Source organism: Puma concolor, chromosome A2 (assembly GCF_028749965.1).
Source record: "Puma concolor isolate L17-30 chromosome A2, mPumCon1.1.hap2, whole genome shotgun sequence".
NCBI classification, from domain to species: Eukaryota; Metazoa; Chordata; class Mammalia; order Carnivora; family Felidae; genus Puma; species Puma concolor.
Window position 1 is genome coordinate 30,201,599 of NC_141668.1, and position 576,716 is coordinate 30,778,314.

The 576,716-nt window shown below is 38.4% G+C and overlaps 2 protein-coding genes, 1 long non-coding RNA gene and 3 pseudogenes across 8 annotated transcripts; 2 read left to right on the forward strand and 4 right to left on the reverse strand.

Moving 5' to 3' along the window:
- The first annotated feature begins 4,013 nt into the window (after positions 1-4,013).
- On the forward strand, positions 4,014-69,146 carry AASS (aminoadipate-semialdehyde synthase). Of its 2 annotated transcripts, none has more exons than XM_086691404.1 (24): positions 4,014-4,172; positions 12,007-12,231; positions 16,656-16,832; positions 19,544-19,628; positions 22,672-22,739; positions 22,848-22,994; positions 23,931-24,009; positions 24,137-24,264; positions 25,655-25,803; positions 27,444-27,566; positions 27,960-28,071; positions 43,709-43,768; positions 43,931-43,998; positions 46,649-46,770; positions 46,958-47,084; positions 50,860-50,970; positions 51,063-51,171; positions 52,300-52,440; positions 58,622-58,789; positions 61,661-61,756; positions 63,857-63,972; positions 64,651-64,739; positions 65,271-65,447; positions 66,581-69,146. In XM_086691404.1, the coding sequence occupies exons 1-24, from the start codon at positions 4,035-4,037 to the stop codon at positions 66,697-66,699; spliced, it is 2,934 nt and encodes a 977-aa protein (XP_086547530.1). In that variant the 5' UTR covers positions 4,014-4,034; the 3' UTR covers positions 66,700-69,146. The 2 variants fall into 2 exon arrangements, with proteins under 2 accessions (XP_086547530.1, XP_025785393.1); XM_025929608.2 differs by having other exon boundaries at positions 4,077-4,172; positions 12,014-12,231.
- Positions 69,147-75,536: 6,390 nt separating this feature from the next.
- Positions 75,537-76,315, reverse strand: LOC112866882 (glutaredoxin-1 pseudogene; annotated as a pseudogene).
- Positions 76,316-79,275: 2,960 nt separating this feature from the next.
- PTPRZ1 (protein tyrosine phosphatase receptor type Z1) lies at positions 79,276-265,951 on the reverse strand. Of its 5 annotated transcripts, none has more exons than XM_086691447.1 (30): positions 265,542-265,951; positions 209,322-209,387; positions 172,303-172,482; positions 169,658-169,809; positions 166,209-166,304; positions 165,643-165,709; positions 151,371-151,528; positions 151,068-151,218; positions 140,845-141,026; positions 139,082-139,208; positions 132,425-132,471; positions 127,884-128,883; positions 119,951-120,095; positions 112,265-112,356; positions 109,469-109,554; positions 106,539-106,559; positions 106,275-106,371; positions 101,574-101,656; positions 99,952-100,086; positions 99,273-99,407; positions 98,108-98,271; positions 95,892-96,027; positions 94,267-94,413; positions 87,015-87,108; positions 86,655-86,728; positions 84,683-84,811; positions 83,751-83,897; positions 82,323-82,465; positions 81,436-81,571; positions 79,276-80,240 (listed from the first exon to the last, which is right to left on the reverse strand). In XM_086691447.1, the coding sequence occupies exons 1-30, from the start codon at positions 265,597-265,599 to the stop codon at positions 80,100-80,102; spliced, it is 4,389 nt and encodes a 1,462-aa protein (XP_086547573.1). In that variant the 5' UTR covers positions 265,600-265,951; the 3' UTR covers positions 79,276-80,099. The 5 variants fall into 5 exon arrangements, with proteins under 5 accessions (XP_086547573.1, XP_086547549.1, XP_086547567.1 ...); XM_086691423.1 differs by having other exon boundaries at positions 125,295-128,883; XM_086691441.1 differs by lacking the exon at positions 209,322-209,387 and having other exon boundaries at positions 125,295-128,883.
- Positions 265,952-274,974: 9,023 nt separating this feature from the next.
- Positions 274,975-484,622, forward strand: LOC147583087 (uncharacterized). Its single transcript, XR_015242812.1, has 3 exons — positions 274,975-275,094; positions 364,080-364,166; positions 484,162-484,622. It is a non-coding gene; the product is annotated as an uncharacterized LOC147583087 (long non-coding RNA).
- LOC112866694 (ATP synthase F(0) complex subunit C2, mitochondrial pseudogene) lies at positions 348,446-352,696 on the reverse strand (annotated as a pseudogene).
- On the reverse strand, positions 460,946-461,417 carry LOC112866786 (large ribosomal subunit protein uL23 pseudogene; annotated as a pseudogene).
- Positions 484,623-576,716: the final 92,094 nt, after the last annotated feature.

Consider the following 576,716-nt stretch of genomic DNA (forward strand, 5'->3'; position numbering starts at 1 on the left):
AATTCTCAAGGGATGCCAACACCCTTGAGGACTTTGTGAAACATTAGAAACCAGCAAAAGCTGACTCTGGAAATGCCGAGGAACTTGGAATTTTCTTGCGTTTTATTGTCGTCAGGAATGCTCTTTAAGGGCTGCTAATGGGAGAGGAGGTAAATTAGGAATTAGTTTTCTCTGCTTTCTAATGAAAGGGTGGGAGGGAACAGTCCTTTGGGACATCACTATCTCGACCCAAAACCTGTTTGCAGGAATTACGATTTACCTGTGGGTGGTTTCTGCTCTTGCCTTACCTGATCAGAGTTTTAAATTGCTTGAAGATAACGAAGGTATGTTTCATTCCTAAGATAACTGGGGAGGCAACAGTAGTAATTGTCATTTAGAAACTTTTCCTTCCTAAATGATTTTTTATTTTGTACATTTGACTTTGCACTTTCTGCCTACAAGAAAATTGTCTTTATAATAGAATAATTTATTAGGGTGGATAGATTATGGGTGATATAGTAAAAATTGCTGTTCATGTAAGAAACATAAAATCTTGAGAAATAAAGAGAACAAACTTAATAGTACGCTGGATTCCTTGCACCACCTCCCTCCAAATGCTCACCTCTTTTCTCTTTATAGCAAAGTTCACTTAAGTTTGAGAGTGAATTCTGAACACACACACACACAAAAGGGGGGGGGAGGAGAAGATGAGATAGAATAAAATAGTAAGCACCAATAATAGCTCACATATGTTGAGAACATGCATCACTTAATGTTCTTGCAAACTCTATGATATATCCCACTATCCTGATGGGGAAAATGATGAAACAAGATGGCCTGTTAGTGAGTGGAAAAGGAGGGATTATGTCTAGGTTCAGCTCACTGCAGTGTTTGGATACCTAACTACTACCCTCATTGTCTCTCAGGAAGGGCAAAACCAAAGCAGCAATTTGGGAAAAGAGGAAGTCAAGGAAGTGGGGAGAAAGAGACGCAGCTTGAGTGGCCCCAGATCAGCTTTCTAATTTAAGAGTGTCAACCTAGCGCCCCACATGGGTGAAATGGGTCGCTCATATTGAAGGTGTCTGAGGGGTTGACTGTGGGGGCTGACTTGGGGTATATCCCAGGTTTGTTTTAATCTCATCTGTTGCCCCTTTTCATTGGGAAGAAATTTCTGAGAACTGTCACACTTATTACAACAAATATGACTATGATGAAAAACATTTTAATTCCCCATTTTAAGAACTAGTATTTCTCGTGTGCATATTTAGCAAAATTCCTGCATACCATAAGCATTTGAACAGTAGTTTAGAATTCACAGAAGAAGGATTTGGGGCCAGGTTAATATTTATTCAAGGTGAGGGCAGGTCAGAAGTGCATGGGGTTTCAAATTAAAGCAAGAGAGAGGCTGACTGAGCCTTATGGATCCTTGGTAGAGTCACCATGGTCCAGGGCCCATTCCCAAATTTGTCCATTCAGGGAAAGAGTTTTCCCATGAGTGTTCAACCATTTGTAGAGGAACTCACAGTAACCAGTCATATGATTCATTAATCTCAACAAGCATTTGCTGAACACTTTTTGTGCTGAATATTCTCCTTTGAATCTTCTATAATTTCTGCCCCCTTGGTACCTGCTCTGTCTCCAAGGGACTAACATTTATGGGCTGCACCAACCCTCTGCCTTTCCTTGTGTTCTGGAGAATGAAGGGGGGGTTATTCATTACCTAGGCCAGAGGTCTGTAAACTATGCCCCCCAGTCCATATCTGGCCTGTAATTTGTTCTTATAAATAAACTTTTATTGGCACCCAGTCACACCCATCCATTTAAGTATTGTCTGTGGCTGCTTTTTACAGTCTAAATGACAGATTTGGGCAATTGTGGCAGAGATCTTATGGCTTGCAAAGCCTAAAGACTTTATTTTCCGGCCCTCTACAAAAAGAAGTTTGTTGACTCGTGCCTTAGGTGGCTCCTTCTGGGTGGAGTTATCGGTTCCTTAGGCAGCTTCCTGCCCGCTAAAAAAAGCCACCACTGTCAAGTGACACTTCTATAGCTTCAGCTACACCACAGCTAGAGCTCTTTCTGAGTCCTGGTAATAATCTGTTGCCCTGGCCACATTAAGGCTTGCAGGTGGTTCTCACTGCTGCTAGTCCCAGGATGTGGCAGCATCTTTTTTTGCCTTCCTTTACTGCTGCACACACTTACTCTTTTCGTGTCTCCTAATTTTCCCGGTTGGATTGTGCCATGTCTCCTTCTGAGACTCTGACTGGCCTGTCATATGCATAGTATTGTGTTAGACGCAATGGAATAAAAATGAATAAGGATATACACACATAAACATATACTTGCTTTTATTAAAGTTTTTATGAGCCATTGGTGATGACAAATGGAGATAAGATAGATAGAAATGGCTATTGCATGAGGAAGACTGTGGTAAGTACAACCAGAGAGGCAGACCCAGAAGAGAGAAGGAAGAGATCGTATCTGCTTGATATTCAGGGACAGTTTCATTGATGAAGTAGCATTTGAGCTGAACCCTAAAGGATGGATTAGTTTTAGAGAGGTGAGTGTTTTTGTCAATAAGAATTACAGATAAGTGGACAGGCAGTGATGGGAGATAAATAATAACTGTCAGTTTCTTTAGACACTTGGAAGAGCACTTTGGGCATCATCTTCTCTTATCCTCATAATGACCCCCTTGAAGTAGTTCCTGTTATTGGTCTATCAACAGATAAGGGAACCTAGGCTTTTTTTGAAAATGAAGTCACTTGCCCATGATTTACAGCTTAAGGTGGGAAAGTAAGGATTCTGATCCAGGCTCCTAATCCTTAAGGATATAGCAAAGCACAGACTGTGTTTCAGTGTTCGTTAAAGGCTGATTCTTCTATGGAAATAAAGCTAAGATGGCTGATTTTAGCCATATCTTAAGCAACTCACACGTTGTGTGAAGGACTTTGCACAATGGTCCACAAATAGTGGATAGTCCCAGGGGCTTTTGCTCAGGCTAATGAGATGATCAGAGTTGTGTCCTTAAGGGAATATGATCTAGGTAGTATATAAAAGAGGTTTGGGTAAGAGAGATAGTAGAGGGATTTTAAAGGATGGAGTCAACCCCAGGGGTAAGGTTGACAGACTACAGGAAGAATTGAAACAGATTTGGTGTTCTGGCCCAGTGGTGATAAGGAAGCTGGTGATATCAAGAATGGAACTGGGAAACAGCACGAAGGAAAGGCTTTAGAGGAGTGATTAGGAATATGATTTTGGGTATGTAAAGTTAAAGATACAGAGGACAGTCTCAGTCTGCAGAAAAGACTTTAATTTTCTCTGCACTTGAGTACAAGTAGAGTTTATAAGAATGTTCTAAGCTCTAGATTGTTGATACAAGAGTTTCGTGCTGGGTATGAGAAAAGTGTAAGTATTGGAGAAAGTTATAAAAACGGGAGGGAAAATTACTCTTTGACCATTGACTCCCTAGGAGGACCACAGATGAGCATCTGGCATTTCTTCAGTGTCTAGTGCTGAGGCTAGTCTTTATGAAATGCATTTTCCCCTGTCCCTTTAAGGCCATTCAAGACTTTTTAAGAATAGCAGACTTCGTCATATACACATAGATTCTTAATATTCATGGGATACACTACACTTAATTTCCTAGTCTCAGCTTGTTGGACTCTTCAACTGTTCTAAGAATTGTCACTTGGCTTCATCGGCTTATTATGAAGCTGTGAAAATGCTTTGAGAAGTGTATATCGCTAAACAAACGTAATACACGTGGGCTTGCAACTTTTTTCCAGCAGGTACACACATCTATTTAGTGTATAATGTCCGGACTGTTTTCGTCCTTCAGTGTCTCCGCCTGTCCTTTCTACGGACAGTTACAAAGTCCTGGGAGAACGTGATGCCCCCAGCTAAGGACGCACGCAGGTCAGAGATCTAGAAGGCAGAAGGATTTTCGGGGAGGAGCAGGGGCAGGGCATGACCTAGCACCTGGCAGCGCCGCCGATTGGCGGAGCAGAAGGTTGTTCCCTCAGGGCGGCTGCTGATTGGCTGTGGGAGGAAGAGGCATGACGTCCTCAGAAGTTGAGCAAACACCTCCTCCTCCCGGCTCCCATCCCAATTTCTGCTGGGAGTTCGGAGCCTACCCAGTCCGGAGCTGGGGGCTCGGAGGCGGCAGGACCGGTCGGCACAGCAGAGAGGACAAGGTGAGGAGGCCGCCCGAAGGGGCTGGGCCGACGGGCGGTGGGCTCAGCCAGCGAGTTGCACTTGGAGGTCGCCGGCGAGGCTCCGACTGTCCTCGGAGAGGGGCGGGCGAGCTCGGCCTCCCCAACCCTGCGCCGCGGGCGACCTGGCGACTCCGCGGAACCCGGCCGTTGCCGGGACGGGCGAGGGAGAGGGTGGCGAGCGTTTGGGCCTCCCTTGCGAGCGTTTCCCTTGGAGCGGGGAAGGGCTGTGGGCGCCGTACTGGAATTTCTGAAAAGGAAAGGGAAGGGGTGGCAATTAGAATTTCTTTTCTTTTCTTTATTTTATTCTTCTTTCTTCTTCTTCTTCTTCTTCTTCTTCTTCTTCTTCTTCTTCTTCCTGGCGGGGGAAGGGAGGGCTGTTGCTGGGGAGTAAAGGATAGGCGTTGAAGTTGTAGAAGGAACACCCTGTTAATTTTCCGACTCTGCGCTTATTTATCAGGTGGTTGGCTGGCTGCAGTGTGTGGTTGATGGAGACTGTGGGGGGCAATTCTCTCCCTTACCCCCAGCTTTCTTTGTGTGTGGTTGTCCTTTCCATCTCTGGCCTGCTTAGCCAAACTCTGATCATAAACTTCTCACCCAGACCATCTTGGGCTGGCCATTCTCTTTAGGTAGGGCCCCCTCAGCAAACTGCCGTCCCCAGGCTACTCTCTAATGGATCTAGAAGGCATGAGAAAGTTAAACTCCCAAGACCCTGTGGGGCTGTGAGTCCAGGGTGAGCACTTCAGCGAGGAAGGAGCGCAGGCAGACCACCATTTGTTACCTACTCTGCTTGATTGAGTTGGGCTAAATGCCCTGACAACTTCCAGAAGAGATGTGCTTTTCAGACACTGATTTTAGGGGAGTGGGGTGAAGTGTGGGAGAAGAAGGGAAGGGGAGAGCGAGTGTCTAGTAACCTGAACAAAGGTGAACATTTTTTGATATTGTGAGCCATCAGTTATCAGAATGTGGGTAAGGTGTAGCTGTGATTATGCCGATGTAGCTACTCATGGGACCCAAGTATTGACCCCGGTGGTAGCTTTCACATACTTGATAGCAAAAACAAACAAACAAACAAAAAAACAAAAAAACCCACCAAGAGCACTTTGCATGGATGCCTGTATGTCTCTCTCTGTGTCTACTTTGTCACCTGCGCTGCCCTCCCCCTTTCTCTCGATAACAAATAGTGAATCTAGGGGTACATGACCTTCTGGCACTGTCTGCTTGTGGCCATTCTGTGAAGTGAGTTAGGAGGACAAAGATCTAGGCCAGCTTTCCCTAGTGACACTCCCGTTCTCCAGACAATCGTATTTGTTGTCAGTCTCACTTGTTACTGGTGACATCATCAGAACTTTGATTTATTTGCGATGGAATCCTCTCTCCCACCCCCAAATAAGACTTTATGTAAGCCTTAACAGACCTTGGCTCAGGATTTTGGAAGTGATCTTCGGTATGTATGCAGTGCCCATTTAACAGAAGTTTACATTTTTCGAAATATTATCTTGTTAATTGTCTCATAGAAACAACATTGCAAACAGTGGCAAGTTTCCTTGGTAAGATCACAAAAAAAATTCTATGGAATTAATGGAATCACAGAAATGGTATATTTCGCATGGGAAATAACAACATTATTACCCTTTTCATCTAATCTAAGATGCTATCAATTATAAAATGCATTCCTCGGGGCGCCTGGGTGGCGCAGTCGGTTAGGCGTCCGACTTCAGCCAGGTCACGATCTCGCGGTCCGTGAGTTCGAGCCCCGCGTCAGGCTCTGGGCTGATGGCTCAGAGCCTGGAGCCTGTTTCCGACTCTGTGTCTCCCTCTCTCTCTGCCCCTCCCCCGTTCATGCTCTGTCTCTCTCTGTCCCAAAAATAAATAAACGTTGAAAAAAAAAATTTTTAAATGCATTCCTCTTTCAGGGATGCTAAAATGTGAAAAAAATGGATCATAAATTTAATGAAATGCTGTATTTAAATTATTTATCTTGAACACCCATGCCTGCAGAGTGAAGAGAGGGCTTACTGGGCTCTGTTTTGTTTTCCTTGAAAAATATAAAGAAGGGAGGGGGGATCAATGTGGAGTCCTCGTGAAGGCCTCACTACAGTGTGACAAAGATGACAGAAAGGTAGTGTTTTCTGTGAGTGGTGTGGTTGTGTTCACCTTTGAGGTGGAAGCAGGCTTGGAGCCTTTTTCTGTTCTTGACATTTATTGAGTGTTAACAGCATGCGAGACAGTACTCAGTATTTAACTCATATGAGTTCAGATAAACTTCACAATAGCCCTGAGATGTAGATATCAATACGAATCCATTTTGCAGATGAGACACAAATAGGTCAAGTTATGTACCAAGGTCACAGAGTAAGCATTTACAGTTTAGCAAAGAGACAGACAAGCAGATAAACATTTTGGATTAGAGTCCAACTTAAAATGAACTTTGCATTCCATCTCAATGATACTAAATTTGTGGGCTAAAGACCAGAAGAGTCATGGATCTTAGATCTTTGGATGACTTTGAGAAGCTGCTTGAAAAAATGAATATTCCTAGACCAGATTAATTAATATTAGATTCCCCCTGCCCCAAGTCTACTGTTTTTTGTTTGTTTGTTTGTTCATTTGTTTGTTAACATAGCGTTAACAGTTTTATAAAAGGTTTCGTGTGGAAGCATGACAAGAGTGTACCTACGCAAGGGGAAGTGAAAGTATGGAGGATGGTGTTGTTGCATGCCCAAGCCTCGTTCTAGCAAGCCTTGGGGTTGGGAGGTATTTGGATTAGTTCTAAGCCATCACCAGGTGTCCTATTAATTTGGAACTCTTTCGGGCCTCTCCAGGATTATTATGGTCTGGATACCAAATATGTAGTGTGGGCCAAGACTCTTGGCCATGGAGCTGTGGTTCTCTGCCCTTGTAGGTGGCTTTTTGTCAGATATAATTTTCTATGCATACATCTCACAAAATCTTCTTTGGTTCATTCATGTGATTTAGGATGATGATCTTTTATTTCATAGTAACTGAAAGAAAATGGTGGGATATGTATGGAATGCCAGGCTTGCCCTGTCTATCTATCTATCTATCTATCTATCTATCTATCTATCTATCTATCCATCCATCCTGTCATCTAATCACCATTTTCCTTTTCACTTCTCTTGAAAAGGTTAGAAAATACTAAGGACATTTTAGCATGTCCTCCCTCTGCCCCTTTCTCATGTGTACATTGCAAAGATAGAGAATTTAGAAGTTAAAAGAAGTTCTTAAGTCTTCCCCCCATTGAAAGATGGAAAGAGAAGTAAGGTGGTATCACAGAGTATGTTCTATTGCTACGTCCAGCCACTTAATCTTCCTCCTAACACAGTACATGTCTGTGTAATTCACTATAATACTCCCATAAGTGTTTAGAGTCATTTCAAATTCCTGATTGATCCTAGGTAAGTAAAAACATTTATCTTAGTGCAGATCCGATTTTATAAAAACAGAGAGAAGAATCTTTTAAATTTCATTTTTATGGTATTTGGAACATTGGTCTTTCATATGTTGAAGGAAAGACTGTTTAGAAATTGTCAGGAGAAGAGTCTTATTTCCCTCCACTGCCTATGTGACACTTCTCTTTCTACCCCGTATTCCTCTTCTCCTGTTCCTCCTCCTTATTCTTCTGACTCTTCCTTTGTCTTCTCCTCTCATTTTCTTGCTTTCCCACATTCTCCTTTCTCCTGCCACAGGCTGTCATTAGCACCTCGCACTGTCAAGTGAACTCACTAGAGCCAGTAGATAAGCCAGGGGTCTTCCTGCTTCGTTGCATTGAAAGCATTGTGAGAAATACACCTTACGTTTATTTCCTGTTATTCTTGGAAAAGCCACAAAACTCAGGACAGGGAAATCCAAAACAGCCCACCTGGGCATATCCATGAAATACCAGACCCTGCAGTGCCCTCCCTAAGAGCAATGAAGAAATCCTCACTGCTACAGATTTTTTTGATGACCTTAGGGTGAAATGAATGGTGGGCCTGGAAAGTTTCATGTTGAGACACAATTTCAAGGTTCAAGCAATTACTAACACAGTAATACCTGCTATAATTGAATCTTTTTTTTTTCCAAGCACCCAGAAACCTAGAATTTACCTTGGCAGTGACTCAGGAAGGGTTTTCGGTGGCACATGGGAAAGGGATCCACGGAAGCACCCCATCCTGGAGGGGAGAACTGATCATTTACTCTAGTAAAGTCGATGCCATATGGATCTCTTTTATTTCTGAAACGAGCTGGCAGCGGTAGCATGTGTCAGACCTACATGGTGTGGATCTGCAGGCTTTGACAAAGAGAAAATCCCAAGTATTAAATATTAACCCGGGAATCCTGCTTCTGCTTAAAAGCAACAACTCTAGTCGGACTCCAGTTCAGTTTTTCATCTGTAAAATAGAGATAATAACAGTTATCTAGTCATTAAGATTTTTGCAAGGAGGAAATGAAATAATGTCTATAAAGAGCTCAGCATAGTGCTTGGTACATAATGCTAAATCATTGCTAACTACTGTTGCATTTATTTAAAAGCAAAGCTACAGAAATTATGAGTTGAGAATTCCCTAGAAGAAGTGAAAGTGAAAGCAGCTTCCCAAATCAACTTCAGAGTGTCGCTCCCTGCTCCTTTCCTTTTCTAGCCTGCACGGAAAGTTCTGCCTTTGCAAACACATGTGTGTGTATGTCCGTGACTCTACACTGTATCCCCCACCCCAGACAAGGGAGGTGGGGAGGAAGGGGTGGGATGGTCACTGAGTGAGGGGAGGCTGCGATTATAAATCAAGTTTGGGACGAGGAGAGAGACTAACTTATCTGATTGTGTTCCCTCATATTGGCTCCAAGAATTGCTACTAAGAATAGTGGATGCAGGGTCATTTGGTCACCTATGGTGTGTGAAATAGAGCCCCTGCTCAGAAGATGGGACCATTTCTGGGCTCATCTGTGTGTTCAACAAACCTCACTTGTCTTTGGAATTGGTTTTATTTAAGAACATAGGGACTTCAGTTCTATGAGAGTTGCAGGTTTCCCTTTGTTTTGGGGAGAAGAAGTGTTGTGGGCTCGGGCTTGGGTTTGGGTCTAATACAATCTCTTTTAAAAACAAAACTATGAATAAACCAAAAATTAGATAGAATATATGGCAGTTTTGCTCATCAGTATTTTGGCCCAAGTAAAAGTTAGCCTGAGCTCTATCATCAGCGTGTTTGCTTGCTGTGGACATTGTTTTTCTTCCTGCCTTTCTTCTTTCTAAAGCTTCTTAGCTGATCTCCTTGCTGTTTGCTTTGTTCTTTTAGTCTGTTGTGTTGTGAGTTGACCTATAATTTTTCTATCTCAAGTGGCAAGTAGTTGCCCCCAGGAAATGCACTTGTATGCGCCACTGTTTAGACAAAACTTCCATCTGCAAAGTGAGTCTGATTTAGAGATTGCAGTCTGATGTAACAGAAATGTGTTCCATAAGAATTTTGATCTATGTCAGCAGTGATTGGTGGGAAATTTCTAGAAGGTGTGACATCATTTAGTCCCCATATTTTGATGCCATCCTTAAACATAAAATCATTGAAAGTAAATTGTCATCTGACATGACATTTGACTGCCAAGTATATGTAACCATTTGAAGAGGAACAGAGTATTGTTTGATATTTATGCTTTTATATAAAATTTGCTCTCTGCCGATGCATAGTAAGCCTCTCGTCAACATTTCTTGATTGAATAAATGAGTGGAATTATGCAATCTGGAATAGCAGTTAGAAAACTGGTTGAGATAGGTCTGGGTTTAATATAAAAGCAGGAGGAAGTGGTATGAAGAGGAAATCCTGAAAAGGGGAACAGCATGTTTATAGCAACAAAAGAGTCAGGGAGGGTTAAGACAGTGCTTCTTAAACTTTTAACAGCAATGGTGAAGAAACATGTTAGTTTTGTTGTCTTAAATTTCTAATCTGCCAGGACCAACACTTTCATAAAATTCAATAACAATGAATTACTGCAAAAATGATCATGTGATATAAATATTTACAAGTGCTTACTTCCTATTTCTACATAGCTCATACAGGACCTGTAAAAAGCAGTTCACTGACCTACAACAGGCTCCAAACACACTTTAAGTAGCACTAGTTTAAGGATTGGTCAGCGATAAAACTCGAAAGAGGTTGGAGCTGGATTGTCAAGAATCCTGCACATGATTATAGGATTCCAACCTTTATGCCATCAAAATTGGCACAAATTATCTTCCTGTACTTGCATTTTAGGTTAACATGCTTAAAACTTTTGTGCTGGACACATGGTTGATTAAACGTATATAGTAAAACCTTGGATTGCGAGTAACTTGTTCTGCGAGTGTTCCACAAGACGAGCAAACATTTCTAATACATTCTAACTTGATAAAAGAGTGATGTTTTGCAATATGAGTAGTATGCGGTACCGAATGCCACATGATCACAACTCTCTCTCTCTCTCTCTCTCTCTCTCTCTCTCTCTCTCGCTGCGGGGTTGTGGGTGATCGCCCCCCTCCCCCCATGCTCGAATGCTCAGTCTCAGGTCACGGTGTTTGGCAAAAATCAGTGATTTTCCAGAACATTGGAAGGTGCCCACAACTGGCACTAGTGTAGTTTTGTCACTTCAAAGCACCTATAGGCAGTCGTTTGCTTTTCCATACAAGAGTAAGCTTGGGAGTGCTTTGCTCCATTCTAGGTCCGGCTGCCTGCAGATAAAGACCCTTTCCTTTGCTGCCTTATTGCCAGTTATATTAAATACAGTATATGACAAGAGTTTATTAATACTGTACTGTAGTCAATATCCGTGTGAGCTTATACAATAGCCCCCATGCAGAAAAAGTTGAAAAGAAAGGCAATAAGAAGGAGATGATTACGGTGGACGTTAACAAGGAAATCATCGCGAAGTGTGAATGAGGTATGCAAGTGGCTGAAATTGCAAGATTTTATAAATCTAACATCTACATCTCACCTGCAGAGGACGAAGAGAAAAAGGCAGAGGAATCGGTCACTTCAAGTGAGATTAGGGAGATGTGTAAAATGTGGGAAACAGTGCAAAACTTTGTAGGAAAGAACCGCTCCCATAAGGCTGTAGCAGTGAGAGCTATGCACCTGTTTAACAAAGCAATGTCCCATTTCCGCGAAATCCTCAAAAGAAGGCAAAAGCAAGTGTCATTGGATAGGTTCCTCATTAAAGCTGCATGTAAAGAAAAAGATTCCATTGAGCTAACAGATAGCAGGGATTCCCTTAGTGATAGTGAAAGTTGTCCTACACAGTAACCCTCCTCTCTCTTGTCTCCCTCACACCAGATGCGAAAGTTTTCAAAGGTAAGTGCAGGTTAATTTGTTTATTTTTCTTTATATTTTGTATTTTCCTTATTATTTTGTACTATATTACAGTATTGTAATCATTTTTTAATAAGTGTTTTTGGATTGTGGAGCAAATCATCTGAGGTGCCTTTATTTTTTATGGGGAAATTTGCTTTGATATACACGTGCTTTGGATTATAAGCACGTTTCTGAAACGAATTCTGCTCTCCGGCCAAGGTTTTACTGTGTATAAAGAACGGTTTTGGCTTAGCAGATACTGGTTAGTGTCCCATAATTTGCTCAGTACTTTCTTATTTTGGAAATAAATAAAGTCACTGGTGGAAATTTGGGTTTGTTGAGTAAAGGAGCACTTTTTATCATCTAGGGTTCTCCTCCTCTCTCTTGTATCTGTTCCATCTGAGTTGGTTGGATTTTACAGCAGATTTCTCAGGAGACCAGAACTGATCTGTGAGCCCTCCTGCCTTTTATTGCGCTATTCTCTTATGGTGTCTTTTCAGTCACCAGGTTTCAAGATGCTACGAGTACAAAGGACCAAACTGGGCAGGCTGGGGCTCAGCTTGTACAAAGGGCTTCACCACAAGGCTGTGATGGCCCTGAGGCGGGAGGATGTGAACGCCTGGGAGCGGAGGGCACCCCTGGCCCCCCGGCACATCAAAGGGATCACCAACCTGGGGTACAAAGTCTTAATACAGCCTTCCAATCGGCGGGCCATTCACGACAAGGTAAACATTTCTAATTTTTTCAATGAAGGAGCATCAGAGTAAAAATAAAATGTTTGCTAGTGTCATGTAAATGCCACATGACAGTATTCCTTTCTCTTTCAGAATTTTTCCTTGGGTCCAGTATTCAGTCAATAAGTATTATTTTCACTCCATTGCATGCTTTCTCCAGCTGAGGGGTGGAGGGATTGCCTTTCGAAGGAGGTGGTGTCCTATAGTCATGTCTCCAGGTGTGACTCTAGTTCTGGGACTGGGGAGACTAAGGTCAATAAAAAACTGCCTTGCCTAGGAATAAATCACTTTCCTACATAACCATCATACCTAAGAAATTAATAATTCCATAATATCATTTCACATAGCCCATCTCAAATTCCCCATTGTCTCAATGGTCTTCACGATTTTTTTAAATTTTTATTAAAAATTCTTTTATTACATTTCTTTATTTTTGAGAGGCAGAGAGAGACAGAGCGCCAGCGGGGGAGGGGCAGAGAGAGAGGGAGACACAGAATCCGAAGCAGGCTCCATCCAGGCTCTGAGCTGTCAGCAGAGAGCCCGATGTGGGGCTGGACCTCAGGAACCAGGAGATCATGACCTGAGCCCAAGTCAGACGCTCAAGCGACTGAGCCACCCAGGCACCCCTATTTTTTTTTTAATTTTAATTGAGGCTTAATTAAGGTTCATTGCATTCATTGTTATGTCTCTTTTAGTTCTTTTAATCTAGAACAGCACACCTGTTTGATTTGTGGTATGGACTCTTTTTGAAGAGTCCAGGCTAGTTGACTTGTAGAATCATCTGCTTCTGGTTGTAATTAGTCTTGTTTTTATTCTGGTGTTTACATTCAGGTTAAACACTTTTGATATAAATGTGATATAAGTGATCTATGTTCTTCCCATTGGATCACATCAGAGACACAATATATCAGGTTGTCCCAAGGTTAGAAATTTGTGGTCACTTGGCGGAGGTGGTTACCACCAGATCTCTCCATTGTATAAGTACCTTTTTCCCTTTGTAATTACTGAGTCATCTGTGGGATGATATTTTGAGACCGGTGAATCTCCTGCTTGTGTCTCAACCACCTTTTGCTAAAGATGTTAGTTAGCATCCATTGATAATCTTTGCCTGAATCATTTTTTCCCGTGGAAGCTTGCAAAATGATGATTTTCTAATTTTATCACTCTTCTAAGTTATTTGCTGATATTCTTCTGCAGAAAACAGATTTCCTTTAGTTTTTCCTTTCTCTTCCACTCTTTTGAGTATCATTATGGATGTATGAGCCTTTTCCCTTGCTGATAATCTATTAACCATTTTCTTAAATGTCCAAATTATCCCAAATTTGAGATAGAGGGTCTCTTTAAGGGTGCTCCTATGTCTTTGGACATGAATCCATTTATTTTTGAGCTTTCTTGTTTCCTGCAGCAACATATGGTCTTAGCCTCACCTTGTGCTTTTTTGCCCCACACCTGGGATTAGCCATTTCATCAGGGAACCCTGATTTCTTTTAATATATAGAAACCAAGATCTGATATCTCGTGTTAGGTGTGCTTATTTTTACCGGGATAGTGTCGTTCTTAGCCCCTTTAGTGGACAAACTAAGAAATGCACAGATTACACATACCCATACACATATATATACATATAACATACATATAATACATACATACATATATAATATACATATACATATATTATTTAATCATGAGTTAATGCTGGTATTTCCATTAGAAATTTTAACAGTGCAGGTTTTTCTTACCTTTAAAAATTTATATTTGTATGTTTTCTCCAGCAGTGAACATTTTAATTCTTTATAACATTAATGCATGTTTTTTGCTCTATCCTATATTATACATAAAATAGTTTTGGAATCACAATACTAATATTACAACTAAGGATAAACCTATTAATGCTAGGGGAGTAGATCTTAACAGTTCTCATCACAAGAAAAAAATTCTGTAACTATGCATAGTGATGGATGTTAACAAGACTTATTGTGCTGATCATTTTGCAATACATAAAAATATCGATTATTATGTTATACACTTGAAACTAATATAATGTTGTATGTCACTTCTACCTCAATAAAAAAAATAAACCTATTAAATGGAGTTTAATTTTTTTAGTTGAAAATTATTTTTTGTTTTAGAATATATCTCACAACAAATATTCAGAGTGTTGTATTCAAGTTATATGAATTATACAATGTGTAGTTACACCATCGTTGTGATATACAGCTGGATTTATTTGTGTTTTTTCTATACATTTTAACAGTTGCTTTAATATCCTTTTTGATTTAATTATATTCTTAAAATAAGTGAAACATTTACAAGTTTCAAAGGTGAAAATGATGTACAGTGATATGCTGCAGAGAAGTCTTCCTCTTATCTTAATCCCTTAGATCCTCTTCCCACCCACTGCATAGGTTAGTATTGTCATTTCTCATCTTTTATTTCTATATTTCTGTCTGCAAAAATGTGCGTGCGTGCGTGTGTGTGTATTCTTATATAGAAGGTTGTATACTATACATACTGTATTGCACCTTATTTGTTTAGTCGACAACATACCCTGACACTCACTCCATGTCTGTTCATAGAGATCTGCTTCATTCTGTTTAATGGCTGTGCTATAATTATTCTGTTGTAATTACTCCATGATTTTTTTGTGATTTATTTAACCAGTCTGCTATAAATGGGTAAATAGATTATTTTCAAAGAAACAAGGTATGAATTATATGTTCATTCTTGTAGTGTCTTTCTTATAGCTTCCTTTGAAGTAGATTCCTAACTAGATTCATCTTCCTTTTATTCAACGGCCACTTTTGGTGCTCTTTTAATTCTGCCTGGATCATGCTGCTCCTTTTGTTTAGAAATCTGAAATGACTGTCTATTGCCTCCGTGTACTAGCTATTCAATCTCAGTTGAATGTATAAACCTCAGGTTTCCCATTGATAAAATGGCCACAATAATAGCACCCATCTCATGGGAGTTTTATGAAAATTAAATGAGATAATTCATGAAAAGAACTCAGTTAAAGCATGTACTAATTTATTAATAAATGATGATTTTTTTTATCCCATAAAGATCATATTCACCATGATAATACTTAGTTTACTTTTCCAAATTGATTTACCCACTATGCCCTTAATATCTCCTTATTTTCCAGGCTGCAAATTTGTATGTATTCCTTCAGTGCCTCTTACTGATATTACCATGTTGCATTTCCCACCTCCATCTTTCCAAATCCTACCTAGGCTTCAAGATTACTTTAAGTTTGCATATTTCCTTGGTAGTCTTACCCAGGAATTATCTCAGTATTCATTAAACTACTGTATCACTTAGGTTCTGCTGTGCACAATTCTTTTGAATTTGGTCTCATTTACTGTGCTCCTGACTTCTTTTTTACTATGTTTTGTTAGTGCCTTTACAGGAGGGGTGTTGTCTGCCTTTTTGTGTATCTTATCATCTCATCTGTAGCACAGTCAGCTGGACAGAATAGGGCAGTAATAAATACTAACTGAACCAAAAAAAAAAAAAAAAAAAGAAAGAAAGAAAGGAAAGGAAATATTGCAGATACATGTCTTTCTTTTAAAAATAACTGAGTAAGGGGTGCCTGGGTGGCTCAGTTGGTTAAATTTCCAACTCTCCATTTTGACTTAGGTCATGATCTCACAGCCATGACGTCCATGCCCAGTGTGGAGCCTGCTTAAGATTCTCTGTCTCTCCCTCTGTCCCCACCAACACTGCTCAGGCTGTCTCTCAAAAAACAAAACAAAACATGGGCGCCTGGGTGGCGCAGTCGGTTAAGCGTCCGACTTCAGCCAGGTCACGATCTCGCGGTCCGTGAGTTCGAGCCCCGCGTCGGGCTCTGGGCTGATGGCCCGGAGCCTGGAGCCTGCTTCCGATTCTGTGTCTCCCTCTCTCTCTGCCCCTTCCCCGTTCATGCTCTGTCTCTCTCTGTCCCAAAAATAAATAAACGTTGAAAAAAAAAAAATTTAAAAAAAAAAAAAAAAAAAAAAAAAAAAGAAAAAAAAAAAAAAAAACAAAACAAAACAAAAACAAACAAAAAAACCTGAGTAATAAATTACTATTTTGCATGTAGTGTTTCAGTGCATTGTTGATATAAATTATACATTTCACAAGTATTTTTAAATCATGTGTGTTAGTGGTTTGGATTAAACTATTAACGGGACTTAAATAAGAATAGGTGGTAAATTTTCTAATTGTTTTTTTTTTTTTTGCTACAAAAGTCAAGAGTATTAAATTGATCTTTAGCCAGAAAGTAAAAATATTAGAAGCAGTTGTTCTGTTATTTGTTCCAATGCATACAGAGTCTATGCCTTCAAAAGATTGTGCCTTTAATTGCTACACTTATTAAAGAAAATGTGAATACAAAAAATCAGGGAAATAACTTTTAACCAAAACTGCATTCCCAGGAATATGTTAAAGCTGGTGGCATTCTTCAGGAAGATATTTCTGAAGCTTGTCTAATTTTGGGAGTTAAAAGACCCCCGGAGGAAAAATTAATGTCTAAGAAGACTTATGCATTCTTCTCCCACACAATAAAGGCTCAGGAGGCCAACATGGGCTTGTTGGATGAGATTCTAAGAAAGGTAATTAGTGACCAGTAATCATAAATGTTAACACAGAAACAATATTTCTTTTTACTTTTAAATGTCAAGTGGGGTTTTAGTTTTCTTTCAGCATCTAGGGAATACATCATGTTATTCACCTCAGTAGGAAAGGTGGTCTATGAGTTAGTGCTAGAATGGCTCTGCTTCTTTTAGGGCTCCTCTGCTGTGCAAGTTTGGAATTTGTAATAAGAGAAACCAAACATATTTCATTCTTTTTGTATTTTCAAACAGAAAGAATGATAGAATTGTTCCCCCCAAACGATTAGCAGTCTATAAGGCCAATTGGTCAGATATTACCAAGTAGAATTTTATTGCTGAAAAGAGCCTCAGGAATCATATAATCCACTTCTGTCATTTTTCAGATGGAGCCCCGAGAGGCAAAGTGACTCAACTGAGGTTGCACAGCTCTGTAGGGCCAAACCTGGATTGGGGATTACTTTTACATTTATTAACATTCGTATAGGAAAAAAAAAATCAATTTTTGAGATACAAATACTATGGAAAAACTATCAGGTGTTTAAAATATAGAGTATTCATTCAACAAATATTTGCTTAGTGTCTGCAATGTGTCTGATACTGTTCACTGCAATGGCAATAAAGTAACTGTCTTTATAGAGCTTACATTCTAGGGGGAGGAGACAGATGATACATACATAAATAAGACATCTCATCTGTCACTTGGAGATATGTGTGATGGAGATAAATATGATACAGAAGGAGAAAAGGGGTGCTGGGCACCGCAGGTGGTGATAGTTTAAATCGGATGATCAGGGAAAGCCTCACTGCAAATTTGGCATTGAGCAAAAATTTGAAGGAGGTGAAGGATTAAGTCTTATCCATTGGAGAAGAGACTTCCAAGCAGAAAGCAGAGTAGTGCAAAGTCCTGAGGGTCTGGTTGAGCAGAGGGTTAGAGTAAATCATGCTCTGAAGTTCTTATTCAGCTTGCTGTGTGGATAATATCGGAGGTGGAAGGAGAAAATTGGCAAGATTGTTAGTCTAGATTAGTATGGGTGCCAGGTTACAAAAGACAGTGGCTCACATGAGGGAGGTGGAAATGGAGGTAGTGATACACAGATCAGTATTCAGTGTATTTTAGAGATCAGATCCTGCAGAAGTTACTGGTGAAATGAATGTGCAGTATGAGAGAAAGTGGCACTGGAGAGGAGTCCAAGGTTTTGGCCTGAGCAGTTTGAAGGTTGCCACAGACCGAGACGATGCTAGTGCAAGAGGAAGCAGGCTTGGGTGGGAGGATCAGGAGTTGAGTTCAGGGCCCGTTGAGTCCAATTTGTCCCTTAGACATTTAAGGAGATTTTAGATTTTAGACATTCAATTTTAAGGAGATACTGAGACGGCTGTTGATACGAGTTTGTAGCTCAGGAGGGTGGCTCCTCCTGAGACACATTTTGTGGTCAGAGACTTGATGGCATCTAAGAACATGAGACTGGATGAGGGTAGGTAGTGAGTGTGGGTAGAGAAGGCCAATGTCCAGGTCCTGGGGTAAGGATGTTAGAGCATTAGAAACGAGACTGGAATCTGCGAATAGGCAGAGGACAGGAGACTTCACAAACAGTAAAAGCCATAGAGGAAATGTGTTTCGTAAAGGCCTATGGCATACATTCCTACTAACTTCAAATATGCTAGACCTCGGCTAGTGAATTGCCAGTGGTTCTGAAGAACGAGTTCAAAAAAGTGATTAATGGAAATAATATTATAAGAGGAAGGTTTCACTTAAGTAGGTAAACTCCTTAAAAAGTACTTCAGAAATTTTGTTGTTATATGAACTTTTGTTCATTACAAGAGAATTAATAGAAGCAGAATAGGCATGGCTGCTTTTTGGCAACATTTTGTAACCAATTACTTAGAGTTGGATGAATCTTAAACATTCTGAAATTCAGGCACTTGGTAAAAATCATAAGGTATTTAAGGAAATATAATGGCTGTTTAAAGCATTCTATAATCACAGTGTGTCAATAGCTTTTAACCACGAATTGATAGGACATTCCTGAGAGGGAAGGTTCCCAAAGACAGGGAAGAATGTGGTTTTAGTGAAGCTGAGAAAGTGAAAAGCAGGCTGTATGTACTACTACTTTGTGAATAAAGCTTATTTGTAAAAGGATGGGGAGAGAGAAAAGAGGGAAGGAGGAAGGAAGGAAGGGAGAGAGAGAAAGAATGAGAGATTTGTGTGTACGGACTTGAGAGGGGTCGTTGTTATTTTTTAGGTAGGAAGGAGCAGTGTACACAGGGATGATGCAGGAAGAGAAAGTTCAAGAGCGGTCTGGGAGGACACGGGAAAAGCTGGGATCCAGTTCGCAGAGATTAGCCTTAGGAGGGACTTGCTTTCTTTGAGGCTAGAAGGATGGATATGGGGATGAATGGGGCTATAGATATATTCGTGGACGCTGCTGGCCTAGGAGAGGAATTGATGCCTTTCCTGTTTCATTAACTACCATCAAGGAGCACTAGGCACGCTGCTAGGACCATTCTTTCATCTCAAATCATGAACCTATTATTGGTTTGTGACCCAGCATTTTCTAAATAGTTCATGGTGCACCTAATGGTAACTCATAAAGTCTAGTGAAGACATATTTTATAAGAGGAAGAAATGTGAAAATTTACTTGCTCGTATATGTGCTTACTCATTGATATGAAGCTGGATGGGTCTGAGTCAAAATCTTTTATTCTTTCTTCAGGAAATCCGACTGATCGATTATGAGAAAATGGTAGATCATAGAGGAATACGGGTAGTGGCATTTGGACAGTGGGCAGGTGTAGCAGGTAGGTATGCCAGGGTTTTACATCACTCACTTTCTGAATTTGCCTGGGGTGTAACTAGGTGTTTTCCTTTTTTCTGTGGCAAGGGCATGAAAGTGTTCATTTTCACCCACTAAAAATAAACATGGGTGTGTGCCTAAGGGTGATGAATATTAGGGGAATAAAATAAGAAGGTAAATCATTAAATACCTTCATTACAAAAGTTAAAAAAGAAAAATCAGGGAAAAGGAGAACAACTATGAATAGGGTCTGGCTTTTCCGGTAGTTCTGTCTGGAAGACTAGGAGAGGTCAGTTTGGTGATGAGAAATTATGGAGAGGAATAAAGGGGGGAAGGAAGGGAAAAGATACAGGGGTAGGAACCAAGAGAGGAACAGTTTAGAAAGAATAAGAGCTGTAGTTTGGGGGAAACTACACTTGACTTTTGTTCCATTAGTACTTTGAACCTTCTTTAGTTGAGAAAACATCACCTTATGTTATAACCATGCATCGGATTAGACTACTTGAAGGTCTGTACTTGTTAAGACAAGCAGACAGAAAAGTTGTGGGGATATAGGACAGGAAGACACCATCAGCCACCCTAACCTAATTGACAGTTATTGAGTACTCACCCAGTTGGCCCATATGCTGGGTCACAAAACAATTCTAAATAAACATAAAATGTTTGAAATCATCAAGTATGTGCTCTGACTATAATAAAGTCGATTTTGAAATAATAATAGAAAGATATTTAGAAAATTTCTAGATATTTGGAAGATAAGCAATATATTTTTGAATAACCCATAAGTCAAGAAGGAATCACAGAAAAATTAGAAAATATTTTGAGGGCGCCTGGGTGGCTTGGTCGGTTAAGCGTCCGACTTCGGCTCAGGTCATGATCTCACGGTCCGTGAGTTCGAGCCCCGCGTCGGGCTCTGTGCTGACAGCTCAGAGCCTGGAGCCTGTTTCGGATTCTGTGTCTCCCTCTCGTTCTGCTCCTCCCCTGTTCATGCTCTGTCTCTCTCTGTCTCGAAAATAAATAAATGTTAAAAAAAAAAATTAAAAAAAAAAAAAAAGAAAATGTTTTGAATTGAATGAAAATTTAACACAGCATACCAAAATTGATGAGGTGCAAATAAAATGATGCTTATAAGGAAACTTTTAGCATTTGGTGCTTTTATTAGAAAAGAAGAAAGTCCAAATTAGTGATCTAAACTTCCATCTTACAAAGCAAGAAAATGAAGAAGTAATTAAACCCAAAGCAAATACAAGGAAAAGAATAATAAAGATAAGAGGGGAAATCAGTGAAATCTAAAGCTAGTTATTTTTAAGCAAATCAATAAAATTGTTAGGCCTCCAGTTAGACTGATTAAAAAAAATAGAGAAAGAGAGTGAAGCCACAATTTACCAGTATTAGGAATACAGGAGGGGTCATCACTATACATCCTATAGACATTAAAAGGGTAAGAAAATATTATGAATAGGCCAATTAATTTGACAATGTTGGTCAAATAGACAAATCCCTGAAGGACAGAAATTACCAAATCCAACTCAAGAAGAAATAAAAAACTTGAATATCAAGGTACAAAAGAAATTCTAATCATAGGCATTTATCAAGAGAAATGAATAATTTTTTTTGTAAATACTTATTTCTAGTAGCTTCATTCATAATAGCCTAGAGACAATCCAAATGTCCATCAGCAGAGGAATGGTTAAATAAATTGTGATATATCCATAAAATAGAAAACTCCTTCATCAATAAAAATAAGTCAACTACTAATACACTCAATTATGTATGAATCTCAAAAACATTATGCTGAGTCAAAGCAGACACAAAAAAGAGTATATACTTATAATTTCATTTATATGAAACTGTAGAAGTAACTATTCTCTACAGAGAGAAATGAGGTGAGTGGTTTTCTGGGGCAAAGGGTTGGAGAGGACTGAATGGAGTGTTGGAAATATTCTATATCTTGATTAGGTCAGTGATAATATGGGCGTGTACATATGTTCACAGTTATCAAATGATACATTTTAAATTGGTGTGTTTTATTGAATATAAATTACTCTTTTAAAAGTTGACTTAAGAAAAAAGATCAAAGAACATTTCAAAGGGATACAGAGAGGGCAAGTTATGTTCCTAAAAAGAAGGGGAGAATGGATGATGAGGTCTTTGCTATGGGTATGCTGAGTTTTCGTTGTTTGAATCCAAATTGAAAAATCCATGAGGTAGTTGATTAGTTGTTGAAGCGAAATGTCTGTGTTAGAGATACAGACTTGGGGTCAGCAGCATACAGAGTACTTGAAATTTAGGACTGGATGAGACTAGCTAAGGAAAAAAATGTAGAGATTGAAGAGAATAAGGCCCTGGACAGAATCCTGAGGCTGATTAGGGTATAAAGAAAGGGCAGGGGACACTAGTTTAAAAGAAATGGGCAGGGGAAGAGGCACCTACAGATGTGGGAGGAAAGTTTTCAAGGCAGAGATGCTAAGGGAAGAGAGGGTTCTAATAAAGAGGGATTCCATGTTGCCAAATATCTCTGACAAGTAAGTCAAGATCTGACAATTGTCCACTGAGTTTAATTAACTATTTAGGTCACTAAAATTGCTGACAGCGGTCACAGGTAGGGCCAATGGTGACCTCGTTTTGCTTGTTCATTAGTTTTGGTTCAAGAGGAATGTAAGTGTCTTTAAATGTTGATAAGAGTGAACTAATAAGGAGGGATAGTGAAAGAAATAGTAATTCAAGAGTGAATTCCTTAGAGAAGGAATGGGAAGAGATGGGATCTGGAGCAAAGGTGGAAAGACTAACCTTAGAGAAGAACACGGACACTCTTTCCATTTTGGCAGATTGAAAGTGGAAGGGATAGATAGAGATGCAGCTGAGTTAGTACTTTTGATGGCCGCAAGTTGAGAGGATGGATAAGGTGATCACCGGGGCCCCTTCCAAATCTGAGATGCTGTGGTCTGTGCTTCCTCAGAGCACCGAGCAGGTTGGAGAATGGTCAGAGAAAACAGCTTCAGCTCCTCCCGACTAATGGTTTTTCTGTTGGTCTGATTCTGCAATAGGGATGATCAACATTTTACATGGAATGGGGTTAAGGCTCCTTGCTTTGGGACATCACACACCTTTTATGGTGAGATGTGTATTTTGTTTATCATTTTGAAAATACATATCACACTTTAAGAACAGGTAAATGTCTCAGGATGTAGATTAATTTGAACTCGTGTGTGCTTGCTTTCAGCACATTGGCATGGCTCATAACTACAGGAACAGCAGTCAGGCTGTGCAAGCCATCCGCGATGCCGGCTATGAAATATCTCTGGGTTTGATGCCAAAGTCGATAGGGCCCTTGACATTTGTGTTCACAGGGACTGGTAATGTATCTAAGGTAACTTCTCAGATACTTCTAAGAATATCTGCTTTCTGTAAAGCAGTCAAAACTCTGAGACTAACCCAAAGGATGTGAGGATTTTAGGGATATTTTAGAGCCCTGCTTTTTGGATGAGTGGGCATTCTATTTTTGGTACTTTTCTTACCTATGTACTTTTCCCACAGTAAGAGAGCAGTGATGGTCCAAACTCATTTTCTTTGCTCTTGGTTGACTCCAAGCTGTCAGGGGTTTTGAATGCTTTTTCTTTTTAAAGGGATAAGTCATTGTTAACGGTATAAAGGTCTGTTCTTAGAGAGGTCTGTTTTACCTTCGTCACTGTGTTGTCCAAAAGTTTGGAATTGACCACAGGATGTAAACTCTTTTAAATGACTTGGGGTTTTGCCAGTAAGATTTTAGAAAGCCTAATTTAGGATTGTAATTCATACTTTCTTCCGCTTGGGGTGGTTTTGAGAAGACACTTGTGATCCCCCAGAGAAACTTGTAATTGTAAAAGAGACCTTTCAATGAAAATATTTTACAAACAGGACATCACTATTTGTATTATACTGTGAGATAGCCATCTAATTTTTTTTTTTCCATAGGAAATATAATTCCCTCACTTGAAATAATTCTGCAGTGGAGCAAACATAAATAGGAATATTTTGTTATGTTTTCATTTCTAAGCACCCTTGTGTCTCCTCTGGGTAACTTAAATAAAAAAAGTAAAAGTAAAGCTCCTTCCAATTAATGCTGTTTCATTAATAAAATAAATAAAAACTGGTCTGTAGGCTGTGTGCCAGAAGCTTACCTGTACTTCTGGGTTGCAATCCTCGCCGTAGGGCAGGACAAGTGGAGCTGTGTAATTGTGGGGAAAGCGAATTGGAATCCTTGTGGGAAACCATGTTGGCTTTTGTCCTATTGATTTTTAGATTTGTACTCATGCATTATTTATAGGGAGCCCAAGAAATCTTCAATGAGTTACCTTGTGAATATGTGGAGCCACACGAATTAAAAGAAGTTTCCCAAAATGGAGGTAAGGGGGAGGAGGATGACTGCATGTATCTTTTACTGTTTTTAACAGTTTCTGTGTTATCATATTTTATCACCATAAACCTTTATCATTTGTCACCTACTTTACTCATTTCTTTCTCTTCTGCAAGACCTGAGAAAAGTCTATGGGACGGTGTTAAGTCGCCATCATCATCTTGTCAGGAAAACAGATGGTGTGTATGATCCTGTAGAGTATGACAAATATCCTGAGCGCTACATAAGTCGTTTTAATACTGATGTGAGTATCACACTCTGCTTCTGAGTTGGTTGCTCATAACACACTATTGTTAGGTTGTTTTCAAGGAGAAAAATTATGAATGTATATATTGTTTTTCAGTTCCCCATAATGACTCGTGAGTCCTTTGGGTTGGCCTTAGGGGTTGTTGGCTTTTATTGATGTTTGGAGTGGCCTTTGCTTAAGTGGTTTTGCTGGATATGTTCTTTGCTTCGCTGTCTCTGTTTCTACTTCAGGTCTGCATGTGCCCAATAACTCTAAACCATTTCCCATGGGGTGTTGTTTTCTGTATTTATCTTGGACTAGTTAGTACTGTTGGCAAAACACAATGTCTATGAGTTTTCATCTCAACCTAGGTTTATCCCACCTATTGTCACAAATTGCACTCATAACCCCAGCCAGCTATCTTGAGGCATGGCATTGGTTACAGGGGACTAGGGTGAAACAGCTACATAAGCAAAGACCCATCCCCACTGTACAAAAAGTTACGTACAATGCAAAACCTTCTGATGGAGACACGCTGGCCTCATCTTCTAAGAAGAACAATGTATTTGTGTGTTCTGTACTCAGTGGTCATGCATAGTCCTCCTCAAAATAAACCAAAAAACCAAAAAAATAAACCAAACAAAAAGTGCATTTACTGTGAAAAGAAATGTTTTAAATAACTTTAAGTATGTTTGAGTAACAAGATTCTAGATTCTGGTATGAAATTTAGCTGTTCTAGCATATAGAGCATGCTATAGAGAAGAACTCTTACCTGTAGCTTGAGAATGCCTGAGATTTTTGAGAAACAAAAATTATGAAACTAGTTTCAGACTGAAAAATTAAAAATCTAGTAAATTTACATCCCTCCTCTTTTCCCCAATCACAGAAGTGTTGGTGATTGGACGCATCCTAAAACTTATAATGACCTAGTTACCATGTATGTATGCATGTAGTACATTCGTCCATGGAGCTTACAGATGTTATCTGATTTAATCTTTACAGCATTCCTTTGAGGAATGGGGTACGTATTATCCCCATCTGGCAGGTAAGGAAAATAGAGCCTAGAGAAGTTGAGGTAGTATGATGTAGATCACAATCCTGGTGGTTGAGCTGGAAATAGAGTATTAGGTCGCTTGGTTCTGTCCTTTCCTTTTTCTTGGCCATGCATTACATTAGAGAACAGAAATATTAATGCATTTATGTTCACGTATTTCTCTATCATGGAATAATTTTGGGTGGGTATTTATTGTCTTCACCTCACAAAGCTACCAACGACCTGGCAAATAACAAAGTCAATTAGAAGTAACATTAAATTATTTCTCATGAACTTTACTGATAGTTCTCTTTCAGCCTACTTCGTTGAAATTCGCTATTGCCTATCTTGTTGAACTTGGCACTTGCTTTACAGATTGCACCCTATACAACTTGTTTAATTAATGGAATCTACTGGGAACAAAACACCCCTCGATTACTAACTCGCCAAGATGTCCAGAGCCTCTTGGTTCCGGGCAAGTCCTCGGTTGCTGGTGTGGAAGGCTGCCCCGCATTACCACACAAGTAAGGACTTCCCTTCAGTAATGATGGCAGTTTGTAGCAGCTGGACCCACTAGTTACGGTATCATTATAGGAGATTCATGTATCACCAGACTTGACTATTAATGACTAGTTGTCTGCTTTATCTTACTTGATCTCTTGGCAGCATTTGACAGTTAACCTTCCTTCCCTCTTGAAACTCTCTTCCCTTAACTCCATACGAAGCTTAAAAGTAACCTCAGAAAGATCTGCGTCCCCAGCCCCGTCTCTCTCTAGTCTGTTACTTTTTTTTCTCTGAAACTCACGATCATTTATTTTCCTGTGTTTATGATTTTTCTCCCTCCTATTAAAATTTAATCTCCTTAAGGATAGCGGCCCTATTTATCTTGGCTTCAAGTACCCAGTACGTTGCCTGACATGTAATTTGCATTCAAATAATTATTAAATGTTGAGTATATAATTAACCAATAAATATTTGTGAATGCTTCATCTGCCTTGCACTCTGCTAAAGGACAGAGAAAATATATGATTGCTACCCTCAGGCATGTAGCTGGCAAGAAGTAAATGTCAAGAGAATGCTAGGAACAATAAATAGCACAAGAATTGAGAAGAAACTGGGAACACTGGGCTCAGCAAGGCTTGAAAGGGAGGACTGAGGGGAAAGAGAATTTCAAGTGATAGGATTGGTGCCTGATAAATACAGAACCATCAAAGCACAATTTAAGGCACAGCGAGTTAAGACATTAGCTCTAGTGCAGGGTTTATAAAGGCAAGTGGTAGTTGGACACTGGGCAGGGAGTTTTTGGTCAACCACTAAAGGATTTCAAAAGCTGGGCTGAGGCTTTTGTTCTTAATTCTAGAGGTTTCCCTGTATTAACATGGAAAATTCCGTAGTAGCTCTATAAGCACAGACTCATCCCCACTGTACCAAAAGTTACCTACAATTCCAAACCTTCCGAGGGGGCACACTGACTTCACCTTATATGAAGAACAATGTATCTGTGTGTTCTGTAATCATTGGTCATGCAAAGTCCCCCTCAGAACAAACCTTGTGCCACTAAGCAGGGTGCAGACAGTGTCATCAAATATTCATAAGTTATTTAGAGCTGGCTAAATAGGTTAACTTTAACTAGGCTGTTTGCTGTGATTTCTCTAGGGAAGGGGTTTTCCACTTTGATTTTTTCTCCTCCCCCTCTTTTTCTCCTTATTTTTGTGTGTGGAGACTAAAACTCATCTTGGGAAGGGGCGCCTGGGTGGCGCAGTCGGTTGAGCGTCCGACTTCAGCCAGGTCACGATCTCGCGGTCCGTGAGTTCGAGCCCCGCGTCGGGCTCTGGGCTGATGGCTCAGAGCCTGGAGCCTGTTTCCGATTCTGTGTCTCCCTCCTCTCTGCCCCTCCCCCGTTCATGCTCTGTCTCTCTCTGTCCCAAAAAAATAAATAAACGTTAAAAAAAATAAAAAAAAAATAAAACTCATCTTGGGAAGACTGTCTATATCCTAGAAGGATACAGTGTCCTGAACAGTGAAGTGTAGGGAAAAAAGCTGAAGAACCCAGGAAATATGTGGCATCCACACTGAAAGTTGTTCCAAGCACCTTTCACTTCTATTCATTTTTAATCTTGTTGAGAATTCCACACTTTCATCTGAGTGTTGATGTTATTTTCAGACTTGTGGCAATATGTGACATTTCAGCTGACACAGGAGGATCTATAGAGTTTATGACTGAATGTACGACGATAGAACATCCCTTTTGTATGTATGATGCAGACCAGCATATTATTCATGACAGGTAAGTTTGCTGGGGCTGCAGATGATAAGAGACACATAATAATACATCACTTACTTACCTTGGTATAGTAGTTTAAAGTATTCAGTATTTTACATTTTTATGAAGGCTATGCAAATACCAGAGATATGCTCAAACATATTAAAAAATTTGGTAAAAAAAAACAACAACAACATGCAAATTCAAACACTTAAATACATGCATACTATATTTAAATGGGAGATGGGTGGCTGAAGAAGGGAGGTTTTGGTTGAAAAGTCTTGTTTCTTTTCTTACACACTTTGATACCCAGCTTTAAATTATTATGACACAAATGCAATGGTTTAGGCATCTGGGAAAGTTAGAGCTTACAGATAACACTGTATACATCTGAATAAAGCATCTCACTTCTCCTAGTGTCGAAGGCTCGGGGATTCTGATGTGTTCCATTGACAATCTGCCAGCACAGCTTCCAATTGAAGCTACAGAATACTTTGGAGACATGCTTTACCCTTACGTTGAAGAAATGGTAAGCTGACTGGCAGCATCCACAGCAATTCTGTGGCTTTCAACAGAACTGCAGCGTGGTCCTAGGGATGTCTGGTCTTCTATATCTAAGAAATCTGTTGTAAAATGGAAGGCCAGCCCTCCCTCAAAAGTATTTATAGACACTCTTTAATATATTCTGCTAGCTTGTCTCATGGGGAATAGAATTATATAACTGCCTTCATAGTGAATTATAATAGCATTTATCTTCCATTATTCATATTTTGTTAAGAAAGTGGCCTGTGGGGTAAGATTTTCCTTTTTTTCACTCTTCCTGCCGTCTTGGTCAATGCATGTGAAAACATTCTTACTGTGCTGTGATTAATAGATTTGAAAAATCAGAAATACAGAGACTTATTGGATGTTAGTCACTAATGCTTAGTTAAGTGACAGCTTTTGTTGTGGTCGTGTATTTTTCACTGTAATCAATGATTGACTGCCGAAATACCGTGCTCTCTAAATTCCATTTCGTTTGCCAAAGATAAGCACTCTTATTTCAGTGTTTATCTTTCTTTCTTTTTTTTTTTAAGAGAGAGAGAGAGAGTGTGCACACGAGTGGGAGAGAGAGGCAGCAGGAGAGAGAAGCTTAAGCATAGAGCCCGAGGTGGGGCTCGATCCCGCTACCCTGGGATCATGACCTGAGCCCAAATTGAGAGTCAGACACTCAACTGACTGATCCACCCAGGCACCCCCAGTATTTATTTTAAGCGTTCATACTCGCTTTCTCTGTTGAGAATTTCTATCTTTTCATACCTTATGAATGTACTGTTCTTTATCACATAGTCATAGTTAGAAAAGCCACTTTATAGTCTTTGCATCATATTTCCCAGTTTCTGGGTCAGCTTGGGGTTGAACTTTTATTGATTGTCTTTTCCCTTGAAAATGGGTCAAGTCATAGTTTCCTGGTTTTCTCCAGTTGAATAATTTTGGAGTGTGTCATGGGTGATGTGGATAGCTATGCTGTGGAGATTCTGGATCGTTACATTTCTCTTCAAAGTGTTGATTTTTTGTGTGTTTTAGTAGACATTTAATTTGGCTAGCTTTAAATTGGAAACTCTGTCTCACCTGAGGTGGGGAGTAGCTCAAATAAAAGTTCAGCTCTTTGCTTTCCTTGGGCTGCTTGACCTGCAGATGCTCAGTTTGGGGATTATCCTGAGACTCGGAATAGGGTTCACATGAAAGTTGGACTTCGCTTTTTCCGAATCTGTGCCCTCTGCCATCCCCCCTCACATTCTGGAGGCTGTGGTTGCTCTGGGTTCCATTCCTGTTTGTAGATCAGAAAGTAGTGAGCTGGCTACATGTTTCTATGTCTTTGCACCACGTTGCCCATCCTGGGCAGTGCCAAAGGCTGGGCAAAGGAAACTACTGTGATGGTTAATTCTTCCAAGTTTTGACGCTCCTCCAAAAACTGCCCACTATTTTTTCATTCTCGGAAGCCCTCAAGTAGTTGGTTTTGTTTGTATTTTGTCCAGAGTTTGTAGTTGTTATCTGCAGGAGGAATGGTCCATTAGAGCTGCCCACAGGCCTGAAATGAAATGCGCCAGTCATAATACATAGAATCAACTGGACTCTAGTAGACTTTTGGAGTATGTAGAAGAGCTGTTGCTGAGCCTTTGGCTTTAATTCATCTCTTCGAATGCTTAAATTATGTGTTTTCGGTGCAACTCTTCCTCTATATGGGCCTGGTTTGTCTTGTGGATGGATTTGACTGTTAATTTCTTGAAATGTGTGTTTTGTTTGTTTTTTTTTTTTTTAATTTTGTTTTTCAACATTTATTTATTTTTGCGACAGAGAGAGACAGAGCATGAACGGGGGAGGGGCAGAGAGAGAGGGAGACACAGAATCGGAAACAGGCTCCAGGCTCTGAGCCATCAGCCCAGAGCCTGACGCGGGGCTCGAACTCCCGGACCGCGAGATCGTGACCTGGCTGAAGTCGGACGCTTAACCGACTGCGCCACCCAGGCGCCCCTTGAAATGTGTTTTTGTATGGCTGCTCTAATATCACTTACCACTTAAAAAAGTTGTTATAAGCCATTTTCAACTCACAAATTACTACGTTTCAAAACTTCAGTTATAAGTATATTTCCACTGGACCCTACAACAGCTTTTCATTCCTATTTGTCTTTAATCAAAATTGCCATTCATTGGGGTGCCTGGGTGACTCAGTCAACTGAGCGTGTGACTCTTGATTTTGGCTCAGGTCACCATTCATGATCTTGTGGGTTCGAGCCCCACATCAGGCTCTGCGCCAACAGTGTGGAGCCTGCTTAGAATTCTCTTTCTCCTCTCTCTCTGCCCCTCCCCTGCTCCCTCTCTCTCTGTCTCTCTCTGTCTCTCAAAATAAATAAATAAACATTAAAAATGTATTCATCCAGTAGAGTTGATCTCATATAGATACTAGGAGAAAAGCAAGCCAGTTTAATAAATTCCCAGTAAAGTGTGATTTGGGGTTAGCCTATGTAATTGATGGGGGATAAGTACATTGATTAAATATAATTTTTATTAAAGAACAATATATATTTTTACATTATATAATAGCATGAAAATTAAAGTGTCACATATAAGTGATACATAAGTATACAGCATGTTAAATTACCACAAAGACACCCATGTGAACACTACGTAAATTAAAAAAAAAAGCAATGTTAGCATTCCAGAAATCCCCTTATACCCCTCCCTCTACTGTCCCAGCTCTCCTTTCAAAAGATAACTACTATCGGGGTGCCTGGGTGGCTCAGTCAGTTGAGCGTCCGACTTCGGCTCAGGTCATGATCTCACGGTTCGTGAGTTGGAGACCCGCGTCAGGCTCTGTGCTGACAGCTCAGAGCCTGGAGCCTGCTTCAGATTCTGTGTCCCCTTCTCTCTCTGCCCCATCCCTGCTTGTGCTCTGTCTCTCTCTGTCTTTCAAAAATGAATAAACATAAAAAAATTTTATTTAAAAAAAATTTTTTTTAACGTTTATTTATTTTTGAGACAGAGAGAGACAGAGCATGAACAGGGGAGGGGCAGAGAGAGAGGGAGACACAGAATCTGAAACAGGCTCCAGGCTCTGAGCTGTCAGCACAGAGCCCGACACGGGGCTCAAACTCACAGACCGTGAGATCATGACCTGAGCCGAAGTCGGACGCTTAACCGGCCAAGCCACCCAGGCGCCCCAAAAAAAATTAAAAAAAAAAGATACCTACTGTCTTGACTTGTATGTATGGATTAGTTTTGCCTTTTGGGGGGACAATTTTATTTTATTTTTTGACAGTATTCATGAAAGTTTAAATTCACTTCTGATAATTCCATTAAACTTCTTGGATTTGTTTATGTTCTTTGTTTTTTTTCTTGGTTTTCAGTAAATTCTTATCACTTAATATGCATGTTTTTTATTTTTATTTTTTAAATGTTTATATTTTCACAGAGAGAGAGAGAGAGAGAGAGAGGATGCATGAGTGGGGGAGGGGCAGAGAGAGAGAGAGGGAGAGAGAGAATACCAAGCAGGCTCTACATTGTCAGTGCAGAGCCAAACATGGGGCTCAATCCCAAGAACCGTGAGAACCAAGAGTTGGATGCTTAACCGACTGAGCCACCCAGGTGTCCCTGCATGTTTATTTTTAATTGAATGCTGGATATTGTGTATGTAAAATTGTAGAGATGATTTGAGGCTCTTTGGATGTCGTGTAATTTTCTCCAGAGAAGATTTCCTTTGTTTCTGGCAGGGAGAAAATCACCTCAGTTCAGTGACAGAAGGGGAAAGCCAGGCTTTAGATGTTTAGAAATCTGATGTCTTTCAATTCATCATTTATTTGAAAATGCAGTCTTTCAGGATCCCAAATGAAAATCTGGCATTGACTGGGGTCCCCTTCAGCAGAACTGAAACTCCAATTTTTATTACAATATTATTTAAAGTTGGCCAAAAGCTCTTCCCAGTTTCTCTGCATCCCAGCTGCCACTTCCACATTGGCAAGTACACCCATGGAAAGTGGTGACAGATGCCAGACTCATCACTTTGGGCTTCCTTCTCCGGAATTATGGTGCAACAAGTCTTACCTATCTTAAAATTTTTTTTTAATTTTAACTTCTGTATAGTTAACATATAATAGTATATTATTTCATGTGTACAATGTAATGATTCAACAATTCTAAACATTACTCAGTGCTCGTTTTGGTAAGTGTACCCTTAATCCTATTCACCTGGCTCATACATCCCTTCACCCACCTTCCCCCTGGTAAACATCTGTTTGTTCTTTATATTTAAGAGTTTATTTTTTGGTTTGTCTCCTTTTTTCCTTTGTTTGCTTAATTCCACATATGAGGAAAACCATGTGGTATTTATTTGTCTTTCTCTGATTGACTTATTTTGCTTAGCACTATATTCTTTGGTTCCATCCATGTTGTTGCACATGACGGGATTTCATTCTTTTTTTAAAAAATTATTTATTATTTTTGAGAGAGAGAGAGAGAGAGAGCACACAAGCAGAGGGAGGGGCAGAGGGAGAGAGAGAGATACAGAGGATCTGAAGCAGGTTCTGTGCTAACAGCAGCCAGCCTGATGCGGAGCCTGAACTCCAGAGGGAGAGAGAGAGATACAGAGGATCTGAAGCAGGTTCTGTGCTAACAGCAGCCAGCCTGATGCGGAGCCTGAACTCACCAACTGTGAGATCATGACCTGAGCCGAAGTCAGATGCTCAATCGACTGAGCCACCCAGGCACCCAAGGATTTCATTCTTTTTTATGACTGAGTAAAATTTCAGTGTGTGTGTGTGTGTGTGTGTGTGTGTATACACCACACCTTTTTTTATCCATTCATCTATTAAAATTTTTTTTTTTCTCAACGTTTTTATTTATTTTTGGGACAGAGAGAGACAGAGCATGAACGGGGGAGGGGCAGAGAGAGAGGGAGACACAGAATCGGAAACAGGCTCCAGGCTCCGAGCCATCAGCCCAGAGCCTGACGCGGGGCTCGAACTCACGGACCGTGAGATCGTGACCTGGCTGAAGTCGGACGCTTAACCGACTGCGCCACCCAGGCGCCCCATCCATTCATCTATTAATGGATGGATGGGCTGCTTCCATGATTTGTCTATTATAAATAATGCTGCAATAAACATAGGGGTGCGTGTATCTTTTCAAATTAGTGGTGTCATATTCTTTGGGTAAATACCCAGTAGTGGAATTACTGGATCATATGGTAGTTCTATTTTTAATTTTCTGAGAAACCTCCGTACTGTTTTCCACAGTGGCTGCTCCAGTTTGCAATCCCATCAACAGTAACAGTGCACAAGTGTTCCTTTTTCTCCACACCCTTCCCAGCATTTGTTGTTTCTTGTGTTTATGATTTTAGCCATTCTGACAGGTGTAAGGTGATATCTCATTGCAGTTTTGATTTGCATTCCCCTGATGATGAGTGATGTTGAGCATCTTTTCATGTGTCATGTTGACCTTCTGTATATCATCTTTGGAGAAACGTCTGTTCATGTCTTCTGCCCATTTTTAATTGGATTATTTATTTGTTTGTTTTGGTGTTGAGTTATATAGTTCTTTATATATTTTGAATACTAAGCCTTTATGAGATAATGTCATTTGCAAATATCTTCTCCCATTCAGTAGGTTGCCTTTTAGTTCTGTTGATTGTTTCCTTTGCTGTGTAGAAATTTTTGTTTTGATGTAGTCCCAATAGTTTATTTTTGCTTTTGTTTCCCTTGCCTTAGAAGACTTATCTAGAAAAATGTTGCTATGGCCAGTGTTGGAAAAATTACTACCTGTGCTGTCTTCTAGGATTTTTGAGCTTTAGGGTATTACATGTACGTCCTTAGTGCATTTTGAGTTTATTTTTGTGTATGATGTAAGAAAGTGGTCCGTTTTCATTATTTTGCATATAGCTATCTCCAAAAACCATTTGTTGAAAAGGCTGTCTTTTTCCCATTGGATATTCTTTCCTGCTTTGTCAAAGATTAATTGACTATAAGATTACGGGTTTCTTTCTGGGCTCTCTATTTTGTTCTGTTGATCTGTGTGTCTATTTTTGTGCCAATACCTTACTGTTTTGATGACAACAGCTTTGTAGTGTAACTTGAAATCTGGGATTATCATACCCCTAGTTTTGGTTTTCTTTTTTAAGATTGTTTTGGCTATTTGGGGTCTTTTGTGGTTCCATAAAAATTTTAGTATTGTTTGTTCTACTTTTATGAAAAATACTATTGGTATTTTGATAGGGATTGCATTAAACCTATAGATTGCTTGGGATACTATGGACATTTTAATAATATTTGTTCTTCCAGTTCATGAGCATGAAATATCTTTCCATTTGTTTGTGCCATCTTCAATTTCTTTCATCAATGTTTTCTAGTTTTCATAGTACAGGTCTTTCACCTCCTAGCTTATTGCTAAGTTTAATAATAAACTCCTAAGCAGTAATAAACTCCTAAGTTTATTGCTAGATATTTTATTCTTTTTGGTGCAAAGGTAAATGGGATTTCTTAATTTCTGTGTCTGCTGCTTCATTATTAGTATGTTGAAATGCAGTGGATTTGTGTCCATTGATTTTGTATCCCATGACCTTACTGAATTCATGTGTCAGTTCTAGTAGTTTCTTGGTGGAGTCTCTAGAGTTTTCTATATATAGTATCATGTCATCTGCAAATAGTGGAAGTTTTGCTTCTTCCTTTTTAATTTAGATGGCTTTTATCCCTTTTTCTTATCTCATTGCTATGGCTAGGACTTCCAGTACGATGTTAAATAAAGATGGAGAAAGTGGACATCTTTGTCTTGCTCCCAACCTTAGGGAAAAGCTCTCATTTTCCCCCCATTGAGTGTGATGTTAGCTGTGGGTTTTTCATACAGGGCCTTTATTTTGTTGATGTTCCCTCTAAACTTATCTTGTTAGGGGTTTTTATAATCAATGGATGTTGTACTTTTTCATATGTTTTCCTGCATCTATTGAAATATTCATATGATTTTTATCTTTTCTTTTGTTGATGTGATGTAGCACACCGATTTGCAAATATTGAACCAAGCTTGCATCCCAGAAACAAATCCCACTTGATCATGGTGAATGATTTTTTAAAATATATTTTGGATTTTATTTGCTAATATTTTGTTGAGGATTTTTGCATCTATTTTCATCATGGATATTGGCCTGTAGTTTTTTTTTTTTTTTTTTTTTTTTAGTGTGTTTATCTAGTTTTAGTATCAGGGTAATGCTGGCCTCATAGAATCAACCTAGAAGCTATACTTTCCCTTTTATTTTTTGGAATAGTTTGAGAAGACTATAGGTATTGACTCTTCTTTAAATGTTTGGTAGAATTCACCTGTGAAGCCATCTTATCTTGGACTTCTGTTTGTTGGGAGTTTTTTGATTACTTATTCAATTTCATTGCTGATAATTGGTCTGTTCAAATTTTCTGTTGCTTCCTGATTCAATTTTGGGAGGTTATATGTTCCCAAGAATTTATCCATTTCTTATAGTTTGTCTATTTGTTGGCATATAATTTTTCATAATATTTTTCATAATATTCTTTTAGTCATTTGTATTTTTGTGGTGTTGGTTGTTATTTCTCCTCTTTTATTTCTGATTTTGTTTATTTGAGTCCTCTCTGTTTGTTTCTCTCTCTCTCTGTTTTTTTTTTTTTTTTTTTGGATGAGTCTGGTTAAAATTTTGTTGGTGTTTTCAAAGAACTAGTTCCTGGTTTCATTGCTCTGTCTATTGTTTGTTGCATTTTTGTTTGTTTGTTTCTATTTTGTTTGTTTCTGCTCTAGTATTTATTATTTCTTTCCTTCTACTGGTTTTGGGTCTTGTTTATTGTTCTTTTTCTAGCTCCTCTGAGATTTGAGATTTTTCTATTTGAGATTTTTCTTGCTTCTTGGTATAGGCCTATATTGTTATAAACTTCCTTCTTAGAACAGCTTATGTTGCATCTCAAAGATTTTGGACCATTGTGTTTGCATTTTAATTTGTCTTCATGTATTTTTTTTTTTTGAGAGAGAGAGAGATAGAGACAGAGAGACAGAGAGAGAGAAAGAGAGCGAGTAGAGGAGATGCAGAGAGAGAAAGAGACACAGAATCCAAAGCAGGCTCCAGGCTCTGAGCTCTTGGCACAGAGCACAATGCAGGGCTCGAACTCACAAACTGCAAGGTCATGACCTGAGCCAGAGTCAGATGCTCAGACTGAGCCACCCAGGCGCCCCTGTCTCTGTGTTTTTTTTATTTTCTCTTTGATTTCTTCTTTGAGCTATTCATTGTTTAGCAGCTTTTTATGTAATGTCCATGCATTTGTGGTCTTTCCAGATTTTTTTCTTGTGGTTGATTTCTAGTTTCATAGTGTTGTGGTCAGAAAAGATACATGGTATGAATGTGATCTTTTTGAATTTGTTGAGATTGTTTTGTGGCCTAATATGTGATCTATTCTGGAGAATGTCCCATGTGCACTTGAAAATAATGTGTATTATGCTATTTTAGGATGGAAAGGTCTGAACATATCTGTTAGATCCATCTGGTCCAATGTGTCATTCAGACACTGTTTCCTTGTTGAATTTCTGTTTGGATGATCTACTCATTGATGTAATTGGGTGTTGAAGTCCCCTACTGTTGTTGTATGACTATCAATTATTTCCTTTATGTTTGTTATTAACTGCTCTATGTATTTGGGTATTCCTATGTTGGGTGCATACATATTTATAATTGTTATATTTTCTTGTTGTATTGTTTTCTGAATGATTATATAGTGTCCTTCTTTGTCTCTTGTTACAGTCTTTGTTTTAAAGTCTTTGCTGTTCAATATAAGTATTGTTATCCCAGTTTTCACATCTGTTTGCATGATAAATTTTGTATTTCTTGACTTTCAGTCTGCATGTGTCTTTAGGTCTGATGTGAGTCTCTTGTGGGCAGTGTGTAGATGGATCTTGCTTTTTTATCCATTCTGTCACCATATGTCTTTTGATTGGAGCAAATAGTCCATTTACATTCAAAGTAATTATTTATGGGTATGTATTTATTGCTATTTTGTTGTTTTATGGTTGTTTTTGAGGATCTTCTCTATTTTCTTTCTTCTTTTGCTCTTGTCTTTAATGGCTAGTTGACTTTTCCTAGTGATATATTTGGGTTCTTTCTGTTTTATTTTTTTGCATATCTATTACCGATTTTTGATTTGTGGTTTTTACTTAGTTTGTATATAACATCTTCTGTGTATGTCAGTCTATATTAAGATGATGCCCACTTAAGTTTGAACCCATTCTTTACCCCTTTCTCTCCCACATTTTAGGTATATGGTGTCATACTTTACATCCTTTTATTTTGTGATTTCCTTGACTGATTTTTATAGATATACTTAATTTTTCTGCTTTTGTGCTTCCTACTTTTCTTACTCCCATTTATGTTCTTTCCTTTCCACTCAAAGAGGCTCCTTTAATATTTCCTGTAGGGCTGGTTTGGTGATCATGAATTCCTTCACTTTTATTTATTTTAAAATGTTTATTTATTTTAAAATGTTTATTTATTTTGAGAGAGAGAGAGCATGAGTAGGGAAGGGACAGAGACAGAGGTAGAGAGAGAATCCTAAGCAGGTTCCATGTTCAGTGCAGAGCCTAATGTGGGGCTCAATTTCACAACTGTGAGATCATGACCTGAGCTAAAATCAAGAGTCAGATGTTTAACGAACTGAGCCACCCAGGTCTCTCAGAATTCCTTTACCTTTAGTTTGTCTGAGAAACTCTTTATCTCTACTTCTATTGTGAACTATAGACTTGCTGGATAGAGAATTCTTGGCAGAAGGTTTTTTTTCTTTCATTACTTTGATTATATCATGCCACTATCTTCTGGCCTACAAAGTTTCTTCTTCTTTTTTTTTTTTTTTAACTTTTTAAATGTTTATTTATTTGAGAGAGAGAGAGAGAGAGAAAGCGTGAGTGGGGGAGGAGCAGAGAGAGAGGGAGACACAGAATCTGAAGCAGGCTCCAGGCTCTGAGCTGTCAGCACAGAGCCCAACACAGGACTTGAACCCATAAACCATGAGATTATGACCTGAGCTGAAGTCGGACACTTAACCAACTGAGCCACCTGGGCAGCCTTGGCCTACAAAGTTTCTGGTGAAAAATCTGCTGATAGCTTTATAAGGTTTCCATTGTATGTAAATGTTTTCTTTTCTCTTGCTTGTAAAATTCTCTCTTTGGCACTACTTTTTGCCGTTTTAATTATATGTGGTTTTGTGTGGATCTCCTTGGGTTGATTTTGTTGGGGGCTTTCTATGCCTCTTGGATCTAGATTTCAGTTTCCTTCCCTGAGATTAGAGAAGTTTTAAGCTATTCTTCAAATAAATATTCTGCTCCCCTTTTCTGTCTCTTCTTCTGGGATCCCTATAATGCAGATGCATTACACTTGATTGTGTAGCTGAGTTCCCTAAGTCTATTTTCATTTGTATTATTATTTTTCTCTTATCTGCTTATTATTTTTCTCTTAGCTTATAGATAACAATCAAGCTGATTGTTATCTGTCCTCCAGATCCCTGATATTTTCTTCTGCTTTCTCTAGACCACTATTCCATCTAATGTATTTAAAAAATTTTTTTAATGTTTATTTATTTTTGAGACAGAGAGAGACAGAGCATGAGCAGGGGAAGAACAGAGAGAGAGGGGGGACACAGAATCTGAAGCAGGCTCCAGGCTGTGAGCTGTCAGCACAGACCCCAATGCAGGACTTGAACTCACAGACTGCAAGATCATGACCTGAGCCAAAGTCAGATGCTCAACTGACTGAGCCACCCAGGCGCTTCTCCATCTAGTGTATTTTAAATTTCAATTATTGAGTTCTTCACCTCTGATTTGTTCTTTTTTATGTTTTCTATCTCTTTGTTAAGGGTCTCACTGAGGCCCTCCACTCTTTTCTCAAGTCCAGTGAGTATCTTTGTGGCGATTAGTCTAAAGTCTCCTTAGGCATATTACTCATTTCTGTTTCACTTAGGTTATCTTGTTCTGGTTTTATCCTGTTCTTTCATCTGAGACATATTACTCTATCTCCTCATTTTGTCTAACTCTCTGTTAGACAAACTCTCTGTTGTCTAACTGTCTGTTTTTATGTGTTAGGAAAGTCAGCTACATCTCTTGCTTTTGAAAGTAGTGGCCTTATGAAGAAGAGATCTTGTAGGGCCCTGTAGTGCAATGTCCCCTGTTGCCCAGAACCTGGCGCTTCACGGATGTCTCCTGTGTGTGCTGTGTGCACTCTGCTGTTGTGGCTCAGCAGCTTTTTCCTTTAGTCCAGTTGTCTGCAATGGGTCTCTTTGCCTGTTTTGGGCAAGGTTTGATCCCTGTGACGTTAGTAGGTTTGTCTGAGGCTGCCTTAAGCTGGAGTTAGGTCAGACCTGGCTTTTGCCATAGATGTAATAGCACTGAGGTGCAGTTTGCTTTCCCTGTTTTGTCTCCTGGGAAGCTTTTATAAGTGGGTGGGGCCTGCAGTCAGATCAGCTATCTGCCCCCAACCCACTGCTGTGCCTGCAGTCTGACTAGTATGTGTGGTTCATTTTCTTTCTCTCTGAGGTATGCATCACTTTGGAGTACTACTGGTCTGTCAGGGCTGCTTGCACCCTGCCAAGCTTGTGGCACTGCTTTGGATGGACTCAGACCAAGAGTGTATTGGAAGGGGTGGATCTGCAGAAGCCCGACGTGTCAGATGTGGGGTGTTAGCAAGGCTTGCACAGGTCTTCTGTGGAGTAGACATTCAGCTGAAGCTGGGCTTGAGGGGGTGTGTCTGCAGGGGAACACTTGGGTGGGGCACACTATTAGCAAGATAGGTAGGAGTGTATGTGCTATGCTGCTTTCAGCTGGTGGCCCGGTGTTTAGCCTGGGGGGTGGGGCAGGGAAATTGCACAGGCCAGCTCCTTCATTCCTAGAGAAGTCTTTCATGGATCCTTGTCTCTCCAGCTCGCACTCTGAGGTTAGTAAACAAATCTTCCTCCAATATACCCCAGGCGATTTTCAGACTGCTGCTTCTATGCTGTGTCTCACTCGAGCTTTTTGTTGTGCTGTCTCTTTAAGGGTAGGGACTCAGTTTCATCTTGCCTTCCAGGCTCTCCCAGAGCCAAACCAACAGATTTTTAAAGTTCCAGGTTTAAGTCCTGGTGCTTGTAAGAACCTGTGAAATTCGGCCTCTCTGTTTTTCAAAACCAAATGTTACTGGGATTCATCTTTTCTGTGTGGGCTCCCAGTGTGAGAGTCTGTTTCTCTCCCCTCTCTGTGCCTGTGTTGTCCCTCCCTCCTGTGGAAAGTTCTGCAGGTCCCTGTGTCTCAGCCCTTCCCACCCTCTTTTGTGTGGCCTCTTTTCATTTAGCTGTGGAGAGTTTGTTCTGCCAGTCTACAAGTCGTTTTCTGGGTTATTTGAACTGATGTGTTTGTTGTCTAGTTGTATCTGTGGGAAAAGGTGAGCTTAGGATCCTCCTATTCTGTCTTCCCAGAAAAAAAAATTTCTTTATCTATCCTTTGAAGCCAAAAATTGAGGCTTTTCATGTTTTACCTGGTTTTACTCAATGGGAGGATTGGTCTGAAAAGATCTAATTCACCCTTGTTTAGAAGGGAAATATCCAAAAAAAAAAAAAAAGAGGTTAGAGTGGGAGAGAGCCAAAGCATAAGAGACTCTTAAAAACTGAGAACAAACTGAGGGTTGATGGAGGGTGGGAGGGAGGGGAGGGTGGGTGATGGTATTGAGGAGGGCACCTTTTGGGATGAGCACTGGGTGTTGTATGGAAACCAATTTGACGATAAACTTGATATATTGAAAAATAAATAAAAAATAAACGCATTGTATTTTGAAAAAAAAAAATAGAAGGGAAATGTCCATTTAAAAAGATGATATGTTTTTGCTTACTAAATCAGCAGTTTGATAGTCTCTTAGGCAACGTGACAAAGTTAAAAATATCTGACAGTGAGGTGTTGGAGACTTTTGGTCAGACTGGGGCAGGTGATATTGCCTATGACTAAGCCGGCTTCTCTAAATTGTCACATATTTTTCCTTTTATACATCACAATAGTCTTCCAGACAGTGTGGTGGGATTCTCTTAGGGGCATCTATCTCAGCATTATATATATGCAGTGGACATTTGTGAAAATGTATGGCTATTTATTGTAGTCTTGATTTGTGTGTATCTGCTTACCACTAAAAAATTAAGTATTTTGTCTCTGTTCTCGTCTGATAACTGTATTGGAGCTGTATTTTCCTTTTTGACGTAAGATTCAGACCCTGTGGCATTGCAGGGCACAGGCTATCATTTTGAGCCAATAGAAAAGTTTGTTTTGCTTGAATTAATTAGATAGTTATTGTCTGCTGGAACAAGGCACACATATGGTTGAAGAAAATGAAAATATACCTTCTGACCTATAGTAGGATGAGGTCCAGGAAGGGAATGAGAGAAGTGTGCAACGCTGCCATAAAGTGGAATATGACAATCATTAGAAAAATGTTAATGGAGTTGTGGAGGGTGAGGCTCTGTCCTGTTGGGTAAAGGCAAGAAAGGTTTTATGAAAGAGGTGACATTTGAGCTGGCTCTTGGTAGATGTATAGGATCTGCTCGTTTGCATGGGAATGGGAGGCATACTATCTGATGGAGACAGGAGAGCAAAGGTGGGAGTTGATTTGACAGAGGGTTTCTGTGAGCTGTCAAGTCTGACAGAGTAAAAAGGAGTATGTTGGTTCCATATTGCAAAGGGTCTTGACACCAGGATAAATAGCTTGAAATTAATTTAGGAGAGAGTGATGAGCTCTCAAAGGTGGCATATGTAAAAGTGACAAGGCATACCATATGCTTTAGGACCCTTGTGCTTGTAGTTCTGTCATGATTGAATTCTAGCAAGGAAGGCAGTTAATATAATAATTCAGCAAGCAGCCTTTTGTTGTCTTTTAGGTTTGCCTTTCTGTAGGTGGACTCAAGACACTTAGTTCATTTTCTTGGAAAAAATCCATATGATTATTGCATGTATCCACTAATACATTTATTGAATATTTACCATTGTATTGCACAGGCAAGATGCCAAAGTGCAGTTCTTACCTTCAAGGTGTGCTTTGGGGCAGATTTTGATTAAGGCTTCACAGAGGAGGCAGTTCTTCAGCTATATCTTGGAGGACGAAGAGTAAGAATTCCATGTAGAGGAATAGCATGTGAGACATCCACCTGGTATAGAGGCATGGGAAAGCTGATGTAGATAAGCAGCTCCACACTGTTAATAGGACTTGAGTTTTGAGTATGAGACAAAAGGGAGAATTGAGGTCGGAGAGGCAGACTATAGAGAGTCTTGGAAGCCATATAGGGAGCTAGAGACTTTATCCTGAGGGTATCGAAAAGCTAGTAAATGATTTCAAATAGACACAGAAGAAATGGTCACATTTTTGTTTTAGAGTGAAGGTAAATGGAAGGCGAGAGGTGGGAGGTAGTTCCCATGGTCTCAGTAAGGCCTAAGTAAGGCTGTAGAGTTAGAGATAAACAGTAGAGAAAATGAAGATACTAAAGAGTTCAGTGGTTTAGCCATATGCCAAGTGAAATTCAAATCTCGTCTTATTTACTAATGGCTCCTGGCCTGCAGGCAGGGCTGGTAGGTGGAGCAGTCAGCCTGACGGGGAGTGCGCCATAGGTGCCTGGGCAGAAGAAGCGGTGGGAGGACTGCAGGTATCCCAATTCCATGAGCTTCCCCAAAGGTGCCCTGCCTTACAGATATATATATCTTTTTTTTTTTTTTTAATGCCTGTATCCCAGGGATAGCCTAAGTGTCATATGTTTTAGATACATGAAAGTAGTTTTGATATTTATTTTAATACAGTAAACAAATATTCTTCTGCCAGTATCTGGTAGGTACATTTTTGTCTTTTCTTAGCTGGGTGAGTGCTCTAGACTTTAACCTAAAAGGATAAGGAGGGAATGGTTGTCTCACTGATCCTACATCCCTGGCCATCAGAAGCAATAAAACTAACTTATATGACCTCTACCCTTTGGCAGTCTACTCAGGAGTTGGATATCTTGGAAGAAAGGAGGAGGATTAGAAGGATGCTGGGATGTTAATATGAGAGATGTGGCTTTTGTTGTTGGCCATCTGACTCATTCTTGTGAGATTAATGGGAAGACTGGGTGACTTTTTGAGGTCTACTTGGTCAAGCCATTTTCCCTGACACTTTTGAAATTCTGATGTGCTGATACATAGAACTAATCTTGGTGTGAGGTAGACTCCCTATTGCAGGGTTGGGGACTTTTTGTCTGGAAGACCCATTCTCTCTTCTGATAGAACAATGTCCTATCCTTTGGGATAGGATACAGGCCTTCTGAGTGGGGACAATGGCTGCACGGCTTATGGAGATGTTTGTAGCATGTTCAATATGACACATCTAACTGGAGGGGAAGGATAAACTACTTTGTGTTTTCCACAAGCAAAGATGATTATAATCAAATTTTAGTTTTAAAATTGAAACTTGTACTGAAATAGTATGTTCTTGGGGGGCACAATCCATTGCCTGTAGACCTCTATTACCAATTATTTATATTCAGTGGTCTTTAGAAAACTTTTCCAACTTATTTTTTCCTTTGACTAATATTGTAATATGTAAACAAACACCAAGAATCCTTCTTTGCAATGTCGTTTATCTCTTACCAATCTCATTTTTGTTTCAGATATTATCAGATGCAACACAGCCTCTTGAAAGTCAGAATTTTTCTCCAGTGGTGCGGGACGTAAGTTATAATAGTTTTTTTCCATGAATGTATTTTTTCCACTACCTTCCTCTCTCCCTCTCTCCCTTACTCTCTCCATCTTTGTTCTCTGTCAGTCATAAGCCATGTTTGTGGGTCTAAAATATGAACACTAAAGAAATGTCTTGTGTCATACACATTTAGGCAGTGATTACATCCAACGGTACATTGCCTGATAAATATAAATATATCCAGAAACTCCGAGAGAACAGGTAAGCATTATTCTTATCTTGGATTTGTTGAGTATTTTTAAATGTTTCTATGTGAGTTCACGATACTAGGCTTATACAATTTTGAAAATGTCTTTAAGTATAGGAAATCCAAACTAAGTGACTAGCTGAAACCAGTGGGAATTATTTTCCTCTGAACATCATTTTGGTTTTCTAATCTCCTGCGTTGACTTGTATGTAAGCAAGTAAAGTCCAAAAAGTTCTCCTTTGGGTAGCACCTTGTTCTTTCTCTAGAATTTTGCATAGTGTTATGTCTCAGGTGTTTTCTCAAAGAACATAAGCACACTAACCTTTTATGTGGTATTTTTAGTCTGGTTTCTAGTTGAGGATTTGGACTGTGTTTCGTTTAGTATGATGTTTAGATAAGTGGGCTCTTATTTAGAAATTAACAGAAGTAGTGAAGAAAGAAAATGGTGAGAGGTCAGTTTTCCCTGGGGATTCTTCTTAGGAGGAAGATACCAAACAGTAATGTGGTAAATCTACCCAAGAGAATAGTCCTCTTAGAAAAGTACTCAGCTAAGGCCCTTGTTTCTTTAATTGATTTTACTCTTCAGAATTTGAAAACATTGACATTTCTTTGGAATGTTCTGGTCCTCTTCAGCTGATTGCACTTGATTTGTGTTTATATCTGCTCCACTGGTCTATTCACATCTAACAAAATAACCCATGCACTGAATTCTCAGGAGAGACCAGAGTGGAAAAATTAAAAAGAAACAAACTGCCTTAGCTTCTTTCTCAGTTCTTCTATCTATAAGAAATAAAGAGATCTGCTAGGATCAAGTATACTACTCCTGTGCTTGTCCATCTGTGTTAGTTTTCTAATAGTTACTTTTTATGTGTCAATGAAATATTCTGGCATAAGATAGCAAGAGTGATTTTTTTTTAAGTGGCTAGCACGATAGGCCCATGGGAGAGTTTCTTAGAGAGGAAACTTCACATGTGTTAGTTTTTCATAACTCTCTGTATTTTTTGATTCTTATCTGCTGATGATCTCTTATATTGCTAATCCTAATAACATGTCTAACATGACCAGTCACAATGATGTTTTCACTGTTACACACCATATTTTTTGTAGCAGCAAGTCTGCTAGGACTTCCTGCCCTCCTTCCTAATGGAATATTCTGTCAGGAAACTGATAATGAAGATTGTATTTTGAAAGGAAATTTAAGTTATCTTAAATATCTTCCTTATTCGAATGTTCTCTTCATCACTTAACACCATGACTATTAACCTGGAGTCTTTGAGGTTGCCCATGGGGTGGACAGTATTAAAATGTAGGAACAAGTTTTAAAAAATGTATTTTGAACATTTTATTTTTAGGCATCAAAAGTGTAATTTATTTACATAGACTATAGAAAGTGTTGTTAGAAAGGATATACAATAACCAAATTACTAGTTCCCTTCTAGGGGTTGAAATGGATGGGGACAGAGGTTAAAGTAGAATCACCTCATCAGTAACATGAGTGTTGGGGTGAAGAGGGGCAGGGACATTTTGTATTTAAATTTATTTGTATTCATGGAGTGCCTGAGTGGTTCAGTTGGTTGAGTGTCTAACTCTTGATTTTGGCTCAGGTCATGGTCTCACAGTTCATGGGATCAAGCCCCGCATCAGGCTTAGCACTGGCAACAGAGAGCCTGCTTGGGATTCTCTCTCTCTCCCTCTCTCTCTTCCCCTCCTCCCTGCAATCTGCTCTGCATACACGTACACACTCCCTCTCTCAAAATGAATAAATAAGCATTAAAAGATACATTTATTTGTATTCACTTATAATTAATGGAAAGGTTAAAGTTTGAGAGACAGTTTGACCTAAAAGATTCCAACAGCAGAGCCTTCTGCTTACGTCTCTGGCACAAAGCCATTTCCATGGTCTTACACTGGTATCTGGGAATTTGACTCAACAGAGTTTTAATGAATATCTTCCATATTTAAGACAAGATTTGTTGAGCATTACTGGGTTTATAAAGATGAACAAGACAGTCACGGTCTTGGAGGTCATAATTTGTAGGAAAGACAGAGAGTTAATCTGACAGGAAGGGACAAATTCCAACAGAATAAACTGTTCAGGCATTAAAATCCTGCCTTGTAACTCATCTTCGGTTTTTACATTTAACCCATGGCATTTGTGATTTCAAAACTATGGTTTTAATTGTTTTCAAGAGACCCTAATGATAAATGACAAGCAATGCCTAATATGGCTAATAATAATCTCCTTCTCAGATTGTTGTCTCCTCAGATTGTTGTGAGGAGGAAATAGGGTTTCTGATGTAAAGCCCCTGGCATGGTTTTAAATCATGTCCCCTGAAAGGATAAAGTGTGAAACCAGGTTACTCAGTTGTGAGTAAGCCAGGCAGTGGTCCAGAATCGCACCTCAGTAGTGGTTGGGAATTCATGAAAGTTCATGGACAGTCACTTCAGAGAGGTCAGGGTCTGTTGTTCATCACACAAAATCTAAAATAATTAATGGAAAATGTTGGTGTAAGGAACTCCTGTTGAGGTTCTTGTTGTAAGAAATGTGGGAAAAATTATCATTTCACGGTCTAAGATTTGGTTTGTTTTGGGGACAGAAAGATTTTGTTATTTAAATTTCTTTTGTTGTTAAAATTTTCTCTTCCTTCCCTCTTTTATTTATAGGGAGCTTGCTCAATCACTTTCAATGGGCACCAAGAAAAAGGTCTTGGTTCTTGGATCTGGTTATGTATCTGAGCCTGTACTGGAATATCTGTCAAGAGATGACAGTATACAAATAACAGTAGGTAAATAGCCCTAAGTTTTAGAGCAGAAGACGAAAAACTGATTTCAAAACGTGCTTATTCTGTGAATTTCAGATGACCATCTTGTTTCTAAACTTTGAGAAATTCTTTTTGGAGCTGTTAAAATGTGTTTTACTCTCTGATTAGTGAAAGGAAATCTAAAAGTTGGACTTTTATATTCTTGAAATAGGCTCCGATATGAAGAACCAAACTGAACAGTTAGGCAAGAAATATAATATTAATCCTGTTAGCATGGACATTAGTAAACAAGAAGAGAAATTGAGCTCCTTGGTGGCAAAACAGGACCTTGTCATCAGGTTAGTATCTAGGTAGAGAAGATGGCCATATATTTTGTTGTTATTTCTCTTTTTTCCTTATTTTCTCTTTCTCTGCTCTAAGTAAACTTTCAAATGAAGTGTGTACCCAGATATGACCAAATCATAAGTGTATAGTTAAGTGAATTTTCACAATGAACACACTTTGTAACCATCATTAACATCCACGCACAGAGTAACAGTACCCCAGAAGCCACCCATGTGTCCCTTTCCATTATTAGCCCTATCCCCCAAGGGTAAGCACTATCATGGCTTCTCACGTACATTAGTTCTTGCTAGCTTTCAACTTTGTATAGTTGGAACCACTCAGTCTGTCCTCATTTGTGGCTGCCTTCTTTCTTTAACACTGTGATTGTGAGAGTTGTTTGTGTTGTTGCTTATAATTATAGTTTATTCATTTTCATTGCTATGTAACATTCCATTGTGTGAATATACCATTATTATCCATTTGACTGTTGATGGGTGTTTAGATTGCTTCTGGAATTTGGCTATTATGAATTGTGTTGCTGTGAACATTTCAGTATTTGTCTTTTGATTGCCATATGTATACATTTCTATTGGAAATCTATCTAAAAGTGGAGCTGCTGGGTCAGAGGTCTTCATGTTTCATTTATTTTGGTGGCCATTTTATCCTTTGAACTTATAAAGTTTAAGTGAACATAAGTAGGTTCTCTAGCCTTATGACCATTTTTAGTCTTATCATAGGAACAGATCTTGAAATATAGCTTTTATTACTGATAAAAATGCAGATCTAACTTCTAGGTACAGAGCTACATGAGAGTCACTCTATAATTAAACCTAGTTTTGAAATACCAAAGTGATTAGAATAAGCATTTATTCTTAGAATATGATTTTTCCAAGATGGACGGAAGAAAATTACCTGCTCATCCATAATTAAGTCATTTTCATAGTTAGATTAGATTAAAATGATATCTTTGGAGGAAGTTCTGTGATGTTCTACTTTAAAGAAAAAAGGGGCTGCAAAAACACAATGAGGTAATTCTGTGTGGGAACGTGTGCATTATCTCTTGATGTATTTAAGTTCAAGTCTCACTTTAGGCACTTAAAATATTATTCTACTTATACAAATTTAATGTGCAATAATTTTTATTCAGCAAATATTCACCAATGACCATGGACCTTGACTATCAGTGATGTGATTATGGTTCATAATGGAATGTTCTAACGTCCTGAATACAACAAAGAAATCTGTTTTACCACACATAGGTACCTAAATAAAACATTTTTTTTCCTTAAAGAAAGACAACATATAAGACACTTGGAATTAAATCTGAAGCAAAATGTGACAAGATAATAATCTATTAATATGTTGCAAATTTTAAAATTTAGCAAACCGATGGCCTTGAATAAGATTTAGCATTAACAAAATCTGTTTTCATGCTGAATAGTGTTGTTGAACATCCTGTACCGTTCTTTAAATAATTTAAAAAATTTTTTAAGTTGGAGAAGGAGTGTTTTGATGAAAACACAGTGGTCACCAAAATAAAATGAACAAAGAATATGTTTCACAAAAAAATTCATAATAGTATGTCAAATCCTCATGGTTTTAATTTTGCAATTCTAGTTTTTAATGATTTAATGCAAAGTAGTAATTGAGTTTCATAAATTACTTTGAAAATTCCATTTGTATTTTGTGTATGTTTTAATAAGTGGCATTTCCAGCTATTTGGATTAATTGGGTTTGAGTCAACTCAAATAACTGAAGAGTTATGTCCCTTTGAGTAGGTACTATATTACATACTCAGTGAGTTATGAATGCAAATCCTTTTGTCTAAAACAGGCACCATTAATCAAAGTCCTGGCATTCTAGTTCTCATCATATTATTCAGTTAGTGCAGATTATGCCAGAGTTTAAAAATGTTATTAGATCTTGATAAAGTTTTTATCAAGAAAGGCTTTAATGTGGGGAATGTGGGGAAAAAATCCCTACTTAATTTTTAAGATGATGCCATTGTACATTTTCTATGAATATTTTTCCAACAGAATCTTGCAACTATTTTGTTCATGGGCTTTTAGAGGCTACTGTGTTTAGCAATAATTCTTTGTGATTAAAAAAGCCAAAAAACAGGGGCGCCTGGGTGAGTCAGTCGATTAAGTGTCCTACACTTGATTTCTGTTCTGGTCATAATCTCATGGTTTGTGAGATTTGTGGTGACAGGGCATAGCCTGCTTGGGATTCTCTCTCTCTCTCTCTCTCTCTCTCTCTCTTTGTCTCTCTATCTCTCTCAAAATAAATAAATAAGCTAAAAAACCCAAAAGACAGACATTAAGGGTTTTCCTATTGATACTGGCAAAATAGGTACACAATTGTATTCCATATGATCATAAATCTAAGTAGCAATACTTCATTAAAATTTTGTTTTAATGTTTATTTATTTTTTGAGAGAGAGAGTGAGACGGAGTGTGAGTGGGGGAGGGCCAGAGTGAGGGAGACACAGAATCCGAAGCAGGCTCCAGGCTCTGAGCTGTCAGCACAGAGCCCGACGTGGGGCTTGAACTCACGGACCGTGAGATCATGACCTGAGCTGAAGTTGGATGCCCAACCAACTGAGCCACCCAGGCGCCCCTAAGTAGCAATACTCTACTAACCTGAGGAGGCATAAGTATCTCAGAGGTGGTTTATTGTTTTATATAAAATAGAGAAAATCTGAAGTTTGCAAGATGAATTTGTCAAGTACAGTGATGTAGTGTGATAATGTTTATAAGTTTGTACTTACATTTTCATTGTACTATGTAGATTGCTTCAGCAAATAGGCAATAAGCTAGTAGAACTTGACTATTACTATGCAGTTGACAGGATGTTTTATTATTCCTTGGATAGAATATGACTATGTTCATTTATATTAACATTTATGGAAATTTATTTTATTTTTTGTGATTGTGTAGTCCCAAATTAAAACACCAAAGCCAATTTTTTAAAAAACCTGATTGAAGTTGAGTTTTGAGCACAGTTTCATTTTTTGCCTAGCATATAGACGTCTAGCCATTTTGATAGCCTTTACACCAATCAATACCATTAAAGCTTATTTCCTCCTTTGGACCTTCCTAGATTCTATTCTGTAATGTAACATATGGGTCACTTTGACTTAGTTTAACCTAACCTGATGGGCATTTGGGAAATGTGGAGGAAAAAGAAAAGCAACCTTATCTTTTAGTAGGGGATCCAAGACAGAAAATCATAGAACTATAAAGATGAATGGAACAAATCCCATTAAATGTTACCAAAAAAAAAAAAAAAAAAAAAACAACAAAACAAAACAAAACAAAAACAAATAGCTGAATGAATGCAGAAGAAGGAGATCTGGCTTTGGGGGAATCTGAGAGAGTTTTTGGAGAAGATACCTTTTCAGACATTTCTTTACGGAGGGTATGGCCTGGATGGAGGTGAGTGGGTGGATGTAATATTCCACGTAGAAGGTATAGTGAGAGTAAAGTTTCAGAGCTAGAAAAGTACGGACTGTGAGTGGAGAATTACAATAACTTCTTTGGTTACCATATATGGTTACCATATTTGGTTTATGAAGCAGATTGAGGGAGAATAATGGAAAGGTTAGGTGAGGGTCAATTGTGGAGGGTTTTAAATGGGATAATAGGATGAATTTATTCTGTAGTTCTTGAGGAGTCACTGGTCATCTTGGAGAGAATAATTTAATCAGAGTGATAGCTTCAGTGCCGTTCAAGACATATTGGAAGGTAGGCTTGGGAAAGTTTCTGATAGTTTCTCTCTGTTTTTAAGCTTGTTGCCTTATGCATTGCATCCTCTTGTGGCCAAGGCATGCATCACAAGCAAAGTTAACATGATCACCGCAAGCTACATCACACCGGAACTAAAAGAATTAGAAAAGAGGTAAGTTCTAGTCATTTTCAACAAAGTAGTTCCATGGCATTGTTTTTATTTTGTATCCAACTTTTTCTTCCTCCTCTTTCTGCCTGTTGTAGTGTGGAAGATGCTGGCATCACAGTTATTGGCGAACTGGGACTGGACCCTGGTCTTGATCATATGTTGGCAATGGAAACCATAGATAAGGCCAAGGAAGTGGGAGCCACGGTGAGCCCAGTTTACACCCAAAGGTCCATTTAGGAAAATATTAAAAGGTCCCGATTTTTGTGTACAGAAATAATCTTTTTGTAATTTTGATTAAGGAAGCTATTATATTCTAACTCATACCTTGACTAGAAATTTCAAGTAAAATCTTATAACTTCAGAAATATCTGTGTGATATAACAATGTTCAAGGCTTAAACAACTGATTTTTAGAGAAATAGATGCTACCATAATATTTTGGTTTAATGAAAAGTTTTAGACTACTTTGGAGATTCTATAATAATGTTTAACTTTTATTTTTTTTATTTTTAATTTTTTTTTTAATTTTTTTTAAACGTTTATTTATTTTTGGGACAGAGAGAGACAGAGCATGAACAGGGGAGGGGCAGAGAGAGAGGGAGACACAGAATCGGAAACAGGCTCCAGGCTCTGAGCCATCAGCCCAGAGCCCGACGCGGGGCTTGAACTCACAGACCGTGAGATCGTGACCTGGCTGAAGTCGGACGCTTAACTGACTGCGCCACCCAGGCGCCCCAATGTTTAACTTTTAAAAGTGGGAAAAATTCTTTGGATTATTGTCAAACTTTTGGTTTATGAAGTATCTTTTACACATGAGAAGGAACTATTGGGTATGAAAATGTGATGAGTCAGATTAAATGCTTTAGGTTATATATTTAATATGTATGTAGTCAAATGCAGAATCAAATTATAATGATCTATTATATAAAGATTACATTTTATATTCATTATATATTAATACTAATTAATTATACTTGTATATTATAAAATATATAATCAAATTATAATCAAATATGTCATTTGAACACAAAAGTCAGGAGGAACTGACGAAGCAGAATTGAACTAATAGTTGGATTTTTAACTAGCAAACTGTTGGTCACAATCTCCAGTGGATTTTAAAAATGAATACATAAAATGTAACTGACTTGATCAAACAATGTTTAGCTCTAAGAATGTGCTTTTGAAAGCCTTTGTAACTTTAAGGAAAAAAAAATCCAGTGAGTTTACCTCATTTGCCCAGTTTTTGTCATCGTGCTCATTTAATTACTTAGATACATCAATCTCCCTTACTTAATATTAATCCTCTTCAATTTATTGTTCCCTTACTTTACAGATTGAATCTTATATTTCCTACTGTGGCGGGCTTCCAGCCCCGGAACACTCGGACAACCCTCTGAGATACAGATTCAGCTGGAGTCCAGTGGGAGTTTTGATGAACATAATGCAGCCCGCCACCTACCTGCTCAACGGAAAGGTGAAGGATTATCAGCAAAGCTTTAGAGATATGAACCTACAGTGACCGTCTCACGAAGTCCAAAGTCTTTCTCCCTGATACAGGCCCTTTGACAGTGGCTGCGCGTCCTCCATTCCCTCCTCCACCAGTGTTTCCCAGTGGGTATTTTCTGTTCCACTCAGTGTGGTCTACTTGCTGTTCCCCGTGAAGCCTGTGCTCATTCTTTCCTCTTCACCCTCTTAAGGTGTTTCTGCAATTTGAAAACTCACTTCTCAACTTCTCTGCACGTATAAAAACAGGTCACCTTGTGATTTCTTTCAGTAGGAAAGACATTTACCGAGTCCTAAATATGTGCTGAGTCACTACTGTGTGCAAGGCACCAAAGGTTGTCCCACTGAGTGAAGTTCTTGACCTCGGAGGACTCACAGCTAGAATGGAGGGTTTGGTGGGTCAGGGAAAGAAACTAACTTTCTTTCCCAGCCGTTGTATGCCAGAAGGGAAGAGCTCTCCAAGTTCAGTGTCAAACCCAGATCTTTTACCAGATTGCCTCATGGCAGGTAAGACAGTAGGATAAGTGGCTAAGATCCGGTGGGAGAAGTTCTAGAGTGTGCAGATGAGAGGGCAGTTGATTTGACCTTGGTGAGGACGGGGGAGAAGAAAGTTAGCAGAGAAGACAAGATGTGCTCGGCCTTGAAGGATGAGCAGGTGCCAGCCGGGCAGGGACGCCGCCAGCCTAACTGTGCTGAGCGCCAACCTCACGTGATTCTTAACGACCATCCTAGTGGGTGGCATAAGAAGCATAGCTAACTCAGCCACAGTCTAAGAGACCTCAAGGGGCACAGCCAGTGCCCGTATTGCACTTGTCTGCCTTCATAGTTCATGCCCTAGCTATAAGGAACGAGTCTTGCAAAGAGCACATGTGACTAGACTGAGGGTTTCTCCTTAACTGTTGTGATCTAGGCACCTCCTTGTCCCTGGCTCCAGCCCCGCAGGGGGTGGTGAATTATGTCACCAGCTGTGTGTCTTACAGAGATTCTTCAAGCAGCGGTTTTCTGAATCCCCAGTGTATCTGATTTAAACGTATTTTGTGTACAAAGGAGTAAATTGAAAGAATTTCTCAAGACACAAAGTGAACGTTATTATCAGTTGTTGTCCTCTGTGCCTATGATGTACAGAGTATACATCGCAGCCTTAGGTGTGCATTGGAATCAACAGAGCGGTTTGAAAAATAATGATGCCTGGGCGCATCCCTAGAAATGCTGATTTGCCTGGGTTTGGGGATCTTCAAAGACTCCCCAAGTGATTCTAAGTGCAGCCGAATTTGAGAAGAGCCGGTTTGGTGACCAGAGGATCATAGCTGCACTGAAAACAGTCCCAAACAAGCAGGGCACTTTGATGCTAGAAAGATACATGCGCGTGTTTCGGGATATGAAACAGGACCCCTGTGTTCTGGTCCAAGTGCCGACTTCCCTCACAGCGCCACCAAAGTCCAGGCAGTTGTCAAGGTCCATCAGGCATCAGCCTCCTAACGGTAATGTGGATACTGACGTCTCATCTAGCTCTCCAGTCCTGAGAATCATGAAGGTCCGGGCCGGAAACAGTTTGCTGTTCGGCTGAGCACATCCTTAAATGCCTCCGTCTGCCTCCTGTCGCATTTAGCGGCTCCTTCCACCACCTGCTGTCCTGGAAAAGAGACCAGGCCATGTTTGGTTTACACTAACATGTGGATGCAGGGAAAATTCTTGCTTCCATTGGGCAAATGCTTGTTTTCAGGAGGCCATATAACTGAAAAGATGAATACCATGGACGGGTGAGCAGAGCCTGTGTGAGAGAAAGAGCCGGGGCTTTGATGGTAGTGGGCCTGGCTCTGTGCTCTCGCTCGGCCCTTTGCCAGCTGGTGGCTCTAGAACCATCCCCGAATCTCTCCGATCTTTGGGCTGCTTGTCTGAAGCTAAGCAGAATCATAGCAGCCGTGTAGGGTACTTGCAGTAGGGCTCACTGAGGCCAAAGAGACAGCAATCTGCCTAACGCACGTTCTCAGGCAAGGCGTAAAAGTTAGCTGCATAAAGAAATTGATCGTGGTAGGTGCTCAGGAAAAGCAAGAGGTTATTTCCAGGCAGCAGAAGTTGTACATATTGAATTTGAAGTTTTTCCTTTTCATCCTCAACTTCTTTTGTAAAAAAGGAATGCTTTTGCATCTCCCTGACACTGTGGAGGAAGCCAAGAGAAAACATGAGGGCTTTCTTTTCTTTGCTAAAAATGATACTTTTTTCAAGGTCCCGCTCAAGTTTCCTCTTGTGGAGACAGCTTTTCCTGACCACTCCAACCCCCATTCACTCTTCTTTTGTCCAGACTCCCACACTTTGTCTGTGTAAGAATTTTCCGGATGCTGTATTATTCACTCAGTAATTCAAGTGTATCTGTCTGTCTCCCAACCCAGATTGTTAAACTTCTTAAAGCCTCTTTTATATTCTTGTCCCTCCATCCCCTCCACCACTCTCACCGCCCGCACGGAGCAGGCCTTATATAATTCAGGGAATCATAATGGAGGGTCAGGTGACCTCTCTGGCTTCTGCTTAAAAGTTGAAGCCTTAAACTTTTCCAGCAACTCAGGCAGTGGCCTATGAAATAGGACATATCTCATTGTTCCACATCCTTGCAGAATTTCCAGCCACTGACACCATTCTTAACTTCTAACGTCTAATCCTATTTCTTTTTTTTGTTAAGGTTTATTTATTTTTTAGAGAGAGAGAGAGAGAGTGTGTGTGTGTGAGTGGGGGAGGGGAAGAGAGAGAGGGAGACACAGAATCCGAAGCAGGCTCCAGGCTCTGAGCTGTCAGCACAGAGCCTGACATGGGGCTGGAACCCACAAACCATGAGATCATGACCTGAGCTGAAGTTGGACGCTTAACTGACTGAGCCACTCAGGAGCCCCTTTCTAATCCTATTTCTAACAAATATGATTCCCTTCTACATATCTGGAAGACAGTGTCTGTGTCTTCTCTTAGTTCTGTTTTCTCTATGGGTGGTGGGACATTGGTGGGACCTGAGGGTGATATGGCATCATCTCCTTCAGCCTCCTCTTCTAAACTACTCGCATTGAAACAAATATTCTCCAGATCGTGCTTGCTCTGAAAACTCAGCTCTGAGGTAGGTTTTGTAGCTTTCTTCCCGTTGCTTGCTTGCCCCTACCTGGACTGCGGCACCCAGCCCTCCTTTGTAGGAAGAGCCACAGCTCTTCATTGCCTGCAGCCATTTTGAATGCAGTTTGCAGGTGTATCACTGGTGCCATAATGTGGAAGGTTACACCGTGTCAATGAGTAGCCTTCTTAAAATACTGATCCACAGATAAGCTCAATTAAGGAGACAGTGTGGTGTAGTAGAAAGAACATAGACGTTGGAGTCAGATAGACCTGGGCTCCAATCTGCCTCTGGGTGACTCTCAGTCCCAGTTTCCACCTCTGAACAATGGATTATTGCATGAATTGAAGGTAATGTATATAAGGCACTTAGCACAAAGCAGGTCCTGAATAAATGAACTGTCTGTGTAGTTCCTGTGTTTAGGTGTCTAGTCAGTTTAGCAATCAAGCTTATTGTCGGTCAGTGGTTGGGAGACGTGTGGGTGTGGCTGCGTGTGTGGGAAGGGCTGGATTTAGGGCAGTCTGTGGCAGCCATGGGTAAGGAGCCACTGTTTCTGTTGGCAGTAGGTGCTGGGTGTGTGCGTTGTCGAGTCAGGCAAAATGCATATTCTGTGCCAAATAGATAAATATGTCATTCTTTATCCAAGCCATTAATAAAATATTAAACAGGATAGGGCATATTAATGAACCCCATGATATGCCACTAGACATACGACTCTGTATGAATATCACAGGACACGTGATTACCCAGTAATTTTTTTGGATCAGGTAGTTTTGGCAGTTTTCAATCTCTCTAAATGAATCATTATTATTCAGCTGATATTTCCCTATTTTCTTCCGAGGATCTCCTGATAAACTTATGAAGCAGCTGACTGACTTCTGATTAGTAAAGTGCTGGAGTATAGTAGTTTTTATTGTCTTTTTCTTTAAAACAATTTCCTCACCTTCAAACAAGCAAACAAAACGTTAGAATTGCTGTAAGTCATAGAAGTGAGATGTGTGTGGAGACCCTTTAAAGGTTAACGTTTGCTTTCTTATTAGATTTCTTTTAAATTTACAATTCTGATAGAAAAAAAATCTGTTTGAAGGCAATGGTACAGAATTGGTCCCCCTGGAAATGTTTACTGTCCAGAGGAGTTTCCTAAGGAAAGTAAATGAGAAGCTTTCCTCACCTCCCTCAGCCTGTCACTCTTGGAGTTTTAGTGGTGCTTGGTGCTTGGTGCTTGCAAACCCAAGCCTTTTAACTGCAGGGATGCCTCCAGGCCTGACGCCAGTCAGCGTCGCCTGTTTCTTCTGGGCCTTCGGCTACCCACACACACACATTTCCGTTTTCTCTCTCAGAGCAAGGCACGTGCAGAACCCATCTACAAATAAACTCCAGGGATCTTAGCAGAAGACTCTTTGGGGTGGTTTTGTGCAGCTGCAGACCCGTGGTGGGAAGCCGTTTCCAGTGGTGCAAGGGGATGAACCCAGTTCTGCCAGCAACGACCCCCCCCCCCCCCCCCCCAGCCCTGATTTGATCACTCCGGGATGTCTTCCATCATCTCAGGGATGATCATAAACCTCGCAAGCTGAAAGAAAACTTTAGTCCTTTCATCAAAGTCAAAGGGAAAAACCTGCATCAGTGCATTTTGGGTGTGTGATGGGGGAGGGGGTGGGTAAGAGGATTTTAGAGTGAAATCAGAAGAGCTTGGGAATCGACTTAATTCTAAGCAGCAGTAAGACCAGGGGGTGGCACTTCTATGGGTTTCGCTGTCTGTTCACACGTCGTCTCTCTTGTAAGTGGACTTCTCTCCTGTTCCCCAGCCCCAGTGCACACCCATAGGTTGACTTGTCTAGGCTGTGAGCTCCTTATGGTCGTTCTAGCACTGCTGCTGGCACTTGGTGGCCATTCAGTAAATGTTTGTTCATGAACCGAGGGAATGGAGACAGAAATTGCAACTTCTTCATCACTCTCCTTCCCTCCACAAGGAGTGTGATCCCAGCACGTACATGGTAGGTCCCCCGTTAGTGCTAGCAGTGACAGAAATGCACAAGACTGGTGCCCGATGCTCTGCGTTCAAAGGGGGATGTAAGTGAAGATGAAGTGAGAACATCGCTGTTGTTTTGGAGCATAGCCATTTATTTATTTATTTTTTTTTTTTTTTTAATTTTTTTTTTCAACGTTTATTTATTTTTGGGACAGAGAGAGACAGAGCATGAACGGGGGAGGGGCAGAGAGAGAGGGAGACACAGAATCGGAAACAGGCTCCAGGCTCTGAGCCATCAGCCCAGAGCCTGACGCGGGGCTCGAACTCCCAGACCGCGAGATCGTGACCTGGCTGAAGTCGGACGCCCAACCGACTACGCCACCCAGGTGCCCCCCCATTTATTTATTTTTAGTTTTTGTGTTTTATGGTTGGTTTATTTTTATTTTTTAAAATTTATTTATTGATAGTCAAGTTAGTTAACAGAAAGTGTATATTGGTTTCAGAAGTAGAACCCAGTGATTGATCACTTAGGTGTAACACCGAGCTGGAGCACAGCCCTTTAAAATTTCCATTGCTTTCAGCTCCCTGAAACCCTAATGGGGCACTCTTCAGTGCCATCTTATCCAGATTTAAGTCGGATTTCATTTTATTTTTTTAAATGTTTATTTATTTTTGAGAGACAGAGTGAGAGCGCACATGAATGGGGGAGGGGCAGAGAGAGAGGGAGACACAGAATCCCAAGCAGGCTCCAGGCTCTGAGCTGTCAGCCCAGGACCCGACTTGGGGCTGAAACTCACGAACGATGAGATCACGACCTGAGGCGAAGTCCCACGCTCAACTGACTGAGCCACCCAGGAGCCCCTTAAGTTGGATTTTAAAGCTGGGGAGAATAATGGCCTTTTGAACTATATTAGTTCAATAGCTTAGGTATGAGATGTCAATTATGGTAGTTTCATTAAAAAAATTTTTTTTTTCAAACCCTCTACTGCTTTCTTTTAAAAATTTGATTTTATTTTTTAAGAAAATAATGCAGATGAGTCCACAGGGAGCACAATATTGTAACCCCATCCGTGCCCTTTCAATGTTCTTCAGGTTGTGAATGTCGCAGGGGGCATCTCCTTTCTTGATGCAGTGACCCCCATGGATTATTTCCCCGGATTAAATTTGGAAGGCTATCCTAACAGAGACAGTACGAAGTATGCTGAGATTTACGGCATCCCATCTGCGCACACTCTGCTGCGGGGGACACTGAGGTACAAGGTAAGCAGCTCTATTGGAGATGAAACCTGTTGCCCGTTTTTGGGTAAGTGAAGTGTACACGTAGTGTTTCTTAGTCATCAAAATAATTAAGACAGTAGGCCAGGCTGGAATCTGTTTTCTCAGGATTCTTTTGACTGAATGTTTTAGGAGACAATTCAAAATGGCCTGAGCTAAGAAAGAATTTTTGATTCATGAGGAGTTTGGCAGGGGGACAGGTGAAGGGTCACCTTAAGATATAGCAAGATTTGGGGCCCAGTGACCTCATGGGGACTCGGTTTCTCTTCACCTCTCAGCTCTTCCCGTGTGTGCTGGCCGCAGTTCCAGGCTCCACACAGTGGCAGGGTGGTGGCAGCATCCCCAGCATTTTTGGTTCAAATCCAGTAGGAATTAAAAAGCATATCTTCATAGCTAAAAATACCATTTTTGTCTCAGCCCCTGGAGTCACTGGGATAAAATATGCCCATCAGCCTTTGCCTTTGCTTCACTTCCCTAAAGCTGAAGATGTAGTCACCGTCACTTTCCACAAAGCAAATCTGAAATGTTTTTTAGCACAGAATGGCGTGTAGATTCTGGGAGCATAAACACAAGTGCCCACCACACACTTATGTATTAATAACAAAAGAGTAGTAGCACATATGACCAGATTAAGACAATCAGTGTTAACAGTTTCCTGGGGCTGTTTTAACGAATGGCTACAAACCAGGTAGCTTAGAACAACAGAAATTGACTCTCTCACCTTTCTTGAGGTCAGAAGCCTGAAATCAAAGTGTGGGCAGGGTTGGTACCTTCTGGAGGTTTTGAGGGAGAAACTGTCCCATGCCCCTCTCCTCACTTCTGGTGGCCGCCTGCAATTCTTTGTCCAGTCTCTGCCTCGGTCTTCATATCACCTCCTGTTTGTGTCACTGTGTCCTCTCTTCATCTTGTAGGGACACCGTTCATTGGATTTAGGATCCACCTTAAATGTAGATTGGTTTCATCTTGAGATCTTTAACTGACTATATCTGCAAATATCCCAAAAAGGTCATACTCTGAGGTTCTGGGTGGATGTGAATTGTGAGGGAGACGCTATTCAGCCCACTCCAACCAGCATCCCTAACATACGTACCTCTCTAAAAATCAGAAATCTGATTCCAGGTCTCGGTGCCCTGTGAGATTTCCTGGTGAGGGCAGAGACGGGATTTGTCTTGTGTGTGTGATCCACCACTCACTAATCTTTTCTCTGGAAGATGGGAGGCACACACGTCCATCAGTGATAACCCCTCCATTTTTGTGTACACTTTCTCCTTGCTCTTACTGTTCACTGGCTGTTACTTTTGCCCAGAACCTGCTCTCCCAGAGATCTTCACACTCTCCTTCAGCTCCTTTAGGACTTTTCTCAGTGATGCTTTCCAAATCATGTTATTAAAGATCACAGCTCCCTCATCCAGGACTTTTCCTGTCCCCCTTCCTCACATGGGGAAGGCATCAGGAATCGGTGAACACGGGTGGTATTATTTCTGTGTGAACAAAGTTCACGTAAGAGCAGAGGTTGTTTGCACAGTGTTGGCACATGAAGTGTGGCTTCTGGTTTGCCTCGTGTCTCCGTGTCTAACTCCTGTTTATTCTTAAAGAGAGACAGTCACTGCATTTCTTACTCGTTAGAGCTTCCTTTACATTTATTGGCACCGAGCACTTGTGTCTCAGCACTTTTAGTTAGGTTTTTATGTACATTTTTCTTAGCTCCTGAAATAGATTGTATGCTCGTGGATGGCAGGTGCCTGTACTCCTCTGAATGTGATGTCCTCACTGACCAGGAATCAAATGAGATGTGGCTGATAGCAACCTATGGTCTAGGAACCATGGGTGTTCGTTCCACAAGCCTGTAAGCACAGCAGAAACTCTAGTCTGAAATGAAGTCATAACATCCTCAGTACTTCCAGATTTCTTGATTCTGTTTTCTTTATTTTGTTCCAGGAATATGAGTGGTCACATTTTGGGGGGTCCGGGAATTAGGATTTTCTGATAGCTTTAGATATAGTCTCTTGGCAACATGAAGACCCAGGAACAGAGAATTGTAAGAGTTTTAATAATGAATAAAGCTCTCAAGGATGTGTATGGATAATGGCTGTTCCCACAGAACCCCAGAAGATGGAAGATGTTGCAGTGTCCACAGCCACGAGGGTCACCATTCAGGGCAATGCCAGCAGCCCTTCAGTAACCTGAATATTCTTTCCAGTATTGGATATGAGACACTATCATCTGAGTATGACAGGGAGGCTTTGGCTACTCTCCTGAACCTGCCTGTTACCTGCTTGTCCTCGCAGAGCCAGCTTGCTGTCACCTTCCCAAGGGATCTTTCTCAGCTCCTTCTTGACACCCCTCCCCCACATTGGTGTGATTTCAGAAGAAGCTCTCTGATTCCTACCTCTCTTCTTACCTCTTCCTGCTACCTACATGCATTAGGATAGTGGCTCTTAATCAGTAGAATGGATTGTCTGCTTTTGGGTGATAATATTCTTACAAGCTCCTTCTTTCATTATAAGAGAGGGAACCTTTCTATTAAATACGATTCTGCTGAACTGAAAGCACATAACACAGGAGGAAATTTGCCCCTCTGCTGTCAGAAAATACCCCTCCCTTGTTACCTAGAAACAGAAGTAAAGACCAAAGTCTTTCAAGGTCTGTTATGTAAACCAGCAGAATTGCTGTGACACTCTTGATTCCCCTCTGAACCTGAAGGTGTTTGCATCCACATACGAGCAATTCAGATGAATACTTTAAGCCTGTTTTCTAAATGAATTACAAAGACAGATCCCTCTTTTCAAAAAAGCTTTTTAATTTTTTTCTTTGAAAGGAAAAATTTCATTTACTACTTCATAATTCTTTTTATAGGGTTATGCCAAAGCTTTGAATGGATTTGTAAAACTGGGTCTCATAAACAGAGATCCATTTCCTGCCCTTCGACCTGAGGCCAACCCTCTCACCTGGGTGAGTGACTCCAGAGTTATATGCTGTTTGCTGTTCTTCAGAAATGGTCAGATTTGAGCTTTGGTTTGGACCAGCAAAATTACCCATTCTGTGGCTTATGTGCAGGAAGATGAACCATGACCCCCAGACCCTCTTTTCTTCCCCTGTTATGGAAGAATGGAGAGATCATGGGCCTGACCCACTGGGCTTATTTCTTACAGCCACTTGTACTACTTGATTGCTCCTTCCACCCTGAGAAGAGATGGATTTGGGCTCTGGGCTCTACCACTTGTCTAACTGGTGACCCAGTGACAGGAATTAAACTTGGGCCTCCTGGAACTGATAAACTGGGAGAGCTACTGGTGGTGTCACAGAACTAGACTCCCCACCCCCAAGTCCCATCAGTTCTATCATTTGATCATTTTTAACCATGAGTAATTTGAGTTTTCAATTATGAATTTATGTCCAAATCTGTGTTGCATTAAAATCTCAGAGTCTCAAGGTCGGAAGGGACTCTGAAGGCTTGGAATTGCATGTAAAGTAGAGTTTCCACTAACTGCCAGGTGTTACCAGTCGGTCATCCAACTTGAACAAATGTGCCCATATTCCAGTAGAAAATGCCAGAAATTTATCATAAGGAGAAAAGGATCAGTATTGCTAACTTTGGTATTCTTGCTAGCTATTGCTTTAGATTCAGTTTTCTATGTTATCTGAAAGCCTTCCAAATCTTTCTTACCTTTCATAAATGTATGTGTTGGACAGGAGTGAGTAAATATATACACAGTGAATTCCAAGACTGAGGCCGTTGGATTGGGAGGGTTGGTACTTGTGAGAAGTAAGTCCACTGACCCAATCAAAGGAGGGACGCAAAGACTCCTTTGCACCCTGCAAAGGGAGCACAGTGAAACGAGGCTTTAATCAACGTTCTTGCAAGACTGGGTGTCTGATGGACAGGCACACTCTGGGCAAGTCAGGGCGGACAATTTATCTCCTAGTGTGCAAGTCCCTCCCCTGGTTCCTCCTTGGCTGAGCACTACAGAGGTTACAGCCTTACCTGGAAGCCTCCTATGCCCATGTAAGGCTTTGCCTTACATTCCTTGAGGTGATGCAGAGACCTCAGTTCTTGGGTGCATGCTAATTGCAAAGCCCGCAAAATTAAGTCCACAAAACAGAGCAGGGAGAAAAATCAGGAATTGAAGTGTCTAAGGGTTTGAGACTCCATTTCAGGGGGGGTGGCTCATACATATTTCCAATAGGTTGTAAACCTATTGTTAACTAGACAGCAACTGCTTTTATTTGGTATTTCTGAAAATGAATTATCTCACTTCTCACAGTAAGGGGGGATGGGTCAGTAGTTTGGTAGCTATAGTTTAGAATAGGGGCTGGTGAGGTATTGGGTTTTTTTGTTGTTGTTGTTGTTGTTGTTGTTTTTTGGTAAAGGGCCAGATTGTAAATATATTAGGCATTATAGGCCATACATACTCAATTCCACCATACACAAATACATAGACAAATGAACATGGCTATCTTCCAATAAAAATTTTTCTTGAAAAAACCAGGTGGTGAACCAGTTAGTTGATTCCTAGTCGAAATTACAACTTTTTTCCTTGAGATTCTGGAAAAAGTCTTGTTTAGAAAGTAGAGAAAGCTATGACTGCTACTTAAGTGTTCTTGCTTTGAAGTTTTATCATCTGCCAGGTCTTTCTCATCTCTTGAACCTACAAAAGAACTCCAGTTGCTTCTGGCAGCTGTAGCAATGAGCCCCTTTCACTTGATCCTGGCCAAAATGGGTCTTGGAGGGTAAGGGAGAACAGGTAAAAAAGTAATGGAGAGGATATGCAAAGGCGAGAATGTGATGGTAAATATGGTACCATCTATTTTTTACTGATTTGATGTTATGACCTATTTTTATTGCTGAAATATTATTTAGGAATATAATTTATTCATGTGTGGGTGTGCAGACACATGTATGCATATATATGTGTTACTGTTTACTATTTCTAGTCCTTTCTAATTTAAAATTTGAGGTGTGTTTGAGGTCAAATGTCTTAATACGATAATTTCTCAGCTGATTTTTTTTTAATTAGGAATTTAGGATTCTGTCTTTATTTTTATAACCAGAAAGAACTCCTTTGTAAACTTGTTGGGATTTCACCCTCCTCCACGCATGATGTGCTTAAGGAAGCTGTCTTTAAGAAATTAGGAAGAGACAATACCCAGCTGGAGGCTGCTGAACGGTAGGCATGCACCAATCAATTTAGCAAAATGCTGGATTATCTCAATATCAATGATTACTTAGTCCTTTGTAGTCAAAGAGAGGTCAAGATGAAACCAGAGATTTTACATTGTCTTTGACTAATTTGCTGCTCTAATGTTGGCCTGTTGTAGAGAGATTACCATGTATTGAGTTCATGTGGGGATAAAAAGCAGATAAAAAGAGAAATTCAGTGGCGATTATAACTTGGGAAATACTTATTTTGAGACACTACTACTTTGAGAACTTTCAGTTCCCAAGAAAGCGGGGATATTTTTTTCTCTCCAGAAGGAGATTCTCCTGGTCTTCTGGAACCCACTTTAAAACTCTCATTCACACAGCTGTGGCATATTATGCTGGTCTCCTTAATGTGGGAAAACTAACCTGTAAATTAATCTCATAAGAAGCTTTGCAACAGCACAGACTAACAGTGTGTCAGTTCTGCTCCAGAGAGCACTGCCCCGGGGAGTCTGGGGATGATTCTGAAGATGAAAACATTACTGTTGTTATTGTTATTTACAACTCAGGAGAGTCCTATAGCTTGGATTATCATCTTGTGGTTCTTCCCTTTCAAGATAAAATCCAAAGAGCTCCCTTCTGCTTCCCAAGTGAGATTATGTGTAGGATTTGTCCCAACCCAGCTGCCTCTTGTGCTTCTCAGGTTGGGCTTACTTGGGGATGAACAAGTCCCTCGAGCAGAGTCTGTGGTGGATGCACTCTCCAAGCATTTGGCCAGGAAACTCTCCTATGGTAGGTAGGCCTTGGGGTGTTAGCTACACATCCCGGAAGCAGCAGCATCAGATGCAGTCAGCACGGCTAGTGAATGGGATGGGAGGCTGGAGCCAAGCGGTAAGTGGGAGGAAGTACGCAAGGAGGGAAAGGGCGCTTGCGCTATTTTTCCAGAGGGAAGAATCAGAGAGCTATCAAATAGGAATGAACTTGGGGAATATGGGAAAGGAACAGATATTAGCTTCACTTTTAATGCATTAGGGAAATGCTAAAGGAGCATTTTTGAGTGAGGAGTGGGTGTTCTATCGCAGTGCCCTCACATCTGTAGCCGGGCTCCTGGGCTACCAGCCTGACCAGAGGAACGTGGGCAGGGTTATCGTTTCTTGAGTTTTTCACTTGGTCTTTGGACTAAAAAGCAGCATAGATAATTGTCTAAGGACCACATATGATGGGAGGAGAAAGTTGTGAGAGCAAAAGGGCAGGAGCAGATGAAATGCAGTATTGGAGTGTAATGATAATGACATTTAGTAATGTCTGTTTATTTATTTTAAGGCCCTGGAGAGAAAGATATGATTGTGATGAGAGACAGTTTTGGAATCAGACATCCTTCCGGACATTTAGAAAATAAAACCATTGACCTTGTGGTTTATGGGGATGTCAATGGTTTTTCAGCCATGGCGAAAACTGTGGGGTTACCCACTGCTATGGCAGCCAAGATGTTGCTTGATGGTAAGTTCCTTCATTGGAGAACTGAATCTGTCTCCATATCATCTCTAAGTCATTCGGTGCCTGGATGTCAAATAATTACTCGTGAGTATGACACTGGAGTTCACTAAAAGTGAGCCGTCTCAGAAGTTGAGTGCTGACCGGGAGATCACGTTGTGGTGAGTAAAAGCCACGGGTTTTGGAGTTAGCAGCTATTTCTCTCCGAGTTCAATCACAAGATGGCAGAGTCATGGGGTGCAAGTTACTCAGTGTCTCTGAGCTAGCACTCTCTCATCTTTAAAGTGGGGATTGTCTTCCCTAATTCAGAGGTTTTTGGTGATGCTGAAGTGAAATAATACATAAAGATCCTACCACATATGTGTCCCCCCCCCCCAGGCAATATTAATTCTTCCTTTCCTTCGTTTTTCATATTTTAGGGGTAGTTAACACTGAAATAGCAGAGGGGATTCACTTTCATATCCTCAAAAAATATAGACCATGTTTTATTATTCTTCATGTCTCAGTATGTTATCAGTACTCAATATTTTGGATTGAGCGAATTCAGATTTCAACCGTCTTCTCTCCCCTTAAGATCATCTATACATTCAGTAAGCACTACCTCTGAATAGAATCCCCCATTTGGCCCTTGTGAGTATGTGAAGGGAATAACGAACATCAAGCACACAAATGTGAAATACTGAGAAAATGTATCTACAATAGCATATCAGCTAATATCAAATTAAACTACCTACTTAGTTCTTGAGGAACCAAAGTTGAAGAAGTGATGAGGAATGAGGTCATCATGGACTTTAAGAAAAGCACTCAGACAGGCTCTTTCAGTCTCCCTCAGAGAAGCCTGTGCCCAAATAATCAGACTGGTTTTAATTCATTCTCTTGTTGTTATGCTTTTTTTTTTAATCAGCAAATAAAGCAGACAAGTTAAGTTTACTTTCCTTTCATACTACTCTTTGTTCTCTGATCATTGTGGCAGTAGTCAATGCAGTTAGACGCATGCACTCTGACCCTGTCCCTGAGTCCCCCTGTGCTTTCAGTCTCCAGGTAACCCCTTTCCCTGTTAATGGTTTGGAGACCCTTGCTGTGGAAACTAACCTTCATAACACCTTTAAAGTGGTAACTACAAATTTATTTTCTTCTAGGTGAAATTAAAGCTAAAGGCCTGATGGGGCCCTTTTCAAAGGAGATCTATGGACCAATTTTGGAGCGAATTCAAGCAGAAGGCATTATATATTCAGCACAGAGCATGATCACACCATAACTGAGAATTCTATCTTGTTGTCTTCCCATGTAGCGTCGTTTTGAACATTTGTGCAACAAACATGCTCGCTAATGTACTACTTTGAAATATAAAGCATGATATTTTTTTTGAGTCAGTCAATGTAATGATATTTTTAAAATATAAGTCTCTATTTTAATATGAAAGCATTTGGAAAAGGAGATGCCAGTAATTACCAGAGAAGTTTAATAATTCTACATGTGTTTTTTTCACGTGTATGTAAAAGTGATGATTGTGTTATATGTTAATTTATTGTGCAGCCTTTTTTCTTATAAGAATATATTTTCCTATCATCAGCAGATAAACTTTTATCTTTTTTGGTAAGAAAAAAATTTTTCCACAGCTATATTTTTGTATTTTTCAAATGAGTCAGTTAGACACTTTTAGATTACTTACCTATGAACCTTTGCAATAGTTCTGTTTTATGGCTTTTTGGTAAAATTATGATTTATCTAGTAAATAACATTTCTTATAGTTTTCTTTTGAGCATTTGGAAAAGTAAATAGGTAAGATTAAATGAAAATCCACATGATCACCTTGTTAGAGACAGAAAAAGCATTTAACAAAATCTAACACCCTTTCATAATAGAAAGACTCAATAAACTAGGAACTGACTTTTTTTAACCTGATAAAGAGCATCTATGAAAAACCCATAGCTAGCATCACATTTAATGATGAAAGGCTGAAGGATTTCCCCTTGAAATCAGAAACAAGACAGTAATATTTGCTTTTGGCTCTTCTACTCAACTTGTACTGTAGGGTCTAACCAGGGCAATTAGGCAAGAAAATGAAATTAAACACATCCATATTTGGAAAGAAGAAGTAAAACTATCTCTATTTGGAGATGGTATGATCTTATATATAGAAAATCCAAAAGAAGACTTTAAGAAAATTATAGAACTAATACTTGAGTTCAGCAAAGTTGCAGGACACAAGATTAATATACAAAAATGAATTGTATTTCTGTATAATTATCAATAAATGAAAACAAAAATGATACTGAAAAAATAATTAAACTTACAGTAGTATGAAAAAGAATAAAATAGGAATACATTGAGAGTCCGGAAATAATCCTCATATTTATGGTCAGTTGATTTTTGAAAAGGGTGCTAAGACAATTCAATAGAGGAAAATAGTCTTTTCATCAAAAGGTGCTGGAACAATTAGATATCCACATGCAAAAAAAAGAATGATGTTGGACCCCTACCTCACAGTATATGCAAAAATTAACTCAAAATGGACCAAAGACCTAAATGTAGGAGCAAATGCTATAAAACTTTTAGAAGAAATCATAGATGTAAGTCTTCATGCCCTTGGATTAAGCAATGGTTTCTAAAATAATTGAAACCAAAAACACAAAGAACAAAAAAGAAAAGTAGATAAATTGGGCATCATCAGAATTAAAAACTTTTGTGCTTCCAAGGATACCATCACAAAAACAAAAAGACAACCCATACAATGAAAGAAAAAATTTTGCAAATCATATATCAGGTAGGCATGGAACCTGTATTTAGAATATGTAAAGAACTACTATAACTCAATAAGTAGACAAAGAGCCCAACTAAAAAGTGGACTAAGGGCGTGAATTGACAGTTCTCCGAAGAAGATATACAAAACCAATAAGCACACGAAAGGATGTTCAACACCATTAGCTACCAGGGAAATGCAAGTCAAACATACAATGAGATACCACTTCATACTTACTAGGATAATTATAATGAAAAAGATAATAGCAAGTGTTTGTGGGGGTGTGGAGAAATTGGAACTCTCATAAACTGCTGGTGGAAATGTAAAATTGTGCAGCCACTTGGGAAGACAGTTTGGTGGTTCCTCAAAAGGTTAAGCATAGAGTTACCATAGGAGTCAGCAATGTCACTCTTAGGTGCATACCCCATAGAAATGAAAACGTATGTCCACACAGAAACTTGTAAACAAATGTTTATGGTAGTATTATTCAAAATAGCAAAAAATCAAAACAAGCCAAGTGTTCATCAACTAATAAATGAATAAACAAAATGTGATATATCCGTACAATGGAATATTACTTGGCAGTAAAAAAGGAATGAAGTTCTGATACATGCTACAACATGGTTGAACCTTGAAAACATTATGCTAAGTGAAAGACACCAGACACAAAAGTCCACATTTTGATATGATCTCATTTATAAGAAATTGTCCAGAATAGTAGATTAGTGGCTGCCTAGGGCTGGGGGTTTGGGGGAAAGTGGTAGTGACTGCTAATGAGTTTGGGGTTTCTTTTTAGGGTGGTCAAGTGTTGTAGAGTTGATTGTGGTAATGGTATCACAACTCTGTGAATATATTAAAAATCACTGAATTGTATACTTTGTGTGAATTACATAGGTTGTGAATTATATCTCAAGTTGTTATAAAATGATTCAATTATAAATAAAACCTTTTCATTTTTGTTCCTTGGGGAAAAAACATTTCCATTTAGAAATATAAACTAAACCCTTGTTTGACTTTTCAGGACTATTCTCATATCCTGGCATATGGAATAAATTCTGCCCTTGAAATAAGGAGGCATTATGTGTAGGGTATATAGAAGTTGAGAGGGGTGCCTGGGTGGCTCAGTCGTTGAGCGTCCGACTTCGGCTCAGGTCAGGATCTCCCAGTTTGTGAGTTTGAGCCCCGCGTTGGGCTCTGTGCTGACAGCTCAGAGCCTGGAGCCTGCTTCAGATTCTGTGTGTCTCTCTCTCTGCCCCTTCCCCGCTCAGGCTCTTTCTCGCTCTGTCTCTCAAAGATGAATAAACGTTAAAAAAAAAAAATTAGAAGTTGAGAAAACATCTCTGCTATTTGAAATGGATCAGAGTTGACTAAGGTTTAGTCCCACCTGTCAAAAATAATATACGGAGATCAATACTAGTACATAGAGACATTTCTGTTATGGCAATTTTTTAACCACAACATTGAGTTCAACATGGTCAATTAGAAAATATGAATGTCACATTGATTCTACCTGCAATCTGGAAGAGTGCCCAGATGGAATGGGAACTAGGGAACTAGCACCTTAGGTGGGTGAGGGAAACGTGTTGAGTGCTCAGTGTAATTACTTTGTTGGACTTCATAATAGCAATGAATGATAAAGGGGGTATGATTGAAGAGCTAGTCTGTTATCTGTGCTGGTGGCAGTGCTGGAAAAGTAAATGTCAGTAAGTTTGAGTAAAGATGGGTGTAATCACACACTGCATTGGCTCTCAATCAGCTTTCCAGGAGAAATTTCAATAACGAAGGTGGTGGTGGTAAGATCTAGGGGTGAATGGGTAGAATATAATTACAAGCGAATGGCTCACCAAGGCATCAGCAAGCCTTTACTATAAAGGGTAGATAGTACATATTTTAGGCTTTGTAGGCCAAAGGGGGTCATGACTTCTCATTTCTGCCTTTGTAGTGTGAAATCAGCCATACACAATACATAAATGAACTGATACGACTGTGTTCCAATGAAACTTTATATTTAAAAACAAGTGTTGGGCAGACGTGGCCCTTTAACTGTACTTTGTTAACACCCTGGTGTTACCATGGTAGTAGACTGAATACTCACATCTTCCAGATCTCTTTTGGCATCTTTCATATAATATCTATATTTGTGTTGTCCAGTTTTCCTTGTCCTAGACAAAGGAGACCCTAGAAGTTCTTCCCCTAAAAGCAGTTTGGTTGATTTTACAACATATGAGCTGCTTCTCCATAAAATAAGGATAACAGTAACTTGCAGGATAGTTATAAAGGTTAATGAGAAAATGTAAGGGTAAAGTCTGGCCCCTTGTAGATGTTGAAAGTTAGTGTTCTTACCTCTTTTGCCGTAACATTTTTGCCTGCCATTTGTGTTAATGAGATTTTAGCTTAAAGAAGTTTTTTCAATCTTTTGGATACCTTTGGAAGACTTCTCAAGGATCCATGCTACTCAAACTGTAGGTATATCTGCTCCTTAATGAGAATCTTAAAGCAGTGGAGCGGAAAGGACCGCAACAATCATTTGGTTCGGTCACTGATTTTACAGAAGAGAAAATGTGTCTCACAAAGTTAAATGCTTGCCTAAGGGGACGAGACTTAATATTGAAGCTTTATTGTCATTTGAAGCCAGTCAAAATATGTACTTGATAAAATTTGGGAAACGCTTTGATTTATAATACCTCTCTTGTGGGTTATTGGGACCACCACTAGCCCATATGGTGCCTCTTTGAGAATTACAGAAAGACACTGCTCTTTCAAGATGCTTCTGTCAAAAATTTTCAAATATGTAATTTATCAGAACATTTTACTACCTTCATAATAAGTATTAATCACATTAAATACATGTCATAATACTTGATGTTTATGATGTGACTAGCTCCCCCTTAGTTGCAGCGCACAATTTGCAGTCATGCAGAGTAGCTAATATTACCCTTATGTGTCGTATAGATTAGCTTTCTTTACAAGGGTTTACGTTTGTTGATTGCAGTGAAACTACATTTACCAGACTTGAAATCCACCGGAAAGGATCCAGTGAGAAAAGCTTTCTGTTTTGGAGCAATACTTGGTAGTCACTGACTGCTAATCTGCTAACTCCCTTTTTCCAATTTTGTTTTAGTCCTAACACTCATTTTTACTCTTTATTAGCAAGAATTATGAAACACAGTGTTGGGTCCTAACTTGCAAGGTTAACAGGTTCTGACCTTCTCCTTTATGTTGTTGGTGTAAAATACAAGTTTTCTGGTGTCTTCCAGTGCTGTGCTGATTGCTAAAGTATACCACATCACTGAATAATGCTTTCATAAACCCTGAGAATCTCACTTCCAGCCTCAGAGCCTGATAAAACAGCATTGATATGGCTCGTCTCTTTGAAGATGATTCTGGGCTGTTGCCAGGCACAACTAAAGCAGCAGCCGAGCACCTGGCTTCAATTCATTTGAAGGGCGTTTTCTTCTAACCAAGCCAGGTTCTTGGTGAAGTTGGCACAGGGTGAAGCAAGTCCCCACACTTGATCAGAAGCCCGGCAACTCTAATACAGAAAAATCCTGCTTATCTTACTAGCAAACTGTTGATAAAAGGAGTTTTTTCTTCTAAGCTGAGAGAAATACTTAAAAAGAGGTAGAAATTAAATGGGAATTGATAGAGGAAAGAAATTGGAATAGGCTGTAGAACAGAGAAGACCAAGAGAAAAGATGAGGGGCACAGATTGTTAAAATACTATAATAATGTGTTTTGTTTTTTTTTTTAAAACCTTAAATATTTTGGCTGACACAGAGTGGTTCCATTTAATTTCTGGTGTGTGAAATTTTAAATTTAACCATTATGCAAATGGTTCAGTATGTAAGATGTTTAACAAAGATAGGCTTTGAACATCACCTTTATCGCTAAAGAATCCAAACGTCCTCACCTGAGCTTCTGAGTATGTATACACCCACCTACTACTAATATTTCTGTTGGGATATGTCCCAGTATAGATTTAAGAGTTTAGAGTATAAACTAGGGTTTCTCAGTGGGGCCACTCTAGGGACTTTCCCCCCAAAGTAGTTCTTCGACCTGACTGCCCATCTCAGGAAACGGCAACCACTGTCTTCTTTCTGTTTAGGATGTAATCCTTGATACTTTCCTTTCTTTTACTCCCACATTCAGCAAATCAGGACTTCTTCCTCTTCTCCGCCGAATCCATCCTCATCCATGCTTGGACTTCATCCTTGTCTTTCTACCACGTATAGCTCGTCTCATCCAAGGTCACTGTCATCTTGTATGTGGATCATTGCAACAGCCTTTTACCTGGCCTCCCTGTATCCAGAATTACTTCCTTGATGTCCGTTCTCCTCACAGCAAACACATTAGACACATTGGTCTTTCAAAACTACAAATATGATTATGATATTTCCCTAATGTACCTACTGATGGGTATTTTCTGGGACAACCTACTTGTACTTAACACATTGTCTCAGCGGCTGCTTCTGTGGGAACTCTAATATTCCAATGTATTTTTTAACACCCATCATGAGGCCTGCGGCCTGGCATACAATGGTGTGTGTGTGTGTGTGTGTGTGTGTGTGTGTGTGTGTGGTATAGTAGTGACACATTTAGAAGCCTGGTGGTAAAGTGTGGTAAAGGTGGAAGTATAGATAAGGGAAGGTTGTTATAGGCTCTGCCTGTATATAAAACAGTTTTGCTATCTTTTAGCATTAGCTGGTAATGCTGAAGAGGCACTCTTCACATTTCTCTTTCGTTTGTTGCTTCTTAGAGTGCTTGTTGAAATTTCCCCAGAGCATAAGGGTGGGTAAAGGGCATCATTTTGTGATATTTGAATCAGCCCCAACTATCACAATCATTGGGTCACAATAGATTGAAATTATGTCATGATCAATAATCCAGGGGGCTGGTAAGATCAACTTTGTGCTTCTAAAAGATTGTTTTGGCTCCAGTGTTGAGAGGGACTTGGGAAAGGGTGAGAGAGTGTGATATTCAGAGGCCTCTGTTGTAGTTGAAGAATAAGAAGGTACTTAAAAAAAAACTGAGAACGTCATTTAGACACGTCTCCAGGCTACTGAATCAGTTATTAGGAAGAGGAAACATAAACCATGCTAGGTATTAAAAGAAAGGCACACAAGGCAGTAGGAGCAAGATCTTATACTCATAGCTGGGGCCCACGTATTGGGAAGCTTGAATCAGGAGTACTTGGTCTTCCCGTCACGGCTGCTATTGGTTCTCAACTCAGTACACTGGAGCTCAGCTGCCCACAGGTCTACAATCTTCTTCCTTTGACCAGTAGGGTCAAGGAGAACAGGAAGATGGCCTCTGCCTTATTTCTGTATTCCAAATCTTGTGTGACAATATTTATAGAGTGGCCAGAGAGTCAAGAAACATAGGCAAATACATAATAAATGGGTTAATATTATATTACAGTGCATGGTAAGACAATATTGTCTATGTTTCCAGACTGTGGCTCTCTGTATTTGGTGGAATGTAATTCACCCCCACAACTCTAGCTGCAAGGGAGTCAGGGGACCATAGTTTATAGCTTTTTGGGCTTTGAGGTTTAAGAAGTGTTCTAATTACTATCCTGTGTAACAAACCACCCCAAAATGGAGTGGCTTAAAACAAAATTTTTGTTTTAATTCGCAGTCTGGGCATGACTCAGGGGGAACAGCTGTCGCTGCTTCACACAGTGTCACTTGGGCTGTGTTGACTGGGATCTGGGGGATGCATTGCAATACAGCTTGTTCCCAGAGCTGGCAAGGTGGTTCTAGCTGTCAGCTGGAAGCTCAGCTAAGGCAGAGGGCCAGGGCCTGGTTTTCTTTCCACGTGGGTCTTTCCATGCGTGGGCTTCACAGCATGGTGGCCCTGTTCTCAGAGTGAACATCCCAAAATAGCTGTATTGCCTTTTATGACTTAGCCTCAGAAATCACATGGTGTCACTTTCGCCGTAGTCACGAATCCACCCAGATTCAAGGGGAGGGACCATAGATCCCACTGCTCAGTGGGATGAGTTTCAAAGAATCACATGTGCGATGGAAGATACTGTTGAGCTATTTTTGGAAAAGACCATCTGCCTTGGAAGGCACCCTAGAAGGAGAGTGGCATATGGGTGGACTCTGCGAATACAGTTATGACCCCAATTATCAGTCTCTCCTCATTGGCCTTCATTATTTTCTAACCACTTCATGTTTTGTTTAACTGGTTCTTTGAATCTCTTTACGCATCACCATGAGCTTAGAACTGGACATACTAGAATGACAAAAGGTGGAAGGTTTCTCATTTACTCTCTAAAAAGCCTCAGAAATGCAGGTGTAACTTCCTGCATCCATTAAAGCACTTACTTGAAATAAAGGTGTTATGAAAGAATTTTCTTTTTTTTAAAGAAATCTATTTTATGGTATTTATTTCTTTATTTGCTTGTTTGTTTACTTATTTATTTTTTCACTGTCATCTCTGAGCATTTATTAGAAAAGAAATTAACCATTCCCACTAGGGACTGCGGGAGGAAATTAACTTAATATTGGAGTTCTAGATCAAACTTAACAAGAAGGAACTCTTAAGTTTTCACGGAGTGGAAGGAAAAAAGGAGGGAGAGACAATCATTTAGGACGTTTCTCAAATTTGGCCCCTTTCACGGACATACTGTTGGGGAAGGGGTTTGCAAGTTTTCTGTGGTAATATTATAAATGTTGCATTTCACTTCTGTTCATAATCTAAACAAATCCTCTTCTTCAGGTTTGCCTGGATGACCATCTTAGACAGGGAAGGAGGAGCCCCATTATTGCAGCTGCTCTACTGAGACCTCTGATCCCTGTGGCACCAAGTGAAGAGCAATCGTGCTTAACTTTTCGTGTGGCATTTCCCAAGTTGGGTCCTTAAGACCCTTCACAGTACTGAACATGTCTTGTGAGATCTGTGAGTTGTCAAGATTAAGAACATGGATTCAGAGCAATGATTCCCAAGACAGGATAGGGTGGGATGGGGATAATGACTGGGGAGACACATAGAGCTTGAAAAAGCACACTCAAAATACCTATTGTTTTTGTAATGCAAAATCTATCAAGTCAAACTCAACGGAGAAACTTTCAGGCAATAGCAGAAACCAGTTATAGGGGCGCCTGGGTGGCGCAGTCGGTTAAGCGGCCGACTTCAGCCAGGTCACGATCTCGCGGTCCGTGAGTTCGAGCCCCGCGTCGGGCTCTGGGCTGGTGGCTCGGAGCCTGGAGCCTGTTTCCGATTCTGTGTCTCCCTCTCTCTCTGCCCCTCCCCCGTTCATGCTCTGTCTCTCTCTGTCCCAAAAAAATAAATAAACGTTAAAAAAAAAAAAAAAAATTAAAAAAAAAAAAAAAAAAAAAAGAAACCAGTTATAGATTCATCCTACGGGGTTTGGGATAATATTGGTTGAGAAACACTGGCTTAGAGGTAGAGGGGTCCTAGCATATGGAGAACAGTAAGAGACATGTGCCAAAGAGAAAAAATGTCTTTTGGGTCATTGGTTGAATCCTAAGCCATAACTTGTCATGGCCCTTTGGAACCCAAAGGGCCAATGGAGAAGAAATCCAAGATGTCTATCAACTTTCTCAGACCTATAGTTTGGGGCAAGTTAGTCCCCTTTCAATACTGAGTCAAAAGAAGGAAAAGCTGTTTTTGCCCAAAAATTCACCCCCCCCCTTTTTTTTTTTGGTGAGCACATTTCAGAATTTTAAGTAAACAGTTGCTGTGGCTGTTAGCCCCAGATCCATCCACCAGAAAGTGTGGTCCTCATTTGAAATGCCATCCAGCTTTCAAGGGGGATACCATCCTGGGTTCTGCCCTATAATTACTGTAGAGCTCCAATCTGTTCTAGCTGCTTCAACAGCTCCCCACTCTGATGCATTTCCATTAGGTCAGTGCATCCCTCTAAACAATCTTTACGGATAAAGATCTGAGGAACTGTTCTGGTTCCTGTGAGCTGTTGCAAATAACCTTGAATCTTGCTAGTGTCACTGGTGGCTATGATATCAACAAACTCCAAAACCTCTTGTTTGAAGGGCAATTGGCTGAGGAGCTCTTGGGTCCTCATGCAGTAGGGGCAGGAGGGCTTGGTGAACACAACCACCTTCCCAGGCTAGATTTTGCAGTTCACAAACTCTTCAACCATGCTGACAGCTGCCTCCTGGGGAGGAATCTTATTTTATTTTTCTTTAAAGATTTTGTTTTATTTTGAGAGAAAGAGAGAGAGAGAATCTCAACCGAACTCTATGCTTAATGTGTAGCCTGATGTGGGGCTTGATCTGATGACCCTGAGATCATGACCTGAGCTGAAATTGAGAATCGGATACTTAACCGAGCCACCCAGGTGCCCCTATGAGAGACTTTTCTAATTTAATATTCCTCACTAGGAGGGGTGCCTGGGTGACTCAGTCGGTTGAGTGTCCGACTTTGGCTCAGGTCATGATTTCAGCTCATGAGTTCGAGCCCTGTGTCGGGCTCTGTGCTGACAGCTCAGAGCCTGGAGCCTGCTTCAGATTCTGTGTCTCCTTCTCCCTTCCCCCCACTTATGCTCTGTCTCTGTCTCTGTCTCTCAAAGATAAATAAATGTTAAAAAAAATTAATATTCCTCACTAGGAGCCTTCACGCAATAGTTTCTAGTGCATGGCTTCATTAAACAAGTGAGCGCAAGGCAGACATTTCTTGCATCTGTTCATTTCTCTATGTGGATAATTCAGAACTGAGGCACCTCCTCTAGGGCTGAAGCAAGATCCTAAGAATGTGAGAGAGATGCTGAATGGCACATCCAGAGTTGAGGAGGAAAGCATTGCAAATTAGCATATTTGGAAAGTTTTTCAAAGGTCAGTCTCGTGGCCTGCTTAGAATGTGTCACCATGGATGGACTGAGCAGAATGTATTGTTGTGTCCGCGATGAGAAGTTTCAAATTCACACCCACAGCCTTTCTTACTCCCACTCCCTTTATCTTAAGTTTTAAAAATGATTACTCTAAAAAAAAAAAAAAAACAAACCTTGTGAATTCTAATTTAATTCCAAGGATGTTTAGATTCTTAGAAGTGGTATAATACATGTCATTTATATGCTTTAATATTTAATACCACCTGCTCTAACATACCAATATTGTACTAGTGATGAGGGGCCCTCTGATGTATGAGAATATTTTGCAATCAGCGAGTGAATGCTATTCATTTGGGGTTTATACTAATAAAAACAAATGTGCTTTATTTTGACAAATATGTAGATTTTCCAATTTTCCTTAAAAAGTTCATTTTAATCCAATACATGATCAGCACTTCTGATTCTATGTGCTGTTTGCAAGTGGGATTCAATTCTAATAGAATATGTAAAATTATATCTGCTTATAAAGAGATCTTATTTTCCAAGTTCTCTAAGTCATTTTAGACGCTAACGAATTAGGGAGTTTCAGATCAGAAATACAAAAATTAAGATTTCTTTGCCATAATAATGAGTAGAATATGTATGTATGAAATGTTTGTATTAAATATGTGTGAAGAAGGAGCTGTTATAAGTTTTCAGGGAGTATCACACTACAACTATGACGGACCTTATAGTTTTGGTATATTTATTGGAATTTGTCTATGAAATGTTGAATTACCACACATATTGCTTCATAAGTACTTGCCTTTGGAAGAGATTCTGCAAGGCACCTCACTGGTAAATAACCATGAAGGCCAGGAAAAAAAAATCCATATCCCCCCCAAACGGGTGTTTGTTCTTGGGACAAAGGCCAAGGGAAAACCAGACAAAATTATTAAGGTGACACGTATACTCTTGGTTCGGAGCAATTTACGGTGAAACATTGTGGGTTATGAGGGAAAGAACATAAAACACAGGACTAGGAGATAAGGTTAGAGAAGCAACCAAGGAATCAAAGTTAGCCTTGTGGCTTTCCTCCCAGGGAGGGTGAGAAAGCAGCACAGTAAATTTTGTTGTGCCTGGTAAAGCAGTGCTTACCAACATTTTGGGATTTGTGACACTCTATCATCTGTTGACCTTTTTCCTATTTCACATTCCCTCATGAGTGTTGCCTTAAGCGGAAAGCTAATTTTGGTTCTATTTTAAGGGTTTGGCAAACTAAGGAAACTGGAGGCTCCCTGAATTGTTGCGACAGAGCAATGGTTCTCAAGCTCTAGCCTGGATTAGATTGTAGAGCTTCATCTCAGAGTTGCTGATACGGTAGGTCTGGGATGGGATTCAAGGGTTGGCATTTCTAACAAGTTCCCGGGTTTTGCTGACACTGCTGGTCTGGGAACCATATTCTGAGAGCCCTGGTTTAAATGAAACTTTTCCTGGCCTCCCGCTTGGGATCTTGATGTGGGCATTCTTGGGGATTAGAGCCCTCTTCATCAGGCAGTGCTACAAAACACTCCTGGCTGAGGCAGGGGACGGCCCATCACCCAGGCTGATGCTGTTTTCCTGCACTGCAGCTCCACACAGCTCTTGGATCCTGACAATGTGCCTTGACATAGGACCCGGGGTTTAAGAGCTCCTGAGCTTTGTCTATCAATCCACCTGGCTTCCAAACCAGTCCCCGACTGGCAAATCTGCCTGCTTCTAAGTCCCAGATTGATTCTTTTTAAATTTAATTTTTAATGTTTATTTATTTTTGAGAGAGAGAGAGAGAGAGAGAGAGACAGCGTGCAAGTGGGAGAGGGGCCTCTGGAGGGAGACACAGAATTTGAAGCAGGCTCCAGGCTCCAAGCTGTCAGCACGAGCCCGACGCGGGGCTCGAACTCACAAACCGCGAGATCAAGACCTGAGCCGAAGTCAGATGCTTAACCGACCGAGCCACCGAGGTGCCCCAGTCCCAGCTTGTTTCTAAGTCAAAGTCCCCCCACGTTTCTTGGTACACGGTAGTTAGGTCCAGGAAGTCAGTAACAGTAGTTGGGCAGTATAAGTACTGTTGCTATGTTCTCAAAACTTTAAATTCTGTGAGTTCCCTATGTGTCTCGATGCACAGATTGGGACTCACAGCTCTATATGCTGCTCCATCCCATCAACCTTTCTTCACTTCCATCATCATTGTGGACCCGTGCCCACAAGTTTCTGCTACACGTGCCCCGGCACAGCACTCCCCAAACAAATGCACATTGATAGCAATATTTATATTTATTTTTGCAATGCCTTGGATAAAAACCAATGAAACGATGTTGGGTAAGGTGTTATTCTCATAAAAACATCTTTCAAAACAAACGTATTTCTATTTTCCATAAAAGTTAAAGTTACATGCTAAAACAGAGTTAATTACTGAGATGACATGGAAGAATATCAGAAGACTCGTAGGGTAAGACCAGATAATGAATTACATCATTAAACTAAACCATTACACAGAACTAGAAAACTGACTCAGTAGTAAAATATAAAAATCTACAATTATAAATATAAATTTGGTCCATGGAGACACTAGAGCAGTATTTACAGTAAGTACCAGATTATTTCTACTTTAGGTGAATACTGCAGTTGTGAAACATTGAATATCATAGGGAATGGAGTGTTTTATTTACAATCTACTATATTAAAAGTTATATTTCTAGCAAACCTGATGATTGCTACAAATATGGCTAAAAATTTGACACTAAGAACAAACATGTTTTCTGTAGTTGGGAATTCCTAATATCTATAAATTCAAATTTCCTGTTAAAATACGAAAAAAAAAAAACCCACAATTCCATTCTTAGAAATACTGTAAAATCCAATCATTTTAGTTTAGACACAATAAGTGAATTACAAGAAGTTTTGCAAAAAGGCACACGTTGTTAATGATGTAAATTTGGCAGCAGGATCCTATGTCGTGAAAATTACTGTCAGGTGATGGAAAGTGAACAGATAACAGAAGAACTGAAGTGATTTTCCTGTCTAGCTTCAGGAAGAGGCAAAAAATGCTCAATACGGATTCCCCTCGCCCCTTTCTGCGCTACACTAACGACTCCAAGCTCTCGGCTATATTTCCATCGGGCAATGCCGCGCCATTACTGTCCAGAGAGGTGGATGGATTCTCTTCCTGCCTCGTGCTCACAAGACTGAGGACAGCTTTGTAGAGAAACTGATACTGCTCCTGGAGAATAGAGAAGGGGAGATTGTAAACAGGAAGCTTCGTGAAGATGCACGTTTGTAAAACGAAGGGAAATTTTCAGTCACGCGTTGACACTGTTCGCGGAAGGGCATTGTGTTAAAGGGTCTGTTAAACTCAACGGAGGTACACAATCTATATTCATATCTCTTTCTGAAGAAATTTAAAGTAGCTTTTCAAGTAGCTAACATTCAATTGACCTAGGTCAATTTCAATTGACCTAGAAAATTGGCCAACATACTTTTGCCAGTGGTAAGCACTCCATTCTTTTTTTTTTTTTTTAATTTTTTAGGTTTATTTATTTATTTGGGGGGAGAGAGAGAGAGAGAGGGAGAGAGAAACAGAGACAGAGACAGAGAGAGCAAGTGGGGGAGGGGCAGAGAGAGAGGGAGAGAGAGAGCTCCAAGTAGGCTCCGCACTGTCAGCAGAGTCTGATGTGGGGCTCGAACTCACAAACTGTATGTTCGTGACCTGAGCCAAAATCAAGAGTTGGACGCTTAGCCAACTGAGCCACCTAGGTGCCCCAGCACTCCATTCTTGTTTATCTATGTCATGGAATCAGAAAATGATGTGACAGGTTACTGTTACCGATTTATCAACTTGTATGTAATCCTTTGGTACAAGGCACCTGTAAGCCACTCATTCTCCTTTTTCCACTTGTCATGAAATCCACTGGGTCTCTCTCTCTATGGAGAGGTCCCAGAAAGGACTGCACTGTCAGCTCGGGCTCACGCAGAATCCTTTTTACAAGACCCACTGTTTACTAAGTAGTCTTTACACTCTAGCAGCCTGACTGGCCCCACACCTTGCTTTCAGCAAAGGTGAGCATGGGCCCTGCTACAGTCTCAGAGTAGAGACACGGAAAAATAGAGAGTTCTCAGATTAGTTGGTGCTTTTGAGGGTATTTTTCAGAATTACAATAAATCTTGCAAAAAGACACAGGTGAAATTTAAATTTTATACATTTAATTTTCCAGAAGATAAACTTTGAATGTTTATTGTTTATTATTCCAGTTCTATGGATTGTGGACTAAGTAACTCGTAATCCAGCTTGAACACCACATGGAGATGTTATCAGTCAAGGTGGCCTCTTTTGATACATGATAAAATGATTTTGGCAGCCTCTGGGAAGTAAGCAGTACTCTAATGGTGAAGGTTTAGTTCACTGTTCTATTACTTACAATGTCAGCAAAGACTCCTGGCCTCATCAAATTGATCATCTTGGCTACCTGGTAAACATCCATGGAGTTTTCCTTTTCTAGTTGGTGCATAAGGGTTGTCAGAGCACAGAAAGTTCCTGCGGTCACTCCTCCATGCCTTGAAGCAAAGGGACAAAGACTCCATTCAGATGCATCGAACGTTCACATTTGGAACTCACAAAGTACATGGCCTTAACAACTTCGTAGTGGGAACACGGAAATTTTTAACAAAATGTCTCTCTTTATCGTGCAGAGAACTACAGTTTAATTTGAAACATTAGCAAGTATTTATGATATTAGTAATGGGATACTTTATAGAAATTTAATGTTTGCTTATTCATTTGTTATTTTTACACTCTGGAAGGGGCTGGCAATCAATCAAAATGGTCTGACAAGTTATCACATATATGTATCATATACAACATATATATAACATATTATTCCAACATATTTTATTTGTTCATAACAGGAGCCTTTAGAGATTTATTGTATAGGTTCCTATTTCTGATTAATAAAGACTGTATCGATTTTCATCCTATCTAGGGTGTCAATAACTAAGAAATGTCTCTCTGGTGAGCACCTGTAAAAATTCAAGTGCCAAAACACTGACTCATCATACAAAGTGTTCTTAGCACACAATGCAAGAGCAAATTCTTGTGATCACATACCTATTTTTTGCCTTCAACATGAGCTCTAAGAGAAGCAAAAAAATCTAATTCTGTGTTAACCTTGGTTATAGGAAGCAGATCATCTACCCTGGCTGAGTCGCTACAATTGGTCCAAAGCATTAGGTTAGTACAAAGACAAAAGAAACATATGCCCACCCGGAGAATGCTCAGGCACGAAACCGTTTAAAGAGAGGAACTTACTCATCATGAACAATCACAGGTCCATCCCTGTTGGCAGCTTCCTCTTTGATAACACTTATAAGTTCAAACGTTTTACTAATAGGGCTGTCTGGATTTGGCCATTTGGGGCACTGAAAATGCCTCACTTCAAGTACATAATCATCCTATACGAAGAGAAAAACCAGTATTTTAAAAAGAGTCCCATTGGTGACAGTTCATTATGAGTGGAATAACTGGGGGAACCAGGAATACAGGAAGGTGATAAAACCCAGTCACATGCACTATAGCCCATCCTCCATCTCAGAGGGAAGAAATTGCTGTGATGCCTCATTTCTCACTGTAGATATAATCTCTTTTTCATTCTAAAAATGTCTTAGTCGTAGGTTTATTATGGTATTCAAACTTCGAAACCATGTACCAAGGATGTGTCTGTGCCAGTAAACTTAATACAAAAAGAAATCTTCAGTGCTAAAATTTGTTTTAAAATAACATAGACTTCTTCAAATCCCAGTATTACTTGGGAATAACTGAGTGGAATTACATGACCCGGTGGGGAAATGCTGGCAAGCAGGGCTGGGCGGGTGGAGACGTAGGTTCCGCTCCAGCCCCACTCTTGGTTCTTATGCAAGTGGCCGACTGGGCTGTGTGACTTTACATCCCTAAACCTCCAGCTTCCCAAAGTGTAGTCAATAAAATGCTACATTTAAAAATAAGCAGCAGAACCTGAAATTTACATGGTTCACCTGTTCCAGAATTAGACTACAGTGAAGTGCAACATTGAGACCATCGAAAATATGGTTTAACCTTTTTCTGATCGGGAAGGTACTCTGTCTCTCACGTGCCTTGCTCATTATTAGTATCTTTTAGCATTTTACCGTAGTTGTACAGTAAATTCTGTACTGTAATTACATAAATAATTCTTGGCAGAGAATTCAGATTGATACCTTATAGATAACCAAGAATTAGTAAAACAATCCTACTTCATTGTACTGCACAATTTTCAAAGCACTTCTTCACTTGTAACACTTCATCTCTTGGTAGACAGCGGTAAGCTCATTTTGGTAGAGAATATTTTTCCTATTTTACTTAGAAGAATTCAAGGTAAAAACTTACCTTAAAACAGGAGAATTTGGATTCATGAAATTATTTTTTTTACTGAATTTATTTTCAATTTAAGGTCTATCAGAACTACTCTGGAGTGAAGAGAGAAATCTTTGATTCTCTGAGTGTGGACGGTGTAGTTTAGTGGCGATTGGTGTTTAATGATTCTATAGGATTTTAAAAATGAAAGTGACAAGTAAGGTAAAATTGATTATTTGGGCAATCTGTCCTAATTTGTAAGAAATTAGGTTCCTTTGTTTTATTTCTAGGGAAGATCCTTAAACCAGCATATATTTAACAAAGCATGTACTTAAGATGAAAAGTTTGTCATTTCAATTATGTCCATACCTGTGTAGCTTCTAGAATAAAATCCTGAATTATAAGTTTTTCTTCATTAGACAGACATTTGTGTTCTTCAGCCATAAGAGTGACCTTAAAACTCTCACAGTTTATAGGCTCATCTTTATTCGGCCAGTAAACAAATTCATCTTCTGCCTGGAGGATTAAATACCAAGGAAGAGTCTAGATTTTAATCAAATGTTTACTAAGTCAGACTGTGAAATGAAGTTAACTGGTTGACATAGAAAATTCAACTCAAAGTTTTCTTTGAATCTCAAAATTTACTCTTAAAATGTTGAGCCTTAAACAAGTTTGGTGTGCAGAATAAAGTATCACACTTAAGAAACCAAACTATTGCTTTGTTGTTTTGCTCTTAGCTCATCAGTAACAATGGTAAGTTGTTGCTTCTATAAATGATAACTGAGTAGAAAAGATTCAAGTGATTTTAAGAGCTCAGCAATTTCCCGTGTCATTTGGAATGGCCAGTCTACCTTTACAGATAAGAAATAAATCTCCAAGTTACATATATGTGCAAAATCTAAATAAAATAGGCCTTTATTTTGGGTTTTATATAGATCTCCTTAAACTGAAGGACTCTCCAAATATCCTAACAAGTTTTATTTTTAAAAATGTAAATAGAAGCATAGGGACTGACTTCATTCATGATTGCAGTTCTAATTTTTCATAAGCAGTATCACAGAATACTTAAATTTAAATGAATTTTAACTTATTTTTATTTAAAACTGTCGTTCAGCAATCTCAGACCTGGGAGGTAGCATCACCAAACCAGGCCCAATAGTAGACAATAGCAGACCAGTAGCCAACGAGTGATATTAGTTTATTAGTTGAAAAAAAATTGTTTGCTTGGACTTCCGGCTGACATGACTTGCTATTTCCCCTGTAAGGCAAGTACCAAAAGTGACGTGATGGGGGAGACTTACCATGTTTTGACCATCAGGAAGCATAACTACCAGCTGGGCATTATGGTCCCATATCATCCGCCAGAAATCCTTGATGGTATGAAGAAGAGGATGCTGGGTGATGATGAATTCATTGCTCTGATAGTAACCCTACAAAAGCAAACAGAAGATACAAAGAGCCCTGGCATATGACTTTAAACGCTCCAAGTACATTTATAAGTTAATGGGCCTTAAGTCAAGGCAGTCTTTTTGCTTTTAGATTGCATCTGTAAATCACAAGGTGATTATTTTAGTTGCTGTTTAGAGGGCACTTTCCATACACCAGGCACGGGAGTAGCATTTTCTTTCTTTTTTAAAAAATTTATTTATTTATTTATTTATTTATTTATTTATTTATTTATTTATTTATTTATGAGAGAGAGAGAGAGAGAGAGAGAGAGAGAGAGAGAGTGTGAGTGAGGGAGAGAGAGTGCGGAGGCTGGAGTGGGGTTCGAGCTCACCTGAAGTGGGGCTAGAGCTCACAAACTGTGAGATCATGACCCAAGCTGAAGTTGGATGCTTAACCAATTGAGCCACCCAGGTGCCCCAGGAGTAGCCTCTTCTTCCCCTTAAGTCTCTCATGTCTCATGGAAGTACTATGCGATAGGAACTGTGATCCCCATTTTGTAGGTGGTTAAACTAAGGCTTAAGAAATTAAGTGTTGTGGGGCACCTGGGTGGCTCAGTTGGTTAAGTGTCTGACTCTTGATTTAGGCTCAGGTCATGATCTCACAGTCTGTGGGATCGAGCCCCCTTTTGGGCACTGTGCTGGCAGTGCAGAGACTGCTTGGGATTCTCTTTCTCCCTCATTCTCTACCCCTCCCCCTCTCATTCTCTCTCTTTCTCTCTCATTCTCTCTCTCTCTCTCTCTCAAAATAAATAAATAAACTTTAAAAAAACATAAAAATCCAAAAAGTGTTGTGCCCAAGTCTACACAGCTATCATCTCTATGAACAGACTTCCCAAAATGGCATGTGGACCATGTCTCCTACACTGGATAGAATGGACATTCGGAGGAGATTTTATATTTCTCACTTTCTGTAAGTCCCAATGGCAAAGTGTTAAATTCGCACCCACTGACAACAGAACACCCTTGGTGTCCAGACACCCTGGCTTCCTCTATCAGGGAGGAATCAGAGAGGCACCTTGCAGATTTTGCTGCAGAAACCCAGAAGCTGCGTCCTCTGGATTGGTCACGATTTCCATGGTGTTGCTTATTAAAATCATGGCTCGTTTATCCTCCTCTGCTCTGGGGTCTCTCAGATCCTGTTCCTACTCCCCACAGGCTCATGGGAAGTGCAGCATGTATTTAGATGCTACCACAACACATCTCCCTGTTTCCTGCATGGATATCTTGCAATATTTTCTTTGCTGGATAAATGAAACAGTGATTTTGGCATGGGAATTACCACCTTTTCATGTGAAGCCAAGCTCTATGATTGATAGACCTGAAATGGAAACGAGGGCCATGCAATGGCTACCCAGAAACACTCTCCCCTTTCTCACAGAAGATCTAAACACAGAAGGAGAAGATTATGTCTCTAAATGAGCCCAGTCCACAGGGTGAACACTGTGTTGCAAACCTGGAGTAGTAAAGTCAGTGAGATGGGCTTTCCAGAATCTGGAATGTCCTGGGTCTGTTCAGGGTAAATGCAATGGAGCCTCTTAGTTGGCCCAGTGTATATTGTGTATCTTCTCATAAGTCCTGAATGGTAAGTTTGGTTCCTGCATTTATTTACTAATTTGTCTTGCTTGAGGGATCTCCAGTCCCAGCACACATCAAAACATCAAGGGATGCTGTTATTCTCTTTGCTGCTTGGGGGTTGTGGTCTGCAGTCATTCGATTAGATCTACCCACCAGCGGTGCCACAGCCACTGCTTCAGGAAGCCCGTTTTGGTTTTGGTTCTGGAAGCACAAACTGGTAGGTAGTTTCTCCAGTGACTTCTCGACTTACCATGATATAGGAGGCATTGATGTAGTCTGTGCCTTCCCCACTCAGAGATGAAATGCCAACCCTTGATCTCTCCACTGGAACACAAAACACTCATCATGAACCACCATGCTCACAGCTCTATACCCTTCCCTCCACCCCCACATTGGAAAACACAGCTGCATGTCCCAAGTTGAGTGACTTTGATCTGTAAGCTAGTTTTTCTATGTATTTCGCATTTTTTAGATGGACTTCAGGATTTAAGAGTCCTTTTTAACAAGTAAATTATCAGGCATAATTAGAAAAATACTGAGTGAATTCATTCATTCCAAGATGTACAAATATTGTCATTTTTTTTTTTTTTTATGATTCAACATAACCTACCAGGGATGATGGAAGATGTTCTGTTCTTTTCCCTGTTACAGTGCTTTAGGGCTGTAGAATAGTCACTCTGTTGTATATTCGATTGACTCAGGAGCTGAGAAAGGGAGTCAAAGAAAAATATAGATGATTTCATTTAAGTCATCCAAGTACTCAAACATACACACACACACACACACACACACACACACACACACACACACACGACCCAACCAAGAAATCAAGATAAGATACTGAATATACATATATCTGACTTGTTTTCCAAAAATTCCTTGACCTAAATCCCTGGCACATCTGTGTTCTACACCAGGGAAGCTCGATGAAGCAGAGAATGCCCTTTAGTTTGACATTCAGCACCGGGAGGATCTTCCCTAGGGTTTCCCTCATAAGCATACACTATGTCCTCCACTTACATTTCACGGTGCAGTTGGAGTAAATTGCATGATATGTGTATGTGTGTGTGTACATGTTTATGTATATGGTTGGATTTCATTCATTTTTTTAGTACTGCATTACATGAATAATCTATTTGTTATTTATCTATTCCCCCAACTAGTGAATGTTAGGATTATTTCTAATATTTTGCTTTTCTAAACTTTGTAGCAATGACTCTCTCTTGCATATTACTTAATACATACACATGGAATTAGGAGTCATCAGCATTATTTTTTGACAGTCTGATAGAAGTGATAAACCATGCTTTTGATTTGCATTTCCTTGATTACTGTGTGATTGTGAATTTTAGCATTAATTAGCCATTTAAATTTCTTTTTTTGATGATTGCCCTTTTATATTTATACTTCACTGTCATTTATTAATTTTTAGGGGGCTTGATGTCTTGAATTTAAGTCTATAATCTGTTTAAAAATATGCTAATGTCTTTGTTGTCTTTAATCACACGGACATTTATAGCCAATTAATTAATTTTTTCTTTAAGATTTCTGCCAATTATGTTTTTAAGAAGTCCTTTTCTACACTGATGCCTTCAAAATATACATTGCTAACATTTTCTTGTAATAGTTATAGAACCTTGCTTTCACCTTTAAGTACCTAATCCATCTTGAATAATTTTAGTGTTTAAGGTGTGTTAAGAACCCAGTTTTACTTGTTTCCACATGGAAATTGTCCCAATATCACTTATTGGTTAGTCTGTCCTCCCCTCACTGATTTGTCATATCTATCATATAACCATTTCCACAAAGACATGGTTCCTCCAGCTGATTTGTCTGTTTTTCAGCGTTAATTATCATAGCTGTATAAGTCTTCTATATACTGTCCAACACATTTCTATTTTGTTCTTTATTTTTAGTAGTGCCTTGGATGTCTTTGTTCTTTACTTCTCCAAATGTTAATTTTAAGTTCAGTTCTTAATTTACCATGAAAATCCTGCTGGGAATTTGGTACCACACTGATTTTTATACTTAATTTTGGAGAATCGACATCTTCAGAATATTTCCATTCATGAAAATTGTATCTATATTTTTTGGGTCTAATTCTAGGCTCTTCAATTCAGTTTTATACTTTTTTCTCTATGCATTCATTGTACCTTTTGTTAAGTTTATTTTTGAGACCCTGGAGTTTTTGTTTCTGTTTATTGTTGAACTCCCTTTTTCTTCTAATATCTCTTCTAACAACTCACAGCTAATGAGTTACGACGCTATTGATTTTTATATATACTTGTTGAACTGTAATGAGAGTTGAGTTCTAATAAGAGATATCTTATTTTGTTTCTCTTGATTTTCTATATAGACGAGTGTATCATCTACAGATTCTTTTCTATTTCTAAACATTTTTTTTTGTTTGACTCGATTTCCAGTACAGTGTTGACTAACAGTGTCAACAGTTGGCATTTCTTGTTTTTTCTTAAACCTGCTATGAAAATTTCCAAGTTAAAATTTTGTATATGACATTTATAATGTAGCCTAAGATGAAGAAAGCTTCCCTCTAGTTTTAATTTACTGATAGTTTTTGTTATGAATACTGAATTTTATTTACTGCCTTTTCTACATCTTTTGAGAGGGCCATACAATTCTCGTAACTATATCTGTTCATATTTTCTACTGTTAAATCATCACTAGAACAAACGCTATGAATCCTAATTGGTCACAATATTGTTTTAAAAACCACGCCGCTGGATTTGAGTTGCTGCTATTTTAAACAGGATTTCAGTGTTTAAGTTCATAAGTGAAACTGGTCTGTATATTTCTTTACTTGTACTCTCCTTATACAGTTTTGGTAGCAAAGTTACACTTGCTAAAACAGTAAAATAGTTGGGTTTGCTTTCTACCTAGATATTTTACCACAGAGTTTGGAATTTTCTGTTCCTTAGAAGTTTGGTAATTCTTCCAGTTCTGATTTTATTTTGGAGGTGAGATTTCTGGCAACTGATACAATTTATTTAATGGTTCTTGGTCTAGTTGGATTTTGCATTTCTCTGTGAGTGTATTTTGCTTACTTTTTCTTAAAAAATATTTCTTTCGGGGCGTCTGGGTGGCTTAGTCATTTAGCATCCAACTCTTGATTTTGGCTCAGGTCATGGTCTCATGGTTCTTAAGTCTGAGCCCTGTGTCAGGCTCTGTGCTAACTGCATGGAACTTGCTCTGTCTCCCTCTCTCTCTGCCCCTCCCCTGCTTATGTGCTCTCTCTCTCTCTCAAAAATTAATAAATATTTAAAAATATTTTCTCTCATGTAGGATTTCAAATGTACTGTCACAAATATGCTCACAGTATGCTTCTTAAGTTTAGAAAAACAGTTCTAAAATATTTATAAATATATCCCTATTTTTCACCTTAATATTTATTAGTGCAAAGCCTCTCCTTTTCTTACTAATCTGGCCACAGGTTTATTTGTCTTATTAGTCTTTGATAGAACCTGCATTTGGTTTTGTTTCATCTGTTTCTATTTAATCACTTTAACCATCTATTTAAGAAAGCTTTAACTTTCTGAAAATATTTCTGTCTCCCTCTTTGGGTGTACCATGCTTTTCTTCTAATTTTAACATGATATGCCTATTTCATTTGTTTTTATTTTTATTTATTCTCAAATGAATATATTTAAGATTATAAATTTCTTTCTAGATACAACTTCAGTTGTTTCCTACAAGCTGTGCTATGGAGTCCTTCTGTTGACCTTTAATTCTAAAGATTTTATAATTTCCTCTTTCATATTATTATCAATTATGTAAAAGAGAATTTTTATTGTTCAAATATTGGGATATTTTTAGGGCCAAGTTTTCATTTCAACTTCCAATTTTCATGTATTAGATTCTGAGAATATGGTTAGTACTGTATAGATTCTTTGAAATTAACTCTTCCCCCTCCATTAGATATTTAATGTCTTTATCCTAGAATGTGTGTACAAACACACACACACACACACACACCCTGTGCCCATGCACACACACCCCATGCCCACGCACGCATGCACACACACACACACACCCCGTGCCCACGCGCACACACCCCATGCCCACGCACGCGCGCGCGCACACACACACACACACACACACACCACACACTCACCTCCTGTGTCACAGAGGGAATAGAAGCCAGAGTATCCCTTCAGTCTGCAGCCTTGGAGCCCACACACTTACTGCTATACACACCCACTTAGGTGTCCCTGCGTTTGGCCCCTAATTCCTCTTTGCCTCTTCTCAGGATTTCCTCTCCCTCTAAAAGTCTGTTCTCTCCTCCCTCTCCCCACCACTCCCACCATACATCTCTTTTCATTAGTGTCTTTTAAATAAACTATTTTTTAAGTGTTTATTTTTGAAAGAGAGAGAGAGAGAGAGAGAAAGAGAGAGGGAGAGAGGGAGAACATGTACAAGTGGGAGAGGGACAGAAAGAGAGGGAGAGAGAATCCCAAACAGGCTCCTCGCTGTCAGTGCAGAGCCTGATGCTGGGCTCACACTCACTGGGAGATAGTGACCTGCGCCGAAATCAAGAGTCGGACGCCCAACCGACTGAGCCATCCAGGAGCCCATATTTATTTTTTTAAGTCAACTCTATTCCCAATATGGGGCTCAAACTCACAACCCAAGATCAAGAGTCACATGCTCTACCAACAGAGCCAGCCAGGCACCTCACTTTTCATTAGTTTTTAAACAAACTCAGATGCCTCTCATTAAAACATAAAAAACAAAACAAAACAAAAAAATTTACCAAAAAAAATTCTTACTTTCTAACTTCAAGTTTCCTTCTAGCTATCATTATCATTCTCTTCAGAGTCAAAAATCTTTAGAGTTATCTAAATATGGTCTTTAATTCCTCACACACAATGTCTCCTTACCTTCCTAGAGTCTGGCTTCAGTGCTATCCTTCCCTGAAGTAGCTTTTATGGCTCAGTCCAATGGCATGCTCTGTCCTCATCACAACTGATTTGTCAATGGCATTTGCTGACCTTTGTCCATTTCCTCCTCAAAATGTTATTTCCTTCAGAGTCTATTATATCCCCACTGTGACCAATTTTTTCCTACACTCCAATGCCTACTTCTTCCCTTTCTTTTGCGGGCTGTCCATTCATTGGTTAGTTATAATTTTTCTTAAAAACCCCTTCCCAAGCTTTCTTGGCTGTCTTGTCCAATTCTAAGGCTTCACGTAACCATCTCTATGCTGATTGTTCCCAAATCCTTTCTCCAAGCTGGACCTCTCCTTTGTGCTTCCCACTGAGTTATTCAACTGCCTACTATGCCTGTTTATACTACACCTCCTGAGTTCCTAAAATTAGGTTGGCTCCGAACAAATCTCACCATCCCTTCCCCACCACACCCAACAAACATGCGCTTTTCAGTCTCAGTGAACAATATCTCATCCTCCGTGCTCAAGTGAGAATGCGGGTAGTTAATGCTTGTCTTTTTCTCTCCTCACTGCAATGTCCAATAAATCACCGAGTCCTCTATGCAACCCTTCACTATATCCTGTGCAATTCTTCCCTGAAGAGTTGCATCCTACAGCACCCGTTTCACCTGTGTGATGGCACTTTCCCCCTGTTTTGTAACTGTTTTCTTGCCTGTATATCTCACTAGATCAAGAGCAGGAGCAAGTGTCACAAGGGCAGGACCTGGGTGTGATTTTTTGAAAAAATTCATGTTTGTATCCTAGTATCAAACACAAAAGGCCTGGTATGTGGCAGGTGCTTGATAAATATTTGTTTTCTTTTTAAAATGAGGTATGACTGACATACAACATTATATTAATTTCAGGTATATGTCTCAATGATTTGATACCTGTATACATTGCAAAATAATCACCACAGTAAGTGGAGGTAACATCCCTCACCATACATAGTTATGAATTTTTTTTCTAATGACAAGAACTTTTAAGGTCTACTCTCCTAGCAACTTTCAAATATGCAGTACAGTATTATTAACTATAGTCACCATGCTGTAGATTATATCTCTATGCCTTATTTATTTTATAACTGGAAGTTAGTACATTTTGATCTTCTTCACCCATTTTGCCCACCCCCTACCCTCTGCCTCTGGCAACCATCAATCTATTCTCTGTATCTGTGACTTTTTTTTTATTTCTTCATGTAAGTGATACCATATGGTATTTGTCTTTCTTTGTCTGACTTATTTCACTGAGTTATTTCTGACTTATTTCACTTGCCATAATGCCCTTAAGGTCTATCCATGTTGTTGCAAATGGCAAGATTTGCCATTCTGTTTTATGGATGAACAATATTCCATTGAATATATATACTACATTTTCCCATCTATTCATCCATCAATGGACACTTAACTTGTTTCCATATCTTAGCTACTGTAAATAATGCTGCAATGAACCTAAGAGTGCAGATATCTTTTTCAGTTAGTGTTTTCCTTTTCTGCAGATAGTCACAAATAAATGCCATATAATTTATCTCAAGGAATTGTTTCTACAGATAAACTTGAATGACTAATGTCTTATAGAACAGTGCACACACACACACACACACACACATAAACACACATACTTTTTTATCTCCCCGGTAGTGTGTTAACAGGAAACAGAATCAAACGTCTCCCCATTAAATAAGATTCTGGCCTCATAATTGATATTTCTATTTTGATCCTGGGTTATCCAGTGTAAGCCATATCAATTCTTTCATGCAGTTGTGTAGGGGTAAGTCATACTTCAATGAAAATTATGTTGAAAATGGGTAATACTTACATATTTTTTAATTTAGAATAAAGCTATCCTAACAACTTAATGCTGATGTTTTATACTCCTTTATTATTCATTTGTAGAAGGCAAATTGCATACTTTTTCTTTCTCTAACGTGTTCTGTTTTCGCTCAGATGAGCTTTGCTGCATAAAAACACTTATGTCTTCCTGATGGCAGGTTCAAAGCACAGCATTCACCCCAATCTTTCTCTTCTCCAAAAGTACAAATGGTGCTGACTGAGACAACAGAAAATCAGAAGGAAGTCCTAGCGACTAACATCTTTTAAACTGTAGTGTGGGGGAGAAGAGGAAAAACAACACTCTGCAATCTCAAGATTTGTCAACTCCACTAGGTTTTTCCAGGGTCTCAAATTCTTCCTAGATATTCCTCCTTCAGAAATTGGCCCTGTTTCTCTAGGAATCCTGGGAAGTAAGAGGTTAGTATAGGAATAAGGTGGAGCAAATAACCAGCCTCCATCCTGTGGGAAAGTCAAAACTGTGCAAATCCCCCTTAAACAGCTAGAAGGTCCAGTAACAACTGTTTTCTGAATTCTTTGCTGGCTGATTTCTGGAAGTCAGAGAACTAGGATTGTAGAAGGTATGATATTGAACAAAACATACTCCCTGCTCTAGCTCACTGCTTCATGACAAGGTGGGTGGGAGGAACTGGGGTTGAAGAGCTATTGTTCTGGTGTGGCCTCTTCTCTAGTCCAGGGGCTTCAAGTGAGACAGATTTTTCCAAAGAATAGCACGAACAGCCTGAGCCGGAGCACTCCTTGTTAAGTGGTCTGGTTCTTTCAAAAGAAAAAGAGCACTTACGAAGTTTGTATGATGAGGTCTGCCTGTCCCTTCTGTTATGCTCTGTGCCCTCCTTCTTGGACCAAGTTTACACTTGTAAACGTTAATCTAGAGTTCCTGAGAACTTTTCTCCTTGCTCTCAAAATTAAGATTCTCCTTGAAACTTACCACGTGGCTTTGCCGCCCACTCTAAAGAATAATACACAGCCACTGTGCCAACCGTGCTCTGAACCCGTCCACATGGCCTTGTCAACTCAGACAAAAAGATGCAGGGACACTGAATTGCGTGGTAACGTCTAAGAGGACTCACCTTGAATTGTTTCTCTAGCTTCGTTTTGCCTGTTGGTCCAGGAATGAGGAGCGCATTGACATAGGCATGAATGTGGCTGTCTGGCACCTCAGTCTCTTTACTAAGTATGGCCTCCACCAAAGCATCATGAATGAAAACATACTGTTCCTGGCAAAACAGTGACAATGAGCAACATTACTTCAGGTTTTCTTTACATGTACCTAAATACAAAAATAATTTTTTTCCCTGACAGACAAAAAAAGTTTTACACAATGGTGGGAATGGACCCACAAAAGATTGCTTACTCGTCCTGCGGGAAATCAGACGTAGGAGAGGAGGCAGTCAAGAGAGAACACGACTCTTCTCGTCCCTCCTGTTACTTCTGATGTATTGACATTTGTGGGAAGGAAGCAAAGCAGTGCTCTCTCTGCCCTTCCTTCAAACCTGTGACCCTCCTCCATGTTTTGCATGAGGACTTTGCTGACGTTTATACTCCTCCTGGGTCTTCTTCTGCTGTCCATTCCCAGTCTCCTTTCAGCAGTCATATGTAACTTAGCACAACTTTACGTACAGTTTTGTCTTCTGTTTCCTGTATGCGACTCTTTCTTGGTCTAATCTGACTAGTGTGTCATTTCCTTCATGGAGTGAAGTTTGGTTTAGTTTGATTTTTGCCCACAGGGCAATTTACCTTTGATTGCTCTCGAGCTGCCATCCACAGTTTCCAACTTCAATTCATTTTTATTTCGAAACAGGGGAAAATATACAGATATGCAGACTTTGTCCTGCGTCATGTAAACTATCTATGATAAACTATATGGACTTAAAAAAGGCTATCATTTGAGCAGAATTCATACTTTTAAAATATGAAAATAAAAAAATTATGACAATGAATGCATTTATTCACTCCATGCAGGAAAAACTTGAGGTGTTTGCTAGCAGGGGTGGGCACTGCCTGATCCACTTCTTTTCTTTCTTTCTTTTTTTTTTTTTTTTAATCTTCTCCGCCATCAGTGTCATTCCAAAGATATTCCCTATTTGGTCACAAAACAGACAAAAGGTACCTGGTCCACCTATGACATACAATGCCATTATCTGGTGTTATGGCTTGAATTGTGTCCCCCAAAAAGATATGTCGAAGCCCTAACCCCCCGGTACCTCAGAAGGTGACTGTATTTGTAAATAAGGTCATCGTAGATGTAATTAGTTAAGATGAGGTAGTGACTGTTGTTCTTCCAAGAAAAGGAAATTTGGACACAGAGACAGAAAAGCCAGCCATGTGAAGATGGAGGTAGGTAGATATCGAAGTAAGGCTGCTTCATCCAAGCAACACACGGGCTACCAGAAACTCAGACAAGGGAAGATCCTCCCCTAGAAGTTCTGGAGGAAGCATGGCCCTGCGAACACCTTGACTCTGGGCTTTTATCCCCCAGAACTATGAGGCATTAAGGTTCTATTTTTTAAGCCAGCCAGTTGGTAGCACTTTAATATGGGAGCCCTATGAGACTCATCAACCTGGTAAAACAAGGTCAGGTCCATCCAACTTTAGCATTTTAGGGAGATTTCCAACCCTCAGGTAAATCAAAGTACCCTTTTTGGTGGGGGAGGGGGAGAGCAACAAGAACAGAAAGTATCCTTTTTTCGCATACCTCAGTTTGCACCAAATAATTTCTTTGTGAACGAATGTGTTTTAAGAAGCCGAATATGTTGACAGTCCCTTCCTGTTGAATTTGCTGCAACATACTGTCTAGCACAATGTATGTGCCTGTTCTTCCAACTCCAGCACTGAAGAGAGCACAAAAAAGAACCATTTCAATGTCAAGCGCGAAACATAATTTGAAGATAGGTCACTCCTGGCTGTCTTGCAAATTAAAATAATTTTCCTCCGCAAGCCACTGAGCCACATAATAAACAGTTCAGCAATCCAAAAGGGTAAACAGTTTAGTTGTTAAGCATGATGCTTCAAAGAACAAGTAGTTTACTTTTTATTTTTGGCCGTAGGTCGAACTGTAAAATAACCTATTTCTGTTGGAGATTATTTATTTATTTACTTAGAGATTTTTTTAATTTTCAATAATTATATTTATTCCTCATTTATATATTATACAATGAAAACATTATGTACCAGAGCATAGCAACTAGACATTTAATCTGAGAAAACTGAAAGCATCAGCTTCACCCAACCCTGAAAATAAAAGGTCTTGGGGTCTGTATTGCCAGGTAGACATGTTTGTAAAGGTTTTCATATTAATCAGAAAAAGAATTTGATAAGGCTTTCTGCTGAAAATACCATTTCAGCGAGATCGTGAGGACTAAAGCATAACTTCAGTCATTTCTTTTTTTTTTTTTTTTTTTTTTTATTTTTTATATATGAAATTTATTGTCAAATTGGTTTCCATACAACACCCAGTGCTCATCCCAAAAGGTGCCCTCCTCAGTACCCATCACCCACCCTCTCCTCCCTCCCACCCCCCATCAACCCTTAGTTTGTTCTCAGTTCTCAACAGTCTCTTATGCTTTGGCTCTCTCCCACTCTAACCTCTTTTTTTTTTTTTTTTTTTTTTTTCTTCAAAGCCTCTACAGGAGGGACAGAATTCATAGGCAGGGATTCTTTTCAAACGCTGCGACAAGTAGAAAGAACTAGAGTGGAAAATTAGCACCTGCTCTGTACAATACCCTGGTCCTTCTCCATTTGCTAAGAAACAATCCCTGACCTTCAGAGCTCTTTTTCTTGCATTTTCCTGTTTCTCTCAGCTTATCATCAGGCTAACAGATGAAAAAACTCAAGATAAGTCTCTCAAACTTTGTCTGAGGGTAAGTCCTGAGATAGGTAATTAGAATGTGTCAGATAAGCTGTATATCAAAGGAAAACACTTGCTTCGGTAAGAGCACAGACACTGCTTTGAGAAAAACACCGTAGACAGAAATCAATTTGATTTGTGTGGTCATAAAGTTTGGCACAGATTCAGCACTCAGTAAATGTTAACTGTTAATTTTATTTTAACTGAAAAATATTAGATTAAAATGCCGACATATTTTTTTCTCTTTCTTCAAAATACCATTCTTCCTATTCATCAACGTAGTCTTGGAAATAAAGTAATTGGGTAACGATGGGTTGATAATCCCTTGCTATGATATAATAGATAGAAATTGGGAAAATGAGAAAAATAATTTTGATCCGAAATGATTTAATAGCAACATAAAAGTATTTTGCCAAATTCTTCGCCCTCTATGAGCTTTGGTTTCTCTAATATAAACCTGACATAATAACTCTACAATAGACTGCTAACTCCTAAGAACAGTGGTTATGTCTCAAGCACTTCTTTTTCAAGTTTATTTCTTTTGGGGGGGCGGGGGAGAAGATGAGTGGGGGAGGGGCAGAGAGATGGGAGACACAAGATCCGAAGCAGGCTCTGCACTGACAACAGTGAGCCCCATGCAGGGCTCGAACTCACGAACCGTGAGATCATGACCTGAGCCAAAGTCAGATGCTTAACTGACTGAGCCACCCAGGCGCCCCAAGTCTTAAGCACTCTTATCCCATGACATTATGTTGTAATAAATGTTTAATGACAAAACGCTGTTCCTCCTGTCTCACACATTTAATAAGTTAAAAGTCCAATTCAACAATCAAACAGAATAATAAACATCATAAAAATACCTGGTGCTTTGAAATATTTAGCAATCAGAATCTGAGTCTGGTGCACTCACTCCCCCGTGATCAATACTTTTGAAAATGGGCACGTAGTTTCATTCCCTTTACTTCGTGAAAGCGTTCCAATTCGGCAAAACCTTTGTTCCACGGCTTCCCTTTCTGTCAGCAGAAGCCATTCTGTGGGTTTAGAAACGCACCCCTGAGGCTCACCTGCAGTGGACAACAACAGGCCCCACCGCGTGGCGCTTGGCGTGGGACGCCTTTCTCACAAAGGCCAGCACTGGCAGCGAGTACTCTGGCACTCCCATGTCAGGCCACTGCGTGTAGTGGTACTGTGTCACCACACGCCCATTGGGTCTTCCTTTCTGGGAGCCCTGGAAGAGTTCAGACAGCTTGTAACAGGAACACACATGAATGTGCACGCAGAGAAACACACACATGCACACACCTGGGTCCTTAACTATCAACTTGATTTTGGTGGTATATAAAGAGGCAAAAAACAAAACAAAACAAAACAAAACATCGTCATTTGTGACGGTTAATTTTATGTGTTAACTTGGCTAGGTTATGGTAGTCAGTAGTTTGGTCAAACACCAGCCACACTAGATGTTCCTGTCAAGGTTTGTGTTTTTTTCCAAGACATTTTTTTTTCAAGACTTTTAAAAGATAATCTCTACACCTATCATGGGGCTCGAACTCACAACCCCGAGATCAAGTCGGCTCCGCCGACTGAGCCAGCCAGGTGCCTCCCCGTTGTCAAGGTATTTTTTAGGAGTGATTGACATTTAAATTAGTAGACTTCAAGTAAAGCAGATCACGGTCCCTGATGTGAGCACACCCCATCCAATTAACTGAAGGCCTTAAGAACAAAGAATGAGGTTTCCTGAAGAAGGAGGAATTCTCCTTGAGACTAAAATATAAAAACTTTGTCTGAATTTCTGGCATGGAGTCTATTGCTTAAAAAGTCTCTCTCTCTCTTAATCTCTCTCTCTCTCTCTCTCTCTCACGCACACACACATTTTTCTGGAGAACCCTGATTAATGTATCACTGTTTTTTTCTTCCCCTAAAATTTTGATCTCCCCTATTTCTGGTTGCATGTGCAGGTATCACATGGGGAAGGAAGCTTCCCTTGTGCATCAAATCCACTGCAGCCACTGGCACCATGACCAATCTGGCTCCAAAGCCTTGGCTGGCATTTAGAGACGTAGCAGAAACCTTTGGGAATGAGGTGTGGTTATGATAAGAACTCTCAATGCCTTTAGTTATATTATACACAGAGAGAGTTTTAGCCTCCCCTGAGTTGTGCCATCCACGCACTTAAAAAAAGACCAGATGTATCACTCGATTGATGATGACCTTCATTTGTGGACTCACCTTTTTTATCTTTGTGTTTCTCACAGTAAAACTCCTCACAGTATAATAGGAAAGCATTTGCACACTCTTCTGAGTGACGAGAAAGCTCCCGTACTCTTCACTGCCATCGGCAGGCCAATACTGGTCACATTTTCTCTGCAAAAGAGAAAGTAAAACGCTCAATATAAGTGTTACCCCTGAAATCTGGAGAGGTCTGGCACTGGGACAGGAACGGGCTTCCTGGTTCTTTCGAACATTTCCTTTTCTATGTGATGGGGGAGTAGTTTTGGAGGAGACCAGGGACAAAATTACAGAGCTGAGAAACTTGAGATGATCTGGTCCAAACTTCCCCCTTTCAGATGAAGAAATAGAGACCAGATGAACTGAGTCACTACAAAGTCGGGGTTAGAATCCAGCTCCTGTGAATGAAAATCTGTTTTGCTCTACATTGCTTTGCAATGAGCCCCAATTACTTTTTTTTCACAGTATGAAGAATGCATTTAAGTAGCAGATAGCTTGATTTATAGTGAAACTTTAATTACAAATGTTAAACTCCCCGTTAGCTGTCAAACTTTAACTAGAGAGGAATCCTGATCAGTCTTCACAACCTCACCGGCTTCCTAATGCCGAGCCCATTAAAAGCAACTTAAAGCACTTCTGATTACCATTGTGGGGATGAGATCACAGATTACCTACATACCCTTCCTTTCTCCACGAGGTTTGTTATCATGACGATAACTTCCACGTTATGCTCCCATATCATTCTCCAGAAATCTTCAGCTGTGGATTTCAGTGGGCCTTGGGCAGCAATGTAAGCTTTTGGTCTGTTGTAACCCTGAAGAAACAAATTACAAACATTTTTAACTAAATTGCTCTTTTTATGCCATTTTATTGTGCAATATGTAAGTTTTTAAGGTCAGCATATTTTTTTCCTATAAGAGAAGAACCATAAAAAGTAATCTTGCAATGCTGGAAAACTCGATAGTACTAGCAAAAATAATAATCATTTACCTATGATCTTTGTTAAAAAATATAGAAAGTTCTTTGTGCCTTGGCACAGACACTATTCTCTGCACCTTTAGTCCAAGTACATTTAATCTAAATTAATCTAATCTATTTACTATGCTGGTCTTGAATTTTGTGTATACTGCTTTGAAATGCATATCGGGCATTGGGGCTCAGCTGTCTACAGCAGTCAGGAAGCCTCTGGTTGTCTCCCTACCCTCTCCTTGGTGGTACTAAGCAATGCTAATAACTAATAGCTATCCTTCACTGAGCACCCACTGTTACCTGAGACGGTTTATGAACATGAACCTGCATCCTTAATCTGCATGCATAATGGAAGCGTCATCCTTGATCTGGAGATGAGGAGAAGCTCAGGGGCATTAAGTGGCTTTCCAAGCTTTCATGGCTACCCAGTGACAGGGCTGGGACTCAAAACCAGTTCGAACTCCAAAGCCCACATTGGATCTGCCGTACACATTGCCTCCTCCGGAAGCATGAAGCGCCGCCTCTAACAAAGACACCCTGTATTCTGGGGTGCTCACTTCTTTGAATTAACTGTTCCACACAGCATAAAGCCTGAAGGCAGCTAGACTGCAAGGTCAGTGTCAGGAAAGTAACTGAGCTCCTTTGACATTCAACTGACCACAGTGAAAACTCAGTAAATCAGTCAGTGGTCTGGGGTCCCTGGAGATCGCTAATAAGCCCCACATAGCTGTGTATCCTGAGAAGTGCCAGAGATGATAAGGCTGATAACCAGCTTAGTAATCACATGTCTGCCTTTTAGCCAGATTACCTTCAGAACTTCTCAGTCAGGATTTATTGATCACCTGCTCCTTACACAATATGGTGCTAGGAACTGTGGGATATTAAAAATAAGCATTAGTCCTGACCCTCACAGTTAAGGAGTTATAAACCTATCCAAATGTGTATGTATATATGTGTACATGTACATATATATATACACACACATATACATATATACACACACATATACACATATATATACACACATATACATGTATATACATATATATATATACACATATACATGTACATACATATATATATATATATTCTACCTTGAACGTGCATTTCCAGCCTGAATTACCTCTCTCACCTATGAGAGAAAGCACATATAGGGCTTGAACGTTATTCAATCTGAAATCCTTTAGCTGTGGGATGTCCTACTGCTGATTTGTATTGTTTATTACCTGTCGGATAACATGTATTGAGCACTAGTATAAGTACAGCACAGTGGTGTAATAAATTCATGGTCTAATATAATCTCCATAAACGTCCCAATGGAAGCATGCTTACATCAACATAATTGGCATTGATGTAATCAGTCAGTTTGCCATCTTTCTCAGCAAGTTGTGCAAGCTTAACCCTACTATGATCATCTGTAATAAAAAAAAAAAGAAAATATTTCACTATAGCATGGATGAATTTTCAGCACAAAGGACATTTATGTTTACATAATGGTACATCAAATACAATTAAAATCAATGCAAATATAATTTACTTTCAGTAGGTTTTACGGATTACAGAGGTGACAAATATAACAAGCGCTTCTGTCAACAAGGTTTCTAATGCAGATGATGAGAACAGATATATAGAAAGAATATGTTCAGGCGTCAAGCGTAGTGCAAAGTATGAGGGGGGCACTTGAAGACAGGGATTGTGTTAGTTTGGGATGATAATAAACGTTTTCATAATGGTTGGAATGCGACATTGGCATCTTAGATGGTTTCCAAAGATGGATCTTGGGGCTGTGAACAGTCGACAGGGAGAGAAGAGTGTTGGGGTGTCTTAGAAAGCTAAGGAAGGAAGACAGCATGTGCACTCTGAACTGGAGGCTGGTGGAGGAAGAGAAGGTAGACAGAGAAGGAGAAGGGACTTAGGAAGTTTCTTTGAATGGTTAGAGCAAACAGCTCTTTCAAGGGGACAACCTCAAAGACCTGCTAGTGCAGAGCCAGGCAGGAGAATGGCTGCCCGAGAACAGGGTGCATGGGTCCCACACTGTCTATTTAAAGGGGGTGAAAACTATGGTAACTTTTACATGGTGTACTAAGGCAATTAAGATATGTTGAAATGAGGAGGTTGAGATTACCTTTGGATCTACAGGGAGATTATATGTACTTGGAGGAGCGATATAATAAGAAAGCAAAGTGTTACTAGCAGGAAAATTGGTGGTTTCACGGGGCAGAATTTATTTATTCTTTTCAAGGATGAAGAAGTGAATACAGTCCAAACCATGACAATTAGAGAGACATCCTGATTGTAATGCTTCTGTGACAACAGCAGCTCACCAAGTGCAGGGAATGTATTACAGAAATAGATATATGTGGCAATGGAGAGATGGGCTTGGTGCCAGGCTGACCTGGTGTTTTTGTTTTTTGTATTTTGGTTCTAATACTTTCAGAGGGGTATTACTGGGCAAATTTTCTGGGTTGTTTTTCTTCAAGTCTACAATAGTATCTACAATAGTATTATTGTGCAGGATTATCTTAGGGATTAAATGAACTAATATATTTACAGAGCTAGGCATGAGGAAGGTATACAACAAATGTTAGTTTCCATCCCCTTCTTAATTACCTGGTAGGTGCTTTCTATTTAGCTTTTAGAGGGAATCATTTGATAACTTCACCCTCTCCAAGAAGCAACTGAGTTTTTATGTGCAGCCAGGAGGGTTGCTTTGGTTGAGGGGGACAAACATGAAGCAGAACGTGCTACTAAAACCTTCTAATAAAAATCTGTGTGAGCCCTATAGGAAGGAAGCAGCATCTGTCCAAACTATTTAAGAAAATGTGATAATTAGGGGTGCCTGGGTGGTTCAGTCAGTTAAGTGTCCGACTTCAGCTCAGGTCATGATCTTACAGTTTGTGGGTTTGGGCCCCGCATCTGGCTCTGTGCTGATAGCTCGGAGCCTGGAGCCTGCTTCGGATTCTGTGTCTCCCTCTCTCTGCCCGTCCCACACTTGTGCTCTCCCTCTGTCGCTCAAAAATAAAAAAAATGTAAAAAAAAATTTTAAGAAACTGTGATAATTAAATGTTAGTATCTAAAATATATAAAGAACTGACACAACTCAATCCTCCTCCCCCCAAAATGAATAATCCAATTAAAAATGGGCAGAAGACATGAATAGACATTTTTCCAAAGACACAGAGACCCATGAAAAGATGTTCAACATCACTCATCACCAGGGAAATGCAAATCAAAACTACCATGAGATATCACCTCACACCTGTCAGAATGGCTAAACTCAACAACACAAGAAACAACAGGTGTTGGCAAAATGTGGTGAGATGGGAACCCTTCTGTACTGTTGATGGGAATGCAAACTGGTGTGGCCACTATGGAAAACAGTATGGAGGTTCCTCAAAAAGTTAAAAATAGATGGGAATGCAAGCTGGTGCAGCCACTCTGGAAAAAACTAAAAATAGAACTACTCTACGATGCAGCAATTGCACTACTAGGCATTTATCTACGGGATACAGGTGTGCTGTTTCAAAGGATCACATGCACCCCCATGTTTATAGCAGCACTATCAACAATAGCCAAAGTATGGAAAGAGCCCAAATGTCCATCGATGGATGAATGGAAAAGGAGGTGTGGTATATATATACAATGAAGTATTACTCAGCAATCAAAAAGAATGAAATCTTGCCATTTGCAACTACATGGAATTAGTCAGAGAAAGACAAAAATCATATGACTTCACTAATATGAGAACTTTAAGAGACAAAACAGATGAACATAAGGGAAGGGAAACAAAAATAATATAAAAATAGGGAGGGGGACAAAACAGAAGAGACTCATAAATATGGAGAACAAACTGAGGGTTACTGGAGGGGTTGTGGGAGGGGGGATGGGCTAAATGGGTAAGGGGTATTAAAGAATCTACTCCTGAAATCATTGTTGCACTACATGTTAACTAATTTAGATGTAAATTTAAAAAAATAAAAAATAAAACAAGTTAAAAAAAAGCATAAAAACAAGTTAAAAATAGAAGTACCCTATGATCCAGCAAGAGCACTATTAGGTATTTACCCAAAGGATACAAAAACACTAATTCAAAGGGATACATGCACCCTGATGTTCAAGGCAGCATTATCTACTATAGTCAAATTATGGAAACAACCTAAGTGTCCACTGACTGATGAATGGATAAAGAAGGTATGATATATATACCATATATATATATATATATATATATATATATATATATATATATGCTGCCTTGAACATCAGGGTGCATGTATCCCTTTGAATTAGTGTTTTGTGTGTGTGTGTGTGTGTGTGTGTGTGTGTATACATATATATATGTATATACACACACACACAGAGATATATATATATTACACATACATACACACACACACACAGGAATATTACTCAGCCATAAAAAAAGAATGAAATCTTGCCATTTGCAATGACATGGACAGACGTAAAGTATTATGCTGAGTGAAATAAGTCAGTCAGAGAAAGGCAAATACCATATGATTTCACTCATATGTGAATGTAAGAAACACAACAAAGGAGCAAAGGGAGAGAGAGACAAACCAAGAAACAGATTCTTAACTACAGAGAACAAACTGATGGTTACCAGAGGGGAAGTGAGCGGGTTGGGGGGGGGATGGGTGAAATAGGTGATGGGGATTAAGGAGAGCACTTGTGATGAGCACCAGGTGTTGTGTTCAAGTGCTGAATCACTATATTGTACACCTGAAACTAATATTATGCTGTATGTTAACTAACTGGGATGTATATAAAAACTTCTTTAAAAGGGGAGTACGGTTTCATTGGCTTCCAGAAACTAGAAAAGAACTGGAATTTAAATAACCAAGCTGGTGTTCATAGGATTCAGGGACACCCACTGAATATAAAAGTTACGAGAAAAGGTATAATTTTCAGGGGATGGGATGTGGATGGATTTCAAGAAATGGAGGGGGAATATAAAGAAAATAAAAGGGAACATATAAACATGAGGTGCTGTAAGAAGATAGAAGGAAGACTGTAATTTCATAGGAAAAATAGGTAAATTTGCATTAAACAAAAGAGACAGCTGGTCATTGAGGAAAAAAAGAAAGAACAGAGAAGGAAATAAAGGGAAAGAAAGAATAAAAACAATCCAACTAGGGGCCCCTGGTGGTTCAGTTGGTTAAAACGTCCAAATTCGGCTCAGGTCATGATCTCGCAGTTCGTGAGTTCAAGCCCCGCGATGGGCTCTGTGCTGACAGCTCAGAGCCTGGAGTCTGCTTCGGATTCTGTGTCTCCCTCTCTCTCTGCCCCTCCCCTACTAGTGTGTGCGCACTCTCTCTCTCTCTCTCTCAAAAATAAATAAAACATTAAAAAAAAAAAAGAAACCAACTAGCCCTTTGTAGGACCCTGGGACAAATGGCAAGAAAGGGAGGAAAAGGGTAGAAGGAACAATAAAATCTAAAGAAAATCTCATTTGATTAGTAAACTCACATAGAAGTAAACAGATCTGAAGTGAAAATAGGAACAGGGAATATAAATAATGACAGACACTGTAAGAACAGATTTATAGCCCATCATGTCTGAAGAAAGGCCTGGATTAAAATTTCAGTTTGTTTTGTTTAAAAGAAACATATCATTGGGGTGCCTGGGTGGCTTAGTCGGTTAAGCGTCTGACTCTTGACTTCAGCTCAGGTCATGATCTCACGGTTCTTGAGTCTGAGCCCCACATCGGGCTCTGTGCTGCCCGTGCGCAGCCTGCTTGGGATTCTGTCTCCCTCTCTCTGCCCTTCCCCTGCTTGTGCTCTCTCTCTCTCTCGAAATAAATAAAAATAAACTTAAAATAAACCTATCACTAATTGCAGAATGTATTTTAGTCAGAGCAGTAGAATGCTATGTACTGTCTAACAGAAGTCTTACTGCCTGATGCCAAAGCCCCTGACACAGCTCTACTGAGGTCTGCCGTCAGACTGCCGGACAGCGCTGAGTAGCACGAGAGTGACCATGATAATGTCAGGGCTGCATTAAGGAGATACTTACAGGCTACGATATTTATGTAGCGGTTCTTGTGCTTGTTGTCTGGGTGATTGGAGCTGTCTGCTGTGATACCTAAGTCCGCAGTACAGCCCTGCACCTCCTGTAAAGAAATTTATGTATAACATTTTAACACATATCCTTTCAAACAAAGTGCCTTCAAAATATAATGTAGAGGACAAAACAAATTAGTCTATCCCCCCCCAATTTTTTTTTACATGTTATAACTATTTCTTGGCTAAAAGAAAATGCAGTGAAATAATGCCTTACCTGGTAAAACTCTTTCAGTGTCTAATGAGGGAATGAATGCCAAAAAAGTAAAGAAATCAAATTCCACAGCACACGACAAATGAGAAAAAAAAGCGTTCATATTAGGTTTACAATGGAAAACTATGATCATGCAATAAATACATTTGTCAAATAGCAACAAAACAGAATGTTTCAAACAGTTGCATGCAAATAGAAACTTCTAACAGTTTGGAACCTTAAAATTATGTAAAAGGAAAAAAATAACACTTTTAAAAGGGTACGGTGGTATAATAATATGATGAATATAAAAAATGCAGATGAGAAAAACCATATATTTGATGGCACATTTTGTTGGATTAGTCAGATTTGCTAATATCCAAATAACATTTTATTTGACCACGATAGCACTATTTGAAACTCTGAATTAGTGACACATATATATATACATTTTATTTATTTAGGGTAATTTTGAAGAGTAAATATCTTCCTATTTGGTGGTCTGTAACAGATTTAGCGTTGTGAGAACATTACAAATTCTTCTAAATTTTTTTTTATCACACATATTATATCATTTTGATTTTGATAGCATTACTTTCTACATATTTAATGAGTAGACTTCTTTTTAATTTAAACTTCCATGGGTACAGAAAAATTATTTCTGCCAATTATCTTTTAAAATGAATTAAAATCCTTTTCAGAGATGATTTCTATCTAAATACATTAGGTAGGAATTTATAATTATTTAGCATTAAGATAATAAGATAAAACCTTTATAATTTTTGAGAAAGTATATAGCCCAAATGTGAATCTGACTCCTGAGCAAATGGCCCAGCCTCTGTCCAGATAACCCTTTAAGGCCTCTTCTACAGCAAGTACAGCAAGCCCTTCTCACTCTAGATTTACAAACAATTTCATGTTATGAACTTAAAAGGCATAGTATTACCAGTTGTTAAACTAATTATTAAGTTAATGAAACGTTTTCTTGAATCAGACTGTGAGATAAGAGCAATGGAATTAAGAATACAATTTTGAGTAAAAATGTGAGGCTATTTTATTAATTTAATTATGAGCTGCTTCATAATATTGAAAATTATTTTATGGTTGTAAAAACTATGAATCTGCCTTTGTGCATATGTTAGCAGCAAGTTTTATTATAAATTATCTACCTTTCCTCGTGATTTTTAAAATTTGGAAAATTAGATCCTTGATCCAGTCTCCCTCTTTCAATTGCGATTTTGTTTCTGAGCCTGATAGTTTCTGTGAGTTAACAAGGCACCACCCACCCTCTAACCTCTATTACAGTAAGAAAAAATAATTTGATGTTTTAAATACGTAATTCTTTATATTATTCCACTTTACTTGGTCATTACCTCACACCGCTATTTCAGTGTAGCTATGACTTAGATTTCTTTTAAAATTAAATGAATTGGCTTCTATTATTTTTAATTTAGTGAAAATATATCACATTTCACTTCTATTTCCTTTGATTTCTTAAAGCTTTTTCCTTCCCTAAATATATCTTGGTTGATGTGACTCCTGGGAAGCAGTTGCGGGGTGCAAGGGGAGAGTGGGACACTCATCAGGATCAGAGTTCAAAGTGCTTCAGAGGGGGAGGTCCATAGAGCACTTCCGGGTTGAGGGGGAGACAGAAAAGCAATGTGACACTTCTTAGAAGGGAGGGGCCAGAGGGAAGGCTGAAGATCCCTTGCTTTGTGCAATGGAAAATGTAGGTAGGCCACGGAGGCGCCTACGTGGTTCCATCTGTTAAGCATCTGACTCTTGTTTTCGGCTCAGGTCATGATCTCACAGTTTGTGGGTTCAAGCCCCAAGTCAAGCTCTGTGCAGCTAGTGCAGAGCCTGTTTGGGATACTCTCCCTGCCCTTTCCGATCTCTCTGTCTCTCAAAATAAATAAATAAACTTAAAAAAATTTGTTTAAAGTATGTATATATGTTTTAAAATCACGGACCTACGTTTGAAACCCAGCACTGCTATTTTTAGAAATTAATTACTTAAACTGAAGCATAATTAACATGTAATGCTATATTATTTTCAGGCGTACAGTACAACGATTCGACAATTCTACACATTACTTGGTGCTCATCACGGTGAGTGGTCTAGCCCTGCTAGTTATGACTTGTTAATTAACTTCTGTGGAAGTTGATTTCATCAGTAGTATGAATAGAAATAAAAACAAATAACTTCTAGAGCTGGGTGAAGACTAAATATAAAAGCATTTAGTACAAGGACTGGCATTATTAAGGAGTGCTGCATAATGGTAACTTTTATTTTTTTGTGGTTGTCATTGTTAACTCTGGGCTTACAGTACCCTGTTTTGAAAAATCTGCTTAACTGATGGTTCAGTGCGCCATGGTAAATTTGCAGCAAATTTCTCTGCCACTTCTAAATATGAGTATTTTACGGAACATTGCTAGAAAAATTTTTACTGATTATTGCAGTTCAAATGTTTTTTAGAAATGCATATTTTCTTAAGAAGATGGGACCTTACCTTGTATAATATTTATTACTTGTATTATACCTTGTAAATGAAATGCTTCTGTACTTACAATGGTGGAAAACTAAGAGTTTATAAGTACTTTGCTTGAAAATCATGAAATTTAGTAGTTTAGTATAATTTATATAATTTAGGAAATTAAAAAGAATCAGTGTTACTAATTCAGATTAAAAGAAGGATACTGGAATTCTGTACTTTATGGGAGAAAATTAAAAATGTTTTTTTTTTCTACTAGTATGACTTGGTTTTTAAAATGGAAAACCAATTTTCTACATTATATGGTAATCATAACACATCTCTTAAACACATAAGTGATTATGGAACTAGTATTCTTTCTAGAAGTGAAAATAGTTTCAATGTTTTTAGGTCAAGAAATAGCCTACTGCTAATAAATTTACTTTTTTTGTATTATTTCAAATAAGTTTATTAAAATCATACCTCAAATTCTTCAGTAAACCCACTACTTGCATGTAAGTCTGCAACATGCTTTGGAAAGTGCTTTATTGGAATCGCTCCAACATCATCTAAGTAAATAAAAAACAATTTGTTTGGAAAAGATAATTCAACAGAAAGGACTATGCCTCTCACTTACAAAGATTTATAAAATGCCGTCTTCTAAAGCAACTTCAAAGTTCAAGCATTCCTACAATCGCGAGTGAATCTCAGCATCCAATGAAACATTAAGCAATGGTTACCAAGTTTCTCTGTATTTACTATCAATAACTTGCATTATATAATTCTGATTTGATCATGAATCTCTTTTCCTTTCATACTCTAAAGAAACAAGAATTTTTAACGTTAAATGATAAATTCCACCAAAGCCTCACATCTTATCAATGGACTGCATCTTTTTATGGATAACATTCTTTAACATGAGTAGAAGTTGCATTTACATTTAATACATTAACACGAATGTGAGTTCTGGGTAAAAAAAAATGCAGAAATAATATATTTTCAATTTTACCAAGAACTAAACATAATATTGGTGTAATTTCAATTTAACATAGTTTAATGTTTTACAGTTATATAGTCAGATGTTTACATTCAAAAACATTTTTTATTTTTCTCTACAAATAATAGAAAACATTGACATGGAGACTATTCATTAAGGATAACGTCAAAAACCTTTGGGACTTTTAATATGTAAAATTTCAGGAACTCTTACTTAAAAATATGCTATGTAAACAATGTCATTGGATCTGTTAATTAATTGTGAAGGGGCCAAATTATTTTAACTGGCTCTGTTTTTTCTCTTTCCCTCCTCTGGAAAGACTTTCTTAGATTAAACATATCACTAGTTCACAGTATGCGATTTCACAAGTGATTTCTCTGACAAGGAAACATCAAACACATTTCTCTAGAAACACTTATTTACATCAACAGATGTTCAGCATCTAGGCCCTTTAATATTTTTAAGCTTCAGTTACCAAGAATTTGTTGATTTTTTTAAAAAGTAGAATCCATCTGTTCTCTCCCTTCCGTGAGTGTACCTGAATACTAAAACTGAATTAGCCAGTTAAGCTTAAGAAACACTACACAAAGGTGCAACTCTGCCTTCACATCTATGGAAGGATCTTGCCTGGAAGTAGCTTTTATAATTAGACAAGAAAACAGAAATAGCTTGCCACATCTAAATCATCAGTTCTTCTGGTAAAGGTCCTTCAAACCCATAGATATTATCCCGCACACCTAACCTCTTTTCACAAACTGACTACTTTTTATTTACAATTGTGTATTTTGGTTAGTTCTTTCACAGACTGGTCTGCAAGTGAGTGAGACCAACATATCCAATTTCTGATCGTACATGAAAAGGTGCTTATTTGGGTGATCTGGAGCACAGGTGAAATGAGGAAGTGCCCTTGATCACAACCCTTCTGAGGAGTAGAACAGGAGATTCTGGGTTTCCTGGACAAGGTCCTGATTTCGGATTATTTACCGCTAATAATAAATTACACTGGACTTTGGATATTTCGGATAATATCATGTTAATGTGCTCCCACATGCTGGGGGAGTCTGTAGAAGAGGTATGTTTGAAAGTGAAGTGAATCAAAATGCAACAGATAACAGAGCTGTCAATCTCACAACTCTTAATATGCTGATGAGAAACTGTGCTGTACTCAAGTAGCTGTACAGAATTTTAACAGAAAAAAACCCAGAAATAAGACAGTGATGGCTAAAGACTCAGAGTGGACAAAAGACGGGAAAGAGCCAAACACTTCTAATTCCTGTGCCTGCTGAGAATTACACAGAAATTGCTTCTCTTTGTTTTGTTTTTTATGTTTTTTAAATCACGAGATTTCAGAGAATGACATCTTGTGGAACTTGGGCCTCTAACAATAACCTAAAGAGTATCAATTTAAAAGGAGGTCTCTGTAAAATAGCCACGTTGTCAATTTTTTCCCTTCTATTTTGGTTTGGTGGTTTTCTGTGTCTTTATTTCTTCCTTTATCCTTCAGGGGCTTCTTCCAAAGTTCACATTTTTCTAGGCAATTCCTTTATTGTTACTGCTTTTCATTCTGAAATGTTATGAAATGTTAATTAAATAAGTGTCTGTGATCTTACAGTGTGAACTCCAGGGTCAATGGACGTCTCAGTCAAAATGACCCTGGCTAATTCTTGAGTATTGTTAACCAAGTAAGTTCTGCTAAAAATAGTCGATATTTCCCCAGGTACTCAAACTGTTTGACATTGTGGCTTTAAGTATTTCAGGCAATTACACATTTCTTTGTGCGCTCATGTTTTCCTTCTACCCCACCATTTTACAGTTTTTTTTTTTCTAACATAATTAAGGGAGATTTTCTCACATAATTTCAGATGATCAGAAGGAAACGAAACTTTATCCTTACTTTTGTTATTCTGTCCTATTCACCCTTACTGCGTTGCTTTATCCTGACTTTTGTTGTTCAGGTTTCCATTTAAGTAATGGAAACGACGAAGGTCAGCCTTATTCTTAAATAATCTTTTATTGCTATGTTCATGTTAACATTATATCTGAACAGTCTTGAGTTATTTTGCCATATTGTCTACCTGGCTAAGAACGTCCAAAATTAATGAGAACAAGGCAGAAACCTGGGTGCCTGACACCCGGCTGTAATAAATACTTTGGGCAACTCAGAAGTATTACTCGTCTACATTAGAGCCATTTACAAAGCACTGCAACAGGGACAAACCTTCCAGCATATGCTTTCCATTCAACATCTACCAGCTACTTATGGTCACACCTTAAGCTATTACCTGAAGTTGGAAAGACAGGTGTTGGAGGTGTGGATATTACTCGAGGGGAGGTACTGTCCTCTAAATAAAAGTGTGCGGTCTGAAAGCATTTCCTGGAAAGAAAAGAAAGCAATTTATGTACTAGCTGCCATAAGACAACTTCTGAGCTGAAAACTGCTTGAAAATTACGACAGAAATCTCCAGAATTAAAACATAAATGGGAATCTGTATTTTACAAAACACAAAGCATTAAAGAATTGTATGGCCTCCAAGTTTATCTCAGTTTTACATGTGCCAGATGCATACGAGTGAGTAGATACCAGACACACGCTGAAAGCAGAGGTGGCATTTGCAGTCGTAGCTGGTACCCAACAGTATTTTGCTAGGATAAGGATACCTCATCACCCTGGTTACTCTCCCACTGTTGCTATATACCAGCAACAGGGGACTGGACCAGAGTGGAAGAGAAACCAGGCCCAGAGCTCTTTTCACTCCATAATTAAGTGACCACACCTTTCTGAGCAATTCAGCTGCTAGGAAAAGGTAGCTATGACTGTGGAAGTGAAATTTGACAGCGGTGATATTTTGATGGACAAGGAAGGCAGCTTTATACTGAGAGCATGAGAATGCAGTAATGACAGAACAAAGTGAGGAAATAATGAGCATGTAACCAAAAACAGGCGTGATTTTCTTTCCAACAGATGCTAGCCTTGTTGATGAGCGTTTTGAGAATGAATATATTTGGAATCAACGACAACTATGACCTACAATGTCACCTGAATCTATTTTCATTCAGATAATAAGAGTAACATCTGGTAAGAGCAGACCACAAACTATTGAGAAGAGCAAAGAACCAACTGCTGCTTTAAACTAATGCAAACCACACTTAATTAAAAAAATTTAGATAATTAAAACTGCTAATGACACTCTTTGATGTGGGTCATTTAATTTATATGAAATGCTATTCATGAGTATTTAAGTTTAACTAGAAATATCTGTGTGAGTAAAGATGCCAATCTCACTTTCCATTTAAGATTCAAGCTACAAGATATTTATTCTAATGAGCTTTAACGTAACATTTGTTCTTATGAGGACACACCTCAACTGTAACATTCTTTCAGTAATCAGTTCCCTGTGTAAAATTCTTCAGTGGCTTCCCCAGTGGAATCAGAATGATATTCAGTTATTTCATCAAGGGCTATAAGACCCTCTATGACCTGGTCCCCCACCTGCCTCTGGGGTCCTCTCCAACGTCCCCTACTACTAGGCTCAGGCCCACACTGGTCTTCTGCTCCTCCTTCCAAGAGGCTCCATCAGTGTCACCTTGGGACCTTGGCTCTTGACGTTTCTTCTGGCCACCTGCCTCCTTCCCATTGTTTTTGTACTTCCTGTGACAATCCTTCCCTGACCATGGTAACTAAAAGTACCAGCTCTTCCCACCACATCACTATTCTTTGGCCTTTTGTCAGCTTTATGGCACTTAGCACTTTCCGAAATTCCTTACTTATGTATTTGTCTTACATGTTTTTAGTTGGTCGTCCCTCATCAGAATGTGAGCCCTGCAAAGGCAAGGTGGTCTGACTTAATGCAGTATTATGCCTCAGTGCAAAGAACAGCAGTAAGTCCCCCCAAACTTAAAGTTGCCTGTGCCCCAAAATATTTGTTCAATGAATTCACTGCTATGACTAGTATGAAATCATGTACTTTATTTATAATCTTAGTGTCACAAGCAAAAAAACCAAAAAACCAAAAAACAAACCCCAAAAAACAAACAAAAACCAACAGAACCACCCAAAGGCAACAACGTGCATAGTAAGGACTAGCCCCCTGCTGGGATCGTATAAGCCTTTGACAAGAGGACACGATCAAGACAACACAAGAATGTCTTCTAGTGAGAACAGGTGGTACGGGAGGAAGATGACTGCGTGTCGAATCCAATGTCGAGGGGGCCTGAGCCAGGTTCACCTCCTGGAAAGCGGAAAGAGCACAACCGACTAGGAACAACGGGAGGGATGAGGGCCACAGGTCTCGTGATCAACCGTCCCACTGAAAGTCTCCACTGGAGCCCACCTGAAGCCAGACTGGAGCAGAAACTAGCGGGCAAGTTTGGTGGCATGTTCTGACACAATAGGAAAACACTGGGTTCGATGCCTCTTTTAAGATCACAGAGTTAAATCTCTTTGATTCCTCTAAAATTGTGGTTACACAAGCTGGTAAAGGGGTTTCTATTTATTTTTCAATGAATCTTAAAGTTGTAAAATGTCTTAAGGAACCTGGTGCAACATCACCACAGACAGAAGAATTTGTTGGACAGCATCTCTGACATAGAAAGATCATCTCCGGTGACAAGGAGTCCTTTATGAGGACATCTTTAGTTGCCACATATTGCTTTCTCGTCCTAACTGAAAACTCATTCTAAGTACCTCTAAATGGTACTGCAAGAGGAGGCCATCCCATTCCACTGTTAGGCCTCCTGCTATTATTTTTTTTTGGCGTCAAGCCAAAAATCTATCTCCCTGTTACTTTGACATCTTGGCTCTATTTCTGTACCTGACAGGTTTTATTTAGCTAATGGTGCCCAAGATCTTTCAGTACTTAAATGCTATCTATCTATGGCCCTCACGCCTTTTGACTTTCTTCTTGAAGTTTATACTCCACAAATACAAACAAGTTGTAGATCTCTAAATATGCCTTGTCCTGTCCTCACTTTCTCCTCCCTGCTTCAAATATGGTTCTCCTGACCAAAATGCCTTACTCACGAGTACTATCTTCCATAAAGGCAGCTCAATGGTATCTTCTCCGTGAAAAAGCCTTTCATTTCTGGGGCACCTGGGTGGTTCAGTTGGTTAAGCATCCAACTCTTAATTTCAGCTCAGGTCATGATCTCACAGTTTGTGAGACTGAGTCCCGTGTTGCGTTCTACGCTGACAGAGCGGAGCCTGCTTGGAAGTCTCTCTCTCTGCCCCTCCCCTGCTCTCTCTTTCTCTCTCTCAAAATAAATGAATCAACTTAAAGCAAAAAAAGCCTCTCATTCCTAAGCTGCCTCTAGCATTCCAGTTTCTCTGTTTTCACTGCACCCAACACAAACTTTGATTCACCTTCACCTTTACAAAGACTATTTTGAAAAATATGTTTAATTAATCCAAGGATGGCCTTCACTTCCTGAACTCTCTGCTAGACGATTTTAAATATATTTTTTTTTTTTACTGATTGTTAGTTAGGGTAATTATCTTGCAATATATTTGTTTTGTGCCTATATCCTCATTATATTTTTTAAAAGATGGGGCCATGTCTTCTGATTTATGTAAGCCCAACTCTGAAAACAGTGCCATGGTGTTAATGATTAGATGGATTTCCAGTAGCAAGTAAATCCCACCAACCATAAGTTACTCAGCTGCATCCCAGACTTCTTGCCTACCTGTGCTTCAAATGGGATAACTTAAAATCTCAAGATATTTGGGAAGGAGAAGTGAAATATATAGAGCTAGAGGAAGATGGATGGATGGACAGGTGGATGGGTGGCTGGCTGGCTGGATAAGTAGATAGAGGATGGCTCTGAGAAAATGGGAAGAAGGCAGCCCTCATGGAATAGAAAAAGGTAAGTTGAAACTTATTGGTATTAGGGTTTAACATGTTAAATATTCATTGTAGGATCTGGGTAAATACCAACTCTACTCTTTTTAGCTATGTAAACAAATATTTGTTGTTTAAGCAAATAAGTGGTCCATTAGTGTTATTTGCATAACAAAAGAACGTTATAAAATCATACCCAAAAACGTGTAAGTGGGAAAAATCAACATTAAAATAGTGTAGGATAAAGCTTTGAGGAAAGTCACACGTATTATATTCAGTCCATTTTATAGTGCAGTTTTCCCTAGGAAGTGACATTCGACTTAAGAGGCAGCATGGTCATGGGAGGCCTCCATTTTGGGTTGGTAGCTACCCTGTGTGACTCACAAATTTGAATTTCAGACCATGAGAGAATTCATATTGCTCTTCCTCCCTCTCCCCAAAGCCAAAACAACTGTCTATGGGAAGTTCTTTTTTATACTGTTTTTGATGGAGTGCCATTTTGTTGATTATGCCTTTGATAGTTTTTAGATTTTAACTCTTAAAAAAGCTCTCAAAAATTTGCCCTTTGTCTTCTTTAAAAAGAACTTTTTGAAAATCTTCCTTACTGAAGTCATTTTGTATCTTAGAAACTTACGACTTGGCTCATGTAAATTCTACCTTAAAACATCTGGAAAATAATTTCAGGGCACATTATTTAATGTATGACAAGATTCAATATCTATAGTCCATCTGTTCTGTATAAGCAGTGAATGTCTTCACGTCTATGTGCTAAGTGTTGATAACTATGTCTCTTGCTAATTATCACTCAGCCATAATGAAAAAAGTGATGACTGTTTTAAACTTGTAGACATAGGTCCTATCAATCAATGTTAATCTGATTATTTGATTTACACCTTTTCATCACAGTATTTGGAATTAAAAGCTAGAAATGTATTTCCATTTTTTGGATCCTTATACAAATATAAAACCATATTTATTCATTATGCTGCATTCATCACAGAAACTCTAAAGAAGCTCGGACTGCAATCTTAAAGATGATCTAGTGAACCTTCCCCCGAAATGGCACAGAGAGGAAAACCAGTTCCCAGGTGGATAAGTGACATGCCCAAGACCACGTAACAAATGCCAGGCAGAAATGGGGAAGGGATCCAGATTTGTTCTGTCTTCTGACTACAACATGCTTTCTCTCAAGGCTTACACAAAACCTCAGGGACTGCTTTGAATTGGGTAAAGAGACAAAAAAAAAAAAAAAAAAAAAGACTTATTATACCACTTTACAGTAATTTTTTATCCTAAGAAATTAGATTAAAAAAACATTTAAATATATCAGCTTGGAAAAACTCATAAGGACCATGTTACTATGAGGACTTTTGTTGGTATTCTATTTTGAACCTTTCCACACAGGCTGTGCTTTCCACAAAGGTCTAAAATGTTTCCATACTGGCTAGTGAAATCGTATTGTTTACAAATGGGTCTACATCAAAATTTGAATATATTCACAAAAACCCCGAAGAAGGCACTAATATGGTCATCTTGTGTTGCACCAACTAATACCCCTGGTGTATCCCTGATCTAAAAAGTTACATTTTGAAGTGAATTAATTTCAAATGGATGTGAGGACAGAGGTGTTAAGTTTTGAAACGGGTAAGTAAAAGAGTGACAGATTTTATCAGAACGTTTGACAGATAGATATAAAATATATACATAAAATCACAGAGCGCTCATTTTTTAAGCTAATGCACTCTGTGTTCAAGGTACATAAAGTGTTATTTGTGAGGAAAAGAGAAACATCTTGTTGGTGAAGGTCAAATTAGTATTTTTCAACTAGTAATTTTATCTTTTTTCTCCACATAATACAGATGAGATAATCCATTATTAATAGAAAATAAATACCATTCCAGATTTTAATTTTCCATGAAATATCAAATCATATTAAATAAGACACTTTCAAATCTACAAAAAATAAACTTGAAATACTAAGTAACAAAGATCAAAACTCTCATTCTTATTTCAGTCTTAAGATTGACATTTCTATTGGAAATTTATTCTAACACTCTTTACTGTGAAGTAGAATTTGGGCTTACTTTCCATCTTATTTAAAAAAATTTTACCTCTAATTCCAAATAACTTCAAACATTGGTTTGCCAGGGAAAATCAGATTAAATATAAGCCAGTAATCTGAACACATCAAGGCTGATAAAAAGTTTGGCCAACAAACCGAGTGGGGAGTATGGAGAAAAGCAATATGAATTCTTGTTGAAAAAACATGTAGAAATCATGTACTGTGTTCACGGTACTCTGCTGAGCATGGAATCTTCTGTAGAAAGAGTCATTGGCAATTATAGGAACCAGTGGAGAAAGCAGCTTTGTTTGCATCATGTTATGGACAAAATAGACCACCAACTCACATATGGTAACAGAAGTATGATCTGTTCTCTTACTGCAGTTTACTCTTTTCTGTAAAGGTTGTTGGATATGAAATACAGTTGATCATGAAAACATTCTACCTTAGTCCACCCGTGTCCAACGACATGCAACTACCTGCCCCAGGCCTGTCTCAGACCCAGCTTACTCCTGCTTCCTGTTCTTTCCACCTGCTGTGTTCCTGCCTGGAAAGCTGTCTCCTTTATCTCCACTTTCTGAACCCTATCCAGTGCAAGCCCAGCACTTTACATTTACTCTGCTCATCCTGGCCTATCAAGATTCTTTGTTCCCTGACCACTCTTAACATTAGTGATTTCAGGTGTCGTGTGTATACTTGCGTATAGTAGGTTATACATTTTTCATAGAAAATTCTCAATAAGCACGAATTTCTCAAGGATAGTGACTCTCATTCATTCATCCGTTTTTGATATTTTCCATAGTAGTCAACGTGGTACTAAGCACATGAGAAACAGTCCTTAAAAATGGCAAATATTTTTGAATAAACTGAGAGAATATATTTTAGGATAACACATAAAGAGATAAAGAGTGGCCATATGAGCTTACAGAGAGACATTACTAAACAAAAAGGAATTAATTATAGATCTTCTGAACAAAATTCTCTTTTAAAACGAAGCAATAAATTACAAAGCTAGGATTCCTTATATCATCGTAAAGTTTTTGTTTTTCAAGACACAGTTATAATAGTTATACTGACTTACACTGTTTCCCCAGTAAACTTCCTAATTTGCAGCATGTTCTGAATGACATGGGATGGGAAGCTTATGGTGAGTGCAACCGTCTTTGTCCTTTAAAAGTTTTAATAGGATACTGGGGTGCCTGGGTGGTTCAGTCAGTTAAGCGTCCAACTCTTGATTCTGGGTCAGGTCATGATCTCACGGTTCCTGAGATGGGGCCCGTGTCGGGCTCTGAACTGATAGTGCAGAGTCTACTTGGGATTCTCTCCCTCCCTCTCTCTCTCTGTCCCTCCCCTGCTTGCACATGTGCACTCTCTCTCTTTCTTTCTCTCTCAAAATAAATAAACATTAAAATCAATAAACAAAAGTTTTAATAGGATATTGATGACAGCAAAACTATATCTTATCCTCAAGGCAAGCTATAATTAACTTTAGAATTCTATGAATCTTAACATAGTCAACTTTATTTTCTAATTATATTAATATTTTAATTGCTTGATTTTTACTCTTGTGTATGGGGCTATCGGTTTTTGCTATTAGCATGCAGCTGATGTGCATCTTGTACAAAATCCACAATTATAAACAAACCATGTTTTTACTATAGCAAAAACTATGTTTTTTCTAAATAATAACTTTTGAAATTGTAACAGCTGGAGCATTTAAGCTGAGAAGCTTAGATTTATGTTAAGTGCTATGATAACATTTGAAGGTTAATTAGATTACTATGAAAGTACAACTGTCAAAATACTGTATTAAATATTAACTAAGCCAGGGTTCCTCCATTTTACCCTTTAATTGTTTCACTGGTATATGAAAAACAATCAAGTATTATATTATTATGTCTTTGGATTTACAAATTCACCTAATTCATCGTTAGCTGGATAAATTAATGGTAGCTCTCAAGGAAAAAGAATGTGAATATGCTTTGAAGAACTTTCAGGTAAAACAAAAAAAAAAAACACAGGCAAAATGTGAGCTCTATGAAATACATTTCTAAAACAAGCATTCGACTTACCTCCAGTAGATGAGAATACCCACAAGAACCACTAGACAGATAAAAGTCAGGGCTGACACGATCACGAGGGGTATAACTGCCTTCTTCTCGGATTCCAACCCCTCAGCTAGACCAATACGAGATTCATGGCTACTATTACTGGCCTCTGTAGTCAGAGAAAATCGAGAGAGTTGATATTTAAGCTTAAGGAAAAGGCACAACATTTTCAACTGAGTATTTGCAACCTTCATTGTTGTTATTTTCCTTTAAAATTTCAAATCTATGATACAAAGAATGTCTATGATTATAAGCCAATTTGAGTAAAACAAAGCTTAAAAAGTAAGGCTGAAGAACTTAGAATGTCCCAACAGAGATGAGCACCTAGGGACGGGTGCTGTGGCAGGAAGTGAGCATAATACTGCCTTGAAAAGCTTGTTAAAAGGGAAATAGAAGTATTAAAATAAGAAAATAAAAGAAGTATTAAAATAAGTTTTTAAATAAAATAGCCAGGAAAAACAATGCTACTTACTGTACCATATATAATCTTGAGTTTCCAAACTTAATCTGAATACAAGGTTTCTAATCCTGCAATTAAATAAATAGCTAGGAGCAATTAATAATTTCATAAAGAGAGAATCTTAGGAAAACCTTCTTACATTAGGATAGCCATTCACCCAGAAAACTATTTACACTGTAAATATAGGTTGCTTTTGAAGTGTTACTTTGAATGCCTTTCTTATCAACTATTTTTCTCTATCAAAAAAAAAAAAATACGGGGTGCCTGGGTGGCTCAGTCAGTTAATAATCTGATCCTGGTTTCAGCTCAGGTTTTGATCTTGTGAGTTCGAGCCCCGCACTGGGCACCATACTGATCATGTGGAGCCTGCTTAGGATTCTCTCTCTCTCCCTCTCTCTCGGCCCCTCCGCTGCTTGCACACACTCACGCTCTCAAAATAGATAAATGAACTTAAAAAAAAAAGAAAAGAAAAATAATATTGCATGGGAACTGAAGGAGTACATAGGTTGAAGAAATTCTTTTCAAATATGCAAGTGTAAATTATGGAAAAGCTTAAGGTCTGTTCTTGGGTTAATTTCAAAAGATGGAAAATGACTATATCTGTGACCAGTTGGGTGCATTATTATTCTAGCACTTTCAAAATCATTGCAACTGGAGCTAACCTTCCAAGTTGTTCACAAGAGTTTCAGAACTTCAGTGTATCAGTGGCCAGTCACAATGCTTCCCTTCTACACTGAGGTGTGTGCAGGGGGGAAGCACGATAAGGGCACATCGGAACTGCTCTGCCATGGTGACATACTGACACTGTTGCAAAGTAAAAGCCCTCATTGCGTCCGCCTGCAGAAGTTCTGGAAGAGCTCTTTAAGTAGAACATTTCAGTTCCCCACGAGAGTCTACATTGCTTTCTACATAGCTGGCATATTAGGTTCTTTTATACCAACTATCTTACTTTAGCGATAAGGGGAACAAAAGGAACTGATTTAATTTAAAGATTTACAAATAAATTTGAGAGTAACAAATTCATGAACACAGCACTGAGGTAGAGCTAATGGCAGAGGACTTAAGGTTTAAAACAGTAGCTTCCTTCTGAAAGATGATACACAAAGGGTCAAAAATTTAACCCACTCGTATGAGAAATGTATCAATTGACAAATGATACTCATATTTCCTTAGACATTTTTTCTTATAATTATGAATGATTTGCCTGAAAAGAGTAGAATGCAAAGGGATGACTAAAAATCACAAAACTGAATAAAAAGTGGAAATATTGTAAATCCATTGATCCCTGAGCTGTAGTTCATATTCTTGTGAGAGAAGCCCAGGCTTTAGTTTCTACTGTTACTCATTTGCTCTGGTCATTACACATTGCAACAAGGCTCATCTCGAAGCCTAAATAATCTGATGGTGAATGCACTGAGTTTCCTTATAAAATTTAGGAAACCATCTTGTTTTAATACATAATTGTCTTCACACTTTTTCTATTATAACTATTATTATCTAAATGGAAAATTTGTGGCTGAACAATGAAATAATCCACTTAGAAAAGCCCCTGGTACCTAGAAATTACAAATAGTGGTTCATATCATTATCAACATCAGTCATTCTTGAAATGTGATTCCCAGAATACTGGCATTGGCATCACCTGGAATTTGTTAGAAATGCGAATTTTGCGCCCGATGCCAACCATCACAAATCTGCTGAATCAGAAATTCTCTGGACAAGGCCCAACAACCTGTGTTTTAACAAATCTTCCAGGTGATTTTGATCCATATTAAAGTTTGAGACCAATAATGTACATTAATTTATACACAAAGTGTGCTTATATAATCACACAGGTCTTCAATGACCACAAATCTTTATAGAAATTTGTATATAGGTGTACATATGTATGTATGTGTGTAGATACATGCATTTTCATTTATGTATATGTATGTGCATACATATATATGAGATATGTCTGATCATACATGTGATATATATGTAAGATATATAACACATAAAATATATAACAAATTACCATATATATCACACATTGTATACATATATGCACACACATATAATCTTGTAATATAGACTTTACTCATAAGTTCTCTGGGAGGTCTGATTTTAAAATAAACCCTTTCATTGAGGAGTCAGAGTGATAAATCCATGCTAACTACATATTATGAAATCTAGGTATTTTATACAAGATGAGGTACCACATGAAATTGTGGCACTATTTGTAGAGTATGCAACTTTTGATCTTAGGGTCATGAGTTTGAGCGCCAAGTTGGGTGTAGAGATTATTTTAAAAAATAAAGGGGGCGCCTGGGTGGCGCAGTCGGTTAAGCGTCCGACTTCAGCCAGGTCACGATCTCGCGGTCCGTGAGTTCGAGCCCCGCGTCGGGCTCTGGGCCGATGGCTCAGAGCCTGGAGCCTGTTTCTGATTCTGTGTCTCCCTCTCTCTCTGCCCCTCCCCCGTTCATGCTCTGTCTCTCTCTGTCCCAAAAATAAATAAAAAACGTTGAAAAAAAAATTAAAAAAAAATAATAAAGAAGGAATAAAATATACCCAAATAAAAAAAAATTATATAAAAAAAGAAAGTACAGACAATCAACTGGTTCTTTTACATACTATAATGAGGAGCTAGTTGTATTGATTTTTATATTCATTAGTTGAGGCTAAAATATCTATTTTGACATGGTTCAGTAGTGTATATGAGCTACCTAAATAAGACAAGAATCTACTTGATTGGTAAACAAAGATAAGATGAATACTTTCAAATACATTTTTAGAATAAAACAGTATAATTTTGGTATTACAAATTAAGCATTATATATATCTCATTGTCCTCAATTATGAAAGCATAGTCTCTAAGAGACAGACACCAATAACACGTTTGCAGTGTCAGTTTGTGTCAACTCCCTATGTGACCTTGATCACGTACTTTAGTATCTCTGGGTCTCAGTTTATGCATTCACAAATTGCAGATACTAATATTGGCCTTACCTCTATTGTTTTAGGGAACATGTCTTATAAAATACTCTACATTCTAGAAGTACATAATAAAATAATAAGTTTCAAAATTAGTCTGTATGCATTTGATAAAGAGGCATATTCAACTATTTTATAAGACAGAGTACATATGATTTTTTACAGATGCAGTTTTTAAAACAGGCAAGAATTTTCCCCTAATCTTCTTTGATCTCACTCCATTAATTGTGTTACCTGATGATATTGGAAGGTATATTTCTACTGTTTTGTCCTCATCAGTGGAAGAACATACACTTAATAATTAATCAAATTAGCACATTGAAAAGAAATTGCTAAGTTTCAGTCAATAATTCTGGGTTTGGCATTTTGTAATATATATAGTTTCTCCCTGATAGCATAACTTAGTAAGAACATACTGACGATATCACTGTCTAGTAAGATAAAATAAAAAGGATGAACTCCTCATATGTCTTTAAATCTAATAAAAATTTTTTAAAAAACCCCACGTACTATAATTGAAGCCAGATAACAATTCATATATATGGCAACACTAATTAATATAGTGACCTACGGATTCATTATTCATTCTCACATAGCAGAGTGTAAGTGTTTAAACTGGAATGCAATGTTAAATAGGTATCAAGTCAGAATGTAGGAAAACTATCAAAATGCACAAAATTTTAATTGCTGCTGCACTGAAGGAAAAATACAACTAATTCAAGAGATGGAAATGACAAAGAGAAAAAAATATGCTAATGAGACTGGTATCTATGATCTGGCTTATAAATATCCGCTTTTATGCAATAAGATTGCAAGATGCTACCTTGATCTATCTTTTGACTAATTACATTAAGATTTAAATATTTTTGTTGTTAATTTAAAAAAATGCCTTAAAATTTAATGAAAGCAAGTTATAAAATTCTTATCATCAATTCCATGAAATTATCTAGTATTTCATATGCTTAATGGTTTTCAATTTCCCTTTTTCTCCCCACTGGCATGTAAAGCAAACATCTGTATTATATATGTTGCAAGTAATTGCTCTAAGAAACATCTGGCTTCTAAACTAATTTGCATAAAATACATTAACAAATGAAATGCATTTCTACAGAAAATGGTCTAGTGTTTTACATCTTGTCATACAATACCTATACATACTATGCATATTAATGACCATTATTTAACTTCTTAGAAAGGGTTGTATAACCGCGAGTACAAAGTAGAATGCATCTTGTTAGTTCACACTGCCCTCTTTAGGCAACATTAAGGTAATCAAACAGAGGCAATTTTAAAAAATGAAAACGTTCTTTAAAGAAAATCTTACCATTAACTCTCAAAACTCAGAAAGAGAACTTTTTTTTAAGGTTTAAAGTTCCAGGCTGACGTGGATGTGCAAATTACCATATCTTTTCCACTGGGTGGGTCAGAGAGGTGTTTTGTATCATACTACTATCGGAGTTTAATAATTCATTTTATAATTCAATGAAATTAGTTTACAACTTATTTTAGAACATAAGTGAATATAAAAATGAAAACTATCTAAAAACAACACACTCCCATCTATCATTTAAAAAGCAGTATACTAAAAACGCATTACGCACACTTAAGTGCTCCCACATGTAACTGGCATCTCGCAGAACATGAAAAGTTGACAATAAAAACCATTTTATCCATCCACTAACCAAAACATGTCAAATATTCATTTGAAATAATGAGTAAAATCATACTTTAAAAACTGTGAATGGATTTGTTGAATGTCTTGATTAAGAAATAAAACAATGTGCCACTTTACCAACTTTCTCTTTTCACGATTTTTCTATTTTTTGAGGAAGAAAACCACCACAGCTCAGTCTATCTCTTGGATCCATAACTAACCTGCCTCTGAAATGTTGAACACTTCTGAGTGCCTGCTAGTCACAGTCGGGGTTGAGGACTGTGGGGATCCAGGAGTTATTTCTGAGTCGGCTGCTTCCAGGACCCCATCAACATCTCTTTCGTTAACGTCTGGAAAACTGAAATCTGTGGAAGTCTCGTTATCATTAAGGTTATCTGAGACAGCTTGCCCTGATCCACTCTCTTCATCACCTGCAACAAGGACCCATGCTTCAGATTCTGGGGTGAAAGGAAGCAGGGCATTACCGGTCTGAATGTCATTTTCCTGTCTTCCATCACTGGGGTTTGGGGGTAGCACATTTGTTGGTGGTGATTTATCAGGACTTCTGTCCGTATCGGTCTGACTGTCTGATATTACACCTGTGACTTTATTTTCTTCTTTAGAGTTTTCAGATAGTGAATATGAGGTTGGATTAGTCTGATCCACAAGATTGTTGTCTTGGGTGTCTGAATCATTCATTACCTTTTCCTCTGATTCTCTATAGGAGGAGCATGCCATACACTTATTTATGGATAAGCCATCTCTATCTCTGTCATCATAATCATCATCATAATCATCAAGATCACCATCGTCACCACCACCCACTAAATCACCATCAGATCTGGCACTCTGAATGAGCTCGGAAGTTGTTTCAGAAGGAAACAGGAACTTGGTTGTGGTTACAGAACCATCTTTGTTGGGAGAAACAGCTGTAATGGAAACGTACGCATTTCCTAAAGGAACAGAACCATCAGCAGTTACAAGTGTGTCAGAAACTGCTGGAATACCAGCAAATACCTCATCAGTGAGAGACCCCTTGGTGGAGGTGAAAACTTCATCAGAATATAGAGGCTCATCTGTAAGTGTATTTGGTGGTACATCGATTGATACAACAGGAGTAGCAAACGCATGCCTTCCTTTTGGGGGAAAGGCATGGCTAACCTCCAAATTGGTAGTTTGGAACAACTCATCATTACTGTACAACGAAGGCACCACTTGCTGGGAACTTTCGCTCTTAAGCAAAACTGGTTCAGAGTATTTCTCACTCGTGTAAGAAATGGTTAACCCTTGAAGCGAAGCAGCATGCACATTAGAAGTAGGCGATACATCAACAACTGGTGCAGATGTAGAGTGCAGCATGTTTTCCCTTGAGGCAGAATTTGAGGCCATGAGATGCAATACCGTAGAACTAATCTGCTCAACCTTGGGGGTTTCAACCAATAGTGGATCACTAGGCACAGGTGGAAGAGCAGTTTTAAGCAATGTGTCAACATCAGAAGCCTGAAAGGAAGGTTGCAGCAACATTTCAGTATTAAAAGAAGCGGAGGGCTCATATAATAAGAGCTGAGTTGAAGGAGGTAACATTTCACTAGAAGCGGGGTCAGAGGAGGCTGGCTCTGAGCTCGCCCTACGCACGGGTTTAAGCGAGGTGTCACCAAATGCTTGAGATACAGCACGTGTAGGCTGAACTGAAAAGTTATTCTCTGGCACGTGACTAATCTCCTGATCAAAAACCTCAGTGGCAGGATGAGCAAGAGACCCTGGAAGTATGCCCTCTGTGCTAGAAAAGGAAACGGGGGATTCTTGTAAAGATACGTTTGACTTATTTATCTCATCATACAGGCCAGGCATGACTGTGCTTTCAGAATGGTAAACCATCTCACTGAATGAGGAAATCTGCAGTTCAGTCTCATTTCCATATAGTATGTCACTTTTAGAAAGCGGCTTATTATCATCACCAAACACAGATGCCGTATATGTAAATTCAGCTACAGAAACAGGTGAAGAAATGTTAAGGGCTGTCAGACCATCTGTGTCAGGTAAAAGAAATTCACTATCAGAGGAGGCTCCAGACCACTCCCCATCCCCAGAGAGGCCATGAGGCGGCAGCAGCAATGACGCGGTTGGGGTTATGAACGAAGACTCAGGCACTGGAATGTGGCTAGGGCTGCTAAATAAGGAAGCCTGATGCGATACACCAACAGGACCATGCACAGGTACTGCGGAACTGTAAGGAACAGTGAAGAAGTGTTGGGAGCCCTCATTATTAGATAAGGCATAGGAAGGTTCGGGCCCTGAAGAACGTGCATGCATCACGACATCGCTGCTGGGCGGTTCAACTTGAGAAAACATATGCGTTTTATAAAGGACACCAGATTCACTACCACCAAATCCCAATGTCTCTGAAGCAGCATGAGCAGTGGTCTGATGCAACATCACATCAGAATATTGAGCAAGGCTGGGCTCTAACAGCACATCACCCCCAGCCACTGGCAGAGAAGCATGCAGGGACAGCTTATCACTCTCAACAGCTGAAGTAACTTGTGGAAGGATTTGAGAAACTGTATACAGATGGCGAAACGATTCACTACTGAAGGAAGCAGAGGAAAATGGAAGCAAAGGTGCACCATCATAGGAAGACAGGATGGATTCAAATGACACATCGACACCAGGAAATACAGGCGTAGCATGCAAGGCCGAATCACTACTTGAAGCAGCAGGGGTAGTGTTGAGGATCTGATTGTCAAGCAACAAAGGGGTGACTAGAGGAAAGACTTCACTACTGTAGAAAGGTTGAAGAGGTGTCTCACCATTGTATACTGGTTGAGTTGTCTGCGAGTGTACCATGTTGACGGTGGGGACCGAATCCTGTTGTCCAGAGGATGGAGTAAAAGCATGAGGCGTTACCTCAGTCGGGAAGTAGGCAAAGGTAGAATAAGGTGGCATCTCCAGATCTGTGCCTGGGGGACCCTGTGACACCAGGGGGCCTGGAGACGAGGACTCAGCTGTCTTCTCAGATTCATCAATGTGTATCTTGGCGTAATTAGTCTGGAGAAAGCTCTCTCTACCTGATCCAACATCGGGCTGTGTTATCACATCTGGAGTGCTAGCAAACCACACATTTCCATCAATGGAAGGATCCTTTAGAGATTCTTCCGAACCTGATGAGGCTGAATCTTCTGAAGCATTTCTTGTAGATTCTGGTAGAAGGACACGATATGTGATTGTCTCTGGGTTTTCTGAAGAAAACACAAACCCATGGGATATTTTCTCAGAGATGAATGGCATAGCAGAAGTTGCCGGACTGGAGCCTGAAGAATCGTCAGCTCCGGTATCGAACTTGAAGCTTGTCAATAAACTCTCTTCCTCACTGATATCAGTAGACACCTCTTGGGATTCTGTTATAGAAACTGTATTTAAAGATGCCACAGTCCCAGTCAAGTTCTTCTGCAGAAATCTGAGAATCGTTTTAGAGCTGTCATTTAAAGAGGCTGAAGCGCCTTCCAGGGTGTGAGGTGGCATTTTAGTCACAGTCTGTGAAGTCAAAGAAAAATGTTTTTGGGGGGCTAATCCAGTGACTGGTTGGGACGTGGAATCTAAAGATGTGTTGGGGATATCACCCTTCCCAGAGAACTCACTTCCTCTTGTTGGGGATCGGTTAGTCTTGGCCTCATTGTATTTAGTCCCTACATGATTGTAGTTTGTTGTCGTAGGAATCCGGGGTTCCTTTCTCCTTATTTGGTTTGTGGCACTGTCTCTACCAGGATTCACAACAGTGTCTTCTTCAGTGTCTTTTCCCTCTTCTTCCTCCTTTGAAAAGCAAACAAGAGTTAATGAAACATAAGGAAATAAAAAAATGAATTCTTAACAATATCTTATGCTGCTGTTAGTCTTCACTTGTGGGATCTTGGGAACGTCTCCTCATAAAGCACCATCTCACAGAGGCCATGCCTCTATCCTATAGCCTTTATCATCCACATTCTAGGGACACTAATTAAACTTAATGAAAACACCTTATTTATGGCTGCCTTTATTTTAATGCTGTGGAAGTAATTAAATTAATAGATACCATAGCTTTGAAAGAAAGGCATACTATAATGTATTTATTTACAGTGTTATTTAACATCGTATTTATTTTGTTTTATGTTTCTCTGTTCAGTTCATCTGGCAACAAGCTAAAGAGCAATTAACTTCTTACAATAGGAAATGAAACAATTTATTTCAAAGATCTAATTACTTTCAGATTCAGAATATTTCATTGTATATATTCAGAAAAAAATCACAATTTTTAAGCCATCATAAGAGGAAGATTTAGGACTAGAAGAAGTTTGGGTTTTTCATTTTGTTTTAAATATTTTCCACTCAAGACACAGGCAGACATTCTAAAGACAAACTGTCAAAGTATGCTTCTAGTACTAGTTATTTGATTCTGTGTTTTCCTTAGAAACATCATTCAGGTGACCCAGTCTTTTGGGAACACTCAGTCACTGAAATGGCTCAGGAGCGGTCTGAAGAGAGGTCAATCAAGACCCAGGTTTTCTGTTTTTTTCTTCTTTTTTAACTCTGCATTTTATAATACATCAAACCATATGCTTAGAAAACTAAATTGCCAAAGCTATCGAGACACGGTATTTTTAGTTCACATAGGATATGACTTTTCTCAGTTTGCTAGCATTATCATTTATTAGATCTTTTACTTTTTTATTTTTACTTATTAAATTTTTTTTAATTTATTTATTTTGATTTAATTTATTTATTTTAAAATAAATAATTTATTTATTTTAAAATAAATAATTTATTTATTTTAGTTTATTTATTTTGAGGAGAGAGAGAGAGAGAGACAGAGCGGGAGTGGGGAAGGGGCAGAGAGAGAGGGAGACACAGAATCCGAAGCAGGCTCCAGGCTCCGAGCTGTCAGCACAGAACCAGACACGGGGCTCGAACTCACAAACCACGAGATCGTGACCTGAGCCAAAGTCAGACACTTAACCGACTGAGCCACCCAGGTGCCCCTCATTTATTAGCTGTTTTAAAGTCATGTCCGTAAAAAGAAGAAAAAATGTACAGATTGGTAAGAAGTTGACTGATATCAGTAGAAAGAATCTGAATCTTAAACCATGTCCAGATTTCTCTCTCTCTTTCTGCCCTTTCTCCACTTGTGCTCTCTATCTCAAAATAAATAAATAAACTTAAAAAAAAAACAAACCATGCTCAGATAACTCTCAGAATGTGATGAAAATAATGCACCATTCATTAATCCCACCTAACCAAACCTTGTAGATCTCTAGAAGGCATATGATCTCATGTCAACACCTCAAGAACAGATCATTCCTGCTCTATGATTACTTTGTACATACCTGAAACCACAAATAGTTTAATGTATACTGCTTCCTATCATTTTTTATGAAGTTATTGTGACTCTTTCTTCCACTATGGTTTTGATCTGTGTCTCACCTGTTATCCTTCACAGCTTCCATTAAAAAAACTTTTACTATAAAGGCCTCGATCACCCTGGAGATACTTTGTCCTTCAAAGTAATGCATTTTTATTTGAGAACAATCTGAGAAACATCCCCCAAACTATTCACTTCCACATTCAGTTTTAAAAGCATTACAGGGGCGCCTAGGTGGCTCGGTCGGTTAAGCGGCCGACTTCGGCTCAGGTCATGATCTCGTGGTCCGTGAGTTCGAGCCCCGTGTCGGGCTCTGTGCTGACAGCTCGGAGCCTGGAGCCTGTTTCAGATTCTGTGTCTCCCTCTCTCTGACCCTCCCCCGTTCATGCTCTGTCTCTCTCTGTCTCAAAAATAAATAAATAAACGTTAAAAAAAATTAAAAAATGAATAAATAAAAGCCATTACAGACACATTCCATGTATCTGTTTTGCCAACCTCCATCATTCATTCCTGCAGGAATCAATGGTAGTGGGTAGTGTTATGGGCTAAGTGTTTGTGCCCTCCCCCCATTCCCATATTGAAGTCCTACCGCTTGAAGTGATGATATTAAGAAGTGGGGACTTTGGGAGGTATCTGGGACTCGATGAGGTCATAAGCACGGAGCCTTCATGAATGGGCTTGGTGCCCTGACAGGAAGAGTCACGAGAGAGCTTGTTTCTTCTGCTCTGCTCTCTGCCATGTGAAAATACAATGAGAAGCTGGCAGTCTGCCACCCAGTGATCACTTCTAGATATATGCCTATCCACGTGCACATGCACATGGGCACACATGCACACCCACCCACACACAAATATCCTTGGCAGAATTTTGTGAACTCTTTCAAGGGTGGACTGCTCACTTTGCTAAAATAATCCTTTGCAAGACAGAACTGCCATAAGATACATAAACTATTGAGATAATTATACATGTGAAAACAATCTAATTAGTATTTATTGCCAGATAATAGTTATTACACTCTATGATCTCATATGTGCATATGCATACATTTGTACTACATTAGGAATAGCATCTGGATTTAACATATAATCTCAGTTAAGATGAACAGTATATTTGGGTTTAGGATGAAATAGAAGATACATCAGTCATTATTTCTTTATTTTAGAAATTAAGACAATGTTAGAATTTATAAATATTCTCTTTTTTAATGTTTATTCATTTTTGAGATAGAGAGACAGAGAGAGAGAGAGAGAGAGAGAGAGAGCGAGCGCAAGTGGGGAAGGGGCAGAGAGCGTGGGACACAGAATCCGGAGCAGACTCCAGGTTCTGAGCTGTCAGCACAGAGGCCCATGAGGGGCTCATACCCATGAATGGTGAGATCATAACCTGAGCTGAAGTCGAATGCCTAGCCAACTGAGCCACCTAGGTGCACCTATAAATATTCTCAAATACCTATTTACTTACAGGACATTATACTAGCCATAGACACTTATCATATGACTAATCCAAACACAAATATTTGGACAGAATACATACAACTTATGTTTTGGCTCATATTTGTTATCAATCTGTCAACCACTGGTTAAGTTAATTATAAATCAACTGTAGAAATACTAAGAATTGGTTAAATGTTGTTTTAATCTTTTAGAAAAACTTGAACACTGAAGAAAATTCTGATTTATAGCTATAGTTTATAGCTATAATTATCTTTAATGTTAACTTTTTTCATTATCACCAACCCTTTTCCATCTGTTACTTTTATTATACTATCAAAGTGACATCCAACTCTTGATGAAAGAATCATGTACGTCGATTATATCACTATCTACAAAGCTCAACAACTAACCCTACGACGAATAATGCAACATGAACTTTGATTAATGTAACATCTGGAACCTAACCAACAATTGAAAAAAGGCTTTTTAATTTTAAAACATTTTAATATAAAAATAGCTATAATACCTTGACTATTTCTTCAGTTCCAATTAATTCAGGGAAGAGGTCCAGCTCTACAAAATTAGAAACAAAATTATTAAAATGTTTATTCGATTATTTCAGCTGTGTGGATTTACCTTTGGATGGAAAGAGGGAAGGGGGAGAAAAAAAAAGACTTGTTAGCTTTGAAACTACAGAATTTCCAAAAATAAAAATTAAAGATTTGTGTTTCAACACTTCTGAACACTACGTAACACACCACAACATAAGCCTATATGAAACAGCATTCAAAAACTTCATTTCTATCCTCTAATCCAACTCCCTTCCCCTCCCCTCTCCCCTCTACAGGTGTGACTGAAGCTAAGAAGGGAAAGGGGGGCAGGCTGAGTATAAAAAACCTAAATGGTTTTTCATCAGCATAGATGATAATTGGGGAAATGCCAGGGATTAGGAGGAGAATTGACAGGATTTATTTTCTTATTCAGCTACTTATTCTTTCAGTTCCTCTTCTGGTGGAGGGCCCAATGATTTTTTCTACACTGTGAATTTGGGCTGATGCTTATATGTACACAGGGTGCTGCACCAAACAGACAGTGCCTTCCAGCAGGTCCAATCTGGCTGGCCACAGGAAGGACTGACCAGAGGGATCCGGTTCCTTCTCACCAGGGAAACTTAGCTGTGCTCCCGCAAAGATCTGGACAGGGTCAGTCAAGTCTGCTGTTCCCAATGACCAAAATCCGTTTATTTCCAGTACATGGATGTCTCAATCCTAAAACAAACCCTATCAGTAATGTGAGGAAAGGTTAGGAGCTGGGTCCCTCTCTCCAACAAGGAATCTAGCCCAATGTCAAATTACCAAGGGGCCACCTGCAGAAGCACTGTTCCTCATGCTTCACCTGTGCCACGTAGGACTTGGGTTTAACTAAGCGTTACTGCAGGATTCCTTCTCTTAGTCCTGTTATTTCATCGACTCTCACTCCATCTCCAAAATTCATGCTCTTTACTACCCCAATGCTGCTTATGTTCTATGTTTTATACCTCTAGGTATCCTCAGAAGAAATGCATACTCTATAAAGTTTTCAAAGGCAAAACTGAACTAACATGAAATGTTTATCAAATCCAGGCCTGTATTATGATAGATTTTACTGAATCTACTTTTAACAGAAAATTCCCAGATACTAAGAAATGTAAAGCCGTAAAATGTGGTCCTGTGTGTGGATTCCATTTAGAGGAGAATTCAGGACGAATTTAGAAGTGAAGTCACGCTCTCAAGTGACCTTAGATAAAATTAATACTCTTGACTACTTAGCTATCTCAAAGTTACTTACCCTGAACAATGTTAATTTAGCCCTGAATTAAATTTTAACATTCGATTATTTTTTTTTTCTTGTTGAAACTGACCGTGAAAGAGTTTGGAAACCTTTATTTGGATCATTAATGTTCTCCATTTTCTATGTTTTGTTTTTCATGTTCTTTATTCTTCACATTTTCAAATTAAAGTGATTTCAAACAGTCTGAAACATTTGTATCTCTATAACCTCTAAGGAAACAAATACATGTGAGTTGAAAGATGAGATGCAACTAAACTATAAAAGACAAATAAGAAATTTCAATATGATTTTCTATAAACTACAGTTAGAGAAGTTCATGCACATGAAAACCTTCAAATTCAGCATGTGAGACAATACATAATTTGTTGAAATGCTTTTATTTATTTTTTTAATGTTTACTTATTTTTGAAAGAGAGTGATAGAGCATGAGTGGGGAGGGGCAGAGAGAGAGGGAGACACAGAATCTGAAGCAGGCTCCCGGCTCTGAGCTGTCAGCACAGAGCCCGACGTGGGGCTCGAACTCACGGACTGCGAGATCATGACCTGAGACAAAGTCAGATGCCCAACCGACTGAACCACCTAGGCGCCCCTTTATTGAAATGCTTTTAAATGGAGTCATACCTTTTCATGTACTTTTAAAATATTTTAATGTTAATAAGGGCAAGTTATAACAAATATTTGTTAGTGATACATATATTATACTGTAGATTTTTCTCTGTTAAGAGGTTATGGGAAAAAAACTCAGTGATAATCCATTCTCTTCAATGAGCTTAAGGAAATATTTTAAAATTAAAAACATGGGGCGCCTGGGTGGCGCAGTCGGTTAAGCGTCCGACTTCAGCTCAGGTCACGATCTCGCGGTCCGTGAGTTCGAGCCCCGCGTCAGGCTCTGGGCTGATGGCTCAGAGCCTGGAGCCTGTTTCCGATTCTGTGTCTCCCTCTCTCTCTGCCCCTCCCCCGTTCATGCTCTGTCTCTCTCTGTCCCAAAAATAAATAAATGTTGAAAAAAAAATTAAAAAAAAAAATTAAAAACAAACAAGGGAACAAACAAAAACATGGTCTAACTTTACCTAACTTGATACTTTTAATAAGCAAAAGTAATTTTCTTATTGACTGTCAAGGCTGGCATAGGGTATATATAATTATCACATTGAGGACTGATTTCCCTATTATTGCATTTAATTTATTTTTATCCATTTACTGCAGCATAAATTAACTATATGGACTCTGGTTCCTATTAAGTTAAAATATGTGCTTTTACCCAGTACTTTTCCCTCAAAGAGCATCAGTGAGTTCTACCGAAACTGGCTTTGCTATTTACTGAAGTAAGAGATAAGATGTCTTCTGGCCCGCTTTGGAGCCTAGAGGCAAAATGTATGGGTCCAAGCAGTCCTTTGGTCCCTTTTTGCTTCATGGCACTCTCCTGGGTGAATACCCCAAGTCTTGGTGTCTTCATATCTGTAAGTATTAACCCTCTTTGAAGGATCTTCACTTTGGTTTCTTATTAGATTATTTGAAGTGACTAAAATTCTGTGGTTGCCCAGGAGCAATTCAATATGCCTTTCCCCCATACAATCCAGAGCTCTCCTGCTGAGCCTCTTCAGAACAATTCTGAAGTAAAATAATTTCACAAATTTTCTTTCTATCTACCCGGAGATTCTGAGGCCATACTTCTGAGTCTGAGAGTTCATAGCACCCAAGGTGTAGCTCTGGTGGTCGGCACAAGATCACATACTCGGTACCCTTTGGCCTGCTGGTTCCTCACAAATAACCGATATTTTAGTCGCCACTGATCGGACTCAGGCATTACTGACACACTAAGTAATTAAACAACTATACTGCTTTATAGACTTCTCACTCACTTGGTCAAAATAGACTGCATGAAGCCTACAAAACGTCTAACAGTAAAGACTGTTAATTCTTTTTTTTTTTTTTTGTCAGTGAACATATAAAATTCACGTATGTGTGACAACTCAGCAAAAGCTATTGGTTCATTCTGGTTTTGTTTTGGAGCACATGTAATGCCACATTTTCTACAAGAGCATGTTAGTACCACATTAATATTCCATAACACAAAAAAGCAACACTGACATGGGTTGGCAAGCAAGGCTTATTTAATTGTTTGAAGGAAAGCCAAGTCTCACAGGCAAAAAGTCAAAGCAACGTAGACTACAGTCTCTTCAAACTGTGATTTTAAATATTATTGTAACACCCATGGCATAGGGTGGTACAGGCAGAACAAGGACAGATGTATAGTGATTTAACAAACACAATTGTTAAATAACTGAAAAGCATGCACCAACAGAAAAATGTGTTGATCTAATTCACCACACATGTAAATTTAACACATATAACTATCAAGGCTCTAAAATACGTACTTAAATAATATCCTCTATAATTGTATAATAGTTAACTGTATATTATAGATTTTAAAATGACACGATTATTTTAGTTACAATGACATAAATTATGGATTATTTTTTAATAAATATAATTTTCTATAAAGTATTTGCAAAGACTATGCACTTCAGTTTAACCTTAAAATGGTTTCCTGATATGCATTTATGCATGGATTTTAAAATAGCAATTTATAGTAATATTCATGGATGCCAATTTTATGGTGATACTGTTGTACACAGCAAGTGTAATTAAAATGCACAAGCAATAATCAGATTAGCTAAAGTTAAGGGCACAATTTGGGAGATTGAGTTTTCCTTCATGGATATTGATTAACATATGTGAAATCTACAATTGAAAGAATGAGGGCAGTTATAAATAACCTCCTTCATTTCTTTTTAACAAAAGCAAAGAACAATACACTGTTTAGAAAAAAGCCTATCCAAAATAATAAAATATAACTCACTAGGGTACATTACAATGTTACTAAGGGAACGAACAACATAATTAACAGGATGAAATGGTACTAATAAAAACCATGAAACAAACAGCAAACTCAAGAGTCACTTACATCTCTATTAGCCACATAAATCATAAGATTCTTGAGGGCACCATCACACTAAACCTCAAGATAGTACTTTTTTCAAAACTTTTACTGTGACGTATTGACTGTAGAAGTATTTAAAATAATGTAATTTTGGTAACAAATTGAAAATACATGAATTGAAATGCCATTGCAGCCTTTTAGATCAGAAAAAAAATGAGATCTAAAGGAACAAATATTTTCTTTATGAAAAATGAGAAGACTCCAAACTTTGGGTAAATTGGCTTTTGATGAAGGACGACTTTTTGGTAGGAATAACTGAGGAATAAGCCATCTAAGTTTTTAACCTTTGCTTTTAAGAGGAATATCATAGTGAAACATCAAATCAAACACTATCTTTTACTAAAACATTATTACTGTACAAAATGCTTTAAGGGACTGAGACATCCATGGAGATCAAATGGTATGCCCAAACTAACATCTCATTAGCTCAACAGTGTCCCCAGCCTTTGAATAAATGGAAACCAAGTGTAATATTTATTATTTTGTACAAATGTGAAAGTGCTACAAATGATACAAGAATGCTGTACTTTGTGCCAGTGTAGACTTAGTCTAAAAGGATCACTCAGAAACCACTTCTGTAGAAAATAGATATTTGATCTGTTTTTCTTTATGCAATAAACATCTCAAAAAGAAAAAACAAAAAAATTCAGAAAGTTTAAAACTTGGCAGAGTGGATACAGTGAGAAAGAGCGTAACATAAATAACTACAATTATTTTTTTGTAAACTCCTGGGAAATTGTTTTATGTGCAGAAATGAGAGTAGTATAATTAAACCAACGTAGTAAACGAAATGAATGTATTTGATATAATCCACATCCTGAAATACACAATAGGATTAGAGGAGATTTTTATACCACATTTCATCAATTCACATGTGATACTGGCCAATATGGTGAATGATGCCCTGCTAAAGATGTGAATTTCTAGGTGGATCCATATGGGGAATGTTGCAGAGGGACGGCAGTCAGTGCATGATATAGTATAACTGAAGCCATGGTCAGTTAATTTGATACTCACCTTTCAATAGCATTTAGAGCTCACATTCCATTTAAAAATAACCTCATTTTGAAAAACAATGCTATATAAAAGCAATACATTATACACAGGCCATGAGGCAGATCATAAGAAATATCAAATAGTGATATTGCCATCATAATAGTAGTCATATTAATTAGCCGTCAACATTTTAATCTGGGAAGTAACTTGGCAAGTTTGTAGCCTGTGTTTTAGAAAGATACCTAATCTATCCTCAATGCTCTGACATATATACTTTAACTTAAAAGTTTAACTAGTGAGGACAACTATGAGGTAATCAGTGAACAAGCTCATAATGGATTAAAGACCCTGTTGTATCATGTAGACCACAAAGGCTAATCAATACACATCAGTTTTCCTTCAATATGTCAAACTGGAATATGCTATAATTAATGTAATTTATTACCATCCATCTCTATGAAAAATTTATAAAAATATCAGTGAGTAGACTCATGGTAGGGAAGACCAAAGAATATTACATTTATGTATGTGCGTTTGCATATATTTATGAATATGCATATGCATGATGTCTGTGTGTATACACATATACATATGTACACATACATATATATATTTCATTCTATTACTTTAAAACTGCTTATATTAGCAAAAGAGAGACTTTAATTACATGCATTTGTAAATTGTCAAGTTATGATCTGTACTTCATTCAGTTACTTCATAAGATTTTAGATCAAAAGACTTCCCCATAATACTTAGAGAAGATGCATGCAAAAACAAAAACAGTTAGAAACAATATCTTTGTTTTACTTTGTGAAACAGTACTGGCAAATCAGCTAGGAGAAAAGCACTCTCCCCCACTTCACACAGGAGTATACAAAGTGGATAAAAATATCTAAGATAAACTGTTGGATGCTTTGTATAGATATTTCAAAGTACCTCACATGATCCGAGGATCACGTATATACTTACTACAAAATGCTTTGGGGGCTGAAAAAGGAAATAAACACAAATGAAACCAACTGTTCATTATCAAAATAAAAGTCTTAATATTCACATAGCTATTTTCATTCAATGACCATTACAGACATAACAATCAGTTTTGCTATTCTTATTCTAAAAATAGAAAAATGCAGTATTTAGAATAAATTTACTTATTGTCCTGTCCCAGATCTGCTGAATGAAAATGGTTTCCATGCTTCACAAAATTGGCAGATGATCCAGGTTAAAAAAAAAGAAATCATTTTGTCTTTTAACCAAAACAATATAAAGTCAGAGAGAAAGCACCACTGCATCCAGTAAGTAAACTAGCTTCCTTATGTAGATTACATTAAGGCATATCAGGAGAGCACTTACCAGGGTCATCAGAAGGCATGTCGACTATAAGCTGGTCACTGTACTTTCCGTGTAAGCCATTAGTGCATATGGCTACTATTTGAAGCACATAACTCATATTGGGTAGTAAATTATTGAGAATAGCACCCTAAAAGAAATATGTCAGTAATTATATAAATGTATTACTCTTTTTAAAATTTTCTTAAATGTTTATTTATTTTTGAGAAAGAGAGAGTGCGTGTGCAAGCAGGGGAGGGTGGCGGGGGGGGGGGTGCAAGTTCTTAAGCAGGCTCCTGGCTCGAAGTACAAAACCCCACCTGGGGCTCAAACCCACCACCTGTGAGATCATGACCTGAGCCAAAGTCGGAGGCTCAACTGACTGAACCCCCCAGGCCTCCCAAATGTATTATTCTCATAAGAGTACTAACATAATAGACTTCTGTCAGTGAAAAATATTTATATCTTATTAACCTAAGAAAAAGTTTATGCAATGTTGTTAAGTTGGATTTGTGATATCTGTGAATTATGAAGATACTGGAAAACTAGGCTTTTTTGTTGTTTAAAAAATTTAGTTCTAGAAAGTTTCATTTTCAACTAGAACTCATCAAATTCATAAATGTGTACCCAAAACTACAAATTAATATTTTAGACAAATAAACATGGACTATTTGCAAAGAGCAAAATGTGAAAAAACACAATGAAAACACAATTTATCTCTTTATCATAACAATATATAAGCCAGGTAGTAATAGAATTATCTTCTTAATATCATTATGAAGTGAAAAATGGCAAATTTCCATAAATTATATAACATCCATGTTCACAGCGTCTCTGTTCTAAACACCCGGATTAAAAAGTTGTTACATGTTTTATCAATTTGCCCACATGATGTTCCACACCATGACAACAAAGACAGTTTTTGTTTAAATGCAAGTTCCCAGGTCTTGCTGGACTCCAGTTGTCCAAATACATTGTCCAGTGTCTTTGACTTGCAGTGGGGCTTTCCTAAGGCCATAACCAGATAGGGTTTTCTCAACCAGACCCCAGTCTATGGCCAATCCTTCCCTACCAAGGCAAAGTTTAATACTGAGATGCCCAGGTCAGAAAGAATCTGGACTTTTTAAAAAAGTTTTAATTTTAATTTCAATTAGTTAATATACGATGCTGTATTAGTTTCAGGTGTATAATGTAGTGATTCAACCATACCATACCACACTTTATTTTCTTTAATTCGTGTGCATGGGTGGGGAGGAGGAGGGAGTGGATCTTTTCCTAAAGATGATCTGACTTGTGTTAAAAAGTCCCGACACAATTAACTTCACATCTATTACTTGGAACTTTGATGCAGTGTCTCCTACTCTATTTTCTTGTGCCGGAAGAGTATGGTGTGAGAAATGATACATGGCAGTATCAGAGCACGGAGATTCCAGATCCAATTATTTCCACAACTGTGAGATCACAGTCAACTGTTCTTCGAGACCTTTTATTTTTAAAGAGAGGCTACACTAGATGAACTCTAGTTTCTAAGTCTTCTCTATGTGTCTACTCTATAATGTTGTTGTTGGCAAAGCTGTAATCTTCCTGTAATTGAAAACAAGTAAGAGCCTAGTGTATGATTCACTGTGAGTCTGGACCTAATTTAGTATTGCTTCTGTTTCCCCTCCTCCCCACTGGAGAGTTTCATACAAAGTTTAGAGCAACAATATATAATCATTTGTAAGTTCCTACCTTGAAAATTAAGCTCTAGTGTTATCAACACATGAAACAATTGATCTTATAATTACCAAGTCCTGATAGCCATCTGTCAAAAATTCATGCTTGGTCTGGTCTCCTTCTAACTGCTGGTACAGAACTGCGAACTTCTCAATCATGGTATCATAAACCACTCGAGGTCTCTCCCACGTAACAAGAAGGCTGGTATAATTCTCTGGGTCAGCCTGAACATTTTCTGGTTCTGAACTACAAACTTCAGAGAAAAAAAAAGTTATTGAAACAACTGTCAGCCTCGAGGATTTTAACAAACGAGACATACTCTATGAAAATTTCTGTTTTATTTCAACAGAAGGTAAAAAGTTACACTTCTCCACTGTGAAGTTTTTGTTTCTGCCATTTTGGGTATCTGAAATACTTCTTTCCCTACCTATCTGTCTACCTTCCCATTCAGAAAAGGTCTAGGTCAAATGTTCCCTCTTGTTATGCACCCTCTGATCTCTGCGGAAGTGATCTGTGTCATTTTGAATTGTCTGTTTTGTTTTAACACTACTATTGCTTTAACTGCATGTTCTCTTATATTATTCCCCCCCACCCCGCCTCCTCCCTGAACAGGTCTTAACTCCTGTAGTACATAATAAACACAAGAACCACAGCTTTTATTTCCATATTGCTTAGAACCCTATCTGGAATATATTTGGCATACAAATTCAACTTGAGAAACAAACAAATGATAACTTCAAGTTCATGATGTTTTTATTTCTCTTGTTTGGTACCTGACAGATATGTTTAGCTCAGAAGGAGGAGAATTTAAATTATAAAAGATGGTCTATTATCAGATATTTTGTTGTTTCAAAATCCTTGAAATAATTTAAAGTTCCCTATCGAGAAAAGCATAGGAGAACAACTAAAACTATCATTTCTGAATTTTTGGGACCTGCTGACAAAAATACCACTTTGGCACTTTAAATAGATTAAGCAACTGATTTTAGGAAAATTTGTTCTGTCTGATCTGAAAAAAGTATTTTGAAAATTGTTCAGGGACTTCTTAAAATTAATTCAAGTCTATGCTGAGAATCATGCCAAAAATTTAGTCCCATCAAAAAGAGTATTTTGATATTTTCTGAAATGCACTCATAATGTGAATTTGGAATAATTACAAAGATAAAAATTATACAATTTTGTGATATTGTGCTAATGGAGCAAAGCAATAAATATAATCTCTTCATGGGTTAGATAAATTTGTAAAAGAGAGAGAAAGGTCTCTAAAGCTAAAGATTGATGTGCTCACAGAATCCAAGCTTTGCTTTTGGGAAATACCTGAAGTTACAAAGCCACTAAATGAGACCATGCGGTTGACTTAAGTCCCTGCCGCGAAAACTCAATGAAAACATCCCAACAAGAGCATCAGAATGTGATCAAAAAAAACCTTTGGTCTCTATTAGTTTGTAGTTTTGCTTGTGAACACAGGAGGGCACCCAAAACTAACAATTGACCTTGTAAATTGAAACTTCACTTTTATATACAGTATTTATAATAGGAGTTTTAGCCTATGAATGCTATGCTAGCAATGGTATGTAAATGATCCAGAAAAATATAAATATATATACTTTAAATAATGCATGTATAACTTTTATGACTTGGGAGACAAGATTATTCACTGTAAAAACTGTAATATTATGTTTTGTCTATTAAGGATTTAGGATGGGGTGTTCCTTTGGGAATAAAAGAACAATTCTTCAAAGCCACAAATTTACGAAAAAGTATGAATTCAGAATAAGAAAATGTATTCTAATTTAATTCTACACTACACCCTCAGTGCCCTATCTAGTGACACTTCCGTACTGGCCACCAGATGGCATAAGACCATCGAATCATCTCAAAAGCGAGCTACTCACATAAACTATATCACTGGAGGAAAAGGATTGCCTCAGTCTTGCTTCTAATGAGCCCAAGTTCATTTTTAGAAGGTTGAAAGTGATTCTTGACAGTATAATCTGTATATTTTGTCCTACAAAAATCAATCCCACTTTTTAGAGAGTAGGAATGATTTAAAGTGAACTATTCTCTTCCTACAAAATGAAATTACCTTAAAACGCATTAAAATTTCATGCATGGACACAAAGCAAAAATCTCTTGAGAAAATATAAATTATTAGCTGCAAAATACCCAAAGGACTGCTGCCTAATTAGCGCGAAATTACTTTCGTTGAATGTCTGGGTTTATTTTGCCTTAATTGTAGAAATCAGCAGATGTTTCAAATTTTAAGAATCAGCATTAATATGAAGTAGGACTTCAAAAAGAAACTTGTATTTCCTTGTCATTAAGTTTTTCTTTCTTTGCTTTCTTCTTTATAAATCTGTAAGAGCTTATAGATAATTTGCTTAATAGTTTAAACTTACATTTTAATTAGAAATTTATTTTTTTAAATGTTCCTTTTGTTTATTGATAATCACAGTAGCTTAGTAATATATTATAAAGCTGCAACTAAATTTTACCTTTTAGATGCTGAAATACAGGATTTTATGGGGTAAAGATGATATACTTTAAAATGTATTCAAGTGGCACCTGGGTGGCTCAGTCAGTTGCACATCCGACTCTTGGTTTCAGCTCAGGTCATGATCCCAGGGCTGTGTGACACAGCCCCGCATCGGGCTCTGCGATAACAGCAGGGATTCTCTATCCTCTCTCTGCTCCTCTCCTGCTTTCTCTCTCTCTCTCTCTCTCAAGATAATACATTTAAAAATAATAAAATAAAATGTTTTCAAGATGAAAAATCTGTACTTCTGTATATTGTTTATTATCTTGCCAAAGGGCTGACCTTCTATAAGGTAGGAATGGAGTTTTAAAATAACAATGTAGTTCATTCCATATACACTACTTGGTGTTCTAAAAAAAAAGCAGGGTATGACCATGGAATATGTTATTAATTTGCACTAAATTTTCCAGGTTTTCTTATATTTCTTATTGAAATGGACTTATCTTATTAGAAGGGCATATACTGCATAAAGCACATTATCTGGATTGAAAACCAAGAATGGTTCTCCAGATCAACATATACTCAGACATCAGATATAAGCTACCAATTGATAAAATCATGACAATAAATAATTTCCTTGTTTATGGGGAGTTCAGAACTAGATTGATGTCTCATTTTCTTCTTTAGGAGTGAATCGTGTGTCTAGATTCCTTTCCAGAAGCTAAATGTGATGTGGGTCACAGTTACTGATTCTCTCAGGAATGCTGGCCAAGAAGGAGAAACTGGTTCCTGCAAACCCTTGGCCACGAGCCAAATCATTTGACAAATCTGGGGTCCATGTCAAGTCACACAGAATACAAGTAAGTGCTTCGGTACAAATGCAAGGTTGCTCATACATAAAGAATGAGGATGTAGTTTCCTTCATAAAGAAGCTCTAAGTGTTCTTCCTTCAAAACTTAAAAAAAATTTTTTTTTAATGTTTACTTATTTTTGAGACAGAGAGAGACAGGGTGTGAGCAGGGGAGGAGCAGAGAGAGGGAGACACAGAATCGGAAGCAGGCTCCAGGCTCTGAGCTGTCAGCACAGAGCCCGACGTGGGACTCGAACTCATGAACTGCGAGATCATGACCTGAGCCGGAGTCGGACACTCAACAGACTGAGCCACCCAGTAGCCCCCAAAACTTATTTTTAACATTCAATTCTCATCTACTTGGTTCCAGGCACTCTGGACTTACAACTACAGACGGTGCTGTTCCTGCCTTTAGGAAGCTCGTTCCTATGCTAACTTGTAACCTTTAATTTCAGTAAGCTATTAAACATAATGGGTGCTTTGAGTTTCTACGTCCTAGACCCCATTGACAGAAGAATGCAAAATAAACTTGTAAAAAATATGCCATGTAGACCAAGTTAGCTTGTATTTTTCAAAATTACACGTTCTTCCCACTCAGAGTTGTAAAAGTTTCACAAAATTTTGGCTGATACAAAGTCATGTATTTTCTCATCACTTACATAAACTTATATGAAGAGTAAATACCTCACACAGAGGATTGCACATTACTTGCAGAGTGAGTACCAAAGTGAAGCAATAAGTGTTAGAAGGAAAAAAAAAAAGTGGAAAAAGAAAAGGGAAATAAACAAAGAAGGAGAAGTATAAATGACAACTCTGGCTGTGACCAGTCTCTCAGCTAAACACAAAAGCTGATGCGGATGGCTAAGGGAGACCGGACTCTTTGCCGTTCTGTGCTTAGCTTGGAAGAAGGGCAGGTGCCCTGAGGGAGACCAGCCTTAGCTCCATGGATTACGGGTACAACCACGGATGCAGGTAAAAAGACAGAGTGGTGATTCTTGGGGAGTGGCAGAGAAAATGTCGCAATTGCCTAAGATGTCACTAGACTTTACTGTTATTTCCCACTGAGTTGAAGTTTGGTGCAGTTTAACATGGCCCATGACAGAAATACTTTGTGATCCACACTGATGAATCTACCACATTCTTGTCTGAAGTTAATGAGCCTCACTTCGAAAAATATTGAGACAGGTATTTTGATGACTTTGTTGTGAGGAGCTCGAAGATTTATAGACTTAGAAGACAACCAGTACTAAGGTCATCATTTCCCCTCAGAGGGTAGCAGATCTTAATAAAACAAATGTAAACATGCCCACAAATGTTAAAAATAGTAATTAGAAATTATGCCCCCTGATTTGTACTTCTCAATGATTGCATCGCTTACTTTAGGTAAGTGGCCAAAAGGAATCTTTCAGATTCTGCTTAATTCAGTCAGTCTTTTACAGGGACACACTGTAACTCCATCAACCGTTCGATTTGTAATATATAACCTTCTAAGAAGTAAATAATCTTCAGGTCACGTTTCTGCATACAGTTGGAGTGCAGTGTTAACGTACACATGCCCTTAATGAATGCTATTTAAAACTACTGACCTTCAAGAAGATGAGTCTAGTGATGTTTAATTCATCACATTTTCCAGGAAATTACAGAAAATTTCTCATAGCTCAAATGCAATATTAAGCTATAAGGACACTCCTTTCATGCAAACCTACCTTGAAAAGCATTTTATACTGTATTATTAAAGAAACTTTGCACTGAATATATTGCAAGGCTAGCAAATGAGATCTGAAGTGTATTTATGATTTTATTCAACAAAAGTCTTAAACATGGGAAACTTGAATAGCACCCCATACTTGTGATAGTTTGTCCTCATATGTATGTGCACATACACACAAGAGTGTGCATACACACACATTACAATAGTAGTAGCTTTCAGTCTAGGACACATTATGTTCAAGAGACTGTGTTTCTTTGCAAACATTAGCCCATTTAAACCTCACAACAAGGTGGCCCTTCTAACTCACGTTATAGGTGAAGTAACTTGACCATTTTAATATAACTAATAAGTACTGGCACTGAGGTTTAATACCAAAAGTCTATGGACTTTAAAGCCCAAGATTTTCCCCACTGTACTCCAGAACGCCCCTGCTTCTTAGTGGGAGAGTCCTGCTAGTGGGATAAGAAGGCAGCAAGAAAGCATCTGGTGTCTGGAAAGCATGGGATAAAGTTGAACTTCACCTACATTATACTTTTGCTGGGTTCATACAGTTATTCACACATATTCCTCCTTATCTAAAAGACAGTTTTTACTAACTCCTTCAAGGTTCTATTAAATTCTGTGATTCTTAGAAGAGTCAGTGTCCATTCCATGATGCCAAAAAGAAACGCCTCTAATAAATGGCAACTCTAAATAAAAATGCAAAACTAAAGGACTGAAGTTCTGGTAAACTATGCATTCATTCACAAACATTTATTGAGTTCCTGCTATGAATGCAAAAATGAATAACGCTTGATCTCTACCCTCAAGGAGTTTACATAGATATACAGAACTTATGTGATTTTTGCAATTGTTTGCAATCTTTTGTGCAAAATATACTTTTCTACAATGTGTTTACTGAAAACTGACAACTTCATGCCACCCTTTACTTCTGTCTTGGTCAAAAGGAGGATGCTAGGTATTTACAGCACCAAAATATATAAATATAACCTTAGTGTCCGAAATTGAGGAACAGGTTTAGTAAGTTGTTGTAAGTATACAGTGGAATACTACACAAATTAAGAATGGTGCATTAATGATATATTTGTACCACTGAGTAAAGTAAAACCAACAAACATATATGTAGTATAGTCCCCCTTTTGTGAGATATAATAATATATATTTAATTTAAGCCAAAAGCCTGGAGAGATACTCACCAAAGCCCTTACAGTGGTTATCCCTGGACTGTGACATTATATGGAAATTTATTTTTTTCCTGTGTGCTTATCTGTGTTTTCTGCCTTTTTAATAATGTTCATACAATATTGAACTTTATTAAAAAATAAAAAATCTTCAGATTAAATTTAATAAAGATTAAATCCTGGATATAAATGTAATCCTCAATTTTATTTTCAAATTCAGAAAGTTGAAGGGGGATAGTGTGTGAACTAAGAAGAAAACCAGGGCACCTGGGTGGCTCAGTCCATCAAGAATCTGACTCTTGATATCAGCCTAGGTCGTGATCTTGTAGTCATGAGATCAAGCTAAGCGGACCCTACTTGGGATTCTCTCTCTCTCTCTCTCTCTCTCTCTCTGCTCACCCCCCGCCTTAAATACATAAATAAACTTAAAAAAGGAAGAAAACCATCACAGGAATATGCACATGGCAAATGATAGTGTTTACTGAATGCAAAACATTCATGATGGAAAAATTAAGAATTTGATCACTCCAGTTTTTGAAAAAAGCCAACGCTATTTTTTTAACATTTTAATTTTTTAAATTTTTATTAATTTTTATTTGAGAGAGAGAGAGAGGCAGAGAGACAAAGGGAGAGAGAGAATCTTGATCAGGCTCCACACCCAGCTTGAGCCTGATGTGGGGCTTGATTCCATGACACTGGGATCATGACCTGAGCCAAAATCAACAGTCAGGTGCTCGACCACTTGAGCTACCCTGACGCCCCAACCCAATGCTATTTTTAAAAAAGTTTCATGTCATTAAGAATCAGTTTTTATTATAAAATTTCATCATAAATTATGTATGCAGAAATTATGTTCCCTCATAAAGCACAGCAGAACAAACTGGAAGGCTTTAGAATGAGATGTGTTCAAATACTGACTCCAGCCCTTTATGGTGCTGTGAACTTGGGCAAGCCACTTAACATCAGCTTCCCAAACTGTAAAATGAGAAAAAAAAAGCCAACTTCATGATGGTGTTGGGAGGCTGAAATCAAATCCATATGGTTCAATGCCTGGTTGAAGACACTGGTCCACACAGTACATGGCAGTTATTACTGTTTTTGTTATTCAAAACAAATAGCCTTTGTTTTAGCCTTCATCACTTAACTGTGAAATGAACAATATCTGACACTGAATTGGAACTACATTTGGTTTATACTTAAACAGGGCAAAAGGCACCCATCAAGCACAACCACTCAGTTTTATTGTGTGAAAATGGATTCTTTCCATCATTCGGTATTTGGTGAATGAGAACTTTACTTTAGCCCAGCAATGGAGGTAAAGACTAGTTACTTCTTTCACGGGCTCAGAGTCCAATGGGGGAGATGAATAAGTAAACAGACAATGGTCATACTGTGGCAACTACTGTGTACTTTGGATGCACAGAACACAGGAGCACTTGGGCATATGACACACCTCCAGATGAGCGTCGTTGATTTGTACTTTATGACTATGGCACCTTCACGAGTGCACAGTCCTATGCCAGGGCCACAGGCAGACTTGATGAGGATGGAGATAGAGGCAGGGATGGTTCCCCCGTGGATGCAAAGTCTGCTTGAGTCTTGAAGAATGAGGAGGAGAGAAACAAGTGAAACAGCAGGGAGGAACATGCCACGGCAAGGAAACAGCATGTAAAATGTAACCTCGGAGAACGTGACCTTCCTTTCTTCAGGGGATGTAACCTCGGAGAATGCGGTCTTGCTTCTTCAGGGGATATAACCTCGGAGAACGTGGCCTTCCTTTCTTCAGGGGATGTAACCTTGGAGAATGTAGTCTTCCTTCTTCAGGGGATGTAACCTAGCAGAATGTGGTCTTGCTTCTTCAGGGGCTGTAACCTAGGAGAACATGGCCTTCCTTTCTTCAGGGGATATAACCTTGGAGAATGTAGTCTTCCTTCTTCAGGGGATGTAACCTAGCAGAATGTGGCCTTCCTTTCTTCAGGGGATGTAACCTAGGAGAACATGGCCTTCCTTTCTTCAGGGGATGTAACCTCGGAGAATGTGGTCTTCCTTTCTTCAGGGGATGTAACCTAGGAGAACATGGTCTTGCTTCTTCAGGGGATGTAACCTCAGAGAACGTGGCCTTCCTTTCTTCAGGGGATGTAACCTTGGAGAATGTGGCCTTCCTTTCTTCAGGGGATGTAACCTAGGAGAACATGGCCTTCCTTTCTTCAGGGGATGTAACCTCAGAGAACGTGGCCTTCCTTTCTTCAGGGGATATAACCTTGGAGAACGTAGCCTTCCTTCTTCAGGGGGAGAACATGGCCTTCCTTTCTTCAGGAGATGTAACCTCGGAGAATGTGGTCTTCCTTTCTTCAGGGGATGTAACCTCGGAGAACATGGTCTTGCTTCTTCAGGGGATGTAACCTCAGAGAATGTGGTCTTGCTTCTTCAGGGGATGTAACCTAGGAGAATGTGGTCTTGTTTCTTCAGGGGATGTAACCTCGGAGAACGTGGCCTTCCTTTCTTCAGGGGATGTAACCTTGGAGAACATGGCCTTCTTTTCTTCAGGGGATGTAACCTTGGAGAACGTAGCCTTCCTTCTTCAGGGGATGTAACCTAGGAGAATGTGGTCTTGCTTCTTCAGGGGATGTAACCTAGGAGAACGTGGCCTTCCTTCTTCAGGGGATGTCCAAAAGTTCAGTATGAGAGAAGGAAGCTAGTGGTGGGGAGTAAACGCTAAGACTCGTAAGTGCTAAACGGGACCTACCATGTAATGATGAATGGTTTCGATTTTATCCTAAAAGCAATGGAGAGCGACTGAAGAGTTTTAATAAAATACAACTGACAAAAGTACATAACAAAAAAAATCATATTTATTTAATTTGTTATGTGGTACATTATATTTTCTAAAAGGAGATGGTTAAATCTAGTTTTTTTTTTCCTAATCAATTGTCTATTATTTACCAGACAGAATGTTATAGTATTTAGTATTGCTGGTAGAAATGTAATGAGATTTCTTCCTTTGGGGGCAATTTAACTAGAAACTCATTGTCACGTTAAATGTAGCTATTCATCACTGTTGTCTTGGGCTCTATTTTGTTGTTGTTAAAGGATAAGTAATTCTCACAAACGGTACATTAAAACATGTAATGTTTTTAAAAAACATGCTTTTTTAATACTGATCTTCAAAAGAAGATGATTATTAGATTAATACTTTAGATGGCCAAAAATTCATTGTACAGCTGAAATCAAAGATGGCCATGTACTTGGAAATGTTTTAAGTCCCCAAAGCAAAGGCCACGTCACCTATTTCTTTCATTAACCAGTACACTATCAGTATAAACTGAAAAGGAAAAGTCAGTAGATGCATCTGATTATGTCCTCTGGACATTTTCAAAGGCTTCTGCCTGTTGTGTCAACTTCAAAAGACACAAAGGGCACTCTGGAGACTTTCCCCCTGGAGTCCTCTCCATTGCTTGGGTCGACAAACTTCTTTTCTCCCAAAGAAGGAAACCGGGGGGAAAAACTCCCTTTGTATTCATTAATAATTCAGTGCATTTGCTTTCAACCCCTACTTCATGCTATGCTCTTGCCTTGGAGTTGCCAACACTGACGTGAGCACCTTAAAACCCAAATCACGCACCAAGACTCCACTCAAATGTCATTCCCTCGCAGAGGCTCTTGACTACCCCAACTAGAAGTGATCTCCTCAAGCTCTGCACACCCCAGCTTCTTAATCATTCATTTCCTAGAGCTCTTAGCACAGGCAAACACCATGGAGTGAATCTGGAAGTGTGTATGTGGCTTTGCTATCTATTACCATGCGTTTTAAAAAAATCACTTTCGTTATTGAATCTCAGTTTTTCTCATCTGCAAAATGGGGTTATTCATGTGGGGAGGAACAGCTATTTTTAAATGCTATTTTATAAATGTGGTAATTGAGATTCAGAGAAGTTAAACGGCTTATCTAAAGTGACAAAGCTAATAATCAAATATTTCTAAATATCTAAGTCTTGTATATTTTCCATTATTCCACAATTACCCCCTACAACATAAAATCTGTAAAAGTAGTAGAAAAATTATATTTCAATACATACCTGTTTCATGAATCTCTTCCTTTCCAGTGTATGAGGAAAACACCTGCCTAGAGAATTTGTATTGTTGTTCTCGAAAATTATTTTGTAAGTAGTCCATCAGCATGACATAGCCAGACTGTTGCATTGTAAGAACTTCACAAAAAACAGCCAACTGGGGAAAAGATCATTTAACATATAATTTAACATATCTGATTCAAAGGCGTCTGTAAATGCTTTAAAATAGATATTCAGTAGTAAAGCTTAGAAACTAATTATTTTTAAATTGCTTTGAATGATTGCATGTGTTTGAATTTCCAAGATTACCTGGCTTTCAGAGATGCTAACTGTATCTTTAAAAATAATCCAGTCAACAGTGTCTGTGCAGGGAGGAGATGTCAATGAGCCATTGTAAGTGTAATATTTGTCAGTTGAGTTTGGCAGAAGGTTCAGCAATATGAAGGGATCTAATGCAGACTGTTTCCCTACAAAGTAACAACATATATCTCAGTTGGGATCTCAACACTGGAACTCAGCAGTTCAAAGCTTCTATGAAACAGAGACATATGGTTTGTTACAAATTTAATCAGAAATGAAATTTTAAGAATATTTTAGGTACATTTCAAAAATGGTGATAAAACCAACATATTCTGAATTTCCTTACATACACAACTACATAGGTTATACTAGTAAGATCCTGGAGAGATTATTTTACATATAAAAGATATTCAGAAATCATATAACCATCTTAACAAGATACAGTAAAATCACTTGAGAAGACTTAATACCAGTTTGCGAAAAACAACAAAACCTTATTCTGGCGAAGATTATCTTCCAAAGCCTATGACAAACATTGTATTTAAGGATGACCGATTGGGAAAGCTTTCCCCTAGCGATAAAGAATGAGACAAAAACATCCTGCTATCACCATTTCTGATTAACATTGAATTGGAGGACTTGGCCAGTGCAATAAAGAAAAAAGTCATAAAGACTGGATATGAAGAAATGATACCGTCATATTTTGCAAATGCATGATTGTACATGTATGATATTGAATTTACAAACTATCAGAATTAGTAAATGCATTTAGTAAAGTCACTGCACATAAGACCCATATACAAAAATTAATTATATTGCTATGTACCAGTACGAAACAATAGAAAATGCAATTTAAAACAATATAACTCATAATAACAACACAATATCAAATACAGATAAATCTAACAAATGATGTGAACAACATCTATATTAAAAATTATAAAACTTTCTTGAGAGAATTGGGTAAAAATTAAAATTATGGGAAATTAAAATTATGGGAAATACCAAGTTCATGGGTTAAGAGTTAGTATTGTGCAGGTGTTGACTGCCCCCAAATTGATTTATGGAGTCAAAAAATCTTATCAAAATCCCAGAGGCTTTTATACACATGTGTTTTATACAGCATGTGTTTATTGACATGCTTTTTTAAAAATTTAAATGGAAATGAAAAGTTAAAACAATCTTGAACAATAACAGCTACTGTACGACTTTCATTACCAGGTAGGAAAACCAATTATATAAAACTATCAAGTTATGATAGTGAAATATGCATGCAAAGACAGACAAAGGGAACAGTGAAAGAGAAAAGAGAACTCAGATCCATACATATATAGTCACTTTATGTATGTCACTTTTTTTCTTTAGGACAGGAAAAATTACTATGTAGTTGGAATGGACTGCCTTTGCAGTAAAGAGTGCTGTATCACTTGGATATCCTTACGGAAAAAAGTGAATCATGATTCCCTACTTCACATCTTAAGCACATGAGTTCTAAATACATCTAGCAGATCTAGATTTAGTGGATCTAAATGTGAACAGGAGAGTAAAACTTTTAGAGGAAAACAGAAAATTCACTTTATAACCTTAAGGTAGGCTGAGATTCCTGAAATGGTACACAAAAATTGTTAATTATAAAGGGAAAAATGATAAATTTTAGTACATGATAATTAAGATCTATTTATCAATATTTACCTATTTATCAATAGTCACTATTAAGGGAATAAATGGTAAGAACAAAGGGTGGAAAGTATATTTTACATTTATGTTGTGTGTGTGTGTGTGTCTGTGTGTGTGTGTGTGTGTGTGTGTGTGTGTGTATTATACCTTTTGTCCAGAATAGAGAATTCCTTTAAAAATTTAGTAGAGCTTTCCTAACAGGCATATCTGGCCTTACAACTCTCAAAAAATCCAATTATATCTGTCTCCATGAATGATCCCATTTTTGCTTTTGGACCTTTCCAACAGCACTTATCAACAGCCACTTAGCCTTTAGTGTACCTGCCCTCACTCATACAGGCAGCAATCTGCTTATCAGCAAGATCTGTGTCTAACTCATTTACCCATCCTAACTATCTAGCTCAATGCATGCATGTCCTCTGTTCTTTCTAGTAGACTTATGTCATTAAGAAGTAGCCCCTGAGACCTATTTGATGTGTTCTTAGTGACATAGCACAGTGTAGAGCAGTAGTTTTGTCAGATGAGGTAGTTAGACAGACATGACAGGAAGGGGAAGTAGGAGGATGACAATGGGAAATTGCCAGAAACCCCATGTCTCCACCCCATCTCCCTCAGACCAAGCCCTTGTGTGGTACACCACAGACCCATAAGCAGGAGATATGGGCTACAGGGACTGCCTTAACTTTGGAACATGTGCACTTAAGAAAGACTGTGTCACGACAAGCCTGAGAAACCAAGATGGCAGAACAGCATGGAAGTTATTTGTGTGTCTCACGCCCATGAAATACAGCCAGACCAACACTAAACCATCCTGCACACCTAGAAAACTGATCTGAGGATTAACACAACAATCTGCACAACCTGAACCACAGAACTCAACAGGTATGTGAGTGAACACCACTCACAGAGAGGTGAACTTGGGGAGAGAGAAGCTGCAGCGGGCAGGGAGCCTCTTTTGCAGGCGGAGAGAGGATGGAGATGGGGGGAGAATACTGGAAAAGCATCTCTCCTCAAAGGCAGCTGGAGAGAAAGTGGAAAAGTGAAATAGCTACAGGGACTAAACTAAAAAGGGAGAAAGGAGAAAGGAGAGGGTTTAAATTCCATTAAGACTGTAAACAAGGGGAGTACAGAGTCTGCAGCTCTGCAGCTTGATACCTGGAGATGCTCCGGTGGGAAGGGCAAATCCCCAGGAGCGGAGTGAGGTCCGGGAGGTTCTTGGGCCACACAGGGAAAAGCGATTCCACTGCTGGAAGAACATTTGGTAGAGACTGTTGAGGCCACCTGGTCCCTGCAGACCCCAGAAAATGGTCACATTCGCTGGTGCTGGAACAAGGTCCTTAAGGGTGAAGCCTGGTGTCAGATGTGTGTTGTGATTTTCCATAATTCCTGAAATGCTGCTGCTACACTATCTCTCAAACTTTTTCTGGGGTGGGCTGGCACCTGGCTGCAGTCTCTGGGTTTCAGCAGCAGCACAGTAATGCGAACTTTCCTGGGTGTGGCTGGCATTCGGCCATTGCTCAGTGAGACCCCCCCCCCCCCCCCCCCCCGCTGCAGAAGGGCAGAAAGGGTCAAAGCCACAGTCCTTCAGAAGTAAGGGGCCGTGGAAAACAGCCGCATCTGAGACAAAACTCAGGAGAGAGGTACTTCCTGGTGCTTGGCCACAGAAAATGAAAAAGCGGGGAGTGGACAAAAGCTGAAGACAGAGGACGGGTGAGCAATTGATGATCCGGGAGAACAGAGTTCCAAAACTAGAGACTGGGTAGCTGGGTGCCGCCATTTTCACCGCTCCCGCGCATGCACATATGCACCTATGAGCACCACAACACAACACCCCAGTAGGCTAGCAGCACCATCTAGTGGAGAATGGAGCCGTTACACAAAGCCCCGCCCAATTGGGCCAACCTCGCTCTTCAAGAACACAAGTTTCACCCCCTGCTTAGTTTATAGACTAGAAAGCACTTCATAGTCTGACTTCTAGGGGAAAACAAAGTAATTTCAGTCCTATTTCAATCTGTTAGCAGGTCCATCTATTCAATTTTCTTTCTTTTTTTTTCTCTTTTTCACTCCTTTTCTTTTTCTTGAATACAGAAAGAAAAAATTCATTTTTATTTTTAATTTGTATTAAAAATATTTTTCTTTAATTTTTATTTCTATATTTTTTACTTTTGTGTAACTTTTCAAATTCAATTTTACTTGCATCATTTTATTGTAGTCTACTTCAGTGTGTTAATTTTTTCAAATTTTCGAACGATTTCCTTTTTTTTCTTTTCTTTTTTCTTTTCAGTTTCTTTTCTTGTTCTTGAATACAGAGGGAGAAAAACTTCATTTTTCTTTTCAATTTCTATTAAAAATGTTTTTCTTTAATTTTTATTTTTACTATATTTTTTACTTCTATGTAAACTTTTCCAAATTCTATTTTATTCCCATCGTTTTATTTTAGTCTACTACAGTGTATTCACTTTCAAATTTTCAAATGATTTTTTCTTTTTTCTCTTTTTTGTTTTCTTTTCTTCTTCAATACAGAAAGAGAAAAAAATCATTTTTATTTTTAATTTTTATTTAAAGCTTTTTAATTTTTTTCTACTATATTCTTTAGTTTCATGTAAATTTTTTCAAATTCTATTTTACTCCCATCATCTCATTTTAGTCTACTTCAGTGTTTTCAATTTTTCAGATTCTCAAAAGATTTCCTTCCTCCTCCCCCCCCCCCGAGCCTTTTTTCTCTAATCTATCAAACCACTTTCAACATCCAGACCAAAACACACTCAGGATCTAACATCATTTATTCATTTTTTGTGTGTGTGTGTTTTCAATTTTTAAATTTTAATATTTTTTTAATTTTAATTCTTTAAATTTTAATTTTTCTACCTCATTAATTCCTTTTCTCCCTTCAAAATGACAAAATGAAGGAATTCACCTCCAAAGAAACAGCATGAAGAAACAACAGCCAGGGATTTAACCAACACAGATACAAGCAAGATGTCTGAACCAGAATTTAGAATCACGATAAAAAGAATACTAGAGGCAGTTGAAAATAGATTAGAATCCCTTTCTGCGGAGATAAAAGAAGTAAAAACTAGTCAGGATGAAAAAAAAACTGCTATCACTGAGCTGCAATCATGGATGGATGCCGTGGCGGCAAGGATGGATGAGGCAGAACAGAGAATCAGCGACATAGAGGACAAACTTATGGAGAATAATGAAGCAGAAAAAGAGGGAGATTAAGGCAAAAGAGCACAGTCTAAGAATTAGAGAAATCAGTGACTCATTAAAAGGAAACAACATCAGAATCATAGGGGTCCCAGAAGAGGAAGGAAGAGAAATGGGGGTAGAAGGGTTATGTGAGCAAATCATAGCGGAAAACTTTCCTAATCTGGGGAAAGACACAGACATCAAAATACAGGAAGCACAGAGGATCCCCATTAGAGTCAACAAAAACTGACCATCAACAAGGCATATCATAGTCAAATTCACAAAATATGTAAACAAGGAGAGAATCATGAAAGCAGCAAGGGAAAAAAAGTCACTAACCTACAAGAGAAGACATATCAGGCTTGCAGCAGACCTATCCACAAAAACTTGCCAGGCCAGAAAGGAGTGGCAGGATATATCCAGTGTGCTGAATCAGAAAAATATGCAACCAAGAATTCTTTATCCAGCAAAGCTGTCTTCAAAATAGAAGGAGAGATAAAAAGTTTCCCAGACAAACAAAAATTAAAGGAGTTGGTGACCACTAAACCAGCCCTGCAAGAAATGTTAAGGGGCACTCTCTGAGGGGAGAAAAGATGAAAAAAAAAATAATGTGTATATATATATATATATATATATATATATATACACACACCAAAAGCAACAAAAGATTAGAAAGGACCAGAGAACACCACCAGAAACTCCAACTCTACAAGCATCATAATGGCAATAAATTCATATCTTTCAGTATTCACTCTAAACGTCAATGGACTCAATGCTCCAATCAAAAGACATAGGGTAACAGAATGGAAAAGAAGACAAGATCCATCTATATGCTGTTTACAAGAGACCCACTTTAGACCTAAAGACACCTTCAGACTGAAAATAAGGGGATGGAGAACCATCTATCATGCTAATAGTCAACAAAAGAAAGTCGGAGTAGCCATACTTATATCAGACAATCTAGACTTTAAAATAAAGACTGTATCAAGAGATGCAGAAAGGCATTATATCATAATCAAGGGGTCTATCCACCAAGAAGACCTAACAATTGCAAACATTTATGTGCCAAATGAGAGAGCACTAAATATATAAAATCAATTACTCACAAACATAAACTCATCAATAGCAATACCATAATAGTAGGAGACTTCAACACCCCACTCACAGCAATGGACAGACCATCTAATCAAAAAACCAACAAGGAAACAATGGCTTTGAATGACACACTGGACCAGATGGACTTGACAGATATATTCATAACATTTCATCCTAAAGCAGCAGAATATACATTCTTCTCCAGTGCACACGGAACATTCTCCAGAATAGACCACATACTGGGACACAAAAAGATCGAGATCATACCATGCATATTTGCAGACGACAATACTATGAAACTCAAAACCAACTACAAGAAAAAAATTTGGAAAGGTAACAAATACTTGGAGACCGAAGAACATCTCTAAAGAATGAATGGGCTAACAAAGAAGTTAAAGAGGAAATTAAAAAGTATATGGAAGTCAATGAAAATGATAACACCACAGCCAAAAACCTCTGGGATGCAGCAAAGGCAGTCATAAGAGGAAAGTATATAGCATCCAGGCCTTCCTGAAGAAGGAAGAAAGATCTCACATACACAACCTAACCTTCCACCTTAAGAAGCTGTAAAAAGAACAGCAAATAAAACCCCAAACCAGCAGAAGAAAGAAAATAACAAAGATTAGCACAGAAATTAATGCTATGGAAACCAAAAAAATAGTAGAACAGATCAATGAAACCGGAAGCTGGTTCTTTGAAATAACTAACAAAATTGATAAACCACTAACCAGTTTGACCAAACAGAAAAAGGAAAGGACCCAAATAAATAAAATCAAGAATGAAATAGGAGAGATCACAACCAACACAGCAGAAATACAAACAATAATAAGAGAATATTATGAGCAATTATATGCCAATAAAATGGGCAATCTGGAAGAAATGGACAAATTCCTAGAAACACATACACTACCAAAACTGAAACAGGAAGAAACAGAAAATTTGAACAGACCCATAACCAGTAAGGAAATCGAATTAGTAATCAAAAATCTCCCAAAAAACAAGAGTCCAGGGACAGATGGCTTTCCAGGGGAATTCTACCAAACATTTAAGGAAGAGTTAGCACCTATTCTTTTGAAATTGTTCCAAAAAATAGAAATGGAAGGAAAACTTCCAAACTCTTTCTATGAAGCCAGCATTACCTTGATTCCAAAACCAGACAGAGATCCCACTAAAAAGGAGAATTATAGACCAAATTCCCTGATGAACATGGACGCAAAAATCCTTAACAAGATATTAGCCAACTGGATCCAACAATACATTAAAAAAAATTATTCACCACTACCAAGTGGGATTTATACCTAGGATGCAGGGCTGGTTCAATATCTGCAAAACAGTTAACATGATTCATCACATCAGTAAAAGAAAGGACAAGAACCATATGATCCTCTCAATAGATGCAGAGAAAGCATTTGACAAAATATAGCATCCTTTGTTGATAAAAACCCTCAACAAAGTAGGGATAGAAGGAGCATACCTTGAGATCATAAAAGCCATATATGAACGACCCAATGCTAATATCCTCAATGGGGAAGAACTGACAGCTTTCCCCCTAAGGTCAGGAACAAGACAGGGATGTACACTCTCACCACTATTATTCAACATAGTACTAGAAGTCTTAGCCTCTGCACTCAGACAACACAAAGAAATAAAAGGCATCCAAATCAGCCAGGAGGAGGTCAAATTTTCACTCTTCGCAGATGACATGATACTCTCTATATGGAAAACCCAAAAGATTCCACCAAAAACTGCTATAATTGATTCATGACTTCAGCAAAGTTGTGGGATATAAAATCAACACACAGAAATCGGTTGCATTCCTATACACCAACAATGAAGTGACAGAAAGAGAAATCAAGGAATCGATCCCATTTACAGTTGCACCAAAACCCATAAAATACCCAGGAATAAATCTAACCAAAGAGGTGAAAACTCTATACACTGAAAACTATAGAAAGTTTATGAAAGAAATTGAAGAAGACACAAAAAAATGGGAAAAGATTCCATGCTCTTGGATAGGAAGAACAAATATTGTTAAAATGTCAATACTACCCAAAGCAATCCACATATTCAATGCAATCCCTATCAAAATAACACGAGCATTCTTCACACAGCTAGAACAAATAATCCTAAAATTTGTATGGAACCAGAAAAGACCCCGAGTAGCCAAAGCAATCTTGAAAAAGAAAACCAAAGCAGGAAGCATCACAATCCTGGACTTCAAGCTATGTTACAAAGTTGTAATCATCAAGATAGTATGGTACTGGCACAAGAACAGACACTCAGATCAATGGAACAGAATAGAGAACCCAGAAATGGACCCACAAATGTACGGTCAACTCATCTTTGACAAAGCAGGAAAGAATATCCCATGGGATAAAGACAGTCTATTCAGCAAGTGGTGCTGGGAAAACTGGACAGCGACATGCAAAAAACTGAACCTGGACCACTTTCTTACACTGTACACAAAAATAAACTCAAAATGGATGAAAGACCTCAATGTAAGATAGGAAGCCATCAAAATCCTCGAGGAGAAAGCAGGCAAAAACCTCTCTGACCTTGGCTGCAGCAACTTCTTACTCAACACGTCTCCGGACGCAAGGGAAACAAAAGCAAAAATGAACTACTGGGACCTCACCAAAATAAAAAGCTTCTGCACAGCAAAGGAAACAATCAGCAAAACTAAAAGGCAACCGACAGATTGGGAGAAGATATTTGCAAATGACATATCAGATAAAGGGTTAGTATCCAAAATCTATAAAGAACTGATCAAACTCAACACCCAAAAAACAAATAATCCAGTGAAGAAATGGGCAAAAGACATGAAGAGACACCTCTCCAAAGAAGACATCCAGATGACCAACTGACACATGAAAGAATGCTCAACATCACTCATCATCAGGGAAATACAAATCAATACAACAATAAGATACCACCTCACACCTGTCAGAATGGCTAACATTAACAACTCAGCAACAACAGATGTTCGTGAGGATGCAGAGAAAGAGGATCTCTTTTGCATTGTTGGTGGCAATGCAAGCTGGTACAGCCACTCTGGAAAACAGTATGGAGGTTCCTCAAAAAACTAAAAATATAACTACTCTATGACCCAGCAATTGCACTACTGGGCATCTTTGCACGGGATACAGGTATGCTGTTTCGAAGAGACACATGCACCCCCCCCCCATGTTTATAGCAGCACTATCAACAATAGCCAAAGTATGGAAAGAGCCCAGATGTCCATCGATGGATGAATGGAAAAGGAGGTGTGGTATATATATACAATGGAGTATTACTTGGCAATCAAAAAGAACGAAATCTTGCCATTTGCAACTACGTGGATGGAACTGGAGAGTGTTATGCTAAGTGAAATGAGTCGGTCAGAGAAAGACAAAAAATCCTATGACTTCACTCATATGAGGACTTTAAGAGACAAAACAGATGAACATAAGGGAAGGAAAACAAAAATAATATAAAAACAGGGAGGGGGACAAAATATAAGAGACTCATAAATACGGAGAACAAACTGAGGGTTATGGGGGGGGTTGTGGGAGGGGGGATGGGCTAAATGGGTAAGGGGTATTAAGGAATCTACTCCTGAAATCGTTGTTGCACTCTATGCTAATTTGGATGTAAATTTAAAAAAATAAAAAATTAGATTAAAAAAAACAAAAAGAAAGACTGTGTCACTAGCAACCTCGAGGCTATTATAATATCATAAAAGCCATATATGAACGTAAACGCCATATACGAATTAAAATATCATTAGCATTGAGGTCAGGGCCCGCCCCCCAAGGGGTTGCACTTAGGCCCTCCTGGGAAAATGACTAGGACAAACTTGCAGCAAAAGTTGGAGGGGAGGAAACCAAGGCAGTTCCAAGGGTGGAGTGAGAATGACGAGATGGGAGGGAGGGGAACAAATAACTCGTCATAAAGGAACACAATGAGGCACTCGGTGCTTTGCCACCTATCCTTGGGTCAGCCTGCTCCTCTGTCACTGGAGTGTACTATCACTTTTTGCTAAAAGAAAAAAAAAGCCTTTGCAACATTAACTCTCTATCAGGTCTTTCAACTGAATTCTTTGAGAAGACAAGAACTGAGGAATTCCATAATCTAGGGCCTGGTAGTAGTTTCACCCCTTATTTGAATAATCTGGGGAGCTTTAAAAAAAATAGCAGTATTGCAGGCCCCACCCTAGCCCACTTGAACTTAAATCTCTAGTAATAGGGCATCTACATTTTCAAGACAGCATCCCCAGGTGATTCAAACATGCGGCCCGCATTGAAAATCCAAAGCAGAGTGAAGTCTTTGCAAGATGTTAGTATTTTGAACCCACTTTCTACATTATAAAATAAAATGATCAACCCAGATTATTTTCATAGTGTATTCTGGCTTTAAACTCTATGAAGACTGGACATATCCAGAAAGCCTCAAAGAAAAAAATTTCTGTTTAAAAATTAAATTATTGAATGTTAATTTTTCTACAATGCAGAAACTTTTGAAGGCAGGAGGGACTCTGGTAATAATTAAAGTTATAGATAACTGCTTCCATTCTGAATTTAAGACTGACTGTTAGAAATGAAAATCTGCTTGACTGAACAGATAGTGTTGTGTATATACAACCTAAATCTAGTTTTAATCTGTTAGAAAATGCAAGTTATGCTTGGTTTAATGTATTAATTAGTAATTTCTAAAAGTATGTCTTCTTCTCTAATATCAAGATGAAATGATTAGAATTTAGACTTGGATTCAAGTTCTCTGAAACTGAGGAAAATCTTTTTATATGTGAGTGTTTCCCATTTTCAGATTTATGCTTTTATTAACTGGAAAATTTTTAAGTCCATAACCTCCTTCTTAATCATCAATGGGATACAACTGTTTCTTTTTTTCTGCTGAAGACAAAATTTATCTTACAAATGTTCTCTGGAAATGTGGATGTGCAGAATACTAATTAAGTAAGGAGGCAAACACTGACTCACTGCTAAATTAGGTGGGAAATGAAATGACACCAGGAGAGCTACAGGCCAGAAAAGGAAGAAAAGAAGTGAGATCTGAATAGGGAAGGGGAAATAGAGAATTTTCTTGAAATGCTAACTGTTTTGTACCTTATTTTAAAAACATTTAGAGGGGTGCCTGGGTGGCTCAGTTGGTTAAACATCTCACTCTTGGTTTGGGCTGAGGTGATGATCTCACGGTTTGAGGGTTTGAACTCCAAGTTGGGCTCTGTGCTGACAGCACGGAGTCAGCTTGGGACTTTCTCTCTCTCTCTCTCTCTCTCTCTGCCCTTCCCCTGTGCTCTCTCTCTCTCTCTCAAACTTAAAAAAATAAAAATGTTATTTATATACATGTCCTAAATTTCTGTCTTGGATATCACAGTACTTTTCAACTACAGTAGCACTCTTCTTTCTTTTTTTTTCCTTTTCTTTGTTTAATGTTTATTTTAGAGACAGAGAGAGAGACAGAACATGAATGGGGGAGGGGCAGAGAGAGAGGGAGACACAGAATCCAAAGCAGGCTCCAGGCTCTGAGCTGTCAGCACAGAGCCTGATGTGGGGTTCAAACTCACGAACCGAGAGTTCATGACCCAAGCCAAAGTCAGATGCTCAACCCACTGAGGCACCCAGGCACCCCAGAGCTCTTCAATTAGACAATCATCTTTTGAGAAAATTGGAATAAGGCGATTTTTTGAGTATGTGTCTAGCAAAAGCATTTGCTTCATCTGAATCACCTCATTCATCTGAATCACCTCATTATTGTTAACACAAGCAAGAATCACACCTGAGACAATGCTGCTGTAGTTGTGATCATTCATTCAGTCATTATTCATTTAGGCACATATCGGTGAGCAACCAATCAGATGCTCCCCTTCTGTAGGAGGGTGACAGCAAGAGGGGGAGGATAAGTAGGGAGAGAGATAAGGAGATAGACAAAGACCACAATAGGGTCAAAAGAAAGGCAGGAATGAGGGAAGGAAAGGGAAATGGGTTCTTTCATCTTTTCGAGAGGAATACAGGAAATGAGTCATCAGCCCACATCGGACTAAGATAGATTTTATAATCTTGATGATGGTTGAAAGTGTTTCTTGAATAACTAACATCATATAAAGAATATGGAGCAGGATTTGGGAGCTGAGCTTCAGTTGTAGAGTCTCTGTCCACAGACAAGCGCTGCCTTCAGTCCTCTAGGTTCTCAGCAGCAATGGCTAAGAGCCAGTATCGGGGAGCTTCTCGTGTACTGGGGACTAGGGGGTTTTCTAGACTCTGAAATAGATTTAACCTAAGAATTCTCAAAATAGAAACATTTACCTTTAGGAGGACTTAACTTTTTTAGTTTGTATAGATCATATCTAACAACCATTCAAATCAAATTGACCTGTTTCAAATATGTCCTAAAACATAACTCATACAAATCGTCACAGTGTAGTGGAACAAACTTTGTGGACAGACCTGGATTGAGATTTTGGCCCTACCACTTACCAACTGAATCAGCTTAGGTGTCCTTGCCGAATATATGGAAATAATTACGAATCTAGTGGGTGAGTTGACGCACATGGAGGATTTTATTTTTTGGTAAAAGAGGAGGGAAGAAGTCAGTGCACAAGTAGCAGGGTAGAGAGAAAGAAAACAGAGTAATGGAGGGCAGATCGGGATGTGTTTCCAGGCAGCCAGGGAGACTATCGGTTCTGCTTCCAAATTAAGAGCCAGGATACGGCCAGAATAGTGCTGCTGGGAATCCATGTTCTTGAGGAGGCTATTATGTGGCAGCAGCAGCTGTGAGGAAGCACCTCCTTCAACGGCTTATGGATAATAACTATATTGAAAAGTAAACTTTAGCCAAAGAACATGGGCAAATTGGTTCTTACACTCATAGGATCCTCGTATGACCCTCCTAGAGAGCCCCAGAAATAACTGAAGAAGCATCCAGAAAAAGAGGCCAGAATACCACAGCGACACAAGTCAGGACTAACAACCCAGTGTTAACACCACTCTTGTTGGCCCCATAGGCTGACACAAGGCCTGGGAACATTTGGAGTTCATGTTTTATACAAGTTTCAGTGTAGGAATTCAAACTAGTTGCCTTCTTTCAGTCTGAATAAAATCCACTTTCTGACTAAATGAGGGAAAAATTAAGTGTGGCTTATGGCATTCAATGTTGAATTTTGCGATCTAGGTGGATGGAGGGAGATAACTTCATCTTGTGTTTGATTGCACCTTTTGGAAAAAACACGAAAACAAAAAACACAAAACAATGAAAGCTGCACTGCACGAGTTCACATATTCCTGACTTCTGAAAAGTTCTGTCACTTAAGGCCCTCACATGTGATTGACAAAGATGAATCAATCCAAGGCCCAGCTTTTGCTTTCAAAAAGGATCTATATGGGGGCGCCTGGGTGGCGCAGTCGGTTAAGCGTCCGACTTCAGCCAGGTCACGATCTCGCGGTCCGTGAGTTCGAGCCCCGCATCGGGCTCTGGGCTGATGGCTCAGAGCCTGGAGCCTGTTTCCGATTCTGTGTCTCCCTCTCTCTCTGCCCCTCCCCCGTTCATGCTCTGTCTCTCTCTGTCCCAAAAATAAATAAATGTTGAAAAAAAAAAAAAAAGGATCTATATGAATTTTGTTCCTGATTTCAAGATTTTGCAGCTTCCCAGAGAGAAATAATCCTTATTTTGTTGATAACTCAGGGCAGCATTAATCTCCTGCGTGTGGATGCTTACTAAAAATACAATAATAATAACAGGTTTGCTGTCTCTTGCAGATGTTGTTACAAGCATTTGCTGTGACAAATGACAAGATCCATGAGCTAGCAGGCAGAACAGTGAAACATACAGCATCTTTTTCTATGTTAAGTGTTTGCCTTCTTCCAAAAACCTTGTCATACTGGTAAAGGACCTATCAAGGAAACCACCAGGGAATAAATTTTAAGTTGAGTAACAATTGTCTTTTCACTTAAAAACATGACTTTTATAACACTAGCTGGTTTCAAATTATAAATCAGAGTCTTTAACAAATGTACAATGCAGACAGAATAGAGATATACATTTTAAATGCATGACATAATTAGATTATTTTCAAGAATAAAATTAGAAAACTTTAACTTCCTACTTATATTAACAGTCTGTGATTTTTTATGTGACACAAATTTCAGATAAAATGTTCTTTAGTGAGACATGTATAAATCATCAAGTGTAAGAATTGGAAGATTACTCCTTTTTGAAAAGGTCTTTCCTTCTTCTTTGGAGCAAGTGACTTTTGTAATATTATAAAAATTCATATGCATCCAAAGTACAATCTAGAAGAAAAGGATTTCTCCAAATAGCTTACCAAAACGACTAACTCTCTCCACTCCATCAATAATCGCTTTGTAATCCAAGTTTTCTTCTGTTCCAATCTATTAAAGAAGAATGACATTCTAAGAATGGGATAAAATATTTGATTAACTCTTCAATAAAATGAAAAGATAAGTGAAATCCATTTAAAGTATCCAAATGCAATGTTCTCCAAATGCATACTTCCTTTTTTTTTCACAGCAAGACAAAAACAAATAAAACAGACAAAAAACCAGCTACCTTTTAAATTTTCCACTGAGAAAAGTACGCTTTAAAATGTTGATTCCCAGTCACTGCTGTATTATTATGATGCTTTGCATGCACACAAATCTGCTTACAGAACAGGCTACTCCAGCTGGAAGTGATGCACCCCATTAATGAATGCAAGAGTTCCCTTTTAAACACCCCAGCCAAGGGGTTGTTCTATTTGCAAATGATCACCAGTTAGCATCCCACTTGCAAGCTCTTCAATTTGTTAAAAAGCATGCTTTGATATGTCACATCAATTACTTCAGGGGATTAAAGAATTAAGGTAGTGTTAAATCTATGTATAATAATTACCTCAAATAAAATGGATAAAGCTCTTAACTTCCCTTTTCCTTTTACTGCTTCCTCAAAACTTGAAAATCGGTCTGCATCAAAGCCATAGATTTGCATCTATAAAGGTAACAATGACAGCTTTGTTATATACAAAGACATCACAAAAGTCACCAGAGAGACAATAAAATAATTTACTAATTCAGTATACTATTTGAAAAATTCTGTAAACTGTATAATTCAATACTCTGTACAGTTTCAAGATATTTTATCAATTACGTGTATATACAACTGCATTTACTCTCACGATTATCATCCTTCAGTAAGGAAAGAAGCACAAAGTTAGATACATCTAGGATGGAAATGACCACCTTGAGATTACTAGATAATACTGAGGTAATAATATACTAGAATAATTATCAAATGGAATAAATTATCAAGTATTATTTTAGCTGTTTTCTGGAATCCTTTCAAATATCGTTTCATTCTTGACTGGATGTGCCTTTCTTGTTACCTCTTTTGGACATTATCATACTATGCTCTAATAATAGTGAACTCTCAAGGACTTTCTGCTTCTCCATACAAACTACCAAGAAGAATTTTAAGTTCCCTGTTTTAAGGGTCCTCTTCTGCTGCCGGGCAATATTCCTTGTTAATTTCGACTTCGGCCTCTGCATTTGTTGACAACGGCTTCTACTCTCACTTACAATTTGGTGCTCCCCATGTCACCATCTTAGAAATCAGGTAACTTAGCTAGTTTAGACAAATAATTCTGGGAAGAGCAGAAAGCCTCTGTGAAGACTAATGCTTGGTTAGGGCTACGACTGGAGAAACAGCAGGTGTGGGTGGAGGATGGCAGTGGCTCCTGCCTCCGGTTATGACCACAAAGCCTTTGAGGATTGCTAAACTGACTCCTGTAGGATGAACAGCTTAAAAACTGGTGGGTGAAAAGGAGGGGCAGGCAGCGGCCACACCAGGAAGGTCTGTGAAGCAGTCCCAGCCCTTTGCTCCGGAGAGCAATAGAGAATCCTTGGTGTACTTCACCTAACAGGGATTGGGGGGCAGCAGGGCTGGGGGGAAGAGGGTGAAGAGTGGAAAAGATTAAGACTAGAGAGAGGGAGGGGCACCTAGGTGGCTCAGTTCGTTAAGCATTTAAATGGCCAACTCTTGATTTTGGCTCAGGTCGTGATCTCAGAGTTACTGAGATGCAGCCGTGAGTCGGGGCTCCAGGTCATTGTGGAGCCTGCTTGGGATTCTCTCTCTCCCTCTCTCTCTGCCTCTCCCCTGCTCCTGTGCATGTTCTCTCTCTCCTCTGTCTCTCTCTCAAGACAAGTAAACATTAAAAAAAAATAAAAATAAATTTAAAAAAAGACGAGAGAGGGAGACCAGTTCGGGAACATTTAATAATCCAACTAATAGACAAAGGTGGTTGAGCTCTTTTCTGCCCTCCCACATCACGCAGGGGCAGAATCGAGAAGACTTCATGGTTGGATGCAGGAGACCAGGAAAAAAAGACCAAGTCAAGGATGCTCCTGGGTTTCCCTGCTTGCACAATTACATGGAGAGAGTTTTAAAAAGGCAAGCAACAAACAAACAAGCCATCAGAGAGGGAACTCAAGGGCTTTCTAAATAAGGAAAATACTTGAAGCTTAGTGCACAGACTCTATATCATTCATTTTGCTATTTCAGGGCTTTTGTTGCTGTTAGGGTCTTTCTTGATTTTCCACTTTGCTCTAAATAGTGTTGTGACAGGGCTAAACTCTCCAAATTGAGAATGTTATGTGTTTAATAAATTGACTTTCATTTCTTCGACAAACCAAATTTGATAAATGTGCTCTTCCTTAAGGATATTTAATATACTTTGAAAAACACAAATTTATAAGCTATGAATTAGAATATGATTATCCATAGCAAAATATTTTTAGTCCTTTAAAAGATAACTCACTCATCTTATTTTTATTATCAATAACTATTTTGACTATAAAAGTAATATAGTTCTGTTATAAGTAATTTTAAAAATATGGGAATTTTAAAGGAGAAAAGCAAGGTACTTATTATGCCATCACCCATGGAAAATCCCTGCTCGTGTCTCCTTGGTTTCCCTCAGTTATTTTTATAACAGTAATAATTCCTTCTCTTATTTAATCTTCATAATAACTTCATAAGGCAGGTGTTACTACTCTTAGATCAGTTTTGGAGGGGAGACATGGAAGCTTAGGTAAATTAAATATTTGTATAACGTCGTGTCTATAACTCACATCTAAATGGTGAAGTCAGTATTCAAACCTAGTCCATCTGATTCAGACTCTGGGCCCTCAGTCACTATTAAGTTAGTTTTCATGTTTTACAAAATCGAGTAATAATACTGCATATACTATTTTATATTTTGCTTTTAAAAAGCATTAAAAAAGGAAAACCCATTAATATCTTATGATGAACCTTTTTTGTGTGTAAATAAATCATTCAAACACATGGTTTTACAAGATCTGTAATACTCCATCATAATGTATTTAATCATTTCCTTTCAACTTTTTATTATTGTAAATAAACCTTTGCACATACATTTTTGAGCATGTCTTTTATTTTTTAGACTAAACTGTTAAAGGGGAAATGGTAGGTATTGGGATTGAAACATTTAAAGTTCCAGATACAGGGGCCCCTGGCTGGCTCAGTCAGTAGACTGTGCAGCTCTTGACCTTGGGGTTGTGAGTTCAAGCCCCACACTGGGCGTAGAGATTGCTTAAATAAATAAACTTAAAAATAAAACCTTTCAGGGGCGCCTGGGTGGCGCAGTCGGTTAAGCGTCCGACTTCAGCCAGGTCACGATCTCGCGGTCCGTGAGTTCGAGCCCCGTGTCAGGCTCTGGGCTGATGGCTCAGAGCCTGGAGCCTGTTTCCCATTCTGTGTCTCCCTCTCTCTCTGCCCCTCCCCCGTTCATGCTCTGTCTCTCTCTATCCCAAAAATAAATAAACGTTGAAAAAAAAAAATTTAAAAATAAAACTTTTCAAAGTTCTGGATAAAAAGAAGCAAACTGCTTCCCAGTCTACCAACTTATACCCTCTCCAGACATGTATGAAAGTGTTTATTTTACTGCATACTCATTATTTATTATATTTATGTTTCCAATTTTAAAACTGAAAATGTTCTCACTTTATTTTACATTTCTTTGCTTCTCCAGTAAATTGACAAAATTTGCCCCTTTTTTCCTCCTGAGTTGTGGAAGGAAATTTGTTTATTTGTTGACACATCAACATTTGTTGGTCGTCCTAGTGTGGCACTCTGGGTTGCCAGAAAGTGGAAAATCAAATGTGAGTGTGACGGAGCTTAGTCCAGTGAGGAAGGCAGATATTAACCAAGTAAAATATAACTGTATAAATTATAAAATCTGACTGTAAGTTAATCAAATTATATGCTAACTAAAATCTCAATGATTTCGGAAAACGAACCAGGAACCAGTGGAACCAGTGACTTACCTCAAGTGGAAATTTTTGTCCTTCTAAACTATGTTCCGATCCATCAGAAGACATATTGCATTTTCCCCAGTGAAAAGTTATCTTGCTTGCTTTGAACACCATTTCGGAAACTCCTCCACTGAGCCAGTAGTCATTAGTGAGATTAATTTCCACTTAAAAAAAAAAAAAGCACACACATGCACAAAATTGCACCTATGTTTCTGCAAATCAAAATTACAAACTTTAAATTTTTTCTATCAAACGTACGTTAAGAGAATCATTTATTTGATAAATTAAAAACAATTCAGTCACCATTTGAAGCTGAACTTGTTACTCTGCAAAATACACTTAATGTATCTTATTGCCCACAAATACAAACTAAAGCAAAGACCTTAACTACTGTATGGCTCTTATAGCAGAAGACAGCCAGTCCCTCTGCCCTGTTCATTTGGTGTCCTGAGCTTGCCATTTCCCCAGGGGTCTGCTTTCCTAAGGCATTTTAGGGTAGTGAGGGGACAGAGCAAAGGGAGAAGGAACAGAGGAGTGGAGAAGAAAAGTCTTCTCTTGGGAGTGCCCCCCACCTTCTCACTTTTAGCTCTTTCTACTCCTTATCAGGCAGGTGTTTTTGTCCCATCTCCTTATCCCTGCAAGCAAGCATCATACCAGGTTTCATCAGGCTTCAGAATTCCTGTCCTCTACTGTGGCAAGGACGGTGGGAAATCCATTCCCACTGAAGGGGTTTTAGCCATCTGATGTTGGAACCCCAAGTAGCAACTCAGAATCCTAAACTCTCCTATTTAAGTTCCACAGCAGATTATTGGAACTCTATTTTACAAATGGTCTGAAGATTAATGATTCTTTTGAGAGCTTTATGTAAGATTTTAATGTCTCTCAATCAAATTTAAATAGTCTTTGTTCCATGAGGCAGAAACCAATGTTTGCATTAGGGACCCAATCCAACATCTTGGCGAGCGAGCTAGAGATATAAACTTCCGTTAATAATAGTAACAACAACAAGAATAGTATCAATAATGCTCAACATTTATGTATCACTTACAATGTGCTATGCATTACACTGAGTACTTTACGTGTGTTAAACATTTGATTTTTACACAACCTCACACAATGAAGGAAGGAAATATCATTACAAGGAAATTGAATCACAGACAGTTCAAATAACTTGCTAAAGGTTCCACACTTAAAGGTTCCACTTTAAAGAGCCAGTAGTGAACCTAAAAAGCGTGGTCTAAAGATCAAGTGCTTGACCACACTTCACTAAGAAAAATAAAGCAGGGGTGCCTGGCCGGCTCAGTCAGTAGAACATTGTAACTCTTGGCTTCAGGGTTGTGAATTTGAGCCCTACATGGGGTGTAGAGAGAACTTAAAAATAAAGTCTTGGGGCGCCTGGGTGGCGCAGTCGGTTAAGTGTCCGACTTCAGCCAGGTCACGATCTCGCGGTCCGTGAGTTCGAGCCCCGCGTCAGGCTCTGGGCTGATGGCTCAGAGCCTGGAGCCTGTTTCCGATTCTGTGTCTCCCTCTCTCTCTGCCCCTCCCCCGTTCATGCTCTGTCTCTCTCTGTCCCAAAAATAAATAAACGTTGAAAAAAAAATTAAAAAAAAAAAAAAATAAAGTCTTAAAAAAAAAAGAAAGAAAGCAGAGGCTACGTGCTTTATTTCTTTGTAACATTCTTCAAACCTAGTGATGAAAATGTTAAGATTTGGGATAATATGCTTTTGTGTATTTAATTAATATCTTATATAATAATTTTATTAAATACTTATTAATTAAGATATACTTACTGAATGCTTATTATATATCAGGAACTGATACAGCAAAATTCTTACCCTCATGGGACTTAAAATTAAATTACTACATTCAAATTACCAAAATATCAAGAATAGAGAAAAAATTCACTAATGATAAAACCATCCCAACACAGCTACTATTATAATTTACAATATTTTTTTCTTATGACTATGTTTGTTTTTATATAACTTCCTGATATACATACAATTTTGTTTAAAATATAATATCAGAAAAGGAAGGCTATTTACTTTGAAAACTATTAGTTTGTCTCTCTATTGTTTACTGGAATTTTTCATGGTATTATATTTTGCATGTTTAGAAAAAAGGACAGTCTTTAAAAAAAAGCATTTAGAGAGTGCTTCCTAAAGATAGTATATAACTTTAAACTTTCTATCTAGAAGCACTACTAATTTCTTTTCTTAAAATTCAATTATAGTTGATGGCTTTTTTGTATCCCAATACTCAATGTAGCATGAAGCTAAGCAGACAAGAGCAAATAGAGTGTCCAAGAAAAGGAAATTCTGATTAACTAAGTAATTAACTTACATAAGTTATATATTGCATTATCTTTATCATTTCTTCTGGTGGAGGCATCAATTCTCTTTCTATTATTGGAGAACATGATGTGATGACTTTGGTCATTTTACTTTTTGTACACATTTTCAAAATGTTATCTAAACTTCCAATTTACTGTGTTCTACTTGGTTTCTTCTGCCTATAGTTTCTGTGCATTTACAGTACATTATACAAAGAAGATGAAATGAAATAAAATGAAAATGAAAATAAAATGAAACTGACATAAACATACTCTAAGCCCAATAAACATATTAAAGTCACAAACAAAATGCAAACAATTTTACCTGTTTTCCCAGTGTTATGAATGAATGTGTTTTCCAAGGATGTTTTATCCCAACCCTGGAATTTAAGTTTTTTAAGATTCACATTGACTTGGGTAAGATCTTCATCAATATTGATAGGAGACTGTTTGGGGCTACTACATGTTGGATATTTCTTTCCCCAGTTTTTTTGATTCAGGGCTCCTAGGAAGTGAAAGGGTAAGAAATTAGTTTCTTAAATTACTATGCAAAATTTAAATTTTATATTATAAAGTAATTAATACATTACATAAAAATAGAAACAATAGTAGAAAAAACTGGAATATCTTTGAGTCACTGCATACAACAATTATGCCCAGGTGTGGATTCTGGCTTTCCTAAAACACACTATGAAAAGAGGCCTATACAGTAGCCACATCAAGTTCAGTGTTCAACAATGGCTTTGCTTAGCCATCATACTCGTCCAAATCAACAGAAAGCCTAAATGCCATGTCAGGTAGTCAATCTGAGCCCAGGTTCCAGGTTGAAAGGTGTCCAGATGACAGGTGCTAAATTCTTGACTTCCTCAGCACTCTCCATGGGGGTAGTTCTCTTTAGACCTACTGTCTGTCACTCCTGCCACTGAATGATCTCGTTTAATTTTCATCTGCTCAAGGTCTGATGTATAAAAACATAATCACATGCCTTCCTTGAAATATCTCCTCTCTGTCACTTTTTTTGGGGGGGGTCATAAAGCTTAGTAAGTTTTATTGCTTAACAACGAGAAACAGAAAACAGGCTTTCTATAAAGATTTCGCCTACACTGAAGTGAATTTCCAGCTGTTCCACAGAGTGAACAGTCCTCTAAAGCAAAACTGCCCTGGGCTGCCTTTATTTCACCCCTACCTGAAACCATGAACCATCTCTCGTAACCTGATTCCGCTGGACATTACCTTAGCTAGAGCCCAAGCAGCACCAAGAACAGGTATGTTTTATTTTAAAATCATCAACTTTTCTCTCTACATTTCTGCAGCTAGCCCAAGAGCAGGGTGGAAGCACCATTTTCAGCTTCTCTCCTTTCAAATGCGTCACTTTCAGAAAATGAGTATGGGGGAGGGGGCGCCTGGGTGACTCAGCAGGTTGAGCATCCGGCTTTGGATTTTGGCTCTGGTCATGGGTCACGATCTAGCTAGCTGCTAGGTTCCTGAGATTGAGCCCCACGCTGGGCTCTGTGCTGACAGTGCGGAGCCTGCTTGGAACTCTTGCTCTCTCTCTCTCTCTCTCTCTCTCTCTGTCTGTCATACCCTGCTCACACACTCTCTCTCTCTCTCAAAATAAATAAAAAAATAAATTTTAAAAAAGAAAAAAAAATAAGTATGGGTAAAGTCAAGATTTTACATGGTTAATGTTTAGGGAAACTATACATAAACATACCCTCCGTATGCCCTCGTCTATGCCATCTTTTTTTTTTTTTATAAAGGCATCAGAGAAGATTTTGACTTCCATGCAAAGCTCTCATAATGTGACAAAATGAACTTTGCATAATTTAGCCCCAGAAAGAAATAATCATTAGTCGTACCGTGAAATGGCCTATATAGCCAGGAAAAATTAGGTGATTCATCTCCTAGTGAGGCATCTACCAAAATCAATAGGTGCTGAGAACTTAACTTTATTTTAAAATCTAGCTCTATTCCTAGAGAGTGCTGGAATACAATATGCTTTAAACATGCACAGTGATGCATATTTTGGCTTCTAGGAACAGCTTTAATGATTTGAGTAATGATATGTTAATTTCACTATAAAGAACAGGGACATGGGGAAAAGAAACTGCCTGTTTTACTAACGTCACTGTAAGAGAAACAGAGAAACTGCCACATGAATCAGTAAGACCCTCTGTACTGCTTAAATTTGTTAATGCACTCCAATAAATTTCAAGCACCCTTAGGAAGAGTCTCATGATTGTGGTGCAGCGAACATAAAATTTTAAGTGGCTAGTAACACTGCATCTGATTAATAAACCTGCTATTTCCCACATCATATAGTGATCATCTCTATGTGGACTCTAATTTGGCATATCCACCACTAAACACTTGATTTCTGCCCAGAAACAAACTCTTCCTACGACCTCTGCCATCCCCTGAACATAAAAGTTGTCCTCATGGCTCGGTTTCCTCCTCACCAAGCCCTTTCGGGTCGACCTTCAAATTATATCCTCTATCAGACGGTTTCTCTTCTCCACTGTTAGCACCCTAGCCTGAGCCACGGTCCCCGTGAGCCTGTCTGTGTCTTGCTATTTCACAAGCAGCATTGCCATCACCTAGGAGATTGTTAGGGAGACTCAGGCCTCCACCATAACGTTGCTAAGTCAGAGTCTAATTTTAACGGGATCCCCAGGAGATTCACATACACATTAAATTTTGTGAGGCAATGGCTTAGATATATCTCTAGTGCCTTCTCACCAGTCTCCAGCTTCTTCTTTTGCCCCCCCATCCACAATGCCATTCTCCACTTTCATTGTAGGCAGAATTCTGAGATGTCCCCCCAGATTCCCACACGCTGCTCTACATGCCCCGCATAATCTCTTCCACTCAAAGGTAGGCAGGCTGTGAATATAATGGAATAGTCATTCCCTTGATTAGGTTACATTATATGATGAAGGTGACAGGGAGTCCCTGCTGTGATAGAAGGTCCTGTCATAGCAAATTGGAGACCGAGAGAAAGATTCAGAGTGTGAGAGATTCTCCTGGCTTTGAAGAAGTACGCTTCTTCAAAGGTTGGAAGATGGGTACAAATAACTAGGATCCGACAGCGCCCCCAGGCTGACAGTCAGCAAAAACAGACACAATATGCTAGTCACAAAAAGACAAATACTGTGCGATTCCATTGACATGAGGTAGCCAAAATAACCAAATTCATGGAGAGAGAAAGTAGAACGCTGGTTACCAGGAGATGGGGAGAGGGGAAAGGGGAAGCTATTTACTGGGTACAGAATTTCAGATTTGCAAGATGAAAAAGTTCTGGGGAGCCATTTTACAACAGTATGAGTATACTTAACACTACTGGACTGCACACTTAAAAAATGTTAGGATGGAAAATTTTGTGTTATGAGTTTTGTTTTGTCGGTTCGTTGGTTTGTTTTACCACAGCAGAAAAAAAGTGGTTAAGATGGCAAAAACAAATAAACAAACAAAAACGGGGACCTGGACCTCAATCTCACAACAAGGAAGTGAATTCTGCCAATAGCCTGCATACAGCTTCAGATGAGAACATAGTCCAGCATCTTGGTTTTGCACTTATGAGACCCCAGGCAGAGAACCCAGTTAAGTAGTCCCTCTCTGATCCTGACCCACGGAAGCTGCGAGATAATATGTGTTTAAAGGCCACTCAATCTGCAGTAATTTGTTACACAGCGTAAGAAAACGAATACAATCAGTAACTAAAGTAATCCTTTAAAATATATACCAAGGGGCCCCTGGGTGGGACAGTCAACTGTCTCCGACTCTTGATTTTGGCTCAGGTCGTGATCTCACGGTTTGTGAGTTAGTGTCCCCTTGGGTTCTGTGCTGATAGCGTAGAGCCTGGTTAGGATTTTCTCTTCCTTGCTCTTTGCCCCTCCCTCACTCTATTTTTCTCTCAAAAATAAATAAATAAGCATTAAAAAAATATATGCATATACATATCAAATTGTGTGTCACTTCCTGATTTGGGTCTCCCCAATCCCTTTTCATCCCAGTCAGAAGAAAATATAAGCTCTTTACCATGGCGTAGAAATCCCATATAATACCATCACTCCCATCCTCTCTGCCCTCCGCATTAATCACTCTACTCCAGTCACACAGGTTCCCTGGAGCGAGGGAAGCCTCAGGGCTTGACACTTGCTGCCACCCTTCCTGGACTGCTCTGCCCCTGAAGTCTGCATGGCTCACTCTCTCACACTCCTGCTTCTATCGGGTCTCTGCTCAAATACATCTCCTTGGAGAGGCTTTCAGTGAACCTCCTGCATGAAAAACATATCTCTCCCTTGGTCATTCTTAATCCCCTCTCCTCACGTCATTTTTGTTCTCCTGAGATATTAGGTTTATTTATTTGTTTCCACACCCCAGAAGCTAGAAAAAAACCTGGCACATAGTATGTGTTCAATAAACACTGGCTTAATGACTAAATCAGACAAATGAAAACTGATTGCTTTTTTGTTTGTTTTATGAGTTTAAAATCTCAAAGAGATCTAACATAAAATGGCAATAGAAAAAATAAAACATTTCTAAAATGAGCCATAGGTCATATTTGACTGTTTGTTATATGACAATTTTGTTGAGTAGTCCCTACCAAACTTCTGCTGACAGATATCAGGAAGACCTGATGTCCAACCTGTAGATTTGGACACTTTGTAGCACAATGATCCTAAGTGACTGGATTACGTTTGAAGTGTATCAAATAATTATACTGAGTGTGGATCCAGTTTAAAACACCAACTAGATCATGGTGCCAAGAAGAGCATATGTCCAAGAAGCCTCCCGAATTTTTGTAATTAAAAGACCAAAAAAGGGGCACTAGGATGGCTGTCAGTTAAGCATCTGACTTCGGCCCAGGTCATGATCCCACGCTTTGTGGGTTCGAGCCCTGTGTCGGGCTCTGTGCTGACAGCTCAGAACCTGGAGCCTGCTTCGGATTCTGTGTCTCCCTCTCCCTCTGCCCCTCCCCTGCTTGCACTCTGTCTCTCTGTCTCCAAAAAACAAACATTAAAAAAAATATATATTTTAAAGACCAAAAAAAAAAAAGCCCATAAAAAGAACTTGAGGTTCTTCTTGAAAAGGACTCTGGAAACAAGGTTGTTTCAAATCATCATAAGTAGAAAGCCAAAGGAAGTAAACTAATAAAGTGTTGAAATTGTGCACAAGAACGAAACATAGATCAAGAAGCATTAAATAGATTTTACTTGTCTTTACTAATGAAATATTAGATTAATCTTATGCTTAACTACTATTTTTTAAATTCCCAAATTAATATTTTTAATGTTGCAATTGGAAACCTCAGTGGTTAAAGCCAGGATGATGTGCCTGAGAAAGCAGGTGTAAAGAATTCATTAGAACTATATTGTATCCACCTGAGTGTGATTAGAGACTGTCGTGAAGGAAGAAATTAGGACTCACTGTGGTTGCAACAGAAGATTATCAGGGTGATTCACCCATAAGGAGGACGGCAGAGTACTAAATGTCAACTTTAGAAAATTAAAATAAATTATTCATTCACATAGTCATCCATTCTTTCATGCACATATTGATTCATCTGAATTAGTATCATTCCTATAAATTTCCTGTGCTTTCCTCTATGGGAGCACTTACCAGACTATATTTTGTTCGTTAATTTATCTATTTCATCTATATCTTATTGCCAAACTTTGAGTCTGGCACATAGTAGAAACAAATTAAATGCTTGTGATACAGTCTTTGTGCACCAAATAAATGTATTCAATACTTACATTCTGTGCACTCTCTATTCTAAACAGAATGAAAAGCAATTCTAGCCTCTGTGGGGAGATATGCATGAGTTCAAGTTTGTTTGCTTGTCTATTTATTCTTCCATTCCAGAAGGTTGGGGCGTGTGTTAACTACAAAGTAGACAAATGTCTAAAGGAGTAGATGGGATAGAAATAAATGTGAGGTCAAAAGCACACAATGGAGGTCTTGAGGGAAGGGGAGGATCTTGACAGACAGAGGGAACCAAGAGCAAACCATGGTGGCAGAACAGTTTAGGCAGGGCTCAGAGAGAAGTGAGCAATCTAGCTTGGTCCAATAAGCAAGAGTGGATATCAAGCAATTCTAGAAGGAGATGAAAAGACAGATCGATCAAATGTCGCTGGTTAGGCCAATGGGAGGCAGGAGGCTTTGGAAGAGTAAGAAACTCACAGCTGCCTTATCAGAGAGATTAAACTGGCAGGTATGCAGGATAAGAAGGAACAGGCTACTTAATCTGGGGTCGTTTCAAAGGCATCTTCTTTTTGTCTTCATTTGATTTTTATAGAATGAATCCCTGTGCAATGGACTGAATGCCCCAAAATTCATGTTAAAAATTATAATCCCTAGTGTGATGGTATTCAGAGGTGGAGTCTTTGGAAGGTGATCAGATCATAAAGACAGAGCCCTTGTGAATGGGGTTAGTGCTTTTAGGAAAGAGATCCCAGAGAGATCTCTCGACTTTTCCGCCCTGTGAGGTTACAGTAGAAAGATAGTGATCTAAGGAAGCAGTCCTCAGTATTGCCTTGATCTTGGACTTCTAGTCTCCAGAATTGTGCAAATTAAATTTCCTTTGTTTGTAGGCCACCAGTCTAGGGTATTTTGTTATAGCCGCCTGAGCTCTAAAACACCTTGTACTTATCTGAACTACGATGTCTGCCTCTTACTCATATTGTAATTTCAGTATCTTTCTGAAAACTTGGCACTTAAGAATTACATAAAATTTTCCTGAATGAGGATGTACCTCAATAAGATGTATAGCTACTCACCCTTCAATGTCCTTGTACTGTACATCTTGACCAATAGAAATATAATTCTAAATAGAAACACATTTTTAAATAGATTCTGTGTAGGGAAATATTTCACCAGTATCTAACTTAGGATTCTCTCTCTCTCTCTCTGCCCCTCCTCCGCTCTCTCTTTCAAAATAAATAAACTTTAAAAAAACATTAATAAGAGCAAATATAAAGGTAATATTGAAGTGTGGACTGCAGTGATGATTGTAGTGTCTATTGCTAATTGCCTCGAATTAACTCCATTCAAAATTCTACACCCTGTAAGTCAGAGCTTTATTTTTTTTTTAATTTTTAATTTTAAGATGATTTTTGAGAGAGAGAGAGAGGGAGAGAGAGAGAGAGACCAAGAGACAGACGGAGAGTGCAGGCAGGGGAGGGGCAGAGAGAGAGGAAGACACAGAATCTGAAGCAGGCTCCAGGCTCTGAGCTGTCAGTGCACAGCCCAACTCAGGGCTCCAACCCACGAACTGCGAGATCATGACCTGAGCTGAAGTCAGACGCTTAACCGACTGAGCCACACAGGCGCCCCATTCAGTGTTATTTTCAATGAAAATTTAGCATTAGAATTTAGAACTCCAGCAAAATGGAAAGATGGTATGTTTAAGTAGATACTTTTCAGATGCTCAAGTCATCTGCTTGAGAAAGGGGGCTTTCTCAAAGACAAGAAAATAAAACCTAAAAGTGCTGAATAACAATCATTAAGTGATTTTATGTCACATCAGTAAAAGTCATCACGTAAACTGACCGAAAGCAAAGGAAGAAGGATGTCTGACTAACTTCCCATGGAAGAAACAAGAATGAGGATGAATTTACATGCACAAATCAGCATGCCTGTTTCTGTTTCTGGCCAAACAGGTTTTTTGGAGCTAGTAGGAGCAAAGCAGTTGGCGAATATAGATAATGGGTACTATTATAACTGGACTGAAAGCCGATCAAATGCAGGCAGTTCCAGAATGAGAAGCTGTTTAGTCAAGATCACATTTTCCTTTATCATCTGTTCTAATGGGACCCTCACATCAGGACAGCAGAAAATCTTGACAAGCCTGGCCGATATATCCCATTGAGACATGTCAAGGGAAGGTAGTTACCAATTTATGTAGAAAAATGCTAGCACATATGTTCCGTAAGCATTATGATATTTAAGAAAAGAGACCCAGGGGCACCTGGCTGGCTCAGTTGGTTAAGCTGACAGTGCAGAGCCTGCTTAAGATTCTCTCTCTCCCCCCGCCCCCTGCTCTCTCTCTCTTTCAAAAAGAAAGAAAAAAGAAAGAAAGAAAGAAAAAGTCCCATAAATATAGAGAAGAAACTAGTAGTTGCTAGAAGGGAGGGGGGTGGATGGACACAAAGGAGTTAAAGGGAGTGGAAAAGCAGTCTTCCAGTTATGGATGAATAAGTCACAGGGATGAAAGGCATAGGGAATATAGTCAATGGTATTATAGTAGTGTTGTATGGTGACAGATGGTAGCTTGTGTGAGCATAGCGTAACATATATAGTTGGAAAAAAATTAACCGAAGTTCAACACAAATAGAGAAAGAGATCAGAAACTTACTTCAAAGTTCCTATTTAAAATTTTTGGATCTTTTCAAGTTAGAAAAATCCAAAGTACACAAACAAAAAACCCCAGGAAACAACAACAGTAAAAACTACTGCTCTATAATGCAGCAAAAAATAAACTTAGGTTTTTGTAGACCACAGGAAAAAAATAAAAACATTAAATGAAAAGGTCTAAGGACACTGACATAGTAAAATACTACTGGTCTTAATGTAAGTAATCAAAACCTGATCATCTGTAGTGGGTATAAATGAAGTCATCAAGTGAAACCAGAGAATGATGCTCATTCTGCATAATAGACTACATACATAATAGGTTAATAGGTTACAATTAACCACTGCTTTAATCAGAAAATGAAATAAATCCTATAAATAAGTAAAGAAGAATTTCGTTTAAGGCAAGAAATTACGGGGGTACAAACTGATGCAATAAACTACTAAAAGCAGCATGTTGTTTCGAGAATTTAGGAATGTTTTAAAGGATTCTTATCTGGTAGTGATCAAAAGAGAAGGGCAAAGGATGACTTCCAAGATCCTGACTAGAGCCTGCCTAGGTGGATAATGGTACCAATCGTACTGGTTGTGGGAATGGATGGAAAGAAAGACTTTGCATCTGATTTTGAACCTACAGACTTTGAGATGCCCATGGAAGTTCATTAGACAATAAAAATACGGGCCATTGAGATGTCTGGACTAGAGAGAGGTTAGAGGACGTCATCAAAGAAGTGTAATTTAATAGATGTGGATATATTTCAATTAAAGTTGATAGAGAAGAAGAGGGTCAATGATAAGACACTGGAAAGCACTAACATAAGGAGCATGAGGGAAGAGGAAAGCGCCAAAAGAAATTAAGAACGGCTGAATTACAAATTTAGGAGAAAATGGCATCATGAAAGTTATAAATCTCTCAATGAGAGATTATTCCAAAGTAGGAAGCATGCACAGCAGAGACCAAAGGTCACGACTGAAGAGTACCCACTGGATTTGGTTATTTCTTAACAGCAAATCTCACCTTCCTAGAACAAAACAACTTCAGTGAAATGACAGCCCTGGAATTCAGACTACAGCAGGCACAAGAGTGAACTGGAGGTGACAAAGCAGAGTTAACAAAATGCTTTTTAAAAACTTGCTGTGAAGGAAAGAACAGCAATAGGGTAGCATCCAGAGGCAGATGCAAGGATGAGAAATGGATTTTGACACAGAAAGAGATTTATGCATGCAGAGAAAATGCAGGACCACATTTGAAGTGTTTCAAGTTAAGGGAGGTTCATGAACAAGGTCCACCAAAGGGAGGAAGATATAGGCCATGGATGGAGGATTATTAGCTCATGAGAGGAAAAAAAAAACATAAAAAAATCAAAGAAATGTGGATTTGTATTTAAGTGTTTAGAAACGGGAAAATGAGAAATTTGATGGTTCATACCACAGAGCCTCAGCTGTAAAGCAAGATCACATAACGTGGAAGGAAAAGAGATTTGGGAGTTGAGCACACCATTCAGAGGCACCCCACACCTGTCACTTTATCTGTAATAGGAATAATAATCTCTCACTCTCAGACTGTGCAAAGTCAAGGAGCGAAAACACGTACACGGGCAGATATGTGAATCTTCTTATCCCCTACCCCTGTTTTCTTAGGAAAACTGGAGGGAGACAGGACCATCACCTGTGGGGTGAGGCAGGGAGGGGACTGAGCTTGAGGAAAATCGTATGAAACAGGAAAATTGACTGAAATAGTGGACAGGTAAGATGACAGAAGGCACCCAGAGTTCTGCTGATGTGGGAGCCATGAGTCTGCAGAGGCACCTCTCAGAAGAGTGTCTCTGTGTGTTTTTGTTTTTGCAAGTTCTGTGGTCCTGATGGGACAAGCACAGAGGGTAGGGGGCTGCGGTCCTACAGCGGCTGACAGGACCACGAGTGGGTTGGAATTCTAAAAGGCTGGGGAACCAGAAGTTCAGCAAAAAAGTGCTGAAGCTCCGCTCCCCCCCACCCCGCACCCCGCCAATCTCAGATCTGGTATGGGGAGATAAAGGTAGTTTTTGAAAAAGCTATTGAACAGTTACCACAGCATCCTCCGTCATCTTTAAGCTAGAAAATAAGAGCGATGGTGACAAAGCCCAATATTGCAGTGTTTCTACTGCCATAGACTAGTATCAAATATTTAACTAACCAAAAGTGGAAAAATCCTCGTTGGAATTTAACAATCACCAGCAACCATGGAGAGTTCTTGTTACTGTTTTCTCTCCTGACAAGCCACCACTTCTAAAAGGAAGAAAAGGCTCAGGGTTTAGGTAACTCGGTGATTAATGTTATGACCTTTATATTTGCCTGATTCTCTCCAAATGAGTCCACTGTTTAATATTCAAGATTGAAACAGAAGGCAATGCAGGCTGATTAATTGCAGGACTTGTCTGTAGCATTTGTTGTTAACTGACTGACCTCAATGAAAAGCAGAGAAATTATCTGTGGATTGAGGAGAGACACACAGAGCAAGATTTCTTTTCTTTGTTGCTACCGTCTGGCTACTACTGATGAGATTGCAAATACAGAATCCAAAAAGGAGCCCTGGAAATTACTCCTGGATTTGGAATAAAAAATAAAAAACTCTTTTTGTAGAGTAGCTCTGAAAGTTGCCTTCGCCTCACTGTAAACTCCCCTGTGGTCATGAACTTTTCCTCTTCTGCAAAGGAAGCAAAGGAAAAAGCAGCACAATAGATAATGGTGGCTGCATTGGTGGCAGGGACGCGACTGTCATGACTGTGCCCAGTGCTCATTGTCCACATACTTATTATCGATATGGGGCATGGCCGTGGCTTTTTTCCTACCTTTGGTGAAAGGACCAAGGATTCAGAGTTGAAGTCTCAGACACAGATACAACCTGATATTTTTCTATTTGTGATAGGGCTTTGGATCAATTTTCCTATAGTATGGTTTCATTGTTTTGGTAAGAGAACATGCTGCCTATAAGACCAAAGATTCTGGCTTACTTCCTATATAAAATCATCATCTCCTCCTCTCTGTATGCACTTATCACAAAATACTCTAATAAACCAAACCTCCCAGATGTATGCTATTGGTCACGAGCAAGGACTAAGAAAGAGGCTGCGGGTAAATACCATAAATCCATTGCTCCCACCAGGAATTCTTTATTTCATATTATCTCGAGATCCCATCAAAAGTTGATTCCATTAAATACAGCTTTTATTTGTTCATTTGTTCACTCATTCATCAAATACTTATGGAGTGTTTAATGTTAGAACTTAAGTGGTAAAACAACTCAGACAAATAAAACAGTATCCATCATCAAGAACTCACGTTTTAGTTAGGACCCAAGACATATCAACTATTAATTCGAATATAATCTAACATGTACAAGAGAAGAAATAAGCATGGAATATTCCAGGGACACAAAAGAGTTTTACAGAATATAGATGGGACAAAAGACAAAGAAAGAGTCCTGAATGACAAGATGCCTGAGATAAGTCTTGGACGATGGACAAGTATTTCAAATGAAAGGTGGGGAAGGAAGTTAGGAAGACAGAACAGCATGAGCACAGAAAAGAGAAAAAATGGGTGTTTGGGAAGAACAGTAGGAGGTTCTACTGACACATAAAATGCAAAGCAGGAGAGAGGATATGGGTAAAAGTGAGCAGATGTTCAGGCTTTGAATGCCAGGACAAGGGGGCTGGACATCATCTGGTAGGCTATTGGAGGAATTTAAGTTGCAAGTGGCATGGTGTTACTTAAGTTTTATTAAAAGTCTGTTTGCCTTTTGCAAAAATTCCCTTTTCTCAGTCTTGCTACATTATATATGGGGTTTGAACTCACAAAGTGAGAGATCATGACCTGAGCTGACGTCGGCCACTTAACAGACTGAGCCACCCAGCTGGGTGACCCTTAGCAATGATGTTTAAATAAAAGAGTTTTTGAATATAAAAAATTCCAGTCCATGACAATTTATAAATCTGATAAAAAAAAGCTGGTAACTAGTTTACATTATGAGCAGATTTATTGCAATAGTCCATTCAACTAGCAAGTGCCCCTACTTCTTATGTATATATATAAAAAGGCTCTTTTTTAGAAGGCTCTTCTTTAGAAGAGAAAGGCTTTAAACTAAGATAGTATGAGTCACTGCCAAGGGACTATCCATCCCAAATAAAGAAAAAATTGTTATGCAAGCCAAGTATTTTTGATTTTCAATAAATTGATTATTCAAGGTTTTATCCCCTATGCAAAATAAAGATATACTTGTATGGATTCAAATGAATCTTAACTTATGTCCAGCCCAGTGGAAGATTCCTTAACAGTCTTTTCAGTAATGATAGATTTAAGGAGACTCTCTTTTTGGATGGGCAGGTTCATAGTGCTGGGGCAAAGGAAGTGAAGCAGGCCCAGAGAAGGGAGCCCCTTGAGAACTTACAGAAATCCTAAGGAGGGTTTAGGATTTCCACAGGCAGTGGAATGTAAGGGAATGAAGAGGTGGGCTGGCTTTTGAGCCAGCATAACCTATATCTTTGAAAAGCTGGAAGGTCCCAGATGACATCTGTTTCAGACATTTTTTTTACTAATTGATGCTGAGAGAAGGCCAGAATTAAGAGCAAGGTAAAAGTCATCAATGCACATGCAAAAGAGCCAATTCCTCTGTTTGCTCTGGTTTAGTTAATGCAATACCATATCTTCACATATGCCATTACCTACTAATAAATTACACCACATTTCTGAAATGTGTTCAAGGACGCCTGGATGGTTCAGTCAGTTGAGCATGCGACTCCTGATTTCAGCTGAGGTCATGACCCAGGGTCATAGGATTGAGCCCCACGTTGGACCCCTCATTAAGCATGGAGCCTACTTGGGATTTTCTCCCTACCCTCTGCCCCCTCTCTCCTATTCCCATATACTCTCTTTCTCTTAAAAACAAAATAAATAAATAAATAAATAAATAAATAAATAAATAAATAAACAAACAAACAAACAAACAAATAAATAAATAAGTTCAAGATGGTCAAATTAAAAAAGTTCTTCAAGGGGCGCCTGGGTGGCGCAGTCGGTTAAGCGTCCGACTTCAGCCAGGTCACGATCTCGCGGTCCGTGAGTTCGAGCCCCGTGTCGGGCTCTGGGCTGATGGCTCAGAGCCTGGAGCCTGTTTCTGATTCTGTGTCTCCCTCTCTCTCTGCCCCTCCCCCGTTCATGCTCTGTGTCTCTCTGTCCCAAAAAATAAATAAACGTTGGAAAAAAAATATTAAAAAAAAAAAAAGTTCTTCAAATAAATCGGTCTTTTTCACTGCCCAAAGACAAAACTTTTAAATTTTAGTAATACCAAAAAGTATTGCAAACGAAGTACTTTTTTTCTTCAGTGGTAGGTAGCAATGAGGTTATAATTATCTCAATTCCAAGAAGCCACTGATATCCCTTGTTTAAGAAATCTATCTGAAATTTTGAGTTTCAAAGGTGACCCTATACCATATCTCTATAAAAATCAACAAACTGGCTTAGCATAAAATGTTTATTTTCAACTACTTCACTGTAATTTCATTTGGTAGAACTCTAGAACACCAAATGGAGAAAACTTCCAGATCTAAGATCTAATTCCATACAAATCATGCCTTTTTTACTGAATCACTTGGATTCCATAATCTCCTAAATGAAAAATGTATTTTAGTGAATGAGTCTTCGGATAGCATGTTCAAAGAGCACACGTCTAGGACCTGGATGGATCACTGGAAAGTGAACGCTGGCCACAAGTACACTTCTAAATCCAAGTTTGACTGGCTGAACCTATGCTCTGGACCTGTAAGGGCTTGCTACTTATTGTCTTAGTTACTTTCTTTTTAATACTTTAGGTCTGAAAACAAAAATATGAATTTTCCTTCAGTGAATCTAGGGTCTAGAAGAAGACATAGAGATAAACAAATCAATGCAATCCAATGAGAATTACAGGTAATCTAATAAAGACATGAAATATCAATTCCCTGCTTTCAAGTGTCAGTCAGATTGCCAGTCCCCTTGAGAAGAAGACAATGGGGTTTTCAATATCTAAGTGCAGCCCTCCTGTTTGGGCTTTTACTTTGCTTCTTCAGCTACATCTGGCATTGGGGGTCTTTACCATGTTCTGACAAGTCAGAGTCTCATAGTCTCTGGCCATAGCATGCCTATCATAGAGTCTCAGGATTGGGAAAAACCATCCTAGTTCAATTATCCAATGACTGCCTGAATCTTCTACAGACAATTAATAATCCTCTTAATAACAGGGTTTTCTGCCTCAGCTTAAATACCTCTGATGTTGGGGTCTCTTTATCTCCCCCAGAATAGATTATTCCAATTTTAGATTTTTTGGATGTTAGAAAGTCATTTCCTTATCAAAACACATTCCTCTTCAAAAGTAGTTTTCTCCCAAAATTGTATCTACTAGGAGGCCATACAAAACGTTTAGTTATTTTTCCACCGGATGGTCCTATAAATATATGAATAGTGACTAAGACATGAATAGTTTCCTGAGCTTTATCCTTTTCATGAGAGTCACACATGCTTCACAAATGTCAAGACTCTTTACTAATTCTTCCTAATACTCTCCAATTTGTCTATATTCTTTGTTTTTTTTTTTAAATTTGTCTATATTTTACGTAAAGCTTGGCAAATAGAGCAGGCACACATTCTTTATGGAATGAAATATGGAAATACAGATGAGTTTTTTAAGCTATAAAAGGTAACAGAAACTGTATCATAACAATAATAGTAATTTACATTTGTATGGTGCTTTCTTTGGGAAATAGCACGGTATAATTTTGAAAGCACAGGTTCTGAAGTCAGACTTCATGGGTGAAAACGTTTCTTTACCATTCTGTTACTCAATACCACCCACTCAAAAATATGGACCATATTAGGATGAGCCTCATAAGATTTCTACGAGGCTTAAAGGAGCTAATACAGAGAAAACCATTGGCACGATGCCTGACATAAGGGGCTCTGTACTCTGTCCATTTTACCACATTCCACTCTTCCTCAATCACACCATTGTTTTTGTCTCAGTGCCTTTGCACTCACCATGCCCTTGCCTGAAACACTCCCCTCCCTACTCTTCACTGGCTGGCTGCTTCTCTTTCTTCATATCTGAGCTGAGATATCCCTCTGTTGGAAAGGCCCTCCTATTTTTGCTAAGCTCTTCTCTATCACATTATTGTGTTTATTCTTTTCATAATACTTCTCATACTCTGCAATTATCTTGCTTACTTATTTTTCTCTCCCTAATCGAAGGTAATCAGAGCAGGGACCTTATCTTCTCTGTCATTGGTTATATCTATAGACACTAGCATTGAATGAATAAACTGATGAGTATCATCTACAATTATTATTGTTTTTGTATTTGTTAGGATTCATCATTTCTCTCAGTTCTCATGAGTACTCTGCAGTAGACAGATAAATGAATTCCCATTTTTAGAAGAATTAAAATGTGTAGGAACATGCATTTCACAAAGGTAAGAGGAAACATGGTCACAAAAATGAATCAATCCACTAGAACGCTCCAGATATTTTTCTAAGCAGCTACAGAGAATCCAGTTCACTGGAGCATAAAACTCCATTTCATGTGCCCCAGTTTGTCATATTAGGAAGTTTCAGCATGCGTATTAAAAGAAAACACTTATTTAGAACCAGAATGATAATGTTACCATGGCAGATCTATTTAACTTAGTCTGGAGTTGGCCTCATAAACAAAATTCTTCTAACAGAGGCTAAATAACAAAATTTTAAATAGTTACAAAACAAATTCTCACTGCAACATCCTGTTTTCATTTATTTTAGTTAGAATCCCTGGCACATCTGAATAAACGGAAGCTCACATTAAATGATGTATTTTTGAGGCCCCAGTATTATTTTCTAATCCAAATTATTTCTATAGAAAAATCATTAAACTCAATGTAGAATTACCAACTGAATTATCTTTGTTTTTCAATTAAAACTAGAGGGTAATTCAATAGAACTGAAACTAGGATAATTGAATTTCTGCTTTGGTAGGCACATATTTGCAGGCTCTATGATATTATTTTTCCATTTCTTTTCTATTAAACAATTAAAATTCGCATGTATTTTCAAGTGAAAGAGCAACACAGAAGACTATAGAGTAAAATAGTAAGAGTCTCCATTTTAACCTTCCCCACCTTCTACTCCTCTTCTATTTCTTTCTTTCTTTTTTTTCCCAGTGCAAAAACAGTGTTTTATTATAGCATGGGGACAGGACCCGTGGGTAGACAGAGCTGCCTTGGGATTGTGAGGAACGACTGATTATACACTTTTAAGTTGGGCAAAGAAAGATAAAGGAAGTTTCCGAACGGATTTTCCGGGGCACCTGAGTGGCTCAGTAGGTAGAGCACCCGACTCTTGATTCTGGCTCAGGTCATGATCACACGGTCCTGGAATCAAGCCCCACACTTTTAGGGTTCTCTCTCTCCCTCTCTCTCTCTGCCCCTCCCCCACTGTTTCTGTATCTCTCAAAATAAATAAATAAACTTAAAAAAAAAATTTAAAGATGACTTACAGTATCCTAGAGGTCTGGCTATTGTCAAGCTAAGGTTGCTTTTCACCTCTAGCAAAAACATTAACATTAAGATAGTTGTGAGTTCCTGGAGGAATGTCATTTTCTGCCTGTCTCAAGTATATGTTAATGGGCTGCAAACTGTAAGGAAATTGAATTTTATCTACATTTCCTTTTGCCTTTGTTCTCCTCATTATTCCTTCCCCTGAACAATTTTGACCCTTAAATTTATCTCTAAGGTTGTTGAGGGTGGAAGGTCTTACCTTCTGTAACTTCTTCCTGCTACACAGGGGCCCAGAGATGTCCCTACTTAGGGGTCAACATTGGTCATATATATACATTACCAAAGGCAGAAGCAGCTGAATCCAAGGTTGACAACATATAAGAACCCCCTCACATCTATATTAACTGGTTGTTGGTTGCTGTATAACCTTTTCTTTGGAAACCATTTTAAACTTACAGAAAAGGTTCAAGTACACAAGAAAGCCATTTCTTTTTCTTGAAACATTTGAGAGGATGGTGTCCTCTGTGGATATGCCCTCATCTCTGTTCTTAGGTTCTGACACCCATGCAGGTGTCCTACCTAATGTCCTTTTCATCATGGCCTTGTTCTGACATTCCACCCCAAGCCACTCACAATGCAGACATCCTCCTCACTTTATATGAACAAATACCTCATAATGCACAGCCACCACCCCAGATGACATCCTCTTCACCCTAAGTGGGTTCCAATACCTCACACCAGGCAGCCCTCTTACATGAATGTTGCCCTCATCTGACTAGGGTTCTGCTTCCCCAGAGCATCAGTCAATGCTCTCCATACCTCACTTAGCATCTGACACTCTGCCTTGGCCAGTCCTCCATTGTGGGTGCTTTCCTCCTCGGGCTTGGAGCTGGTACCTGGCTCTGGGCCACTGTTGACCCATTCTACTGCCACAGGCGTTTGTTTTGCTTGGCTTCTCCTAATGGCTTTAAAACTGAAATATTCAGGAAGAAATCAAATGGAAGGGAAATGAAAGAAAGAAGAGAAGAAGAGCTCGAGTTCTTTGCCTATGCACGTAAATTGTGATGCATGTACACATCCCTATAATCATTTTTCTTCTTACTTTTTGACGTAAATGAGATCACGTTAAATATGTTGACATCATGTGCTTGTTGTCTCTAAATAGCAATGTCTCCGAGATCACCCCATGAATTCTGCCACATTTTTTAAAGTGGCTACATGGTATTTCACAGAAAGAATATACTATAACTTATTTTACAAACACACACACACACACACACACAGTATGGTTACTCACTCTTCTATTCTTGGGCATTATGATTGATTCCAATTTTCCTTATTAAAACCTAAGCTTCAATTAACATCTTTTCACACCTATATTTTTAATCTCACTATAGAAATCTCATCACATTAAAACAGTAACAAATTTTACAGAAACTATAATGCATTAATAACTTCTTTGATTTATGGCTTCTCGAAGGCTGCTCAAGCATGAAATAACAAGCAAAATGTCCAATCTTTTCTGATAAAAATGAAACTATTCCTTTATCTGGTATGATTTGAAGGGCACAAAAAGGCTCACTGACCAAAATTATCCCCTTCACAAACTGACACATGGCCTGAAATTCTCATGCAATTATTCTTCTAAGGATTCTACCTATAAAGGTAATCTGAAAGGTAAATATCTTCCCTGAAAGGGCTTCCATGAATGTATGAGTTCTTATTATTACTGTACCAGGGTGAAGTTCATCAGCCAGTAAAACAGTATTTGAGAACAAGTACTGAGAGATGAAGTTGCCAAGGACAGAGTGAACCACAAATTAGACTTAGATGAAAGTTTGAGAAATCAAAGAGCAGACATCTGGCAAATTCCTGAGAACGAGGCTCAGCCTGAAGGGCAGGTCTTTTGAAAGAGGGCATTCCAGGCACTGAGGGGAGCTGGGTGTGGCATGGCTGAGGCCTGGAGGAGGCTACAGGGAAGAGCGGTGCCCAAGGAGCATCTCAGGACTTGCTTCAAGCCAGGGTGCACCTGCTTCATGTTTCTCTTCGGGAACGGAGAAAGATGACCAGTGTGAAAACTGAGATGGCACCAAAAGTTGCACTTTGCGTTCACTGGTTAACAATAACTTGTTATTTTTGTAAATGATATTTCTTCTATCTTAACAGTTTTGCTACATAAAAATAAGAAACCGTGAAGTAAAGAAAAACCAAATCTAGTTGATTAACTACAAAACAGAATTACAATCCAGCATTCTTCAGCACTGTTACTTGAATGAAAACCTTACGTTACCAGTTTTGTTGGAGCGGTTGTAAGTGCTGTTTAGAAACATTAAGGCTGTGCCAATGTGAATATATATATAAGAAATTGTGTTAAGTCACAGATAACAAGTACTGTGATATAATTCTGTTGAAGTGTGAAGGTAATACAGGACTTTTAGTTAAACGAAATCATGCCCTTGTCATGTCAATTTTGTGAAGTAACTCTAAATATGTTTAAAAATAAATCCTTCATTAAAAAATAGTTTATTTAAATTTTATGTCTTCTGGTTACAAGGATAATTACATAGAAAAATATCATTCATTAACTATGTTATCTTGTAAAATCCAACACCCTTCAAGGATAAGTTAACCTAGGTAACCAGACTATCACATGTATAGGGCAAATAAAAAAGGAACATTTTACTCTAAATTTCATCAGTTGATAAAAAGTGGGCGGCGGGGGGGGGGGGGGGGGAGCAGGAATCAGTAAGTAACACAATAACCAAGACATGGGCAAGTGAGAGGCTAGGAAGAAACTGACCTGTGTGTCAGATTATAGGGACTGAAGCACACAGACTGGGGTTAGCAATGACAGACATCTAAAAAACAGAATGAGGTTTAAGCAGGTTAGACTGGGTTCTTCACCATCAAAGTGAGGGAGTCAGGTGTTCTTAGTGGGCTGTAACAGATTTTGAAAGGAGTTGAACTCATACTACCCTCTTTGTGTGATCCCCTCCCCTTTGGTCCCAGGAGAGGCAAAGTCAGGAGATATCCAGAGAACTGGTAAATGGTGAGTGAGGGTGAAGGCCTGGCTGTGCTGATGTTGAGGGTTGAGCCTACAGGCTGAGGGTTTCTGAACCCTTCAAGGATAATACCATCGGCCCCCTTGACTTTTCAGTGATCTTGTAAGTCTCAAAGTTAATTTGAGACTATAATTTGAGACTATCTATAAAGATAGACCTGGCTCTTCCATTTCTCAGACACACTAGGGATTCTGTATGGAAAACGCTGGGTTATATTGAGACTCTTTTGTCTTAAGGAGACTGAGTTTCCCAATTTATTCTTCTGGGTTGAGACCCAGCAAGTCCACGTGGTCTTTCAGAGTATAGCCATTTTACCAATATCCCTACTCTACCAAGGGAATACCCCTAAATCTTGGGGACAGCACCATTTCTAAAGGAGGCTTTATAGAACTTTTCCTCTACCCTCTAATGTGCAGTTTCTTTTATAAGAAATGGATTAAGACCCATAGCAACTGATTTTAAGATTAGTATAAGAGATAAACAGCTCTTATATCCCTCAGGCTATCATGAGGGAGGCTCTCAGTTCCCTCCCAGATTTATTTCCTCCCTTATGTCCTTTCGGGTATAGTCTTTAGAATTCAGAAGAGGTTTCCATTAGAACTGCTATCCTGGGGCCATCCTTGCATCAGGAATATGGGGGGTGGGGAGAAATGTTAAGATTCCCCCACAGTGCTGAATAGTTTCTTAGCCTTTTAGGTAATCACTAGATCTTTTCTCCATTTCTTTAGTTAGAAAGAAAAAGCTTATTTCAAATTCAGGACATTCAACCATTATTTCCCAATCAAAATCAGATCTGAGTAGGAGTGTTCTTCAGGATTCTCTGGCATTAACAATCTAGAGTCCTGACCAATATCTATTAGTACACACATGGTGGTAAGTGCAGAACTTTCACCGGTGAAGGACATGTCATAATCGGGGCATGGTGCCTACTGAATTCTACTATGAATGCTTAATGACAAGAACTTGACCAAAATGACAAGCTGCTTCTTATAAACTTTTGAGAAAATAATTCTTCTTTTTAAATTTTAATTTATTTATTTAGAGAGAATTAGAGAAAGAGAGAGAGAGAGAGAGAGTGCAAGGTGCAGAGAGAGAGAGGGAGAGAATCCCAAGTAGGCTCCACATGGCCAAGTGCAGAGTCTGACGTGGGGATGGAAGTCACAAACCTCAAGATCATGACCTGAGTCAAAATAAAGAGTTGGATGCTCAACCAACGGAGACACCCAGGTGTCCCTTGAGAAAATAATTCTGTCACTAAGTCTAACATTCTTCTCAGCGTTCTGGAGAAGAAGCTGTCTTTAATCCACAAAAGATATCTCATGGCTAACAAGGGAGAGAAAATTTCTCCTCCACTGCACTGGATATGGATAGAGATGTTATGCTTGGCACACTGCCTCTAAGATATGGATAAGGGGAGGTCCAGAAGGCAAAGGAGGAACAGGCATTAGTGAGAACTAAGGTATGTTCAGTAATTTTTCAGGAGTTGTGACATTGACCAAGTCATCACGTGGCATGGCTTAACTGGGACTTTCCATATAACCTTGGAGGTATAGTATGAATCTTTCCAAGCCCAGAGGAAAAAGTGAGTCAGAGGAAATTAAAAAAAAAAAAAAAAAATTCATGAAACTTTCAACTTTGAACATTATAAAAAATATTTACCTTAAAAAAGATGATATATTGACTTTAGAAATTTTGTAGTTGTTTATTTACTTGTAGCAATGGTTTCAAGTTCTAAAATTTTGGAATCTCTCCACAGCCTGAAAGACTAAAATGACTGTACTCAACATTCATGAATAGGATGGCATCCTTATGCAGTAGAGTTTAATAAGTCACCATGAGTCATTTCCTTTACCTGTACATGTTTGTACTTAGTCTTTTTTGTTTTTTGCCGCCAGATAGGAAATGCTCAATTAAAATGTGTTGAATGAATAAATGAATGAATGAAATTATTACCCAACATGTTCAGGCTCTATCATCCACTGTAAGATTTCCAAACAAGTTCTGTGCTAGAATAATGAGATCTGACAGACAGACGTTTTAGATTTTTTTTCTCAATTTCTATGGACAACTATTAAAATTTTCAAAAATATTCCCCAGGGTGAGACTAAATTCCAAGAAAAATACAGCCCAATGATGGAAAATATAATTTGTATGTGTAGCAGTAAAATAATTTCTCCTGTGGAGTTGACACTAAGTGCCTTGAAAACTGGGCAACTACCTGAGTTACTTAACTCCAAACAGCTGCTACAGAAAGGAATGAATAACAACCTTTACTAAAAAGAAGTCCAGAAATATTTCTATCCTATTTTAAAAGTTCTGAAGGTAGCACTAATTTATATTACCAGCATCCCCCCCCCCAAAAAAAGGGGAGAAAATCATTATTAAGAAGAGAGTTTAGAAGGACTGTAACACCAGACTTTGGAAAGAAGAAAAGAGACAGGAAGGAAGAACAGAGGAACTGATAACACAATCTTGTTATCACCAGGACCCAGGAGCTTTAGAAGGCAGGCCAATAAAAAGTGATTTTAAAAAGGGTACCAAAAAAAATATTCCTTGGAAATTGCTAGAGATAAATGTGTCTAGAATAATCCAAGATAAAGATAGCTTGCAGCCAGGCTCACAAGTAAGGGATTCCCACTGGACCTACCTAGCCAAGGAACTTCCCTAAGTCAGGAAAGAGGCCCCTGTCTAGCTGAGCAAATTAATGTAAGCTGTATTAGCAATTGTTCAATTACTTCCCCCTCTGCTGATACAGACAGAGGGTTTCGAAAATAGCGAAAATTGAAAATTGCGTTATCATATAACATTATTATATATTAAATGGAAGCTGTAACATTATTTCATATTAATGTATCATAGCTGGAGAACTCAAGCACTTTCACATATATTAATCTATTCATGAATATGCTCTCTTTTTGACTCTATCATTCATTCATTCATTCATTCATTCATTCATTCATTCCACAAACTGAAGCAATATAAGGAGAGACCGATCTAGATTCTGGATACCACAGTATAAGATTTCCCAGACCAGTGGCAGCAAGACCACCTGAGAATTTGTTAGATATCCAATGTGTAGCCTCCACCTCAGGTTTACTGAGTCAGAAATCCTGGAAGTCAGACCTAGCAATCTCATTTTAGTAAGCTCTCCAGGTAATTCTGAGGCACACTAAAGTTTAAAACCACTGTTAAGATTCCAGAGGGTCTATATTTAACGTTCTCTTTATTCTTTACCATTGTAACTGTTCCTTTGGTAATTTTATTTTCAAAAAAGGAGCAGAATGTAAAAGTTTTGGAGCACTCCAATTAAGAAAATGGGATTCCTTACTAATCCAGTATTTTATTTTTTTAAGTGTTATTTAAATGTATAGCATTTTCACATAGATTGTTACAAAAAGTTATTTTTACTTGACCTATGTTTACATACTAGGACCAAACATACACTAAAGAACTATCTGTGATAACTTAGCATGAATGTTAACGCTAGGAAACATAATTTTTTAATGATAATCTACAACATACAATCTTTCAAAGGTGTATGAATTTTAACATGTCTTGTAATCTACCCTAATGTAGTCCAAATACGGTGAGACACTTCTATATATCTGGCAAAGTTTAACATTTATCTGGCCAACAGCTGCTTGCTATGTAATTGCTTAAAATTAGGAAATTGAAAGGTGGTGTGATAAATCTACTTAAGGCCAAATATTAATTAGGATTAAATAAATATAGTTCCTTAGATCTCTGTGGTATCTAATCTATATAAACATCTTGCAGCGATGACTCATAAATGATTAAACAAAGACCAGACAGATTAGAGGAATTTGCATCATATGCCAGGACTTAATTTTCTACTCAATTTACTTTTACAAAGGTTGATGGCATAAAAACATGTCAATAGGACTTAGATTTTAAATCAAGCCTTCTTTCTTATACTTAAACATGAACAAGCAATTACCATGAATGGAAGGAGTAGAAGAGTTATTATAATTTACCGATTCATGCACGTTTGGGGATAAAAGATCATAACTAAAAGCCATAGAAACTTCTCCTTTAATCTACTCTGAAACCACATAAACATATCCCAAACCGGGATGTGTTCTTTCTTTGCTATCTCCATAGAAATTAGAGATGTAATTATTCTGCTAAAAGAAAACAATAGAGGCTGTTCTCTACAGATTAACTGAACTGTTCTCCTTTCAAGAGAGAATGAACTCTAGCATGTCAATAGAGACTCACTCAGAAAATGGTGCACTGGGGTGGGGAATCCTTTGATCTACAGGTCAGCAACACTGTCACTGGATGTGGAGAAGAATTTGGGCTCCAGGGGTGGGTGACTGTTCTGAAGCACATTTGGAGGGCATATCAAGGCTACAGGTTACCTGCATAATTGTTCCGACTTTTTAAAAAAACTATACTTTCTGGTAAATGATGTAGAAAATGTGACTGAGCTGGCAGTGATTCAGACAATCAACTATGAGAAATTGATTCTCACTGAACTGGGATAATGATCCCAGATTGTGGAGATTGTGAAATGAATGTGAAGTGAGTACAATGTGTCATAGCAGAGAAGAAAATCAAGTTGTGTGGTGCTTTAAGTGCCCTCAGTGGTATCTTGGCCAGGTGAAGTCCGGATGAAATGCAAATGTACCATGATATGACCATTTTTCTAAGAGAATATTATCTATTTCCACATTGTAATTTATTACCTACCCTTTAAGGATAAAGATGACTAATACAGTATTTCTGACCTTATTAGTCAGTAAAGACGTTCACCTGCTACAGTCGTGTTGAAACAGGTCCAGATACAGGCCCCTCAGATCCATAACACATTAGACCTTTACAGAGTGAGAAAATACAAAGGGACAGAAGCCGTTCTGTGATGGTAAACCAACTTGTTGATCCCCTGGAGAATAAAAGTAATTTAAATAGGTTTATGTTATATTAAATAAACATTTAAGCTCCCTTTTCTCCAACGCAATTACAAAACAAATGCGTTTAGTGTGGATAAGCTAGAAGATACAGAGGAGCAAAGAGATGCAATAAAAGGCATCTGCAATTCCCCTTTTTAGAAGTGGCCGCTCCTAATACATTCCTTAAAATGTGTCTACAGGCAGGGGTGCCTGAGTGGCTCAGTTGGTTGATTTCAGCTCAGGTCATGATCTCACCATCGTGAGACTGAGCCCTGCATCGCGCTCTGTACGGAGGATGGATGCTGCTTGGGATTCTCTCTCTCCCTTTCTCTCTCTGCCCTGCCTCACTCATGTGCCCGTTTGTGCATGCACAATTTCTCTCTCTCTCAAAATAAATTAATTTAAAAAAAAAAAGACACCTGCATAAAACAAAAAGAGACCATATCAAACACAAGGGCTTGGGAGTCAGCATTTTTTAGTATCTACACAAAAACTCAAAGATCTAACAGCTTTATGCCTAGGTTATCAGTCACATCCCTGAAACAAAGCAATCAGATGTGGCAGGGGATTCTCAGGCAAGAGCAGTGGAAGTCAAAACTCAGGCTCAAGTTTCCAGGCTTCTGCTTGATTTGTGATTCTGGGGAAGTAAGTGACTTCATCTCTGTTTTTCCACTTGTAAAATGAAAACACTGTCTTCTCAGCTTTGTTTATTCATGCCATAAACACTTACTGACCACATCCCACACGCCGTGTCCCTGTGTTATGTGTCCCTAAGAGGGGTAACAGGGATAGTATGTGAAAGTGAGGGATCCTCACTGGCCTGGGGGCAGGAGGAATCAGGAAGGCTTCGCTTTTGGAAGGAATTATGGGGGTTAGTATTCAGGCAAAACAGTGAGGAAGAATTAGAATCAGAGAGCCCTGCTGTTAAAAGGCTAGTATGGCAACAGGCAAAGGATAAGAAAATTATGGGGGATGGATGTATGGGCTGGAACCAGATCGTGAGAGTCACTGTATGCTACACTAAAGAGTCCATCTTTCATTCTGTAGGTGATGGGGAGCAACTAAAGAGATTTAAACAGGAAAGTAATAGCAGCACAGCTGTCCTTTACAAAGATAGCAGTGTGATGGATATACACCTGGTATAAAACAAGTTTCTGAATATTCCAGAAGATTTGTCTGACTTTCATATCTTCATTGAGCACTTTGTATGTACCGGGTACCATTCTAAGTGTTTTGTATATACGAACTCATTTAATCACTGATGCCCCCTTTGAGGTGGATACTATTATTATTTCTTTTTGCAAATGGGAAAACTGAAAAGAAGCAAAGTCTATGGAGTCCAGATTTGAAACCAAGCATTTAGATAGTCCAACCCCAGAGCTTGTCCCCCATCAGACATACTAGCATAAGAACCCCCACTGAAATGTGCTTCCTTAGAATATGGTCAGTTCCACAATCTTTATGTCACTGAGAACTCCCTGCAAAGTCATGTGACAGTGTTGATTAGTCCTATCTTCTTGAAACTCTCACTTGGATCCTATAAAACCTCCCCTTCCTCATACTTGTCTCTCTCTTTTTTTTTTTAAACCTTATTTATTTATTTTGAGGGGGGTAGGGGCAAACAGAGAGGGAGAGAGAGAATCCCAAGCAGGCTCCACGCTGTCGGCGCAGTATGATGTGGGGTTTGATCTCACGAATGAGGAGATCATGACCTGAGGCGAAATCAAGAGTCGGATGCTTAACTCACTGAGTCACCGAGGCACCCCTACTCATATTTGTCTTCTTTTGGTCTCTCTCACTGGTCCCTCTTCTTCAGTTTATTAACTAAAATGTCGATATAATACCCTGCCTCATATTCCTTAATACAAATAAGTCAATAACTAAAAATATAAGTCTTTGTCAGTCAAAATATGGTGCAAATTTTATTACCCAGAATTTTGGACAACCCAAGAATACCAGCTAAATCAGAATTAGTTCTAAGAATTTTGTCTCAACACATCCCTAGTTTTCTGTCCCAAAGGCAGGAAGAATATGCAAGATTTCTCAATCACACAGGTTAACAAAGCTGCCCCCTTTACCTAGAATAATCTTGTACCCATGTTGGCTTAGTTCCTACTTATGTTTTATCTCAATTTAAAATACCTTTCTTGGGGCGCCTGGGTGGCGCAGTCGGTTAAGCGTCCGACTTCAGCCAGGTCACGATCTCACGGTCCGTGAGTTCGAGCCCCGCGTCAGGCTCTGGGCTGATGGCTCAGAGCCTGGAGCCAGCTTCCGATTCTGTCTCCCTCTCTCTCTGCCCCTCCCTCGTTCATGCTCTGTCTCTCTCTGTCCCAAAAATAAATAAACGTTGAAAAAAAAAAATTAAAAAAAAAATAAATAAATAAATAAAAATAAAATACCTTTCTTTGGGAAGCTGTCCTTGAACCCCTGAAGCTATGTAGGAGTCCCTAGACCTTGTGTCACCACAATCTACTACTGGACATTTATCATTCTTTGTAATTGTTGCTGTCACCATGCTTGTTGTGATTGCTTTCATTCTTCACTGCATCCCCGGAGCCTGGCACAGGACCGGCTCATGTTGTATACTAATATAAGTATTAGTTAATTAAACTAAATGATCTCAAAACATTCAGGTAGGAGGCAAGAAATCAACCACTTCATATTCTAACACAGGTCAACTGAAGCTAAAAGTCTTCTCAAGGATATGGGAGGGTATTATATGCATAAATGTAACTGATCTTCAAGAACAAACTTCTGGGGTTTTGAAAAAGAAAGACTATATGTTACCTATACAAAATTACTACAAGCAGCTCTTCCTTCCTAGGGATGCTCATTAAAACATGAGAGGACAGGAACCACACGTATAAAAAGCTACATTAGTCATTCCCAGTGTAGAGATAACCTAGTTTAGCACATGCCAACTTCTGGATTTGCTCTGATGCTCATTCTGGGTGACTCTGCTATTGCTTCCATTTCCAGGAAGCAGAGGGCTTCAAAGTAAAGCCTTTGCTGTTTTCCAGTTAATTAAGATTTATAGCTGCTTCTCATATACTAGAATTTGCTCTGAACCCACACCACGATGTTTTTGTGTATCCCTATTAGTTGCAAGAAAGATTTGGGTTTGGTTCCCTAAAATTATGTTATGCTATTCCTCCCAGGTGAAATTAATTCTGTGTCCCAATGAGGCTGAAAGAAGTAGGGTAAAAACGACTGACTATTTATTGGGATCTCTGTGTGAAGCTCTACTTTAGGCACGCAGATACAATGAAAAACATAAAGCTTTGCTCTAGTAGAAGCCTCGTTCTCTGTTTCCCCCACCCTTAGTTACTTGGTTACATTATTAGAAAAATATTCACAAACTATTACTGAAATGAAAGTAGATCACAGAGCAGTATATATATAGTAAGAGGTCATACAATGTCAGAAGGGGAAATTAGGAAAGACAAATAGACATTAAAAATAAGAAACAATTCAGGGCACCCGGGCGGTTCAGTCAGTTGGGCGTCCAACTGTTGATTTCGGCTCCGGTCATGATTTCATGGTTCATGGGTTCCAGCCCTGCACTGGGCTCTGACAGTGTGTAACCCACTTGGGATTCTCTCTCTCCCTTTCTACCTCTGCCATTACCCGACTCGTGCTCACTCTTTCTCAAAATAAATAAATAAACTTAAAAAATAAATAAAAGACAATTCTTACTGAATATCAGGAAGAGACTTCTCCCCCTCCTTTCCTTAGAGCATTAACTTTAGAAAATATCACCGTAAGAAGTACTTTAGCCTCTCCTTGAAATATACATAAATTCTTCCGAAAACTTGGTAAGTCTTTGTCAGCTTTATGATCTGGGAATGTCTTTCTCAAAAATCTGGGAGCCATATTTGATGAAGTGTAAAGGTCCAGGAAGATAACACCTCTATGCTTAATTTCTATGGGAAGGTAGGAGCCTAATTTTGGTGGATGCCTGGTTCCAAGTTGCAAAGCTACCTCCTATCATAGGGATATGAGGTTTACTTTTCCTCCTGAGACAGCCAATAATAAACTAACACATGTAGTCACTCCAATTACCAGATAAAATCAGGACGAACTACATGTGACCAAACTTGCTATCAAGTCTTTACTTGAAGACTAGTCATTGATTGTCTTGAAAACATGAATGTAATGGGTTGTATCTGCTTGGCTATATAAGGGGATGAGATGCCTTTTTGTTTCTGCAACCTCCTAGTAGACTGTCTTGATGTGTATCACATTCTGGTTTAATGCTTATTCAATAATAAAACTGTTTTCTTTCTCTACTATCTTTATAAAAAGGATTTCTGGGTTGGGAGATTTTGTTTTTAATTATATTTCCCCAACAGGGGACATTAATAGCAGTTATATCTGGAAGATGAAATCCCACCTATCTAAAATATATATTTATTTAAATTAAATTTAAATATTTGTGTATTTATACAAATATATTTATAAATATAAGTATTTTTAAATATATTTGTTATATTTACATTGTGTGTGTGTGTGTGTGTGTGTGTAGTTTAGAGAGAGATTGCAAGAGGGGTAGAGAGAGAGAGAGAGAGAGAGAGAGAATCTTAAGCAGACTCCATGCTCAGCTCAGAGCCCAGAGCCTGGGCTCTATCCCCAGACCCTGGAATCATGACCTGAGCTGAAATCAAAAGTTGAATGCTCAACCAACTGAGCCACACAGTTGTACTTTAAATATTTATGTATAAGTCAATGTATATTTATATATAAAAATTACATATATATGCTATTTTCTTAATTGATCATGTATTACTTCATAATGAGAAATAAATGCAGTGGTTTTCATTTTGGGGGAAAATACCAAGGATACTCATTAAGGTAATGGCTCAGATTTCTACACTTCATAGATCTCATCATGGGGGGAAACTGATCAGAAAGGCATCTAGAGTCAAATCACACTTGGTGTCCTCAGCCTGGGTAAGGTCTCCTCTTTATCCCATTTGTCAAAAAGAGTTATTCTGTTAAATTAGAGAACCCAACAGCATCCCCTAAGGGAATAAAGTTTAGCCCGTATAGACAAGATTCTGATTTTAAGTCCAAAGTTGCCGCTCCTTGTCTAGACCACCAATCACCACCCTGGCCATGGTGGCTGCTTGACTGAATTGGATGCCTGGTCTACCACACTGCCTGCCTTGGAACCCCTGGGGTTTTCCTCTTCTCATTTCTTGCTCTTTGTGAAGGAGCCCCGCAATGGAGTTGCATGGGCTCTTTGTTTCCAGCCTGCAGGCATTTAAGAAGCAGGGAGGCTCTGGGTAGGGAGTGGCCCAGCAAAGCAGCCAGGAGCATCACGGGGAACCCGGAATCTGCTCTCACTGATACTGCTCTGCACCCAGCTTCTGCTGCCAGGTTTCTTTTCAGTCACAATTGCTTCTCAGGGGCTTCCTATTGCCTCTTTTTAGGTTCTGGCTTCCATTTGGCCCACCTTCCCTAGGTTATCAGACACTGTTTTGAACCCTAACTCTACATTGGTTTCAAGTTCCCTTCCCTTTTCATGGAATCTTAGGCTTATACAGTTTGAGGAATGAATCTGAATAGCTGTTAAAAGTGTCTCAGAATTGGGGTGCCAGAGTGGCTCAGTCGGTTGAGCATCCAGCTCTGGCTCAGGTCATGATCTCACAGTTCGTGGGTTCAAGTTCCGTGTCAGGCTCTGCCCTGACAGCTCAGAGCCTGGAGCCTGCTTTGGATTCTGTGTCTCCCTCTCTCTGCCCTTTTTCCCACTTGTGCTTTCTGTCTCTCTCAAAAATAAACAAACATTTAAGAAAAAAAAATGTCCCAGAATATTCTGTAACAGTTAAGAAGTTCCTTGCACAGTCCACAACACTTTGCAGGTTGGCGTGTCAGAGGCCACAAAGGACCTCTAAAATTCTCTGCATTTCAGCCAGGAGAAGTCCCAGCCCTGGCCTCGTTCCGGGGTCTCTTACTTGAACAAAACACAGTGCATGGTTAAAGCAGAAACTTGGTATTCATAGGTAGCAAGAAAGAGAGACAGCCATACAGACACATATATATACTCAATGGAAAAGGAAATAAAATCAGTGAGTTCTAAACATATCTGAATAGATTTCAAAATAATTTCTGTAATTCTGTGCTTCAGTCATAAAGATATAGTTCATTTAATATAAAATCCTTCTGAGTATATGAAATGAGTCATTTACATATTTTTTATCTTTTTGTTCTTTGAAAATCCTTGGTTTAAACAGTTGGAATTACCACAGACAAAAAAATAGGAAACTAAGTAAGTCTTGCACTTTGCCTTTACTGATTCATAAAATAGGAGGATGACATAGGTCAAGTTAAAATACTTGTAATGGTATTTTGCCTAAAAGTTGAAAACATTTAAGTGAACTTTGTGTGACAGCACAAACTATAATCTCAGATTTTTTTTTTTAAATTTTTTTCAACGTTTTTTATTTATTTTTGGGACAGAGAGAGAGAGCATGAACGGGGGAGGGGCAGAGAGAGAGGGAGACACAGAATCGGAAACAGGCTCCAGGCTCCGAGCCATCAGCCCAGAGCCTGACGCGGGGCTCGAACTCACGGACCGTGAGATCGTGACCTGGCTGAAGCCGGACGCTTAACCGACTGCGCCACCCAGGCGCCCCTCAGATTTTTTTAAATAACGATGTAATACTCTCTCTCTTTTTAAAATATTTTTTAAGTTTTTTTTTTTTTTTTCGGAGAGAGAGAGTATGAGCAGGAGTGGGGCAGAGAGAGAGGGGGAGAGAGAAAATCCCACACAGACTCCATGCTGTCAGTGCAGAGCACGATGCAGGGCTCGAACCCATGAACCGTGAGATCATGACCTGAGCCAAAATCAAGAGTCAGATGCTTAACAGACTGAGCCACCTAGGCACCCCAATACTCTCTTTCAAGACTCTAGACACTGTTAGCAGGGAGCAGTTATGAGTCTGCACCACAGAATCTATGCAATTTCAACTGCAGTCACTAGGGAATACTCATTAGTATACGGTTGTACTATTAGATAAATTTAGCAATGATTATTTCATTGTGACACTATTCTGCATCCATGTCTATTTTTTCAATTGTATACTAAGTGATAGTTGCATATAAATTAATTCTGAATTTTAGATCATTTAACTGAACTCTATTAATTTTTTGGAGTGAGGAATACTCTACTTACACATTTAGTATAGGGAAAGTTTGCCTAGCATATAAATCTTACACTTTTAAAAATATGCAGATGATAGGAAACACCTGTCTGTAACACACAATCAAGCCAATCAACTCCGAAATCCTCTTGTGACATTATCAGATACGCCCAGACTTGTTTAATCTGTTTAGGTTCAAGTTAAGACACTGTCAAATCATCATCACTTGGATTTGTAGTATACTTGCTCAGAGAGATTTCCTATGACAATGGGAAACATGTATTCGATCTATGTACAATTAAGCATGACATTATTAAAAACTTTTTACTGGTAAGAAAACTGAAATACAGAGCGGTGAAGCAACCTGACCTGTCTACCTGTCAGTGATGTCCAGAAAGCCTGATGCTACGATTGGATGTCTGTGACACCCTCTGCCTCAACTCAGCCAAGCAGAGACCCTACATTCTGACTGTTGAAAACACAAGACTGTGGTTCTTGTCCAGACACCCTTCCCTTCTTAGCTAAAACTAAAATAAGTTGAAGACGTTGATTTCAACAAAGTTATATGTATAAAAAAAAAGCACAATCCAAACAGTACACACTAAGATGTGAAAGTCTCCTGGCTCCTATGGCCTTCCATAGTCCCATTCCTCAAGGGTCACCATGGATGTGTCTCTTTCCAGACCTTCTATTCGTGTATAAACATATAATTTTTTATAGAAATACTATAATGCTATGCATGGAGTTCTGGAACTTGCTTTTTCATTCCTAAGTTGGAAATGAGACATGAACAGTCTGTTTAATATAAGAAGTGATGAAACAAAAAAGAAAATATAGTATGTTAAAAAGATATTTCAGAGTCTAGAAGTAAAGAACGGCCTGGACGAGCCAGAAATCAGCCGCTACTCTACACGGATTCAAATTTCCCTTCAGGTTACATTTGGCCTACTTTCGTCTAGGTTAAGAGAAGAAAATGCTAAAACCCTACTATGTCTAAAAATAAATGCCAAACATCTAACCACATTATACACCACCTTATATTATGGCTCTTTTGTTTTCCATAAGTAGTATCTTCTAGTCTACATATTTCTTGGAATGGAAATGCTATTTAGACAGAATATTATATTTAAGGAAACAACAAATTCAGTGTTTAAAGCCTCTTTCACTGTGGTGTATTCAGCCAAGTGTCTAATAGTGACTCTTGTGTGGCCTTTCTTGCTTTTATCCAATGCAACTCGTCAGCTAAAGCTTTAAAGGTGTCTAGGTTTAAGAACACTTGAGATGTATCAATATAAAATTTTCAATTTCAAGTTCCTTTAAAGTAAGATAAAAGGAAACAACAGAATATTCTTTAAAGTCCAGGAAATAAAGATTATATTTCAATTGTGACTACTTCTAAGAATGAAATCCATCCATTTCTGGTGATCTTACTGCTTCAAGTTGCAAAGGTCTAAGAACACAAACAGAAGGAAAATGTGTTTTCTTTGAGAATAGCTGACACACAATATTTCCTTAGTCAGGTGTATAACATAGTGATCCCACGACTATATACATTACGCTATGCTCACCACAAGTGTGTAGCTACCATCTGTCACCGTGTAACGCTATTACAAATCGTTGATTGTATTCCCCACGCTGCATCTTTCAACCCTGTGACTTATTCATCCATAACTGGAAGCCTGTTTCTCCCACTCCCCTTCCCCATTTTGCCCATCTTCCTACCCCTCTCCTCTCTGGCAACCACTAGTTTGTTCACAAACAGAAGCAAAATCTTAACACCTCATGTAATTGAGGGCCGTGTGTTCATGATATCAAAAGAAAAAAGAAAACCAAATGACTCATTTATTTTCACTGAACTCTCTTTTTTTTAGGCATTGTCATAGAAAACTTGAGGTTAATAGAAAAAAAGGAAATTCATTTTCTGAAATCCTTAAATACAGCCACTATGGAAAGAAGAAGATTTTAGTGCTGACATTCCCAGATTTACCATTCACTCTTTTATAGCACAGTGGCAAACAAACCTTGCTCACCTTCTTATAATAACTTTAAAAATGGGATTGTCGGCTGTATTTACCAACCCTGTCATTTCCCAGCATAATTATAGCATACATCCTGAATGGAAAAGTTGTTTTTAATCTATGTAAAAAAAACGCAACTGCAAGAGGACTACCTTCTCCTCCCCTCCCACCCTCTATTTCTCTACCCATCTGATAGCCAACAGGGATTTGTATTGTGTCTTCACATAATTGTGTAATCCTTCATAAACAACCTTAGCTGTAATGATTCCATTTTGATAATGTTTGATACTTGCCGTATGGCAATTTTTAAATGGCTTACAGTAAAGCTAGGCACTCTCTTACTGGCATGTTACAATTTTCTTAGTAATTTTTACTAATAGAATTCTATATGTACAAATGTTCAAGGGCAAGTCCTTCCTTCTGAGATTGCACCTAACCTGACAAATTTAAGTGACAAAACAGATGGAACAGAAACATATAAGCTGTTATGAACAAAACTAGGACCAAAATGTAGTCAGAACCAATTTACTCAGGCCATTCATAAGATTAGTTAAATTTAAGAATCTTAAAACTAACTTATACTGAAATTTTACACAGTATGGTTTTTCAGATTCCAGGTAGAATAATAAGGATAGAAAGGGAAAACACTACCAAGTTTCAACTACTTGTATTTAAAATAAAAAGACATAATAAACTTTACGGTGAAAAATCTACATTTTAAATGCTTGGCTTCAGTGTGCTCTACTTGGGAGAGACATGTTCTTTTGGATAATGACTTTCATTTGTTTTTGTTTTCGTTGTGACACCCCAAGAATTCATAGAGCATAATTAATCCACACTCAGTTTGAGCTAAGCAGTTGTAAAATGTCCTCATCTACAGCTCTTTCTAGTCTCTTTCTAGGATCTTCAAATATTCTAGGAACAGATAGTTTTTCAAACCAATGAGAAGCACCAATGCAAGTAGAGCAATCCATTCTTTAAAACTCTAATTAAAGTTTATACCCTCACCTCAACTCTGGAATATCCCCTCTTGAGACCTATCATCCTCCTCCATTCCCCACCATCCCCCAAGCAAATAACACTACTTAAGGAGTCCACCTGTTCGATCCTTTAGGAACAAAAGCCAATAGGACTTAAGTTATAGGTAGGATAATGACCTTGATTATAAATCAAAAAATTGTGCATTGTTTATGCATAGACCCATCAATGAAATCCTGGCTGCTCTATAAGCACCATGTCTATACACAATTAGCCTGTTAAAATGAAGCGCTTCCTCCTGAGGTAATAGGACATGCCCAGTAACATCTGCCTAAACCCACTGGTAAAACTGCTGTCTTCTTTTGACCTGGTGAGGCACATCCAGCTGCTCAAAGACCCTGGGCTGCTGAAAAATGCCCACCATTACCACTCCATACAGAGGCCCTTGCCTGGGTGAGAACTGTAACCCCCTTGCTTTCCAGGCTGTCGGTCCTCCATTTTCTAATTCCAGGTTTGGGGAGAATGGAGGATGCCCAGATAGTGACCCCAGCAAATAATTTCCAAGAGAACCAGAGAGCTGCCCATTGTGATGCCCTCTTCCATGGCTATGGAAGTACCCCAAGCATTTATAATCTTAACTAACATGTTTTGTATAATAGAAGGGGGGCAAAAATCAGTTGTAACTTTTATAAAGTACTAGGATTTTGATTTTGTAGAAAAAGAAATACAAAATGGGTTACAGGTGTCAGATACAAGGTTGCAAAGTGTATATAATGTGAATATATATTATATTTACATAACTGTTATTTATATTATATATAAAAATATATGAAATTTACCACTTCAGGGGTAATCAAACAGAACAAATTAAAAAAAGTGTCATTTTTAACCTATCAAATAGTGAAGATTTTCAAAATGACAATCATTAAACCCTGGGTACTATTAGCAGGGTTATCACTTACACTACAAATAGTGTAATCTTTCTGGAATGCAATTAAACCATAGTATCAAGAGTGTTGACAGCATTTATTTTTTTCTGCTTAGCAATTGCCTATCAAGAATTCTCTATTAAAGAAATGATAAAAAGAAAATGTATGAAAAGTACAAATGATACAAACTATCCGTCTATTCATCCATTTGTCATTGTTTATAGTAGCTTAAATATCCAAAAATAATAGATCGTCAAAAATATAATAACATTTATATATAACGGAATGTTAGGTATACATTAAGTACCATGATCATTAGGAATCATCACTGAAATGAAGAAATGTTCAAAAATAATTTCTAGAGTACATTGGATGTATAATTCTAAGTATAAAATACACAAAAATAATATAATAAAAACTGGTCTGAAAGGAATGTACCTTTTTTTTTTTTAAGTGAATATCCCTGGAGTGAATAAAGACTGATTTTTATATTCTTTTTTTGGTGCTTTAACGTATTTGCTAAATTTTCCACAGTGAAAGCAGGAATAAAAAAAGAAAAGAAATGCATGCCTATCTAGTAAATCCATTGTGCTGCTGCCCTTCATCTATAAAATAATGTCCAAGTTGGCTAGGCTCACATTAAAGTCCTTGTAATGCTATCACATCTTATCACCCAATCGTATTTCTAAAGATTGTGCAATTCAAACACCCAGTTCTGTCTCAGATGGTCACCAGGCCTGTCGTGGGCCATCTAGATTCTACTCAGGCTCTTGTCGTCAGGCCTAGAACTTCTCTCCTCTAGAGTTTCTGGTCATAACTCATGATTGTAACCATTTTAAGCCAACTTCAGATATTCATGATGGTCTAAACCAAGCCTGGCAATCATACAAAATTCATTTTAGACCCTGATTCCAACTCATTCAGCACAATAATTTAGAAGGAAGCCCCTTCTGAGAGCAAGAATCCCATCAATATTTATTAAATGAATGAAAACAATCACTACTGTAATCATAATAGCAATGGCAACTAACATTTATTGAGAGCTTTGTATTTATAAAGAGGCACTGTGTCAACTTCATTGATTTTATTTAATGCTCTGAACAATCCTCCATTTCACAGATGAAAAAAACTGAGCCTCAGGTAGGTTATGTATGTTTCCCAAGGAAGTATGTAACTGGTGTAGACTTGGGATTCAAATCCAGCTGTGTCTGATACCAATATGCTCTACGCTACCAAATTTTCTACCAGAAGGTCTACAAGAAATCATTTTGCCTATGATACATTTTTATTAATTAATCCATGAAGCTAAGTAAAAATGATGTGTTGAATTACAAAGTTTTCTTTTACATATGAAAACAGATACAAAAACAACAGAATTTTCTGTTGAATCTCATTACATAATGAAATGTTTACCTGTATAGGACCAGCCAATCTCTTCAACAAGTTTCCTTTGTTGTCTGTAGTATCCATAAGCCCAATCTACAACCAAGAAAAATCAGTTGATCAATGTGTAGAAAAATATGTGGTCCAAATGAAAATATATCAGATGCCCACATCTTTTATCCCATAGATGGTCCTCAATTAATCCTTCCCATGGCACCTTCCCAATGATTCCTCTCAATTCTGACCTCCATAATTATAGTCTCTGTTGTTCCTGTTCTAGTAGTTAGTATAAATTTTAGGGGGCACATTTAAAAAATGCTGAAGTTCAGGCAGCAACAAAGCAAACATTCTGGGTAAAGTAGGAGCAACCTAGAGGTGTTCATCCCAAAGAAAGATGGATCAGAGAGAATAGTTTGTCCTATCTCCAAATTTTTCTTACTATTCCCTTAGTCTAATATCTAAGATCCTGTTGATTAGAGATACTTTCAGGTTTACAAACCAAGTCTGGTCCATCAATGCATCTGGGAGACCCAGAGGTTATCATGTTTTCAAAATTTGCTTCCTTTCTGCCAAAAAATGAAATTAGCTGCCTTGAGTAAATGAGAATTTAAATGTATGTATGTTGGCTGGAAAAAAGGCTGTGTTTGACCCTGTCCATGACTTTGTCTCTTGGAAAAACCTAGATGCCCGAGTGAGGTAATACAGTAGGAAGTTTAGGCATCATAAAAGTGGATGCCTCATGACTCAGAGAGAGTAATTATAGATCAAGAACATGTGGCAAGAGGTATAGAAAAGAAAATGGGTGGAAGCCAAGGTGTCACTCTGCATAATTCATAATTTTGCCAGGAGCCATGCTTGCACTCAAAAAAAAATATATATGCTATATATATATGCACACATACCATACATATAGGTATGCTATAATCTTTCTCACCATTTGGGAAAAGAACTCTATTTCTTCTTTTTCTTGCTACACAGTTGTTTTCTCTTTATTGACAATTCTCAATTTCAGGAATGCAAATATATAAGGGCACTGAAGAAATTATTTTCCTCTTGTCCATGTTATATACTCTCTGATTAATACACCATGGTAATTAATAACTACTTAGACTAGTTCATAAAAGGTAAAAATCAGGTTTGCTATCAGAAATACATATTCTGAATCTATAGATAATTCAAAACCCAAACTTACTTTTTTTTTTTTTTTAATTTTTTTTTCAACGTTTATTTATTTTTGGGACAGAGAGAGACAGAGCATGAACGGGGGAGGGGCAGAGAGAGAAGGAGACACAGAATCGGAAACAGGCTCCAGGCTCCGAGCCATCAGCCCAGAGCCTGACGCGGGGCTCGAACTCACGGACCGCGAGATCGTGACCTGGCTGAAGTCGGACGCTTAACCGACTGCGCCACCCAGGCGCCCCAAAACCCAAACTTACTTTTAAGAAATAAGGGTTTTGTATTTGTTTTAAAACTTCTATTGTTCATAAACATAGGTAAATATTCTATTGGCCACATAGCACATTTCAGCACATATTTATTTTTATAGCAGCTATATTGAAGTATAACTTATACATCACACAATGCACCCATTGTATACAATTTTGTGGTTTTCAGTGTATTCAGAGTTGTGCAACCATCACCACGATTTTAGAACATCTTCATCATCCCCATTAGAACCTCTATAACCTTCGGCTGACACCCCCAATTCCACCCTCGTATCCCACAGGTCTAGGCAACCACTATCTAATTTGTTTCTATGGATTTAGATATTCTAGACATTTCATATAAACAAAACCACACAATACAGCCTTTTGTGACTGGCTTCTTTTTGTGTGTTTGTTTGTTTATTTATTTCAGACGGAGGAGGGGCAGGGGGCAGAGAGAGAGAGGTGGCATGGCGGGGGCAGGGGGGTGGTCATGGAATGTCAATCAGGCTCCACACTCAGCGCAGAGAGAGCCCAATGCGGGGCTCATTCCAGGAACCTGGGATCACGCATGACCTGAGCCGCAATCAAGAGTCGGTGGCTCAACAGACAGAACGACCCAGGCACCCTGTGACTAGCTTCTTAAATTTAGCATAATTAATGTTCTCAAGGTTCATCCGTGTTGTAGCATTTATCAGTACTTCATTCTTTCTTATTGCCTAATAGTGTACTCCATCGTGTGGTGACCCAGATGGCCTTAAAGTTCCCTTCAGCTTGATTAAACTTTGGACAGGCTTCTTCCTGACTCTAGGCCCCGATCCTAATTTTCTTAGAGCATTTAGTTTAGAAAACTTTGTAACTGTAAATTCCTTCTCTGCCTCTTTGAGATGTAAATCTTTTTTTAATAGCCACATGCCAATTTTACAACCAAGAATGTACTACTCAAGGACATGGAACCATCTCTTTTGTTTTTTGTTTTTTTTTTTTTGTTTTTTTTGTTTTTTTTAGTTTTGAAAGAAAAGAGTGAAGGAGGGGCAGAGAGAGAGAGAGAGAGGAGAGAGGATCCCAAACTGGCTCTGCATTGTCAGGGCAGAGATCCATCTCATGAACGGTGAGATCATGACCTGAGCCAAAATCAAGATGCTAACCAACTGAGCCACAAAGGCGCCCTGGGAACCATCTCTCTGAAAGGAAATAGGGTCTTATCACCCAGTTTCTATGAAAGGGTAGGAGCTTAACTTTGGTGAGGTGCCTTGCTCCAAGGTGCAAAAACTACCTCCTGTCATGAAGATAGGAGTTTATTTTTCCTTTGGATAAAGCCAACTGGCAAGCAAAATGGCTTATGGCTTCCTGCTAATATCCTGCTCTGCTGTTCCACTGGGGGCTCAACATCAGCCATTAAAAAACCTTTTCCCTTCTATTTCATCAAGTTGGGTTCTGACTTGGTTCTGGCCTCTCTCTCCACTGCAAGAGCCTTGACTAAAGTCTCCCTTACTTGTTTAACTTTGTCCTGTAAAATTTTTGTTTTGACAATGGATATACCCCATTTTATTTATCCATTCATCAACTGAAGGATACTTGGGTTGTTTATTCTTTTTGGCCATTATAAGTAGAAGTATTAATATTCATGCATATGTTTGTTTTACCACTTAAAAAGTAAATATTAGGTTCATAATTTATTTTTCAAATACAGTTGTCCAATAAAATTGTAGTCATTTAAGGTTAAGTTCTGAGAACAAGTGTTTCTTCATGATCAAGGGATACATACAGTTAGATGTTAGAATGGGCCTCAGAGATCATTTGACTGAGACTTTAACAGTTTACAAAAGAAATAATAATTCCTGGAGATAAGGTACTTTATTCACAAAAAAATGTAAATGATTTGCACAGGTGGTAAGTGGCAAAAATGGAAACAATAATGCATGGCTCCTGTCTCCTACTCCAGAAACTTCCCCAATATCAAGGGTCCCAAGCAATCTTGAGTTATTGGTTACTCTCTTAAGGTGTTTTGCCCGAAAAAGACCCCTATAGAATGTATGCTTTCAAGAGGAACAGAATAAAACAGTAGTCTAGAAATTAACCTGAAGAAATTATTTGGACAGATAAATTATAGAGAATTGATTATACCAGATTTGACCTGGCAATCAGTTAAATTTTTTCCTCTGAAATTTTACACTGGCCATAAGGGAAAGATGTATTGTCATTTATTACATGTTTCAAATATAAATATTTTAAAAATAAGACATTTTTGACATATGAATGCATTTTTAAGATTTCAAAAAATCAAAACCTACATTTAACCAGTAATCCATTGAAATAAATAAAACAGTAAGTGTTTGTTTTAATGATTCAGTCTAAAAGATGACAGCAAAATATCAGCAGATTTTAGCTTTCCTTGTAGGGCTTTATCACCACACAATGAGCATTTGTCCTTCGTTTTTAATTACTTACATTAAGAAAGCTTTATTCAATACAGGATTCCCAGGTGTTGGTAGCTCTCTTCAGTTCCTTTATGTATTGTTCCCCTAATTGTTACTTCAAACAATCCGTTACACATTCATATGCTAATTACATAGTCCTTGGGCGTGAGAGAGTACCCCACGTTTAAAATTCTGCTTAGAGGTCTGATAGATGAGATGTGATAGCTTCAATGAACAAGAAAAAAGAAGCTAGGTTCACTTTTTTGTTGTTGTATTATATACTTTGAAGACCAGTAAATCCTATATGAAATGAATCTATCAAAATGCTTACACATTTTTAAATAAATTAAAATCATGAAATATAGAATGTTTTTTTATATTTATGTGAATTTCAGTTTCTTTCATTTTTACATTTTGTTTCTTTCAATTTAAAAGTATTTGCCAGGTCTGTATTGGCATGAGTGTTTTGTAGTGAAAAAACTAAGAAAGAAATTTCAGGAATGAATTGTACGTGCAATATAGAAGAAAATATATATTACTAAATTTTTAAGGCTACTCTATTTGTTCTGAAAAAATATTCTTCATAAAGTGGACTTTTACCCTGATACCAAAATTAGGGGAAATTTCAGGCAACCTGAAATGTTTGTTTCAACATATTCCATCTTTACCTATGTTGAGCACCTAAAGATATGTAAATATGTAAACGTGTGTGTGTGTGTGTGTGTGTGTGTGTGTGTGTGTGTGTGTTATTTTTCCTTACATTCGGATGATGAAAATGAAAGTCTACCAGATGGAAGATACAGATTAACTTAGCATTTTGTTGTTGTTGTTCAAGTATATTTTTTTTTAAACAAGAACAAAAAATCTGGGTGTTCGTTTCCTACTAAAAATATTATAAATATTTTGAGTTATAAAAATGCCTCTGAGTTTGCCCTTACCCTAAAGAAAGTCTCTGCTTCATGTTGATTAATAATTTCACCTGCATCCTACTATATAATCTAGCAGCAGCACTCTGACCACACACACACACACACACACACACACACACACACACACACACACACACACTTTAATGCTATAAAGTGACCAAACATATGACAGGGAGAAGAAATAGACTGGTTCTCTGAAAAAGAAGCTTCAGGTAGAAAATAATCACAGATAATGTTTGAAGACTAGGATTCTAAAACCAGATTTCTCAAAGCAGACTTTCCCAGGGTAAATGATACTTGCATATTTCACCAAAGAACTTCAGCAGAGGAGAAAAGGGAGTTAGCTGATGACAGAAATCTGGAAAGGCAGGGAAGAAGGAACAGAATTAGAGATGAATTTTTAAAGCCCTTGAGTATCACCTTGGCAATGAAAGACTTGGGGAGAAAGATCAGAAATGTTCCAAGTGGAGGAAAAACATGTGCACCAAGAAGTGGCAAATTGTGGTACCAAAGGTTTGAAATGCCACTTGGGCTCTCCTGTGACCTGCATATAGGACACTGGGGACTTATTCTTGGTCACAGATCACCATGATACAAGGCTCACATCAATTTTCACACTTTTTGTTCTCATCCCACTGTCTCCTCTTACCTCAATTTCTTTTGCAAAATGAAAGGAGATGGTCTGTTGAATTGATCAAAAAGTACTGCATATATTTAGTATATATTTTAAATGTTAAAGAAGAATATTAAATAAGTAGATAAATAAATTGAAGTGAAAGAGGCTGGGGGTAGGCAGGTGAAGAAAGGTAAGTAGCTGGTGGCCACTTGCAGAAGGACTTGGAAACCCCTAGGGACAACCTAGTGTCGTCAGAGCAGTAATCATCCACTACACCCTTTGGCTGTCAGACACGCAGAAGACTGAAGTGGCAGGGGGCAAACGAGTTGATAGTTACAGCAGGCATAGCCATTTCTTATTGAAAATAAAGTAATAAAAGACCTCTCTCAGAGAACAAACAAATTAAATCAGAAATATGAGTTCTTGTAAGCAGAGAATCAGCTTTTGACTGAAGAACACCTGTGAGCACATCACCTGGCTATGGAAAGTCCTTTATTTGTGCCGATGCTCTATTGCAAACGGCTTCTTCGGGTTGATAAGAAAGCTGAGTTTACGACCCAAGTGATCTCACCCAAAACCTTGTTTAGCTAGCTAAGGCAAAGTTTCCAGGTAGAATTCAATCTGCCCACGAGTATAATATAGAGTCTATAAGACCACACATGGCAGACTTTTTTCTATGGAAATTCCCATCATTGTATGTGAAGAATTAGTTTGCTGTCAAACTGTGTCATAATATAGCCTGTAGTTACCTATCTGGAATATAAATTTTTACTTGGTATATATGCAGACACATTTGTGAAACATAATTTAATTATGATAATTCAGAAAACAGGCTTAAGATAGTTACAATGCAAACATTATATTTACTGTTAATCACTTCAGATGTAACCAGACTCCCTAAAAACATACTGCTTTTAAAAACACATGCATATTACTTCCCCCCTAAGTTACTTGTTTTTCTATTTCAGCTGCTTTCTAGTGTTAGCAGAAGAGTTTCATTGGTTTCTCTCCTCTGCAATGGCTTAAAAATAAAAGTACTTTTTACAGTCTCAAAAGTTAAATTGCAATTTATTGCCAAATAGGATGGCACACGAAATCATATTGTTAAAGAGATGTTTCTAGAGTCCAGGTGACCTCTTTATTTAAGGATAAAGTTAAAAAGATGAAAAATGTAGATACCTGAGGCACTATATGAACAAAAAAAATCAAATGGTAAATTCTCAAAGGAGATGGAAATACTAAACATATTGATAATGTAAAAGAAGAAAGGGAGCTATTTCTTCCATATGCTTGTTTTTTTTTTTAATTTTTTTAACGTTTATTTATTTTTGAGACAGAGAGAGACAGAGCATGAGCAGGGGAGGGGCAGAGAGAGAGGGAGACACAGAATCGGAAGCAGGCTCCAGGCTCTGAGCCATCAGCCCAGAGCCTGACGCGGGGCTCAAACTCACGGACCGCGAGATCGTGACCTGAGCTGAAGTCGGACGCTTAACCGACTGAGCCACCCAGGCGCCCCTCCATATGCTTGTTTTAATAGACATCCAATTAAATACATATTCCTCACAGGAGTAAGAGTCTGGAGGTGAGCAGTTAGATTTTTATTGTCTCTTAACACTGAGGATGGTGTATGCTTTCACAGAGAGGATTTGTATATTGACAATATGTCTACCAAACCTACTCAAAACTTTTCAATGAAAGAAAATATTCGCAGGCTTGTCGTGGAAAAGTAGCCAGTGTTTCTTCTTATACTTAGATGAGTTTAACTTAATGTGATTTGTCTATATTCCTAAAGTTGAGGTATTTTCTGTTAAAAACATTTTAATAATTTTGACCTTCATCACACGGGCAATAATACATTCCTGTTTCAGGTAAGATAGAAAAAATAAAGATAAGCATAAATAATTGTAAAAATAATCCATAATTGTGTCTCCTAAACATAACCATTCTTTACCATTATGCAAATATAGAAAATTTACACTTTACACAAATTGAATTACACTTTCATTATTGGGTGCCCCACTTTTTCCACATAATGACAAATCGCTGGTACCCTCTCAAGTTAACAAATATGATTTCATAGCATCGTAACAGTTCACTTAAAGAATTCGCTGCTATTGGATATTAAAATTAAAAGTTGATTTAACTTCAGAAAATTTATTCCTTAGGCTTAAATGATATGAGGAATGAAAAGTTTCCACTAAGCTAGTGTGAGCTTCACATATAACATAAAGTCTGTAGGAGACTACTACATTTCCCCCCATCAACCTTCTTCAACACCAGATAACACTAAAATGGCACAAATTCATTGCTATAATGTAAGAGTGAATTTATTCTACTGCCAGAGAAAGCCTAATTGTTGGTAAAAATCATGATAATGGCAGCAGAAATAGAAATAGCAACATGTGTAAAACAACTATTAGAAGAAGAGCAAAAAATAGTATTAAGAGTGGGGAGAGGGGCGCCTGGGTGGCTCAGTCGGTTGGGCGGCCGACTTCGGCTCAGGTCACGATCTCACGGTCCGTGAGTTCAAGCCCCGCATCGGGCTCTGGGCTGATGGCTCAGAGCCTGGAGCCTGCTTCCAATTCTGTGTCTCCCTCTCTCTCTGCCCCTCTACCGTTCATGCTCTGTCTCTCTCTGTCTCAAAAATAAATAAAACGTTAAAAAAAAAAAAAAAGAGTGGGGAGAGAGCAAAATCTGTGAAGCCGATGAAAATGGGTAGAAAACATGGAATTCATCAAATTACAAAAATAATGTTCCATTCATTACGTTATATATTATTATATGATATATATTATGTATTATTATGTTATTATACCGTTATATTATCCATATTATAATAGTGTCCCATTATTTACCAACCTAACTAATGTTTCTGTTGGAAAGCATTATATCTATGCACTTTCCCTGAAATCAGGAGTGCAGAAAAGATGTCTGCTGTGTAGCTCTACGATTAGGATCACTTGGGAAGTTCTGGGCAACTGGTGCACTAAAACAACCAATTAGAGGATAGAAAGGGATTCCATTAACATTTACTGTGAAAATTGTAAAACATCAATAAGTGCACAAATAAACAAAATACAAACTATTATTAATATACAAGAAAATGTGAATAAATAAAAAGACCCACCCCTACCCTTAAATGGGAACACCAAAATATGGGGAAGATATCAGTTCTTTCCATATCAATGAATAGGTCAGGTTTCAATGGGATGTTTTCAGTTGGCAAAATTATTCTAAAGTTTACGTAGAAATCTTAATGTAGAATAGTACTAGATAAGAAGGTCTGGAAAAAGAGTGAAATAATGGGGGCTTGGTTAACCAGTTACTAAAAGGTAAACTGACAGGCAGATCAATGGAACAAAGCATATAGCACTAAAACTGGACTAGTATAGATACCAGTTTAATCCATGACAAGGGAAAACATCACAGTCACATAAGGAAAGTATAAAGTTCAACCAATATTGGGAACACTGGTTATTTGGGGAAAAAAAGTCAAATCACACTTCATACATATATCAAAATAAAGTCCAAGTGGATTAAAATGACTGATAAAAAAAGATGCACAAAAACTATAGGAAAAAATATAAATGAACGTTTAATTTATTGCCAGATGGGAGGGGCCTTTCTATACACAAACAAAAGAAATCATAAGGAAATACTTATAGCTTTGATCACCTAACATTCAAAACTTGTACAGAAAAATGTTTAGCGAATTGAAAATTACAAATGTTAAGCTATTGGGAGCTGCTAAAATGCATCAAACAAATATAATGATATATTCCAAACACAGAGAATTCTTCCAAATCAATAAAGGCAAATATATGAGCAGACAAAATTTAAAAATGCAGATACAATTAATTAATAAACTTATAAACTGTTAGATTTTAGTGGGTATCAAACAAATTAAAATGACACTGAGACAGCATTTTCCAGTTACCAAATATTGCTATTACTATTATTATTATTACTTTTAAAATATTGAATAATGCCCCAAAGATCTTGAAATGTTGCTTAACCTACAGGTAGAAGTATGAACTAGTATGAACTCTCTGAGAAGTAAGCTAGTAAGAGTTAACAAGAGTCATAAAATGCTTCATAGCCTTTGGGACAATATATTCCTTGTCAAGGAAATATTTCATATTATCAGAGATGAAAACTAAGTTTCATAAAGCAAGATACTTACAATCATTTAAGTCACCATGAACAATTGTAAAATATGTTAATGTGCAAAAAGTGGGGGAAGTTTAAATAATGTACTATTCATAATATAAAATAATGTGAATTCATTAAAATTGTGTCTCAAAAATACATATGTGGAGAAATTCACGTGATATAAAACATTATCAACAGTTATGATACAATTTTAAATATATTACATATCCAGAAATGCAAATCTCTACGTGTGGTGCCATTGGGAGTGATTTTTTTCACCTTTTTAGAATATGTTCTAATGCTTTCTGTGTATTTTAGCGGTTTGTATTAGCTAAATATTTTAAAATGTTAAAGTGAACGTGTATTTCTAAAGGAATATCCCTGACTCTACAGGCAAATGGATTAGAGACAAATATATAGATATGTTTTGAAGACGGGGTAAAGAAAAACTTTGAGTTTCAAGTTTCTTATTTTGGATTTTACAATAAAAGCTCCTCCTTATTCACAGAATACTGCATGCAGCAGCTAGCGTTTTTAACTTAAGTTTAGGAAATCACAGCCAAGTCTACATATGGCTGAGCACTTCCGTTCTCAAGAAAATTAAACGCAAGAGCCACAGCAAAATAGACATTGTAACAAACTCACATCATCTTACTGGCTGTCATGATCAGACTGATCAGATCATCTATTTGGGGTAAATTTTGAAACAGCACTTGTTTTAATTTGTGCCTTATTTCTAAAACAATACTTTTTGCTTAGATAAAATTAGGTCCAAACTTATGTATCTATCTATTAAGCAGGAAAACCTGGCAATTTTATGAGCTGGCAATCTAATTCTGAAATGTGTGTGGATCACATGTCAAAATTGATTCATTATGCAGTTTTGTCCGGGCAAGGCCAAGAAATTTTCTTGTCTTCTTTCCAGGGTACTGACAGAAAATTCATTTGTGTCATGATTTTTTAGACTGCCTTTTATTGGTCCAGAAAAAGAAAACTTTTATTCATAAGAAACGTACTCATTTTAACAAGCAGACTGGTATTTTCTCAGTTTTTTTAGTGATTCACTTTCAATTTGCCAATATATTTTATAAGCTTACTAAACCACATGCTATTGTTCATTAAGCCTACTTGGCTTTCAAAAAGAAATCAGGGGGGAGCATGGTGGACCCATCCGACTTAAACTATAAACATACATCAATACTTGGTGCCTCTTTTCACTAACTCTTAGGGTCAGAAATCTAGACTCTCCTTTGGAATCCTGATTCCAGACAAGTCAAATGTGTTTGTTTGTATACCTAAAATTGTAAAATGAAAATAAGTATCTCCTGTGTGCAATCAAGTATACTGCAACAAAGGATAGGGCATAGGTCAGCCATTTTGAACTCTTTGTAAAGCACGTGCTTACATCAACTCATTTCATTTCATTTTTTTTTAAATTTTTTTTTAACGTTTATTTATTTTTGAGACAGAGAGGGACAGAGCATGAACAGGGGAGGGGCACAGAGAGAGGGAGACACAGAATCGGAAGCAGGCTCCAGTCTCTGAGCCATCAGCCCAGAGCCCGACGCGGGGCTCGAACTCACGGACCGCGAGATCGTGACCTGAGCTGAAGTCGGACGCCCAACCGACTGAGCCACCCAGGCGCCCCTCATTTCATTTGTTGGATTAATTTTTCCAGTATTTAGGTTTTTTTTTGTCAACAGTGAAGAAAAATTAAAAAAAAAAAAAACAAAACGCTGTGATGTTTATATCATACACATGGCGTATGTTCAATTCAGTTACAAAATTACTCATTTGTTTACTGTTGTTGTCTGGTTCTTAACCGAAAGTATTCTTTAGTCTTAAGGATAAGTATAGATCGTCAGTGCAGATGGAATATACAATTCCCTATATTCAAATGTTGAACTGAGTCCTACAAGAACAATGTGAACAAAAAACATACTTAATTTCAATTAAACTTAAAGAGACTATCATCTAATTTTTTAGCTACATTCCAAAATGAATACATTTTTAAAAGCAAAGGTTTCACAATATTTATATTTTCCTTGTTTCAGAAGACTTAAGGAAGTATAAGATCATTATTTAGAAGTTCATACTGTTTACATTTTTAAAGAAGTTCATTTTAGAACCACCTTCCCCACTAGCAATTGTAAGGAATTAAAGGCTTTAAAACATTTTTAATGTTTATTTTTTGAAAGAGAGAGAGAACAAGCGCAAGTGGGAGAGGGGCAGAGAGAGAGGGAAACAGAATCTGAAGCAGGCTCCAGGCTCTGAGCTGTCAACACATGGCCCCAAGTGGGGCTCGAACTCACCGACGGAGAGGGAGTGCATGACCTGAGCCAAATTTGGACACTTAACCGACTGGGCCACCCAGGTGCCCCAGTAATTAAATGCTTTGATGACAACCTTAATTAGTTCGCTTTCAATTAACAAGCCACTTACCTATATTAGTCACTGATTTTGTTCATAGATGTATAAAAATGATGACATCTATTGCTTTTTTGGTATAGATGTCTCATTGTCACTAGCTATCAAGTGATAATTAATATGCATCTTCTTTTTTCAACGTTTATTTATTTTTGGGACAGAGAGAGACAGAACATGAACGGGGGAGGGGCAGAGAGAGAGGGAGACACAGAATCGGAAACAGGCTCCAGGCTCTGAGCCATCAGCCCAGAGCCCGACGCGGGGCTCGAACTCACGGACCGCGAGATCGTGACCTGGCTGAAGTCGGACGCTTAACCGACTGCGCCACCCAGGCGCCCCAATATGCATCTTCTTATTTTGCTCTGTTGTAGAATTTATTTGAAGTGAGTGGAAACTGCTGAAATCCTACTGGCTCAATTGACTAGCACAATGTAGGGATGTTCTATCTGGCTAGCAGAATCATTTTATTTGCTACACTTTCTTCTGCTTGATACTTTTGTGCCCCTCCCCCTGCTCCCTGCTCCTTGCCTCTACTCTTTGCAAATTTTGCATTCCCCCTGTACTCTCTTCTCTTTCTCATGCACATTCTCCACAGAACTCGGTGTCTCCTTGACGCTCATTCTGTGAACCACCAAAGTCTAAGAAAAGAGGAGTGAGTTCGACCATCAATTACAATACACCTATCTTCATATCTTGCACTGGTGAACTATCCTGACCAACGACAGTACTGGGTCCTACCGGGCCACCCTCAAAACAACTTTTCCCAACTTTTGCCTGAAATTTGAAAGTTCTCTGCAGTGGCAGATGCTCATTAGGTTGCCTAGATGACCCAGGTTTATTGCACTCAGAGGAACAGTATCTAAAAAGCATTCCTGTTAGTACATAATTAATAGCCTTGGAGAATACATCTCATTAATTACTTTTTATACACAATCATAAATAGTCAGCCAGGGGTTGGATGTTATTTATTTTGGAATAGTTAACTCCATTGGAACAAATATGTTTTCTCTCCAGGTTTACCTTTCCGTTTGTGAAGATGTCAAGAGACTGAACAAGTTAATGCAGTGTTTTCAACCTGGATTGCAACCAGACCTCCACTGGCATTCTGCCCTGAAGTTACTGGGCCACTGGGACACCTCAAGATAATTAACATACTCCTGTGGTGTCTAATGTGATAATAGTGGTGGTTAAATGAAAAAGAACATCCTACGACAGACCAAGGGTAGCACCTTTGCACCTCAAGGGAAAAGAAAAGGTGTTTTTTTTATGACGGGATGTAGGCCTTACGTTTATAGATGATATATCATGAAGACTTAACATATTGAAATAAGACTTACGTTTTCTTTAATATACTTTTAAACATCTAAGTGACTTCACACCTTTATGAAGTTCATAACTTTTGCCATTAATTTCACTAAAAGCAAATATTTTTTGGTGGAAAATGTTTAATTGGTCATCTCTCACTATCTAGCCAAAGACATATTGATTTAACCTTGGAAATAAAATCTCATAATGCTCATTTTGTGTTCAAGGGAATGTTATTTTCTTGATGTCTTGATTTTTGCAATAAAAAAACCAAAACAATGGAATTGAGCAGATCTATGATTATAAAGAAAATGCTGGAAGTGCCACTCCAAGTTTAAAGTATAAACATGGTAAACTTTGGATGGAAAACAATACTTTTGTCTTCTTCCATATTTATTCTTTAAATGGTCATACTGGCTGAATACAGATTACAAAAAGAAAAGGCAAGAGCTAACTGTTCATTGATCTGTGTCTTTAACATGTAGTACTAACATGCCATTAAAGATTTGATATTCATATTGTCTAGTTTATAGCTACTTGCCTCCTACAATGCCTCAACTTTTTCAGTCAAGGGTGCCTCTCCCAAAATAAAAAGCTGGTTTTCATTTGTGATACTCTGAAAGGATACATATCATGGCAAAAAGAAACTGGAACTAGGGATGGGGCCAGAAGAACTTGGAATGTAACTCCTGGCTTTAAAACTTCTTGACTGTGGATCTTTGGAAGAGTCATTAGCCCCCTCAGTTCCTTTGATAAATAAGGGCCTCCTATAAGGGCCTCCTATACTGGTGCGGTAGGTACACTCAAATTAATTCCTTTGAGTGTGTAAAGGATAAGACGATATATTGATATAGGCAATAATGTTTCCATCTGGGAAGTAAGCTGAACTCATTTACACATTATTCTCTAAAATGAATAAAGGTGGGGCGCCTGGGTGGCACAGTCGGTTAAGCGTCCGACTTCAGCCAGGTCACGATCTCGCGGTCCGTGAGTTCGAGCCCCGCGTCAGGCTCTGGGCTGATGGCTCAGAGCCTGGAGCCTGTTTCCGATTCTGTGTCTCCCTCTCTCTCTGCCCCTCCCCCGTTCATGCTCTGTCTCTCTCTCTGTCCCAAAAATAAATAAAAAAAAAAAAAAAAAAAGAAAATAAAATGAATAAAGGTTATTTAATACATTGCTAAGGCAGGAGTTTTCTCTCTTTTCTTTTATTCTCCATGTGAGATAGTACCCATTACACTGTTTAAAACGGCTCTTGTATTGCTTACTATCTCTGTAAGCAAGCTAACGTGTCTAAGTCTCACTTTCCAGGCCTACAGAAGAGGCATAATAATTATACTGACATGTGTTTGGGATAAAGCACATATGGCTATTAGTCCATATATATTATATTAATTTATAATTAATATTTTAGATGTGTAATTATACATATATTATAGGCAATTATAATATTTATTTATTACACATTTATATTTCACTTAGACTTCATTCTGCTATCGCTTTTTTTTTCATTTCAGCAATTTCACCGATTCATTATTTTCTGTGTAAAACAACAAACTTAATTTGCCAACAAATAGGGTGTGGTGAGTCATTGTACACAAAGGCCTTTTCGAGGATATGTTCGTTGAATTTCAATACAAGGCGAGTTCAACATTTTCCCCCCTGTGCGTATATTGTCAGTTTTACTCAATAACACCCTCAATCTAACTGAAAAGATTCAAAGGCAAAACAATCAATAATATACAAATTTTAGTTTAATTAAACTGAAAACAACTCATTTCAAAAGCTGAATAGTCACAGAAATAGCTTTGAAGCAAATGAGTACATAAATTTCATCCTATATACCATTAGCAATACCCAGAGTTTAGATTTTGACATCCTCAGAATATATACAACTGTCATGAATCCAGAAGTAAGAGTCACACAGAGTATCCCACAGTAATACATCTAATAGAGGAAACTGTGTAAGGTGAAGGAGAAAATCTGAGGCAAGAAATTCAAACAGCATCAAAAAGTGACAGCAGATGGTTGAAGAAGTTGACTGAACAATGATTACAAATAAAAAGACAACCTCAAGAATAGTTGTGGACTATTCAATGACATGAAAAATGACATTCATTCTTCAATACTATCTTAAGGAATTATTACAGATGAGAATACTGGGATACAGACGTCACTGAAAAAGTTATATTGCATTAAGGACATTTTTAACAAAGTGGAAAACCAATTTATATTTTAGAAAGATTTTTATCATAAACTGGGAAAGTTTTTTAATAAATATTTTGTGCTTTGAAGGATATATATTAGTTACTTAAAAAATTCAATTCTGGGGCGCCTGGGTGGCGCAGTCGGTTAAGCGTCCGACTTCAGCCAGGTCACGATCTCGCGGTCCGGGAGTTCGAGCCCCGCGTCAGGCCCTGGGCTGATGGCTCAGAGCCTGGAGCCTGTTTCCGATTCTGTGTCTCCCTCTCTCTCTGCCCCTCCCCCGTTCATGCTCTGTCTCTCTCTGTCCTAAAAATAAATAAACGTTGGAAAAAAAAATTAAAAAAAAAAAAATTCAATTCTGTGGAATGCCTCATTCCATCAGAATGATGCCAAAATGGAATATCATATGCAATTAATTTAACAGTTATTGGCTTTATATTAAACTCCATGCACTAAAGATGCATAGTTAAAAAAAAATAGGGCCTCTTCAAGGTCACAAACTAGCAGCATAATGCCTAAAGTTCTTTAACACATCCAAGTTTATTGACAAGAAAATTGTAATTATTGAAGTACTAATTATTTTAAACTACCTTTTTTTAACCTCAAAAAAATAAACAACACCCCAGCTTACAGAAAGTCAACTCCTTTAATCTTTTTACTTTTTATTTTCTTATTTTAGAGAGAGACAGAGAAAGTGAGTGGGGGAGACAGGGAGAGAGAGAGAGAGAGAGAGAGAGAGAGAGAGAGAGAGAGAATCTTAAGCAGACTTAATGCTCAGCATGAAACCTGACGTGGGGCTCTATCTCATGACCCTAAGATGATGACCTGAGCCTAACTCAAGAGTCACCCAGGAATTCCCTCCTTCAATTTTATAATTTTTTAAATATTTACTTATTTACTTATTGATTTATTAAAAAATTTTTTTTAGTTTATTTATTTTTGAGACAGAGAGAGACAGAGCATGAACGGGGGAGGGGCCGAGAGAGAGGCAGACACAGAATTGGAAGCAGGCTCCAGGCTCTGAGCCATCAGCCCAGAGCCCGACGCGGGGCTCGAACTCATGGACCGCGAGATCGTGACCTGAGCTGAAGTCGGACGCTTAACCGACTGAGCCACCCAGGCGCCCCTTTATAATTTTTTTTGATGTTTATTCATTTTTGAGAGACAGAGACAGAGTGTGAGTGGGGGAGGGGCAGAGAGAGAGGGAGTCACAGAATCCAAAGCAGGCTCCAGGCTCTGAGCTGTCAGCACAGAGCCTGGCGCAGGGCTCAAGCGCATGAACCGCGAGATCATGACCTGAGCTGAAGTAGGCTGCTTACCCAACTGAGCCACCCAGGTGCCCCCCTCCTTCAATTTTAAATGGTATCCATGTACCTTCCACTAACTGAATGTTTGCTTCACATAGTATTTAAATGAAAGGCATACTTCTTTTGAGGATGCAATTCCCAGAAGCCTCTCTGGTATCAGAGCAAGGAGCATTAGTAGGACAAGAAGCTGGACATTTCCCAAGGACATCCCAGCCAGACTCCTTGAGACTTTGTGCACTCACTTTCCACTTGAACATCCCTAGTTATGCCAGTGGCCGGAGAATGCACTGTTCCCTCCTGCTCAGAAGTGTCTGGTGATTGCTGGTGGTGGGCCACACAGGAAAACTGATGGCAACACCATGGCCCTGACACAGCTTTCCCATCTCCCACTGAGGCCTGTCAGTCAGCTGGAGCCTGTGTGCTGGGTATTGTGATGCCCTGTGGGCAGTGCTTATCCATCTCTCCTCCAAGGCTGACAGACCACCCCAGCTCCCTGGCACACTGAACAAGAACCAACGTAATTTCATGAGCCCCTCCATAACACTGCCCTTTAATGCCCAATCTACCAAATTCTTTATGTGAGACCTAGCCGGCTTAGGATATAACAAGAAAACAATCCTAGTATGCTCTGATTTTAATCATATTGTTTACTTTTGTCTTTAAAACGCCACTGACCAGCAAGGACATTTCAGCAAAAATAAAAACAACAAAAAAAGATTAATCGATAATTTATGATTTTAATGAACTTGATTCTTTGAATTCAGGGCATGTCTTGAGGATTTTTCACAAAAACAGTTGATCCTTTTCACGGCTTAATGCCTCCGTAACTTCCTGCACACAGCTAACAAACTGCCCTGGGCACACACACTCCCATGCCTTTCACACTCTGTGGGTCTCCAGAAGTTTACATTTGGGAACAAGAAGAAAGATCTGGGGACCTTCTCTACGCATGAAGCTTCCTTAGACCTTCAACAGTATGCATCTTTGTAAGAGATAATACAAAACATTACTGGAAATTCAGCGTATGCTAAAAACTTTTTCTACAGAAATAAAAAAAGTAATGCTTTAATAACTCAGATACCATCAACACCCGCAAGCAAATGACTGAAGACAGTGGTAAACACAAATGATTTCACAGAGGTATAACAATCTGCAGCTAAGAAAACCAACGCTAGGTTTTTGCCTTTTTAAAATAGGCAGTACGTAGGGAGGAATTAAGATAAATACACAATTTTAAAAACAGGGGCGCCTGGGTGGCGCAGTCGGTTAAGCGTCCGACTTCAGCCAGGTCACGATCTCACAGTCCGTGAGTTCGAGCCCCGCGTCGGGCTCTGGGCTGATGGCTCAGAGCCTGGAGCCTGTTTCCGATTCTGTGTCTCCCTCTCTCTCTGCCCCTCGCCCGTTCATGCTCTGTCTCTCTCTGTCCCAAAAATAAATAAAAACGTTGAAAAAAAAAAAATTAAAAAAAAAAAAAACAAAAAAAAAAACAAATATAGTCCGTGTAGCTGGATAATTCAGGCAACCGTTCCAATTTTTCCCAGCAATGAAGGTGCATTATTTTTGCCTGACCTTTATGAATAATTTCCTGAATGTATTTAATCTGTGTAAATAAATTGAGAATCACTTTGGTTAAATATTATATAATTTGCAATTCTACTCAATCTTATCCTATTGTACTGACAGTACTCAATAAAAAGGAAATGAGAGAAAAATCTTCCCCATACCTGTTGTCTAAGGTAAGAGAATTGTCTCATTCTCTTTGTAAGTAATCCCAAAATAAACTTTCATTTTATGCTCCATCTGGGTATCACCTTAGAGTATATATAAAATTAGCACAGGGTAAATGTAGCATCATTGTATCAAATAGGTTTGTTAAATTAATTAATTAAATGATTGTAAACCTAAGAAGTACCAAATTAAGCTAAACAAACAGATATCTTATTTATTCCAGGCACCCTGCTGGTATACAGATGAAAACATTTGGGGTTAGTCTCCCTAATGCAGAGCTTTTCAAACTTTTTCATATCATGACTCAGTCAGTTAGAAAATGATAATTTCTGCAGTGAGGTAACATATAAAAACAGAACAGATGAGTATCAGGCACACCGGTCACCTGCTATAGGCCCCATGGCACAGTGGGTAGGAAGTACTGCACTAATACCCTCAAACAACTCACCTCAGGGCCTTTGCTCAGCCATCTCTCTGCCTAAACATCTCTACTATCTCTCTTCTCTATCTCTACCCACACCAGATCCTCTTCATCCTTCATGTAGCATCTTAGTACCACTTCTTTGAAGAAGTTCTTCCATGACTCTTACACAGTATTTCTCACAATTATCATCCAATAACAATTTGTTTTATATATATATATATATATATATATATATATATATTTTTTTTTTTTTTTTTGATATTTGCTTACTGTGCTAGGCTGTGAACTCCTTGAGAATTAAAAATGTGTCCATCTTGTTCTGTTGTACGCTCAGCACCCAACCTAGGCCATACAGTAGTATTCAATAAATATTCATTGCATGAATAAACTACAAATTTAAGATTTACAATCTCAGAGGAATGTTCCCTGCCACCCATAATCATTTACCCCTCTCTGGTCATCAATAGTTTCCAGACTAGGGACTGTGCTAAATCTCTCCCTTTACTATTTGGAGCTGACCCAGCATTCTGTTAGCACCAAGAAAATAGAAGTCACTGCATAGGAATTTGGGAAAGTTCCTTTCTCTCTACCTTGTAGCTATTTTTATCTTCACTCATAGTTCTCTTTCCCTTTCTATCTCACAGAGGAAGGTGGCCCCACACTGTCCCATCCTTCCACCTCTTACAAGATTTCTTGAGCTTCAATCTCTCCCTCTTCACTGTATTGTTTTTTTTGGCTCTTAAAATGCACTCCAATCTGATACCCTACAAATTTCCCTTCCCTCGGCCCCTCTTTACCAAATGTACGAACCATCTGCACTTCCATACATCTGCGTAATGGCAGCTGCCATACTCCAGTGAAGGTATACGTGGCTCTTCTCTCCTCTGGCATTTACTTTAACATCACAAACCAGGAATCCTTGGATTGTCGCTGGTACCAGGCACAGAATAAGCTCTCAATACATATTTAATACCAAATATTTTTTAAATCCTTGTATATAGAATGATGCAAAGCAGTACTAAACACATTATGCACTTTATAAATGGCTCTTATTTTGTGTTTCCCATACTTGACTGCTCTCAAAGAACAGTTCATACAATGTTGATAACAGTATGCAAACTTCACCTTGTCATTATTTTCATATAAAATGTTTGCTGTTAAAAGTAAATATATAAAATTTAAAAAAATCAATACATAGGGGCGCCTGGGTGGCGCAGTCGGTTAAGCGTCCGACTTCAGCCAGGTCACAATCTCGCGGTCCGTGAGTTCGAGCCCCGCATCTGGCTCTGGGCTGATGGCTCGGAGCCTGGAGCCTGTTTCCGATTCTGTGTCTCCCTCTCTCTCTGCCCCTCCCCCATTCATGCTCTGTCTCTCTCTGTCCCAAAAATAAATAAAAAACGTTGAAAAAAAAATTTTTTTTAAAAAAATCAATACATAAAATTTACTTCAAACTTGCTCCAGGATTGACAAGGTTTTTTTTTTTTTTTTTTTTAAATGTATTTAACACTTCTGTTTGATTATTGAAATCTTTGATTATGAACTAGTCCCTTAGGGATAAAAGAATCTTTATTTTCATACTATTAGAAAATGTTTCATCATAATTTTCTATTTCTTTTTCTTTTTTTTCTTTTTTTTTTGAGAGAGAGAGAGAGAGAGAGAGAGAGAGAGAGAGAGAGACAAGAGTGTAAGCCAGGGAGGGGCAGCTGAGAGGGAGACACAGAATCTGAAGCAGGCTCCAGGCTCTGTGCTGTCAGCACAGAGCCCAATGCGGGGCTCGAACTCACGGACCGTGAGATCATGACCTAAGCTGAAGTTGGACGCTCAACAGACTGAGCCACCCAGGTGCCCCAATTTCAAATACGACATGGAGAGAGACATTTCCCTTTTCAAAATAGCTCTACTTCTTATTAACAAGTCTTTAATAGAATTTTAATGAATTTTACCACTCAAGTCGTCCTGTGTAGATTTGCCATTGAGATAAATCTAGTCAGTCACTGACCTTCCAGTGGTTGAGGTGCCTAAAATATTGAACATGGAAAGGCAGTTCATGCATGTGTGTATGTAATTATAAGGCTATATGTACATAGAGCGAGAGAGAGAAAATGCTTTTTCTTATGTGATGTATGACACGTGAGAAGACAGATCTTATGCCCGGAAAGGCAACAGTCACGAAGGAGAGCTATAATCAGTTGGCAGTGAAGACAACTGCGTTTATATTGCAAAATACTTGAGAATGGGATTACTTCCTCTGTAACTTTTTCTTTTCACTTGGAAACTCCTCACTAGCCCCTGGCAGGGGAAAAGGCCTTGAAAAGTTTGCAGTCTTTCATAACCACACTTTCCTACCACTCCCTGCTACCTATCTAGGTTCCAGAAAAGGGAGGGACTATGAACAAGAGAAGTTAAGAATCAGAGCTAGGGGAGGGTTGCTGTACATCTGCTCATGCATCAGACTTTAGGCATGAATACTAACTCTATATGTTGCCAATACAGAAGCATTTATTCTTTATATGAAAGAAAACCACAACATATATATGCTAGTTATTACTATCCTTGGGACAAAACAACGAAGGAATTTATTTCTCTAAACTGGCTGATTATAATATAATCACATTTATCTATAATTAGTGTTTTCACATATACAGTCAAAATGAAAACAATATTTTTCTAATTATCCCACAGTTTAAATCAGTGTATATAATTATCAAGAAATGTATAGGCCTCGTTTTTTCTTCCTTTCTTTCTTTCTTTCTTTCTTTCTTTCTTTCTTTCTTTCTTTCTTTCTTTCTTTTTCTTTTTCCTTTCTTTTTAGTTTACTTATTTATTTTGAGAGAGAGAGACAGCGTGAGTGGGGGAGGTCCAGAGAGAGAGGAGAGAGAAAATCCGAAGCAGGCTCCATGTTGCCAAGCACGGAGACCAATCTGGGCTCAGTCCCACAAAACCGCGAGATCATGACCTGAGTGGAAACCAAGATTCGGTAGCTTAAGCAACTGAGCCACCCTAGGCTTCCTTTTCTAAGTAAACGTTATAGATGTTTACAGACAACAATTTGTTTCCCTAAATTGTTAATAAGGACTGGTTTTTTTTTATTTTTTATTTTATTTTATTTTTTTTTTTTTTCAACATTTATTTTTGGGACAGAGAGAGACAGAGCATGAACGGGGGAGGGGCAGAGAGAGAGGGAGACACAGAATCGGAAACAGGCTCCAGGCTCTGAGCCATCAGCCCAGAGCCTGACGCGGGGCTCGAACTCCCGGACCGCGAGATCGTGACCTGGCTGATGTCGGACGCTTAACCGACTGCGCCACCCAGGCGCCCCGACTGTTTTTTTTTTAAATAAGACTATTAATAAGTTCAACCTTTCATTAACCTTAGATATGAGCTTTTATATCCTAAAGCAGAAAAATTTTCATCTTTGTAAACCACAACCAAGCTATATAGATTAGGAAACACACTGGAAAACCTTTGACAAAAGCTTTCTTTATTGTTGTTAGCTAAATTATTGTACCATTCATTCCATGTCCAGAACTTCCACGGATTTAAATGAAACTCACTCTTAAATTTCATTTTTGTATGGTTTCTTAATGCTGTTCACTTCTAACAACATATATTAGAATCCTGGTATTTTTAATTTTCAGATCTTTTCTGCTCACAAACTTGCTGAAATGTTGGTTTTAGACATAATGCATATTTTCCAACCATGTTATCAATTCCATCTTCAAAACCTATCTCAAATTTTTTCTCTCCACCTCTCTTGCCTCCCCCCAGACTCAAACTACCACCGTTGTCTATGAAACAATACAAATGCCTCCTACCTCATGGGCTTTGTTTTGCCCATCTCTCCATTCTTTCTTGCCTGCCTTCCTTTAATCCCTTGAGTTACTTCACTTAACCAATACTTACTGATTGCCTGTTGTGTGCCAAGCACACATCCACCCACCCAATATCCTGTCCTTGCAGAACTTTCATTTTAGTAAGGGGAGGCAGGAAGTACATAAGGAGACAACAAATAAGTCAGTCATATAGTGTGTACGAAGGTGGTAGTGCTCTGGAGAAAAGTATTAGAGCAGAATAAGGCAGATGACTGAGCAGGTACAAGTCCACACTGGATGCTCAAGGGACACCTTGCCGAGAACATGCCATTCACGCAAAGGCTTGAAGGAGATGAGTGAGGGAGCCTGCAGACACCTGAGAGGAGAGCAGTTTCGGCACTGGGTAGCGCCCCTAAGACGGGATCACGTCTGGGGGATTTGAGAACAGTAAGGAGAACACGATGGCTGAGGCAGAGAGAGAGGGCAGGGTTGAATAGTCAGAAACGAGGATGGAAAGACAAAAGTGGCCTCTTCTCGCCTACTCTATAGACTTCCCGGTGCTGCCACAGTAATTTTTTTTCCTTTTAAAAAATATCTAAATTGATCAAATAATGCATAAACATGGTTTAGAACTTCAAGTAATGAGAGTGAGAAATAGACCTGCCTTCCCTCACTCCACCTCTCTCTCAGGTTTCCCTGAGGTCACAGGGAAATTTCAATTTTCACCTCTTACGACGATCTCTTCTGTAATTTAACTTCATAATTTCAAGTCATAGTTTAACTGTGATTTGTCTTATGAATTTTAAATATTACATATTGCCTTTTAATTTTGATGATGTGCTTATCTTCCAACTGAAAGAGCCCCCTCCTTCCTCTCCAAACTGGCAGCATAGAGATCATTTTTTAGGAATATTCAACATAACTATGTAAATACTGATGACTGCCTAGGAAAATAGTGCACTATGATTACACTTTCTAATCAACTGTTTCTTTTCCTTGCAGTTCATTATGCCTTTTAAAAATTTTTTGATTCATTTTCTTAGCACCAATTGCTAATTTCCCCCAAATCTATACAATCTCTCCAGATCTCTCAAACATGTGTAGATTTCAATATTGTCTGGTGTGGTCAATGAAGTAGGTAATATAGTAGTTCTATTTTTTTTCCCTAAAAATCCGTCTGTTCCAATTGGTGGCACCACAGACCTCTGCCTAGCTGGTTTCCTCAAGTTTTCCTTCATTCCTTCCTTCTGTTTTCTGAATTTCATGAATCCCCTTATTGATTTATTGGTTTTGGTGAAGTACTGAAGCACATCCTCCAACAGGAAAAGTACATAGGATAAAAGTTTCTTGCAGAAATCCCAGGTCTTTCTGAATGACCTAGTCCCATATTTACATGGTTTTGTCGTAGGCTGGAGCAGAGAAGTGAAGAGCAGCATCCTTTACCGCAAACATTGTCCCATGACTCATCCTGTCTCTCTCTTGTCCAGGACTGTCTTCACAAAGGCTAGAACGTAATGAGAAGGACGCAGGGTGATAGCTGACTGCAGTAGGATCTGTTCTCCTGGTATGCCCTGGGAAGCTGCTGCCTCCAGTTATTGGTTTCCTATAGAACATGGAATTCAGGCACCATTGTTTCCACCCAATGATAAATATCAGCAATTCCATGGCAAGAGGAGAAATCTTCCTCAGTATCTTATTGGAAAATTAAATGATCTATAGTGTCTTTGGTTAAATTTACATGAAAAGTGTATACTAAGGCTTAAAGAGCACCTGTTTTAGAAGTAGACAAATCTACATAGAGTTCACTTCCAAAAATCTTTTCATACACTGAATAGCTTTCATAGGCAGCAAAAAAATGAAATTAGTTTGAATCTATCAAAGTCAAGCTAAGTATCAACCAATAGTTCTTAGGTACCTTAAAAACTGAAATATTATGGATCATATAATGTAGTTATTTTTCTAAGTAGTTGAACAAAATTGTGCTCACATTTACTAAAGTAGCACCAATATGAAAGTTATGTTACCTAGCCAGAGCCAAGTTCTCATTATTATTAGACACCAAACTTTTCTAGAAATTATAAAAATTATTCCTTCAAATTCCAGAAACTCAAAAATCTATCCTTTCAAAGCTAAAGACAAAATTATCTGAGCGTCTTCTGATTATTATGCCCACTGAATTTTATTAATAAAGAATTAAAATATATTTCCTGCTTCATGAGAATAAAGAGTTAAAATTATTTATTGTGTCAAAGTGGAATAAACAAATTGTTAAAGCTCAAAACAATTATTATATTACTTATGGTCATCTAAGAACATAATAAGAACACAAAACCAGCACATGAAAGATGTACCAGTGCCTGGCTGGCTCAGTTGGAAGAGCATGTGACTCCTGATCTTGGGGTCACAAGTTTGAGCCCCACGTTGGGGATACAGATTACTTAAATAAATAAAACTTAAAAAAAGAGAAAGATATAATACATAGTAGATGTTCTCTAAATATCAGTTGAAAAAATGGATGAATAAATGAATAATAAAATAAGCAGAAGTTAAATTCAAGGTTTTACTGAAAGTTAATCTGAAATATATTAACTGTGTTCCAGTCTTTAAGTCACAGAAACAGTAGGTGTGTGGACCCTAAGAGTCTGAAGAAAAAAGGTAAACATGGAAATTCAAGTGAAAGACCTCCTTTGACTATAGATTACTTTTTCTATATTATTCTGCTAAATGAGTGTGCCTCGAAGCCTTCACTGATACATCTCCAAATAGTTCCCCATTCGGTTGGGCATGTGTTTAGTAAGAGGGTGTGTTGATTTTCCACCTCCTCCCTCAGTAGGGAAAAAGGATTTGGAGAGACTAGGGAGGGTGAGCCATTTTTCAGGTATCCCACTCAAGAAGCTGGCTGCCAGTTGAGGGCTGCTCAGAGGGAAGAGAGTGGGGGGACAGATCACTGGGGGTTAATACTGAGACAGGAGGAAGATGACAGTCGGACACCAGGTCTCCCTGTGGAGGCTCTGCCTCAGGCTCCTGCAAAGAAAGCAAACACAAGCTCCAAAAGAGGTTTAGTGTTTGGGCCCCACCCATGGGGGGCATTAGCCAGAGAATGAGCAACTACTAACAAGGAGAGGATTACTAGAATAATCCTTTCTTTTTCCTCCTCTGATTCTCAAATTAGAGAAGTGTTTAAGAGGGAGGAAGGGAAATGGGCCAAATGGTGGATTAAATCTCTCTTTATACTGCAAACTCCTCAGGCCTGAGCTAAGGAATGGGTAAAAGAGGAGGTCTGAATTGAGTTTAAAGTGATTTTTTAAAATAGAACTGGACTTTGAAAACCCAAAAGTGATAAGAAAATTGTGGAACCTTCCCAGGATGCCATTATATGATGGGGAAGTGAAATTCAACCTACTCTGGTTGGACATAATGACTTGGTCAGAAATAAACATGCTTATATTTATATTCCATGGAGTTGATGCTCAAGAGGTACAATTTTACTCAAAAGTGAACAACTGAACCTTCGCTTTCCTTCCTTGTGTTAATATCTAGTAATCTTTGACCACTCAAAGCAGGGAAATCAATGCTTTAACTACAGCAAAAGTCTATCGTGACATTAAGTTCTACCATTTTTTTTCACGGTGAAAAAATGAACATGGCAACAGCTTTTTAAGTAAGTAAGCAATATTGCAATTGGTAAGTGGTAATTACAGAATTCCTCGCAAACTCATGCCTGCCAGAAAAAAAAAAGAATATGCATTTTTATCACGCTAATATATTCATTTTAAAAATCACCATTCAATATGTTATATGATACTTAACCACAAAGAACAGTTGCCCAACCTTAATTAAGTGATGCTGTCATAATTACACTGCATTAGTAGCAAGTACGTACAACGCTACATTCTACAGGGGCAAGGGACTGGACAGTCTTGTTCTCCTCGATATTCCCAGTGTTGAGTCTCAGTGCCTGACACGTAATAAGTGTTCCATGTGGAATGAAGGCATAGAGCATTCAAAAGAGGGAACATGTGGTAAGCAGCTCTGGTTTTTCTTTCTCCTACATTAATAAGAAAATCTGTTGATTTTTTCCTACATGATTATGGAGTTTAGAAGAAATACAGAAAACAATATTCTAATGTTTTTGCTTCACTGTGGGCATGCAAGAAGGAGGTTACAAATAAATCTATACAAATGATCAAAATAAAGAAATTAATAACCATCTTTTTTATCTAGTAACACTAGATTATAAAAGGTGAAAGAAAATATTGGATAACAAATTACTGGGATAAAAGAATTTTTCATACTCTGATGTACATTTATGGAATAATTCCTACAATCATTTCAGCAAGTAAAATCAAAGTCCAAGTAATCGACATTTTCTAAAAGCATTCTCCTACAATGAAAGTTAAAAAGACCTATTACAAAAAAAATTCTGGTTTAATTTGTGAAATATTTCCTTCGTCAAATTTTAGAATACACTAACCACTGAAAACATTTTTGATATCTATGTAATTCCATAATATTCACTGAATAGTTTAAAAAAAGATCTATGTTTTCTATTATATCCTGGAGCAAACATACAGAAAACATGTTAAGGGCTCAATCCTCTGTTTCCCCAATTACTAACCACTTTAACAAAGTACGACTGTTTTTGCAATAATATTTACCTAAATTTAGTTTTATTGCATTGCTCAGGAACTTTACATTACGTGGCCTCATCCCTAATTTTACTTTTGCTTTCTCACTTTGAGTAGGCTGTGCACATGGAAATGAGATTACTGGCACACATAATGTCTTTGCCGGAATTATGGAAGGGACATCTTAAAATATTACTCTCTGTTACTACTTTCATTCTTAAGAAAGAGACGTTACTCAGAATCTAAGGGCATTCGTGGTGGTAAATATCAGAAACAGAGAATGCGGTACATACGCAGGGACATACTAAGATCCTCCCTTTTCCATGGGCTCAGACACTTTAATCCAAGCTCTCCTACTTACTAGCTACATGATACTGGGAAAGTTATTTGACCTCTCTATACATCATCTTCATGTGTGAAATGGATACAACAAAGCTTTTGGTTTGTTGTTAAAGTTAAATTAGATAAAAAATGAAAACCACCTAGTAGTGATTGACACACAGGTCCTAGGCAAGAAACAGTGGTCATCATGCTTATTATTAGGCTTTGTAGGCAGGGATTTCATCATCTGCACTTTGTATCCCAAACGCTGATTATAATGCCTATTAAAAAAATACATAAACACAACTTCTGGTTCTAGGAATGTCCATATATTCCTATGCCCTTCTACCAATGCAAAGATTTAGAGGAGGCAGGGGAATGGATTGTGGCAACATGACTTAACCTTACCATATCCCAAAACGAACCAATATATCAAGGCTATTTACTGTTTCTCTCTACAAACAGATACTCCCAACGTCTCTCTGACAGTCCAAAATCATTCATCTGAATTGCCATGTGGTAAGATAGTCTCGGGCACCAAGAAGTTCACAGACTAGAATGGGAAAAGAAACTCACAATCATTAAACAATGGGATCCAAGCAGCAAGAGGTACATCAGAACAATATGATTTCACAGAAGAGGGAGTGACAATGTCTTGAGACCGTGAGAAAGGAATCAGAGATATTCGATGTCTGTATTCTGTCATGAAGGGTAAGAGGCCTTTCTTGGGTTGTGCTGGTTTTCTAAGTTGCCACGGTTTTGACCCTCGTTCATATTTATGACTGTGTCTGTGGATCTAATTTCAGTTCACCCTTTCTATTTACCCTTTCCATGGTCATGTTTCTTACTTCCTTCCAGCTCCTAAACCTGACCTCTGCACTCTGTAAACCAAATACGGATTCTTGACACTCGTATCTCAGGTTTCAGTGTTTGCTCTTGTGTCCTGTTCCCCCTCAGTGAACTCAGTAGACTGCCTCAGTCTTATCTCTACTCAGACTTTGGCCATGAGAGTATCTATTGACTGAGCTAGAGTTTTCTTCAGAAGATGGATCTGAGTCTGTTCCAAGATCAGTGCAGACCCCAATGTTTACTGACAGAGAACATAGTTGTCACTGCTGTTACACAACTAGATCCAGAGTCACAAAGGATATTTCTAGAATTTTCCTGGACTTTAAAAACTCTCTCTTGTCCCAGGTCCCAAACGTAGTCTCCAATAATCCATAAAGCGTGACCTCAATCCATATACTCCATGTAACATTACTTCAGGGGGTCTGCCAAGTCCATATTGAAAGCTTTTCCACAATCGGGCCCAGGCCTGCACAGAGCCTCAGGGCCTTCCAGTCAGATCTGGTCCTTGCCTGGGCCAAGGCCTGGGTCTCCCTTGTCCCAAGTCCACAGCCACCCCCCACCCCTCTTCTCCCAGCCACAGCTCTACTTCCCAATAGCTCCAGGACCCAAGCTTTCTGAGAAGGGAGAAAGTCTGAAAGAACCTAGAATAAGTTTCTCAATGATCATTCATTCAAATGAAATCTGAGCTTTTAAATAATTTTAAAAATAAAACAAAACTTCTGATAACATAAATAAGATGTGAGCTTGTACAAATAGCAGAATTTATTGTTTATAGATTCAGGGTGTTACACATAAAATATTAAGAATATAAGGAAGCAAGGAAGATGCAGAAAATGTATTTGAAAGATCCGGAAATCATTTATGAATATATTTCTAAGCTTTAGAAGTTAGAGACATTTTGAATCATGACTGAAAATAAATGTAATCAATTTGAATTGGGCCGTGAATTGCAATGCCTAATAGGATTTGCAGAGAACAGGAAGGAAATTGAGATATGTTCTCATCACTACTGTTTCAGTCCAGTGAAAGCCAATAGTATTGAGGGCTTTTGAGGCTAAGACATTTTTATACTCTGGAACTTGAATGGTAAGCATAAGATGATAGCAACAGAGAGAAGGAAACAGTGATGGCAGGTTTTATCTAGGAAAATTTAAGGTACATCAATGATCTGAGTCTTTATAATAATGAATAAACAGAAGCATTGCATTGGATTTGCTGGTTGTTTCTGTAGTGTCACCTCATATCAATTCCTCGTGCGCTCTCATTAACTGTTCTGTTCTACTCTGTGTTAGTTTTCCCCTAAAGCTAGTCAACCTGAACCACTTGCGAACAGCCCCCCTGCACTCTTTGGTAGATTATAAGTATATGAAATACCTCTCGTTGTAGCAAGCTGTGCTTATCCTCAGAGTAGCATCCACCTTGTTCTAATGTATAAATCAGCAGCACTCTTGGAAAGATTTCTCAATTTACTCAAAAGAAACACACTCAAGAATATTCCTTCATCTGCCCAAAGGAAGGGTAGTGATATAATTGAACTTGCCACTATTCTTAAAGGCAAGAAAAACTTTATTAAAATATAAAAATGGTGAAGGTTGACAGCAAACTTCAGTTTCTCATGCTCTAAAATATACTACTGAATAGAACAGAGATGATATTTATTATACATATAGTGTAGTTCCTCGAAACAGCAGATGAAAAGACTTCTAAGAAATTCTTAATAGCAGAGACACCTTCTGAAATGTATGGAATGATACTATTTTTGATTGGGAAAGCATTTATGTCCTACTTCTTTTGATCTGTGTCACAACAACACCATGCATAGAACATGAGAAAATCCATCGAATACTTCCATGATTAAAGGAGATCTTCTCTGAAGGGAATTCAGTGAGTAGGGTGAAATCTCTGAGAGCTGCACATATTCTTGGATGTCCCTAAATGCTGAAATGGCTTATTGTTTCAGCACCAGAAGGGGTCATAACTCTATACATTTTTAGGCATTACTTTTTGCTACTATAGCATTTAAATATATCACCAATGGATGTTACTTTCCTACTTACTGAGAAAAAGTTCTTCTCCTCCTCCTTCTCTTCTTTCTCCTGCTTCTTTCTCTTTTTTTCCCTTAAACTAGGTCAACGAATAGGTCCATTATGGTATCATAAGGTTTTAGGGAAAATAAGAAGTGCTTAAAAACTCTAGTCGAATGATTGAATGAGTAATAAATGCCTGAAATGGATGACTTTGCCTTATATACTATCATGCCTCTTTGTACTTCTGGCCACCACAATCACTTAATGTTTTTTGATCACTTGCTCGTTTTGCCCAGGGAGCAGAAACTTTATTCACTGCATATTGTTTGGGGAAGAGGCAGAAAAAGGTGCGGTGCACAGCTCTAAGGGAAGGAATGCTATGAGACAGGCAGGAAGATGGGGACTCAGGTTTCCCTCTTAGTGGGGAAAGTGAACCTTGCAGCTAGCTAAAGGGAGGGATCTTGATGAAATATGGCCATTAAGACAGGCAATGGAGACAGCAGACTAACTGACCAGACCGTGTTGTGTTCCGGGCCAAGGGAAGAGAGGAATAAAACAAAGGGAAGTAGAACAACAACAATGACAAATGTCCATACTTCTGAAACCACCATGGCAACAGTAAGCCTAAAACCAGAAGTATCCACGTAAAAACCTCAACATTCTGGGTTTTGAAAAACAACTGTGTTCCATTTTCTCCAAAGAAATTAGTGCTTTGAAATGTGTGTCCTAAGAAATGTTAAATCTTAACTCCCACCACTGTTATGAACAAAGCCATGTTCACTGAATGGTACAGGGGGTTAAAAGTAGAGACTTTAGAATCAGCAGACCCGGATTCAAATCTTAGGTCTGCCACCTTCCACTTATGAATTTAAGGAAGCTGAAAAGATGAATAAGATGTAGAACAGCAATAATGTCTATCAAAGCATCAGAATTATGTGAAAAATACATAAAGTGTTTGGTATCATGTATGTCTTAAAAAATGGGTATTATTAATAATGAAAATCTTAAACTAGTGCCTCTCTTCACACAGCAATGCTGATTATTAAATTGCCAACGGAGAAGAAATAGACCGGCCTCACAGGCATGAAGCAGTGGAAAACATGCCCCCAAAGAGGCTGTTGCCTCAATCCCTCTAACGTATCTACTCTGTATTTCTACCAGTTGCAGAATCATCAACCCTAGGGTGCTTCTCTTTTAATGTACATACATTCTTATTCATTTTGGTCATTTACAACGAATTACATTGATCAGATAATTAGTGAAGAAATACACAATTGAGTAGTCAAGATAAAGAAATGGAGGTTTAATTGGGAAAAGAGGAAGAACAGCTGACTAATTAGGAAGCCCCAAAGTCTCGGCAAGAAGGACACGGCAAAACAAAAGCGGATACTGGCCTTCCAAGTGCAGCTGGAAGAATTATGTATCCGGGGGGTGGGGAGGGGGGTGAGGAATACGTCAAGGGTGAGGAAAGATGCTAAGCTAAAGTGGTTTTTTGTTTTTTTGTTTTTTAGACTTGTCTGGATGTCTGAAAGACCTGGTCTTATTTTTTTGAACTTTATGGTATACAGACTGTAGGTTGCCAATTTCTTGTCTATCCTTTCCTCACAAGGCCAGTTTGAATCCTCATGAAGACTCTTGAATGATTCTTTAAGACAAAGAGATCTTTTTTAAAAAAATTTTTCTTAATGTTTATTTATTTTTAAGAGAGAGAGAGAGAGAGAGAGAGAGAGAGAGAGAGAGAGCGCATGAGTGGGGGAGAGGGAGAGGGAGAGACAGACATAGAGAAAGAGAGACAGAGAGACAGAGACAGAACCTGAAGCAGGCTCTGGGCTCAAAGCTGTCAGCACAGAGCCCGATGCAGGGCTCAAACCCACCAGCAGCAAGATCATGACCTGAGCCCAAGTCACACGCCCAACTGACTGAGCCACCCAGGTACCCCAAGACAAAGAGATCTTTATTTCTGAAATTAATAGTGTGTAACACTAGAAGATTCATAAATTGTAGCACTGAATATATACAACAACTTTGTACACTAAGCCTTTACTACAACATATAATATATAAAAATCTCTCCTCTCTTTCTATAGTTCACATTTCCTTAAAATACTATTTTTTGTATCTCTCTCAAAAAATATCAAAAAAAGAAAAAGGAGCATTGCTATTTTTGGCATATGTGGTCTGCAAGAATTCTAATCAGTTTATGGAATCAAACCCACTCAACACTATCCCACTCAACACTATCAACCTCCTAGGTGTCCCCATTTTCTTACCCTAGAATTCCAATACCTGTCTCCAAAAAATATATAACCATGATTATCCCACACCCTGACTGGGGGCAAAAACAGGACTAGAAGACAACAGCAAGAAGAGATGGGTGGATCTTATTTATTTTTCTCCTTAGCGTCACAGCCAGACTTGTTTTAGGCCAATCCTTTTTTTTATGGGCCCTAAAACCAAGGGTGCATCCTCTGTTTTCAAAAAGACACAACATATCTTTTCTAAGTATTTGGATCTCAAAATAGTTAAAGATATTTAAATAAACAAGATGATTGATTTATGCAAATAGAAGCATGCACATAACATATTTCACTTCTGTCTTCCACATTCGAGGAGAGAGGTATTATTATTATTTTTTTAATTAGGGTGATACTTTCATGAAGAGTTAGCCATCATGACATTTAAGCTATCTTTCATTTTTCGAGCCTATTCACTTTCCAAATGATAAATCCCCAGATTATTCTAAAAGCTAAATGACAGGGGAGCCTGGGTGGCTCAGTCGGTTGAGTGTCTGACTTAGGCTCAGGTCATGATCTCGTAGTTTGGAGTTCGAGCCCCGTGTCGGGCTCTGTGCTGACAGCTCAGAGCCTGGAGCCTGCTTCAGATTCCATGTCTCTCTCTCTCTCTCTCTGCCCTCCACCACTCACTCTCTGTCTCTCTCTCTCAAAAATAAACATTAAAAAAAAGCTAAATGACAAAAGTAATGAACATAAACAAAATACTCTCCTCCAAATCCAACAGAGTATCTCAAAATCCAAGGATATGGGGGGAAACATATAGGTAGATAGATAGATGGATAGATAGATAGATTTAACATAAAGAGTTCTAATAATCTAGAAGTAAAAATGCAAACTCTCAATGGGATAAAGAGCAAATGCTTTCTACAAAAGACAATTCACAACAAGTGATATATAAATAATAAATACAAATGTGTTCAATGTTATTCATCAATAAATAAATGTAAACTAAATGCAAACTAAAACAAGAATAGTTTTTTTTTCTTTTCTTTCTTTCTTTCTCCTCCCCTCCCCTCACCTCCCCCTCTCCTCCTCTCTCCTCCTTTCTTCTCCTTTCCTTTTTTTGCCTCTATATATCTAACCACAGAGGAGCACTCTCATCCACTCTAGACAGAGCATCAAATGCTATCTGATTTCTAAAGGGTGGTTTTGACAGTCTGAATCAATAGCCTTAGACATACGCATACCTTTGTGGTAGAACTTTGTCTTCCAATAATTTACCCTAAAATAGTAATTAGACAGTAGGTGTTGGGATTTGGATTCAGAAGTCAGATAGTCCTGGATCCCAATTTCATGTTAATCCACCATTTATTAGGCCTATGAAAGTGACCAAACTATTCAACACCTTCTCATTTCCCCTTCCTTAATCTTATCCCTGAATGAGGATAGAGAAGGGTAGTTGCCTAATAAGATGATTATATTCAGCTGAGAAAACATATGTAAACTATTAGCATACTATCTGGCACCTGATAAATATTCAGAAAATCTTACTTATCATTAAGAAGTTAATAATAGAGGGAAATTATGAAGGTGTGCATTAATACACTGTCATAAGGGCCAAAGAACTGATCAGAACAGTTTAATGAAATACTATTTTGACACCAATTGTTAGTGAGGCCCCAAAAACCATTCTCCCCTTCTTCTACATTAGCAAAATGTTTAGCTGGGCATCTGGCCATCTAAAAGAAACTTTAAATTTTCAGGTGTTCCTTTCAGACACACAGATAAGTTTGGCAAAGTAAAAAGCTCAGCTTCTGTACTGTATCTTTAAGTGAAAATGTAGACTATGCCATTTTCCTATTTGCTTTCCCACTGGCTGGAACTCTGACGCGGCTGTGAACCATCCGAGACATAGACATACGGAAGAGGATAATACCCCAGAGATGGTGGGGCAACAAGATGAAGACTGTGGGTTTCAACACTGTGAGGCTCCAACCATCTCCAATAACTGTAGGTGAATGCTTCATCAAGTCTGGACTGACAAGGACAAGGGAAAGAAATGTGATTCCTGTTTGAAACACAGTCATTTGGGGTTTCTTGTGCATACAATCAAACTATATTAATTCCACATTTTAAGATCAGGATGTTTAACAAAATATAGCAAATTATTCACTATATTTTAAATTCAAAAGGCAAATCACCATTTGAATAGGGCAAACTTTTTTCAAAATGTATGCTTTTCTCATTTTTTCTCTCTCTGCTTCTCTCCCTATTTTTGTGTGTGGTATATGTGTAGGTACTTAGAGAAACTTCAGGAGAGAGGTAAACTAATGTGTTAAAACTATTTATCACCAGTGGAATTATGGGTCACATTTGCTTATATAGATTTTGGGCAATTTCTGAATATTTGCAATGATAATTTCATAATCATGAAACAGATTTTTGCACAGAACAAGGAAACTCATTATCATGCAGGAAACATTATATATTCTTGGGGTGCCTAGGTGGCTCAGTTGGTCGAGCAGCTGACTCTTGATTTCGGCTCAGATCATGATCCCAGGGACATGGGATTGAGCCCCAAGTCAGGGCCCTCTCTCTTTCTAAAACAAATAAAAATAAAAATAAAATATTGTTGAAAGGTTACCACATTTTTAAAAATTCTAAATTAGGGGTGCCTCAGTGGCTCCATCAGTTAAGGGTCTGACTTCAGCTTAGGTCATGATCTTGTGATGTGTGGGTTTGAGCCCTGCATCGAGTTCTGTGCTGACATCTCGGAGCCTGGAGCCTGCTTCAGATTGTGTCTCCCCCTCTCTCTGCCTCTCCCCTGATCTCTCTCTCCCAAATATAAAATAAAACATAAAAAAAATTAAAAAACAGAGTTTTAAATTATAACTATCTTTATTTTGGGCAAATCCCAAGCATCTTATCAGAAAGACCGGATTGTTTTCTTAAGAGTCACTGATGAAATTCACACACACACACACATATATGGATATGTGGGTATGGGTATGGAAATATATGAGAAATGCTTGCAGAACTCTATGATGTATCAGGCAGAATGACTTTGCCTTTCAAATGGTGAAACAGAAAAGCCAAATTTAATATTTGTGAATTAGTCATGTTAAATATTATAGTCGCAGATATATAATTTTTAATGTATTTAATTATTTTGACAATGGAGAGATGATACATTCTGTAGGTCTAATGTCTCAATCAGACATCTGTGTCCCCTCCTTTTATCATGCGGCCTCCCGTTTTGAAGAAACCAGGGTGCTGCTCTACTCCCATCACCCCTACCTTGTTTTCCAGCCATCAAGTATGCCAGTTCTAGCAGAAAAGAAGGGGTCTTTGGTGGAACCTTTTAGTCTTTTCTCAGTAACACTAAGTGCTATAATATTAAAAAGCATATAAGAAAAAAGGTCGCAATCAAATAATTTTATGTCCATCCTGGTTGTCTTTCATACATGGAGGAGAAAAATAACTTATCATATGTGTCTTGATACCGAAAACAAGTCACCTAAATCTCCTTTAAGCAATTACTTCAAAGAGGAGTCCAACCAAGAATGATAAAATTACGGTATGAAACAACAATACTGTAAACTGTAAGGCATACAAAGAAATCCAGATGTATCTGGCACCACTGTTGCTGAACTAATTATGAATGTCCAAAGAAAATGTAAGAAATGCTGACTTAATAACAATGTTCTGTATTTAAATAACTAATCTGTATTTATGACAGCAAGTAACAGTAGTAAAGAAGTTGAAGGAAGGTGAAGGAAGTTGGTGGAGTGTGGAAAGAAGGCTCTTGCTGGTAGGTAATGCATTTCATATCTGTTGTGGTGAAGGGGTCACAGGAACAGTTTCTCTCTTGCCAACCAGAGGAAAAAGTTTTAAAGCATTCTACTGGTTAAAGTTAAAGAAGAATTTAAAATATGACTCGGGAAAAGATAAATGCAAAGTCTAGACAGTGCATAAAACAAAAACCAGAGAGTACGTAGACAATGAGAATACATAAATATGACCTAATAACACAAGACGTAGGGAAGATGTTTAAAAAACCCCCCACAGATTTTAGATAAAGTCAAAATTGACTACATGATGTTTTTAAGGGACGTTTAATGGAAAGTTACATGAAATGTACACAATAAAAGGATAGCTTAAGAATATAGCAAAGCAGTGGCGCCTGGGTGGCTCAGCTGGTTAAGTGTCTGACTCTTGATTTTGGCTCAAGTCATGAGTTCAAGTCCCACATCAGGCTCCTTGCTGACAGTGCGGTGCCTGCTTTGGGATTCTGTCTCCCTCTCTCTCTCTTAAAATAAATAAACAAAAAATCAAAAAGAATATGGCAAAGCAAACTAAAGAATGACATGGTGGCACCAGCCAAAATAGAATTCAAGGAAAATCAAACTAAAAAAAAAGGGGGGGGGGTTGTTTTATTTACCTATTCACTGAGCATCTATTCACTGAGAGCCTATTCTGTGACAGGCACTGTGCTAGGGACTGGGTCCAGAGTGAATAAACACACAGACCCTCCTGAGGCTTATTAATGAGGAGAGACAGAAAGGATATAATGCAGAAAAATAAATGTGATAAGCATAAGGAGGAAAATAAAGACCAGGTAATTGAAGCCATCTGGGGGAAATGGTTACAATTTTACAACAAGGTGCCCAGGAAAGTCCTCAATAAAAAGGTACCACTGAGTGAAAACCAACGGAGGTAAAGGGGTAGAACATAAAGAGTTATAGAAGGGCATTTCACTCAGAGAGAACAGCAAAAACACAGCGCAGAGGAGACTGCCTGGGTGACTGAGGAGCAGCAAGGAGGCCAGTGAGACCAGAGTAAGGGTGTGGAGCAGGGGAGGCCAGAAGAGAAGTAACAGGGCAGGCACAAGCTCATTCATGGCTTGATGAAAACTGTAGAGATTTGGGCTTTTACTCTGAGTCAAACAGGAAATTGGGGAGTGACATGATTTGACTTACATCTGAACAAAATCAGCTGGGCCGATTTTGAAGCAAAGCAGGGAGACCAGTTGAGAGCTAGGGAAATAACCCAAGGATGAGATGAGGGCAGATTAACTAATGGCAGTGATGGCTGAAGATGACGAGAAAAGATAAACCAGGAGGCACACTGAAGCGTGCTGATAGATGGGATGCAGGCTGTGAGAGAGGAGCAAGAATCCAAATGACTGCAAAATGTCTGGCCTGAGCAACTGAAAAAGTGAAGTTGTCATTTACTGAGATAAAGAAAACAGAGAAAGTTAGGGATTGGGGTGGAGGAAGGGCAGGGGATCATGTTTGGACAGGCCAAGTTTGAGAGGTGGACGGTTGGCTCTGTAATCTGCAGCACAGGCAAAGTCCTGGTCTAGTGATATAAATTTGAGAATCGCCCATGTAGAGACTATACGAATGGGATAACAGCGTAAGTAGTGTAGACAGGAAAGAGAAGTATCCCAAGGAATGAGTCTCAGGGACTCCAACACATAGAAGTTGGGAGATGAGAAGGAAACAGCAAAAGTGAAGGAGGTGGCCAATGAGACAGCCAGGAAAACCAGGCAGGCGTGGTGTTCTGGAAGTCAAGTGAACAAATCTTCACCAATAGACAAAGTGACAGCTGTCAAAAGTTGCTTACAGATCATTAAAAAAAAAAAAAAAAAAAAAAAAAGGTGGGGGTGCCTGGATGGCTCAGTCGCTTAAGCATCCGACTTCAGCTCAGGTCATGATCTCATGGTTCACGAGTTTGAGCCCCACATCAAGCTCTGTGCTGACAGCTCAGAGCCAGGAGCCTGCTTCGGATTCTGTACCTCCCTCTCTCTCTGCCCCACCCCTGCCTGCACTCTCTCTATCTGTGTGTCTCTCAAAAATGAATAAAGGTTAAAAAAACTTTTTAAAAAGTTGCATGTAGATCAATAAAATGAGGACCAGGAGTATTGACTATTGGACGTAGCAATGTTGAGGGCCCTGGTGAGATTGATGAGGACAGTTTTTTGAAGTGTTAGAATCCTGTGTAGAATCCAAGTCCAGGAGCAAATGGGAAAAGAACCAATGGAGATGGTGAGTACAGGAAACACTTTTCAAAAATTCAGTGATCAGTGGAAGGAGACAAATGCAGCAGAAGTCAAGAGAATTTTTTTTAATGGTGAAAACAACGGTATGTTAAGGAACACCCATTATTTCAACCGCATTTACTGATTAATTCGTATTATCCTATACTATAACAATTTGAAAGAAAATACCAACACTTAAAATATGAATGGATATAACGTTAAAAAAAAAAGAATTTTGCTGCTAAACATATGACCTTTAACTGTAAGCATTCACACAGAGCCTTGCCTCAGGATGGGAAGAAGTCCTCCCAAAGTCACTCATAGAAGTCTTGTCTACATCACCTAAGATTGTATTGTCCCTTCTGCTTTTGCACAGAAGATAATTTCTTACCAAAAACTTCTGGAGTCATAGTAAGCTTTTCCAAAAACATAGACTACACATAACTCGATGACTAATATTGCTTTCAAAGAACCATAAGCATATTGGTGGAATTTTGTGCTAGGCTTCTCATACTGAATGTTTAACTCAAACCTCATGTTAAATAACAAAAATATTTAAAGTCTCTTTAAACAACAGAATGAAAATACAGTATCCCTTAAAAATTAATGTTAAATCCACCTAATTCTTGACTGTGTTCATAATTTTTAAAACTTCAATAAGTTAATTAATTTCCTGTAAAATTGTATTTGAAAATCTGATTTTCCCAAAGTCCCATAAGAACCTTACTCATCGCTTACCACTACTTGTCCGCTCTTCATCAGATCTCACATTGCTGCCTCTATTGTATAATAAAACAATAGTTTTTGGGGGGCAGCCTGGGTAGCCCAGTCAGTTAAGCATCCGACTCCTGATTTCAGCTCAGATCAAGATCTCACCGTTCATGAGTTCATACCCCACACTGTCAGTGCAGAGCCTGCTTGGGATTCTCTCTCTCTCTCTTTGCCCCTCCCCTGCTCATACTGTCTCTCTCTCTCAAAATAAATAAATAAAACTTTAGAAAGGTTGAATAGTAGCTTTTTAATTTTTTTTTAATTTTAAAATTTTATTTTAGAAAAGAGCGAGCCTGCACACCACCTGAGCCTGGAGCCTGTTGCGGGGTTCAATCCCACGACTCTGAGATCATGACCTGAGCTGAAATCCAGAGTCAGATGCCCAGCTGACTCAAGCACTTCTAAAATAATAGCTTTTTAAACTGCTATTAAAACTATGTTTTAATAACAGAGTTAATATTCTATCAAGCATCACTACTTATTTCAACAAACACCCTCTTTCTTCAGTGCCATCTTGTTTTTTATTCTTTAGTGTCTTCTAATAAATATATGAATGTTATAATTATTTTCCTCAGATGGGTTGTTTTCTCTTAATTTTGTATTTCTTAAATTATAATGATTACATTTTGTCCTGGGCATATTAAAACAAACATTTGAAAATAATTTTCTAAATCATTTAGTATTCAATATCAGTATAATTTAACTATTTTAAAATAATGACCTTTTTTTCCAGTATATGTGATTATGTATTTCATGGATCTTTTGTCCTATTCTAACTAGGACAGGTTTTCCTGAATTGGGGCTTCTTATCATTATTTTCGTAGAATTGGGAAGTTACAGAAGTCTGTGCACATAATTTTTATTTGCCTATCAGTCTCATAAATAAATTATTTTTATTGAACAGAACACTAACTTCTATAGCATTTGATCAAACTTTGCCCCATCTTGATAGCCTTTTGTTTTCAGCAGTCTATTCTTCATAATCTATTTGTGATTATGTGTAATCTATTCAAAGTCTATTTCCTCATAATCTCTTTGTGTTTCGCAGGTCTTATTATGGACTCTCCAACAACACTGTAAGCAAGCTAAGCGGTCCAAAGAGAACAAATTCTGATTCCTGTCACAAGATGTAGTTTTAGAATGTCTCTCTTAGTACCCCAAGCAGGGCAGGGCATAACCCTGATTTTCTCACATTTTTTTTTTTTTAAGCTTTGAGGTATCAAGAATACTGGTCTCTTTCCCAAGGAAAATAGCTTTAACTCTACAGATCTAAAACTTATACTGTTCACAAATGTCGAAGCATGGGATCCATGATAAAAGTCTGACAATAAAGCTATTGATGGCAACAGGTAACCAGTGGCTGTAAAATATACAGTGCTTTCTCCTAGCTTGAATCAAACAGGATCTCACATATCTCAGATCTTGTTCTTGGTAAAAAAGAGGAAAAAAAGAAGAAGAAGAAGAAGAAGAAGGATAAAAGGAACTGAGAGAAATGCTCTTGGCTGGCACTGGCTGGAGTGTTGGAGGGATGAGGAGGTGTTAGCGAGAGGGATCCGGTATCTTTTTGTTTCATTAAAACCCTGGCTTGACAGGAAACATAGGGAAAACTTAGCCATAGAAATGGTGCATCCGCTGTGCAGCCCAACAAGTAGATTCTCCCACCGCTACTTAGAATAAAGAAACTTATAGTCCTCTTTCTCTCATGTTTCTGGCCACAGTCATCTTCTTCCCTTCTTCTGCATTCACTATTGTACTCGATTCCAATCACTTAATTTTCTTTCTTAAAAGTCTGAATGCCAAGAGTAAAAGCCCTTAGGAAGTTGTCCGTGATCGTGTGCCAATTCAGTTCAAAATCTATATAGACTCTTGGACCTGTTAAAATGAGAATGTAATTTGATTGACCTACTTTTACTTTACTTTTTTTTTTTTTTAAATAAGAGGGATTGAGTGAATTTGAGGGTGAATTGAATTCTAATTCCAAATGCTGGAAATGTGATCCCAAGTTTCTTCTGATGCTAAAAAGTGTGCTGAATCAGTCTGAGGCAGTGGTAACATTTCACATTTGACAGGATGGGTCCTACTGCATTTCCTGTTTTTTTGTTTGTTTGTTTGTTTTTGTTTTTTTAAGTGACTGCTGTGGAAGGAATCTCATTCACTGATTTATGCTACAAGTACTTACTGAGCACCTATTACATGCGTCAGGGGCCTGTAGAGCCCAGTGTGTTCATCTCTTAAAACCAGACTCCTTCAGGGAAGAGAGCTATGGAAACAACCGAAATATGATGTGAGTGATGCTTCCTCTTTTCTGGCAAGGAATGGTGATGTGTTAGAGAAGATTTCCCAGTGGAGGTGAAAGATAACTGGTACACAAGGGACGATAAGCCACCAAAGAAAAAGGAAGTTTGAGCCAAAATGAAGGAGCATAGGTGTGGAGGTTCAGGTCACACTGAACAGGCAGCCTGAGTTCAGGCTTTGAAGTACCTTGCACGCCCGGGTAAAGAAATCATATGACATCAAGGGTTACACGAACCTACGGGTCCTTTCTAATGATGAGTGGAAGCAACACAAAATCCCATCCCTTATTTTCTTAATGGTTTCCATGGATGGAGACCCTTATTCCTCTACTGTGTTTCATTACTTAAGTCAGCTGCTGAAAAATTTCTTTCTGACAATTACAAGAACACACTATGTAAGAGGAAAGTCCTTCTTCTAAGATGCAAGTTCCTAAAAGCATTCCAATATCCATTGCTACAAACTTGCAAAACACCTTTTTAACATTGGCCGTAGGCGAGCAATAACTTGCCTCAAACAAATCATGCCTACACCGTGTTTATTCAACTGTATACATTTTGGCAAGAGAACAGGCTGCTGAGGATTTCCTAGGTTAACAGGGAAGCATTTGTGCTATTTTTGTGGCTCTGTGCATATGTGCGAGTGATATTTAATAAACTGCAACTTTCCAACTATGTTTTGATCAACTGATATGTATGTATGAGATTTATAGGCGACTAAGCAAGAACATATATGAAAAAAAGTTTTCCTTCTCTATTATTGAATACCGTAGAAGAATCTTGAGAGGGTCAAACAGTGAGAACTTAAACTCCAGTCTACAAATCCTAAATGGGATTGTATGTGAACATATTTTCTCACCAAAACTGCATAGTCTGGCATACTGGATTGTAAACAGAATGCAATAAGCAAGGATAATTACTTCCACACAAGAAAGTCTGGATCAATCTTTTCTTGATGACCTATTTTTGGTGAGTTTTCTCCAGTAATGCAATCACCGAAACAAATCTCCAGCAGACTGTGTACTACAGTCTCAAAGCCTCACATTAAAAAAGCCAGCACTCTCCATGTATCTCTATGGGAAAACTCGGTGCATAGAGGTGCACTTTCTCTGCCAGCATTCAGAGAAGACCCAACCTGTCTCACCTTAAAAGGGTTTAAATGCCATTATCATTAGTGGAGGGATTATCAGGCTACAAAACTTTTAATCTTCACCTGCTTGAATGGCATTGAGTCTAATACAACTTAATCTCTTATCATGTTTGGGAAAAAAAACTCATCATGTTGTAAAAACTAAGAGTTGTTTTATTTTTTCAAGTTGACAGATGCTGTAGGATTCTAATTAAAAAATGTAAAGGGTGGGGGAGGGAGAAGGGAAGAAGAGAGAAGAGCTGCAGCCTTGAGAAGCCCCTGCCAAGCTGGAAACTGGAATACTTTTTTATGGGTGCTTTATCATTTGGGGGGGGGGGGAGGATGGAGGGGTTAGTATAAAATTTTGAATAAGTTATTAAGCAACAAAGAAGCATCTTGTGTTTTGTTGATGTCTTCTGCCAAGAATACTAAATAGCTACAATGTAATGAAAGGCTGGGAAGAAAATAAATTGGAATCGCAGGCAAGAAAGAAGCCCGAGGAGATAGATCATGCCATCTCTCTTGTGGGATAAGATGATGCCCAGATTGTGCTGTATCTTAAAGGATTCAAGGGCAACATGTGCTAGACATTCTTGGCTAATTAAAAGTGATTTCATTTCATTCTCTGTGCTTCCTTCCAGGAATCCATTCTGCAGACAGCACTGACATCTACGTCCAAAATTCTTACCCCATTATGATAGACTTTTAGCCAAGAATCATATGCATATCAAGTCATTCTTTGAAATTTTAGCACTAAGAGTTTACCTTTGTCACAGAATAGCAGCTGCCACCACCAAAAATGAAGCCTCAATTTGGGACAGAATTCACGATGGCAATTACACGACATTTTCTTAGCAGTAGGTGTCGAACAGACCATACAAGAAGAGTGTTTTAACTTGCACATTTTATTTATGTATTTTGCTGCTTACCTATTATTTTGAATGTGGCCATGCAGAATATTGAAAAGAATTAAATGCATTTCAGACTAGAGCTGCAAAACCCAACCAATTTGGGGGTTCAAGCTCCTCTCTGAGTGAATAATCTAAAATGAATAAAATAGATGTGTCTCTTTGTTCTGTATAGAACAAAAAAAAAAAAAAAAAAAGGAAGGGTGTGTGAGAGAACACAAAAGAAGCTTAAATTATTGAAATGTAAAGTAAATGTTCCATGTTCAAAAGGAGGAAGTACTACTCACATGCTCACAGAGACATTTTAAAAATGAATTTACATCTTTGTCTCCCCTCTATATGACTTTCCACAGACTTAAAATCTAATTCGTACAATCTAATATTTATTTCATTATTTTCCATTCTGGTGTGCTCCCACCAGGGTTCATTTGATACCTGCAACTAGATTAACTTATCAAAAAGAAAAACCACTGAAGTCCAAGCACAGTGTTAAGCACACAGTAGCTGTTCAATAAAGGTCTGGTGAAATGAGTTCTAGTGATCTCACCTGGACTTGACCCCTTTGTAGAGGGACAGCACTGTATTCAGCTCACAGAAGTAGACCTTCTCCCTCTCCTTTCTTTGTGCTGGAGGCATGAAAAAGTAAGGCTGAAAATACCCAGGTAATTCCTACCATTACAGTTAATAATTTTCCCAAAGGATTTAATCTTTTAATGCTCAAAATAAAGCATAAAAACATTGGGAAGCAGAAAAACATATATATTCCTTACTTATTTACCGTGTGTGTGTATATGTGTGTGCGTGTGTGTGTGTATATATATACACACACACACATATATATGCATGTAGATACAATATACAATACATGCATATTTACACATAAATACATAGAAATACTTATACAAATATATATTATATGTATGCATACCTTGTGTCATTTACTCACTCTGAAAACCATCAAAGGAAATATTACCAAAACCAAATATTACTCATTAAGAGTCTATTTAGTCATATTTCTTACATACAGAAGTCTTGCATCCAACTTTTATATAGCACAATGTAAATATATTACTTCATTATACAGGTTAACACACACCAACATTTCCATTCTTGACAGGCATCACGTTATCGCTTTCCTAAATTAAATGATTTGTTAATTTATCACTTCGTGTATCCTTAATATATGTTAAGAGACATACAGTAGGTAACAAAATCCTATTGCATTTTTCATGAATTAAAAAAAAATGCTAAAATCAATTTTAAAATTTCTGGTAAGATTATTCTATAGATTCTTTTTCATTGAACTGTTTTTATGTAAAACACAAGTTTGCAAGCAATTTATAAAATACCAGTCTATGTGACATGAATATGATACCTTCAAGCAATCTGAAATTGTGGATGTTAGGAAAGCCTATTTATTGGCATACAGCTGACTGAAATGTCTCAATAGTACCTGGTGCTTATTTTTAAGAGCACAAATTTTGATAAGACTTGATAAAATTAGCCTGACACTATGAATATACTCAAATTCTTTCCATCCTTAGGGGGGAAAAAGTGTTTTTGTTGTTGTTGTTGTTGTTGTTGTTATGACCTCTACTAAAATTAGTAAAAATAGATCATTTCAGGGGTGCCTGGTTGGCTCAGTTGGAGGGGCATGTGACTCTTGATCTTAGGGTCATGAGTTTGAACCCCACACTGGGTATAGAGATTACTTAAATAAAAGAAAAAAACTTAAAAAATAGACCGTTTTAAGTGGTACCAATTCTTCTTATTAACTCTCAAGGCCATGAGTTAATCATTTCAGAGGAAATGTTTAGCTTCAACTCCTATATCTTATGGTAACAAATTTGGAATTCTACCATTCAATAAATGAGCAATCTTCAAGCTACCAGGCTCTGTTTCTCCCTCGTTTCTTTCCTTCCAATTATCAATTTCAGTAGAACAGTATGTATTTGTTGCCTCTACTTTTTCTTCATGGATATTTCTTTGATTCTATATGGTCCTTGACACCTTTAACTTTCCAGGTAAGACACTCCCTTGAAGACTACCAATGACCCACCAAGACCCAGTAATTTATGCCAACCGCACTTATATCAAATGAGGTGAGGTATCTGATGTACCTGTTAATCATTAAAGTATTATATAAAGAGGATGGTATTGTTATACCTTCAAATGATCTATCAAATTTCCCCTTTGACTGTCACACTGTAACAGTCTTTTAAATTGAGTTTCCTGATCCCTAGTCTCACTCTGCTCCAATCCACCCTATACTGATACTTCAGTTATCTTCCTAAAATAAAGAGATCTAATCAAGTCATTCCACTACTCAAAACCCTTCAATAGTTCACCATCATATACTGGATAAATTCCAAACCCTAAATCATTCAATTAACCACTGGAAGTCCTACCTGTTATTTGATACTTCTCCACTAGTACATACCTCCCGATTTTTCTCCTCCCTTTAAACAGCACAATCACTCCCATTCCATGCTTCTGTGTATGCCATCCTTTTGCCACTGATGCCCTACTAATGCTCTACCCAGCCACCCTGCAGAGTTTACATCCAGCCCCACCTCCTCCTAGAAACCTTCCCAGAGGTGAATTTAGCCTACCCTGCCTCATGACTCACACTTTCATATACTACGACCTCTGCTTTGTAGGAGAGCTTTGTAGGAGAGCTATTTAGGTATGGATTTTTCTCTCTTGCAAAAGCTTAGGAGACCACTGGAGGAATACTCTCTCTAGAGGAAATTACAAGGAAGGTGCTCCATAAAGATTCAGTAAATTGATTTGTGTTTGTGTTTTTACCATTAATGACTATGTTGAAGTAGTTGTTTGGACCATGTAAAAAAGACCCTTGTTAACTTTTAAGTAGAGCTATTAGTGCTTTAAAAATACAGTAAAAACAAAATGCCTCTTAAATATATGCCTTTAAATAATGCCTTTTAAAATACAGTAAAAAGAAAATGCCTAGACTTGACAAAAAATGCAAATGTAATTTTAAACACACACACACACACACACACACACACACACACACACACACACACACAAAACAAAGTGCTGAAATGAAAAAAATGTAGCTAAATGTTGTATCTGCTACATCACAGAAAATACCTCTGATTCTAACAAATTATACATGGAAAAAGAAACTAAACAAGACAAGGGCACAACAAGAATATGTATCATTGACAAAATAAAATCTATTCTGTGCTCATGTCCTGATACAAGCAATTGTTCTTCCTACCTGCTGAGAGATGTGAATCTTTGGACCAACTCCAAGAACGTCTGGCCTCTTGAAGTTTCTCTGGCTTGCAAAGACTATGAGGTCAACCACTGTAGTCCTTACTCCTCCTTCTAAGGTTACCCTGAAACTGAAGCTGCCTTAAGAAGAGGAGAGAGGGATGGGAAGTTTTCCAGGGCCTTTGTCCTGTGGCACTAGCTTTGTTTTAGGATAGCATGAAACTTGCCAATATCTCTACCTTAAGACAAATGAACTGAGATTAGTAGCATCATGAGGTTGGCCTAGAATGGTGGTTTTAAACTCTGGCTGTACTCTGTAATCACCTGGGGAAATAAAAAAATATATTCATGTCTGGGCTCTGCACCCACGCATATACTTGATTCAGGGTGGAGCCCAGACATCAGGATGTTTTAAAAGTTCCCCAAGTATATAGTCAGCTTGGGCTGCTATAGCAAAATACCATAGGCTGAGCGGCTTAAATAACATTTATTTTTCACAGTGATAGAAGCTGAGATGTCCAAGATCAAGGGGCTAGCTAGAGAGAGCTCTCTTCCTGGCTTACAGATGGTTGCCTTCTCACTCTGTCCTCAAATGATAGAAACAGAGCTCTGGTTTCTCTTTCTCTTCTTATTAAAATATTAATCCTACCACTTTCATGACCTCGTCTAAACTTAATTACCTCCCACAGACCCCACCTCTAAATACTATACACATTGGGTAGTAGGACTTCAAAACAGTAATGTTGGGGGGGACACAAAGAGTCAGTTCATGACACCAGGTAATTCCCAAAGTGCAGCCAGGATTGCAAACCACTGAACTAGATCAATGGTTTCCATTTTTTTTTTTTTGCACTGAAACAAACATAACAGTGATATCGCATGTGCAATATGCTCCTCAGGGCAGACCAAGAGTCTGACAAAGTCTCTGTGTTAGGGGAACGCCACTTTTATATATCCCATTTAAGAAATGCAAGACGGTGAAAATGTCCCTATGGAACAAACTTTTAACTTTTTTGATGACAATGCGATTGAAAACCATGAGAAAACCTAGAAAGTTCTTTTTATATGGCCAGCATTTTATTATTCTAAGCACATAATCTGGACTCTGGTGGTGATCGTGATCTCTGCTAAAAATCGAGGTCATTTTAAGCAGCAACATTTTCTTTTATTCCTACTCACGGTACTGAATTGATCAGTTCAGAGAAAAGGTCTAGTATCAAGCCCCATCTTGAGGTGAATACATTACAGCTTTAGAATTCAAGAAACAAGTGGTCCAGTCAGTGAAAGAACATACAAATTCTGGAGTACATGTTAATGGAAAAGGCAGAGAAAGAGAAGGACAGAAAGATTCTCTAGGAGTGGAGAGGTGTCTGTGGTCACTGTCATGGATATTTTAACAGAAAATCCTTCTTGCTTATTAATTAATAAATTATTCTTTTCAAATATATGAAAGCTGTATTTCCAGGGAAACTTAAAAAAAATCTATCTTTTGTCAATGTGGACATAAATTGATGCATGCTTATTGAATGAGAGGACAAAGTTCACAGTAATGAGGACCTTGAATAACTGAATTTACTTTAATATCTGTGTGCAAATATCAGAAGCAAAAAAGCCCAAAACAATGTGCCCATTTTCACATACTAGAATTTGGGGGAAGAAAAAAAATGTTAACCAATACTTTTAAAACTGTGTTAACTACAAAGCTCCCCAAATTATACTAACACAGTAAAAATATTCTTAAATAATGGTATCAAATAGTATCAGTCTCCTAACTAACTCTTCATTCAGATGCTGAGCAATGTTGAGGTGTTTTGTTTTGTTTTGTTTTTGTCTTAGATTTGTGCTTAAAGGAAGTGAATATGGAAGGGAACAGCCACACACACATACATAAAAAAATGAAAGGAAGGGAGGTGAGAGAAAATAAAGCAAATATCCAGACATCAGGATGTTTTTAAAAAGAGCAAGTCTTTTTTCTATTTTTAACTTCTGTATTTCTAACTCATGCCATTGCCTGTTCTATATGAATTCAATTCAATTCAAATATTTGCTGAACATCTCTATGTGAAGGGCTAAGCTAGGTTCAGTACATCATCTCTGTGATGAATGATAAAACTACAAATTCCAAAAGCATGCATATCCACATAATGTAACTGTACTTCCTGTCATTTATCTGGTTTCCAGAACTGCCTTGGGCCACTACCTCTTATGGCCAGAGTGACAAGAGAGGACTTAATCCAATATGATGGCTTTTGACTGATTGAAAATACAGTCTTCATGGTTCAAGATATTTCATTTCTCATTACTAACCACCCCTCACCCCCACTACCTTCTCCTCCCTAATAGGTGAACATGTGCACACACACTCACACACACACACACACACACACACACACACACAGGCACATACATACTGCTCCCTGGGACATATCCAAATTTCATTGATGCTAAGACATCTATAATTAAATGTCAAATTGCTCCTGCTACTACACATGCATGATCAATCATTGGGACTTCATTTTTTATGCAGATAGCTACTGGATCTATGTGATGCTTATGTGAGAGAATCAAAGTGAAGTCCTGGTGCCTGAAGTAGCATTAAAAATGGATGGGTCAAGGTGAATGCAGATCTGTCTCAAAGACTGGGATCAGAATCAAAAGTGGGAAAGGCCAGCAGCACCTGGGTGGCTCAGCCGGTTGAGCTTCTGACTCTTGATTTTGGCTCAGGTCATGAGTCCATGGTTATGCGATCAAGCCCTGCGTGAGCCTTGCATCTGGCTCTGTGCTGAGCATGCAGTCTGCTTAAGATTTTCTCTTTCTCTCTCTGTCTGTTTCTCTCTCTTCTCTCCCTCTCTACCTCTGCCCTTCTCCCCTGCTCATGTGCTCTCTCTCTCTCTAAAACAAATAAAAATAAAATGAATAGAATAGAATAGAATAAAAAAGAAGGAAAGACAAGAGGAAACCAGCTGATCTCAAGGGCAAAAAACTACTGCTATGAAGCTGTACAGTATTATCTCTGTATGACCTTATGCATTAAAGATTTATTAAGCACCAACTGTAGGTATTAAATCCAAGAATGTTGAGTCCAGAGATGAATGAAATACAGTCTTTGCCCTCAAGAATCCAGTCCAGTTGGGGGAGACAGGCACTGCAAAAACAATATAGTGAATGCTGCAACAAATTAGGGAACATGAGCTGTGAGGACAGAACACTCACTCCTGAACTAGCAGCTATCTCTCCCATTCAACCTGAGTCCATAAAGGCCACCAAGTAGCCATTAAATCTTCTTCATCTATTTCTGCTCTCTACCTAAGGTCACCAGAAGGTCTCTGTGATTTTTATATAGTTGACGCAACAAAGGACAAAAATCACCTACGTATATCAACACTAAAAATAATTTTAATGACTTTAGAAGTGTTTTTAGTAGAGTTGACAACTTCTGATCAGTAATAACAACATTTTATCAGCTTTTTTTTAATTCTAAACAGCACTGTTCACAGACTTCCTGCAGTGGTAGAAATGTCCTGTATCTGCATTGCCCCAATGCATCGGGCCACCAGCCACATGTGGCTACTGAGCACTTGAAATGTGGCTACTGTGACTGAAGAACTGACTTAGTTTATTTTAATAAACTTAAATTAAATGTTCACATATGCCTAGTTGCTATGATATTAGAAATCACAGTTCTAAAATATAAGTGTTTTAGGACTGTGCAATATGATCAAATAATTTTCCCCTTAATGCTTATACAGTTTGTTACACATTTCTCTGAAGAATTACAAACGCGGTTAAAAACTGATTTCCTTTTGTAACCTGAAGTTGTTGCTAGGGATTACTCCCAATAAAACATTAAAAGTTAAAAAAAAACATTAAAAGTAAAGCACAATCCCAACATGCATGTGTTGTTTAAATTGGCTCTGACTTTTACCACTGACTGTTGATGAAGTGGGAAACACTGTAATATATTTGAAAGTTTAGATATTTAACACATTAAGAGATATTTGGAAAAGACCACCATTCGCAACTAGTTCTAAATGAAGAAAGCAGCTTAAAAGTGAGATTTAAAGAAAATTTTCATAGTGGGGACTGAATCAGATCAGCTGCATTGGAGGCATCATGAGTGTTAGGACTCTGTGGGTTTACACACTGCTTAATTATTACTGCCTAGCAGATGTCAGGCACTTAGGAAACACATAATGGAAGAGTAATTAAAACAGTATTGATGGGAATGTGCTACATCTGGATGAAGGTGGTTAAGTGACCATATGCATGTGTCAAAACTTCCAAGATGGTACACTAGAAAGGGTAAAATTATGCCTTAGTTTTGTTGTTGTTGTTGCTGTTGTTTAAAGGGGAAAAAAGTAATATGGGAGCACATGGGTAAAATAATGAATGGAGAGCTGCAAGAAAGCACATAGGAGAATGTGAGATATAACATCATATCTCATATGAAGTAAGCTAGTAAATTCCAAACAGCAAACTGGTCTCCTAGGAGATAAAATAGAAAAAGGCTCAGCCTCAAGAGGCAGAAGAAACACTTAGGCTAAGACAGGCTGAGTGATACTAGGTAAATCATTTGACTTTTCTGTGTTTCACTTTCATCGGCTGTAAAATGTGTAAAATGAAAACACCTACCTCAAACAGTTTGGGGGAGAATGAAATGAGAAAACGTACATAAAATATTCAGCCCCTGGAAAACACAGAGTAGATGGTAAATGGAAATAAAACACAAGCTCATCTTCTTAACCAAGCCCTTCTTTGGAGATCCTCTGGTTTTGAACGAGGGGTTCCATTTCCACAGTAGTCTGAACAGTTGGCAAATGAACGGTCAAGCAAAGCTACCAGATTAGACATAAGTCAAAGCTCTTTGGAGCAAGGGGAATGGGGGAATGCAGCTCATGTTTCTGGAAAAACCTGAACCTGAATTTTTGCCAGAAGCAAAATTCCCACAACATAAAACTTTAAGAAAGTTCCCAAATATCTAGCGCAGGCATGAGAGCATAAGTGAATTCATCGATGAAATGATTTATCCTGGCAAACTTCCCTGAGCGAAAGCAAGTACCGTCTACATAAAAAGGAGAGAGATGAAATAAAGAAAATTGCTCCTCTGCAAATCAAAAGTAATTAATTTCCTGAATGCAGACTAGTTATTACTTAGGGAAAGAAGCATGCGTATTTTCTATTCCTGTTTACAATTTGTTTTCAGAGAATAAATAGACCAAACTGAGAGTCACAACATTTGGATTCTACTGATTCCATACTCAGGATAAATTAAGCAATTAATTCTCACAAAGGAATTGAGTACAGTTTGTAGTTAATGTGTTCCTTAAAGCAGTAAGATATGAGTTAAAAGCTCAGTAGTTGATTCATTACGTTTCATACTACTGTTTAAACTCTTGAATTCAGAGTACCTTGCATGGCTATAACTCAATTCAAATATCCTGCATTCTCATTAGTTGAGAGAAACTATTCCTTAAAAGCTCTTAAAACACCTACCTCTCCTCTGTGACTCATAGTTAGCCTCCTCACAGGAAAGCCACTGAAGTTTTTCCTATTACCTGTTCAGTGGGTCAAGATTAAATAATGATAGAGTTGTGTAGTCATTATATTAGTTCTCCACCTAGTAGAAGACCTCTCAATTATTCTTGAGAAAGTCCAAATTCACTCAGGGAATTACCTTGAAGCCATCTTTAATTTCTGCCTCTCTGATTAAGCATCTCCTTCAGGTGAGTAGCATTTAATGTTGTCTAACTTAGGTGATTTTTAAAAATACTATTAAGTTGGGTATCAGAAATCAATTCCACAGTAAAAGACTTGTCAATAATCCAGAAATTTTGCTAACATTTAAATGTTAAACTAGCTCAGTAGTTGTCAAAGTATGGACCTGAACCAATAGCATCACCATTTTCTGGGGATTTGTTAGATATCAAGATTCTCAGCGCCCCCCCCCCCTCCCCAGACCCTCTGAATCAGAAACTCTGGAGTAAGCCCCTAAATCTGTGTTTTAATAAGTTCTCCTGGTGATTCTGATGCTTACGCTAGTGTGAGAACCATGATCTAGCTAGTTCTGGCAAAGATACCAGAGGCCACGGGCCAATTTTGATAGAATTACCCAAATAGATGAACCCACAAATATATTTAATCCCCACCCACCAAAAAAAAAAAAAAAAACAAAACCCATAATGTTCCTCTTTGGTCTCCAGAGATCCCTGGTATTAGCTCGTAAAGAAAGGATTTCTTTCAGTCCAAATGATTTAATGGTAATTTTTTCTGTTTGGAGAGTTATTTGAAAGAAGCAATTGGTCTATATGTCCAGATTAAAACATCAGGACATTTTAAGCATGGAAAGTGGTAAAGTCATTCCTTGCTAACTGACTCTTAATTGTTAACAAAGAACACCTTAATGAATGCGACAACTTGTCCTAGGATGATAGTAAGAATGGCAGCCTAACATTCAACTGTATTGGAGCTGTCATCCGACACAGCACATCTTAGTTGACAGACCTTTCCTGAGCATCTATTACATATGCCAGGCCACCCCGTTGGCTCCAAGAACCCTGAAGATGAGCAACAAATATAGTCACAAATACCATAGTACATGTTGGAGGAAAAATAATTGAAATGGAGGCTGCATATCTTATTTGTAGATAATACGCTTCAGTTTTTCAAAACACGTTACCCTGAAGTCAAGACATTCACCCCATTTGAGGCTGCCAAGGCCCTAGGTCAAAGTGTGGGCAACAATGTAAAAGGTCAACTTTGTTGTAATGGGAAGGGATACAAAAGTAGTCACCTGTCAGTCACACACAAAAAGCACATTTTGAGTTCTAATACAGGCTTACATTCAATATCGTTATGTAAACTTGTGATCCTCTTAGACATTAATTTAATTTTTTGTAGTTAAATTTTACATCATCAAAGCATTAAAGAAAGCATCCAATAAACCGAAATCTGTATAACCCAAAATAATGAGCTATAAAGAATGTTTTATTGAAAAAAGACTTTGCACACTGGAAATACTGGAATGGAGTATTATTCAGCCATAAAAAGGAAAGAAATACTGATACAGGCTACAACATGGATGAATCCTGAAAACATTATGTTAAATGAACGAGGTCAAATACCAAGGACCACATACTGCATGATTCTATTTACATGAAATGCTCAAAATAGGCAAATATACAGAAAATACAAGTAGCTTAGTGGTTGCCCAGGCTGGGGTCAGAGACAGTAAGGAATGACTGTTAATGGAGTTTCTTTGGGGGTGACTGAAATGTTCTATAGTTAAATAGCGGTGATGGTTGCACAACTTTGTTAATATAGTAAAACCCACTGAACTGATACACTTTAAAAAGATGAATTAGAAGGCACCTGGGTGGCTCAGTCAGTTAAGCACCTGACTTCGGTTTAGGTCATAATCTCACAGTTTGTGAGTTCGAGCCCAGACAAGGGCTCTGTGCTGACAGCTCAGAGCCAGGAGCCTGCTTCGGATTCTGTGTCTCCCTCTCTCTGCCCCTCCCCCACTTGCATTTTGTCTCTCCGTCTGTCTCTCTCTCTCTCTCTCTCTCTCTCTCAAAAATAAACATTAAAAAAAGATGTAGTATATGGTATGCAAATTATAACTCAATTTTTAAAAATTTATAATATATTCAAAGCAGTGGTTTGGATGGCATACAAAGCAATATTCTCTGGTTTATTTCTGTACTACAGTGAAATTTACTTTAACTAATAATCTAAGTACCAAGACGACCTATCTTTCTTGTTAAAACAGATCTATAATAAAAATGCAAATTCAACAGGTGTGTATTTGATGAGCACAGCACTTTCAAAAAATGTCTTTGCCCCTCCAGAATTAACTCTGTGGTTTTAGAGAAAACCAGGACCAGATTCTCCTGCAAGTCTTAAATGCCAACCTTGTGTATCTCATCACCCCTGAGTATTTTTGTAAAGCACTGGGAATTTAAATTATGTCCATGTATCACCGGGGGGGGGGGGCTGTTGGCAATTATCACCATATTTGAAATGTAATTCTCATTAGTTAGAACATGAAAATGATTTCTCTTTGTAAAGGTTACCATTCCAAGAGCAGCACCATCAATTGAATAAAAATGTAGGTTAGTATCTACTCTATAATGAACAATCTAAAATTTAAAAAAAATGGGATCCTCTAACGGAAAAGAGTAAAATATGTGTATTCACAAACCGAGGTACCTTTTCTGACTTTCAGGTTAATACCTCCAAACCTATTATAGTCCATTATAATAGGAAATCTTCATGAAGGAAAAAAGATTTTTTGAAACAAAATGTAAACACCCAATCTTAACAATTCTTCTGGAAAATGACTAGAACACTTGAATCTGCATCCCAGGTAAATACATTTTTTTTTTCAAAATGTAATTTCAGTATTGAATGTATAAGCTGGAAGGTGGTGGATGAAAGATGAATCCATGAATAAATATATCAACCTGCAGCTTTCCTCTGACTTTGGCAGCAGTGGTAGACGATGACAGAAATTTTGATAGAAACTTTTTTTTTTTAAGGTAACTGCCCAGACTTGAATGTGACTAAATTAAAAGTACTGGAAAACACTGAAAAGTCAGGTTGGTGCTTGTTCCTGTTACTACCTTTTAGACGTGTGTGTGTGTGTGTATTTTTCATTCAAGTCCATAATGAACTTAAAAGCAAAAACGCGATCTAGTACGCAGCCCCGCACCTTGGTTTTATTCTCTTACGTGTACCTAGAAGGCTCTTTACACACTTTGCAAAACGGGAGAGAGTAGAGCCCGGCGGACTTGGACCGTGAACCGCGAGCCTCTCTCTTCCGGACGGAGCTCGCATCCCCGAGGGCGGATGGAAGGTGGCAGAGGTGCGAGGTGGGGAGGAGGCACACTCTCCCACGTCGCTGAACACCCGCCGCGGCGCCGTGGACCCCGTGGGCTCCACCATGCCTTTTCCCTCCTTGCTAGATGGCGGCGGAGGCAGCAAGTATCTAAGGCTCTAACCGCCCCCCCCAACAGTGTCCCACACGATCCCGGAGATGGAACCCCACCGAGGTCTGATCACTCACCCAGACGGCAAACACAGAGGAGCTGGATACAGGCGAGAAAGCGCTTTAGGATTAGCATTTCCAGACGTTCCGAGGGCCCCCACCACGCGGCTGCTCAGCTTCTTGCGGTGGAGAGGGAGGGGGCGCGACGGAAATGTTTTCTCCTCCGGCGTATAGATTGGTGGGAGATTGTGTGTGTGCGCGTATGTGAGTGTGTCTGAGCGAGCGAGAGAGAGCGAGAGGGAGCACGAGCGAGCAGAGAGAGAGACTGGGAGTGAGACGGGAATAATCGTAAACAGGACGCGCGGTGGTCGCGGGAACCGGGAGCCGCTAGCCCAGGCGCATGCCGGCGGGCGCGCGGGAGTTGCTGTCCTCGGCCGGCTGCGGCCGCGGTCTGAGCGCTCCGAGCGCACGGCGCCTGTGTGCCGGGGGCGCGCTCCGGCCCGGGTGTGCGCGCCGCGCCGCGCCGCGGCTCGGCGGGGGCGGGGGCGCAGCAGCGCGCCGCTGGGAGCGTGCAGCCCGCCCGGGGTCGCGCGCAGCGGGCGGAGGGGCGCAGGGACGCGGCTCTCCCTCAGGGCCCGAGTCTCAGAGTGGCGATTCACATAGCGACACCCCTCCCCCCCGGCCTCTGCCGGTGGCTTCGCTGCTCTGGAGTTAGTGGAACCCGCTGGGGTTTAGAATCTTCGCGGAGAAAATGTCTCTTCATTAAGACTCCTTCATCCTTTTGGAAGAGAAGAGGAGGCCAGACCCCCCATTGTCCCGCACAGCCGGAGATTGACCCGTGGGGTTCACCCCTGGAAATGTTTTTCATTTCATTGTTGTCCTCCCTGCAGATGCTAAGTGGGTCCAATCAGCAAGTGGTGGGGGCTCCTGGGTAAGCTGAGTCCCCCCTCTCCGTTTTCTTTCTTTTTTTTACCGAATCACCAAAGTAGTTCCAAACCCCATTACCTCTAGGGCAGTTGACTGCAAATAATCTCCAGCCATGATTGTGACCAGTGAGACCCTGCCCCCTCCCCGGGCTCCAATCAAACTGTGGTGTTGTGCACAGCTGCTTGGGGGAACTTTCAATCTTGCAATGTTCCTCCCGCACGGAACTACCGAAGTGCCTCCTCTCACAGGGTCGCCCGGAAAGATTTATTTTAATTGCTCGTTTGAAGGGTATACAAAAGAAATATAATACGTACCTTCTGCTCCCTCCGCGCTGGAAATGTCACGCTGTACGTGCGTGTTTCTATGGTGGTTTCTGTAACTAGACTGTGAGCTCCTTGATGGCAGGGAGTTTGTCTTATTTACTGTTCTGGCCGAGCTCCTAGCACAAAGGCAAAAATAGTAGGTGTACTCTAAAAGTTTGCTGGAATTAATTCGAAGCCTAAATGAAAAGATAAGGCAACTGGTATCCTCTGTGAGACTGCCCAGAGCCTGAACATTTGTATGCTTTTCACAGATGTTTTTTATATATCCTTTAGGTGTAAGTACGCTTTTCTAACTACATGAGACCCAATTTGGAGCCTTTTCGGAATCCACTCTAAGGCACAGAAAGTCAAGTTCTGGAATTATCCCTTGTATTTTTAGGAACCATTGATGTAGGTTATCTGTGCAGTGTGTACTCCCGTGTCCTGTTCTTGGTTCAAAAATAGTGTTAGCTTAAATATTTCAAGAAAGATTATCACGTACAAAATAGGGTTCACAATGTATTTTGAGTATTACTACCAGTTCTCACTAATATACACAACCTCTCAACACTAGATTAAATGTGCAGAGCTAATGATGCAATTTGCTGTTGCTTAAGGAATTGATTATAGCCGTGTAATAACAAATTTCCAATCTATCTGGAAAGTTTGTTCAGGAATACATATCAATATTGATAAATTGACATTTGATCTTATTTTTCCCATGAATAAGAATAGAAATGCTGTAACTTTTGTAAGTTATTATGGGAATTGATTATTGCTCATGTGAGTTTCCACCTGGGAAGAAAATTTTTGCTAGCATTAGCAAGAAGTGTAGATATAAACTAGAAACGCACTGAGAGCTTAGAGAAAGTGTTTAACATGGGCTGGAGTAGGCAGAGGTTTCCTAGAGATGTGTAGTTAATGGAGGAGGACTAGCCGGGGAAAAAATGATATACAAAGAGGTGGGATGGAAATGAAAAGCAGATGTCATGTACTATAAAAACAATGTGAATTAAATTTGAGCAGATTGAGTGGAGTCAAAGTACGGGAAACACTGATTTCCTAGTGGAGGAGCTTATACCTGAAATAATAAGCAAGAAAGAACCACAGAAGAACTTCAGCTGTTTAGAAGCTTGGTTTGCTCTGGGGCATGTATGGTATTCCAGGAGGTCTCAGTTATCAAGTCTATCCCCAGAAGACTGCCAGAGTAATCCAATGGTAATAAATATCATCCTAACTCCCCTCACTTGGTCAAAAAAATTACATGACTAGTCACTTTTTTGTGTTAGATCACAAAACAAAGGCACTGCTGAAGTCAAAGTTACCCTGGTAAAAAGGGCAGGTGGATCCTGTGGTTTCTGCTAATTCCATTCCCATATTAAAAAAGATTGTCATCCACCTGGGAAGACACAAAAGTCACCTTGGGGAGTAGTGAAGTTGCTATTAAGGTTTGTATGGGGAGAAGAATGACAACCAACTTTATGTGACTGAGTGACAACAATGGAAAATGGACTTTGAGGACCACCCAACGTGGATCTGAGAGTCCTGGGAAGGGTGATGGAGTGGGAGGCTCTGGAGGTCAGGTCTTAGAAAATTAGGTCATTGCAATAGGCCAGGTGTGGGAGATGAGAACATATCAGTAGGGTGGCAACAACAAAAACATACTGTATCTCACATTTCCCAATTTTATTGAGGGTCATGATAATTTCGGAGACATGTTACCACACATCATAGTCCAAATACATTAGCCATTGTGAGTTAGTTATAAACCTCTAAAACCACATGGTTTCATTCACAGTCTAAATTTATTTATTTATTCATACATCGATTGATATAAATATAAAAATATGTATTCTATAATACATATCATATAAAATATATTTTATATTTATAACCTCTGTGTGTGTGTGTGTGTGTGTGTGTGTGCGCACGCACATGCTGGTAAAGTTTATTTATGATATGCCTATCATGTCAATCACATTTCAGTCCTGAGAATTTGTGTTTATATGCAGAGGTTTGCACATTCCTGGGAGAATACTTTTTTCCACCCAAACGATAACAAAACAGGATACAATTAATATGATAGTTGGGTAGCTGAATGGACAACATGCTTTTTGAGAGTCTCATCTGGGATTTTAGAGTGAATTGCATCCAGACACAGCCAGGGGCAATTCGTGAGAAAGCCCTTGAGTTCTTTACTTTTCACCTGAAGCTCTTGAATTCCTCAATATCCCACTGAAGATTTGGGTCTTCCAGTGGGTCTTCATCTTGGTTTTCGTCCACAGCTGTTGTTTTCTCAAGTGTAACCAAAGTTTCAGCTGGGCAAGAAGAAGGTTGCGTCCATTTCCATTTTCTGCATGGCCCCAGCTGTAGCCAGCAAGAGAATAACAGGTGTGCTGTTTTTCATGGCAGTTGGCCAGAGGTAACCCTGGTGGGGGGGCTGAAACTGGCTTCACTCTTTGACGGTACCAGTAATAGTTGTTTTGTTGAACTATGCCAACAGAATAAGCTATAAAGTAAATATTTATATCTATCTATATCTATTTCAGTTCTTTAAAATTCATCCTTTACATTCATTCATTCATTCGTGCAATGCATTTTTATTGTGTATCTATTCTGTATCAGACATTGCTTTAAGGGCTGACTATTCAAATATGAATTACTCCATCCCTACCATAAAGGGACTCAGTCTAATAGGAGACAAAGACATTGATACTACAAAATGTCTTTGTGGAGGATTGCCAAATAAAATACAGCATGCCTGGTTAAATTTGAATTTCAGATAAACAATGAATAATTTTTAGTACAAAATAATTTTAGTACACTATGAGGCACTAAATTTAATGAATAAATTTTTTGTGTAATGAATAATTTTTTAGTACAAGCTAATATTTTAGTGCAGTTCATGCAAAGTTTGGAACACACTTATATTTTTAAAATTTTATAAATTTTTTTTTATATTTTTAAAAATTTATCTGAAATTCAGACTTAACTGGGTGTCTTGTATTTTTATTTACTGAAGCTGACCATCTCACTTTGGTGTGTCTGGGAATTGCCTGATACATCATTTGAGGTTGTGAAATGTCCATAGTTTCCCATAAGTTTCCTTACTCTACAAATTATTTCCAAAGTATCTTTAACATGAATACAGTTAGGTGCACATGGGAGAAACAGAATGTTTCCTTTGCAGAATCTATTTGGCTCATAAATTCAGTGGAAGTGCTAGGAGACTACAGAATATTGTACAGTCACTAAATAAAACATGGAATTAAAGGGGAAGTAAAATATCTCTACTTCTTATACTATGGCAGTAACAAGTTGTTTTCCTGTTTGGCTCACATACATTATTGCACATTTTTATCCATTGTCATTTGAATAGAAGTTATTAGGTTAGATCACTTAAATATTTACAGGTTGAGAAAGTAATGTTACTTGCTTAGAAGCAAAATACAGTTCTTGGAGTTATAAGATGTTTGCCAGAAGGAGTTCTCATGTTTCTCGAAACCCTGAATTTTACATTGTTGAGGATAGATCCATCTTGTGTTTGGTACTTAACAAATTTTGTTCACTCTGGTTGACACAATGGCATCTACTCATGGCATCTTGTAGTGAAATTTCTGACAAGAGTTAAGAGTAATTTTACTTTCTGCAACATGGTCAACACTTTTATTTGGATTTGTCCTACTGGTAACTTTCTACCTAAAAAGCAATTACTTCCTACCTGCCCAACGGCCCTCAGGAGTTTAGTTAGATGGCCTGTTACTGCCTTTCCCCGCTGTGAGGCATAAAACTGGTGGGAACATCCTCCATGTGTAAGTCCAGAGCTTAGAGTCCATTTTGAAGAAGCATAATTATGATTAAGAGAAAACCATAGCATATTACATACTTTGCCTTTTCGTGTCTTGTTATGATTGACTATAAAACAATTTACTCTTATTATATGTGAAGTATATAATTCAGTGATTAAAATTGTATTAAAAATACAAAAAAGTAGGAATCATTTTTTGTCCATGTCAGGAATACTTAATATAGTACAAGACTCAGGATAATTCTTCCTGTGTATATTAGAAGAATAATCTTTTTTCATATTTTATATATTTTCATTTTAAAAAAGTTTAAAAATTAAAATTATAACTAAAATAACCATACATGTTGCAGATTATTTGTGGATGACTATCTTCAATGTAAGTCAGAAATGTGCTATATTGTTAATTGTTGGTTGTATTAAGATAGGTGTTCGTTGTACTAGGAGAATTGCATTCTTTGGAATAGAAAGGCGATTCCTCTTCTACATTGTCCTGGTGATAAGATAGTGACTGATATTTCAATATCTACACATCTGGTTCCCTTCTCCCCACTTCACTAACTCTCCATTATGAATCAGAATAATCATATTTTTCTGTTACCCCAACAACTATTATCTGAACTCCATTATTCAAATGAGTTCCAAGAGAATCTCTTCAAATTTGTATTGTATTACAAAGACCCACATAACCAAATTTTGGTTTAATAAACCTAAATGCTACTTTCTTTTCCTTGCCATTTAAAGGTGAAAATGCACTTCTCTTTGTTCTACTAGAGGCAAGCATGGGATTTAAAGTCTTTCAACAAGCTTAATTTAAAATCAATATTTGTCTGCTCTCTAGGTCTTTGAAAACTGTCCAAGATGGTGTTAGAGTAGAAAGCTAATGTGTAAAATAAGTTCTACAAATCAGAAAATCAGCATTGGATTGGGTCATTCAAATGAGCTTCTGTATTTCAAATGCATAAACATTTCTGATAAATGGTCATTTAGCTGTATCTTGCCTATCCACCGTCAAAAATAATGTAAAACCACTCTACGTGATCTATTATATACATATTTTAATTAAACATTTTTTAAATGTTTTATTTATTTTTGAGACAGAGAGAGACAGAGCATGTGCAGGGGAGGGGCAGAGAGAGAGGGGGACACAGAACCGGAAGCAGGCTCCAGGCTCTGAGCTGTCAGCACAGAGCCTGACGCGGGGCTCGAACTCACAAACCGTGAGATCATGACCTGAGCTGAAGTCGGACACTTAACCAACTGAGCCACCCAGGTGCCCCTGATCTATTATATTTTTGACATTAAAAACCACTTTGTTTATTTTTAGCCAAAATATGATATCTCTATAACTGCCATCCCCTTGATTTAAGGGACCCAGAACAAATCTCTTCCCTTCCCTTGTAGAAATAACGTTTCCTTTACTCTATTCCCAGATAATGAGATTTTTCCTTATTTTGCTAAACCTAATCTGAACCCCCCACGTCTTCTGGAGTCAATGCTCCATCATTTCTCTGAATCTCTCTCTCCCAATTTATTCTTCTCACCAAGCTATTAAAATATTTTTCCAGTAAAAAAAAATCCTTCTCTTGACCACATGTCTCATTATATAATTATGGTACCAGGTATGTCTTCTTTCATAATTTTCTTGTAAGAATAGACCACAGTCATTATCTCCATTTCCTCACCTTCCAATTTTTCTCAAACCACTAAAGTTTCTGCCTTCCTTATTCCATTTATAGTGCTCTTTAAAGGTAAAAAAATCATATTCTAATAGCCTTGTAATGGTAAGTTTATTTATTTACTTTGAGAGAGAGAGAGAGGGCTGGGGTGGGGCAGAGAAAGGGAGAGAGAATCCCAGGCAGGTTCTGCACTGCCAGCGTGGAGCCCAATAGGGGGCATGTACTCACAAACCATGAGATCATGACCTGAGCCAAAGTCTAGAGTCCGATGCTTAACTGACTGAGCCACCTAGGCGTCCCTCTAATAGCCTTGTAAATACTGTGCACCTGAAGCTAAAAACTCATCCTTCCTCCCCAAATGGTATTTTCTAGGGTCCACAAAACCTGAGAAGTCTCCTTGGCCATTGTTCCTCACTCCCCCAGTGTAATCAGTCATGTTCCACAGCTTACTCTTAAATTCCATCTTGTTTCTACCATTTTTTCTTCACCTAATCAGTGGGCCTGGCACATATTCTGTGATTAATAAATGTTTAAATATGTGAACTAATTTATCAAAGAAGGGCATCTCTCAGGCAAATGCTACTGGCTACTTCTCTTGTCTGCTTCTAACAGGGTTCCAGAGAGCCCCTTTGATGTTTCCCTTTCAGTTCCTGGTCACTAACCTAGACCCTCGGACTAAGGAGGCATCCCCTCTCCCTTGATAACAGACTTAGACTGCTCATAACATATTTGTCTTGACTTAGAACTTAGAATTCAGGCTAACAGGCCTAGAACACCTCATGTGCTAGATTCGTTACTCTCATAAGAAAGGCTATAACTCAAACAGATAATGTACAATTAAGAAGCTGGTATAAATATAAATCAGAGTTCTAGAAAACTAATGATCAACCTATACTGAAATCTTGTACCACAGTAGTAATTACAGCCACACTAACATAGCACCAATTACGTGCCAAGCATTGTTCTAAAGGCGCTGTTTATAATTGTTTAAGACTTCAGCAAACGATGTGTGTAACATTACCATTTTCCCAGTCTCACTAAAAAAAAAAAAACTGAGGCAAAATTACTTGTCCAATCACATCAATCGTAAGTGACAGACCTTGGGTGTGAACCCATATACTTAATTATTAACCTACACTGCCACACCCTGAAGAAAATCAAGAGATTCTATGCCAAGTAATCCCTTACCAAACTCAGACCGGTGCCTTAGATGGTTGGACATGTGATCCTACTTTGCTTTCCTGATACATAGTATACTTTACAAACCTTGTCCCATGTCAAATGTCAATAACATAAACAATGTGCGACGTGAGAGGTAAACGCCATTCCAGGAATCCAAATGTGCTGTTTGCCCAAATAACATTATTATTAGCCTGAGAAGAATACGGTTTCTCCCCCTTATCTGCAGTTTTCCTTTCTGCAGTTTCAGTTCCCTGCTATCAACCGCGGTCCAGAAGTAGATGGATGGTCCTCCTTCTGACGAATCGGCAGAACGTCAATAGAAGCCTAAGTTTACGTCAGAATGCTGCGTCATTACCTCGCTTAGTTTCGCCCAGGCATTTTATCATCTCCCATCATCGCATGAAGGGTGAGTACAGCACAATAAGATATTTTAAGAGATCAAAACCACATTCACATAACTTTTATCATAGTCTGTTGTTGTAAATGTTCTATTTTATTATTACTTGTTTCTCTTACTGTGCCTACTTTATAAAGTAAACTTTATTTTATACAGGTATGTTTTATATAGGTATGTTTATAATAGGAAAAAGAATAGCATATATAGGGTTCAGCACTATCCAGGCACCCACGGGGGGTCTTGGTGCATATCGCCTGTGGATAAGCACGAACTGCCATATTGGCCTGTGTTTCTCTTCAGTTACATAAGTAGATACATTTGGAACTAATCCCTACAGAGATTTGGGAAATCAATACAGGAGAGTTGAAGGGAAGGAGACTAGAGAACAAAGGGGTACCATTGAGAACCTTGTTTCCTTCCCCCAAGCCCCTAGCACCTGGTAAATTTCCAAAATCTCATCAGAAAGCATAATATATTTACAGCAATATTTATCCTCTTGACTATTAACTCTATGCCAAATATTCTTGCCTACATTATCTTTAATTATGTCCAAGCCCCACAAATTAGATATATCATCCCCCCATTTTGCAGATGTTTTCCAAGGCTGCAAGAATTTAGCATTACTAAGAATCAAAGAACTTGTGGTTGTGGAAGTGGAATGAAAAATGGAATTCCTCTGATTCCAGTGCGTAAATGTACTTTGCGTTGTCAGTCCTAGGAAAGCATCTATCTCAAGCAGCAGTAGCCCAGTATTTCCCATGTCACCTAGTGAGGACTTGTGGCTCAAGCTGAATTGACAAGATTCCTGCCAGCTTTATATTCCAAAGAAACTGGTTGTTCATCACATTTATGCCTATACCTCTGTCTATGTGTATATCTGACAAATCAAAATTTGCAGGGTGATCAAGCATGTTTAGTAATGTGAAGAAATGCCTAAGGATAAGTGCAAATTAAAATTAACACCAAAATAGAGAAATAGGTTATGCATAGTGAGTATATCAGTCAGGATGAGCTAGGTTATACTACAGTAACGACAATAACAAAAAATTAAACTGTCTGTGATTTGGCCAGACAAAAGTTTATTTTTTGCTCACTTGAAGCCAGTTTAGGGTTCAGGTGACTCTCCGGGATAGCCACCTTGAATGTGGTTGTTTGGCAATCCAGGCTGCTTGGAGCTTTTGGCTTCTTCTCAACACGTGTTTTCACAATTTCAGGGAAGGAGAGTGCTGATGTGTCTTGTACTGTCAAATTAAATATCTCCATACAGACATGACATATATCACTTCACTTCCAACCCATTGGCTCTCCAGTGTGCCTAGAAGGAAAAGAGAAACAAACAGTGAGTAATACAAGTGTCTCCTACACAGAGCAAAAATCAAAAAAGAGAGAGAGAGAATATAAAGTATAAAATAAACAGAGAAAATCGATAGAGTGAACTGTGTTATGATTGATCATGTTTTTGCTATTTTAGGTACTGAATGTTAAAAATTATTCTAGAGGTGCCTGGATGGCTTAGTCAGCTAAGCGTCTGACTCTTGATTTTGGCTTGGGTCATGATCTCATGGTTCCTGAGTTCAAGCCCAGCGTCTGGCCCCCATGTGGCTCCTAATCAGGCTCCCATTGGGCTCCTCACTGACAGCGTGGAGCCTGCTTGGGATTCTCTCTCTCTCTCTCTCTCATTCTCTCTCTCTCAAGATAAATAAGCTTAAAATAATTATTCTACAGTCTTTCAGAGGAAAAATACATGAATTTCCACTGTTAGAGTTGAAACACCTCACTACATGTTACCCTGTACCTTCCATCAGTCTTTGAGATGTTGCTCCATCCCTGAAGGCTTTTTAGTGGGTTGAAGAGGTAGATAAGTAAGGGTAAAGAGACTGACTATGACAGCAGAGCAAATAGTTTATATTGCACAAGCAAATCACTTCCCTGATTTTTTCCTACCTTTTTTTTTACCTTTGAAAAGAAAAATGTTGTTTCCATTTATATACTTGAATATCATGAAGGCATGAACTCATTGGTTGTATTTATAATAGCACCAGTCTTTCTGTTGCTGCTTAGAAAATGAAAAATAATTTTACTGCTTTTAGCTTGGACCCCACTTCTTTCATTTTAAAGAATATAGTTTTAAAGAGAACCATTGCTGGAAATAAGGGCCTGAGGAAAGAGCATGGTCCTTCAGCTCACTTGAGGGACATCATGTTCCTCTCTATTGTATTCCCCAGAGCTAATGTAATCTAAGTGACATACAAATTGAATTGGCTTTCCAGATTTTCATATACTTGTAACAGGTTGTTGAAGAATATAGACTCATAGAGGTAAGAATATAAGTTAAAAATTTTTCCCGAACTGTCCTCAATAGTTACTATGCTATAAATTACTTTTTCCATCTCTTACTGAATCTTTGTCAGAGTCTATAAATTTTCCAGCCACTTTTGTTTATTAAGATTCCAATCAAGTCTGCAGCATCAATATTGTATGAATTCAAAGCTCTTCTTCTTCAAGGATAGAGTCGAGTAGCTTGGTGGTGGTACTTTCTTCTTACAAGATTCATGCGCCTAAATCTCCTAAAAGTTCTGACTTCTCTAAGCCTGGGGATAGAGATATCAGAGAGAAGTGGCAAATCTTTCCCCATTTGTCTGTGGGATGACACAGTCCTCCTCTTACTGTGTTTTTGTTTTGTTTTGTTTTTGTCACTTTTCTGACTGCCATTGATTGGCTATCTATGCTTTTTGAAGAATATTTGGTCTAACTCTTGATAGTTCAGCAAATATGTGGTCCTTTTGAGCTTCTCCACTACAAAGTTTTCTTTTGTACACCATCTAGAGTTGTCTCCACTTTTCCCCCTTAAAGCACACAACCACTGATCTACCCCTCGGGACTTTCTGGCTGGTTACCTTACGGTACATCAGTGGGAATTGGGAATCTGTCTCAGGTGAAGTACTAGAAAGATGCGTGAAGCCCAGATGTCTTCTGAATTGTCCATTCTGTCCCTAGGTGTGTTAAATCATGGTAAGAATAGATGGTCCTCCAAAGATTTCCACATCGAATCCCTGGAATCTATGAATGTGTCATGTTACATGGCAAAGAGAAATCAAGGTTGCAGACAGAATTAAGGTTCTAATCAACTGACTTTAAATGAGAGATTCTCCTGAATTCCCTGGGGGGATCCAGTGTAATCATGGAGGGCCTTAAGAGTGGAAGAGGGAGGCAGAAGGTTAGGTCAGAGTGGTGTGACGTGAGGAGGACTTGACGTGCTGTTACTGGCTGTGAGGCTGGAAGAAGGAGGTTACGAGCCAGGAAATGTGGGAGGCCCCTAGAAGCTGGAAGAGGCAAAGAAACATCATTTTCTAGAGACTCCAGAAGAGAAGGCAGCCCTAGGGGCACCTTGACTTTAGTTGAGCGAGACCTGGGTCAGACTTCTGATCTACAGAACTATAAAATTGTCATGTAAAGCTGTAAATTAGTCTTAAAGCACTAAATTCGTGGTAATCTGTTATGACCGCTAGAAAACGAATACACTGGACAATCCTTGCGTTCTTGCCATGCCAGTGCTTCCAGTTGCTCCACGTGGCTGCCTCTTCTTTCAGCCTGGGCTCCCTTTCCTCAACTCAGCCCTGTAAAGGTACAGACTAGCAGCCCAGGTAGTGTCAACATGGGGAACGAGGGGCGCTTTCCCTTCACACAAGCAGTGGCCTTCTACTTACTTTTGAGTTCATTTTTTCCTGAAAGTATACATTTATTGCTAGAGTAAATGTTTTATAAAGCTCTTTGCAAAAACACAGCAGCCTCTTGCCATCAGTACCTTCTACCGTTTCCTCGTTTACAGAAGCAACCGACTTTAATTCATTTGGCTATGTCTTTTGGTAGTCATACCTCTAAATGACATGCTTATATTGCTACTTCTTGATCTTTCTCTATCTGCTGTCTTCCCCAAATGGAAAAATTATCCATCCTTTACCTACATCCTTGCCCACCATACATAAAATCTCCTCCCTCCCAACCTCCCAAGAGGGTTATGTTATAATTTTGTCTTAACAACTGTTAAGAATTTATATTGTTAGGGTGCCTAGGTATCTCAGTCGGTTAAGCACCCGACTGTTAATTTTGGCTCAGGTCATGATCTTGTGGTTCATGGAATCGGGCTGACAGTGCGGGGCCTGTTTGGGGTTCTCGCTTTCCCTCTCTCTCTGCTCCTCCCCCCTACACACACGCGGTCTCTCTCAAAATAACTAAATAAACATTTTTACAAATCTTAAAACAAGAATTTACATTGTTATGACATGTAAATCCTCACACAGTATACTATGGTTTTCATCATCTTTGGGATTAAAATTGTCTTTTCTGTTAATTTTTTGATTTTCTGGGTACACATTATGCTTCCACCTCAAATATTTGCCAAATAATAGAAATCCTCTCTCAATACTTTTAGAGACAACAGGTGTTCTACTTTTAGTGTTTTCAGAGAAAACACAGCCATAAACTGATCTGCTTCAATCTGGACTGGTTGCCTCTAGGTCCCTGCAAACCATTCCTCCTGAGATCTCCTTCCATTGTCTTCCTGAGGGTTCTTTAAATTTTTTTAATGTTTATTTATTTTTGAAGGAGAGAGGCAGAGCATTAGTGGGGGATGGCAGAGAGAGAGGGAGACACAGAATCTGAAACAGGCTCCAGGCCCTGAGCTGTCATCACAGAGCCCAGTGCGGGGCTCGAACTCACGAACCTGGAGATCATGACCTGAGCCCAAGTTGGACGCTTAACCAAATGAGCCACCCAGGTGCTCCATCTTCCTGAGGATTCTTGTCACCTCTTGCTTGTGCCAGATACGTTTCCAGTGTCCACTACTGGGAAAGTATGAGCAGGAGGTAAAATTTGAGGATTTTGTCTATCTAAAAACATCTCTTACCCTTGTCTCTACCCTTGTCTTGATTTTGTCTGGGAGTTGAACTGAAAATAATTTTTGCTCAGAATTTTGAAGCAATTGCTCTGTTTTCTTCCAGCTGTCAACAATATTGATGTCAGACTTCCAAAGCTGTTCATACTCTCTTTTTTTTTTTAAGTAATCTCTACACTCAACATGGGGCTTGTTCTATGAACCAGGATGCTAGTCCTCAGCAGATATTGAATCTGCCAGTGCCCTGATCTTGGATTTTCCAGCCTCCAGAATTATAGCAAATAAATTTCTTATAAGTTGCTTATAAGCCTTCCAGTATATGGTATTTCTGTTATAGCAGCCGAAACAAACTAAGGCACTCCATAAATTTTCCTTCCTTCCTTCCTCCCACCCTCCCTTCCTCCCTTCTTCCCTTCCTTCTTTCCTTCCTTCCTTCCTTCCCTCCCTGGGAGATTTTGTTTCCTAGGAGATCTTACCTTGCTTCCAACATGCATATTGAGTTTACTGTTTCCCTTGACATATTTTTAATTCTCAAGGGCTCTTTTTGGTCTCTAAGTGCATTTTAAAAGTAGTTTCCTATAATTGTTTTGTGTATGCTGCATTCTACCTTGTGTTTTATCCTCTCCAGAAACTAAAACCTCCATTGTCTACCAGGCTGGAGAAGCTATAGTAATATATCTTCTGATATATATACTATATAGATATACTATATAGATATATACTATACAGATTTTATATACTATAAGATATAGTAATATATCTTGATATACATATATATATATGGTAATGTGAATATATGAAATAAGTGAGAGGATCTAAGATTCTAACTTCTTCTTAAACAGACTTTCAGCCAATCTGCTGTTTTTAAAATCATCTTTTCCCCCTACTTCCAAAGCATCTGGTGCTTCCAACTACTGGAGTGTTTTCAGGGATGAGCAATGCAAATTGGGTTATTTATTGGCCTTCACCACTGCCAGTTTAGGATCCAGCTCTCTCAGGGCTGGTAGATCCATTAACTTTCATTCTGATTTTCAGATTCTGATTTTTCTCAGTTTATCTGCTTTTGCAAGTATTTTTTCTCCTGTTTTCTTTGTTCTTGTGATATCATTCCTTTAAAAATTCTGCAAACTGTTGTTTAAGTAGGGTTTTTATAATGAGTAGGGATAAAAGTATATGTTCAGTTGATTGTATTAAATACCTTTAATTGGGATGACACCACACATGTTTATGAACAATTCACTTAGAATCATCCTCCCATTGTAATCACTTGGCTTTGGCAAGAGTGGGGAAGGATAGCACAAAGAAAGAAAACCCTCTCAACACAACACTATATATACTTCTTAGAGAACTTAATGCTTTCTGCCATTCCCTAGGTGGTGGTTGCAGACCTGTTTCTATAGCCTGTTAGAAAATGTTGTGTTAAGGGTCTCACCCAAATTTTTGTTTTGTTTTAGAATTTTGCATTTAAGTTTTGGCTTTGTACCTTGGCTAAAATTCTGAGATTACAGGGAAAATTCCACTCAAAATCCTATTATATGCTGACCTGGTTATTATATTTCCTAAGAAGTCTTTTTTCCCCAAGTTAAATTACAGAGTTGTTCCGAGTAATCAGACGGTTGATGATAGTTATTTTGTTTGGATTTCTTTCACCTGTACCTTTTGATTATCTTGTGTCCTTGGTCTTAAACATAAGAGTAGGAACAGATTCTTTGTGTTTGTACTCCCACAAACTTATGCAGGTCTTCAAATGCTATTTATTTGGTGCCAAGAATGAGTATGTCATCCTAAATGAAGACCTGATTAGGAATATTTCATAACATATGGTTCTGTGTGTTGAAGAGTGGAAGTTTTGAATTACGACTTGTAGGAAAAATCCTTGTATAATACCTTCAATCAAATCAAATAGACTACACTTATTGTATTTGAAGTATGTCATTTTTACCTTCTTACTTTTTAAAAATATTTAACGGCTCAAAATAACTTTAATACTAGTTTTAATCCCTTTAACATATATGTACATACATCATAAATTTTTAGGACATAAGGTTAAGTAGTATCATAATTAATGGTTTATAGCTCTGTAACATCACTTCCCGTTTTAGTGTCCTCTAATTCCATTTAAGGAACTCACCCTGGACCTGGATCTGTTTCTAGCAATAATAGTTTTTATTCATTGTCATTGTTATTTTATATTATTCTATTTTTATGAAGCAATTTCAAATGTGAGTTTATTTTTCTCTATGATGGAAACTAGACTGTTGATCGATTAATTTTCATGTGCAAGGGCTTCTTATTTAATTTTTTTTCCCCTGACGGTATGGCACTGCTAGTGACAATATTCCAAAAGACAGCTCCATTGCTTCTGTGCCTAGGACCTAGAGTTAATTTTCAGCCTCATTTTTGATCTTACAAGCCTACTGCAAATGTGATGTTGGTAGAAGAAAGTTTTCCTCATCTTATATATCTTGCACATGCCTCTTGACAGTATTTTACGATATCATTTTTTACAAAGATTTAAATATGTTAGAACTATAATTTCTGGTAGTTGATTCAATCAAAGTAAAATAAAATAAAATAAAATAAAATAAAATAAAATAAAATAAAATAAAATAATTCTATGTTGCCATAAATTGATTATATTAGGGTGTTTCTTTAGCAAGGTGAAGCTTCAATCTTTGTTAAAGGGAATGACTACGTTTTGTAGGCCGCCAATCAGGAAAGAAACATAACGGGAGCAAGTGCTGGCTTTGGCTGGAATTGAGCCGTCCTGACCAAAGCAAAAGGGAAAAATGAACTCTAGCAGAGTAGTGTCAGTTAATGAAGGTTTGTCTTCATGTGCAGTAGACAAGATATTATAGTGAAAAGGCTGATGTGGGTTCTGAGACACAGAGACCTGTCAGGACTCAGCCATTTCCTTGCTGTGTGACCGTGAACAGATTACTGACCTGAAGCTCACTTGCTTCCTTGGTAAAAATTTTATATCTTACAAGGTTCTCATGAGGATTCAGTGAGATAAAATTTGTGAATGTCCTTTGTAAATTTAAAAATCCCACGGAAATCCAACTGGTATGATTGTTTAATGCTTTCTATAGCCAAAGGTAGTTTAGATTGCATTTCAGGACTGTCTAACACAGTGTCTGATAAAGCATATGCTCAATAAATAGTAGTTCCTTTCTTTATCCAAGGAATAAAAATAAGTTTCCCAGTAATGAGCAATTATAAGATACCATAGCGATTCCAGCACAGCATAAACATTTGGGGGGTGGGGGAAGACAATTACATGGAATATTCTAAAGTTCATACAACCTGGTTTTCCAAGGATTATCATTATTGTAGAAAAAGAGTGACAATGCACATATGGTATATATGGCACAAGTAGTTTTTCCTTTTCACAAAAATAATACTAAATAAGCTAAAATTTACATAAGAAGTCAATAGATTAGATGATCATGATATAATAATGGTGAAATTTAACACTTTTGAGGAATTGGTAAGGAACTTAGAAATCTCTTCTATATTTCAATAAACTGGCATTATTCAGAGATCTCGTATGAGTAACTAGTTATTTACTTGAATGACTAAGTTACTAAGTAATCTGTTTAGTGGATAATAAAACCAGAACTGAAACACGAATCTGTTGATCCTCAGCTTAGTCCTCTTTCTACAACACTAGGCTGACAATTCTATCATTTATGATTTCATCCATTTGACAAGAATTTAGAATACCTTAGTCATTGACAAACATTCTATTATTAAACATTTTTTTAAATAATAATTTTTTTCTGAATATGCTAGTTTTAGAAATTATGCTTCCTGAAAAATGCCCATTGATCCTGTACCTGTGCCTCATTGGCTCCTCCCCACCTATATAACTATGCTGGATAAGAGCAACTGTTCATTTCCTAACAGCAGCAACAAATCCTGTGGATTACCTCCCTCAACATATATTCCAACCCCTTGTAGCATGCAGAAGCTGGAAAGCTAAAAAAAAATCTACATTTCTCATACTTCCTTGAAGCTACAGTTACACTCATCAGATGACCTGAGGGAGGCCTCTTTGGAAGTGGATGTGGGTAGGCATGTGGTCCCCCCACTTTTCATTGCAAATCAGACCAAGGTGACATAATTCTGGGTCTGGCAGCTGTTTTGGAAGTTCCTCATTGTACAGATACCTTAGTGATCACAGGCAGCAGATTTTTATACTTTACAACCTAATGTTCATAACCATAATGTTTCCTTGATATTTCACTAAATGACTAAATCACAATTTTATTAAAAATTTCCCCATTGCAAGTTATTGACTCTTTTCAATTGTTACTCTTATGAACACTGTTGGAATATAATTCTGAATGTTTAAAGTTATCTCCTTTAAAATTTTCATACCTGAGGATAAATTCATAGATATGAGATTAGGAGCTGAAGGGCATACTCACTTCTATAGGATTTTGTTCTGAAGAGATGCCTGTGTAGGGGCCTCTTCTGGGCAGAGGACAGGGGTATGTATGGATGTAAAAACTAGGAGAAATGCAAGTTACCCTCTAAGACCAGGCAACAGTTGTTTTGTCCTGACTTCTTCCACATACTTACAGGCTGAGCAGACTCTTCATGCCACTCAAAATTAGGGACAGGAAAGATGGTGGAAGTTTAGGGAATCCTCCCTCTGGACAGAGTAGGAATGGAGAAGAAAACTTCAACTTGGCTTCTATGCAGACGCTGAGAAGGAAAATTGGGATCTACAGACATTTATAGAGTTAGATACAGTTACTGTATATCTATTTAAATAATTTATAATTGTTATACAATTATGAAAAATTTGAAATTTCCCATTTTAAATCATTAAACTTTGCCAATTTCCTTAGTAATGTTCATGAAAATAATTTGAATGAATAGGGATGCATTTATGATTGGGAGCACCATGAAAGGGAGGAAGCAGGGACTGTGCTGCTTTTCAGAGCCCTGCTAGAAGAACACAGCTTAATTGTGGACCACTTGATGAGGTGAACTGGCTGGTCCCTTCTCATGTGTAAGCCTTGGATCTAGTGTCTCAGTCAAGTGTGTCCAGAGATTGAAAGCTCTTTTTTTGTGAACAGCCAAATACACAATGGTGTCTACCTAAGTGGTATATCCAATGGGACTAAAATCCATTAACGATATTTTTTTTTTGCTTTGTTAACACTAGTGTTCTTAACTTAATGGTTTAGTTATTCTATGTCTATCTTCAGAGGTTTTTTGGCAGAACAAAAATGTCTAAAGTAATATTTAGCACTGAGAACATAAATAAATTCAGTTGCAGTATATCTGTAACATAGTTAACACAAAGTAACATCTAGCAGCAGATAAAAAGCTATGATACTAAAAAAAATGTTTGCGTGAGCATTGTCAACTCAACTAAAAATGTGTATTAATTACCTGTTTTGTACCTTGTACTACGTACCCTAGGGATGGGGAGAGAAGGTAGGTACGAAGAACCACAAGAGAGGTCTGTCCTTGCCCTCAAGGAGCTAGCAAGCTCTATTTTAATGAGTACTACTAGCCATATGGACATTAGGGGAAATCTATATTGTGTATGCATGCGTGTGTCGCAGTTTTGCTGTCTGTAAATATGGTGTGGAAGCGCTGAAGTCTCTACTGCCAACGTGTAAGTACATGAGCAAATGAGACGCCTCTTCAGCTACTGTTCTTGTGCTTATGTTTAACACATTTTTAAAAAGTGGTTATTGGATATACCCAAGCTCTTTTTTATTATGGAAATAGATATCTTATTAGGAATTACGGGCCCTCCATTCTGTCTGATGTGTTGAGTTTTCAAGCTGTCCTTCAGGATAAGTGAGTTGCAAAATATAATGATGCATGCCTGTGTTGGAGGTGAACAAGAACAAGTTTCAATGTATGTTGAAGTTATTTTAGAGCAAATTTCACAATGCTAATTGTCCTTCAAAGTAATCTGTCTTAGAAGTCAAATCTAACCAAAGAATTGAATGCCATCTATTATAACAAATGTAAAACTCAATCATAATTTATTACTATGACATAGGATAACACTACATAAGTATAAACATTTTTTGATAGATATGAAAAATTGGGCAAAAAATTCGTAATAATCCTTCAATATCCACTCAGTCTCATAAAGATAGGTTCACGTTTTTAATATATATTATCCTTAACTAAGATACAAAGAAACATTTTGTACTTTCATCACACATGTAGAGGAAATGATATTATCTAAAATTTTGGTTATTATATGTCGCTATATCTTATACAGATGAGATACCTCATATGGTAAAATTATATATTTTTTTTTTTTAATTTTTTTTTCAACCTTTATTTTTGGGACAGAGAGAGTCAGAGCATGAACGGGGGAGGGGCAGAGAGAGAGGGAGACACAGAATCGGAAATAGGCTCCAGGCTCTGAGCCATCAGCCCAGAGCCTGACGCGGGGCTCGAACTCCCGGACCGCGAGATCGTGACCTGGCTGAAGTCGGACGCTTAACCGACTGTGCCACCCAGGCACCCCAATAAAATTATATTTTTATAAAATAGCTGTTATTTTGTTTTACAAAGTTTATTTGGGAAATTATCAATTAACTGTGTCAATTTGATATTCATTAAAATGTTTATTCTGGAATTATCTAAAATATCCATTGAACATAAACATGCCATCTGCAAAATAGGCAGCATTCCTTTTAATTCATTTAGCTGCTTTTTCTGACAAATATAATGACCTTTTAAACTACCCTTAATATAATATGTTTTATCGTGTAAGGCTTCATTTTTTCAGCAATATGATGATTTAAAAGCAGTACTTGAGCAGGAATTATATTGCACCTGATTAATTATCCCTAAAATTTTCAATTTATTTTTGGGCTTATTATTATTGAAGCTTAAATTGCTTAGAATTAAAAATGGAATGAACTAAACTAAGTTTTAGTGGAGTCATCCTATGCTGAAAGTGCATTTTGTGGCTTGTGTCAATTATGGCTTATACTGACTTGCTTTTGCTTCTGAGAAGAACTGAGGAAGATGCCAAATACGGCAATAAATCAGCGTGGGTTGGGAAATCATTGAAATTTCAAAAGTCTTTACACCTTTTGTAGCAGCCTATATAATCTCACAAAATGAGAAAATAAGTCATGGTGCCATAAGATAGTGGTCTTTTATGTCTTTAAACATAAAATTTGTACTCATGTGATATTTTATTGCTAAGGTAGAAGTACCAGACTCTTGAAACTATTATAATACATAGTAAAAAGAGGAGACATTGTTTATGATTCTGTGCACAAATAGGAGGAAATGTAAATTATGTACTGAGACTAGGGAACAATTGTTTTTTCCTGATTATTCCATGCACCTACAGGCTGAAAAGACTCTTCTTCCTAAAATGATACCAATCAAAAGTAGGGGCCCGAGGATGGTGGAAGTTTGGGGAACCCTTCATCTGGATTGAGTAAGAGTGGAGAACAAATCGTGAAATGTTCTGTGAAAATAGCTTACCATCTGTATTAGCTATGTATTGCTGCATAACAAAATACTTCAAAAATTAACAGCTTTAAGAAACTAACATAACTATCTCACACAGTTTCTGAGGATTAAGAATTTAGGAATTGCTTTGCTGGGAGATTCTGGCTCAGGATCTCTTACAAGATTGTAATCAAACTGTTGGCTGAGACTCCAGTCTTTGAAGACTTGAGTGGCATTTGGATTAGCTTCCAAGTTCATTCATATGGATGTGGCAGGAAACTTCAGTTTCTCACCATGTGCTGCTCATGATGTGTCTTCTGTCAGCAGAAGTAATCCAAGATGGAGGCTATAGGCTTTATACACTACTCTCAGAATGGACACACTTTCTCTTCTACCATAGTCTACTGGTCACACGAATCAGCCTCGATAAAATATGGGACATAAGTACATAAGGATATGAACACTAGGAGCCAAAGCTCATTGGTAGTTATCTTGGAAAGTGGCTACAGTCACCTTTCACAGCATCCTTTTTTCCATCATTTATTTATGCATTCACTCATCTGTAAATACTTATTAAGCCTCTGTGTTCCAGGAACTGTGTTAGATCTTGGAGATAACCAAGGTAGACATAGTTTCTATGCTCATGGAGACAAAGAAGCACCAGATATTTATAGTGATTAAAGCTATGTTAAGGAAGCCCACAGATTATCTCATAGCCTCCCATAGTATTTTGTATTTCCTTAACATAGCTCTGGTTCTTGTCCGACTCCATGAGTGTAGGGAGTATTCCTACCCCAACTGATAGTGCTTCTTCTCTGATTATTTTCACTTCTATTCCATCTTACTACATGTTCACTTCATGCACAGCAATGGAACTTTTCTTCACCTAAAGCGTCTTTGTCTTCAAAAGTGCTGATTTAAATAGTCCACTCTTTAATCCCAATTGATATTTCCAACTTCCTTATTTAACTAATTGTACTGGGATTGTACTTAAACACTATTGTGATTTCTGGGCCATTTATCCTCATATTTTCTTCCCATCTGTCAGATTGCTCCTGTCTCCACTTCCCTTTCTAGCCTCATCATTTCTACAGTTCATCATTTTAATTTTCCTGTTGCCAATATACCAAATTCACTTCCCCTTGTTTGACAGAATGCCAAACTAGAATGAACCCAATTATCTATTTATTTATGCCTTTGGATGACAGCTAGAGTACTGGAAGAAAAATCCAAAATAAAGTATATGGATTTCATTATAAATTTATAATTATTAAGCTGAAAATGTATTCCAAGTATGCCAGAAACCTGATCTCATTTTCCAAGTCAGCTTGTTCTTCAACTACACACTATTCTATTCCTTTTCTCCTCTCCTTAAATATCTGACCTGTCTGTACCCTTGCACTCTCAACTCTCAGCAGAAAACTTCTAAGGAGGAAATAGAAGCCACCATCTGGAGGTGACTCAACTTCTCTCTACTATATTTCCAAAAGTAATTCTGGTTGCACTCTTTCTGTCTTCCATCCCTCCTCTTTTAGTCACTGGAGAAAAAGAAGTTTAATATTTCAACAGAGAATGAGTATTCAATGAAGCAAGTATCTGGCGGAGAGGAATCAGAAAACCTTTGAGTTTTAGGTAAAGATTAAAATGGCATAGGTTTAAAGCTCCTATTTTGAATTAGAGATGAGAAAATCTATGATTGGACCTAAAGAGTTGCAACTACATAGGTTCTTCTGCTGTGCTTTCATGGCGTCCCACCACACTAACTCCCTTCCTTCTCCTCTATCACTGTAACTATTTACAAACCTATCTCCCTCGCCTCTTGTGTCCCCTGCTGAGGAGAGGGCCCAACTAAGAAAGAATGGCAACCCTTACGGCAATCCTTACAAGCCCTTAGCAAGTGCAACTTACAAGGCCAGGTTTTATGAGTGGGGTAAAGTGGTAAAGGCTGTGGGAGAAGTCAAGCAAAATGATGCAGTTTGAGAAAATAGAACCCAAGTATGATTAAAAATACTTTAAAACTTTTTTGGTAATGTTTGTATTTATTTTTGAGAGATAGAGACAGAGCACGAGTGAGGGAGGGGCAGAGAGAGAGGGAGACAGAATCTGAAGCAGTCTCCAGGCTCTGAGCTGCCAGTACAGAGCCTGACGTGGGGCTCGAACTTGCAGACCGGGAGATCATGACCTGAGCCGAAGTAAGATGCTTAACTGACTGAGCCACCCAGGCACCCCTAAAAAATAATTCTAACAGCCCCCTTCAACCTAACAGTGAAATGAGAGAGAAATAAGTGGGAAAACAAGGAAATAAGTTGGATCATATACGAGAAATTATTAAATATAAAGGCTTCGTTTCCAGAAAGACAGTGGATTCAAATGCGTGGCCTCTCAGGAAATATTTTCCAAATTATTAAAAACTTTGCCCTTCATCTCAGCATGAGGGTTCCTCACCTTCTTCAGTGGAAGACCCATGTGGATAATTGCTACAACTGTCCACACCACACATGATTTCATAACATTGGAGTCAGTTTCAAGAAATTTCATGGGTCCCATTTATTTTCTGATTGTATGACTAACTATTAATGGTCTCCCTATAAGCCCCGGAGACACATGAAAGATAAATATTTGATGATTTATAGTTATCTGTGGTGTTAAATTTGTTTCAATTTTTTATTGCTTTTATTGTTCTTTGAGTGAATCAGACAAGAAAACAATTTGAGGGGAGCAGCTCTCTTTTATGTTCTTCTATTTAGGACTGGCTACACATGGGTGCCCGTGCAGGTATATGTATGTGCATACAGAGAGGACAGGTTTGGTTACCTCTTGCTCCCACATTTCTCCCACCATCCCCTCACTTTCAGGATTTCTTATATAAGAGGGTTGGTCAATGTTAAAATACAGAGTTAACAGAGATGCAATATTAAGAACTATTAGGTCCACTTAAAAGTGAATCATAGTCACTAAAGGCTGATAAGATTCATAGTTGAAAAAGGCATCATGATAAAGAAACATGATAAATAATGAAAAAAAGTAAAAAACCTGGAGAAGTACTTAAAATAAGACAATGGCAGCCTAATTGGTGAGGGTTCTTTGAAAATAATTGAAATCCAGATCAAATCTCATGCTCAGAGGTAATAATCCTAAAATGATTGATATGGTACAAGTTTTATTCATTAAAGTTTAAAAAGAACTCTATTATAAACAAAAGAGAGTATTTTGTAATGTTTATTTATCTATTTTGAGAGAGAGAAGAGAGCATGCAAGCACAAGTGTGTGTTAGTAGGGGAGGGGCAGAGAGAGAGGGAGAGAAAATCTTAAACAGGCCCTGCTCTGTCAGCGCAGAGGCTAATGCAGGGCTTGATCCCACAACCATGAGATCACGACCTCAGCGAAAATCAAGAGTCAGGGGCTTAACTTACTAAGCCACCCAGGAGCCCCCAAAGAGAGTATTTAATTGAATTATAAATGATGACAGTTTGTAATGCTTGATTTTATTTTTAACTGATTTTACCTTTTCCCTTTACTGTCTACATTTTGAATCTTGGAAACTTTGTTCTCTGTCAGTAAATCCATAATCAATGCTAAAAGATTTGTCACACACAAAATCAGTTATGTAGTAAGTAATGAATAATTTTGGAAACATTACTAGTACAATTTAAAAACTAAAAAAATCCGTTCATCAGTTGATGGATATTTGGGCTCTTTGCATAATTTGGCTATTGTTGATATTGCTGCTGTAAACATTGGGGTGCTTGTGCCCCTTTGAGTCAGCAGTCCTGTATCCTTTGAATAAATTCCAAGCAGTGTAATGGCTGAATTGTAGGTAATTCTTTTTTTAATTTTTTGAGGAACTTCTGCACTGTTTTCCAGAGTGGCTGCACCAGTTTGCATTCTCACCAACAGTGCAAGAGGGTTCCCATTTCTCCACATCTTGCCAACATCTTGTTTCCTGAGTTGTTAATTTTAGCCACCCTGACTGGTGTGAGGTGGTATCTCAGTGTGGTTTTGATTTGTACTTCCCTGATGTTGAGTGATGTTGAGCATCTTTTCATGTCTCTATTAGGCATCTTCTCATTTCTTCTTCTCTTTTTCTCATTGGATTGTTTTTCAGGTGTTGAGTTTGGGAAGTTGCTTATACATTTTTGATACTAACTCTTTGTCTGATATGTCATTTGCAAATATCTTCTCCAATTCTGTTGGTTGCCTTTTAGTTTTGTTGATTGTTTCCTTTGTTGTGAAGAAGCTTTTTATCTTGATGAGGTACCGGTTCATTTTTGCTTTTACTTCTCTTGCCTTTGGAGACATGTCAAGTAAGAAGTTGCTGTGGCTGAGGTCAAAAACATTTTTGCCTGTTTTCTCCTATAGGATTTTGATGGTTTCCTGTTTCACATTTAGGTCTTTCATCCATTTTGGATTTATTTTTGTAGATGGTGTAAGAAAGTAGTCCAGTTTTATTCTTTCTACATATTGCTGTCCATTTCTCCCAGCACCATTTGCTAAAGAGACTGTCTTTTTTCCATTGGATACTCTTTCCTGGTTTATGGAAGATTAGTTGGCCATGTATTTTTGGGTCCATTTCTCAGTTCTCTGTTCTATTCCATTGATCTCTGTGTCTCTTTTTATACCAATACCACATTGTCTTGATGATTGCAGCTTTGTAATACAAGCTAAAGTCTAGGATTGTGATGCCTCCAGCTTTGGTTTTTTCAACATTACTTTGACTATTGGTTTTTTTTTTTGTGGTTCCATACAAATTTTAGGATTGTTTGTTCTAGCTCTATGGAGAATGCCGGTCCTATTTTGATTGGGATCGCATTGAATGTGTAGATTGCTTTGGGTAGTATTGATATTTTAACAATATTTGTCCTTGCAATCCATGAACATGGAATGTTTTTCCATTTCTCTGTGACTTCTTCAATTTCTTTCATAAGCTTTCTATAGTTTTCAGCATAGAAATTTTTTATGTCTTTGGTTAGGTTTATTCCTAGGTATTTTATGGTTTTTGATGAAATTGTAAATAGGATCAATTCCCTGATACCTCTTTCTGTTGCTTCATTATAGGTGTATAGAAATAAGACCACTTTCTGTACATTGTTTTTACATCCTGTGACTTTGCTGAATTCATGTATCAGTTCTAGCAGTTTTTTGGTGGAGTCTTTTGGGTTTTCCATGTAGAGTATCATGTCATCTACAAAGAGTGAAAGTTTGACTTCTTCTTTGACAATTTGGATGCCTTTTATTTCATTTTGCTGTCTTATTGCTGAGGTTAGGACTTCCAACACTATGTGAAACAACCGTGGTGAGAGTGGACATCCCTGCTGTGTTCCTGATCTTAGGGGGAAAGATCAGTTTTTCCCCATTGAGGATGATATTAGCTGTGGGCCTTTCATATATGGTTTTTATGATGTTAAGGTATGTTCCTTCAATCTCAACTTTCTTGAGGGTTTTTATTAAGAATGCATGTTGCATTTTGTCAAATGCTTTTTCTGCATCTGTTGACAGGATCATATGGTTCTTATCCTTTCTTCTATTAATGTGATAAATCATGTTGATTGATTTGTGAATCTTGAACCAGCCCTGTACCCAGGAATGAATCCCACTTGATCATGGTGAATAATTCTTTTAATGCACTGTTGAATTTGATTTGCTAGTATCTTGTTGAGAATTTTTGCATTCATGTTCATCAAGGATAAGAATATGTGGTATATACAATGGAAAACTACTCAACAATGGAAAAGAATGAAATCTTGCCATTTGCAACAATGTGGATGGAGCTGAAGGGTATTATGCCAAGCAAAATAAGTCAGTCAGAGAAAGATATCACATGATTTTACTCATGTGGAATTTGAGAAACACAACAGATTGACATAGGGCTAAGGGTAGGAAAAATAAGATAAAAACAGAGAGGGAGGCAAACCATAAGAGATTTGTAAATATAGAGAACAAACTGAGGGTTGATGGGGCTGGAGGAAATGGGCGATGGGCATTAAGGAGGGGACTTGTTGAGATGAGCACTGGGTGTCATATGTAAGTGATGAATCCCTGGATTCTACTCCTGAAGCCAAGATTTTACTGTATGTTAACTAACTTTAGAATAAATTAAAATAAAAAAATAAAGGGAGAGAAGAAACAAAAAAAAATTTAAATAATTCATATTAAAAAAACCTAAAAACTAAAAAAAAAAACAATATACTGTTGAACTCAACAGAGACAGGTAAATTTCAGGTGCCAAAATAAAAAGGGGCTGGGGAGATCAAAGCAAAGCAATAAACACGTGTTGATAACGACATGACTTATGGGATTTGGAAGGTGGAGCTAGAGTTTTCATTCTTATGTGGGGAAAAGAGATCGGGCCAGGGAAGAAGGTGAGTTGGAGACTGAAGACTGATTTATTCTCTAAAGCTCACAATCTCTAAAAACCAGCCTCCTACTATCTCTTTCTTGTATCCAGGAGAAATCTAGTACCTATTACTTAGGATAAATCAGTGACTGTTATTGAGTAGATCTTTTCTTTCCAGAGAAAAGGAAACCAGTTCAATTATATGGTCCTCATAACAAGGGTAGATCTTAATGTAACGCCATATTTGTCCAATGAAAAATCATTGAGTCCTTTTTTCCTTCCTTCTTCCCTGCCTCCCTCCCTTTCTTCATTCCTATCACTTTCCATTATTTTGCTCCTTTTCAGAATAGTACATATTCCTGATTGATGATTACAGTCCCAGCTCAATTCCCATGTGGCACAAACTTGAACATAATTTATGATTAAAACCAAATGTGGAGATAGTGATGTTTTGTACTTAACAATTTAAGTTGCCAAGCAGGAGTGGCCCCAGTAGAAGATTCAAAATCAGAAGGAAATTAATATAAAAACTGGTACAGGATTTATGAAAACCGTGGTATATGGACATTTGCATAATTCAGGTTCTATGAGATCTCTCTATCTCTTTCACATGCACACACACAACACTTTTTATGTTTGCAGTTAAAAACTACACACAACATAAGAAGAACTATTATAGGGAGAGTATCAAATTTTGAAAATAGAATTTTTACCATAAGAACCAGAAATATGAGAACAATTAGAAAGACCTTAAACATTATACTTATATAGATTATAGGGAGTTTCTTGTGACTCCGCTCACTGGGAACCAGTCCTCCACCTGCCAGAGTAGGCTTCTGTACTCACTTGTGGATGTGGTTAGGTGCTGTGGAAAGTGTGGGTGAGCTCTAGCAATGCCACTGTGAACTTAGTCCAGAGTAAATCAAGAGTTTTCTTTAGGCGACCCTGTAGTGATGGCCACCGTGATCAGTGGAGCAAAATCTTCACACTCTCTTTGTGATTGTGGTGGTTGACGATAGACAGAAAACTACCACAGCAGGTGGAAGTCCCACATGCTCTCTGAGAAGACAGGCTGGTTTCTCTGATAAAGAAATGGTTACAAGGAAGTAATAGATGGGTCAATTAAGCATCTCTTTCCGGATGACTCGTATTATGATACATAGTTCCTTTGTAATTTTTTTTTGCAGTAGATGGTATTGCAGTTATTATAAACTTTTCTTTCTCATGATTTCTTAAATAATTACAGGGTAGAGTTTGCCACACCAACAACGATTTTAACATTTCAGGAATACTTTCTAGTGTATGGATTTATATACAAAACAAATATATACTAGTATTTTATTAAAAGTGAAGTAGAAGGAATTTAAAAAAAAGAAACAAAGGAAAGCCTTGGGCAGTGTGAAAATAGAACAGGAATATGTGCAGCACAGTGGTGAATTTCTGTAAATGAAAAATAATTATTTAAAAATAAACAACGTGTGATTTAGAGAGCAAATAACTGAAAAAAAGTGTTAGTAAATTGGAAAATAGGCCTAAGGACATTTCTGGGGGAAAAGTACAGAGAAACAGAAGGAAAAATTTGAAACACAGGTCAAGAGAAAGATAGGTTTGAAATGATGTGTCTTCATCTACTGTCCAACACTATTTTCTATTTTTTTTTAATTTTTAACATTTATTTGTTTTTGAGGTGGGGGGAAGGGCAGAGAGAGAAGGAGACACAGAATCCAAAGTGGGCTCCAGGCTCTGAGCTGTCAGTACAGAGCCTGACATGGGGCTCGAACCCACAAAATGTGAGATTATGACTGAGCCGGGGTTGGGACGTTCAACCGACTGAGCCACCCAGGCACCCCTATTTTCTTAGATGAAAGCCAGAAGAAAAAATGATCTAATAAATCAACATTTCAAAACAGAAGAGGAAACAAGCTACTATGAACAAGTGTCGGTAGAAACAATAAATAACAAAATCAGACCCTCAAGGATCCAAACATAGTAATGATCAGAAATATAAAACAATTTATGAATATATGTTTAAGGGAATAAAAATAGGAACCACAAAAATAAGTAAGTGATAAGATTTAAAATAGCAAAGCAAACCTGGAGAACAAACCAGAAATTCAAAAAATAAAAAAATATATAACCATTGAAACTACAAGATGGATTTAAAGAAATTATTAAGGATTCAGCAAAGAGGAGGAAATGGAAAAGACAAGTTAGGACATGTAGATAATAGAATGTGAAAGGGTTACATACATCTAATCAGAGTCCCCAAAGGGTAGAATTGCAAGAGTGGAAAGAAATAATGTTTGAAGAGATAATGGCTGATTATTCCCAAATTGAGGAGACATAAATTATCAGGCTCGGAATGCATCTCAAATCGCATAAGGATAGATAAAAATAAATCCAATTCAGGATATATTTATTAAACTGCAAAACTCCAAAGGTAAAGAGAAGATATCAAAATGCATGGAAAAACAGCCTACCTATAATGCAATGTAGTTTGATTCACTGCAGGTCTCTTAAAAACATCAGCAAAAAACCAGAAGATGATAAAGTAATATCTAGATAAAGCTTAGGAAAAAACTATCAACATAGAATCATATACATAGCAAACTATTTCTCAAGATTGAGGAATATTTCTTCAAGCAAGCAAGACACAGAGTTAATTACAAGTACACATTCTTAAGAGGAAATAATACAGAAAGAAGGGAAAAAATCTGTCTCAGACTAAACAAAGTCTAAGATGCAATTAGGAATGAAAACTAAGACATTTTAAAACATGTGAGTTAGCCACAAATCATCAGCTATAATAATGTCTAATTTGTGGGGTTAGTAAACAACCAGATAAAACTTATTTCTGGGCAAAAGAATTGTATTACATAGGAATTGTGCTATAGGAGTTAAAGCCCTGTATGTTAAGTGTATGTTAAAAAGAAGGTTGGGTGACGCCTGGGTGGCTCAGTTGGTTAAGCGTCTGACTTCGGCTCAGGTCACGATCTCACTGTCCATGGGTTCAAGCCCCGCGTCGGGCTCTGTGCTGACTGCTCAGAGCTTGGAGCCTGTTTCAGATTCTGTGTCTCCCTCTCTCTCTGACCCTCCCCCGTTCATGCTCTGTCTCTCTCTGTCTCAAAAATAAATAAACGTTAAAAAAATTTTTTTAAAAAGAAGGTTGGTACTGATTAATTTTTGTCTTAAGTTAAATATACATGTTACTTGTAGAATACCCATTAATAATAAAAATAGAGTAACATTCAAATCAGTAGTGGAGGGAAAAGATGCAATATAGAAAATGCCACCAGAAGGCAAGAAGACAGGACAGAAATGAAGGTTAAATATATCAGTATTTATATTGGTAAATATAAAAAGTAAGAAGGTTAAATATATCAGTAAAAGTAAATGTAAGTGGATTAACCTCCCCTTGACTCCCACACACAGAGCTAAAAGGCAGACAGTTGGTTTACATGTTACCTTCAGAAAATATATATAAACCATGAAGTTACAGAAAGTTGATATACTTTTAAAAATGGCCATGTAAATTTAGATATACCTGTTTTTCCCCTATAAACCATTCAAAAGCAATAAAGAGAATAAACACTAAAACTACAAATACAAATCTGTTTCTCTTAAATTGGGTAGCAACAAACACATTAAGTTCCCAAAGTTCTGGAGAGAGGGCTGGCAAAGCAGTAGTCAGAACAGGAATAGGAAGCAGGACTTCATATCCACCAACTTCAGGAGTTTCAGAAGACATAGTCTATCCTAAATTCCTTGTTGGCAACAGTTGAAATGTGCTACCCAAATTGTTTTATGACTTTCTTTTGGTTCTCTTCTAAGAGTTCGAGGAGTCCAGGCTAAACCAGGAACCACTTGATGAAGAAGCCACATTTGTAGGAATTAGGGCTGTCTCTTTAGCCCTAGTGGGAAGGCAAGTATTATAAAAATCCTATATTGCCCATCTCCATTAGGGTCATAGGGAAAATTCTTACTAGCCTGAAACTCTTTCCTTTCCCTTCCCTTAGTACAGGACTGGTTAAGGTAGTTTTCAGAGCCCAATGCAAAATGAAAACATGGAGCCTTTTGTTTGCAATTATTAAAAATTTTAAGATGGTGACAAGCAAAACATTAAACCAAGCACAGAGCCTTTCTGTGCAAAGGATGTTGTGCTACCGTATATGTTATATGTCTGTGAAACCTTGACTCAATGGAACTCTCTTTCCTAGAAAAAACTCCTCTCCTTAAAATACGAAATAAAGAACAGTCAGCAGAGGGTTTAATTGGAAATATGGAAGGAAGGGAACAGGAAAGCAAATTCACAGAAACAAAACCTGCAACAGAAAATGCCATAGGTCTCCTGGGTGGCTCAGTTGGTTAAGCGTCTGACTCTTCATTTCGGCTCAGGTCGTGATCTTGCCGTTCGTGGATTTGAGCCCCAGCTGGGCTCTGCACTGACAGTGTGCAGCCTGCTTGAGATTCTCTCTCTCTCTCTCTCTCTCTCTCTCTCTCTGCCCCTCCCATGCACTCTTTCTTTCAAAATAAATAAACTTAAAAAAAAAAAAAGAAAAAGAAAATGGTGTTATGAAATGCTGGAAAATTGTCAAGCTTTCACCATGAAAACCGTACAAAAGGAAAACTGCCTCTTTGTGGAGGAATATGGAAAGATATGATGAGGCATCAGATAACGGAAACTGAATCGGCAGAGTAAATGAAACAGTAAAATAATATCATCATGTGAATCAGCAGTTCTCAAGCCTGGCTGCCTATTAGAACCACTTGTAGAACTCTGAAGTCATACCAGTGCCCCAAATCCATGTCTGTGGGTGTTTTCTTTAATAGTTCTGGGCTGGAGCCCAGTCATTGGTATGTTTCAAAATTTTCACAAGTGACTTTAAAGGGAATTCAGTTTGATAGCCACAACATAACCAAAGGAAAAATTAGAAAGCAAAGAAGGTGATAATATAATAAAAAACAGTAGGAGGCAAAGGAGAAAGAAAATGGAAGCTGCTGTAAACGCACCAATTTACTTATTTTTATTACCTAAAGATAACAAATGTAAGCCTATAAACCAATTAATGTATATATAACTGTATCGGCACAAATGCAAAATCTAAGAAAAATATTAAGGTATTAAAATTACCTAAAATGAGGTGCAGAAGGAAATGGAAGGGAGTACAGATAAAATATACTAATAATTTTCAGAAGGAAATTTGGAAATACATTGCCCAAAATGAAAATGATTATTTTAGGGGCGCCTGGGTGGCTTAGTCAGTTAAGCGGCCCGGCCGACTTCGGCTCTGGTCATGATCTCGCGGTCTGTGAGTTTGAGCCCCGCGTCGGGCTCTGTGCTGACAGCTCAGAGCCTGGAGCCTGTTTCAGATTCTGTGTCTCCCTCTCTCTGACCCTCCCCCATTCATGCTCTGTCTCTCTCTGTCTCAAAAATAAATAAATGTTAAAAAAAATTAAAAGAAAATGATTATTTTAATAATAAAGTTATGTAGGTAATGAGTAGAATATAACACTACTCAGTTTTCAGGAGAAGCATATACCAAAAACTAAGAAAACAGACAACAGAATGAATAATTAAGATATACAGAGAATGTATCAAATAATTTAACAAACCACCCATATCTGTCATATTGACAAATGTAAAATATTATAAGTCATCTATTAAAATAAAAATAATTGCTATTTTGATCATACTGCTACCCCCAACTCTGTGATGTGATGTGTGATGTGTGTGTGTGTGTGTGTGCATATGTATATATGTGTATATATATATATATGTGTGTGTGTATATATATATATATATATATATATATAAAATAAAAAAGTGGTTAAAAATTAAAAGGATGGGTAAAGAAAATCTAGGCAACTACAAACAAAACAAAAAAAGATTTTCAATAACAGCTGAAAAATATATTGTAGGTAGGAATATACTTAGTATAAAATGTGTGTATCTGAAGACATAAAAAATTCTTTAAGAGACACACATATCCGCAAAGTCTGGAAAACTTGAACAAATGGAAATGCACTACCATGCTCTAGGTTACAAGGATGCAATTCATAAAGATGCTAATTCTTCCCGAGTTAATAATAACCTAAATAGTAAAATTCTAGTAAGAAATACAAATAGATCTGTGTTCACTCAGGATAAATGGAGCCTCCATTTGCCCATCACAGCCATTCTCTTCACCCCCACCTCTAAATCCCAAGGATAAAAAATACCCAAGGATAAAAAACCCCAAGAATTAAAAATACCTAAAGATCCAATATTTAAAAATACAGACACTTTATGAGGCCACTATTATGTGGGAAAAAAATAAAGCATGAAAAACTAAATAATGAGCAATATTGAATAACAACAAGTTTACTTCTTTACCTTCAATCCAGACTAGGAAGGTGAGCATTTTATGCCATTCTTTTCCTAAAGTTGGATCAGGTCTCTGTAGAGAGCATTCCAAAGACAAGTAAAAATACTAAGATAATTCAGAATATGCAAAAGTAGGTAAATATTTTTTTAAAGTAGGTAAATATTTTAATACATTAATACCTTAACATATTATTTTATATGCTAGATTATAAAAATTGTATTTGTGTGAGGCCCTAAGAATCAACAGACCTCTCTGTAAGAGGAGTGAAGGGAAAAAATTAACAGTTGGTCAGTGCATGACACAATAACGTAATAACAAGTTTCACCCACAAACTAACAGATTGCATTTTAGGTACTAAAAAAAGGCAGTCAAATTTACCATTAATTCTTCAAAAAAGAAACTTTTAGCATGTTTTTTTAAAGATTGGCTTAAATATACCTTAAATGTAAATAAAATTAAGTTGGGCACATACATTTTAATGTGTGTGCATATTAATTGAAAGAGTATGCTCCTTCTGGATTCTAAATTGTTTCCCCACTTCAGACACCACTTGAAAGTTCAGACCTCTGGTACATCTGACCAACTGGCTGTAAATGAGGGGTTCGCACGGCCCCCTTCCTGGATTTGATAATTTGCTAGAATAGTTCACAGAACTCAGGAAATGCTTTACTTGCTTACTATTACTCACTCATTAAAAAGGATGTAACTTAGGAGCAACCAAATGGAAGAGATGTATACAGCAAGATATGGGGAAGGGGCATGGAGCTTCTATGTCCTTTTCTGCTCTGCCACCTTTCCAGCACCTCCATATGTTCACCTACCCAGAAGCTCTCCAGAGCACTTAATTTAGGATTTTTATGGAAGTTGCATTACATAGGCATGACTGATTAAATGATTGACCACTGGGGATTAAGTTAATCTCCAGCCCCTCTCCTCTCCCTAGAGATAAAGATTTGGGGCTGAAAGATCCAACTTTCAATAGTTGGTCCCTTTGGCAACCAGTCTCCTTCCACAAGAATCACCTCATTAGCATACACTCAGGTATCATTAAACAAGACTTCTCGTAATTAACAAAGGTACCCCTCTTATCCTTATTACTCAGGAAATTTTAAGGGTTTTAGGAGATCTGTGCCATGAACAGGGGCAGAGACTAAATATATCTATATCTATATCTATATCTATATCTATATGTAGGTATATATATCTATATATATCTTAGTGTGTCACAGATTGTTAAAAATAAAAGAAGGTATGGCTTGTATATTAAAGGAACATAAAATTTTATGGCAGAAGATGGGATAGATGGAGAGGAGAGGACTATCTTAAACTACTGGAAACAATTTAGAATCCAGAAGGCGTGTACTCTTTCAATTAATATGTACATACGTAAAATGTATGTGTCCAATTTAATTTTATTTACATTTAAGGTATATTTAATCCAATCTTTAAAAAAACGTGCTAGAAGTTTTTTTTCATGTCACTGAAAAATTAATGAGTAAATTTGACTGCCTTTTTTTTTTTTTTTTTTTGGTACCTAAAATGCAATCTGTTAGTTTGTGGGTGAAACTTGTTATTATGTTATTGTGTCATGCACTGACCAGCTGTTAATTTATATTAAGCCAGGTATATTTGTTGAAAAAGAGCACATTATTCAAAAAATGATCAGAAATATTCCCTACTTGTTCCAGTGAAATTCTATCCCAGTCTTCTGTTAATTGCCCTTGGCTTTATACATAACAACAGATGGATTTCATGGCTGAAAGGAAAAATCCCTGCATTCTAAAAGCAATTTTAGTAGAAATTCTCAAAGAAAAAAAGGCATAAAAAAGTAATTGAAAGCAAAATCATATGAAATGTATACATTGCTTTTTGTGAGTCAAACATAAATATTTCAAAAGTGTAGAGATACAAATGAATACTTTTCAAAGCACTTGGTACTAAGTAGGAAAGGACAAATTTTTCAATTGATAACTTATCTATAATTCTCTGCTTTTTAACTATATTATATTCTCTTGGTTTTTAGATTTGTTATTCTATTATAAATCCATGTTTGAGCTATATATTTCAAGTTTCTTGTTCTATGTTGAGGGAAAGGATGCCCCTTGTACAATCCAATATTTTTATATTAAAGGATGACTAACTATGTCCTTCTCTTCTTGTTCACACTTTTCACTAGGCAGATGAAATGTTTTGCAAATTTAGAACATATGCACCATCTGGCTTTGGTGTGCATAATTCATACACTGAAAGGCAGTGCAGTCATGACTAAAGGGAACCAATTTAGAGTCAGATAGACCTTCATTTGTCACAGGCTGTGTGAATATGGATGAATTATTTCCCAACTCAGTCTTTAGTTTCCTCATCTGTAAAATGAGGACAACAGTACTTATTACAAAGTTGTGATATGGATTAAATGAAATAAGTATAGTAAGGTGTTAGCTTAAAAAAAAACATGACATACATCTTTTAGAATTGAACATAAACTAGTATTTGACTAAGTTTTTACTTCTATGTAAAGAAAATATGATCATTGATGTATGAAAAAATGATTAAAGTTGATAGTTTAGGTGATAAAAACAAACTTCATTTAACATTTCATGAAGCTGATAGTCTCCTTTTGGAGAAGTGCAAAATGAGGCCAAAGGCAGGAAGCTGTTATAGAGTAAAGAATAAAGAACAAGGAAAAGAAAAATAGAATATACCTGATTGGCTGGGCCCCGTACTCAATCTTGTTTGTGATGTGGCATCCTGAGAGGAGTGACTTCATCTTAGGCCTGAAAAAGTTATTTCAACAAATCAAAATCAGTCTTATGAAAAGAGAATTTTTTCCCTAGTCTAATACCTTTCGTGACTTTTACTGGTTCCTACAGTGACCAGGAGGGAACAAGTGCTGTGGGACACATAGGGAATGTCAATTTGATTTTGGAGACCATAAAAGACCTAAGGAAATGTAGAGGTGTTTCAACTAAAACTGAAAAATTGTTTGAAAAATTTACTTAATTTACCAAATATTTGAAGATGTAGGCACCAAACCAGTAGAAAGGTCAATTTGCCCTTTTAGATGGTAGAAGCCAGAACTAGAGCTGTCTGATGAGAATAAGAAATGGTAAGTTCAGTGTTGAGATAATTTTGTAGTTTTGTGTGTGTATTTTAAAAGGAATGTTTTCATTACAATGGATTCTATTCCCGTTTTGAGTTGTGCTTGTGATCGTTATCTGGATAAGTCAATGATTATGTCCATCACCTCTGTTATTAAGGACCCTTCTTTCCTGAAGATCATAACCGTACTGCTGATTTGAGGGGCATCTTCTGTATAAATGGTTCTGCCTAACATGATCTTCACAGATTTTCCTAGACAAAATATCTCTGTAGGCTGCATAAAAGGTACAGACTAGGCTGGGCAAAAGATATGAAGTGATTTACTCAGGATTTGCAGCTATATTGACTATTAGTTACAGCTATATAGACCAGTACCATCTAATAATACACAATGTGAGGCACAATGTAATTTCAAATTTTCTAGCCACCGTATTTCTAAAAGTAAAAGTGACCAATTGAAATTAATTTTGTTTTATTTAACATGACATATCTAAAATATCATTTCAACATGTAACCAGTATAAAAACTATATTGAGATACCTTCGTTCTTTTTTCACGTGACATTTTCAAAATCTGGTATGTATTTTACATTCACATTGTAAGTCAACTCAGACTAGCCACAGTTCAAGTGCTAAATAGCCTCTTGTGGCTGTCGCCTTCCATATTGGACAATAGGGAGGACACGTGACCAATGTGACTTAAAGAAAAATGTGGTTGCATAGAGAAAGATATTCTCATTCAGGAATTCATGATTGGTGATGACTCTTATTTTCAAACGACTTTACAAAATATACAAACTGGGCAAAGGGTACTTAATCTAGCACATGATATTTTACCTCCTTAAAATTCAAATTGGACCACCTAGAGATTCATAGCATTAGGACCAAATATCAAATATCAATGTAATTTCCAATTGACATTGACCCGAAAGGAAAATTGATACCCTAGACTAGAGAAGATTACAGAAAACAGCATTATCTTTAAATATCTTAAGAAGTCTCAGAAGACAACCAACACAAATAATCTTTGTTCGAAAGAAAGGTATATATATATATATATATATATATACACATATGTACATATATATGTACATATATATACATATACATACATACACATGTACATATATATGCATATATATACATACATACATATATATGCATATATATACATGCATACATATATATAAAGTTTATTTGTTTATTTTGAGAGAGAGTGTGAATGGGGGAGGAGGAGAGAGAGAGAGGGAGAGAAAGGTATATATATATATATATATATATATATATATATATATATACACACACACACACATACACATACATATATACGTATATATAAAGTTTATTTGTTTATTTTGAGAGAGAGTGTGAATGAGGGAGGAGTAGACAGAGAGAGAGGGAGAGAATCCCAAACAGGGTCCATGCCATCAGTGCGGAACCCATCATGGGGCTCCATCTTACAAACTGTGAGATCATGACCTGAGCCAAAATCCAGAGTCAGATGCTTAACCAACTGAGCCACCCAGGTGCCCCAAAAGAAACTAATATTTTAAATGTGTATTGAGAACTCCCTTGTTTGCAGTTAAATCTAATGGCAGAATCTTATGTCTGCTGACAATTGACTTCTATTTCCATCCTAAGGAGAAGCCTCAAAGTACCCAATTCCCTCATTCTGTAATTGTAATTCTTGTGTCTGAATCTCCTTCTGGAGCGAGCCACCCCCACCTAAATGTTAGGAAGTCATTAAGAATTCGTCTCTATTCAATCTTTCAAATTTCTGCCAAGATTGCCCAGTGCCAAACGGCTCTTAGTTGTTTGTAGATTTGGACTGAGCTGACAGGCAGGCTTACACTAAGTCTTTATTTCCCTCACAGATTCTGAGCGATCTGACTTCCCATCAGATTTAATTTTGATGGCTTTTATTGGTTTCATTAGTGAAAACAGTGGGAAAAATGAATAACAACTATGAAAAATGTCTAGTGGAATCACATTACTAACATGGATATTTCGTTTCTCAATGGTTGTCCTTGTCACAATTTGCAACTCAGTGTCAGCTGAATTTTCAAGAAATACATTTCCCTCTTGTGTGACATTACCTTACTTTGATTTTTTTTGATAACTATCATAAATATGGAAACATATATTAAACAGGACTATTTTTGGTAGTTTTACTTCATTAAGAAGATGTGTGACATCAGGAAGAGAAAAATTAGACATAGTTTATGTTTTAGCACAATATAGACAATTGATATTAAAATATACTATGGGGGTGGGGGGGGTGCCTGGGTGGCTCAGTCAGTTAAATGTCTGACACTTGATTTGGGATCATGTTATGATCTCACAGTTCGTGAGATCAAGCCCCGCATCGGGCTTTTTGCTGACAGCACAGAACCTGCTTGGGATTCTCTCTCTGCCCCTCCCCCACTTGTGCTCTCTCTCAAAGTAAATAAATAAACTTAAATATATATACACACACACACACACACACACACACACACACACACACACACACATATAGAATGCTTTTTGTTGTAAGCAACTGTTTTCCAGGGTGTTGAAGAATTGTACCTATGAATGTGTGTCATTCAAAATATAACTTTGAAACCTTTCCCTCTGCCATGTAAAAACAAATCATTACAGTCAAGCAGTGTTTGCCCTGTGGGTTTATCAAGCCATATGCACATTAATGACAGATGACTTAAAGATGTGTGACAGTTCACCTTATAGAGCTGTTTAGAGTAAAAAAAGACACAGCTTACTACAAGCAATTATCTAATCTCACTTTAATTTCTGTTAAGTCTCAGCATAAAAATAATGTAAATAAATGCCCAAAGGGTCACAGTTAAAGATGACATATGCTAAAAAATTTTACATTTGAGGACTGTAGAAAGTAATACAATATGCAAGTAACTATGGAGCTATCTTGTACATTAGAGGAATATCTTTGAACATTTATATGCGTCATTTGAATGGCTCCTTTCATCTTATATGGAAAAATAAATGAAATATGTGTATCATATTATATCTTAGAAATCAGTTATTAAGTGGTCTGAATATACTAGAGAAAGATTTTTTTTTTTAATTTTTTTTTTCAACGTTTATTTATTTTTGGGACAGAGAGAGACAGAGCATGAACGGGGGAGGGGCAGAGAGAGAGGGAGACACAGAATCGGAAACAGGCTCCAGGCTCTGAGCCATCAGCCCAGAGCCTGACGCGGGGCTCGAACTCACGGACCGCGAGATCGTGACCTGGCTGAAGTCGGACGCTTAACCGACTGCACCACCCAGGCGCCCCTAGAGAAAGATTTAAAAAATGGAACAGCTAGTTTTAAGTTGCCCTTTTCTGTGGTTCTTAAAAAAAGAGAAAAAATAAGTCATTGCAATAAAAAAGACAAAGCTGTTTGAAACACTCAACCAATAAATGGAAATAAAAACATATACATGTACATATATATGTTAAGGGGAAAATATATATATAATATGTACATATATATTTTCATAATACATGTAGTTGTGTGTGTGTGTGTGTGTGTATTCCTCCGTCCTTTAAAATAGCATCAAGAGCCAAGATGAACACTTTATGTCTTGTAAGGTCACTATTTATGTAGATTGCTTGGAAAATTACTGTTTGTCTCTCTTTTGTGACTTCCATGAAATCAGCATTCAGCAAGCCTGGCTTCCTGGCAAACAACGGAACATTCAGCTCATATGTGAGGAAAGAGATGCTCCAATGAGAAGGGAGGGCAGAGAGTGGGAAAAGTGGCAACTCTGGTACAAAGGAGCAAAGAACGGTGATTCATAAGGAGGGCGGGAGAGCGCAGCCTGCCTCCATGACTGCCACAGTATAGATCCCACAACTGGCACTTACTTGGCAGATAATCCACCAGGGCACTGACCTTGGCAGCTTTACAGAGGTAACCTTTATGTGAAGAGGAACTGTTCTTCAACAATGTCTCCAATATGCTTGCCACAAAAATTCTCTCTCTCTCTGTCTCTCTCTCTCTCTCTTTTTTTTTTTTTTTTTTTTTAGAAAAAGGGGGGAATGCATGGAAAAGCATATTTTATTTTTCCATTCCCCCTTTACCCTTTGTTGCAGAGGCAACATTCATGGCTCTTTGTGGAAAATTTCCTGTATGCCCTGTGTGTTCATCATAGTTCTTAGGTTCATGTAAATGACATTTAATTATAGGACACAACAGCAATGGCTTTATTAGTTCACTACATTTTCCTTTCAGTTCATGGCCATAGAATAACTAGTTCTCCCTAGTAACTGACCTTTCGTGTGTGTAATTCTGCTAGGCAGTCTCATACCCAATGGGGCAGCCTCTACTGGGAATGTTGCCTTCTGTCCTAGCGTCCCTTCTTTCACCCACATGCCCACCCACATTATAAAAGTGGCCGTGATAGTGGCCTTCTTGCTCCATTTATATGTCTATCAATTGCCTGTAATTGGTCTTCTCAGTACTCATGTACTGACACTCAGAGGTGCCAAAATCTATCTAGTACCTTATGTTTGAGAAAGAGAAAGCCCTTGTTTAAGAGAGCCCAAGGTAACTTCATATTCTCACTGTTAGAAGCATTAATGCAGAAGGAGAATGCAAAAATGAAAATCTAACCTTGTTTTTTTAATGATTATACAAATACCAGGAAAGGTCCCAACACTGGGGGAAAAAGTACATTTGAAGAGTTTTCATGCCTGGGCTGCCAGCTGAGACTGGTGGTGAGCCCATTCAGAAATTTCAAGTCATAGTTCCTTTGGGAATAATGTGCTATTGTGCCTGCGAGCTCTAAGTCAGAAAGGGCCTTTTCCTTTACAGCTGGCATCAGGCTTAGTGATGAATCACTTGCCTCTTTAAATTTTTGCTCTTCTTATTTTGTTGGAGATTACTGGCCATGATTGATGGCTCCATGCAACTAGTGAAAGCAGAAAATAGCTACTTTAGAGTAAAACAACAGGAAGAAAAAAAGCAATATTATACTTCTGCCTTAGGTTTGCAACTAAATTAGTCAGTTATGCTTGCCCCAGAATGGGAATTTTGTTTCCTATTTTGTCCCTCAGATATTATTGTCTTTACTCGTAATGGCCATATCATGCTGTAAATCAAGGAAAATAGTTTCTACTAAACTAGCAAACACTTTTAAGCTAAACTAAATATGGCTCCATTTTGAAAAGGTGTTTTGCGGTATAAAGCAAAATTATTGTATATGTGCACTTTCTATATAGTCATTTAGCATCTTATACTTTTTATGTTTAGCATTTATCATAATTTTATTTAGTGGGCTACTTATTAGTCATTTGTTTACTGACAGTCTTCCATGCTGAATGAAGTCCTGAGGAAATAGGGACAAAGCCATATTGTTTATTATTATCCCCATCACCTAGTACATATGAAGTGCTCAATAACCATTTCAAATCATTGGATGAATAACTAATACAAGGATGTATTATGTAAGGCCTCACTATATCATATGTTTTTATGAAAAACCAACTACATTTTTGCATCCCTATGAAAATATGAGGAAGCGGTAGGAGTAACAAGAGAGAAAGAAAGTGATACAGAAGTTTGGAGGAGGAGAAACTACCTTTTTTGACTCAAAGGATGGGAGATTAGAATAGGCTACAAGTCAGGGGGATGGTGTTTGAAGTGGGGCTTGAAAATAGGAGAGCTATAAAAAAGTTGGGGGGCTGAGAAGCATGAAACATATTTAGGTAGAACAAATTGTTTGAAGCAGAGGTTGATTTATGGAAGTTGTTGGAAATCATGATGGAAAAGAGATTAGGATCACCTTGTCAAAAACTTTGTGTGACAAACCAGAGGATTAAGATTCTATTTAGTCAGAAAGGGAGCCAGTAAGGCATCTGTTACTCTCAGTCTGATCTTCCCAATTCCTCACTTTAAGCATGGTATTACTCACGGAAACGCCAGTGAAGCATTGGGAAGACCAGTCTGAGACCGATAGGAAAGATTTGTTGTGTGGAGAAAGGGAAGTAAGGAGTCGAATCAGAATGCTATTGTTATATTCCAGAATGCAGATTCAAGGAGTATGGTGAAGGAGGAGCATTTGCATTTGGCTGAGTGATAACTTGGAGGATTTAAATATTAGTTAATAGGGCACTAATGGCACTGTTACCAGAAACATGGAAAACTGTATGATGAACGAGTTTGGATGACAAGATGATGAATGTAGTCTTAATCATGTTAGTCAGAGGCACTGATAGGCCTCTGTTTGGAAGTTTGACAATGCAATTGGCATTTCAGAGTTTAAAATCTTGATAGAGCTAGTAGATAACGGACAATACCGACATGAGGAGCAGTGGATGGATCAACTGGATTGGAGGTGAAGGTCATTGGAGATAAAATGAAATATAGTGCTCCATAGTCTGGAGGTAAAGGATGAGCTGGAAGAGAAGGCAGATAAAAAAGTATTTCTTGTCTCCCAGATCCTAGAAACTGCTTCTAGCTATATATCCAAACTATGGTGGGGACTACAAATTAAATATAATCCACCACTAACTATTTACTGAGCCCTCACCGTAAACAAAGCATGGTAATAGGCTCTGAAGGGATAGAGGAAAGTATAATTCCTAATTTCCTCTCATAAGAATCTTATAATCTCATTAGCCATAATCTAGTTATAAATCTAAATGGCATTTATTTAATTACTGATTATTTATGAGCATGAAATAAGCACCTATGTTGTGCTTAAGTACAGCTGCTCTTTTCTACGTTCAGAAGTCTCTTGTCCAGGCTGGTTATTTCAGTTACTTCAACTGCTCCTCTTAAAAACGTGGTGTCAAGTCCTTTTTCCTACTCCCACTCTCCCTCTAATTTATCAATGTTGCCCTTAAAGTGTGATATCAAAATCATATGTACAGGCAAGCTGACCAGCAAAGGTTAGAGTATGGCCATGATTTGTAGTGGTAGAATTCCTTGGAATTATCTTTTTATTAATGCAAGCAAAGACCTCTTTTTTCTTGCCATTTTATGAAAAAATATATATAACCTTTTAAATTACACATTTTATGGTCATTATGGAAACATTAGGAAATATATAGAAGGAAAAAAAGAAGAAAGTAACACAGAATTCCATATTCCCGAATTCCAGTTTTTAGATACAGAGCAGTCACTTAGCCATTTAGCTCAGATATTTGTTAGCTTCTGTGGCCAGCAGCTGCATGACTGCAGGACGGACGTTCCTACTCCTTCATAAGATATTGAGACCCCTGGCTGGCAACTCCCACTCTTCACAGTCCTTCAGCTGCTCTGTGTGCATTTGCTTTTACCTTGCCCCGGCTCTTAGATCTTAGCCCTCCTCTCAGATCTAGGCTGCTGCCACTGTCTGCACTGACCTGCTGCTTGGAGATCATCATACTGTTGCTGCTTGTTCCTGTACCGGTGTCATTTCCCTGCATTGAAGAAGCTGCCTGCAGCCCTTTCCGGGGTCTGTGGGCAGTTGCTCCTTCTTTATCAGGATTTGGCACCACTGCCATTCTTTTCTAGTTTTTAGTGGATTTCCTGTCTACATCATATGCTACCCACATGGCTGTCAGAGTCCTATGGTGATGCCCACACCACGAGGAAGTGTTCCTAGCTGTAGTCATTGCCATCACACAGGTGGCTTCGATGCCTGATATATGACTCCTTTTGACATTTCTAATTAATGCCAATTTGAAACCCAAATCACTCTTCTAGGAGACATTGACTTTGAGTTTTTCCTCTGATCACTTTCCTGTCTCAGGGTCTTCCCATTGCACTTGCCTCCACTCCCAGGAAAGTTGGTAGAGGCATGGGCTGTGAAGGCCACCTTGATATTTCTCTTTCACCCACATACTGGAGAAATGTCTATCTCATTGGAGTTTCAGATGACTCTGACTCCCCAGTGGGTAGGGCTGGTCAGAGCGTACATCAGTATCCTCGATAGTAAGCTCTAGATTTATTGTCACTTTGCCCCACAATATCATTAGAATACTTAGGGTTATAAGAACCTGAAGACGCCATTCAGATAGGCAAAGCCAAATAGGAATTTATCAGGAATTTGCCAGCAGAAAATTGTAGAGTCTGAGACAAACTGATTCCAGGTAGAGCTGTAGACAGGGGCTCAAATGACAGCTTCCAGGATCTGGATTCTCTCTGTACATCTGAGCTCTACTTTGTCTGTTGTTCCATGGAGATATGGCTACTGTATAGATTGAACCAACATCCTTCCAGTTTCAAATTCAGGGAAAAACAGGTCTCTCAGCTTCATTCAGAACATTATTAGGTTCAAATCTGTCCTTTGACAATTCCTGAATTGATTATTACAGGAGAATGAAAGGTACTGGGTCATATGCCAACCTCTAGATCTGTGGATAGGGCCAGCCCCAGAAGGAACTGGATCACTCTTACAAAAAAATAAGTGGATGCCAAACTGCGTGAAGCCAACAAATATCTACTACAATTACTACTTGCCATTGTCCTTTGGTATACTAGTGAAAATACGAACGAGTGGGATATTGTCCATCTATACCTGGAAAGGTGTACTATGTATATATATACTTGGAATTCTGAGACAGTCTGTTATGTATCATTTTTATTTATCAAAAATAAGTGCATACTAGGTACATTGTCTGGTAAACCTGTTTTTACTTTTTTATTTCAATAGTATGTCATGACTACTTTTCATATGGGTATCTATAATTATATATAAACACAGTTTTGGTTTTGTCAAAATCTGTTGAAATGATTGTCACCAACTTACTCAACCATACCCTCTTCTTATTGTTGAATATATTTTTAAAAATTTTGAGTAAGTACAAATAATTCAGCAATAAATATTTGTGTAACTGATATTTAGGGATATATTCTTCATTGCCTCCCTAGAATGAACTTTATTAGAAGTGGAAACTTATGGCTAAGGTACTCTTTTAAGGCTTTTGATACATATTGACAATATGGTGCCATGCTTGCTCTCTCTCTCTCTCTCTCTCTCTCTCACACACACACACACACACACACACACACACACACACACACACGTACACATACACACACATCTATATTACACTGTTCATACTAAATTTGAGGTCATTATTGCACTTTTCCACATATAAAATAGATATTCTCATCGGCATACAAAAGCAATTATAAGTTTTAATCTCTTAAAACTTTTTTGAAATCCTATTTCTGCACCATATCATTTTAGTTACCGAATCCAGATTTTGTGTTATCTGTAGATTCCAAGCAAGTCTTCAGTATCTTCAAGCAAGTTTCTGATAAAAATCATGGGCAATGCAAAACCACGACAAGGTCTTGTTACAGTCTAGTAAGGTCATCTTATGTGTTGATATCAAATTATTAGAACTTTAGAATCTTGGAATTTTAGAATAGGAAATCAGCTCAGAATTAAATAACCCAAGTGCTTATTTTTTCTTTAAAAAAAATATTTATTTATTTTGAGAGAGAGAGAGCATGAAGCAGGGAGGAGCAGACAGAGGTAGAGAGAGAATCCCAAGTAGGCTCTGCACTGTCAGTGCAGAGCCAGATGCAGGGCTTGAATTATGAACCATGAGATCATGAGTAGGCCCCTTAACAGACTAAGCTGTCCAGGTGCCCCAAGTGCTTATTTTTTTTAACCAGTTAGGAAACAGACCCAGAGAAATTTAATAATGTTTACAAAGTCACACAGGTAAAACAATAAAAATACATACTATTACTATTGTTCGTATTTAATTCCACTCTTATTTTTCTCTCCACTCTCTAATTGTTTTATCCAAAATTATATAATTGGGGGATTTATCACACACTGAATTCATCCCACATTGAAATCAAGAAATTTTATGTCAGTGACTTTTTCCTCTCAATACATCAGCAGAAATGAAGTCAGTATGACATGCCTTATTTTCTAGTGTACTTCCAGTAGCTGTTTGATTTATTGATTCAACCTATATTTTCTCACTATGCTATGAATATAATTAAAGCTCTTTGGTATATATACTCTCTTTCTTAGCTTGTAGATAATTCTCCTTTTTGAACACCAGAAACAAAATTAATTTGAATCGGACCTTGGTGTCCAACAGCTTTTCACCTGTTGAAGAGGCAGGAAACTGTGTCATGGAAAGATGAAATGACTTGCCCAAAAAGGAATATTGAGTCAGTTGCCTATTCTTTGTCATCTGTGAACATTACATCATATTCCTGAGTCTTTTTCTCTGTATTTTTATTTGGAACACATCTTTGAAGTTTTCTTTGTTGTGTTTAGAATTTTTGAGCCTCCTGTTGTTCAGTGAGGACTTTAGTCTTCCTGATACTATTCATACAAGTTCACATTGATCTTTTGCCTTAGCCTTGGGTGTGGGGCCACATTCCATGGTTTGTCCTAGTCCCTTTTAGAAAGTTTCTTTCTGTAGAAGTTGCTTCCCTCCTTAAAATTTTAGAGCATTTTAAATGATTTCTTACTTAAGATTCTTTCCTTCTAGATCATTCCAGATTATCCCTATTATCACAAGTCCTGTCCTTTGATAACAGCATTTTTTTTTTTTCTATCAACTTTGGAAATACATTTTCTTAAAGTCAGGCAGAATTTTCCATTCCTATGCCATACTGTTATTTGGCAAGAATCATTGTTACCAAGTCCTGTGTAGCATCTCAGCCTCTACCCAACATTATTGCATTTCCACATTATCAATTTGTCCTTCATTGATGATTAAGATTGGCTAGAGGGTCTTTCTTCCTCTGAGTAGACTCACAGTTGTATGAGGGATTCCTTTTCATTTCTGATATTTCCCAGCAGTGCCTGTGACTGTGGAAATCTGTCCAAATCAGCAGTTCAGTATTGCAAAGCCTGTTTAGTTACTGACATACCCTACCCTCGCCACAGTCAGCCTTATTGGTAAAAAACAGGATATATATATTTTTTCCTTTTATGTTTGTGATCTCTCAGTCTAGCTCTTCTGTTAACTCAGGAAGGGAAAAATGGGTGTTACCTCTTGAGCTCCACCTAACTGCACAACCTGGGAACCATGTCTGGATACACTGAATACAACTCTAATACCTGAAGTAAAAGCATGTTAACCTTACACTATGCCATTTCCTAGTGATGGCTCTGACCAGAGCTGGAGGAACTCACTGAAAGTAAGGGACTTTATGGCAGTAAATTGAAAAGAGAAGGTCCTCTGTTGGATGAAAAGAAAATTAAAAGGAGATAAGAAAGGAAATAAAAAGGGAAAAAATAGATGGAAAGTGAGAGGTGATAACAGGAACGTACAGATCTACTAATCATACAATAAATTCCCCCAAAATAGCTTCAGATATGTTATAGATTGCACATAGGAGGTGTTTCATGGTAAAAGTAAAAAAGGTAGCCAGAAGGTAGATTAGGACAATAGAAGTGCTAATCTTTTTTAAGATAAAGGATACTGAAAGGGGGAAGGAGTCTGTGAAAAAAAAAGATTGAAAAATGGTAGATAGGAAGGATGCCTGTGTGTATGTGTGTTTTTTGAGAGAGAGAGAAGGAGAGAGAAATTGGAGAACATTATGTCAATATTACTTAAAGTAATTGTTAAAATTCAGATTCCTCATTGGGCTCAGGGATCTATATTTTAACACTGAGATGCTTTTTGAGCAAACTGAAGATTAAGAACTATTATGTAAGCAGGTTGAAAAGGGATTGGATTTAATATCTACAGGCAAGAGAGCAGCTTTAGATAAGGGGTAAATCTCCTCTGAAGCCAGTTGGAATGACAAGAAGATAGACATATTTAGTATATGATGAAGTACAAAAGGCATGTGAAAAGGAAGGTAAGAAGACTTGCGTTGCTTTATGTTGCATGGTTCTTCACCTCCATTATTTGCTTAAGGACAGAAATAATTTTCCATGTGTATTCGTCTCTAGGCTAGACACTTCACTTCTTTTCCAGGACTTATCCTCAACAGTCACTCTATATAGTAGACATTATCATCCCCCCCTCTTTTTTTATAATCCTCTTTTTGGAAAAACAGCAGCAACAACAACCTACAAACCAAAGCTCACAGAAATTGAGTATGTCAGGGTAACACATCCAAGTAGTGGTAGAGCAAAGGTCTGGTCTCAGGTAAATTTGTCTCTAATTTCCAGCTTCTTTAGTGAAGGGTAGAGGTCATCATTTTTTTTCTGTAAAGAGCCAGGAAGTAAAGATTTTCAGTTTTGTGGACAACTGCTCAACTCTCTGCCATTGTAGTGTAAAAGCAGCCACAGGAAATATGTAAATGATGGGCCGTCTTGGTTCCAGTAAAACTTTATTTGTGGACACTGAAATTTGGATTGCATGTAATACGCATGCGTAACAAAATCTTCTTTTGAGATTTTTTTTAACCATTTAAAATTGTAGAAACCGGGGCACCTTGGGGTCAGTTGGTTCAGCATCCAAATCTTAATTTTGGCTGAGGTCATGATTCCAGGGTTGTGGGATTGAGCCCCGTGTTGGGCTCTGTGCTGAGCATGGAGCCTGCTTGGGATTCTCTCTCTCTCTCTCTCTCTCTCTCTCTCTCTCCCCCCCCCTCTGCCCCTCAACCCCCCCCAAAATTAAAAACAAAAATACCCAAAGCACGTGCGTATGCGCGCGCACACACACACACACACACACACACACACACACACACACACGCAGAAACCATTCATACATTATGGGCTGTGCAAAATAGGTGGTAGGCCAGATTTAGCCCACAAACCATAGTTGGCTTGTCAGTTCCTGGCATAGGGAGGGCACTGCTTGTCAGACTCATGCTCTCCACAACTGCCCAAATGTCAGAACTGAGATTATCCAATGAGAGTAAACACTAAGGCTTATAGTGTGAAGTCAAAGTCTGAAGTAATTGTTCTCCAGAGAAAAACTGTGATTCTGTATAACCTCTATATAATTTTATATCTTTAGATCCTGGAACAGAAAATGAGAAAGCAGGCTACGATGAGGATTATAGTGCGTGTCATCAATTTGTCTTTTCAGATTCATTTTCTATGCTGTTCTGAGACTGAGGAGGCTGACCTGAATGGATGCCTCCTTATTCTTTTGTTTTTGGTTGGGGTTGGACAGTGAGGAGCACCAGGAGAAAATGAAAGGAAGGTAGAAGTACAGTTGGGGTCTGTCTTTCTTGCTGTGTTCCTTTCCTAAAAGGTCCATGCAGGTTGGATGTTTTCTCTAAGGTCTTTGCTCCCTTTTAAGTGACCTTCTTTGCAGGACACCTACCCCCCAGGTTCCAGGAACCACTTCTCTCCACTTCCAGTCTAGGGAAATTAAGCATGTCTTGTGCTACTAGCCACAGGATCCCTCATATTTTCCCACATCTTCTTCACACCTTTGTATATAGTCCTTTCATTGATTTCTTCCAAATCACACAATTTGAATGTGCCCTCTGTTTCCTGTGAAGACCCTGTCTGATACAGAGAGCTGCAACTGGGTATATATCAATACCCGTTTAGGAGGCTTCTCCAGAGTATCTCATCCTTTGCATCCACCTGTGTGTACTCTATGATATATTCTTAACAGCTTCACTGAGGTTTAACTGATGTACAATAAACTGCATGAACTGAAAGTGCACATTTTAAAAGGTTTTAATATATGTATATACCCATGAAACATCACCAGAATTAAGATAATGGACATATTCATCACCCCTCAAAGGTTCCTTGTGCCCCTTTGTAATCTCTTCCAGCTCCTCTCCTTATTCCCCTTGGCCCCATGACCCCATCCCTAAGTAGTCACTTATCTACTTTCTGTCCTTAGACATTAACTACATTTTGTATAATGTATATATATATATGTATATATATGTATATTATATACATATATATCAGAATTATTCAGTATGAACTCTTTTTTGTCTGGCTTCCTGTTTTTAATTTTTCTTTTAGAGAGAGAGAGAGTGGGGGAAAGGGGCAAAGGGAGAGAGAGACAGAATCCCAAGCCGGCTCCATGCTCAGTGCAGACCCAAAGTGGGGCTCGATCCCATGACCTCGCAATCACCACCGGAGCCAAAATTAAGAGTCAGAGGCTCAACCAACTGAGCTACCCAGGAGCCCTTTTGCTTCTTTTTCTTAGCATAGTTTATTTCTTGTGAGATTTTCAATAATAGCATTAGTGTTTATTGCCTGTACATGTCATGATATCTGTTTGCCTCTGTTTAGACTTCAGGTTCTTCAAAGCATGCTACACTTGTCATTGTAACCCTAGAACCTAGCATAGTACCTGTCATATGGGAGATGTCGTATGGCAAGTAGCCTCTATCCCCTGAGCTGTTTGCCTCTTTGGCAGTGAAACTTTTTTTTTTTAAGATTTTGCTTTGAAGTAATCTCTATACCCAGTGAGGGGCTTGAACTCACAACTCAGAGGTCAAAGGTTGTGCACTTTACCGACTGAGCCAGCCAGGTGCCCCTGGCAATGAAACTTCTCAAGTACTTTCTGCAGACAGTGTATAATAGTCTGTTCATAGTTGAAACCTGTCAGTAGGACTCGGTCAGAAGATGAAGCAGATGAGTTTCTTACTCTTTTCCATGGGATTTATGGTTCTGCACCTGCCTCATCCTCCCTCTCATCTCCTCTATCTATAAGTTCCAGAAATCTACCTCAGTTTATTGTGGTATATAAATGATACACCCAACACCAGTTTCCCACTGTCCATGTCAGCAGTGGGGAGCAGAGAAGGGACTTCCGGGGAAGAGTGAAGAGGCTAGACAGTGCTGAAGCAGAAATAGTCTTGCATTTGTGCATGTGAGTTTTCGTAGTGATGTAGATCACATACTTATATATAGGCACTTACCTAAGAGACATAAACAGGAAATGTCCCTTCATAGTGTTTTTTTTTTCTCTTTCATTCTGAACTGCTTCTGTGCAGTCTGAAGGATTATGGGAGCCTTTATTATTGAGAGCTAAATTGTATGATTCCTTCCATTTAGGTTTCTGAATTGCAAGACAATAGATTCTTCAGGACAGAGCAGGCCTTGAGCAGCGATCAGCTTTGACTTCAGGCTACAGCGAGTACAAGACGTGTTTTGGTTAATGGGATGAAAATCCTGTGGAGGGAATCTTCTTCCCTTCTTCAGATCTATGATATCTATAGATCTTAGCCCGCTCAAGTTTGGTGTGGCCTGGATAAGTCCTCTTCCTCCATAATGTCTTCTCCCATGGGTTTTCAATATGTACTAAAACCTTGCCTTTATTCTGGGAGAGAGGTGGACAAGGAGAACCTTTAATAGGATTAAAAAGGTAAGCAATTCCAAATTGCTTCTTCCATCTCCTCTGTAGTGTTACATGGTCTTCTGTTTTCATCCCTTTAATAGAGTCAAGACTGAGCTGGCACTAATTATTTACACTTTAATGTCACTGAGTTTCATAGGCAAGCCCAGGCTTGCTGGGACAGCAGCCAGCTTATCCCCAAAGGACCCTGGTGCTGAAGGAATATGTGTAACTGAAATATCAGGCTATAGATTTCAGCAGAGTTGTATCCAGTTCTTTATAACTGCAATAGATATAATAATTTATACAAGGACAAAATATATTTGTGAGGTACCTTAGAAATTTAACCACCACGTATAGCATACTTTAGAAATTTCCTTCTATTCTGCTTTGGTACGAGTTGTGTGTGTGTGTGTGTGTGTGTGTGTGTGTGTGTGTGTGTGTGTGTGTGTTTCCCCAATCAGGAATGGATATTGCATTCTTTCAGTTCTTTCAAATGCATTCTTTCAAATGCTTTTTCTGTCTATTGAGACAATCATGTATTTTTTTTTTTTCTCTTTTGGTTGTTGTTATGGGAAATACCTTTGATGGATTTTTGAATGTTAAATCAACCTTGCATTTCTGGAATAAACTCCATTTGGTCATCATGTATCCTCTTTATGCTTTGTTCTGTTTGATTTGCTACTATGTTGTCATAGAGTTTTGCATCTAAGTTTATGAGGAATAACTATGTGTGATTTCTTCTCTGGTATGTTCTTATCTAGTTTTGGTATCAGAGTATTACTGGCCTTATTTAAAAGAGTTGGGAATATTTACCCCCCTTCAAGTTTTTGAAAAAAATTTGTGTAGAGTAGTAATTTCCTTCAGTGTTTGGGAAGATTTACCAGTGAAGCTGTATGTATGTGGAGTTTTCATTGTGGGAAGGTTTGTAACTATGAACTCAATTTCTTTAATAGACATAAGGAAGCTATTCAGGATAGTCAAGCCTATTTTTGAATGAGCTTTGTTAGTTTGTCTTTCAAGTTGTCTACTTTATCCAAATTGTTGAATTTAATGGCATAAACTTTTCCATAATATGCCTGTATTGTAATATATATAATTACATATAATACACAAAAAAGCTATATTATATATCCTTTTAATATCTTCAGAATGTGTAGTGATCTCACTTCTCTTACTCTTAATGTTGGTAATATGTGTTACCTCATTTTGTCCCTTGTAAGCCTGGCTAGAGGTTTATCAGTTTTAACAACCTCAAAAACCAGCTTTTGACTTCATTCATTTTCTTTATTGGCTTTGTTTATTGGTTTCCTCTCTGGTAGTTATTATTTCCTTCCTTCTGTTTAGTTTGTTTAACTTGCTCTTCATTTATGTTTTTTTTTTTTTTTAATTGGAAGCTGAGGTCATTGTTTTGAGACTTTTCTAATACAGAATTTAGTGCTATAAATTATCTTCTAAATACAGGCAGCCCACAAATTTTTATGTGGTATATTTTCTTTTTAATCAGTTTAAAATTTCTAATTTCCCCTTTGACTTCTTTTTTTGACCTATGGGTTATTTAGAAGTATGTTTAATTTTAAAATATTTGGGGATTTTTCCAGAGATCTTTCTGTTACTGATTTTTAATTGACTGCTATTATGGTCAGAAAACGTGTAAAATTATACGTGTATAATTGAATTCTTTTGAATTTTGGGGAACATTTATTATAACCTAGTATATGGTCTACCTTGGTAAAATACAATGTATGAATGTGATAAGAATATGTATTCTGTGGTTGCACATCATGTTCTATAAATGTTAGTTGTACCAGTTTGGTTAATAATGTTCAAATTTTCTATATCCTTATGGATCTTTTTTCTACTTGTTCTACCAATTATTGAGGGAAGGCTATTGAAATCTCCAACTACCGTTATGTTTGCATCTATTTCTTTATGTGGTTCTTTCAGTTTTTGTTTCATGTGGTTTATTATGTGTATAAATATCTAGGATTATTGTGTCCTCTTTATGGATAGACCTATTTACCTTATGAAATGATTTTCTTTATACCTGGTAGTATTCTTTGGTCTGCATTCTTTGGGATTAATTGAATACTTTTTTTGTGATTTAATTTTGTTTTATTCGTTGGCTTATTATCTATGATTTTTTTTGTTCTATCATCTTAGTAGATGCTTTAGGGTCTATAGTATATATCTTCAGCTCAAAACACTCTACCTTCAAATGGTATACAATTTTTTCAGTAGTATAAGAATCCTATGATAATATTCTTCCATTTCTTCTGTTCCAGCCTTTGAGTTAACACTGTTCCAGCCTTTGAGTTAACATTTACTTTCACGTGTTATAACCCCATAATACATTGTTTTTATTTTATTCAAATAATCACTATCTTTTAAAGAACTTTCCATAATAGGAAAAAAAATCTTATTTTTTACCCATGAAGTTATAGTTTCTGATGCTCTTCATTCCTTGATACAGATTAGGTTCACCCTGGGTAGCATTTTGTTTTGCCTGAAGGTCTTTCTTTAACATGTCATGTAGTGTAGGTGTGCTTGTGATGAGTTCTTTCATCCTTTTTGTGTCTGAAAAAGTCTTTATTTTGCCTTGCTTCTTGGAAGGTATTATCTGAGTTTTTTCTTTCAATATAGTACAGATATCGCTCCACTGTCTTCTCACATGCATTGTGTCTGATGAGAGATCTGTTGTTATTCTCACATTTATTCCTCTTACATAGTGTCATTTTTTTCCTCTGACTACTTTTAAGTTTTTCTGTTTCTCACTGGTTTTGAACCATTTAATTACAATGTGGTTTGATGTAGTTTTCCTCATGCATATCATACCTTGAGCTCATTGAGTTCTTCAGTGTGTTGGATTATAATTTTCATCAAATTTGGAATATTTTTAGGCATTATTTGTTTAACAGATTTTCATCCCCATTCTCCCTCTCTTCTCCATCTATGACTCGAATTACATATATATTAAGCTGCTTGAAATTGTCCCAGAGCTCACTGATGCGTTTTTTTCCCCTATTTAATGTTTGATAGTTTCTGTTGTGTGTCTTCAGTGTATTAATCTTTGCTTCTGCCTTTTATTCCCTCTGGTGTTTTTTAAATCACAAAAATATGACTGGGGTTTTCTTTTTGTATCTTCCATGTCTATGCATAACTTTTTGAATACAAGAATATTGTTATAACTCTGTTACTACTTCTGTTTGATAATTCTAATGTATCTGTCCATTCTTCGTTGTTTTTCTTTAATTAATTTATTTCCTTTTTATAAGTTATATCTTCTTGCATCTTTGCATGCCTGGTCATTTTTGACTGGATGTGAGACATTTTAGTTTTACCTTGTTGGCTGTTAGATATACTTGTATTTTTATAAGTATTCTTGAGCTCTGTTCTGTGATACAGTTACATTTTTTTGAGAAATTGGTTGTTTCAGGTGTTTGCTTTTAAGATTTGTTAGGGCCTAGAAGAGTGCTCATTCTTAGGCTAATTATTTTCCATCACCAAGGCAAAAGCAAAACAAAACAACTCCGTATATTCTACCAATGTTTCTAAATTTTTGAAAACTCAGAGCTCAGTACAACTTCTTAATCAAGACTCCAGAAAAAGTGTCAAATAAAATAAGGCTTATGTCTTCTCTTCATCTTTACCACAAATAAACACACACACACACACACACACACACACACACACACACACACACTCCTTTGGTGCTGTATGCAAAAAATAATGTATAAACAAATATCATACTTGCATAAAAGTTTCATTTAAGGATTAAATAGAATGAGTAGAAGAGAAAGCCAAAGCTATTATGAGTTTTAAGTGGGAAAACTTTGAGATATCAGATATATCTGTAAATTGTGAGGATGGCTGGCAAATATCAAAGGTTTCTGCAGACTAATACAGAGGCTATTATGTAGTGAATGGGATGGTTAGGAGGGAGTTCTGTTCAATTATTACCTTGTGCATCTTCAATGATCTTTGAGATCCAGGGAGAGCTAAATATCTTAGAAAGAGTACATAGAAAAATAACATCTAACCTCAACATTATAACTTATTAGAAAAATTACTTATTTTTGTAGAAAGAAAAGAAATCTATGACAAAATTGCTAGAATGGGTTGGCTACAAGCTTGGAACATATTTTTGGGTCAAAAGCCTGGAACATATTATATATAGGGATGAGTAAGTGGTACTATTTGACCTGATGTACTACTAAAAGCTAAGTTTTGTTTTTAGAGGTTGTTTGCTGCCATATTATGAGGAACAGCTCTTAAACTTTGGCTGGAGAAAATTGCAGAATTGGGAAGGAGCAATGCTTGTTGGAATGTTTGGGAAGCTTGCCTCCTGCAGTTTCATGTTTTAAACATTGATAAGCCTTTTATCACTATACATGGTCACTTCTGGCAATTGGACCCTAAGGTTAGAAGCATGAAGAAATATGAGCAGTTCTGTGTGGTATATTCTTAACTACAATTCCAAATGAGGATTGAGATGACTTCAGATATCTATAGTCTGTAAATGATATCCCAGAAATTGGGGAGTGTAACAGTGATTCTCGAAACTGTGTTGCATGGAATCCTAAGAAGCTACTCTTAGTGCTTCCTGGAGATGAGGGTTGGGGGTAGAAAAAGTTTCAGTCCCTCTGATTTTACTCCAGTTAGTAGACTATACTTTTATATTTTTCAAATGTGGAGATTCTGTGAAAACTTTCATTTCGGAAAAACTTGAGCCTTTCCTGGGATTAATCTGAGAATTATTCTTTCAGAGTTAGAGAACCAAAATAAGTGCTTGAACTAATTCTTAATTAATGGAATTATTATGGAACCCTGTAGCTCTTATATATTACCCAATATTGGTTGATGTAAAAGAAGACAAGAAATAGCTAGAAGGTAGATAAATATCTGTGCTTTGAATTTATAGATTAAAAGAAATTACTAAATCATTCTGTAAATTCAAGATAATTCTTGAATTCTAGTGGATTAATTTTGATTCTCACCTTAACAAGAAAATAAAGATAAGAGTACACTTATTTCCTTGTTGGCTTTTACCAGTTTAAATGTGTACATCAAACTATTTTTGGGCCACCAGTTGGTCATTTTCTTTCTTTCTTTTTTTTAAAATATAATTTATTGTCAAATTGGATTCCATAGAACACTCAGTGCGCATCCTAATGAGTGCCCTCCTCAGTTCCCATCATCCACTTCCTCTCCCCAACCCCCATCAACCCCCATTTTGTTCCCTGTATTTAAGAGTCTCTTATGGTTTGCCTCCCTTTCTGTAATTTTTTCCCCTTCCCCTCCCCCACGGTCTTCTATTAAGTTTCTCAAGATCCACATATGAGTGAAACCATATGGTATCTGTCTTTCTCTGACTGACTTATTTCACTTAGCATAATACCCTCCAGTTCCATCCATGTTGCTACAAAAGGCCACATTTCATTCTATGTCATTGCCAAGTAGTATTCCATTGTATATATAAACCATATCTTCTTTATCCATTCATCAGTTGATGGACATTTAGGCTCTTTCTATAATTTGGCTATTGTTGAAAGTGCTGCTATAAACATTGGGATACAAGTGCCCCTATGCATCAGCACTCCTGTATCCCTTGGGTAAATTCCTAGCAGTGCTATTGCTGGGTCATAGGGTAGTTCTATTTTTAATTTTTTGAGGAACCTCCACACTGTTTTCTCAAGTGGCTGCACCAGTTTGCATTCCCACCAACAGTGCAAGAGGGTTCCCGTTTCTCCACATCCTCGCCAGCATCTGTAGTCTCCTGATTTGTTCATTTTAGCCACTCTGACCGGTGTGAGGTGGTATCTCAGTGTGCCTTTGATTTGTATTTCCCTGATGGTGAGTGACCTTGAGCATCGTTTCATATGTCTGTTGGCCATCTGGATGTCTTCTTTGGAAAAGTGTCTAATTCATGTCTTCTGTCCATTTCTTCACCGGATTATTTGTTTCTTGGGTGTGGAGTTTGGTGAGTTCTTTATAGATTTTGGATACTAGCCCTTTGTCCGATATGTCATTTGCAAATATCTTTTCCCATTCTGTCAGTTGCCTTCTAGTTTTGTTCATTGTTTCCTTTGCAGTGCAGAAGCTTTTTATCTTGGTGAGGTCTCAGTAGTTCATTTTTGCTTTTAACTCCCTTGCCTTTGGAGATGTGTTGAGTAAGAAATTGCTGTGGCTGAGGTCAAAGAGGTTGTTGCCTGCTTTCTCCTCCATAGCTCGTCATTTTCTAACTACTCATATAAAAAAGGTATATTGACTATGAGCAACCTGAAGTATTTTGGCCTGCTTGAAACACCTAATTGTGTTTGGGAATGACAATACTAATTCCAGAGAAGATATCACATGACTGACATAATCTAGCATTTTGCTCCTGTTTAAATGAGACGGGTATGAAAAAAATTTTTAAGTAGGTTCCATGTGGAGCCCAACGTGGACTTGAACTCACAACCCTGATATCAAGACCTGAGCTGAGATCAAGAGTTGGACACTTAACTGACTGCGCCACCCAGGAGCCTTATGTAGTGTAGGACCATGCTGCTTTATGTGCCAATTCATGATGAAGTAAAAAGCTTGTAAGAGAATGTAAATCAATTCGCTACATCCCTCATTGAGAAAGTCTCAATGTGGAAAAAAATGTCAGCTAAACTAGATAGTGTGCTTATTGATTGCAACGGACTGAATGTTTGTATCCCCCCTCCCCAATTCATATAATGAAATCCTAACCCCTAAGGTGATAACAGTAGGAAGTGAGTCTTCAGGAAGTACTTAGATCATGAGGACAGAGCTCTCATGAATGGGATTTGTGGTCCTAAAAAAGAGGCCCAAGGAAGCTCCTTTGCCCCTCTAGCCATGTGAGGTCACAGCAGAAAGACAGTTGTCTAGAAGTGGGATCCCACCAAATCTCCCACATCTTGATCTCAGACTTCCAGTCTCCAGAACTGTGAGAAATAAACTTCTGTTGTTTATAGGTTACCCTAGTCTATGGTATTTCATTATAGCGACCTGAACTGACTGAGACAGTGATATAGTTGATTTACCTTCTGACACAAACTCCTTATCTCATCGCATAGTGATAACAAAACACTTCATAGATGGGAAGCTGGTCTTCAGACAGCACTTTGAATAACACTAATATAGGAAATACTATAGAAACTACCTCTGTCCCTCAAGTTTTCCTTAGGTTTATATATTGCTACTTTGAGCAATGACCTTATTAACAATATTAAGGAATGAAGAGTTTCTTCTCCATAAATTATGTGAAGGTAGATGCTACAGAAAAAATATATAAATCAGGTCACAATGGTAGAGGTGATGTGTAATTGGAGAAACGGGCCTGGTGTGAGTCAGAGCCCACTTAGGTCACATGTACCTGCTGCCATAGGAGAGAATATGATAGTATGAAGAGGTTAAAGTGCCAGACGTTACACAACGTGTATGTGTGAAAGTTCTAGAGATTCAGAATTTAGTTAGGGCACTATTTAAAGGGAAGCGGTATGGCATGACGGTTATATGTGTGAGTGTGGTGGTATACTGCCCAGGTTGAAAAACTAGTGACTGTACTTCCCAGTTGCGCAAATTCCGGTAATCACTGTAACCTCACCATGCTTCATTTTCTTTATAAGATAGGAGAGATGATAATCGTACCTACCTAACAGGGTTGTTGTGAGGATTAAATAAAATATTCATGTAGAATAAATAATAAATATTATTAAATAAAATAATGTTTATATATTACATATTGTATTACATGTAATATATATTATAAAATATTATATGTTTTATATTAAAATATTCATCTAGAATAAACTAAGTATATATCATGCTTACTACATGTTAGCTATTGGTATTCTTTTGTATCAAACTAAAGTACATTTTGTAGTACTTGATTAAACACTAAAATGAATCATAATATTCTAAGTATTATTGAATAAGCAAGAGGACAGTGCACTCTATGGAGGGTATCATACCAAGATTTAAAGTTTATACCTTGCAATGATATACATTTATTAAAGTTGATAAAATTCTGTACCTAGCTTTGGTAAGCTGAAACCTGGAGAGAAGTAAACTAATGTATTCCAGACTCAAAAAATCCTGAACATTTCCAGAAACAAATATAGATTATTCCTTTGAAGTTTTCTATTTGATCATAACTGGAGTCACCTAGGAAAAATTCATAGGACACTCATCCAAATCCACTCCTGCATGCTTTCCTAAAGGTTGCAATTTCAGGAAACTGGTCTGTTTATTTGTAATAACAATTTCCTCTGCATCAGAAGAGACTCTTACCTTAGATGCTAGTAAAGCAACACTCACTGGTAGAGTATATTATAGAGTATATAATGTCATTTAAGTCAAGAGCTTATACCATGGAAAATATAAACCCCATGGCATCAGAGCAGTGCTTGGTAACCCTGGAAGGATACTCATTCAAGGGCTGAGCTTGAAATGAATAATTGCTGAACCACTAAAGAAGAAAATACCAAAAACATTAACTAACTTTTGCTTGGTTCCATTGGGAGGAGTCTAATTGGAACCAGCCTTAGGCAGGTATGACAGGTGCACTAAGATCCTGACTACCACACCTATTCCCACAAAGAGAAAAACGTGGTGCCCTCTTCCCACCATTCGGGCACTCCCATGACTAGGTCTGGTGATAAAGGGCTAATGCTTACAGGGATCAGTTCTTGGGGGGAGCACTTGGAAACCAGGGTATCAGGGACATTCATAATGACTTGGATCCAAGCTCTAGCCATGTCCTAATGCTGCGTGGGAGGGAGGCTGCTGTAGTTTGGAGGAGTGTCATCACATATCGACATCTCTCCTTAGTTACTACCTTTTACTGTGACCTACCATGTGACCTCCAGTTATTACCTCCATACATTCCTCCCATTAAATATTTTACCCTGCTTCCTCTATTAGCTTTTTACTATAGTCTTCTGTGTTTTTTTTTTTATATATATATTTTTTCAACGTTTATTTATTTTTGGGACAGAGAGAGACAGAGCATGTACGGGGGAGGGGCAGAGAGAGAGGGAGACACAGAATCGGAAACAGGCTCCAGGCTCTGAGCCATCAGCCCAGAGCCCGACGCGGGGCTCGAACTCACGGACCGCGAGATCGTGACCTGGCTGAAGTCGGACGCTTAACCTACTGCACCACCCAGGCGCCCCTAGTCTTCTGTGTTTTTAAAAGGTTCCACTTTGGAAGAGTGTGCTCAGGGAGATTTGCTCTCTCACTTTATTACACCCTGCCTACATGTCCCCTCTTCAAGGACTTCCCTGGGTACTCCCCTTGAATATCACTCCCCCACCTCCTCACTGACTCACACTTTTCCTAGTTTCTGTTTCTTCTTAAAACTTTATCAGTACCCTATGTTATTTCTGGTCTATCCATACAACTTAAGTCAGCTCCTCAAAAGTACCGATTGTACAAAACAAAGATCTATGATTTCAAGATCAAATGCTTTTAAATCTTCTCTGAATTCTGATTCTTCCTCAGATGTGTTTCTTCTGTGAGCTGTATTTCTTCCTCAAATTTACTTGTAGGACTATTCCTCTATTTATAGCAGATGTCTTGCTATAAATGGGATCAGAGGGGCCTTGGCAGGACACTCCTTGGGTTTCTGTGTCAAGCTCTAGATCTGCTCCTAGTGTTTAAGGTGTCTGCACCATTGCTAAAGAGCTGTTAGATCCCCAGTTACATAATATTTAGAGGCACATGTCTTCTAAATCCGGTTCTACAGCTACTGACAGTAAAGGGTGGGCAAGAGTTGGCCTGGGAGCTGGCTGCTTGCCTCAACTAAAATTGCCCAAATGGCTCTTTACGATGAATCATGGAGAGTCTGTGGACAGGGTGTTCACATGTCATTACTAAGGTTACTGAAGCACCCTGCCCTCTGAGCATATTTTCAGCAGGGCTGGTTCCATAAAGAAACCGATGAGGCAGCTACTTTGTTTAATCTGAAGGCCCTCAAAAGGCCAGTTTGAATACAAATTTGATTCATATTTACTTGATCTGAAATTCCTGCCATAGTCACCTTCTGGATATACACATCTCCTAAATAAATAAATGAATACTTTTCCCCCTTCCAAATGCTAGAGTTACAAATTAGCTAGCTGACACATTAGCAGGGGTTAGTCACCTGATCAATATTTCATCACATCTCTCTTTAATCAGGGGAGCTCAGGTATCTGACATATGAATGAAGAGAGATGGTTTATTATGAGAATTAAATAAGACCTTGTATGCAGAGCATGTGGCACTTAGAAGGTGCTGAAAAAATAGTAGTTTTTATAATAGAGGAAAAAACAGCTAGAGTAAATGATTGTTAGGTGTCTACAGCCAGCTGAAAACCTCCTTCTGACATTGTTCTTCAAATTCTATGTAATTGTTATAAGAACCAGAGAAACATTCCTGCCACATACATGCTCCTGCAGTCCCAGGAACTCTTAAAAAGAAGCCTCAGGTAGTTCTCCTTATCATTTCTGAATCTAAAACTACTCATACTGAGATATCAATGATTAATATCACATTGGACTTTGAGATTGAGGAGAGAACACGTAAATACCAGGAACCCTTCAGGAGGTGGGTGTGCAGCAGTGAAAACAAGGCTGATGATTTTCTCTCACTTCAGCCTAAGCCATTCTTCCTTCCCTTTTGACTTAGCCTCAGGTCTTCACTCACCAAAGGCCCTGCCCAGTGACTCCTTAAACTCTGGATTTCCTGAATGCTAACATTTCCTCAGCTGCTTGCCAACTGAAGACTCCAATTTACTTCTTTTTTAATATTTATTTATTTTGAGAGAGAGAAAGAGAGAGAGAGCGCATGTGCACACAAGTGTGCAGGTGGGGGAGGGGCAGAGAGAGAGGAAAGAGAGGAGCCCAAGCAGGCTTTGACTCGGGGTTCAATCCCACAAACCCTGAGATCATGACCTGAGCCAAAACCAAGAGTCAGACACTTTACCTACTGAGCCACCCAGGCGCTGTTCCAATTTACTTCTTATTTCAGATGACTTTTGAATTTCCTCAATACCATTATCATTTCTTCCCATGCTATTTTCTTAAGACCCAGGTAGAATGAGTAAAGCAGATACTTGAACAACTTTCAGATGATTTGTGGGTTATCAAAGGGGGGGTTGATTTTCCTTTTGGCTTTTGGAGACTTGGGGCAACAATAGTCATCCATAGGTTGTAACCTTTCTGGAACTGTGATGTACATGCCCAGTTGACCCCCCCATATGTAGACTTTGTGACCAAAAGGGTTAACAAACGCATGCTTTTTCATAAGACTGACTAGAAAAGGAAAAATAGTTCTATATAGGACACTGAATAGGTCTCACTTCCTATGAGAGACAAGATTCAGCTTCTCTGGAAAATCACCAAAGCAAACTTCCTTGATCAAACTTATTGATGCCATAAGCTCTTTGGAGTTCTAGCCAGGACACAAACGCCTAGGTTTCTTTTACGTCAAACTCTTGCCCCTGAGCAAGTCAGCCTTTGAAACTTGGTTTCCTCCTTTGTAAAATGAGTATAATATCTACATTAGCTATTTTACCAATTATTATAAAAATCGACTAAGATAATACATGACCTTTTATTCAAGAAACATATGGAACAAGGTGTGTCAGGTAATCTCCTGGGCATTAAGGGTGTAATGATGAATAAAGCACAGTCCCTTTCCACAGATAGGAAGTCAGACAATAAATAATGGCTGCTTATGGGGCATCTGGGTGGCTCAGTCGGTCAGGTAGATACGACTTTGGCTCAGGTCATGATCTTGTGGTTTGTAGGTTTGAGCCCCGCATCAGGCTCTGTGCTGACAGCTCAGAACTTGGAGCCTGCTTCAGATTCTGTGTCTCCCTCTTGCTCTGCCCCTCCCCTGCTCACTTTCTCTCTCTCTCTGTCTCTCTCAAAAATAAATAAACATTAAAAAATCATGGCTGCTTATCATAATAAATACATAATTAGAGATACAACAGAAACCCATTTACCCATTAGATTCATACTGATAAAAGATTGGTTATATATAAAAGTGATTTTAAGTAAAATATCATATAAGTGATACATATATAACTTTAACTCAGCCCATATAAATATACATTTATGATCAGTCTTTTAATATTTTGTGTAATTCCTTTGAGTATGGCTCAACTGATTGAAGTCTGACTTACCTTTCTTCCATAAACCATAACCTGTACGACATGCTGTGTAACTCCTAGTAATTACAGTTTTCTTAGTGTAGTATGAGATCTCCAAAACCCTTGGAAAATAGATAAACATACAAAGCGCTTATAGAATCCTGTCATTTTTTAATGATTTTTCCCCTTTTCTTTTATTATTGCCTAACCCACATCTAACTCAATAGAAGTTTTTCTTAGAGGCTTGCCCACCAGATGACTTGGTTTTCATTTCATTCATATTTTACTGGCGCATATAATATATAAATATAGTATTAAATACAAGTGGCATAAAGAAGTATGGGAATAAATCAACTGCTTCTTGGTAGCATACACCTCCTAGCAGAGGCAGAAGGATGCAAGCATACTGGACAGAGATTACTCATTAGGATCTTTGATTAGGCAGTGGACAACTGTCCATATGCTTTCAGAGGGAATGGAGAGGATGTCGGTGAATTCAGCATGCTGCTGCAAGTTCGTCAAGTATGGTTAAGAGATTCTCACAATGCATACACAGTGCTTTGAGAGCACAGTGGAGCTACTGAATATTTCTGCTTGGGTCTGGTGAGAGATAGACGCCACAGAGAACATGTCATTTGCATAGAGATCTTAAAGGAGCTCAAGTTACAGAAAACAAGCAGCTGAGGGGTTGGAGAAGGGCAGGAGGACTTTCACAGCACAGAAACAGTATGTGGAAACGAGAGGCATAAATACATTTCAGAAAATACATTTCAGCCACCCTTTCCTAATGCCCACTTGGGAAATGTAGCCAAAGAATAGGATACCTGAGGAGTGAGCAGATAAGTGTGCTTTTAATCACTATGTTCAATTTTTCAATGACTGAACTATTCACACTGGATCATCTAACCTCTCTGAACATTCAGCTCATTTCTGTGTCATCTTGGTAAAAATTTCCAAACAAGTTCATCTACCAAAGCTCCTTTGATGGGAAAGGAGGGATATCAATAAAAACAGTAAAGACATATACCTAGGATGCAAGGAGACCCACTGATGGGCTGAGAAGGTCAAGGACCCACTTGTCCCTAGGCAAAGTGCACCTGTAAGCTTCTGCCAGTCATCCTGCTGAGAAAGTATGGTTGCATAAAAGGTGTCCTATAACACTTTGGAATGTTAGAAGGCTGACCTTTACCCACCAATCCTTCCTTTAGGGATCATTCATTACCTAAGTAAAATCTGGCTCCTTTTCCAATACAGGCTTATACCACTTATCCATAGGCCATGTTTCCTGAACTGTATCCCTTGGCCCTAAGTCCAATGTCATTACTCATTTCTTTTGCCCACCCATGGCATATTTCTCGAACCTCTATTAGAACAGTTATTTCATTATGTCTTAAATCAGGGCCTACTTGGTACACATCTGTGTCTGTCAAGGGATTGTGAACTTACCCTGGATTTTTACTTTCAAGACTTTATTTCCCTCAACCGCTTCTTCCACAGTTAATCAGAAGTTTCACAGTAGGTACTTATTTGCTCAACTGCAGAGAGGAAGCTGCGAAAATCTTGTAGTCTGGAGGGAAAAACCAGTTGCATTGATGAAACACGCTCCTAGAAATGATGGAAAGAAGAAGGAATTTGGAGGATTTCTAGTATTCAGATACAAGGAGATTACAGGTCCGGGAAATAAACACTCAGAGAAAGATCAGAGGAACTGGGATGGTTTAGCATGGAAACAAAAGGATATAGGAAAATTAAAAAAAACAGGCTTTAGTTATTTACATCAAGTGATTAAGCAAAAGAAGGTTCCCAGCTGGGTTTTAGTTCTACTGAGGATGCAACTAAGGAGAACACAATATAGTTTGCCTAATTATTTTTCACGTATTTTTCAACATCAGGGTCTTTTCTTTGTCCACCACGTTTCTGTGTAACTTTATAGAAACAAAGGGAGCAATGATACTTTAAAGGCCATTAAGATTTTTATTAAGCTGGTAGGTGAGAATACAGAGTGGCCAGTGTCTGGGCCATTGTCCATGTGTCTGAAATTCATTTAAACATTAGTTGGTGTTGACTGTTGCCTTACAAGGGTCTCCTAGAGTGCTCTTCTCTTGTCTGTTACATGTGCAGGGCCCCCTCCCAAATGTGTGCTCTTTATGTAATTGTGTCTAATGACCATGGTTAGACTAGGCCTGGGGTGGTGGTACTCTCTCCTGATGACACTTTATGGCAGTGCTGGTCTAGATGAGGAAAAGAGAAATCCAAGAATGTATTGCCCAATTATCTGGGATATGACAAAAGAAGCCTCAGAACTTTTTCCACCTGTCAGAATGAGAAGACTGGCCAATCTTTTAGAGATTTAAGAGACTGGGGAAGAAAGAATGGTCACCATCTATTAGCTGTTCAATCAGCCTGTACTGGTATGTATTGAATTAGATGGTACTTAAAAAATCACTTACACTGTAATGTGAAAGTTATTCTTCACAGGAGCATTGATTCTGTCTTAAGGAGCAAGAACTGTTAACAAACACAGTTTTGCTATTAAAATGGGAGCAGGGAGGATAGATTTATTTGTGTGGTTGTGTGTTTGCATGTATGTGATTTTCATATTTACTTGTTTGTCAGAAGACAAAACCTCATAACTGCAAAAGAGATAGACCCCAGAGTTAGCTGAGTGCAGAGAGAAAGAAATCATTTCCATAAATACTTTTCCCTACCCTGGGGCAGATCTGCACCTCCTCATTGAGGAGCTGTAGTGGGAGGATGAGGAGGGAGAGGATTATTTCTTTCCCTTCCTCAGTAGCTTGGCCTCACTTTTCTTTTGAATAAGTGACTCTGTGGTGGTGCCAGCATTCATTGCTTTCCACAACCTGAGTTGTGCAGAGAACCACAGCTATTTTCAGTAGAATCAGATCCCAGCTCAGTGGCATTCTGCCCTTTCACTTTTTTCCCAGAACCGAAGAAATACAAAATGGCCTGGCACTAGACATTAAGAGCAAATGCACTTCTCCACCATTCCTGTTCCTCCCAGAAGCATATTAAAGATAACAACAGAGACAACATATTATTTCTCCCCTCACTTAAGACTCACAGAAGCATACCATTTACCAACTGAATGATTTCCAGATCATTTTGGCTTCTCAGATGGCATTTAAAGTCAACAGTTCTGGTAGTTATTCCCTTTAATGGAAGTAGCCCTATATTTTTAGATCTCAACAACAATCAGAAAACAAATCAAAACAAAACAAAAACCCTCTCAAACACCCTGGGAATGATTAACTTAAAACAAACGAAAATTAGCAGAGTCCTTCTTGATTCAATTTACGTTTTCAATTTGGTGAATAGTATTCATGAGTGTTTTAAGGTTCACTTTAATGCATATTTTATCAATTTTGACTACATCACAAATTTCTCTTTTGGCCATTTAAAAATAGTAAAACTGAAACTGTCCTGCCAATATTTAAAGGGATATTAGTTCTCTCCTCACATATTCTGTCTAGTCTTGTGAGAGTGGCCCATTGTGCCCAAGGACAACGGTTTCTTTGCAATGCTGAATCTTAGACACTAAAGACAGCCTCTCTTCAATGGGGTTACTACAGGGGAAAAAGGAAAATTTCAGTGCATCATAGAAGGGACAATCTAATCCTCTTTGCTAGTACATCTGCTCTGGCAGTTTTGCTCTGCAAATCAAAAGACATCCCATTAATTAAAGTTCCTTTCCCTTTCATTTTTATTCAGTTTGTGAAATGTGACCAGTATTCACAAAAAAAAAAAAAAAAAAGTTTCAGGCCACTTTAGTCACAAATATCCACCCGAAGGGTGAGCACTTTGATTTGTTGTCTGGTTTCCGCTTACTGTTCTTCTTCTTCTTTTTTTTTTTTTTTTTTTAAGAAGGAGCCCTTCTCCTTTGGCAGAGTGCAATACATTCAGAGAGCTTTACAAAACAAAGCTTTCAGCTCTGAGTCAGCAACAAACTCATCTTTGTTCGTGTGGCTCTATTAAGGAAAGAAGGCCAATTTTATGCAGGTTTCTATGGCTGGCTTCACAAAGGCATCTCTCTGTGTGCAAGCTCTCTGGCAGGAACAGCCGACTCTGAGATCATCGTTTTCAGTAATGACCAGCTGCAATGATCGGAGAAAGAAAATCATAAACTGGTTTATATAGTGATTTTATTAAGGAGCCTGAAATATAGATTCATTCACTGGTAGGCACTTAAGAAAGGAAGCTCATTGGATGTGTTTAAATGTATGGCCCAAGGCCTCCCCATTTTCCTTTATCACCAAACATGCTTTGATTGGCTATTCACGTCATTTGTCTTGAAGAGGAAGTGAAGCTTATTTGCATTTCCCTGGGTTTCCCAGGAAATTCCCAGGAATTCTTGTCCTTCATTCCACGGTATTTTCCTGTGTTTGGGATCACATTAAATTATAATCTCACACTGTGTCTCCAGGTACTGAACATTTGTTTAACAATAGAGCTAGGACATGTTAACATTTCCAGTTTGCCCACAGAGAGATGGCTTCAGACTCCTAGAACATATGGCAAACATTTAGAATAAACAAAATAGTCTCGTACTCCTAGTGCAAGCATTAAAACAAAAACAAAAACAAAAACATCAACATAACACTATTTGTCAGAAAGTTTAACAAGATGAAGTTTGGAGATACAGAACTGCATGAAGCAATTTGTGTTAGAGCTACTTCCTTAACAGTGTTCCATGATAGGTACATACATGTTTTGACTTAAATGAGAATTTCCAGCTTGCATAAATTTGGGTGGGAAATGCTGGTCTTGACAAAATGAAACTTCTTTTAACTGCATGACTTCTCAGAATCTTAATATGCTAATGTTCATTGCCATTTCTAAAAGAAAGATTCCTTCTTCTCCCCCTCCCCCATGGGAACATCTGCTTGGACGAGTACCCCAAAGATCTCACTTCTGGGGAAATGCTGCCCAAAACAGATGGGGTGATTGACAACTAAAGGCTTCAAAAGCTTAGGATCCTGGATAAAGTTTGCAAGAGAAGCTTTAGACATTTGTGTTAATATGGATATATTAAATATTTATAGTCAGATGTTACCTGAAACTAGCTATTCAGAAATCAATTACGGTGTGAAATAGGAGAGCACTGTACCTTTTTTTGCCCCAAATCCTGGCGTTCTTTTTACAGGTAAAGCTTTAGGAGATTTCTATTGGTTTACAGATACACTGGTTGTATGATTCTCATTTCCGAGGCTTTATGACATAGAAAAAGAACTGTGATGGACTGCAAATGAGAAGCTGGAGCTAAGTGCATGGAAACCTAGCACGTACCATGCTTCTCCTTCTTAATCCATGGCTACCAATTAAAGATGCCAGAAAGCATATTTTTGCCATATTTATGTGTGAGTTAAGTAAGTATCTTTGTTGTTGTTGTTGTTGTTTAAAGAGAACTGCTAGCAAAGACTTTTGTTCATTCATCCTTTTAATTACTTCAAGCAAGAAACATTTATCTACTGCCTGCTTTGTACCAGGTACATTGTAAATAAGACAGGCACGTTCCCTGCTTTCTTGGAACTTCCTGGCTAGAGGGGAGAAAGGAGAAAGGCCATGTTTTATCATTTCTAATCATGCTGTGGCTTGTTCATTTTCCCAAAGGGATTTCTGTGCATTTAGAACTGAATAGGTGGGCAAAAATTACTAATATTTTGAAAAATGAATGCATTGGAACCCGAAGCTTGCCTGATCCTGGGGGTCATTCTCATAGGCACTAGGCGTATACTTTGTTGTTGCAAACATCTTGTGTAAATTATGACTATACTTTGGGGCAGAAATTGGTAATGGTTAAGGATGGGTCTTTTGAATTATCTGCCAGAACTTCTGAGCAACTGTTCCTGTTTTTTAGTCACTGATGAGTCACAGTTCAGGGGAGATACAATCAGTGTGCCAATTGATGTAAAAAAAAATATGGGTGATTTCTACCTTGGAATCCCTGATACAAGTCTAAACTTATCTCACATTGGAAAATAAATCCTCAAGGCACATACCTCTGTACTTGATATACTGCAACACATAAAGGATCTCTCTGCACTCTTGAAGCAAGTTGGGGCCTGGTTTAAGGGTGTTTTTCTTATAAAAGAAGGAAAGATAATGGCTGAACTCTGGAATAAGACAGTGATAGGGAAGCTGTGATAAAATGGCTCCAAGATATAATATTTGCAAAAGTTTTAATCTGCAGTGGTTGAATGTAGCCACCTCATAGGGAACTTAGATAACCCAATTAAGCAGTGTAAACTTTAAAAAGTCAAGGAAATGACTTGGTATTAATTCAGAACACAATTTAGAAAAATGTAACCTAGGCTTCTAGCTCCTAACTATATGTGTGTTAATGTGTGCTTCTTCATACTTTTCTATTGTTTTAATAAATAAAGCAGTTATTTGTGTATTTTCTACTGTGGTTTTCGGTGTTTGTCTCTGCTCTGTTTCTGTGCATTTGTCTCTTTTTTTGAATCCAGATTGATCTAAGTCAATTTAAGTTCATTTATTTAATTAAGAAATATTTATGAAATGCCTGCTAGTGAGTAAGCACTAAGAATAAATGTTAAAAAAGGAAAGGGTGTGTGTGTGTGTGTGTGTGTGTATCTGAGAAACACTACTTGAAAAACCAGAGGCAGCTTCATATTATCTGTAATAGGTTATCAAAGGGGATGGAAAGAAATTTGATATTCCTTTATGTCAAACTGCCATATATATATACTTTAGATTTTAAAGTTCTGTGCCAAATAGGGGCGCCTGGGTGGCTCAGTTGGTTAAGCATTGACTTTGGCTCAGGTCATGATCTCGCAGCCCGTGAGATCAAGCCCCACATCAGGCTCTATGCTGATAACTCAAAGCCTGGAGCCTGCTTTGGATCCTTTGTCTCCCTCTTTCTCTGCCCCTCCCCTGCTCATGCTTTGTCTCTGTCTCTCAAAATAAATAAACATTAAATAAAATTTAGAAAATAAAAATAACGTCCTGTGCCAAATATCTAAATCATTTCCATTGTTTGTATGCATATTCTGAATATTATGAGTAATGGAAATATCATAAATATTGTAAATAGTATCATAAATGTAAATAACATCATGACTTCAGATTTTAAATATGTTATTATATTTCAAAGTTTGATCTCATGTAAAATGTATCTTCTATTAAATTTATAACATAGGAATTAAAAAATGAATATGAAAGACAACAGCCTCTTATTGTGTTTCCTGTTTCTGTTTTATATACAGGTATATATTATGAAATATATTTATATGATATATAAAATATGTATTTTATATGATATATCAAAGACTATTTCTTCTCTTTAGCTTTTATGGCTTAATTCCACTCACATACTATTTATTAAATGATGACCCGTACTTAAGACTCTAGTGCATGCAAATGGCTTCTCCCCCTCACTTACAAATCTGTGTAAATCTCTGAGAAACTTTACACTGTCAGTTGTTTGAGAGATTAAAAAATTTTTTAATGTTTGTTTTTGAGAGGCAGAGTATGAGTGGGGGAGGGGCAGAGAGAGAGAGGGAGACACAGAATCTGAAGCGGGCTCCATGCTCAAGCTGTCAGTGCAGAGCCCGACGTGGGGCTCGAACTCACGGACCACGAGATCATGACCTGAGCTGAAGTTGGACACTTTGAAGTTGGACAAGTGCAGAGACAGATGCGGGGCTTAAATCTACAAAGTGCTAGATCATGACCTGAGCTGAAGTCAGATGCTTAACCAACTGAGCCACGCAGGTATTCCTAGTTCACCTTTTAATTGCTGAAAGAGGAACACTTTATTTTTTATTAAAAAAAATTTTAAGTTTTTTAAAAGTTTGTTCATTTATTATTTCAGAGAGAGAGAGAGAGAGAGAGAGAGAGAGAGAGAGAACACAAATGGGGGAGGGACAGAGAGAGAGGAAGACACAGAATCTGAATCAGCCTTCAAGCTCTGAGCTGTCAGCACAGAGCCCAACATAGGCCTGAACTCACAAACCGTGAGAGTGAGGCCTGAACTCACAAACCCGAGCTGAAGTCAGAGGCTTAACCAGCTGAGCCACCCAAGTGCTCCAAGATGAAACACTTTTAAAAAGTTAAAGCTTGTGGCATCTTCCTTCTGCTTAGCTAAAATTCTCATCTTGAGCAAACTGGAGATTAATTCATTCACTTGTATTTTCTGTATGTGGGGGGTACGTGTGTGTGTGTGTGTGTGTGTGTGTGTGTGTGTGTGTGTGTGATGGAGAGCCTAGTACTTGTCAAGAAGTGTATTAGCAGCTAGGTTTATGGCAGTAAATAAAACAGATAAACTGCCTAGCTTTGTGGAGCTTAATTCTAGTGGAGGGAAGACCTTTTATTTAATAAGAGGCCAGGCAGTGTTCAAAAAATGCTATGAAGAGAATTAAAGTAGTGTACAGAAATAGAGGACAATGGAGAGCAGATTTCTAATATGGTGAAGGAGGATGGCCTCTCTAAGGAGGCCATATTTGAGGAGAGATTTAAATAAAGTCTGGGACCAAGTCTGCTTTTGGTTTTCTGGGGAAGAGCATTCTAGACACAAGCACCTGTAAATGCAAAGCCTCCCAGGCAGAGGCAGGCCAGTTGTGGTTGAGTAACGGAAAGGCAGCCCACAGAAGCAGGGTGAAGGAGGTAGAGGGTAGTAGGAGATGCACTAACTGTGAGGCAGCTCACACTTAACAAATGTGAAAACCTGGGAAGAAGCCAATGGAGGCCCATGTATGACATGTCTGAATATTTAAAAGCTATAAATCAAGCTAACATACTGTTAAATAAAACATGTTCTATCTTATTTTTTTAATGTTTGTAACACCCAGGAGTCCAAGTTTAAATACAACATTCTTGGATTCATTATTCCAGGTCAATGAATAAGGAACTGACCCTGGTCCTCGGTCTTCCCCCTTCTCTTTCCATTTTCAGCTCTGTTCTATATTTTGTGATATTATACATACACATGGATATCCAGATCATTGCTTCCAAGATCCGCTCTCACTCCTGCAAACAACTGCCTCTGAGTTACCTCTTGGGTCTGTGTCTTGGATCAATATACAGAATAGATTGCAGACTGGGAAGCAGGCTTGCAGACCCCTGGGCAGGGAATTCTGGACCCCTGGGAAAACAGGGCATATTCTGTAAGTGGTCTGTAGACTCCAGTTGTGCACATTCCACTGACTTGTAGACTCCCTACCTGGTGGCAGGTGGGTGGCTGCAATTGGTAGTGTATCCGGAGGGAAACCAACACTGGGCCCTCTGAAGCACATACTCCAGACTGTGTTCTAAGGATGGTACCAGTAGGCTTTGTTGGTCTTGGCAAGGATTTGGCTTTTAATGTTAACAGAGATAAGAAAACATTGAAGTGTTTCGCTTTTCATTTTCAATCTCACTCTGACTGCTGTGTGGAGAGCAGCCTGGAGTGGGTCAAGAATGGAAGGAGGGAGCTCAGTGAAGACACTGTTGTAGAGTTTTCAACAAGAGATGGTATCTCTACGGGTTCCTATGAGCAACCAATAGTGATAAACAAAATGCCCTCCCACTCTTCAATACTCTTGGAGACTATAGAAAGCAGATTCTTTTGTTGGGGGAGAATAAAAGTGATAAATGAAAGCTTTTATACCCACACAGTTTACCATTACTTTAGCGTGTCTTTTATTCAGCTGTCTTCACTAACATAATTTTATTATTCCACTATTCTTATCAACATGACTTTATTATTTCAGGAAACTCTTGCCCAAGAAATATAAATTGCAAATAGCTTTATTGTTTGCTCCAGGAGCTACCTAAAAAAAAAAAAAAAAAAATTAAGTGAATATCAGATTGGTCAACTTTTATATAGATAGCATCAAACGATCTTACTTGTAAGACTCTTTGCACACTTTTTAAAAAATTTATTTTTATTTTTGAGATTTTGTGTGAGTGGGGGATGGGGCAGAGGGGGAAGGGAGAGAGAGAGAGAGAAAGAAAGAGAGAGAGAGAGAGAGAGAGAGAGAGAGAATCTTAAGCAGTCTCTACGCTTGGTACGGAGCCCAATGCAGGGCTTGATTCCATGACCCTGGGATCATGACCTGAGCCAAAATCAGGAGTCAGATGCTCAACCAACCGAGCCACTCAGATGCCTCTTCAAGACTCTTTGAAACCATCCTCTAGAAAACCTCATATTACCATGTTCACCAATTCTAATCATGATCCTTATACAATATCAGTAAAGTTCTCTGTGTTGAAAGACTGTCTTAAACCAATCTCAAAATCTTATGTATTTCCCAACTTTGTAGTTCCCCCTTGGAAAGGCTATGAAAACGCTGATAAAATAGTGTTCTTCTTTATCTTTATTTATTCCACGAGGAATAAATTCAACTTTGTCTCAACAAGAGTTTAGGAGCACCAGGGTGGCTCAGTTGGTTAAGTGTCTGACTCTGGATTTTGGCTCAGGTCATGATCTCATGGTTGTGAGATTGAGCCCTGTGTCAGGCTGTGCAGAGTGTGGAGTCTGCTTAAGATTCTCTCTCTCTTTGTCTCTCTTTATCCCTCTGCCCCTCTCCCCTGCTTGTGTGCTCTAAATAAATAAGTAAATAAATAAACATAAAAAAGGGGTTGTTTTGGTGATGTTTATAGCAAGCCACTCTTTGAGAATCTTGGAGGCCCACTGAGATCTGATAGACATCAAACTTCTACAACCCAAGACTCTCAATCTGGAAATAGAGCAGTCTTCTGAGACCTCTTGAGTTTTCAACTCAGGGATATTGCATTGGGTCCAACTTCCTATTTCAATCTTTTTCTTTTCTTTCTTTTTTTCTTTTCCTTAGCTCCCCAGATAGTGACTTGATTTTGTCTCTAGGAATAAACAAAATACCCTCCTACTCTTCATAAGCCTTTTAAGGAACTCTCTGATGAAATAATCAGACTTGTAAACCTCCTACTCTTTCTAGAAATCTGCCTTATTATTGCAACCTTGTGATATATAAGAAATACATATTTTGTCATTTCTTACGTATATTTGGTCATTTCTCATATATATTTGGTCTTCGCCCACAGTTCCTGGCTCACAGCAAACCAAACTCTTGGAATTTCCTGAGAGATAGGAGCAATGGGAACAACATTTGTTATATTTGGTCTCTTGTCCTCAGTTCCTGAAAATACTTCAGAGCCATAAAGGTGAAATTAGTGTCTTGTTATTCATAACAAGCACTTTTCACCACTGGTTTATGCTAATGAGGTGACTTTCTAAAGCACCTATAGATGGGGTCTGATTGCCAAGGGGATCAACAGTGAATAGGTGTATGATTGACCTACATATAGAACCAAACCAAATTGACAGAAGCCTCTATTAGTTTATCTACTGTGGTTAGTGCCCTTAGACATCATAGGTAGGCTTTTGCCATTGTGTTTATAGGGACTATAGTAAGCTATTAATTCTGATGATTTTGATGAAGTTGAATCAGAATAACAGGCCAACTGTAGCCCCTCACCCCTTTCTAGAAATCAGGGGTAGGACTTAAAGTTGCAACCTTCTATTCATGGTTGAGGTATAATTGACATACATATAGATGGACATACTCAATGTATACAATTTGATGAATTTGGAGATAAGTATAAAACAGTAAAACATCACCATAATCTATGCTATAAACATATCAGTCTCCTCCAAAAGTTTCTTCCTGCTTTTTTTTCTTGTGGTAAGAATACTACATTAGATGTATCTTCTTAGAGAATTTTTAAGAATATGTTAGCTATAGGCATGATGCTATAGAGTAAATCTCTAGGACTTCTTCATTTCACAGAACTGAAACTTAGTACCTTTGACCAATATCCCCTCTACCCTACCCTTGGTAACTAGCACTCTGAGTTTGACTATTTTAGGTTCCTAGTATAAGTGGGATCCTGTATACTAGTGTCAGAACTGAACTGAATTGTAGAATATCCAGCTGATACTAGAAAATTTCTTGGTGTAGGGAAAAAACCCCACACTTCAGAATTGGTGATGAGAATCAAAGTCCTTGTCTCAATCAGTTTAAGCTCCTATAACAAAAATAACATAGACTGGGTGGCTTAAACAATAGAAATGTGTTTCTCACATATTTGGGAGCTAGAAAGTATGAGATTAGTTACGGTGCCAGCATGGACACTTCTGTTGAGGGCTCTCTTCCTGCTTGCACACTGCTGCTTCTGGTTGTATCCTCACATGGTGGAAAGCAGAGAGCTTTTCCCAACACCATTCATTGAAGAGACTATTCTTTCCCAATTGTGTATTCTTGGCACTGTTGTTGAAGATCAGTTGATTGTGTATGCATGAGTTTATTTCTGAGCTTTCTGTTTTATTGCATTTGCCCAGCAGATTTTTGGTATGTTCTGGTCATTGCTTTTTTCTTAGGATTTTTGAAGCATTTTCTGCCTGGAGAGCTAGAAACAGTATCAAAAATATTACTTAATTTTGTGTTCCCAAACTAGGAATTTCTAACCTATGTTTCTAATGACAAGAGTACCCATTTTACTGTGACTGTTAAAAAGCTTTGCAAAATCCTGCCACTCAGAAACTTTACTGCTCATATTGCCCCCAGTCTCTAGAAAAGGAAGAAAGAACAAACAGAACTGGAGAACTCAGACTGGCAAAATTCTCAGAGACTCTCAAACTTCTGAGGCTGAAGATATTGCCATTGAGATCATCTCCTTTTGGGATTCATTGACTCTCCCATTTCAATTGATAATGGTTGACTTATAGAAACATCACTTGCAATTATGGACTCCATTTACTAAAAACGGACATAGTCCAATATTGCAGGAGATTCTAGGAATGCATGCAGTATTTTTTTCAAGAGGTTTGAGCAGCCTTTCTTATAGTCCTTCTAAACAACCTTTGAAGGATCTAAAACCTGAGACCAGGTCTTCTAGAAAGAGCCCATTAAGTACTGTTCACAACTAGAACAGCAATAAAATTCCAAGCAGCTGTTCCTTGGATTCATGCCTCTCAAATAAAGAGGCACAAACTATCTTTGAATCACTAGAAGGTGGTTCTTAGAGATCTCAAGATGAGGATTCTCTGAATATCTCAAGAGTCAGACCATCTTCAGAAGGAGATAAGTGTTACACAGACAGCTTTCACCCAGGATTCACAAAATAATACTGTAGATTATAATTCTTTAATAGGCATTATTTTGTTGTTTATTTTTCTGGACATTTTATTTCCTTTGTTGCTTATGTAAGGCTATCTTTAACTAAGTTATTGTAAGAACTCCATTCCTGATTTCAGTGTTATGCCATCTCAGTCACTCCATTGTATGAATCCCATGAATGGCTACAATTTGTTAGTAAATGTATGCATATGACTAAACATCAGAAAACATACTTCCATTTGGAGCCACCCAGCTTCCTTTGGTACCAGTTCCTTATAATAAATCTCTTGGTTTCCAGGGTAACTGTACTTGACTGTCAGCTAACATTGTATGTAGAAAACCCCACAACAGACCAGACAGAGAGAAATCTGAAACCCCATATCACATTGCACTTAGAAAAGAAAGTTCCTGGGGCGCCTGGGTGGCGCAGTCGGTTAAGCATCCGACTTCAGCCAGGTCACGATCTCGCGGTCCGTGAGTTCGAGCCCCGCGTCGGGCTCTGGGCTGATGGCTCAGAGCCTGGAGCCTGTTTCCGATTCTGTGTCTCCCTCTCTCTCTGCCCCTCCCCCGTTCATGCTCTGTCTCTCTCTGTCCCAAAAATAAATAAAAAACGTTGAAAAAAAAAATTAAAAAAAAAAATTTAAAAAAAGAAAAGAAAGTTCCTGTCTTCACTGAAACAGCGTTCAGTGATTTTTTGTTGGGCCTCAGTTTTGAAATTGAGCTTGCACAAAAATAGAACTGAGAAGAGGACTAGAGTAGAGATGGTATTCACTGGAAGACCAACTAACTTTCAAAGGAAAGACACACTATTTTTCTTTGGCCTTAGGTCTACCTAAGGATCTCATCTCAGTCCTGCAAACTCGTTGCCTGGTACTGGGCCATGCTTGACGAGTAGTTCCAGATTTTACAACACTGAAATCTGTTGGGGTAGATTATTTAAAAACAGATCATTTAATGGCTCCTAATGACTGGTATTGGATTTGTGTACAAATGACTACTCATTTCTAACTGCCAAATGGGAAGAGACTTGTTATATGTTGGGAATCTGATTCCTTTCTTTAGGATAGTCTCTACATCACTTAGGGACCATTTTGGCCCTCAGTTTTCCCTTTTAGAAAAATTTCACCCTGTGCCTTAAAATAGGCCTGGAGAGTAGGAAGAATCCAATATGCCATTGTTTACAAACTAGCTAAAGAACTAGAGAATGCCACCAAGGGAAGTGACACTTGAGACCTTCCTTAAATTGGGCAGATGCTGGTCCAGAAGAGAGCCTCTTTAGATATAACATTGGCCTCTTGAGAGGGAATATGTGATGTTTTAGGGGAGGTGTGTCGTGCTTAGATTCTTACAGGCCTCTTTGGTATCTTTAATGTCGTGAAAGAGATTTGGGAAGGAACAAACCATAGGATTGTCAGTTTAGCTAAGAAACTTCTATCTGGCATGTGGGTTTTTTGCTTTAGGGATGAGATCTATTTTCTGTCTAATTTGGGCACCTTGTCTCCTGGCTGACAAGTGAAATATAAACTCTAATCATAATTATACCTTTAACAACTGCCTGGTTGTAACGTTCAGATGTGTGATCACCAGACATTTGAATATTGCTGAACAGCCGCCGTGCCATCAAATGATCCAACAGGTGATCTTCCAACAAAAAGAATAGGAAAACCTTATCCTTGTGGAGGTTGAAACAACCATCTCTGGAAACATGATACAATATCCTGGCAACTCAAATATTGATGAGAATTTGGACTGAACACATCCCCAGATGTTAAGGAACCCTCTTGGGGCACCTGGTGGCTCAGTCGGCTAAGCATCTCTTGTTTTGGCTCAGGTCATCATCTCATGGTTCGTGAGTTCAAGCCCTGCATTGGGCGTGCTGACAGCGTGGTGCCTCCTTGGGATTCTCTCTCTCCCTCTCTCTCTGTCCCTCCTCTGCTTGTTCTCTGTCTATCCCTCTCTCTCTCTCTCTTTCTCTCTCTGTCTTTTAAAATAAATAAATAAACTTAAAAAAATGAACCTTCTCATAGGTCAGGTTGGAAGAATGACCACACAGTGGGACAGTGATACTGAAAGCATCTACATGCATATAGCTTATGGTCTACGTAAACATGACTTTGTTTCGCTGTCTTAATTGACTTTATTGTTCTTCATCAATATGAATTTACTATTCCAGGAAGCTCTTGTGTAGAAAAATAAAAGATACAAATATCTTTATAGATTGTTCCAGGGACTTTTTGAAAAAAACACAAAACACAAAACAAACAAAAAAAACCCCATTTAAATAAGCACCAAACTGTTCAAATGCTTAACAGATAGCATCAAACAACTGTGAACTTCCCTAAACTCTTCAAAACTCATGCTTCAAACTTCTCACCTTGTGTGTCCACCAGTACTAAATTATAATGATCCACACCAATCCTAAAGACCCTGAATTGAATATCCACCTTAAACCTGGCTCCCGATCCTCGCAAGTACCCTGATTTTTCTGTCCCCTTTCTGAGCTACTACTAAAACTCTCTCGACAGTGTGCCGTCCCTAACTCTGGTAGGAATACATTCAACTTTATGGTATCCATGAGAGATTATATAGATATAGATATAGATATAGATATAGATATAGATATAGATATAGATATAGATATAAATTTACTCTTTTTATTTTTAGCCATACTAGTAAGCTCAATGTTACCCCCTTTTTATTTTAATTTGTACTTCTCTGATGACTGTTGAAGTTGAGACCTTTTCCTTTAAAAAATTTTTTTTTTTTTTTAATTTTTTTTTTCAATGTTTTTATTTATTTTTGGGATAGAGAGAGACAGAGCATGAACGGGGGAGGGGCAGAGAGAGAGGGAGACACAGAATCGGAAACAGGCTCCAGGCTCTGAGCCATCAGCCCAGAGCCTGACGCGGGGCTCGAACTCACGGACCGCAAGATCGTGACCTGGCTGAAGTCGGACGCTTAACCGACTGCGCCACCCAGGCGCCCCTAAAAAATTTTTTTTTAATGTGCATTTATTTTTGAGAGAGAAACAGAGTGAAAGTGGGGGAGGGGCATAGAGAGAGGGAGACACAGAATCTCAAGAAGGCTCCAGGCTCCAAGCAAGTGTTCAGCACAGAGCCCGACGTGGGGCTCGAACCCACAAACTGAGATCATGACCTGAGCCGAAGTCAGACATTTAACCGACTGAGCCACCCAGGCGCCCCGAGACCTTTTAACATGCTTAAGAAAATCTGTATCAATACAAACTAAAGGAGAAAAAAACAAAAACAATCTATAACAAAAAAATGATAAAGTAAGATGAATAATGATATGGAATTAAAGTCAAAGAAAGAATAGCAGCAAGTGAATGCTGTAATTGACTAAAAGCTGTACTGATGATACACTGATAAAAATTTTTTTTTACGTTTATTTATTTTTTGGGAGACATAGAGAGAGCACAAGTTGGAGAGGGGCAGAGAGAGAAGGAGAAACAGAGTCTGAAGCAGACTCCAGGCTCCGAAGTGTCAGCACACAGCCCGACACGGGGCTCGAACTCACAAACCATGAGATCATGACCTGAGGTGAAGTCGGACGCTTAACCAACTGAGCCACCCAGGTGCCCCTGATGATACACTGATAATAGTGTAAAATTTTAGGAATCTTAACTCTATGAAGCAATCTGCCCAGTGGGACTTTACAACATTATCAAGCAGAACACAGCAGCCAGGCTTCTGAACAGAATGCTGCATTAAAGCCTTAAGAAAAATTTTCTAACAAAGTAATTTTGGTTTATGAATGGAAAATATTAATAAACTTTATAGCTCACTTAATAAGTTTCTAAATAATGAAGAGAGCCTTCATATCAGTCCTCAGGTCATACTCTGAAGGCCACTGATCTAAGGCTTGGTTCCAAAAAGAAAACCACTGGGATATAAGGGAAGATTTATTAATGTGCTTTCCATATCTATATTAATAAAGTTGAATCTCAAAATACTCACCTTGGAAAAATGTCCTAGGTTATCTGATAGCAATATATGTTTAGAAGGCATTAGCTATTCATATCCTATATGTGCTAATAGAAATGACACAGTTTTATATTTAGGGGACTTATTTAAAAACTGGTACAAAGGGGCGCCTGGGTGGCGCAGTCGGTTAAGCGTCCGACTTCAGCCAGGTCACGATCTCGCGGTCCGTGAGTTCGAGCCCCGCGTCGGGCTCTGGGCTGATGGCTCAGAGCCTGGAGCCTGTTTCCGATTCTGTGTCTCCCTCTCTCTCTGCCCCTCCCCCGTTCATGCTCTGTCTCTCTCTGTCCCAAAAATAAATAAACGTTGAAAAAAAAAAAAATTTAAAAAAAAAATAAAAAAAAAATAAAAACTGGTACAAAGAAAATAGCAATAACAAGCACATTATCAGTTATGTATAAATTTCTGTTAACAGATACTGAGAAGGGATTGATCCACTCAGAAACATACCAGAATGTACCTGCCAAAATGAGCATTATTCTCTTGGGAGGTTATTTTTTCTAGCAAATTTGGCTGCTGATTTTGATTAGCAATATATTTATATAAGAGAAAATTTTCTTCTACCCATTAAATAGTTTCCATAACACTGCTGCAGACTCTACAGCTTGGCCTCTAACAAAGGCAGCTTAGTATTATTTTGAATTTACTTTAGAATTGCTAAAATTGAGGCAAACCAATTTTTTCCTTAAGTGGAAAAGCAGCTCAATAACGTTTAAATGAACCATAACAAAAATGTCCAGTAGCTTCTTAATGAGCTTCAATAGAGTTGTCTAAAGTGAACTGCCAAAGACATTTTTTTCCCAGAAACTAGAAATAGACCTGTAGGGGCCAAACTCCCAGTCCAAGTCTCTGCCCCAGCTAGTGTTCCTAAAAGCCTGATCTGAAATATCAAAGCAAAATTTATTATCGTTATCCTTATGAGATAATCCCCATAGCAGCCTAGCATTACTATTGTAGCTCACTAAGGGCTCAAGACCTCCCAGTGAATAGTGTGCTTAAATATGCTATTTATAACCAGAAAATATACTTTCAGTATAAGCCATTTTGTAAATCTGTAGATGCAAGAAAAAGGCAATATAGATTTGTGTGTGTGTGAGACTGGGGTATTTTATAAACTGCACCATAGATCTCTAGAGTATGTAGGGAAATTTCACTTTATTTTGTTTCATTATGTGAAATATCTTTTGGAAATGTTTCTCTTTGGCTTCAGCAAATGTCCTGGCTTAGCCGCTGTGTTACAGGTACTCCAGGAAACTGGAAGACCTGTCTAAGAACTTAGTACCCTTAGCTTGCCTAGTCCTGAGGGTATGTGGCCCTGAATGTCATGCTGATGGTGGACATGGAGAAACTCAAGAGAATAAACAAGGCAAACAAAGAGTTGAAATGTTTGGATGTTTGTCTGGAAAACACAGAATCTGGGGGAGCAAAAATGAAGGCTGCACAGTTACCATGCTGATCTCCTCTGCGCGATGAGGGATGATGGAGAGTGGTCACAGCTTTGTCGAGATGTGAATCTAGCAGTCCCTGGATACCATGTTCTGTAGCATAAAAATTGGCTTGTTTAATAAAGATGACGATCATATCATAGGAGACCCAGAAAAGGCCAGAAGCTTAGTAGAAGGCTGAGACTAGGATCCAAGGAACCATCTAGAAGAGTATTAAGGTTTTGTTTGGTCATTTGCTTGTTTCAACTATTCAGAAGCAAATTTACTGTGCAGCTTATGAATCGAAACTTCAGGGTGCCTCACCTGGTGTGTGCTGAGAGTTTCTGAGAGTTTTTGTGAGTCTCAGGTAGAGAGGAGAAGCCAGGTTGCCATCAAGAAGCATTTCTCTGTCGATACCTCTGGTAAATGGCTCAAGAGCTCTCACAAGAAAAGGACCTGGATCTGCATTAATTTTTGGTGGTTTATTTTCTCATTCTAACTAAATGTTTACTCTCTTTTATTATTGATACAGAATTTATTTGTCTTCCCTCTGTCAAACCCTGAGCCAGCCATGTTCCCCAGACTGCCTGGGGAGATATAGGAAAAGGAGCAAACAGGGCAGATGAGACACTGGAAAAAGACCTATGGGAAGTGGAGACAGCTCTGTCACATGGAGAAGAGGACGAGAGAGGCCACCACCATGCAAAAGAGTCCCATGGCCTCCGGGAGGGCAAAGCCCAGAATGGTGTAGGAGAAGAGCTGTTCAGGGAGGGGCTCCTGGCATAACCAATGATGAGGCTCCCAAACGCAGTCCCAGTTCCAGCCCTGGAGCCAGCCACCCCTACCGTGGCAGCCCCAGCCCCAATGCACTTGGCTGCTGTGCCCTGTCCCTTGAAATGGCACTGGTTCAGAAGCTGCGGCTGGGAATACGTGAGGTCGGGGGGTGTGGGACTGCCAAGCTGCCAAGGCTCCATCTGTCAGTGTCTCCAGTGGTTTTGGTGACATTGCAGACAGTGACTGGCTCAGCAGCTGAGAGGTGCTCCTGACCAAGAAGGGGCAGGCTAACTTTGGGCAGGCAGACATTTTCAGAGGATGAGGGGCTGTGGCAGGAGAGCTGCTCCCAGTGCAGAGATGACAGAGTGAAATGTCCACTTTTGTACCTAATGTTGTCTTTGCACTTCTGTATTTCTTTGTGGAAGTTCTCCCAATATTGTATAAGCTTCAGGCCAAACAAAATCTGGATTGCCCTTACTTTGTGGTTTGTTCACAATGTCAGACAGGTGGCTGGATTCTTTCTTGACACTTTAGAAATACATATCCTGTAAACAGATAGTTTATGGAACAACTGTAGTGTTTGTTACTCATGTCAGAGTGATAGCTTTAGAAAGACCCATCTCAGAGACAAGGTCAGGAACAGAGAAAAGGTTTTCCGTACGAGACTGCTTTCTAACAGTTTTGATTGCACAAATGCTGTTATTTAGTTTTCTAATACATAGCTATTAAGAGATAAAAAAAAGAACCTGTTCATCATATATATTATGTAAGAAAAATGAGACACCACACTAACAGGCAGCAGCTGGACACGTCCAGGTCTTTGACACTTGGATGTATGATGGAAACCTTTGGGGTCAATGTGGAGTTCATAGGTTTATGAACTCCTGGATGACTACATAGCAGAGCTGATAAAGGGAATAATGTAAGGGAAACCAACAGACCTGTACTAAAAAAGTATAAAGGAAAGAGTCTAGAAGTTTAACAGGGTAATTAATATGTACAAAATACAAATTAGTTTGCATTCACTGAGGAATTGTGATAATTTTATTTTAAGAACATATTTTAGTACCCAAAGGATTTCTTTCCATAACAATTAGTTGGAATCGTAATTGGTTTAATTATGTAAACAGTTCAACTGTATAAGATAAATATGGCATTCCTGTTTTTGGCTTAAAATATCTTTTTCTTTCAGAAGTTAAGAAAAGCATACTTGCATGTTCCTAGAGAATTTTACAATGAAGAGTGGGTAAAGTTTTGGTCTGCCTTTGAAGGTAGAATAGTTGATATTTAGATCATTGATGTAATTATAAGGATGTTGTTTGGAGTTTTCATTTAGCGTGATATTATTAAATATGGAGAGTAATTTTTAATGCTCCTAAAAGCAAGTATTCTACATTCTTATGTATTTTGTCAGTATATTTTAAAATGTAAAATGTATTTCCTCTGACAAAGGATAGAATAAGATAAAAAAAAAATCCCCCTCATTAAGGAACTAACTCAATTGATGCATTCTACATCTGGTAGATACTCAATAAATATTTGTTGAATGAAGGAATTATTTTAACTATTATATAAATGCTTTCTAGAAATAAAGTGCATATATTTTTAAATGACCCAATGATAACTAAAATCTAAAAATGACTAGTGCTTGCTAATGGATGGGAAAATAATTTTTAAGAGGAGCTTTTCAAACTATTGAGCACATTTTTATTTGAGTTTTTTTTAAATATACCTTTTTATTCCTAGCTGCTGGTATAGTTGCTGCCGTGAGTAGATACTAAATAAATGTTTGTTGATTTGACGGATAAATGAGGCATTTTAAGGGTTAGTCCTCTCATCTGAAATTATACATAGTTTGTTTATATTCGGGTTGACAATTTATTTATGTAATGATATGAGATTGTGATTGTCAGCAACGTATAGAAAGTGCTAAGCATGAGACCCTCCAGGAAAATTAAAAAAAAAAATAGACTAGATGAGAAGTAGAGGAAATTTTATAGTCTCAGGAATGACAGTGTTTCAGTAATTATACGGCCAAAGATAGTAAGTATGGCAAGTAATAAGCATGGGCCAGTAAAAAGGACAAAAGAGGGAATTTGAGGTTGTGAAAAAAACACAAAGGGGATGATTAAGATATATATGGGAAGTCAGAGTTTACTTAATGAAGCTAAAGCAATGGTATGTTGAGGAGTAATGAGGTATTTGGCTAGAAAATATGAGAATTGTGGATTCCATTGATGAAGGGCCTTAGATGCCAGACTCAAGAATTTAGATGTCATAGACAAGAGATTCTAAGAGACTAGCATGATAAGAGAAGTGTTTGAAAGACATAATGCTGGCAGCTGTGTGCAGCATAGAATGACAGGTTCAGAAGCTAGAGGCTTAGCATATCCTAGTAAGATGAAGGTCTGCTTTTGAGAGGTTTCTAGGGTAAGGAAAAGGAAGCTATAAATGTAGGAGAGGTGGGGGCAGGACAGCATTGACTAAGGGCAGATTCAGGGTGCCAGTTAAAGGAGTAGGGTCAGTTGGCTGGGTTTAAGGCTTATTTACATTTCAGATGTCACAGACTCCCTAAGACATGCCCTCTGACATAGATGATGGGAAAGGATGAAAGGTTAAGACATAAATTGTAAACTTCAGGAATTACCAACATGAGTGTGATAGCTGAAAACTGCAAGAATGGGTAATATAGAGAATCCATAGAAAGAGGAGAACAAAATAATAAAGTAAGCTTTGACCTCACAGGTGGGTCAAGAAGAGAGGAGGAGATGGGAAACAGTGAAACTATAGCTGAGGAAAGAGGATATCATGTTTTCAGAGGAGAAGGAAGATTTCAGGGAAACAGTGACCAACTGGGTCAACTGTAGTCAAGGAAACCAAAAAGTTGGACACGTGAAAGCTCAGGGGAAAATTCATTCATTTAGGGGCAGAGGAGGGGAAATTTTTTTTTCTTTTTTTTTTTAACAACCTTTTTGATATGTCATTGAAAAATTTGAGGGTGGACGTTGTATTATTAATGTTTTCAAGGAGATTAATACTAATCTTAATATGGGGAGATAAATAGTGATTCTAAATAAATAAATAGTGACTTGATTCTTAGAATTTTGCTGCTGAAAGCTGTATGGTTCAAAAAAATCAGGTAATTCCAATCCTCAGATGCTGAAGATAAGCAGTTCAACTCAACTTCCAGCTGGAAGAATTGACTACATGTTAGGGGGATGAATCATTTTAAAAGGGTTGGATTGTTCTTAGTAACTTGTTACCAAGGCTTCTGGATATGTTTCTGTTGCTTTGCTTGGTTTTCAAAGGCCTGGAAGTGGAAAACAGTAAAGAATTTAATCCTGTGGAAAACAGAAAGAAAAAGCTCATTTCTATGCTCACTCAAAATACATAGGAGAAGGACATGAAAATAAGTCGGAAGTTGAAGTTGACAATTAGGCTCCTGGCTCTGTGACTTTGTCATTCACAGAGGAAGTGAAACAGAAATGAACCTTGTTTTTTGTTTTTGTTTGTTTGTTTTAATAGGAGTCTATATGCATTTGATGACAAACAGTAGATCATGTTTAAATAAATTTTTGTAATACATGGTGAAACATGACTTCCTACTAACCTGAAGATTTATGGTCAATTTTCTTACCCAAGCTTATTGGTAATGTAAAGCTAACAAGGCTGAACGTTATTTGCACTTAACTCTTTGCAGTACCACTGTCAAATAGATATTTCAAGGTGGTCACTGCTTACAGAGTCAACTGGTTTATTAAACAATTTTATCCTGGTGAAGTATAAGCATAAAATGATTATATTTTTTCTCCAATTGCTATTTTCAACCATGCTCTGTTAAATCACTCTTTCTAGTCCTCTTAAAATTATCTCAGGTTGTTTTCGTAACTTTTCATCCATTCCAAGATATTAAAAAATCAGTTCCATTCTGGAATGACATAAGCTCAGCAACATGCCAAATTAACCCAGTTCCTCTCTTTATGTTTTGTGCTTAGTAGTCTAAGGAAACTGCATTGTGGGTCCTGTTCTTTCATTTCTTCTCCCTTTCTAATTCTGTCCTATCCCTTTCTGGGTTTCTTTTCTCCTCCTACATTGGAGCCTGGGAAGAGAAATATGAGAAAGGCCAAATGTTCATACCTGCATTCCAGAAGGCTGGCTCTCTTACATGGAATGCAAGTATGAGTTTTTAAAGAGTTCTGCACAGGTTCCTACTCAAGGGTGCCTCTCATATTCTCTTGTTGCTGTGGTCCTCCTGGTCATAATATTAGTAAGACAACTCGAGCATGGATACCCTCCTAGGAGTTTGTATCTGAGAAGTATAGACTGCTCCAGTAGAGTCCCCGTCCTGCTGTACTTCTCCAATTCAATTTTTTTTTTAACTACGTAGGCACTGAAGGCAGATCCCAATCCTGCTCCCCAAGGGGAAATTAGATGGATTCCCCACTTTTTTCTCATTGCTTGGCTTATTATGGTGGCTGAAAGAGTGGAATCACCATCTTTTCTCTTTTGCCCTTCAGGCAAGAGATGGCAATATCTCTCCACCCACTGTGGCTAGCTCCCTAGACCCTAGAACCTGTTGGCTTCTCTTCATCCTGTTTACACTCTTGTACACTGTTCTTTTATTAAGCCTCCTTCAACACCTATTAGAATGTATCATGTGTGCAGTGTCATGGCTCTAACTGAAACAGATAATAAACAATCTCAACAACTCTATACTATAAATATTTTAAGGTAAGATGTGATTTACACAAAATAGTTCTTATGAAATTTGCATCTCTGAATGTTAATAGACAGAAAGAAAACTTGAATAGGGTAAGTTGAATTAAAATCTCAGCTCTGACATATATAAGCTCATTTGTAAAGTGGACATATACATCCCTACTTCATGAAGTTGACATGAAGATTCAATGAGATAAAGGAAACACGATTCCACACAGGTCATAGTCGATAAATATTCATTCAACATCTACATGATTCAAGACACTAAGTGCTTTCTATACAACACTAAGTGCTTTCTATACAATAAAGTGTTCTACAAATACAAGTTGATTTAATTCTTAATCTGATACAGGAGAAATATCTTGAAGTCATGAAAACATTCTTCTTTGTATAGAATGAGGAAGACCAGAGTGGACGAAGTGGAACTAGCTCTTCTTGGTGTTCTTCACTTGATTCTCTGACTGTGAAACATCAGCATAAAATCTGATTTATACTCTCTGGTAATAAGATTAGCAACACAATATGTTTTAAAACATTAAACTTGCTGGAACTTATTTAAAGTTTGTTTAAGTGTTTATTTTTGAAAGAGAGAGAGACAGAAGGCATGAAGGGGAGAGGCAGAAAGACAGATAGACACAGAACTTGAAGTGGGCTCCAGGCTCTGCGCTGTCAGCACAAAGCCCGACGCAGGGCTTGAACTCACAAACTGTGAGATCATGACCCGAGCCGAAGTCGGACAGTCAACCGACTGAGCCACCCAGGTGCCCCGCTGGAACTTATTTTTTTATATATGAGAACAACAAAAGTAAAGCAAGAGTACCAAACAACCCAATATAGACTGTTCCTTTTTTTTAATGTTTATTTATTTTGAGAGAGAGAGAGAGAGAAGGGACAAAGAGAGAGGGAGACAGAATCTGAAGTGGGCTCTGCATTGACAGCAGAGACCCTGATGCAGGGCTCAAACCCATGAACTGCAAGATTGTGACCTGAGCTGGTCGGGCACTGAACCAACTGAGCCACCCAAGCACCCCTAGACTATTTTTAAATGCCACTATTAATAAGTGAAAATATGGAAATTATATTGAGTATCCATAACTTAAAAAATTTTTAAGCAAATTTCAAATGGTAAATTTTAATTTTTAATTAATATTTGAATAAATATTCAAGAAACTTTGGTTAAAGAAAGAATCTTGTACAGAGCATTAGAAGGCTTGGGATTTAGATATATATTTGCCATTAACAGGGTATTGACGGGGCGCCTGGGTGGCGCAGTCGGTTAAGCGTCCGACTTCAGCCAGGTCACGATCTCGCGGTCCGGGAGTTCGAGCCCCGCGTCGGGCTCTGGGCTGATGGCTCAGAGCCTGGAGCCTGTTTCCGATTCTGTCTCCCTCTCTCTCTGCCCCTCCCCCGTTCATGCTCTGTCTCTCTCTGTCCCAAAAATAAATAAACGTTGAAAAAAAAAAATTAAAAAAAAAAAACAGGGTATTGACTTTTAATAATTTAACTCTCTGAGGTCTTATTTCTAGTTCTATGGTTCAATTAATATATTTTTATGACTTATTAATTTGTAAATAATATATTTGATATTCCAAAATTCCTAATTCAATGCAGGTGAAAAATGTGTTAAACTCAGCGCTGCTCTGGGACAGAGTGGGATAAAGAAGATCTAGTCCTGTCCTCAATGAGTTAGAAGGAATAAAATGTCAGTGCCAGTAAGAAATAAATTCTGTAACTGAGATTAATAAAGTGCTTAATGAAACTGCCAAAAGGAGCATTTTTTTTCCTACTTGAGGGAAATGACATTGCAGGGTAGATAGCTTTTATATATATCAGTATTCTAGCTGAAAATTGTCTTACAGAAAAACCTTGCATTAAAAAAAATATTTCCTCAAAACCATTTGCATCTTTTAGGGTGGGGGATGAAAAGAAAATTTTAACTTGATAATTTTTGATATCTGGTAAAAATGAGTATTTTCTTTTAATAGATTTTGACCTAATGCCTGACAAGTGCATTACTTCATTAAAATAGTTCTTTAGAATTAACACCAAAGTGGAGACTTCTGCTTTTCCTATTCAATATTTCATCAAGGATCCTAGCTCTGCACTTTAAACATAGGGAAATACACAGTTTGTGCATAGTCACCTGAGGACCCCTACTTGATGAGCTTGGAGATATACCAAAACCTGCAATAATAATAATTACAAATTTAAAAACAATATTTATTTATGTATTTATTTTGAGAGAGAAAACATGTGAGCAGGGGAGGGGCAGAGAGAGAGGGTGAGAGAGAATCCCAAGCAGGCTCCAAGCTGTCAACACAGAGTCCGACGTGGGGCTCAAACCCACGAACCCATGACCTGAGCCAAAATCAAGAGTCAGACGCTTAATCAACTGAGCCAGCCAGGCATCCCTGCAATAATAATAATTTTTTAATGGGGCACTTGGGTGGCTCAGTCACTTAAGCATCCAACTTTAGCTCAGGTCATGATCTCATAGTCCGTGAGTTTGAACCCTGCGTTGGGCTCTGTGCTGACAGCTTGGTGCCTGGGACCTGCTTCAGATTCTGCGTCTTCTTCTCTCTCTGCTCCTCCCCTGCTCACATGCTCTCTCTCGAAAATAAATAAACATTAATTTTTTTAAAAAAATAATAATTAAAAAATGCTCAAATGTTACTGTACCACTGTAGTAAGACTCTAAATTTAAATTATAACCACAGGCATCAGGGTGTTCTGTATTCAAATATGTGCTGAAATTTCAGTGTTTGGAAAATTTTTAATTCCAGAAGGGAAGATGATCTTTTTGTTACTTGAAGTATAATTACAATACAATATTATATTAGCTTCAGTTGTACAACATACTGATTTAAAAAAAAAATTTAACGTTTAATTTATTACTGAGAGACAGAGAGAAACAGAGCATGAGCATGGGAGGGGCAGAGAGAGGTGGAGACACAGAATCCGAAGCAGGCTCCAGGCTCCAAGCTGTCAGCACAGAGCCGGATGTGGGGCTCAAACCCACAAACTGTGGGATTATGATCTGGGACGAAGTTGGTCGCCCAACTGACTAAGCCACCCAGGCGCCCCTATATTGGTTTCATAATTCTATACGTTACTCAGTGCCCACCATGGTAAGTGTAGTCACCATTTGTCACCATATAACATTTTTACAATATTATTGACAATATTCCCTATGCTGCATCTTTTTTCATCTCTGTGACTTATTTATTTTGTAATTGAAATTTTGTATTTCTTAATTCCCTTTCTGTTTTTCCTATCCCCTCTCCCAGATTATCCTTTAACTATAAGAATTCTTCAGGGTCCCACTTATATTGGTCAAATATATGATGTAATTGTATGTAATACGTATAAATACTTATATTTATAAATTAATTTTTAGACTTGCAACTCGACTTTGTTATGTTATTACCAGTGTTTCTAAAATCACGGGTATATTTATTCTATATCTAGACTTACATTACAGTTGTGCCAAAATAGCTACCAACGTAAAAGAAATATGTGAAGTACCCTTGTATAAAGTCAAACATAATAGCTAATTTAATTTTGAGTAAGTGCATATTTTAGACATTTCTTCTTGCTTAAAACAAAGACACACTTACATGATCATTAAATTTCAAGGCCTTGAAAAGCCCTAATAAGAAGTTTCTTCTTTGGTGTATAAGGTGGCTGGGCAAAAGTGGTGGTGGTGGTCAGTGTGTGTGTTTTGGAGGGGGAGTAGGAGTTCACAGCCTTCCTTCTCCCTCCCCTCGGGAAAGAACAGGTATTGCCAGTTTATCGTGTCTCCCTCTCCTGCCCTCTAAAAAGAAGGGTGCGGGGCGCCTGGGTGGCGCAGTCGGTTAAACGTCCGACTTCAGCCAGGTCATGATCTCGCGGTCCGTGAGTTCGAGCCCCGCGTCAGGCTCTGGGCTGATGGCTCAGAGCCTGGAGCCTGTTTCCGATTCTGTGTCTCCCTCTCTCTCTGCCCCTCCCCCGTTCATGCTCTGTCTCTCTCTGTCCCAAAAATAAATAAACGTTGAAAAAAAAAAAAAAAAAAAAAAAGAAGAGTGCAATTCTCTTGAGTAAAGCTATCATAGAGCCCCTAACTGCATTCCCCCAGAGGGATGTGCAGGTAGAAGGAAATGTGACATGCCGGAAGAGGCTCTCTGGTGGGGGGGAGAAAAGTGGTTGAGGGAACTAGATCATGGAGAGAAGTGAGTCCTTTTGCACTAAGAATGTCAGAGGTATCTGGGCACTTCAAGGTGTTAAAAAAAAGAAACAGGATTATAATTGGCATCATCTCGAACCATGTCCTGGATTGCTTAATGTTTTCAAAATGAGCTACTCATGATTAGAGTTTGTGTTTAGGGCATGCTGTACTCAATCACATGGAGCATGGCAACAGGTTATATATGTAAGACAGACTCCTTTGTAATAAAGGAAGAAAAGTCCTTCAAGATGCTTGGCATACAGTAGATGCTGTATAAATATTAGAAATTATGAAGAATTTTCTTCAAGAAGACAGGCTTACAAATTGCAGGGTACTTGAAGAAAGAATCTCTTTGAAAAAGGATTATTTCATTTTCATTATAACAACACTACAAATTCCTTGTATTTTCTCTTCTTTTCTTTCTTTCTTTCTTTCTTTCTTTCTTTCTTTCTTTCTTTCTTTCCTTCTTTCTTTCTGAGAGAAAGAGAGAGAACATAGGGGAGGGACAGAGGGAGAGAGAGAGAGACAGAGAGACAGAGGGAGAGAGAATCCCAAGCAGATTCCATGCCCAACTTGGACCCTGATGCAGGGCTCGGTCTCACACTGGTGAGATCATGACCTAAGCTGAAATCAAGAGTCGGACTCTTGAACAACTGAACCACCCAGATGCCCTTGTATTTTCTAATCTGTTTAATTTCCTGTTATTTCAAGTAGTATTCTGTATGATAATATTCTAGCACATGAAATAATTTGGGCAACCTCATGGAATTTCCTAATTTACCATTTGGCCTAAAGCAAACTCTTATGTACATTTACATTCTTTTTTAAAAAGCATAATTATTAATTATTAATTTCTCTAGAATGTATTCTCTTCATGTGAAAGACCTAAATTATTAAAACTATAAAAACTACTGCAGATATAGCACATTTATAAAATCCAGTGTTACAGAAAGTGTGGGGGGAAATTTGCATACTGTTGGGAATATTAATAGGAGGATATGAACAATATATACCAAAAGCTTTAAAATGGTACAAATCCTTTGGCATAACCAATTAAGTTCTAGAAATTTATCCTAAGGAAATAATTAAGCATGAACTTACAGATTCACCTACAAGATGTTCTGTATTTATTACTTATTAAAAAATTATGACAAAAAAATTAAAACAGATTAATAAATAAGCCAGAATTTATCTACTATACAGTAGAATTCAGCCACTAAAAAGTATATTACAGGTAACTTTGGTATTTTTTGCATGTAAATAACACATGAATAAATGTTTAAATGGTATTTAAATAGAGTAAAAAGTTAAAGGCTCAAATTGCTATTTTCAGTAATGAAAATTATGAACAACCCTCCCACTAGGGACATCTATGAAGCTGACAAAAAATTTTTTTAAACACCTTCAAAGTATGAAAACCTTCACAAAATGGTAAGAATTTATGGAACTAGTTTCTAATATAGCTTGTAATAAAGAAAGCCAAATGACAGTGAAATAAAAATATCATTGTACTGGCAGAAAATAATTTCCAACTTTGAGTTCCATACTGAGAAAAGTATTTTCCACAATGGAGGCAAGAAGAACAAACAACCAAACAGACAATTTCAAGAGAAATTTAAAAATCTGCTTTGGGCAGAAGGAAAATTATCTCAGATGGAAGTCAGAAATCTAAGAATAGGAAAGAACACAGCAGTGATGGTAAATATGTTGACATATATAAATGAATATTAACTGTATGTAAAAATAATGATGACCTGAAGTTTCTTAAAAAAGAACTAAAATAAATAAAAAAATAACAATTAGTTGAGAAGGGAGTACAAAGAAACTGTTGTTAAGAATTTGTCCAAGAATAGGGCCAACATATTGATTAACATTAAACTTTATAAATTAGGAATACATGTAGGAATTCATAGACTATGAATTAAAAGCAGGTGAATTGCATATATAACTTCCAAAAAGAGAAAAAATTTAAAATATTAAAAATGTATTTAAAAGAAGAGCAGAGGAAATAGAAAAGTGTGATAAATGGAAAGCACAAAATAGGTTAGCAGACTAAAAGCCACATGATGTACTCTATATTAAAAGAAAGAGGATTGAGTGCTCCAGTTAAAAGACAAATATTGTCTAATTGTATAGTAAAAAAAAAAAAAATACAAACATGAGATTAAATCATATGAAATTGCTAATGGTTGATAATTTTCAGACCATAGGCATTGCAATTTCATTTGATTCAGCTAAAATATTATTTGGAGGGGCACCTGACTGGCTCAGGTCACGAACTCACGAGCTGATGAGTTCAAGCCCCGCATCGGGCTCTGTGGTGACAGCTCAGAGCCTGGAGCCTGCTTCGGATTCTGTGTCTCCCTCTCTTTATGCCCCTCCCCACTCACACTCTGCCTCTCTCTTTCTCTTAAAAATGAATAAATATTGAAAGAAAACGTTAAAAAATAAATAAAATGTTATTTGGAAGAGACACATAAACTGTTAGGACAGAGAAACATTTAAGTTAAAAGAATGGAAAAGATAGCTGTGCAAACTAAACTAACTAAAATAACGCTGATTTATCTAGATTCATAGACAAAATAGAATTAAAACCAGAAAGCATTATCAGAGATAAAGAGAGTCAGTAATGGTCGAATTTCATTTCAGTGAGTCATCACAATTTATAATTTGTCAGCACCTAATTACAGTAGTCTCAAAATATAGAAAACACAATGGACAAAAATACAAAATTGACAAATCTAAATCAGAATAGGGTAGGTTAGCATGAATTTCTCAGTGATTGAAAAGACAAAGAAAAAACCAGTAAAGAAATCTGACGTTTAAATTTTCTGATTTGAACAACATAATTAACAACAAATCAAGGGGTGACTATAGAACATTATCTGCAACAACTTCTATATAAGCTCTAGTGGTGTACACCAAAGGAAGAGATAATGAACTTGAAACGGATCAACAGGATTCCATAGGAATTTAAGAAACAAAGACAAAATTAAAAATAAAGGAAACCAAATGTTGACATGTGAAACTGGAAACAACCCAAAAGAATACACAAATAGTAGAATATAGAATATACTATAAATGTAGAATACATAAATAATCATATCATATATTAATAGAAGAAAGCTCCAGAAACGTATTTACCAAGGAGTTAACAGATAATAGGTAACAATTATTGTCTCTTTTTCTTTTATTTTTCTATATCGTCAGTTTTTCATTAAATATTTGCTGAATAATCTTTGTAAATAAAAAGCTTATTTTTCATTTACCAAAAACAAAATAAGGGACAGATTATTCCAATATTTAAATGAGGCACTATCTTTTCAAGTGTGAGGTAGAGATAAGCTGTATGAGAATCATTTCGGCTATTTTAAGAATTATCTCGGCTATTTATCAAAGCTTCATGCCAGACCTACAATCAGAATATTTGGGGGTTGTGCCTGGGAATCTGTAGGTTAATATTTTGACATTCAAGTTAGAGAACCATGGAAATAGAAGAAAAGTGACAATGGTTAAATATGGGAAAGCTAGCAATAATCTCAATGATTGATGGTTATAATAAATGCCACATAGATCTCCTTCACTTTAATCGACTGATATGGCAAGATGAATCAATTGTGGATATAAAATCTATTATTTTGCTGTCATATTCTCAGAGGATGGTTCTGTGATTTCAGAAATAGAACACCATAATGGAATTAATTTTGATATTCACAAATAGTGACGATGTATTTAGCTTTAACTTACGTACCTCTGAAACCATGATTTTGAGGGGTTATTTTGTTATTACTTCAAGCATACAGGGCTCGACATTTTATCAAATTCGTAACTGTAATTAATTTAGATATACACTTGTGTATTCCTGCATATGCCTAGCTAAAGACTAAATACTATGATTTGGAATATATATTTTGAGTGGGTTGGAGGGGATGGTATTTTTAACAGAGGCTCTAAATAATAGGCACTAAAAGAATTGTACCCAATTTCTAAAAACAAATACAGTAAAGCTCAGTAGTTTGATAGATGTCTATGAAGTATTACCAAGATTTCCTTACACTGCATACTAAGGAAATTTAGCCAAAGTTCAAAGGGGTAGTAGCCTTTATTTTGCCAGGAAGTTCTATAATTCGGGTGAACAGATGCAGATAGTCTCAAGTATAGGGGACTGCATCATGCACAATGCAGTTTAGTAGAAATAGTGTGACATAGTGCTTAGAAACATTAGTTCTGGGATGCAAACTGGTGCAAGCCACTATGGAAAACAGTATGGAGATTGATCAAAAAATTAAAAATAGAATTACCATATGATACCACTACTGGGTATACACAAAGAAAATGGAAACACTAATTTGAGAAGATATATGCACCCCTATGTTTATTGCAGCATTATTTATAAGAGCCAAGATATGGAAGCAACCCATGTGTCCATCTATAGATAAATGGATAAAAAAGAGGTAGTGTCTATATATAGTGGAATAAATGGATTATTACCAATATCACTAAGTTGTAGCACATCTGTATTAGCCAAGTTTCGCTAGAGAAACAACCAATAGGAACCTACACAGAATAGTTATGCACAAATATAAATATATATACAGATACAGATATAGTTGTGACATATCTATGATGTATACAGATGCATGTGTGTATGCATTTATGGGTGGGGGAGAGATGATAGGAATTGCATCATGCAGTTATGGAAGCTGAGGAGTTCCATAATCTGCCATCTGCGAGCTGGAGAAACAGGAAAGCCAGTTGTGTAATTTAGTGATGTCCTAGGGCAGGAAAGGTAATGTCCCGCTCAAGCAAACAGCAGCTTCACCCTTCCTACACCCTTGTGTTCTATTCAGGGCCACAAGGGGTTGGATGATGTCCACCTGCCCTGGTGAGAGTGATCTTCTTTACTCAGTCAACGGATTCTAATGCTGATCTCTTTTGGAAACACCCTCACAGACATGCCCAGAAATAATGTTGATCAACTATATAGGCATCCCTTAGCCTACTCAATAAACACATAAAACTAACAATCACATCACATTTGCATTTTCCTGTTAATGAAAGTGTATTTATATCTGTGATTGTTTTTCTTACATATTTGTCTTAAAAGTTCATTTGTTAGAACTCTTCACCGGGAGGGTCTTACACATGTCGGAAGAAATATTTTGATATGCAGCTTGGGGTGAGGGCATGACATCCACACGGGGCATTTCTGATAACTGTCTTGTCTTTCCTTAGAATTCTATTCCAGTGCCAGTCACTTTAACCCTCTTCTGTTAGTTTCTTTAGCTATGTCAGCTCCATCATTTTCCTTTTGTAAGCCTCCCCTCCACATCTCCTCTCTTGGCATCTGACTCTACTGTGAACTAAAATTTGATTTTCTTTTGGTGTCTTTAAATTTCACTTTCATACTCATTACCAAACTTGACAAATGTTCTTGGATGCTGCTCCTTTTAGAGGAACTAGAAGTAGTCTAAATTTTAAATAATTCCCCTGATACATGGGGTGTATAAAATACACATATCGATGTGTACATCTACATATGCAGATGGTCCCCAACTTACAGTGTCTCAACTTAACGATTTTTTGACTTTATGATGGTGCAAAAGTGATACGAATTCCGCTGAAACCATTCTTCCAGTTTTTGATTTTGGTCTTTTTCCTGGCTAGCAATATGCAGTATGATGCTGTGTTGTGATGCTGGGCAGTGGCATCAAGCCACAGCTCCCAATCAGCCACACAGCCATGAGAGTAAGCTATGATCCACTTATAGCCCATACATTCTGTAGCCATACAGCCATTCTGCTTTTCACTTTCAATACAGTATTCAGTAAATTACAGGAAATAGTCAACACTATTATAAAATTGACTTTGTGTTAGATGACTTTTTGTCCAACTACAGGCTAATGAGGGTTTATCTGAATGTAGTCCCACCATTAATCAAGAAAAGTCTGTGTATAAAATCCTATACATGCACCCCCTATACATATATACTCACTTGGCTTTATAGTCGTGGATAAGATAGGTAAATTTAAGGATACTCTATAGGATTGAGACATTGCTTTGAATACCCTGATAGAACCGTTGATAAAGGGTGCTGGGACTATAGCAACCCAAGGGGAAAATGACATGTCATAAAAACAACAACAACAACAGTATCTGAAAACATCCTTTTTGTTTTACTTCTCTTTCCTTACCACCCTTCACTGTATAAAGTTTAGGAGCTTACATTAAAATTGATTCTGATTGACCGTGAGAGAGTGAAACAATTCTGAGTGACTGTGAGAGAAAATCAATCAGGATTTTCTTCCCCACTGAGAGTGACATGAGATGGCATCACTAGACAGGGACACTTCAAAGACCCATGTGGTTGATGAATTAATGAAGAAACAGTAATTACTACCTCGATCAAAATATGGCTGTTTATTGTCCAGCCCATTCATGCAAGTCATGACACTTGTCACTATCAATTACTGCCAATTACAAAGGAATAACAAGGTTTTGTTAACGTTAGCATCTCCTAATCGGTGGGACATATTACAAATATTAACATCAAAAATATCACTTCAGGAATTAAAAATGCTCCTTTATTCTGGTCCTCTGCAGGCTCCAGAAGGGCCGTTCTGGGGAGGACATGAGGATATAAGGCCACAGAGAGGAGCCACAAACTATCAAGGAGATGTGGATGTAGAGGTAAGAAGTTAACAAAACACTTCATACTCCCTGTGACCAGCCTTACCCAAGAATGTGCAAATACCGTCGTTCTTGGGAAGAATTAGTGCCTCTCAAGGCTTCTGTCAAGAAAGTGTATCCCCAACTGAAATTACCAAGGCCTCACCCACCATAGCAGGATCTTAAGGAGCTCTGGGGTATCTGCCATGGGAGATTACATCCTTGATATCAAGGTCTTTCCTGCTGGTGTTCCTCTGATCATACCTCTTCCTGTAACACAATGTCTACTAAATGGTACACTCATGGTCTCTTCAAGTGTGCACTAAGCGTTACTAAAAACTGAGAGAGTTTAGGGTTGGTAAGCAGACCGGTTTATGACATCAATTGCTCATTGTCTATTTACATGTGTCTCAAAAGTACCCCCTTTGCATCTGATGACCTTTGGACACATTTCCCAATCCTGCTCATTATGACTTGCCTGCTGTCCATTTTAATCCTTTACTGTAGATGTGCTTGTCATGGCCCTGCAAATCCTGGGACAAGGATTTGGACTTCAGTGCCCCTTTACTTGAGAGCAGGGATCAACAGGGGCACCTGGGTGGCTCAGTTGGTTAAGCATCGACTTCGGCTCAGGTCATGATCTTGCAGTTTGTGGGTTCGAGCCCCGCATTGGGCTCTGTGCTGACAGCTCGGAGCCTGGAGCCTGCTACGGATTCTGTGTCTCTGTCTCTCTCTGCCCCTCCCCCACTTGTGCTCTGTCTATCAAAAATAAATAAAATGTAAAAAAAAAAATTTTTTTTAAAAGAGCAGGGATCAACAGAATCCACTCTATACATAGTCCTACTCTAAAGACTCCAATCTGGGCAAAACTCTGGGTTCTAATCACACTGTTAATCTAACCCAAATTCTCATGGTATTTTATTTATTTGGCTCAGATATATTACTATGGACAGGAACCTCCTTCCATACTCAACTTATTTTATTCATCTTTCTGCCCCCGAAGATCACTACATACTCACATTCGTTTCTAGATGAACCTTCCTTCCTTCACTTGACCTCACACCTTGGAGAAGCAGTATCATATTGAGTCAAGGATTCAAATGCCCTTTTCTCAGTACTAGGTCTCCTATGTTAATGGGTTGTATCAAAGCCTTAAGATGAGGAAAGATGCAGGAGATGAAGCTGAAAACTGTAGTGGAGTTTTGCTCTATAGCACCTCGCCTATTGAAATCGACAAACTCATCTTTTTTACGTATGGGACCCTGTCTCGGACTCTGTCTCGCCTCCAGATGACCTAGTTTGACCTTGGCTAGTAGCCCTTTTCTTTCATTTGTTCTTGGCTCTGACAGTCAGGCTGCCTCTTGAGTTCCTGTCCTGGTTTTTAGACCACAAATAATAATAACTTGTTTTGTATTGGTCTTTTTACCCCATAGTTAAAATATTTTGTAAGATTCAGACTGATCTGGGTTCAGATCCACTTTGTGCTTTTTATTAGCTCAGGGAATGTAGATAACCTAACCCTTATGAACTTTAGTTATCTCCTGTGTAAAATAAGAGTGGGAATGGGTAAGTTTCAGGGTTTTTGAAGCATTAGCAGAAACTCAATAAGTGGCAGACATTTATGTTATTGTAATCGTTTTTATTATAATACTCCGCATCTCCATTTACTACCTGTCTCCAGAAACAGTGTTCAGTTCTTTTTGGCTGTCTGCTCTTTTCTCCTCTATTTGTTCCTTACTGACCTCCATCAACTTTAAGTTATAACGAACAGTTTTGGGTTCCCATTTTGGAAATTTTGTCCTCAAATACCCTAACTTATCTGTGAGAGTTCACTCACAGTAATCTTGTAGCTTGGAGTGATTTGTTTCCCATTTCCTGGTAAGCACCTTTTGTCTTGACATATTATTAACATACCTTTTTTGAGTTCCTGTACTCAATTTCCAAAGTGTAGAGTGGGGGCTTCCACACACATTCAAGCAATGCTCTGACACCAATTGGATGCCCTACAATTCAACTCGATTCTGACACTACCTACCCAGAGATGGCATCAGATTCCACAGGTTGAAGACTGCCTCACCCCTTAAACACCAGTCACAAATGCAAATTGTCACTTGTGCTTCTGACCAACTGACTATGAATCAGGTTCCCACAAACGCCTCCTCAGATTTGATTAATTTGTCAGCGTGGCTCAGAGAATTCAGAGAAACTTTTTACTTACTAGATCATCAGTCTATTATAAAAGGATATAACTCAGGAACAGCAAGATGGAGGAGATGCGTCTTGTAAGGCATGTGGGAAGGGGCCCAAACTTCTACCCTCTCCAGGCACGCCACTTGCCCCACACGTCCCCATCTTCGCCAACCCAGAAGCTCTCCAAACTCCATCCTTTTGGGTTTTTATGGAGACTTTACTACATAGGCAAGATTGATTAATTCAGTGGCTGTTGGTGATTAATTCAACCCCCAGCCACTGTCTTCCCTCCCTGGAGGTTGGGAGGTGTGAGTGAAAGTTCCAACCTTCTGATCACGTGGTTGGCCCCACTGGCAACTAGCCCCCATCTTTAAGTGCTTTCCCAAAGTCACCTCATTAACATAACAAAAGACACCTTTATTACTCTTCATCAGAGGAAATTCCAAGGGTTTTAGGAACTTTGTGTATGAAATGGGGACAAAGACCAAATACATATTTCTTATAAACAATAATCATAATATTGCAATATCCCTCTTACTCTCAAAATACTTTAAAATATATGATCATCCAATGCTGACCAGACCATGCCTTGCTTTTGAGCTCTGTGCTTTTTAATATTTCCCTGACTTAAGCCTGCCATTTTGGTAAACATGTCCTGCTCTCTCTTTAGTTCATGCTTGTTTGTGTGACTTATAGAACTATCCTTGAATCTTGACAAATGAGATGTGGGTTCTAGTCCTGTGTCTTCACACTCACCATCCCTGAGACCTAAGGAAACAATGTCTTAAGCTTCAATTTCTGCATCTCCTTAAAATAAAGTGATGGTAACGTTGCCTTGTTCCTCACAGGGTTGTTACGAAGCTAAAGCTAAGTATGTGTGAAAGAATTTGGTAACTGGTAAAACATGTACAATTATTAGGACGATTCTGGCGGGCTGCTTCCCAGACATTCTTGGACTCCTACTAAAAAAGGCAATGCTACACACCAAGGAAACACATAGTTTGTTGATACATGATTCTGTTACTAAGGTGTGCAATAAAAACCTAAAGTGAAGCTCAGGTAAATACTTCTGGTTGTTATATGTTTGTGAAGTTCAGCCATTTTCATTCTAGAAAAAAATTCTCCTTTCCTATAAGGAACTATTTTTGTTGGTGGAATCATGAGCAATGAAGAAAAAAGATGGGAATTTGTAGAAAGCTGAGAATGAAGGAGTATCTGGACACGGTGATACAATGATCCTCTTCAGTCGCATTGTTTAACTGAGTCATGTCCCTGGAAGATGACAGGCTGTTGGAGGTTCACACTTGATAGGAGTCACGTCAGGATCACAATCTTGTGCAAATGTGTATAGTTTCATCCCCTCGCTTCTCTCACAGGGATTGAATATTAAATTATGCTGAAGCCATCGTATTGCAGGACTGGATTAAACCTCTGTCTCTTCATTCCATTTCCCTTCACTGAAAATCTGGGGCACAACTCGTGCCTCCATTAGTGCCTGATGGAAGAGTTGAAACTTCCTGGGCTTTCTTTGAAAAATGCCATGTCTAATGTTCTGCTACGGATGTTTGCCTTGAGTCAAATACGGAACTTATGTAGAATTATATGTGGGCTAGTGGTGAGCATTGCTTTTAGAAGATAAGGAATCATTTCACATTATTCTTATTTTACTTTAATGCTTGGGGTCCTTTTAGCCAAGCACTAGCATTTAACTCTGAAGAAGCAGTGGTAAAAATGCAAATAAATGACCCCCCAAAATTACGTTTTGACCTCCAGGAAATTCATCTAAGAGTAGAAAATTATATTCAGAATCAAACATTTCCTTAAGCATCTGTATTATCATAATGTTTTGTAAAATTTGAAACTTACTTTTACCTTGAAATGGCCTGTGCAGTAGTATTTGTTGAATATACATTTAGTGTAGCGTATGATTTAGAAATTTTTATTATTTATTTTTATTATTAAAAAAATTTTTAACGTTTAATTTTGAGAGACAGAGAGAGACAGAACACGAGTGGGGGAGGAGCAGAGAGAGGCACTCACAGAATCGAAAGCAGGCTCCAGGCTCTGAGCTCTCAGCACAGAGCCCACCATTGGGCTCAGACCCAGGTACCGGAAGATCATGACCTGAGTCGAAGTTGGAGGCTTAACAAACTGAGCCACTCAGGTGCCCCAGAAATTTTTATTTTAAAACAGCACAAATATGTTGAACAATTGGCAATGGAAATCATTGGTGGGTTTCTTAACTACAGCAACACCAATTACTTGGAGGAAATTTGGTGGAAAAAATCAATAAAATATGATGTGATTCTTCTACATCTATATTCTTTTTTTTCAGACCCTTTTGTTGTTGATTACAGTCTTTAAGACATTAGAAAAATTATTAGTATGTCCACATCTTAAATGAGTTTGCTCATTTGTTGAATGGGATGGTTTTAAGGATCAAATAATTGAATCTATGTGCATGGCACATAGAGAGCATTTCATAAATGTCAGTCATTATGATTATTTAAGATAAGTACATAAAATCTCATATCTTTGATAGGATACTTTTGTTTCTAAGACTTAAATATCAGTGTGAACAATTATATTTTTTAGAATCATTGTTTTACTTTCACCAAAAAAATCTACTTTTCTGTTGGAAACCATATTTCCTATTGTCTTTAGTTTTAAACCACTTTGGTGTTAAAAGTGTAAGTAATCAATGGTTTTTGGATGCCTGCTATGAGTCAAGTACTTTCCAAGGCTCTCTGAGGGATTTAAACATAAAAAACACCATCATTTCCCTTAACTACTTAGAATTTATTGACAGGGTAAGTATATTAAAAAGCAAGTATATTATAAAGCAGAGTGGAAAAAATGCTTTAAGAGAAACATAGATCAAAATGATTAAGAAAGCAGAAAAATACAGATTACACTCTTAGAACATGGAAGAACTTCAGATATTAGTAGAAGTTTGGTTCAGGAAGAACATTTCAGGCAGAGGAACAATGAAAGCAAAGGCATTGATGCATGAACGTGCATAGCATGTGTAGGGAAAACGTGAGGTGCTTGATACGATGCATGGCAAGGAAAGGGGTATAATGTTGAAAAGTTGGAGCATGTCTCAGGACTGGTCAGGTCCAGATCCAAAAGGACAAGGGCAGGAATAATATGATCATGGAAGCAGTGGGGGTGGGGAGTTGGGGGCAGCTAAGGGAAAGTTTGTAGAGACAGAAGTAGTAGGGCTTCAGAACTAATTGAATGTGAAGAAAAAAGAAAAGGTGAAGTTGACCCTGATTCTGTAGCCTTATATGCCTGAAATATTAATGATGCCATTACAATGAAGGTTTGGTGTGGCAGGTGGTAACCATGTCAGCTTTAGCCATATTAAGTTTAAAAAACACTGGTAGGATTTTCTGGGGAAGGCATCTGAGGGTTGAAACCCTGGTCCTGATATCCAGAGGAGTGTTCAGGTTTCAGTGATTTGGGAGTAATACACACAGTAGTGATAGTGATGCTTTAAGAATAAATGAATGAAAGCCCTTTAATAATTCCAACAACCTCTACCATAGATAAAGCCAGTTTTAAAAATTGGTTTAAGTTTAACTCATAAAATCATATTATTATTTAAGTCCCTGCTTAACAATTTATGAGATTTTATTTTATGTATATTTTATTTGTAGTCCATGATTTTTAACTTTTTATTTCTCTTTGTTTCTTCTCTTTCTCCATTCCTTCACACTAAATTTCTTTGTTCTGATTCCCTTTGTCTTTCATCTTCTAATGTAATAAGAGATAAATTTCTAATTTTGGACCATAAGTCCATGATATCCTGTATGATTCACTATAATGTTTTGAACATCAGTTATGAAAATATGGAAATGTGTTAGTATATTTTTGAAGGATGTTTCCAAAAGCCTACAATCTACAACCTCGGCCAAAGTTGGACTTAGGAGATTTTCCTATTTCTAGATACACAAAACCTAGCTTTTCTCCTTAGAGATAACAGATATTGAGCAAACATTGGGTACTATGTTCCAGGTACTAAGGATATAAGCTGAATAGCACATGGTCTCCTTTTATTAGCAGCTCACTTCGTATTGGGCTTTCAAGACAGAATTTGCTTGAAACTTTTTTCTTCCCCAGAGCCCTCATTTCAAGCATTGGTGTTTGCCATTTCATTGTATACGAATGCATTTAATTCCACAGTTTAAATTGTCTTTATCACCTGTGGTTTGTTGCCTCTTTGTTCTATGCCAGATTATTCTTGAAATGGATGATACACTCTCCTTATGTTTTAAATGTCCCAGCAAGTATATAATAATAGCATGAAAGAATCACGAAAATGACCAAAATCTAGACATTTAAAATTATTGAACATTTTTCTCTTGTATATTTTTATCTTAACCACAGTATTTCTGGAGCTTATTCTTTGTACCTGACACTAAAGTATTCAGTATCAATTTGTTTGATTATCTAAATCTTTTAAAATCATCTTATTGGTGGGGCACCTGGCTGGCTCAGTTGGTAGAACATGCAACTTTTAATCTCAGGATCGTGAGTTCAACCATGGAGCCTACTTAAAAAATAAAGAAATAAATAAAGTCATTTTACTGGTATATGAGAAAGAGAAAGAAAAATTTTTGATTCTCTGCCCTTTTGAAATCTTTACTAAAATACAGTCAGTGTACAGAAAAGCAGATTTTAATTTATTGAAAAAGGTCAGTGTGAAATGTTTAGAGCAGGGTTTTTCCTCTTTAGCTCTTATGCGTCCTGGAGGCAATGCTGTTGCAGTGTTCATTGTGGGAGACTGGAAACACAGAGTCCTGCCAGGGTGAAGTGTTCGGGCCCTTCTGTTTGACACTTGGCTACATGTACCCTAAGATTCTCTTCTGGCTGAGAGTCTCTCTCTCGCAGGTGCAAGAGAGTGTTCAGCATGACATCGTGACTTGGTGTAAAGAAGTATAGGGTTTAAAACATTGCATTTTCAGGGTGCCTGGAAGGCTCAGTCAGTCAAGCATCTGACTTCAGCTCAGGTCATGATCTCAAAGCTTGAGTTCGAGCCCCGCGTAGGGTTCTGTGCTGACAGCTCAGAGCCTGGAACCTGTTTGGGATTCTGTGTCCCCCTCTCTCTCTACCCCTCCTCCACTCACACTCTGTTTCTGTCTCTCAAAAATAAATAAACATAAAAAAACAACATTGCATTTCATTTATAACTGTTTTATTAAAAATCTTGGTTTGTTTGTTTTCTCTTAAATCCCTATTAAATCCTTTTGACTTGAGGATAGCCATAAAGAAAATGAGCAGAATAAAAAATTATGTGAAACTATAATAGTTTGTAACATTCATTAAAATACATAAAATTTAAGGATCACAAACTATGCTGTGAAATGATATTTGGAAAAGAAAATAGCTTTTCACAGCATGGTACTAGCCTTTGCGGCTGGAAGACTTTGTTATTAATTTCAGCTAAGTCACTGCATTGTTTCTCTGCCCATCTTATGGAGAAAGATCTCAGCCTCTTTCGGGTGCCCTCCAAGACAGCCAGCCTTGCTCGGCTATGAAATTTGAGAATGGATCCATGGATGTTGGCTTGATTAGAACTGACTTTTCATTTTTTTCTACCTTGCTACATGCCTTTCTCCATTACTAATTGGTAAAATATTCTTCTCTGGTCGTTTTCAACTTGAATTTAATTGTACATTGATGTGATCCATAGTAAGAAGTAATTTTAAATTGACAGTCAAGGTGGTATATTTGAAAGAGAATAGAATTTAAAGCCCAGAGATCTAGTTCCTGATTTCATTTACTCCATTTACTGTCTGTATAACCATGGACACATCTCTTAAAATTTTGAATATGAATTATATTTTTAAAAATAAGGATTATAATTGGTATCCTACTTTCCACATAGAACTCTTCTTTTCCTTGTCTATAAAAACGATTAGCTCTTCTAAACATTCCATTAACTCAGTGTCATGACTTTGGTACCTGGGATACTGACTGAGAATGATGTGAAATATTTATTTAATTGCACTTTGTTCAGACTTATTTCATCAGAATCCCTGGAGGTGGTGGTAAGAATACCAGCATTTTTTTTTTTTGGAAATTGCAGGATTTCTTTCTTTTTTAAAAGCTGAATAATATTCCATTGTATGTACAACCCACTCTTAAAAATCTGTTCATCTGATGATGGACACATGTAGGGTGGGTGTATGTCTATAGTTAACAATATTTTATTAGGCACTTAAACAATTTTAAGAGGGTATATCTCATGTTAAACATCCTTACCACAAACAAAACAAAAAAACAGGTACAAGGAAACTTTTGGATGTGACAGATGTGTCTATTGTGTCTATGATTGATTGCGGTGATAGTTTCATGGGTGTATGCCTATGTCCAAACTCATCAAACTGTGTACGTTAAATATATGCAATTTTATGTGTGTTCATTGTACCCGCCAACAAAGCTTTTTTTTAAAGAATTACTATATCTGAAAATTAAATATGCCAAATGAAGTCTTTGGCACATTAATTTTTTTAATATTTATTTATTTATTTATTTATTTATTTATTTATTTATTTTTATTTATTGTGAGAGAGAGACAGAGTGTGAGCAGGGGAGAGGCAAAGAGAGAGGGAGACACAGAATCTGAAGGAGGCTCCAGGCTCCGAGCCATCAGCACAGAGCCCAATGCAGGGCTCAAACTCACAAACCATGAGATCATGACCTAAGCCGAAGTCGGACGCTTAACCGGCTAAGCCACCCAGGAGCCTCTCTTTGGCACATTAAAATTTGCTCCACATTGACACAGTCACCACCTTGGTCTGAAAATCTTTATAAATGTGTATTTTATGTGCTCCACTTTTATTCCAATGCATATGCGACCTAGAAAGACACCAATGAGTGGTATGGGGACCATATATTAATTTAATGTTTCTAAGACACACATTGTGTTGAAAGGTTCATCATTTAAAATAAATAGTTCATCATTTTAACTTGAAGAATTTAAAATTAAGTCAATTAGTAGTAACCTATAAGGAGTGTTATAAATTAATTTTTACTTGCTTTTGTATATTAACTATTTGCATTTGAGTACACTTGATAATGGGGCAAGTTGCCATAGATTACAATTTATCATTAACAGAAGGATAGAAAAATCCTCTATTTGGCCATATTCTTTTAAGAATATCCTGTGGTAAAGATTTTTCACTCTTCTAGGTAGACTTTGCTCTCATTCTATGTCTAAGTTAAATATGTTACATCTTAGAAGCTTGACTTTGCCCTCTGATTAATGGTACTTCCCTTTCTTTGCATTCATAATTTTGATCCCCAGGACACTGATTAGGTAACTTCCTGCACATTATGCGTCATGTCAGAGTCCGCTTCCAGGAGAACTCAGCCTGCAACAGTGTCCTGCTGGTATCCCTTTGGCACACCCCAGAGGTCTCCTGCAGACAGCTCCTGACCCTATAGGCAGCTTCTTGTGTCTCTGCCTACAGGTGTTCTCTAGCTGTGGAAGCATGCTCAGTTCTTTTCGGTTCAGACAGAAACGGTTAATAGCCAGGAGCAGTGCCCAACCTAAAGAGGATGAGGATGGTGGGGAACTGGTGGACAGATATCCCAGCCTTCTCACATCTCAGAGGGAAAACTGGGAGGAAGGCACTACAGTCTCTCAGAGGGTTCTCAGATTTACTTCCAGTTGCCTTCAGTAATAACGGTTCATTCATGTGGCCGGTTTATGACCACTCTCCCGTTCATGTCTTAACCTCCTAACTCCCTCACTGCCTTCCTCGGCTCATGCCCAAATGAATTAACTGCATCCAAACCTTTCTGGGGTCTGCTTTGGGGACTCCAAACTAAGACAAGATCTAAGGATTTGTAGTTCATAATTCACTCCCTTTTGATCCATGCATATTGTTATTGTGTCTCTCTCACCTTCCTTTATTATTGTTGGAAGTTTAAATAATTTAAGTCATAAATAATATACAACAGTCAAAAAAGAATGGTATAGGACTCCACATACTGACTATGAAAATAACACTCAGGGGCTGTAGGAGGATTGTATTAATACTTTTATTGCACCTGGTCTCAGTTCATCTGTAGAGAACATTGTGACTAGTAATATTTAAAGAAAACCCATTGTGTCAACTATAGTTAAATTAAAAAAAAATAAGAAAACCCATTGTAGATGTTTCCATTTAAAACCGTCTAATCAAGATACCAAAGAAAGCACTCACTTCCTTTGCTGATTGCAGTGAAATGTGTTTTTACTGTGAATATTTTTATAACTTTTATTAGTAAGGGAGATAAGATGTATAAAAGTTACAAGTTTTCAGTTTGTGTGCCATTACATTTGTTTTCCTTGAATCATTTTATTTTACTTTTACTTTCACTCTAACAAAAGAAAGGACAAAAAGAAAAATTACTTTTTCTTTGGCTTGCTAACGAAACAAAACTAAACAAATGGAAGATGTGTGACATGCCAAGAAATCTAAGATACTAGGCTTTCTATCATCTTAATTTAAACTACATCAGGGGCGCCTGGGTGGCGCAGTCGGTTAAGCGTCCGACTTCAGCCAGGTCACAATCTCGCGGTCCGTGAGTTCGAGCCCCGCGTCAGGCTCTGGGCTGATGGCTCAGAGCCTGGAGCCTGTTTCCGATTCTGTGTCTCCCTCTCTCTCTGCCCCTCCCCCATTCATGCTCTGTCTCTCTCTGTCCCAAAAATGAATAAACGTTGAAAAAAAAATTAAAAAAAAAATAAATAAACTACATCAGAAAACTCCTGATTCTGTGGGTTAAAAGAAATATAATTTGGCGACGAGCCATTCATTTAATAAAGGAAGACCTAACTATGCAATTAAAATATTTAAATTAGCTTCTTTAATCATGTATTTATTTCAAGATGATGGAAGCATTTAAAATTTTACTATCATATAAGGTATAATAACTGAGTTACTGACTCTAAATGAAGTTTGGGAAAGAAGGAAGATTCTGTTGATTATCTTCTTGGTCTTACATAATACCAGTGGTTTTGTTTTTTTTAATTGAAGTAAAATTCACATAAAATAAAATTAGCCATTTAAAATGTACATTCAGTGGCCTTTAGTATATTCACAATGTTGTACAAACTGTCACCTATGTCTAGTTCCAAAATATTTTCATCATCTCATAAGAAAACCCATACCTATTAAGCTGTCATTCCCTATTGCCCCCCTCCCAGCCCCTGGCAACCACCATGCTGCTTTCTGTCTCTAAGCATTTATCTATTCTTGATATTTCATATGAGTAGAATCATGCAATAAGCAATCTTTTGTGTCTGGCTTCTTTCACTTACCAAAATGTTTTCAAGGTTCCATTTTGTTGTAGCATGTATCAGTACTTTATTCATGCAATTACTCTATTGAGTGTATACACCACAATTCACTTATTCATTCATCTGTTGATGGGCATTGGGTTATTTCTACCTTTAAGCTATTGTGAATAGAGCTGCTATAAACATAGGTGGGTAAGTATTTGTTTGTGAATGGTTTTCAATTCTGTGAGCATATATCTAGGGATGGAGTATCTGTCACATGGTAAGTTTATGTTTAACCTTTTGAGGAACTGCCAGTTTTCCACAGCAGCAGCATCATTTTATTTATTTTTTTAAAAAAATTTTTAACATTTATTTATTATTTTTTTAAAAAAATTTTTTTTTCCAACGTTTATTTATTTTTGGGACAGAGAGAGACAGAGCATGAACAGGGGAGGGTCAGAGAGAGAGGGAGACACAGAATCGGAAACAGGCTCCAGGCTCTGAGCCATCAGCCCAGAGCCCGACGCGGGGCTTGAACTCACGGACCGCGAGATCGTGACCTGGCTGAAGTCGGCCGCTTAACCGACTGCGCCACCCAGGCGCCCCAACATTTATTTATTATTGAGAGACAGAGCATGAGCATGGGAGGAGAGGAGAGAGGAGACACAGAATCTGAAGCAGGCTCCAGGCTCTGAGCTGTTAGCACAGAGTCTGACGTGGAGCTCGAACTTACAAACCACAAGATCATGACCTGAGTTGCAGTTGGACGCTTAACCGACTGAGCCACCCAGGTGTCCTAGCAGGATCATTTTACATTCCCACCAACAATGTATGAAGGTTCCAGTTTCTCTTCATGCTCCCCAATGCTTATTTTCCTTTTCTAAAGTGGTATCTCATTGTGGTTCTGATTTGCATTTCCTTAATGACTAATAATGTTGACCAGCTTCTTGTGTGCTTCTTGGCCATTATATATCTTTGGGAAAAAGTCTCAATTCTTTTGCCCATTTTTAAATTGGGTTCTTTATCTTTTTGTTGTTGAATTGTAAGAGTTCTTTATATATTCAGGACACTTGACCCTTATCAAATGTATGATTTGAAAATGTTTTCTCCCATTTGGTTGGTTATCTTTTCACTTTCCTGATTATGTCCTTTGATGCATAAAAGTTTTTAATTTTGACAAAGTCCAAGTTATGTTTTTTTTCTTTTGTTGCTTTTGGTTTCATAACCAAGAATCTATTGCCAAATCCAAAGTGATAAATATTTACTTCTACGTTTTCTTTTAAGAGTTTTATGTTATTAGTTCTTGTATTTAGGTCACTGATGCATCCTTTTTTTTTTTTTTAGCATTTTTTAAATGTTTATTTTTGAGAGAGGGAGAGAGAAAGAGAGAAAGGGAGGGGCAGAGAGAGAGGGAGACAGAATCTGAATCAGACTCCAGGCTTCTGAGTTGTCAGCACAGAGCCTGACATGGGGCTCAAACTCATGAACCGTGAGTTCATGACCTGAGCTGAAGTTGGCCGCTTAACCAACTTAGCCACCCAGGAGCCCCAGGTTACTGATGCATCTTGAGTTAATTTTTATGGTTTTTCAGCTTTATTGACATATAATTGATGAAAATTGTATATATTTGAGATATTCAACTTAGTGTTCTGCTAATACATATATAGTGAAATGATTGCCAAAATCAAGCTAACTAACATCCCTGTCACTTCACATAGTTACTATTTTCTCTCCTTTTTTAAAAAAAAATTAAATGCCTTTTTAAGAACAGGTTTAAGTTTTACTGCAAAATTAAGAGGAAGCTATAGGGATTTCCTATATATCCCTTGCTCCCACACATACATAACCTCTCCTATTATCATCATTTCACCACCAAAGTGGTACATTTGTTATAATTGATGAACCTGCATTGACACATCATAATCACCCAAAGCCCATAGCTTACTTTACTCTTGTAATGTTCTATGGGTTTGAACAAATGTATAATGAAATGTATTCATTATTATAGCATCATATAGAGTATTTTCAGTGCCCTAAAAATCTACATTCTACCTACTCATTCCCACCTTTTCCCCTCAAAACCCTGGCATCCACTGATTTTTTACTTTCTCGATATTTATGCCTTTTCCAGAACGCTGTATATTTGGAATCATATAGGGTGTAGCTTTTTCAGATTGGCTTCTTTCATTTAATAACATGCATTTAAGGTTCTTTTATATCTTTTCTACTATAATAGTTCATGATATATGTGTACATTAACATATGTATACATTGTGAAATGATTACTACAATCAGGCTAATTAACACATTCACGTAGTTACTCTTTCTTTCTTTCTTTCTTTCTTTCTTTCTTTCTTTCTTTCCTTCCTTCCTTCCTTCCTTCCTTCCTTCCTTCCTTCCTTCCTTCTTTCTTTTTCTGTTGTGAGAACACTTTGGATCTACCCTCTTAGCAAATTTCAAGTATATGATACAATGTCACTAACTATAATTACCATATTGTACATTATATTTCCAGAACTTACTCATTTTGCATAGCTGAAATGTCCCAACTTCATTCCTTTGCATATGGCTGTCCAGTTGTCTCAGCACCATTTATTGAGGAGATTATTCATTCTCCATTGAATGGTCTTGGCCTTCTAAAAAATCAGTTGGCCATAGATAATACAGGTTTGTCATGCCAGGAGGTACGGGCTGACCCTTGCTTTTGGAGTTACAGTTCGTAGAGGAAAGGCATCACATCTGCCTAGCTCAGGAACTATGGATACTTTCCAGCTGAGTAGAGGCCAGAGTGCCAGCCTCTTCTACGAAGCAATGGTGTTTCTCCTCAGTCAACCTCCAGAGGCAGGATCAAGGCCTTGTGCTGGCCTCATTCTGTATGCCAACTGGCATTTTCTCAAAGCTGTCTCAGGAACAGAGACTGTGATAGATGGTGTTCCTTTAACCTTCTAGGGCCATCCAGAAAGACAGAAATGTAGATGAAACTGTAGATCTCACTGGAATTTTTTTTATTCAGTCTTTTAATTATTATAGGTCTTTTTACAGGTCTATTTCTTCTTATGTCAGTTTTGGTAATTTGTGTATTTCTAGGAATTTTTCCATTTCATCTAGGTTATCTATTTTGTTGTTATCTAATTTGTTGGTGAGCAATTGTTCATAGCCTTCTTTTATAATCCTTTTTATTTCTGTAGGACTATAGTAATGTCCTCACTTTCACTTCTGATTTAGGTTATTTATATGTTCTCTTTTTTTCTTAGTTCAGCTAAAGATGTGTTAATTTTATTAATCTATTCAAAGAACTAACTTTTGGTTTTGTCAGTCCAGTCTATTGTTTTCCTATATGCTATTTCATTTATTTCTGTCCTAATCTTTATTTTTTCCTTCCTTCTGATAGTTTTGGGTTTAATTAACTCTTCTTTTTCTAGTTCCTTACAGTATAAATTAGGTTGTTGTTCTGAGATCCTTCTTTTTGTTTAATTTTCAGCTAATACTTTCCTCTGAGCACTGCTTTCACTGCATCCATGTTTCAGAATGCTGCATTTTTCATTTTCATTTGTGGGGGAAAGCAGAAAGAAAGAATCTGAATTCATCTTAGAATACGTTGAGTTGAGGCACTTGGGAGACATTAAAGTAGAGGTGCTGATTAGGGAAATGTATTTGTACCTGGAATTCAGGAAAAAAGAGGTATGAACTCCAAATACAAATTTGGAAATATTTTGCGTATGGCTAGAGGTCATATAAGTGGGTAATAATTAAACCCATCTGTGTAGCTGAAAGGTAGAAAGAATATACAAGAAGAGAAAAGTCTCTTAGCAATGTCAACATTTGAAAATTGGTTAGGGTAGAAGCCAGCAAAAGAAGTTGCGAAGATGTCAAAGAACGGAGAGTGGGATGGGAGCAAAAAAAAGTGTACCATACAAAAGTCACCATATATAATTGATACTTCATAAGCATTTGCTTCTTGCTTGATGGTCCAAAATATTTAAAGGCTAGTGACCTATGAAAGACACTTCTCAGGGATTCTGCCAACAGCTTTCTCTTCTATTGTAATAGAAAATGATAAACCATGTTCTCATTTCCTCATCAGTATTCAGCAGCAAGAGATGAATACTAAATCCTCACTGAATAATTTAGCTTGATATGTTTACCCTTTGATGTACAAGTACAACATAACTCGAAAATACCATGTACTGAATCTATTCTTAGAAGCTATTATTTTAGTATATTTAACACTTTAAATGCCAGTTGAGACTGAGAAACAAGCACAAAAAGCTTCAAAGTGTTTCATATTCCTGTTGATGCATTTTCTGTGGTCTCCTTAGTCCTTCCTCCCACCCTCACCCCATCTCCATTTGACACTTGCTACTGAAAGCCTGAGTATTCCTCTTTATCATCGTCTCAGATATTGATGGTCAAGAAGTTTTTATTATTTATTTTCTAACTCCAGCTATATTTTTTAAGACCCTGTAATTGTCTGAGCACTAGGATTCACCACCAAGGAGGCACTGATAGAGGCGTTGCAATTCGTAGGAAGAGAATGAACAAAAACAGATCCAGGTTCAAATCCTGCCCATGCCATTTAAAAACTCAAACTTGGACAAGATGCTTAATTGAGCCAACATGTCCTTGTTTTTAAAGTGAGAAAAGGTTTACTTACCTTAACTGTTTAAGTAGCTGTTTAAGTTACTATTTAACTGTTGTCCGGATTCATTATAAGTGGCCTGGTGCACCGTGAGCCCTCAATGAATAGTTGCATTTTACGAGAGCAATGAGCAGTTTCTTTCATCTTGTTCCTGCCTTGACCTTCATCAGGAAAATTATGTGATTTCAGTTCCCTCTGTCTCCTGGATTTCTCATTTGGGCCAGTTTAATGCTCAGAACTGTGATGTGCTGATGGAAGGTCCTGGACATTTTTTTTCCTGTTCTTATATATGGTGATAAATGGAACATATTATTGAAATTCACTGACTGTTATTACGGCAACTTTACTTGGCAGCTGACCCTTCTTCTGTTCTTTTATGTGTTAGAAAGTAACATTTATTAATATTTAACATTTATTTATGTGCCTACCTAGTGGTCTGTGCTCTACAGATAATGCAAAAATGCCCACTTTCTGGGCTTTGGGAACTTATTCTCTATAATGATGGACAGCTCTATTCATGCCCTTGAAGAGTAAAAAGTAGAGAACAGTTGTGTGCTGGCAGGGGGTGCTACTCTCTGACCCAATGTGCTTTCTATCCCTGTCCTGTAGATACTCTCAGTCTGTTTCATGCACACATTTGAGATTCCAAGAGGTCTGCATGAAAGCATTTGGTCAGCCCACAGTGCAGTGTGATGGCCTGCAGTGTTTCTTCGAGGCTCCAGACACAGGGGCAGATGTCCTGTTAAGTTTTCTCCCACCTGTGATTCCTAAGGGTCATAGCTCTATTGGGCGGGCTGTCAGTGAGGGATCCTGCCAGGATCCCAGAATCAGGCAGTCTCCAAAAAAAAAAAAAAAAAAAAAAAAAAAAAAAAAAGTGACCAGGAGGTAGAAGAGACAGGAATCCTAGCTGAGGACTCTTAGGGACTTAAGAGACACAAGCCTGACTCCTAAGATCCTGGCTGCAGACACAAGCCAAGAGCTAGTGAGAGCTTGTCGCCTAGCAACATGACATCAGCTAATAAAAGGGAGTCGGAGGCTTTTTATTTTCCTAGACTGCAGGTAATTTTTCCAGCGGGAGTTTGGAAAGTGTGTTCCTGTACCTTTTTTTTCTGGAGTCTTTCATTTTCTCTGCATGTCAATTAGACAACAAACTTTAGTGAGCTCTTCCTGTATGCAGAGTGATACCCTTTGGGGGTTCTGTTCCTTCAGCAGTGTGAGCATGGATACTATATTTAAAATTGAAAGCTCAGGAGTAAGTTAGTGAGCACCACTTAATGCAAAGTAGCAGCGTTGGCTGCATACATTTCTGAAATGAGAAGGCAGATGGAAACTAGCAGCTGTGATGAGAAAGTGGTAAATAAAACATCAGCTGAAGTTCTTGAAAGAAGTATCTTACCAAAGAGTGATGGCATCCTATACCGAGGAAACATTTATAATTCCTAGGTTTCGTTGTCGTGCAACTAAACAAGCTGTCCGAAGGCAGGTTGGGAGAGCTGCTATGGAAATGCCAGAAGCTGACTGTGCACCTCTAACCCGCAAGCTTCTCAAAGCGCCGTCCATAGGCTAGATAGAGCACATCTGCAAATAGGACTCAGTCTGCAGTAGGTACAGACATCAAGAGTAAGCACTTGAAAGACGTCCTTAGCAATTTGACAGAGTAATTTTGTTTGTGGAACCTAACATTTAAAGAAAATCAGGCCTCATACTTTTGTATTTTTATGTTTTATAAAAATTCATTTCTATTGTACTTAAAAGCATTGTCCCACTACAGATTGGGAATTAGAAACAAAGAAAGAAAAAACAAGCCCTCTAACACAGAGAGTTTGAAAAGCTGTAGACAAGGGGTCAACGTGTTTTTTTGTAAAGATCTGGTACTAAATATTTTAGGATTTGTGGGTGTCCTGTCTTTGCTGTAACTAGTAACTCAGCTGTCGAAGGGCTTAGATTTAGGGGATCACAGTCTCTGGCAGCAGTGGTGAGAACATCAGCTTCTTTCACAAATGGAAGGATTTTCTTCTTTTCTTTCTTTATCTTTCTTTCTTTCTTTCTTTCTCTCTCTCTGTCTCTTTCTTTCTTTCTTTCTTTCTTTCTTTCTTTCTTTCTTTCTTTCTTTCTTTCTTACTTTTTCTTTCTTTCTTTCTTTCTTTCTTTCTTTCTTTTTCTTCTTTCTTTCTTTCTTTCTTTCTTTCTTTCTTTCTCTTCTTTCTTTCTCTCTCTTTCTTTTTCTTCTTTCTTTCTTCCTTCCTTTCTTTCTTTCTTTCTTTCTTTCTTTCTTTCTTTCTTCCTTCCTTCCTTCCTTCCTTCTTGCCAAGTTTTGTCAGAGTCCCTACAAGGACAGGACTAGGACTTCACCTAGCTTACAGAACAGGCTGTATGATGTTTTTAGTGTCTGCCTGCTAATAAATATTTGCATAAAGGGCAAGATATAGTGCAAGACTTATTTTCCATTGCTTAGTGAAGCTGTGGGGAAAGAGACACATAACTCCATCCGCTTCCAATTTCCCAAACTTAACAGTTGTGAATGGCCAAACTGGCTTCAGACAGTTTGCCACACATAAAGAAACATTGTTATCTTTACAGCACAAGGTGCCCTGCTAAAGTAGGAGGAAGCCATCTGAAATTTAAGGAGAGAAGCTACCTCCACCCCATTAGAATATGGAGAAGAACATTTTGGGTCATTTTGGGTTGCTGTGTTCAGAAGGGCAGGAATAGGGCAACTAGTTCTTTTGTTGACAACGTGGACATATAATGAGACCCTTTGTAGCTGGCAATTACAGAATATAACTTTATAGAGTATGGAAAGGTTCTCCAGGAACCTTTCCTAAAATGGAAAAATTGGCAGATCTGAGCAAGGAAGATATCCTTGGGGAAATAGGAATGAGATTCAGCATCCTAAAAGTGGAGAACTGCTGAGCCAATTCTTACACAGCCCTCTCAAAGCCCATGGGAGGTTCAGCATGTGACTTTGAGAGTGAACTGAAAGCAAGGTGGCACAGGGCAGGGCTTTAGTTGAGGACAGGGCTTCCATCTGTGCATTCCAAGTCCAGGTTCCTAGGTTTCTTTATGATACACTCTCCAAACCCTTCTTTGTGTCTTTGAGCAGGATGAGTCCAAGAAACCTTAACCTTGGAGACAAGGTGACCTGTGAAGACTGAGCAAGGCATCTCCAAGGAGGGAGGGGAAGGCAAGGGTTCTGGATGAATGCATTGTTAGGCTCAACAACCTTCTTGGGACCAGATTATAGCCTGAGAATGATGGTAGGGCCTGAAAATTAAGGCTCAGTGATGCAAACTTGCTCAACTGCAGAGTCCTCTAGGCTAACCGGGTCTAAGAGAATGAGACCCTCCATCTACAAAGATCCACGAGGTTCTGGGGGGGATCAGCATCACCAGTTAGAGTAGCACCAATTCTCAACAGTGACACCGTGTGGCAGAAAGAAGAAAAAACCTTGCCTGAAGCCTCCAGTGTTCTCCCCACTTCCATATAAGAGTTGGATTGGCCCCTTCCTTTCAAATACTGTCAACTGTGTGGCGTTTGACAATTCATGGGCGAGAAGGACATAACCCTGAAAAGCGAGATGTCTGATTATTAATAAAGTAGACAGAACATTTTGTCATTACTAAGAAAATAAAAGACATGATCATATTGGCCTCCCTTATTTGTGAGAGTTCATGGTTTGTTGTAGGAGTCAAATGAAATAACAGATTTCTTGAAAAAAAAAACAAAATAATAATACTAATAAAAGTATTATAAGTAGTACACATTACAATTATTATCATAGGCTGGCAATTTGAAGTTAGATAAATTAAGTGTCTTAGGCAACTATTTTCCTTCTTGCCTCACTTTCTGCTTCTTAAATTTCCGTATCTGGAGGACTATTACTCTCCAAAACCCCAGTATTTGTGAGTGACTTTATTTGGAAGAAGGATCTTGGAAGATGTCATCAATTTAAGATAATATCATTAGAGTGGGACATAATCCAATATAACTGATGACTTTATAAGAAGAAAAGAGACACAGAAACACACAGAGGAAAAGCATGTGACACTGGAAGCAAATTCTGAGGTTATGCTGCCAAAGCCTAGCAATGCTGGAGCTCTCAGGGGCTAGAAAAGGCAAGAAGGATCCTCTGCTAAAAAATTCACAGGAGGTATGGCCCCACCAACAACTTGAAAGAATAAATTTCTGTTGCTCTAAACCATCACATCTTGTTGCTTTGCTACAGCAGCCCTAGAAAATTAGGATGGAAACTAAAAAAAATTGAAAAATGGAGAATATTTTTATTGCTCCTAGAGAATGGTGCCAAGAAAATACAGACAATGTACTGATAAATGTAAAAATGTAAAGACTTTTACCTGTGGATTGAAGTTGACTACAGAGCTTAATGGAGGCTGGAATCTCCTTGAGGAAGGTGCATATGGTAGCTTCCAGGATAGCTGAAGGAGCCCAACAGCTGGGACTCTTTTCAGGCCTTTGCGGGGGGGGGGGGGGGGGGATGGAAATGGGACATTGTTCAGTTCCTGCCTCCTCGACTTTCTAATCTTTCTGTCTCCTGTCTTTTCCCTGCTTTTCCTCTTCTCTTTTTCTTCCTCCTTGTCTTAGTAACCTCTGAAAAGGTTTCTACTGATCTCCAATATCTTTAGTAGAAATGAAAAAGAAAAGAAAAAAGAAAAGAGAAATGAAATGAAATGAAATGAAATGAAAAAGCTAATTAAAAAACCTTTCTAGCTGAAAGTTGGCCAACAGTTCCCTAGAAAGCTGTTCTGAGACTTTTCTTACCTTGGGAACTGAAGTGTAAGCAAACAAAGAAAGTCCCCAAGACCCAGTGATTCTTTGGGAGTTCAGCTAATAAGCTGAATCCCTTGTTGTTTGTCAAGGTTAGTTAATGAATGTACTAGACGGTTGGTTTCTTTCCCTGAAGAAGGGCCTAGTTATGAGCCTGGATGCCTTTTAAAGAAAGGGAATTGAGTAACAGATGTGTCCGTATCTACCCTGTTCTTCTTGGGAAGGGGATTTGAGACAGGTCAATGAAAGAAATGTTAAGCCTCTTGGAAAGAAACATAAGCCCCCCACCTCCAACACACACCCCTCACAAAGCTGTTAGAAGAGAGAGGAGATTCTCTGAGGGAGAGAGAAACTAAGACACCCAAATTCTGTGGTCTGAGATGGAAGCACCAGGAAGCGAATCTTTTGAGTCAGTTTCCTAGCAACACAAAGTCAATGGAGTTTTAGCATTTTGTTTTCATTCCTTGAAAATAATAACTCCTGAAAAGTGTCCGAGCAATAAAAAATGAGAGGAGGAAAAACTTCCTGGTGCCTACCATGTTACTCAACTCTGTATCTTAGCAGCAAAAAATAAATTATAAGAATGCCTAGATGCTCACTAATATGTGTCTTTTCAGTGATTAATTGGGGCAAATTCTGGCTCTACAATTAAACTTGGAAAATGGGTGTATTCTCATTTGGAGCCAAAGTGTTAAGACCTGACCTGAACCCATTTGGCTACTCGCCACTGTGAGATACAGAAGAACCTAACCTTAGAAATGGGAAGGTCTATAAATCTCCTCTTCCATGCCTTCACGTAGAATGTCAAATCAAGGCAAGTGTCAGAACAAATCTGCCCCACTGCAAAGATTTATGAGTCAGCAGACCCCAACATATTATGCTGTTTTTTTTTTTCCACTCCAGGAAATTCCCAGGTCTCAGACCTTTTATGCATACTTGGGTATGTTGTCTGAAACATTCATTAGAGACACATGTGATACTATTCTAGAAGCAGGATGTAGCTAGCCTTTTGGTTAGAACTGAGGTCCAGGAACCTCAGTGAGATCTGCAGTATCCTTTGGTGGCAAGACCCAGCACTAAACTGAAATCCTTAGTCTCAGGCATTTTATAGTTTGTGCAGTGCTTATACACTATTTCACTCCAATTCACAAATCTCAGACACCAATTATTTCACCAGTTAAAACCTATTTCTGATACCCTTCATGCAGTTTAGAACCCTCTAGTGAATACCTGGATATGGAGTGTTGGAACTTTTTGAAGCTGCCTCTGGAATCTGATCAGAGTTTTACAGTTTTACAGTTTAACAAACCATGCTTGAAGTGTGTCTATCTGATGAGAGTCCTTAAAATGTTTGCTAACTTACCCCCCCCCCCCCGCCATCCCCAGGATAGCCATAAAATGAACTTATGTACATATACATTACGCTGTTCAAAATCTTTTAAAGTGAATGCAGATAATTCAACATCTAGCCTCCTTGTTCCATCAAAATGCTCATTTTCATGAGTCATTAAAACCTGCTCTCAAATTTTTATTCACACAATAGAATAATAACAGCTTTGAATGTGTGCATGTGGGAGGAGATAAAAATAGAAATCTTTGTTTTTTTCAAATATTTTTTTAAATGTAGACCTGATCTTACAGAGTCAACTCCTTTATGTCATGTAGCACCCTCCTCTGCCACCCTCAGTCAGTTAACCAGCGATTTGTGCCACTATCCCACTTGCCACACCTCTAAGTTTGGTATTAGTGTTTAAAAAGTACATTAGGCAATGAGACTGAGATATCACAAGTGGTGGCCACTGCTGGATCTAATAAGGAAATATTTATCATGTTGAACTCAATGAAGACCAGAGACTAGCTTTTAAGCTAAGAGGCTCAGAATTTGAATTTGCCCGTGTTCTGGAATGGATTGGATTTAGGGACAATTACTGTTGCTAAATAACCAACCAAGTAACTGAGAAATGCTGGAAAAGTTTAATTTGCAGTGAAAACCACAACTGCAAGTGGACCTAATGCTAACATTAAGTTGACCAGAGTATCTTCTCCCTTGGGGAAAATCAGATTGAACAAGGAACCAAAACAGGAGTTTAGCTGTATGATGTAAATGTTTATACCATTGAGTTCTGCCAAGCTGATGGGTTTCTCTCATAGGTGTATATATAGCTGCCAAGGGGACTATTTCTTCATCTTGATCCAACAGATAACTTGATGCCCACCCCTATGGGACTTGGATGAAAAATGATTTCCTCTCTGGAAATCTCTTTTTTTTAATCCTTTCGTGACTGAGAAACCTTCCTTCTATAAGACACATCCCTTCTTTAGAAATAAGAACATCTTCACTCTGGTTAAGATAAAGTCTGATGGTTCTTAGAGCCCAGTGACTTTGCATATCTGTTTTGAGCTATTTATCGATTTTATGGTTCAACTCACATGGCAACTTTATGTCTGACAGAATGTATTATTGGAGGCCCCTCTTGTTGCATATACCACTGATAGCTAATGATATTCTTCTAACCAACACAAAAGAAAAGCATAAATATCTTGTGATATTAGAAGTGAAATTTTAGGGGAGGATAGCATTTACAATAGTGACATGTATAGACATGGCAAATAGCTGTTGAATTAATAAGTGAGCGAATGCTTCTTATACTAGTTCTGGAAAGAACTTCTTTTTAAAGTGGTCAAAGAAAGGCAGGGGTGTCTTTAGAAACCAAGATAACTTGGCACCACCATCAAAGGCTTGGAGCCCATGCAGTAGTCCATGCTTGATGTTCTCAGTGGGTTTCCTTACTGTCAGAGGGGAGAGATTATACCCAACAGCCAAGTATGAATCAAGGAGTGAATCATGGGAAAGAATCTAGGGACCTGGAAGCCATATGTGGTGTTTCCAATGGTCTCAATCCTGTCCTGCAGGAAGAAACGCTTTGCCTCTCCCCACTTCCCCTGAACTCCAGCACTAAGCTCCCTGCTTTTGTTCTCCTTCAACAGGAGACATCATAACTAGAGATAAAAGGGGAATAAAATGTAGTGGAAAGAGCTTTGAAAATTAATTAGAACAGAAGGGTAAATAATTTTGTTAAATCCCAGAGCTGTTAAGCAGCCTACTTTTGAGAAGCATGCATGCATCTAAAAAAAGTCTGTTAAATCAGTTTTATTCTACCATGCTCTTATTATTTGCTTATTCTTTGAAATATGATATCCTCTTTAGAGGTTTTAGCCTCTAAACTTAACTATGTTTTCAAGATGTGTTGTGATACTGTTCTGCTTTCTTTACTTTGTTTCAAGAAAGAACCATAGTAAAAAAGGAACAAATCATTTTTATTGTTTTGTTTTTGTACCCCATTTTGTTTGTTTTAGGATGCTCTTTCTTCTTTATCAAGAGCATGCTTTTCCAAGATAAAAGTCTTTTTGTTTTGTACTAAGGAGTCAGTTGTATTGAGTTGGAGTTATTTGGAGTTAAACATTAGTAACAAAATTTGAAATATTATAAAAATAATACTCTAGAAAAAGATCAAAGTGACAGCTTTCTCTATAATTCAAAATTAAGCCAGTGGGATGTTTTTAAATGCGTATCTTATTATTGCTTTCTCCTGTTTTAAAGGCTTCAGTGGCCACCCAGGTGGTCCCAAATCAAAACTACTTTTCTGCTCGCCTGGTCCCCTCACCTTCTTCCTCAACATCCCTTGTTCCTGCTGCTTTCTGTGCTCAAGCCGTACTGAAAACTTGCAGCCTTGAGAATGAGCCACCCTTTCTGTCCCCCTCTACTCTGTCATTCCCTTCACCTCTGATGCTAGCTCCCAATAACACTACCTCCCTCCACCTGGTTAAATGGTGCTTTTCCTTCATGCCTTATAGGACTCTGCCAACCAGGGCATGGTCACTGATCTCATAGGACTGAAATTGCCTATAAACTCCATCCTTTAAAAATACTTGTTGAATGATCATAAAAATGAGTGAGTAAACAAACACTTCATTAATTCTATCTTAATGCATGGGACTAGGAGTTTCTTCTCACCTCTTCTTATTTCACAAACTTCACTCTTGCTGTCTATGTTTTGGCACAGGTAATTTCTTTATAAATATTTAGAATTTACTGCTCTGAAAATATCATTTATATATAATTACGGTCTTAAATTCAGGGGCTTAAGTTCCTCTTTTGTGGGGGCACCTGGGTGGTTCAGTCAGTTGAGCATCCACCTTTGGCTCAGGTCATGATCTCACGATCTCCCTGCACTGTCAGCTCAGAGCCTGCTTGGGAGTCTCTCTTTCTCTCTTCCCCTCTCTGTCTCTTTCTCTCTTAAAATAAATAAATAAACTTAAAAAAAATTCTCCTTTTAAACATAACTTTTAAGTGTTCATTCATTCATTCATTCATTCATTTATCCATCAACTGCTTAATAAAACTCTTACATAGCTCAATGATTCACTGGTGATTTTTCAGAACCATATTTAGAGAATGTCTTGTCCTCATTGTCTCTTTCTTTTCTTTCTTATTATTCTTTATTTCAACTTACTTCGTATTGGGACTCATCCAAAAATCAAAAAGTACAAACAAGAGAAAAAATACATGTCTATTAATATCACTACTTATTTTCTCTGGTAAAACATTCCAGGGAGCATCTACTATACAGCTTTGCAGAGAGGTGCAGGGGGTGGAGAGAGAATGTGAGAAAGAAATGATTAACAGTTTGTAAGTGGCCATCATCAGAAACATTTAAATTGCTTTAAATAAAGAGCTCATTTTTAGACAAGTTAGCCTAATTTTGAAATTTGAATCTTGATCTGTATGTTAAAAAACACTGGATTTATTTGACTTAAAAAAAAATAGTAGGGGAACCTGGGTGGCCCAGTTGGTTAGGTGTTCACCTCTTGATTTCAGCTCAGGTCATGATCTCACAGTTCGTGAGATCAAGCCCCACGTTGGGCTTGGTGCTGACAGTGTAGAGCCTGCTTGAGATTCTCTCTCCCCCTCTCTCTCTGCCCCTCCTCCCATGCTCACTCTCTCTCTTAAAATAAACTTAAAAAATAGTAGTTACGAACCATTTTCTTTGATTACAACTTAAAATTAACGTTATTACTTAAAGCATACATATATGTATTCATATGTATTGTAATCTGTACCATCTAAAAACTGATTCAATAGTAAGTGACTATATTTCTTCAATTCTAAGGTTCCATTTTGGATAGAGAGGTAAAATTACTACCTCATTAGTGAATATGCTGATTGTAAGATATATTCCTAGTTTTAGAGTATTAAATACATAAAAATGAGCACTTTGACATCAAAGATATACCAGGTATTTTTTCATTCTGCCAGAAATCAAGCTTGATTATGTGGTCCATGTTATACAAGTATACTGTATCTTTTTCTATTTAAATGTGTCAAACGGACACAGAGAATTTCAGCTGCCTTCTAAAGATGACTAAATGAAAGGCTTAATTTCTTTACAATGAAGAAATGGTAGTACTTCAGATGACTTTTGTCCAAGCTGAACTGCGTTTCTGTCTGCACATGCACAGGTGCACTGTCTCATGGCTGAGCATTTCAGTCTTGGTATTTTGCTACCAGTCCATGATTTGACTCTGGTGCATTTTGTTGTATCTCTTATTTTATCCAGAAGTGTGACAAAGCCCAGACTTCATTCCAAAATGGAGCAAAAGTATTATTTTGAGTTCAGTGGTATTATTTTAGTATCACGTTGATCAAAAGGTTGACTTATTCTCAGTCCTGCCATTTATTTAATGTAGTGGCCAGTTAATCACATTGTTTTGTCATCACTATGGTCCAGTATTTTTTTAAGTGTGAGCTAGGGATCACCTGCACCAGAGACTCCCAGGTGCTGGTGGAAATGGTCATTTCTGGATCCCACCTTCAACCGTATATGCTTGAATATCAAAGATGGGGCTCTGGAATCTGTATTTTTTAACAAGATCTCCAGGAGACTGTGACACACTGAAGCCTGAGAAGTTCTGTGTGCAGAAGTGCAGCATGGACTTAGGGGCTAGACTGAGTTTAAATCCCTAGTAAGAGCAGGGCAACTCAGGCAAGTTACCTATACTATGCCTCAGTTTCCTCCTCTGAAAAAATAGGATAATATTAGTGCCTCCCTTCTGGGGATGTTTTGAGAATTTCATGAGTGAATATTCATACAACACCTAGAACAGTGTTTAGCATGTAATAAATACTATATAAATGTCTTTCTCCATATATATAGAGACCATAGAAAAGTAACAGTCATTTAACAAATACTTAGCAAACACCCACTGTGTGCTGGGCAGAAGCCCCAATCTGCAAGATGCTTGCTTCTGCTGGAGGGATTTCATATCGGCACACATGCACTTGGCATGCACATGTGCTAAGACCTTTAACAAAGATGACCTGATTAATCCGTATAGTCCTAAGTGGTAGGTGATGTTATCCTCCTCCTTTTGCAAATGAATAAACTGAGTCACAGAGGTTAAGTAATTTGGCCAAGTAATGAACATGGACAGCTGGACCCCATTATGTGCTCATTTAACATCACTATCCAGACAGGTGTATGGTTCCATTAAAAAGAATGCTCAACTGACCAAGCCTGAGTTGACTCTTAGTTGAATGACGATTTATCTGAAGGCAAGAAAAGAACTGGACTACAAAGGATTTACTTCCCTGTAGGTGTGGGGTGAGGTGGGCTGTTAATTCTCTCTTGGCTGGTAGGCACAGATGTTACTATATTCATAGTAAGTGAAGAGTCTCAAAAGTTGTATTTTAAATAGATACAAGTTTAACTCAGAGTTAAATCTTGTTAAACTCTTCACTGAATGATGAAAACCCTAATGGTTCCAAATAGCTATGTTAACCCTCCTAAGTCTATAATCAGTGTCACATTGTAGTCAAGTTGATCAGCAGGCTTTTCAGGGGTTGGGCTGTATTTCATCTTCTTTTCTATTGAAAGGAGAAAGTTATTTAAGGTGTGGTATCTATGAATAGTACCTTGTATTTACATGAAACCTCTCTCTAAGATGTTGAAAGGCTTTTATTTATGCCTACTTTTCTTTCAGTTTTTTGATGGGTGGTTAGAGGTCATGATTAAGAATCAAGACTAAGAATTATTTTCTGGTTGATTATCCAAGTTCTAGGATGACTTTTGTTCACGTGGGGAATGGGTTTTGCAATAATAGACAAGAAGAGATTACATGGGGAAATTCACTCCTTTGCATCCAGAGAGAACTTTTTCTTTCATAGCTACATTTGAAATGATTTGGTGACATATCGGACAAAGGGCTAGTATCCAAAATCTATAAAGAGCTCACCAAACTCCACACCCGAAAAGCAAATAACCCAGTGAAGAAATGGGCAGAAAACATGAATAGACACTTCTCTAAAGAAGACATCCGGATGGCCAACAGGCACATGAAAAGATGTTCAGCGTCGCTCCTTATCAGGGAAATACAAATCAAAACCACACTCAGATATCACCTCACGCCAGTCAGAGTGGCCAAAATGAACAAATCAGGAGACTATAGATGCTGGAGAGGATGTGGAGAAACGGGAACCCTCTTGCACTGTTGGTGGGAATGCAAATTGGTGCAGCCGCTCTGGAAAGCAGTGTGGAGGTTCCTCAGAAAATTAAAAATAGACCTACCCTATGACTCAGCAATAGCACTGCTAGGAATTTATCCAAGGGACACAGGAGTACTGATGCATAGGGGCACTTGTACCCCAATGTTCATAGCAGCACTCTCAACAATAGCCAAATTATGGAAAGAGCCTAAATGTCCATCAACTGATGAATGGATAAAGAAATTGTGGTTTATATACACAATGGAGTACTACGTGGCAATGAGAAAAAATGAAATATGGCCTTTTGTAGCAACGTGGATGGAACTGGAGAGTGTGATGCTAAGTGAAATAAGCCATACAGAGAAAGACAGATACCATATGGTTTCACTCTTATGTGGATCCTGAGAAACTTAAGAAAAACCCATGGGGGAGGGGAACAAAAAAAAAAAAAAAAAAAAGAGGTTAGAGTGGGAGAGAGCCAAAGCATAAGAGACTGTTGAGAACTGAGAACAAACTAAGGGTTGATGGGGGGTGGGAGGGAGGAGAGGGTGGGTGATGGGTATTGAGGAGGGCACCTTTTGGGATGAGCACTGGGTGTTGTATGGAAACCAATTTGACAATAAATTTCATATATAAATAAAAAAAAAAAAAAAAAAAAAGAAATGATTTGGTTAGGAGAAGGGAGGAGTGTGTCCTTAGTAACATTTTTGGTGTATGGTAGTTGGAAAGGAAGGTGCTTGAAAACCAGATGGGGCCAGAAGACAAGAACACTACAATATCTATTTGCAATTAAATATAGGGATTAAAGTATACATTTAGTAATCTTAACATTTCTTTTAGCATAAATGCTACTAAGTTTAAGAACTCATAAAATAAGTATTAGTAGTTTGGCCCCACTGCCCAGGGTCTTTACTGCTCCGGGCTGCTGCTTCCTCAAGAATATTGCCATGTGGACATGTGAACAAAGCATCACCAAATCGGCACGATTTTAAAGAAGTTTCAGAAATCTGGATTTTCATGTGAAATTCTCTGAATTTTAAATTTGCTGTATATTATTTTAAACACTGGGTAGGGTAGCCATTGCTGGATGCGGCCCCATGGTCTCCAGTGGTGATCTGGTTTAGTCTTCCTATCATTTATTCAAGATGAACACTTTTTAAAAAGTGAACATCATCTTTTCTGCTAATCGTGCTCTTCCTCTATTAACCTCTGCCGTTTTATTTTTCAAATAAATGAATATCCACTCAACTCTTCAGTGGCTTGTCAGTGCCCACAGTCAAATCCAGATTCCTTTAATGAAATTCAAGATCTATTTCCTGCTCCATGCTCCGCCTCCGCCTCTTAATGTGATAGTCTTTTCACCAGCTTGCTCTTCCTCTCCTTGTCCTGCTGGTGAACCCCTCCCCATTATCAACACCTGCTGAAATGGTGCCTGCTGTGTGGCGCCTGCTCAGTGAATGATACGGTGGCTGCACAGTTCACCAGAAGAGAGTGCAAGGGGAAGTACATAAATACAAAACTAGTTTTGTGATTTGATACCTAGTTGACCTGGTTTGACTCACTTTTGGTATTTTATTTTATTTTTTTATTTTATTTTATTTTATTTTATTTTATTTTATTTTATTTTACTTTATTTTTTAATTTTATTATTATTATTTTGTTTTATTTTTGAGAGAGAGAGAGAGACAGAGCAGGATCAGGGCAGGGGCAGAGACAGAGGTTCTAGGTTCTGAATCTAAAACAGGTTCCAGGTTCTGAGCTGTCAGTACAGAGCCCTACGCGGGGCTCGAACTCCTGAGCCCTGAGATCATGACCTGAACCGAAGTCGGATGCTTAACTGACTGAGCCACCCAGGTGCCCCAATATTTTATTTTATTTTTATTTATTTATTTTGAGAGAGAGACAGAGTGTGTGCACATGTGCACGAGTGGGGAAGGGGCAGAGAGAGAGGGAGGGAGGATACCAAGCAGGCTCTGAACTGTCAAATACTGTGCTCCATTCCAGAAACTGCGAGATCATGACCTGAGCTGAAGTCAGGAGTTGAATGCTTAAACGACTGAGCCTCTCAGGTAACGCAGACTCACTTTTGATATTTTAAAAATCAATTCAGTAAATATATATTGGGCCACTCCTATGTGCCAGGCACTCTAGAGGCACTGCAGTTATGAAAATTGAAAGCATGGTTTGTCTCTGTCTTCACCTTGCTCACAGCCTAGATCTGATATGCCATCAAACAACTGAAATACAGCATTAAAAGTGCTTTAATGGAGTTTGTTAGAAGATGCCTAGGAGAATAGACAAAGAAAGGCCGAGGAACACTTTTCAGAGGAGATACATAACATGAAATGGAAGTCTGAGAAGGATGGGGCAGGAGGAAGGGAAGCCATTTCAGGCAGAAGGAAGAGGAATTTCAAGCGGAGGAATCAACATATTTATATAAAAAAGCCTGGCAAATTCAGAGAAAGGCATATTGTTCCCTACAATATAGATTCATAACAATGTTTAGGTGACAACTAGTGTTGGGTTATTACTGTTACCCCATGCTGTAGCGTCTATGGAACTTGGCCGTGAAATCACTTTCCTGAGTATTCCTGGGATGTGGTATGAGCCTTTTAGCAGAAGCCCTTGCTGACTGAGTAGATAAATAATGCTTTTCTCATCTCTAGTCTATATCCACACAAAAGGACCATCACCACAAACCAAGGTCTTGTGTTAGAACAAGAATGAAGCTTTGTTTACAAGTTCTCTCTTGACCCATTCCTTGGCTCAGTCTATGAAAATTTTTACACTACACTCCCCACATTCTGCTGGGTCGAATCCCAACATTTCTTTTAGAAATTTTATATAAACTCAATGAAATTTCATTACAGATATTTTGTGGAATTGGGATCTTTTTTTTTTTTTTTGATGTTTTAAGGATTTTTGCAATATTTAAATTTAAAGTCACTGAATTGATAATGATCCCTGGTCGCTTAATCTCTAAGAACCTCATTGTAGTATTAAATGGTTTGCCGTTAGGAATGTGAAATACCCCAAGGCATTAATAACAGCCCCCGTCAATGAGTTTTGTTGCATTGTGGAAAAATAAATATCCTCCTTCTTGTTCTCCTTAAATAATTGAATGAGAATATTGCTGTTAAGTATAACATTTTTGAATTATAAGATTGTGAGATTATGTTCAATTTAGAAAATCAAAACAAAAACTTGGACTAGCTTTTAGTATCTAGTGTTACAAGCAGCAAAAGCCTGGAATATGCTTAGTGCTCCAGAGATGTATGTGGTTTCATGAGCAAAGCAAATCTCCTTGGGGCATATTGAGTCAGCTCATGAAGAGGCAGTGAGCCATGCTGTTGCCATTCATAGTTTCAACCCCATTAAACTCCTTTTCAGAATTAGGTCAAGCCTGAGCATTGGCAGTGTGAAGTTTAAAATGTCCTTGAATGATGGTTGGGATAATTGTTGATGACGTGCTATCTTATCTACACCTTTGCCTCTCTTCACCTCCCTTCTTTTCATATAATTTCTTCCTCACTGATATACTTTAGGCTTGCCAGTACACCCAGAGGCATTAATTCAATCTGATGGTCAACTTGAATTAATTCTCCCCATCTGCAGTGTTACGAACTGCTATAGTCAAGGACATGCCACTGTGCCTGCCCACCTGTCTCTATGTCTAGCAGATAGCCTGCCATATGACATTCAATAACCCAACAAATATTTGTTATGTGTGAATGGGATGGGGGCAGGGGGTATGGTCAAAAGGTATAAACTTACAGTTACAAGATAAATAAGTTCTGGGGATGTAATGCACAGCATGGCAGCTAATAGTCAACAGTACAACAGTACTGTATTGCATATTTGAAATTTGCTAAGAGTAGATTTAAAATTTTTTTTTTCAACGTTTATTTATTTTTGGGACAGAGACAGACAGAGCATGAACGGGGGAGGGGCAGAGAGAGAGGGAGACACAGAATCGGAAACAGGCTCCAGGCTCTGAGCCATCCGCCCAGAGCCCGACGCGGGGCTCGAACTCCCGGACCGTGAGATCGTGACCTGGCTGAAGTCGGACGCTTAACCGACTGCGCCACCCAGGCGCCCCAAGAGTAGATTTTAAAGGTTTCCATCACAGGAAAAAAAATGTAACTATATGAGGTGATGGATGCTAACTAAATTTATTGTGATGATCATTTCACAATATATACATCTATCAAATCATTATGTTGTACACCTTAAACTTATACAGTGTTATATGTCAATTAGATCTCAATAATACTGAAAAAAATGTGAACGAAAAATGCTTTCTTAGGTGTTTAACAAATATTTTAAATATATGAAATATTGGCTGGGGGCGCTTAGGTGACTCAGTTGGTTAAGCATCCCACTTTGGCTCAGGTCATGATCCCACAGTTCAGAGTTCAAGCCCTATGTCTGACAGCAGGAGCCTGGAGCCTGCTTTGGATTCTGTGTCTCCCTCTGTCTCTGGCCCTCCCCCACTCGCACATTGTCTGTCTCTCAGAAATGAATAAACATTAAAAAAAAACAAAAGCAGAAGAAAAAAGAAATATTGGCTGGGCTTTGCTTGCACTTTTTAAGGTTGGAAATTTATACCTGTAACTCAGTGCCAAAATGTATATACTTTTGAAAATGTTCCATAACTGATTTTACCTTCTTTGTGGGCCTCAAACTGTAGTGGGGAGGGGAATAGAGATAACTTATCAAAAAAAATCAGTCTTTTCTAGTACATTCCCATCCTCCTTCATGGACAGTATATTTTATACTGCATAGTTTCTTCCATCTCATCCTTTTCAAGATGGCCTCCAGATAAAGAAGGAAGTTAAGTTTTATGTGCCTTCTTGTGATGGGGATGGGAACTCATATTGGTGAGGAGGCACTTATAAGCTTTAAGGCATTGTGGGCTGTGGTGCTGAAAGTCCATGGTGGTGAAATATTGGCAAAGCTCTCAGGTTCTTTGGCCATGCATCTCCTGTGCTGCCTCAGCCTAATCTTGACTTTCACCGTGTCTAGAATCTTCCCATGGCTTGGATGAATGTCTCATTCAGTGCATTCATTTCAGGCATCTTATCATCTGGCCACCATTTTTTATTCTGAGGTACTGCCCCATTTTGGTTTCCCATGAGGTGAACTCCTTTCAGAGTCTGAACAAGGAAGTTGGATTGAAGCTTTACCCTATATACCCCTCCATGCTTCTTTTTGAAATGAATCACTGCTTTCCCATACATACTTGAGGACTGAACTTGGCAGTACACATGGGGTGGGGAGAGTGGTTTGGAATTTAGTTGACTGCCTGATCCCTTCTCTCACAACCTGTTCCCTTTCCCACCTCCTCCTCTAGAGCCAGAAAAGCTTTCTTTTCTTTCCCATTATTATATGTCAGGGTTTTCCCCCCAGTGTCCTATCCTCTTCCTAATGGAGGTGGCATCAAGGGAACTTGATTTATAGAAAGAAATAAAAGCACATTGATTTAATATTTTCCAAGTAGTGTATTCATTTTACCCAAGAGAAAGCTAAAGCTCAAAGAGATTCAAGTAACTTGATTGCAAAGTAGTAGAGCCTAGCCTCAAAGCCCAGCTGTAAAGCTTAATGATAGCATGATGCAACTTGAAGTTTTGAGTATTTTAATTCAAAGTTAGCAGCTTCTTATTTGTCTTTGCAAGTTTTTCACCAGATATTGCTTCTTAACAAATTAAAAACATAATTTGATAGCATTTCTCCAACCTCATATAATGTTTGACACATGAGACCAGAAGCAAGTGCCCTAATTAGTTAATTTGACAAAACATACTTTATGTGTGAAAATGAATTAATGATCAGGTGAAATTAAAATCTAAATTAGAGAAGCACATTCTTTACTTTTCACTCATGGTGGGGAGACTTGTTTCAGTTGAGTATTATCCCTGATATAAAATATAATCACATAAATATAATTAACAAAATTCCTTCTATTTGACTGTAAAGAGAAGCTGGAACACACTTTTCCATTTAAAACCACTGATCTAAGGGGATAATGACATATAGGATCCATGTTGTTTAAAAAGCAATTGACTGGGTTATTAAAATAGAAATATAAGACATAAAACTCATCTTTAAAAACACATTTAAAATCACAACTTTCCAATATGTACCACAGATATGCAACAAGTAGGTTGTACCACCCCTCCTTAGTTGCCCCAGCTTGGTGTTAAAAAAAATAAGGTCCTCCAAACAGTAAAAAGAGAGTGTCTCTGGCTCTATCACCACCACATCCAGAGAGCATGCCAACTCTCTGTTAAATTAGTTCTACATACCCAATTTCACATGTCCTTCACCAATCAGTCATCGTAGTGACTCTATAGCACTTGCTATTTTCTTGGTGGTAGTTCCAGTCAAAGCTACCCATGTCTGCCAAGGCTCTGCCATCCCTGAAGCTCTCTGTAAAGATACCCCTCTGCTGGTGATGCCTATGGGTATGTGAGCCTAGATCTGCTAATACCATGTTTCAGGGATTTATGCTAGGTCTCATGAAGTCTTCCATTTGTCAGCACAGCCTACTCAACTTTCACCAAGGCTGCTGACACCCTGATTTCAAGGTATCATGAAACATTTATTAAAATCACCCTTTTTAGCTATTACATTTTTTTTTGAGACAGGAAGGGAGTGATAGGGAGAGAGAAAATATCAAACAGGCTCCACACCCAGCATGTTGCCCAATGTCGGGTTCAACCTCACAATCCTGAAATCAGAACCTGAGCCAAAATCAAGAGTCAGATGCTTATCCGACTGAGCCACCCAGGTGCCCCAGACATTACATTTTTAAGGTTGACTTTCTAATGTAAAACTTATGAGAGCTTAGCCAAGAGCTCTGTTGAAAGTAGACAACATACGGTGGAAGGACTGTTCCTTCCCTACAATACTTATCTCAGGTCCATTATCCAAAATCATTTTATCTCTTTCTTTTCTAAGTTGAGTACTTTCCTCGGAAGTTTTCCATTCCTTTATTCAAAATGGCTGTAGTGAGCACATCTTAGGCTCCAGTCTTTCTTCCTGACCTTCTACTTATATTTGCAACTGCCTACTAGATATTTCTATCAGATATCCCACATCTTCTTTGAATTCCGAATGTCTAAATTGAACTCATCATCTCCCCTGATCTCCCATCTACGCAGCCACCCACGTGCCCCTCTAAATATCTTTTAAAGTGATCCACTTGTTTTCATTTCCACCATCTTATGTCGGGGCATCACCCCTTGCTAGATTTCTGTAATAACCTCCTAGTGGTTCTCTCCACATTTTTTCCTTCTCCTCCCCTCCAGTATACTTCTACATTGTGTACCAAAGTAATATACCAGAAAATGCAGTATGATAAGCAATTCCTTGTTTAAAACTAGTAAATTTCTTCTTCTTCTTCTTAGTCCCAATCTGGTTTTGCCATAATTACCTCTTTTCCTTCTTGAAATTGCCATATCCTTTCTCATTTCCAGGCCCTTTCAAATACTGTTCTTTTTGCATGGAATGAAATTGCTAAATATTTGTTAAATTAATGACTAAATGAGTAATATTTTCCCAGAACAGAGTACATTAAAGATCCATCAACAAGCAGATTCCTTGAATGTATTTGCTTTCGACTGAACAATTTCACTACATTTTAAAATATGTTCAACTTGTCACAAACTAAAACTTAAATTGTCAGTTCAATATGAATCTTGCAGACCTATTTGGAGGTTTTAGCAGGAGTGTTCAGCTAATTCTATTGCTTGGACTACACACTGGTCCTCCTCCATCTGGGAGTATCACCCTCTTTGACTTGAGTGATATCCTGAGGATGCGGCCAGTGCCAAAGGCAGAATGACAAATATAGCATGGTGAGGGAATCACTGGACATTTTCCTGCTAGCCAAATCCCTAGAATCAAACCTGGCATACAATGGAGTGACAGATGTCACTGTCAGATTGCTCTAACATCCTTGATGTGACCTACCACTAGCTGCTCTAATTTCATTTCAAAAACCCTAAGTAATCTTTACAAGTTTGCATAATGAAAAAGAAGATAATTTGATGATTCTGCAAGACCAATGGCATGCAGTCCATCTAGCAACAAGCCTAGCACCCCCATCATTCATAAGAGCATCTGGCTGTCATTTACAGGATGCTGGGCACATGCCATCTTTGGTAATTACATTCAGCTTGCCCACCTTCCCCCATCACTTCAATTGGATGACACCCATTCAATTCTGTTCAAAAGATACCACGTATTATTGATAGTAAATTCCACAAGGCAACTATCTTACTGTAGAAACTGTAGCATTTTATGGGTAAGTGAAGTGAAATAATTGCACAATAAATTCAGAACTGTGGTTTTAAAACGGCAAATTATGAGATAATAAAATTGCTAATTATATTGCCCAAGAAAATTTAGATATGCTAACTGGCATTGCCTTTCTGGTTTATTAGCCAGAGAAAAACAATTTTTAAAGGAGAAAAAAATTTTTTTTTACCTAATCTGACATTTCAACTTGATTTTATGATACTTAGATATTATAAGATCACTATGATAGTAGACACACAGGCACATGCACATAAAAGAGGTTTCGTTGGTGCGAGCTAGATCTGTGGAGTTTAAGATATAACTTAGGTAGCAGACAAGTGTTATAACTTAGATAGCAGACGAGTGTTATAACTTAGATAGCAGACGAGTGTTATAACTTAGATAGAGACAAGTGTTAATTGCACTAGGGTATAACAATAATTATGGAATAATGACCCCTTTTGTACATTTCCCTGAGCCTTAAAACTTTTTTTAATGTTTATTTTTGAGAGATAGAGTATGAACGGGGGAGGGGCAGAGAGAGAGAGAGAGGGAGACACAGAATCTGAAGCAGGCTCCAGGCTCTGATTTGTCAGCACAGAGCCTGACGCGGGGCTTGAACTCATGGACCGCGAGATCATGACCTGAGCCGAAGTCGGACACTCAACCGACTGAGCCACCCAAGTGCCCCCTTTTTTTTTACACTTTTTATGTTTATAGGACTTGCATAGTTTTGTTAGGTCTGACATTTTATTTCAAATCGCTTGTGTTTCCAAAAGTCAGATATTTTAAGAAATAGTTATATTCTTTCATGCTATTCTGCGAGTTTTTTAAAGTAGAAGAATGTTTTATAGTTGGCTGCTGTTTCAAAAGAATTTACTATTTAAGAGAAGGGAAACTTAGGAAAGTATGCTAACCATCATCAATAGTCAGGGGTGCCTGTTTGGTTCAGTTGGTTAAGCACTGGACTTCAGCTCAGGACATGATCTCATGGTTGATGAGTTTGAGCCCCACATCAGGCTCTCATCAGGCTCTCTGCTGTGGGCATGGAGCCCGCTCTCCCTCTCTCTGCCCCTCCCCTGCAAGTGTGTATGTCTCTTTCTTTCTCTTTCTCTTAAAAATAAACTTTTAAAAAGTTTTTAAAAACCCATCAGTAATAGCCAATACTTACATATGCTTTATCACATCAAGGAAATGTTCAGTGTGATTTGCTTATATTCACCCATTCAATCCTCATATAAATTCAATTAGGTGGGTATTTTGAATATCCCTTTGAAAATGAAGAAATTAAGGCACTGATAAGTTTCCCAAGGTTACGTGACTAGCAAACGGCAGAGCCAGGATTCAGACCCAGAGAGTTGGGCTCTAAAGTTCATGCTTTTACCCACCATGCTCTACTGCTTGTCATGAAAACACTATGAGAACCAATTATTCTTCTTAAAAAGCATTAAATATTCCCAGTGAAATGAATTTGATGTCAGAACACTGAGAATGTCCTTTGAGTAACATCATTAACTCCAGAAATGAGATTGGGGTGGAGCTGACCCACAGAAGACTCTTTTTTCCAGTAAACTTCATTTCCAGTCGATCAGAGAAGCACTACCAAATCAGTACAACTAGCCCACATGAACTAGTTATAAAATAACATGACCTGCATATATAAACACCTAGTTCACTTACTGAAAAGTCTTGGGAAAGTTGGGAGCTTAGTAGAACACGCACTTATTTGGAGCCTACTATGAACAAAGTATTGTGGTAAAGCTGGAAAAAATGAGTGAAGTCTAATCGCACTCTTGAAGGACTTCATAGACTGTTGGAAACATGAGGAAGGTACATGATTACCTCTAATGAGAGCTATACTGTGATAAGTGTTAAAAGAGGAGTAAAATAGAAATACGAAGGGAGCACCAAGAGAAAGGTTAGGTGGAACTGAGAGACTGGCTGTCAGGAGGTTGCAGCCAGCAGTAGAATTTTAGGCTAAGGTTACTGGAATGAGACTCCAGACAGATGATATAAAATGACTGAAGTCATAAGGTATAAGGGTGTTGGAGATGAAATTGGAGAGATATGTTGGTAATAGATTATGGAGAGCATTGTGTATGTGTGTTTTACACACAAAACACATATGTGTATTCCTGATTAATATCTTGGGGTGCGTGGGTGGCTCAGTCAGTTAAGCCTCTGACCAGCTCAGGTCATGATCTCACAGTTTGTGAGTTCAAGCCCACATCGGGCTCTGTCCTGACAGCTCAGAGCCTGGAGTCTGCTTCAGATTCTGTGTGTGTGTGTGTGTGTGTGTGTGTGTGTGTGTGTGTGTGTGTATTCCCTTGTTCATGCTCTGTCTCTCTCTCTCCCAAAAATAAAATAAAAACATTAAAAAAATTAAAAACAAATATCTCAATGTGTGTACAGTATTGCATATCCATAGTCTTCATGGAAGACAAATCTTCGGGTCTGTTTATTTAGAAAAATATTGTGCTTAATGTAGTTAGCTCCTCACTTCAAAATAGTGTGGCAAAAAGGTTGAAATCCCTGTTCAGACATGCAGTCATTCTGTGACCTCAGTTTCCTGATTTAGAACAAGGAATAACAGTATTATCTCATTTGGATCCCTGTAAGGGATGCCACATTCACATGGATTATTTTACAGGAATCCTAATGAGATAGATATTATTATCCCCATGTTCTAAATCAGGAAACCGAGGTCACAGAACTACACCATGGATGTGATCTGAGCACTGCAACATGTGGACTGTGTTTGTTTCCCTCAATGTTGAAGATGTAGTTGGCAAACAAACTTCAACCATTGCCTCAGCTATAGAGAACCATCTTTCCCAGGGTCACGCCCCTTCTCTGTGTAGCGCATATCCAATGATTGTTTGATACAAGGATAATTCTTTTTATATGCTGTTGAATTTGATTTCCTAGTATCTTAAAAATCTTGCCATTTTGGCCCAACTAGGAACAACCTTTAGCCCCAAAGGTTGCCATAGTATCAGCTGAGGTCTACTTTGAGTTTATATGATAGCCTGACTTCTGGCCTTGGCTAGTCCTAATTCTTTCCCTTCTCTTGCACAGGGGTGATCCTGCATGTTAAGCTCTTATCTTAGAGGAAACTCAACTTGGGACATCCCTTGGTGGCAGTGGTTCCGGGGGTGACCATGGTGGGAGTGGGAGTGATTTCCCAGTGTGTGAAAGGTCATTTTGCTCTTGCAGAGTTTGCACTGGTGGGCAGCAACATTAGTAGCAGTTTTGTGTAATTTTTTGTGGGTTAGCACTATTGTGGCAGATTTTCATTAGCTCAATTCTGAGACAGTCTTGATCATTCTGCCTAGAAGCGTAACCTCAAGTCTTGTTCTCTAGTTCCTCCAACAATTCTGTGACCTATCCAATATTCTTTTAACAAACTTCTGCTGAATCAGCCTAAATCAGCTTCTCTTATATAGTAATGTATCTTAAGTTAATATTAAACAAAGTTCCCAAACATTAGGCCCCTAATAGCTGATTGATACATTCTCCAGGACAGAACAGTGATATGAGTATTGTATGTATAAATGATATAACACTCTCCTGAAGAGTGTTTGAGACTACACTAGCAATAGTGAAAGAGGATTGGTATGTTGGAGATGGAAAACAAAGACAAGCAAGTTCGATGATGCATATGAAAAGCAGAGTGAGGTAGCTGGAAAGAAAGGGAATGACAGATAAGAATGATGAGAGAGAGACTCTGACCCAATGGAATTTTATTTATATTTTGAAACAGATGAAATTAAAACTAAATATATGGGAATATATTGACATATATCTGCATATTTGGGAAATTTTAATTTCACTAAATGGACATGGTTTTTAAAATATGTACATTTAATTAATTAATTTATTTACTTATTTAGAGTGTACACACACACACACACACACACACACACACACACACACACAAGTAAGGGAGGGACAGAGGGAGAAAGAAAGAGAGAATCTTAAGCAGGCTCCATGCCCAGCATGGAGCCCAATGTGGGGCCAATGCGGGGCTTGATCTCATGACTGTGAGATCATGACCTGAGCCAAAATCAAGAGTCAGATGCTTAACCAACTGAACCACCCAGGTGTCCCTGAAATACATACATTTTATTTTATTTTTTTTTTCAACGTTTATTTATTTTTGGGACAGAGAGAGACAGAGCATGAACGGGGGAGGGGCAGAGAGAGAGGGAGACACAGAATCGGAAACAGGCTCCAGGCTCTGAGCCATCAGCCCAGAGCCTGACGCGGGGCTCGAACTCACGGACAGCGAGATCGTGACCTGGCTGAAGTCGGACGCTTAACCGACTGCGCCACCCAGGCGCCCCAATACATACATTTTAGACTGACAAATTTCTGTAGTGGGTTTGAGAGATTGCCTACAGTTGTCTAATGCTAAAAATTGGCAATGAACAGTATATGTGAATAAATAGCGTCTTCTGCTTTTCATTTATCAAAATGCCCTAAGAGTAAAAATAAAAGATGCTGTCATACACAGTAGAGTTCTGAGCTTAGCTAAACAATGGATAATAATTGTGCTTTTACATTTTATTAAAATATGATTAGGATACAAAGATAACGAGATTGTTAAAAGGAAAGTTCATAAGATCAAACCACACTGTGTCATTTCTGTACTTACTGTTTTTACTATGTGTTATATTTAAATGCCTGCCCCACAGACTCAGCCATTTTGGGAGAAATTTTCTGTTTGTTCACTTGAAATGTTTTCTTTTTCTGGTTCATAGACCAGTATTTTAATGGCATCCATAGAAATAAAATAGCAGTGTTAAAAAGTCCTATATTAGGTGGTTTCCTAGGGAAATGGCTATGTGCTTGGATGAGTCTGGCACCCCGCCCTGGGTGTCAGCAGCACTCAGACTGTGTCAGAGATGCTGGGAGAAGATGTGTTCTGGACTACGAAGGATGACTTGGCTTCCATTACTCTGCAGTTCAAACCTGGAGACTGTCAACAGAGATGGCCCAGCTATCCTTGCTTGCACGAATGAAATAGAGGAACAGAAGTCAATTTCTAAATGAGCCAAGAATCTGAGTCTGCATAATTTCATATCATAAGTTCAGAAACTTGAGTTATACACAGAGATGAGCCAGTGACTAGTATCAGCTATAGGGCAGGTGCAACATGTCTGTCTTGGCAATGGCTAGAAACAACCAACCCCCAAAGAGTCTTTATGGCTCTGGGCCCCTGAAAGGCAGAAGGACACAGGCTCTTGGGAAGGAAATAATACAGAAAAGAAACGGAAGTGAGATTTGCTTTTGTGCCCATAGTACTGATGTAACATGAACCATAAAAGAGAAGGGAACTGTTATTATCAAAAACAGTGATGTGAAACTAGAAATAGACTCTGTTTTTTTTTTTTTTTTTTTTTGGTTGTTTTTGTATTGCTCTCCACAGTTCTCTGAAAATCACAAAACTCAGAGAAAGACAGGCAAGTTGTAATGCTTTAATGTCCTTTACCACTTGGGATGGATAAGTGAGAAAAAGATTTACAAGACAAATGTAGCTACATAAACTAAGCCTTCTTTCTTCTCCCAAAATAACCAGGAGAACTGATGACAAAAGTAAAAATTCTATTTGTAGTGAAATTTGAAGACAAACTACAAGATACTTTGAAGAGTATCTAAGGCTTCCAGTGGAATGCAGGAAATTAGCAGATAGATAAAGAAAAGCTGAGGAGAAAATCTAGCAGCTGAGGATTTCAGAAAGCCCCTCAAAGAATGCATTTCCTAAAGAAATTGGACATGCTTTTATACATGTCATGTATAAAAACTATGCTGTGTACTGGAATAGCAGGTGAGAGAAATGGGGTGAGAGCTTCATGCCGAATGTCCCTCAGGAACAAGTTCCATTCAGAGAAGTTGAGGAGATGTGTTACATGAAAGCCACATTTTCAGAAAGAAGTTTGTCTTTGTGGCAGCTTAGAAGAAAGCCCTTAGGTTTTGAAGTATAAGTATACTACAATTCTGTTCCACCCCAGCAGGTAAGAATTTCTGGAAATAGCTGCCCAGCTCGTCAAAAGACAAGTAATAATAACAGTTTGCAAAGAACCAGTGCAACTCATTTAAAGGCAAATATAAAAAATGATCAGCATGTTATTCATATAAAGATGCTAAAAGGGAAAAAGAAAGGAAAATGTCAGAAAATGTAAAAACAAATGGATGCTCCCCCCCCCCCCAAAACAAAAAAAAGTTGATGTGGAACCTATTAAAAGGTGGACCAAAAATTTTCCCTGAATTAAAACAAAACAACAAACAACATTTAGTGAAGAAGTTGTTTCTAGAACAGAAATGCAGATCTCAGGGAAAAGATGGCAGAAGAGCAGAAGAGATGACAGTGTGCTCGGTGAACTTATGTTAAATAAGAAAAAAAAGCAGCGAATAAATAAAAAGGATATTAGAAGGAATAAGCAAATAAACACTGTAGAAAATGTAGTAAGAAACAGAATAAAATGAGAAAAGTAAAGAAAATGAGATAAAACTAAAAATAAAGTTAAATAGAAAATAATTAAGTAAAAAAAAGACAAAGATGATGCAACATACGGATAATTGGAGTTCCTGAAGAAAAACCAAGATAAAATCACAAAACAAATATTTAGAGGTATAATTCAAGAAAATTTTTTGAAATTATTTTAAAGAACGACTTACACGTCTGTATTGAAAGGACATATCACCTTCTAGGGGAAAGTAATCTTAAAAAAGTCAATACTGAAATATAATCTAGGAAATATACCAGATTACAAAGATAAAGAGCTTTCTGCATAGTCAAGCAAACTGATGTCACTTAAAAGGTGGCAAAAATTAGGCTCTCTCAGCCTCCACTAGAGTGTGTACTATCAGAATACAATGATCTAATCAAGCCTCTAAAGAAAAAAAACGTGAGTCAAAGATTCTTCATATGGCCAAACTGACTTCCAGGTATAAAGCCCACAGAGAAGTAGTTTGCAACGTGCAAGAAACCAGAGATTTTTATTCCCATGATCCCTCCTTAAGGAAACTACAGGAGGATAAATTTAGCCACTGTAAGATAAGGCACATTGAATATACTTAACAATAGAACTAAGGGTTTATGGTGACACATCAGAATATAAGTATTATATGTCCTATAAATTAGAAATATCACTGACAAAAATTGGAAGGGTAAAGAAGGAAGTAGACACTAAATTTACTGATTGCCTCATTCCTAATCACTGGATGACAAAGTAATAGAATTATAGGCATATCATAATGTGATATGCATTACATGAAAGTGAAAACAAATAATATTACTGACTAATATAAAGTTGTGCAAGGGAGAGGGAAGATGAATAGGAAGGAAAAAATTTGCAACTTTATTATTTTTTTCTTACTGGGGAACTAATGAAACACACACACACACACACACACACACACACACACACACACACCATGAAAGAAAACAAGCCACATATTGAAAGATAAAATGATGATGATGATGATGATGATGATGATAATTATGATTGCAGAAAATATAATTCAAAGTAACATAATAAATGTAAGGCTAAACATATCTGTGTTTTGGACAACTGGATTCACTTATTAAGGAAAGTAATTTCAGATTAGATCACAAAACAAAGCCCAATTCTATTCTGAATAGGGCTTAAGTAGACAAAAGTATGTGTGCACTGAACTACTCTAAAGATACCAGTAGTCTATGCGAATGAAATCCAAGATTGTGTGGTATACAGCCATCATTAATGTAGATGAAGTACATGGTTCTAATACACAGAACACACAGCAAAAGCTGAAAATAAAAGGATTGGCAAAGCTATATTACACAAATGCAAACAAAAAAAGCGAAGGTCATGATCTTAATGTCAGACCAAGTTGAATTCATGACAAAAAGCATTAAACAAGTGAAGAAAGATGTGTTATGATGCTAAAGTATGCACTTAAAAATGAAAAGACACATTATAATGCTCGAGCATGAAGTTCAAAATGAAAATAAAATATTGATGAATGTCTACCAACCAGACAACAGGGCATCATCATTTCATCATTCGTCAAAACAAGGATAAATAGAAACATACTAGTAATAGGAGAAAAATTTACTACTGCTTTTCCATAACAGATCAATTAGACAAGCAAAAAGCTGGTGTATGTGTCTGTATATGTGTGTATATGTGCATGTGTAATAATACAACTATGTAAATTTTGTGATTTATCAATTTATAATTACAAATTATTTGTAACTGTCCGAAATTAGTATATATATATATATATATATATATATATATATATATATATATGCTAAATAATATAATTAATAGATAAATATCAAATACTGTATCTTTAAAAATAGATACCATTCCCTTTTCTCAAATGCCTAAGGAATATTCACCATGAATAAAATAGCAGTAGTTTCCTAAAAGTAGCAATTAAAATCCTAGGGCACTAAAACTAGATCCTAATATCAAAATCAAAAATCCCTACCTACAAATACCTACAAATGGCTCTTGAACATATAATAAAATATTTTTCATTCATAAGAAGTATGTAATTGAAAACTATATTAGGATCTCCTATTTTAACTATAAGATTTGCAAAATAAAATTTCAAAATTTGATAACACAGGATTGGTGAAAATGTAGAAAACAGGTATTTTCATGCATTGATTAAGAGATGGCAAATTGGCATGGTATCCATGAGTAGCTAGCACTTCAACAGTATATAACAATATTGTAATGGTTTAAGAAAAACAAACCAGTCCAGCAAATTCACTTCCAGGAATTTACCTAAGAGGTTTACTTGCATTTATATAAATGAAATATGTGCAAAGATATATATGTGAAACAGAGCAGCTCTGTTTGTGACAGCAAACATTATATAACAACCTAATTTTCCTCTATACAGAACAATAAACTGTACTGCATACCTAATGGAATATTGTCCAAATCTTAAAAACTAATAAGGAAACCCATGTATTGATGGGAAAAGTCTTCAAGATGCATTTAACGGGGAACAAAAGAAATCCTTAACAGTATAGTACATGACCATCATGTCAAAATATGTGTATGTTTTCCTTACTTAAAGAAAAATACCTCAAAAAAAAAAAGATGAAATAAGAGCAGTTACTCAAAAGAAAAGATGGGAACAGTGCAGATGGTGAATGGGGAAGGGAAGAAGACTTTGCACTGCTCACTTTTTTTTTTTTTTTTCAATGTTTTTGGGACAGAGACAGAGCATGAACGGGGGAGGGGCAGAGAGAGAGGCTCGGAACAGAATCGGAAACAGGCTCCAGGCTCTGAGTCATCAGCCCAGAGCCTGACGCGGGGCTCGAACTCTGGGACCGCGAGATCGTGACCTGGCTGAAGTCGGACGCTTAACCGACTGCGCCACCCAGGCGCCCCACTGCTCACTTTTTTAAACCTTTTGATACTTGCTCCATGCTTATTAAACAGTAACAGCTTATTAAAGAAACAATTTTTTAACTAAAATAAATATTCTCAGTCTGACTGTTGCAAAGGTGAACTTTCTGAAATGTAATCCAGTTTTGTTACGCATTTATAAACTGGAGGGGTGCATGCAGCATACATTTACCTCTTCATGTGCATTCCCTGGCCTTCTGCAATCTAGGTTCCAGTGAAATTGCTCTCTCAAAACTCACTGACGGCCCCAATCCAAAACCACTTTCCAATCCCACTCTTCATTGAATTTCCTGCGGTGTTTGATGCGTCCACCTCCTTCATTACTGAAACACAGCATCTTTGTTTACACTTTACCATCTTCTAGAGTCCTCATTCTCAATGTCCTAATGTTCAGGTTTTCCTTCACAGAATTCAATCTCCCTTGGGTCCTGGGAAAAATGGAATAAGAAAGATTTTTTTTTTTTCAGTTTGTTTTTCCTGGCTGAATGCCCTACTACTCTCAACACTGACTGGAGTCTGTAATAGTAATTGCCTCGGGCTTTTAATGATCAAATAACCTCTTGCCAAAAACTACAGATTATCTTTGGTTGAAAAGGCAGAACATGGGGGCACCTGGGTGGCTCAGTCGGTTAAGCGTCCAACTTCGGCTCAGGTTATGATCTTGCGGTTTATGAATTCGAGTTCCCCATTGGGCTCTGTGCTGACAGCTCAGAGCCTGGAGCCTGCTTCAGATTCTGTGTCTCCCTCTTTTTCTGTTCCTACCCTGCTCGTGCTCTGTCTCTCTTTCTCTCAAGAATAAACATTTTTTTTAAGTTTTTTTTTTTTTTTTTAAAAAAAACCAGAAAAGGCAGAACATGGTTGGGAGTTCTATTATTTCATTTCCTTGTATTTACTATTCTCTGTTTGCAAGTTGGCACATATAACATTTGGAAAGAATAGAGTTGGGGCTGAGGCTTGGGAAGCAGCAAGGGTGCAGCCTCTGGAACCAGATTACCTGGCTTCAAATTCCAGCTTCATTAGTATGTAATCTTGCGTAAGTGAATCAGACTTTACTCCACCTGTACACATCTCATTTGCTCTTCTTGGAAAGGGAGGTGTCATAATTGTATCCAATTCATTGGGCTGTTGTGTAGTATTTCTCAGGTAATAGATGTAAATTTCGAACTATTCCTGGCATCCAAGTTCTCACATTTATTGTTAACAATGTTCTACAAAGAATATTCTAGAATACTGAATTCTAGAATACTGAATCCAGAGTCAAAAACCTAAATCCCAATCCATCTCTGCTACTAATTGGATCTGTGTTTTGGATAAATTCTATTTTACCATCTGTAAAATTGGAGGCTGAAATATAATCTCTAAAAATTTTTTGTGTTTCTATAAATACCAGCTGTTTTGAAGAACAATGTCTTAAGCATGTTTACTTCAAAGTCCAATAGCCAAAGTCCTGTTTTGTGTATAAATTGGCAAGCTATTCTAAAGGTCTGAATTAATAGCTTCACAGTATGAACAACATACAGGCTAGTTCTATGAAGACATTTAGTATTTGACTTATTTTTGACACAGTAGTCACAGCAGGATGGTAAAATAATCCTGTTCTTATTTTTATTATTATAATTATTTTTGAGAGGGAGAGCTAGCAGGAAAGGTGCAAGGGGCAGCAGTGGGGGGTGGGGGTGGGGGTGGGGGATGGGGATAGAGGATCCAAAGGAAGCTCTGTGCTGACAGCAGAGAGCTCAGTGCAGGGCTCAGACTCACAAACTGTGAGGTCATGACCTAAGCTGAAGTCAGAGCTCAACTGACTGAGCCACCCAGGCACCCTAAAGAATCCTATTCTTAAGAGATAAAGTGACAGGGTGCGTGGATGGCTTGGTTGGTTGAGTGACTGACTCTTGATTTCAGCTCAGGTCATGATCTCCGGGTTTATGGGGTCGAGCCCTGCATGGGGCCCTGTGCTGACAGCATGGAGCCTGCTTGGAATTCTTTCTCTTCCTTTCTCTCTGCCCCTCCCATACCCGAGCACATACACATGCATCCTCTCTCAGTCTCTCTCGCTCAAAATAAATAAACTTTTAAAAAAGAGATAAAGTGGCTCTGTTGTTAAATATTTATCTAATAAACAGTCTCTTTGAAATTTCTAATATTGGGGAATTAAATCAAAATTGCATAGCTTAGAAATATGACAGTCAACGGAAAAGCACTTACATTAGGGGGTGCCCGAGTGGTTCAGTTGGTTCAGCATCCGACTCTTGATTTGGGCTCAGTCACGATCCCAGGGTTATGGAATTGAGCCCCTGTTGGGCTCTGTGCTGAGCATGGAGTCTGCTTAAGATTCTCTCTCTCTCTCTCTCTCTCTCTCTCTCTCTCTCTCTCTCTCCCCCCGTGCCCTCTCCCCTGCTCGCTTGCTCTCTCTCTAATAAGAAAATAAATAAGAAAAGCACTTACATTAGAAAACAGGTATTTATTTTGACATCAGTAAGTTGTAATTTGACAACTAGACTTAGATTATCTCACCATTATTTTTGAAAACAGTTTATTCCTGAATTCCACATTCTTCTTGTCTTCCTTGGTTAAAACCTTAAAGCTTTATCTTTAACAATTTATTCTTTTTGCCCAATGTAGCCCTGAGCCGTGGCCTCTGTTTTGTTTCACACTTCATTGCCACCGGCTCCAAATCTTTTTCACGTCTTGATCTGGCAGCAACAGATTGACTGACTTCAGCTTTTCTGTTTTCAATCTATCAGGCAGTCTTCTGCCAAATATCTCCTTCTTTAAAGCACTTTCTCCTGGTATTTCTATCTCATGAAATCACATTGGTTCATGTCACCCTGTTAGTCAAGTCTAAATTTCTCTGCCAGACTTTCAAAGCTCTTCAGACTTAGGCCTTCTTACCTGATCTAACTAGTCTCTTTCCTTATCACTCCTCTCCCCCTCCTCCCAACCCCCTCTCACCATATATTTCAGTGTCCCCATAGTGTCTGTACACAGCCTCTCTTTCCTGATTTTACGCAAGAATCACCTCCTCTTCCTGAATAGCTTTCTTATCTTCTCTACCACTCAACCCACTCATCCATTCATTCTCTCCACCCTTTATGACATGTGAACTCATAGTTTTGCATATTTACATATTGCCAATATTTACAAATATATTTACATATATTTTGAAGCTTTACATATTGATACCTTTCTGTGCACTTACTATCAATAACATAGTTTCATGACTCTCAGATTATTTCAGTTTCATGCATTGTAATAAATTTAAATGGGCATCACCATGTAGTAGCAAATCTAATGACTTAATTTAAAAATCATTTCTGCTTTTGATCAGCTGTGTTTCCTTTGGCAAATCATTCTCTGAGTCTCACAAAGTTGTTTTAAATATTAGACTAATAAGGTAGAAAGTAGTTTTGTAAGCTCTAAATGCAATGCCAGTATTATTGTTGTTAATATGTCATTTCTGTATAGAAAAACACATCCTTTACAGGGTTAGATAAAGGAGAGGCCTATTAGAAGGTATCAAATAAGTATGTGGAATATGCCTCAAGAAGCCACACAGCAAAGTTTACGTTAAAAAAAAGAAGAAAGAAATTAGAATTCAGTGTAAAGCCATTGGAATTAAAATAGTTCAGTCCTAAGTATCGAATTGGAAAGCAACTCTCATGCTTCGGAATTCTCACATAAAAATGATGAGACATCATTTATTCAAGTGCTTCCCAAAGAAACATTAGTATCAACTGACTGCACCCATGGCAAGTTATAGGAAACCTTCCCTAATTGCACTGAATTGTCATTGATGAAAGATCTATTTCTATGAAAGGGAGAACCCAATTAGGGCCCCTTTGCAGAATAATTCAGAGTCTATATATTTTTCCCTGTGACCGTTCTGTGTGGTATCCACAGACAACCACAATGAAAGTCCTGGGGACTTGACCTACTGGGAAAGGAAGTTGAATGGGAAATACTTTAAAATCAGGAAATGTTAATGAGCTGAGAACATGTGTCATATTCTAGCTGAGATGAACATTATATGAAAATAATTAAAATGGCAGGGGCGCCTGGGTGGCGCAGTCGGTTAAGCGTCCGATTTCAGCCAGGTCACGATCTCGCGGTCCGTGAGTTCGAGCCCCGCGTCAGGCTCTGAGCTGATGGCTCAGAGCCTGGAGCCTGTTTCCGATTCTGTGTCTCCCTCTCTCTCTGCCCCTCCCCCATTCATGCTCTGTCTCTCTCTGTCCCAAAAATAAATAAACGTTGAAAAAAAATAAAAAAAAAAAAAAAGAAAAGAATTAAAATGGCAAATTACAATTTGGTTGCCAAACTATTATACAAAAATCTAAGATTATAGGACCAAAATGCAGAATATGAGGTACTTTCAAAGACTACTTATTGAAGTGTCTTTTTTAAGAAATGGATAAATTCTAAGGATTCTTGAATATTTTCCTCTAAATTTTCCACATTGTATATCTATAGAAAGCTAACACTTTTGGTAAGTATGCTGGAGGTAGCTAACTATCCATCAAAACTGGTGCTTCCCATAGTTTGAGTTGTGGGAAAACAGTTGCCCAGACAAAAATTACATTCCTAAGCTTCCCTTCCATTTAAGTAGGGCTGTGTGACCAATTCTTCCTAATGGATTGTGAACAGAAGTGATCAATTTCTGGCCAAGATTTTGATGAGGTTGGTATGTCTTCTCTTGTCCCACCTGTTAAGAGACACTAAGGGAATGGTGCAGGTGCCAGATGGAAGGATCCACATACCTAAATCTCAAGATGAACAAAACCACCTAATTGCCAACTAGGAGCCCTGGAATTGGCCTGGAATATGAGTGAAAAATAAATCTGTATTGTGGTAAATCTCTGAAATCTGGGGTTAACAGATAAACATAATGTAAACTAACAAATTAAACATAACTACGCAGTGAATAGCCTAAGAAAGTAGGTAAACAGTAATATATTGGGAATCAGTGTAGCAAGATTTCTAAATATGTCTCAACCACTGGTAAGAGATTCCTTTAATACATTTATGGAAATTGCCCCAAACACAAACACTCTGAAAAGGAAGTATAGGTAACATTTCATTGCTATCTTTGCTATATCTGTTCCCCTTCCTGATAACGGTTCCTTATCTTCTCCACCCATCCACCCCTTCATCCAAATTCTAAGGACTCTTTATTCTTCACATTAAGTCTTACCATCTGAGTGAAGCCCTGCACATCTGCTGATATTCTGGTCTCTCTTTGTTTGCTATGCATTATCAAAAGCTTCATGCCTTTCTAATTATTTCAGGCTCATGCAGGGTAGAGGTTTTAGTGAAGTTACACATTTTTCTAACAGAAATTAAGGGAAAATGTGTTAAACCACTGAAAAGTAAAGTACACAGAGTATAGATAAAAAAAAATCACAAGTGCTTTAAATTTTTCATAGAATCTCATTATCGAACCATTAGTTTTTTAATAAAATGAGGGAAATTTCCTTATTTTGGTCCACTTTGGAAGATTTATTTGGAATTATTTTTGACGCATGGCTGATTATTTTGAGAAACTATCCTATTCCATTCATTAATGTTTAGAAAGCCGGTTAGCAAAATATAAGAAAAAGAGAGTGCAATGAGGCAAAGAGGGAGGAAAGGGGGGAAGGAGGAAGGAAGGGAAAAGTGAGAGAAGGAAGGGAGAAAGAAAGGGATAGAGAGAGAAAAGAAAGGAGGGAGGGAGGAAGAAAAAAGAGAAATTAGTTATTTAAAAAATCTAAATTCAGAGTTGCTTTATTTTTTCAGTAGTATGAGATAGAGTACTTAACCAAATTGTTATTTAATTCAGTAAAACTGGCTTAAAGAAAGATGAGGGCATACCTTAAGGACATGTCTTAATTACAACCCCTGGATATCCTGGCCATTGAAGATAGTAGCTTTTTTTGCTAAATCAACCACGATTAGTGCTACATTTCCTTACCAGGGAGAAGTTTGTCACAGTTCAGCCAAACAAAAAAAGTGGAGAGCAAAGAACTAAGCAATGAAAAATAAAGGAGCCAAGTACTTGAGTAGGTATCATTGCAATTGGAACTCTGACCCTTCAAAATTAGTGTTCGGTATGTATAATGTCCATAGTAGGATTGGGGTTGTGGTGATCTGAGGTTGCTGAAAGAGGAACCAGAGTGTTAGAAACTCAGAAATGTTCTACTTAAACCTTAAGTCCCAGTGAGTGCTAAGAGTGAGCTTGATGACTTCAAAGAAGCTATCAATGAGAAAATAGGCAAGCAACCTCCAGCAAGGAGGGCTTTGAATAAGGAGGTCAGAATTGCACCTTTTAAAATTTGGGCCCTTAGATAACTTGAGTGTTAGAGTGGATCCCGAAAGATAGATACCAAATTTACCAGGAAATATTTTTTTTTGTAAATGACAATGATTATTTTCAAAATTATGGGTTATAATAGATATATATTGTGTACTTTCTCAACCCAGATAATTCATTTAATTAACAAGAATAGTGCACATTGATTTAATATAATTCAATATCATTCTAATGTTATTAGGTATAGCCAAAAATACTTTACTTACTCAAATATAGGAGATGGAATTGGAATTCTTAAGTTATTTTGTCACAAGCTTCTAGGCTTTGAATGTAAATTGTTAATATTAACAGTATAATTAAGAAATATTTTTGAAGTTGATGTAACACACTTCACATTTACTTCTGATGTAAAAGGTAAAGACTTTTGAGAACAACCATGCTTATTTCACCCAAGAACAAGCCTCTTGTAGCACTATATATGTGTGTGTGTGTGTGTGTGTGTGTGTGTGTGTGTGTGTGTGTGTGTGTGTATATCATACCTACTTGCCCCAATCTCCAGCTAAAAGACTTCCATGTGTGCCAGATAGTGGTCACCCTATTTTGATTAATATTTGTAAGCATGACATTTCAATGCAGTTGAAAACATAAATTAGAAACATGACCAATAGTGAACTACAAATTTAGCAGAGGCTTGAAAAGATTGACATTCGACTAGCTGTACTTTCAATGTATAAGAATGATAATAAAGCCTGTGTAAGGCTTTGTGGTTTGTAAAATATAGTCTCATATTGTGTTCTTTTCTACGTGATTGTGGGAAATGTACTCGTATCCCACTCTGTTTTACCCACTAATGCGTCAGCTTTTGAGGAGTGGCCCTTTTCAAAATTAATCATCATAACTCTGAATGTTACCCAGGGGATCTGCTCTTCTTCTGACCTTTCTTAACAGTTTACAAATAATCTACACCATTTACAGTTATCTCTCAGTATGTCCCTGCCGTGTTACTTTTACTATTTTATTTATTTACTTATTTATTTATTTGAGAAAAAGAAAGAGTGAGAGCAGAGGAGAGGAGCAGAGGGAGAGCAAGAGAAAATCTTAAGCAGGCTCCATGCTTAGCACCCAACGCAGGGTTCAATCCCATGACTCTGGGATCATGACCTGAGCCGGATGATCAACCAACCGACCCAGCCAGGCTCACCCAGGTGGCCTATCCCACAGATGTAGTTATAGCATCTGCCTCAGCTGACCCACAGCTATTGTTTGGGATCCTGCCATTCACTTGCTGCACACATTAGCTGGGCAAGGCATAGGAAGCCTTGCTGGTTGTGGTAAAGTACTCCGTTGGTAGCGATAATCTCTGGCTTCCGAGCTAATTTTAACTATGGCTGAGCAAGAATGAAATTATGTTGGTAGTGTAATACGCAATGGGAGACATGAATCTGGTGGGATGCTATTCTGCTCAAAATACCTTTCAACATTTCAAAAAACGTTTTAAAGTTTCCTCGGAAGCACACTAGGAGGTTGAAATCTGGATTTAAGACACGTGTAGAACACAGGTTATGAAACATTTAGAGCCAGTGCTTAGCGAAGAATTGACTCAAGGTAAATTAACATTTTTTTAAAGAAACACTTAAAGGAGGAAAGTATAAATGATGTATCTGCTAATAAGGCAGTGAGGGAAACATGTTCACTTAGTAAGGACTGGATAATCAGGGACGCAAGCTTGTGAGTTTTCTTTATTTCTCTTTGCGATCTGTGTAGGAGAGATCAAGTCTGTGCAAACAACTTAAAAGAAATTATATTTCTTAGATATCTAATTAAGACTGGAGAGTGGACAGTCAGTATATTCTAACTAATTAGTCTGAATTGGAGCAGGCTAAAAGTGATAAACTGAGAGCTGGCCAGGAAGCTCTGAGTTTCCAACACAAATTCTAGAAACGTTGAATGTGTCAGAGGAGCTTGTAAAACTACAGATTCCTAAGCCCCACCCCAGACCCTGATGCAGAAAGTTTGGGGTAAAAACCTTGAATCTGAAAATTTGATTTGGATACAGATGCTCCATGGAACACACTTTTAAAAAACACTGCTAAATAGTATGGCACTTTTATCATTTCCTGTTAAAACAAGAAAGGGAGCTGGCTTGGAGAATAAAATGAATGAAAATTATCATGAAATGTGAAATGTAGCATTGCTTTATTTGCCAGAATCGCCAAAGTTCTACAAGCAAAGCAGCTGTGCTTTGAGTATTTATAAGCAGATTTTTGCATATGTTGTACAGCACATATATTCCTGTTTCTTTAATAGCCAACTTGAGTGTTGGAATCATTGAGACAATTTCTGTATGTACATATATGACATGTGCATGGCTATAGTGTTGAGTGTGGCCTCTGATGACAGACCTTCTGGGTTCAGGTCCTGGCTCCATCATGTAATGGATGTGTGGATTTGGGCAAGTTTCTTAACTTCATTGTATCTCAGATGTGTTCTCTGTAAAATGAGAATGATGATAATATTTACATCATGGAGATTATTGAACAGTGAATTATATAATACATATAAAACTCCTAGAAAAGTTTCTGGAATATCATAAGCCCTCAACCACTTACTTACTATAGTCATTGCCTAATCGAGATCTGCTGAAATAAATTGAACTGATGGTTTACAATGACAGATTTGGGGTGAAGTAAGGCAGTTACTACTCAGCCTAAAATGTGAACCTGTAAGGAGAGTGAAGGAGACAGAATATTAAGATTAGAATGAAGGCTGTACTCTGATCCTAAGTGTCATCTGTCTCCCAAGTTGTTTCTCTTAGAGTTAAGTTTTTTTTATTTTTATTTCTTAAATTTTTTAAACTTAAAAAAAAATTATTTTGGGAGAGAGAAAGCACAAGCAGGGGAGGAGCAGAGAGGGAGAGAGGGAAAGAGAGAATCCCAAGCAGGCTCCGTGCCGTCAGCACAACACAAGGCTCAATCCCATGAACTGTGAGATCATGACCTGAGTCAAAATCAAGAGTTGGATGCTTAATCCACTGAGCCACCCAGGCAATCCCTAGGGTTAGGGTTAGGGTTTTGTTTTGTTTTGTTTTGTTTTTTATTCTTAATTATTTATTTTTAAGGGGAAAAAGAATTGAGTAGAAATCATTTAGAGATACTGAAACAGACCTCTAATTTGGCCCCCCTTTTTCTTTTCTCTGGAATCCATGCTTCTCCTATTTCCTATTCTTCTCCCCAGTGAGAGCCATGGAGAGTCTGGAGCAGAAGACCCCTCAGCCATGAATCCAGGATTCAGAGAGAGGTGGTGGGTTGAAACTCAAGAAGTGGAACCAGGATTTCTTTCTTTTTCCTTTTTTTTCCCCTCTCATAAATGTTCGTTTTTGAGAGAGAGAGAGAGATTGAGAGAGAGAGAGCAGGGAAGGGGCAGAAAGACAAGAGGACAGAGGATCCAAAGCCAGCTCCATGCAGCCCGATGTAGGGCTCGAGCTTACAAACTGTGAGGTCACGACCTGAGCCAAATTTTGATGTTTAACCAACTGAACCACCCAGGCGCCCAAACCAGGCTTTCTTTTAACAACATAAGGCAGTGGGAAGACCAAAAACAAAGACTTGCAGAAGTCATCTTTAGACAATGGGATTCCAGATCTGGCAGAGGAAACTAATTGCAAGCCCTGTTGTATGAGGCATCAGTAGCTGTTACTTCCTACCTGAATCAAAATTAGCTCAGGAACCAGAATTGGATAGAGCCTTCTTCAGTGGACCTTTCAAACAATGGGTGGGTCCAAATAACTATGTTGAATGGAATAGGATAAAAGATTATTTCTGCAGTGCCACACTGCTGTGCCACGTTGTGATTTCGGTGATAACAAATCAACCATGCCAAGTAGAATGGCAAACAATTCTGGGGAGGATATTGCCAGCAAAGGACGGCAGGTGTAGAGATAAGTCCTCAGCAGTGACAGGGTAATGTGCACCTTGACAACATGTGTTTTATGCCATGTGACTGTGAACAATCTTAAAAACTGCTTTTATTTGCTTAATAGAATAATGTTTAACTGTTTCTAGAAAAAAGAATTGTTGAGTGAGGTTTAAAAAAAAGATATACATTGTATACAGTATTTATTAGGAAGGAGATAAAAAAAAAAATCAGATTGATGCCCCAAAAGACTTCTTATTTTAAGTATTCTGGTTTAGGTGTCCAGTTTCATTTTAGCTTTGTGTCAGTTAAGCATTGAAGCCCTTTTCTTAGAGTATAATCATTCTGCATACAAAGAAAATGGGCATTATATTACTAATGGGGAATAACTCTAGACGGACATCTTAGATGGTGAAGAGATCTTTCCTCGCTTTCTTGATTTCTTTCTCAAATTTCAGTATTTCTCTAAAAACTTTTCTTTTACACGAACTGAGCACCTAGGAAAGAATTTTGACTATAACAATTCAAGGAGAGCACTAAACTTTATGATATATTACTGCAGGGCTTGTCTGTTGGCAAGAAGCAAGAATGGTTGGTATTAATGGGAGCATGACGGTTCTGAAAGAAGACCAGCTCATGGCACTATGAATCATAGGGCTTTAAAACATTTATAAATGAATGAAAAGGCTCCGGGCTGACATGAATTATGAGTCTCATTATGGCACTGTAATATCTCCAGCAATGCCTCAGAGGGGCATGACACCTCCCAAGAAAAGTGGTGAGACTTCCATTACATTATTTTTCTACTGGTAATTGGCTATGGTCAAGGTGGGATATGATCTGTATCCCTGGAGTACACATGGCAACATATCTCTGCATATAAATGTTTCCATCAGTCAAGATCCTGCAAGACTCCTCTCTTCAAAGTGCCAAGCATTACTTTTGACCTTCAAGAAGTAATAGCGGGCCCTAGCATGAGGACAGAATTTCTAATCTTTCCATTTCTTTAAACAGCATTCAGGTAGGCTGTAATGGTCCTGTTACTTTCCACATGCTGACACAAACTTAGTGAAATATTAACAAAGATACTTCCCCCCAAAATACATCATTTAATTACTTACAAGGGTTATGACAGGGAAAAAATAGGGTGAGCTGTTTATTAGTGCAAATATAAATGCTCTTAGAAATAGTACGTCCTTGATTTTTACTATCTCAATAGAACCCAGGCTAATATAACTTCACTAACTGTGAACTGAGCAACTGGGGAGAAGTCTGCCTGAAATAACTAGAGCCTGCGTTATCAATCATCCCAAGAAATATTTGCATTATTTTCAAGTACATAGGCTTATCAAAGCATGGTCTTAACCGATGGCAAGCCTCTTTGTTTTCAGTTTTCTGTTACATTTTTTATGCATGCAATTATTTCTGATACCTGAGTGAATTTGTTAGCTTAAGGAGGCAAACATTCTATCTGGAATTTCAGTTACACTGTCAATGCGTTAAGAGTCCCTACACACACATTATCTATCTACCTTTCACCTATTTTGATAATGACAGATTAGAATTATTGTGTTCCAGTGTGTGTCAGGGCACTGCTATATGGCTGTTAAACTTCTTTTTCTTTCTAAAGACAAGAGGTACAGTTTAGAGACTAACCTCCCCTGACATGGGGTCGTGTTGCCAGTTTCTGGTCCACGAATGAGTGGGGTGATATTTGCCATTTCTAGCCTGGCCTATAAGAACATCCTGAGTGAGGGGCCCTTGGGTGGCTCAGTTGGTTAAGTGTCTGACTCTTGATTTCAGCTCAAGTCATTTGAGGTTTGTGGGGTAGAGCCCCATGTCAGGCTCTGTGCCAACAGCATGAAGGCTGCTTGGGATTCTCTCTCTCTTCCCCTCCCCTGCTGGCTCTCTCTCTCTCAAAATAAGTAAACAAACATTTTTTTAAAAAAGAGAACATCCTGGGTGATACTTTTCGCTCACTCTTTTGTCTTACCACCTGAACAGGATCTGGTAGAGGACTCTGAGGCCCTAAGAAATGAGGAAACTACCAGATTAAAAAGATTAAACGTGCTTGAATAATGACACAACTCCTTGCTGACCCAGATCTGATACAACATAAGTGACAAACATTGGTTATATTAAATCACTGAGATTTAGGACGTATTCACTACAGTTGTTAGTCTGCCCTCAAAGATTAATAATTAATATAGTTTCTTTAAAATGTGCACAAAATGAAATTAAAATACCTATTTAAGTCCTACAGCAATATTGAAGATATATTTTCCTTCTTTGGCCATGTGTTAAAAGAATGTCTTCTCAGAGATCTGTGGATTCTATTTATTAGAAAATTGTGCTATTAGAAAGATAAATTGTTGGACTAAATTAAGAAATTCCTAGAAGAAAGCATATCCAGGAACATGGTCTCGGCAGATTCTAGGGGCACAAGGCCAATCACTGTTTGGATCTTACCCTCCCTCACTGTATTTATTTCTGGATCCTGGTTTTCTGCTGCTGTCCCAGCTTCTTGGTCTTCCAATCGCATTACTGTTCCTACATATCAATAGTCACACCATCAGAGAAGCCTTGCTCTCCTTTTTCCGTTCTCTTTCTATCGCAATTAGAAAAGGAGTTTGGCTCATTTGCTGAATGACAGCTGCAATTATTGTGTGGGCCTTTGCATGTTCATTTGGATTTGTTACACTAACCAGACTAACTTACAGTTTGTAGACTATGAAAGGCTTTTTTGGTGATGATTAACACCTACATTTTCTTTTCTCTGTGTGACATCTGAGTATAGATCCAAATCATTGTAGTAATTATAAAAGACGTTAAAGAGAAGGGCAAAATAACATTTTTACTTTAAAACAGCTGTAGAATATAAAGCTCATTGGGTATCTTGAAATCATAAGATATGAATATATAAAGCACATACACATATAATTAAGAAGTTCATCTATATATTTCCAGTGATTTCACAAAATAAAGTAAGCTCATTTTCTTAAATCCTAGTTTCCTACACTTTAGGAAGAACTCTACTTGTTTTCCAGGAAGCTCCACATCCCCCTAAAATTCATGTTGAAGTCTTAACCAGCAGTACCTTACAATGTGAGCTTATTTGTACATAGGGTCGTTACAGATCAAAGTGGTTGAAATGAAGTCATACTGCAGTAGGATGGGCTCATATTCTAATACAACTGGTGTTGTAATAAAAAGGGAAAATTTGGAGACAGACACACGCACATACACACAGAAAAACAGCTACGTGAACCTGAGGGCAGAGGTCAGCCAAGGGACATCAAAGATTGCCAGAACCCATCAAAAGCTAGGATAGAGATGTAGAGATGTTGATTCTCTTCACAAGCCATTTGAGAGAATCAACCTTGCAGTAGTATCAGTAGACAGTGGAACAGGAGGTCTCTTGCTCATATCCCCTGCCAGCAACAATAATTTGGCAACTGTCCATGGACAAAAGTGCCTTTGTGGGAGCTTGGAGATCCAGGTAAGAGACTGTGAAACCCTAGTGGAGCCAAACCAAGGAGGGCTGTTTTGAGATGGCAGGCCCATGCCCAGGTGACAGGCCAACCCAGAGTTCCAGCAACAGATCTGGAAACAGTCCTTGTTGACATCGGTGCTGCCATCAGCACCATCCACCAGGGACTCAGCAGGAGTGTGCCTGCCTCTGCTCTGTGTAATGGGCCAGCCAACCTCAGCCCTGGCTGGGGACCCTGAATTGGCCTGTGACCTGGCTCCAGCCCCTCTCAGCCACAGATCAGGAATACTCCTGTCTAGCTAGGGGATACACATCCTTCTAATTACCCAGTGGTAGACCCACTGACCTCAGTCCAACAGTACAGATGGAAGTGGCCCTGACATTGGCCTCGATAGTCTGGGAGCAGTCACATCTGCCCAGGGACTGCTTCCAGCTTGTGGCAGCTCCTCACATTCCTTGGCTTGTAGCAGCATAACTCCGATCTCTACCTCTGACTTCACCCATGGTCTTCCTCCTTGTGTCTCAAATCCCCATCTCCTTTTCTCTTTTAAGGACACTAGTCATTGGATTTAGGGCCCATGTTAAATCCTGGATAATCTTGTCTTTAGATTCTTAACAGATCACGTCCAGCAAGACCCTATTTCCAAATAAGGTCACATTCACAGGGAATGGGGATTAGGATTTGGACATATCTTTTGGGAGGTCACTGTTAAACCCACTACATCTTCAAATAGGAGATGAAAAGTGGTGAGCCATAAACCTTGGATACTTGTAGAGTGCTGAAAATATGTAGTGTAACTGCTAAACAAGGACTTTTGAAATAGAAGATAATTTCTGGAATACTGCAAGGGAAATTCTAATAATAGTCTAGAACTAAAAATACTAGTCTATCTCAGCAACACTTGGGAGGAGAGGGGAGGGGGGAGTTGAAGGAAATGAAAGTGTTTCAAACTGCTTACTGGTTGGAGGGAGGATAAAAGCAGTGGAAAAGAACGTCTCACTGGAAAAGTAGTTGGAGGCTGGTTTTCTTGTATCAGAGAACTAAGTGCTAACCTATGAGATCCAGAAAAGGGAAGGGAATTTTCTAGGCTTTAATACAGAGAAAGAGGAATAAGTAGTGATTCAATCAACCTTCCCCACAAAAGGAAAAAATAAAACAGGAAAGCTACACTCCAAAACAAATAATAACATAATAAAAACAGAAGAAATAAAGTATATTAAGTAAATCATTAAAAAGACACTTTTACCAAAGTTATTGCATAAATCTAATACATGTACAATTCAATTTTGAACAAGAATTTTTAAAAAGATTGAATTAAAATAATCTTAGAGTTCATATGAAAAAACAAATGTCCAGAAAATCTAGACAAATACAGAAACTAAGAAAGGGAAAAAGGGAGAAAGGCACTCAACTACTCAACTGAATTGAGTTGACAGGAAGAAGTGAAGGCCTTACGCTGCAATCAAATAAGTGAAAAGCTGTTGTTGGAAAAAAAAATAAATCAGAAGAACAATATTGGAAAGCCGGATATAAATCCCAGAATATATGAGAAGTTAACATGCATGCAACAAAGTTGGTGCTTCAGTGTAGGTGAGAAAGGTGGTTTATTTATTAAATGAATGCATATAAGTGCCTACTATCTAAAAGAAAATATAGTGGAACTTCTATCATATAATATATGCATAAATAAATCCCAGATTTAAAAATATAGGGATAAGAGACACTTTATTAATCAAGACTATAGAACCCAAGTTACGATGGACATATTTGATTATGTAATTTTTAACTACGTGGCAACAGTCCTAAAAACAAAGGCAGTGGACAAATGATAGGGAAAATTATTTCCAGGATAGAGGAATTATAAAGGGTAATGCCAGACAGAATATAAATAGAACTATACATTGGCCAGAAAAGCAAACAACTCAATAGAAAAATAGAAAAAGGATATAAATAACCAATTCCAGTGCTGGTGAGGATGAGATGAAAAAATTACTCTCCTATATTCTTATGTATAGTGGCAAAAATGTGAATTGTTATAACATCTGTGGATATCGACCTGGTACTATTTACTAGATAATCCCACATAGCTGCTGCACTCTTGGAAATCTATCCCATTCAATAAAAACTGTTACGTTAAGTACTATGGTTGGAATTATGTGCCCCCAAAATTCATATTTTGGAGTCCTAACAACCCAGTGTGATGGTATTTGGAAATGGAACCTTTGAGAGGTAATTAGAGTTAAGGCTTGTTAAAACCAATTGCTGGTCCTCATCCCCAGAATTTCTGAATCAGTAGATCTTGGTAGAGACCTAAAATTCCATGTCTAACCTGTTTCTAGGATACTGCTGGCGTGGATGGTTCAAGGTTGACACTCTGAGTACCACTGCTGTAAAGTAATAAAAGTGAACATCTGCAGGTGGAAACAGTAATAATGATTCTCACAAACTAATGAATAGGAGATACAAGACACACCCCTAAGCTGCATACATTATGAAGCGATTAATATATTCAAATATGCATAACTATACTATATTTAGGAATGTAATCATAAGTGCCAAAACTTCTTTAAAAAGCATACAAATGATTATTACAAAAGTTAGGATAGGGGTGCCTGAGTGGCTCAATGGGTTAAGTGTCCCAACTTTGGCTCAGGTCATGATCTCATGGTTCACTCGTGGGTTTGAGCTTTGTTGGTCTCTGTGCCAACGGCTCAGAGCCTGGAGCCTAGTTTGGATTCTGTGTCTTCCTCTCTCTCTGCCCCTCTCCCACTTGCGCTCTGTCTCTTTGTCTCTCAAAAATAAAAAAAGTTAACTTTTTTTTTTAAACTTAGGATAATGGTTATCTCAGTTAGGATAGAAAAAGGCATACTGGGATTGCTTAGTTCTGAAAGCATCTTTGATCTTTATGTGGATAATTTTTACATTGGTTTTGACTTTATTATTATTATTTTATTCAAATTATTTTTATTCTATATGTTTTATGTAGTTTTATTTTTATATCTTGTAATAATTTAAAATACAAACCAATAATATCATATATGTCTCTATGTCTATATCTGTATCTACATCCATATCCATATCTGTATCTGTAGGCCTATATGTGGTTGTATGAGCAAGGACCAAAGCATATAAAGGTACAGATGCCACACGATTAATACTGACTTTTACAATAGGTGGGAATAGGAAGGAGAAGAAGAAATAATTATTTTTGCCTCAAACGTGATTTATTGTATTGTTTACTTTGTTGCAACAAACACTTTTTAATTTTGAAAATACATCAAGTAAGGAATAAGTCAAGAAAATGGGAAAATTTGCTAGTAAGTTAACCTGTCAGGCACTCTCTGGTTTATTCTCTTGATTCTCTTCTTTTGTTGTGCAAGTTGTGTAGTGTATTTTATTTTTTTCAACGTTTTTTTTTTTTTTTATTTTTGGGACAGAGAGAGACAGAGCATGAACGGGGGAGGGGCAGAGAGAGAGGGAGACACAGAATCGGAAACAGGCTCCAGGCTCTGAGCCATCAGCCCAGAGCCTGACGCGGGGCTCGAACTCACGGACCGCGAGATCGTGACCTGGCTGAAGTCGGACGCTTAACCGACTGCGCCACCCAGGCGCCCCTGTGTAGTGTATTTTAAAAATTAAATTAACCTCTGCTGTTATTCTTTGTTTCCTTTTTCTTTCTTTCTTTTTTCCTAGAGATATAATTATGACTGGAATCAGTAAAATAAAAAAAATATGTGTGTGTATATATATATATATATATATATATATATATGGTCCAAGTACTCACTTCTGCTTAACAGTAACAGCTTCATAAATTCAGCACATATTTTGAGCAGAACCGTGAGCTAGTCCCTCTGCTGAGATCTGGAACACAAGTGGGCAAAAAAGAGCAGGGTCCTGACCCTCAGAGCATGAGCAGATCAGTGGGGGAGACAGGCTTTAATCAAATGGCCACCCAAATAAAGGTAGAATTATGACGTCTAAAATTGCACCACATTTGACTGTGAATAACCTGGAACCTGGCCAGGCATGCTGGGAAGCACTTTATAAGAAAGTTCTCCAATAATTTTCACACAAACCCTGTGAAGTGGAGACAGTTATATCCCTTTTGCTGAGACCTAGAGACATTAAAAACCTTACCCAAATCTGTGTAGCTAATAAGTGGTTGCAAGGATCCAGAGTTTCATCTGACTCCGGCCCTTTTGCTATCATCTATGGTATGTACCAACACAAATGTTTATGTTTTACCCAACACTCAATCCATTCAGGTAGTAAGAATCATAGAACTATGGTTAGCAAATAAGTCTATATTTTCCTAGATAAGCTCTTCCTGCTCAGTTTTCTTGTAGCTTCTAGCCTTTTTGGCTCCTTCTTCAAATGGTGGTCAGAGTTGAGTTACCTATGCAGGGTGAAGATCAAACTGTACCTTGACTTGGGCCCTTATAAACTAAAATGAGCAAATAAAATTAGATGGACATAATTATGGAACAAGTAATCAATAAATGTTCATTTTCCTTTCTGTCCTCTTCTGTAAACCACTATTTCCTAGAAAATAAAAACAAAGTTCTTTGGATTGATATTTAAGGTCTTTAGATGCTTTGACCCCAACATACCTTTCTTTTTTTTTAATGTTTTTACTTATTTTTGAGGGGGGGGAGCAGGAGAGAAAGAGAGGGAGATAGAATTTGAAGCACCAACCTACCTTTGTAAGTTCAGTTCTTTGTTGTTTTTGTTTTAATATTCAATGTTGCCCTCTCAACCAGATTATAAGTGGTATCCATTCATTCCACAAGCCTCCCTATAACATCTGTCCCGTGCCAAGTACTATATTAGATGTTCAATGTAAAAGTATATATAAAACAGAGTCCTTGAGTTTTAGAAAATCTCAGTCTAGAGAAGGAAAATTCAGATCTATAATTATTTCAAGGCATTGTGTGTGCTGTTCTTGAATTATTTAACCATCATAGATCATATATTTTTTAAAAATTTTGTAAATGTTTATTGTTGAAAGAGAGGGAGGGAGGGAGAGAGAGAGAGGAGGTGTAGAGAGAGAGAGAGAATCCCAAACTGCCAGTGCAGAGCCTGATGCGGGGCTCGATCTCACAAACCGTGAGATCATGACCTGAGCCGAAATCAAGAGTTGGATGCTTAACCGACTGAGCAAACCAGATGCCCCAGAGGTCATATCTTTTTGACATGGGTATATCATTCAAACTAATGTACTGATAGGCACATAGTACTTCTTGATATCAAGATAACTTTGAATTCGTGAATAATTCTTAAATTATTACTAATTTAAAGGCTTAATGAAGATAAAATATTTATAGCTATATAAAAGTATCCTATTACCTAAAGACATTCTACTTGATTTACATGGTAGCATAAAAGTCACTGAATTGAGAAAGCAAAGGCACTCTTAATGCCAGATGGAGTAACAAAAGTTACATGAATACCTTTGAAAGAATAATCTTGAGTAGACTGTTATGGGATTAGTACATATTGTAAGTAGGTTTTAACTTTCCGTATTGACTAAACTTTCTACTAAATTGTAGCCACTTTTACAGTAGAATAATACTAAGTAGGAAAATAACCTGTTGAATTTTTTTTTTTAGTTCTGCTGTATACATGGTGGGTGTAACAATAAGTGTTGGTTAATGACAATGGTGGATATTTGACTTACGGATTTCTAGCAGTGATGGGGAACAGATTTGGAATTTTCATAAAGATTCTAAGGTAACACCTTTCAATTATAAGAATGACACTGGGCCCCTGAGTGATACACACTTTAAAAATATTTATTGTACTCTTAAGATACTTACTGTCCATCCTATATTCTGGGAGAAGCTCTTTTATTCACTTCAGAGCAGCTAAGTCATAGGCTTAATTTCATTGAAGTCACTGCAAGTAATCTAAGCATGTAGTGGTATGAACATATCACTCTTTGATTCACACCAGAAATTAAGCCTCTCTTCTTCCTTTTGTGAAGATATATGTGTATACATTCCCATCTATCAGAAGATAGGGATTGTAGAGATACAATTCCGTTACTGGTTGTGACAAATTCTAAGGGTATGGGGGAAAATTAGAATAAGAAAGCTTCTAACTAACCTGATTTTACTCATTATAATCTCCAGTCTACTAAAAATGAGCTTCAGAGTATGGGAAAAATGGTTGAGAAGCCCATAGAAGATGCAATATGAACTATGAGTTTTGGCTCATATCACATATGTATTTTAATATGTTATAATAAATACAAATAATACTTAAGTATACTCGTACTTTCATTTACACATTTTTTCTCTGGGATTTTTTTCAAAACGAATTAATTTTCTGGAAACCCAGAACTCCTCTATAAAATTGGAAAACCGTATATATATTTTTAATTTTAGAGAGACAGCAAGAAACCATGTATGTGAGTGAGGGAGGGGCTGAGGAAGAGACAGAGAGAGAGAGATTGAGAATCTCAAGCAGGCCCCATACACAGCACTCATCCTGACGCTGAGCTCAATCTCACGACCCTGGGATCATGACCTGAACCGAAATCAGGAGTCAGATGCTCAACCGACTGAACCACCCAGGTGCCCCCAAAGAGCTCTATTCTTGAACTAGTATTAACTTTGGCCATAGTGACCCTCATTATGCCCAGTGAAAATACTAAAGTGATCTCTAACCACTCCTAGAATATCCACCTTTGTAACAAGTGAAAATGGGAGACACGTATAAAATAATTTCCTTATATATCTCCCTCAGGAACTTTTTTATATTTAGTACTATTACTTTGTTTGTTTTGGAACTCAGCTGCAGACACTGGAGCAATCAAAGTCCTTACTCCACAGTGCACTGTCACCATTGGTCCTTGCAGGGCTTGTCAATGTGCTCTCTTCGTTTAATCTCCCACCAGCCAGGCGAGAGCTCCCTTCTATCCACACCCTCACCATCACTCACTATTATCCACCTCTCTACATTTGTGAAATAGGAAAAGAGCAAGTTTCACCTGAAAGTGAGATGATGAACCTTGATCCTGAGTGGGTCTATGGCACCCGGAATATGAAGGTGATCAACTAATAGGAGGAAGTTTTTTGTATTCCCCTAAAAATATTTTCATGCAATATTCTCCCATTACACATGGAGAAGATATATAGAAAAAAATGGAATTTATTTCCTAGAAAACATATACCTTTCATTATTTAGTCAGATCTCGTCATTGGGAATATATCTGAAGACTCATTTTCACATGAGTGATTTTCCCCTTTATAAATTCTTTTTTTTTTTTTTTTTCAACGTTTATTTATTTTTGGGACAGAGAGAGACAGAGCATGAACAGGGGAGGGCCAGAGAGAGAGGGAGACACAGAATCGGAAACAGGCTCCAGGCTCTGAGCCATCAGCCCAGAGCCCGACGCGGGGCTCGAACTCACGGACCGCGAGATCGTGACCTGGCTGAAGTCGGCCGCTTAACCGACTGCGCCACCCAGGCGCCCCTCCCCTTTATAAATTCTAGTGATCATCCGAAAATAAATAGAAGAATAATTATGTTATAGAAAGGAAAACCATGTTAATATAATGAAGGTCCTTTTCTTTCCTAAAGTTATTTTCTTTACAGACTCTGGCCTTAAAAGCCAAAAGACAAAAGAGGAAAAGTCTTTTATTTTAAAAATTACATATGAGTAGCAGGTGGTTTTAATACATTAAGACTGCCAGCTAGAAAAAAAGTGTCTATATCACAAGACAGCTACTGTATGGCAGGTAATTAGGAAAAATACTTTGCAAAGAGTTATAGATTAAGGACACTTATTTAGTAATGAATAGAAACAACTGTCTAAAATGACTCATATAATTGGCTTGACATTTGAAACCAAAACTCTAAAGAAGGAGAATGTAAATCACTCTGTGATTAAAATAGAATTTAGGCTTCTGAACTAATTTAGCTGGAAATTATTAGAAGTGGCTAATGGCTATAGCGCATAATGAAGTTGGGTTTTGTATTTTCGTGAATGGAGAGAGAATAAGTAATGGGTTGGTGCCAAGAACGGTTTACTGTGTAACTGTGATCAGCTCTGCCTGTCCAATGACTATGAAAGCCAATATTGAAAGCTTGATATATTATTTGACCCATGATAGCAAATAGTAAGCTGTTCTGAACCTGTTTCATGGCATAGGGAGAAAAGAAATCCTGAAATCCTTCAGATTTCTTTTCTCAGGTTCCTATAAATTAACAATGATCCGAAGAATTTTAGGCAAGTATGACTAATGTGTGTCTGGTGGAGTTTCCAGTATTCTACTAATGCTTCAGGAAAAATGCTAGAGGTAAGGATGGCAATAGGCTGAGTTGTGTTATGCTAATGTAGCTATAGGCAAATTTTACTTCAGACTGAGGCCAAAGTGCCAGATCTGTGAGGAAGAATCCTCGAGCCGGGCAAGAATCATGACTTTGTACTTTCTTTTACATAAAATCAACACCAGTGAGCCGAGGGCTCTCCTTACTCTTCAGCCATTATGAAATATAGCAAAGGGGAAATTGCCTTTCTTTCTGCTGGTGCTGTTTCAGGTCTTTTCTCCTCCTTCTCTGACCTCACATGGAAGGAAGAGCTAGAGTCCTATTGGGACTGATCCCTTTCCCTCTTCTCATATTAACTAAAGGGAGTAGAGAGGACAGTTGTCTGACACTTCCCAATTTGGGCCTTAATTGGACACTTCCCAATTTGGGCCTTAATGTCAATTCCAGGACAGGAGCAAAAGTCCTATTTCACATCTTTTTATAAGAGAGACATCAGGTGGATGTGAGAATGAAAGTGGTTTGAGCCAGCAAGACCAATCAATGATGCTAAGAGTACAGATTTGTGTAGTTTGTAATAGGAAGGGTAGGGGAAAAGGAAAAGTCATAGAGAGACCCATCAGCATTCTAACCCTTTACTATAAGAAGTAGGAGATATCACCCTTGTCCATTTCCTAGTGAGGGATGTATGTTAAATCCAGAGTCCCTTATATGTTAATAGGAATGGGTTTTTTTGTTTGAAATGACAGACTGTGATATACTGCAGCGGACACTTAGGGGTAAGGTTAGCCAGAGAAGAGAAGATGGGATCATTCAGTGAATCTTAAATACGAGGTATTTAGAGTGGAAACCACTTATACTCTCCCAGTAAAATAAGCTGGAGAAGCATCAGTGCAAGCCCCATGGTATAGACTAGGGTCCTGCAACCATCAAGGTGTGTCATTCATATCTCCCTCCAAGGGAGAAGTTACTGTGAGGAGTGTAGTTAGCTGCCAGCAGCCAGCTGCTGTCCCATCAGGATCTGCTGCAGCACAAACGCTGAGGCCATGTTCTCCCCAGATGATCCCAGATGACTGAGTACAGCGACCACTTCTGCCCAGTACAGCACTCCTCTGGTGGAAAATCATGTTAGCGTTCCCTCCCACCTGACCTGGCTGAGACTCTCTAAGAGATGCAATGCAGTCTAAGCTTTTTCTTACCAAATCTTCCTTCCTTCCCTCTTTTCACAAGTGCCTCACCTGCGTTGTTATCTGAAGACCCTCCTTGCTTGCTCCTGCTTGCTCTCCCTCTTTTTCTACTTAAATCTCTGGCACTTCTAGTTCTGTCCTAGTGTCTTCTCCTGGAGAATTTTAAGTGACAGAGGAGATGATCTGATAGTACTTATTTTGTCAGAGGGGAAAATAGTAAAAAGCTCTTAGAGGTAGTATTAAAACAAGTACCTATCATTTCAGTGCCCAATCATAAACCCATGTCTGAAATTTTCCTATCTTTTACTGTGGCCAGACTAGATACATCGCCACCTTTTCTGCTAAAAAATAGAAGTGACAGATAAAATATTTTAAAATATGTTTTAATTCCATCAGTGACCTGACACTAGTATAGAAACTCAGAGACCAAAATCAAAGGTTACGATCTGGGTTCATTCTTGGGGTGCCTGGGTGCCTCAGTCGGTTAAGCATCTGACTTCGGCTCCGGTCATGATCTCATGGTTTGTGAGTTCGAGCCCTGCATCGGGTTCTATGTTGACAGCTCAGAGCCTGGAGCCTGCTTCAGATTCTGTGGCTCCCTCTTTCTCTCTCCCTTCCTTGCTCTCTCTCTCTCTCTCCCCTTCTCAAAAATAAATATTTTTTAAAAAATTAAAAAAAAAAAAGATCTGGGTTCATTCAGATCCACCAAGTCATGAGACTGCATGGATCCAACAACAACTGATCATATGATGGAAATGGTACATCAATATTTGGGTAAGAACAGAACCAAATGCTGCAATAAACTTCAGGTTCAGGTGGTTCAATAGCATCAGTTACCACTATTGCACCCGGGGGTGATACATAGCCAGTGTTTGACTGATGGCTTCAATTTGGTACAGTTCTGAAAAGCCATTCTAGTCCCATAGTCCCCGTCAACACAGGACGTAAGCCTCAATGCCACAAAGGTCTTAAATACAACCTCAGATTAAACACTGGCTGAAAATGAGGTCACTCTGATCCAAGAATGAAAGCCAGGCTTAAAACTTAAATAACAGCCCTCCCTAGCACTCTGGAAGAATGTATGCATACCTACGACTGTGGACTCTAAGGAATGGTCAGAAAGGGAACCTCCAAGATACTAGGTCCTGGAGGAACATGGAAAAACACACATAAAATCCCTGAACTGTAATAGCAGCTTCCAAGCCTTACATCTACATCCAACATTAAAGGGTAAAAATATAACAAACTAAGGGAGCTTAAGCACAAACTTTAGTCAATGAGTGGCTCATGCCAGCACAGACACAAATCTTAGTTTATCAGACTAAAATATAAAAACAAGAAAAGAAATCTGAGCAGGAGCATCAAAGTTTGCACACAGCAGGGGAAATAGATTTCATAAAATTAGTTCAGCCAGGTCACTCAGAAAATAAACAATCAACCAAACAACAACAAAAACAACCTTGGTGTGGGGGTGGTAGGAATCAACATCCAGAGTTGCTTAAATATGTTTTCTAAAGTGTCCATTTTCAATAAAAAAAATTATGAGACATGCAAATAAATGGGAAAATATTACCTACATACAGAGAAAAAAGCAGGCGACAGAAACTGCCTTTAAAGGACCCCAGATGATTGATCCAGCAAACAATAACTTCAAACTATTGAAGATACATTCAAAAAAGCAAAAGAAAGTATGCTTAAAAACTCAAAGGAAGATTACAGTGTTTCATCAAGTGGAGAATATCAATAGAGAGATAGAAATTATTTAAAAGAGCCAAATAGAAATTCTGGAGTTGGAAAGATCAGTAATCGAAATGAAAAATTCGCTAGAGACTCAATAACAGACTTGATGTGGCAGAAAAAAACATCAGTAAACTTAAGGATAGATCAAGAAGCTTCATAGAGATTGTAAATCTAAAGAATAGTGTGAAAGAAGAATGGATAAAAAGGAACAGAATCTCAGAGAAATGGAAGAAACCTCTAAGTCCAGCATAATATATAAATGAGAGTACCAAGAGAATAAACGGACAGAAAAAATGATCAGAAAAGTTTCCAAGTTCGATGAAAAACATTAATGTATACATCCCAAAAGTGAAAACAATTTCAACTATGTTAAATCCACAGAGGTCCACATGAAGACCCTTCATAGTCAGAATGTTAGTGGGATAATACGCTCAAAGTGCTGGAAGGGAAATAGCTGTCAACCAAGAATCCTATGTCTAGCAAAAGTATCTTTTTTTTTTTTTTTAATTTTTTTTTTCAACGTTTTTTTATTTATTTTTGGGACAGAGAGAGACAGAGCATGAATGGGGGAGGAGCAGAGAGAGAGGGAGACACAGAATCGGAAACAGGCTCCAGGCTCCGAGCCATCAGCCCAGAGCCTGACGCGGGGCTCGAACTCACGGACCACGAGATCGTGACCTGGCTGAAGTCGGACGCTTAACCGACTGCGCCACCCAGGCGCCCCAAAAGTATCTTTTATAAAAGAGGGTAAGTAAAGACATTGACAGATTTTAAAAAACAAACTAAGAGGGTTTGTTGATATCACACATGTCTTAGAACAAATACTAAAAGAATTTGTTCAGACATAAAGCAAGCAACACCGGAGAATAATTCAAATCCACATGAAAAAAATAGTGCAAATACGAAAGTAAGGGAATGAAAAGCATCAGTCTTAGATTGAGACAGGGGAAGCATTTAATAAATCTTAGTATTGCTTTTAAAGAAACGGGAAATGAGTCAGAAATTCTAGATGAATAGCCTTTGAAAATTAAGTAAGGATCTTATAAAACAAAAAATGTGGGAAATTTTAAGAAATGAGAGGATATTCCAGAGATAATGGGTATTATGCCATATATTATTCATAGAAATTATTCTTTTAAAAAATAACCAGGGAGTTAGTATTAATAACAAAGCACTTAAAAAATAGTTCTCGGGGTGCCTGGGTGGCGCAGTCGGTTAAGCGTCCGACTTCAGCCAGGTCACGATCTCGCGGTCCGTGAGTTCGAGCCCCACGTCGGGCTCTGGGCTGATGGCTCAGAGCCTGGAGCCTGTTTCCGATTCTGTGTCTCCCTCTCTCTCTGCCCCTCCCCCGTTCATGCTCTGTCTCTCTCTATCCCAAAAATAAATAAACGTTGAAAAAAAAATTAAAAAAAAATAGTTCTTGACTTATGGTAATTGTTTCATAAATATTTTTTAAATTTATAAAATCAAGCAATTTAATTCTATGATTCTTGGGAAAAAAAAACCCAAATTGACGTACTTTTATATTTGCTGAGATAGTAAGAAGAACACACAGGTTTGAACTGCATGGGCCCACTTATCTATGGATTATTTTTTTTCTGAGGATGATGGATACATTCTATATTTCATTTGTTGTGGTATTTACATGACTGTATATATTTTATATGCATGATTGTTAAAACATATCAAACTGTGTACTTAAAATGGCAAAATTTCATTGAATGTAAACTATGCTTTAATAAAGTGGATTAGAACAAACAAACAAACAGCACTTGCAGCTAAGGATAGATACGTGGGGATGTTTTTGTTTTCGTTTTTTTAATTTATATCCAAATTATCATATAGTGCAACAATGATTTCAGGAGCAGATTCCTTAGTGCCCCTTACCCATTTAGCCCATCCCCCTCCCCCAACCCCTCCAGTAACCGTCAGTTTCTTCTCCATGTTTATGAGTTTTTTCTGTTTTGTCCCCCTCCCTGTTTTATATTTTTGTCTTCCTTCCCTTATGTTCATCTGTTTTGTCTCTTAAAGTTCTCATATGAGTGAAGTCATATGATTTTTGTCATTGTCTGACTAATTTCACTTAGCATAATACCCTCCAGTTCCATCCACGTAGTTGCAAATGGCAAGATTTCATTCTTTTTGATTGCCGAGTAATACTCCATATATATATATATATATGATATATGATATATATATATATATATATATATATATATATATATATACACCATATATATACCACATCTTTATCCATTCATCCATCGATGGACATTTGGGCTCTTTCCATACTTTGGCTGTTGTTGATAGTGTTGCTATAAACATGGAGGTGCATGTGTCCCTTCGAAACAGCACACCTGTATCCCGTGGGCAGATGCCTAGTAGTGCAATTGCTGGGACGTAGGGTAGTTCTATTTTTAGTTTTTTGAGGAACCTCCATACTACTTTCCAGAGTGGCTGCACAAGTTTGCATTCCCAGCAACAGTGCAAAAGAGATCCTCTCTCTCTGCATCCTCACCAACATCTGTCGTTGCCTGAGTTGTTAATGTTAGCCATTCTGACAGGTGTAAGGTGGTATCTCATTGTGGTTTTGATTTGTATTTCCCTGATGATGAGTGATGTTGAGCATTTTTTCATGTGTCAGTTGGCCATCTGGATGTCTTCTTTGGAGAAGTGTCTATTCATGTCTTTTTCCCATTTCTTCACTAGATTGTTTTTTGGGTGTTGAGTTTGATAAGTTCTTTACAGATTTTGGATACTAACCCTTTATCTGATATGTCATTTGCAAGTGTCTGCTCCCATTCTGTCAATTGCCTTTTAGTTTTGTTGATTGTTTCCTTCACTGTGCAGAAGCTTTTTATTTTGATGAGGTCCCAGTAGTTCATTTTTGCTTTTGTTTCCCTTGTCTCCAGAGATGTGTTGAGTAAGAAGTTGCTGTGGGCGAAGTCAAAGAGTTTTGCCTGCTTTCTCCTCGAGGATTTTGATGGCTTCCTGTCTTACATTAAGGTCTTTCATCCATTTTGAGTTTATTTTTGTGTATGGTGTAAGAAAGTGGTCCAGGTTCAGTTTCTTGCATGTCGCTGTCCAGTTTTCCCAGCACCACTTGCTGAAGAGACTGTCTTTATTCCATTGGATGTTCTTTCCTGCTTTGTCAAAGATGAGTTGGCCATACATTTGTGGGTCCATTTCTGGGTTCTCTATTCTGTTCCATTGATCTGAGTGTCTGTTCTTACGCCAGTACCATACTATCTTGATGATTACAGCTTTGTAGTATAGCTTGAAGTCAGGGATTGTGATGCCTCCTGCTTTGGTTTTCATTTTCAAGGTTGCTTTGGCTAGTCAGGGTCTTTTCTGGCTCCATACAAATTTTAGGATTATTTGTTCTAGCTGTGTGAAGAATGCTCGTGTTATTTTGATAGGGATTGCATTGAATATGTGGATTGCTTTGGGTAGTATCAACATTTTAACAATATTTGTTCTTCCTATCCAAGAGCATGGAATCTTTTTCCATTTTTTTTTTTTGTGTGTGTCTTCTTCAGTTTCTTTCATAAGCTTTCTATAGTTTTCAGTGTATAGACTTTTCACCTCTTTGGTTAGATTTATTCCTGGGTATTTTATGGGTTTTGGTGCAACTGTAAATGGGATCGATTCCTTGATTTCTCTTTCTGTCACTTCATTGTTGCATATAGGAATGCAACCGATTTCTGTGTGTTGATTTTATATCCCACAACTTTGCTGAATTCATGAATCAATTATAGCAGTTTTTTGCTGGAATCTTTTGGGTTTTCCATACAGGGAATATCATGTCATCTGTGAAGAGTGAAAATTTGACCTCCTCCTGGCTGATTTGGATGCCTTTTATTTCTTTGTGTTGTCTGAGTGCAGAGGCTAAGACTTCTAATACTATGTTGAATAATAGTGGTGAGAGTGGACATCCCTGTCTTGTTCCTGACCTTAGGGGGAAATCTGTCAGTTTTCCCCATTGAGGATGATATTAGTGTTGGGTCATTCCTATATGGCTTTTATGATCTTGAGGTATGCTCCTTCCACCCCTACTTTCTTGAGCGTTTTTATCAAGAAAGGATGCTGTATTTTGTCAAATGCTTTCTCTGCATCTATTGAGAGGATCATATGGTTCTTGTCCTTTCTTTTATTGATGTGATGAATCACGTTAATTGTTTTGCAGATATTGAACCAGCCCTGCATCCCAGGTATAAATCCCACTTGGTAGTGGTGAATAATTTTTTTAACGTATTGTTGGAGCTGGTTGGCTAATATCTTGTTGAGGATTTTTGCATCCATGTTCATCAGGGAAATTGGTCTTTAGTTCTCCTTTCTAGTGGGGTCTCTGGTTTTGGAATCAAGGTAATGCTGGCTTCATAGAAAGAGTTTGGAAGTTTTCCTTCCATTTCTATTTTTTGGAAAAACTTCAAGAGAATAGGTGTTAACTCTTCCTTAAATGTTTGGTAGAATTCCCCTGGAAAGCCATCTGGCCCTGGACTCTTGTTTTTTGGCAGATTTTTGGTTACTAATTCTGTTTCCTTACTGGTTATGGGTCTGTTCAAATTTTCTGTTTCTTCCTGTTTCAGTTTTAGTAGTGTATATGTTTCTAGGAATTTGTCCATTTCTTCCAGATTGCCCATTTTATTGGCATATAATTGCTCATAATATTCTCTTACTATTGTTTGTATTTCTGCTGTGTTGGTTGTGATCCCTCCTCTTTCATTCTTCATTTTATTTATTTGGGTCCTTTCCTTTTTCTGTTTGGTCAAACTGGTTAGTGGTTTATCAATTTTGTTAGTTATTTCAAAGAACCAGCTTCCGGTTTCATTGATCTGTTCTACTGTTCTGTTTTTTTTTTTTTTTTTTTTTGGTTTCGATAGCATTAACTTCTGCTCTAATCTTTATTATTTCCTGTCTTTTGCTGGTTTTGGATTTTATTTGTTGTTCATTTTTCATCTCCTTAGGATGTAAGGTTAGGTTGTGTATCTGAGATCTTTCCTCCTTCTTTAGGAAGGCCTGGATGACTATATACTTTCCTCTTATGACTGCCTTTGCTGCGTCCCAGCAGTTTTGGGTTGTGGTATTATCATTTTCATTGACTTCCATATACTTTTTAATTTCCTCTTTAACTGCTTGGTTAGCCCATTCATTCTTTAGTAGGATGTTCTTCAGTCTTCAAGTATTTGTTACCTTTCCAAATTTTTTCTTGTAGTTGATTTCGAGTTTCATAGTGTTCTAGTCTGAAAATATGCATGGTATGATCTCAATCTTTTTGTTCTTACTTAGGGCTGATTTGTGTCCCAGTATATAGTCTATTCTGGAGAACATTTCATGTGCATTGGAGAAGAATGTATATTCTGCTTTAGGATGAAATGTTCTGAATATATCTGTTAAGTCCATCTGGTCCAGTGTGTCATTCAAAGCCATTGTTTCCTTGTTGATTTTTTGATTAGATGGTCTGTCCATTGCTGTGAGTGGGGTGTTGAAGTCTCCTACTATTATGGTACTACTATCGATGAGTTTGTTTATGTTTGTGATTAATTGATTTATATATTTGGGTTCTCTTCATTGGGGGCATAAATATTCATAATTTTTAGATCTTCTTGGTGGATAGATCCCTTGATTATGATATAATGCCCTTCTGCATCTCTTGATACAGTCTTTATTTTAAAGTCTAGATTGTCTGATATAAGTATGGCTACTCCGGCTTTCTTTTGTTGACCATTAGCATGATAGATGGTTCTCCATCCCCTTATTTTCAGTCTGAAGGTGTCTTTAGATCTAAAGTGGGTCTGTTGTAAACAGCATATAGATGGATCTTGTTTTCTTTTCCATTCTGTTACCCTATGTCTTTTGATTGGAGCATTGAGTCCATTGACATTTAGAGTGAGTACTGAAAGATATGAATTTATTGTCATTATGTTTCTTATAGAGTTGGAGTTTCTGGTAGTGTTCTCACTTTCAATCTGAAGGTGAGTTTAGGTCTAAAATGGGTCTCTTGTAAACAGCATATAGATAGATCTTGTTTTCTTATCCATTCTGTTACCCTATGTCTTTTGATTGAAGCATTGAGTCCATTGACATTTAGAGTGAGTACTGAAAGATATGAATTTATTGCCATTATTATGCTTGTAGAGTTGGAGTTTCTGGTGGTGTTCTCTGGTCCTTTCTAATCTTTTGTTGCTTTTGGTATATATATATATATATTTTTTTTTTTTTTCATCTTTTCTCCCCTCAGACAGTGCCCCTTAACATTTCTTGCAGGGCTGGTTTAGTGGTCACAAGCTCCTTTAATTTTTGTTTGTCTGGGAAACTTTTTATCTCTCCTATTTTGAAGACAGCTTTGCTGGATAAAGAATTCTTGGCTGCATATTTTTCTGATTCAGCACACTGAGTATATCCTGCCACTCCTTTCTGGCCTGGCAAGTTTTTGTGGATAGGTCTGCTGCAAGCCTGATATGTCTTCTCTTGTAGGTTAGCGACTTTTTTCCATTGCTGCTTTCATGATTCTCTCCTTGCTTGCGTATTTTGTGAATTTGACTATGATATGCCTTGTTGATGGTCGGTTTTTGTTGAATCTAATGGGGATCCTCTGTGCTTCCTGTATTTTGATGTCTGTGTCTTTCCCCAGGTTAGGAAAGTTTTCCGCTATGATTTGCTCACATAACCCTTCTACCCCCATTTCTCTTCCTTCCTCTTCTGGGACCCCTATGATTCTGATGTTGTTTCCTTTTAATGAGTCACTGATTTCTCTAAATCTTAGATTGTGCTCTTTTGCCGTAATCTCCCTCTTTTTCTGCTTCATTATTCTCCATAAGTTTGTCCTCTATGTCGCTGATTCTCTGTTCTGCCTCCTCCATCCTTGCTGACGCTGCATCTGTCTGTGATTGCAGCTCAGTGATAGCATTTTTAATTTCATTCTGGCTATTTTTTATTTCTTTTATCTCTGCAGAAAGGGATTCTAATCTATTTTCGACTCCAGCTAGTATTATTATTATCATGATTCTAAATTCTGGTTCAGACATCTTGCTTGTATCTGTCTTGGTTAAATCCCTGGCTGTCGTTTCTTTGTGCTTTTTCTTTAGGAGTGAATTCCTTCGTTTTGTCATTTTGAAGGGAGAAAAGTAATTAATGAGGTAGAAAAATTAAAATTAAAAAATTAAAAGTAAAAAAGTATTAAAAGTAAAAAATTAAAAACACACACACAAATCGAATAAATGATACAAGATCCTAGGTGTGTTTTGGTCTGGGTGTTGAAAGTGGTTTGACAGATCAGAGAAAAAAAAGGGGGGAGAAAGAAAGGAAATTGTTTGAGAATTTGAAAAAATGAATACACTGAAGTAGACTAAAATGAGATGATGGGAGTAAAATAGAATTTGAAAAAATATACACAAAAGTAAAGAATATAGTAGAATATGTTTTAATGGATATTATAAGGATGTATATGTTTGTTGTAATTTATAGGGGCGCCTGGGTGGCGCAGTCGGTTAAGTGTCCGACTTCAGCCAGGTCACGATCTCGCGGTCTGTGAGTTCGAGCCCCGCGTCGGGCTCTGGGCTGATGGCTCAGAGCCTGGAGCCTGTTTCCAATTCTGTGTCTCCCTCTCTCTCTGCCCCTCCCCTGTTCATGCTCTGTCTCTCTCTGTCCCAAAAATAAACGTTGAAAAAAAATTAAAAAAAAAAAAAATTTATAAGCTAAATCTTTATACCATTTATAGGAAAAACATTCCCAAGGAGTGAATGTTATTCTCACAAAAGTTATTAATAATCAATATTTTGTGAAGCAGCTTAATGTATAGCAAAAAATATGAGTAGAGAATCAACATGGAAAATGAAAATACTGGTGAATTAAATTCTATTTCCTTTGCATTTCTTAAGGTACATATTTCAAAGCTGAGTCCCCTCACTTAGGCATATACAACTGGATGAGAAACACTACATTTTATGTCCTTCCCCAAATGCATACAAGTCGATATTTTTCTCCAGGCCTATGGATCTGACTTGGGTTAAGCAAGCAAACAAATTCAAAAACACAATAAAACAAAACAAAAAATATCCTTCCTTACTGAAACCTGATCCTGATGCCTTTATAACATCAAAACAAATTTCTTAAAGCCAACATGCCTCCAAATCATCTTTTGATTGAATCTTTTCTCTGTTTTATAGAATTTAATTTAGGATTAAAAAAAAATTTTTTTTAATGTTTATTTACTTTTTTTGAGACAGAGAGAGACAGAGGATGAACGGGGGAGGGTCAGAGAGAGGGAGACATAGAATCTGAAACAGGGTCCAGGCTCTGAGCTGTCAGCACAGAGCCCGACGCGGGGCTCGAACTCACGAGCCGTGAGATCATGACCTGAGCCGAAGTCGGACGCTTAACCGACTAAGCCACCCAGGCACCCCTAATTTAGGATTTTAAGTACTATTTAAATCTGTTGATAATTTAATTCCTTTGAATTTCCCTAAAATGATATGTATGTTGGGATGCTTGGGTGATTCAGTCAGTTAAGCATCCGACTTCTGCTTAGGTCGTGATCTCACAGTTCATGAATTCAAGCCCCATGTTGGGCTCTATGCTGATAGGTTGGAGCCTGCTTCGAATTCTGTGTCTCCCTCTCTCTCTCTCTGCCCTCCGCCACTCACACTGTCTCTCTCTCAAAAATAAATAAATCATTAAAAATTTTAAAAAATAAAATGATATGTATGTTTATGAATACACAGATTCCTACATGCAATAAAAAAATATCATTAGTGCTATATAGTAACCATCCAAAGGAACTAATTAATTCTTTAAATTATAAGGCAAATATTTAGCATGAACTTTACATTAGGAAACTTTCTTTGAGAAGGAATTTAATAGCTTGCATATTCTTCACAATCTAATATTGCTTCTGCTTCAAATCATTTTAAATCTTAAGAAACATGTTTTAAATGATTTAAGTATAGATATCCAGGAGACATTCCCTCCTCTTATTTCTCTGAGTTTTATTGTTTAATTTCAAAAGTTGTGAATGGTGGAAAAGACATAGTTTTTATCCTTAGGCCCTTGGTCATCTTTTCTCTCATCTCTTAGAGCCACAGCCCTGTGATTTATAAATCTTGACTAACAGAATGGTTTCTGCATGAATCATTATCTTCTGAAAGCTAAGGAATGATATCATAAGGAAAAAAATTACTATATGCACTGTCAGGAAATTAACCATCAGGAAAAGCAGACACTTTTTGACATATTTGGACTCTCAAAAACTGAGGTATTTTAACTCTTACATTTTGTCCTTCTGTTTCCCACATCCAATTTAGATTAGACAGGTTTCCTGACAAAGGGCATGTCAAATTCTCCCCTATTTGGTTCGTAAGGATACAGTGGTTATCACTTTTAAAATGGAAATCTGTTTTGCTGATAATAAAAGTCACATAATAATTTTAACATTTATAGTTGTATAAAGTCAAAAGTGAATTCCTCAGCATAGTTTACATTTAATAAAAATACTCCCAAAAATATAACTATTGTACTATTCTTAATAAAGGGTTTCTCTTTAATATATACAGACATAGTGAACTTTGGAAAAAGTAAATTGATATTATTTAAATGTCTATGCTGGTTGTTTAAAAGGATTGCAATCTATTGATCGGTTGTTGTAATAATTAGAATTGTCATTCACTCTAATGTTCTTATGTAACATATAGTAAAGATTATATCTCTATATACTACATAGGATTTTGAGTGGTAGTCCAGAGACTAGTACTGTAGTTCAGGTTATTTGATTCAAAGCTTGAAACTCAAAATTTTCTATTTTTTCTTGTGTTTCTTGCCAAATCAAAGGCATTATCATTATACGATGACATTGATGCTTCTGCTCAGGAAAAATAATTGAACCAAGGCTCAAAATGATGTTAGGTAACAAGATTTAGCCTCACATAAATTTTCCCATGATCCTTCTTACCCCTCAGAGAAATGACTACACATTACCATTAATACCAAAAAGTGGGGATAAATGACCAAAACCCTATTTTTGGAAGATCCTGGCATGATTAGGTTGAGTTATGTCAAAAATAGTTTTGAAACACAGTATATATGACACTAGCTGGAGAGATGGAATTGATAGAATTCCAATTGATGGAAATTGATAGAACTTTAAAACTGTGGAGAAAATTGGATTGTAGTGGTTATAACCTGCCAGCCGAGTGAGCTAATAAATATATCCTTATAGCTGCTTAGACTGAACTCACTTAAAAGTATTTCTCTAATACCCAGTTTAGCATCAAATCACTTTTGCTGCAAAACTCACTCATGTTCCATAATTCTTCAATTAGTGAAGCCCCTGACTGATTCCAGTTCCTGTAGCAGAAGAATATTCCTAGTGACTGGTATTCCTGACCCTAAATCTCAATTAACCAGTGACTTTGGCACATTTGTCTGGCGTTCTAGACCATTCACTGCCTGGATCTCCACTTACATCCTCTACTTGATGATGTCTTACTCTTGTCTCACATATGTAGATGGTCTGAATCCTAGACTCAGTTTTGCCCATGTATCACTCATTGTATCCCAGTTTCATTCTTCTTGCCTGTGTCCCCATCCCAGTCTCATACATGGCTCAAATAAAGATCTCATCTTTTGTTCCCATATTTATATTCCCAAGGTATAACCCAGATCTTTAATTTAACACTCCCCAGGCTGACTCCCAGGCATAATCTCTTGATTACCCATTAGAAAAAATGTCTATTTTTTCTTTTGCCCAGAATTCTTTGTATGCTCCATAATGACTCTGTTGTTGATAAAGTACCTCATTTCCATTTATACTGAATTTCTATTAAAAAAGTATTGTTAAATCTATCATTATCAAAAAAAGACTAAAGCACTCAGTTGTATATGGCATTGTTAGATGCTTTAAGAAAGTAAATTTGACAGCATAGGTTCCTGTCCTTCAGGAAGTTATTTTATGATGTAAAAAGGAGATATAGGCACACATATTTTAAAATAAGATTCTACATTAGTTGAGGGGAGTAATTTGTTATATTTATAGTCTAAGGGCTTTAGTAGGCCCCACCAGAGATGACGGATGATGATTCAGTATCATCCTATTTCAAGGAATTTATTAAATGTATCTATCAATGTTTTTATGAGGACAGTGATTCATAGCAGAGTAATAAAATAGAACTTTGCAATGAGTTCCTAAATCTGCCATACTGTCTATCATTATCCTCACTATGTTTCTTTTCCCCCTTTCTCATGTTTCTCATGTTTGGAAAGTTTATTTCCTCAGTTAGTGGTTGCAGAATTTAAAATATGTGATTAAAAACAGCAATCTTACATGTATATATTATATATATACATACATATATATAATATACATATTATGGTTTAATATATATAATTATATATTATATTTTGTAATTATATATTATAATATATTATGGTTTATATATATATAGAAATATATATTCTATATATAATAAAAATATTATATTTTATAATTATATATTATAATATATATATTATGGTTTCTTAGGTGCAAAGGAAAAGACTCATTCAATGTTACAAAGATGTTGGAGGACTAATATGGCTAGAGTTTCCCTAGCCTATCATTCTCCAGCCAATGTCACTGCCAGTAAAGCCAGGACCACAGGGAAGAACATACTTCTTTCCCCTCACCTAAGGCTTATATGGTAAATTAAAGTAACAGGCTGGCCTGAAAAGAATCAAATTAGTTACAGAGTGAGTAAGTCATAGGTTCCATTAATCAACAGGAAACAGATGAAAACTTCTGTTACTGTAACATGAAAAGGTCATCAAATCCTCTCCATAAAAAATAAGAATAAAACTAGAAAAAAATCTGACAAAAATAACCAAATGTCTTGAAATCAACCAAAGGCAGATAAATTGAGTTTTTATTCTTGACAAACTGCTAGAGCTTCAAGTAAGAGTAGCACAAGATTTCAAAGGAGCCTTTATAAATATGTGCAAAAGAATTAAAGGCAATTATATTCAAAAAATAAAAATTAACATATAAAGAATTTCAATAGTGAAATAAAAATATAAAAGAAAACCAAACTGAAATTTAGATTTAAAAGTATAATGATTTAAATAGAAGTTTCACAAGATGGGTTTGATAGCAGACCAGATAATATAGGACGAGATAAAAACAGGAGTGGAAAGTAGGTAAACAAATTATCCAATTTAAAGAACAGAAAAGATTGAAGAAAAATGAAAAAAGTCTCAGAAATCTGTTGGATTCCATGAAGCACATAAATATACCTGTAATTGCAACTCCAGGAGGAGAGAATAAAAAAAAAACAATAAATATTTAAAGAAATGATGCCTGAAAACATCCTTAATTTGTTAGAAACCATTAATGTACACATTAAACTAGCTCATCACACTCTAAGTTTTATAAACACAAAGACATCCACACATCATAGTAAGCTACTGAAAGCTAGACACAAAAAGAAAATCTTGAAGGCAGCAATAACAAAATAACTCATCATGTGCAAGGAACAGCAATATGATTAACAGCTGACTTCTCATCAGAAACCATAGAAATCAGAAGGCAGTAAAACGACATAGATGAAGTATTCAAAGAAGACAAACTGGTTAAAAAAAAAAAAGACAAACTGGTCATGGATTAGTAGTTTCAATAATGGTAATATGGCAATTCCTTTCAAAGAGAAATGAAGATTCAGTTAAGTCCTTATCAAAGTCCCATCCAATTTTTTAAATAAATTAACAAGCTAAAATCAAAACTTACATGAACACTCAAAGTACTTAAAGCAATTTCGAAAAAGTAGAATAAAGAAAAAGAACTCGTTACCTAACTTCAAAACTTCCTATGAAGCTACAGCCATCAAAACAGAATTGTATTGTTATGAGGGTAAGAATACAGATCATTGTAATAGACTAGAGAATCTAGAAATGAACCTACACATTCATGGTCAATTGGATTTTGATATAGGTGCTAAGCTGATTCAATGGAGAAAGGATTATTTTTTCAACAAAACATGCTATCACAGATATTCATTGTGAAAAGTGAACTTAGTACATTTCAAGCACCATAATCAATTTTTACTCAAAATGAATCATAGACATTAGTGTTAGTTAAAACTATAAAACTCCTAGAAGGAAACATTGAAGAAAAAATTTTGACCTTGAGTTAGTCAAAGATTTTTTAGATAGGGCACCAAGAACATAGGGTTCCACAGAAGGCAAAATCAAGGAGTTATATCTTCCAAAATTTAAAATGTTTGCTATTCTAAAGACTTTATTAAGAAAATAAAAAGAGTGGCTCAGTCAGTTACCTGTCCAACTTCGGCTCAGGTCATGATCTCATGGTTCATGAGTTTGAGCCCCCATCAGGCTGTCAGCACAGAGCCGGCTTCAGATCCTCTTTCCCCTTCTCTCTCTACCCCTCCCCCACTCATTCTCTCTCTCTTTCTCTCTCTCAAAAATACTAAAAATTTTTTTAGGGCGCCTGGGTGGCGCAGTCGGTTAAGCGTCCGACTTCAGCCAGGTCACGATCTCGCGGTCCGTGAGTTCGAGCCCCACGTCAGGCTCTGGGCTGATGGCTCAGAGCCTGGAGCCTGTTTCCGAGTCTGTGTCTCCCTCTCTCTCTGCCCCTCCCCCGTTCATGCTCTGTCTCTCTCTGTCCCAAAAATAAATAAATGTTGAAAAAAAAAATTAAAAAAAAAAAATTTAGAAAAAAAAAATACTAAAAATTTTTTTAAAAAGAGAAAGACAAGTCAGAGTCTGGGAGAAATTGTTTGCAAATCGCATATTTGATAAAGACTTGTATCTGAAATATATAAAGAGCACATCAATTAATAATAACAAAAAAGGGGGGCATGTCTGGGTGGCTCAGTCAGACTCTTGATTTCAGCTCAGGTCATGATCTCATAGTTCCTAGGATCGAGCCCTACGTCAGGCTCTGTGATGACAGTAAGAAACCTGCTTGGGATTCTCTTTCTCCTTGGCTCTCTGTCTCTCCCCTGTGTATGTGCTCTCTTTCTCTCGAAATAAATAAATAAACATTTTTTTAATAACAAAAAAAAAACAATGAAAATCAACAAGGTATTTAAATACACATTTTATCAAAAAATATACATGAGGTTAATAAGCAAATGAAAATATGTTCAATCTCATTAGTCACTAGGGAAATGACAAAATGACAATGAAGTCAGAATGGGTCTGGCAGCCATTCAAAAAGATTGACAATACCAAGTGTTAGGATGTTGTGATAGGCAGAGTAATGACCTCCTCACCCCTAGAGATGTTCTTGCCTAATCCCCCAAACCTGCAGATATGTTACGTTGTGTGGCAAAAGAGACTTTACAGATATGGACAAGTTAAGGATCTTAAAATGGGAAAATTATCCTGGGTCAAGGTGGGCCCAATATAATCACAAATGTCCTTATAAGAAGGAGGCGAGAGGGTTAGAGTCAAAGAGTAGTGATAACAGAAGGAGAGGTTGGAATGATGTGAGTCCAGGAGCCAAGGAACATGGGCAGCCTGACAAGGAACACATTTTCACCTGGAGCCTACAGAAGGAAGGAAGCCTTGCTGACACCTTGATTTTAGCCTCATAAGACTCATTTCATCTTCTGACCTCCAGAACTGTAAGATAATACGTCTGTGTTGCGGAAAGCCACTAAGTTTATGGTAATTTGCTATGGTAGTAATAGGAAGCTAATATACATGTGTTAAAACTAATTTGAAATGGGAATTTGTAATTCCCATTTCTAGTTCTTAATGGGAATATAAAATGAGTCATTTTGAGAAAAGTTTGATAGTTACAACCCAGAAATTTCAGTCTTCAGTATCTACCAAAGAGCAGTGGTAACATATGTCCAAGTCTTTGGACCTGTGCACAAATGTTCGGCACTGCATTATTCATCATGGCCAAAAACTAGGGAAAAATATCCAAACATCCTTCAGTTTGTGAAAGGATAAACACAATACGGTATAATGACTGCAGTATAACCATTATAAAGTGGAATAATAGCAGCGAAGAAGAAACTGACCATGTGGCCACAGACTGAACCTCAAAAATCATGTTAAGTAAAAGAAGGCAGACCCCCAAATCTATATGCTGCATGATTCCATTTGCATACAATTTCTAGAAGAGTCAAATCCAAACTCTGTACAAAGAAAAACAACGTTTGCCTGGTAATTGGAGCTGCAATTGATTGTAAACAAGTACAAAGGATCTTCTAAGTGGTGATGAAAGTGTTCTGCAATGTGGCTGTGATTATTGTTGTACAAGTGTATAACCTTACCAAGAATGATCAAACTGTGTATTTACAGTGGGAGAATTGTTTGGTATATAATAGCTCTATAAAGCCATTAAAAGTGAAAAAAAAAAAAAGAAACAGAAAAATAGATTGTTAAATTCTTGCTCCAAAAATTTTTAATATAATTTATTGTCAGATTGGTTTCCATACAACACCCAGTGCTCATCCCAACAAGTTCCATCCTCAGTGCCCATCACCCACTTTCCCCTCTCCCCAACCCCCATCAATCCTGTTTGTTCTCTGTATTTAAGAGTCTCTTATGGTTTGCCTCCCTCCCTCTTTGTTTGTAACTATTTTTTCCCCTTCCCTTCTCCCATGATCTTCTGATAAGTTTCTCAAGATCCACATATGAGTGAAAACATATGGTATCTGTCTTTCTCTGACTGACTTATTTCACTTAGCATAATACCCTCCAGTTCCATCCATGTTGCTACATATGGCCAGATTTCATTTTTTCTCATTGCCAAGTAGTATTCCATTGTATATAGAAACCACATCTTCTTAATCCATTCATCACAGATGGCCAACAGACACATGAAGTGATGATCTCGCTCCAAAATTTAAAAAGGAGCTCCTATTCAGAAGAGATTGCATGAGAAAATTCCTAAACCATGTTTTTCTCCTTAATTATGGCTTAGGTTTATTACATTTATTCCTGTATTTACATACTGGTTGTCTGCTTTTCTCATCTTATGAGAAAGTGCTGAACTTCTTGAAAACAAAATAATAGTTAATATTGAATCTATACCACCTTCCCCTCTCCAGGAATCTTCCATATGTCTGGAACACATTTGCTGAACCACTGAGTAAGCAATGCTCCCAGCTCACATACTAGCATCTGTTCTAACTACATAGGGGAAACATCCTTCCTCATGAATTTTCTCAACGTTAACCCTTAGTGTCATTCTAGATTTTAGATATTGTTTTATTGAGGCTTCTGTGAGCACACAAGGAGGAAAGAGTTGGGGCAGGGAGAGTTTATCCTTTTTTTTGCAGAAGGAATTCTGTTCCTCCAGTTTTCAAAAAGCACATTATCACTCTTAGAATTTCTTCAAAATGTTTCACTTTGTATCATTTTATTCCCCCCCCCCTTTATTGTGTGTTTTTTTTTTCTATCTTTTCTCTTCTAATAATACCCCTTCCTTTGAAAGGAAAGTTACCATATGACCGGGCATTCAAGGTCATAGTTGGAGAATTTTCCCCATCCAGTACTTCCTCCCCTAAATTTATTTCATCAAGATTCCAAATAGACTCATTTAATCTATTCCTTTTTTTTATTACCCATAAAAAAAATCTTGATGGTCACATCTAAATCAGCCATGTGGTAAGTCATATCAATTTTTAAATGATCTGAAGTGAATGAATTGGTTAAAATGAAATTGATGCACGTCAGCATGTGTTGGTACTATCAATTGCCATCAAGCAACTTTTTAAAAAATGACAACTGGAGGTGCCTGGGTGGCTCAGTCGGTTAAGCGTCCGACTCTTGATTTCAGCTCAAGTCATGATCTAATGGTCCTTGAGATCGAGCCCCACATTGGGCTCTGCGCTGACAGCACAGAGCCTGCTTCGGATTCTGTCTCTCACTCCTCTCTCTCTGCCTCTCCCCATGCTGGCTGGCTCTCCCTCTGTCTCAAAATAAATAAATAAACATTACAATAAAATCAAACAGAATAGAATAGAATAAAATAAAATTAAATTAAATTAAATTTAATTTAATTTAATTTAAAAAATGACAACTGTCCAGTCCTGCAAGCGATATATTTGGGGATGCTAGATATTCAGTCTTTTTCTTTTTTTAAGCTTTTATTTAAGATCCTGTTAGCTAACATACAGAGTGACATTAGTTTCAGGTGTACAATATAGTGATTCAACACTTCCATACAACACCCAATGCCCATCACAGCAAGTGCCCTCCTTAATCCCCATCATCCCATTTCACCCATCCCCACCCACCTCCTCTCTGGTAACCATCAGTTGATTTTCTGTAGTTAAGTATTCAGTCTTTTTCAATCAGCATGATTCAGTGTGTTCCAGCCTCCTGGTAAGTAGTGTGCAAGATTCAGGAGGCTCAAAATTGGAAGAAAAAGTCCCCCAACCTTGGAGAAGCTCTCATTCAACTGGAAACAGACATGGTAATAATAATTTGCTTTACAGTGTGATCAGAGCTGTAATGTGGTATAAACAAATGCTGGAACAGTTTAGAGATGATGGAATATGTTTTCCTTGTTTCTTCTACTGATCCGCCTCAAAACTCCACAAATTTTAACCAAAATTTTTTCATGCTTTCTTTGAAACTGAGCAGAAATCAAGAGAAGGATTATCATAAATGTACCCCAGCAGGATGCTGTTTATGTTTATGGCAGTAGCAGCTATATATCCTTATTTTATCTGTATCTATATTTGTCTATATCTATCTATAGATAAATCTTTTTTTATCATACCTCAAACAATATCAACATTTATGTTATTTATTTATGTTCACATAACATATATTATTGTATATATACATACATATACACACATAATATATCCTTATAATACATAGTATGGTACATATAAATATAGTACATATACATCCTCAGGTTCTATAATGTGAAAATATCTGAAAAAGAATGGCTGGGCTCAAATCACTCAGATTGGTGTCAGTTTTTTCATTAAGAGAGACTATTCAGGAACTATTGGATAAAAAAAGTGATTGAATGCAAGTATCTACTTTTATTTCCTCCTAATCCCATGGAAACAATAATAAAGGGACTTTTAGCAGGTATATACTCACAAAGATGTGAAGAACAGAAGAAAAAGGAACAGCAACAAAATTTTGGAAGGCCTAGAGAAGTTGAATAAGTAGATTTAGCAAACTCTTCAAAAATGAATTTTAGGGGCGCCTGGGTGGCTCAGTCGGTTGAGCGACCGACTTCGGCTCAGGTCATGATCTCACGGTTTGTGGGTTCAAGCCCCGCGTCGGGCTCTGTGCTGACAGCTTGGAGCCTGGAGCCTGCTTCCGATTCTGTGTCTCCCTCTCTCTCTCTCTCTGCCCCTCCCCCACTCATGCTCTGTCTCTCTGTCTCAGAAATAAACATTAAAAACATTTTAAAAAAATTAATTCTAAACTGGCTATAAGGAGAGCCAAGAACAATCTTTGAATCCTTTAAAGTTTTAGGAATTAGTGATACCATCCTCTGAAAGTGGAAAATGGTTAGGAGTCTATGTGAGTAATACATAGGTCCTCACATCCGTCATCTCCAGCAAAGTAAATAAATAAGCAAATAAGTAGTTGAATTTTATTTTCAAATATAGGCTCTTTAGACTGCCAAACATGAGAAAAAATAACAGCTATACTTGCATAGAACTTACTGTGTGCCCGGTATTTTGTAAACATTTACATTTATTGACTCATTTCAGCCTTACCCCAGCCCTATGATAAACATGCAATTATCCCCCAAATCACTCATGCAAACAGATAGAACCAAAAAGAGGAGTAATAGGTGACTGTCAACATACTGGGATGCTGAGACAAATGTCCCCTCCCATCCAACCCCCTTTCATCTCTAAGACTCAATAATGCAGCAAAAGCTCTACTCTCTAGACAGGAGATGGAAAGACTCTTCTCTGAGGATCCTGATACAGCCGGTAGGAAAAACTTAAGAGCTATTGAAATCAGGGTTTTCCCAACTACGTGGCCCAGCCAGTTGCCTGCAGTAAAACCCGCTGTTTCCCACCATAAACTCAGGGTCTCCAATCAACTCCTTAGTACCCTATCAGTAAATATAAACAAATAGATGAGGATTATCAGGCATGAGGAAAACTGCTGAAATGAAAGTTTGAGAAGCAAACAAGCAAACTTTTTTAAAAATGATTTTAAAAATCAATTAGGAGAGAATAAAGGTCTTGCAGATATAAGGAGACAAAATAATCCCCACAAGTCATTTATTACCTATCCATCAATAGGTAATAAAAGATATTTTAATCATGAAACGATAATACTATTTTAAAAAGTAATACTCAGACAAATAAAGAGGCATTTTAAATGTATCTATATATTTTTTAAATAAGAAAAACTCAATAGAAAGGTTGGGATATAAAAATGTAGGAAATCTAACTTAAGGGTGCATGACAACTAAATAAAACCTGGATGGGATCCTGGGACATGAAAAGGGCATTAAGTAAAAACTAAGGAAGTCTGAATAAAGTATGGACTTTAGTTAACAATAATGCATCAATATTGGCTTATTATTACAACAAATGCACCATACTAATATAAAATTTTTATAATAGTGGAATATGGAATATATGGGGTATACTGGAAAAAAAGAGGAAATCTTTTAAGAAATGATGCTAACAAATAATACTATGAACTGTAAGAACAGAGATAAGAAAATCTGACAACCAGTTCAGAAAGTCAAACATTTATATAATAGGAAGACCCAAGAGAGAACACGATTGAAAAGGAAATAAATTAGAAATGAAATAATTCAAACAAATTTCCAGCTATGTGGTCCATGTAACTTTTCAGACTGTTAGAGCTCACTAGTTGAGCTATATGGATGAAAACAGACCCCCACCGAAACATAATTTGAAAATTTCGGAGAACTTCAGACAAAGATAAGAGCTAAGCTTTTGAAAAGGAAGATGAATCCTTTGAGTCCAGTAATGGACTGGGAATCAGAATATCTTTAAACTTCTCGGCATCAACCTCAGAAGCTAGAAGGCACCAAAGCATGCTCAGGATAAAATAAAGATATTTTCAGGAAAGCAAATTTCAGAAAATTTACCTCCCGTGAATTCTATCTCAGGAAGCTCCTGAAATGTGCCCTACCAAAATGAGAGAGTGAACAAGTACAGAGAAAAGAATGCAATGTGGAGAATAGGAGAGCCAATAGGAGACACGAAGAGGGGTCTGGTATAAGAAAGGGGCACCCAGTCTCGTTTGGAGCATGTCAGAAGGTTCCTGAAGTGATGTCCTCAGGAAGATAAAATTGACAGAATACCTGACACTGAATGCATTTAGAGCAGAGTGAGACATTTGCTGAGGAGATTGGGGTTGAAACAGGGAAAAGTCCCTAGAAATCCGAACAAAGAGTTAGTAACAGAACATAATAAACCATAAATACCGGGGAACAAAAGATGTGCAGGAAAGACAAAGATGATCATGGCTTACCAAATGGCTTTAAGGAAATTGTATTTGCATTGGTATGCTCATATAAACACAAAATATTTATCTAAAATTAAAATTAAACCGAGGAATGTCTACCATTAGGATGTAAGGGCAAGGAAAGCAAAGACAGTTAAAACCTTCTTTTTTTTCCAAGACAGAAGTTAATGAGCCCAGCCTAAAACTAAAACACCACGAAATGACAAAGCAAGCATGTTATTTAGGAATGTGGAGCTAAACACCAAAATAATTACTTAAATTGGTGAAGGAGAGATGGGTGTTTTGGGGTAGGGGGATTCTGTTGTTATTTTTAATAAAGTGTTTTTTTTAATAAAACTTGCAAAGTATTTGACCCTTAACCTATGTCTTTGTGTAACTATGACAAAAATAATAATTTAACAAAAAATAAAAAAAAGAAGCTCTGTAATATCCATGCTGTTCATTGTCATTTGATTTATTCTTGATATTGCCTATTCTTTCTAATGAGAGGAAAAGCCTACTGATTTTTTTTTTTCTTCATCATTCTTAACTAGCTTAAAGGGATTATTGAATTTTAGGAACTTGAAGTATGGTGCTAGCTATAATAGAGATTTAAAATTCATTCCTTAACAGTTATATATATGTGGGAAGATTTCAAGTGACAGATATTAATAATCCAACAACCTGCAGGAGAAAAAAGGTACCAAGATTTTGATGTCCCCAAGAGATGCTGAAGGTCACAAACTAACTATATAAATATCTAGTGTACTGATGCTTTGATACCAAAACTCTACCTCTTAAAATCTTTTACTTCTGGAAGCTATCTGGGGGTCAGGGGAGGAGGGACACATACAGTAGGAGAAGATAATGAGAGAATGAAAAAGAGCAGTCAACCTAAAAATCCACAAGGAACCCAATGAAGACAGTACCTTCACTATTTATGGCCACTTGTTGGGCTAGGAAACATTTAATTTGTATTCAGAATGATTTGTTTATCCTGAAATCAAGCTGCAAAAATTTCTTACCTATCCAAAACCTCAAGTATATGTCATAAAACCAATCAATTTACGGCAAAGGGATGGTAGTAAGTTTAGACAAAGAAAGTCGAAGATGACTTCCAGAATTCTTGCAGCAAAGTCACTGAGTGCTCTAGCCTGAGTGTCTGTGTCCGCCAAATTCACATGCTTTAATCCTAACACCCAGTGTGATGGAGGTGGGAGGTCGGGCTTTTGGGAGGTGATTAGGTGATGATGTGGAGCCCTCATGAATGGGAGTAGTGCCCCCAGACGTCCCCCAGAGATCCTGTCCCTTTCTGCCACGTGAGGTTACAGTGAAAAGACTGCTACCCAGAAGAGGGTCCTCACCCGATCATGCAGGCATGTTTATCTTAGACTTGCAGCTTCAGAGCTGTGAGAATAAATTTTTGTTGTTTGTAAGCCAACCAAGCTATGGTTTTCTGTTATAGCAGCCCAGTTGGACTAAGATACTGGGACTTTATATCAGTGGAGATATTATTCAGTGCCCTGAAAAATAATTAAAGGCAGGTGGGACTCTGGCCTTACATAAAAAGCCATTATAAGTATCAAGAATACCTTAAGAACATGATCTTGCAATACACTGATATGTGCACTACAAAATGTCACTATTCTCTCTCATTTGTAATCTGACATGAGCAAGAGAGTGAAAGGGCATCTCAGGTAAACCATTGAATAACACATATTATTGATAGTGTTGTATTTATATTGTGTGTGATCAGAATACAGCATTTCAGGGAGGAGAAAAAGAAGCACTAAAACATTGCCATACATACCTTTTGATCCAACGGGTTCACTACTAGGAATCTTCCCAACCCCCAATCCCGCCTATGTACAAAGATTTTCAGAAGGATGTACACTGCAGTATTTTGTATATGAGTGGAAATAGGGAACCATTCAAAATGCCAAATGGTACATCTGAATTATGGAATATTAAAAATCCATCTAAATATACACACACACTCTTGAATGTATATATGGTAATACAACCATATTTTTTAATGAAACAATTTTTAAATGTTACTGTGATCCCATTTATATATTTAAAAGATACGCATGTATGTACAATATGTATTCAGTGCATAGAATGGGCCCTAGAAGAATAAACACCCCTTGTTGGTAGTGATTACATCTGGGAGGATTATTTGAAAAGGACCGTAGGGAGTAGTGTGGTTAAGGGAAGAGTAGCCCCTCCTCATCTGCAAGGAACACGTTTCAAGACACCCAGTGGGTGACTGTAACTATAAGTAGTATCAAACCCTGTATATATTATGTTTCTTCCTATATGTACACACCTGTGATAAAGTTTAGTTTATATATTAGGCACAGTAAGACATTAACAGCAGTAAGCAATAATAAAATAGAACAATTATGCCCATATACTCTAATAAGTTATGTGAATGTTGTCTCTCTCTCAAAATACCTTATCGCACTGCACTCACTCTTCTTATTGTGATGTGATGATACAATGCGTACGTGATGAGATACTAGTTGGTGAATGACACAGCATTAGGCTACCACTGATCATCTGACGATATGTCAGCAGGAGGATCATCTGCTTCTGGATGGCAGTTGACTGTGGGTAACTGAAACTGTGGATACAGGGGGACTGCTGTATAGATTGTGGTGCAGACCTCCTAAATTTGGATCTTGACCACTTAGTGTATGTCCTCTCTAGATCCTTCAGTTTCCTCATCTATAAAGTGTATGAATGCATATGAATATTGCTTAGAATAGAGTTGGCACTTAATAAATATTACATAAGTTAGCAATCATGAAACAAGTGTTCATCATTATAATTAAGGGAGAGTTTTAGTTTTTACTCTGTAACTGCTGTTTTGTTTAACTCTTGTGCAATACACCAATGCATTTTTTTTTTTATTTTTTAATGTTCATCCATCTTTGAGAGAGAGGGAGAGAGAGAGAGAGACAGATGTGAGTCAGGAGGGTCAGAGAGAGAGGGAGGCACAGAATCTGAAGCAAGCTCCAGGCTCTAAGGTGTCAGTACAGAGCCCAACATGGGGCTTGAACTCACAAACCACGAGGTCATGGCCTGAGCCGAAGTCAGACACCCTACCGACTCAGCCACCCAGGTGCCCCTATTTTATGATCTAAAATAAGGAAGACAAAATCCAGAAAATTTAATGTTATTGCTGTAGTGGTGATAAAACTGTATAAAGACGTTAGGGCATTCAGTTCCAAGACCTCCTGCTCCTTCACTGCTAAATGAACTAGACTACTCAGAGTAAACAATTACCCCTCTACTATCTCAAGGGCAAGGAATAACAGCTCTTTCTCTTTAACAAATCCTACGGTGCTGTATACCCAGCGGGTGTGCACTAAATGTTTGCGGGTAATGATAATAGTGAGGATGCTGACAGCTGTGACAGACTATAAAACTTAATTTAAAAGCCATCAAGAAAATGTAACACAAAATACATTCCTGAATTTTGTCTGTATGGGAAACAAATTCGGTTTGATTATTAATAAAGTAATTTAGTGTACATGGTACTATTGATTATTTTGGTAGCATCCTGAGTCTTGCTCATTAGCATGACCTAATTATTATTTCAAAGGAGTTAAAGAGCATAGCAAGGTCCATTTCTATTATTTTAGTATTAAAACTTGGTTTCCTGTAAGGACTTTATAAATTAAATGCACAAAATGGATGTTAGCAACTAAATTATCTTTAATCCCTGCAGCAAGATTTGCAGTAGTATGACTGTTTTCTGTTTCCTTAAATTGCAATGTTACTTTGTTTCTACAATGACATACTCCTCTTCTATGTGTTTAAGTAGCTCATGCATGGAAAGAATTACTTTATTGGAATGATGATGATGTGTGTCCATTCTAGCTCCATCTCAGTTTCGGGGGGTGAGGCTCTAACCATTTATTAATAGGTGGCACACTGCCTCTCTTCTGCAATCACTGAAGCATCAGCCAGGCAGTATATCAATGGCATTTACCCCACCAATCAGCAGATCTGAAACTAATCTTTATTAATGGATCTCTGTCTCCTTGAGGCTGATATCATGGTGACTTGAGTGATTGGAAGAGATTCTACAGGGCAGATGCACTGCAAGGAACAAGAGCCAGGACTACGGGGCATAGGTGACCTCCTATGGTGGTGGGAGATTCTATAATCCCCTCCATAGCTATAACCATTGGCATCCTGCCAGGAAAGAAAAGCTACACTAGTTATCTGAACAGAGAAATTTAATGCAAATAATTGTGAACTAGTAACAGGATATTAACCACCTACAGAGGCAAGGAGAACTCTCAAGATTACAGGAATAAGCGATATAGGGAGTAGCTACCACAATGCCCAGGAAGGAAATAACTGAGAAGAGAGCCCTATCCATGGTGGAGACTTTGACCTCATTGGAAACAGTGCCCATGTGGCCCACTAGATGGCAGAGAATTTTGCTGAACGGCCTCAGCATGGCCTGGCACCCAGGGTTCCACTCAACAATAAGCTGCCACTGGAGCATTAATTAGCCTCTTTGGAAAGTCAGCCAGGGTACCAGCAAGGACTGAAAACTTGCATGGAAGCCACTTACCGGGGTGATGGAGAGTTTTGCAAAAAAGCCACCCTCTGGGCACGAGAAAGTGCCCGTGAAGCTTTCCAATAGGAAAGCCAAGCACAGAGTGCCTTCCTAACTCATTGGATGGCCACTGACTGGAGTGGTGGGAAGATTCACTGGGGAGGTGACTGCCACTTGCAGCTTCACACTGAAAGACACAGAAAAAACAAGCAAACAAAACCAAAAACACACCATATCCAGGACAAGAAGCACCCTGCCTCCTCATTGTTCCTTCAGGGCTCTCTATTTGCAATGCCAATAGTGCACTTGCTGGCAAAGAAGTATTTGCAAGTTTGAGTTTCAGTACCACAAAGCAGGGTGGAGAAGGGTGGGCTTGGGGCTCAGAGGCAATACTTTAACAACTGGTGCAATAGCCAAGCCTGGAATATTGAAACTTGGTTTTATTAAAGGACGTTATAGAAACAACCTCCCTATTTTCTTGACCATTTATTCATTAGTTTATTAACTCAATCAAGAAATATTGATTGATCACTTACCATATGACAGGTACTATCTTACGGACCAAAGATAGAGCCATAAATGAAAAATGCGGTTCCTGGACTTGATCTCTGATGGCTGGTCTTCTCTGTAGGTTTTTTTTATTTGTTTAGTTGTGGGGGTTTTTTGTTTTTGTTTCGTGGTTTTTTTTGGTTTTGTTTTTTGTTTTGGGGGTTTTTTGGTGAAAAAATGTATATTTAGATTTAGCCAGCTGGGCTTGGTTTAGATGATCCCAATTTTGCTGGCAACATCCAAAGCATCATAGTCGGGAGCCAGTTGAACATATGCTTTCTTTTCTCTATCATGCCTGATCAGGATGTTGACCTTGGCCACGTCAGTATTGTAGAGCTTCTTCACATCCTGGTTGATCTGGGGCTTGTTGGCCTTGGCATCCACAATGAACACAAGTGTGTTGTTGTCATCTGTTTTCTTCCTGGTTGATTCAGTTGTCAGGGGGAACTTGATGATGGCAGAGTGGTCAAGCTTGTTTCTCCTGGGGTGCTGTTTGAGGATATTTGTGCTGCCTGTGGAGAACTAGTGTCCTGGACTGCCAGAATGTAGGTGGCCTGTGGATCTTCATTTTTTATAACTGAATGCCTTTCAGCACCCATTTCTTGGCCTTCGAAGCCTTTGCTTTGGCTTTGGCTTTGGGAGGGGTAGGGGCTTCCTTATTTGTCTTCAGTGCCATCTTCATGAAAGGGCTCTCTAGGGTTCCTAATTCTACCTCCAATTGGCTCAATTTTCCTGTTGGCGTCTTGATCAGCCCCTTCCCCCTGGCTTTGCCCTGCTTTGTTCCCAAGATGCTTCTCAGCCCTTGATGGCTACCCCCCCCCAAAAAAAACCCCAAATAACACAGTATTAAAAACTATACTTCCTTCATTATTTAGTCAAATATGTTTATGTAAGAAACTAGAAATATGGTCAGGGTGCCTACGTGGCTTAGTCAGTTAAGCATCAGACTCTTGATTTTGGCTCAGGTCATGATCTCACAGTTCGTGAGATTAAGCTCCCAGTTGGGCTCTGTGCTGAGCATGGAGCCTACTTAAGATATTCTCTCTCTCTCTCTGTCTCTCTCTCTCTCTCTCTCTCTCCCTCTCCCTCTCCCCCCTCTCTCTGACCTTCCCCCACGCCACCTCTAATGCTCTTTCTCTTAAAAAAAAATAAAAAAGGGAGCGAGAGAAAAGAAAAGAAAAAGAAACTAGTAAGATGGTGATATCCTAAACTAGAACTTTGGCAATTAGAGATAGGAAATGAAGGAAAATGGGAAGGATGCATAGGAGGTAGAATAGACAACTCCTAGTGAACCCTTGAATGGAGGGGCTAAGCAAAATCTGGGTTTTCACCAAGAAAGAGTCTACTCAACTATCCTCTGGCTCAGCCTCCTCTGGAACCCACTCTGTGTTCTTGGGTAAAAGGCTTTTAAAAGACAATGAATAGGGGCGCCTGGGTGGCGCAGTCGGTTAAGCGTCCGACTTCAGCCAGGTCACGATCTCGCGATCCGTGGGTTCGAGCCCCGCGTCGGGCTCTGGGCTGATGGCTCAGAGCCTGGAGCCTGTTTCCGATTCTGTGTCTCCCTCTCTCTCTGCCCCTCCCCCGTTCATGCTTTGTCTCTCTCTGTCCCAAAAATAAATAAACGTTGAAAAAAAAATTAAAAAAAAAAAAAAAAGACAATGAATAAAATCTAAATGTGCTTCCCCTCCATAACTTCAGTCAATATGAAAGGAGAGACATTGGTAGCAGTAGTCTCCAGGGACATAAATGCCATTCTTTGTGTTAAAAGTACAGCAGCACAATGGTGGTGCTTTTAGGATCCGCTGCACTAGGTAAAGAGCCCTGGACCAGAGATTCTAGGAAAATTGGTAGTGTATTTAATGGGCATTGGTGAAGAATGGCCATGTTGATGTTTATCGCACAAAGGAGCCTTAGAAACACATCCCACTGATGCCAATTTGTGTAAGTAGAAGAGGATCTTACTGGAAGGAAACTTACAGTCAAATAGCAGAGCACATGTGATCCTTTCAGCCATCACGGTCCCATCTAGAGCTGTGCTTAAGCCAGGTCTAATTGGATGAGCATCATGAGGAAGTCTTCTTGAGGGACCTACCCAGTCAAACGCTGCATATTTATAGGACTGGAATAGATCTGGACCAGTATGTTACAACAGAAGCTTTCTGACCCCAAAAAAGGGCTTGTTAGAAAAAGAAAGTCTCTGGAGTTCAGTAGCTGGTTTCAGCCTGTTTATCAGTTGAGCTAACTCCTATCATACCTGCTGCGCTAGCTTTTTTCTAGGCTATTAGAAAGTGAGAGAAAATGAGCCTCCCGAGTCCTCTGGGTTCATCTTTCCTTAATGATAGTCTATGAAAGATACACTTGCCACTGCAAACCTTTGCTTACAGGGAAGAAAATAATTGGTGCTGTATGCAGACTAGTTAGAAGAGGACAGGAACAATCTTTTAGGAGAGGGCACACTTCAAAAATTTCCATTAAAGAAAGGCTTAGATGCACTGTCAATGCTTTGAAAACTCCCAGAACCACTGGAAAGAAATGTAAGGTAGACTGGTGATAAAACAAACAAACAAAAAAAGGCATGTAAGTGAGGAGCCAGAGAAATACTTTATTGTATTTCAGAAACACATAGCTTGGGAGAAATGGATTATTTGTAAACATACATAGATTGTATGCAAAGATACTTAGTTGATCCAACAAAATCAGTTACAGGACAGACACACAAGCAAACACACACACACACACACACACACACACACACACACACATGCACATATACATATAGAGAGAGAAAGGAAAGGATTAATTATCATATGGTCCCTCTACCAACACGTCAGTAAATTTAAATCTGACACCATTTTGCTTAAAGTAGGTGATAGCTTGATCATCAAAAGTGGCCAGTATTTGAGTTTTATTATAAAGGAGAAAATTCGGATACCATGGAAACATTTTTACTGACCTAGTTTTGTTTCTGTATTGAGCTGAAGATGAGGAGTGAATGTGGAAAACAGGAAGAAGAGAGGAGAGAAAAATTCATTTTTGTTTCTTTCCATTTTTGTGTCTTATTTGACTCTACCTCAAGCTCTTATGTCAACTTGTTCTCTACTTTCCTTTAAAAGTTAAATTATCTCTACGGGTTAGCAACATAGTTCCTTTTACTTAAAACTGGTGGAAATAAGCCCCCAATTTATTTGTGTGCGTTTGTGTGCACGTGCACATGTGTGTATTCTTAAATCCTGAATTCTTTATGAATATTATAACAAACACCATCAACTGGACCCTCGAACCATTCTCTGCTCTTCCTTTTATTAGTAAATCACACAGAGTCCTTACAGAAGTCTGAGCGGCACAAGGCCACCCAGCTAGACTACATTCCCTGGCCTCACTTGCATTTAGCTGTGGCATTATTACCAAATTCCCACCACGCAGGAATCTGCGCACTGCCATGCTACCTCCAGGACCTCCAGTTCCTCTCTTTTTTTCCCCCTTTTTCTATGGACTGGGCTGGAGATGGACTGGAGACGGGAATGACTGGAAGAACCACCTCCTGGAGCTAGAAGCCACATTTTGATGAGGGCAAAGGCCAACCTCCCATCTGTCCTTGGGGGACCTCATGGAGCAGAGATGTTACATAAAAAAGAATCAAACATCTATTTTATTTATTTATTTTTTTTAATTTTTTTTTCAACGTTTTTATTTATTTTTGGGACAGAGAGAGATAGAGCATGAACGGGGGAGGGGCAGAGAGAGAGGGAGACACAGAATCGGAAACAGGCTCCAGGCTCTGAGCCATCAGCCCAGAGCCTGACGCGGGGCTCGAACTCACGGACCGCGAGATTGTGACCTGGCTGAAGTCGGACGCTTAACCGACTGCGCCACCCAGGCGCCCCAAAACATCTATTTTATTAAGCTCCTTCATTTGTAGGCCTCTGTTAAAGCAGCTTAACCTGTATGTTAACTTCAAATATCAAACTATAGAGAATTGCCAACCTATCAGCACAGTAGTAGAGGTACACAGTTCTGAAGTCCATAAGATATATTTTCATCTAATTCAGTCTTAACTTTTACGTCTCTTCATTACGTCTACTTCATTAGGTAAAATTTCAGCTGCTTCTCAGATATCTGGTTTTTGGTTAACACTTAAATCTGGCTGCTTTAACGACGTAATCATTAGACTGTAGAACACTTCTCCCCACACATACCTTTCTACCACATTAGCAAAGGCCACCTTACAGCAGTTCCTTTTAGCAGTATATCCTGTCCAACTATCGGGAAGAAATTGCAAGACACACTCAAAAACAAAAACATAGTTTGAACTAAGCTAAGCATCCTATTAAGTAAGCTAACCAAAAAAAAAAAAAAAACAAAAAAACAAAAAACAAAAAAACAAAAACAAAAAAAACAAGTAATAAAGTAGAAGGAAGGAAGAAACAAAAGTACAAAAATCAATGCTGTAGAAATAGGAAAAAATGACCAACAGAGGAAAAAGCTAGCACTTTGTAGAAGTCAGTCTTTTACCACAAAAGACACAAGGCCAAGATATTTTTGTAGATAAATTTTACCAACTTTCATGAATCAAACAATCCCTATATTAAATTTAAAAATCTCAAAGCCTAGAACAAGAGGGCCAATGACCAGATTTATTTAAGTTTAGTCGTTAACACCCACGCCACTCAAGGAAGGAAAGAAAAATCTAAACCGATTTCACTTGCGAATATAGGTAAAAAAAAAAAAAATCCTACAAAAAATAGCAATGATAACTAAATTGAATACATGATCCTGAGCTGGGTCCTTTTGCTAAGAAGGACATTACTGGCAGAATTTGAATGGAGTCTAGGAAATATAGTAGGAGTGCATTTCTGCATCCAACTGTTTCACTTAATTTGATGACTGTATTGTACATATGGTGGAGAATGAAGGAAGTAGACACTAAGTTATTCAGGGATGGTAGGACATCAGGTCCCGATTCAAATGGTTCAGGGAAAAAAATAAAACTCTTTGTACTAGACTTGCAGCTATTCTGTAACCTTGTCAATGGTTCAAAATAAAAATCTGATGGTAGCCAGAGGGGAAGCGGGGCGGGGGGGGGGTGCAAAATGGGGGAAGGAAAGTGGGAGATAATAGCCTTCCAGTTATGGAATGAATAAATCATAGGAATAAAAGGCACGGCATAAGGAATACAGTCGGTGGTATTTTAATAGCTCTGTAACGAGACAGATGGTAGCTACACTTGTGGTGAACATAGCATAATGTTTAAGCTTGTCATTTCACTAAATTGTACACCTGAAACGAATGTAACGTTATGTGTCCACTGTACTCAAATAAAAAAGGGGAGTGGGAATGTTAAAAAATCAACATTGAAAGAAAATATTAAAGAGAATGTCAGTATCATTAGTATTATTTAAAGTCACTTGTACTTCTCAAATAACTTACTACTTTCTTTCTGTTATGCAATCCGTGTATGCTGAACTTTGACTCAGTATTATCACAGAGATTGAGTGCAGAATCCAGAACTAGATTATCTGAGTTCAAATTCCATTCTGCTACTTACAATTTGTGGGATATAGGCAGATTACCTCACCAATCTGTTTGTCAGTGTCCTCATTTATAAAAAGTAAGAATAAAATGGGTTAACATATATAAAGTATTAAAGTATTGGCTGGTATGTATTTATTGATAAAATCATAATAGCTACAGTCATTCAACCTTGTTGCAAAAAGGATTTTGAGTTGTTCTACATATACCCACAACATGATACTGATACAGCAGTGGTAATCACGATAATGCTAATAATGTATTCTAAATCCATGCATGACTGATAATATATTTTTCACACAATGTCACAGTTTTCATTTTACCTGCATTAAATATTTGGCTATTTCTCACAGGATTAGCAACTCTGTTTCCCCGATTTCAGGGCTTTATAGGTGATGTACAGTAGACGTAGACACAGCAACACTTTTCTAGGGAAGAATTTGAAAACTGCTTGAAACTGCAGGTGAAGGGCTGTATGCTTTAGATAATGACTCACGTGGGACAGTACTTCATACAGGTTACACGAGCTTAGACCATAAAAGCAACAGTAGTGGTTGCCTCACATCACACTATTTTCTGGGAAGCTGTGTTAATGAAATGCAGTCTCAATTTCTTGGGCTGGTGATTTTTGGTTCATTATCAGGGAAATATAGAAGGTTTCCTGCCCGGAACCCTTTTGCCAAGAATTAGATGACCTCCACAAACAGGCTCAGTACATTCCCATGATGTCAGTCCACTGGGCAGTTTTCCGAGGTGGCAGGTCACGGCTGTGCCTTCTTAGCAATATTCCCACAAAGTGAGGAAAAGGTTGGGGGTAGTGGGGGGAGAACAACTGTGTCCTCTCTGTCCACAGAATAAATAAGCGAGTCTCACTGAGTGTCTAAGTCCTGTCACGGACTTTTCTCTAATTAAAGAATCCCTACGTAATACTTTTTTTTTTTTCTCAGTAGAAATAGATTTCTCGGTTTTCTTTCTAGATCAACCTTATTCTGACTCAGTTCAGAAACCAAAGCAAGAGTGTAAGAAGTCAGGTGAAAGGCCCCAGAGCATCATTTCTTCTGAAGGCATGCCTTGTTAGAACTGGATTAAGCTCAAAAAGAAGCAGTGGGTGAGAGACAGAACGCTAGCAGCTCTAACACTCTGGGTTATTATACACACAGCTAATGGGTTTACCCAGTATGATTTGTTCGCTTGCCTCGATTGTTAAACTTGAAGATTAGCAGAAAATAGGCCCAGAAAATTGCGTAGGAACCCAAACTTGGTTTCATGTGGAGAGGAGAGGATTTTGGATTTAGTGGATACAAAAAGTAAGAATTTTCTTCTTACAGTAGACCATTGCTGTTTCAGATTCTGTTTGTACTTATCTCTATTAAGCTCCTTGTTGAAATGATCTCCTTCTTAGATGGTGGGAATTAAGGTTAATGTTCATTTTTAATATTCTATAATTAGAGCACCTTGCACAAGTGACTGACATATTGTACATATTCATTTGCACAGTTACTACAATTTTTTATTTCAAGTAACTAGTTCTGGTCAGTCATGGAATTGGTCATCAGCCAAAAAATGTTTTCTTCCCTGCCCTGTGGGATTATTGGCCCTTTTTTGATCTCCCTAGAAAAATACCATTCAACTCATCAAAGACCTGCTGTAAGCATACCTGCCCTTGAGGCTCTCTCTCAAAGCAGAATAACCAATTAGGGAGGCACTGAGTCAATGGAGGTGTCATAGCCAAAGTATCCCAAGGATTTTGGTATCATTCCCAAGACCGTCTCTACGGTGGGGCTAAGTGCATGAGACTACTTGCCCATGATTCTGTTGAATATCCTTTTCGCTTAGCCAGCTTTCTTTGCTTTGATCTGTATTTACTAAGCAGACTTTTAATTATTATTTTTAGCTTTCCTACAAGAAAAGAATGTGTTTGCTATTCACAATTGATTTTTTTTGGTCCCTGTATTAGTTATTTCTCTCCCCAAAGTAAAAAGTTAATGTTCAGGTCTTATATGTTGGTTTTGAAGTTTTAATATGGGTCTGCCCCTGACATGTGGGCAGGAGTGTTAAAGAGTCAAGTTTCTGAGACTTCAAAGCTGAGAAACAAATCTAGACTTCAGAGGTAAACAGTAGCTACTAACTGAGGTCTTCTAAGGCTGCAATGAGATTTCAATAAGCCTGGGAGAAGTACTATTGGAGAAGGGTACATTCCTGAGGATAACATTTTGGAGTCGGATATTGCAGTAAAGAATTTGTTTTCCTAGGGCAACATGAAAAACTTGGGAAAACTTGACATTTTGCTTCATTATTCTAGAATGCCCTGAAAACTGTTTTCTCTGTCTTCATTTTTTATCACTCTAAAGGCAAGAGTAAAAGCTAAAAATGATCTCCCTTTCTCCCTGTCTTGTATTACTCCACACTCCAAGCCCCACCCCCAAAGAGAATACACATCCTTTTGTTTCCTGTATAAAGTACTTTCCAGACATGAAGTATCAAATATCCAGCAGCACAGAAAGTGAGGAGATTTTTTTCAATCAATCAAGTGCATTTTTCTAATATTTAAAGATATTGTCATGTTGAAGCAATTTTTGTCTCACTTCCTGCGTTTAAATACGAATGAATGGGCTAATGTGTAACTTGTATTCTATCTTTGCATAGTGGCTGCAGATATTTATAGCTAACCTTTTAAACAATAACACTGTTCCCAAACCTAACAATCCCATTCTGTTTTCCACAGCCTTTTTCATACCAGATGCATGGGACCTGAAAATAGAATTTCCTTAATTCTAGTCATTTCCCCCATTTTCTCCATTTTCCATTTTGCCATTGAGTCTTTCTTTGCTCTGTTCTCCCACAAAGTAATTTTGCTCATATTCTTTCCCAGTAATTCCAAATAATTGAAGTATATCTTTTAAAAATAAATTTTATCTGCACAGATTGAAAATATAATTGTGTCAATGACAGTATTACTTTGGTTATTGCAGGAAAAGGAAGTAAACACCCTCTATATTCTTGGTCCAGTATACATCGAACTTATTTTTGTTTAATTCCATATTTTCATTTTATATCACAATAATAATAGATTCCTTTCAATGTGCATGTAACACATTTTTGTATTGAGGGTTCTGAGTATAATAATTTATGGTAATAAGCTTACCTGAAAACCAAACTTATTGCTACCAAAAGGACATACATTTAAATAGTTGTGAGTGCAAAATAACCTGATTGTTTTTAACATAATAGACTCATATTTTTAAAATACAGATGACTAAACTAGAAAATAATATTAAAATAGATATTATCAAATTAACTGCTTTTGAAAACTTCATTTCCCTTATATAAAATATAATTGTAAACTCACTTTGGTTAAAAACTTAAAGAAGTTTAAACAGGCACTGATACACCAACAAAATATTTCACCATTAAAGATCATCTGAGAATTTGAGGAAATTTCATCTTGCTGGTAACTAGCAGTAGAACATAATTTCTTCACTAAAAACAAGTCAAGTTGTACAAATTGAGATGATTAAATTTTAAAAGGATCCTCAGTATGGAAATAATTTGCTAATATTTTCTCAAACTTACCAGAATACTGTTCTACATTTATGCCCGATATTTAATATATTTAAACATAAGAACTTCCTGCTCACCACATCCTTTTGCTTGTAACAGCAATATGTGGGAAAAAAGTAAATTAATTATTATGAATCATTTCTCTTGAGTTTACTTCAGCCTATATGAATGTCTTTCACCTTCTTGTTTCATGTCCTATTTTCCATGTCACTTTCCAGATGAGAAATGTCAGCTCTGTTTTAGCTTTAACAATGTGTGGCTTTTAGATAGCACTTAGGGTTAATTGGAATTTTCTGTTTGGTTACATTCTGAAAATTAAAGAGTTTATCAATAAACCAATGCCATCATTTCCATTTCTGCTGTTCCTCAAATTCAGTCTGGGAGGCTGACTTTCATCTTTTATGAGAGTAACTGCCAAATATAAATTTCTTAACTATAGTGATTTTCTGGGCCATAATTTCCTTTTTTTAAATAAGAAAATATGGCATCTTTAAATGTTTCATATCATTTCATGGCACTTTAAAAAATAAATCGTATGTGACTATATAAATTAAATGGAACAATTTTCATAATTAAATAATTAAATGACCTACAATATTATAAGTGTGTTGTTCATCTTTAGTTTAATGTGTATGTATGCGACTGAGGTAAAGAATCAACTAAGTTTAGTAGACTGGAATTTAACAGGAATGAAGGTCATATTTTCTGCTTATCTGTTTACGGTTATTTAACAAGAACCACCGTACAACCTGTGAAAGAAAAGACATGGAAGTTGTATTAGACACTACGTTTAGTACAAGCCAACCACAGCATGGAAAAGTGAATATGTTATTTTGCTACATTAATAGAATTGTGTCTTAAATAATCCACTCTTTTTACTGATTAGGTCACACCTGCTGTATTGCTTAATCTAATTTTACAATTTATAGTTTTTTTTTAACTTTTTAAATTTTTGATTTTTTATTTTGAGAGAAAGAGAGAGAACATGAGCAGGGGAGGGGCAGAGAGAGAGAGAGAGAGAGACAGAGAGAGAGAGAGAATATCTCAAGAAGGTTCCATGCCATCAGTGCAGAGCCTGATGCAGGGCTTGATCTCACAAATCATAATATCTTGACCTGAGTCAAGTTCAAGAGTTGGATGCTTAACTGACTGAGCCACCCAGGAACCCAGCAATTTATGTTTTTAAAAGAAGATGCAGGCTGGGGTTCCTATGCAGTATTCCATAGAATATATATTATTAATAGCTATGGGGCCGGGGCGGGGGTGGTTAAGAGATTCTGTGGTCAACCAGTGGATTAGACAGATTTCTTTGCTGCAGGATTTTCCAATGCTTTTAATATGCCAAGGACATTTTGCCTCTGTGTGAGGATAAAGTATGCATATTTGTTTAAAAATAAACAATAGTAATATTTTTTCCTCATGAAATACCTGTTAACATCCAGGAAAATAACTTGAAGAATAAATGAGTTCTACAAAACACAATGGAGAAAATGCTGAGGTAGCCAATTAGAAAATGATTAAATGGGAATAACCAGGAAACCATTCCTCCACCCTCACTTGACCTCCTCATTGCACTGGTGCCTGTCTTCTGGCCTTTCTCTGTGCCCTAAATGCTGTATTGGAGATTAGCTTATATTCAAATAAAAAGAAAGATATATTTATTGGCTTATAAAATATCTGAACTAGACACAAGGACATATTTGCTTACTGTGAACTTCTAAGTTTTGATTAAAGGTCAAAACTTGGGTATCGGGATGTGTGCAAATTGTTGAAGGTGGCATACTTACATTGCAGTGTCTCCCATTAATGTGGAAAATTTCTATTGGGATTATCATGTATTGTATTGAATACCCCATAGCTTCAGACCTCTATGAATATAAATGTTTTGGTGACATTTTCTTTGGGAGTATGTAGCATAGCAGAATACCATCATTAGTAATGACGTTCAGCAGATGCCAGATAGCCTTTCAATTAGTAAAGTTCCTATACGAAATGCAAAAGATACGAAAGCAGATTCCAGGGCAGTAGAGCACCCCAAAAGCCAGCCAGTCCAGTCATTCATGTGATGATTGAATTCCTTCTATCTGTTATACATGAGTTGGCCGCTGGGAAGATGACGATTGCCCTCATGGTGATTGTGACCAAGCAGAGGCTGTAAGGTCAAAGCAGAAGTGCAGTAAGATGCTGTGGAGGACACTGAGTTAAGTGGCCCTCGCAGTCAGACCCCTCTTTTCCAAAATGTTATAAACTCTAGAAGGATTAGAATTAATCCAAAATATGAAGTAGATAGGAAATATAAAACTTTACATATTCCATTTAAATAACCTTAGAGACTGTGGAAGGCAATTACTGCCATCATTGCCTCCATTTTTTTTAAGTAACTGTTTATAGGACGGTTGTTGCATTCACACTGTCCATATACACCACAGAGGGGAAGTGCTTCAGGGAGGAAATGGGGAAGGGTTCATATTTGAGGAAGGCCCTAAAAATCAATAGGGGATATATTTCACTTTTTATTATTTCTTAGCGTCCGATCAATATTCGGTCTGATAAGGGCATTTGTAACATCGAGGGATTCCTGCTTGAAGCTGATGCCGCCTGCAGCATAGCCATTGTAGCCTATGTAGCTCCTTCCTTCCCAGCTTGCACTTCTCAGATACAGTTAACCACTCTAGAGAGTGCTCAGGACTTCCACTTCCACTGGAAAAGCGTGAACATAGAACTTCCAGAAAGTTTGAGGAATCTTGAGCAGAGAGAACGTGTGCCCGACGCAACAGGATATTAAAATGACTTCCGTGTCAATGGGTCCTTTCTTTCAAAGTGAAGTGCAAGGTTGTTATACAGGAATTGTAAAAGGGGAGTTCTGAAAGTCATATGTGACTCTCAACCCCTCACTCTTATCAAGGTTGAAGAAAGATTTTCTTATCAAGAAAATCAGACAACTCTGGATCTTGAGAGAGGTGTTAGCGTGTTAGCAGAATCTTTTCCTGCTCCCCAAGTCAGGAAGGTGAGGGTGCTTTCCCTTCAAACACATCACACATCATTTCTTCTAGTTACAGGAGAGAAAACGGTTTTCCTGATGATTATCCACATTCCCTTACATTTTCAGGCACTACCCTAGGTATCTTAGTTTGGATTCCCCCAGAAGCAGGCCCTGGAAATGAGGATTTAAGTGCATGTTAATTAATTTTGAGGTAACCCAGGAACATTGGAGGGGAGCGAGTGGTGAGACAGAGAAGGGAAGGAATCCACTAAAGGTGTGTTCTCCAGTGCCTTTTGCCATGTAGGCATCTGAGGCCCAGCCCCGCTGGGCAACTTTGAAGGAGAGTGTGACACCAGACCCAGAACTGCATCCTCCATTGGGGGGGAGGCTGGACTATTTAATCTCCAGTTCTCTTCATTATCACCCGAGGCCCACCACCAGAGATAGTAACGTTTTGGCATTGGCACTGAGAGAAAGTGCTTGGGTAAAAGTTGCAGAGGTTTGCAGAAGGAAGCTTTGGACATAAACTCTAAAAGTGAGTGCCAAGGTATATGTGTGGGACAGTGACAACATCTGCCAAAGTAGGTGAGCTGGAATATAAATAAAGTAGCATGTTCAGGGAGGTTCCGTAATTTAAAGATAGGCACACAGCAAGTAAGGAGCAGAGCCTCTGGCTACAAAATGTGTTCTCCAGTCGCATTCCAGATGTTCCAAATGACCAGAAGATAATTTTCACCTTGTGATTTGACTCTAGAACAACGTTTAAGTAAGGACGTTGAGTGCTGAAAAAAGGCATTTAAGTAAAGGATCAAGAGGAAAAGGTCTATGCTGAAAAGATGACTTAGTAAAAAGGATGTCCTTGATGAAGGAGTTTAGAAAGTTCAGAATGAAGAAGTCAATGTAGAGGCATCATCAAATTCATGAATGGCTGCCACTGTACAGACAGATCTCTTTGGGCTCAAAATGTAGAACAAGGACCTAATGTGAACGAAACCAGAGTTTAGATACCTCAAGTCGGGGTGCACGGTGTCTCCCACCCATCCTTCCCACCCTCCATCGCCAGATGTATCCCATAATGTACTGAAATCCCTTAGTGCCCAGATTAGTGCTTTCCTCTTGGTTCTAAAGCTCATCAGAAACAAGTTCTGGAATAAATAGCTCCCAGACCCAGGGCGTCCATTCCCAGTCCTCCCCTACCTAACCATATGTACAGGTTGGCTCTTTCCATTATGGTAACTTTTTCAGGAGGATCATTACCATACTCTGCCCCTAGGTCTTGATCTGAGCCATTTGAATCCACATTTTAAAAATTTCCCTAATTTTAAACCTTAAGAAGAAGCTGTTGGATATTTTAGACCTTTTTCCTTTCAGAAAACCCTGAAGTTTACTCTGTCCCAAACTTTCCTCAGAACATTCATATCAAGGAAAAGAGGAGTTTTTCCTAAATCATGGAGGGTGAAAAGGGGGTGGTGATGGATTTCCTGTTACCCTGTTTCTCCTGGAGCATTTATTTGAAGTGGTTGTTGCCATCATGATTACTTCCCTTTCCAAATATACCTCTAACAAAAAAAGAATGACTGCTTGTGTTTCTATCACCGGAGAGTTTCAAACTGAGACTAAATAACACTTGTCAGGAATGTTCTAGAAGTGATTTATATATCAGAGGAATTGAACCAAATGACCATTAATCTTCTCCTCCAATTTGGAGATCGTATCTTTCTATGAGAATTTTCCAGCTTAAGAATGTATTTTCTTTGAGGGAAATTGTCTCTGTGTTAAATTTTATAAGCGATATTTCCATTAGGCCAAAACAGTACTTTCTCATCACAACATTTTTGTAAAACTAAGATATCTGAGAGGAAGTGGTGCCTCATTATCTGAGCTCATTATCTTAGTACTGGCCTCCGCATTAGCCTCGGAAATACTTGTGTGATTTAGCTAGGGGTTGGCAGATGGACTAATAGACAAATGCCCAGCTGCTTGTCCCAATTCTGATAAAGGAAGCCTGGCCCACACATTCACACAGCCAACTCCTGACAGCAGGGACCACAGAGCAATGGACATGGCATCTGCCTTTTCTAACCGCCACGTATTACAAACAAGAAAGTGGAATGGAATGTTACACAAAATATTAACCAAATGCCCAGGTGAAATATAGCAAATTCATTAAATTAGTTTTAATGCACATTCACTAAAATTAAAGAAAGAGACATGGTGTGAGGAGGGGGATGAAGAGACAGAGACCATGAGTCAGTTGTTTTGGAAACAGTGGGTCGTGGTGATTTTAATTAATGCAATCCGTTTTGTTTTGAGTCTAAGTACTCATAAACTTAGCCTTCATGTTGCTAAAACCAAGCTTATTCCTGCATCTTATGAGATAAATCCATACCGTTCAGAGTTTAGTTAGGCAGGCTGTCCAGAGTTTGTTGGAAAAGCTATGATGTGTGTCTAATTAATACCAAACACTTCTGATGCTAGCCTCTACTCACAGTCTCCCAAACACATGAAATTTAGTAATTGGTATAAATATGGCTTTGTCCAGAATTTTTAGTAACTGGTACAAATGTTGCCTTGTCTAGACTGATTTTAGCAGTCTACAATGATTTTTCCCTGATGTATATATATCTCATTTAAAATTACCCAGTACGCATTCCTCTTGCTACTAAAATAATTGAGTGTTACAGCATTGAACATGGGCTGCGTCTTCCATTTTACTAATTAACACATTAACTTAAAAGTTAGACATATTTAACAAAACACTTGCATCAGTATTTTTTAAAGCCTGATATTCCAAAAATTTGTGCCATAAATAAATAAATCTGCAGTTTACTTCTTCTGTGGTAAGGTGTTGCCTAACTTCAGGAACTCCTAACAAAACTATCTACATGTAAACACATGATTGAAGTTTGTTTTGAAACACTTTTTGAAAAGCATAAATTGAGTTCTTGTACATTTAAATGAATTCCCAGGAAAATACAATTAAAGTAGTGGCTACCCAGCAAAATGACAAAATTAGGAAAGCAAAACCACGCAGAAAAATTTAACCCTTGAAGTTGTGTTGCTTAAAACAAGAGAGGAAAAGCCCTCTCAATAGAAGGAATGCCCGCATTGGAAACCCCCCTCTTCAGGGGCTTTGTCCTCTGTGCAGATTAATCTTTAATTTATGGACTCAGGTAGACTAAGTAACATTACCACTGAGTCAAAGTTAAGTACTTTACCTTATACAGAGGTTTCTTTGCAGAGCCCCCCCCTCCTGCTGAGAGCACCCATTGTTTTACCCTCCACCCCTCCACCTTACAGTTTACCTGTATTTTTTCCAGGGTTACCACTGCCATTATATGATCTTGGTGCCCTAGCCATACAGGCACAAAACTCAAGCTTCCTTGAGGTTTTAAAAATTAGAAGTAGGATGGAGCACCTAGGTGGTTGAGTTGGTTAAGCGTCCAACTCTTGATATTGGCTCAGAACGTGATCTCACGGTTCATGGGTTTGAGCCCCCACATTGGGCTCTGCGCTGAAAGCAGGGAGCCTGCTTGGGATTCTCTCTCTGCCCCTCCTCTGTTCATGTGCACGTGTGTGTGCAAGCATTCTCTCTCTCTCTGTCTCTCTCTGTATCAATAAGTGAATAAACATTAAAAGAAAAACCAGAACTAAGAAAAACAGATTTCTTTTCCTGTGGTGGGAAAGCTGGGATGCTGTGAGTTCTGAATCTATGGGCAGCCACGCCTTCATGTGTAAAGAAGGCTGCTGAGGAAAACACAGCGAAAAGAGAGAGAAAGATAGGTAGTGCCTGTGATGTTCAGTCCTGGATTCCTATATTCTCAGAAGTCCTACCTTTAATTTGGCTGCTGGATAAACATTTCCACTTTTGAGTCAAGCTAGTTTAAGTTAGTTTGTCGTTATTTGTGATCAAAAAGTTTTGAGCAATATTCTTTGTGTGTGATGATGACTGATTGGAGCATGCCACAGTTTGGTCAGAAAAAAATAGATACAAACCCCAAACATGTGCTATACTCACCTTTCGGATACCTTATCATCTGGGAGCCACACAGTTGCTCCATCCGCCGTGGCAGCAATTACCTGTGTATCCCAGTTACCATCTTTCCATCTATATCCACATTTAGTTCAAAGAAAAACTCAAATCAAACTCACACAATGATTTCCCTGTCCCGGCTTCTGTACATGGTGTACAACAATAGAAAGTACAGAACTACCCCCTCCCCTCCCCACACAAAAACCATTTACCTCTGTTGTGCAATCTTTTGTAAGTCTGACCATTCTGTTAATCACCTCTGAAGCGTAGTTAAAATAGCATGATCACTAATGTTCCCAAACAGGTGGTCTGATGCAACACTCCAGATTGTCTGACAATCACTGAGACACTCTTGGGTTCCCTGGACAATGAACTATCCAAGGCTTTGGGCAGTCGGTGCGAAGAATGAAACCAAACTCCGCTTTCTATGTGATTGGTAGGGCTTCCTCCGCCCGCACCAGGAACTACACCTTGGAAGCCTCGAGCTCTTTGAGCCCCGGGCGGCTGGCTCTCCCAGAGAGCACTTATGAGCAACCAGCACCAAACCTCTGCTTGCCTACCACCCAAGCGGACTCCAGATCCTCACAATGGTGAGACTGCTCTCATAGTCACCCTTTCGGGAGAGCAAGTACAGAGGGGCAATGTTTCTTTTCTACAACATATACTCGTGGGGAGTCCTGCAGAGCTTTGACCTCACCAGGCTCTCTCAGAGATAATAAAAGACAGACTGCCATGTGGCCTTTCTTTCTGATGAGCATGCTTCGTAAGTTTTGAAAATCTGTTCCTTCACAGTGTGCGACCTTGTGGAATTCACCTCAAGCCTTGTTGCGATACAAGCGGGAACCAGGAGAAGACCCACCTTGCTCTACGTTTCATAGAGTGAGGTGGCATACCCTTGACAGACGTCAGTAGTGCTTCTTCTTAAGCACTCATTCTCTCTGAATTGCATGCAGAGAATGAACATTGGCTGAGCTGATTTTTATGCCCAAACTAGAGCAGAGAAAGCTCAAGGACTATGTCATAGCTAAACTGTGAAAATACGGTTTGAACTAAAGAGAAACGCTCACATCTGCCATCTCTTGGCAATACTGAGCATCAGCTCTGATGAATTCAATTCAGCAGCTATACATCCCTGCTTTGCCATGCAGTCCCACGCACTTCACAGGATTAGAAAATGAGTCACATTCTCTAGCTGTAAACAGACCTCTGTGTGATCACAGATATTACATTCTTGCAGCAGCTGGCTTGTTTTATGGCTTGAACTTTTTTCACATCAGAAAGACTACTGCCTGGCCTTTTGCAGATGAACAGCTCTGTATGTGGGGTAAAAATACAAACCTACCAGTTCAGTAGTTACCTAACACTCCTCAGAGAGGAACCAAATGGGCGCTGGTTGGACACAATGGAAAGTCTGGATCTTGGGAGCTGAACCAACCAGGGGCACTGTATTGTGTTCAGACTACTAAACTTAGGAGAAACCTGACATTGAATATGAGCCAAGTCTACACAGAGGATACCCAAAGTCCAGATTCCTTTAAGTCACTCAATCTTCAAAGCCAAAGGTGAGCCTGAAACCAGAAAAAGCTTTGCTTTTTAACAAAGCAAAAGGGGTCAGCAGAACTCATGCTCAGTGGGGACGGTAGGTGGGAGTTAGGGCGTAGGGGGTGGGGGGAGCAGAGAGATGAGGTCCAAGGCATACATTGCAAATAGAATGGCTTTTATTTCCCAGGGGACTTAGGGTTATGTGAGTCAGACCAGTTTAAAAGTTCAGGGCAAGGGCAGAGCAGTAAATGAAAACAATTATCATTCATGGATTTATAGTGTACCTGAATTATTAAATTTTCTTGAGGCTAATTCCAATACTGTTGAAAACACAAAGAGGTGCTTTCTGGTTGGTTTCATCACCTTGAAAAGTACGGAAGCTACAGCACAAAGCGTTTCAAAAAAGTCTTTCTGGCAACATAAATGAAAGCTGTAAAGCAAATACCTTTGCTGAATGGCAAGATGAGAGAGTTATTTCTGAATTGGAACCTAGAAGCTAAAGGGGAACACTTCAGACTTTGAAATGATAAAGCAATTTTCTGATAAAAGTTTTTACAAAGCATTTTCCAGTAAAGTGACCTTCCGTGTCTCTGGTCAAAGCCCAATTACTCATTTTCTTGCTCTTGCTGTGAAATGTTTTGAACTGATGTCAGCTTATGAGCTCCTACTTGGGGCAAAAATTTTCAACTTCTGTTTTTAAAATATGTCTCACATATTTTATCCGACATTTATTCTTCCTCCTGGTGTCCATCATCTAATCTTCTATTAACATTAAAAGTAAAGTTAGTAAGTTAAAAAAAAATCTGCAGCAGCTAAAATTAATACAAATCATGGCTAAAGAAAAAATATCCAATTATGAAAGAAAATAGAACTACAGCGACACTCATTTGAACAAATTGCTATTTGCAGTTGTATCCAACATGTATTGGCACTCACACTGTGCCAGGCACTGGTCAAAGCCCAGGAGGTCAGCAGCAGACAAAGTATGGAGGCAGACAGAGTAGAAGAGGTAGGAATTAACAATACATATACAATAACAGTAAACAGTACATAATAATATATGTAATCATGTAAAGTATCTGGTATCACATTAGCACATAGTAGTGGTAAATGGAGTGAAAGGAAAAATAAAGAAAGCTAAGGACTATGGCAAGTGATGGAAATGTCATTTTAGGTACAGGTTCTCTGGAAAGCAAACCTAGAACCGGTATCCTATAAATGTTAAGGTCTAGAGATCTAGAGGCAAACAGACTTGGATTTTGAATTGCAACTTGACAGTTCATTAGCATTGTGTTCCCAGGCAGGTGGGTTGTCTTCCTAAATTTCAGTGCCCTAATCTGTGAAGTGGGGATAAGGGAACCTTCTTCAAAGAACTAGTCTGAGTGCTTAGCCCAACACTTGGCATGCAGCAGTGCTCCATAAATGTTCATCCTTACTGTCTGACGTGTGTGTGTGTGTGTGTGTGTGTGTGCGCGCGTGTGTGTAAAGCATTCATGCTCTATGTATCTGTGCTAATTTAAGGAAGCTTCTTCAGCTATCATGGCCCCATGGTTACATCTGTGGCTTTAACAGATTAGAAGCACAGTGCCTGGATCTCTCTTATATCCCTCTGCATTTCTCCAGTTGTCAGTAGACCCACACTGTTTCTGATTAACTTATTTTCCTTGGGGTGCTCCGAAGTCATTTTTACTGACTGTCTCTACTTTAACAAAAGGAAATGTATAATTGTTGAACTGCCAGAGGGCATAGTTACTGTTGTATTTTCCTACATCATTTCCAAAAGGTGAACATTTCCTACCAGCTTTTGAATCTGTCTTCCAACTGGGTAATGCTATATCCATCTTACGCCCAGTGGAGGTGATTATGATAAGGTATGAAAGAAACAAACTGGCTTACATGTAAGAAGACAGCTCCATTAGTCCAGACTGGATTCTTAGCAACATTGCCACAGATAATAGATGTGACCTTTCTAAACTGAGGAAGGTTTTTTCTTTTTTTCTGCTTTCATAGACAAGAACGTCTGATAATGATGGCAGATTATGGCCTGTACTCTGACTGATTTCCCTGGCACCTCAGCACATCACCCAGAATTTTTTTTTATTTTTATTTCCTTATTACTCAGCTTGACTGCATACTCCTCAAGTCCCTTCCCACACAACCTGGTAATTCAGGTTACTTGGGGGATCAGCCAGAAAACTACTTTACCAGAGGAGTTTATGAGACAGGTGACTGGGAACAAATCGTAACTGGTGGCAGACCCAGAGCTAAATACCAAGGCCTCTGACTCCTGGACCCCTGTATCCATTCACTTACCCTCAGCTTCCCTTCCCTGAGTGAATATGCCAAGATTCCCGCAAGATTAACAAGCAGGAATATATTAACAGGGAAGGAGTTGATTTTTTGCCCTGAGTATGAATTTTTCTACAAACCAGCCACAAATGCCATCAACACGGGCCATGTATAACCATAATATAATTTAAATTTATTCTACTTTCATAAAAATGTGTAGTAATACAAAACACTAGTCTTAATGTTTTGATCAATTTAACAGATAATGAGATTATGTGTCCTGAATAATAGCACCAAAGACTACAACACATCCTATGAAAACCGGAGCTCTAGCAAAGAAATTGGAATGGGTCACTACATTTTAGGTAGTTGTATCATTCCAAAATCCGTCATGTATGGGATGAGGTTTCATATAGAATCCATCTGGTGCTTGAATTCACAATGGCTTTTTCTTTTATGCTAACTCACATGTGTGCATAAGTTGTTACATATCTGTTTCTATCAAGAGAACCCTTTATGAATTCCTGGTAATCATTTCAAAAGGGTAAACATATACAGGAGGCATCAGTCCTCACAAATAAAAGCAAACAAAGAATTTAAACTCCTTGTGCCTCCACACACATACAGTTATTGGCAAAGTTCTTTAAGTTAAATATTGCTTGAAAACTGTAAGTTAAAATTGTCATTTTTCTTTATTTGGAAACAAGGAGTGGCCTTTATGCAACAGCATACTTAACTAAGCATTTCCCTGGACCCTGTACTTCAGGTGACCCCACATCACACAAACACAAACAAACACTAAATGTATTAAAGAGCACCTGGGTGCCACTGTCCCTGGGAACTGTTCAGTGCTGCTACAGCACAACCGGGGGCTCTAAACACCTGTTCTAATGATTGACACCATCCAGGCCTCTGAGACACAATTATCTATGTCTCTTGCCCTGCGTCCTGGCTGCTGTCATGAGGACCGTGCAGGTTTTACGGGCTGTGCCACTGCAGATGCTGGCAATGAACATGACTTCAGAGCGGAGAGTATGAGCAAGGCATGTTTAAGCAGGAGAAGAGACGAATCAGTCTACTACTCAGATTCTTCCTCTCGAACAGCATGAACGCAATGGGGTCTTATATTATGAAGAACAGAGCATCCCCTTCTAGGAATATATCGTAAAGCAAAAATGTAGAGTCTTATTTAAAAAAATAGATGCAAGGATGTTTTTTAAATCAGAATATTTGTTATAAAAAGATTATTATTTTCTTCAAAAAAATGTCCCTAAACATTGTAAAGCTCCTAAAGAATTCCTTCAACTTGATGACAAATGTAATGAATTAGCTGGTCTGAGAACCCTCAGTGGTCACAAAACATAATGCAGTACATTTGCAAAAACCTATTATGACTGCGTTGCCTTCTATGACCTCAAATCAAATTGACCTGCTCGATATGATTTAGGGTATAGCTAGGGGAAATGTTTGTCTTGCTAAATTTAAGGAACAACAAAAAGGACAGGATAAATCTGAATCCAAGCCTGGTCAAGCAAGACCACTATTTACACAACAGAGGCCCCAGTTCATGTACATTACTTCTCACTCAGATGTTCATTTCCTCTTTCTTTGGGGGCTGATATCTCTGGGTTCCAGATTTCCAAGGCAATGTAGCCAATTTTAAAGTCCAATAAATATTTTAAAATACAGCCTTAAGGAAAAGTGGAAAGAGACAATCCCAGGACAGAATTTCAGGCAGTTTTAAAGCAGGACTACAACTCTAGTTCCACGATCTTTGCTGCCTTTGGAATAATGGATTTGTCATTACCGAGAGCAAGGGGAAGCTACAAAGGCAATTAAGATCTCATTTTGAAAAGATCCACTTAAGCTTCTCATTACATTGTTAAATAAAATTAGAGATATGATAGTATTCCTATTCTTAAATTTAGATACCACAGCGTACAAAATTAGAAGTTAGTATACAGTTTCTGCCAGGGTTAATATTTACTCCTTAAATTCATCTGCCTATTGCTGTGGAATGTGAATTTTAGGTCATAAATGTGGATTGAAAACCAAAGTGAGGTAAAGCAGTTTAGACTTTAGAAGGACACTGTATTACAGTACACTGTTCTTTCAGAAAGACTAAGAAAAAAAAAAAGCTTTGTATTAGTCAGTAGTGTTCAGTGTGCTATTTATAAGGGGAAGTCAATTATGTATACATATATAATTAATTAAAAAAACATCTGAAGTGGGACGCCTGGCTGGCTCAGTCGGTTGAGTGCCCAACTCTTGATTTTGGCTTAGGTCATGATCTCATCATTCATGGGTTTGAGCACTGCATCCTGCTTGGGATTCTCTCTCTCTCTCTCTCTCTCTCTCTCTCTCTCTCTCTCTCTCCCCGTCTCCCACTCCCCTCCTTGTGTTCTCTCTCTCTCTCCCTTTCTCTCTCTCTCAAAATAAATAAACATTAAAAAAAGTTTTAATCTGAAGTAATGCTAAATTGTTTACAGTGGTTATCTCTGGTAAGGGAATGGGGTAAAAAGCAGCTAACTCGAGTTTTTGCAAGAAGTATATGTTCATGTATTAAGTATGTGACTTGAAAGTGAGAAACGCTTTTGTAAGAGAGCAGGTGTTGCCTATTGTTTGCTCTGGTTTCCTACACTTACATAGCATGTGTCTCGTGCCTGGCTCTTCAAATTGCGGTGGATAGCAGGGTGCCAGAGTGCTCTCTAAGACACAGAAGAAACATGGTGGATTTTCTCCGTGGTCAGTTATTTAAAGCCTTATTTTCTTTTATGTTAAAGCAAAACTTAAAACGTAAAGTAAATAGGATACAAAATTTGCTCAAATTATTCCTGTAAAACACAAAGCCTCAGTCGATGTCGTACTTGCCATGAACCACTCAGGGGCTCCGATCTGTGGGGAAATGAGAGGTGAAGAGTGAAGCTTGGAGACGTTTAACGACTTGCCCGAGTCATAAGCTACTCATACCCATTTGTTTAAATAGACAAATAAACTTTTTTCCCAAGGCATGGTTGACATATAACATTAACATTAACATATAACATTAAGTTATATGTTAACATATATAACAGTTTCAGGTGTACAACAGAATGATTCAAAGCTCTTATATATTGCAAAATGATCACCACAATAAGTCTAGTTAACAAAAAAAAAGTTTTTTTAAGAGAGAGAGAATGCAAATGGGGAGAGAGGGGCAGAGAGAGAGAGAGAGAGAATCCCTAGCAGGCTCTACACTCAGCACAAAGCTGACACAGGGCTCAATCCCACAACCATGAGATTATGACCTGAGCTGAAATCAAGAGTCAGATGCTCAACTGACTGAGGCACCCAGGTGCCCCAACAAAAGAAACTTTTTAAAGAAAAAATGACTTTATTTGTTCATCCTTACTTAACTCCTTTTTTTCTTTCTTCTTTTCTTTATTGTAATCATGCACAGATACTTTTGCATACATGTAACTGAATGTAATTTTTTTGTTATATTTTTAGACAAGAGGTGAAAATGGTTAATTGCAAAAAGTGTGCGAGAGTTATACCAGCAAGTGTTGTCATACTCGGGATGGCAGTGGAATGTGCAGAAATACGAAGACATCATAGGTAAGTGATTTTTTTTTAAATAGTAAATATTAGAAAACAGTAATTTTAAGGTTCAGATAACCTTCAAAGGTTGTTTAGGGAATATTTATTTGGATGAGCATTTGTAGTTTTGGGACCTTTAAATTCCTGATTTTTTTTCTAGTCTTAATTCCTACTCATATCCCTTGTTAAAGAAAAATCGTTCCGACACTTGTTAAAAATGGCAAGGAAGGCTTTGTGCAAGACTATTACAATAGGGAGAGAAGTTGAGTTGAACTCTGAATATAGCAAAGGCAGACAGCAATAGAAAATTACTCAGAAATCAAGGGTGGGGAATTCTTGTTAAAGCAGGCTTACCAGGATTCCTGCTAAAGGGAGGCCAAATATTTAATGCCAAGGACAAGGGATGAGGAGTTTGATCAAATATCAAGGGGAGGGATTCTCACTAAACTGATTTAGTAGGATGCTTGCTAAAGTCAGGCCAAGGAGGAAGCCTCGTCAAGAAGCAGGCTCAGAGGAATCCGACCACAGTTTGGTCAAGGAGGGGTCTTTGTCACTTTGGGTTCTGTTTTCTATTTTGTTTTATTCTCTTCTTCCAACCAATAGCATCTGCCCCCATGAATTTGTTCTGGCTAAATGCCAAAACCAGTCTTCGGTGGCAAGAGTGAAAACGGTAAGATATGACCAATTTTAAAATAGTTTTGTGGATTTTGGAAGCTTTTCGACAGTTAAAACACACAAAAATCGTTCTCTGACTTCTAAAGTATTTGTAGGAAAACAAAAAGCACACTTCTCATCAAGTGGTTAAACAGGCTTTTTTGAAATGATTGTCCTTACACATTTGTCAGGAAATTATACAAGTTTTGGCCTTACCCCAACCACTTCCTCCCTAAACAGAAGGTATGAAATAAATGATGCTTCTGCTAAAGATGCATCCCTCCTCTCCCAACTTTAAAAACAAATTCCCAGGGGCCAAAGAAAACATTTTATTTTGAAAGTGTACTTCATTTTTCAAAGTTGTTGTTATTTCCTGCATCACACAGTATGAGGTTTCATGTGGTAGCTCATGTAGCCTTTACAGATAAACATAAGGTCCACGAACAAAACAATCATGGCCCATAGAAAGCCTGGAGGCTTAACATCATGGCGTCTACTGCTTCACTTAGATGGGCTGATACTGATTTTCTTATATATCAGGGGACGTCTACATAAGAGTCTCCATGATTTAAATATCTTGGGGAGCTGTTCTTCATAGAAACCAAGTGAAAAAGAGTAAATTCGTGTAAAGTTTATCTTTAAAAAGATTTAGTGTTAAAACTCTGATTGCCAATTTGTACCATATTTATGTTTAGTTTTTGAAGGGTTCAGTTCTCTCTTTATGCACCTTGGCTTCTGGCCGTAAGGCGGATACCCATTTTTTTTTCCCTTGGAAGAGAGGTTGGGATTTGAGGCTGGGCCAAGAAAAGCCAAAGGGGCTAGGAAGCACTTACAGATGGAGATAATTAGCATATTAAAAATAGGCCAGCCAAATTTTGTGTGTGTGTGTGTGTGTGTGTGTGTGTGTGTGTGTGTGTGTGTGTTTTAATCAGGAAGTGGAGGGGTAAATGCTCTCTCTGGCAAGACTATAGAAGCTGTGTGGACGGAGGAAATGTGATTCACACTCTGGTATGAGAATGGTATTTTACTTGAACCAGGTTTCAAAAGACTGGAGCAGGAGTTCCTTTTACTGGAAACCATGGAGTTGGCGGGCTTTGTAGGGGCCTCCCTTGAAATTCTGCTCCAAGGCCACTGTTTTGAATTTTGTTTGAAAGTCTTAGAATGGGAGACGCTTGGTTTCGGAAGACACAGGACAAACATCATGAGCTCTATTGCTTTCTAATGCGGTAGCGGAAATGGTATTTCTGATACCACCTCCCATTGAAAGGGGATTAGAGAAGAAGGCAGTAGGTGGGAACCATGGCCCGAGAACAAAACTGTTTGGGCTTCCAGGGGCCGTTTTGTGAATCCTAAAGCAAAGGGCCGAGGCTGATCTGGATTCAGGCTCTATCAGTGGGGTATGCTTAATTGCCAGATAATTCACTGTGGTTTCCTGAAGTTCTGATTCACAGAGTCAGCCCTTCAAATCATATGTTCCACCCATTCTCTGAAGTCTACTGTTATTCAAAACAGACTTAAGGGGTGTCTGTCCTGGAACAGGGCTTCTCAGTGGGTGCTATGGGCACCGAGGACTGAATACAGAACTATCCATTTGCGCCGAGAGACTTGTAACAATGACACAGAATTAGCAGTCCCTCGATTCTCATGGGCACCTCAAAGTGTAGTTAGCCATCTCCTACCGACTCTACTTACCACGGATTTTACAAACAGGGCATGTTCACAATCACTATTTTCTAAAGCTTCTTTTTTCTTCTTCAGGTAATAGAATACTGCAAAAACATGTAGAAAGAGATTATGGAATTTCCGTAAAAAAACTAAAAAAATAGAAGGGAATATTTTCAGTCTGAGTAATTTCATTGATGACCTACTTAGAGGAAAGAGACCAGAGCGGCCTCTTGCCCACTTCAACGCCCCTGGCTGTGTAGTTGCATAAGTAGCTGGTCCTCCCGTTGTCAAGATTCGGTCTTGGGTTTGCTTCATCGGTGAACAAAAGCAGAATAGGGAAAAGGGCCAGCAAGGCACTGCTTATTTTTAATATGCCTCATTTGACTTTACAAATGATGTACGTGTTTCTAAATTTTCATAAAATTGAAAACTTTAATTTAAAAATAGGAAATAACAACAGCCAAAATTGTGGATACATATTGTCCTGCGTGAAGAGCTCTGGCCATTTAAGGAGGATACATTCTTTTTTTTTTTTTTTTTTCTTTAAATTGAGAGAGAAAGAGCAAGTGCATGCAGGGGACGGGCAGAGGAGAGAGGGAAGAGAATCTTAAGCAGGCTCCACACTCAGTACGGATCCTGATGCAGGGCTTGATCTCACAACTCTGGGATTGTGACCTGAGCTGAAATCAAGAGTCAGATGCTCAACCGACTGAGTCAGCCAGGCGCCTGGGGAATATACATTCTTACTTCATTAGGTGATCCTATGGCAAAAGGATAGAAGCAGTGTCTTCAAATGTAAACTAGTCTGCCTGCTAATTGTCTTATAGTCTCAGGGTTTGGAAGAAGCAATTTACAAAGGAAAGAAAGATTGGCTGGTTCTATAAACTATTGAAAAGGTGTGAAATGTGGAACTTGGTTTTGCTTGCATCTGAAGTGCATTTAATTTTTCGTTTTTCATTTGAATATTGACCTGGTATAGTGTGTGTAGAAATACATGTTATACACTTAAAATTACTTCAACTTGACCTTGGTTAAAATTTTTTTAAAAGCATAGATCTTAAAATCCCAGTGATAGTTAATGAGAAAGCTTGAATGGGAAATGGGAGAATTCCAAGTATCGAGCTGGTCACGACACTGGAGTCAGGATGGAAGAATGGATAATATTTTATTACCAGTTACCATAGTTATAAGCAACATCAAAAGCACTAGTAGGAGGGCCTAAGACCCAATTTCATTAAAATTTATTTAACCTATGTATCCTGTCATCCTGCAACAAGTTTCTAACTAGCTTGTTTTACTAAGAAGAATGCAGGGAAAGACTCCATGACGACACCCTGGTGACTTCAGGGTGTTTTTGTAGGGGAAGGCTGAACCTCAGCTTATCTGAGTCTAGATGGAGCATCTTGTGACCCTCCTGTGACAGGAGAGGGTGGGGGTCTGTGGGGAGTTGCTGTGAGGCCACCTCCTGCTCACCCCCTCTTGGCTCCCCTGGGAGACTCTCATGGCATAGGGAAATTTTCTCTAGACTCCCCTCTCTGAGGCCTGAACAAATAAAATAAAATGATTTTGCCACAAATCAGCTTTTGAAAACACCATAGAAATTCTCTTTCTTCCTCATGTCTGCTTGACTAAACAGATTTTGAATTGAATATATTTTGGACAGTAGGAGGAAGCAGTCGAAGGGATAGAAACATTGCATATTAATGAGTTTTCTTGCTGCGAAGTGTGGCAGATGAGAAAGAGTAACAAAAACTGCAAGTCAGTTAACCCAAAACTATTTGAATAAAATATTAAGTATGGGAACTTTTTAAACTTTTATCATCATTAATCTATATTTGTTAAATTTATTATTATTTTTTTTTCCCTCCGAAGTAGAACTTAAACCATGGGCTAAGAAACACACAGTGCCCTGGCTTAATGCAGGAAAACATTGTAAAGATTTCTCCAACTGCCTACAATTTCCCTGAGAGCTGCTCATCAAAGCGATAAAATATTTGTATCCATTCATCAAGCAGGCAACTTAACCACCCTGCTTTGAGATATGTATATCTCATTTAAAAAGTAAGGTTATTACTGGGTGGCTCAGTCAGTTAAGCATTGAACTTTGGCTCAAGTCATGATGTCATGGCTCGAGAGTTATTTATTTTTTTTAATGGTTATTTATTTTTGAAGGAGAAAGACAAAAGGGAGGGGCAGAGAGAGAGGGAGACAGAGAATCCGAAGCAGGGTCCAGGCTCTGAACTGTCAGCACAGAGCCTGATATGGGGCTCAAACCCACAGACTACAAGGTCATGACCTGAGCTGAAGTGGGATGGTTAACTGACTGAGCCACTCGCACGCCCCACAGCTAGAGAGTTTGAACCCCTTGCTGGGCTCTGTGCTGCCAGCATGGAGCCTGCGTTGGATTATCTGTCTCCCTCTCTCTCTGCCCCTCCCCCACTCATCCTCTCTCTCTCTCTCTCTCTCTCTCTCTCTCTCTCTCTCTCTGTCTCTCTCTCTGTCTCTCAAAAATAAATAAATATTTTAAAAACATTTTTTAAAGTAAAATTATTACTATTTCAAAGGGCTTCCAAACCGTAATAGATCTTATTTTGCTTTATAAGAAATTCTGCTTTAACCCCGCGAAATAAAGCATAACTGACGTGATGATAGAACCAGGTAGCATTCAGAAAGGTTGATGAGCTGTGTACTTGCCTTCACCTCTGGGAAGGGCTCTGTTCTTGAATCCTCTTGAGGTACATGGTGTATCTTCTTCTTTCCATCCATCTATCCATCCATCAAGCCCACAATGAAGGTCCTCAGGGATCAAATCTTCTTCCAAATGCTGTTTTTTCTTTCTCCACCAGTTACTAGGGAGCAAAAATATCAATAGTATGCAAATTGAGATCCTGATTCTACCTGGAATGAAGAGATGTGTAGTCTTCCCATGAGCCAAAAAAATTCTAGTGCTACATGGCTATGAGAAGGGAATATACTGAGGATTCCAACGTCAATGGAGACTAAGAAATGACAGTCCAAAGCAGCTGTCATGTCAAGAAGTATTTTTTAAACCTCTCCATGTGCTCAGCAGTGAACCAATAAGAAAGGAAGACAAAATGGGAAACATCAACCAAGAGAAGCAGAAGTTTTAAGAAATCCTATTGAACTAATATTTTATAATTTAACCATGCCCTTTCCCATCTTACAGCTTTAGTCTTAAGGTAGGTTGGAAGGGGAAATCAATTCTGTGTGCAACAAGGACACAGTTTTCTGGATTACTATTTGCTAGTCATTTAAACTTCCTGTACATACAGATCATTAAGAAGTCCCTGGCCTTGAAGGAAAAACCTATGTAAATGTAAGTGCCATTGACCAAAAAGGAAAGAAAGAAAGAAAGAAAGAAAGAAAGAAAGAAAGAAAGAAAGAAAGAAAGAAAAGAAAAGAAGAAAAGAAGGAAGAAAGAGAGAAGGAAGGAAAGAAGGAAGGAGGGAGGAAGAAAGGAAGGAAGGAAGGAGGGAAGGAAGGAAGGAAGGAAAAAGAAAGAAAGGAAAGAAAGAGAAGAAGAGGAAGAAGTAACTAAGAGCCTGGGAATACAGGAGTTGGATAAATCTGGGATTAATAAAATGAGTCAGGATTATAAATATAATAGTTAATACCTAACCTGGGGCGCCTGGGTGGCTCAGTCGGCTAAGTGTCCGACTTCAGCTCAGGTCATGATCTCACTGTGTGTGGGTTTGAGCCCTGCATCGGGCTCTGTGCTGACAGCTCACGGGCTGGAGCCTGCTTCGGATTCTGTTTCTCCCTTTCTCTGCCCTCTCCCACTCATGCTCTGTCTCTCTCTCTCTCTCTCTCTCTCTCTCTCTCTCTCAAAAATAAATAAATATTTAAAAAACATTTTTAAATACCTAGCAAATGCTTCCTTATCACTAGCATTTTGGCACTAAACATGCCATGCTTATTATCTCATTTAATGGACGGTGGTATCACTATCCTCCTTATTCAGAGAAGTAATCATCTCAGGCCTGCACAAATATATATTGCAGTGGATATAGAAGTTGAAGCTCATTTCCCTGCCTCCAGAGCCAGTAGTCTGGTGTTCATACCTCTGCAGGTGTTTATAAGCTAGAGCCTTAAGTTCGCCAAAATGATGGCCTGATTTAAATTGTTGGAAGCATCCACAGTGATTGCTGTTAGACACAGCTAACTACGGGTATTTCACTTTCAACAAGTAGCCAGATACCTCGAGTGAATTGTGAGGTGTTGACCTGGCTCTGGCAGTCATTGTGCCACTACCCTAGCTCTTGGGTGCTCACAGGCGCTAGAGGGCAATATCCTTGGGATGTTCCCTCTAAAGGAAGAGAATGAAAACGCCAGTGTTGTCACTGTGGGGAGTGAACATATCATCCTGAGAAGAGAGCTAATAGCTCTCAAGGCAGTGCCGGAGACAATGAAAGAAAGCCTGAGAGAATAAAAGGAGGAAAGAAATGATACAAAAGCCATGACAGGAAGTGTTAGTGCCCTCGCAAAAAAGAAATTCATGCAAAGGAAGTAAAACTTGAAGAACCTCCAGAAGATAGGAAGAGAAAATGCAGAAGTCAAGAATGTCTTCTACGTTCTGCCCCACTTCTACAGGTGAGTATTATCAGCCATAAACACACTGCGTGTGGAGTGAGATCGTGCAGCACTGCATCCTTGTATATCTAGTAGAGCAGTTTATCCTCTGCCCTTGAATGAAATGGAAGTATGTGGTCACTACAGTTGCTGTTAGTTACTAAATAGTCTCGCTTCAGTTAAAATGTTCCGTCATGCGTCATGCGGTCATCAAGATTCAGAACACGATTAAAAGCTGAAGCCTCCCTCCACCCCTGGAGTATGGTCAGTCAGCTTCTCCTCTCATCCAGTTCTATTCTTCCTCCCCACTTGCTTGTCCAAGCATGGAGTGGATGTTGGAGCTGGAGAGCAGGGGAGAGTCAAGGGGAACAAGAGTCCTCTGACCAGGTGGTAGCAGCACCATCTGGACTCGGTTGCTGCTTAAAGCTGATTCTGTTGAGGAACACATTTATGGGTTATTTTGAAAACCCACTCATTTGCTAGGAATCAGCCACCTGAAGTTCTCTGGATCTGGGTCTTTCCGTGCTGACTGGCTTCTTATGCTTTCCTTAGCCCCTAGCAATCCAGCAATACCCACCTCTGATTTCTCTTTGCAGCCCTTCTGGAAAGAACCTAGGATGCCTCCAGCGTCAAACTTTCTCACCAATGGCCCTCAGCACACCCACAAGAAGTACACACCTGTTGTTAGCCCCAGTGAACTCCAGGAGGCTGATGGCTCCTACTACACCACTTCTTCCGCTTGTCTGTTGCAGCCAATCTCACCCAGGAGACTTCTCTGGAGAGGTATATGCCCACTATGTCTTTCAACCATGGGGAACACCTGTCAGTTTCTCCTGCTGGTCTGATTAAAGACTGGTGTAAGGTGAGGGGCAGGCATCCCTCAGAACCTGCCCTTGTAGAGGACATAGACTCTCAGTAAAGCTCTCCTAAGATACCCTTCTAACAAGTTATATGTCAGCGGCCAACAGACACATGAAAAGATGCTCAACATCATGCATCATCAGGGAAAAACAAATCAAAACTACAATGAGATATCACCTCACACCTGTCAGAATGGCTAAAGTCAAAAACACAAGAAAGAAAAAGTGTTGGCAAGGGTGTGGAGAAAGAGGAATCTTTATGGTCCATGGGTGGGAATGCAAACTGGTATAGCCACTGTCAACAACTGGCTCAGAAAGTTAAAAATGGAACTACCCTATGATCTAATAATCATGCAACTGGGTGTCTATCCAAAACATTCAAAAACACTGATTCAAAGGGATAAATGTTTACTTCTATGTTTATAAGAGCATTATTTACAATAGCCAAGATATGGAAGTAGCCCAAGTGTCCATTGATAGATGAATAGATAAAGAAGATGTGGTACACACACACACACACACACACACACACACACACACTGGAATATTACTCAGACATAAAAAAAAATGAAATCTGGCTACTTGTAACAACCTGGATGGAGCTAGAGAGTATAATGCTAAGTGAAATAAGTCAGTCAGAGAAAGACAAATACCGAATGATTTCACTCATGTGTGAAATTTAAGAAACAAAACAAATGAGCAAAGGGAATAAAAAGAGAGAGAGAGGCAAACCAAGAAATAGATTCTTACCCATAGAGAACAAACTGATGGTTACCAAAGGGGAGGTGGGTTGGGCGGACAGGTAAAATAGGGGTTGGGGATTAAGGAGTGCACTTGTCATGATGAGCACAGGGTGATGTATGGAAGTGTCGAATCACTGTATTGTATACTGGAAACTAATATAACACTGTATGTTAACTTGGCTGGAATTAAAAAAAAACTTAATAAAAAAGAAGTTATATTTCAAACTCTTCTCTACATTTCTACATTCCTGATAAGAGTGAGGAGTATAAAAATTATCTACTAGTTCTCAATCTCTTACTTTTCAATCCTGGCTCAGCACTTCAACTTGGAATAGGTAACTGTTGTTTTGAAATCAAAATTTCTATCCCATCATTCTGTTACAAGGTATTGCATATGTTGTATATTTAGTATTTTCATGTTTTACATATAATCCAAGTCTTCTGAGCCTCACCAGATTGGGAGTATAAAATAAAGTTGCAGTCTATTTTTATGTGCAAAATATGATGGTAAGAGTTCCAACTGTTTTGATGACTAGTAATTAGCACATCTCCAAGTGTCCCCAAGTTATTTTTGGGAGTTCCCCAAAAGGATGCCACACAAATGCCCACAAACCAGTCTATAACTGCGTGGTGTCTGCTTTTTCCTTCCCTTCCTACTCTGGCTTATAATTTTCCACATTGTCTGCCTGCAGATTTGAGGAGTGTCAGATTATTGCTGGTTTCCAAGGGGAAGTGGGGGGAATGGCCTCCTCTCCAATTGTGTGTGGCCTTTGGTCTCCAGGACTCGAAATGGCTCTTATTCCCAGAAATTAACTTTTGACCATCTCCTACTTCCCATAAATCCTTTGCTTTTCTGACCTTGGGCATATTACCCAGTCTAAGGTTATAAAATAACTCTCCTCCTTAACTCTGCACCAGCCACAGACACTCCTTGCCCCAAATTCCTTCCTGCTCTTCCCTCGTGCCTCAGTCCAAAACAGAAGCCTCCGTGCATGTTAATGCCTGGAAGGGAAGGGGAGGTGGAGATCTCACTGGTCCCTTATGGGCCAATGCTCTTTGCTGGTGAGGATGTCTGGTAGTATTTTTCTTATACTTTTCTAGTTCAAGGACCATTCAGAAAAAAAAGCTACATAGGTGACAGTGTATATAGCCTGCTACTAGTGGAGGGAAACATGTAAATATGTGCAAGTGAAAGGGCAGAGAATATGTCCCGAAGAACCCACAAAAGACTAATAACAGTGGTTACCTCTAGGGTGGAGACCTGGTGAGTGGGAGTCAGAAGACTTAGTTTTCACTCTATTTCATTTGGCACTTTGTGAATATTTTACATGCGCATGGTTTCCAAGGGGAAGTGGGGGGAAGTTTCTTTAATGAATATTTTTAATGTTTATTTTATGAGAGAGAGAGAGAGAGAGAGAGAGAGAGACAAAGGGCGAGTGGGGGAGGAGCAGAGAGGGAGACAGAATACAAAGCAGGCTCCAGGCTCTGAGCTGTCAGCACAGAGCCCGATGTGGGGCTGGAACCCACGAACCGTGAGATCATGACCCAAGCCGAAGTTGCACGCTTAACCGACTGAGCCACCCAGGCACCCTTCAAAATGAAGTTTTAAAGAGTACTCAGGAAAAATATTTTCTTTCAAGTTCAAGCATTATTTTTTAAATTTGTTTTTCAACGTTTATTTATTTTTGGGACAGAGAGAGACAGAGCATGAATGGGGGAGGGGCAGAGAGAGAGGGAGACACAGAATCGGAAACAGGCTCCAGGCTCTGAGCCATCAGCCCAGAGCCTGACGCGGGGCTTGAACTCATGGACCGCGAGATCGTGACCTGGCTGAAGTCGGACGCTTAACCGACTGCGCCACCCAGGCGCCCCAAGCATTATTTTTTAAATTAAGGCCAGAATATTTCTGATAGCTCCTTTGAAAAAGGATTTGCTGTGAAAATAAAAGATAAAAACCTTTCTCTTTTCTGTGTGTGATATTTTTCAGAGCAAAAACATTTTCTTGAAAACATTGCTCAAAGTTTTCCCTCTTTTCTAGCATTCTAAGAAAATAAAAATTTTTTTCAGTAAGTCTCACGTCACAGGAATTTAGACAGCGACAAATTGCAAACAGTGGCTGACTCATTTACTTGTCCTTGGTACTCTTTGTAATATGAATTCAACATCCCCTGCTGAAATCTGCCAATGTCCTCTTGAATGAACAAATATCAAAAGTTTCAAAACCAGAAGCAGAGGCTTAAACAATATTATCCCCTGCATTTTTAATTCAGAAGTTCTAAATCTATGTATAGCATATCTAGAATATGCTAATACTTCCAACGAATAAATGCATCCCTTGTTAATTTGCTTTCAGGCTCTGTCTATACGATAGCACAAAAAGTGTTTTATAAGTAAAAATGGAGACGATGATTGGTTGTCTTAGGGACACTCAAGTATTTTCACTGACAGGGAAATATAACCGGGTTTTCCCAGACCCATGTCGACTGGAAAGGGGTGGTGGGAGGGAGAGATAAGGACAGAAATTAGGGAAACAATATACACAATCAAAGTGTGTGGGTTATAGGGGTGCCTGGGTGGCTCAGTCGCTTCAGCATCTGACTTCGGCTCAGGTCGTGATCTCACAGTTCTTGAGTTCGAGCCACATGTCGGGCTCTGTGCTGACAGCTCAGAGCCTGAAGCCTGCTTGAGATTTTGTGTCTCTGTCTCTCTCTGCCCCTCCCCCACTCATACTCTGCCTCTCTGTCTCTCAAAAGTGAATAAACGTTAAAAAAATTTTTTTTAAGTGTGTAGGTTATAATAAAACCAAGTAAAAAGAAATCCTCACAGGCAAAACTCACAGAAACCTCAGCCCTCCGAGCTCCTTCTCTGGTCACATCCTGAGGCTTAACAGGTTTTCTGGTGACTTCTCACTTCCCACTGACCCTTCCTCCTCAACCGGGGAACACCTTCAAGTCTGTTCCACCTTACACACCCTACCCTGTCACAAACACACATATACACCACACTTCGGGAGAGACACACAGACGTACCTTTACCCACAGCTACATGTAGACACAGCTAGACAGACACAGACACACACGCATTGTCTGTCTCACATACACACGCAGGCACACCCCCCACAGTTACGGCCTCATACGCACATACTCTGTCTCCAGGTGCTCTATTCTCCCTGGCTTCTCTTTTGCTTCATAGCCAAGCTTTTTGGAAACCGCTGCTCCAGTTTCTCCTCTCCCTTTCATTGCTTCTCCCTCTTCAGGCTGCTCCCTGCTCCACCACATCGTTAAATTGCTCTCTCTTAGGTCACTACTAATTTCCTAATGGCCCAACTCCACATATACCTTTCAATCCTTTGCTTCCCTGACATGTCTACCAGCATCTGGCACTGTTTAATTATCCCTTGTTGGAACACATTTGCCCATTGAATTTCATGGAATTACTCTATCCTGGTTTTCTCTTATTTTTTTCAACAAGTTTACTATTGTCATTATTGTTACTTATTTAACGTAGGTTATATATCAGGAACTACGCAGCTTCTCTCACATTGCCTATTGGCAAGTAGGGAGGAAGGACAATAAAATCAGCAATTACTGGAAAGGGTAATAAATACAGTAGTTTCTACCCTTATCCACAGGGGATAACTTCTAAGACCCCCAGAGAGTACCTGAAGCCACAGATAGTGCTGAACCCTACATATACTATGTTTTTTCATATACGTACACAATTATGATGATGTTTAATTGATAATTAGGTGCAGTAAGAGATTAACAATAAATAATAATAAAATAGAAGTTATAGCAATATACTGTAATAAAAGTTATGTGAATATGGTCTCTCTTTCTCTTTCAAGATATCTGAATATCTTACTGTACTGTACTCACCCTTCTTGTGATGACGTGAGATGATAAAATGCCTACGTGACGAGATGCAGTGAAGTGAATGATGTAGGCACCGTGATGTAATGTTAGGCAGGCACTGGTCTTCTGACAAGAAGTCAGAAGGACGATCATGTACTTCTAGACTGTGTTGATTGTGGGTAACTGAGACTGTGGAAAGCAGAACCACGGACAAGAGAGGCAGGGCACACTACTGTACCACGAGAAGGTGCTAGAGCAGGACGGGGAGGCCATAGCAAGAACATCTAGCCCTTCTGCACTGTTGACAAAGACAGTTTCCCAGAGAAGCAATGTGTAAGCAAAAACCTCAAGTATGAGTAGGAGTTACCATAGTGGAACAGTCTTCCAGACAGAGGGAACAGAGTATCCAGAGATCTGGAGGTGAGAGAGTGTCACTCATTTGAGAAACTGAAACAATTTCACTACAGGTAGAACACAGATTATTACATAACTGTCATCATTGAGGGCTACTTGGTCCCAGGCCCGAGATTAAGTGCTTTTAGATACAATATCTCATTTGATACTGGTGTGATTCATAGTTATTAATTTTATTTTTACAGAAAATATGAAAAATAATAGCTAATGTATAAGTGCTTACTATCAGTTATTTTTATGAGTGCTTAATAATATCTCAATTCAGCGAATCTTCATAGCAACCTTAAATTGTATGTATTAAATATAACCTTATGTATGTATTATACATAACCTTAAATTATATATATACAAATATAATAGGTACTATTATTATCATCCCCATTTTACCAGATCACACTGCTTTCCGTGGGCAGAACCAAAGGCGAGCCCAGGCAATCCGTACCTTTGCAGGAGTTAGGGGCTTTTATCATAGGCGAGGAGGATGAGACTGAAGGAGGGTGTGTTAGCAATGGAGCTTCGCGGTCAAGAGGCAGGCAACAGTGGGAGCTGAGGGAGGAAGGGGAAAGGCAAAGAAAAATGGGCAGAGAGCACTGGAGAGGATAGATGCACTGAGGGACTGTCATCTTGGGGAAAGATCCTCAAGGGACATTGGCTTCACTAAATCCATATTTTCCCCTCTAAAATAAGTTCTCATACTTGTTACTTTATATTTGACTGGAGGCTAAAACCGATGGAAAAAATCTCAACCCCTCAATCCTGTGAACAACTCTATATGAAGGAAATAATAAATACATGAAAAGTTGTTCTCACTTCTAAGAAATACTATCCCTTTTGTTGACCTCAACAAGTTGATTCTCAAATTTATTTTCAAAACTGGAAAAGAAAATGTGCAAAAATTAAAAGGAACATAAAAATTGAAAAGAAATGGAAATAGTATCCTTGACAGACCCATTAACATAATTGAATTTGGGGGGTGGTGGACGAGGAACCCATGATCCTTCCCTCTATAACCTAACTTTGAAAATAAGAATGGAACAATTTAATGAGCCCCTAATACATGCCAGCACAAAGCCACAAGTTTACATGCATTACCTCCTTTAATCTTCAGTATAAGCTATATACAATTGTCTTCACTCTACAGATGAGGAAACCAAGGTATGACATAACTTATCTTGGTGGCATTATCAGGTAGGTTCAGGTGGCAGAATTGAATCCCAAATGGCTGAGTCCAAAGTGCTTGCTCTACTCCACTGCACTCCCTTTAGGAAGAATAAAACCTTGGGTATCCCAGGTTATCCTGCTCAACTCTCCCACTCACTCTGTTTTAGAGAGGTGGGATCAATGACTTCCTGCTACACAGTAATTTCTGACATCCTGGCCCGCTGTAGCATGGCCTGTAAGATCCTCGCTACTTTGTGAATCAGCCCAGGAACACTTCCCAATTCATCTGTCACCACTTTCAGTTTTTTCTCTTTGTCCCCTCCACCTTTACCTCACCCCTACAACCATATTCCCAAAGAACATTTTCATGGAAAACTTTCATGATATTGTTTTAATTGTTTTTTAAATGTCAACTAATAGGAATATTATCCCAATTTGGGAGATTACATACATGCACATAAAAAAAGACTGAAAGGATGTACATAAAATATTATCCATGAGCTATTTCAGGAAGATTCTATTACAGGTGGTTTTTATTTTCTTGTTTATGCTTTATATGTTCCCCTAATCATCATCAATAAAAAATGTATTTCAACAATAAAAATTGACCAAAATATTTACAATAGCTGTTATGGCAGTGTACCTTTTTTTTAATAGCATAGTTATCAAATTCTCTGCAGTTTGCTCTAACATAGAAAATAAAGGAGGTAGTTGCATTCATAGCCATATTCTGAAGTTGGCTGCATTATAGGTACTGTGTATGTTAGTATTTAAGATGAAAATTGAAAACCGGATCCATTTTCATTGAGGTAGCAACAACTTCTTTGGCAGGCAGCTTGTGCAGTGGTGGACTGGTCTGAAACCAGTCATTTCTCAGTACATTTTGGTCCTACAGGGCTGAAATCACAGCACATATCTTAATGCTTTATCTCCCAGCAGGGACTCTGGTAAGTCTGTCTCAGCTGGAAGTAGCTCTTTGCACATGTTTCAGAATCATAATGAAGATAATCTCTCTCCCAGAAAATAGATGCATCTAATGTAGAGGTCATAAGTACAAAAGGAAAAAAATAGTGTCATTGACCACCTTGACCCCAACCAATTGAATCCCTCTTACACTCATAACATCTTTTCTTCCTTCTTTGAATCTATTGCTCTCTGGTTCAAAGATTTGGGCCTCTTGATGCCATTAGAAGCAGTCTTAGAAACATGTAGTTTACATGCATCAAGGGTTTTAATGTCAATGAGCTCTATAAAATACCCTGTGAGAACCCAAATTTCCAAAATACATTAAAAGAGCAATGACTTTGTTTCTCTTTTTGAACTTAGTTTTAACGATGGGATTATCTTTTTCTGTCTCTGTCTCAGATTGTCCTGGACCTATATACCTCAGGGAGCTGCTCTCACAATTACTCTCATCTGCTGTCACTACCTCCCATAGTCTGCCATGAGCTCTTCAAGAGAGAGAATGTTAGGATCACAACATTTATTTTATTTTATTTTATTTTATTTTATTTTATTTTATTTTATTTTGGATCACAAAAAATGTTAAAGGGACCTTCGGATCCTCTATCCAACCTGATTTTATTATAAATGAGGAAACTGTAGCCCACATATTTTAAGGGACCTGCTCAGGGTTATAAAGATAATTAGCAGAAGAGAAGGGTGAAGACTTAAGTCTCCTGATTCCTAAGTGGGGGCTGCTTTCATCATGCCACACGTTGTCTCAAATGAATCAGTAAATTCTGTGTAAGGCAGAGACTTTTCAAACAATACAAGGGCACCAAGGCAAACTTCCCTCTCAAGAAAGCCAAAGCCCTTTTGCCAGAGTTCTCTCTGAAGCTCAAGGTCTCAGTGACATTAATGGCAGCATTTGTGAAGGGGCTACTGAACGCCAAGTTATTACATACATTATCTTCAATCTTCAAAGTTGCAAAACTCTCATTTTGCTGATGAGAAGACTACCTTATTGAGAGACTTACAGAATTTGCCTAAGATCATGTAGCTGAAACTAACAGAGCGAGGATTCAAACCCAAGTCTTAAATGCTTTCTCCAATAGGCTAGATTGCTTCTCCTTCCATGAGGTCTTAACTTCAGGGACAAAATGACGGCTCTATGCTTCTTTTTAAAAGACAGAAAGAGGCTCCTGGGTCGTGCAATTGGTTGAGCATCTGGCTCTTGGTTTCAGCCAGGTCACCATCTCACAGCTCCTGAGCTCAAGACCCCCCATCCGGCTCAGCGCTGATGGTGAGAGCCTGCTTGTGATTATCTCCCCCTCTCTCGCTGCCCCTCCCCTACTTGTGCACACGCGTGTGTGCACTCTCTCTCTCTCTCTCAAATAAACTTTAAATAAATAAATAAATAAATAAATAAATAAATAAGTACATGACAGAAAGAATTGTATATGTACATCATGTCAATCATACATCAATAAAGTGATTAAAAAAAAATAAGTTACTCTTGCGCTGACAGCATGGAGCCTGCTTAGGATTCTCTCTCTCCCTCTGACTACCTCTCCCCTGCTCACGCACACTCTCACACTCTCAAAAAAAATAAATTAATAAAACATTTTAAAATACAAAAAATAAGTTACTCTTTTGGATAATCTCAGTTGCTGGAATCTCAGGGCAAAAACAGAATTAGGGAAGGAAAGGAAAGGCAACACACCAAGACCCCGCTGTGATATGGGGTGGTGACAAATCTCTACAAACAGCACCATGTACTTGGGACTTTCTGAGACATACTGAAAGGAAGTCAAGGAGAGGGCACTGAGTCTGGAGAAACATTCTTAACTCTTTGTACCCTATTTTACTGTTTCTTCTGACATGAGAGTTTGCACAAAGGCAGGACTCGGGCCCAAGGATATTGAGGATATAGAAAAGCCCATATTGGAAGTGGAATAACTGCCCAGCCACAGGCCACCCGTCGCTAATCCTCTTCCACGTACTAAAGAAGAGAGGTCCTTGATTCAGCTGTTTATAACAAAGCTATTTTTCATGTTTCAGATTCTATACACCTTCCAACTTTCAGTCTGCCACTCATTTATTTCAGTGGTCTTACTTCTGATGAATTTGTTTCTCTTGAATAATTATATTCTGAACAACGTCTGACTTTTCAAAAAAATCTTGAGTGAACTGTTCCCAGAGCACCTGAAAAATTGCCTATCTGATGGAAAAAAATTACCATTTTTATTCTCCAGTAACTCAAAATTGGGCACATAGAAATTTTATCAAACATTTCAAGAGGGAAAAAAAAATCAGTTTTGCTTTGAAAGTAAGAATAGGAAACTTAGAGCCCAGAAGGGACAAGAAACTTAGAATGAAAAGTGCTTTCTCAACCAGAGCACTCCTGTTGAGACATGATAATAAAATGTTCACAGTAATGGAGACACTGTTCCTACTTGGCACAATCTGAACCAAAGAAAAACAAAACCTTTATATTTCTAGAAATATATCTGTTTGTCCAGGCATTTAGGTCTTTCATTAGACAAACTACATGTCATTTTTTTCTTGCTCATCAAATATTGAATTGCTTGGATTAAATATTTTAGTTTGATCGTGTTTGACAACACATTAGACCATTTTCCTACAGTTGAGTAAGCCCGTGGATAGATGACATGTATAATTGGATATTGCACTTCTTTTACAGTGTAGCTGACTTAACTGGCATGCAGTATCTAATCCATTTCCCCATTGTGTTTAAATTTAAATAAGAAAAAAATTGAAAAGATTTAAAGCCATCTGCAAACCTAATTAGCATGAACTCTAAGGGATTGTCTCAATTCTATTGTCATACTAAAATGCTATTATATTAAGTATTGTTTGAAATAAGTGGGCCATAGCTAGAGCTAAGAACAGTTTTTGGTGTTTGGAAATTTTCATTGCTCTAGTGGAATTTAACTTGCAATGAAAATATTATTTAGTGTAAAGTTTGCTGTTTTTTGTTAGCCAGGAAACCATTCTTTACACGGCTACTATATTAAATTTACAGTGGCAGATCAATAGAGGATCACAGAAATAATATACCATAATCAGAGTATATGTAATTTTTAAAAGATAATGGCATTTCTTGGGCAATTTTCACTTATTCTTTTAAGTTTTTTTATTTATTTTGAGAAACAGAGAGAAAGAGAGAAAGAGTGTGCGTGGTGGAGGGGCAGAGAGAGACAGAGAGAGACAGAGAATCCCAAGCAGACTCTGCACTATAAATGCAGAGCCTAACACAGGGCTGCAAACCATGAACCTTGAGATCATGACCTGAACCGAAGTGAAGAGTAGGACACTTAACCAACTGAGCCACCCCAGCACCCCAATTTTCACTTATTTAAAAAAAATCTTCCCAAAATGAGGAGGGGAAGCTTAGGCTGTCATTGAAAAGCTAAAACAAATATATAATATACAATGTAGTTGGGAAAAACATATACATATATATGCTATTTCATAGCTGTATGTGATAAATGCCAACTAGATAGCCAGATAATAAAATAGAAGTTCAGAAGAAGAGATCCCTTTGCATTCAGATGGGAACAGTGTTCTCTTCCCTCTAGGAAATGCTTACCTAAAAAGATGGAATTGATTGGGACTTTAAAATGAGTGATCAAAATGGTAGAGATAATCCTCAGTCTCTAGATAAATTTAGACATTCCTAAAGCAGAGAGAAAGTGTGGTTTGTTTCCTAGGTATAACCCAGAGAGAGTAGAAGTATGGAGTCAGGATAGCAGTCTCTAGGAATGATGAGTGTGGTGCCCAAGGAAGGGCTCAGTGTGCATAACATAGAGGTGGGCAGGGAGAAGAGCCAACGATCTCTTGGCTCCTAAAAGGGCACAAAAGACACAGAAAGCAGAGGAGTCTAATTAGGGAAGGAAGAGAATGCAGAGTAACTCACTGGACATATGTGAGGCCACACTGGGACTGCAATTATCTCACCATATTAGGTGTAAACACCAATGCCCAAAGATCACACATTCCATAGCAACTCAGTGGTGGTCATCAGATGTCATGGGATGGTTGAAGAACTGAGTTTCCTTTACCAGAATGACACTTAAGCTTCTCATTACTCAAATCTTGAGAAGGGTTAAGGAAAGAAAGAAAAGCATAAATCAAACTGTTTCTTTGCATAGTGAGTTTTGTGGCTATAAAATCCATGTTGGCTAGACACAATTGCACAATGATACATTCATTCCTTCAACAGCATGTATTAAACCAGAATATTGGAACAATGCCATCATCTTATGCTAGCCACTATGGTTAAGTTCCAGGTAGCATAAGCATTAATAAGAAAAAAAACCAACCCTATCCTTAAGCTAGTTATAGCTAATAAAAAAGAAAAGTATATAAACAAATAATTGCATTGTGGATTAATAGGGGCTTTAGTGATGTGTAAACAGTGCGGTGAGAATATAAAGGAAGTCATAAACATAGCTTTTTGGTGGGGTGTATAGGAAATCCTTATTGTGGAGGAGATATGGAGTTGTGTTTTTAGGAGTTGAATGAGAGATGAGAGAGATGTTTTACCAGACAGAAGAAACAACAAAGAGTGAAATCATGGCTATTTTTCACAACATAGAGAGTTAAAAAAACAATATAAATGGTTAGAATAGATGGAGGTAGACTCTTGCTGTGAAAAATAATATTGGAGAGGTAGGCACAAACTAAGATTAAGAAATTTCTTACATATCTAAAGAGTTCACCCTTTGTTTTTTGTTTGTTTGCATTTGCTTTTGTTTTTTAATTAAGGACATTTTAAAAAATTTTAAGCAAATTGCTAAATTGTCAAGTTCATGTTAGATTATTATTTTTAATTATTCATGACCTGTTTTTAATCACACCCTAATCACCCTGTTGGTGAGGAAGGGACTCCCACCCTAGGATTATGAGATGGCCAGATACAGACATCTAACACTGAACAGATGAGATCAACAGCGGTTTATTTGTCACGCACACTTATAGCCTGGGGGAGCAGAGAATCATATACCACATAGGGCCAGGGTTGCATTCAGGAACAGCGTGAACAAGCAGAAATCCCTACTCAGAGAAAAGCAAAAAGGGCACCTGGTCCTCTTGATAAGGATGGTTGTTTGAGTAAGGGAACTTCTTCACAGTAGCAGAGTGGGGAGGAGAACTTGCAGTTAGACCAAAGGCCTCCTGGCTCCACCAGGTATGAAGACAGAACAAAATATTGAGCCTTATTTTAGGCCTCACCCCACATGGCCCTATTTAACTAAATTTAATAAGTAGTTAAAATTAGGTGCGCCTGGGTGGCTCAGTCAGCTAAACATCCAACTTAGGCTCAGGTCATGATCTCGCAGTCTGTGAGTTCGAGCCGCGCGTCGGGCTCTGTGTTGACAGCTCAGAGCCTGGAGCCTCCTTCGGATTCTGTGTCTCCCTCTCTCTCTGACCCTCGCCTGCTCACACTCTCTCTCTGTCCTGTCTCTCTCTCAAAAATAAATAAACATTAAAAAAATAATAATTAGTTAAAATTAAACTCGTACCAAACAGTGCTGGTTTTAGATGGAATGTTCTAAAATTCTAGTATATTATTTAGAAAGAAACAGAGCACATAATACGTACTCAATCCCTTCCCTTGCCATCTTTTTCTCTCTAAAATTTTATAACAACCCTGTCTTCACCCCCACCCATTTTTTTGCACTTATCCTATTCTGCTTTGTCATATGATTGTGCCCAAGTCATTTATATCTCTGGGGTATGCAGAGATAAGCTCCTTATGAGCTTAGAGTATAAGGGTATACAATTAGAGTATAAGCTTTTTAAGAGAAGAGGTAGCATTACATACATCTCAGGATACCCTATACTGCTGGCAGAGTGCTATGTACATAGTAGTTAGTCAGTAAATTCATCGAATGAACTCCAAAGCAAGCAAGTAATTCGACCAAAACAAGAAATAGCAGAGCCAAGTCTCTTTACATCAACCACATCTTTTTTCAACTCTACCAATAATAGGCTGCTTGTATTAGAGATTTAAGTACGTGTTGTAGAATTAAAGAAGTTATTTTGTTTTTGGAGATCCCATGGTCTCTAGCAAAAAATTCCAGAAAATATGTTTTAATCATGTTCAGATATCTCTCTAGTAGAAGATAAAATGAAATAAACGTGTACAAAGTTAAATACTAAATTATGATAGAATATTTTTAATCTGAAGAACGTAAGAATTTGATGCTTTAGACTCTGTCCCTCTCTCTCTGCCCCTCTCCCACTTGTGCTCTGTCTGTCTGTCTCAAAAATAAATATTAAAAAAATTAAAAAAAAAAACAAACAGTCAGTTAAGTGTCCGACTTCAGTTCAGGTCATGATCTTGAGGTTCATGAGTTTGAGCCCTGCATCAGACTGTGTGCTGACAGCTCAGAGCCTGGAGCCTGCTCTAGATTCTGTGTCTCCCTCCAGAGGCCCCTCTCCCAATTGCACTCTGTCTCTCTCAAAAACAAACACTAAAAAATTAAAAAAAATTTTTCTTGATTAGCTCTTGTATAGCCTTAACTCATTAGTCTTCCCCTTCCCATTGTAAAAAAATATTGCCATATACTACCTGTCCTCTCTTAGATAGTCCTTAATATATCTCTCTCAAGTTGTCCAATATAAGACTGATTCAATGGGAACCGTATGGGCCCATTTCCAGAAATTGATTTGGTTGGTCTAGGGTAGGATCTAGACACACATCTATATTTCTAGGACAGACTTCACTGAGATTTAGAGCTATCTATCCAGATGTCTCCTGGGAATTTCCACCTTCTATCCCACAGACACCTACAATAGATACACACAAGACTTTTTAAACTCATTTTTTTTTCTCCTATATCTGTCCCTTCTCTATATTTCCAATCCAGGAAATCACTATCACATGATCCAACTACCCAACCCCCAAACTACCCAAGCAGGAAACCTTGGAGACATGCTTGATTTCTCCTGTTTCCTTACCCACACTCCCACGAGGGTCTTTCAGGACCAAGTCTCATGCATATTTACTCTTGAAAATCTCAAAGTTCCCCAGGTTCTTTATATTCACTACTAATGGCTTAGTTTACACGTATCATCACTTTCATCATCAAAAAATTCTTCAATTCAGCTTGTATCCTTGACACTATCTTCCATAGGGCTTTTGGAGAGTTTAGAAAATTTTTCTGGAAATTCAAATCTGAGTAGTTTCTTATTTCTGAAGACTCAATGACTGCTTTTTGCCTGAAGAATCAATTATGAGGCCCTCAGTTTCCACCTTTCCCCTCTAGTCCTTTCTTTTGGGTCCCTATCCCATGCTTTTATACACATCCTAAGCTCCAGTCATGAAGAAATATCTGGAGTTCCTGGAAATTCCTCCATAGTTCCATATTTTTTCATGTTGCTTCTTCCACTAAGTATGTCCTCCACCAGATACCATGTGAATGGAAAACATCTCATGCTCAGAAATCACACGAATAGATCTGCTCCTTACTAGTTACATATCATTTAACTTCTCCAAGCCCTATTTTACTCTTATGTAATATGGGGTAATAGAACCTAGAACAAACATGAACTGTAAAATGCTTAGATAGATTTTCCCAAGATTAAATAGACCATGGTTTCCCTGTTTCTCTAAGGTTGAGCCAGGTGAGACTTTAATGTAAACATTCCTTCCAATAAACACACCAACATCAGACTAAAACACACACACACACACACACACACACACACACACACACACAGCACCTTGGGAAAACATACCTGTGTATTTTTTTTATATTTGAAGAAAGTGAAGCTGAGCAAAAGCAGAGGTGGCTGAAGACAACTAATGGAATGATGATACACGGGCAAGACTTGAGCCTCAGATGCAAGCCGAAGTGTAGGCTGACCACTCTGATCAGCCTTACTCTCTTCACATACTACTGGTACAGACGTCCTGATGACATCTGCTTCCACCTACTACCTTCCCTTTTGGTTTCACTCGATGGAGCGAGGTTGGGGAAGGGTGGGTGGGGGCGAACAGTGCTGAGGTTACTTGAAGCCTTCAGAAAGTCATCTACTGTCTTAAGTAGTTTTCCCAAGGTTCTTATAAGCTGTTTTACTAAACTACCTTCACAGCACCGACCCCATAGGCAAGGCATGCATTGTACTGATTAATAGTGTTGCTTTGTAATCATGGACCTGACGAAAGTGTGTACCAACTTATCAACGTCATTGTTTGGTAAATAGTGAAATGGATGATTTATGCCTATTCTTGTTGAGACCCCAGAAGACCCTGTCACTGGTTACTCTGTCTAGGGGCGCCTCAGTGGCTCAGTCAGTTAGGCATCTGACTCTTGATGTGGGCTCAGGTCATGATCTCACGGTTGTGAGATTGAACAGTGCAGTAGGTAATGTGCTGACAGTGTGGAGCCTGCTTGGGATTTTCTCTCCCTTAATCTCTCTCTCTCTCTCTCTCTCTCTCTCTCCAAAAATAAATAAATAAATATTTAAAAATTTGAGGAAAAAAAAAGAAGAAGGAGAAAAATGATGCCTATGTGACCATCCTAGACTCCTTTTGGCCTCCTAGTTCTGAGGTATAAAATGCACGTATTGGACATTCCTGATCAGAGAGAAAAGGTGCATCTTGATACAGCCCTGCAGAGGGAGGACAACTACACTTGTTCCCAGTCTCCTCAGATACCTTTCCCTGAGGCTGCTTTTGGTTGAGATGCATGGTCTTATTTAATGCTGTTGCCTTTTCCCTGCAGTAAACCATAAAGCCGTAAGCTTTGACATTTTTGGACCTATACATCTTCCTTTTTTTCTCTTTTGTTTTTAAACAGATTTTTTTTTTAAGTTTATTTATTTAGTTTGAAAGGTGGGGAGAGTTACTTGATTGTGCATATATAAAAATGGGTAAATTTCATCAACTATAGGTTGTGTAATACAATATAGATACTTATTTAGAGACAACTATGAGTTGACTGTTCATGGCAATTAGTTCCAAGTATTTCTGCTCCATAAATTTCCTACTTTAATGACAACATTGTTTGTACCATGACTTTAGTCTTCCCACATATGGTATTGTATTATCATGTTAACACATATAATTTGTTCAATGCTAAACTTTTGATTACTCTATAGTACCAGTCATGGTAGCATCAGATGTGTCACTTTCAACTCAATGACAATTTAAAAGTATTTCATTGGTTCCTTGAGTTGAATTAAAAAGTTGAATGGTTGGAGGGGTGCCTGGCTGGCTCAGTTGGAAGAGCATGTGATTCTTGATCTTGGGGTTGTTAGTTTGAGCCCTACATGGGGTGTAGAGATTACTTAAATAATAATAAAACTTTAAAAAATCAAACCATTAGAATTAATTTACCTGACTTTCTATTTGAAGCATCTGATGTCACTGATGTAAAACAGGCTTTATTTAAGTGTTTGAAAAGTTCTGATGGGGCCAACACCTTAATTCCTATAGTTTTATTTTTTGTATATGCTTAAAAATAATGGAAATCAGAAATGAGTGAAATGAATTAAAAGAATCATGTGATTTTTAATGAAAAGTTATTTATAGTCTTCCTAAAATAACTACCTAGTCCCACCTTTCAAGTAGATGCTAATGTATCTGAAGCATATATTTATTTTTCAGTGATATCACTATAGTTTCCATGTTTAGACAGTAAACATCATCAAACTTTTTCTAGTGCATTGCTGTTGAAAGGGTTTATTGCAAAATACAAGAGACTAACCCCAAAATATAGTTTTATATATATTACACAATATTATAAATAAAGACTGTTATATCCTACATAATAAAAGACTAAAAACACTGTGGGAGGAACATTCAGGTCACTCATAGACCCTGCAGAATGACTGCCCAGGCTCCTTTTCTCCCAAGTACTTTGGTCACATCTAATTTATAGTTTCCTGTGGTTCCCAGTAATGCTACAGATGCATAGCTTCGTGGGTTTGTAGATCTCAAAGTTTAAAAGCGTTTCGTGGATTTGTAGATCTCAAAGACTAAAGCAGAGGCTGTGGCTCCGTGGACTCATTTGCCATGTGGCCAGCAGAGGCAGAAGCTTTGAATATTTTTTCCATACCACTCTACACCAGAAGGAGTTACCTGTTCTATGTTGCTTACCCCCTAACACACTTTATTTTGTTAGTGAGTATCTCTCATGCTGTCCTTGAAAGGAAGGCAGTCATTGTGTTCTTCTGGAAAGAGATGGGAAAAGAAATCTTTTGGTTTAAGCCCAAGCTGAAGTAAGAATTCTGCTCCCTGCACACCAGAACCTGGAATTACAGCATGAAGCCTACCAAATCCACCCCAGCTTATTTAAAAAAATTTTTTTAATGTTTTTTTATTTATTTTTGAGACAGAGAGAGACAGAGCATGAATGGGGGAGGGTCACAGAGAGGGAGACACAGAATCTGAAACAGGCTCCAGGCTCCGAGCTGTCAGCACAGAGCCCGACGCGGGGCTCGAACTCACGGACCGCGAGATCATGACCTGAGCCGAAGTCGGACGCTCAACCGACTGAGCCACCCAGGCGCCCCCACCCCAGCTTATTTTAATGCAGCTATTAGTGTCAATGCTTCATTTTAAAAATAAGTAAATAACCCCACAAAATGTAAGATATATGGTAAAATAGAAAGGATATCAGGACAACCAGGAATAAATGAGAATTGTTCTGGGCAAACCATGTCATGAGGTTACCCCAACTAGAACGGTAGATACCACACCAGTAGAATGAATTGTGTTTTGCTTTTACTACTTCTGCTCATATGTGTTAAGTTAAGCATTGATTTGTTGCCTACTTTGTGCCCACAGTGTAAAAAAACACTGTCAATCGTGATCTCATAACACTTACAACAAATCCATTACAGGGGCGCGTGGGTGGCTCAGTTGGTTAAGCATCCAACTGTTGATCTTAGCTCAGGTCTTGATCTCAGGGTTCTGAGTTCAAGCCCAGCATTGGGCCCAGCGCTGGGTGTGATGCCTACTTAAAAAAAAAAAAAAAATTAGAATTTACCTAAATGGCACAGTTATTTCATCATAGAATTGAGATTTTTACCCTGCTTTAACACTAAAGTCTGTAGGAGTGATTATGTTTCATTGAAGTGTTATGTATTCTATAAAGCCTTCCCTGAAATTCTCCTGTTCTGATTATCTATTGCTGCAACAAACAGCCATAAACTTGGTGGCATAAAACAGCCACGATTTTATGAGGCTCCTGGATTCCACAAGTCAGAAATTTCTTTTTTCTTTAATATACTTTATTTTATTTTTTAAATACAGTTTGTTTCATTGTGGTAAGAACATTTAAAATGAGATCTACCCTCTTAACAAAATTGTGACTGTACAATACATATTGTTAACTATACATTATATCTGATGTTGTACAACAGATCTCCAGGGCTTGTTCACCCTATTTGCCTGGACCTTTGTGCCCATGGATTAGTAACTCTGTAGATCCTCCTCCTTGAATCCCTCGGCAACCACCATTCCACTCTTTCATTCTGTGGATCTGACTAGATTAGATACCTCATGTAGGTGGAATCCTGCAATATTTGCCTGTTGGTGACTGGCCTGTTTCACTCAGCATAATGTCCTCAAGGTTAATCCATGTTGTCACATATTGCAGGATATTTTGACAGGGCACAAACAGCACAGATGGTTTGCTTTTGTTTAAGACTGAGGTTCAACTAAGAGAGATACAGGTGGCTCAGTCTGGATCATCTGAAGGCTTATTCATGTGCATTTCCAGTGATGGGACTCGATGAGGCCAAGGCTGGGTTCAGTAGGAACCAGAAAGCCTGCATGTGGCCTCTCCAAGTGGTTTAGTCTTCTTACTAAATGGCAATTGGTTCCGAGAGGAAGTGTAACAAAAGGGAGTGTATGGACACATTACAAAAGAAACAGGAGGAAGCCTCCTGGCTTTTTAAGACTAGACTCAGAAGTTACATAACTCCATTTACACTGTGCTCTGTTGGTCAAGGCAAGCACAAAACTGCCTAGGTTCAAGGGGAGAGGTATAGACCCCACCTCACCGGGAAGAATATCAAAGAATTTAAAGCTATATTTTAAATGACTACATTCCCGGGGCGCCTGGGTGGCTCAGTCGGTTAAGCGTCCGACTTCGGCTCAGGTCATGATCTCACGGTCTGTGAGTTCGAGCCCCGTGTCGGGCTCTGTGTTGACAGCTCGGAGCCTGGAGCCTGCTTCAGATTCTGTGTCTCCCTCTCTCTCTGACCCTCCGCTGTTCATGCTCTGTCTCTCTCTGTCTCAAAAATAAACAAACATTAAAAAAAAATTTAAATAAATGACTACATTCCCTTTCTCTCTCCCATCCACCCACAGATAGATTTGACCACTCCTTTGTGTTCCCATAGTACCTTGTACAGACGACTGCTTAATCACTTGACCTATTTTAGCACTTATCTGTTTATATAGAGACTCTCTCTATGGGCTAGAAGTTTCTTAAGGTGCAGGTCTCTTTTATCCCAAGAACTTAGCATAATGCGTGGCACATAGTAGTTGCTCAATAAATGTGTGTTGAAAAATTGGTTGATGGATGGATTGGTTAAAACAAACAAACAAACCAAAACATACACTTCTTCCAGTTCCCAACTATAGTTAGATTTTGTGCATTAAAATATCAGCTGCCTCCATCCTTCCTCTATTCCAGAAGGATGCCCTAAAATCTCCCTTAGTGAGGAGCATATGAACAAATAATCTACCTTCCTGTCGGAGATTTCATTTCTGAAGGTGAAAATCATGTAGTAAGCTAGTTACAGGCTTCCAGAGGAGGTGTTGACATCTCCTTTCTCCTTCCCTTCCTTTCAGGTAAAGAGCAACTGAGGCCTCCATATTTCCTCCAAATATCTTCTGGTTTTGGGACTCAGAGGCATGACAGGGCCCTAACAGGACTGCCTTGTGACCTAGGCATCTGGCCCTGGAAAATGTGGCTTTTGGTTCAGCTATACTTGGTGCTGTGGTTTCCTCTATGAAAGCATTTAGTAAACATCCCTGCTTTCCTGTCCTCTACTTTCTTAGTTTTCAATACCACCCCAAGATCTAAACTCTGTTCAGAATTTTCTGGTCTTCACTGAATTTTAAGAGTTGATAACGCTGTAAGCCCTATATACAGGAAAATGCATACTTATGTTAGTGAGATGAAAATGATAGTCTTTATTCCATGTTTTCTATCTTGACATTTTTTCTGATTTATGAAATGTATTTGTTTTATAATACTTTGGTATTTCAGATTTTTTTTCCCTCTTTACCAAAAAAAAAAAAAAAAAAAAAAAAAAAAAAAAAAAGAAGCCTGCGTCAAAAATACAATGGAATGTTTTCCTGGATTTGTTTGGTGTCATTCAGCCACTCCACAAGTTTTATTTTCTGGATCAACAAATATGCCTAAATTTAATTATATTGCTGCTCAGTTGAATATCTTGTAATACCTTGAAAATACAAAATAGATGGTTGAGCAAGATTTCCGCTTCCAGAGAGAACATTACTGAGCGGCTTTTCTAGATCAGTTTGGCTTGAGTATGACAATCGGAGGCCACCTCCTCAGCCTGGAGCCCCTCACCTGGCTCACGTCCTCTGTGGAGGCTTCCCATGCAGGCTGTAACGGGCCTGAAGGGAAATGGGTCCAGGACTGTGGTCCCATGGTTACATGTAAAATTTGCAGAAGTAAAATATTTACCTGCGATTTGAGTTTAATCGAACCGAACCGTCTCTTTTTACCGTGACCGCCTCTGTAACATTACTCACCTTCCTGCTGAAGGGGCTGCAAGGGCAGTGGCACTTTTTAGGTTCAACAAAGCAGAGGCTGAGTTGGGAGTGTGCCATTTCGACCGCAACTTGGAAATGCGTTCTAGAACATGTTAGTAAATCAGATTATAAATGACAGATTCTCAATATTCTTATATATGCGGAGTAACTTCCTTACACATCTTTAAATCTAAATTATTTATTTAAATTAAATACATGAAAAAAAAAATTTTAAGTAATAAAATGTAAAGCAATGGCCATAAAGATAAGTAGGGGTGAAATCAAGAATAACTAAACTGTCCTTAAAAAGCGAAATGTAACCAAAAACTCAGACTGTATCAAAAACAATAATTCATGGGGCACCTGGGTGGCTCAGTCGGTTAAGTGTCTGACTTAGGCTCAGGTCATGATCTCACGGTTCGTGGGTTCAAGCCCCGTGTCCTGCTGTGTGCTGACAGCTCAGAGCGTGGAGCCTCTTAAGATTTCTTTGTCTGTCTGTCTGTCTGTCTGTCTCTGTGGCCCACCCTAGCTTGCACTCTGTCTCTATCTCTCTCAAAAATAAACATTAAAAAAACATTTTTTTAAAGTCTCTAGGAAGCAAACATGCTGAGAAGTTCAAAGTTCATTAAAAAAAAAAAGCGCAGAGAACACAGGGGCACCTGGGTGGTTCAGTCCGTTAAGTGTCCGACTTTGGCTCAGGCCATGATCTCACAGCTCGTGAGTTCATGGGCTCTGTGTTGACAGCTGAGCCTGGAGCCTGCTTCCGATTCTGTGTCTCCCTCTCTCTCTGCCCCTCCTCCGCTCTCTCTGTCTCTCTCTCTCTCTCTCTGTATCTCAAAAATAAATAAATGTAAAAAAATAAAACAAACACAATAATTCATTAAGAAAAAGAGATACATTTACAGGAAAAGTCATGAATAGACTCTTGGATTTTTTGATAATCCAGATACTGAAGAAGAGAAAATTATATGAACACATTGAGAAAATATTTGAAATTCTCCCTTGCTTGACATGACATATTAATATCAATGAATGTACATATATGTAAAATCACCTGTAGGGCTTTTTAAAATACAAATTGCTGGGTCCCACCCCCAGAGATTCTGAATCTGCAACTCTGGGCTGGTGGAACAGGCAGGGATAATTTACATTTCTGATTGGACCTAGTAATGCAGATGCTGCTGATTCAGGGGCCACAGAGAACCACTGATACTTTTTAGTATACTAGAAAGATACTTTTTAGTGATAATTATCTTGTTTTTTTTCTTTCTTTCTTCCTTTTGCCTTTATTGTAACAAATTTAGTAGTCTGTTCCATACTTAAAAAAAAAAAAAAAACAAGTGGTTACCCATAAATATCATCTTACATTACTAGTGATAATATTCTGATCATTTCTGCTTACATTCTCTTTTTTTCTTGTATAGAAATCTTTGTCATCAGAATACGTTTACCACCACATGTTGTGCTATATCAATTAATTTCAGACCTCATTGCATACATGATTTGAATTCTGAACAATGCAAATGAAAAATTATGCCCATGTTCAACATTCTCAAGAATTTGTAGAAAACCTTTAAAGCTCTTTTGGTTCAATAGATAAAACAAAACCTGAAAGTCATTGCATAATGAAAAACTGTGTTGTTTTCAATATGGTAAAAATGATCGTATGACTGGGTGTGGCTATTATGATTATGAAAGGGGTACTTATGTTTTGTGAAATTGAGGTTTTGGTTAACTGCTCCAGAGAACCCACAGGAACGAGTGACTTTGGGGCATTCAGGTCATCTTTACTTGGTTGGCAAGGTGATAATTGATTCTAGATTGCTTGGCACATGTAAGTGTCCTTGGCAAGTTTCAAGTTCTACCAGATGTTGGGTACTGCTTTTAGAATGCTTGTGAATAGTTTCTCATGTCACTCCACTGCTACAAGGAAACAAAAGCTTCGTGTTTCGTTTCATCAAAAGTGATTCCTTGGGCATTACTGTCTTGTATAGTACATTTCTTACTCTCTGATGGAGACAGAAACCAATTTGATCTGTGTAGTGATTGATGGTGTTGATTTAAACCCAGAACTATACTGATGTCCCAAAGCTAGACTCTCAAAAACAAAATAAAACGAAACAAACTCCAAACTATAATCTAAGCAGATTTAAGTGAAAACTCCTCTTCCATGGCATACTAATTTCTTACTGTTCATCTTTAAAGTTTATCTGTGAAATACAACATAGAGGTTTTCATATATTTTACAAAAGAAGATGATAAATATTTAGTGACTCTTTCACTGGAAAAAGCACACAGTGCCACCTACAAAAAAGTAACTTCTGATATGGTATTTAATTTGATTATTACTTCCAAAAAGGACTTTTAGGAAGCAAGTTTGGGACTTCCGCTTCTTGGAAGATAAAGTATACATATTCCTCCTGCTAAAAACAACCAAACTCCTGGCGGTTAGAAAGAAAGAAAGAAAGAAAGAAAGAAAGAAAGAGAGAGAGAGAGAAAGAAAGAAAGAAAGAAAGAAAGAAAGAAAGAAAGAAAGAAGGAAGAAAGAAAGAAAGAAAGAAAAGAAAAGAAAAGAAAAGAAAAGAAAAGAAAAGAAAAGAAAAGAAAAGAAAAGAAAAAAGAAAAGAAAACTCTGAAAGGTAGAGAGAAGGCAGACCAGATAGGCACCTCAGGACACAAAGAACAATATGGTGATGAGTTCCTTGGGATTTTTCTGTTTTCTGGGTTTTTTGGAAGGGGGCAGTTCTCCTATATCCATGGACTTAGAGGTAAAGAAGCTAGTTACCTGGAAATGCCAATAGATGCAGACTAAATAAATAAATAACAACCAGAAGCTTCTTCTCTTCAGCCAAAATACTAAGAAAGGAATATCCTAGAAAGATAGAAAATTTTTAGACAACAACCACTTGATTTCAGTCAAAGACCGCAGCAAAACTTTGGCTCTATCACTACCCATGCTGACAAAGGCCAACAGGGGAGCCTAGACTTGCACTCCTGTCCAGCAGTGATGAAGTGCCTCCCTCTCCCCACTGGGCTGGGTCAGAGGAATGGAAATTCAGGACTCGCCCCACTACTCAGTGGTAAAGAAGGCACTACTCTCCTCCCGGGTAGTGGAGACCATTTTCGAGGCGCTGGGATCCTGTAGTTCCAGAAAATAAGAAAATACAACAACAAAAAGGAGGAAAAAAAAACAAAAAACAAACACTGATGGAGGTATGTGAAAGGGCCTTTGCCCCTTTGAGCCAACTAACTGAAAGAATTCCGGTGACTTAAACTGGAAAAATTTGAGGAACAAAAATTTCTTAAAATAAGTTGAATTGTAACCCAAAATATAAAACAAATATCAGTGAGTCAAAACTGATACACATAAATGATTGAGTAAATTAATAAATGGGGATGAAAGGCAAATTTCCCATACAGAAGAATTCCAAATAATTTATGTAGATATTTTGCCCTCAAGGAAGGAGCGTAACTCTTCACTCTTTATGTGTGGGCTACATCTAGTGACTTGTTTCTAAAGACTGCAATATGGAAAGGGGAACAAAACCATAAAACTTCACAGCCAGAAAGCTCACAAACACTAACTTAGCCAGGTGATCAAGGTCAACATCAATATAAATAAACTGTGTTGTACCCTTGATATGTACTCTGATACGATGTGGTGAATATGGCACTTTTCCTCTGTGTGGTCTTCCTCCTTAAAATACATAACCCCAGTCTAATCATGAGGAAGACATCAGACAAATTCCCATAGAGGCATATCCTGCAAAAACACCCGGCTGTTACTACTTTAAAATTTTTTTTTTATAAAAAATGTTTAAGGTTTTTATTTCTTCTTGAGAGACAGAGAGAGAGCATGAGCAGGGGAGGGGCAGAGAGAGAGGGGGACACAGAATCCGAAGTAGGCTCCAGGCTCTGAGCTGTCAGCACGGAGCCCAATGTAGGGCTCAAACTCACGATCCGCAAAATCATGACCTGAGCCAAAGTTGGATGCCCAACTGACTGAACCACCCAGGCACCCCCTTTTTCCATTATTAATAATTTTTTAACGTTTTTACCTGGCTGTTACTTCTTAAGAACTGTCAAGGTCATCAAAACAAGAGAAATAATCTGAGAAACTGTTGCAGCCAATGAGAAATGATGCCTTACTGTACTATGGTGTCCTCAGTGGGATCCTTGAAGAGAAAAAGGACATTAGGTAAAAGCTAAGGAAGGCTGAATGAAGTATGGACTTCTGGTAATTGGTTAATTAATTGTAACAAATGTACCATACTAATGTAAAATGCTAACAATAGGGGAAACTGGGTGTATACTATATGGTAGCTCTGTATTAATCTTAAGTATAAAATGTTCTATAAAATGAAGACTACTTTATAAAAGGAGAAGAGAGGGGTGCCTGGGTGGCTTAGTCAGTTAAGCATCCAGCTTTGACTCAGGTCACGATCTCGCGGTTCGTGGGTTCAAGCCCCGTGTTGGCCTCTGTGCTGACAGTTCAGAGCCTGGAGCCTGCTTTGTCAGATTCTGTATCTCCCTCTCTCTGCCCCTCCCCTGCTTATGCTCTGTCTCTCTCAAAATAATAAAGAAACATTAAAAAATAAAAGTGAGAAGAGAGTTGATGTTACTAATTAAAAGTCAGATCTAGAGTTCTTAATGGTAACTCCTAGTGAAGCAAATTTAAGGTCTATGTGGTAAATTACTGTCCTGTTGCACCTGTGTAAACAAGCCAAATATAATAAAACCGAGATGACCATATTTTGAACAAGGATAATCTCTCTCTCTCTCTCTCTCTCTCTCTCTCTCTCTGTCTGTCTCTCTCTTTTTTTAAGATTATCTTTGGCCAATGGTTGGTGACTCTAGAGAGAAATTCTATCTCAGTAGGAAACTGTATACACCTTTCTGGGTCATCAGATTCTCGTCCTGCTTATTGTCTTTGAACTGATTTGTACCTCTTTATAAATTGCAGGTAGGCAAACTCTGTTTTGTGTTTGTTTGAAATTTAATTGACTTCCTTCCCAACTGTAGAAAAACTAGTTCTGTTACTTACCTGTAAATTGGACTAGACGCTGTTACCTTGCACAAATGGTCAACCCTTACCAAACTTGAAGTTCTTCCAGTCTCCTTCACTATTTGGCTGCAGCCCTCCAATTAATGTTTCCAGTTTTCCTCCCTTTCTCCTGACTTGGCATCGCTGAGAACAAAAACCTGACATCGGCACAGATCGTTATGGAGACTCTAGGTTGCCTTGTTGCAGGCTATTCCCCATAAGATCTGAAGAAGCAGTGTGAGCTAAACCTAATGACATGATATCAACCTTGAAGGACTCGTCACCACAGCAGACCATGCATGGGCCAGATTTCTCCCTAGACAGGTTGCCATCTGGGTGTGTGGCCTGGGTAGTCACAGGGGACGCTGCACTCAGGAAGGCTCCACACTTGGTTTAATGCTCTGCTGTTTGCATCTTGAAATTCTTAATTTTTGAAAAAGAGACCTGCATTGCCATTGTGCACTGGGCATTGTGTAACTGGTTCTGACTGTGAATACTACAGTGGTATTTGTAGTGTCAGGGAGCAAGAATTCCTGTCCCCATCAAAGTCTTTCTAGCTGGACTAAGAACCAAATTGAAACGAGACAGATTAACAGGAGAAAGTCAAATTTAATAGTGTTAAGTATGGGGAATACACACACACACACACACACACACACACGGAAATTCCAAAGATGGTCAGGCAAAGTGAGGTATGTAGATGTCACCCTGAGCTAAGGAGAAGGAGGTGGAGGTCTGGGACTTCAGAGGGGAGGAATGCATTCGTAGGGCCATAAGAGGAGCAGATGCTTGGTAATTATACATTTGCACTGCCATACTGATGGATTATCCAGAAAAAATTTATCTCTGCTGGTATTCCCAATTTCGGAAAAGACCCCCGATTGAGATTTTGCTGTGTGGTTCAGGGATTGAGTCTATAGGGTCTTGATTGCCTTCAGCTCAGGGTAATCTTTATGCCAAAGTGGCCCATCTTGTGGAGGCCTGCCCTCGGCCCCTACAGTGGTATTAGCTCTTCTGTGTTGATCTTCACCATTACTCCGTCAGAAAAGTGAGTAAATGTTTATCAAATAAAGTCTTGTCATATTTCTTGATCATCAGCTTGTTAAATTTGCAATGCGCATCGCATGTAGACTGCCATCGCTGTAATGTTACGAACTTAAATGTGAACAGGACTCTAGCGAACCGTGCATCATGAAAGGACCCGATCAAAGGGCACAAGTCCGGTTCACTCACTTTCATAAACGATGCGCACAAAACCTCTGCTCATGGAGAAGATTGTCAATCAGGTAAAGTTTGTCTTGGAATCCTCCACATTCCTTTTCTGCCACTTAGCCCTTCGTGCTTTCTGGCAGGAACTCAGTCCCTCCCATTTCAGATCCCTTCTCATAATAACGTCTTCCATGTCATTTTCATCTTGCACTACATTTTCACCAACTAGTAGCTCATTCTGAAATGTTTTTATTTTGTTAATCCACTTCTAATTTTGGAATGCAACATCCTCCCCAATAAAGAATTTCAAACATCAGATCTGAAAATGACAAAAAAGACTGTCTCGAAGCCACTAACATTTTGCACGTTGGTAAGGTTCGGCCTCCTATTAAATGACATATTTACCAGATGGCAGACCTTTCCCAAAGGGAAGGGACATTTGCCCTGATTATTTTATTTTTCTAAATGACTTGTTTGTTTATTTATTTATTTTTATTTTTATTTTAGAGAGAGAGCAAGTGGGGGAGAGGGGCAGAGAGAAAGAGAGACACTTAAGCAGGCTTCACACACAGCACGGAGCCCAACAGGGGGCTCCATCCCAAGACCCTGGGGTCATGACCTGAGCTGAAATCAAGAGTCAGTCGCTAAACTGACTTGAGTCGCCCAGGCCCCCCTGCCCTGATTATTTTAAATTCAAAATTTTGTAAGTTACAAAGGGAAGCTGAAATCATATGTTAGTAATACAGTTTGACTTAAATAAATAGAAAAATTATTCTCTGGTTTCTGAAGTTCTAAAATAGTTTTTCTTTAGAAGTTTCATTTGTTTGTTTTAGAGATAGAGATAGAGCACGTGTGCACACACACATGCTCGAGCCAGGGGAAGGGTAGAGGGCGAGAGAGAGAGAGAGAGAGAGAGAGAGAGAGAGAGAAAATCTTAAGCAGGCTCCATACACTCAGCATAGATCCAAATGAGGGCTTGTTCTGCAAGACCCTGTGCTTATGATCTGAGCTGAATTCAAGAGTCAGATGCTTAACCTACTAAGCCACCTAGGCACCCCTGTTTGTTTGTTTTTATAAACCACGAGTATTGAAAGGATTTGATTATAAATATCTGTCTCTAATGGATTTCTTTACCCAATTCACATAGGTTTACTTTACTCCACTCCCAGGTACTTCTAAAACAAGGGGGAGGGGATGTCTAAATTTACAGGATAGCTGTTGGCATGGTGTCCCTATCAGATCAAATTTTTACCAGGAAAAAAATGCTGCATTTGTGCTAAAATAAGTGAACCATCAATAAATGCCTAAATGCATCAGATAGCACTTCACTTGCAACCTATTCTGGGAGATGGAACAAGTGGAAGGTCTTCGATGCTCGGGTAATTCGCCATTCCTAGAGCAGCTCAGGGCCACCCATCCATGGGCCCTGCTTTGTGACAGAGCTGACCTAAGAAAGAACTGAAGGCATTTTATACTTTTCTTTATTGCTGTCTTAGGTAAGTTCACATACTGTATTTCCACATGTCTCTGAGAAAAGATACTAGAAATCAAAACACAATGTTTTTACATCCAGCACCTCTTCTCCAACCCTCATGTTTTCAACCCTTTCAAAGCCAACTTCACTGTCCTTTTTGATTTGCTTGTCCTCTAACAGAAATATCGTTTACACATACAAAGGGGCTGTTTTCTAGAAGAAAACATCCTGTCTTTTTCTTCCACAAGAAAGTATTGCAGCATGAGAGTCCTAAAGAGTTAAGTGAAACAATTTCCTCCTGTTTTCCGTGTTACAACGTGCATGCTGGTTCAATTTCTTATCTCAAATATGTGTTCTAGCCTTCCATGGATTCAGTGGGAAAGGTGGACAAAATGTATTTCAAGAGAAAATTGTACCAGAGGTTGATAAACATTTCAAGGATACAGGTACAATTGAAGTGCTCAATGAGATACATATTTTCACTATTCAAAAAACATTAAATGTCCATCAATGTTATGCAGTGGTTTTTCTTAGTGCCTCAGATACTTGATTATGTAAGTAAGAGTTACACTATCCTTTTCAGACTAAGGTGGGGATGCACCAAGCATGTGGTTAGACATTGGTGATATGGCTTGTAGATGTCACTAGATGGCGCCAGGAGCATCTAAAATAGCTGAGCACTGCACACTAGGGTCCTCAATCCTTCAGCGTCTCCTAAAATTGTAGAATATTCCATTTCTGGAAAAAAAAAAAAAACCCCTATTTTTAAAATTGCTTTGCACATTCTTTACACCTCCTTATACCCAAACAAATTCTTTTCCTTCAATGTTGAAAAATCACAGAATTTCATAGGAAATTGTGCATTTTTTTTTACCTATTTAAGCACTGACTTTTTTTTTTTCTCCCCAGAACTGGTTTCCCTTCCTTGCTTACGAACCATTTATGATAATCACTCTAGTTGGTAGCATTCTGCCAAGCTTCCAGGGCTGCACTTGTCATCCCTTAAAAGCTTCTTTCTCTAGAATGTATAAATGTCTACAAGAAAATTAGAAATAGTGGTTGATGGAAGGGGAAGTGCCTTACCTAAAGTCAGATAAACAAGCTAATGGTCACACTGAACTCAACTTTTCAGCCTACATAATCAGGAATCATTACATTATAGTTTTTCTAACTCTAAGACTTACTGCATGAAGCAAGCCGTGGAAGTGGGTTGGAAAATGAGGGCCTCAAGCAAATAGAGTGGAATCCTTCATTTTGCTGATGTTGGAAAACAGTTTCTAATTTCCAAACTGCTGACCCGCCATTAAGTAGTTGAAGTTTGTCGGTATATAACTTCCAGTAGAATATAGGACAGGTTTTTTTTCCCCCTGCTTATTTGTTATTTAAAGTATCAGTGTTATGGATAAAGTTTAGTGTTCACAGGTCTGGCGTGGACTTTCCTTTCCGGCAGGACAGGACTGAGGGGTGGGAAAAGAAAGAGGGAGTGTGGAGACACACATCCAGGGTCAAGCCCAGAAGAATGTTCAAGAAGACAGTAAGAAAGCTAACAGTATCTTAAAGATGATTATACCAGGTGATCTCTCATAGTTGACCCCAGGGATTTTTGCAATGCCTTAATGCCAAATTCTTTGGACACGAACATGTTTTTATTCGTGTTTCACAGTCTGGAAGGAGATATTTTCTGATTAAATAGGTCAAAATTTAAAACCTTATTTTTGTTATCAATCGAATATTTTTGTTTTGATCAAACTGCCCATTTATATTTACTTAATAATCTGAAAGCTGGTTTGTGCAAAGAATATTCAAAACAGTGAAAAGTATTTTTTAATAGTTTGTATGCAGTAAGTTTGAGTTCTGAAAAAAATCTGCCATTTTGGATCAAAAAAGGCAAATGAATGGACATCTTTGGGGATATTGAATATACACCATACGGGTAGAAGGCACAGCTGTGTGTTTATCTTAAGGAGTGAGTTCTAGATCCACAGATTGTTTACTGATTTCTGAAGAGTTAGCTCGGACGGTATGTCAGATACTGAGAAAGCCTGAAACTCTACCAGTTACTAGATGTGTGATCCTGAGTGGAATAGTAACACCTATGAGCCTCAACTCTGTGTCTCTAAAATGAGGATATTTAACTTACACAGGTCATTAAAAGGATTAAGTGAATTTACATGTCTAGCCCAGGTTGGCACTTATTGGATGCTCAATCAATATGATTTTCTCCCTTTCCCCAGTATGGGTGGGTGTGATAAGGTGTTTTTTTTAAATCAGCAGGCACACACTGAATCAACTGTATTTAAAAATAACATAACGGTCTTTATCTTGTCAGTGGGTAGATTCATTATAAGTGAGCACTGTAAATTTCTTTAAAAACTGATTGCTTGGGGCGCCTGGGTGGCGCAGTCAGTTAAGCGTCCGACTTCAGCCAGGTCACGATCTCGCGGTCCGTGAGTTCAAGCCCCGCGTCGGGCTCTGGGCGGATGGCTCAGAGCCTGGAGCCTGTTTCCGATTCTGTGTCTCCCTCTCTCTCTGCCCCTCCCTGTTCATGCTCTGTCTCTCTCTGTCCCCCAAAAAATAAATAAACGTTGAAAAAAACTGATTGCTTGCTATCCATATCTCTAAAGTAGAAATTATGCAAGCAGAATATATCAGTATCTCTCTCATAGTCTTATCTGACAGCACTGTAAGCTGATAGCTTTTTGCCTTTATTTCTTTTACTGTCTGGAAAGTGAAAGGACAGCAGTACAACTGACACTGGCAGCCAGTTCCCCATGCCACGCAGGGAGTGCCCTTGTAACCGTGTAAGACAAGACAAACAAGAGGGTTAATGGGATTATTTCACTGACGCTATTGCAATAGGGAAAGCCCCCCAGATGAGAAGATCAGAGTGTCTTGGAAGGGAGGTTTGCCTTAGACTTTTATAGGGAGGAGCAGACATGTTATAGGTCAGGAGGTTTATAGTTGCTATTGGTTTGCAGTAAGGAGAACAGTCGATCGTTAGCTGGACAGGAAATGTTTGTCTCTGTGTCTGGCTAGTTTCAGGAGGACAAACAGTTCTCATCTTAGCTAATCACCTATGAGACAAAGAACAGGAAGTTGGATAGGGGCTGAGGGGGAAGCATGTGTCTGGCTTTATCAGCACTCTCAGGCAAGAGGGAAAAGAAAGTTCTGTTTGGCTTTGTCACAGGTAAACAAGAGTAAACGTCTTTGAGTCTTACTGGAGTCATGAGAAATAGTGGACAGCAAACCTTATCTAAATCGTATGTGGAGGGTGGTTCTTTTCAGCAAGTTGTTTTTCTAGAAGAAAAATGATGAGGGATTTCAGAAAACAAAAAATTGGGAACATTCTCAATGATCACTATTTTCTAGAAGCACAAGGCTCAGTCAGGTAAAATTCAACATTGGCAGCCCCTTCTCCCCTTTTTGTTCAGGACAAATGAATATCATTAATTGCTGAACAACTCAGAGGTGACTATAAATCTCCTGAGAAAGGTGAACCAGGAACTAAGTAACACTCTTGTGTAGACTCTTGCTAGAGTTGTACTTACAAAATTAATTGGATCATTTATTGAGAGGTAGTGGCACAGGTCAGTTCTTTTATAATTGTGGCGATCAGTCATCTTAAAAGAGGGATGCCTTAAATGAAAAACGGAAATAATGGCATAAAAGGTTAAAGTGAAGAGCCAGGGGCTAAAGCCTGAGAATATTTGATCCAGTGGATTCCAAGAGTTGCTGGTTAGAAATCTTTTGATTATGGAGCACTGCTCATTCAGGTTAAGACGTCAATGCTCTTGGTGATATTGTCCAGTCTTGGCTACTTCTCACTTAAGGACAAGCATGATGCAGGCATTTCACTGGACTTCCTCAGTGGCTCAGGCAGCAACTTGTCCAGGGAGAATTCATGATCTGCTGTGGTGATGAGTCCTTCAAGGCTGGTTATCGTGTCATTAGGCTCTAGCTCACAGTGCTTCCTCAGATCCTGAGGGAAAGAGCAAGGCACCTAGATTCTCCATAAGGGTTTTGTTTTCAGTGATGCCACATCATGAGGGAGAAAAGTTGGAAACATTAATTGGAGGACTGCGGCCACATAGTGGAGGAAACTGGAACAATCGCAACTTTGGTAAGAGTTGACAATCCGTGCAAGCTGACAGCATCCAGTCCAGTTTACAGTAGGTAACAGTTTTTCCAAGTGGGGAAGGAAGTCCGTTAAATCTCCAACACAAGACAGAGCTTGCATATCCATCCACCTGAAACTTAACAAAAGGAACAAAATAGTTCACAATGAGCATACTGTTGTGTCATAATCCTCATCCATCCTAATCAAGCTTCCACATTGAAAGACTCACTTGGAACCAAACTTCAAATTTTCAGTTAACAGTAGACCTTCACTTTGCCTTTTGAAAGACAACCAAAACTATAAAAGTGGTATTCTTTCTCTCACCATGATAAACAGTAAACCCAGGTTAGTTTGTCAAAGTTTGTGTTAGTGATACAATTGGAAAGATGGTATTGGACAATTGAATCCCAGACTCTGTTAGGTTGGAGAGTTGGGTGGCTTCAGATACAAAAATGAAGAGTCTAGGGTAGGGGACTGGGTCAGATGTTCAGCTGAAACTTATTCCAGATATTGGTCCTAATAAGTCTTAGAATTAGCAAATTAGAGGCTAGTCCCAACCTGGAAAACAGGTAAGGTATTGGGTATTTGTATATCAAACAAAATTTACCAAAGTCTTGTAAGTGGCTGATTCAGTTAAGTCTGTTTTATGTAATGGTATCCTCTATAAAACATGCTCTGTGAACCTTTTATATCATGGTTATGAGAAGGAAATTTTCAGTTTGGGACTATTCACAACATTCAAACAAATAAAATGCTGATTTTTAGGGTAGCCGTTTGTGTTGCATTTAATTATGTTTAAAATCAGCATATTTCTCACCAAAGTTAATTTGTTACCATAAATTACCATAACATTTCAGAGGAGTAGCCTCTAAATAAGAATTTTTAGAAAATACTTTCTGACGCTTTCAGGTATAGGAGAGTCTCTAAAAATTAGTATTTATGCAAACATAAATACTTCCTAATTTCTGCATCTGGAAATTCCTTTAGTTAAGGTTTTTATTCCAAATTTTGTTGAAAAGGGGTTTAGGCAATTCCTAATAAAGGGGAATATTTATTATTTATGTGAATAGATGTTCCTTATAGAATAGACAAGAGCATAAATGAAACTCTGTCATATGATCATTGGATCTCTGGGTATAGCATTTCTTCATATTCTCAGTGTCTTTGGGTTCATGTGTCCATAATGATATCATCTTTACACTCTAGTCATTTCCACCTAGTTCCAAACTGATCTCTTCATAGCTGGCATGCTCTTGTATTAGCTTAATTTAGTAGCTTCAGTCACAACTCCATTTGCATAGAAAATATTTATGGCATAGAGAGAGGAAAAAGTAATTTTGAAAAGATGAAGAAAAGGGTAATAAACTAGATATATCAGCATGTAGCTCTGAAATGAAGATATTTTCCAAGAGTATTATAAATGAGAACTAAAATTAGTGCTTCTTGGGATAATCACAAGCTAGGAAAATCTTTAGCCATTAAATTGTTTCTTTTGTTCCCAGTGTCAATATAGGGAAAAAAATGCAATAAAATAAAAACAATTTTAAGAACACAAAGTACAGCCAGGGGAAAACAATTCAGTAAGCATCTCCAGAAAGTAAAACCTGTTTTCTGTGATGGTTGGACATTTAAAAACAAGAGTATGTTACAAGAATATAATTCCCCTCCACCTCAGGCTTTAATTTTTGTAGCTGTGTCTGTAGCTAAACAGATACAATTCACTTTGGCTTTAAAGCTGTCAGTGAGGTACACCTCGGGCTGAGCTCATGGGAATTATTGAGTAACATCTATGAGACTTATCTAACCACCGTGCTTATCTTTAAATGTCAGAATGAGTTATTCATTAGTATTTCATGAGTACAATCAATACCACTAAAGGAAGTTAAACAAATTTGATTGTTAATTGTTTAAAAACATACCTCAAAGGTATTTATGATTAGAACTGGCAACACTTCTGCAAAATAATCATCAGAACATACTTCAAAGAGGTTATTCTACTCTGACATCCTTCTTTGCACTGGGTGGGATTTTTCTTTCATTCCAATTCTTCTAACTGCATGCAGTAATATATACCTGTATGTGTATACATAGCCATTCATTCAGAGAATATTCGTTGAGTGTTTCCTATGCTGCTCACCACGGTGTTGGGTGCTGGACACTTACAGTAAGTGATGGACATCTGCTTCTACCCTCATGGAGCTTCTAGTCTAGAGAAGGACACAGTTACAATATACTGTAGGGAAGTGTGATAAAATGGGGGAAGTTCAGTGTGATCTGGGAGCCTCCAGGAGTTGCACCAAACAACTTTGGGAATGGAGATAAGAGGAGTCAGAAAGGATTCTTGGAAAATGCAGCAAATAAAGTGAAAAAAAAATAAGTAGGAATAAGCTATGCAAGGGTAGACAGAGAGGACAGTCACCAGCAGAGATTTTCATGAGTTGTGTATATATATACATATATATATATATATATATATATATATATATATATATATACATATATATATATATATATGTAGGTTGTCACTAAAATCAATCATTACTCAATTGTGAGCACATTCAGAGCAAGAACTCTGCCTTATTTGTATACGTAACTTTGCTGCCTAGTTCATGGGTTGGCATTTAATAAATGCACTATAAATGTTTGATCAAAGAAATAGAGGAAAAGATGCAGAGAGTTCTAATGTGTCCCCAGAGCAGACAAACCTGCTAGGGGATGAGATTTCCTCACATCTTCGTACAAGTGAACCTAGTAGGTCATGCAAATGAAGTAACTCGGGTCACAAATGCCAACAACACAGGCAAGGAGACCCCTCCTTAAGCATCATGTCTTCCATTTAGACAGGTGTAAATCATGACTCCAGTGAGAGATGCTTCTTGTGCTAAGATGGTACCCAAGGCCAGAACAGATCAAGATGAGATAGTTAGGTGTATGAATCCAAGAGAAATCATGGACAGGCGGGAAGGAAGGCAGGAAAGCAGGAAAGAGTACAAACAATAGGTTGTAAAAGAGAGGGGAAAGGAAAATAAAAGTCTTTGAGTTAGACATTTAAGGAAAACTGGGAATAAAGGGATAAACAAGTGAGTGAAGAACAAAACACAAAGCAACCGGAATTCTGGTTTGAGAATCCATCCCAATGTCAACTCATGGGAAAGAGTGCAAAGAAAGAGCAATCGAACTTTCTTGGCTGTGTTATCAAGGACCTAAAGTCCTTTGACTAGAAGAAAATACACCTTTTATTATGACAGGAACCAAGGGTTTCTACAGTACTATTGAACCACATATTTGTCAGATAAGTAGATGTTGATAATTGTTGGAAACTATTGCCCTACTTTTTCTCCTTCAAAAAAGATTTTTTTCCTAACATATATTTATGCCATTTGTTTAACCACAAATAAACAGTCAGATTATTTTGTTTATAACCTCAAACCCAAAAGCTTGTTCAGAACAGAAATATGAACCAGAAATAAATTACATGGTAAATCAAACCCTCATTTTGGGGCTGGGACACTATGCAAAGTGGTTTACAATTTGTTCTTTGCACTGTAAATGAAAACCCCAAGATATTGGCAAGAGAGGAAACTTTTCTTTCTCTTTAAATTATGTTTTTGTGTACGTGAGATGCAGACTTCACAAATAGAAATTTTCCCTTTTTCTACAAATGTGAAAGAAAAACGACCCTTGAGAAAATAGTAATATTTAAATATAAAAAAATCACTTAAGAGATATGCAAATTAAAAGCTACATGAAGATACTACTTCTCACCATCAGATGGCAAAAATCCAAAGGTTTGAAAATCTACTTTGTTGGTGAAATTACAGGGGAAACAGGTCCCCAAATTTAGAGCTGGTGGGACTGCTACATGTCACAGGGAAATCTGACAATATCTAATAAAAGGACATATGCATTTACTCTGTGACCCAACGACTCACTTCCAGGAAACTACTCCAAAGATACGCTGGCAAAATATGAAAATCAGTATGCATAAATGATTCATTGCCATTTTCCTATAACAGCTGAAGAATGGAAATAACCTAGGTGTTTGGTGATGTGACTGGTTGAATAAACTCTGGTGTATTCACATGACAGAGTGTTGTGTATAAGTAAATACAATAGTAACAGTATGTTACAATAGGATTTTCTATATTGTACAGAGCTATCTCTAGGATGCATTGAATTAAAATAGTAAAATAAAGGAAAAGCATTCATAGTACGCTGTTTAGCTTAAAGGAGATATATGAGAATACCTCTACATTCTATTATATTTTAGACTGTGGAAAGACTATATATATTATATATTATATTTTGAATTATCTATAAATAAAGAAAGGAAATAGGATGAAAGAGAGAAGGAAACTAGATTTCTTAGTATAGACAATATTTTGTAGGGTTGACTGAAACCGTGTAAATACTTTAATTTTCTTTTTTTTCATTTTTTAAGATTTATTTTATTTTATTTTTTATTTTTTTTTAATTTACATCCAAATTAGTTAGCATATAGTGCAACAATGATTTCAGGAGTAGATTCCTTAGTGGCCCTTACCCATTTAGCCCATCCCCCCTCCTACAACCCCTCCTGTAACCCTCAGTTTGTTCTCCACATTTATGAGTCTCCTCTGTTTTGTCCCCCTCCCTGTTTTTGTATTATTTTTGTTTTCCTTCCCTTATGTTCATCTGTTTTGTCTCTTAAAGTCCTCATATGAGTGAAGTCATATGACTTTTGTCTTTCTCTGACTGACTAATTTCACTTAGCATAATACCCTCCAGTTCCATCCACATAGTTGCAAATGGCAAGATTTCATTCTTTTTGATTGCCGAGTAATACTCCATTGTATATATATATACCACATCTTCTTTATCCATTCATCCATCGATGGACATATTTGGGCTCTTTCCACACTTTGGCTATTGTTGATAGTGCTGCTATAAACACGGGGGTGCATGTGTCCCTTCGAAACAGCACACCTGTATCCCTTGGATAAATGCCTAGTAGTGCAATTGCTGGGTCGTAGGGTAGTTCTATTTTTAGTTTTTTGAAGAACCTCCATACTGTTTTTCCAGAGTGGCTGCACCAGCTTGCATTCCCATACTTTATTTAATTTTAAAACATACTTCTTTTTTTAATCCCTGAATATTTAAAGTGTAACAAATGAAACTGTGAATCTGTTGGTGACATCACCACACTAGTGGCTCTAAAGCATAGTGATTTAACTGTACATACCTAGTTGTATGCATCCTAAGAACAAAAAAGTTCTGCGAAATAATAGTAAACTGTGTTTAAGGAACATCTTATTGTCATGGTAGCATTTGTATTGTACTTCGGAGAGTAGTATGTGTATTGTGGGACAAAGTAAATACTTTTATTGACAGAGATTTTCACCATAAGAAAAAGGAGGTCCATATATAAGATCACAACAATTAAGTAAAAAAAGTCTCTATTCCTGAATTCTGTTGGAAGTATCATGAGTCACTGTAAGCCATAATGTATTTTACATATAAAGGTTAACGAGCTTAAAGTTGAGTTTAGAGAAACCATGCAAATTGAAATATAGAGAGAAAAAAAAAGACTAAAAATATAAACAGAGCCTAAATGTCAACTGGGAAAACATAAAGCAGTCTAACATCAAACACATGTCTAATTGGAATCTGAAGTGGAAAGGAGAGAATAGAGCAGGGAAAAAAAATGTTAATTAAATAAAGGCAAACATCTTTCCAAATTCAATTAAAAAAAAAAATCTAGCCAGAAATCCAAAAGCTTGCCTATCCCCAAGCCAAGGGAACCAACCACATGTAGGCATATCACAGTCAAATTGCTGAGCCCCAAAGATAAACAGAAAAGTTTAAAAGCAGACAGAGAAAAAAACACACACTGTTTTTGTGAGGCAATAATAAGAATGCCACTTGTTCTCAGACACTATGCAGGCTAGAAGATAATTGAATGACATCTTTAAAGTATTCTAAAACCAAAAAGAAGGCATAGTCAAAGAAAATAGTCTTCCAAAATGAAGGCAAAGTGAAGATATATACAGATAAAAGCTGAGAGAATTTATCACTCAAAGACCAACATTACAAGATAATTTAAATGAAGTCCTTTAGGCTGAAGGAACATAATCCTGATGATAAACTATAGGAGAACATTACAAAACAAAGCAAAAACAAACAAACAAACAAACAAAGGAAAACCACCAGGAAATTAGAAAACAATATCACTCGTAAACATAGACATAAAAATATTTTTTAAATATATTCATAAATCAAATCCATTAATTTATAAAAAGGATATGACATTGTGCTAACTAGGGTTTATTCTAGTAATACAAGATCGGTTTGATATTAAAAAACTACACACTTTAACAAATATAAAAGGAAAAAATCTTATTTCCATAGATGCAAAAAAAAAGTTTAACACAATTCAGTACCAATTAATGACTTTCTAGAAACTCCCAGCAAACTACAGAGAGCGGTTTTCTCAATCCATTCAAAGGAATCTTCAAACAAACAAGGCCCCAAAACTATGAAAATTTTTCATATCTAACTGCAAAAGGATAAACACTTTCTTTCCAATGTTTGAAACAAGGACAGGATGGCCACTCTTACCATTTATATTTAGTGTGATACTCTTCATGATGTGAGATACTCTTCATGATGTGAGTGCAGAGCTCTTTCTTCCTGAAGTACTTCGTCTGGCCTGCTGCCCCAGGTAGATCCCTCTCTGCTGAAACGTTAGCCAGTGTGCATTCAGAACACCAATACCCAGCTCGTACTTCAGAACAATGAGACTTTGGGGGACTGTATGTACTGTACCACCTCTCTGTTTTCGAGTTATCACCAATGGAGCCTATGTTGTATCTACACTACATAGTGCTCCTCGTGTATATCTGTGATCCCTTTGCATGGGTACTGAATATATCTTGGAATTTATCCATTCATGTTTCTTCCATACATGCTCTAAATAATACTTATGAAAAGTTGTTGCATCATTATTTTTAGTAATAGCATAACATTGAAAACAGTTAATTACCCAAGAATAGAATAGTGGTGAAATAAATCACAGACATCTAGAAAATAGACGCCCTAAGAGTTATAAAAAAAAAAAAAGAATTAAGAAATTCATTCTGCAGTAACATGTAATTATCTCCAAGATATAATGTTAAGTGAAAAGGCAATGCAGAGAAAATGTGTATAATAAAAGAAAGTAAGATAGATGATAGATAGATAGATAGATAGATAGATAGATATGCATTTACTTGTATACATATAAATATCTCTGTGAAGATACACAAAAAATCTTTAATATTAATTCTGGAGAAGGGAACTTGTTGGCAAGGTAACAAGAATGAAAGGGAAATGTTTACTATAATAGTCTTCTCTTCCTTTTGAATGTTGAACCATCTTATTGTATCAATCCAATACTAAATCAAGTTGATCCCAAACTAAATCAAATTGGAATTTTAAAAATTTAGAAAAAACTCCCTTCTCTAAAACAAAGTATTATGTGATGCTATTCCTAGCACACGAGGTGTCTCCTGCTATGATGCATAGGACAGGTTGAGATGTGGTAATGGGATCAGAATCTAGACAAGGAGATAAAACAGTGAGAAATATCGTGGGAATGAATATTATCTTCCAAGTTCCATGACACTGTTAAGGTAATCTTCAGTGTCTATGAGCCAAACTGAGGTCTCTGACATGAAAGGCTGTGCCAGATAAGCACGTAGGATTCCCCTTCACCCCCTACCCTCTTCTTCATTGCCACTACAATCCCATCTTCCAGCGTGATACTACTGCCATGTAAACACAGCTGTCTCTCACCCCTCCCCCCTTGACCTCATTTCATTCGATGCTTCAGAATCTCAACTAATGCAGTCAAAGCTAGCAAAGAAGATAAAGTCAGATTTGGAAGGAGATGGATAATAGAAGGGAGAGAAGAGAGTTTCCGTGATCAAATCTGGAAATCTAAGCTCCAAATTATAACATAATTTATATGAGAAAATTGATTTCCATTTTTGACACAACCAGCGTATATCTAAAACACTTTGGAGATAAATTTATGGATTTGGTATTACATGCAATGGCAGCAAAGGCAAAATAAACAAATGTGGCCACATCAAACTAAAAAGCTTCTACACAGCAAAGGAATCCATCAACAAAATGAAAAGGCAACCTATGGGATGGGAGAAAATATGTGTAAACCACATATCTAATGAGGGTTTAATATCTGAAATACATAAGGAACTCCTATAACTCAATAGCACTGTGGAAAACAGTATGGAAGTTTCTCAAGAAATTAAAAATAGGAGCACCATATGATCCAGCAATCCCACTTCTGGTATTTACCCAAAGGAAAAGAAATTGCTATCTAAAAGAGATATCTGCACTCCCACGTTCATTGCACCATTTTATGTATATATAAAAAAAGAATATTATTCAGTTTTAATAAAGAAGGAAATCTTGCTATTTGTGACAACATGGGTGACCTTGGAGGGCATTATGCTGAATGAAATAAGCCAGACAGAGAAAGCCAAATACTGCATGGAATCTCTTATATGGAATCTAAAGAGGAAGGAAGGAAGGAAGGAAGGAAGGAAGGAAGGAAGGAAGGAAGAAGTGAGTGAGTAAGAGTGGTGGGTGCCTAGGGCTGGAGGGTAGGGGTCAGGGGAATGGGGAGGAGTTGGTAAAGGGTACAACTTTCAGTTGTAAGATAAGTACTTCTGAGGATCTAATATATAGCACCATGACTATAGTTGATAAGACTGTATTATATAATTGAAATTTGCTAAGAGAGTAGATCTTTTTTTTTCCAATGTTTTATTTATTTTTAAGATAGAGAGAGACAGAGCATGAGTGGGGATGGGGCAGAGAGAGAGGGAGACACAGAATCTGAAGCAGGCTCCAGGCTCTGACCTGTCAGCACAGAGCCCAACACAGGGCTCAAACTCATAAACTGTGAGATCATGACCTGAGCCGAAGTCAGGCGCTCAACTGACTGAGCCACCCAGGTGCCCCTAAAGAGTAGGTCTTAAGCATTCTCACCCAAAAAAACAAAACAAAAGTAACTATGTGAGATAATGGATGTTAATTAGCTTGAATATGGGAATTCTTTCATAATGTATATGTATATCAAATTATTGTGTTGTACACTTTGAACATATTCCAATTTTTATTTGTCAGTTATACCTCTAATAAAGCTGGTGGGGGTTGGGCAACATTTTGAAAGATAGCCTGTTTGTAAATTAGGTTTTTATCTCTATGTTTATACTCCCATACAGAGACATAAAAGACTGAAGGTTGTAACACCAAATAAAAGTCAGGGTTGATATTTAGACCCAATTAGTAAGGTTGCATGCATTTTCTTCTTAAAAAATAAAGCTTATATTGACTCACTTATGCATAGATAATGGTAGTTGGTTTATGGAGATCTTGGCAGCAGCAAAAGATATAATAGCACAGGTCTCAAGGGCCAGCAGACAATTCTGAAGAGCGTCACGTTGGCAACTTTAAGTCACTTTCTTCCCTCATATATCACCGACACAAAAATATGTGAAACAGATGGCACTGTGTGGCTATTTATAGTTTGTGTTGAAACTTGTTAAAGACAGTTTGGATCATGATTAAGAAATCTTATCACCCCTCAACTGAAACATAGCACAGAGTTTTTCTTAGAAGGTGTTAGAAAGACAGCTGATGATTATAGTCAACGTTTCTTCTTTCTACAGATAAAAAATCTAAAATCACCAATGGCCTTGTGGATGCAAGGAAATATACACAGAAAGTCAAATACAGAAGTATTTGTATCTACAGAATAAGCAGACATACCTTGGGTCCTTGATACATGATAGATTAGGTAGATGATAGATAGGTAGGTAGATGATAGATAGATAGATAGATAGATAGATAGATAGATAGGCAGGTGGGTAGGGGGGTAGATGAATATAGGTACATATTCTATTTCATTGTATCTTCTTCTGTGAATTAAGGGACTAGTCATTATAGCAGAGCAACTGTTTCCTGTTCTTGCCCTTCTGGGCACTTTGTACATTTATGCTTCTTTGCTTCTTTGTGTTTGGATGAGGCTATGACCACATCTGGCCAATGAGTTGTTGATGACAGATGTACGATGTGATAGCTGTGGGCTGTGTGACAATGCCAGACCTCAAAAAAAAATTTTTTTTCCCTTTCGGTTCTTGAGTGACCACAATAAGCAAAGCCATTACCAACCTGTGATGGACATGTGGGAGAAAACATTAAAGCTGTGTTACTTTGGGGTTCTGCTATTTTTCAGGTTGTTTTATAACTAAAGTTTCATCTAGCCTATCCTGACTGATTCAGGTCATGCTGAAGTCAGTACGCAATATAAAGCAGCCGCTGATGACTTACCAATGGAAATGGAGAGAAAGAAAAAGCCTATTCTTAGAGGAAGCGTTCCTTTCTGTACATGAAGTAAGACAAAGACCAAACACTACAACAGCAAACAACCGATACTCCGAGGCAAATACCTGCAATGCAACAGCTGCCCTATAACTCTCTTAGTTCTCTTGGCTGCCAAAACATAGAAACTACTAGAACTTGTTTGAGCACAGGTGACTAAGGAGTCATTAGTATCTCTTAAGCAAAGGAAAAGGTAGAGGAAAAAAAGAAGTAGACGTTAGAAGAAATACAAGAAAATTAGAGAATGAGTTTAGGAGTTTGATTGGGATTTCCACAAGAAAGGAAAAAAGATATTAAACTAGAAATGAAATAATTCAAGTTCATTTTCTAGAAATGAAAGAAATAACTTTTCATAAATGAAAGAAATTCAGAATCCTCTGCATAAAGATTGAAAACCTGCCAAGCATACCATACTAAAATTTCAGAATACTGGGAACACTGAGAAGATCCTAAAAGGTCCAAGAGAAAAGGGATAGAATGAGGCGTTGGGTGGGGGATGGGGGGAGAAAAAAGAAGGAGGAGGAAGAAGAGAGAGAAAGAAAAAGAAGGAAGGAAGGAAGGGAAGAAAGGAAGAAATAAAGGGAGGAAGGAAGGGAGGGAGGGCGGGCTGGGAGGAGTGAGGGAAAACAGATTTCTGATAAAGCAACAAGAATCAGAACACTGTGTTAGAATAACATTAAGTGCTGTATAAAATAGACCCCAAATATAAAATGACTCAAATATATGAATTTATTTCTCAGTAGCTCCTCCATATTTCATAATTCGGGAACTAAGGCTTTTCATTATATTGGGAGTTTCTGTTCTCTAGAACCCATTCTCCTCTGAATCCAGCAGGCAAAATAGGAAAGAAAGTGTGTAGGAAGCATACCCTTTTCTTAAAAGACTTCTTCAGAAAAGAAAACACATTGTGTGTACCGATATTGCATTACAACCAGGACAATCATAACTACAAGAAATGCTGGGGTGTAGCGTAGCTGCACAAGGCATAAGGGTGACAGAATTTTTGGTGACCAGCTGGCAGTATAGAGGGAGCAGTAGGGCTCATGAGGCCACTAGCATTAAAAAGCCTGGTTCCCTTCTGGATCTAAGGAAATGAAATGATGCTTCTGTGCATCATTTTTGCAGATACTACTATACTATGATTCTTAACCTTGGTAAAGGCATGCTTTAAATATTCATTTGTTCCAGCCTCTAAATCTCTATATGTTAAATGGAAGATGATCCAGGTATTAGGAAAGAGTAGAACATGCGCATAATAAAAGAGTTGGTGAATCCAAGAGACTCAGAGGAAGAATCTAGAAGGGAGAGAAGGGTGGGGGAGGAAGACGCTACACAGAGTGACTAAAATAACCAGAATTCTGCTTGGCCGAAGTCTGAAGGCTGTGCTTCTCAAAGCAAACAGAGGGAGCCTTGTGCCCACAGAGAACACGAGAGAGTAGCATGATAGCTTGATTGAGGTTACAAGCAGGGTTAAATTGAAGGGGAAAAAAAAGACTCAAGAAAAGTCCGACAAGAAAAACCCATGTTCAGGAGGACTGAAATTAGAAACCCAGTTAGAACCGCTGGAACCTAAGAATGGCCTGAGTCAGACCAGGGGATTCAGCAGCCCACTTTTCTTTTGCCATCATTGACCTCAAACATGTGCGTTCTTTGCCTTTTCTGGTTTTATTACACTTTTTAAAATGTGCAGCAACAAAATGTACAAAAAAATAGAAACCAAGTTTCATAAGAACATAAACAGTGGTTTTATAGAGAAATGGAATAATGGTTCCAGTTTGTTTCCAAAAGCATTTGCTTTATCTCAAAGGGGCTGAGAAATAGAGAAGGAGGATGTTAACCAGTACAGACAGTGAGCTTTGGTGGCAGAAGCTATCAGAGAGAAAGTTAAAGGCAGAGGATCTTGCAAGGAATCAAAGGACCAAGGTCTACAACCAACCATTTGAGATGCACTAATAAGCAGATCACTTTCTTGAGCCTACTATGTGCTGGACACTATGAAGTGGACTTTTCATGGACTTTTTCATACCTTCCCTCCCCACCCCAATAACTTCATCCCATTTCACAGATTTGAAAACTGAGCTACAGAATAGCTAGCGCAGTAAGTGGCATGCAAGTTCCAACTCACTCTGTCTTATTTCACTGTCTACTTGGATTAGCTGCGTTAGATTGGTAACCAAAATGGGTGCCGAGGATTAAAAATCAAGTGTCTTTATGAGAATCACAGAGGATGACATGATCTGTTATGTGCATTTCAAAAATCAGTCTGGCTGTTGTGCTGAGATGTAAGTGGGGGAAATGGTACAGGTGGAGAGAACCTTGGGAAACTATCGAGTAGCCTTGGAGAGAGAATGGGGGATGGTAAGCAGAGGTCAGATGGGGACCTCATTGAAATGACTTGCTAATGCATTGGTGAAGGAAAGAAAGTAATCAAGAATGAGTCCCCTGTTTCTGTGTTGAGAGACTGAGTGGAAGCTAGTGCTGTTTAATATGTTGGGGAAGGCTGAGGGGATAACAAGTTGTTGTTGTTGTTAATGTTTTTAATGTATATTTACTTTTGAGAGAGAGGGACAGAGTGTGAGTGGGGGAGGGTAGAGAGGGGGAGACACAGAATCTGAAGCAGGTTGCAGGCTCCGAGTTGTCCACACAGAGCCCACCAACACAGGGCTTGAACCCATGAACCATGAGATCATAACCTGAGCTGAAGTCAGACGCTCAACCAACTAAGCCACCCAGGTGCCCCGAAAACAAGTTGTTTTGATGGGAAAGAGGGTCAAGAGTTGTATTTGACCTATTAAGTTTTGAACACATTAAACACTTATACTTTGTTTGTTTGTTTGTTTGTTCGTTTTTAGAGAGGGGGGATAGGGGCAGAGAGAAAGAGGGAGAGAGAATCTTAAGCAGGCTCCACACTCAGCACAGAGCCCAATGCGGGGCTTGATCCCATGATTCAGGGATCATGACCTGAGCCAAAATTAAGAGTTGATGCTCAATTGACTGAACAACCCAGGCGTCTCCATACTAGACATTTTTAATCCTCACAAAAGTTTTCAAAATAGATATTATTATCATCCCATTTTACAAGCAAGAGAGTTGGATGTCCAGGGGTGTATTAAATTCCATTATCCTAAGTAGTGAAGCTAGAATTCCTTCTCAGGTCTTTTTGAAGGTCATGAAACTTGAAGAGTTCCAGAAGTGTCCCACTGCCCCTCTAAAATGTATCCAGTAAATTTCTGGATCTTTGAGGGCAGAGACTACTCAATTTCAGTCTCCCACATCAGTCAGCATCAGTCCTAGAAAAGCAATAATTTCAGAATGCTCAGGGTTTTAAACATATATAAGCATTATTTGAAAGTGAAATCGCTTTCCCATCCCAAGAAGGATGAGAAATATATTCTTGGGAATATCCTTCCTTCAGTATCCTGACTAAGGAGGTGAACTTGGGAGGTGGGAGGACTGCCTCCCATGTATATATAAGTACTTGAGAACTGCTTTATTATCGTACCTTCTGCTTCCAAGGAAAACCTAAACTGCTCTGTTAGTAAACAAAATAAAAGAACCAAAACAGAAAGGCAGACTTTACAAACACAGAAGTTACAGAATAAAAGCCTGCTTAATAATCTCCACATCATCTTTTGGAATTCCTTTTGACTATAGCCATCTTAAAAGCTGTGGTCTTATTAATAATTTAAATGACTGTAACAAAAAGTATGGCTTAAGTAAATGTCACATTTTTAAACACGCATTTGTGTATTACTAAAAGCCTTTATGAGTCAGATAATAACCTTTCTGAATCTAATAGCTAGAATCTCCCTATTCATTCATTAGTCCTGTGATTTATACCTAAGGCCTGAGTTTCCACTGTACTTGGAGAGCTTCCCTCTGTATTAATTGGGGGGTGTGTGTGTGTGTGTGTGTGTGTGTGTGTGTGTGTGTGTATAACCAGAATAACCCTTTAGTTCTCTTAAACTTTCTAATAGTTGGTATTCTGTTCCACAGACATAACCATATTTCTAAGAATATATTTACGATTTCAGTTGATCCAATCTGCTCTCTAAGACTATTAAACTGAATATAGAGCTTTGATCTTTTACAGTATTCTACATGAATGAACTTTGCATGAAGCAAATGATTCTTTTTTTTTTAATCTTTATTTTTGACAGAGAGAGACAGAGTATGAGCGGGGGAGGGGCAGAGAGACAGAAGCACAGAATCCAAAGCAGGCTCCAGGCTCTGAGCTGTCAGCACAGAGCCTGATGAAAGGCTGAAACCCCCAAACCTTGTGATCGTGACCAGAACTGAAGTTGGACACTTAACTGAGTCACCCAGGCACCCCTGAGAGCAAAATGATTCTTGAATAACAATGACTGTAGGAGAGGTGAAGCGCATATGACGAAAGTCCCCCATAAACGTTCCTTTGGCTCTGTGAGACATGTTTTACTCAGTATTAGTCTTTTTCTCCTTAAAACAATTGTCATCCATCAGTGAAAGATAAAAATCAGAGTTCTTGGCCTTGTTGTAGAAATGAATAAATACAAATTTGGGCTAATTAAGACCTGTGAATCAATAATATACCTCAAAAAACTAGAAACATCTATGAACTTCAACTGAAGATTTAAGATAATAAATGTGAGAGTTGTTACCTATAACATGTTTGGCATATAAAAAATAACGCTTGGGTAGTAGAAACTGTTACACATTCCCAACTGAATGACACTACTTAATTATGCACTGGAAAACCAAGAAGAATTTGAATCAGTATTGGGGCTCCTGGGTGGCTCAGTAGGTTAAGCATCTGACCTCGGCTCAGGTCATGATCCCACGGTTTGTGGGTTCAAGCCCCGCATCCAGCTGTATGCTGACAGCTCAGAGCCTGGAGCCTGCTTCGGATTCTGTGTCTCCCTCTCTCTCTGCCCCTCTCCTGCTTATGCTCTGTCTGTCTGTCTGTCTGTCTCTATCTGTCTCTTTCTCAAAAATAAATGGATATTGAAAAAAATTTTTTTAAAGAATTTGTATCAGTATCTTTTTTCAGGAAAGTATAAAGCAGAAAATGAATCAGTGCACTATTACACTGGTCTGGAGACACGGCTATTTCATGCTCAACATATGATGACCCTTCTACGTGCACCTAAATGTAGCAACAACTTTCAACTGTTGCCCAAGACTTCACTAAGACCTGGCTCCTGAGTTACCAGAAAACATTTTGTAGAGTCACCAATATAAGAGAAAATGATAGTGTGCTTACTGTTTCCTTTGCCTGAGTTCTTTCCTTCAGACATCTGCGTTTCTGTGTTCAATGTCACCTTACAGATAGGCTCTCAGGGACAATACTGTAGAAAACAGAATCCCATTCCCCACTCAGAACTCTGTATCTTGCAGCTCTACTTTTCTTCTCAGCTTTTGTGATCACTAGACATATGTTGAATTTATTTATGAGCATTGAGACTTTTTGTTCGCTGTCTGGTGCTTAACAAATAGGTGAGGCTCAATAAATAAATATCTGTTAAGCAAATGAATAAATCTTTCTATGCATTTAAATATGTATACCTGTTACATATGATACATAAGGTGGTCTTTATTCTGCCCAAGGTGAGGAGCCATCAATAATGACTGTGCAAAAGCTGAAACCTTGAGAAGCAATCTTAATAATGGATGAGAAATTTTTTTTTTAATTTTTCTGGAATCTTTCAAATTTTTTGTTAAAACATTAAAAAATTATCTTACTGTCAGCTCTAGATGTATAGGTAACATCAACAACACAGGAAAACTTACATATATATAATGTTTATTTTAATTTTGAGAGAGAGGGTGAGCGAGAGAGGGACAGAGAGAGAGCGGGGGCAGGGAAGGGCGGACAGAAGAGCCAAAGAAGGCTCCCAGCTAACAGCAGTGAGCCTGATACGGGGCTCAAACTCATGAACCAGGAGATCATGATCATCAGAGAGGCCAGAACTGGGCACTCAACCCACTGAGCCACCCAGGCACCCCTAAAACTAATACTTATTTAGCACGCTGTAATTTAAAGCATCAGAAACACTGAAAACCAAACTGTTTTCTTTCTTTGTAAAAATATGAATCAAGAGTAGTTTGAACATTACTGGCCTTCATCTCGTCATATAACATGGAGTGAGCATCTATTACACCTTGGTGAACTGTCATAACTCCTCTCTAAGTTAGGATCAACTGAACCAACATTTTATTCATTGTGATTTTCACATCGTGAAATGCCTCTGATAATTCTTTTAATGTGATTGTCGTTGTTGTTGTTGTTTTGTCTTGTTTTTTTGCCAGTGTCACTTCTGGGACCTCTTCGTTTTCTTTTCCCTTTGCAGTCCTCCCTCATTTATGTTCATGTATAAGGTCACCTTCGCTAAGTTCTTGCCCCAAATCTAGAGCCCCTGGAACCAATGCAACTTCACCATTTCCTCAGGAGGATCTTTTAACTCCATTTACATTTGATTTGAATCCTGCCCGGTTATTTGCACAATGTGGTAAATGTTTCTGTCGTACTGCACAGATACTGCCTGCTTTTACCTCCTGCCATAATGCTTAGATGTTTTCAGTTGCATGCTTTATGACACATTTCTCCCCAAACTCAGTTAAAGTTACATGATCTCTGGTTATAGTATCAACAGTGTGTCCTGAAGTCCATATACAAAAATGGGCTTTCGAAGTTAAAACACCCTCATGGCCCATTGGCTGGATTAATGAAGTTGTGTTTGGTGGTAAAAAGCAAATTTTCACATTTTCCAGTCCCCAAGAGAAACAGAATGACAGTCATCGTGCTTTGAAAGTTAAACTACTTGGCCTACATCATCTCTTTACAGCTGGGAAACCAGGAGTCAACACAATTACACACTTTCCTTTCTGTGCGTGGGCTGAGTAACATCTGTGTGGTCACCAGTTACCGATAGCCTTTGGAAAAGGTGATGTGAAGGTCATCGATCATGATTGGCATTTCCTGTTTACGTAACGATTTGCGGGCCAGGGAGCTAGCAGCAAAGTTTATACTTTATGCAATTGCTCAGTAAATATACTGTGAACACTGAAATTTAAACTGTGTCGTTGAGGGAAGTCAGTTGTGTTGTTTCACTAAGGTAACTGAAATTCATGCATGTTGGAACTGTGCGAAGTGAGGAATTCATATACTTCGTATATATAGATATGAAAGTATGTGTTTCTGGAACCCAAATTTGTATTGTCCTGAAAGAGAAAAGCAACTTAATAAAGTGTAGAGCAAAGAATATAAACCTAGCCAAGTGATAACAGAGAGAAAGAGCTAGAAAGAAGAGAGTAAAGGAGAAAATCACGTCTTGTCTCCCTAAGAAGCAGGAATTTGCTTAGACTGCATTCTTCAGCTAATTCAAGGAATTTATGGACACAGGAACCAGGAAGGATAGACTGAGTCATCCTGTCCCAGCATCAGGAGACTGTCTGGAAGAACATTCGGCTTGATTTCAGTTTGAACGGACTTTGTCTCCAGAGACTGCTTTCAGGCAAATATCCAGCAGGCATCAGGTAGCGGAGCCAGGGGGACTTCAAGCCCCAGAGCTCCTACCGCCCAGGGAGTAATCAGTACACCGGCCATGCCTTGATACTATGAAATAGGAAATCCACACTGAGAGCGAAAACAAGGGCCTGAGCAGGTGACACTGTTTTCTCAGGGGAAGGAGAAACATACCTTATTTTCCTTTCAAAGGTGGAAAACTGGCTCCTGAGCTCCACTCCACCTGGCCAGACAAGCCTAGTCTCACTCCACCAGCATCTTTCCTTATCAGCACAGCTTTCCAGCCTCATTTCAGGCATTGAGTCTCACAGACTCTTACCTTCCCCCCCACTCACATCTGCCAGCTAGAAGCCTTGGCCAACCCCATCCTCCCCGGGCTGTGTTACTGTCTTTGCTTTCCCAGTTGGTAAGGAAAAATTTAACCTCCTAGTCATTTCCTAGATCCAGCTCTAGAAAGCTGTGATAAATCATTTCTTTCCCTTTCCCTAAAGAGAACAATGTTCATCACCCAAGTTCCCCCTCCATGGTTACTTTCCATCCCCAAGCTATCAGATGTCTCCACATATCTCCACTGATTTCTTATTTGGAATCTTTCATTACAAACTATAAAATGGTGAAGGTTATAAAACTATAAAATGTATTTAGTTTTTGTCCCAGAGAATGGAGTCAGTTATTCTCATTTACCTTTCTTATCTTACCTTATCTTCTTACCTTATCTTCATGCAATGGAATACTATAGGTAATGCCCATAGACCCCTGGGTGGGCTGCAGTCAATTGACTTCTACAATGAAAGATGCAATACTCAAGTAAGCAAAATGTACTTGACCTTTACTTAACCATATGACCTCATGTGACCAGGTGACCTTGAGCAATTTATTTAGGCTCTAAATGCTTTGGTTTTATCATTTGCAAAATGGGAATACTAACAAAGCCTACCTCATAGAAATGTAATAAATGAGTTACTATGTACAAAGCTCTGAAATAATGTCTAGCCTATAGTGTGTGCTCCATATGTTAGATTTATGGTTTTTGGCAAAATATGTCATTTAATCCTAACAACACTACAATGTGGGCGCTATCATCATCTGTTTTAAAGAGGAAAAAACTGAAGCACAGAGGGTTTAAATAAGTTTTCCAAAGTCACAATGTAAGTAAGCGTTCACCTCTATGAACTCATGCAGTCTGACTTCAGAACTCATTTTCTTAATCTCAGTGTTACGCTGCCTCTTGAGAGAATTGGTTTTGAGAAGACAGGGCTCATAATAGAATATATATTATGTGGAAATATACTTGGGGCATATAACTCAACTGCAGGTCAGGTACTTATTAAAAACATTTCCAGCAGATCCACACTCTCTTCAGACTAATGAGGGGGCTAGGCCATTATTGTAATTATTCTTTTCAGAATTGAGGTCTCTGTAAAGGAAGCAGTGCAGTTTTATAGAAAGAGTATTGCCTTTAAAGTCTGACCCAGCTCTATATCTACAGGCAAGTGATATAAATTCTCTGACTCTGTCTGATCGTCTGTAAAATGTTAATGTCAGTGCCAACGTCATGGCATTGTCCTGTGTATTAAATGAAAAGATATGGAAAGCAGTTAGCACAGTCTCGTGCACATGGTGGATACCAAAATTATTAATTGTTTCCTCCTCTAAAAATTATATATTGGAGTTTTTCCGGTGATAAAAAGAGTAATGCCCTCCACAATAATGTTGTTCTCATAGGGAAGGGAGCCCACACCACCCTTTCATACACACAGTCAGTCGCCAAGTGTGAGGCTCAACCTAGGAACAGAGCCTCCTATCTTCTGCTTCCCGGTGGGGGAGCCTTCATCCTGAAGTGGCCGCTGTGGGAGGGGAGTACAGGCAGAAGACTGTCTTCCTTTCTCTTTTATCCAAGGAGCAGAAGTGAGAGTCTTGTTGAAACCTTGCCTTTCCCTCTCTCCTTAAACACTTGACATTTTCAGTATCTTTCCTCCTTTTAATGTCATTTTGATACCATCATTTCATTATCGGGTTTCCCTTACAAGAGTACTTAGATTTCAGTCCTGGAGAATTACAGTACAATAGCTATTTCCTTTGTAAGTATTGCCAGGTAAAAAGACATAAAACTGGAGTTGGGAGGACCAGAAGTGAGAAAAAATGAGCAATTCTATGAACTATAAACTTGACACCAAATATTACGTCTACCTTCCTGATGATGGATCTGAGTGACCCCATGTAGCCAGGACCAGGTGTATCTATCTATACACATGTATATACACACACACACACACACTTAAGCACATACACATGTATACATACATGTGTGTGTACACATAGGAATTTGTTATAAAGATTTGATCTTACTCAGCTGGGTAAACTGGCTAGCAGTCTTTGGAAGGCTGTTCTCTTCACATCTGAAGCCGGGGCTTGAAGTGCATAAGCAGACAGTTAGGAAGGATGGGTGAATGCAAAGTGGATGAAAGCGAGGACAACCTGGAATCCGAACGCACGAGCTAGAGCCCATGAGGACAGACTGAAACCTAAATATGTTCACGCTGCCTTTGACCTTGGTAACGTGGATATCCTACAGAAACCAGGCTCTTCCTCACAGAACTAAACACACACACCTTATCTCAGGCAGCGGAGAAGCTGGAGAAAGGTCCAGGACACCGTGGAGCAGTTACGGGCCCAACCACCACCATACTCCAACAAGGTGAGCCAGCAGGTAGGAGACAAAGTGTATGTGCCCTCCAAAATGGTAGCCACCTCACTTCCACCCTCGGAATCTTCTGCAAGAATTTCTTTTGGGTCAGTGTAACCAGAAACATACAGAAAAGGGAATTCTGGTAAATGTAGTTTGGCTTGGCCAAGTCGATACAGTACTAACCTATTATATATACATATATATATATATATATGCTTGAAATATATACTTATGTGTGTATATATACGTGTGTGTGTATATATATATATATGCTTGAAATATATACTTATGAGTGTGTATATGTGTGTGTATATATATATATATATATATATATATATATATCCCCAAATTTAGCATCTTAAACAAGAAGCATCTCTTATCTTGAAAAGCATCTGAGGTCAGGAATCCAGGAATAGCTTAGCTAGGTGGTTTTGCCTCAGTGTCTCTCACAAGGCTGCACTTAGCTGTGGCTGAAGTCGTCTGAAGGCTTGACTGGGTTGAGGGTCTACTTTTCCCAGCTCCGTCATGTAGCTGTTAGCCAGAGGCCCGAGTTCTTTACCGTGTAGACTTTTCCACAGGGCGGCTTACAACACACCCGCAGCCGGCTATGGAGGGAAGGATTGGAGACAGAGACTGAGAGGCTGTCATGTCTTAACCGAGTCTCGGACCCGACACACTAACACTTCTGCCGTATTTTATTGGTCACACCGTCCATCCCCAGTACTGTGTAGGAGGGAACTACACAGAATGTGAATACTGGAAGATAGAAATCATTAGGAAACATCTTTTTTTTTTAATGTTTATTTATTTATTTCTGAGAGACAGAGAGCAGCGGAGGGGCAGAGTGAGAGATAGAGAAAGAATCCCAAGCAGACTCTGTGTGTCAACACAGAGCCCAACACAGGGCTCAAACCCACCATCTGCGAGATCGTGACCTGAGCCAAAATCAAGAGTCAGCTGCTCAGCTGACTGAGTCACCCAGGTGCCCCTAGGGAACATATTAAAGGCTGCCTGCCACAATGTCACATCTGCATGGTTCTGTAACACCGCTAAAAAAAAAAAAAAAAAAAAAAAAAAAAAAAAAGTGCCTTCAGGGTGGCTCAGTCGGTTAAGCATCTAACTTGATTTCGGATCAGGTCATGATCTCAAGGATTGTGAGTTCGAGCCCTGAATTGGGTTCTGCCCTGGCAGTGCAGAGCCTGCTTGGAATTGTTTTTGTCTCTCTCTCTCTCTCTGTACCTTCCCTGCTTGTGCTCTCTCTCTCAAAATAAGTAAATAAACATTAAAAAAAAAAAGTGCCTTCAATTTCAGGGTAGAAAATTGGTTCTCTTCTGATTAAGGAGTGGTATCCTCTATTCATTTTATCTATGAACTCCATCCACTTCTCTGGAAACAACGCCTTTAATACTAATGTTCTTCTTTTGTATTGGCTTCTCTTTTACAGTACATTTTTACAAACATTGTCACATTTGAGCCTCAGACAGATAGTAAGAGGACAAAGCTGGGGTTCAATTTCAAGTCATTCTGTTTCCAAGGTGAACGTTAATTTTACATGTCCACAGCTAACTTTACAATATTTGCCTTGTCAAAATAGCCATTCTGTATTATTAATATTACTGAAAGGTTCATAACCAACTGACATAGTTTAGAAAAGTTTCTCCTTCTCTCCCATTACAAGTAATTTTTTTTAGCCTGACTAGATATATTCAGTACTATGTTCCTACTTGCCATTTTAAAAGCTAATTACATGCTTTATGCTAGTTTGTATTTTTGTATCTGTGAAGTATATGGGGCATAGCTTTCTCAACTACAAAACATCTTGCTTAAATATAGTTGCATACATTTTAATGTTTTCATCGTTTTTTTTTTTTTTTAAGCTAGTGAGTCTCCTTACGTAAATTATTTCTTGGATGTAAATTTGACAACTTAAAGTGACAAACTACTTTCCCAATTATAGCTGGTAGTATTTAGCTACTCAATATCTTTTTGTTACGGATACAACGTGTGTAGCTACAAAGTGGCTTCTCTGAACCACAGAACCATGGTTGGATTTCCAGATTTTAGCCTCTTTCCCTATTTGGTGAATTGACCCAGTAATTCAACGGGAAGTGAAAAAGGAATCCTAACAGCCTGCCTTCCTCTCACCTCTGAGCAGTATGCGCTTTCTCATCTGGCTCCTGCTTCTTCCTTATAATTCTCTATAGCCCAATTTACCCCTAAATAAAGATATTTCCATGTCTTGAAGGCACAGAGGAGTCCCCAAAGCGTTTTTTCCTTTGCCAAAACGGCATCCTCCTTTCCTAGTCCTGAGAGAAAATATATTAATACTCTAGCATTTTGAGTAATAATGTCTCTGTTCCATCTCCAGTCCTGCCTCCACCCTGCTACTGATGCACTTTGCACCTGAGCCATCAGGATGGAACATAGTTTCATCTCTCTCCAGCATTTTCCTGTTTACTTTTCTACCATTATCCCACTGAATATGCTCCTTAAGCAACTGGTTAACTCCTTACAGGACTCACAAAGTTGTGTGTTCTTGAAGCAATCTACCAATCCTTCTAGAAGTTTCTGGGTAAATAGGGTAGAATGATCTCACTTTATGGTTTTAGTGTTTCATAAAAAATATATTTGTAAGTGGCCACTTATATTTTGTGGGTTTATCTTAAGGTACGTTCTTACCTAGCACTTTGTTTAAGTTACTTTAATTCCTCCTACTGTGTTATGCTGTGATTTATCTACTGATGGAACTCTTCTTTCTCCAAGTCACTTTCCCTGCATTTTTATTTCCAGAGTGCAGCAAAGGGTCTGGCAGATAGTAATCATTTACTCAGCGATGACTGGAATAAATGTGCTCTTCAATGACCAAAGTCTTCTGCCAGGTTTTATGTAATATCTGTCCCCCTTGTCATCCTGGGGTGGTAGTCTCTGAATCAAGGGGGTTGTTGACCCCATCCCGTCATTTCCATGTAGCTCTACCCTCCTACACCCCAATGAGAAACAAACACTGAGACAATCTTAAGGGAAAAGGATTTGCGCAGAAATGCCATCTGGAGGTCCTCGTGATATCCCCGCCCTAATGTGAAACGTTTGTCAGGGTTCCTAGTTGCAATCAACAGATAATGGCTAGGGCTGATTAAGCAAAAAGAGAGTTTATTCAAAGCATATTCAACGGTCTTAAAATTGCTGGGAAGGCTGGCGAACCAGACTTCAGGCTAATTCTCAGGAAGAAAGCCCAAAACCTCACAACAGAATTGGCCTGATGGAAAAACCTGCTGTCACTGCTGCTTTCCTTCCCACTGAGTACTAGAGAAAACTTGGCAGTGCTCCCCTTCATGCTACTGCTGTGCCAGGAACTCTGCCTGAAACCCTCTGGGAAACTGCCCCTGCCACCACCAAGGCTCAAAGTTTAATGCATCTGTTGCCACACGCCCAAGCCAAAATGGAAGCTCCTGTCAAGGCCAATACCATCCTGTTGCTTCTTGACTGACCCCCAGTGCCTGCACTTTATCGACTGGCTGTACCGGGAATTTAAATTAGGACACATGAAGAAGCAGGGCGCACTATAAGAATTGTGTAGGAATTTACTCAAAGCCTTAAAAATGTTTCAAAGGAGATGGTTCAATGTTAAAATTACAGCTACACTATCAGAGACCAATTCAGACTTGCTGCTATGACTTATTAACATTTTCTTTTCAACACTCAGGTTTGAAACATTAGTTTCCCTAAATCTAGGTGAGAGTTTTACTCCAACACCCAGGAGGATGAACACTGGCCAAAACAGTCCATCTAATTTCTCTTTGTAGAATCATGAGACTAGATTATGACAGGAGCTATGACTTTATGTCCCAACTGATAACCAACTTCAGATGACCTGTTTATGGTACCTGTTCATGAATCATTTGGTTGAAATCAATTAAATGTGACATGATAGAGATGCTAAAGGAAGGATATACTATTCATCTTAGGGCAAATATTATTTGTATTTCTTAAATTGGAAAGGATTCAGGACACAGGTTATAATTTCCTTCGTTATTTTTTCAATAGAATGATAGGATGTATTTTGACAATATCAATTTAGATGTGCCACATTAAAAAAAATTTCAGAAGTGAAAAGTAGCCAGGATCATACTGATGGAAAATGTCTAATTCACGGTCATCTTTCAACGCCTTATCCTTACAGCCATATTCTATAACTTCAAAAATTATTCGTGAAAATTTTGAGAACCTGGTGTCATAATTTTTGCTTTAAATTTCAATGAGTTTTCTTTTAATTCCATTTCAATCACATGTTTATATGGCCAAAATCAACTCATTGTTTTCCCACAGAAGTATTCCACTTCTGAGATCTGAAACTCACCAATCCCTTCTCGGACGATGCCATTTCCCCCCTCTCTTCTTTGATATCTCCTGAACCCCATCTCACTGCGACTTCCAGACCCCACATATCTCCCTATTATCCTATTGTATATCATCTTTTTATAACTTGCCTTGCCATCCAGCTGGGCCAAAATCCCATAGTCACATCATAAATCTTTACCGTTAGGTGGCCTTCACATTTCTCTGTCTCAGCTTCCAAACCAAAGCTGCCACACTTTGCTGAAGACAGTAATAAAATCATACTGATGGGATTATTAAATGTGTGCTCTCTGTGGGTGACTGCCCTAGTGTATGTCTACCATTTCTTGTTGAAGTCCTAATTCTCAAAAATGGTTCAAAGAAATACCTTCTCTCCTTAAACTACCCCCTATCTCTTACCTTTGGCAGGTGTTTTTTGTTTTTTGTTTTTTTGTTTTTTTTTTCTTTTACTCAATTGAACAATCACCTCCAACAAACCCATGCTGCCTGCCCAGGGATAAAGTGCTGCACATATTGGTAAAGTCTATAGCATGAGTATGTGAGATTTTAGTGTACTGTCCCCAAGGCCGCAACTCTGGTTTAGGCTCATATTCAAAGGCAGATTTACATGAAGCAAATGCATTAAGCTTTGAGGCCCTTCCTTTATACCAATCCCAAGACCCTGGAAGGGATCTGTGTTCATTTTCTATTACAATGTAATAAATTGCTTCACAATTTAGGAGCTTAAAACAACATACATTTGATCTCACATTTTCTTTGGTTCAGGAATCAAGGCACAGCTTAGCTGGATCCTGTCATCAGGCTTCAATCAAGGAGTTGACCAGAGCTAGGATCTCATCTAAAGGCTCAACGAGGAAAGGATTGGTGTCCAAATTTATGTGGTAGTTGACAGATTGTCAGTTCCTCAAAGGCTGTTGGACTGCTTCAGTTTCTAACTGGCTATTGGCCAGAAAACACTCAGTTTCTTGCCACATGGACCTCCCTAGTACCATGCTTTATAAAAGCCAGCAAGGGAGTATGCTAGCAAGATGGCGATGACTGTCTTATGTAACTTAATCCCATTACCTTTGTCACATTCTGTTGGTTAAAAGCAAATCTCCAGGCCAGCCTAACTCAAGGAGAAGAGATTACACAGGATTATTAATTCCAGGAGACAGGGACCACTGGAGCCATATTAGAGCATGCCTAGAGTCACAGGGCTCTATGAATTTGTTCAGTAGGTCATATATTTTCATAAAATTGGAAAAAAATAAGATATACTAACTACAGTTGGTTAAGACTAAATCTGTTTCCACCTCAACAGGCCTTCCATCTCATGTCCCCCAGCAACACCCACACCCCTTTGTCAAGCAGCATGGAAATGATCACAGGAATTTTGTATAGAGACAAGAGGTAATTGAGTTGGAGATTATTTGTGGTGAGTTTAGTGTGGTCTGTTAAGTGGTTCATACTCACTTCCTTGGGCAGCTAACTTATTGCTAGTTTCTCAGGCATAGGAACAGTTTCAAGGAATATGCCAATTACTTACTATGCTGACTCAGTCAGCCTTGCCATACAAAGCAGAGGTCGTATCTCAATATGAAGGTATTCTCAGGTGTTCAACACTGTCACAGTTAGGAAATGAATTACGAGATTTGAAAGGTATAGAGCCTGCAGCTTGTGTGTGGGAAATTCAATCATTGGTGTTCAGTACAAGTGGAGGATTCAGTTCTCATCAGTGTCTAGTCAAAACAAGTTCTGCCTTGTCAAGAATATATTCAACGATGTAACATATATAATTATAAATGTACCATTTATTTTGTTTTCTTTTCTGACAGCTAATGTGTGAAGTAGAATTATTAGATGTCCTGTGTGTAAAACAACAGCACATACATCTCTGGACAAAGTTTCGTATATTCCATCATATCGGAATCCATGTTAGTGTGACATTACCAATAGCAAATTGTAAAATTAGAAGAGAATTTTCTAAATTATCAATGATTTCTTTAAAGCTGTGGTGAATCATACCGCAGGACAGAAAATTATCTTTCCATTCTCCCTATAGACTCATGACTTTTTTCCTTTAAATTAATATTTGATACTTGGTTTTGTATTACTTTTCTTAAACTGTCTAATTGTGTAGGCATCAGGCCCCACAAAAACTAGATCTCCCTCATTTCTGACCACCATTGTCCTACACTCACACACGCAACTTCCTAAATGACCCATTGCCATCCCAAAGTCTTCCCAAGGAAACACTCCAATCACGTCACTGCCCTGCTGAAAAGTCTTTACTCTCTTCCCATCACAGAAGTCATCTGAACTCTTCAATTTGGCAAGGTAGGGTCCCAGTCTAATGTTTAGTTGTATTGTCAACAGCTCCTTGGTTTGGTTTTGTTTTCCTGCAATATAGATACTTGTTACCACAAAAACATCACTTGGGTGCCTTCTCTCCCTATTTCCCCTTTTCTCTCATTTTTATTTTTCACGGTCTTGTTCATTCATTAAGACCTACCTCACATACTTCCTTTCTGAACTGCCTCTGCTCTCAGAATGTGACAGTCTTTACCCCCTTCTGTGTGTCTATTAGTGTTTTAATCTGTGGGGAATAGGCTTAGGAATTCCCTGAACTTGCACCATGGGTTAACAAGGCGTAAAGAATTAGAAAGCCACAGGATGAACACACCCAAGTTTGGGTAAACAAGATTAGGTAAATGGGGCAAAGTCCCTCAGTATAGGATCAAGGCATAGGAATAGGAACTTTCAGGATGAAAACATCCAAGATTAGGTAAACAAGATTAGGTAAATAAGATTAGGTAAATAAGATTAGGTAAACAGGGCAAAGGCCCCAGTATAGGACAAAAGTATAGGAATAGGAAATCTCAGGATGAAAACATCCAAGATGGGTTAAACAAGATTAGGTATTCAGGGTGAAAACAAACCCCCCAACTTAGAAAGCTGCTTTCACAGGAGGGAAGGACCAAAATAGGTAAACAGGTAAATAGGACTTTAGACGCAGCAGGGTGAAGTTGCTCAGAGAGGAGCTAGCAAAAGAAAGGTACCTTGATGACCCTGAGGTGCATGCTCTGTCTTTCTTGTCCCCTAAGCCAATTCAGGTAAACAGACTTGGCACCTCATGTATGCTGTAAACAACCTTCCACCCAGCACCAGAATTTTGTTTTGTGTTGGTCTGAACCCCTAACATATCTTCAAAACCCCTTTTCCCCATGCCCATGAGTTAATGTTCACAGTTTCATCGTCTTTTTGTGCACACCCATCATGCTTGTGAGCCTTCTGATCCTAATAAAAATGGAGCAAGGACCTTACTCGGGGCTCTTGTCTCCTCCTGGACATTAGCTTCACTTGCATTTTCAGTCCCATGTCCCACTCTCTTGCTGGACAAGAGGGAACTTCAGACCCAGAGTCTATGACATTAGTCTACTCTCAATGGACTTATGTTTTATCATTGCATATTGTATCTCCTGATTTTTGTAAATCCTAAATTCTTTGAGAAAAAATGTTACTTTTTTTCATCACTTGTAACCTTTCTAGTGCCTCATAAGCTATACTTGCAGAACAATAAATATTATTAGCTATGAATGATTGGATGAACAAATAATGACTCATTTAACAAATGAACCTGTTCAAATGCTATCTCATCCATTCATTCATAACAAACAAATATTTATTGAAGCCATGCTATGACCCAATACCTTTGCATTTCTGAGATTCTAAAAACATGAAAAAACAACAACAATAAAAATGCAATCCTTGCCCAGAAAGAGGTAACATTCTAGTGAGGCAGACAAACATTGATCAAAAAATCCCACAAGTTAATATAAAATTTCATTTTCAATGGGGTTTATGCAATAAAGCTAACTGGGACTATGGAATTGTACATGTCAGATTTCAACCAGTCAGGACAGTTTCACATATATTTCCCATAATGAACAAGAAGATTACAGTTCTTCTGTTTATTTTTAAATTACCTTCTCTAAGGAAATAGCTACATTGCATGGTATTTCATTTAACCACTTTCATACTGTTTAATTCCTTAACTAATAATTAATTTGATCTTGCAAATTTTACAAGATTAGAGCAATAGTTTGTCCCTTGTTTCCGAAAATTGGCGCGTTCTTGGTGCTGCTATCTGAGGGCATGAATGAAACTGAGAAGCCCCAAGGGCAGGCTCAGTCTTTTCTTTGGGTACAATACTCCTTTTGTCAGAGACCCTGGCTACTGGTGGCTGAGCTTATTGTCTGGGATGCTCTTGCTTAGTCTGTCAGCCACTGGCCAGTGCCTTAGCTTGCATGAATCTGCCTTATCCTGCAGCCTATATTACAAATTGTCTGCTGCTGGGATTCCCACATTAGAGTGTTATGGGTTCAGTTCTTTCCCCCTAAGATAAAAGCGTTGGAGTCCTAGCCTCCAATATGTCAGAATTAGCTTTATTTAGAGATAGAGACATTTATTTATAGAGGTAATCAGGTTAAAATGAGGTAATTAGGGTGACTCTTAACTTAATATTACTGGTGTTCTTATAAAGGAACATTTGGACACAGAAACAGAGCAGTACAGAGGAAAAATATGTGGAGACGCAGAGAGAATGCCATCTACAAGCAAGGAGTGCCTGAGGCTTCCAGAAACTCTGAAGTAGACACAGTCCTCATAAAGAACAGACCCTGCAGATGCCTGATCTTGAACTTCTAACCTCCAGAACTGAGACAATACATATCTGTTGTAAGCCACTTAGTTTGTGGTACTTTGTTGAAGTAGCTTTAGCAAACTAAAAGGTTATATTTCCATAGAAAAAAAGTTATGCCAAACTAACGTCTTCTGGATATTTATTCTCTAGAGTTTTTATCTCTCCGTGATTATTTACATTTAGGCCTAAATGCAAATTCAGAAATAGTCCCTAGAGTCAAAATTGTATATGGACACTAAAAAAAAAATAACAACTGAAAGCTCTCTTGATACGAACACTTCTTTTCTGGAACCGTCTTCAACATCCCCAGGCCAACTTGGTGGGGGCTTCCTCCTCAGTATGCTGCTACCTCTGGCAGTATTAAGAGGGAGCTTAGCCATGACACCCTACGGGGGGCAATGAATGACAGCAAAAATGCTCCCGAGCAAGCAGTCCGAGGGGAGCACGGGGAGCACAATGTCGTTTTGCAGTAAAGTCCCTTGATGCTCAGGCTGCTACCATATTAACTTTAGAAATGGAAGAGACCATTGTATGTCCTGGCTCAGTGTGAAAGGTATTTTAAAATTCATCCAAATGGCTGTTCCCTGTGAAGGAGTGGCTGCAAACTTCTGTTCCTTTCATAATAGGACAGCGGGAGGGTGCTTTCCCATCTGGGCTTAAAAGGGGGACAGAGAGTCACTAAATATATTCACCAAATAAGAGTAATTGTTATTTTTATTTAACCTATTTGGGTAAAAATGAATTTTTGTAGGTTAATAATTCCTTTCAAGAAATATCTTTTGAGTACCTACAATGTATCAAATGTTGGGAGTGCACAGGTGGGCAAAAATAGGCACCATGCCATTCTATGGGAGCCAGCAGACTATTAAAGAAAATAGATAATCTTCTGTGTATGTGATCTCTCTCTGCCTCTTTTATAAAAAGATGTTTGTGATGGCATTTAGGGCTCACCTGGGTAGTGAAGGATAATCTCCCAATCCCACGACCCTTAATTTAATCACAAAGTCTCTGCCGTATGCAGTGGGTTAAACAATGTCCTAGAAAAATTCTTGTCCACCTGAAAACTCAGAATGTGACTTTATTTGGAAATAGGATTTTTGCAGATACAATTAAGCAAAGGATTGAGATGAGAGCATACTGGATTAGGGTGGGCCCTAAATCTAATGAAAGTGTGCTTGTGAGAGACAGAAAAAGACAGAGTCACAGGGAAGCAGGCCACATGAAGATGGAGACAGGGATTGGAGTGATGTCACGAGCCAAGGAACAGAAGGATCCACCAAAAACTGGAAGAGGCAAGGAAGGATTATCTCCCAGAGCCTTCTGAGAGAGCACAGCCTTGCCAGTGACTTGATTGCCAACTTCCGGCTTCCAGAACTGTGACAGAATGAATTTCTGTTGTGGAAGCCACCAAGTTTATGGTAATTTCTTGAGCAGCCCTAGGAAACAAATACACCATATAAGATAATAAGCAGAGGACCCAGGAATTAGGATATGGACATTTTGGGAGGCCACTATTCAGCCTGCCACACCTATTTCACTGTCAAAAGGGCAAGTGCCCTCAAGCAGGCCCTGCTTGGTGCAAGCAGCTCTCCTAGCCTTTTATCACACTTGATGAGACAAAGAGGCAATCACAAATCTGATAGTGTGCTATGATCAAATAAGCAACTCCGGAGTACAATAAGTCAATGGACCTCCCTCCCCAACGTACTCAGGAGGTGACAAGTAAAGGGAAGGAAAAGATTTGAGCAATACATGAGCGCACATTTTTAAATGATAAATGAAATACACCACGAGACACGTACAGGAGAGGACATACATCAGATGTTATTTCTGTGATTCAAACAGTAAGACTCAAAGAAACTTACAAAGAAAAGAAATTTTGACTTGAGGCAAGCAGTGGAAGTTTAATGAAAGAAACAAGACTTGAAGTGGGTCTTCCCTCCTCGCTGCCAGGAGACAGGAAACCATTCTGCCATCACTCAGCAGACTTGAACCAGAGTACCCCACTCTCTGAGCCTTACGATTTGCTAACCTTAGAGTTTCCAACCCTTGCCCCTGTGTTTCCTCAATCGGTCCACAAATCTCGTCTTCCCTTTCTTAACCTATCACCTGACCCGTTCTATTACTATGGCTCCAATCCCACCCATTTCATTATTTCTTTCCATCCCCTTGCCTACTTGGTCTTTCACCACACGGCTCCTGAAACCGCCCACTCAGGAATTAGTCTACACATCTCCTCTCGCCTCCTCTACCTTGTAGGAAAATCACGAACTAGGACAGATTGAAATAGTTCCAAATTCCACGCTCAGCTGGGCCCTCGGCGCTGCTCGCTGTCTTTAAGAGTCTCCTGGTTACAGGAGACTAATGTTTACAGTAGCCAACATCACCACACTCTCAAACACCTATCCTAGCACTGTGAACGTCTGCCCTCCTCGGATGATTTTGCCTCCTACTTCAGAGAGAGAACCGAGGCTAAATTCCTTCCTCTTCCTGCTTCTTCCATTAGTTTTCATCCATTCTTTTCCGAACATACACTTTCTCCTTCACAACAGTTTCAGTAGAAAATGTGCTAAGTCAAGATGAGCACCTCTGCCTGTTCTTCTCAGACAGCTCTGTTAATCTCTGCTGATGGCTCAGACTGAAGGGAGGAACACTGAGAAGCTGTTCAGATACTCCGTGCCCGGGAGTGGGGTTTGTTGACAGTCACCTTCACTACAAGGAGTCCTCTGGTGTCAGATTCTTTTTTCTTGGGCTGGTCAAGTTAAAGAAGGATCTCTTAGCTACTGCCTGGAATGGAGAAGCCTTGCTGCCACTAGCCGAGAATCAGTAGGGGAAGAGAGCTGGGAATCCCAGCATCCAGGATGGACACTTTCATTCAGTCTCCCTGTGTTCAGCGTGGTATCCTTGTCCCGAACTCTACCTCTCTCTGATTTACTCTCTCCAGAGAATCAGTCCACCAGCTGCGTATGACTGAGGGGCATATTTAGGGAACTCACTGCTTCTGAGACTTCACTTTCAGCCAACACTCTTCTTTTCAGCCCTTGCCCCACTTCTGGAGCAATGAGGGACTATTGTGGCCAATCAGTCCCTCAGCTGTCCCCTCTGCTGACTTGACATTCAGTTTTCTCGGATCTGCTAAGTCACTTACCACTGACCACTGACTACTTTCCAACTTCCCAAATTTTGTTCCTGTCATCTCCTCTCACATAAATTATTTGCTCTTGGGGTTTTATGTGCTCTTGAAAAAATCTGTTTACACTCATTAGCAGAGTCTCAAGGATGAAGGGAGGCAAACATATGCTCTCTAAATATATTTCTGTCCTGCAGTCAGAACATACGGATTAATATTTCATTCCCGACCCAGGTAGTATATTTTTAAAAAAATTTTAATGTTTATTTCTTTTTGAGAGAGAGAGGCAGACAGAACATGAGCAGGGAAGGGGCTGAAAGAGAGGGAGAAGAGGGAGACACAGAGGCCAAAGCAGGCTCCAGGCTCTGAGCTGTCAGCACAGAGCCTGACACGGGGCTCGAACTAACCAGCCATGAGATCATGACCTGAGCCCAAGTCAGACACTTCACTGACTGAGCCACCCAGGCACCCCCTGACCCTGGTGGTATATTAAGGAGCATTCTGCCATATTTAACTATTTTTATCCATTTTGTCTTCAGCTTTACTGTCAACCTTTCCCCAGTCCTGTATACACAGATTAATTACACTGTATCATGTCCAGAAAGTTCAAAGTATAAACTATGAAATGATGAGGTATATTACAGGAAAAGTTTTCTCCTTGGGAAAGGATTAAATCTTGCAATTGTTCTTTCCAGGCATTCCCAGGGGCCACTCCCAAGGCTCCCTTCTCTGTGTTCTTATCCTACCTTCCAGGCTTGAGTTTGCTAAACTCCACATTTGATTATGCTGCAGCCCTGTCTGCAGATTACAGCTGACCAGCCTATTTCACTAATGGATACTCTTGGGATGTTTCTGATCAGCCATCTTCCTAAGAGTCCCGAAGTCTTCATGCATTTTTTATTTTGACTATTTCTAATGAAAATTATATCTTTTTCTGCTTTGGGAAATTGGAATATTTCAAGCAATTTTTTTTTTTTCCCCTGGGAAGCTCAAGGTCATCGTTACAAGCATCAGTTAAAGTACAGTTGATGCTTGAACAAGAATGGTTTGAATGCAGATTTTTGACCCCACAGGGGCTGGGTGCCTCTAACCACCTCGTTGTTCAAGGGGCAAGTATATTCTGCTCTTGTGATAGCTACAGTTGCCCTGCCAGACAGACATGGTCTCTCCTCTGTGCCCAACACTGCATCTTACCCTTATTACTCTTTGTCATTACCACCCTTCTGAGATTATAATTCCTTTTTTTTTTTTTTTTTTAATTTGTCCATCTTTGTTGACTTTGAACTCCCTGGAGGCAGGAGGCAGGAAGGGAGAGACCATCCCTTTTTCATATGAGCATTCCCCACTCCTAGCTTAGTACCTTTGTTTAGTAAATGCTTGACAACTGTGTATTAAATGAATGAATGGGACTGTAAATTATATTAAACAAAGAGCCAAATAAATAATGATAGTATTCACATAACCGTGACCATGTAAATTTAGTTCAAGTAAGTACACGAATAAGTTTTCCTGTATGGAAAACATTTGTGGTTTTTTTTTTTCCTGAAGTTAACAATTGTCCTTTTTTATTCCATTTGCTTAAATTATCTATTTACGTATTACTAAATATTCTTAAGGGATGCTTTACAAAGTCTATAATCCATCAGATAATATGTCCGTTGCATTTTACCCCCAAACCTGTCTCCGGCTCAATTCAGGACTGTGGATCTTCTAGCTCCACAGCAAAGCTGTCACCTTGCTTCCTGCTCCTTACCTTTTCTGTGCCGAGTATCCTGTCGCCTGCATCCCACATCTTTTTCTTTCCTTTCCTTTCCTTTTTTTTTTTTTTTGTCTTTTTTAAAAATTTTGCTCTCTGTTGAAAGAGCACCTGTCTCTATATTATTTTAAGAAAGGGGCAGAAGTTGGGGCACCTGAGTGGCTCAGTCAGTTAAGCGTCAGACTTCAGCTCTGGTCACGATCTCGTGGTTCATGGGTTCAAGTCCTGCCTTGGGCTCTGTGCTGACAGATCAGAGCCTGGAGCTTGCTTTGGATTCTGTGTCTCTCTCTGCCCCCCCCCCCACCTTTTTCTGTCTCTCTCTCTCAAAATAATAATAATAATAAAACATTTTAAAAAAATTTTTAAAAGGGGGGCAGAAGTGTATTTAATGTGACCTTTAACTGCATGAAAATGCCTTCATTTTACCTTCATGTTTGATTGACAGTTGGCCTGGCAAAAAGTTTCTAAGCCCAATATTATTTGTGAGAATGTTGAAGGAATTGCCCCACTGTCATCTAGCTTGCAGAGGGTCTAATGTCATTCCATTTCTTCATCTTTTGTGTACAACCTATTTCCCCCCCCTTTGGAAGCTTTCAACATACATGCTTTGCCCAAGCATGCTGAAATTTTACAATTATTTTCTTTATTATGGTTCTTTTCAAGTTTACCATGTGAGGCTTTCAGTGGACACTTTCCATATGAAAATACATGTATTTTATTAAGTGCTGGGGAACTTCCTTGTACATATTTGTTGATAGTTGTTGATAGTTTGCTCCTCTCCCTTTGCTCTTTTCCCTTCCTTCCTTTGATGTCGGTTGGTCAGATATCGCATCTTTTGCATTGTTTCCTTCATTTGCATACATTTTCTTCCATCCATTATTATTCTCTACTTCCTATGTAATTTTCTAAAAGGTACCCTTCACTCTTAAATGTTAATTGAAATTTCTCTTGTATTAATTTTAATATCTAACGACTCAGTTTTCCGATGTTCTTCTCTTATGCCTTCTTATTGTCTTTCTGTGATGTAATATCACATGTTACGTCTCTGAGGCTCTATGTTACAGGGGGTTTTTTTGGTTTTTTTTGTTTTTTGTTTTTTGAAGTTGTCTTTTACATTCTAGAGTGGCTGTTATATTCCTTTATTTATCTATCACCTGTTTTCTGTGTTTGGTCTCTTTTATACTGGAGGCTTCCCTGAAATGTTTAACTCTTGGCCATCCATTGGTGTCAAATATAAAGCAGTTAAAATAACTGAAAATTCTGTGTACAAGGGCAGAGCCGGCACAGGGTGGACCTCTCTGAGGCGTAATCAGTAGTGAGCGGGGTCTTCCATTGGGTGACTCCATAGTGTTAGCAAAGGAAGGCATTTCTCCTCGGGGTGTCAGTCCTGTCCTGCCTGGGAGAATTATGCCTGAATCCTGGAGTTCAGGGAGAGTGTGGGGTGGGGGGACGGAGGGAACTAGGGGCTTTCAATTCCATTCGCTGACATTCACCGTATTCCCTATTTTTAGGCTGCTCTGTTTGCCTGAATGAGTAGAGTTTCAGTTTCAATTTCCCCAACCTCCTTCTCCTTCAGTGGGGGGAGGGTAGAGGCAAGGTGGTTGCCTGGCCCTGTGACCGGCAGAGGGGCCCCACTCTGCCTCCAGCTTCTCCTCTCTGGGTCCTCCCCTATGCTTGGTGCCCCGAATCCTGGGGTGTTCCAGGTCTTGCGTCCTGCTGACACACTCCCGTGTGACCAGTAAGTGACAGCCAACTTTTCTCATCTCAGTCAGCGGCCATTCCCCCCCTTTTGTCTTCTAACCAGGACCTAACATCTCTTGTCCCATGTTCACTTCTCCTCTAGTCTCCTCTTTTGCTCTTTGTGCCCTTATCCTCTCCTCTTCACTTCCTGTCGTTTTAGAAGAGATTGAGCTAAAAGGAATATTAACAGACAGGAACTGAACTAAAAACTCTTGGGGCGCCTGGGTGGCGCAGTCGGTTGGGCGTCCGACTTCAGCCAGGTCACGATCTCGCGGTCCGTGAGTTCGAGCCCCGCGTCGGGCTCTGGGCTGATGGCTCGGAGCCTGGAGCCTGTTTCCGATTCTGTGTCTCCCTCTCTCTCTGCCCCTCCCCCGTTCATGCTCTGTCTCTCTCTGTCCCAAAATAAATAAACGTTGAAAAAAAAATTAAAAAAAAAAAAAAAAACTCTTTAACACTGAGCTTTCTCTACTGGCTTGGATTCTACATTATTTAGAAATAATGTACCTCAGTAAGGTTGTGGCTGTGAGATCATTCTCCACTGCATCAAAGCACCACAAACACTTCCGTGGCCTTTCAGACACCAGAGGTCACCTCTCGAGGTAATAAAGTATGTCCTACTGGAAAGTTCAAGTGTGTCTAAATTTCCTAGTCAAGAGTTTCTAGATCTTTAAAGAAAAACTTTGAGAAATGAGTACTTACCAAGTGTTAATGGTGTGCATGTCACTAACAGAGGTCTCTAATTTAGCCCTCATAGAAACTTTTGAGATTGGTTCTGCTGTATACCCATGACTATTTTTATAGGTGAGAAACCCCAAATCAGAGGTTAAAAGAAATTTCTTAGTATTCTACACAGCCAGTAAATAGTAGGGTGAGGGCCCATTTCAGAATTGACTTCTAAATCCATATTCTCTCACAAATTAATTCATGTGGTGCCTCAGTTTGAGGTTGAAACATCTGCCAAAATTCATAGGCTTCATCAGCATTCAAGTGATAGATTATGTTCAGTTATGATCTCTTCTGAAGTTGTCCTAGAAGTCATGGCTTACAAACTTTTTTTTAGGTATTATATGTATCTCTAAAATTATGCATTCACATTGGAAAGTCAAAAGCACATTTCAAAAAACACACAAGCCAGTTAAACTCGTTTTTCCTATTGAAATATTTTACTTTTCAAAGTAGTTTTGGACTAAAGTTAAGAACACTTCCTTTCTTTTCTCTTTTCTCTTTCTTTCCTTTTCTCTCTCTCTCTTTTTTAGCTAAGATTCCCATCTATTAAAACTACCTAAATGAAAAAAAATCAACCAATCAGTCAATCTACTTGAATATGGAACCTTGGCATATGTGGAAGACAATGGCATTTACCCACTTTGAGCAAAGGGGCTTTTTAAATTCATTTTGTTTCGTTTGTTTTGTATCTTCTTATTTATTTATTTATTTTATTTATTTTTTGTATCTTCTTTTTAAAAAGAAGAATGGTAAAAAGAGCTTTGGCACTTAAGGGCCAGATAGTCTGGGTTCATTGGATTTTCAGCTTTGACACTTAGTAGCTGTGTGAATTTAAACAAATTTCTTAAGTCTGCTCTATCTCCATATTCCAAGTTGGTGGTAATTATAACTAACTTGCAAGTTTGTTAACAGGGTTAAAAAAGACAATGCCTTAAAAGACCTAGTAGAGTGTGTCCTTAGCCCCTTATCTCAGCCAGATTTGTTTGTTGCAAAAAAAAAAAAAAAAAAGTCAGATTCAAGCTAGTTCAAGTAAAAGAAATTATTGTGGAGGCGTGTGTAAATAGAAATTTCACTAAAGACATTAGAATGAAGGCAACTTGCAAAACAAGCTTTGCCTGCTTTCCTGTGTACAATGCGTGGGCTCTGCCTGCAATGTTACCTCTGCTTCCCTCTGGACTCCTGTTCATTCTCCTCTCCCTCTACTAACCTGCTTCCTCTACTGATTTGTCATTCTGCTCTTTAAAACTGCTGCTTGCACGTAGATTGGACTTAACCACACTCCCAACTCTTTTATTTATTTATTTATTTATTTATTTATTTATTTATGAGAGAGACAGAGAGACAGAGAGACAGAGAGTGAACATATGAGTGGGAGAGAGGGGCAGAGGGAGAGAGGAAAAGAATCGTAAGCAGGCTCCATGCTCAATGCAGAGCCTGATGCAGCGCTCAATCCCATGATCTTGGGACTGTGACCTGAACCTAAATCAAGAGTTGTGCACTCAACTAACTGAGCCACCTGGATGCTCCCCAGCTTTTTCTTAGGATATTTCCCAATGTATCCTTTTGTTTCTGCCTATACTAATAATCCATTGACAGATTACTTCTGTTTTAGTTTAGAGTTTCAAGAGTAATTATCTTTAAAAGAAAAAAAAACTGTTTGATTGATATTCAGAGTTTACACTAATTCAAAGGGATACATGCACCCCTCTACAATAGCCAAATTATGGAAACAGACCAGTGTCCATGGAACATATAAAGAATATATAAAGAAGATGTGGAATGTTACTCAGCCATAAAAAAAGAATGACGTCTTGCCTTTTGCAGTGACATTGATGCAGTAGAGGGTGTTATGCTATGAGAAATAAATCAGAGAAAAAAATACCAAATGATTTCAATCATATATGGAATTTAAGAAACAAAACAAATGAGCAAAGGGAAAAAGAGAAGTCAAGAAACAAACTCTTAATTATAGAGAACGAACTGATGGGAGGTGGGTGGGGGATGGGTGAAATAGGTGATGAGGATTAAGGCGTGCACTTGTCATGATGAGCACTGGGTGATGAATGGAAGTGTTGAATCACTATATTGTACCCCTGAAACTAATACAGCACTGTGTGTTAACCAACTGGAGTTAAAATAAAAACTTAAATTTTTTTTTTCATTTGATTTATATTCAGGGTTTACGTTACCGTAACTAGGTAAATGCCATTCATGCAATAATGTTTACATTTTCTTTTTTATACCATTTTCATTTTCCGGAAGTTAATAGATACAATTTTTGTTTACTTACTCTTTTATGTACCTATCACTCATTGAGCTCCACACTTTCTAGCAGAGACAGAAAGTCCTCAGTTTAATTAAACAAATTAAACGGATCACACAATCTCTTGCTTATTCTTCTGGAAACTTATGGCCCCTTTATGTTGGCTTTGCTGGGATTGGAGGTGGGGTGGTTGCCTAGCTGGTCCACCAGGAAGGATTTGAGAGTTTAATTGTTGCTTATACAGATTTTCAATCTTCCTTTGTTCAGTCCCATTATGTGCCCTGAACTGCAAGGGTACATTTGTGGGGCTCTCGTGTGTTTCCCCTCAGCTCCCCCTTCATGCTCATCAACTACCCCCCCACCACACGCTGTTAGGTGTACTACTCTGACAGTTCCTGGGTAACCAACTTCTTTCCGTCTCCTCAAAACATTTGCTTATCCTTTGCCTTCTGTTACTTTTAGCTCATATTCTTCTGGCCCCTGTGGTTTACACTGATTTTTTTAAATGTTTTATTCTTATGTTAGCAGGGTTTCTAGAGGGAGCAAGGAAAAATGTGTACATTTAATCTACCCATGTTTAAAATAAAGTTTCCCACTTTCCAATGTGGAATAACTCACTGCTTCACAGCCCTGTCCCAAGTTCAGATGATCGCCTTTCTTTGTGTCCTCAAAGGACCCAGCAGAAACTTTCCAACGTGGGAGTAGCTTCTTTTTTAGTCTTTGGACCTTCAGCTGGAGTAGAAAGACGAGTCTTTATCTCACAACCTGTTTCAGGGATAACTAAGAAGGAGGAGACGTAGCCTCTCCCTTTAAGGCACTTACATTCTAAGAAACATAAAATATGTTGACCTGAGGCAGTATGCTAATACAATCACATGATGGTTTTCCACTCTGCTTAAATCCAGAATGGAAGTTGAACATTTTGGAAGATACATCTCAGATCACTAAGGGATTATTGAATGTATCAATTTATATAGAGTTGCTAAGAATTACTTCCCTGAGTGTCTAATTTACCATCTCTAAGACTTTAGACTCTAGTTTAAATATACATATGTGCCACCATGAACTGAGCCTAAAACAATGAAAGGAAATGACTGAACATCCAGTTGGTATGTAAGTGCTTTGGCAATAGTATGTGGAGGACATTTGTTTTACTTTTCCTGCAAGTGAGACACACACACACACACACACACACACACACACACACACACACACACTGAGAGGGAGGGAACAGGGGATCATATGAAACTTCCCTAGGTAATAAATAAGTAGAATTACTTTGATAGTGATTACCCTGTAACTTACTTGGTTCTAACTGATACATATTTCTAAGTCCTTTCTTTGCTAGTTTTCCTTTGAGCTGGAGCTTGGAGTTGATCTCAACCTCTTATTCTCCTTTTCCCATCTGTTGTCTTCAAATGAATTCATTTTCTTGCCCTACTAAAAACACAAGAAGACCTTATTTATTCTTTATCTCTTTATGGTGATTAAAGGGAATTAACCTAGATTGCTGGGAATCATTCATCCCCTCCCTCCTCTTTCTCTCCATTGCCAAATTGCTACCAAATCCTTTTATTTCTACTATCTGATTGTATATTGAAGCCATACGCTGCTCTCCACAACTGAATTCAAACCTTCTTTCCCAGCTGGCCAACGACTAGCCCCTCTTAAGTGGTCTCCCTGACCCTAGACTCTGCTTTAGCCCCCACACTGCCAAGGTTTTCTTCCTGAAACACAGGTGTGATCATGGATTTCCTTGGTTTCAGATATTTAAAAAGCTTTCCATGCCCTATGAAATCAATCCCAAATTCCATAGACAAGAATTCTAAGAGCTTTCTAATTTGACTATACTTTTCTAACTTTCCATCAGGTTGTTTCCTCCATGTAGCCTCTGACCCCAGTCACATTACTTGACCTTTAATGCGTCCGTGCCTATTACTTGGCTGTTCTCTCTGCCTTGAACACAGTTTCCTGTCTTGTCTGCCACATAAAATCATGTAGCCCCATCTCAGATACTACATTTCAAGACATCCGCTTCCCTTACTAATCAATTTAGCGTCTGTGGTCTCATGGTCCTTTGCTTACCCTTCTATTTTGCAACATCTCACATTGTACCGTAATCTTCTGCTTGTAAGTCTTTTCCTCCAGTAGACCACGGGAAAAAATATTTTACTTATTTTTGCATCCCTAGCATCTAGTACCTGAGACAAAGTATGCACTCACTTAATCTTGACTGAATGATTAAAGAACTTTTTGCTATAAGTGTTTTTGGGAGAAATGCAGTTGTTTTCTTTGCAGCAGGAAGTATCTCCGAAAAGAAGTTTTCACTGCTGCAAACCAAACACAATGATTTCAGGACATATGTCTGTGGTCAGAGATCTAAGAACATAGCCCTCATTCTTTGATATCTTCCAATACATTTCTTCTGAAGGAAATGATTAGGGATATCATGCTCAAGCATTCTCGTAAAGTATATGAATCCACTTTGCCCAGTGAGAGGATTATGAAATCTTAGTGTCCACAGGGATGTTAGTAGCAATACAACTCTTATGGGTTGAATTGTGTTCCCCCCAAAAGACATGGAGAAGTCATAACCCCCGTTACCTATGGACATGACCTTATTTGGAAATAGGGTCTTTGCAGGTGCAATCACGTTAAGATGAGGTCACAATAAAGTGGAGTCTATTCAAATACGTATGGAGAGATGAGGCAGAAACACACACACAGGGAGAATGCCGTGAGGTGACAGAGGTAGAGACTGGAGTCCTGCCACCACAAGCCAAGGAAGGCCAAGGATTAGCACCCATCACCAGAACCCAGCAAGAAGCAAGGAAGGACTGTACCCAGAGTCTCAGCAGGAGTATGGCCCTGCTGACACCACTGACTGTGTCCTTCAGCCTTCTGAACTGTGAGAGGATACATTTCTGCTATTTAAACCACCAAGCTGGTGCTTGTGCCCTAAGAAGCTAATATAATGCAGGCCTTACCTGACGTCTTCAGGATCCCAGAGTTATGTTTGAATAACTCTTGAAATGGGAGACTTACTTCCTCCAAAAGGGGTGTCTTCCATAATAGTAAAACCCAATGTGCTGGAATGTGTGAGAAGGATTTTCAGTTGACTCCCTGGGCCTTTTGCTTATTCTCAAACTGAAGATCATGACATATCTAGGTCCCATATTTTCAATAGCTTTTAATGACAGTTTACATATGGGTATTTCTACATGAAATGACCGAGAATTGAAAACTAAGGTCTTCACTTTTCAAGCATATGGGGCTTAGCAGCTATTTTCCCTGGATTGACAAGAGACACTGGTATTTTTTTAGTGCGACCATACTCTGATTGACTGATGGTTTCTGTTTCTAATCACATCCTTTCAGGAAAGGGAAAATTATGTGGCTTCCTTCCTCCTACCTAGGCCTGATTAATCATAAGGGAGGTAATATTTGCCAGTTTTCTGTTTCCTTGGTTGCTCAGAGCACCCAGCTGGGTGGAAGACAGGTATAGGTATCAAGAAGTACTAAACCAGATTAAAGGAATTAGAAGTCAAAGCAGCTAAAATTCTAGTAAATATTATAGGATTAAGGGGGAAAGCAGGCTGCCTATAAAGGAAGTAAGCATCCCGTGGATATAAAAGAAGAGGGGAAAGCATTGCTCAAGTTTAGGATTGCCATCCCTCAAAGTGCAGTGAAAGGTTTGTGTCCGTGTTTACTCTCAAATGGCCCGTGACATTGATGTAAGTTGTAATTTGAAGATCATTTCCACCTTTTTAGTTATCAGAGCTGTGGGGAAAACTGAAAACCAGGACCAGGAAGGTAAATAAATTCTACAGACCACTGCCAACTGAGGAAAATAAATGTTATCTGTACCGGAGGTGTGAACAAAGGTAGTAGTAGATACAGGATGCTCAGATAACCACTGAAGATGTTAATCAACAGCAACTCTGGGCACGTCTGTAAACAGAAGGGCCGCGTGGCTATTCTCTTCCCTCTCTGGCTTCTCCACCGGCACCATCCTCTCCACCCCCACCACAATACAAGTGATACATTTCTCAGACAATCCAGGCAATTAAAGGAAGCAAAACCTCATTGCCAGCCTTACCCTTTATACAAAATAACAGAGAGGAAAACGGCTCATTGGTTTGTTGTGGAGTTTTGACCTAGAACACTACTTGATTGTATTCAAAGTTCGACACTTGGCTTTGCGATCCGTGGTGTGGTCAGCATCTGTGCCACGGGGGGGTTGTTTTTGTGGGAGGGCCTCACTCTTCTCCTTGAAGTAGTTTCCTACTGCTCTACTGAGGTCTCTCAGGTCGCCGGGTCTTCGGTATTACGCTCACTTTGGGTTCTCTGCATAACATTCCTTCGGGATACTTTTCAATAAACTTATCTGGCTAAAGCAGAAATTAAATTTAGCATTTCTTAATTCAGAGAAAGGCTCTGTCTCTACTTGGGTTCAGCCAGGCCCGCACAGAACTGACGGCAGGGAAGGGTTGGGCTGGTACCACCTATCACAGGGTCCCTGATTCCTACCCTGCAAAAAACGATGCCGCAGCCTCTGCCCCTGGGTCCCACAATTCAAGAGTAGAAAGATGCACGGGACACCTGGGTGGCTTAGTAGGTTAAGTGTCCAACTTTGGCTCAGGTAAAGATCTCACGGTTGGTGGGTTCAAGCCCTGCATTGGGCTCTGTGTTGACAGCTCAGAGTCTGGAGCTTGCTTCGGATTCCATGTCTTCCTCTCTCCTTGCCCCTCTCCCACTCGTACTCTGTCTCTGTCTCTCAAAAATAAACATCAAAAAAGATTTTAGAAAAAATGAAAAGAGTAGAAAGATGCACACCAAATCTAAATCCAGAAAACTGGGGGACACTTAAAGGTATTCAGTTTTTTCCTTCTATATCTTCCTTGACTTGGCCGTATACCTCTTTCATTGTGCCTACTTATTTATATCTCCTCATCTTCCTGATCAGCTGTTGTCTAGCTATCCCTCCAGACCTCTTGTGGCAACCAGGCCTTCTAGCTTACCCGGATTATGTGGGAGCAGGAGCCACTCAGATCGCACCTCCACATAGATCTCTTCCAAAGAGATACTTGCTTTTCAGTTGACCTTCTAGACTGGAGGCCAAACATTCCCAGACCTAGAGAGGTCTTACCCTACTGTTCTACAGTCATGCTGAATATTCTGCAGGGACATAAGCAAATGAGTTGCTGACAGCCCTCCATCCAGGGAGACCATGGTGTAAAGAAGATTTAAAACCAATACTAAAAGAACCTAAAAATTGGGTCTGCCTCACCTTATCATCATAAAGCAGAAATTCAATACAATACTGCAGGGGTAGGGGTAGGGGGTAGGGGATTGCCGCCTGAAGCCCCACTCTTAGCAAGCCATCCTCTTGGGTCCTGACATCACCTGTAGATCCCTGTAATAAAAAGGTGTTTAATTTGATGATTTTCAGAATCCTTATTGGTGTCCATCTGTGGCACTGACCCTTCAGGCCTTCCACTGACTGTTTGTAGGTCTCTATGCCTTCCTCTGGGAAGGAGGAAGTGTGCTTCTGTCCAGACACACTGTTCTCTGTCATATCAGTCTTACTGAAAGTTGAAGTTCAAACTGGCTCAACCCTGAGGTGAACAAGGCTTCTTGCTCTTTGTTTCAAATGAGTTTGGGACCTACTTTTACCACATAAGCCACTGGCTTCAAGAATGAGTTTCATATAAAAGGAGCCTGCTTTATCTGGCCTGTGCCTACCAGCATACCAAATACAACTCTCTGGCCTTTCCTGCAATCTATTTCTAAACAATTTTCAGCTAAAATCCTAGTTTGGTCTCTCCTTCTTCCATAGGAATCACCTCTTATTATTTAAAAATCCTAAAGCAGAGTTTCTCTGACCTCAGTCTTTCACACACCACCTTTACACATTTCTCTGTAGCTAATTACAACTTAAATAATTACCCACTTCATTTCTAAGTGAAAAAATAATTAAATAATCATTCGCTTAGCACCCAAATCCTGGTGCTTTCTATCACTAGCACAACATACCGTACTTTGGGAAACCTGGTTTTCAATAGCCGACATTTTTCCACCAATGAAGAGGAAATGTATTCCTTCATAGTATAAGATCATTTTGTAGATAAATTATTTTTCTAGAAAAAAATCATAAATGTGTTAATTTTGCAATGATTAATGTACACTTGCTGTTGCTATTCATTAATGCGTTTATGACCACAGATAGTGAAGTCAGTGAATTAAGGAATATATTGTAAAGAATAGGAGACCAAATTAGCAACCTGTCATGGCTTGGAGCCCTTCTGATTTCTCCCTTTCCTCAATACAAAATTTCTAGAAAACTCAGACCTCTGAGGCACCTAATCGTTTGATTAAATTATTGGCCAAGCTCTTGCATGACTGAAGTGCTTTTCTCTGCTTTGCTGGTATGGTTCGGAGTAAATTCTCAATGAGCCGAAGATAAAGTTGAGTAATCTGTAGGAGGATCTATTGAGTATTATATAGAGAATGGTTCTTATCTTCTCTGTATAAGTGTGCTTCTTAATCTTCCATTTTGCTGAGTACCATTTACTAAAATGTTTATTTGTGTTTCAGGCTTTCAAGATGGCTCTCTTCATGAGCTCCAAACGTTAGAAATAAATTTGTGTCATCTGTTTTTGTCTTCTTTATATACATACAACCTTTGAATCACAGAATGATTGTAGGAAGTTATCAGAAAGCAGTAGCTTTCAATAACTATTGCAAACAGTAGGACATTGAGTTTTTCGGGTGTTCTGTAACCTGAGCAATGATCAAACACTGAAATACCCCATTCCAATTAGTTTACTCTTCTGAATCCAAGTAACATCTTTCAAAGACCTCAGTGAGTTGAGCAGTTTTTGCGGCAAAATGACTTGATTCCCCAAATTGTATTAGGGGAATCACTCTCATGAGACAGGATAATGCAGACTCTTGGCACCAAAGCCAGAGAGAGAACAACGTTCTGAATACATTTTCATCAGAGTGAGGAGATAATATGCAGGAAGCCCTGAGTTAACATGAGTTTCTCAAGCCACAGCCTCTCAACTTTGAGAAAACAACTCTACTATACTATTTGTGTTGCTTAATTGTTTCCTTAGTACCTGAACACTGTCATGGCTAAGTCCAGAATCTGTTACATTTCATGAGAAGTAGCATAATCTTATTACTTGGAATGTAAGTCAATCTGGATATAAAAAAAATGAGAGATATTTGTGTGTAATGAGTAAAACATCCATTTGCCATTACCAAATCATAATGGTTGAAAACTAAGGGATTTTATAAAAAGACAGAACAGAATATTAAAGAATTAACTTACATTTGAGTAACTTTGACATCAGCAAATATTTATAAAGAATGAATGTAAAACATTCTGAGAAATATCATAGTTTTGTGAACTGAAAAGGAAAAGTCTTGATCAACTGATGTGATTCTAATCTTTTTAAAGGATACCATTTTCTTTTTTTAATGTTTATTTATTTATTTATTTTTAGAGAGAGAGGGAGTATGAGCAGGGGAAGGGCAGAGAGAGAGAATCCGAAGCAGGCTCTGTAGCTGACAGCGCAGAGCCTGATGCAGGGGTTCATCTCATGCCCCATGAGATCATGACCTGAGCTGAAATCAAGAGTTTGAAACTTAACCCACTGAGCCACCCAGGCACCCTATAAATTCCAGTTTTTAACTGATGAAAATTGTAGATTTGTCAGATGAAGTGAACAATGACTTTAGTAGAAAAACCTGGAATAGAAAGTGCCATATTACTCAGGAGATCCAGATTTCTGAGGAATTCAAAGCTGTGTGTGAAAGGGATAGGTACACTAGCAAGTGGGTTCCAGGTAAATAGGAATTCTCTGATACAACGTTGCATCCATATATCATGTTTAGAGGTAAAAATGTACCCTTTATTTATCATGTACTAATTAAAATATTTATTTTATTTTTAGGTAGGAAATACATGTACCATAAAAAATTCTTATAACAAAAACAGGTAACAATGAAATGAGAACTGAATAGCAATAAAAATAAGTTAAAATCTTGGAAACAAACCAACAGACACATGAAAAGATGGTCTCAATATTACTGATCAGAGAAATAAAAATCAAAACTACAATGAGATATCACCTCACACGTGCCACAATCACTAAAGTCAACAACACAAGAAACAACAAGTGTTGGCAAAGATGTGGAAAAAGGGAACCCTTTTCCACTATTGGCGGGAAGGCCAACTGGTGCAGCCACTCTTGAAAACAATATGGAGGTTCCTCAAGAAGTTAAAAATAGAACTACCCTACCATGCAGCAACTGCACTACTAGGCACTTACCTAAAGAATACAAAAATACTAACGCAAAAGAATAGATGCACTCCAGTGTTTATAGCAACATTATTTACAATAGCCAAATTCTAGAAACAGCCCAAGTATCTATCAACTGATGAACGGCTTAGAAAAATGTGATATATATGTATATTACTACATACACATATATGTATATTATTCAGCTATAAAAAAAAAGAATGAAATCTTGCCATTTGCAACAACCTGGAGGAAACTGGAGATATTATGCTAAGTGAAATAAATCAGGGAAAGACAAATACCATATGATTTCATTCATATGTGGACTTTAAGAAACAAAACAAAGGAGGAAAGGGGGCAGAAAAGAGGGAGGCAAACCAGGAAACAGACTGTTAACTACAGAGAACAAACTGATGGTTACCAGGGGGGAGGTGGGTGGGGGGATGGGTTAAATAGGTGATGGGGATTAAGAAGGGCACTTACTGTGATAAGCACAGAGTGTCGTATGGCAGTGTTGAATCGCTGTATTGTACACCCGAAACTAACATTACACTGTATGTTAACTAACTGGAATTTAAGTAAAAACTTAAAAAAACACAGTAGAATTATGGAAATGGAAAACTTGAGAGCTGGGGAAAACTGTAGAATGCAGATATCAGTGAATTAGAAGATTGCGTTGAGAAATTCACTCCTACCACAGAACACAGAGACAAAGACGTTAAGGAACATGAAAGAGATGGATTAGAAATTAAGAAGCTCCAAAATTTGCCCGATAAGCATTATGGGAGAAGAAGAGGAAGGGGCAGAGAGGCGATATGTGAAGAGATGCCGAAGAATTTTCCTATACTGAGGAAAAGCATGAGTCAGATTAAAAGTACTCTCTGAGGGGCACCTGGATGGCGTCCGACTTCAGCTCAGGTCATGATCTCATGGTCCGTGGGTTTGAGCCCCACATCGGGCTCTGTGCTGACAGCTCAGAGCCTGGACCCTGCCTCGGATTCTGGGTCTCCCTCTCTCTCTGCCCCTCCCCCGCTAGCACTGTCTCTGTCTCTCAAACACTGAATAAACGTTAAGAAAAAAATTTAAAAAAAGAAAAGTACTCTTTGAGTGTCAAGAAATACAAAGAAAACTGAATCTATGCCTAGACGTTTTCAAATGTAACTGCACATCCGTCAAGCATAAAGAGAAAATCTTAAAAGCTATTAGAGAGAAAGATCATTTTCGAAGGAACACAAATTAGACTGACAGAAGATTTTTGAACACTGTAATAGATGCCAGCAGAGAATTATATAAAATAAAGGGGAAAACCCACCCCAAAATTTGTGATAGCATTTCACATTTATTCTTAAAGCATTAACTTTCAAATATATAAAACAAAAACTGAAATTAAACACCAAGAGTGAGAAATTCACTGTCATTGTGGGATATTCATTGTAGCCTTCTTTGTGGTTTTACAAACTTGGAAACAAAGAGAATGTATATCATCAGGGTGATGATTCAAAACACTGTATTCTACCCATACCATAGAATATTATTCAATCATTAAAAATATTGAGTGGAGGCATATCAGTTTCGGTTTTATTTCCACCTAAGCGAGAATATCGCAATGCAGAGAGATAGATAATGAAATGATGCCAGTGTGTAAAGCAAACCCCACTGCACCCATGTGTGTATATATTTGTATATGATTAAATGAGCATGAAGAAAGTCATGGAAAAATACATACAAGATTATTTAATTACTAACAGTTGAGGGGGAAGGTGGGACACAGAAACTGTGGAGGGAATGGCAAACTTACTAAATTTCAATTATTACAGAAGAAAATAACTTTGATCCAGAGTACTCATCTAAAATTCCTCAAGAAAGTCAAGGAACAAAAACTAGTAGGAGGAGCCCAGCATTGGGGCACAAAGAAGATAGTTTGTTGTACCAGCATTAAGGGCACACAGGGTCTATCTGCTGGTTACATAGACAGACAGTCACAATTTACCAAATGTGTTAGACGGCCAAACTTTGCCACACCTTCCTGTATTGAAGGCTTATGTCTTCATTTCCTCCTGTTATAATACCTTTGTCTTTAACAATACATTTCTGATTAGAAACAATTACTTTCTGTTATGATTTGATCGAAAAACAGGAGACAGTCATTAAATGATTCCTCTTCATTTTGAACTTTTGTTTTTGGGGAAAAAAAAGCAAAAATAAATAAATAAAGACCACACATTTTTCCAAATCAAAATTCCATTCTCACGTATATGACAATCGAAGGTTAAACGTAGAGCCATTGAGTGTCGAGAACCCTTTTGTGGAATTTGCTCTAGAATGAAGCAGAGCTATGTGCCAGTAGCTGGAAATGTGGGAATTAACAAGGTTTGAACAAGTGCCGTTGTTGTTTGAGTAAGAGTGATATGAAAGCAAGGTATGATGGGGATGGGAAAAGTCTAATGGAGAAGGAAAGGGCCATGAGAAAGATAATTTCAGAAGCAACACCCCTCAGCTGCCAAGTAGAGATGGGTTCTGATGTGTCTGTGAGGACTTGGCCTCAGATCACAGTACAGGCAGTTTATCCATCATAAAGGGACATAATGGGAGGGAAAGCAGAGTGTACTCGGTAAACATCCAAGTAGTTTAGCAGGGATGTGATGTTGGAAGAGAAGTGCTTTTCTGAAAGCTTCCATTTTCTCAGTGAAATCAGAAGCAAGGCCGTCAACTAAAACTGAGGAGAGGAACATAGAGTGTTGGCAATTTAAGGTTACTTCAAGGAAAAAACCAAAACTGTAAGAAAGAAAAGGTCAGAGTGGAAAGTAATAACGCAGCCAATAAATATATATTTATAAATGAAGCTACTTCATTTGAAAAGGAAATAAAACTATATTTATTTATGATTATCAAAGGCCCATAAAAGGGAGGGAAACATAAGGCCAAAGCTGTCTACAAATTTACAACTTGGGGAGTTTCTATCTGCAAGAATAGAAGAGCGACTCCTCACTCCCTTCCTTGCTGATCTATTAACTCCTTCTGGCTTTTAAGGTGCTTTAAACACTAAACTCAGCAAAAAACGTAACCCAGATACGTAGCCGAAGTTGAACTGAACTGGTCAAGTTTCATATTGTGTATATCCTTTAATATAACATTTTCATGCCAAGAAATGTGTCATGCTTAAATGAAATGCTACACTGTCTTCTGGCTTAGCAATATTGGTCTGGGTCTCAGATGGATAGTCAGAACACAGCCTCTTCGAAGACTTCCTTTGCAAAAACGTGCTTATTTGCCATCTAGGTACTCCATGGTTTTGTTGCTGTGCCCGTATAAATTTACTGGAGAACAGAGCTAAGTATCTGGTAACCCTTTTCTGAAGAAAACCATAAATTAGTCACATTCCTAGCATTCCTGTGGGGGGAAGAAATGTATTTAATCAAATAACACTGAGATGCATAAAAATGAATATGGTGGAAAAACACTGGGATTCCACTAAGATGCTTCTCACCCATCAAATTGTTTCTAAAATATGAAGATCTACCAAAGTACCTTGCACTTCTGTCTCATAAACCAGTTCAACTTAGACCCAAATTTAGGGGTTGTCCAGAATTTATGCCACTAGCCACATGTAACTATTTAAATTTGAATTTACATAAAGTTAAAGAAAGTAAAAATTCTCTTCCTCAATTGCACTAGCCACATTTCCATGGGTGACTAGTAGCTACCATATTGGACAGCTCAGATAGAGAATATTTCGTCATCACGGGAAGTCCTATTGGACAGTGCTTCTCCAGACCATGGAAGGCCTCTATGATTTATACCATCCTCAAAACTGTTTCTGGTCCAAGGAAATCATAAAGGAATGTGAACTTCTGATGCAGTCTCTGACCCCAGACTAGAGCTCGAGCTTTCCTAGTCTGGACCAGACTCAACAGAGACCCACATCAACCATCAGAGTTTGAAGGAGGATAAGGCAACATTTATACCTCAAATGACATAATAATGCCTGGAAAGATCTTTTTAAAACTATGAAGCGCCCTGCAAAAATAAAATATTCTGTCTATTTCCCCATGCAATTGCCTTTACTTTGTTGTGGGAATCTCCCTAGATTATTACATTCAGTATTGGACTCTACAGCTGAGACAAATGCAGAAAATCTGGAGGCAGTTCAGAGGAGACCCACAAAGATGATGAAAGGTTTGGAAAACAAAATATGGTGGTTACAGACAAAAGTCATTCATTTCAGGAGAAAATTTTATAATTATCTTCAAGTGTAAGCATGTATAGCACAGAGAATTATGTCCAGCTACATTAAGAGATGCTTTGGACAGAATAGAAGAATTAGATCAAAGTAAGAGCACAGAGGCCATTTTCTGACAACGGTGGCTGTGCTGGAGTGG

What these genes read in the sequence shown, in the direction of transcription:
- PTPRZ1 (XM_086691423.1), bottom strand. Translation starts at nt 265,599, where the DNA reads ATGCTAATCCTAAAGCGCTTTCTCGCCTGTATCCAGCTCCTCTGTGTT. An exon ending in TCAATGCCAATTATGTTGAT is followed by an intron (nt 100,087 to 101,573) that starts GTAAGCATGCTT and finishes TTGTTTCTTCAG; the next exon opens with GGTTACAACAGACCAAAAGC. An exon ending in TCAATGCCTCCTATATCATG is followed by an intron (nt 84,812 to 86,654) that starts GTAAGTCGAGAA and finishes TTGCTTTTGTAG; the next exon opens with GGTTACTATCAGAGCAATGA.
- AASS (XM_086691404.1), top strand. Translation starts at nt 4,035, where the DNA reads ATGACGTCCTCAGAAGTTGAGCAAACACCTCCTCCTCCCGGCTCCCAT. An exon ending in GGCCAGGAAACTCTCCTATG is followed by an intron (nt 64,740 to 65,270) that starts GTAGGTAGGCCT and finishes ATTTATTTTAAG; the next exon opens with GCCCTGGAGAGAAAGATATG. An exon ending in AGCCAAGATGTTGCTTGATG is followed by an intron (nt 65,448 to 66,580) that starts GTAAGTTCCTTC and finishes ATTTTCTTCTAG; the next exon opens with GTGAAATTAAAGCTAAAGGC.